The 576716-nt window shown below is 38.2% G+C and overlaps 3 protein-coding genes across 10 annotated transcripts; 2 read left to right on the top strand and 1 right to left on the bottom strand.

The window, feature by feature from the left end:
- Positions 1 to 51553: 51553 nt before the first annotated feature.
- On the top strand, positions 51554 to 83060 carry TAMM41 (TAM41 mitochondrial translocator assembly and maintenance homolog). Of its 4 annotated transcripts, none has more exons than XM_031955302.1 (8): positions 51572 to 51846; positions 52098 to 52280; positions 57658 to 57750; positions 65347 to 65497; positions 68768 to 68913; positions 74099 to 74264; positions 75521 to 75583; positions 82924 to 83060. In XM_031955302.1, exons 1-8 carry the CDS (start codon positions 51718 to 51720, stop codon positions 82998 to 83000), a joined length of 1008 nt encoding a protein of 335 aa, XP_031811162.1. In that variant the 5' UTR covers positions 51572 to 51717; the 3' UTR covers positions 83001 to 83060. The 4 variants fall into 4 exon arrangements, 3 of the variants coding, with proteins under 3 accessions (XP_031811162.1, XP_031811166.1, XP_031811172.1); XM_031955306.1 differs by lacking the exon at positions 51572 to 51846 and adding an exon at positions 52537 to 52594 and having other exon boundaries at positions 52188 to 52280; XR_004232390.1 differs by lacking the exon at positions 82924 to 83060 and having other exon boundaries at positions 51554 to 51846; positions 74103 to 74264; positions 75521 to 75589.
- Positions 83061 to 122314: 39254 nt separating this feature from the next.
- Positions 122315 to 298192, top strand: VGLL4 (vestigial like family member 4). 3 transcript variants are annotated; one of them, XM_003762418.4, is made up of 6 exons: positions 122315 to 122750; positions 146708 to 146784; positions 254610 to 254799; positions 290164 to 290380; positions 293967 to 294090; positions 295192 to 298192. In XM_003762418.4, exons 2-6 carry the CDS (start codon positions 146721 to 146723, stop codon positions 295461 to 295463), a joined length of 867 nt encoding a protein of 288 aa, XP_003762466.1. In that variant the 5' UTR covers positions 122315 to 122750; positions 146708 to 146720; the 3' UTR covers positions 295464 to 298192. The 3 variants fall into 3 exon arrangements, with proteins under 3 accessions (XP_003762466.1, XP_003762467.1, XP_023353957.1); XM_003762419.4 differs by lacking the exons at positions 122315 to 122750; positions 146708 to 146784 and adding an exon at positions 208491 to 209184; XM_023498189.2 differs by lacking the exons at positions 122315 to 122750; positions 146708 to 146784; positions 254610 to 254799 and adding an exon at positions 268620 to 268768.
- Positions 298193 to 301446: 3254 nt separating this feature from the next.
- ATG7 (autophagy related 7) lies at positions 301447 to 558525 on the bottom strand. 3 transcript variants are annotated; one of them, XM_012543600.3, is made up of 19 exons: positions 558462 to 558525; positions 544628 to 544820; positions 543143 to 543197; positions 537365 to 537482; positions 535583 to 535660; positions 531207 to 531323; positions 529490 to 529639; positions 516491 to 516579; positions 514354 to 514475; positions 509230 to 509320; positions 508959 to 509103; positions 506913 to 507071; positions 504554 to 504748; positions 498850 to 499050; positions 498092 to 498207; positions 496174 to 496249; positions 481599 to 481679; positions 446237 to 446359; positions 301447 to 302819 (listed from the first exon to the last, which is right to left on the bottom strand). In XM_012543600.3, the coding sequence occupies exons 2-19, from the start codon at positions 544803 to 544805 to the stop codon at positions 302787 to 302789; spliced, it is 2127 nt and encodes a 708-aa protein (XP_012399054.1). In that variant the 5' UTR covers positions 544806 to 544820; positions 558462 to 558525; the 3' UTR covers positions 301447 to 302786. The 3 variants fall into 3 exon arrangements, with proteins under 3 accessions (XP_012399054.1, XP_031811135.1, XP_023353955.1); XM_031955275.1 differs by lacking the exon at positions 558462 to 558525 and adding an exon at positions 553504 to 553708; XM_023498187.2 differs by lacking the exon at positions 558462 to 558525 and adding an exon at positions 546289 to 546368.
- Between the last annotated feature and the right edge of the window lie 18191 nt (positions 558526 to 576716).

The following is a 576716-nucleotide window of genomic DNA, read 5'->3' as shown; positions in this document are numbered from 1 at the left end:
CTAACTGCTATTGTTTTATACATAACATTCTCTTCTCCCCTCATGTCCTCCATATCTTTGCACAGTCTGTACCATATACCTACAGTGCTCTGCCACCTGCTTCTAGGTAGCTAGGTGGTACAGTGGATAGAGTGCCAGCTCTCAAGTCAGGAGGACCTGAACTCAAATTTGGCCTTAGACACTACCTGTGTGTCCTTGGGAAAGTCATTTGATTCTATTTGCCTCAGTTTCAATTTTTAGATGAGTTAGAGAGGGAAATGGCAAATCACTCCAGTATCTTTGCCAAAAAAAACCCCAAAAAAACTCCACATGAGGACACAAGAGTCAGACAAGACTACTCAAAAAAACACCAGAAAGGCACTTACTAGTACTAGGATGCCAGGTAATGGCAAGCATGTGCTAAGTGCTGGGGATATAAAGAAAATAAAAGCCCTGCCTTCGAGTAGCTCATAATTTAATGGGAGGAGAAAACAAGTGAGCAAATATGGATAAACAAGCTATATGCAAGATAAATAGGAAATAATTAATAGAAACAAGATACTGGAATTAAAAGGAAAAAGACTTCCTTCAAATGATAGGATTTTATCTAGGACTTATTTGTTTACATATTGTTGTATATAGAATATATAAAATATAGAATATAAGCTTTTTTGAGGACATTGTTGTCTTTGTATACCTAGTACCAAAAAAGATGCCTGTCACATAGTAGGTACTTAATACATGCCTAATGAATTATTTCTAAAACACATTGAATAGAAAATACCAGACACATTAACATAGTAATTAACAAAAATGTTGGAAAAACAAGCTTCAGTATAATCAATGTACTTATGACTAATTGGTATTTTCTACTCTCTTTCTCTCTCATTTTTTTTTTTTGCTTGATTAGAATAGCTCCTTAACCTCTTAAGTTTCCTCATCACCAAAATAAAAGACTCTATTAGATGATCTCAAAGGTGACTTTTGGTGCCAAATCCCATATTCCTATGCAGCATTGCCTCTCCTATTTGTAATTTGTCCTCCTTACATTTTCTCTTTGGGGCTGGTCATTAACCCTTACATTTCCACTATATAGTAGCAAGATCTGAACGTGTTTGTGACACAATAAAACAGAGGACCCAAATCCTTTCCTGCTTTTGTCTCCATCTTACAAGTGTTTATAGTTAAGCTTCTTTTTTTAAATACTAACTTTTTGTTTTCAAAATACATGCAAAGATAGTTTTCAACATTCACCCTTGCAAAACCTTGTGTTCCAAATTTTTCTCTCTCTCTTTCCCCTGCTCCCCTCACCTAGATGGCAAGTAATCCATGTTCTACCCCTATTTCCACAAATATCAATCACGCTGCACAAGAAAAATCAGATCAAAAAGGGAAAAAATGAGAAAGGAAAAAAACCAAGCAAACAATAAAAAAGGTGATCCACATTCAGTTCTCTTTCTGGATGCAGATGGCTCTCTCCATCACAAGTCTATTGGAATTGGACTGAATCACCTCAATGTTGAAAAGAACTAAGTCCATCACAGTTGACCATCACATAATCTTGTTGTTGCAGTGTATATTATTCTCTTACTTGATATTAAGTTCTCTATACTTACTTCACTTCACATCAGTTCATGTAAGTCTCTCCAGGCCTTTCTGAAATCATCCTGTTGGTTGTTTCTTATAGAACAATAATATTCCATAACATTCATATACCATAACTTATTCAGCCATTTTCCAGCTGATGGGCATCCATTCAGTTTCCAGTTCCTTGTCACTATAAAAAGGGCTGCCCCGAACATTTTTGCATATGTAGGTTCTTTTCCCTTTTTTATGATCTCTTTGGGATATAGGCCTAGTAGAGACTCTGCTGGATCAAAGGGTATGCACAATTTGATAGCCCTTTGGGAATAGTTCCAAGTTATTCTCCAGAATGGCTAGTTCACAGCTCTACCAACAATGTATTAGTGTCTCAGTTTTCCCACATCCCCGCTAACATTTATCATTATCTTTTCCTGTCATTCTAGCCAATCTGACAGGTGTGTAGTAATACCTCAGAGCTGTCTTAATTTGCATTTCTCTAATCAATAGTGATTTAGAGCATTTTTTCATATAATCAGAAATGGTTTTAATTTCTTTGTCTGAAAATTGTCTGTTCATGGCCTTTGACCATTTATCATTTAGAGAATGTTAAACCTCTTTTTTAAAATTACAACAATCCTCTGGATTGTCCGATGCCATTATTTTAGAACACACAGAAAAAAGGGGACCTTATATTATAAGGGAAAGAATGTGCATTTTTACCTAAGCTGAAAATCCCTCTTCTCATATCGACTCATATTCTCATATTGATCACAAGATCTTGGGCAAGCCATTTAACCTCCAAAGACTTCAGTTTCTCTCTGAGGTCCTTCCAGTTCTAAATTATGATCTCATGATCCTAAGAGTGAAGGATGGAGTTAGAGGAAACTATATCCCTATTAGTAAAGAGCTGGCAGCAGAGAGCCTGGGAAATAGAATTCATGATTTATATTACACAAAAACAGTGACCTAGAGAAACTTCTGGTGTTCCCAGCCTGTCTTATCAATCAACTCAAGTCACAGCCTTGTCAGACTAAATGACTAAGGGTGAAGATGACTAATACGAACAGATCTGTAGCAGATAGATTGATGATTGCCGGACAATTTGGAGCCGTGTATTAAAAAATCAGGCTTTTGATGGGGGAGGCCAAATCTGTGAAGGCAATTTTTAACCCTTTTTCCCGTCTGTGTGGTTGGTGGCTTACCAACACTCCCCAGTGACAAGGAATAATGCCAAGTTTTAACTGTAATGGGGACACTCAGCTTTAGTTACCCAAAATAACATTTTAAGAATTTAAAAAAAAGTCTTAAAAGAAAACCATGGATTTACAGAAAAGTCAGCAAAGGTTAATTATAATCAAGATTTCCTACTTTTCCCCTCTTAGGTAAAGCTGTGCTGTGATCCCATTACAGAATACTAGGAGTCACAAGAGCCTAATATCAGGAGTCTAAATAATCTTCCTCTCTAGGTTCTGTTCTGCCCCACTTAGTGTCATAGAATTGTAAGAGAGCACCAAGGTTAGCTATGGTTACCATGGCTCAAGAATCCTCTCTATAACTCAATATATTGTCAGGTACAAATAATAAATATCAAAGGAGAATGGCTCAGAGGCAGCTGCACAGGTATGAGATACTGGAGAATTATGGGAAGGAGTCCTGGTGTCCAAATCTGACGTGACTTTTTGCCTGAAGTGAGGGAAAGGGTATAGTTGCTAAACATTTGGAAAACACAGAGGAAAGAAACCCCAAGGGGGTCAGATTTCAAGATGGGAAAGACAAACAAGATGTTGAATCCAAAGCAAGAAATCGATGAAGAAATGAAATCATGAGGAACTGTGTTGAAAAATTTTACAGGAGATATTCTTCAGGGACTAGAGTTTGGAGAAGCCTATGAACATGAGAGCAGAATATTAAGACATCAAGAAAATGCCAGTAAAAGTAGTTTACAAGAAAATTCCAACAGAGGAGAAAGGCCAGAAACATAATACATTTCAGAGAAGCTCCAGTCCAGGTTCAATATCATTTGAACATTTGAGGATTAAGTCAAAAGAAAAATCTCTTCAGATGGATGGGGCAAATGCTTCAGACAAAATTGAGAGATAATTAAGTATCAGATAATGTATTGAACATGAGAAAATCTTCAGGCAGAGCTCTGTCCTTGTTGCACTTCACAGAATTCACACTGAACAGAAACCATATGGAATAAAACACATGGGAAAACTTTGAGTTATAACTCAGACCTTAGTGAACATCAAACAGTTTTTATTGGAGAGAAAGCCTGTGTATGTACAATGAATGTGGGAAATCTTTCCATCTTAGCTCAGGCTTTATTAGACATTTTTTAAAAATCTAATTTATAGAAAAACTTTATAAATGTGGAAAAGTCTGAATTCATAGTGAGCCAATATTTCACATCTTGTGCAACATCAGAGAATTCATACCAGGAGAAAATCTATGAATAGTGACTGTAGGAAAAACTTCAGCCAGAATTCACATCTTACTGAATGCCAGAGAATTCACACTGGGAAAGGATATAATAAATTGGAAAATGTTCCATTTGATTTGCTGAGTTTATTCAATGTCAGAGAATTCATACTGGGGAAAAACCCAATAAACATAATGAATGTGGGAAAGTCTTCAGTCTTAATCTGCCTTTTAAACACTAAGAATTAATTTTTAGGCCAAGAATTAATCATTTTAGGCCAAGTGCAATATAGGGCATTGAGAAGTTAAGTGCTTTGGCATTGGGAAGTTAAAAATATGTGAAAGAACCTATGGACCATAAAATAATAACATAAACACATCCTGTTATCTTTACATGTTTTCTGCACCGTAGTCATTCTCATCTCTCTCTCCCACCAGAACCCTGGAGTCCACCCTGACTCTCATAGTTGAGTCTCAACTACTAGGGCCCAGCCTCCAAGTCACTCCTCATGTTACTATATGCATACCCTCTCTTTTAGCATCCCTTTTATGCACTATTCTCCCTACTTAGAAGGTAAGCTCTTTGTACTCTTTTCTTTATAAGAGCCAATCTGGGCCAATGCTGTGTAAGAGACTGAGTAATTAATTCTGTTTGACTTTACAGGAAAGGGACTGTTTCTTTCTCCTCTTGGGGTACTCATCTGTAATAGGTCATAATAAGGTCCTGGGACAAAGGAAAAGCTAAGGGATGACAGGACATGTCCAGAAGGAATGGGGAGACAGGGGTAGAGATAGAGAGCAGATACTCCATGCCCCAGGTCCTCCTTATCTGAAAGTGAGGAGCTGCCTGAAGAGAGGAGGACAGGTGTATCTTTGTAAACACTAAACACTTTCCTCCCTCCCCACCCCCAGTTTTCTGTTAAAAGCAGGATGTAATAGTTTTTTTTAATTAATTTTGAGATCAAAAATAGAATATAAGCTCTTTGAGGATAAGGACTATCTTGCTATCTTACTATCCATACATCTATCTATGTATCTATGCTTCTATAGCTCTCTTTAATTTTATCATCTATTTATCTGTTTCTCTATTCTTCTATTTATGATTCTGATTGCCTATCTTCCCACTGTCTATTTGTTTTTCTCTCTGGTGTGACTATTTGGTGGAAGATCCTTGCAAAACAATATAAAAAATTCAGATTTGATCTTGTGAGCAAAAAGAAACCATGAGCAATTCTGGGTTTTGGTGTAGAGAGGCACTAACAAAGTATTGTTTATGGAAAATTGGTCTCATAAGCTCATCCAGAAAAGATTGTAAGTAGGAAATCTAGGCAAATTAGGTAGGAAGCAATCTAAAGAATATGGACCCTTGGAATAGAACTGAACTTGAGTCACTTTGTTGTTTAAAGGAAGGTAGTGTTTGTTGCTTGTTATGGGGGAGGGAGGTGATAATAATGTGGTGTAAACAATTTAAGCTCAAATAGGACTGAAGCAAAAATGTAAACTCCTCTATTAATTTAGGTCTGTGATCCAAAGAAATCCCAATAGACTTTGGAAGGAAAATGCCAGCTGTAGCCAGAGGAAGAACTAAAGAGACTGAATGTAAATCAACACATGCTATGTTCACTTCTTTTTTCTGGGTTTTTAAAAAATCTCTCCCATGGTTTTTCCCATTTGCTCTGATTTTTCTCTCCCAACACAATTCATAAAACAATATGTATTAAAAATAAATAAACTAAAAAAATAGGTCTATAAATTCTGCTTGTCTCCCATTCATTCATCCATGACCCAGTCAGCTCAGTACTGCATCTATGAGCCTCTTTCCTAAACTCACCATTCCGCTCATCCTTAGGCCTTTATACAGGCTTGTATTCTTACATGAAATTCACTCTCCACCTCCATCTCGCTTCCACCTTCAGTTCATTACTCACAATTCTGCGGTCTTTCCTGATCCCCTATTTATTTGTGCTTGCTCCCTTCCCACAAATTACTTTTCCTAACATCCATTTAAAATTTTTGAATTACAAATTTTCTCCCTACCTCCAGCCCTTCCCCCATCCATTAAGAAGGCAAACCATATGAAACCCATTATCCATCCTCCACAAATTATCTCCTACAGACATCTGTTTACATGTTGTATTTCTCCTGCCTCTCCAAGTAACAAGTCAGCTGCTTGAGGCTGAAGTTGTTTTTCATTTGTCTTCATGACCATCCAGCACCGGCATATTGCTTTGTAAACAACAGGTACTTAATAGAATGGTGAATAGAACACAGGCTTTGGCATCTGGAAAACTTGAGTGTGAATCCTACCTCAGACTGTTTGCTAGCTGTAAAAAGACACTTAGGTCTTTTGATTCTCAAGGTTCGCACATTCAGCCCTTAGCTTATACAATGCCCAGTTGGGCCTGCCCACCTCCTCATGACTCAGCAACCCCTGCCTAGCTCCTCCAAAGAGAGAAAGGAATGGATGAAATAAATCAAAAAGCTAATATATCAGCAAAGTTAGTTCTGAGAAGTTGGGTAATGAAGCCATGTAGCAGAGAAAACTGGGCACATGAGCATGGCTGACTCTGTAGTAGTTGCTGTAACTCCTTGATGCTTCATCCTCAATCTGATCCTGCTTTCCATTTGGAGGTGCCTTCTGAAGCAGGTCTTATTATTTTTTTTTTTGCCTTTCTTTGTATCCCCAGCACTTAACACAGTGCCGGCACATGGTGGATGTTTAATAAATGCAAGTTGAGTGACTAACTGGCTGGCTTTTTTTGAAGCTATGGAGCTTTGAGAATCATGGCTGAAAGATCAGTTACTCCAGGGAGAGATTTGCACCCATATAGCAAATGACTGAATCAGGCTGGGTTCTTGAAGGTTCCCACAAACAAGGAGGGTTAGGGTTAGGAAAATATCACTGGTCTGAAAGACAATTCCAATCTAGTTGTGTGATTCATCCTCTCAGAATCTCCATTTCCTCATCTGTAAAATGGGAATAATAATAGAGTTGCCTATTTCACAAGGTTGTTGAGATAAAACTTTTTATAAACTTTAAAGAACGATAGAATTAGGTATCATTCAATAAGATAAAGGAGGGATCTCCAAGCTCAATATAAACAGGTCCACCCTCATGGAAAAGTCATGGAGCCACAGATGAGAGAGGCTGGTAACCCAGCCACTGTGACTTGGTCTTATATTTCTGGGTAGGTGCTGAGATTGAAGGAGAGGAAAAGATTGGAGTAAAAGACATAGGAGGAGGGAAAGATAGACAAATATTGATAGATGGAGATGGGAGAGACAAAGAAGGGATAGGAGAATGAAAGAGAAGAGAGGGAGACAGACAGATGCATTTCTTGAAAAATCCACAAGTATTTATTAAGCACTTAAACTATATGCCAAGCACTATGATAAGTGCTGGATATACATACATAAAAAGCCCCAGTCTTTTCCTTGAAGGTATTTATATTCCTCTGGGGAAGACTACATGTAAGCAATTTTATACAGACAAGATATATCCAGAATAAAGGGAAGGAAATCTAAGAGAAAGCCTTTTTTTTCCTTCAGTACCCAGCCCATCTCCTCCATGGGGTTTTCTCTCCTCACATTTTCTTGGAATACTTTATTTGGACTTCTCCTTTACCCTAATAAGTTACCTTGCAATATACTTACCTGTACAGGTACATGTCATATCTAAACTTCACTTCCCCACTAGACTGTAAGCTTCTTGAGGACAAGCATGAGGTCATTTTTCATCTTTCCAGACCCAGTACCAACCATGGCATCATGCATGTAATAGGTGTTTAATAAATGTTCGCTGGTCTGAATTAAGTTGAGAAAACTGCAAGAGCCCTAACCTGATTTCTTACCAATTAGAAAAGGGAAAAGGTCTCTAGGAGAAGATATATGAGCACATTAACTAGAGCTCTAGACCATGGGAGACAGAAAGACAATCCAGACATTAAATTCAGTTAGTAGATATAATGCCAGGAAGAAATGCCAAATAAAACTGGCATTTGGATGATGGACAATCAGATTCTGGCAAATTTTTATAATGTACTAAGAGAAGCCATCTGAAAGTGTTCTGGCCTGATGCTCATCCAACACTGACCATGTCAGCTTTAAAGCAAATAAAGAAATGCTGTTTCTTCCAAAGTCCTAGGTGCTAATTGGTCCCCCTGAGGAAAAGAGAAATAAGTGATGGCTCTCTCCTTGGGTCTTCAGGGATCTCTTTTATCACCTGCTCTGATGGAAGGGAAAGTAATCAAAACACGTTGGTATCCGGTCAATCTCAGCCTCCTGGCATCTCCTAGAAATCCAGAAATAAATCTTCAGGGTCTGGGCCCAGGATGAAGGAAGCTTTTATGATTTTCCAGGCTCTGCTATCTTATCAGAACTCTAATGCAGTTTTCATTTTGCTGTGGAAATTTTGAAAGACAGGATCTCTCTCTAATCCAAATGAATTTGCTTGGAAACAGAGCTCCAGGGGTAACTTTAATTTCTTCCTTTAATTTTTTTTTTCTGGTCAAGCCACTGGCAGATTTTTTATCCAAAAAGCGTGGCTAATTATAACTGACATTTAAATGGTTCTTTAAAGTTTACAAAATGCTTGATGTAGAGTATTTCATTTGAGTCTCAGAGCAATTTAGTATGATTAGTGCTATGTTTATAATTTCCATTTTACTGAGGTTCAGTGATTGCCCATGGAACTATAACGAATAAATATCAGAGCGGAGACTTGAACCCACAACTACCTGACTTCAGGGTCAACACTCTAACTACCACATCTTGCTGGCATCATTTCCAATTGCTCCTTTCCTGCTTTCTCAGGGCAAATTTAGGGGCTCTTTGAGCTGAATCCCATCCCTACCCCTTTCCACCTTCATTTGCTCTCTGCTACTTAAAATTCCATTAACAGAAAATAAGGTCTTTTGTTCTACAATAAGTGAGTAAGTTTAATGGCAGATACTGCTGGGAGAGGTAAAGTTGTTGGCATCTAATGGAAAAAGCACTACAGAATGTAAGATGATATACAGTTCAACACTTGGAAATACTATTTACTCTCCATAGGACTGTGGGCAACTCACTTCACTACTCTGACCTTTGGGTCCTCTTCTTTCAAACAGGGATGTTAGACTCAAAATCCCTTCCAGTTCTAAACCAATAATTCTATGATCCTAATAATTCACTTTTATTGATAATTCAGTGTGTCTTTCTGATGACAGATCTTTTTATTAGGAAAATATTAATAAGTGAAGAGACAAAGAGACCCCTGAAAGAGAGGGGAAGGGCAGTAGAGAGAGCCAGAAATGGGGATAATGAAGATATCAAACATCTCCTATCTCACAATTTTGCATCAGTCTGGCTAAGAAAAATCCATTTTCTCTCGCTACCCCTATGTTTTCAACCATATCCTCTTTATTCAGGACAAGCAACAGGGTTATGGGTTCTGAGCAACAAATATATATATATATATATATATATATATATATATATATATATATATATAAAAAAATAAAAAAAAAATATAAGATATTATATGTAGTATAATATATATATATATATATATATAGGAAATGGGGTAGAAAAGGCCAAAACAGTCCCCTCTACTCAAGAGCTGCACCTCTGATAAAAGCCAAATTGAATACATCTATAATACCAGCTACAGACTGCATTATAAAGTTTATAGGAGTTCCCAAGGTAATCTAAGAATAAAGCTGGAGTCCCTCATGCTGTAGTTTTTAGTATTAATTTATCAGGAGTAATCAGAAGAAATTTTTAATCTGCTCAACTGGGGCATCTCCTGTAGAAGTAGACAACTCTGACTAGACTTTTGCTTGCTAAAGGACCTGTATTTTGGGTTGTTCTTTGTTGATCATTCATTCATTTCAGTCATATCCAACTCTTTGTGACCCCATTTGTAGCTTTCTTAGCAAATTGGTTGGCCATTTTCTTCTCCAGTTCATTTTTACAAATGAGGAAACTAAGGCAAACAGAATGAAGTGACTTGACCAGAGTCATACAGCTAGTCTAGATTTGAATTCCAGTTCTCCTAACCCAGACCTGGTATTCAGTCCATGTGCCACCTAGCTGCCCTGTGTATTTTGGAATGACACAGCAGTTCCTTATTGTTCCCCATAACTGGTGAAGAGGGGCATTGGGTGTAAAAAATGATTAGCACGTCACAATCAAGCAGGCACATGTGCTTGCCTCACTAAGCCTGTCTTTGGACCTTAAATCCTTAGCTACCTCTTCTAATTTACTCTTTTTAAATAGCAGCATTTCCCCCATTTTCCTCTCCCCTCCTCCCAGAAAACCATTCCTGACTGCAGAATAACAAAGAGCATTTTTGAAAGAACAAAGAAAAAACAGAAAAAAATCAGCAAAATTTGTCAATACATCAAAAATGCAACATTCCACACTGGTGGACCCCTTGTTCTCACAAATGGGAGAGGGAGAAGTTTAGATCTTTAGAAGCTTGTTTGCTCTTTGTAATTCTGCAATGTTCATTTTCAAATGTTTTATGGTTTCTTTCCATTTATATTGCTACATTCATTGTGGATATTGTTTTCTTAGCTCTGATTACTTCATTTTGCCTGATCTGTGTTTCTTTCCTTGAGTCCAAATCACTAAATAATGATCCCCAAAAATAGCATTTCCAGCCATCCTGGTATCCTCATGATCTCAAAAGGTTGAAAGTTCCTAAATCACTACCATTCAGCTAATGCCCACTGCACCTACACCAATTCTTTTTTAAAATTTTATTTAATTTTATTATTTATTATATTATATATATTTATATATAATTATATATTATATAATATTATAATACTATGTATATTCATTTTTAACATATTTTCATATGAGTCATGTTGGGGAATAAAAATCAGAACAAAAGGGAAAAATCCCAAGAAAGAAAAAAAAAAAAGAATAACAAGGTGAAAACAACATGTTTTGATCTACATTCACTCTCCATAATTCTCACTCTGGTTGCGGATAGCATTTTGCAACCAAAGTTTTTGGAATTGCCTTGGATCACTGAATTGCTGAGGTGATCATCATGCAATCTTGCTATTGCTGCTACACCAATTCTTGAAAGTCATAACAACCTAAAAGGAACCACATGGAAGGCCTGGCTCCACGGGAAGTACCCCAGGCCAGCAAATCAGAAAATTTCCTAATAACGCCCATTACCCATAGATCATCTAGTCTAGCTCCCCAGTTTCACAGATGTAGTAACTGAGGCACAGAGCAGTAAAGTAAATTGCCCAGAATCTCATAATAAGTTCATGATAAGGTCATAAACAAAATCCAGATCTACCGATTCTCCTAATGCAGGATATATATATATATATATATATATATCCGTCTGGCTAAGAAAAATCCATATATATGTTTTTGTTTTGTTTTGTTTTGTTTTGCTGAGGCAATTGGGATTAAGAGACTTGGACAGGGTCACACAGCTAGGAAGTATTAAGTGTTTGAGGCCACATTTGAACTCCTGATTTCAGGGCTGGTGCTCTATCTGCTGTACAACCTAGCTGCCCCCTCTCTTAGCAATATTTTGCTGTCTCCTGTTCACACATTTCTTAATGCCACAGAATCAAGGCTCCACCTCTCATTGACAGAAATCATTCTTCCAAGCCAGTTTTGGAGGTATAAAATAACAATTCTTCAATTATATTTTCCAAGGTTGTTTTAAAATTTCCAAGAGCATTTTTTTTGAGAATTTTTTTCCTACAGCTGGTTGTCTTCTGTAGGCATAAAAGTCATGTTATGGAGATGGAGTCTATAAGGTTTTATAAGAAAAAAATGATTCTAGCACTCTGGGGCCTTTGGAAGCCCAGGTTAGTGTAAGAATCATTTGTTGGTCGTTCATGAGAAGTAGTTATCAGGTAAGACCACCTCTCTGGTCCCATTTTCATTTTGGCATAATATTTATTTCCTATGAAAATACTGCTTAGATGATGTCTTATAATGAAGTAACAAGTAGGAAAGGACCTCAGCTCAGAGAAAGAATGGACCTATTAGTATAAGGGACAACAAAAGGTTTAAGCACATTATAGAGCTGAGAAAGATCAGATAATTAGGAAGAATAAAAAGCATCTAATTCATCCTCTTCATTTCAAGCAAACTGAAGCCCCAAGAGTGAACATGACACATATATTGTATCTAGAATACACTATAACATATTTAACATGTATAAGACTACTTGCCATCTGGGGGGAAGGTGGAGGGAGGGAAGGGAAAAAGTCACTGGATTTGGGGGTCTGAGAATGGGAATCAAATGCTAGTTAGACTATTTCCTGGGTAACTTGAGGAAAATCACTCCCCATTTTACAAAGAGGATTAGTCTAAAATCAAGGGTTCGTTACTTTTTCTGTATCATGGAACTGAAATACAGTTATGAAGATATATATATATATATATATATTTGTGTTGTATACTTACATATAAACATATATATAAAAACACATGTTATTTAGTTATGTCCAATTCTTCATGACCCTACTCTCCATGGGGTTTTCTTGGCAAGGACACTGGGGTGGTTTTTCACTTCCTTCTTCACTTAAAGCAAACATGGTCACATAGATAATATCTGAATCTGGATTTGAACTCAAGTTTTCCTGCTTCTAGACCTGGAGCTCTGCGAATTCTGTGCACTATGGCCCTACCTAGCTGTCTCCTAAGCAACTGCAAATATATATTTTGCTCATGCTGCCATGGCAACGAATTACCAACACCATGGTTCAGTTAGAGAGGCAACATGGAAGAATTGCTGTTACGTGTGTGTGTATATATATATATATATATTTAAAGTTCCCATATCCCAGGTTAAGAACCTCTGGGCCAGATGATCTCTAACATTCCCTCTAATTCCAAATTCCATGATTTTAGTAAATACTTTCTTACATTAAATCAGAATTTGTCTCTCTGTAACATTGGTCTACTGGTCCTGATCCTGTGGTCTAGAGTCACACTATGGTGGTAAATAAATAAAGAAGCAATTCCCTAGTGGGGGCAGGGTGGAAGAAAATGCTGGGAATAAGAAAGAGCACATGGCAAGTCATAAGTATTACCTATTCCATTCATAATTCAAAAAATATTGATTTAACACCCACTCTTAAAAGCATTATCTTTTTTGTAAATTCCTTCTGAATTTTGTAAATATTCTTTTATAAGGCTTGGTACAGATATGGTCCTGAGGTCTTGAGGTTTATGACAGTGGGCTATCAACTCTGGCAGATCGTCCAAACCAGAATTCCCATGTGTCTTCTTCCATGTAAGGCTGTGTCTGTTGTCTAAGGATGACTTTGTCCAAGTTCAGAGAGAATCAATATCTAATGGTCCACAGGGCAAAGAATTTCTTCGTTCACAGAAGCTGTCGAAAATCATCTACAAGAGACTTTTCCATCTGAGACATGGAAAGAACACTTTCAATAAATTAATCTTTGATCCTTATAATATGCGCCCAGCACTGGGCTAGGCCCTTTGGGGGAAATAAAAAAGAAATTAGCTATTTCATAGTTTAGTTGGTGAGACAAAATATAACAGACATGACTCATTTAGATGATAATCATTGAATTTTCAAGCTAGAAAGAGCCTTGACCAGTGCATAATCCATTTTTTAGAGCTGGGTAAACTGAGGCTTGAAATAATGAAGTGACTTAAGGTCACACACCCATTTAAGACAAAATTTTAATGGCAAGACAGTCAATGGGAAATGATCACTAAGAAGGGAGTCCCTGAAGCTAAATGTGAAAAGTATCCATTTTTAAACATAACCTATTAATCAGCAGGGTTCACTTTTTAAAGATTGAAATAGAGAAGAAAATTCTTTAGAACCAGAAGATGAGAAGTCAGCCCCCAACTAAGCCCTCAGGAGTGAGCGTTTGCCTCTGTGGTCACAGTTCTCTGCGGCTAAACACTCTGACTTTTCCCGTAGTGTGTTTCCTACTTTATGATTTCAATATAAATAATTTACTGGGGGAAGTCAATCCCCCGATTGCTCATGCTGCCATGGCAACCAGATTACCAACGCCATGGTTCAGTTAAACAGGCAATGTGGAAGAATTGCTGTAAGCAGCCAGAAATAATGACTTCTTCATTCCCTCAGAGATTACAGGTCTGTTGGACACCCCTCACTTGGCACCTTACACATACTACCTCATGTGGGAAGCTCTCTTTCATCTGTGTACAAGGTCCAAGTTCAAAGTTATTTTAACAAATATTATCAGATTTGTACATTCAAATGCAGATGGCCCCTTGAAGTAACCCAGGAAGCTGCTGTTTTTTTCCAGGCATGGTTCTGGAACTTCTCCTTTCAGAGGTGCAGATCTTCATTCTTTATGTGGCGAGGAGGTATGAAAACTGATTTTACAAACAACTTAATGTCCCACAAATTATTAATTCTGTACTTGAATGGATCTGTAATCTATCCAAGATGAGGAATTCTTCCACCAGAGCAGATTGCAGCCCCTCCACACCTTCTCATCCTGGGATTCGCATTAGAATATAACTCTTTGAGATAGGAACTATTTTGTTATATCTCTATATCTCCAGTTTTTAGCACAGCGCCTGGAAAATAGAAGGTACATAACAGATGCTTCCTCAATTGATTAAATTGAATTCTGGTCCATCTTTTCATAGATGTGCCAGAGAGATTTCATAACATAAGTCTGCTGCAGACATTTTACAGACGAGAGAACTGAGGCCCAATGAGATTAAATAGTTTGCCCAATTCAGGTGTTTAAGCCCTAATGTGCTTATTTTCATTGTAGTCTTACTCCAGTACCTCATCATAGCATGACACTATATAGGTCCTACCAAGTTGGAAAGGTTTCAAATATGGGATCAGATAACCTGTGTAGGAAGTGTATGTAGCCCAGCTAAGTGTAGAGAGATTTATCATTGGGTTACCTGTCAGGTAATTAATTATTTTCAGCCTCAGCAATTTTCAAAGCAACTCTGTCATATGAAGAGAGTGAGATCTCCATCAATGGAATGAAAACATAGATGTTGAAATAGCCTCCTAACTGGTCTCTCTACTTCTAGCTTTCCCCGCTTTTATTCCATCCTTTATACAGCTCCCAAACTGATGATCCTAAAACACAAACAAATCTAATCCTGTCACTGCCCAACTCAAAAATCTTCATTGCTCCCTATTATCTCAAAAATAAAATATAAAATGTTGAGCCTGGAAATTAAAATCTTTCCTTCCACCTTTCTACAATTCATCTACATTATTGCCTGTCACATGCTCTCCAGTCTAATCAAATTAGCCCACTAGCTGTTTCCTGTTCAAAACATTCCATCCCCCACCTCTACGACATTGCAAGAATCGTCTCTCTTATGTGAAATACACTTGCCCTTCACCTCTTGCAACAGAATCCATTTACAGCATTAAGTGCTCTTGACTTCCTGATGTTACATTGCATTACTGTGTATACACTTTGCATTTACTTAGCTGTATACATTTTAATTGTATCTTTGCAGTAGAATGTAGGCTTCGTGAGAACAGGAATTGTTCCAATTTTTTTCTTTGAATCTTTCACAACTAACTTTGTACTTTGTACATTGTAAAACACATATTTTTTAATAACAATGATGTTTTTAAGTATTGAAAGACCACAACATGCCCTTGAAAGGGATACATAAGAAAGAAAGGGGATAAAAGAGAATATTTATCTGTAACAATTTACTATTATTAAAACTTATCACTGAAAAATAATATTGCTGAGTGAATAGAGACTGAGCCTTGAAATCCAGGAAGACTGGAGGTCCTATTTCTGACACATAATAGTTATATGACCCATCAGTGTTCTAAGAAACTCTCTAAGGCTATATATTGGAGACTGCAATTTTGTATTGGCAGAGAAAATTCCTTCATCTAGGAGTTCTCAATAGCAGTGAAATTGCAGGTTTAGTTCATCTAAGACTTTTCATTAATTCAGACTGATCTTCCCATAAGCAAGATGGATTAGTTAGGCTTGACTATACAAAAAGCCTAAAGTAAGGAAATCTAGTGCATTCACCAGGAGGGCAGCAGATTTGGGGAGGCAGAGATGTAAAAAATCAAGAAGAAAGACAAAAAAGCAGTATACTTCCAAAGAAAGGAAGGCAGAGAGAAAAATGAGTTGAAGAGGGAGGAAAATGGCTATGAGTGGGAGGAAGTCAGAGAAAGAAAAAGATAGTATTGCTGCATAAAGGAAGAAGCAAGAGAAAGGAAGAAAAGGAAAAAAAGGAAATGAAAGAACAATTGAACAGGGAGTAAGGGAAAGAATGAGTATGGGAAGCACTGAATTCCAAAATCATATCACATATATCGATTAATCAGTTAAGTGTTAAAAAATAAAACCATATCAACTGTTTTTTGTCATGATGTTTTTCCTTAAAATGAAGGAATGGAAGGCAAGAGGGTAAAAGCTGGAGAAAAAAGAGAAGGAATAAACATAGACAGATAAAATTTCACCAGATCCCCATTTAGCCTTAGATCAGCATTGGCAGGGTACCTAGTATAAAGAAATACATAAGACTAGAATGGATATGGGCCAGAACTCTGGGACCTATGATACTCTGGCCTCAAACTATAGAACTCATTGGTCTATGAAAGCCTTGGTTCTATATTATCTATCACCTCCCACACACTGGCCTTCAAAGGATTTATTTTACCAGACTTCAAGGGGGAAAAATCCTTATCTTTGGAGGATAATCCCCATGTTGTTCAAAAGCAAATCTCATTTTTCTTTAGTTGCTACCTCAACTCTAAAGGGTTGAATCCAAAATGACTTACTATTCTGTGATCATAGGGATGTTTTTTTCAAATTTTTTGATCAAATTCAGGCCCTCTTGAAAGCACCCAGGAGAACAATAAATGTGGGGGAATTTATATGAAACAAGAAATTTTTTTAAACCCACTTCATTTTTTAAAAATTACTTGACAACATGAATCCCAAGTGTAATCTTAGGAAAGGGGAAATGAACTGGTTGTTTAAATGCTCATTTTTCTGTCTTCTCTCTGGGATAGATCTCTACGTCACCTCTTCCATTCAGCCCAAGGGAAACATCCTCACTTTCAACTCCCATGCTTGAAATGAGCTCTCTTCTTTCTCTCCTCTCTCTTGGAAATCTTGGATCCTTTGAAGGATCTGCTGAAGTGCCATCTCTGACCTCCCTGGTCTCTCCCAACTTTATTGTTTGACAATTCACTCTCCAAATTAAATTACTTTGCATTTGCTTTGAGCATATCATATAGGCAGCTAAATGGTACAATAGATAAAGACTGGATTGGAGAAAGGAAGATCTGATTCATAAGCCAGCCTTAGATGCTTAGTAGCTGTGGGCCTGGCAAAGCCATGTAACTTCTCTTTACCTCAGTTCCATTAACTGTAAAATGTGAATAATATCACTAATATCCTAAGGGTTTTTTGAGAATCAAATGAGATAATAACTGTAAAATTCTCAGAATATGCTGGTACATCCACTTTTCCAGGCTTACCTCTTTCTAATGATAAATTTTATATCTTTTCTCTCATTCAGTACTTGTTGGTAATACGCTTTAGTCTCCTTATCTTCCCCATGTGTTTCTCTATTTCTAGTTAAGCAACCCCAAATTTTAATCCTTTTGAGATTGTGGTATTATTGAATGATACACAGTTATACAGCATCACTGGAAAATATTGATTTTTAAATATATACATATATTTATATATATAATATGTGTGTATATATACATGCATATATATCTTATTTCAGAGGGAAATTCATGTTCATTATAAACACTGAAGTTTCCATAAAGTAATCCAATCCTATCTCTTCTTGTTCACTTTTGGGCCCAGAACATTATCCATCAATACTGTCTGTCCAAGATATATGTAATGTAGAACCAGCTTTATGGACTGTCAACTTAACGATGTAGTCTGCAAGAGACATTTTTCATCCATGTGGTTTTTCCTGGGTAGCTAAGCTGAGTTCTTTTGAATGATTATTAGATATTTCATTTAAGAGGCTCTACAGTGTTCCAGAATGTGATGCAATCAGCATGTCACCCACAAACAGGAACACCTGGAGAACTTCACTGTCTATAGAGACTCCCTCTTTCATTATAACTCTTCACAGGCATCCTGACTGACCTCTATGGCAAGTATAAATATCCTTGTGTTTTATGTTTCACTTGATATTAATAAATGAAGATTAAATCGATAGAACAGATTAAAAACATAATATATAGAAATAAAGGAGCACAGTAGCCTAGTGTGTGATGAATTCAAAGAGCCAAGCTATTGAGGCAAGAATTCATTATTTAACAAAAAACTGCTGGGAAAATTGTAAAGCAATATGGCAAGAAATTAGGCATAAACCAATATCTTACACTGTATCCAAAGATAAGCTCAATATAGGTACATGATTTAGAAATAAAACATGACATCATAAGCAAGTCAGGGGAGCATAGAAAAATTGGTTGTTGGAGCTATTGATAAAAAAAGAGTTCATGAACAAACAAGATTTACATTTCATAGTATTAGCCAGTCAGGCTAGCACTGACTCATATGGTAGTAGGAAACTCCAAAGATAACACACTGATCAGGAAGAAGAAAATAATATGGGGGGGGGGGAGGAAAATGACCACCATGGCAGAGATGTCTGGTGGAACCTATCCCAATTGGTCAGAGTGTTGTAGTTAGTAATCTTTTCCTATTACTGTTGATAATAAATGGCAACCAGCTGGTATGGTATGGTTCTGGGCCTGAAGTCAAGAAGTTCTGAGTATGAACCTCATACAGTTCCTAGCTGTGTGACCCTGAGCAATCTGTCCACCTCAGTTTCCTCAATTGTGAAATGTATACCCACTTCATAGGGTTGTTATAAAGGTCAAATAATGTATTTATAAAGCACTTAGCACAATATTTGGGACATCACTGATGCTACATAAGCTTGTTTTCTTCCACTGCTCCCCAGTGCCGGACCAGTAAGATTTCTCCCAATCTTGCTGCCATACCTGAAGAACACATAGTAACAAGAAATGTCACCAAACGAAGCGTTGAGATAGAGCTCCTTTTGTGATCACTTGTGACAAAACCTCCCACATCCTCCCTCATCTTGAAGAAAAAGCCAATTATAGGTACCTGACCACCTGAGGACAGCTAGATGGCACAGTGGATAGCATATTGAACCTAAAGTCAGCAAGACTCATTTTCCTGAATTCAAATCTGACCTCAGATACTTATTAGCTGTGTGACCCTGGGCAAGCTACTTAAGTCTTTTTGCCTCAATTTCCTCATCTGGAAAATGAAATAGCAAACTATTTCAGTGTCTTGCTAAGGAAACCCCAAATGGTGTTATGAAAAGTCCACTATGACTGAACAACAAACTTGAGATTTTGTCCTGAGGCATTAAAACATAGATTGTAAACATTTTAATCATAATTTTAAAATATTGCTCAAGTTTTTAATTTATTACACTTCTATTTTGACAGTACCTTCACTTTTACTCCTTCAGAAGTACAAAAACAACCAAACTTAACACCTAGTTAGCAAGAATAATTAGTTAAAATAGGAAGCTTCCAGATGGCATCTTTCCCCTGGCAGCTGCAACCTAGGTGAATACTTCCAAGAGGATGGGCCCACCCTGCTTCCTGTCCTCCTAGATGACAGCCTCCCTAGAAGCTGGCTCTGGATTATCCTGGGGCCTCTGTCTTCCCTCCATGATGTGATTCCTTTGTCAAGGAAGAACTTCATCAAGAATTTCAAAATTGAGGGGAGGGCAAGGTTAGCCCTCCCTGCCCAAGGCAAGTATATTGTGCTATTTATTCCAGCCAGCAAAACTGATAGTGATGGCCCTGATGTGGAGGGAGGCCTCTTGGGATAGTGATTTTAATGTATTTCATAATATTTGTCATCTGATGTTTTCTTGATATCACAACGCTTTCTATTTTAAATGAATTCTCATTCTTGCTATGAGGTCATATGACATATTCTTACTACTCTGATAGGAGAATCACTGGGTTGGGGCTCAGAGCATCATTGTAGCTAGAATTTTTTTTTTTTTTTTGGCTGATGCAATTGGGGTTAAGTGATTTGCTCAGGGTTACACAGTTAGGAAGTGTTAAGTGTTGAGGGCAGATTTGAACTCAGGTCCTCCTGACTTCAGGGGTGATGCTCTATTCAATGCACCACCTAGCTGCCCCTGTAGGTAGAATTTTGACCATCAAATTGGATAATTCTGTTGCACATGCAGGTTTTTTTCCCCTAATTTATGGCAGATATGTAGTTGCCAAGAACTCTATGAGGCAGTATTTTACTTTACTGATTCCAACTTTCAATGGCTTTTTTAGTCAATAAACAACAAAAATGATGAAGTTTTATGAATAAGTTTTATGTTCTCAGAGTCAGAACTTGATATATATTGTAGAAATGTTAGATTCCAAAGAAGGGAGAGATACAAGAAGATAGAGGGAGGAGGCTATGACCCCAACATCAGAATCTTTAAAGGATAAACACGGGTATCTATGTGGGGGAATGGGAGAGATGTTATAAAATAAAAAAAGTGCAGAAGGCATTAATTTTAGAGATGCCTTGACCTAGATTCATCACCAAACCAAGAGAAGTCAATTCAAATATTGTTGACCTCCAAAAACTTTTATAGCAAACCAAGTCAGTATCCTTTCTGATTTGTCACTTTTTTTCTCTAGGTTATTTCAGGAAACCTTCCTTGCTTTCCTGGTATAGACTGTAAATAATTCTAACCTTGGGGCCTTTCAGGTCCAAGTTGGAAGGCCACATGACCTGCTAGGCTTAGACACAGAGATACTTTTTTTTTCTTTTCTTAAATTTTTTAATGTATTATTTATTTTTAACATTCCTTTCTTTTCAAATTTTGGTTCCAAATTCTTTCCCTTGCTCTCACATCCTTGCCCACCCACTTAGAGGGCAAGCAATATGACAGTGATTATACATGTGAAATCATGCAAAATATCTTTCCATATTAGTTATATTTCAAAAAAAGCAAGAAAAATAAAGTGTGAAAATGATCCTTCAATTTGCACTTAGAATTCATCAGTTCTCTCCTTAGAGTTGGATATCCTTTTTTCATCATGGAAATTGAAATTGACAGATACCTTTTCTGATCTTTACTTTCATCAGTGGTATGAGCACCCATGTGAATTTAGATTCAAATGAAGCTTTAGGCTGGGAGTGAAGGACCCTTCTATTTCAAAGTGAAAAAATATGCAATATTCCGTAAGAAGAAATTTATATGGTCAAAAATGTCAGTTCCTTGAAAGTAAGGTCTGCCTTTTTTTATCTTTGTAGTTCCAGCCCCCATCATAGTCCTTGGTACATAATGGGTATTTAATTAAAGCTTGATTTAGAACAAAATATTGCTTCTGATCCTATTTCCCCTCTCTAAAGAATATGGACAGACTGATTTCAGTCCTGGAGAGACTTACATGAACTGATGCTAAGTAAGGTGAGCAGAACCAGGAAAACATTGTACACAGAAACAAAAAGATTATGTGATGATCAACTGAGATAGAAATGACCCTTTTCAACAATGAGGTGATTCAGACCAGTTTTGATAGACTTGGGATGGAGAGAGGACTGCATCCAAAGAAGGGACTATGGGGACTGAATGTTTTTTTCTCTTTTGACCTGACTTTTGTTGTATAGCATGATAAATATAAAAGTAGGTTTAGAATAATTGTACATGTTTAACCTGTATTGGATTACTTGCTGTCTAGGGGAGGAGAAGAGGAGAGAGAAAGAAAACTATGGAACACAAAATTTGCAAGGATGAATGTTAATTATTTTTGCATGTATTTTGAGAAATAAAAAGTGATTATTTTTTTTAAAGAGTATGGGCAAGGGAATCCTGTCCCTAAGTTATGAAATAGAAAATTGAGCAGGCCTAGATCAACCAAAGTGGAGACTCCCTGCTTCTCTGCATTCTCCTATCATGTGGAGGGGAATGGCCTCCTTCTAGTGACTATATAACTAAAGCAGACTGTGTCTTTAAAACTGACAGATTTTCTCATCTCTTGTTCTCCTGCTGCTTCCAAATGGTGATCACAGTTCACTCATAGAAAAAGAGCCATGAATTGAATGGGTGATGGGGAGGGTGGGGACTATCTTCCCTGCTCTATCTTTTACTCTCTGACTCTGAAAGACAGGCCTGGGGCATTTGTTCTATTTGGTTCAATTCATATTCTCAGTTTTTAGGTATAGATAGTAATATCCACCAGCCCCAAAGGAGCTATGTTGACCTTGGAGCCAGAATTCTAGGTAGAATAGTGCGGCTTGACAGGAAAATCTCAAAAAGCCAGGGTGCTTTTCTCTGAACTGGTTCTGTATCTATGAGAAGAGAACTAAGCTATAAAACTGATCTCTTTTTCCTCCCCAAAGATTGGGCCAGAGGTAGACAGAGCAATATGCTTCTCATGTATTGAAGAACACCTTTGTATATCTTTGAAGTAAATATTACTACATAAAAGTGAATCTGACTTCTGGTGGCTAAATGGGACTTATTGCCCCACATACTTGAGGGATGATCAGTGGTGGGAGCTGGAACTATTGGCAGAGAGCCTAAACCCCTGTAGGGTACCAAAGAACACTGGCAAAGAAGTAAATTACAAAACATCTGGCCTTCAGGAAGCTGAGACCAAAGGTCAATGTCACTACTAATCTAGTTAAACTACCAAAGGAATAATATTGTCTACACATGACAGGCACTAAGTGCTTATTGGATTGAATTAATTAATCCTTATATATCATTCTCTGAAGTCTCCTCACCACATAAGTGGATAAAACTTAATTTTTAATTGTTATCCTTCTGGATGAACAAGAAGTTGTGTCAGTGAACCAAGGCCAATCAAGGGCCAGAATACAGTTTTGTTTTCTTTTAGGTAAAGCTTCCCTTTGTTGTGGATAAATGGAAAGAATTTGTTTCAGAGAAACACTAGACCTTTCAAAGAGAGAATCTAAACATAGGTTTAGAGAGGGAAGAAACTTTAGCAGCCACAAAGTCCAACCCCCTCATTTTACAGATGAGAAAACTGAGGCCCAGAACCATTAAATGACTTCCTTTGTGTGATGTGGACAAGGTAGCAGCCGGGATTGAACCAAGTACTTTGAATCCAAAGCCCTCACTCTGATCCCTGAGTTTCCATCAGGACGCCTTAATAACTTGGCCAAACAAACCCTTCTTAAGATTCTAGCTATAATTCCATAGTTCTAAATAAAAAGCAGTGTAACTGTTGCAATTATCTGCACAATAGACAAATGCTCAATAATTATAGAATTCTTTTCAATTTCCACTATTCAAGTTGTAGACATTGGAGTTTGGGGTTAAGGCCATTACTGCCTGGTTAGTTTCTTAAAGAACTTCACCAAAGAGACCTTGAATTTCTAGGTCAATCTCCTAGGTCAATAGGGATAATGACCCCTCCTTTATTTATTGATCTAGAAGAAGTCTGTGCTCAGCAGCCTCCTGCAATTGTGCCATGGGTGTACAGAATTGGGTTTGGGTTTGAACCATGGGACTAATTATGTGATTTAGAGCACATTGCTTTCCTTGTTAGGGTTTCTATCACAGTCTTGTTTCTATCTCTACCACATTGGAGACTGATTCTCCAATCTTAGGTCTCATTGTCCCCCAACAAGCCTTCTCTGCTTCAGCCAAGTTGGAAGGGCGATGAAGGAAAGGTGGGCAGGGAAGGATAACATGCACCTGAGAGAGATCAGAACTGGACTTATGTATGTGGTAGCCCTTAGGTCGAGTTCTGAAGGAAACTAGGAAATTGAAGAAATGGAGGTGAAAAGGCTGGAGAAACAGCAGGTGAAAAGGCAGAGATGAGAGATGGAATAGCTTGGAAAAGGACCATAAGAATTTTAGCTAGAATAGAATGCTTGGGGAGAATACTGTATAACTGGCCAGATTTTGAAGTGCCAAATAGAGAAGTTTATCTTTATCTCACACTGTATCACATGACCCCACAGGTAGCTATCAGAAAGACCAAGTGGCGTAGTGCATAGAATGCTGGACCAAGAGTAAAGAAGATTCCACTTCCTGAATTCAAAGCTGTGTGACTCTGGACAGGATCCTGTTTGTCTCAGTTTCCTCATCTGTAAAATGAACAGGAGAAGGAATGGCAAAGAAATGCCAAGAAAACCCCAACTGGGGTCACAAAGATTTGGATGTGATTGAACAACAGCAACAACAATTTTAAAATAAAATAAAATTAAACAGAAGAGACCAGAAATGTTTTAAAGATAGAAAGTGTTTCCTTCCCTCAAAGAATCGGACACAACTAAACAACAACAACCACACTACACACACATTAGCAGCTGCTGTTGTCATCTACTGTAACATTACCTGGTAACTACTCTGCATATAGATTGCATAAACTTATTTATATACTTGTTTTCTTCCCTCATTAGAAAATCTGCTCTTTGGAAGAGGAACTGTTTTCTCTCTTAGTATTCTTAGTGCTTAGCAGTCGACAATAAGTCTTACTAATGAGACTTTTCTGTTGATAAGTACTTTTGCCAATTATACAATCAACAACACAGATAGGATTTTTTAAAGAATAGTTTACTATGCCAAGGGCATAGGCTTACTATATACAAAAAACAAATTAGTGAGTTCTGAGCAGTGGTTTTCCCTAAATTTTGATTCCATAAACAGGATGGACACAATGTAATTTAAAGAGTAAATTAAGATGATAATTTAAAAGACATGGCAGAAGGGGAATATCTCTATCAAATAAAACAAGAAACTAGCTGGCTGGTAAACACAAGAGCTAAAACTGATATTCGGAACTATAAATTTGCAGACAGAAAGCAGGAACTAATCAATTAATCCTGAGCATATAATTGCTGTCTAAGTTCAATTTTTCAGTCTCACTAGTATATAACATGCTCACTAAAATAAATGGCAATTATGAAATTGAGCTAGAAATTCTCTTGATTCACCAAGTATTTACTATGTGCCAAACACTAGGAAAACAAATATAAAAAAGAGAGAGAGAGAGAAATCCCTCTTCTCAAGAAATGTATTTTCTTTGTTATTGATCTTTCTAATTGGGGAAGGATAACAAATAAAAGGGAAGCTGGAAGATGGGGAGGGGATATAATAGTTCAGTTGTAAAGTTCAAACAGTGAGAAGTGGAGCAAAAATAGAAATGAAAGAAGGCCAACTAAGGTCCTCCCCAAAATGGAAGGCCCAGGAGGAACAAAGAACATTGTTTTGGAACAATGTTCCAAGGTGAGAAGGATTAAGTACTAAGCCTAGTATTTAACACACAATATGTGTTTAATAAATGCTTACTGGTTGGTTGATTTATTAATTAGTCAGAAAGCCTTTCGAGGGAAGTAATGATCATATTTACATTTCAGGAATATCACTTTGGCAGTTGTGTGGAGGATGCGGCCAGACACTGTGCTATAAACACTAAGGTTACCAAAAAAAAGGTAAATAATAGTCCTTGTCTTCGAGGAGTTTATAATCTATCACAGCAAACATATTTACAAACAAGCTATATACAGGATAAAAAGAAAATAATAGAAGAAGGGCACTAGAATTACAAGCACACATACATATTCACCATATACACATACACCCAAGATCAGGTAACACAGTAGATAGAGCACTGGACTTGGATCAAATAAAATCTTCCAAACCTGGCTCAAACACTTCCTGGCTATATGACCCTGGGCAAGTCACATAATCCCTGTTTGCCTCAATTCATCATTTTTTAAATGGAAATATACTGGAAAATGAAATGGCAAGTATCTACTCCAGTATCTTTGCCAAGAAAACCTCATGGGTCTCAAAGAGTCAGACACCCTGAATTATTGAACAACAACAATAACAACTAGATTTGGGAGTTGGGAAAGACATCCTATAAAAGCTGGTATTTTAATTAGGATTTTAAAGTCAGAAGGCAAAGATAAGGAAGAAGAGCATTCCAAGAATGTGGAATAGACAGAGAAGATGTTCAGAAAAATGGAATGTTCTGTTTGTGGAACAGCAAAGAATCTAGGTGTTAATTGATCAAAGAGTGAGTGATTTGAGAAAATTAGAAAGGGGAGGTGAGGAGAGTTGGTTAATCTGGACATAGATGGCTCTGGAGGGGAAAGTGAGGCAAATGACCTTGAACAGATCTTACTCACTTCAATCCGATTCACTTGTCTGTCATGATATCACTTCCCTGATGTCCTTGTCCTCTTTGAGAACAAAGGACAAACAACAATAAGTGCTAAACAGAAGGTTCTGTTTGATACTGGAAGTGATGGGGAGCCATAATGTTATGGACTTGAGCTTTAGGAAAATCATGTTAATGGCTGAATGGGGGAAGGATTGGAGTAAAGAAAGATTTAAGGCAGGCAGGCACATCATCCACCCCCATTTCCAGCAGGCTATTGAAATAACCAAGGCCTGTGGGGATGAGAATCTACACTAGAGGGATGAGATTGTCAAAGGAAAGAATCTGGGTTATTCAAGAGATGTTACAAAGGTAAGATTGACAGCCTGTAACAACAGCTTGTGTGTGTGTGTGTGTGTGTGTGTGTGTTTAATCCAGAATCATTCCTAAATTGTGAATCTGAAGGACTGGGAGGATGGTGTTGTCTTCCCTCTACAATATTGGAAGTTAGGAGGGAGGGAGGATTTAAGGGAAATGAGAATTCAGTTTTGGACATATTGGTCTAAGATGTCATTGGACATCTAGTATAAGATATGTGGAGATATAAGACTGGTCAGCAAGGAGGTTAGGAAAGGATGGGTAGCTCTAAGAATGATCAGTATAAAGATGATAATTAAATCTTTTGAAGGTGATGAGGTCCCCAAGGAAAGTAGTATAAAGAGAGAAGAGATCTTAGGACAGAGCCCTTTGAGACACCCATAGTTAAAGAATATGATGGACAAGATCTAGTTTATGATCATCTTTGTGTATGGCTGAGGTGGTGTGGAGGAGTAGGTCATGGGAAGGAATTAGATTGAGGAATTGAATGGTTAAGGCATTTTGGCATATGTCAAAATCCTCTGGCATAAGGGTAGGAGTTGAGGAGAGAGGAAAGTTATGAGCTATGTACTGAATTCATTAAGGATGAAAGATGATATGGTGAGATGAGAGAGAAAAAGAAAATACTTGAGGATGAGTGAGGTGATGGTCCTTAGTGACCAGAAAGAATGGGGTGTCCTTCACAGAAACAGATGTAGATTCTAAATTCTGGGAAAGTCAGTGTTTAATAGGGCCATAATTCTTACCTGAGATTTGGGATCCTTATAGGAAAACCCTCATCCCTACTTATGGTTATCTATGTACCATAATCATTTCTGTATGCAGAATGAATAAAGTAGCATTCAAAATAAGGAAAACCTGGGTTCAGATGCTACCTCTGACACTATCTGTGGGTGAGTCATTTAAATTCTCTGTGCCTCAGTTTCCATGCCTGTAAAATGAGGACAATAATCCCTCCAATATCTAATTCACAGTGTGGTTAGTCTCAAATAATATAATCAACATGTTTCTAGGATGAATTAACCTGCTGGGACCATCCCATGGCACATGCTCAACATTGTCATTTCTGGTTCTGACAAATCACATGGGACCTGTGGGGCTTACTTCTCATCAAGTATGACTCAGAGTTAAAGGGCTTTGAGGCAAAGAATCTTCTTTTTGTCTGGGGAGCCACAAAAGCTGTTTGTCCCTCATCCTCAGGACCAATAACATCAGGAGGGTGATGTCTTGACTCACAAGTGAATTGGATTTAAGTGGGACAGAACTGTGCAAAGTCATCAGATTCACTCACTTCTCCAGAGTCATCAGAGTCCAGTGGCAAGACATGGGTCAATAACTAGTGATGGCCCAGGGTGCTGTGGAAAACCTTGGCCTTTTTAAGCTAAGGACTTTCCCAGGTTTCGATTTGTCTGGGGCAAATGCCTCAATCTTAAGGCTAGGTAAGAACTGAGGCAAAAGATGGCATAGTTTGCCTTCCCAAAAGAATCAGTCTGGGAAGAGAAGACCCTTTCTTTCTGATCAGAACAGAAACAATCGCTATTTATGTTCCTCCGGGAAAGCTGATGATTCAGTAGAGGTATAAAAAGAAGCATCCACCCCCTCAAAGCTCTGTCTTTCTTTCTGATCTAAATTGTGTCCAGTCTGTTTTGTTTCCCAAAAAGACAATGGGAGAAAAGATGGGTTACTCCTAAGTCCATCCACCATGGACTCCTCATGTGACCATGAATGTGAGCCATCTAAAGCACATCCTGCCTAGGCAAGCCTGAGTCTGGGTTTCAGCTGGTTATTCTGTGTTTGCCCTTTTTTATAATCTTAGATCAATGAGATGGAAGAGTTCAGGATTGTAGACTGACTTTTCTTGGATTCTATGAGATTGGAACTGAAAAGTGAAAGAAAAATGCTTGGCAACTCCACCAATGCTTTTGGGGAAGATAGCTACCAAGAGATTGGCCCAAACCCAGCTATTTTACCAGAAAACATGAACTGGGAGGTGTTTGGAAAGAGTAAAATAGGAATAAAATGCAAAATGACAGGTGTTTTATGATCTGATGAAATTTAATCTCAGACCCCAGATCATAACAGTAATTATGTTATTAGACCCCCATTTTAATTCATTCTCTTAACCCCCAAATGTGAAGCTTTTATGTTTAACATCTCTTTTGCATATAGGAATAACTTATCTGTCTCATGTCTGATTTATAGTGTACATTAAGTATGTATTCACTCTTTCCTTTTGAAGGAAACTCTAGACATGACCATAATTTAATCTCTGTGTAAATTTGTCCCAATGGCACCAATTTCAAGATTTAATGAACTGGAGAATGTGAGAAAAGTGATTCTAGTCCTTCTCATTAGAGTTTCAACTCCCCCAAGATTGTACCCATCCCAAATTACGTGCCTGAGTACAGAAAATGGAGTGTACACAGCACCCTATCTATCCCCTTGTGGGGTTACAACAGTTCTTCAAGATTGGATATGTAAAGTGTTTTATAAGCTTTAAAGTGCTATTTTAATGTCAGTTATCATTGTTATTATTGGTGCAAAATCCCTATGTACAGCCTTGGTGATTTAATTCTCCATTATTTCAGAAGTTATGCTGCAGTGGCTATGGCTCTCATATATTTTCTCTGATCTGAAAGTCTGTTCAGAGCTAATATAAAGGAAACTCTTTGAGATTTTTATTGCTTGAAATTCTGACAGTAATTTGTCATGAGGTGCCCAAATTCCTCTTCCTGGTTGCAAAATTATTTGATACTGTCAGGCAAAAGTGAATGGCATAAATTGGAGTTTACTGGTTTGTAATTTTCAAAACGATTACTTTCAGAGATAGTAATTTTCAGTCAGGCCTTACATCTTGTCAAATTGTCTCGATGTTCTTTGCCATCTAGAGAAACCCCAGGATCCCCGTACCCCCAAACCTAACCAGCAGTCTGGAGTGACTTGCCAGGTAAGGGGGGGAGGCAATATTCCCAGACATTCACCTCATTGAATTCTTCTCAAATGCCAGACATCCCACTTACAATGCAGCTGTGGGCTCTCGTCCAAGCACCAAGAGCACCCCTATTCAGCATTCAAGACATGTGCCAGGAGATAGATGAACAATGTGCTTTCATAATTTCGAGCAAATACACATAATATATTTTTACCTTGCCTGCAATAAAGAGCTGAGCATCTGTAGCAATGCAGAGAGGGCGTTTGATACATTAAGTTCTGTTACCCAGCAGTCTCAATCAACCACATCTCAAAGGCTCCTCTCAGGTGGAACATTCTATGATTTTTCTGTCCATAAGTGGGATTCTGCAGTATCTTCTGAATCATCAGAGTGACTGAACTTTTTGATAGAGTTGAGTTAAGCATTAGGCTTTCTTTGCTGCATTCATACAAAAGAAAGAACATTTAAAGCCCTGGATTCCTGTCAGAAGCAATTAATCCACCAACCTGGGCAAAATGCTAGGTCTGAATCCAGAAAGAGATGGATTCAAATCCTGATTCTGAACACTCACTAGTTATATGACCTTAGAGAAATTTGTCTTACTTTCCCAAGAAGAGAATATGTGACTTTAGAGAAATCATATAACCTCATTGTCTTCATGTGTGAAATGGGGATAATAATACCTATCTCTCAGAATTGTTGTGAAGATCAAATGAAATTATATTTGTAAAGCACTTAGAATAGTTCCCAGTACACAATATGCATTACATAAATGGTATCGTTACTTTTTGTGCCTCAGTTTCCTTGTCTATGTAACAGCTATTTGACAGATGCCTGCAAGTAGGACCATGCTAAAAACCTCATTCATAGGGAAATTAGTTTAGATCCTCCTGGGTTTCATCTTGGTGGCTAAGAAGTCCCAAGCAAGCAGCCATGACTCCACAGGCTGCTCCAACCTGGTACCAGGACTCACGTCTTATACCCTACCTGGGGAGGATTTTGTGGCTTGAGAGTTGAGCTAAAATTACAAAACCCAACCAAACATACTTTTCTCCATGAGCCCCCCTTGTGAAGGGACTCTTAAATTGCTGTTACATCAGCTAAATGAGGGAATTGGAATGTCTTTCCATTATGATATCTATGATTTTATGACTCATCTCAGTCTGAACCAGAGCAATCAGTCCCCTGAAACTTTCTGAACCTGTTTCTTCGTTTATTAAATGGGAGCCATAACAGTACTTACCTCAGAGTTGTTAAGAGGCTCCAGTGATATAACTCAAATAATTTACAAATTCTAAAGCTCTATGGAAATATCAGTTATTCCTTTTTGTAGTGAACTTGACTGGTCAAATCAGGGCCTCAGATTTCATTCATTCATTCATTCATATACTGTATGTATGTACGTGTTTTATCAGTGGAAGGCTTCCAGGTGAGAAAATTCCCTCCTTAGATATAGATTTACAACTTGTCTGGAAATTATAGTCTTAGAGAGCTATCTGGGGCACTGTCAGGTTAAATAGCTTGATTATAGTCACAAAGTTAGAACATCCCAGATGAAGGACTTAAATCTAGGTCTTCCTAACCCCACATCTTGCCCTCTATCCAATACACTATGATGCTTCTCATTACAAGTGTAATTATCCAGATTTTACAGATAGGAAATTAAAGTTCAAAAACAAATAGCTAGTAAGTGTCAGAGCTGACATTTGAATTCAGGTTATTCCTGTTTCCAGGTCCATTACCCTTTTCATTCATTCTATCATGCTGTCTCTCTAATTCCACTCAATTGCAGGACCATTTTTGCCAGGAAAGGCAAGAAAATGGCTGGGTAATGACTTTACTGAAGTAAGAGTTTGTAGACAGGCAACTGGTCATTTACTTCAACAGAGGTCTATGTGGTTAGTCATGAGACATCCTCCTATGACCAGAATGTATGAGTCACTTGCTTTCAATTGTGAAAATACAGCCTAAAGTAAAATTGGAGCCATTGAGATGCTCCATGAACATAATTATTATCTTCAGTAAAATTAGAAAGTTAAAGAACAATAAGTCATATTTCTATGGAGTTTTAAGACTTACAAAACACTTTCATTCTAACTACTCTATGAAGTAGATAGTGCAAATACAATTTCTTCATTTGATAGATCCCAGAATCAAAGGTCAGACATCCTCAACCAGAATCTCTTATTCAATTTCCCCAACAATCAGTCATTCAGAAGATGGAGATAATATTATGTAGCATATATACAGTACTTCAAGATCTGCAAAGCATTTTATAGATTATATCTTATTTGAACCTTAGGACAACCCTAGGAACTAGGGACTATTATTATCTTCATTTTACAAAATAGGAAACTGAGACAGCAAGTGACTTGCCTGGGGTCACAGAATTATTATGTATCTGAGGCAGGATTTGAATTCAGGTTTTCCCAAGTCTAATTCCTATAATTTTCCACTTCACTATCTAGCTTCTTCTCCAGTGCCTGCACCTTAATAAGATAATCAATTCCACTTTTGAATAGTTTTAATTACTAAAAGTATCTGGGGAGGGAGGATTCAGTGGAAATAGTTGATAAATTTCAAAATCTCCCAATTTCCCCCACAAATAGAAAAATTTATGTCCCAAAGGGAATTAATCAATATGACTTGGGGTAGAACAGAGTCCTCCTAATACGGCCTTAAAAGATCTGAAGAATTAACCAATTCTTAGGTTAGGAATCTTAGAATAAGAAGAATTAACCAGGTAGGGGGAGGTTAAGTAATAGGAAGGCAAGTTAGGATAAAAATTAAAGCAAAGCGTCAGCAGGGTTAGGAAAGATATGTGTATGTGTCTTTGTGTAGGGATATACATGTATGTGTATGTATGTGTTTACATATGTATATATAAATATATCTTTTCTTAACTATAGCATGCTTGGAGGTGGGGGGCATGAAAGGGAGAGAATGAAGTAAAAAAAGATGTGCAGCAGAGAATAAAAGAACAATTTACAAGTAATTAAAAAAAGATGGACACTCATGAATATAATTTCTTCTACTAATATATATACTTTCTTGAACTGGTATTTGTTGTTATACATTTTATATCTTCCCTGATGTTCTACTGGGTACATGATAATGTTCTTTTTTGTTTTTCTTTCATTTTGTTTTTTATTCCTTTTCTGTTTTTCTTTTTTCTTATTCTGTTTCTTTAAATAAAATAAATTAGGGGAGAAAAAGAAATGCCTCCAGATAGCAAATTTAAATTTATCTCTTTGCAATCTTCACTCATCATTCATTCTTAGTACTATTTTCTGAAACAAAGGAGAATTTCAAATACTTGAAGAGAATTGTCATAACCCCATATTCTTCTTATTTAAACTAGCTACCACCATGACCCATGGTCCCCAGTCCCTTTATATCTAAAATCATCCTTCTCTGGATTCATTCCATGCTTTCAATATTCTTCCAAGATGCTCAAGCCTGAAATCAATATTTCAAAGAACATCTGACCAGAAAAAAAATATATAGCTCCTTCTTCTAGACACTATGTATCTTCTAATGCAATCTAAGCTATTTTGGGCTCTCACATCATATTGTTAAACTGAGCTTGGAGTCTGTTAAAAATGCCTAGAAATTTTCCATATGAAGTGTCTTATAGTAATACCTCCCCTGTCTTCTACTTATGTAGTTATTGGTGTTTAAAAATCCAGATACAGAACTCATTGGGTTCCTCCTTGGGAAGAATCTACCAATCTACTAACCAAATCACAGGTCTAATCCAACAAGATCATCTTATTGGTCTTGACCCATTATTCTAGTCTGTTGAGATCTTAAAAATACTGATTCTGTCATTCAGAGTATTAACTATCCCTCCCAGATTTGTCCTATTTTCAGATTTGCTGTGAATGCTATTCTGTCTTAATTCAAGTTACAGATAAATATGGCAGACATTGCAGGGCCAACTAAGGGCAGCTCCATGGGGCACTTCACTAGAGACTTTTTCTGGTTGATAATAATCTAATAATAATAATAGCTCATCTTTCGATCAAAATATTCACAACCTTTGTCTAGATATCTTTCTTCTAAGTCCAAGGAAATCAAGTACAGAAAAGAAGATTTTGTGTGTACTAAAATGTCCCTACCAGTATTTTTAATGCTAACAAAGAACTAGTAATAAAGTAGAAGTGTTATCATTGGAAATTTGCTTTATATTATTTGGTTATTAATATAATGGGATATCACTGTTATAAGAAATGACAAATATAAAGAAATCAGAGAAGCATAGGAGGACTTCAATAAGCCAATACAGAGTAAAATAGGCAAAACCAGGAAGACAATATTCACAGTAACTACAATAATATAAAAAAAGGAAAGAACAAACAACAACAATTTAATGTTGGATTTAGCCCTAGAAAAGAAAATTTTTAAATGTACCTCCCTCCTTTCTTTTAAATGGTAGAGACATTAGCAATGGAATGTTGTATTAATTTTCAGACATGGGTTAATATGTTGATTGGCTTTGCTGAATTTTTTTTTTATTCTTTGTTACAAAAACCGGGTAATCAGCAAAAGGAAATATCTTCAGAAATGAAGGTTGTATAAGAATAAAAGATAAAATAATAGTTACTCTTTATATACTTCTTTAAAGTTTACAAAATACTTTCATCATAATAATCCTGTGAGATAGAGTAGTATCGCCATTTTACAGGCAAGGAAACTGAGGCGCTTCAAAGTGATATATTTGGAAAAAGAGACACAGCTAATCAGGATCTGAAATGAAATGTAAGCCAAATTCTTCTTATCAAGTCAAATAGTCTTTCCCCTACATTATAACATAATTTAATTTATAATCACATTATTATGGAAAAAACAATATGTGTAGATAACTATTGCCAAAATTTATTTACCACAGTACAAAAATTAAAGAGATAAATACTGCCAGGTCTTAAAGAAAATCTGAAAAAGTATTAGAATTCCAACTAGGATTTTTTTTTTAATTAAAGCTTTTTATTTACAAAACCTATGCATGGGTAATTTTTCAGCATTAACCCTTGCAAAACCTTCTGTTCCAAATTATCCCCTCCTTCCTCCCACCCCTTCCCCTAGATGGCAGGTAGTCCAATACATTTAAATATGTTAAAATATATGTTAAATCCAATATATGTACACATATCTAAACAGTTATCTTGCTGCACAAGAAAAATCAGATCAAGAAGGAAGGGGGGAAAAAATGAGAAAGAAAACAAAATGCAATCAAACAACAATAGAAAGAGTGAGAATGTTCTGTTGTGGTCCACACTCAGTTCCCATAGTCCTCTCTCTGGGTATCGATGGCTTTCTTCATTACTGAACAACTGGAACTAGTCTGAATCATCTCATTGTTGAAGAGGGCCACGTTCATCAGAATTGTTCATTATTTAGTCTTGTTGTTGCCATGTACAATGATCTCCTGATTCTGCTCACTTCACTCAGCATCAGTTCATGCAAGTCTCTCCAGGACTCTTTGAAATCATCCCCAACCAGGATTTTTTTATAGGCATCAGAGTGACATAAAAATAATTCTTTTACATCCCAATTTTATACATTTCTCTTAAGTTATAAAAAAGAGATTCATAATCCTAATGCTTCCTTCACTGTCATAAAAAGTTGAACAAATTTAGTCAAATAGAGACATAATCTCATATATTCTTTAAGAAAACAAATCTTGTCACACACACAAGAAAATATTGTATAGGTAAACTAAGTCAGGTTATAGATTAAACTACATTTAGAGAATTCGCCAAATGAGAAAGATTTACACTAAGGAGTCAAGGACAGTTGAGATTCTTCCTCAGATTTCTTATCTAAGGAATATTTATATCCTTTTTTTTTTTTTTTTTTTTTTTTTTTTTTGCTGAGGCAATTGGGGTTAAGTGACTTGTCCAGGGTCACACAGCTAGGAAGTGCTTTTGAGGTTAGATTTGAACTCAGGTCCTCCTGACTTCAGGGCCGGTGCTCTATCCACTGCACCACCTGGCTGCCTCTAAAAGAATATTTTTTTGAGGGGGTGACAGGAGCTGAGGCAATCAGGGTTAAGTCACTTGCCCAGGATCACATACCGCCTAGCTGCTCCCAAAATGGTCATATCTTTAAGTATTTTACATTCCATGAGACAGGTTTTGGTCAACTTAACCTTCAACTATGGAAACAGAAAACAGACTTTTAGTTAACCACAGTCCCAAGAGTGATAAAAGCAAATCAAAAATTTTAAATTCCCATTATAATATGTAATATATATATAGTGAAATAGAAATAATAATCACTTGCATTTATTTAGTTTATGAACTACAAGTTTGTAAAGCTACAAGGTTTGTAAAGCATTTTGCACATATTATTTCTTCTTATTAATGACTACTCGTCTGGTCAGTCTCCTGGTTTTGAATCCACATTTTTCCTTCTACAAAGGGACAAGAACAGAGAACTAGCTGTTCTGGCACTTTCCTCTCTTGAGATTCAAAAATTAGAAAAGGAAACAACTATCCCAGCTTCTCTCTGGCCATAGGAAAGCACCTGAGAAGATTGCTGCAATAATGATATCCATCCTTCACCACCTGCATATACCCACAGAATGTCCTCCTCCATCCTGATCCTCTGATCTTCCCCTCACTCTTTAATATCAACGTTATATAAAGAAATCAATAACCATCAACCATTGTTTTAAGCTTTGTGCTATCTGTGATAAAAGCAAACAGGAAGGAAGGGCAGTGTGAGAAAAATGAGGGCTCATCCAGCTCCTAGCACACAGAAAGAGAGGCAGGCAGGAATGAACATTTTCTTCCCCAGGATTACACAAAGCTTCCAGTTACTCTTCTATATTCCTTTGCTTGCACAAATTGAGAACTAGGAAAAATAGTCAACAAAGAAAGATTTCCAAGAGTGTACTGGAACTAGCTCCAGAGAACTCATTGTTAAATTTTCAGTCCCAGCCTTTACACCTTGGAAATCGGCAAATGCTACAAGTAAAGGCTCAATCTATTGGGTTTTTGGTTGTCTAGACTTAAAAACGTCAATAATGCAGGTTAAACTTAGAAGACAACCCCAATTGCTTCAGGGGAGAGAGAAAGAGAGAGAGAGAGAGAGAGAGAGAGAGAGTATTATATTAATAAATAAATATTAAACTAAGATCTAGGTTTTCTCCTTTATTTCTTCATTTAGGACCCAACCCCTGTAAATCAATCATCTGTCTCTGAAGGACATCACTGATTGATGAGATTTCCCTACTCCTCCAGAAACGTGGTCCTCCATCTTGGTCAGGGACCTCACCCAACTAGAAGATCTTACTTCTATTTAGAGTATAAACAGAATCCAATCTAGACAAATTCTTAACCCAAAGAGAATAGCCCTATCTTTGTACCCTCCAGCTCATGAAATAGAAAGCCAGCCAGAGTGGTCAGAGTGGAGATGAAGTCTTCTGTCTAGATTGCTGGAGGCTGAGTATCATGCTTAAGTCACATTCTCAGCAGGAGGAGCTGAAAACTCCTAGCCAACCTCATCATTAAATGTTCACCAATCAGGATTGGTTTTTTACTCGTGGGGCACCCCCTTTTCCAAAAATATTTTAAGACTTTCAGTTTCTCCATAGTTTAGTCTTTGGTTACTGAGAAAAACTACTGACTACCAATTTATTGATTAGCTAATATTAGTTAACATAATTAATAAATTGATAATTTACATCCCAGAAAGTCTTGCCCTCAGATTTTTCATTCACCACATAAATATTTATGGGCATACCCCCTGGAGATTTCTCACTGAAGTAATTTACAACCTTTGGACTAGAAGAGATATTGTACAAGCTCCCAGGGACAAAAAGAAATAAAAGGTATCTATGAATTTTTTCTGAACAATCAGTAACAGTAAAAACAGAAAATGGGGACCAATATAAGCTTGAAATGGATATGTGATTAAGACATAAGGGGCTATACCATAAGTAGATTAGGAGAGCAAGGAATAGTTTACTTGTTGGATCTATGGAGAAGTGAAGAATTTATAAACAAAGAAGATATTTCATAATTCAATTTGATTACATTAAATTTAAAAGGCTTTGTAAAACAAAACTAATACAACCAAGATTAAAAGGAAAGTCTAAAGTTGAGAAGCAAATTTTAATCAGTATTTCTGAAAAAGGCTTAATTTCTAAAATAAATAGTGAACTGAATCAAATTTATAAGAATACAAGTCATTCCTTAATTGATAGATGATCAAAGGACATGAGCAGGTAGTTTTCAGATGAAGAAATCAAAGCTATTCATAGTCACATTAAAACAATTCTGAAGTACCACCTCACACCTATCAGGGTAGCTAACATGACAGAAAAGGAAAAAGATAAGTGCTGGAGAATATATGGAAAAATTAGAACACTTATTTATTATTGGTGGAAGGGTGAACTGATCCAGCCATCTCGGAAAACAATTTGCAACTATGCTCAAAAGGCTATATAAAACCCTTTATTCCAGAATACCACTGTTAGGTCTGTATCTCAAAGAAATCATAAAAAAGGGGAAAGGACTCATATGTACAAAAATATTTGTAGCAGTTCTTTTGGCAAAGAATTGGAAATGGAGAGGCTGTTCATTAATTGGGCAATGGTTGAATAAGTTATGGTATATGAATGTAATGGAATACTATTATGTAGCAAGAAATGAAGAGACAGATTTCAGAAAAACCTGGAAAGATTTACATGAACTGATGCCAAATGAGGTGAACAGAACATTGTACCCAGAAACAGCAACATTATGCTGATGATCAACTATGGCAGAATTAGTTCTTCTGAACAATTCAAAGATCCAAGACAATTCCAAGGATTCATTATGGAAAATGCTGACCATATCCAGAGATTTTTTTTGTTTTTCCTTTCTCTGGGGTTTTCCCCTTTGTTCTGCGTCGTCTTTCACAATGTGACTTATGTGGAAATATGTTTAACATGATTGTACATGTATAACATATCAGATTGTTTGCAGTCTTGGAAAAAGGAGAGAAAAAGGAGAAAAATTTGGAGTCCAAAATCTTACAAAGATAAATGCTGAAAAACTATCCTTACATATAATTAGGGAAAAGTACTACTGAGTAGGGGAAAAAAAAGAAAGAAAATGAGACTGATTTTCTGTTTTCATAAAAATTTACATGTATATGCACATATACACATCTATTTGTATGTGTATACATACACAAATTTATTTGTGTATTTTACATCACCTGTATTTCTCAATGGATTTCTCTCCCACTACCATCTCAGAAATCCATCTCATATCAAAGAATGCAAATAAGAGCAAAAAAGTTCACCCAAACTAACCAACATATTGAAAAGTCTAACATTATATGGAGTTCATAATCCCCCATCTCTGCAAACAAGTAAAAGTCAATGGCTTTTCATATGTCTTTTTGGGGACCAAGTTTAATCATTAAAATTTCATTGTTTTCTTATTTTCTTATTTTTTCCATTCATATTACTGTAATGATTGTTTGTGCTGCTTGCCTGGTTCTGCTTACTTTATTTGCTTCAATGCACATAAATCTTTCCATATTTTTCTTAATTCATCCTTTCTTATAGAACAATAAGAAATCACACTCCATTACATTCTGTTACACCCCTTGTTTAGCCAATCTGCAAATGATGGACATCTGTTTTGTTTCCAGTCTTTTGCTAATAGAAAAAGGTTTGCCAATGAGGAAATAAATTCAGAGCTGAAAGGAAACCTAAAGGTTATATGGTTCATCTCCTGGTCCTATTGCCACTCAGCTACACCTCTCCTGCTCTTCCCTAGAACCATGACAGGGACTTAGCAATCACATCCACTGGTGTATTCAGTACTATAGGATGTCATTCATTTGGTTCTCATGACATTGAGACCAATTTACTGCTCCCCTACTATCTCTTCCCCTTTCCTTCCCCAATTCTCTTTTATCCCTTCTCTTTTTAATTTAAAATCATGCTCCTTAGTAGAGAAAACAGGGGAGGGGGGAAATCATCTATTCTCAACATTTTCTCCATCATCTATTGTGATTATCCCATCCACATTAAGCAATAAACCTATCTCTTCTTTGGTCTTCCTATTTACCCCAACATGGCTTTTTTTTAAAAAAAATGTAACATGCATTTCTCTGGCCCCACTTACTGAGAGATAAGTCTGTTACATTTTCTCTCCATACCCCATGTTCTGAAGAGGTTGGGGAAGTTTTTGTCTTTTTGCCATTGGCTCCAATCTCCATAGTGTTCTCCTCTTTTAGGAGCCATTTCCTAACAACCCAGTTCAATTTTCACCAATTAACATTAGATTAGTTTTTACAAAGGAACATTTACTTCTAAGATATAATAAGAACAAATATACAAAAGTCTTCTCCAATAACTCAAGAGGGTATAATCCCTTTTATACCTCCTTAGTCTCTGGGAAAAGCTTGGGAGTTAGGCTCAATTTAATTCTGTTTCCATATAGCACTAATCCCACCAGTTTCAAATCCAAAGTTCTCTTAGACTCTGGCATCTCAGAGTTTTTTTGTTGTTGTTGGATTGGCTAGAATATCCAGTCTGGAATCCCAGGTTTCTACATCCCCAAGATCAAGCTCCCAGAGCAGATAATTCCAAGCATCTTTCTTGGAGTCAGAAGATCTAAGGGAGAAGGGGATGGGTATAGCACCCAGGCCCTTCCTCCTTATACCATGTGTCACCTACTATGAGTGAAAGAATCATTCCTATTAGACATTAATAAGAGAAGGCAGAAAATTATCTGTTTCTGTAAGGTAGTTTTAAAGATACAAGTTCCAGACAAGAAAAATAGGATGTCCCCAAATGCCAATATAGAGGATTTCCATGAATGCAATGGTTTTCACAGGGGGAATTCCAAAGCTTTTCCCATGTAGATGAAGCCAGTTTAGGACAAGCACCTGTCAACCCTGAAAACAAAAGGCCAAAGAGCTATAGCAGCTCTGCAACTGCTGTTAACTCAAAAAAAAACCCAAAGAGCTCACATAGGTTATCAAAATCACAGTTAACTCTAAAAATAAAATAGAACCAAAGAGCTAACAGTAGTCACAAGCAAAAAGCTTTTGTTATTCTTTTGGAGGAGGGAAACTAGACACATGTGCCAGTGTGAGGGATGTAGAAGACCCTTACCCAAAATGATTACTTAGAGATCACTCAGTAGAAGGCAGAAAAGTTGTTTATTAAAAACCTTCAGAGGATGACCGTCCCATCGTGAGATAAGAAAGAGAAAGCTCACGGTAGGGGGGCTAAAGAAGTAGTAAAGATACATAGCTTTTATACAAGGAATTACATTACAAGTAAGAGAGCATTGAGAAGGGGAGGGGGAGGTAGCTAATTGGTTGTTGCTATTCGGAGAGACTGGAATGGAAGGTTTCAATGAAATCTCCTGATTTCTAGGAAACAGAAAATCAGGCCTTCAGGCTTAATCAAGCAGATAGTGATCCAGCTAATAGACTAAATGTCAATAAATGTCAAATACTGATAAATGTCATCAGCTCAGGTTAAGTAAATATGTTTATAGCTGGCCAAGGCTCAAGTAAATAGAGCCTGCACATATTATACAGGTCATAGGGGAAACACAGAAATAATGAAAATAAAATACAGAAAAAGAATTCATACGTTCCTGTAAGTTCTTCACCTTTTTCTCTCTCTATTCCATACACCAGGACCTCCCTCTCATAAGAGACTCGCTTTAGTGCAGGCAAAGATCAATACTTATTCCAATGGCCGGGTAGTGAACTGTAACCCTGACAATGTAGGGGGTAATAGCAACGAGACAAGTTTGATTCATAGTAAGATGTCACGGCTGTAACATGGGTACTACAGGTGAGAAACCCCCTTGGTCCTAGTGTGAAGCCATTCTGGGATTTTGCTGTGGCTCAGTTCTTCCAAAGGGTAAGAGCAAAGGATTATTGTTTGCCAAACTCAAGGCACAACTTGCTTGCTGATCCTTACCCTTGGAAAACAAGTTATCTCCTAACAGTAAAAAGATAGGGGTGGTCTTAGAATGGGGATCCTGACATACCAAACCTCGTTACTTGTAAAAACACTTTTTGTTGCTTTCATTATTCATTGCCAACCTCAAATCAAACTGAGTTTTAAGTATTCCTGACACTGTTCTTCCTTGTGTAGTATCATCATGATATGGTATTCGAACTTGGAGGCAGGAGACCCATTTCAAATCCTACCTTAGCCATTAACTATTTGGATCTTCATAGGTAAGGCATTTAATTTCTCAGATCCTCAGTATTTTATCTTTAAAAAACAAAAAAGATTGAAAACAACCAGACTTCAATTATCAAGATTTATCCACTTAATGTCAGAAATACTTGAAACTGAGGTTGGCAATGAATGTTGAAGGCAACAAAAAGTGTTTTTAAATGTAATGAGTTTTGGTATGTCAGAATCCCCATGCCAAGACCACCCCTCTCTTTTTACTATTAGGGGTATGGCCTTGTTTTTTTGGATTATTCACATCAGCTTAACTGCCAGCACCCAAAACACCATATAAACATTTTGAACATAATTATTATAATGAGCAAATGGAATTAATAGGGGTCATGACAAAACTAGATGAAAGTGTAAATGGAACTTGATCCCAAATTCAGTAACAAGAAATAATGTTATTAGGAAAATGACTGCACCATGAATAGAATTAGAGCTTCTTCCATGAAGGCTGGAGTCACTGCCAGCTCATAATTCTTGCCCAATCCTGATTTAGTAGAGACAGTCAGACCTCCATCTGCCACCTACAAAGTTTTTCTCACCTGACTCAATTCTTTCTCCTCATGCCCCCTATTGTTTCTTCTTGAACAAGTGACCCACAGCATGTTGGGAAATGACATCTTGCCCTAACTGTAGGATGCTATATAACTTACAGGATTGTCATGAAGTATTTTTAATATAAAAAGTGTGACTTTGGGCAAATCATTGGACCTCTCTGGCCCTAAGAATAGCAGAGTGTCTGTGCCTTATCTATGATCCTATCAACCTACAACCTTAACACACACTACCTATGTCAGGAGTTGTTATGTCCTAATGAATTAAGTTGGTTAATGAATTCTCTGTAAATCCACATTGGTCTCCTTAGACCAGTAGTGTCAAGCTCAAATAGAAACACTGGTCACTAAACTATGCGTAAGAATTCCTACAGACCACATATTGACTTGGCAACCTGTAAATGAACATTTTCTATTTTTATTGCAACATGGGCATGTATTGGAGGCAACTCCAGTACATGTCACAAAACCTCTCCACTTTCCTAGATAACCTGATTATCCATACTTTCTGAACATGAACTCTGTACTTCAACTCAAATGGGTCATTTTATATTCATCCCTGAAGAATGGAACAGACATAAAATGAAATTAACTTAACTTTCCCTTTGAAACATACTATCCCAGCCCATTCTCCTGCTTAACTGAAAAAGATGTGAAATTTTACACACAAGTTAATGGAAATGATGGCAGAAGTTTCATTAAAAAATCACCTCCAGATGCCCATCAGTTGGGAAATGGCTCAACAAGTTGTAGTATATGACTGTGATGGATACCATTATGCTATAAGAAATGATAAGCAAAATGATTTTAGAAAAACCTGGAAAGATTTACATGAACTGATGCCGAGTGAAGTAAGCAGAACCAGGAAAACATTGTACACAATAACAGCAATATTATATGATCAATTGGGAATGACTTAGTTATTCTCAGCAATGCAATGATCCAAGACAATCCTGAAGGTCTTACATGATGAAAAATGCTATCTCCAAAGAAAAAAATTAATGGAATCTAAATTTATTTTTCTTGGGGTTTTTTTGGTCTATGTTTTCTTTTACAGCCTGGCTAATATGTGTTTTGTATAACTGTACATATATAATCTCTTTAAAATTGCTTACCTTCTCAAGGAGCGGGGAAAGAGGAAGGAAGAGCATGTGAAACTCAAAATTTTTATAAAGAAATGTTTTAAATTGTTATTACATGTAATTGGAAAAAAAATAAAAATTCCCCCCCAAAATTCCCCCTCATGCACCACAAATAGAATAAGCCTGATCAGAAAAGAGAGTCTCAGCTCTGAAGAAATAGTTAGATGTGAGGATTTTTAAATGGAAAAATAAAATTGTGATTCTTACTCTAGGCACATAGCCTGTCATTTTGAATTTCAGTGGAAATAGAGCTGACTGTACTACAAATGAGGAAAACAAGGATCCCATGTTAATTCAAAACAAAATGCTTGCATTTCTATGTATTTTTCAGTGCCCATAAATATTCCCCTTCAGGCCTATTTCATTTCTGAGAGTATTCTGCCCTTGTCATCATGCCAGTCATGTTTTAATGCCAGAAAGGCACAATAAGATTTAAAAGAAACTTGGTGAAAGGCTTGTGGAAAGTATTTTTCTACCAAAAAAAATACTAACATGGTTACCTATTGCGGCATATCTTTCTCATTCTAGAAACAAGTGGTGCCCTTCCCCCCCATGGCCATCCTGATAATTTGCTGCTTAACAACAGCTCATATTTACATGGCAAGCACAGCACCCTTAAAACAGCTCCATCTGGCAGGTAGCATTGGTAGGTTCCCAGGGTCTGATTATTATCTCTATTCAAGTGATTTCCAAATGTATTTAATATTTAGTATTTAATAGAATGGAAGCTCTTTTGGAGAGATACTGCTGTATTTCTTTGTATCCACAGTTTCTTTATATCTACAATGCTAAGTATTGTGCTTTCAGCAAGGAGGCTGGACTTGGAGGCCTCTACACTCACTCCCAGCCCTAAATTTATGATGAGAGATGATCCTGAACTGTTACTCCCATATTAAGATAGATTTAATAGTAAAAATAAATAAAATTAACCAAAAAAAAAAAAAGGTAGACTTAGAGATGGATCAAGCCTCAGAAGCATCTGAGTACAACTTCCCCATTTTGCAGATAAGAAACTGGGGTTTACTAGCTGTGTGACATTGAAAAAGTCATTGAATGTGCCTGGCCCTCAGCTTCCTCATCTGCAGAAGGAGGGGATGGTTTCAGAGGTATCTTCCCATTCCAAAGAGATGTGTAAAACATCTCTTTCAACTAGATATATTAGATGGATGGATTGATAAGTAGCAAATACAGAGAGATGGATGGAAAGATGGATGGTCGATGGATGGATATCAGATATGGAGAAATGAATGGATGTTGGTTGAATGGATGGATGGGTAGCATTCTTTCCACTGCACCATTCTCCCTCCCAGAGGAATTCCTTCTGCTGATGAAATTATATGTGCTTGAAGTGTTGACATCTATTACCATCCAAATATGCTATTTGTTGCAAACAAGAAGATACATTGAAGTTTTTTCATCTCTCTCAAGAAAAGAGGGAAAGGATGATAAAACAGTTTCCTATTGTGGGGAAAGGGAAGCTCTCTTTGTAGACCTCCAGGCAGGTTACTATTTCCCTGAAAAGCAGTTTCCTGATGGATAAAACAATCTGAGGAGAGGAATGAATGCATTATGATTGGAGAATAGTCCATATATACTCAATGATTTTCTGTATATGAAATCTTTGCAAGTGGTGACCCAGAGCTATCAAGGACTATAATTTCCTTCCTTTATCTTGGGAGCTGTCAGATCCTAAAGGGTTCTGAAATCATCATTAAACATGGCTGCAAAAACCTTCAAAAGATGCTGCAAATTACTTTGCATTCTAAGAAACTGGAGAATTCATTAGTTCAATTCAATGGGCATTTTTCAAGCCCCTCTGATGTACCAGGCGTTTAATGAGACAAGGAAAACAATGAAGCAATCCATGTCCCCAAAACACTGACATTCTCCTGGGATGTGAAATTGGTCTGTAGAAAGGTCACATGAACACAAACAAGGAAATGCAAAATATAAATGCTAGCTATGTTCAAAATACCTTATGTTCCCTTTTTTTCAAGGTCCAGGATCCATTAGGTGCCATTCAAGAATAGGGAATGCAAGGGGGAAGGAGTAAAGGGAGACTTGCCCCCAAAAGGATAATTGTCATTCTGAGTGGAGGAAACTTAAAATCAGGAGAGTAGGAGGTTTTTGTTTGTTTTGTTTTTATACCAAGCATGCCTGGAATACCAAGGAGTGGCCCCAGAGAAAGAGAGTTTGCAGCATCCTAAAGGGAGCTCTTCTGCCTATTGATTAAATTATTCCATCTCCCTTAGTCTCCCCCTCCAGGATATACAGGAGCTGAACTGTCAGCTTCTGAACTATCAATAACAGTGACAGCCTAGGCAGAGATAAGGACACAAGGCAAGTCAGCTTGAGATAAAGTGCAGGTAGAGAGCTTGTTAAATGAGTTAGTGGTGGTCATCAGGACCAGAGGACATTTGCCTGGCAATCTTCTGAAAAACAGCTGCCAGATCCCCAGGAGCAAAAAATGTTGGCCAGACAAGTCCTTCTCTTTCTCCCCATTTATTTAGAAAATAGAACACAGGTTATTATGGCTCAGAGAAAATCTGAAAAAAAAAACCCACTTCATTTTTTTCTGTTCAGAGGTAGATACTAGAATATTCTTTATATCAGAACCAATATGCTGGTTATTTTTTTAAAACAACTTCTCTCCCTTTTCTTTCTTTTTTTTTTTTGTTACATAGAATGACTCTTTGGTTAGTGATAGAAGTGAGATGTATTTAGAAATGAAGAATATCATTTTTTTTTTTAATGAGGGGAATAATCTCTTCAAATATGTCACTTGGGTTCACCAGCAACATCTAAGTAAAGATTGATAGAGAGAAGTGGGAGTTTTTATATACTGACCAGATTGACTTAATTCTGTAATTTTTAAATTATGACTCAATTTGCTAAATGTACTCTAATGTGAATTTGTGATCCTCTGGATCCTACAAAATTGAAAAGGAGAAAATTAATCTTCATGGGAAATGATAGTACAGGGTCATTTTCAAAAATTTATGAAATATTATATAAGAATGATTTTTATATTTTAAATCCTAGAAGATCAGAGACAGATGGTCAGGAGGAGGATGAGAGCTTTTCCTAGTGAGAGGGCAGTCTATAACTGCATCTGGAAATCCTGGAGGAGCGGCTCAAATTCTGGGCGTCATCTGGTGGCTAATAAAGAAATTACACTCTGAATAGTTATTTCAAATAATGAGTAATCATGGTCTGTTCTGCCATCTATCTTTCCTTCCCCAATGCCCACATGAGGAGAAGCTGCTCCAGAAGATTCATTCCTCACAGTACTTTCTCTATCATGTCATAGAAAACCTTTTCATGGGAGTTTATTCCACCCTTAGACCATTTTTCAAAATGGAAGCACCCTTTACTCTCCCAATTGGCTGATTTTCCCAGGTTCCATTTCAAGGAAAAGGCCCAGGCCAGTTATGTTTTTATTCTTTTCGATGGTGCCTTCCTGACTGTCCAGACTTTCACTCTCACTTCCCTTCCACTGGTTACTGTCATCTCCTCCCTCCCAAACTCCATTTTTTCAATTCCCTTTTATGTGTTATTTACCTCTCTTAGAATATAAGTTCCTTGAAGGCAGGAATTGTCTTTCAAATACTAGCAGTAGAAAAGTTAATTCTATGTCCAGACACATAGTGTTTGACTTGACCAAAATCTGTATAAGGAAGATGACTTTTTACCACATTCCTGTGTTAGGAGAGCTGGGTATTCCTAGACTAGCCCCTGGTACATATACAAAGTAATTTCACTAGGGGACAGAGGAGGGATCAATAGGAAAGATCGAAGAAATTCTCACATAGTAGTGGATGTTTCTTGAATTGAACCCTTAGCGAAAATGAAAGACACAAGAGCAACAATGGCAACCAATCCACAACAGTTTTGGTTGGTTGTTTTTTACACTGTAGATGCCAGACTTACGGTTATGTTTGCAGTAAATGGGCACAACCAGGACTAGTTGTTTTTGTTTGCTTGTTTTTGCCTATTCTGGGACACTGAAGCAGCAAAGCAGAACTAAACATAAAGAAAGAAGTCAGAGATGAGGACACACAGAAATAGGTCCTTCTTCTTATGTGGTGTCCCACTGACCCCAACAGAGGAATTTCCAGTTTCACTAGCAAGAAAAAAATCCTAGAAGGTCTCAATCAACCCAGTCAATGAGTGAGTCATTGGTGGGGACACAGGGAGAGCAAGGATATCAGTTCTCTGCAAGAATGACAGCAATATGAGTGAAATGAGCAGGACCAGGAGATCATTATATACTTCAACAACAATACTATATGATGACCAGTTCTGATGGACCTGGCCATCCTCAGCAACGAGATCAACCAAATCATTTCCAATGGAGCAGTAATGAACTGAACCAGCTACGCCCAGAGAAAGAACTCTGGGAGATGACTAAAAACCATTACATTGCATTCCCATCCCTATATTTATGCCCACCTGCATTTTTTATTTCCTTCACAAGCTAATTGTACAATATTTCAGAGTCTGATTCTTTTTGTACAGCAAAATAACAGTTTGGTCATGTATACTTATTGTGTATCTAATTTTAATATATTTAACATCTACTGATCATCCTGCCATCTGGGGGAGGGGGTAGGGGGGTAAGAGGTGAAAAATTGGAACAAGAGGTTTGGCAATTGTTAATGCTGTAAAGTTACCCATGCATATAACCTGTAAATAAAAGGCTATTAAATTTAAAAAAAAATGAATGACAGCAATAGTCAAAGGAAAAAGCAGTAAGATGCTATGTGTTAACATCAAATTAAGTACATCAGACTTAGCCCTTTGGACTCTGTAAGTGGCTAACATTTTGTTCCTACCAGTGGGATTTGGGAGGTTGACTTAAGTATCTGAATTGGGCTTGTCCACACTTGCAGTGATTGTCATTTAAAATGAATTTCCATCTTGGTGAGAGTGGAGGAAAATTAAGATAGTTGCCTTTTCTGAAATGTAGGCATCTGTTGTTAATGTTTCATTACATTTTTGCAATATCATTAATTATTTCTTCAATATACATGGAGGCTTGAGTGATACCATACATAACATAGATAGGCTGAAGGGAAGAAATTTCCTAAAGTGGTAGGGCCCAAGACTGGGAAAATGGGTAAATCCACACATTAAAAACAAACAAACAAAAAAAAAAATAGTTATCCATAGTGTCTCAGACTTGGGTGAGACACTGATATTGAGTCATTTCAGCCATGTCCAACTCTTTGTGGCTTCATTTGGGGTTTTCTTGGAAAAGATACTGAAGGGTTTTGCCATTTCCTACTCCAGTTCATTTTTCAGATGAGGAATTGAGGCAAACAGGATTAAATTATATGCCCAGGGTCACGGAACCATTAAGTGTCTGAGGTTGGATTTGAACTCAGAAGTTGAGAATTCTTGACTCCAGGTCTGATGCTCTTTCCACTGGGTTTCACAGAGATCTGGTCAGCTCTATCTGATTACTAAATAGGGTCACTCACTAGTAAATAGAGCTGCCTGATTGTCATATTTAGAATGTTTCATCATCACCATCATCATCATCTGCATAACAAAAACAATAAGAACAAGTTAGTATGCTACAACAAAAGGTAAACATTGCTTTAAGATCTGCCAACCATTTTACTTTGTGCTCTTTTTTCTTCACAACATCCCGGGGAAGTAGGTGTTATTGTTCCATTTTATAATTAAGAAAACTGAGACTTAGTGACTTATTCAGGGTCACACAGCTAATGTCTTAAGGTTAAATGGGAACTCAGATCTTCCTGACTAGTTGGAGGCCCAGTGCTCCATCCATATGTGTGGCTATAGGATTTCAAGATGGAAGTCCAATGCTTTCCTTTTACAAATGGGGAAAATAAGGCCAATGAAAGGGGTAATACTTTCCCAAGGGCAATGAACTATCAAAGCTAGGATTTGCATACAGTTCCTTTTTTTTTTTTTTTTTTTTTTTTTTAAGTAAAAGCAGATTCGTAGTTTTTACTGCCTGCTAATTTTGGATTACACATTCATTGAGTCAAATGGTAGGTAGAACACAGTTCCTTTCACTCCAAGTTCAGTGCTGATACAAAATGTTGTACCTAGAATCAGGAAACTTGGATTAAAATCCAGACCCAGACATTATTAGCTACAAAATCATAGGCAAGTCACCTAATTTCTCATAGACTCAATTTCCTTTTCTGTAAAAAGGGGATAATATTACTTGGGTTACCTAATTTGCAAGATTATTATAAGGAAAGTACAAATCTTAACTTGTTGTAGAAATGTGAATGTTATTAGGTTAGAATTTAATTAAAATTATTAGTTTAGAATAGAATTATTATGAATTCCATAATATCACATTAAGGTGGGTCCCACTTTTATTTTTATTCTCTCAGTTGCATAAAGCTGCAAACTTCCTGAGCCACATCTTTAAAATAAAAATTATAATAGTAGTACCTATAATAAGCTCAAACACGATCCATTTTCCTTTGCCTAGCCCAATTCTCCCTTCAAGATCTAGTAGCACAGTGGATAAAAGTGCTGGCCCTAAAATCAGAAAGAACTGAGTTCAAACCTGAATTCAGATTTTTAATAGTTTCCTGACCTTGGACACTTCTCTATCTGCTTCAGTAAAAAAATAGGGAGAAGGAAATGTCAAACCACTCCAGTATTTTTGCCTGGAAAAACTCATGGGCATAGTCCATGGAATCACCAAGAGCCAGACATGATGGAATGACTCAATAACAGCAACAAACACCTTCATTCTGTTTTTTTCTATTCCAGAGGCTCTTTCCTCACTCCTACTTACCTAGAACTCTCTTCTATAAAATTAAAGCACTGAACTCACAAGTCTCTAAAGTTTCCTCTTGTCCTAAATCTTTAATTCTGGGAAATTCTTGTCTACATCTTCTTATAGAGCCTCAGTGAAGGATGTGTTCAACACCCGAGAGTTCTGCTAATATACGTGGATAATACTACATAAGCTACCCATCTGTTATATCCTATACGATGACTTCACGTCCATTTCTCTGATTTCCATTCATAAAAGGCTAAGCTGAAGACAGGTGAGATAAAGTCATTTGTCGAACCAGGATTTCAATTCAGATACTTCAATTCAGAATTATTTCCATTCCACCACAGCTATCAATGCATACTACTAATAACCCAATGAGGAAAATAAGGGTATTTGTAAAGAAAAAAAAAAATATTACCATGGCAATTTATTTATTTATTTTATTATTTATTCTCGTGTGGATATATCCAGGCTTGAGTAAAAGAGGTGCGTAGGTTCTGAGTTCATTGACTGGAGCTGACCAGTGATAAGGACTGTTTCTTCATCAGAAAAAAAAAAAAAAAAAAAAAAAAAATGACGGACGACTAGCAAAAGAAATGGACCCGGAAGCTGTTGAATGGACAGTGCAAATGGTCATTTGGAAAAAGTGTTTCAAAGCACTAGGAGGAGTAGAAATTAAAGCAGTCTTCTACCCCAAAACATCAAATGGGCAAACTGACCAAAGAGAAAAACAACAAATGTTCAATTTTAAAACTATTTCATTTAGTTAATATATACAATATAATATAATCGGAGTTAACCATCAAATAATTTAATTAAATTAGTGATCTCGCTTTATTCTCACATCCACTCTGAAAGATGGGTACTTTTATTTATCCCCATTTTACAAATAAGGAAAATAAGGCAGGCAGAGAATAAATTAAGTCACTTGTCCCGAGTCACACACAAGTCATGTTGGGTTTGAATTTATAAATGAATTTTTTAAAATACATAGAACTGTCTCCAGCAATTTTCTTCCATGTTTCCATTCCAAACAAAAAACAAACAAACAACAACAACAACAACAACAACAACAACAACAACAACAACAACAACAACAACAACAACAAACAACAAACACCCTCCAATTGGGAGGGTCGGGAAATGGAAATTGACCAGATATAAAACTTTGGAAAGTGACCAAGGTAACTCAGGCATATTAAAGGGGAGATCTTAACGGCGATGTACGCGGTAACTCATTGTGTAACTCTAGCGCGGATAATTTGTGGTCAGGCACTTGCGAGCGCCGCGGCGCGTCTGTGCCCGCACTCCGAGCAAGGAGGCATCCCCGTTTTACAACGAGAACAATAAGGCAGGCAGAGGGGCAGTGCCGGCGCGCTCCTCCGCCGCTAACGTCAGCGGCGCTCTCCGAAGGGGAGAGGGAGAGGGAAGGGAGCAGCGCGCGGCGGATCCTCCGGCCGCCAGGGGGCGGGCCAGGCCCAGCGCCGCCCCTCTGTCCCGCTCCCGGCGGAGGAAGCCGGCCCCGCGCTTGCTCAGTGGGCGCACGTTGCCGCCTCCGGCCAGTCACGGCCCGGCTCCGGCCGCCCGCCCGCCCGCCGCTTCGCCCCATGCCATGGCGCCCCAACACGTCTCGGCGGTGACGTTCCGCCGGATCCTGGCGAACTTCCCCGAGAGCCTGAGCCTGGCCTTCGCCTACGGCTCCGGGGTGTACCGCCAGGCGGGCCCCAACGGCGGCCGCGAGGTGAGCCGCCCGGCCCCCGCCCCGCCGGGAGACCTCGGCGCGCGCGCGCGCGGCGGGGGCGGCCCTGCCCCTCCCAAATTCATCGCTAAAGTGCAGAATAAGCCCGGTGCGGGCATCTGCTACGGGACAATGGGGCGGCGCGCGTCCCCCGGGTCCGAGGCACCGGCCCGCCCCCCCCGCGGGATTGGAGCCCGGGGCCCGCTCCGACCTTGCTCGTGTCTAACGTGCGCCCCTTCTCTGTCCTCCCGCAGAACGTCATGCTGGACTTTGTGTTCTCCGTGGATGACCCGGTCACGTGGCATTCAAAGAATTTGCAGAAAAACGGCCACCACTACTCATTCTTGCGCTTTTTTGGCCCCAAATTCATCGCTAAAGTGCAGAATAACTACGGAGCGGGCATCTACTACAACACCATGATCAGGTGCGCGGATAAGGTGAGTGGCCCCGCCCCCTGTCGGCGAGCCGCGGCGCCTTCCCGCCGGGAGCCTGGATGTCAATCAGCCCCATTGCAGCCAGTTTGCGAAGGACGGAGGGAGCGGATTGTAGCGTCCGGCTGGCGTTACTGTGGCCCGACCCGGGGCAGGGACGTCTTCCTTTGTCTTCCGGCCAGGCTGCGAAGGTTTCCTCGCTTTAAGTAAAGTTTTTGCTGAGATAGTGGGAAAAAGAAAGCCTCTGTCTTCTTCTTTACAGGTAGCACGGACACCACCCAGGGTTCCCACAAAGCCAAAGGATGCCCGCCTGTCCTTTGGTATGTCAACGACTGTTCCTTCTGTGAGCACAGGCGGCTGTGCTTTTGCAGAACTTGCCTGGGAGTGGGGGGTCGATCCCTAAAGTAAGGGCACCCCCGCTGGTAGCAGCAGACGGGGACGGAGATTTGCCTCCAAAGCGTGGCCCCTAAGCCAACCCCCTCTTTTAAAGATGAGGAGACAAGACGCAGATTTGGGGGGGGGGGTGATTTGACCATTTATAATAGATACAGAAGCAGAATTCGAACCCAGGCCCTTTCCCAATCTAGCTCTCTTTTTTTGGTCACATTGCATTGATCCCTCTCCCGTGTGCCCGTGGCAGGTTAAGACAGAGGAAGCCTTAGCGCTGTCCTTTCAGGAAAGTGGGCGTCCCAAGGAGGCAGAGTCTGGGGAGCCAGGAACACACCTAAGCCATGCCAGACGGGAACCGCGGGAGCGCAGAATCCAAGGGTCAGGGGGGACAGCAGAGCATCTTTTCAGCCGTAGCTGACGTGGATAGAGTACTTTAAGATTTTCGGAACGCTTTGAACTTTATTTCATTTGAACCCTGGGAAGATACAGGTGTTACAAATATGCCCATTTTACAGAAGAGGAAGTTGAAGTGCAGAATCACAAGGTGATGTTAGAAGTAGAATACCAAGGACGGAACAAATGAATGAATGAAAAGGCATTTTTTAAATGTTTGCTGTCCATAAAACACAGGAGATAGAAAAGCAAAACAGTCCTTCTGCCCTCATGAAGCTCATGCTCTAACAGGAGAGACAGAAGGTCCATCTGTCTCAGACAGACAAATAGCTGGAGCTGCAAGTCAAGGCTCTTTCAGACTTGGCATTCTGCATTAAATTGAGCTATTCACATAGAATACACTTCAGGCACTAAGAAGTCTTAAGATTGAGAAATGAGGGCAAGGACCAATAGGCCAAGATTTCAGCCACAGGACCTGGTCTGCAGGGAGAGACTGGAATTCTTAGGGGTCTTTTTGACAATTGGAACATAAGGTGAACAAAAATGAGAGAGGAGCTGGGTACAAAGCCATCTGTTTGGCTTCAGAGCTTTTATAACTTCTCTTTATAGAGGGACTCATGGGTACAAAGTTCTTTTCTCTTAACTGTGAAGCAAGCTATTTAAGTATTATCTCCATTTTACAAATGAGAACTAGGCCTGAGAAAGGTTAAATAATTTTTGCCCATTGCTACACAGCTAAGCAGCAGAACTGTAACTGGAGGCCAGGATTTTTTTAGTCTAAATCCAGGGCTTTGTACATTTTTTCTCCTGCCTCAGGTCTACCTTCAAAGGCAGGAATACTTACAGGGAAAGTGAAGAGGTTTGGTAGTCAGTGAAAGCAGAGTAGTCCCTGCTAAGCAAAGGCCACCACTAACTATATGAGAAGTAGTTCATCAGTGGGATTAAAGGGGAATGACTGCAGATAAATTAAATTCTAAAAGTCACTTCATCGTAAAGAAATATTCTTGGTGTCTGGTGTTCCTCTTTGCCATCAGAATTTATTTGAAAAGTCCTTATTTGTTTGTCAACTTGTAACTATTAAAATGTATCTGTAATAGTAGGACTTTAAGAACTGAGAGGCAGCTTAGAGATCATTTCATCCAGTGCCATAATTTTACAGATAGGAACCTTGTTGTTCTGAAGGACATGCCCAAGGTTTATGGAACTAATTAATGGGAGAGACACAAGCAGCACCCAGATCTTAGGGCTCTCAATTTGAGATTCTTCCTTCTGCACCACCAGCTTGTTTGAAGGTGGGAGGATTGGGCTTAGCATTGTCTGGTCCTTTCTGGGTTTTTACAATTTTTTTTTTTTTTTACACAATTTGCAAATTGTGATTTGAAAGAAATTGTATGTTTTCAAAATGGAGAGGTCAGGTTCGATTTAGAAGATGACAAATAAGACTACCATTCCTTGGAAGCAACAGAAGCCAGTGGGAGGGCACTAAACCTGACTCAACTTCCAGCTCTTCTTTTGCTTCTGAGACCATGGACAAGCCCCTTTACCTCGTGGGCCTCAGCTCCCTCCTCTGTTAGGTGACCTCCTAAGCCCTTTGTAGCTCTAGCCATCAATGTAGCTGCCATCTTGGTCAGAAGAAGTGACTCTCACATAGCACTTCACCACCACATAACAGTTGCCAATAGTTATGTCTGATTACTCTTGGTTTCTCATTATTTCCAATGACCCATTGCAGGAGCCCTTCATTTACAGATTCCTTTAGCATTCCAGGATAATACTATAGAAGCCACTGAGTCACAGTAGTTAAACCAATGATGGTTTCATAAGTGTCTCCAGCCTTACACCCTTGCAGAATGCAATCATGCCTCCATTCCCTGGTGATTTCCAGCACTAAGCAGAGACTGCTATAGGTTGGCTTTCTGTAAATCCAACAAGGCTAGACCCTCTATCACCTCTTCTGCTCTTCCCAGTGTCTGCAGTCTGCTTCTCCCACCATTGCTTAATATTGACAAGCTAGGATGGCAAGGGGCCCACAGTGCTGTGGCCTGTGCTGAAGCCTGCACTGCTCTTTCTCTCACCCCCATGGTGCTCCCTGGTTCCTGCTGCCCTTTAAGATTCCATGCTTCAGGGACACAAGCACTGGATTTGGTTTCGATCCAGCCTTACCTACCTGTCGTTTCTCTTCTCTGGACCTCATTTTTTTTCATCTGTAACATGAGTGATTTTGATTAGATGAGATATTCTCTTCTTTGTGTTACATACTCCTCAGAATCATGTCTTTAAATACATAAGATTACAAAGAAAAACAATTATATTAACATGGAGTTCATGGACCCAAGGTTGAGTGCCTAGACTAAAATGATCTAAGTTTCCTTCCTGCTCTAAATCCTCAGATATGAGAAATGAGTATGTATTTGTGTGTGTGTATGCCAATACGGATAAAGAATGAATCTATGATTTTGTTGGTATGCAGTCTCCTGTGTGAGGAAACTCCTACCAAAGTGAGCTGGACCTTGCTAGATGCCAGAACTCTCAGATAAAGTGACAGGGTTTCATCACCAATGTGTATTAGAGACAGAATTGGAACTCTCCGTTTTCCTGGCTTTGAATTTCTTTCTCTTTCCATCACATCAAAATGTCTTGTGTCCAAATTCTGGCTCCATCAATATTTTAATAGAAATTATTTTTGTATCTCCAGTATAGACCAGAGATAGTCTTGAAAAGCCAGCTATAGAATCAAATGCTGTATATTGAACCTTCTTTCTAGTAGCTTTCACATTTAGGAATTTGTGAAAACATATGAATACAATTTCATAAACAAAAGTACATATTTTTATGATTAACATAAACTATGGACGGATCACATTACCTCCCAGACCTTGGTTTTCTCATCTGTAAAAGAGGGACATATCCTATGTGTCTCCCACATTGGTTCAGGAGAAAACTCTATGTAAACTAGTTTATGATATGGTCTCTGAGCCTGCATTTTGACCATTTCCCTGTGTTCTTGGGATAGAGTGCTAAAAATGCCCTCAACCTGGCCATTCCTCATGTTGGATATGCTGCTTTTATTTTCTTCCACCATTCAATGGGTTAAAGAAGGTCCCTCTCTTAGATTGTGTTTCTCAGATTGTCATCTTGCCTTTTAGCCTTCCCCACTCCATGCCTGCCTGCCCACTGACCCAATACCCAATGCAGTATCCCACCCAACTAGTCATTGATAATGTAAGAATATCAGTGTGTCATTTGTTTCCATTGTCAGTAAGCATGTGAGGAAGCTCATGACACACAAGAAGCCTCATTTTTCTTTGTGACTTGTATTTCAACCACTATACTCAACCAGTGCCATTCTTTGTTAGACTCTCCACTGTCCCCCATCAGAGGAAGTAAAATCCTCTCAGTTAATGTTCTCTTTCCAGACAACTAGTCTCATTTGGGTTCTCCAATGTCCATCCCAGGTGCTCAGGCCTTTGGTCTCTGCCTTACTCATTATTCTTTCATCTCCTTTAGCTCTTTAGCCAGGCATTTTTTTACTCAAACATACTTCTACCAGCTTATGTCTTGTCCGGAGTGTAAGCTTGGTTAATACATTTCTAAATCTTTACAAACTAGCACCTCTAACTTCACATGTACAGTAGGCTTATGATCGTTTATTTATATAGGTTTTAAAGTATATAAAGCACTTTCCCTGAAATAACTTGTCAGATGATTTCTGCCTACGACATAAAAGGGAAATTAACATTTAGAAAAAGGGCAATTCGAAGCTTATTTTTACTTTGTTGATTTATTTTTAAAATGTATTTGCACAGAAAGCCAGTTTGTTTTCTCAGTTAACATTATCTTCAGCTTACCTTTAATTTGAAAATATTTTCAGATAACAAACCCTAATGAATACATCCATGTTTATATTCCTAGTACATATAATAATGAACCAGAAGAAGTAGACTTCCTAATCAGAGGTGTGTGGCTGCTTTTTGGACTTAGCAAACCCAAGAAGAATGTTTGGGGGTATGAAGGTATAAGAATGTAACATGACAGTCTGTGAATATTTGTGGCTGAAAATAGGATTATATAAACTAGGAAGAATTACAGCCAGGGTTTATGCTTGTTATCATTGAAATGAAGTTGGCCATAATTATCCAGATGCTTTAGCATTGATAAAGGGAAAAGTTTATTCATTAGAAAAGTATTTGAAAATTCAAGGGTTTTGCAGAATATCAGTGAAAGTTTTAATGCATTGAGAATTACTGTTTGCCATTATCTATAATCTGCACTATCTGGCCTAAGCTATAAGACCATGTTCTATGTCCCTCTTGATGACCCCCAGCAAATCACTGGATCTCCTTGGGCTTCCATGCCCACCGATCTAAAAAGTCTGATTGATTTGAGATTGGACTAGATCACCCACAAGCTCTAAGTAAACCAGCAGATGCTTCCAAAGGCTGCTCCTTTCACTGCTGATGCCTTCTGAGATGATTAGAATGAAGTCAGGCCTTATCTTGAAGAGACACTTTGAGGGTCCCAGGAAACTAACATGGATTCGATTTGTGCATTTTGTGTTTGAACAGGCTAATGGTATGTGTTGTTCTTTTTTCTCCTGCAGCTTATCAAATATGGAGTCATTAGCACTGAAACCCTAATTAAGGATCTGATTAATTGGAATACCTTATATGTTGCTGGACGCCTACAAAAGCCGGTGAGTGACTAAGTGCTTTCTCCTAAAGCATTAACATTAGTTAATGAGTATAAAACTTAGCAATGAGATCCAGGTGGCCCACCTAGCTTTGTCAAACCTTTTTAAGTACTCTCTATTGGTTGAAAAAAGTGGGCTCTGTAGTCAGTTCAGCAACCAATTCACAAAACATTTGTTAAGCATCAGTTTTGTGCCAGGCACTGCTCATTTCTGAAGATGAGTATACAAAAGAAGATTCCCTGCCCTTAGAGTTTATATCCTCACTTCTGCCCATCCTCTTCCCATCACAATGTAGTTGCCAGAAAACCTGTTCCTCTGGGGGCACTGCATCACAAAGGGAGACAGGAGGGATGTGTCCTCTCCTGGGATCATTTTGTTTCTTTCTGTCTCTATAGTCTCTGTACTCAGCACTGACCATGACATAATAGGCACTTGGTAACTGCTTGTTGGATTGGGATTAGATTGGATATAAGGGACAGTGGCAGGGTTGTTGTGGACAGTAAGCAAAGAAATAGGATAAAAGCAATAGGGTGTTTTAAAGGTGAAGGAGAGAACATAGAGCTTGTGAAAATGGGAGGGACAGAAAACATTCCAAATGGTTAGGGCCCTGTCTTGGAAAACTCCCGTGTCTGCCCAATGTATTCCATGGAAATGGCACACCTCTGTCTCAGGGAAATCAGCAGATTTGCCACTGTAACTTATTGTTTGTGTCAACGAAGCTTTCTATCATTTAGGTTCAATAACTTGTAAAGCACAGAGAGGACTGAATAACAAGGATAGCCATGGCTAATGGAGCAAGGAGGTCCCCCTCCCCCAGGGAGGAGCTCCATCCACACCACTGCTGGTAGAGCAGGTGTAGCTGGGCTTCCTGGCATCCTTTGGGCGGCTCCCATTGTGGAGGAGGTGGAGAAGACTGAGAAATTGACTGTATTTCAACTACAGTGAGTGACCTGGGCTTTTCTCTACTGTCCCCCTTTGTGATGTAGTGCCCCCAGGGGAATAATCATGAGCTTATTTGATATCTCTTGTGTTCTCCTGGATATCTCCTATGATCTGATCTGGCCTGTGCTTCTCTCCAGTCACAACATAGGATCCAATCAAGAAGGGGCCTGAGCATTGATAACGTGTCCTATAGATTCAACCTGAAGCTGCATATTCAATTCTATGGCTAAGCCCAGTTTCCAATTATTTTGGAAGATTGATCAGTAAGAGACATCTTCCTGTTATAAGCTCTTTGACACATACAATAAAAATACAAATCCAAACTAGTAAAAGCAGCTGGTTTTTAGTAATGAAAATGAAGTGAAGTATTCTGTTTTTAGAACGGAATTCATCTCTTTTCAAAGAAGAAAAGGATAGTGAACAATCTCAGAGAGTTTAGAAAAATAGTTGAGTCTCTGAATATATGAGTTCTGTCCCTAGGTGGCGGTAGATGGGGCTCCAGCTGGCTGGCAACCTCCACCCAGAAATGATTGACACCCTCCCACTCTGCCCGAGTGGAAGTAAGACCTACTGAGGGCATGGCTGGTGGTGAAAGCAGAAACTTACTTGCAGTTCTTTGCATCTGAAAGGAGAAGATTGAATTCAGTTATTTTGGCTAACATGATTTTGCTATCTTCAGGAGATTTTTGAGTTAGAACCTGTTGAATAGTTAGGAGGGTTGGTAGCTTTTGAAAATGTAAAAGATAAAAGTTTGGAGACATCTGGTTGAAGAGAATCAGCTGTTTTCAAAAAGCAAAATTTGAATAGGATTTTATTGCTTCAAACACCTTTTGTTCGTTGACTACTTTCAAAGACAATTTATTTTAACTTTTGCTTGGTCTTCCTTTGGCAAAAGTTCCTTATACTAGCCTGAAATTTCTCTGCCTCCTCGCCTTTTTGTCAAGCAAAAATATATAAGCAAATTTAAATATTCAAAAAGATGTGTTGAACCTTTTTGTAAATCAATCCTTCACTACTGTGAAGAGTCATCACCTAATTTGTCTGTTTTTTAAGTTTACTAAGGGAAATTCCCCTCCCCCTCCCAGATAATTTTCTTTGATGTATTAGGCTTCACTCAATTGTGATAAAAGAATTTTTTTTTCAAGAACTAGATATTTCATAAAATCAAAATTTGGGGGCTACAGAGAAGACTTTAGAAATCAGCTAGTCTAATTATTCTAAAATCCAGAGAAGTAAAGGAGCATTGCCATTGAAGACTCAAACACAGTTAACTTCATTCATTCCAGTTGTATATCTCTAGAGTTCTCTTTTCCTTCTTTTACATGATACTATGCCATTTACATGATACTTTGTAGTGTCTTATTTAGGTGGAAAAGTCTCAGTAATAATTTTGGCAAGCACTAGTCCCAAGAATGGTAACAGAGAGTGAAGGGACCAGGACTCTGGGTCCTGGTTCTGCCCCCACCCAACAATGGGACTTTAACCAAGTTACTTTCTTTCTCTCTTCCTCAAATCTCCCTATCTTTGAAATGAGAATAATGAGCAAGTAATCTCTGAGATCCCATCTAGTCCTAAAATTTTCCCTTACCTAAAGTTTTCCATCCTTCACAATGGGAATCTTCAGCAATTTTGCTCTTGGTCTAAATGGAAAAGTCCTAAGCACTAAAGCTGTTTGTTTAGTGGTTAAGGACTAGAATACTCACTGGGGCTGGGGCTTCAGTGGTCTCAGTGTTGACAGCATTTTTACTCTTTGAGTTGAGCTCTTCAGGTAACAAAGTTGAAGTGGAAACCATGTGTAGATTTTCCCTTTTCCTGTATTCAAACATGCACACCCATCTTAGTTCCTCTTTTTTAAATACTCCAAGCATAGTAGTCCCACCCTCCCTCAAAAGATTTGCTTTATGTCACCAGGGCCAACATTACCCAGGCAGTTCAGGTCAGGACATCTCTGGTGAGATACAAACATCTATTCACAAATAGGAGAAGTAGGGTTTTTCCCCAGGCCTCTTGGGCATCGCCTCAAGAGGTCACTGGCTTTTCAGTCTGAACACCACACAGCTGTGTTTGGAAGCCAAGTTTCTATTTCACCTAACATTGAAAAACTAGATCAACATAATGGCAGAATCGTCTAAATTTGGCTCCTTAAGTACAGAAACTTTATTTTTCACAATCTTAGCCTATAAAAAACATTTACAATTACCCCAATCCAGAAAAAAAAAAAAAAAAAAAACCTTAGAGAACAAACTGAAGGATTGTTGAACATCAACCAAAAAAAAAAAAATTGGTCTCCCCAAAAGTGCTACTTTGTTTTGTTTATCTCAAGTTAACAAACTAACTATTTTAGTGTCATTGAATTTGTAGAGGAAACAGGCAAAAAAGAAACCAAGAAAGATAACATGCTTTGGTGGGAAATTAACAGGATTACAAATCTGGGGTTCTAGGATCTTCCTACTAGCCACGAGCTGTGTAGCTTAGGGTCAGCTTCCCCAGCACTCTGTATTCTGGGGCTCATCTGTAAGGTAAAGGAGTTAACTACAAGAAACTCTCCAGCTCTAACTCTGTGAACCTGAACCTGATTTGGAAACAGGCTGTTATCCTGACTTTTCCAACTGATTCATGTATCCTTAGGCAAATGGCACTTTGAGTCTGTGACTTGGTTTTGCTATTTGTTTAATGGTTGCTTTTAAATCCTTATAATTGCATAAGTATCTATTAAAATTGTTTCATTGTGGCCTGAAGGTGACAGCATTTTTGCCAAGAAAACACAAGTTCTGGCAGGCCCCATTAAGTTGGGAAAGCTTGAATATGAACCTGGCAGTGGACTCTAGCTTGTGTCAGATGCTCAGTCCACTTAAAAGTTCAGAGAAGTTCTTCATAAGAAGGTCATCCTTCAATCTGAGTTGAATTTTTTCAAACACACTAACTCCTATAAACTATTTCCTAAGATAGTGAGAGGAATTGTAATTTGAATTAGTGAAGGGAGGCAGTGAAATCCCAAGTTCCCAAAGTTTGAAGTAATTACATGAAAGGCACAAGGAAAGAGCAAGGTAATATAATGATAATAATTGCTAACATATCAACTTTAAGGTTTATAAAGCATTTTACAAAATGTTATTCTCACAACTTTAGGGGACAACTGCTATTATCATCATTTCATTCTGTAAAGAAATTGAGGCAGACAGAGGTTATTACTTACCTAGGATCACACAGTTGTTTGAGGCAGAATTGGAACTCCAGATCCAGCATTTTATCCTCTCTACCAACTACAGTAGTTTATGATTGTGAAAGAATTTTTTTCAAAAGAAAAAATTTATAGATACATTTAAACTAAACTTTTTAACCTGTGTTTTCTGCCGCCCCCCCCCCCCCCCCCCGTGAGACAAGTTCTAATAAAAGTGAAGCTCTCTCCCCTATCCTTTCCTTTTTATTTATGTGGTCTTTTGCTTTTAAAACCTCTTATATGAAATTATAAATCCTACTCTCCCAACTCCAGTCCCTTCCTAGTTTGCTTCTTCCCTCAAAAACCTTTTATCTCATTTCATTTCCTCTTTGACCCTTGTTGGCATTAAGGTTCTGAGTTAACTTTTGTTGCTTCTTCCTTATTAAAGTATAAACACTCCATCCTTATGTAGTTCCTTATAATCTCAAAAACATTTTTGGCCATTGTCTGAACTCCTTTGTTCACATTTCAAAGGTTTTACTCAGCTCTGATCTTTTATCAGAAATGTTAAAAAAAAAAAAAAAAAAAATATTGTAAGGTCCATATTCCCCTATAGGATTATCTTCACTTTTGCCCAGTTAAGTTTTTCTTAGTATAAGCCTATCTTTTGTCTTTTGAAATATCTTATTCCAAAATCACCATTCCTTTTTTAGGGGTAGCTGCTAATTCCATGTAATCCTGACTGGCTTGTCAGTATTTTAACTCGTTCTAGCTGTTCATTGTATTCTTTGTTTGATCTGAAAGGTCTGAATTTTGGCTATTAACTTTCTGGGAGTTTTTGTTTTTTGCTTTCTTTTAAGTAGATGATTAAGAAATTGTTTCTATTTCTACTTGCCCTCCTCTTTTGAAAGATCCTAGAAAATTTTCTTTTATGATTTCTTGAATCAAATCTAGATTTTTTTTGTTGGCTTTTTGTTTTGTTTTGGCTTTCTGGTAGTCCAGTATTTCTTAAATTGTCTCCATTTTCCATGTCAGTCTGATATAAAGCACCTTATATTTTTTTTCAGTGTTGAAAAATAAAAATCATTCTCATTAACATTGTTATTAGGATCTTGTCTAATGATAGGATTGATCTATTGACCTTGAGTGGGGGAATTTGACATCACAATCTTGGTCAGAAATTGATTTTTCTTTACTGTAGCATTGGTAATGTCTAGCTTTTTTTTTTTTTTAGAAAAATTCATTAGTAAACATTTTTAAATTGCTATGTGCCAAGTACCATGCTAAATGCTGAGGATACAAAGAGAGGCAAAAAGATAGTCCCTGCCCTCAAGGAGTTTATAATCTAACCAAGGAGACAAGAAGCAAATAAACATGCAAAGCAAGCTGTGTACTGGATAAAAAGGAAATAATTAACAAAGGAAAGGCACTGGAGTTAAGAGGGGTTGGGAAAGGTTTCTTGTAGAAGGTGGGATTTTTGTTGGGACTTAAAGGAAGAAGTAGGAACAGAAAAGGGAGAGCATTCCAGGCATGGGAGTCAGCCAAAGAGAATGCCTGGAGCCAGGGGATGGAGTGCCATTTATGAAGATAACTTGTGGAAGAGGCTTCTCTCATTGAATAGAAAGAGTACATATTGGGGGAGCAAAGTGTAAGAAGACTAAAAAAAAAAAGGCAAGAAAGGCTGGTCATGAAAGGCTTTCAAGGATATTCAGAGCATTTTGTATTTGCAACTGCAGACAAAAAGGAACTACTGGAGTTTATTGAGTGGGAGATAACGTGGAGGAGATATTTTGGAAAAATCACTTTGGTGGCTGAATAGAAGATGGATTGGAATGAGTAGAGTTGAGGCAGGCAGACCTAATAGCAGATTACTGCAATAATTCAGGTGTAAGGTGATAAGGGCCTGCATAAAAGTGGGGTTGGCGTCAGAGGAGAGAAAAGGGGGCTTACTCCAGAGATGATGCAAAGGTGAAATTGACAGACTTTGGCGATAGATTAGGTATAGGAGGTGAGAAATTGTGAGCTATGTGGAGTCACACCTAAATTGTGAGCCTACAGGACTGGGATGATGGTGTTGCCCTTTGTGATAATAAAGGAGATAGGAAGGGTAGAGGGCTTATTGGAAGAGATAATGAATTCAGTTTTGGACATATTGAGTTTAAGACGGATATCCAGTTTGAGACATTTGAAGGGCAGTTGGAAATTTGAGATTAGAGGTCAACAAAGAGATGGGTCAGGGAAAGCATATCTGGGAATCATTAGCATGGAGATGATTATTAAATCTATGGGAGCTAATGAGATCACCAAGGGAAGTAATAGAGAGGGAGAAAAAAAGGGAATCCAAGGCAGAATCCTGAGGGACACAGGTGGTTTGAGAGTGTGATCTGGAGGAGGATTCAGCAAAGGAGACAAAGAAGGAATAGTCAGAAAGGTAGAAGAAAAACCAGGAGAGAAGGTGTCTTGGAAAAGTGGAGAGAAGAGAGGATCAAGAAGGGGAAGTGTCAGAGGCTGCAGAGAGGTCCAGGAGAATGAAGACTGAGCAAAAGCCATTGAGTTTGGCAGCTAAGAGACAATGGGTCACTTTGGAGGGAGCACTTACAGTGGAATGGCAGCATCAGAAGCCAGATTATGAGGGGCTAAGAAAAGTGAGAGAAATGAAAGCAGAGCTCCCTCTATCTCCCTTCTTCCTCCCCCCCTCCCATCTAGCCAGCCTTTTCAAATCTAGCAGGGATAGGAGGTAACAACAACACTTAGTGGTTTGCAAAGCACTTTATTTGTTTGAACCTCACAACAGCCCTGGGAGGTTGGTGCTGTTATGATCCCTATTTTATAAATGAAAAAACTGAAAGAGATAGATTAGTGACTTATCCATAATTACCCAGCTTTGAAGTGTCCGTGTGGCAGGATTCACACTTGCTTCTCACTTCAGTCCATGCTGTCCAGTGAATTCAGAATTTTGGCCAATCCCATTCTGCTTTTTGTGAGAATGTAACTTGAAGGATGTCATACTGGTTATATCTTACTGCTCTTTTAATATTTTATTTTGAATGCAAACACCAGAAAAACATTCCCACACAAATAATAGAATGCATAAAGAGGATGTCCTGTATCTCCATTTCATACTGCTTTTTCAGGGGTTAGGGGGGAGGCAGTTGGGATTAAGTGCCTTGCCCAGGGTAAGAAGCAAGTAACTGTCAAATGTCTGAGGCTGGATTTGAACTCAAGTACTTCTGACTCCTGGGCTGGTGCTCTATCCAAGGTACCACCTAGCTTGCTTTTTTATAAAATATGTCATAAATGCTTCACTTTCCTTTCACAGCTGTTTTAATTGTCTGAACTCCCTCCTGCTCTCACACTGGTTGGCATATAAGTACAGCCAGGGAAGGGGGGGAAGGGGACAGAGTTCAAGGGAAGAAAGAAACAAATTCTGGGCCCTTAAGAGGGGGCAGAGAAAACGAGAAACCCAGCTGTATCCTGTCTGCCCTTCTCCCCCTCAGGTGAGAATCTTGAGCTTGAAGGAGAACGCCGTGCTCCGTGCAGCGCTCGAATCGAACTTGGAAAGTGCTGTCACTGCCGCTTTCCTCATGCTCCCAGAAAGCTTCTCAGAAGAAGACCTCTTTGTGCGGATCGCCGGCCTCTCCTACTCTGGTAAGTAGGGCCTGAGCTCCTGCCTCCCTCACTGGGGCTGTGCCAGCCTGTGAGGCCATCATGGTTCTCTTTCTGGTCTGCAGACTCACACACTAAGGAAGCTGTATGATCTTTACAAGTCATTTCTCTTCCGCTTCCGTTCTCTTAGCTGTAAAATGAGGAGGGTGATGAGTGTAGCACCCCCCTCCTGGGGGTTGTGGTGAGGATCAGATGATCTTTGATTATTTGTCAGGTGCTTAGCACAGTAGGAGCTGTATAAATCTCTGTATTGTTTTCCCTTCCCCGCTCTGGTTACTTCATAGTGTGGCTTTGGAGTCAGAAGACTTGGCCTTAAATCAATTTATAAAGATAATTTCCAGAGGGACATCAGGAATGGCCTCATATAGGAAATGGTACCTAGGCTCAACTTTGAGAAAGTTTAGGGACTCTGTGAGATAGAGTTGAGAAGGGATATATATTCTAGGTGTAGGGTGATGCACAAGCAAGAAGGCAGGAGATGATGTTGTCTATATAGGAAGCAGCTGCCAAGCCAAGCAAAGACACAGAGGCCGGGATACAAAATAAGACTAGAAGAATAGGATCATCTGACTGGTAGAGAACCTTTTTATATTTTAGCCCAAAGCTGTAGGGAGCCAATAGAAGCTTTATGAAGAAGTAAGAGTTGGGGGATTTCCCACCTCTGGTATTTGGACCCTGGGTGATGGATAATGTCCCTCCTTGCTCTATATCCCGGGCCCTTCCATTCCTGCAAGAGTCTCTTTCTCTTCTTCCTATTTGTTTGTACATCCTTTAAGAGCCATTCAAGTGCCTCCTCCTAAGTGAAGTCTTCCAAATACCCTCAGTTTTACTTAGATCCCATTTATTTTCATTTTTCCTGAAGCACATATAGCTTCTACCCCTACAGGTCAGCTCCTAATTATACTGACTCATTGATAATTAGAGATGTTGCTAACAGTTTCGTGTGTTAGAACACTTTCCCTATTAATAAAATGAGATGATTGGATTTGATGATGTCCAAGGGCCCTTTCAACTCTAAGTGCCACAAATCTGTGTGATCTCTCCTCAAGGAGAGATGCCCTGACTGGTAGCTTTCTTTGCCCCATAATTACTAGCTTGAAATCCCAACATATAAAGGTGGCCACCTCTCATGCTTTCCTTTCTCAGTTTCAATAAGCCCAGTCTGAATTCATGTGGGGAAACATGATAAACTACAATGTCATGTTTTTTGTTGTTTATGGCATCTGCTACAATCCAAAAGCACTGATGTTTTATGAAACTTCTGTTTTTATACCTTTCTAGGCTTTACCAAAAAAAAAAAAAAAAAAAAAAAGGCTGTTAGGTTACAGTAACATTGCTAAAGTGTTAAAGACAGAAACCTGGGTAAAATTAAAAATCATGGTGGCCAGATGAATTTGACCAAGACTTTTTATCATATTAGAGCTGTCATCAGATTAGAGAACACATTTACTCTGGTGGCAGATTCTAAGTAGAAATAAGGAGGCTCCCAGCCCTATGACCAGTGGCTGCTTATGTGTCCACATTTCCAAATTTGAGTGATCCTAGAAATTAGCAAAATACTTTCTTCACACTGATGACAGTTTATTTTCCAGACTCATAGACCTAGAACTCTAGACTGTAGAAGTCATTGGATCCAGCCTCATTTTACAGGTGAGGAACTGATGCCCCAAGAGTTAAAGTGGATGGTCCTGGGCCACAGGTCAGGGTTTGAGTTCAGATCTCCTGACTCATCCACTATCATACTACCTCCTTCTGTCTCCTCATCCCAATTGACACTTCAAATGCTACAGTTAATTGGCCAATTTTGAAGTGAGCATCTCAGAAATTAATTTGTCTTATTTGGCAAAACTGAGCCTTTGCTAAGCTTCCAAATGGAGCTTGTTTTGTTTGTTTGTTTGTTTGTTTGTTTTTAAGAAGTTACTTGTTAATTTGTCATTTTGAGAAATGCTCAAGGATGTGATAGAGTACTTTGCCACAGTAGACTCAGTAAAATAGCAGGGAATTCATTCCCTCTAGAACTGACAGGCGAAAAGTCCTTCCCCACAAAAAGAGCTTTCAGGTTTTTGCATTCCTGTATAATCCTGAGAAAGGGAAAGGAAAACTGACTCAAGATCATGTTGATATTTGCATCAGCCATTTCTTCCCCATCCTTCCCATACTTGGTGTCTTCTTTAGAGAAGTGGAAATATTTTTGAGTAAGATGAGACAATGCTTCAAGTTTTGCTAGAAATTCTGGTATAGATTGACTTTGTCCAGATGAGTTTGCCGTGCTAGCTTATGTTTTCCTGAAGTATTTTAGTTTTAAATGATAGAGACACAGTATAATTATTGGAACAAAAAAGAATAAACTCAAAACAAGTAGCCACTCATTTATTATCTGTCATAATGTGGAAAATGCTCACTTTTCTGTCCCCACCCAAGGCCTAAGCAGTCACTAATAGGGCAGTCACAAGGTAAGCTAAATATGGATATCTCTGAATGTAAAAGTATGAATGACTGCTGCTGAGAGCATGTCTCCATGTATTCCCAAATCAAATATAATTAGCTTTTAGATTGTCTTGGGGTGGGTTTCCTAGTATGAATAGTGGAAGAGTTAATGGTACAATTGAAGCATAAATACCAATTTTCAGTATTTCAATGATATGGCCTTTGAGTCTGGAAATGAAAGACTGCTACTTAATGTTCACTGATGGTCAGCACTTTTAATAGGCTACTTCATTTATTTGATTCAGAGAAGAGCTGAACTTTCTTAATGACATTGGTTGGTACCTGAGCCACACAAGTCTAAGCTTTTTTATCCTGCAGAAGTTTAGAGAAAGTGATTTCAATGCCTTCAAATATAAAATGTCTTCTACCTCTGCCTTCATTCACTCTTCCTGGGGCATGAGTTATTTTGGTTTTGAATGTTGCTTTAAAAAAAAAAATGTACTGTGAAATCTGAGCTCTTTTCTTTTTATGAAAACGTTGTGGTTTTATTTTGCAAACTAAAGAGGAGAGAACAAGAAGAATGCTTAGAATTCAGGCCTGTGAGATGGGCCAGAGGGCTTGGTCATCCCTTCCCTGACCTTTCCTTCCTGTTCTCTTCACCCTCTTGCTGCACTGACCATTCTTTCAGTCAGAGAAGTCAGGAATTGTTTTGGTTTGGAAGCTATGGACCTGAAAATGCCCCTGAGCTTTGGGACACCCACTCGTGGAGTGTGGCCTTGGATTTGTGGGTGCTCATCCAGGGCTTTTTGCTTTTGCTATTATTAGGTGACTTCCGGATGCTGGTAGGAGAGGAGAAAGGGAAGGTGGTGAACATTGTGAAGCCCAACATCCCTCACTTTCGTGAGCTCTATAGTAAAATACTGATCAAGAACCCCCAAGTGGTGTACAAGCAGAACCAGGGCAGACTGGAGGTAATGTGTCTATGTCTCTATGTGTCAGCGCCTCAGGACTGATGTTGATGATTAAGCTTGTGCTCCTTACTCAGGCAGGTCACAGCCTATCTTTGACACACTCGATGGCCGTCAGGATTCACTGGGGCCCCAAAATATATCCCCTTTACCCAACCTGGTCATGATGCTTTCCAGTTTGATAGAACTTAGCAGAACTTGAGAAGGCAAGCAATGTGATACCCATAATACATGTGAAATTATGCAAAATATTTTCATATTAACTGTGTTGCCAAAGGGGTTGGGGGAGAGGGGGTGGAACGCAAGAAAAATAGTTATTCTAAAAAGTCTGCTTTAGTCTTCATGCAGATTTCATCAGTTCTCTCTCTGGATGTAAATAGCATTTTATATCTTGTAACAGCATAGTTCAAATGAAACTGTGATCTCACTGGTATGGGTACTCCTAGCATTCTTATAGATTGTAATAAAATAATTAAATGTGTTTGTTTTTTAAAGAGAATGGACTGCTGGTTAGCTTGTGAATCCCTATCATTAGAGATGTTCAGGGATTTATATCCATCTTTTCATGGATGATATAAAGAACTACTCCATTGCATTTTGAAGTTAGCCTCAATCAGCATTTCTCAGATAGTTCTTGGATAAAAAAAGGTTTCTTTGAAGTTGTAATAGCAGATGAGTATCTATAACAATTCTACCTGTTTTGCACTCCATATCATTTGTTGTGAATGTGTCCATTCAGGCAATGTAAAAAATCCTTGGAAATCAGTTGAAATTGAATGCTGGCTGATTGATCTCTTGATTTCTGTTAGTTGAGAATCAGTTTTTATAAATATGTCTATTAATAAATGACTCAATTATTTAATGGTCAGTCTTTCTCAGCTTAGTGCAAGCAAATTAAGCACTATCCATTTATATTCACAGATGTTATTGCGGCAGTGCAATGCATGGATAATTGAGTAAAACTTGGGGAATTTGAATAGTCAGAATAACCAAAGGATTATTAACCAAGGCTATATAAGTGAAATTGGTAACTACAAATAGCTTTTGAATACAGAAGCCCAGATAATAGTGCCTACCTTGCAGGGTTGTTGTGAGGATAAAATGAACTATTTGTGAATCACTTTGCAAACTTTAAGGTGCTATAAGAATGCTAGTTGTTATCTCTAATTTCGGTTTGACATGTATTATACCACCAAAATTTTTTGTTTGGGTTTTTTTTGTTTTTGTTTTTGTTTTTTTGCTGAGGTAATTGGGGTTAAGTGACTTGCCCAGGGTCACACAGCTAGGAAATGTTAAGTGTTGAGGGCAGATTTGAACTCAAGTCCTCCTGACTTCAGGGCTGGTGCTCTATCCACTGCACCACCTAGCTGCCCCTCTAGACCAAATTTTTAAAAATACTTCCATGCTTCTAAGTTACAAAAGCACTTAAACACAAATAAAACTATAAATTCTTTAAAGCAAAAAGTGAGGATCCCTAAACATTGTTGCTAGCTGAACTGTATAACCCCTTGTTTTCTTCAAAAGAAGAGTGCTATTAGTTACTTTCTGTCAATTCTTTGTTTCTATGTGAAAAGATGACTTAAGTGGCCATATGTACTGTTAGAGGGCATGCTACCTACGCCAGTAAGATCACAGATAAACTAAAGAAGGAGAATTCATAAAGGAGGTCCAAGCACAGGGTGAGCCTGCAGGCTCTATGCACCAGTCCTGCTTCCCAAATCTCTCCTCTCGAGTAAATGTTCTCGAGCCCAGCACAGGCAAAAGCACATGTGGACTGGAGCTTAGGCAGTCTGGGCATTAGGCCCAGCTCTTCTCCTAACTAGTCATGCGTCTTTAGACAAAGCAGTCAGTGTCTCTGGACCTTTGCCTTCTCATCGGACAAATGAGGCCGACCAGCTGACCGTAAGACTTCTGCCAACCCTATGTTCAGTGGGTCCATGATTGTATAAGAACAAGTAATGTAACCATCCTCCTGAGGGGGAAATTCTGTTTCATTGTGATGTGATGTGATGTGATGTGATGTGATGTAAAACTGCTGCAGGGCCACCGCCACGTGTGCGAATTCCAAACAGACCTCGACCCCAGTGTGACAGATTTCTCCTCCCTACTTCTTGAGTTTTCTCTGCCCCAAATGCAGGGCCCAGCAAGACTGGAAAGGTTCAGATAGAGGCTTGGTGATAGATAGTGTGCCGCTTGTCCTAATAAGACCACCCTAGCTTAACTCAGAGAGGCTGTAGGGGAATGACTGTTTTGGCCACAGCATCCCTTATAGGTTTGGAGAGAGCCCATCCTTTGAAATCCAGGCCTTCAAATATCAAAAGTATTAAGTAGACCTGGAGTTGGTTCTGCAAGGATTTCTTCTGGCAGCATGGAGGGGAGTTTTTTTTCCATAGGCCTGGGATAGGATGTGTGTTATATGCACCTATAGGCTCAGAGCATTAAAACCAGGAGGAACCTTACAGATCTAAGAGTCTAATTCCTTTACTCTGCATCTGGCAACACTGTGGCCCAGAGTGAAGGAGAAGTTACTTTACAAGCAGTACCAAGCCCTGGCCGGCTTACCCCCTTACAACTGTATGTTAGAGCGTTTTTTGCTGAGGGGGATGCTCAGGGAGTGAGAGAAAGCAAATACACATTTTTCAGTGCTTAGATTTTTGTCCTTTAAATGGTTCATATTGAAACTTATTTAAGACAGATTTAATAGACTACATTGTAAAGATGGCTTATTTAAGACAATTTTAATCAGGATTGATATAATTAAATTTTAAACTCAGCAGTCTCTGTACTGAAGAATTGTTAAGGCATACATGGAATAAATCTCAGACTAAAATTCAAATTATTTATATTTTGATTTTAACATTACTATATGTTATCAATTTGAACAAAGTAATAATAATAATAATCCATGTGTTCTAGAATCCTAGATACTTGTCAATGTTCATTGTTTTTATGGCATTTTTCTCTTTTAAGTTAATTGGTTGTAGTTAGGGTTTGGGTGTGGGTGTGGTAGTGTTCTGCTGGATTTTCTGTACATCTTTTTGTATCGGTTTTTCATAGCTCTTTGTAGTCTTCCTAGTCACCTCTTTTTTTTTTTTTTTTTTTTTTTTTTTTAGCACAATAGTACTCCACTCTGTTAATGTGCCATGATTTATTTAACCATTCCATAATCATTAGACACATGGATGTCTTCCAGCTTTTCACTATTATACATAAAAATAACTGTGTTGATTTTCAACAAGGGCATAAAATTGAAGATTTTCACTAGCATTTGACCTTTTTCTTTACTAAGTCTATGATTTGATTCCATTCTATATGTAGAAAAGAAACAGTTTTAATTAGCACTCAGATAAATCTCTGTTATCAGTGGAGATTGCTACTTCAGGCCTGACCATCCTTTCCATGTTAGCCCCTTATGTTTCGTTAAGTTGCAGGATGCTCTACTCAATGTCGTTGATGGAGATTTTGCTCAATTTCCCTTAATTGAGCAAATTAATTTTCTTAATACTATAATGTAACATTGGTAAATTTGGGCTATCTAACCGTTGACCCTTGTTTTACTGTTTGAGTAGTTCATATTTCTAGTCAAACATTTCTCATAATATCTGTTACTCTGGTTTAATCAGTTAAATAAAAAATTCAGGAAGAATTAGAATATAATTATTCATCTTTTATCTTTGAAGTCATGTCTCTTTGGAAACCCAGCTTTATTTTTTCATTCAACAAATACTAAACACCTACTATTTACATGATCAGGTTATTGTCATTGATGTGGTATTCTAGTAATAAGTTAGGCACTGTGAAGAGACTTATATGACCCTGATACTGAGTGAAATGAGCAGAACCAGGAGATCTTTATACATGGCAACTACAAGATTATACTATGATCAATTCTGATGCACATGGCTTTTTTCAACAATGAGATGATTGAGGCCAGTTCCAATGATCTTGTGATGAAGCCATCTGCACCCAGAGAGAGGACTATGGGGACTGAGTGTGGATTACAACATTGTATTTTCGCCCTTTTTGTTGTTTGCTTGCATTTTGTTTTCTTTCTCATTTTTTCCCTGATTGATCTGATTTTTCTTGTGCAGCATGATAATTGTATAAATATGTATATTTATTTTGGATTTAACTTGTATTTTTACCATGTTTAATATATATTGGATTACTTGCCATCTAAGAGAAGGGATGGGGGAAAGTGGGGAAAATGTAGAAGGTTTTACAAGTGTTAATGTTGAAGAATTATCCATGCATATGTTTTAAAAATAAAAAACTTTAATAATAATTTTTTAAAATAAGTTAGGCACTGCCCATGTGTTCCAGGAATTTGTGGTCTCTTCAGGAGCCTTACAGCCTAGTAAGTTTTGTGAAAGCTGAGAAGTTGTCACTGCTGTCCTGGCCTTTGCTCTGGTCTTTACCAAGGAAGGGTTAACCATGGTCCCCTACATCTGCATATGCTCATATTCCTATTTGCTTTGAAACTGACCAGAGCTACTGTTCCCTTGTGACCAGCCACCAGTTAATTGTCAGGGCTAGCTCTACCCTGTGCCAGCAAAGGGTGCCTTGTAATCTCCCTCTGAGTCAGATTCCCTCATTGAAAGTGCTGCCACTGTCTGCCACCCACTGATTGTATGAACTCCAGACAAACCTTGACTCCAGTGTTAGAGATTTCTCCTACCTACCTCTATAGTTTTCTAAGACTGGAACAATATCTCACTTCAGCGTTTTGTTAGTTCTGCCACTCTAAAATTTGATTTGAGGGGTTATTTTAAAGTTGTTTGGAGGGGAGTGCTAGGATAATTTAGGCTTGCTCTACCTAATTTGCCATCTTGTTTCCAACTCACCTGAAATATGGTATTTAAGAAAATAAAAATCAGTTCCAACTGCAAGATGCTTAGCAAATCCATATGTCAGTTGTCTTAACCTTAAACCTAAAGAATAAAACAAAAACCAGTCTTTGAAAGCAAAATTTTTTTCTCCTATAGGTATGAAACAATATGGAAAAAAAAAACTTTATTAAAGGATCACATAATTCTCTATATTTCTGCATTCAGCCTAGGAAAGAAAGCCTGCTTTCTTTCAGAGGAGTGGTATTTGTAAGTTTCACAGAATAGCTTCTATAGCTCTGGTTACCTTCAAAACACTTCCCTGATCGACTTTTCCATTATTATTGTTATTGTTAACTCAGATAGATAAAAGCCCAGAAGCCCAATTCACTCAGCTAATGACTTTGCCAAAAACCCTGCAGCAAGAAATAAGTTATCTTATGGACACTCCAGGGAGAAACAGAGATGTAGAAGAAACTTTATTACAAGTGGCTCATGATCCTGACTGTGGAGATGTGGTACGGCAAGGTAGGTTTTTTTTTTTAATCTGTTATCAAGAAAATGTTGGCCCTGAAGAAGACAGCTTATGAATTATATTTTTATTTGATCATCTAGAAGGGAAGCATTCTTTTGAAATTGTGTCTAAGGAAAGAAAGCACCAATAATTGGAAATTATTCTTTTACATATACATTTCTTCCTCAATTCTGCAAAGAAATGGAGGGAGATAATGTCTTAGGGCTTGTGATTGTTCCTGGAACTTAATTTACTTTTATCAGTCAATCTGGGCTAGCAAATGGATACATTTTTATAATAACAGATATGTGACTTTGGCAAACTAATAGCATCTAATTTGTCAGTAATAATATCTAAGATTTATAAAGCACTTTAAGGCTTATTATACAGCACTTTATAAATATTGTCTCATGAGAGCCTCATCTTAACTCTGTTAGGTGGGGCCTATCGTTCCCATTTTACAGATGAGATAATTAAAACTGAGAGAGATAAGTGATAAGTCAGGGTCATTTAGCTAGTAAACCAGAGACAGGATTTGAGCCCAGGCTTTCCTACAGCCTTGAATGAATTTCATAAATTATGACATACTTCATATTAGCTTAATAGAGTAATAGTCCGTGTACAATAAGTTTTAGAAACATGTTTTTTTCCAGGGTGTTCATTTTATTTCATAAGATAAGCTAAGAAGGAAACCAAAACTTGAAGATTTGCCTCTTTGGATAGATGTCTTGTCATTCATAGTTCTAGAAATACGATGTAAATGCTATTGCCATTATCTCATGTATATTACAACACATATGAATGTTACCATAGTAAACACTGCCAAATTATCACAGTAAATACTCAAATAAATGAGGACTCACTCTGAATTCATATCTTTTGAAACATTATTAAAAGTCACTGAACAAATGGGGTTTTTGTGGGGTGGTTTTTCCCGTTATATGACCCAGTTTGTAATTTAATAGCTGTTGTCTGCTCAAGTCAAGGAAAGGCTGAAAATATTGTTTTACTTTCAGGACTGTATATATTTGTGGAAGTTTTGTCATTTTGGGAACAGGAACTGTTATTTGGCATCCAGCACTTAAAGCATGTGAAACATATTTGATAAAGATAATTGAATGAGAAGCCTTTAAACAGAGATATAAAATCTATATGACATTGAAACAGAAATCACTTTTGCTAATTTTATTGGGCTCAAGGCAAAATACCTATCTTCAGTTCAGCCTTTCAAATGACTAACATCTATGTTTGATATTCTTCCTTGGCACAGGACTTTCAGGAATTGTGAGACCTTCTAGTGTAATGCAGAGCACCAAAGGGATCCTAACAGCAGGTAAGAAAGAACTTCAGAAATCCCATGTCTGATGGAGCCCTTGATTTGAGGGTTAGCACTGTCGCTGGTCAAATTCGGATCATTACTCTTTTCTAAGACCTTTGCTAAAGGTCTCATTAGTCATTCCTTGCATCAGTTGGGGAGAACTCAAAAAAGGAGGTCATCTTTGAGAAATTATAGTATCCCATGCCTCTGATCTGCTAGCCTCAGGAATCAGATGGTGAGAGGTGACATTTGAGCACCTGGCCTATTTGTTACAAGTTTTACATAACTTTCCAAAGTATTGATCTCCAAAGGTGGGGGCATGCTAGGGCTCGAGGAAGTATATGGTCAACTGGTTAGATGATGAGAAGTTCATAAGCATTTTTTAAGTGCTCTCTATGTGCCAAACACTGTCCTAAGCACGGAGGATACAAAGAAAGGGGGAGAGGGAATCCTGTCACTGCTCTCAAGGAACTCACAAGAAATCTATGGAATCAGGGGGGAAGAGAATCAGCAGAGGGAGGGCATTAGTGTCAAATGGGGAAAGATAGGGTTTCCTGTGGAAGATGGGATTTTATATAAGACTTGAAGGAAGCCAGGAGGTGGAGGTGAGATAGGAAATGGTCAGTCTGAATCAGGTGATAGTCTTAAGCAAGAACTATCTGAGAGGCTGATATCACTGGGTGTCAGAGTATGCAAAGAGGGATGTAAGAGGTCTGGAAAGAGAGCAGAGAGCCATGTGGAAAAGGTGGCTTACGAGGCAAACTGAAGGTTTTCTGTTTGATGTATAAATAGGACTAGGGGACATGGTTAGATGTGTCCTTTAGGAGCATAGGTTCCTCCCCATGAGATCCGAAATACATTTGCCTCAGCACAAGTAACCATTTTTTTCAGCTGTTATGGCTTCCCATTCCCCATCAGCCTCTTCTGCTTGCTCCAGACATTGGCTCCTCAAGACAGTTAAAGCCCAAGGTCATAACCTAGGCACAGGCTGCTCAACCTTAACACCCCCCTCCCTATCCCCCAAATTCCCGGTCTACATCACAGCTATAGCAGCTGCTCCTTGGGTATTGTACAGTAACCAGTGAGCAAGCTCCTTTCTTGTACCATCTGGGGAACAGAGTATGTCACATGGATAGGTTTTGATGGACATTGCCCACCTCATTACATTTATCCCCTCACCCCTCTTTTGTACTTCCCATTTTGGGTGAGGAGATCCTCCTCTTTCTACTTCTTTGGTTTCCAACCTCAAGTATTACTAAAGAGGGCTCTTATATACCACCTGACACATCCTGTGCTCTCATGTATAGAAGGTCATCCCTCCACCCATGCAATTACTCACCTGTCCCTTAAAACCCAGTCTCTATGCCTTCTCTCTAAAGCTCTGTCTCCTGTTAGGCTGCATCTCTACCTTAGTCTCACAATAATACGTGTGAGCCCATCAACTCTGGGAGGACCTTGACTGTACGTTTGCTCTCACGTCTCTCACCTACACTCCTGTAAAGCAAATACTTCCTAATTTGGATTTGTTGAAGGGAAATAGAAGCAGCCATGGCTAAGAGGCTCCTCTCTGAGCTTGGTCTTCTCGAGCCTCGTCCTTTTATAGCTAAGTAGAAGGGAAGCAGTGTTTTGTGAATAGCAAATACACCGCATCCCACTGCATGTGGCATGGCCAGCACTTGAACCCCAAGACTCCTTTTTTGTCCATTGTAGCTACGGCATGTTTCCTCATCTGGCTTAAGATGAGAAGCTGGTTATAAGGGGAAGTTTTATAATTGGTTTTTTATATTTTCTGTTTGTTTGGGGGGATCTTTTATTTGTTTCTTGAGGCGATCAGGATTAAGTAACTTACCCAGTGTCATCCAGCTGGGAAGTGTTAAGTTTCCAAAGATGGCTTTGAACTCAGATCCTCCTGAATTCAGGGCCAGTGCTCTATCCGCTGCACCATCGAGCTGCCCCATTGACTATATATTCTGAAACAGAAGTCAGACCACGTGGTTTGACAAAGGCTAAATCGTTTGCTAAGCCTCATTAAACATTCTTTTCATGAAGATAGGCTGTGCTGAACCATCTAGAACTCTCCTCCACATTGTTTTTTAATACCTAGTTAGAGCTGAATACTGCACTTGGTGCTGCCAGCACGCAGTGAGACCTTGGACTCACTCCCATTTCCATTGTAGCAGAGCTGTCTTTGCCAGCAGAGGGCAGCAGCCAGTGGGCACCTGCCAGAAACCTTGGGGGTGCCCAGGTGGGCTCTCGGATCACGGCGCCAGTGACCTCACCCTTTCCATGAAGAGGTTACATTGTTAACATAGCCAGGCCACAGACATTTTCCCTAAATTTACTTGTAAAAGAGTTAGAGGAAATAAGAAAAGTCTCATTCATTTTCTTTATCCTATCCTGTAGATGGATACTGTCTTTTTTCCAGCTTACATTTTCTGATGGATATTAGACAAGCACTGTCTCAATATACTATTTGAAGTTTATTCATTCTTCTTGACTCTTAAAAAGTTCCTCTTTATACATTCGAATGATATTGATAAGCACTTTCATAGAGATCAAAAGGCTTGACTCTAATGAATTGATGGCTTATTTATACCTTCGGCTCCCTCCCTCCTTCTCTTCCCGACACCCCCCACCCAGTCACTCCCCTCTCCTCCACTTTCTGGCTTACCTAGCAACTTTCTTGGAAGGGAACTTTCCTCTTCCAATTCTCCCACCCCTGAAGTCATCCATACAGCTGATTATTTTGCAACAAGTCTTTTCACTTTTTACTCATCCATTTTCAAGTGGATTAAGAAACCATAGAGCACCTGTTACTTTGTTTCCTTTTCTTTTGTGGACATTTTCAATCCTTTTCCCTTATTTTTATTACAATCTTTGAGTTTTATAGCTAAAAGGGGCCTTAATTTATCGGCTTTATTTTAAATCTTTATCAATAAAATAATTTTCCTTTCATTTCTCTCAAAAACCAAATTGGGGAAGGGACTTGCTTAAGACCATACAAATAATTAAGGAATTGAAAAAGGTTTATTTCCTCCCCATCTTCAGGCTTCCCTTAATTACCTTTCTTCCTCCTTAGGGAGGATATAAACAAGCTAAATAACTGGCTTAGGGAAAGAACGTCGAAATTCAGAAAATCAAAATTAGATGGAAGAAAAACCATAAGCACATGGACTTGTAGAACAAGAAAAGACCTAGAAGGTCATATAGTCCAAGATTTTCATATTTAGATGAGGAAGTAGTTCTCAACATGCCTTGGTGCCTGTCAGAGCTGGACAGTGTTCTAATTCCTTCTGACTCAAGACATCACTGTGCTTCTCCATTATTTTAATAATTATGTAATTTCCCAGGATATTTAGGATATATCCACATTCAAATGTAAGTTTAAAAATGTACTATAAAGATAAAACAAATGACTTCCAAATTATCTGTTCCAGTGCTTTCCATAGCCAGAGAGGGAAATGGTAGGTAGTGTGGAAGATATCGTTCCTATTTTATCCCTTCTATCACTGAAAGAAAGTAAATTTCAGGAAGACAGTTTAAGTCATAGAGTTTTGGGGCTAATTTTTGGACCCTCTGAGAGCTTTTGGTTCAAGTATTGAGAAGATTGAGTCCAGGAAGTTAATGACTTGCATGTATCGCATTATTTGGTGTTGACCAATACTGTGCTTATTAAAGCATTCTGATACTTCCAGCATCTTGCAAATGGATGAGGTGGGTGGCAGAAAGGTTTCTCCCTCTCAGTGTAAGAACTTTTTCTCTCTCTCCCCACTAGATGGGAGCCATGTAGCCCACCTGCATGTGTCTGTTCTTTGCCATCTGCCGTCATAAAAAGCAGACCCTCTGTCCTCTCCCAGCCAGGTTCCTCAGTGAAAGCATGAGCTTCAGAATATGGCTGCTCTCTTTTTCTGAGAAGCTTTGGGAGAAGTTCCTGGATATATTTTTTAGTCCAGAAAAAAGTACTCAGTTTAAGGCGTGTTAAGGCTTGTACTGAACAGGTTTCTGGCATGCTCGAGTTGCTGTTTACCAGCTCTGCTTGGAAGGCAACAGAATGGCTCACTTATTAACTACAATTTGTGTTAGGAGCAAAGAGGCAAGTGGACTGGCTGAAACTCTGCTGATTCCATATGACTGAACCCATTTCTCCTATTTATTTTGAACATTACATATGAAAATAACACAAGACTAGCTGGTATTATTAGTAAAGACTAGAGAGATTTGTTTATCTTTTGGGTCTAATCCTTTGGGGGTTTGTGTAATTTACATTTATATATGGTTTTTGTTTTTACTTGTTCCTTAGAAAAGATTTTCTTGGTAGATACAGTTACTTTGATTAGAAACTTAATTAGAAGAAACATCTGGTGTTTAACGTTATGAGAAAATGTATTTTCCCTTCATTCTATTTCTTTCATTTCTGACTTCATCATTAACCTGAGGGATTTTGAATTGATCCTTATGAACTACCAGGTGTTCATAGTTGATGAATCCAAAAAAGTGAACTTTGTGTGTTTAGTTATCAGAGTTTGAGTTTTAACAGTGTTGTCCTGGTGGTTGATCCTACACTAGGTACCAGAGTGACAAAAATGGGAAAGTTTTTATAAGATTCTTAGAAGAAATCAAACACCTGAGAAAGGAGAGATAAATTCGATTAGGAGCAATTGGAAGATTTCATGGAGGAAGTGACACTTGAATTCAGCAATCTGAAGTGGAAAAAGGCAGGCATGTCCTTTTCAGATATGGTGGCCAGTGGGTGCAAATACATAGAAGTGAGAGAAAATAGTACATGGCTTAGTTTCACAGTATTTGAAAGTGAGTAAAGTCTGAATTAAGTCTGGGCCCTTGAATGTCAGATTAAGAAATTGGGAACAATACGGCTTTTAAGCAGAGAAAGACAAGATCTGAATTATCTATATTGAAAAGACAATCTTCACAGCAGTGAAAAAGCTGGATTGAAAAGGGGACAAATGCAAAAAAAGTGATGAGAACGTGAAATGAGGCAGATAGAGTACACCAGACCATCAAAAGGAAGTAGAAAGGGCCAGACCAAAGCAAGAGATATTCTGGAGATGATATGAAGACACCAAGCAACAGATTGGGATGTGGGGGTGTCAGGAAGAGTAAAAGTGTCCTCAAATGTCCACAGAAACAAAATGGATTTTAGGAACCAACTAAGAGAGGCAGGACAGAACCTGAACTCCTCATAGTGAGTAGGCTTGGGTTCAATCCTGCCTGAGACACTAGCTGAGTGACCTTATCAAGTCACCTAATCTTTGTGATGCTCAGTCTGCCAGAGGCATAAAACAATACCTTTGTACTATTAGACTCAGATAAGGTGGGTATAAGGGCATAAGCACATTTTAAAGTGTTGGATGTGTGTTAGCTGTTGGCAAGATGTGTGGTGTGATAGATTGAACACCACTGATGAAAGGGACTCCCGGTTTTAGAAGTGGGGTTTTAACCTAGAATTGGAGCGGAGAACTTTCTAACAAAGTAGTAGTAGTAATAGTAAAATATAATAATTAATAATAATAGAATAAATAATAGGAAAAGTGTTCTAAGCAAAGTTGGACTGTAAGAGTCTAGCTTAGTCATAAAGAACTAATTGACACAGCATTGTTAAATCACTGTGTGATGTAAGTCAAGGGAACAGAATTTGTATCCATTTCAGTAACATAGGTAGCCTCCATCTGTGTGAGAATTAAGAGTTTTTCATAGTAGCATCTAAGCCAGCCCCCATATTTTTATAGATGAGGCCATGAAGGCCCAAAGAGCAGGTGACCTGTTCAGAGTCATGTAACTATTTGGTAATCAAGCAGAAATTAGAATCCAGATCACCTACCTGCCCAACCATTGTTCTTTTCAATGCATCCTATTGTCTTATGTCCTTTAAAGAATATTTCCTACAAAACATAAGCCCCTTGAGGGCAGGATATATTTGTATACCTAGCACCTAGTACTGTCTGCTAAGTTTATTAAATTCTCATTGATTGATTTATTATTGATTCTGGGATTTAAACTCAAATGCTACAAGATTTCCATTTTAAAAAGATGCCTCTTTTTAAGGTGTATGCCTATATGTATCTTTCCACAGAAATCAAAGAAGTAGCTAGTTAAAGAAGCTCATATATATAAGGGGTTTTTTATTTAATCATTTTTAGTCCACAAAAGTCTGCTTTTCTCTCTTTATCTTCTCTTCACAACATTGAAAAAAAAATCTCCCGTAATGAAATCAACATGTACAGTATATTTTAACCCAATGCATTATACACTTCAACAACAATACTATATGAGGATGTATTTTGATGGATGTGGATTTCTTTGACAAAGACAAGATCTAACTCAGTTCCAATTGATCAATGATGGACAGAAGCAGCTACACCCAGAGAAGGAACACTGGGAAATGAATGTGAACTACTTGCATTTTTGTTTTTCTTCCCAGGTTATTTTTACCTTCTGAATCCAATTCTTCCTGTGCAACAAGAGAACTGTACGGTTCTGCACACATATATTGTATCTAGGATATACTGTGCCATATTTAACATATACTGTGCCTGCCATCTGGGGGAGGGGGTAAAGAGAGGGAAGGGAAAAGTTGGAACAGAAGTGAGTACAAGGGACAAAGTTGTAAAAATTACCCATGTGTATGTTCTGTCAATAAAAAGCTATAATTTAAAAAATGCAAAAAAAAAAAAAAAAAAAGTACAGATAACTGTACAGAAAACTAGTACATTGTAGATAAAAAAAATTTTTTTTGCTTAGAGGCTACTATGATATGGGAAGCAATGACCATGTTTTAAGGCAAGATATGGTAAAAATCTAGTATGATTCAGGAGGCTAATGAGATTTTAAACAGAAAAACACATTTGTGATTAACTTGTAGCATTTTCAGAAATGAAAATAAAGGTAAAATTTATCTGCTTGGAAAAAAAAAAAAGGTGCTTGTCTTTACAATAATTTTATTGTTATCATATAAATTGTTCTCCTCACTCAACTCTGCCTCACATCACAAAAGCCCACATAAAGTTCGATTTTCACCTTGTTTAGTGTGCCTGAGTTTCAAAGATGCAGTTACTAGAGTTTCTAGAACTGAATTGGATATATAATAGCCATTGCATCTTGTAGCTGTGAAAGAACCAAGAACCTGAATTGGGTTTGAAAATTTGATTGGTTCATATGGGAATGTAAAATCCTGCAATATTGAGTGTTCATACTGGCTATGAGAAGCCTTATAGTATTTCATTTGTCAAGGTCCATGACTGCTTATCTGTTTAGAGCTTATTTTGGAGGTAGTCCATTAGTAAGAATTATAACTACATTTCCCTTAAATAATCCTATTTTTTTCCTTTTTCTCTCAGGTGTGAGGAAATCGTTGATTTATAGTTCACTGAAAGTGCAAAAAATGTGGATCGGACGGAAAAAGACGACTTCCTGATGTTGTTTGCTTTTGTAAATGTTGTGTATAGTTGAATAAAGTGTCTGATCTTTTTGTCAATACAGTATTAATTATTTTTACCTACTATTTAATTTCCTTTGGAAACTTTGGGACAAATAGGAAAGGATTACATATATGTGTTTTGGAGCAGTTTTATGACAAGTTGATTATTCTGTTCAGATAGATGTTTAACTGTATGGATTCAGTTTTCATTAAGACTTGAACTGACATGTTTTCTAGGCTCATTAGTGTCAGAGATGAGTAAAGTGACTCTCATTTGTGTGGAATATTTGGCCCCTGGATGTTAGGTTTAGGAAACTTTGCCTCTCTGCTTGTCTTCTCATAATCTTTTCTTCTTACTATCCTGCCTCCACACATTTGTTTTTTTTCCAGTCAGAGTTCTAAAGCATTAAACTGAAGTTTTACTGAGTTAAAGCTTTTATTTTTGATATCCTTTAAAATGCTCATGTGCTACCATCTTTGGGCCTCATAGCAGTGATGGTCAGGTTCCATTTTGTTTTCTCCTGATGAGCCATATATTTTCTCTTCTCATATACGGTTGTTAGAAACATAGTGCCAGGCTAGAAACCTAGGGGAGCTGTGTCTCTAAAACCAGTGTGTCACCAGCTCTGTCCCTTTCTTCCTCTGAATTATCCATCAGCTTTGCCTTAGATTCTCTATCCCTGCTGCCAGTAACAGGATCAAGGCTCTTCTAATCTCATCACCAATCCTTCTGTCTCACCTCCCTGCTGCCCCTCTTCTTCAGTTCATCTGGACCACTCTTAAATCAGTGGCTTCATCCTGGGATTCTGCCTTCTAAAGATAGATGAGAGCTCCTCTAAGGCACCCTGACAAGTTCTCCTTCATCTCTCTGGTCCCATCTTACTCTGTATTTCCCTCTGGTATTCCCTAGCATACTACTTAAAGCAAGTAGTACCTAATAGATCTTTCTTTACTTAAACGGACCATGATTTCTTTGAAGCAGGTATTTCAAAAGATCCAGATTTCGATGTCCTTCCATCAGCAAATAATTTCATGTTGCTGTGCCCCAAATCCTTCTCATTTGTTGGCCAACTTTATGATCAGTTTCTCTGAACAAAAATGGTCCTCCTGAGATGGATGCAGAATCATCACTGGACCCCTCAAAGCCATCCCAGCTCCCAGAACCTCCCGGGTTTAGCATACAATGGTTCACTTTGGAAAAGCCCAGCAGCTTCTGCTCAATGATTAGAGTACAGCATTTTAAATCTTCAAGACTATTTAGTCTGCCTTGATTTTTCAGGCAAGTAGAATCAGGCCCAGAAATTGATTTTCTAAGCACATGTGGCTGGTTATTGATAGAGTTTGAACTTGAGCCCAGGGATCCTGACTCTTAGGTTTGTACTTTTTTCATTTCATGATACTTTCCAAATATGATGCAACACAGTACAGCAAGCACTCATTAAATACACACCTGTGTACAGGTGCTCAGTTTGCATGTTTAACAGTTTCCAAGACATTTTAGGTGTTGCTATAATCAATTGCTATTGAATCAAGAAGCTGACCGGGATCAGTGATTAAAAATGACCACCCATGCAAATCAATTAAACAGCCTCTGATTTACAACAAAGAGTAGAAAGTTTGCCGTTTTCCCCAATATATTGCAGCAGAAAGCAGTTTGGGAAGGGTTCGGAAGTGATGATTTAAAATGTGTCTTTTAAAAGAAGGCATTGGTCTTAGAATTTGCATATTGGCTCTGCTATCTACCAGATGTGAGGGGTTAAATCCTGTCACTTATCTGACCCACACTAAGGGATTGTGGGAAAAGTAAACTCTGAAGGTCTCATTGTGAAGTTTTATTGCTGGTTTATAGAGAGAACTTCTAGTTAAGCCCTATGATCTGTATTTTTTAGTATCACTTTTCATCCTGTTAAAGTTGTGGGCAGAGGAACAGGGAAAGCTCTGTAGGATTCATTGAAGACTGTATACTTCATTTATAGTTGATACTTCTACTGTAGATTTTGATCAAGAGGTGAAGAGCCATGGCCTCCCTGTGGAATCATGTAAACTCTGGCTCTCTGAACTTATTCCTAGTCATGCATGTGTAGTTGAAATATCACTTAGTCAAAGATCTCTGTTGAAGCTCCACAGCTATCACTCTTGGGTAACTCATTCCCCTCTCTGAACCTGCTCTAACTCTGCCCAGACTGGGTCAATAACAATTGCCCAGCTTACTTTGTCGTGAACTTGAATGAATTTAAGTGCTTTGTAGATTTTAGAGTAGCCTCTATAACTGTAGCACAGAAATGGCAAACATCCTGACCACGTGCAGCCCACGCCACAACAGTCTTAAGTGTGCCCAAATCAAAGTAAAATGTAATTGGGAAATATTTAACAAAACAAATAAAAATAAAATAAAACACGGATAATTATACATCTTAAAACAAAAGGCAACATGCAGCCAACAAGGATCTTAGGTGGGGATAAGTGACCCCTCTCTCCATTTGAGCTTGACCGATACAACAAGATACAAAATTAATGTCAAATCGTTGCTGGGAATTCTTTTGTGCCATTCATGGAAATGAATACTGTTGTCTGACAAGTCTGTCCATTTGTAGGTTTTACATGAAAATGTCTGTCTTTTGGACCTTGTTTCATTTTGCATTTTTAGCCAGCAGCTCTCTGAAGGCAGATTTTGGCCTTTATCAAAAAAAAAAAAAAAAAAATTCCCTACATTCTCACGTTGCTAATTTATTTCTTCTTAATTATAGGGAAAGAGATGATTAATATCACAGAATCTCTAGGATTTATAAATGAGGACAATGTGCTAGAAATGCCAGCTGATTATGTGTTCTTGGGCAAGCCTCAGTTTCCTTATCTCTAATGTGTGGAGGGGAAGAATGATTTGAACAAGGCAAACTTTTAAGTTCATTTTTAGCTCTGAAATCCTGTAATGCATAAAGGCAAGATTTCAGACAACTAGGGAATTTTTGAAAAGACCGTTTTGATCTAACAAAATATATTCTGACTTTGGGGTAGTTCAGTGACTCAGTGGTTAGAGCTCTGGACCTACAGCAAGAAGACCTATCTTCATGAGTTCTAATCTAGCTTGTACATTTACTAGTTGTGTGACCCTGAACAAGTCACTTAACCTCCTGTTTACCTCAATTTCTTATCTATAAAATAAATTGGAGAAGAAAATGTCAAGAAAACCCCAAATGGGGTCACAGAGTCAGATGTGACTGAAAAATAAAAAACCGATACAACAACATTCCAACTTTAGCTGATAACCTTTATCTTCCTCCTTAACTTTCACCATCTAGGCAAAATCCCAGACTTAATAAGAGAGCTGCTCTCTTGGAAAATGGGAATGTCCTGCTGTTGGTTCCACGAATGGCTAAAGTGTATGATGGATACCTTAGTGGGTGAGGTGTATCTAAACAATCTGTGGCTCCTGCTGAATGACACCACACTTGAAGCTATTAAGGGAACTGGATTTAATTTGAACCATCTATTCAGGAACCAACAAATCCATCTTAGTTCGTAGGATCTCTCTTGGTTTGAAACAAACTTACATCCTGGATAAGCATTTTATGTTTTAATGATGAAAATGGTGCGCATCATTCATTGATATTTTACAAATATTTTAAGACCAGAGCAAGTCATTTTATTAGGGAAAAAAAAACTTGTAGAAAGGATCCGAAAAATTTTCTAGTCTAATTTTACAGATAAGGAAACTGAAGACCCAGAGGAGAAGCGGTTTGCATGAGCTCACAAGGCCACAAAGCAACAAAATAGAATTTGTGGAAAGGGATTGGGTAACGACTGGCAACCACTTTGATTTGCTCAAGTTCCCTTAATGTCCAGAAGAGGCCGGGCTGACCTGGGAATCAGTCAGCCAAGCAAGAGACAAACAGCCTTAGGCTGGGCAGTGTTCACATATTGAACCCAGAATTCTCCCTGTTATGCTATAAAACCGATTCAGACTGGCTCAGGTCAACCCCCGGTTCTGAAAAACACCCAGCGCAGGGACAGCCTGATCAGACCACCAGTGCCTCCCCCCCAATTCCCTGGCTTGGATTTTTGCCTTTATAACCCCGGATGCCTACATCCCCCCCCAACCTGGCTCCCATGCTGTATATACATCTTGTTGTCTGTCAGCTTCTGGAGAAATAAGAAGCTACTGACAATCTAATAACTCTGTCTTTCTTAGACCCAACTTAGAAGATTGTTACAACCCAGTTCTCCTGTCAGCCAGCTGCCAGCTGCTGATTAAGGGCCATGCAACTCCCATCTCTCCTCATCTGTGCTCTGAAAGACTTTGTTTTGCCTGGGTCCTGGCTTCTCTGTCTCTGTCTCTCTCTGTCTCTCTCTGTCTCTGTCTCTCTCTGTCTCTGTCTTCGTCTCTCTGCCTCTCTTTCTCTCTGTCTCTGTCTCTCTCCCCCTCCTCTCTCTCTCTCTTCCCTTTTCTCTCTCTCTCTCTCTCTCTCTGTCTCTCTCTCTCTGTGTGTGTGTCTCTGTCTGTCTCTTTGTCTCTCTCTGGTTTGTGTCTCTGTCTCTGTCTTTCTCTCTGTCTCTGTCTCTCTGTCTTTCTCTGTCTCTGTCTCTCTCTGTCTCTCTCTCTTTCTCTGTCTCTCTCCCCCTCCTCTCTCTCTCTCTTCCCTTTTCTCTCTCTCTCTCCTCTCTCTCTCTCTCTCTGTCTCTCTCTCTGTGTCTCTGTCTCTTTCTCTCTGTCTCTCTGTCTTTGTCTTTTTGTGTGTGTCTCTCTGTGTCTCTCTCTGTCTCACTGTCTCTCTGTCTCTGTATCTCTGTCTCTGTGTGTGTCTCTGTCTCTGTCTCTCTCTCTCTCTCTCTCTCTCTGTCTCTCTCTCTCTCTCTCCCTCCCTCCCTCCCTCCCTCCCTCCCTCCCTCTCTCTCTCTCTCTCTCTCTCTCTCTCTCTCCCTCCCCTCCCTCCCTCCCTCCCTCTCTCTCTCTCTCTCTCTCTCTCTCTCTCTCTCTCCTCTCTCTCTCTCTCTCTCTCTCTTCCTCTCCTCCTCCCTCTCTCCCTTTTTAAGTGCCCAACCTCATCCCTGGAGGCCATGGAGCTTCACACGAATTATCTTCCTTTTGGTAGGAATCCAATAATGAATGAGCCATGACTCACCGAGGGCTACGTGTGACTAACTCTTGTTCACATTAAAGGTACACCTTCCCACAGTAGTTTGCTTCATTGCCTGCCCCCTACAAACACACACACACACACACACACACACACACACACACACACACACAAATTGCTCTTTGGAGAGGGGAGGAGGAAGAGAATCAGTAAGTCATACATGAAACTACAAAATCAGAACTGGAAGAATTGTGCTGAACCCGTGCTCCTTAGAACTGGAGCTAAGTGAAGAAAGCGCCTTCTACAGGTTGGTGGCTGCCTGAGTTTGAGGGTTAAACGCTTAGTGTGGGGAGAGAACAAGCAGGTCCAGGCAAGAAGAGGTGTCTACACTTGTCAAGTTCAAGCATCTCAAAGCAATCCCTCCGACGCTGAAGGAAAAGGGCTCTGAACCCTGGATTTGGAGAGCTTGCTGGAGCAATGAGGGAAGGAGAATCAAAGAAGGGCGATTTCAGACAATCTCCCTATCGGTAAAATTAGACTAGAAAACTCTTCAGTTTCTGAGATTTTTTTAGTAAAATGATTTGTTCTGGTCTTAAAATATTTGTAAAGGAAGGACCTTAAAGTCCATCTTGGCATGGGCAGCCTGTCCAGGAAGGCTCATTTTTGTGAATTCAAATCCAGCTTCAGACATTTCCTAGTTTGTGATTATGACTAGTTTTAAGTCAATTATCTGTCTGCCTCAGTTTTCTCATCTATAAAATGAACTAGAGAAAGAAATGGCAATCTCTTCCACTATCCCTGCCAAGAAAACTCCAAATGGGGTCATGAAGAAAAACAACTGAACAACCACCATGGTGTGATAGAAAATGCTGGATTAGGAGTCAGGCATTAAGTTTAAATCTCACTTCTGCTACTGATACTGTTATATCATTGGGGGAGTAAATCTCTCCACCTCTCTGAACCTCTGCCTCCTCATCTGCCCAGGGTCACAGACCCACCTAAGATCTGAGGCAAACCTCCTTAACTCCGACATCTTCCCTCTTTCCACTGCTCCGTGGCTGTAACATTTCTGGACTTTCACAAAAGGAGTGACTGATTAATGGCAGAAGTTTCAGACCTAGTAGGAGGAGAGTGCATGACAGGCCCCTGGGCAAGAGATTTGGGACCTTGTGGGACAAAAGGGACCTTATGGCTGCTTTGTCCATTGCTTTGTAGGGCTGGCCTTAACTTGAGGAGAATTATGAATTATAAGGAAATTTGCCCTTGCTAAAAGCAAAGATTAATGGAATATTTAAGCAATCTCCTGGCCAGCAAGCCTGTTACCACATCCCCAGAGGTGCAGCAGAGATGTACATTATGGCATTGGGAGTCTAAAGGAGCTTAAAAGAGTAGTATGGTCAAGAACTGAAAGCATGCTCAAGTTTTTAATCAAGGATTGCTTTCCTGTCTGCAGAAGGATTTCTTTGGGACCTTGGGATAGGATTTAGTTTGCATGACTAATGCAAACTCCAGGAAATAATACCAGAAGACTTTGTTTCTCCTGTATCCAATTGCATGCAATTAGACATTTCTTAGATGCTTTCTAAACGTAGAGCACTGTGCTAGGTTAATGCACAAAATAGGGTCCCTCACCAAAAAGGAGCTTACTACCCAATTGGTTTTGGGTGGAGTAAAAACATTCGGGGTTAGGGTTAGGGTTAGTGCAGAGGACACTGTATTGTAATACAATGAAACTGAAAGGGGGACAACCCATCTCCCAGAGAGATCAGTCTGTGCTCTTGTGGAAGCCGGGAGATGGGAAGGAAACCCCAGAAGAAGAATATCAAAGTGAAAGGATTCAGGAAATGGAAGCAAAAAATCAGGACCATAGGCACAAAAACCACAAGATAGAGGTATAAGGAGAGTAGATGTCAGACTGCCTTGGAGAAAAATCATACTCCACTAAATATCCACACTCTGGAGCAAAGTCTCATCCACCTAGCCCTAGTAACAGCTCTGCATTACACATGCACAATTATAATGCTAATCAATTACCTATCCACTTTTAAGTGTTTTTTCTTTCTTGTGATTTTCCCTTTTTGTTTGGATTCTTCTTTCACAACTACTAATTCCTACCGATATGGGAATATGTTTAACATGATTTGTACAAATATAACTTGTATCGGATTGGTGGTTGTATTGGGGAGGGAGAAAAAAGTGGAAATAAAAAACCTTATAAAAGTAAATGTCAAAAACAAATTTTTAAAGAAAAGAATAAAAATTAAAAGTGGCTAAAATGTCTATTGGAGCAGTTAACTAGGTGGTACATTGGATAAAGCACTGGGCTTGAAATCAGGAATCCAGTCTCAGACACCAAATCTTAGCTCTACTATTTACTATGTCTGGGATCTTGGTCAAATCACTTAATTTTGGTGAGTCTCAGTTTCCTCATCTATAAAATTACTTAGAGCTAAAAGGGACTTCTGAATGTATGATTCTATGATATTATAAAGTATGAACTCTTCCTCTGAAGGAAGAAAAGCTTTCAGCAGGGCAGGAAGGAAGCAACAGGAAGAGGAAACCAGGTTTGGGGAGGTAGAAAGGATGAAATCTCAAGTTTCACCATTGAATGACTCTTGATTTTTGATTTTACAAGATTTTCTTAAAGCAGTGGCCAAAATCATGCTATAATTTTTCTGACTCGTCCAATCCTTAGAGGCTCATATTGTTGAGTCTTTATAGTTCATTGGTCTAAGTTTATTACTTGATTTTGTGTCTTGTAGCATGGCTTCTTGAGCCCAATCTTGGTGACAAGTGTCAACCTTCTGAGTTAGGTCTAAGAAAGAGAGATTGTCGGTGGGTTTTTTAGGCTCCTCGAAGCAGACAGACAAGACAGAGAGCATGGGAGCAACCTCAAAAACTGAGTTCAGGTTGGGTTTAAGCATCAGAGACAAAAATCACAGGTCTAGGGGACGGGGGTAATCAAGTAATTAGATCTTGGTCTTATCAGGGGTCTCGGGCAGGGCTGTTTTTCAGAACTGGGAGTTGACATGAGCCAATCTGAATTGCTTCTGTGGTATAGAGGGGGAGTTCCATGTTCAGCGTGCGAATGCTGCAAAGAATTTCGGATACTTGTAAGGAATTTCTGATACTGAATACTCGTAAGGAATTTCTGATATACCCCACTTAAAGAATGTTTAGTTTGTCTCCTGCTCCGCTGATTCTGATTCCCAGGTCAGCCTCCCCTCTTCTGGATAGTAAGGGAGCCTGAGCAAATCAAGATGTTTAGTGAAGTCATTAACCATTTCATTTTCACACAAGATAACAGGATTCCTGTCTCACAAAATCATGGGGTTAGGACTGGAATTGACCTATGTACATGTGAGCAAACCGGGACTGGAGATTAGATTTTATGTCTAATTTCACACTGATTACAAAAACTGGGAGTTGAACCCGGCTTTGACTCTGCCTCTTAGGCCTTGTAAACAAAATTGTGAGGTTGACCAGGGATTTGCTCAATGCTGAGCTTCCTTTTTCTGTACCTTTTATCTATTCTTCTGTGTCCAAGTTTTCGGTGCTTTAACTGTCTCTCTTCTTCATCCTTTACTCTCTATAAAGATATCATTTTCATCTTAGTGTAAAAAAGGTCACTGTATTCTCTCTCCTGAGGGGTATTTCTTTTCAATTTGCTTGAAATTTCTCTGAAATTTGTGTCTAGGAGTTCTCATGAAGGCCAGCCTTGAACCCAGTATGTTTGGAGATTTGCAAGTCTCCCCCCAAATTTTTGTCCTATTCAGGTAACAATAATACCTGAAATCCTGTCATTATGTTCATTTCTTTGGGTTTATCTTCCTGATTTTTAAGATGCAGATACTCCTGACTGGGATGATATATCTCAATCCTTGATACTTCTTTATGAATGAGTATCAGTTACTCTCTTCCCTAAAGAAAGGGGCTTCTGTAAAGGCAAAGAGAAGAAAACAGGGCAAATGACAAGGTATAGACATGAAAGCATGCTAACAACAATCTAAGATAGACCCTATCTCAACCAGACTTTTTTGTTAGTTCAAATGAATATTTATTTAAAAGAGAGCATAACACCAATGGATAGATTTCTGTTACTCTGCTTAGCTCACCAAGCCTTGTACCAGATAGTTGTTTAATTTGAGCCTGGGAGTCAGAACTCAATAGGTATGTGTTAAGCACCTAATGGGTGCCAGGGACTGTGCTAGGTGCTAGGGATACAAAGGCAAAATATGAAACTATCCCTTCTCTCAATCAGTTTACTTTCCTTGGGAGAGACAACATGTACATGTGGAAGAGTGTTCCCCTTCCAGACTTATAAATTTCTAAGATGAAGGGGCAAGTAAGAGAGATGATGAGATATAAGGGTGATTTCCATTCAGACAGTATTTACATCTTGTAAAAGGTGAGCTCCTTTCATATATGAGAGGGACATTTTGCACCTTGTAAAGGATAGTAAACTTACTTGTGCCTCATAAAGGATGAGAGAATTTGAATAGTTCTTTTGCATATGAAAAGACCAGGAAAACATCTGAGGAACCTTGGAGAGAGACAATGACCTTGCCCCTGGGGCATAGACTGCTTCAGTGCTTTTTTCCCAGACACTCAAAGTACATAAACCAACTGGAAAGCTTTAATGTTTTAAAAACTGAGGAACCTTATACCCCAAAGCTCTTTGGTAATTATCGGTCAGATGGGTATTGCCTTTTTATGACTTAGTCCACAGAGATAATGCTTTGGGAAATGTGCAGGAGAGTCACCATAAATTAGGGGGAGGTTTCCCATTGGGCAAAATAGCCTTGTACCAAGAAGAGGAATGAAAGGGAAAGACCAAACCTTTCCTCCTCTGACCTCCTCCGTGAGAAGGGATAAGTAATAAGCTAGAGGATAAAGGAACAGAACTAATTGGGAAGGTTCTGATAAATCCTGAAGCTGATGATGTTGGGGATCTTAGCCGAGAGGAGTAAATTCAGAGGATTAAAGCATTTTATTAAAATGCTGTACTCGGTGAGAAGCAAATCTAACCTGACAGGAAAGTAACATGCATGGTCACGTATGTCCCCTATGTCTGCATCTAACCAGAATTCTGTGCCCCCAGTCTATGTATTTGTAGGCGAATGTACACTGTTTATGGGGAAAACATTTTGTATTTTCTATCTCTATCTCATCTCAGTAAATGCCTCTGCTTTGAACTGTGTCTACCAGTTAATTCTTAAAGGGAAGTACACCACTGAAGGCTTATGATTTGTAGTTTGGGAAGTTAGGACTCACAGGTGTCCAGAGAATCAAAGGTAGGAGTTAACCTCTGGGACCCAATCCAATTGTATGAATTCGGGAAATAGTCCAGAGGGAATGTTACATATATATTTAAGCATGGCAGTAGCAAAGTGTCTTGGAGACTTGAGTGCAAATCCAACCTCAGAAACATCCTACCTGTATAACTACCTGTGCAAGTCACTTAGCCTCTGTTTACCTATGAATCAGCAAGCTAGTGAAGAAGGAAATAGAATACACTCCAGTATCTTTGCCAAGAAAACACCATGGTTACTTATACATATGCTGTGTAAATAAAAAGCTTTAAGTAAAAAAAAAGAAAAAAAGAAAAGAAAACACCATGGACAGAGGTCCATGATGTCAGAAAGAATTGGCCATGATTGAATGAACAACAACATCCGGTATATAATTTGGTGATCACTTCTCTACCTGCCTTAGTCCTTTTTCCTCACTCATTTTTATTCTGGGTTCTAAGATATTCCAGGGACATAGTTTGATGTTTTTTCATTCATTTACTAAAATTTTCACATTTCATTAATTGATAGCTATGACCCCCCACTCTTATTGATTAAATATTATTCAAAAATAATCGCTAACATTTACTACCATGTGCTAGGCACTGTATTAAGTGCTTTACAAACATCTCATGTGATCCTCTCAGCAACCTGGGGTGGGCTTGGAGATGGGAGTGGAGGTGAAGTATTATCTCCCCCATTTTACAATTGAGGAAAATAAGGCAAATAGAGATTAAATAACTTGCCAAAGTCACTCAGCTAGTCACTAGTGAGATTAATTTTGAATTCAGATCTTCCTAAATCCAGACCCAGCACTCTATCCACCACAGTCACTTAGCTATAGATTAAATATGTATTAAATAAACTGGAGAAAATACAATTCCCCTTATTGTTTGTTCATTTTTTTCCTTTACCTCATGATTGTGGGTATAAGGAAATGTTTCACATTGAAACATGAAGAGTTGCTGAGATACCACTACACACTTCTCAGATTGGCTAAGATGACAGGGAAAGATAATGCGGAATGTTGGAGAGAATGTGGGAAAGCTGGGACACTGATACATTGTTGGTGGAATTGTGAATACATTCAGCCATTCTGGAGAGCAATTTGGAACTATGCTCAAAAAGTTATCAAACTGTGCATACCCTTTGATCCAGCAGTGTTTCTACTGGGCTTATCTCCCAAAGAGATCTTAAAGAAAGGAAAGGGACCCATATGTGCAAAAATGTTTGTGGCAGCCCTGTTTGTAGTAGCCAGGAATTGGAAACTGAGTGGATGCCCTTCAATTGGAGAATGGCTGAGTAAGTTATGGTATATGAATATTATGGAATACTATTATTCTGTAAGAAACGACCAACAGGATGATTTCAGAAAGGGCTAGAGAGACTCACACGAACTGATGCTGAATGAAATGAGCAGAATCAGGAGATCATTACACACTTCAACAACAATACTATACAATGATCAATTTAGACGTGGCTCTCTTCAACAATGAGAGGATCCAAATCAGTAACAATTGATCAGTAAAGAACAGAATCAGCTACAGCCAGAGAAAGAACGCTGAGAAATGAGTATGAACCACAACAAAGCATTTCCATTCTTTCTGTTACTGTTTGCTTGCATTTTTGTTTTTCTTTTACCTTCTTTCTAAATCTGATCTTTCTTGTACAGCAAGATAACTGTAAAAATATGTATACATATACTGTATTTAACATATTTAACATGTATGGGACTACCTGCCAGAAATCTAGGGGAGGGGGTGGAGGGAAGGAGGGGAAAAATTGAAACAGAAGTTTTTGCAAGGGTCATTGTTGAAAAATTACCCATGCATATGTTTTATATATAAAAAGCTATAATAATTAAAAAAAAAAAAAGAAACATGAAGAATTAGCCATGACTGAAAAGTGACTGATCAGTAGCTATGTGGAAGATGAGCTGGAAGTTATGGAGACTACTTAGGAGTCTACTGCAGTAGTCTAGGCAAGAGGTGATGAGATCCTGTACTTGAGTGGTGGCTATTGGACTAGAGAGAAGAAAACAGATATGAAAGTAGAAATAACAAATTTGACAACTGAATAGAAATATGAGGGGAGAACGCAAGAATTTGAGACTGAAATTTATAGAAATAGGGAAACTTGAAAGAGTTAGATTTGGAGGAAGGGAAAGATAATCAGTTCTGTTTGGGATACTTTGAGTTTGAGATGTTTCCTGGCTAGTCAGTCTGAATAAGCAGATGGTGATATAGGAGTTCTCCTAAAGCTCAGGAGAGAGAAATGGCAGGTATCTATGCTGTGGATAGAGCACTGGATCTGGAATTAGGAAGATCTGAATTCAAATCCAGCCTCAGATACTTAATCACAGTGTGACTGGGCAAATCACTTATAAACTCTGTTTGCCTTAGTTTTCTCATCTGTAAAATGTAGATAATAATAGCATTTACTTGCCAGGATTGCCAGGATCTCAGGATCAAATGAGATTATATTTATAAAACACAGTACAGTGCCTGATACATAGTAAGTGCTGTATAAATGTTAACTATTATTATTGTCTTTAAGTTATCTGCAAAACTCTTCTTAATTAACATTTTATTTTTTTCCTAATTACAGGTAAAAAAAAGTAACTTTTTCCCCTTCAAATTTGAAGTTCCAAATCTCTCTCTTACTCCTCTCTTTGTTGAGAAGGCAAACAATTTGACATACATGTATAGTCATGCAAAACAAATTTCTATGTAAGTCATTCTGGGGGGGGGGGGAGAAATCAACAAGAAAAAAGAAAAAGTAAAGAAAAAGTACCTTTGATCTGCATTCAAGTCCCACTAGTTCTTTCTCTGAAGATGAACAGCACCTTTCATTACAAGTTCTATGGAATTGTTTTGCTAAGAATAATTGTTATTTGTAGTAGATGATCATACAATATGACTGTTACTGTGTACAGTGTTCCTTTGGCTTTGCCCTTTTCACTTTGCATCAGTTCATTTAAGTCTTTCCATGTTTTTTTCCTGAGACCATCCTGTTCACCATTTATTATAATACAATAGTATTATATACATCACCATTATATATGATAACTTATTCAGTCATTCCTCAATTAATGGGCATCCTCTCAGTTTTCAATTCTTTGCCACCGCTAAAAGAACTGCTATAAATATTTTTGTACACATTCGTCCTTCTCCTTTTTTATTTTTTTTTTTATTTTATCTCTTTGGGATACAGACTTGATAATATTTCTTGGTCAAAGGGTATGAATGATTCCTATAGTCCTTTATGCACAGCTCCAAATAGCTCACCAGTTATCTGTGTAACTTTTGACTCAAAGCCATTTTGTATAAGACTCTTCTCATTGGTAAAGATTGAATACCTGAATAAAGGTTGAAGGTGTGAAGAGTTTGAAAGAGAAGAGAGAACCTGGCTTTCAACTTGGAGAGAAAGGTTCTTTCAGGGTAGAGATCCCTGAGGGTTGGAAAGGGCTCAGTGAATTCCTTGGAGTCTCTAGTGTAGCAGCTTCTGGAATCGGGACCCAATTGAGGCACCAAAAAAGCAATCAGAGAGATAGTGACACTCAAACCTAGGGAGGAGAAAGTATTCAGAAAGAGAAGATGATCACGAAGTACCAAATGCAGCAGAGAGATCAAGAAGGATTGCTTTCTGTTCAGCCTCTGACACATTCACTGTGACTGTGGTCAAGTGACTTAACTCAGTGCTCTAAGGCTATTTACTTTCTAAGAATATAAATTGTGGGACAGGTGGTGATCTGCAGTGGTGTATGGAATTTCCTCATCAGGACTTCCCTACATGCATGAAGACAAATGAGTACATCTATTTTGAGGCCGTCTTATTTCATAGGAGCAGAAACTCAAGAGTTATTGAGGAAATTTAGAGACCTTCAAGTCAGATTCTCTTGCTTTAAAGTAGGGAAAACTGAGACCTGGGGCAGTTACACAATTTCCCTAATGCCTTCTGGGCTTCCTAATATGTTCTTTGTAGTTTTCACTTTCCCAACCCTCCCCCAACTATATTTCCAACTGTTAAAAAAAAACCTTTCCAAGGAGCAGTTAGCATGCAAATAAGCGTTCTTTAAAAGGGTTGGTTGTTTTGCATTTATTTTCAAATCTTCCCCTAAGACCTCTCCTCGCAGGTGACTGGGTGCTGCTATCAAAACCCTCCCAGCTGGCCAGCCAAATCTGCCCAGTTTGCTCCTGCTATGGGGCCTGCAATTAAGCAGAGCTGCACAAAAGCGACCATTGTTCCTTCTCTGCCATGAAAGTTGAGGCGGAGGAGGGGCTGGACAATAAATTCATTAAGCCGGCATTCTGGCTTTTTATTTTTTTTTTTTTTAATTTTAATGAAAAGCCATAGACGCCATGGAATACAGAAGGGGTGAGCCTGACTTGAAGGTTTAAATCCCGAGGTCCAAGTTGAGCTGTCTGAATCTCTGGGTGTTTCATGCTGAACATGCCCCGGGGCGCTGAGGGGTGACTGGGGTGTGCTATTTCCTTAAAGGACTTTCTAGGAGATTTTCTGAGAGCAGTGACAGAGTGTGCAGGAGACTGTCCTTCCTGAGACATTATTTCTAATAGTGTCAGTTGAATACACTCTAATTTATATCATAAAATAAAAAGTCCTCTCACCATTTTTTAAAAATAAAAATCACAGCTTCCAAGAGGGAAGATGTTTTATTACTTATGCTACCTTACAGCTATAAGATTTTTTTTTAAGATGCAGGATTTAAATTAGCAAAGGAACCATGTGGAATGGGGAAAAGAAATAATTTTTTAAAATGATGAATTATACCTAAAAGCCACCAAATTGAGAACCCATGCTAAGTTGTTTTTCCCCATTGTTCTTACTGCTATCATTTGTTTTTACATCAATTTTATTTCTGAATGTATCCTCCCCACCCATGAAGCAATCCCTTCTAATAAAAATATAAAGAAGACTTGGGGATGAAGCATTTTTAGCAAAAGTAATCAAAACATCATCCAAGTATAACAGAGTTTGAGCTGGTGGGACGTGAACTCCCAAAGGTTTTCAGTGATTTGAGCCAGCTCAAGCCTTGCCTGAAGAATTGTTGTAGTACTCTGAGAGCATCCATAGTTCCCTACAAAGGAGGGAGGTACTTTATTTTCATCTCTTTCTGGGATTCACCATGTATTTTTGACAGAAGTTTTGTCTTCTGATTGCTCCTTCCAGCTGGCAACGAGAGAAGTCTGTCTTGGTATCTTGGCATGTGGAAGAGGAGCCTGTCATTTACTTTAGGAAGGCAGTTCAGGTGGGACTAGTCACCAGTGAGGGGGGTCATTAGACTTTGAAAACGCTCTGTTTTTCTCTGATGGCTTTCCTTTGATCTGTGATTGGTTGGTGTCAGAACAGGATGTAGGCTGGTTGCCTCTAAGTAATCCTGCTTTGGGGGAGGGCAGACAATTGCATATATTACAGAGAAGAGAGCAAGCTTTGTCTTGAAACCTCCCTAGTGAATTGGCTAGAGAAAAAAAGCTTCCCTTGATGGGAGGAACTCGTTAGTCCAGAATGACTACATTTGATGTGTCCTAGAATTATGATGAATAAACGTGGGTGAGTTTTGTGTTAAACTTGTGAATCTGAAGAGTTTTCTTTAATTTATTTTACAGAAATCCAGTCTTGGTTCTAGATAAGCAGGCCTGAGGGAAGATTTTTACCTCCTCATCCCAATCAGCTAGAAATTTTATCAATTTAACTTGTGTTAAATTGCACTTATATGGTAAAAGTTGGGTAGTGAATTCAAGCCACGCATGTGCCGGTTTGCACCTGGGAAATATTAATGGTTGCTGATCAAATGGACTTTCCCATTTGAGTTCCCTAATCTCACCTATGATGAAAGTGATAGGAAAGTTTTGAGATGAGGCAATACAAAATCACATATTCTCCAACACTAAGAGCAAAATTTGGAGTGAAAGCTTAATTTACTAATTCTGAATGATTTAAAATACCCATTATCCAAATTCAGTTCTAGTGAAGTTATTTTTTAAAGGCAGCCCCTGTTGTCAGTTTCTATTACCAATTTTTTTTTTTCAGCAAGCTTGATTCCTTTGAGAGGTATAAAGCATATGACATCATGGTGACATATCCTGTAACTCATCAACTTCGTTTTGATAGCTGTTAGAAGCTGTTCTTGGTCTCTGATGTTTTCATCTTTGCATGGTTTATGATTCTGTTAATTCCCAAGGGGCGGGTGACAAAGTTGTCTCATTGCTCTTTTTAACACTTCATGTCACTTTCTGAGGGAAAAAGAAAAAAAAAAAATTTCCATTATTTATTGCAGTGCCCTGGAAGAGGGTTTTCCTTTCTCTTTGAACTCCTGGCTTATGAATCCCAGCTGCCCTCAGAATTTTCTTTGATTCTTTTCTTCAGTGAAGGAGAGAGGATAAAGGACAATGCTGGGTACGCACTATACAGGTGCCCGACCAAAGAGTACAGTGTATGTCTCTATTTGTAGCTCATGACCCAGAACTTCAGCTTTGAGTTTAGACAAACCAAATTCGTTCAATGGAAGACTTCTCACAAATTGTTCTCTTTGGTTTGTTTGCACGCATCCTGTTGGACCATATGAAGGGGGAAAAAGACAAAATGAAAAACAAAAGAACATTGAATCAAAACAATATGGTTAAGTATGTTGAAGCCACTGAAATGGCATTAAGCAGGAGCATTTTCATCCCTTATGGCAAATAAATGTCCTTCATCCAGAGATCTCCTCCCACTTAATCCCCCATCCTTTTCTGGGTTCCCATTGTAAGAGGAGAGGGATATAGTCTATAAAACTGACAGCACTTCCTATTCCATTTCATCTCTGTTATCTGGGGCTATTACCTCCGATGGAATCGTTTAATTCCCTGGCTGCTTCTCAGGCCCCTATACTCCAGTCATGCTACTCTATTATCCTTTCACTGCTCTCTCCCCGTCTTGCCCTGAAACTCTGTCTGACCCTTTAAACATCCATGTACTCAAAGCACACTTAACCAGATCAGAATTTGGACTGATTTTTAACACCCTACAGTCAAGTTCAAGTCAGACTTATAGGAGTAGCAGTTCCTACTTATGTAGTTCAAAGGCAACACAGAGGATTCAGGCAAGGACACACTTTTCCTATACATCTTGGAAATGACTAGACTGATAAGTGACAGGATAGGACATTTCACAAAAGGCCACTCTGATAAACTGAATTATAATTGACAACAATGGCCTGCATCACAAGGAGAAAAGTCTAAATAAGTTTCAATTTCAAAGTGTTGAGAATTTTAAGAATAGAAACACCTAAAAGTGATTCTCTAACTCTGCAGCAGATTCATAAGATGCTTTCCTTATTTGTCTGCAAGGACAAAAGATGCTTTCCTTATTTGTCTGCAGTCTTGAAGGCTTTTCAGGATGCTCCAATGAGGATTATAGACTGAGTGGATTGTTCTTGGCCCAGGGAAGGGGGAGTGGAAGAAACCATATTAGTGTATTATCAGAAGGTGAAATGCAATGAGTTCCTATTAAGCTACTTTGGGGATTTCTGGCTTAAGGAAGAAGAGGATTGTACTAAGAAGTAGCTAGGAAAATAAGTTTACGGCTTTAGAAACCAGGGCCTTTGCTTGGCTTTAAGTCTTCTTGTTCCATTAGCTCAGTCTCCAGGGTTAGAAAAGGAATTGGAAACTGAGTCCTGAAAGGCAGACACTCATTCTTGCTACACAAAAGAAAGAGAGCAAATGTGCTTATATAAAGGTACAAGTTTATTTGGGGTTTTCTAAGCTCTGGAAAATGAAAGCCATAAATGGAGCCAACCCAAGGATAAATCCCATTCCAGTTCTTTGACTTTATCCCAATTTAGCTCCTCTTAGTGACAGCCCAGAAATAATCAACCAAAGCCAGTAATAGGAATAGACCAGATGGGCACTTGGCTGCTTTGTATGTGGCACATTGGATGGGGCATGGATATGGCGCAAGAAGAGATAGTTTTTAATATTCTTTTTATAAATGCATGTGTTTGCAATACAGCAGACTCCAGTCTCCATGATTTGCAAGAAGCTGTTTTAGTATATGAAATCACAGCTGTCCTACAAAAGCTTCAATAAGTGGTACCTGCAAGAGATCTGAACTTAAGCCCTTGTAGGAGGATAGGAACATCTGAATGGCACTTCCTTTTCACCTGGCTTTTGTTTTTGAGGCAGTAAGGTCAAAGAGAAGAACAAAATCAAGTTATAGATTACAGGGGAGCAAGATGGTACAGTGGATAGAGTATTAGCCCTGAGTTCAGGAGGATCTGTGTTCCAATGTGACCTCAGACACTTATTAGCTGTGTGACCCTGAGTAAATCACTTAACCCTAAGTGCCTTCCCAGAAAAATTAATTAAAGGCTAGAAGCATCGACTGGACAATTGTATATCTTTTCTAATTTATGGTGTGTTTTTCTTGAGTGGGATTCACAAGACACTCCTTAGAGGATGAAAGGAGAAGAATTGTTGTAATCACCAAATATCAGAATGGGAATGACCTTGTAGAGCCCTGTTATAGGATTTAGAGCTTTAGAATTTCATAGTCATCTAGTCCTATACCTTTCATCCTAGTTCTATACCCTGAGATCCAAAGAGATAAAATTACTTGTCCAAGGTCACACAGATAATGAGTATTAGAGATAGAATTGGAACCAAGACCTTTGGATCCCAAATCCGGGGGTCTCTCTCTGCTATACCACAACCTATCTGATGCTGTCACTTTATAGATGAGGAAATGGAAGTTCAGACAACAGAAGTGACTTGTCTTTAACAACTAAATGACAGTAAGGAATAGAGCAGAAGTTGCCAGCCTCCCAAGCTACTGTTCTTTCCTGTATACCTTGCTGGGTTAGATAATTTAAAAAGCTTCTGAGGGCAATCTCTTTCCCTCCAGACTTTCTTTTGAATTTTCAAAAATAAATTAAATGCTAGTAATAGAGATGGCTTTGGGCTATGACTGCTATGTTCTCCATATGTTTCAGAGATATTATCTGTCATTTATTTAATGAATTTATTTATTCCTAAAGAAATAGGATCTTAGTAAAAATAAATCAGAGCTAAAAGCCACCTGCAATTATCCAATTATCATCAAAGGGTACACAAGCTTGTTGAAAGTATGGGTCCAATCAGTTGGAATATTTTTAAGTCCCTGGCATTTTAATAGAAATATTAAGATCTGATGATTCTCAGGGACCCCTGATTAAACTACTGCAGCAGAAAATCTAATAAGCCACCATCACCTAAAAGCTAGAGTGAAATCATTCACCCATAGCAAGGGGGGAAACAAAGTTAGAGGTCACATGAAACTAAAGAAATCGCCCTGGCCCTAGAACTAGAGGACTTAGATCCAATATTTATCATTCCAATGGTCTTAGATAAAGCCATCTAATATGGCACTCAGTTTCTTCATCTGTCTTCATGAACTTTACTTGTTTTGGACAGGGGGGTTTTGTTGTTGTTTCTTTTGTTTTTGGATGATTGAAGAGGTTATCAGATAGAAATTTTAACTTTTCAAATTAAGATTAGGAACCATACAATTCCAAAAGACTTGTGATGGAAAGTGACATCTACTTCCAGGGAGAGAACTATGGAGATTGAACATGGATCAAAATATAGTATTTTCACCATTTTTGTTATTGTTGTTGTTTGCTTTTTTTTTTCTTTTCTTGTGCTTTTTCCCTCTTGTTCTGATTTTTCTTGCACAGCATGATAAATATGGAAACATGTTTAGAAGAACTGCACATGTTTAACTTATATCAGATTGCTTGCTGTCTTGGGGAGAGGAGGAAAGAGGAGAGGGAGGAAAATTTGGAACACAAGGTGTAATGTTGGAAACTATCTTTGCTTGCTTGTATTTGTGAAAATAAAGAGCTATTAAAATTTTAAAAAAAGACTGGGGATCATAAAACTTTATTCCATAAGTGAAATTGACTATGATAGTTTAATAAATTCATGACACTAAATTGGGTACTTCCCCAGTGGAAATTATAACCCCTCTATACCTTCTCATTCTGCGCTATTCTCAATCAGTTGGAATCCATTCAAGCAATATTTATTAAGTATCTGCTGTTTCAGGTTCTTAGGCTACAAAAACAAGAATTCCTACTGTCATAGAGGTTGTATATTAAAGAGGTGGAGTCAATAATTGTTTGCTAAGTGCCTACTTTGTGTCAGGTATTGTCATAAGTGTTAAGGATGCAAACAAAGGCAAAAGTCAATCCCTAAAGGTCATATTATGCAATATGATGGTGGTCATCCTATGGGTTAGTATATTGTGGGACAAATGCAACACACAGGCTAATTAGTGGTGGCTTATAACCTCTTTTTCTAGTTGTCCATGGCCTTCCCAACTTTTTGCAAGCACATTGTAATTGGTAATATCCTGCTTCCTGTAGTCTGTGGAATATCATCCACTTTGCTTCAATGTGGATTGTGAGTGGGGTATAGAACAAGCAACACCCCCCCCCCATTTTAAAAGATATTTTCTAATTTTTTTCCATCTCTTCCTTATGCTATCACAAAGAAAGAAAAGAATGTTATAATAGCCCAAGTACGAATAGTGGAGATTTGTGCTGCTTATGGGTCTGGTCTCTGTAGATAGCATCTCTCATAGAAAAGGACAATAAGTCAGAGAGAAAAAGAATGCTGCACTCGGATTCAGGAAGAATTGTGTACAAATCCCACTGCTGATTGGTTAAGTCATTTAGTCTCTCTCAACCTCGGTTTCCTCATTTGTAAGAATTAGAGTTAGACTTAATTGAGGGTTAGCACCTAAGGTATCCCTAAAATGTGATTTTTATCTTATCATCTTAATAATAATATATAATATTATCTGATATAAGATACAGATATAATAATATCTGTAACACCCTACTTCACAGTGCTTTTATGAGACTCAAATGAAATAATGTATTTGTAAAATACTTTGAAGACTTTAAAGTATTATTTAAATGCCACTTGTTTTTGTTATGTATTATAATATATATATTATTAGATTGCTTTCTCACTTGTGTTATTATTGTTCTGTATTGTTAGGTTTAACTTTCCCCTGTTGCTGAAAAGAACCTGCTTGATGAGTTAAAAAATTTTTTTATTAACACCACTTTTTAAAGTAAGGGTAGCCTATGTGCCCAGGCTTGCACAAGAAAGGGAATAAACTATAATACCAACCTGTTAATGGGCTTGATCTTAGCAAAAGGCCTAGAGATTCAGGATTCAGGGGTGGACTGAGAGTGGATCATCAAAATTGCCCATCTAGCTCATGAATCACACAATCCTGCTTGCTCTGGCATGATCTGTGTCTATCAAATGTGCTGTAATGTAGCTATTTATTCTGAATGATCTAGGATGGTAAATATAACAATAATCTTCCTCAGGCATTTAGGTCTATAGGGAATGCATCTCTCTGTTATCTTCACTGTTACTTAAGAAAGCCATCTTGGTTGGATGAGTTCTGTGGACCAGTCTTGGGAATGTGAACTCTGCCTGAGATCTGCCTGACTAGGACAGCAGTAGAACCCAGAGAGTGACTGTACAAAAGAAGGATAGCACTCTAGTCCAATGGCCACAGGAGTTGACTTCTGTCTTATCTTTTGATCCTCAGTATATTGTTTGAATGCCAAGTCCGATATATTGGTGTTATATCTATTCTATGTTGACTTTTCTTCTTGTCAAGGAGAACTCAGGGGTTGACTTTAGGGAGAACCCATGCCATTTAAAACCTCCTTTCTCCATTCCACCATCCAGTCCATCCTCTCCCAATCATCTGTAGAAGCATCAGAAAACATCATCTTAACCTACCATCTTCCACTTCATACTTTCCACCGGAGCCAGCTCCTCCAACATAAAAACTGCATTCTTACCCTCTCCCCATGAGACAGGAAGACAAATCTCAATTAAGTGGTATGTCCTACCATCCCATACCCAAGGTTGGAAGGCTGCCATCTAGGTCTAGGGGGACTAGGACTCTTGCCTCTGCTCTTGTTTTCTCAACTTGGCCCCTGATGGGATGAAATAAATACTTAATGTAGGCACAGAACAAACCAGGGAAGTGGACTGGTCCTCAGTGATAAGGGCCCATAAATCCTTCTCTATAAACAGTATGATAGAGTCAAAAGGAAAAGCTGTTGCTTTTGTATTTGTATTTGCTTTTGTATTTTAACAACAAATCTGTTGATTTGGAGTTAGAAGAAGTGGATTTAAATTCAGACTGCCCCCGAATACCCAGGTAACCCTTGGCAAACCCTTTCATCTCTATGGGCCTCAGTTTTTTTTATTTGTAATTTGGTGCTAGGGAGGAGGAATTGTCCTTTTAGCCCTAAATCTATGATATTAAGCTTCATTTCAAAAAATTTAAAGAAACATTGTTACCATAAGTCAAGAGACAATCTCTCCCACCAAATAAACCCTCTGAGATTTTTCAGTGTTTCTCAATGATATATATTTCTCTCTTTTTAAATTTTGACTTTTTTTCTCTATTACATATAAACCACAATTTTTAAAACATTTGTTTTTAAAGTTTTTGAGTTCCAAATTCTCTCCCTCCCTCCCTCTGCCTCTCCTTCCTCCTTGAGAAGGCAAGCAACTTGATAGAGATTACATATGTGTATTCATGCCAAACAAATGGCATATATTTCAATGGTGCATCCCACTTCTAACACCTGATTTACTGCTCATGGTTCAAGAATATCCCTGACAAAGTTCACAATGTATAGTACAACTACATTTTTATTTATCAGTGGTCAAGTGGCCTATAAATGTTAAAGGAATAAGACAAAAGTTAAGGCATTTGATTCCAGGAAAAATTGTACTTAGGTGATTCTGGGGGGGATATAATCCTATAGGATTCTACTTCAGGTCCAGGGGTACACCTGCCAACCAGAACTTATAAGTGACTCTAGGATGGGTCTGAAGTGACCCATCCAGTCAAGATATTGAGCTTTTTCTATCCAGGCATATATAAGTTCATATAAAGTCCCAGACAGTATCTGGAATCCTTACCAATCAGCCACTTTACAAAATCTTTCAAAAGTAGGCAATTTTTCACAAAAATATACTATAGAAGATCACAACTTTATAACCACAACTGACTGAAAATGTAGAGAATGAAAGAATCCACGATGCTTATTATTCGTTGTTCACAATTCATGACCCCATTATTTGGGGTTTTCTTGGCAAAGATACTGAAATGGTTTGCCATTTCTTTCTCCAATTCATTTTACAGATGAGGAAACAGGCAGACAGGATTAAATAACTTGCTGTGTGACCCTGGGCATATCTTATTATTTACTTTTTAAAATTTACTTTACAATTTATTTTTATTTATTTACTTTTTTAAAAAGCATTTGATCTGTTTGAGCAGTGATTTTATTCCAACAAGGTATTTCTTATACAAATATTAAAGTCATACAAAATTTCTTAAAAGATGTAGCAAAACACTAATATCCCACCCAGGGAGGAGTAGCTGTAGTGGTCTGATCCTAACCCAATTTAGTCCTCAAGTGGCTTAGATGTGATACTAAAATAAAATGAGATGCTTGACAATCATTCAAAAAGGAAGTTTACTTAGCTGGAACAGAGTCATCAAGTGAACAAGTATTTATTAAGTGCCTATTGTATCTCCAGTTTATCCTGTCTAGATCTTATTAGTACATAGTCGTTTTCAAAATGGTCTCTCCCCCATTAGAGTATGAGATGCTTGAAAGTAGGGGTGGGCTTTTGACTCTCTATTTTCTCAGTACTTACCACAGTGACTGACACATAGTGAGTGGGTACTTGTTGACTAAGTGCTACAGATACAAAGAAAAGTAAAAAACATAAATAAAATAATCCCTACTCTCAAGTAGCTTACTGTTTAATGGGAGAAACAATACTCAAAGATCTATGTATAAAACAAGCTATATACAGGATCATTTAGAAATTATCCAGAGGGAAAGCACTAAAATTAAGGACTGGAAAAGATAGAATTTTAGCTGAGGCTTAAAGGAAGTCAAGGAAGCCAGGAGACAAAAATAAGGAAGAGAGATCTAGGTATAAGAAATAGTCAGTGAAAGTGCCCAGAGGCCAGGGATAGAGTACTTTGTGCTGGGAACAATAAGATAGTCAGTATAACTGGTATGAGAAGACTGGAGACTTAGGGAGGAGAAAGGTTATAAGGCTTTAAAGACAACAGAAAATCTTGCATTTTATCATGAGGTAATAGGTAGCTTATCATATTGGAAGTGATGACATGGACAGACCTGGGCCTTCTGAGGATCAGGATGTGACTCTTGAATGAAGGATGAGCTGGTATGGGGAAAGACTTGAGATAAGAGACCATTGCACTAGCTCCCGCATAGAGTGATATGGACTTGCAGAGAAAGGTTACAAGGAAACAACATTCCACTAGGTTACATGTGGATGTTCTGCCACCTCCCTCTCCTCCAAAAGGAAATAAATACCTTTAGGCATTTCCTTAGTCATCTGCGCAAGTATATTCTCCCAAAAAGTTACCAAGCCTGAAGGATCCCATCTTCATTTATGGATATCTTTTGATGCTCTCGGTAAACTGGAAGCCACATCAACGTGATCTGAATTCACCAGGGAAGTGTCTGAGGCTTAGCCCCTTGAGAAAGTCAAAACTGAAGATCAGCCTCCTTGACTTTTATTAAAAGCTTAAGGTATAATAGTGATGGTGGAGGAGGACCTTGGTGTATCACACCTACTGAAAAAGCGTTTGATGCTATTATGGAGGATGTTCAACACAAAATCCAAATGGAAGGATTCTCTCTAGATTATGAATTGCTCCAGATGCCTATTTATGTTTGCAGATAACATTTTTACTAACTGCTCCAGGCTCTGGAATATTGCAGAGCCTCCAAAACAGAATCTATAAGCATTCAAGGGTTTGGCTTAGTGAGATGGGAAAAAAATATACTTGATTTCTCTTATGACCCATTAAAGGAGAGAGAAGAGAGTAATTGTCTCATCTATAAAACATAGCCATTGCTCTAGAGATCTCTATGGTATTTTACAAAGCTATAGAGAAAATGTGAGGTTTATGTATATACACACACAAACACATCTCATATAAACATATATTTCCCATACACATACATGCTATTGAGGCTCCAGGTAAACAGAAATTTTGATGTGATCCCTCTGTTTTCCTGAGCCTAGAGCAACACAGTAATTCCCTTGGAAAAGGATTTTCCAGAAGGTTCCCATTTGTCTACCATTTGTCCTAGCTCTCCTGTCAGACACTGGAAGAACCATTATCACAATTAAGGGGGAGTAGCAGCTGCAGCATCCTTTGGGACAAGCCTTGGCAGAGATATTCTCCAAAATCCTATTCTTATAAACTTTAAAGTGCTATATAAAACCTATTATTGTTATGTATTATATTTATTTATTGCATCATTAGTAATATTGCTTATTAATAATATTAATTCTGGACCAGATTTGTTTTCTATCTTGTTGATTTTATTAGTATTCTTCATTGATCTACTTCAGGTTATAAGGAAAAGGAATAAGCATTTATTAAGCACCTATTATCTACCTAAATACTTTAAAAATAAAGGTGATAACCTTTGTATTATTCTGGACTTTGTCCCTGCCAAAGGCAAACCCAGACTTGTGTCCTTGTTCTCATCTCCTTTACTCCAGTAGATTCTTGCTATATTTATAGTTTCTTCCTTCTTTCCCACTTCAGATTCTCTCTCAATTTCTGTTGCCTCTTTCCCTGCTGCTTACAAACAGATCCAAAGTTTTCCATCAACAAAAACAATTTAAAAAATCACCATTCTCCCAAGCTTCCCTCTCACAGCCAAATTCCCAGAAATAATCATTGGCTCTCCTTGCTTTCATTCCTTAATGGTTCACTTTTAACCCCATCTAGTCTAGGGGCATACCCCACTTTTACCCACCAACACTGAAACTGCTCTTTCCAAGGTTACTAATGATGGCTGAACTGCTGAATCTAATACCTCATCCTCTGGGCTTCTCTCCAGCTTTTCATACTATTATCAACCTTCTCCTCTTGAATACTCATTCTCCTTTGACTTCCTGGAGTCGCCCTCTGATCAGTCTTTCTTGGATAGTTCATTACTTATCTCTTGATCTCTAAGCAAAAGTTTCTAAGGCTGTGCAATGGGTCATCTTCTCTTCTCTGTATTTCTTCCCTTAATCATAGCATGAGCTCCCAAGAGTTAAATGACCACATCTATGCAGACAATTTCTAAATCTTTCAATCCAACTGACTTCCAAACTTCATTTCCAAGAACCTGCTGGACATCTCCTCCTGATATCCTGTAGGTATCTCTGACTCAACTTGTGCAGAGTTGAGTTCCTTTTCCCAAAATCTGTCCCTTCTCCAGTCTTTCCTGTTTCTATTGAGAGTAATCTGCTTCTGGCCCTGTTGTTCAGGGCTGAAGAACATGGCAGACTACCATTTCAAAACACTCATGTCCTTCACTTCAGCCCTGAGCCAGCACAAGGCTGGCTCCAATTGTTCTCAGCTTCTGGGATTCAAACAAAAACTAGTTAGATACATGCAGTGTATGTTATAGCTATTTATCTTATTCCCCTCCAAGTCATAAGCACCATATTGGACAAATCCTATGCCTGAAGTATTCCAGAGCTAAATAATACCAGTTCTTGTTGATTGTTAAAATAGTGTGAGCATTTACATCTCAGAACTGTACAAAGCTTTCAAATTAGAGTATGATTTTTTGTTCTGTTGATTGTCTAGACTTAAGAGGGTAATAGAGAAAATGTTAATATAGTAATTCAGATTAAATGCAAAAGTGTGTGGGAAGTACATTATTTTTCAGACTGTTGGTTATTAAATCCCTACCTTTGTCTTATCTAAGCTTTGTGTCTTCCCCAGGAACTTGTATATGCTTTTTAGACAGTAGACTCTTGTGATAGTCTAGAAAAAACCTTGGGCTTGATGAGTCTATTTTTCTTATAATAGACTGCCTCTGTTTGGCACCATGAATAGGGTGTCAGGCCTAGAGTCACAAAGACCTGAGTTCCAATCCAGCCTCAGAAAATTATGAGCTGTGTGATCTTGGTCAAGTAACTCATTTGAAATCTAGCCTCAGAAATCTAGCTTGTTCACCTAATGTCAAACTCAGTTTCTCTCTCTATAAATGAACATAATATTTTAGCACCTACTATGCTAAGGAGGAAATTATACATACACATATACGGAGCTATATGTATATATATGTATATACATATATACATACATACCTCTTTGTGTAAATATAAATATATGTATATATATACACATATACCTATGTGGGTCTATATAAATATATATTTATATAGACATATACCTCTGTGTATATATATTCACATATGTGTATATATAACTATAAATATACATGCATGTATATATATATATGTACACATATACATATGTATATATAAATATATATACATGCATACATCTATATATATATATACACACCCCTATATGTGTATATGTAAATGTAAATATATGTATATACTTACACATGTGTGTGTATAAAGCCCTTTGAAAACCTTTCAATGCTATTTAGATAGCATTGAAGACTGGTAAGAGTAGAGTGCCTGACTCAGTTGGACTTTGGGATGCTACAGATCTGGGGCTCTTCAGGGTTAATAAGATAATAACCACAAGAAAAAGGAAACGGGGTCTGCAGCTAGTTAGAACTCAGCTTCCAGACATAGGGGATTTGTCATTCTGCTTCCCAGGTGCACCACTAGCTTGTTCAAGCCTTCCTTTCTCATCAGTAAACTGCTCCAGGTGACAGAAATGTGTAAATCATAGTAATGTTCCCCATATATTTCTCTTCCCTGTCCTCAAGGGATTCTGAAGGGAAATCCTCAACCAAAATTTTGGCCATGTTGATGGTAAATGAGTCCTTCTTGTCTTGTAGTCTTTCACTCAGAATTCTTTTCATGAATCTCCTGGTCATTTATTATATCAACCTAGCATACAAGGCCCTTTGCAATCTAACCCTAATTTAGCCTTCTAACTTCATGGCTGCCACTTTTCATGGTCTGGCACAAAGGGCATGTGGAGTGGGAGAATGTGGATAGAAATCTCATTTTTGCTGATTCTGTCTCTGTGATCACCAGTAACCAGCAACTTACTTGCCTTCTTTCTGGACTTCCTCATCTCTAAAATGAAAGGTTTGGATTGTTGTTCCGTTGTATGTAACTCTTCATGACCACATCTAAGGTTTTCTTGGCAAAGATACTGTTGTGATTTATTATTTCCTTTTCCATTTTATAGATTAGGAAACAGAAACAGAGTTCTAAGATTACACAGTTACTAAGTCTGAGACCACATTTGAACTCAGATCCTTCTTGTTAAGGACCACGCCTAAATGTGAAGGGGCAGATCGATTCTCTAAAAGCCCCCACAGTTGTGAACCATAACATACTTGAAGGAATTGCAAATTAGCCTTTACTGACACAGATGTTGCTTGTGGATTGGGGATAAAATAAGTTGGAGGCAAGAAGGAAGAGGAGAGAGAGGTCAGAGAATGCAACTGCCTCTCAATCTCCTTGTATTATCATTATCCTCTCACTTGAAGGGATCCAATCTGCTGGTCTGAGTTGGATCCCCAGCAGCCACTGGCAGGTGGCTCCCATAACATTCAGCAGCCCCTAGCAGGCTGCTCCCTATCTCAACACCTTTTGACTTCAGGTCCTGTACTCTATCGGTTGCATCACCTGGCTGCCTACATAGATCCTGGTCACCCATTAAGGTTCAACTCTATTCTCACCTCCTGGGGAAACCATTGCTTAATGGTCCCTGGCTGAATAAATCATTTCTTCCTCTGAACTCTCCCAGCTTTGTGTCCCTTATGGCAAAGTGATGACATCTACCTAGAGATCTTGAACATTATAATACTTAAATCCTTGTAGGATTTTTTTTTTTTTTGCCATTTATTAACTTTTGGAACATTTGTTTTGTCTTCCTCTCCCTTTATTAGATTATAGCATCTTTAGGGCAAGATTTGGGCTTTTTAATGAGATATTGTCTACATTACCTTGCAAAGTGCTTTGTACCTAGTAGAGTTTCAATTTTGATACCATTTCACTTTGCTTTAAGTTACCATTGGAAACTTTCATCACTTCAAAGAAAATTAAAATGTGTCTGTGTGTGTGCATGTGTGTATGTGTGTGTGTGTGTGTGTGTGTAGTTCTTTGTGATTGGTAATCTGATCTAAACTGGAAAAGGGAGACTTTCGTTCTTGGCTCAGGCCTATCACAAGGAAGAGGCAATAACTCACATTTACAGAGCACTTGGCATAAGCTTTGGGGGGCCTCACAACAACTTTGTGGAACATGGGACAACAGATAAAACAGTAGTCCTTGAATAAAACAATCTGGAGTCCACTGTATGACCTAACTCAAGTCAATTCACTTCGCTAAGAGTTTCTTTATATGTGAACAAGGAAATAATTCTGTTTCACATTTCTTTAGTTCTTCCAAGTGCTTTACAAAACCTTTAGGACCTACATAGATAAAAACACCATGTAAAAGGAGCTATTAAAATTCTCATTTTACAGAAGAAGAAAGGCAGGTTCAACAAGTAAGTGACAAAGCCATTACTAGAACCAAACCTAATACCTTCTATTTCTCCAGGGTACTGCTTAGATAATGTATACAAAAGCCCTTTGCAAAGTCCTAGATAAACATGAGTCATTAATTGCTACAATTCCTACTAAATGCATCAGTAGCTATGTCATTATTAGCAACAGAGAACACATCTACCTGTTGATGGGCTAGTAAGGAATGAGAGGGCACTAGGTGACTCAATGAAAACAGGAAGATTTGAGTTCAAATGTGGCCTCAGAAACTTAATAGCTACTGGAGAAGGTTTGCCACTGCAAACCACTAGGGTAAAAAAAAAAAAAAAAAGCCCCATAGACAGCATTGGAGTGCTATGATCCAGAAAGGGTCATGAAGAGTCTGGGTATGATAACTAGATAACTACTATATGTAGTATAGATAACAACTATATAAATCTCTCTATATAAAACTATATATATATATATATATATATATATATATATATATACTATATAAAGTCATCTTCTTTTCGAAGAAAAGATAAAAACCAAGGATCTAGGCCAGATAACAACAATATGGTGGCATTATGGATACAGTCTGAGTCCTGGAATTGTGAAGTTCAAGTCTAGCCTCAGACAAGTACTAGCTGTGATAACTTAGCTTTTGTTTACTTCAATGTAAGGATCAAATGAACTAACATTTGTTAAGCACTTAGCACAGTGTCTGGCACATAGTGGGAACTTACCAAATGCTTGTTTCTAGTTGTCTTGCCTTTCCGACAAGAGTAGAAATAATTCCTTCAGACAAATCCACTAGTACATACCTATCCTTGACAAAAGAGGGGGTGTCCCAGAAGGAATCAGGGTGCCCCTCATAATCTCTTCTGTGGCTTCAGGTTTGCTGTCACTGTTTCTGCAGAAGGCTTAGCATCCAAGAGGGACCATCTCTACCTGTTGACATCTTCCCATATTTCAGGGCGGAACTCAAATGTCACCTCCTCTCCGAAGTCTTCCCTGATTCTACTCCCTTCCTTTATCCCTCAACTGAAAGTGATTTCTCTTCCATTGGTTTGGAAGTACTTTTGACTTCTCTTAGGAACTTCTATGTAATAGAAGTTTGTACATAGAGTTTATTGATGTATGTGAGCTGGCAGCATGAGGCAATTGTCAGTCTTGTTTTCAGGAAGATTGGGTCAAGTCCCAGCTTTCCCACATATAATATTGACTAGTTCTGTGACCATGGAAAAGTCACAGTGCCCCAGGCACTAATGATTGTAAGTTGCAAGTGAATTGCCATTGGTATCCTCTGGAGGTGGTTTCCACCTGGGGAATTCCCTGCCCTGATGAAATCACAAGTCCAGACTGAAGGGGGGGAAAAGCCTTTGTCCTATTAGATTAGATTCCCTTTGGGTAAATTCACAGTCTGATTCATCTTTGGATAGTCTCCCCTAACCCAGTACTCTTAGTGGGTGCTTAGTTCTATTGAATGAATAAATCACTGATCCCAAGATCCCTATTCTACCAGTTTTTTTTTTTTTATGACCCTTAAGAGAGTGGCCAGGAAGGCTCTTTGTAAATTAACTATGAAACTTGAAAAACCCTTCTGTGTTTTGGTGCCAAGCATCCTCCCCTCCTTCCTTCTCCAAAAAAAGACTTAAATTTTGTCCATCTTTTTTTTTCATATCAAATCCCAAAGGCATCAGGCCCTTGTTTTAAATGGTCTAAAAACCAGAAAGGGGGTATTTTTATTTGCCAATACTCCCATATTTGTCATCGTACGAAGAGCATATGAGATGGGAAGCATTTGTCCAATTTCCCAATAACTCTGCTAAAAATCATTGTCTGTGAATGTTTGACTTTACATATGGCTGCAATTAACTCTGAAGAGAACCTGCTTTCTGAGGAATTATTTTGGATTCAACATATTATAAAATTGTTACTCATCCAGTTCTGGTTGTACATTCTTACCTTTGAAAGTGTTTCCTTGCAGGAACAGAACAAGGCATGCTTTCTAGGGCAATTGCTTTATTTGCAAAGATGCCTGAAGGCTAGAAATCAGAGTTCTTTTTTCTTTCTTATTTTCCTCTTACCACACATAGGGTGGTAGAAGAAGCAGAAAGGCAGCTTAACTCTTGCCTTCTCCCTATCACTATCATCATTTTATCCTATTTCTTGTTCATACCTGTTGCTTGCAGATTGCCTCCTCCATTAAACTGTGAGCTCCTTATAAGTCAGCCATAGTTTTGTATTTCTTCACATCCCAGTTAATACGGTGCCCTGCACATCATAGGTTCTTAATATATACTTGTTGGCTTGACAACTAAAAATCTCAGTGTTCTAGGTAATTCTCTAAGACTACAAATTGCAAAAATGGTGCTGACCACACCAATGAAATCATAGATATAGTCTCTTTTTTTTCTCTCATCTATTACTTTAGAATTAGATTTTTGAAAAATTGAGCTTTGGCCAAATGGAGAAATTGCCCAGAAAAATTGTGCAGGACAAGTTATATCTTCAGCATTTGTAGTAAGTACATGTTTGAGGGCTTATAATCATTAAATTTTAGAGATGGAATGAAGAATAGTCTACAGGGGAGGAAAAGGCACTGGGAATTTTTTTCCTTCAGAAGTGAAGGCTTTCCAGCTGGCTGCTTCTAGATTAGATAAATTTGTTCCTTCAGAAATAATCCAAAAAGCTTTATCCTGGTTGTTTGTTTGGCGTATTCCTTTTCTGCTTCTAGTGTGTGTTACTATCTGGAGACAGAGGTTGGAGCCAAAAAAGGAATGTCAAGATTTGAAGCATTCTCTAGGAGGTGATATAGCCCTCCAGATTCCACACTTCAGAGAACAGTAACATATGGCCATTTTTTGGCACATTCCCCGATTCAAGCCATCTTGATGTGATGAGGTGGTTTATTAAAACCAAGAGGAAACTCCCCCTCCATCAGTGAAAATGGGATCCTTGGTTTTTATCTTTTCTTTGAAAAGAAGACTCATTTATCCTGGATGCGATTTGTACCAAAGTGACCACCTCTAAAACAACTAAGGCTGAGAATTAAAATATAGGACAAAGGCAAGTTTGCTATGTCTTATTTTAAGGAAAATCTGTCATGTAAAGACAAATCCATCTTCGGGACAGTGGTTAAACTTCTCTGTGGGATTTGAGGTCTGGAGTGATTGTTCAAATCATAAATCTGGCCTGATTTAAGGGAATTCACTCAGAATGATGCTATTAAAACAACTGACATTCAGAAAAATATCTAACAATTTGAATCCTTGATAGGTTTCAAATAGTCCATCCACAAACCTTGGAACGATGCCTTGAATGATAATTGATAATCCCCTAATTCAACAAGGGATGTGAAGCTTAGGTTACTGCCATTCAAAATGGTCCCCCTTCCTCCTCCTCCATTTACTTGGACTCTGTCCATACTGTCCAATAGAAGATGAAATCCCTAGCCTGGGGTTGGAGCCATAGCACCAGGTTTCTGTAGATTGATGGTATTTGTTGTGAAACTCCTAGGTGCTGCACACTTTAATACTTTAAATGAGCCTCATATTTTACTATGTTCTGTTCCTTTAATGTCTGAAATCTGTTCCCCACTCACCATGAGCTGTTAACTAGAAACAAGACTGGTCCAGTCTTTTCCTTGGATTAGCAAGCAGGTTCTATAATCACTAGAGGGGAAAAATATTGCCCCTCCTAATTCATACTTTTAAAAATTAGAAGAGTCATAGTCATAAACTTCTTAGTATTGTCTGGCTCTTTAGAGATCATATAGTCACACTCATTTTTGAAGATGAAGAAACAGATACAAGGAGGGAATGAGTTAATGGAAGAAATGGGAATATAATTCTCTGATTCCAAGGTTCTTTGTACAGCAAAAGGAGATGGAAAGGAGATTCCTTCACTCTCCCCAATGCCAAGGAATGGTAAAGTTCAAGTTGTGATCTCATTGGAGAAGAAAGAGAAGCATTGGTTAAACTGGTACATCCCTCTCTGATAGGCTCCAGGAGTTAGAGGTAAATGTAAAATTCAACATTTTTTTTTTAAAAGAAAACTAACTTCATAAGTATTGGGGAAATTCTGATTAGTTCCTTTGCAAAAGATAGGGCAAGACATCATAAAAAAGTTAGAAGAGCAAAGAAGAAAATTTCTTTCAGATACTATTTAGATCTTCAGATAGGGGGAAGGGTCATAACAAAAAATAAATAAATAAATAAGAGAGAAAGAGAGAGAGAGAGAGAGAGAGAGAGAGAGAGAGAGAGAGAGAGAGAGAGAGAGAGAGGAGTTCAGAAGATAAAATGTACAGTTTTGATTATATAAAGTTGAAAAAAGTTTTGCATAAACAAAACTAATGCAGCTAAAATTAAAAGGGCAGGGCAAACTGGGGGAAATTTTTGTTATAAGTTCTTCTGGTATAGGATTCATTTCCAAGATATATGAGAACTAATTCAAGTTAATAAGAGTAAAAACAATGCCCCATAAGACAAATGTCAAAGGAAATGAACAGGCATGTTTCAGAGGTAGGAACTCATGCTATCAATAGCCATATGAAAAATGCCCCAAATCGTTAAAAATGAAAGGACTGCAAATTTTTAAAACAACTCTGAGGTAATACCTTATACCTACCAGAGTGGCAAAATTAACAACAACAACAACAACAAAAAATGACAGATACTGAACGGGCTGTGAGAAAACAAGTAAATTAATATACTATTTAAGGAATTGTGAATTGGTTCAATCACTTGGGGAAGCAATTTGGAACTACTCCCCAAATGCTACTAAACTGTGTATACTCTTTGACCCACTGTATAAATCTATAGCGTGTATCAATGAGATCAAAGAAAGATTAAAAGGACCTCTATGTCATAAAAGATTTACAATAGCTCTTTTTGTATTGCCAAAAGATTACAAATAATTTCCCATCAATTGGGGAATAGTTCAACAAATTGAATGCAAGTGAATACTATTTGTATTATAAGAAATTATGAAGATAACAGAGCCTGGGAAGACATATATGAACTAATACAAAGTGAAGTGAGGAGAATCAGGAGAACAATTTATATGATGACAATGATTTTACAGAGACAAATAACTCTGAAAGTATTAAGAACTCTGACCAATCAAATGACCAACTATCATCAAGGACTAATGATGATACCATGTTCCCTACTTCAGAAAAGTGATCGGCTCAGGGTTCAAACTGAGAAATATATTTTTGGACACGGTTATGGTTGCCTTGCTTGACTATGCATATTTGTTACAAAGATTTTCTTTTTCTTTTTTCTTTTTGATGACGAATGATGAAAATATGGGAGAGGGAGAAATATATCTTTGTTAATTGAAAAAATTAATTTAAAAAGATATGTGGGCTCTGGGGGATTGGAAGTTATATATAAGCCATCAGTATGACATAACAACCAAAAATATAAAAAGATAAACACAGCTTTGAATGCATTTAACAAGACACAGCATCCACCTTCAGAAAGAGGACCCTAATAGTTCTGTTATTTTCTGCCTATTAGATCACATGTGTAGATCTGGGGTCCTGTGCTCAATTCTGAGACAATATTTTAGGCAAAATATAGACAAATTAGAAGAGAATGACCCCACTGGTGAGAGGATAACATAATTTATGAAGATTAGTTGAGGGAATTGGGAGTGTTTAGTGGGAAGCAGGAGCAGAGGTGGATAACTGTGGATATCAAAGGCTTGTCATGAGGACAAGTAATTAGATTTGGTTTGCTTGGGCCCTGCAAGCTCTTTGAGAGCAGAGACTGTGGGGGATTTGGAAACTTGGGTTGAGTTTTATTTGGGTTTTTTTTTCCTTTTTTTGTATTCTTAGCACAGTGCCTGGTAGGAAAATGGTTTGACTCAATGACAATGGGTGGCAGAGACAAATTTTGTTTTGACAAAAAGGAAAAAGGTCCACTGATGGAATGTGCCATCTTGGAAGCTGGTCTGTTCCCCTTCACTCTTTGAGTAAGAGCTGAATGACCACTACTCGGGGAATAATCTTAAACAGTTGGCTGCTGAGGTCCTTTCCAGCTCTGAGATGCTCTGCAGTAACCAAGTCTGACTCACGTAGTAATAGCTTCCTGGTGGTTCTCCCTGCATCCAGTATCTTGACTCTCTAGGCTGCCACTTTCTCTAAAATGAAAATCCTTCATCTAAAACTTAATGTTTCCCCTCTCCCCAGAACTGATTATTGCCCTAGCTTTATAATTATTCCCCATTCACCGATCTACACAGAATCTACACAGATCTACACAGAAACATATTTAAAGCACTAGTTAGGTGCTAGGCTTAGGGATTTGGCTAAGTGAACATTTCAGGATGCCGATCTACTTTGGTTTGTGTTTATCTGCCCTCTACTGCATCATTTTCAGAGAAAGAACCATTTGAAGGACATTGGGTTCAGAGAAAGGCCAAGAAGTCTCAAACTGATAGGCAACAGTTAATATCTGGAACACAAAAACTACTGGGAAATCAAAGAAATTATAAGGAAAAAAATAGAAAGGCAAAAATTTACATTCTTATTCCATAGGGATTCCTGAAATAGGTACAATCACAAAAATCAACTAAATGGCTAAGGCTGTGACATATCGATGTAAAGGGAGGTGCTGGAATTAATAGATGAAAGATCAAATTCTTGTCACATGCTTGCCAGATACCTCTGTCTTGAGAAGACATTCAAGATTGTTCTAAGCAGAGCAGGAAACTGAAGAGTGATAGTGAGTCCTCTGAGACCCTCTGGACTATACTAACATGCAAATTACCTTGCACCATACAAATTATACATATTTAATTTGGATTAATTGGACAAATAATGAAATAACTTCCTTTTCCTTTTCTGATGCTGCCAAGTAACAATTTCAGGTTTCTGTCACCTATTTTTTTTTTTTAAATACTCTGTAACAGAATTGGGTTTCAATAAATGGAGCATGAACAGCATTATTATTCCTATTGTAACCCTAGGAATCTTAGTAGTAGCACTAAAAGACTGAGAAATACTTTTTCACTAGACTATTAGAGAGAAAGAGAGGGAAAGAGACAGATAGCTTGGAAGAGAATCAGGTGTTTCAACAATCCAAAGGAAAGAGAGAGAAGGGTAAATGGCCAGCTTTCCAGGTCAGACACACTTCCCCCTCTTTTCTTTTGGCTGCTAAAGTCCCTGATTCGCTTCCAAGCTATCTGCCTCTTTCCCTAATACTCCTGTGCAGGAAACATTTCTCAGTCTGTTACTGCTACTACTAAGACTCCTAAGATTATTGATTGGAAAAACAATGCCATTTGGATAGAACTTATTTTAAACTTTATCTCATTTGTTCCTTTAGATCTTAATACTAGAAAGATACCCTTAGGAAACACACAGTTGAGATAAAAATGACAAAATGAGACAAAGCCATTCATAAGGCAATATCTGCCTTTTGGATTCCATACTTTGATTTTGTAGAATAGTGATAGATAGAATACTGGCTTGGGAATCATAGGGTTCTAGGTCTAGTTCCAGATGCTTCCCTCATGAGGACTGGAACCTTGATTATTTTCTCCCTTTGGGGTCTCCATTCCCTCATATGTAAAATCATCTTATTATGCTCTAGCTTTATGGTAGGTTGCCATTGTTGTTTGTCTTTCATCCTGGAAGGACATCAGGGTGGGGATGCCTTGATATGCAAAAGAATTGAATTTAAGAGAGGAAGGGTTGTGCAAAGCACCAATCTCAGTTTCTCCTTCAGCGCCATCTAGGTCTAGTAGACAGGTCTCAGTTTACTGAAGTAATTGCCAATTCAGTGATTAAGGCTAGGTCAGAAATGAGGCAGAAAATAGCTTCTTTTACCTAGTCCAAAAAAAAAAAAAAAAAAAAAAAAAAGTCTATCTGGGAGAAGATCCTCAAGGTTTCTGGCCAAAACAGCAATGCGATTGTATATGTAAAAGTGTTTTGGAAGTTGTAACACATTGTACAAAAGGTAACTTATTTTCTGTTTAGCAAATCACTGATACTATCTTTCCTTCCAGCTCATGTGAAGCCTTCATACCTGAATCTGTAACTAGTTGCTGAGGTTTGATCATGAAAACCCAGTGTCAAATACACATGGAGAAGGGACAGGGGAAGTAATCTCTCTATTTTATACAGTTAATGGCTGCTTATGCTATAAAATGTCTTCTTAATTGTTGCAGTAGTGGAACAATGGGGAGGAGGAGGGGGAAGGAAAAGGGGATGTTGGAGGGTAGACTGACTGGCTGGTTGTATATACAGTAAGCTGAATGCTTTGCAAGCTCACCATTCCTAAGTGCCTCGGAATGACAGGAAAAACAACCACAATCCTCTCAACTCCTGAACGTTCTTGGTTCTAGTAATAACAAAACTGACCCTAATGAGAAGTGTTTCATCCCACTTTTTCGGAACCCCCAGCCTCCAGCCCTGGCACTTTTCAGAGAACACAGGCTGCTGACTCCAGAAGTTTGCCAAACTCAGCCAGCATTTGTGAGAGCTGCTCCCAGCGAAATGTCTGTTCCTGCCGCACCCCCCCCCCCTCCACCTCTCACACTGTTTTGATTTACCCTGACTTCCTCCTTGAGGCTGGGGAGGGAGGGAAAGGGAGTGACTTACTGGTGTGTGTGAGTATGTGAGTATCGTAGTGATGTCTGTACAATACTGTAATGGGAGGAGGAGGCAAAGCTCCGTGAATGCTCTGTACTGCTCCCCGGTTCCCAATCCGTGTGGCGCGGAAGCAGACACCATCAGTGCCGGCGTGAGCCTGGCGTCCGAAGGGCTCAGAAAATGTTCTCAAACGCCGCTTGGAAAAGTGTCTTTTAGAGGATTTAGGGCAAGTGCTTTCCGTGTCATGAAGAATGGGGGAGGGGGTATCGACCCTATCAGGCAGGAGCTTGTGTTTACGTGTAGTGACTTGGCCAAGGCACAGTGTACGTGCGCGGCCAGTGTGGAGACTGGGTGTCAGTGCTGGTAGTGAGCGTGGGAATGATCGGTTTAGAACTGACAGGCGGCCAGCGGAGTTTTTGTCAGGGTCTGTGGAAACGATGCATTTCTACCCAAAAAGTCTTTGCGAGGCTATGGGACTGAACACAAGCACAGCGTTTATTTCTACTTGCCTATTTTGAAGGGGGTAAGGGCCGGGCCAACATGTATGACTATAGGCATGTATATAGGACGGGCCCACTGGTCACCTCTGTGTGTGTGTGTGCTGGTGTCCGCGCCCGGAGTGTTGGGGGCAGGTGTAATGCGGAGTGCGCACGTGGCGGGGGGATGGGAGAGTGGGTGCGCCTTCACCCGGGGCGTACGCGGTGTGTACATGTCGGGGGGGGGGTTGGGGAGGGAAGGCCCCGCCCCTCTACCTGCCCGGTCCCGCCCCCGGCCCCCGGCCGGGCTCTCCGCTAGCGCTGGGGACTCGCTCCTCCAGGTCTCCGTCCCCACCTGCTCCGCAGCGGCGGCTGGACGGGACGGGGCGGGGCCCAGAGCGGGCGGCGACGACTCCTCATTCCTGGGATTCCTGGCGCTCCTGCTCCCGCTCCAGCTCGGGCCGCACGGTCCTTCCTCCCATCCCGCCCCCGTCTGTGGGTCCGACTCTGCCCGCCGGCCGCTCGCGCCTGCCCGCCCCGGAGGAGCCCAGTCGGGGCTGCAGCCTTGGCCCCTCACCCTCTCGGGGGAAAGTGGGGGGGGAGGGGGAGAGGAAAGGAGAAGGAAGGGAGCGCCCCTCCAGACCCCGCCCGCCAGCGCCACGCCCCCACGAAAGTCACACCCCCCAGTAGCGGCCGGGCCGGGGCCGGAGGTGGCGGCTGCGGAGCCGCGCACGGGCGGGTAAGTGAGAGACATTGAGAGGAGGCCGGAGGTTGGGAGGGGGAGTGGGGGGCAGGAGCAAGCACGTGGGGTCGCGGGGTGGGGGGAGCTGCGGGACTGGCCCGGGGACTCTGGCACCCTAAGGTCCCGCAGCGGCTTAGGCTCTAAGGGTCTCTCCCGGACTGGGGGATTCCCTGCTGATGCGATCCCTCCTCTGAGGGGCTTTCCTCCGAGCGGACGAGGAACCAGGGATCCTTCTTCTGAAGTGGAAGGAGGCCACGAGGGGATTCCTAATCTTGGGGAAGGTCTCCCTTTTCTGAGGGGGCCGGAGGAGTCAGAGGGGTCCCTCCGAAGAGGCGAGGCAGTCCTTGTGAGATGGAAGGGGACAGTGAAGGGATGGCCTGTTTTAGGTGGGGAGGAGAATCCAGGGAAACCTCAGAGATGACTTCCCCCTCTTCAAAGGGAAGAAGCCGGGAGCGGGGGGAGAGAAGGGCATCGGAAGGAGCTCTTTCTCTGAGGGTCGGGAAGTGTGAACCTCCGTGAAGGGAGTCTCTTCTCCATTAATGGAGGGGGAAGGAGTTTAGAAAGTCTTTTCTGTGAGGTTGGATGACAGCCGAATAGGGTCTTCCTTGGAGAAGGGAGAACGAATGGCATTTTTTTGATATGGTGGGTGAAGACTGACGGAATCCCTTTTGGGAAGAGAGGAAGCGGGGAAGAGGAGAAGGGAAAGAGCTGGAAGAAATAAATACCTTCCGTGTAAGTAGGGGTGACAATCAGCTGAGCTGATCCAGTGTCTGAGTGGAAGAACCTGAAGTTTCCTAATTTTGAAGAGAACTGGGCTTGAGGGGGAATATTTGGTGGAGGGCCGTAAGGCAACTAGAAGGGGAAGTTGTGACTCCAACTATGTAGTGCTATGGAAAGAGGTTACTGGAAGCCTGAGATGCAGGTCAGTCTATACTGGTTTGGAGGGAAATGAATGAAATTTCATGTGGTGCTAGGCAACAGGGACTCCCTTCCATTCATCTATCCTTCCAGTACCTGAGGAAAAAACACAAACAAAAATAAAAGCACCTCCAGTACCAACTGCTTACTCCCATTTCTTATTCAAAGACCAGACTTTACTGAAGGGGAAAAGTTATCCTTCCTCCTTCCCTCCCTGTTTGTTAGTTGTGTTTTCTTCACTGCCTAATAAAAACTAGCATCCTGGTAGTCTTTTTTTAGTTTATTTCAGAAGCTAGTCACCCATTTCTCAGGAGTGATCTGGCGTCTTGGAGTATTTTGTTTTCCAGTTCAAAACCCTGCTCCCCTCTTATATAAAATAAATGTCCAGAGGTGTTTCCCCTGAGGATTTTTAGAAATCCATCATCGATGCCAAGTGTCTTCCTAAGATTCAAAGTTCAGTTATACACACTCGACTAATCTTGAACTCTGTCCTTAGATACAGACAAGACAAAGCATCTGTATTGAGTTCTTACTGTACTTGAGCTGTGCTCCCTGCAGAGTTGATGAAGAGCGTAGACATTCTTATGAGCTTTTTCTTATTAGGGCTGGCTGCGAAACAGCCCCCTCATTATAAAGAGGTATGCTGCCCAATTTGTGGATTAACTGGGAAAATTTTAATTACTTCTGGACTGAAATGCAAACTAGTTTTAATGTTGACCCAAACAAAATTCAGGAAGATAAATTTGTTATAAAAACAATCATGGGATACTTTCCAAATAGAACTCTAAATAGTTTGTTTAGTGGAAAGATCATTGGTTTATTAGTGGGAGAACTGGATTTAAACTTACCTAGAATGCAGTTTTCTCTTTTGTAAACTTGGTATAACAGTACCCATCCTAATTTTAAGGATTAAATACATTTCCTGAAAAGCACAAGATACAAGAGTAATAAAGATTATTGTTATTTTATTTTAAACTATTTGGAAGTGAGTGAAAATAATAAAGTGCTAGATAACTGAATTTTAAACTTTATAGGTGCTAAATTGAATTGTCATTGTTTTTGCTAGTACTTTTTGCTAATACTTTTACAGTAGCATATAATAAAACAAAATTCTCCTCTATAGTAGCATGTCCTGTCTGGTCTTTTATATGGAAAGGTGACAATTGAATATACTAATGATAAGTCGCATGCTTATTTAGAATATGGAAGGGAAGAAACCTTACTTTTAGATATGTTTTTGGTCATTTTCTACAGATATGCTTATGACCAAACTGAACTTTTCATACTTTAGTTTTTGATACATTTACTATGTAAAATAAATATACAAATGGGTTTTCCCTGAGCATTCTAAGACATCTCTCATGCTAACTTTCTATGAAGAACTAAAAGAAATTTGGTTCTTTATAGTGTTAACATAAGATAGATATAGATATATGTATATAAGGAGATAGAGATGTGTATCTATATATGTATAGATAGATATATTTGTTGATGGATATAAATAGAGATATCTGTAGATATATTTACATATAGATATGTGTGTATCTAAATAAATGTTTATATGGATATATGTTGTAGTGTTCTTCTTTAAAATATAATGTTCTCTGGGAGCAGGTTTCTTGGGGGGCTTCTGGGAGCAGCCTTCATTTCAGTTCAGTGTAATCACCCCAAATGCAGCCAGGAGTTAAAGTCCAGATCCTTTATTGTCTCCTTCAAAATAGCCTGGTTAGCTTTCTTGGAGGCCTATCTCTCTCCTTGGTTCCAAGAGCTCTTGCTGCTAGTCCTTTGTGTCTGCCAGCTTCAGCCTCTCTTCCTCCGAATCTCCAGCCAGCACAAAGGTGGAAGTTGGAATGAATCTTGACTCCACCTCTGAGAGTGGGGTTGTAGGCTTCTGTGTCTGGCCCTGAGACCTTCTTGCTTATATGCTGTGCACTGAGTATAGTCCAATCGTTACATCACCAGGAAACCATTATTTGTTGTAGGATTAAATCAATGCTAAATTAGATTTAACCATTATCTCTATCAATTCCACTGACTTAACACCTTGTAAGAATTCTAACAATATGTGTTGATAGATGGATAGATATGCTGTAGTAAATATTAAAAAGGCATCTGGCTTTTGGCTTAGACTTTGAATTATCTAAGTTGCTTTTTGTCCCAACTTGTATTGCATTTGAAATGCAATAGTAATAATAACAAGTATGAGGAACTATGAATTCTTAGAAGGAAAAATCCCCAAGTAAATGGGAAAACCTTGGTGTAGTTTAAAAATCAAGGGATTCATGTGGTAATGATTTTAAGGGACTATGGTGATTGTGAAAGTTGTGGTCTCCTTAATGCTTTGTTGGATTATTGTATCATATGTGTGAGAAAAATTAGTGAAAAGGGAAAGGTTTCAACTTTATGATAGCTCCAAAAATTAGGAAAAGAGAATTTCTTCCAGGCAAAATAGTCAAATTAAGAGAAGTACATTTACAATTCTTTTGGAGAGTCCTGTGGTTAATTAAATCCATATATAAGAGTTTAAAATCCGGTATAGGGGGATTATATTTTTCCCATAACCTTTTAAGATAAGACACCAAAAAGGAAATTAGAAATATGTAATGTATTTTAACTGTATGGTCTGGCAAGGTGGGAAAAAGGAAGGAGGATGAATATGGAGACCCTGAAAAATTAAAGGGACATACCATGTTTTGGGCTGGAGGTAAATAGCAAGCTGTTTTACAGTCAATTAAAAATGCTACAGGATGTATTTCATGAGCTCAAGTCTGATAACCAAATATTCATTAGTGCTAATCTTTTTTTTTTTTTTTTAACAGTACTGTATGTTTTAGGTTAAACAACTTTCCTTTAGTCCTGAATCAGCTAAAAGGAAAAAAAAAATGGAGAATTATCTTTCTTAGACTTGTACATTCCCTTTAGAGTCACTGTGAGGAAATCAATGAATGAATGAATGAAAGAAAAAGTATTTATTAAGTGCTTTCTGTGTTCAGAGTACTGTGCTAAGCACTGAGATAGCAAATAGAAACACAAGACAGTCGCTGTTCTCAAGTAGATCAGAAACATCCCAAGGGAGGTTTGTGTTGTGATTCTAAACGGAGTAGTCCCATTGGGCCTGGTTGAGTGGAAGGAATACTGACTCTAATGGAAGAAGCCCAGGATCCGAAGCCGAGCTTACATTTGCCAGTTAGTACCTACATGAAAGTTAGTACCTACAAGCTTCTATTTCCTCATCTGTAAATTAAGCGATTTGGATTACATGCTTTCTAAGGTCCTTTCCAACTCTTAAATCCTTTGATCCTATGATAAGGGGGTTGCCTACCAGCAAAGTAATATGTTCTCAGTTCTTGTCTTTTTTTAATCTTTGAGGTGGTAGGTCTCTTCTTTCCAAGTGAATTAAATTGATCGGACACCCTATTTTGGGAGTGTAAAAAACTCATAAGGAACCAGATACTCAAATACAAATGAAATACCCTCATAAATTAGTAGTTATGAATGTAGGATTTGGAGCCAAAAGATCTGAATAAAAATCTGCCTAAAGTACTAGCTATGAAATCAGGAGCAAGTTGTTTAACCTCTGAGCCTTAGTTTATACATTGGTGGAATGGGCTGGTTATATTTGTACTATTTGTGAGGAAAGCATTTTGTAAACTTTCAAATATTACAATAGCATAAGCTAGCTACTATTTTTGCTGTTATTACTTTTGTATGTCCTTTCACTTTGTAACCCACATGATGAAGAAGTAATTCTGGAAATCTGAAGTCCCATAAGTAAAGAGAGACTTGAAAAGAGTTAATAAAGGGAAGGTTTATCTGCAATTAAGATGAAGGAGAAGATTCTAGCACCTAGTCCTGAGAAGATAATGAATTAATGTTCCACAGGGGACTAGTTGAATATGAGTTTGATTTGCTCTTTTATTCTTTCTCTATCTGGCTAAGAATCAAATGCCCTTTTCTGTAACCTGCTTCCCCAAGTAGCACTTTGGTAGACAAAACTTGGGGAAAAAACCTCAGCTGTGTCACCATTCTACTTAATAAACTTCAGTGATTCCTTAGAGTGGTTGGGATAAAGTAGAAATTCCTCTATTCACAATCTGCATGCAGCCCTTTCTTTCTAGATTCTTTTTTTTTTTTTTTTTTTTTTTTTTTTTTTTTGTCATTGTTCAGTCTTTTCAGTTCAACGGACATTTCATGAGCTCAAGGATTTCCTTGGTAGAGATATTGGCCTGGTTTGCCATTCTTTCTCCAGATGAGGAAACTGAGGCAGACAATAACATGACTTGCCCACAATAACTCTGCTAGGAAGTATCTGAGGCCAGATATAAACTCAGAAAAATGAATTTTCCTGACTCAAGCCTGGTACTCTGTTCATTGTGACACATAGTTATCCGAAGATATTTTATAAATATTAGCTATTATTATCACCATCATTTATTAGTAACGTACTTATTCTATGTATATAATATTAATATTGATTTAGATGTTTATTGTATAATAAAGTATATAATGTTTATTATATATGTTCTTTAGTCATCTTTCAGTCATGTCTGACTCATCATAAGCCCATTTTGGGGTTTTCTTGGCAAAGATGCTGGAAGATACATCTTCCTGATTCTAGATCCAGTATCCTAGTAGCCCCATAGTATGTATAAATAATATAGTTTATTACATTGTAGCATACTATGAAATACTCCTATTATGTGTTACATTATATTATATTATGTGTTATATATGTATATATATGTATTACATATATATTTATGATTATACACACATCTATACATATATATTTATACAGAATACATACATATCTGCATGTTGTATCCTCAGATCGAATGTAAGCTCCCTGGGAATAAGGAATGTTTCATTTTTTGGTATTTGTAATCCTAGTATCCAGTGCAGTATTTTGTACTTAGTAGTTGCTAAACAAATATTTTCTGACAAATTGTTTAATGGGAGGATGCTTTTTGGCCAGTAGCAAGGAGACGTAAACTAATTTAGGATAGCCTAGTTTGAAAGTTTGTGATTTGTAAGGCAGTGACTAGTTAATACTTCCTAAGTTACTATGTTTATAAGTTCTAGTAGCTGTCACCAAAGTAAAAATGGTGGCCTTTGGCTATAGATACTAGCTTCCTTTTAGATTTTCCATGAGCATGGTGAAAGAGGAAAGAGCCATGAATGCTTTATAAAAATAAAGTGAAATACCTTTTTTTTTTTTTTTTTTTTTTTGGTCAGAGTAGGGTGGGAAGAGAAGGGATTGGGATTCAGACCTGTGATTTCATTTGTCTGAGCTAACTCAGTTTGGAAGCTGCTTTCATTGATTCAGGTTAGCAACTGGTCTGTAATTTACAACTATAGAGTTGCCTGGGGATACAAACAGGTTAAGCTACATGCCCAGGATCATGCGTTTATTAGTAGGTGTCAGAAGCAGGATATGAATCCAGGTTTTCCTGATTGAAAGACTTACCCTCAATCCATCAATAACCAAGAAGCATTTATTAAGCACTAAATATATGTTGGACACTGGTGAAGTTCCTGGGAATTCAAAGGCCAAAAAGAAAAGAAAAGAAAGGAAACAATTCCTGCCCTCAAGGATATTACATTCTTTTGTGGGGAGAGAAGATGATGTTTATATAATATGCATATGCATATATATGTATATGCCTATATACACATATAACAAAAATAGATATATAGAACAAACATAAAATCATTACAAGTTTCTATCTCAGACACCATGGAAAGGTTTTGGGAGAGGATGAGAAAAGTTTCCAAGTAGTACTTGCATTGAGCCTTGAAGGAAAAGATATTCTATGAAGTAGAGATTTTTAAAAAGGGATGCATTCCAGGTAGAGAAGAAATAAACTATTTCTTACCTCTCAAATACCATTGAAAATAGCAAAAATATTGTTTACTATTTAGTCTCTTAATTAGCATCTCAGTAAGGTGGCTCTACTACTCTTGATGGTGAACACAGTTTTTTTTTTTTAATTTTTAAAATTATTATAGCTTTTTATTTACAAGATATATGCATAGGTGATTTTTTCAGCATTGACAGTTGCAAATCTTTTTGTTCCAACTTTTCCCTTCCTTCCCCCAACCCCTCCCCCAGATGGCAGGTTGACCAATACATGTTAAATATGTTAAGGTATAAGTTAAATACAATATATGTATACATGTCCAAATAGTTATTTTGCTGTATAGAAAGAGTCATACTTTGAAATAGTGTACAATTAGCCTTTGAAGGAAATAAAAAATGCAGGTGGACAAAAATAGAGGGATTGGGAATTCTATGTAGTCATCTAGTCATGACTAGATAGTCATCTCCCAGAGTTCTTTCCCTGGGTGTATCTGGTTCAGTTCATTTCTGCTCTATTGGAATTGATTTGATTCATCTCATTGTTGAAGAGAGTCACGTCCATCAGAATTGATCCTCATACAGTATTGTTGTTGAAGGGTATAATGATCTCCTGGTTCTGCTCATTTCACTCAGCATCAGTTCATGTAAGTCTCTCCAGGCCTCTCTGAAATCATCCTGCTGGTCATTTCTTACAGAGCAATAATATTCCATAATATTCATATACCACAATTTATTCAGCCATTCTCCAATTGATGGGCATCCACTCAGTTTCCAGTTTCTGGCCACTACAAAAAGGGCTGCCACAAACATTTTTGCACATACAGGTCCCTTTCCCTTCTTTAAAATCTCTTTGGGATATAAACCCAGTAGTAACACTGCTGGGTCAAAGGGTATACACAGTTTGATAGATTTTTGAGCACAGGTGAACACAGTAAAAAAAAAAAAAACAAAAAACAAAAAAAACCCACAAAAAACTTAGCAGATCTTTTACACTTGTCTTCTGTTTGTCCTTCCATTTTTGTCCTTAAATGTCCTTGGGATAACTTTGCCTCATTGCATCTCTTTAACATGGTTTTTATTCTTTTTAAAAAAATTTTTTGATAGCATTTTATTTTTTCAATTACATACAAAGATAGTTTTCAACATCCATTTTTTATAAAATTTTGAGTTCCATTTTTTCCCTCCTCCCCAAGACAGCAGTCTTATATAGGCTATTCACATACCATAATTTAAAAAATATTTTCACATTAGTCACGTTGTGAGAGAAAAATCAGAAAAAAGGAAAAAACCACAAGAAAAAAAAAGCAAACAAAAAAGTGAAAATATGCTTCCATAGTTTTCTCTCTGGATGTAAATGGCATTTTCCATCCCAAGTCTATTGAAATTATCTTGAATCGTTGCCTTGTTGAGAAGAGCCAAGTCCATCACAGCTGTCACATAATCTTGCTGTTGCTCCACTTCACTTCACTCAGCATCAGTTCATGTAAGTCTTTCCAGGCTTTTCTGAAATCAGACCACTCATCATTTCTTATAGAATAGTAATATTCCATTACATTCATATACCATAACTTATTCAGCCATTCCCCAGTTGATGGACATCAGTTTATTGGTTTTTATTCTTTATTGATTCATGAAAAGAGATATTGTTTGTAATGGTCCATCAGCCTTTACAAAATTAAGAATTCTGGCTTAAAGATTGTTTTCTTGGCTACTATTTCTAAATCTTATGCCTGTACTCTGGCAAACATCCTTATCCCCTTCATGACCATTTTTCCAAAATCTTGGTCTCCAATTCTGGGTCCACTCTTATTTCTTATAGGTAAACGTTGCTTTATCTTTTCAGAATCAAGGATCCACATCATTGCCTAGCCATCACTTCCAAACCCTGCCTCCTACAAGCTGTCTTTCCTTACTTCTCTAATTTTGGAAATCCTTTGGGTTTTGCCTTCCTCCTTTGGAAAGTAAGCTTTTTGAAAACAAGGGCATTTTATCTTTTTATCTCTTTTTTAATATGTGTAGATCCTTAACACAGTGCCTGGCATATAATATTTAATAAATGTTTTAGCTATTCATCTTTTACTTAAATGCCAACATCATTCAGGGTATCTTGAAAGATATAACAACATATACAAACTTTTTCAGTGACAAATATCAGATAAGGCATAAATCCCATAGACTTACATTCACAAAAGGTGTTTGTCATCAAGATAGAGAAGATCCAGCTTAGAGTCTAAGTGGAAAAGAAATTCTTTATAGATGGTGAAGTTCTCCAGATGTTCTCCTTTCTCATGCAAAGTCACATCAAGCTTGAGAATATTTCATTGTCTTTTGGAAGAGATCTAATCTGAGAACCCACAAAAAGTAGAACAAATGGAGGAAGAATGTCTATTGCCAGTATTATAACCTGAAATTCCACGGACAATGGCGCTTGTCCATTACTATGTTTATCTGGGGCCAGATAGTGCATATAGACAACAGATTCAGTTCAAAGCTAAACAGGAGGGGGAGAGGAGATGGGGTTGCCTTCAGGGAATTGAAAAACTATTCTAGTAGCTCCAATTTTTTGCCAGAAATAAAGGCCCACCTTTTAAACATTATTATTCTATTCTGAGATAAAGAACATAATTGTCTCAAAACAAATGAAAATGGATATCACACAAAAGGCACTAAAAAGACTTATGGAGGATGTGGGAGGGCTACAACATTTAAAATTGAAGATTTTCCAGAGGAACTAGAGGAAAAAGATGGCATAAAGTAAAAGTAAGGTTAAAAAATGGGTTGGCCACTTGTTTAGCAGAAGTAGACATCTCAAGTGCTCCAATGATATCCTCAAGCCATTAGGGAAAAAAATAAGAAAGACTTTTAGAAGACTGAGTGAGCCCCAGTATGATGAACCATTGGAAAAACCTAAGCCAAGTTTTACATAGGATAGATAGCCATGGAGGGCTTGTAATTTTTACAGGAAACATCCAAATGGATGAGGTCACAGATGCATTTGATTACTGGAGTAGACAACATTATATATGATTTAGCTTAAGTTTTAAAGAAATAGGAGTATTTGGGTACAAGTTAAGTACATTACTCACAAAACTCTGTTATTAATCACAATATATAAACCTTAGTTTTCTTTACCAGAGATAAATAGAAAGCAATATTCATTCTCTCTGAAACTTAAGTTAGTTGGAAACCTTTGAAGATTGTGCTCAGCTGTGACTCAGACCAGCTTCTAAGCTATAACTTTAGTCGTTAAAAAAAAATTCTTATGTTTCTTCTGCTGCCAGATTTAATTTCCCTAATAATAGCTTTAAATGTCTTCGAGAGTTAACCTTTTCTCCACCAATTATTCTCTCCCACACATCCTCTTCCCCATACCCCCAACGTGTGTAAGATTTCCTTGCTTTTAAGAAGGGAAAAGATACTATTTTTTTTTTCATTTATTTCAGAAGGTAATAGGATCTCACTTGGGATCATGAAAAGAATACTGGAAGAGAAATTTAAGAGTTCTAGTCTTGTTTCTTTTGCTTATTTGCACTATGACCTTGGAAAAATCATTATTTTTCATGTCTCATTTTTTCCCTATAAATGGGAATATTAATAACTGCCCTACCTACATATTCAAAACTTTGTTATGAAGATCAAACAAAATATAGAGTGACAACATCACTTGCTTAGGAATCAGGAGAATTCAGTTTTAGTTTTAGTTTTGCTGCAATTGGCTTAACAATACTGGGAAATCACAGTCTTTCTAGATCTGCTTCCTTTTCTATAAAATGAAGGGAGTGAATTCAATGATCTGTTTTTTAGCTGCAAAACTCTTTGATTTTATGATACTAGAAGTAAAGGTCTTTTTAAAAAATATATAATGTCATAAATGCATTTTTGTCCTTCAAGTTTGGGTTTCGATCTGTGTTACTTGAGGTAAACTATTTAACTGCTTTGTTTCCTCCTTTGTAAAATGGGAATAATCATATTGGCCTTACCTACCTCAGAATATTTACATGAAATTATTTATGTGAAAACTGAAAAGGTAAGGTGATATAATTAAAATGAAATGACATATAGAAATACTTTGAAATCTTATAATCTCTAGAGAAGTATAAAATGGTAATTTTGTTAATTAAAAGAACACAGAGAGAAAGGGAAAAAGTATAACAAAGTTATAGGTTTCCAAGAAGTCTTAGAGGACAAGTAGAGACTACTTGGAGATAGAAATAGGAGCAAATATAACTAGAAGGAGATAAAAATAGGGTTGGAAGTATTGATGGAGAACAGGTTTTTCTATTCCCTTTTTAACTTTTTAAAATTAATAAGCATTTATTCTCATATCCCTCCTCCCAATTTTAAAAGAAAAAAGAAAAGCAAAATCTTTGTAACAAATAAACATAGTCAAGCAAAACATATTCCATGTTGGCAATATGCAAAAATGTATGTCTCATTTATTATCTTGAATCCTTCACCTCTTTGTCAACGGGTTGCATTGTTCATCATCTGCAATCTAAGTTAATCACTGCATTGATCAAAGTTAAGTCTTTCAAAGTTGTTTTTCTTTACACTGTGGGTGTTTTGTTCTGATTATGTTCACTTATCTCTGCTTCAGTTCCTACAAATCTTCCCAAGTTTCTCCCAACTTATCCCTTTCCATCATTTCTTGTGGTACAATAGTACTCTATTACATCTGTATACTAGAATTTGTTTAGCCAATCCCCAAATAATGGGCATTTCTTAGTTTCCAATTCTTTGCTGTCACTGTAAAGATAACTACTGTAAATATTTTTATGTTTATACAGGTTCTTTTCCTCTTCCTATGATCTCTTTGGTGTATAAATGTAGTAGTGGTGGTGGTGGTGATAATATCACTGAATCAAAGTGACTTCTTGGGGAATAGATATTTACTTTCTCAAATGACAGGACAAATCTGTAGCCTCACCAATAGTGCATCAATGTGCCTCTTCCCTGCTGCTCCACCATTTATCATTTTCCTTTTTTGTCTTCTTTGCTAATCTAACCTCAAAGTCACTTTAATTTGCATTTCTTTATTTATTAGTGATTTGAAGCATTTTAAAAATATGGCTATTGATAGCTTGAAGTCCTTCCTCTGAAAATTACCCATTCATATCCTTTAATTAAAGGATTTTAATTAAAATTAAAAAATGACTTATTCTTACAAATGAAATAAGTTCCTTATATATTTTAGAAATGAGACCTTTATTAGAAAAATTTGCTGCAAAGATGTTTTCCTGGTTATTTGCTTCCCTTTATTTGCTTCCCTTTTAATTTTAGCTGCTTTGGTTTTGTTTATGTAAAAACTTTCATTTTTATTTAATTAAAATTGTCTATTTTATCTTCTGATATTCTCTCTATCCTATTCAGTTTGGTCATGAATTCTTCCCAATTCATAGATCTGAAAGGGAATATCTTCTTTGTTCATATATGTAAGTATTTATTCCTGTGTAATATACACATGCATATACATGTATAAAGATATGTGTTTAAAATATCTTGTTCATGTATCTATTTGAGGCTTACCTTATTATAGGGTATGAGGTACTTATTTAAATCTAGTTTATGCTTAATTGTTTTTCAATTTTTCAAGGACTTTTTATTTTATCAAATTCAGGTTTTCCTTCAGTAACTGGAACCTTTGAGTTCATCAAAAATTAGGCTAAGTTGTTTTTCTTCTATATATTGTGTACCTAATCCATTTTACTGCTGATGGAGGCTAGTTCTACACTTAGCTACCAAATCACATGTTTGCTTGAATAATCTTGTCATTTCTGCTGTCTTTACAATTGAAACAGATTAATAACTAATTGACACACAAGAAAACCTATCCTCATTTTTAATTCCTTAAAATCAGAGATTGTATACAATCCAACAAATTTTTCTGTTAGACTTAAGAGTTCAGGGAGGAAAGGAATTCTGTCCAATCTTGGCTTTGTATCTCTCCCAGCACATATTCTTTGTACAGTAGGTATATATTAAATATACATTGATTTGAGAATTTATTTTATTGACCTTCTAAGTATGAGTCAATGTTTGTACTACACTATATGAGAGTTATTTCAGCCTCAAATATTTTTATTAGTGATAATGTGATTAACGTGACAGAACAAAAATGACTTATGAGTTCATACCCAAGATAAATGGAAAGATAATAAGAGAACCCCTAGTTGCTTTTGATGTGCTTGTCACCTGAATCAGAGCATTGAAAGAATGGTAAATGTGCTTAGTGAATACCCATCAGCTATCTTGGCTAGATTAGGGAATATGGGAGAATGGAGGAGGCTAGGTTAGGGAGAATGGGAAAGGAAAAAGGACCACTGTCCCTACCTTAAAAAAAAATAGAGTTTGTAAACTATAAACTTGTGAAAATAACTTCCATTATTAACAAAGTCATAGCACATATTGTTAAAGGGACAATTAGTGAACATCTCTAAAAGGAAATGGTGATCACAAAAGTAGCACAATGTCATCATGAACAGGTCATGTCAAGTAAACCTGATTTCCATCTTTGGCAACGTTATTGGTTAAATAAATCATAGTAAGCAAAGCAGTTGTCAAAGGCTTTCTTGATATTTGTGTGGACAAGATATAGCTCAGTGAGTAGACTTAAAATTGATTGAATGGCTAGACCCACAGAGTACAATAGTTATTAAAGATTCAGTGTCCCCTTAGAAAAAAGCCTATAGTGGAGTATCCCCTGGGTCTGTCTTTGGCTTCATACTATCTAATAGTTTTGTAAATGATTTATTTGGAGTGCTTATCAGATTTGAAGGTAACATAAAGCCAGGAACAGTAGCTGACACCCTGATGACAACATCTAGTCTCAACAAGTCAAGATGTAAGGCTGAAACTAATAAAATAAACATTAATAAGTAAAATATAAACTCTTAATCTGGACTTCAAATATAAGATAGTGGAGATGTAGCCAGATATCAGTTTTCTGGAAAAAAATCATTCAGCAGTGTTTTATGGCAACCAAAAAAAAGTAATGTGATTTTAAGACTTTTTAGAAAATCTTTAAGAGATTAAGTGCTTAGTACAAATAAAATATAACTATATCAGAACACATTTGGGATACTCTGTTAAGTTCTGAACTTCACATTTGAGAAGTACATAGATAAGCAGAAGAACTGGGGTATTTTAGCCTGTAAAAAAAAAAAAAAGAAGACTATAGTCATGTGGAAAATATCTTTAAGTCTTTGAAGGACTGTTAAATGGTTCTGCTTAGTTCTAGAAGGCATAACTGGTAACAGAGAGATTTAGGTTTGATATAAGAGAATTTTAATCCCATTCAATTTAATGCATTTGGCAAGCACATATTGCATGATTGACACTGTTTGGGGGAGTTAGAAACCATCCTTGCCCTCAAGCCGATTATATTATATTGGAAGGGAAGATACAAACATGTAAATAAATAAAAAGTATATAACAGAGCTAAGCAAAAATGGAATGTGCTAGATTATGGAATCGTAGATCTAAAGATGGAAAGGATCTTTGTTGCCATCAAGTCAACTTTCCCCACCCCCAGTTTTATGACAATGAAACTGAGGCCCTAAGATGTGTGATCCAAAATCACACATATAAACCAGAAGCATAATGTGGTTTCTGCCCTCATTAGAGCTCTTTAGGGCAAAAGGCTAAATGGCCACTTGGGTATTTTGTAAAGAAAATTCTTGGATGGATGCAAATTAAGCTCAAAAAGCCTCTGAAATGCCTTTCAAATTAAGATTTTAATATTCTGGATCTTTTAAGAACAGAGAAATCAAGTTCCTTCTCTTCCTACCCCAACTCCCATACTAGAAAACATACAAGATGAATAAAATATAGTTCCTGTCCTCAGGAACTTCATATTTGAAAGGAAGGATAAGGCAAAACATAAAATCACTATTGCCCAAGACAGAATATGGTATTTCATAAGAAAGATACAAACAAAATACCGTGAATATTTGGGGAGGAGAGAGATCATCTCTATGTGGAGATAGGATGGTAATCGCTAAAGATCTTATGAAAGGAATGCAGCTAGGTGGCGCAGTGGATAGAGCATCAGCCCTGAAATCAGGAGGACCCGAGTTCAAATTTGGTCTCAGATACTTAATACTTCCTAGCTGTTGATCTGGAACAAGTCAGTTAACCCCAATTGCCTCAGAGGGAAAAAAGAAAGAAAGAAAGGAATGGCATTAGAAATGAGTCATTAGAAGTGGGAAAGATCTTGATAGATTGGTATGGGACTTCCAGATAGAGTATGAAGATAGTAAAAGCACAAAGACAATGAACATAGGGGAATGTTGGGAATGGAGAGATGAAAGATTGCCAAAATTTAGGTTATATTCAAAAGATCAGTGGCAAATAAAGAAATTCGAGTCATCTATATGTGTTTGAAATGCTGACTCTGTTTAAGGTCTATGGCTCTATGACTTCAGTACATAGGGAAAATACTACATCAAGAAATTTACATTTTCTTTGGAAGCAGGAAGGTACTGCTGAAATTAATTACCCCCTTCTCCCTTGAACATAGTCTCAATCAATAAATCAGTGAATAAACATTTGTTAAGCATCTATGCTGTGTTAGGTACTGGGCATACAAAGAAAAGTATTTTGGACTATTCCTTTGCATTTGTAAAATTGCATGCCTTAGATCATTTTTATTTCTGTATTCTCCGGGATCCATCATGGGATATTATAGTTGACATTTAGTAGAGTTTGTTGTGATTCTTGTAATTATTATACCCAAGAAATTCTGTTGTCAGTCCAAAGGATAGATCAAAAAAGGACTAGTTTCTTTTTTTATATACAGTGCACAGAAATAATAACAATTTACATTCTATCATGCCTTAAGGATTATGAAATATCACACAATATCCCAGTGAGGAAGATAGAATAAGTAATAGCTAATATTTTTATAGTGCTCTAAATGTGCAGAGCAGTTCATAAATATTATCTCTTTTGATCCTCAACAACCCTGAGAGTTAGGGCTTATTATTATTCCCATCTTACAGATGAGAAAAGAAAGGCAGGCAGAATTCAAGTTACTTGACACCAGGATCATATGGCTAGTAACTGAGGCAAAATTTTAACTCATGGCTTCCTGAATTTAAGTCCCATGCTCCATTAATTCTCCAAAACAGACTCAGAAGTGGTAAGTAATTTGCCCATCATGGCATGACTAATGTCAGTGAGGGGATTCCATTCCAAATCTTTTGACTATAAGGTCAAAGCTTTTTCTACTCTACCATATTGCTTCTTAAAACCTCTTAAGGTTTTAACCTCTTGAGTGAATTTTCCATCCAAAATTGATGCCTCCCTCTCCCTTCCCCCCAAATTATTTTTTACTTGTTTTATATTGCCTACAAATTATTCAATATTCCTGATCATAGGTATCTGATATGAATGCATTGTTGGTTTCAAAGAAGCATGTGTGATAGGTGAATCCATTGTCACTCCTAGGATTGTAGATTTAACCTTGTTTTATAGGTGAAGAGACTGAGAAACAACACAGTTAAATGACTTGCCCAGTGTCATACATCTAATAAGCATGTGAGATGGGATTTGAATTTAGGTATTCCTCAGTCCTAGTACAGTGTTCTATTCCTATTACTGTAAAATAATGGTATAGAAATTACAGGAAAAAATAATAAAATCATGCTTAAGAGTTGCTGACATTCTCTTTAAAAGTACTTTATCATCTTTTTTTTGTTCTTGTTTAAAATTGATTCTTTGTGGTTCTGATGTTAGTGTACCCAGCATGACAGATTTAGGGATGGTGATCTATATGGTCCCTTCTAACCTTTAAAGACAACTTCATAATTCTGTGAGACTAGGTATTCACGTTTAATGTAGTACAGTTCTACATTTAATGTTTCATTTCATTTGACTTATAGTAAAAAAAAAATTATATAAAATGTGACATTCTGTAGGCTTCATTTTATTTCTCTCACTGCCCTCTTTATCTGTTCAATTCTGCTGTCCATAACTGATGTCTGGAGCTAGTCCTTCACCTTGGATTGCCATAACCATTTCCCAGCTGGTCTCACTTTATACCTGTTTTACAACAAAATCCTCCCAGCTGATCTCAATCCAGTCTTTTCCTTCTCTTATCTACTTTATATACTCCCAGAACATTAATATATCTAATATAATACTTTAAGCATGTTATTCTCTGCTCAAAAAATGTTGTAAAAATACCTGTTGGTTAGTCTGCAGGTTTCAAGTCTTTCCCTACTCCAAATGCAGCTTTCATTCAACCACTGAAATGATTTTTTTTAAATCTTAAAATTTCCCTTTAATCTTTAAAATGAAGGGGTTAAACTAGAAGTCTTTTTGCATTCTTACTTTTGAGACTTGAGAACTCTATTCTAAAATTCTGACAAATTACCTTCTTAATTTATTGTTACTGTTTAGTTGTTTTCTGTCATTCCAATTCCTTAGGATTCCTTTTATTTTGTTTGTGTGTTTTTTTTTTTTGGCAAAAATAATGGAGTGGTTTATTGTTTCTTTCTCTAGTTCATTTTACAAATGAGGAAACTGAGGCAAACAAGGTTAACTGACTTGCCCAGGGTCACATAGCTAATAAATATCTGAGGCTAGATTTGAACTCAGAACTTCTTGATTTCAGTCTCAGCCCTCTATCAACTGGGCCTTCTTTTCAATTTATTAGGCAAATAAAACCTAGGGAATTTTTGAGTCTTTATGAATTTATAAGAGTTTCTTTTCTTGGTATTCTCTATTTTAAAAAAAATTCAAACCGTTTGCATTGAGGAATAATGCTCTAGTTAGGAATTGGTATGGTGAAAGATCTTATCATAGAAAGTACTATATCACACAATTAAATGCTGGATCTGTGCCAGATTCCTGCGAAGTCTTGAATTATGGATCCTACAATGGATCCAGCCCTTAGCACAGTGATTAGCTTAGGTCTTGGCATATAATAGGCACTTAATAAATGTTATTTGATTACATACACACACACATACACATACATACAGACATTCTCACATATATACACATACATACATATATGCATATATATGGTATCAATTGTATCACAAAAGTTATAAAGGGATTTGCTATGCACTAAAAAATTATGAGTTTTCCTATTAAACTTAAATTTTGACCTAATTAATACATGGGTTTTCATGAAAGCATTTACCTTGTAAATTAACACACCCCTGCCTCATACTCATACGGAGTACTTTATTACCATGCATGTTATCATCCTAATCTTTCCTCTGAGACTGGGGCTCCAAATAGTTATTGGCTGGGTGATACTGGGCAAGTCACTTAAAGACTCTTAACCTTAGTTCCTCATCTAAACCATGAAAGGGGTGGACTGGATCACCTCTGAGGTCCTTTTAAGTTTTACTTCTTTAAAGTTGTGAAGCCACTCCTATTTTCTGGCCATTATAGGAAATTATTTCTTGACTTCGTTGCAACTTCTTAGGCTTCCATGATAATAGCGGGTAGTTTTAGGTTCAAGATAAAGAAAAAGTTTTTGGTTTTTTTTGGAACAATTCAAGCTTTCTGGAAATAAGTGGAAGAGGATGCCTTGGAAATAGACTTGATTTTACTAAAGGTCTTAAGTAAAAACTGGGTGAGATTTGGTGGGTATTGGACTAAATGTCTTTTGAAATTTTTTCCCACTTAGATTCTGTGATTCAACAAATATTAAGGACTTAAATGTTTGTAAATCACTGGGGGGTACAAAGGTAAAAAAAGAAACAATTCCTTTTCTCAAGGAATCTATATTCCATTGAAATGGTTGAAATAGCTTTAAATTTTTTTTATTTTTTTATGAATTTAACCATCAATAAACACAAATATTTCAACATAAAAAGGACCAAAACACAAGTTTACACACACACATCCATGAACTTTTATTATATACAATTTGTCTTTGTAAGTACATGTTAAATTTAATAAGAGTAAAAAAAAATTGCCTCATGTGAGTTATATCTGAGCTCTTTTTTCCTGAACTTTTTTGTTTTGTTCTGTATGTTTGATGATGCTTCTTTCTTTTTTTTTTTTAACTTCATTTTCATGACCCATTCACAGCCTCTAACAGAAACTCCCTTCCCCTTATGACAAATTGTTTTTCAATCCAACTAGAGATTTTTAATGGCAATATTATAGAATCTATGTATTTATAAGAGTTTCTTTTTGTGACCCTTCTGCCCTCCTTGAAGTATATCCAAGTTTATGTTCATTGTTTCCATGACACCATCTATCCATCTCATCCTCTGTCATCTCTTTTTCCTTTTGCCTTCAATCTTTCTCAACATCAGGAGTATCTTTTCCAATGAATCCTGTCTTTTCATTATATGACCAATGTATTTAATCTTCAGTTTTAGTATTTGACCCTCTAGTGAGTAGCTTGAATTAATTTCTTTAAGTATTGACTGATTTGATCTCCTTGTGTCCAAGAGACCCTCACAAATCTTCTCCAGCACCATAATTTAAAAACATCAATTTTGCAGCACACAGCATTCCTTATAAGCCTAACTTACAGAATCTTCAGCATTATTCTGAACATTCCTTGGCATTGTCCTTTAGGATTGGGATATAAATTGATTTTTTCCAATCGTGGCAGCTGCTATATTTTCCAAATCTGCTGGCATATTAGAGTGCAATGCTTTAACAGTTTTTAACAAAGAAACAGGCAAACAAAATCAATTATCCCACTGGCCATGTTTGAAAATATGTAGCTCCTTTTGTATCTCTTTAGTCCGTTATGTGCCTGACAAAAAGTGGGGGTCCAGCTTCATCATTAGTTTGGTCACTGATTGGTCACTAAACTGAGCAGTCCTAAAATCATTCACAGTTGTTTTCTTTTATATTATTGAGATCATTGCATTAATTGTCTTCCACCGTTTGCTTATTTTATTCACCATCAATTCATACAGATCTTTCTGATATCTGTTATATTTGTTTTTCTCGTGAAATAAAAATGTTCTATTACATTTATATGTCAAAATTTGTTTATTTTCCAGTCAATAGTCAACTACTTAATTTCCTATTACTGTAATTTTTATAGTTACAAAGACCTGAGAAGAGAGTAGATACTCATCAATTAAAGTTGAATTAGGTCATATAATGGAATATTATGTGATGTGAGAAATAATAGGATGAATGCAGAGAAGCATTCAAAGATATATGAACCAATAAAGCAATGTAAACAGAATCAGGAAAACAATATAAAAAATGCAACAATGTAAATGAAAAAAAAAAAACCCTAGCAAATTTAACAAAAATGCACTGCTATGAACCTGAACAATCAAGCCTGATTCCAGAGAAAAGATAAGACGTTGGGGGTTCCCTTCTTTTCAGAGGAACCAGGGCTGTGAATATAAAATGCTATATATGGGGATGGTTTTGATTGCTGAATTGGCTAGTCTTGAACCAAGTGAATTTTTAAGCTATTATTTATAAAGGATGTCTTTATAAAGCGGAGGAGGAGGGTAGGGCATAATGTTAAATGGAAGTATTGTAAAAACAGAAGATTATTAATGAATCGTTTTAATTTTCAATGTTTATATATCTGGCCCTTCTTTTTGTCTTTAACTCTTTGGTGCCTGTGCCTAGGAGTGGTACTTCTGGTTAAAGACTGTAGAATTTAGTGACATTAGGGGGAGGATATACTTCCAGAATGTTAAAATTATATTTTTATTAGGTGAGCTGTTCTTATTGTATCAAAGTGCTTAGTTTTATTGACCTTTTTTTTTTATAGACTTTGATATTGGAGCATTCTTTTTTCTCCTTACTATCAGAATCCTTTATCAGATAGTCAAATCACTAAGCATTTATTAAGTGTTATTATATACTAAGCATTGTGCTAAGAGCAAGGGATATAAAGAGATAAAAAAAACTAAACAAAACAACTTTTCCTATCTTGAAGGAAATGATGTGTTAACTATATGCAAATAAAACAAGTTACAGGATAAATTGGAGATTATCAGAGAAGGTAAGGCTCTAGAATTAAGATGGATTAAAACAGACCTCCTGCAGAAAGTAGTATTTCAGCTGAGATTTGAAGGAAAGCTTGAAGCTGAAATGAGGTAGGAAAACATTCCAGGTATAGGAACAGCCAAATAAAATCAGCTATCAAGAGATGATATATCTTGTTTGAGGAACAACAAGGAAACCAATGTGACTGAATCATAAAGATAAGTGGAGGAAAGTAAAGTATGACTGATGAGCTTTAAAAGCCAAACAAAAGTTTTTATATCTGATCCTAGAGATAACAGGGATTCACTGGTGTTTATTAAATTGGAGAAGAGGATATTATTTTAGGGAGATATCTTTGATAGTTAAGTGGAGGATGGACTGGAGTGGGGAGAGATGAAGCAGGAAGGGCAAGTGGCAGGTTAATGAAATAGTCCAGGTGAAAGGTGATAAGGACCTGGATCAGGATGGTGGCAGTGCCAGAGAAGAGAAGGTATATTAGAAAGATGCTGCAGAGGTAGAATTGATATGTCCTGGCAACAGATTGGATGTGGAATGAAAAAAGGGTTGTGACTTGAGTGTTGAGTACTCTCAACAGTTATTGGGAACTTCTGAAGAGGACAGGGCTTGGGGGAAGGGGATAATGAGTTCAGTTGAGACACATTAAATTTAAAATGTTTATGGCATTCAGTTTGAGGTGCCCTTATGGGCAGTTGGAGAGGCAAGAATGGAGGTAAAGAGAGAGGTTAGGGCTGGATAAATAGATTTGAGAATAATCAGCACACGATTTCAGAAAAGCTGGAAAGACTTACATGAACTGATGCCCAGTGAAGTGAGCTGAAACAGGGACATTGTATATAGTAACAGATTATGTTGTGATTGACTATGATAGACTTGGTTCTTCTCAGCAATATAGTTATCCAAGACAATTCCAATAGACTTGGGATGGAAGATGCCATCAACCTGCAGAGAAAGAACTATGGAGACTCAATGCAGATCAAAGCATATTATTTTCACCTTTTCTGAGGGGGGGTTTGCTTTTTCTTTCTTGTGGCTTTTCGCTTTTCTCCTGATTTTTCCTTTACAACATGACTTTGTTTAAAATGATTGTACGTATATAACTCATATCAGCTTGCTTGCTGTCTTGGAAAGGGGGAGATAAGAGCAGGAGGGAGAAAAAATTTCGAACTCAAAATCTTGCAAAAATGAATGTTGAACTGTATAAATATGTATACTTATATTGTATTTAACATATACTTTAACATGTTTAACATGTATGGGACTGGCTGCCATCTAGGGGAGGGGGTGGAGGGAAGGAGGGGAAAAGCTAGAACAGAAGTGTTTACAAGGATCAATGTTGAAAAATTACCCATGCATATGTTTTGTCAATAAAAAGCTATAATAATAATGATAATAATAAAATGAATATTGAAAACTATCTTTATATATAATTTGAAAACTATAGTATTATTGAGGAAAAAAAGAGAACAATCAGTACAGAGGGAAGGAAACCACATAAAAGAAGAGAGAGGGTCTAGGACTGAATCTTGGGGATTATTTATGCTTAGAAGGTATAACCTGAATGAAGATCCAACAGAGAAAGTGTGGTCACACAGGAAGGAGGAGAAACAACAGATCAGGGTCACAAAAACTAGAGAGAAGAGAGTGAGTTACAATCTTAGAAGTTATAGGAAGGTCAAGGAGAAAGAGGATTGAAAAGGAGGATGAAGATTTATGGCTTGCATTAAAATCTTTGTCTGAAGCCTTCCCATAATAAGAAGATAATCCTGGTTTCTCAAAGGTTGAACTTGCATAGGGTGAGGTGCAGCAATCTGTGCCAATCCAGGAAGGCTTTCTATACAGTCTTTACTGATGAATATGATGGATATAGGTCTGGACTAGGATATTAGAAAGAGCTGGGTCCAAAACCTGCCTCTGACACTTACTAGCAGTGTTACCATAGGCAAGTCAACCTCTCTCTTGGTTTCCTTAATTCTCTAATGAAAGAAAGCATAGTTACTGTTTCCATGGAGCTTATACTCTAAATCCTTTTTTTTTTTTTTTGTAATAGCTTTCTATTTTTCCAAATATATGCAAAGATAGTTTTCAACATTTACCTTTGAAAAATCTTATGTTTCAGATTTTTCTCCTTCCTTTCTTCCCTTCCCTCTTCCATAGATAAAAGGAATCCAATATAGATAGGTTAAATATATGCAATTCTTACAAATTCATTTTATCATGCTGTGTAAGAAAAATCAGGTCGAAAGGGAAAAAATGAGAAAGAAAAAAAATCAAGCAAACAACAGTAACAACAAAAGTTTTTTTTTTTTTTTTTTTTTTTTTTTTTTTTTTTTTTCTTTTTTTTTAATAGCCTTTAATTTACAGGATATATACATGGGTAACTTTACAGCATTAACAATTGCCAAACCTCTTGTTCCAATTTTTCACCTCTTACCCCCCCCACCCCCTCCCCTAAATGGCAGGATGACCAGTAGATGTTAAATATATTAAAATATAACTTAGATACACAATAAGTATACATGATCACAACATTATTTTGCTGTACAAAAAGAATCAGACTCTGAATTATTGTACAATTAGCTTGTGAAGGAAATCAAAGATGCAGGTGTGCATAAATATAGGGACTGGGAATTCAATGTAATGGTTTTTAGTCATCTCCCAGAGTTCTTTTTCTGGGTATAGCTAGTTCAGTTCATTACTGCTCCATTAGAAATGATTTGGTTGATCTCGAGTAACAACAAAAGTAAAAATACTGTGCTTTGATCCATATTCAGTCTCCATAATTCTCTTTCTGGATGTGGATGGCTCTTTCCACTACAAATCTATTGGAATTGGCTTGAATCATCTCATTGTTGCCAAGATCCGAATCCATCACAGTTGATTATCACATAATCTTGTTGCTACTGTATACAATGTTCTCTTGGTTCTACTTATGTCACTCAGTATCTGTTCATGTAAGTCTCTCCAGGCCTCTCTGAAATCCCTATCCTCCTCATTTTTTATAGAACAATAATATTCCATAACATTCACATACTATAACTTATTCAGCCATCCCCCAACTAATGAGCATCCACTCAATTTCCAGTTCCTTGCCACTATAGAAAGGGCTGCTACAAACATTTTTGCACTTGTGAGTCCTTTCCCTTTTTTAAATGATCTATTTGGGATACAGACCCAGTAGTTCACTCCAAATCTTAGTAGTGTTTTTTTCTTTCAGGCTCCAACCAGGAATGGAGACCCCATTGGATGTTTTGTCAAGAGCCGCATCCCTAGTGCATGCTGATGATGAAAAACGTAAGTCAATAACTGTTTCACAAGTACTTTACAATATACCTTCCTGCAATTCCCAGCATGTGGTAGTCATCAGTATGGTTTATTTTTTCCCTTATTATCAGCATATTTGAATACTCTTAATATGGGTGTTTATTTATGAGGGCTCATCATTTTATCTTATTTTCTCTCCAATAATCTATGATGTAACGAATTTAGTATTCCCTCCTACAATGTAGATCAAAATTATCCATACCTTCCCTACCTTTGACAACTCTTGTTAACACCTTCAGAAATTTGAATGTCATGATATTAGAGAGATTCCACCTCTCTGATATCATGGTAATTTCCCAGAATGAAGGACAAACAATAACAAGAAGAAGGAATACACTTCTATGCAAAGAATATGCAAATACATTTCTTAGGTTCTTTCCATGTTGCCTATAGCCCAGTGGAATACTTGGACTGCTGGCAGCCTTTGATCTTGTGGGGTATGACTGACTTATCCTTTGTTTTCCTTCTAGTTCTATATTTTTCTGGTGATCTCCTCTAGACCACTTCTCCAATATTTCTAACTTGTAGCCAGCTTACATTCACCAAGCACTTCTCCATTTCCCTTCATTTCTTCAGATGTTACGGTATTCTACACAACATCACTGGGACAATATAAGTATTACATACATGGGTCTTTGTGTCACAGAGGAACTTGGCATCAGTCAAGCCATAGCTAATCTTCCAAGGTAATCCAGCCTCCCGTCCACTCACCGAATCAAATTCATTATCCTTTTGCATTGTCTGTCTCAGATACAGGTACTAATGGATGAGCTCCTGGAGGCTATCAGTCCATCTGTGTATCAGAGATTGGACAATAGACATTCTTCAACCACTTGATCCTTTCTGTATGTATAGTCAGTCAGTCAAGTCAAACAAATATTTATTAAATGCCTTTATGTGCCAAATGATGGGGTTACAAAGAAAAGTAAAAGAGAGTTCGTGCTCTCAAGTAAGTCACATAGGAGATGGAACATGCAAGTAACTTTATACAAACAAGATATATAGAGAATAAATTGGAAATAATTAACAGAAAGAAGGCACTAGAATTAAGAGGCCCTCTAGCAGAAAGTGGAATTTAGCTAGATGTAAAGGAAGTCAATAGACAGAAATGAGAAAGGAGGGAGGGTATTCCAAGCATGAGGGGCAGTCAGGGAAAAGGTCCCGAGGCATTCCTGTCTTTCTCATCTTTGTTTTCTCTAGTACAATTTCTATTTCATCTCACTCTGACTTTGGAGCTGTGATGTTAAGAGTTCATATATAGTGATTCCACTGTTTTTGTTGATGAAAAGAATTTATAATAAAAATCTTCACATATCTTTTCCATTCTTCATTTATGTGGTGTTCTCCTTGGAGTTTTATTCTCTATATTCTTGTTGTAGCTCTCATAGTTTTCTTTACACTCTACCTCCCCTTTACTCCTCAGTTTAATGAGACAATAGTCTTCACAATCCACCGTTCTTCTCTGTAAGATTTTCTAAATAAATTTATGTTTGGGGCAATTGGGTGGTATAGGGTATAAAGTACTAGTCCTGGAGTCAGGAGGATCTGAGTTCATATTAGATACTTAGATACTTGACATTTCCTACTTGTGTGATGCTGGGCAAATCACCTTAAACTTGATTGCCTTAGGGGGAAATAAATAACATCAATTGATATTCTATATCAATATTTCTCTTGACTACCATATCTATCCACTTGGTTAGAAGTTATAGTACTTGCTAGATGAGGTGGTTTTTTAGGATCTTTTGGTATTCCTGGTATAGCTTTATACTGATTAAATTTTTGTAGGAAAGTATTGTGTCAATCAAGGTTCTTTCCTCCCTCCATTTCCCATTTTTCAGGACCAGTAATTAATTTTAAACAAATCAGGTTGCAATTTTAATTGTACTTCACACCTTTATTGATTTTTGTTCTTCTAGCTTTATGTTACTTTTTTATGTTTTAAGAAGTTGGCGATCTGACTGTACAGAGAGCATGTACATGAATGATGAATTTCTCTTTAGTGAGTTGTGTTATTGGTGCATGCTGTTTTCATTGATTCCTAATTCTTATCTCTAGAATCATTCTTCGTTGATTGATATGACTTGTGTGAAATTTCCAAGCCCTGCCCTCTCTCATTCCTTATTCCTGAATCATACTATTTTACCATTCTCCCTATGTCCTCCTTTGCAATGAAGTTACTGAGTACCAAAGTATATGTTGACTTAATTTGGAGGATCTTATGAAGGTCTTGGTCAAATTTCTCTACATGTTCATTTTCTGTAACAAACATTAATACATAATTTTTCATGATTTTTTTTTTGGTAAATACTTATGAGTACTGCAGTTTAAAATGGCTAGCTGTTCAATGAAATAATGCTTTTTTATGTCTTGGATGCATGATAAAATCCATCTCTACAAACTAGGTAGGAAACAAGGTGTAATCTGCAACCTCTACTCACATAACTATGCTTTGCAATTTTCAAATATTTTAATTGGTTGAGAGCATGGAGAAGGTGAAAGGGTAGGTAGGGAGAAAATCTGACAGTCTATTTTTGGGTCTGTTCTTATAGAGATAACAGCCTGCTCTTCCAGATCTTGGAAAGACTCAGAAATTCTTCCCTGCACAGGTGGTCATGAATTCACTGCTAAGAACAAAGGTGCTAAAGTTTATTTGTGGCTTGAATTTGTGCAAGGTTCTAGTGTATGTTTTTTTTTTACTAGTATTTTATTTTTCCAAATACACGCAAAGATAATTTTCAACATTCATTTTTGTAAAACTTTGTGTTTCAAATTTTTCTCTCTCCCTCCTATACCTTCCCCTTCCCCAAGATAACAAGCAATCTGATACAGGTTAAATATGTTCTGTTTTAACTCTTGATGCCCACTTCCTAAAGTTTACTATAGGCACAGTGTACAGATTAACATTCACCTAGGCTTAATAATCTATATTTCATATTAAATACATTGCATCTATGAGATGGGCCAGGAAGCAATTACCCAGGGATAGGATAAGTCTTAACATTACAACAAAAAGGAAGAAATATAAGACGACAGATCAAGGGAATATGGTCAAGGGAAGCATTTGTCTGACTGGGGAAGGCCTAAAAGTACTTTTAGGCAGCTGGAAGGAAACTAAGTTTAGAAAAATAATAGGGGCAGGGAAGAGGAGAAAGGGAGAGAAGGAAAGGAAGAGAGAACAAAGAGTGAGACAGGAGAACAGAGAGAAGGGAGAGAAAAGATGGGGTGGAAGAAAGGGAGGATTAATAGAGTAGTTTCTCAAAGGAATTGGTCAAGGAGGAAACGTGATCAAAGGTACAAATAAGAGGGTCGATCTCGGCTAAGAAGCCTACCTTTTTCTCAGAGACTAGGGCAAAGAAATAAAAGACAGGTGAAAATCTAAAAAGGGTTGAAGGAGATGAGGAAACACGTGATGCTTGACTTCAATTTCTTAGTTAAACAGAAGAAGGTGGAAGCGGGGGTGGCGTTTGGGGTGGGGTTGAGTAGAGAAGAGAGGGTTAGAGCAGTTGCTGTGGAAAGTGTGGCAGTCAATCAGGAAAGAATGAAAGCATCATTGTGCTGCCCTTGAGATTAAGTGACATGCATTTGAAGTGGACTCAAAAGACATAGTTGTATGACATCCTCTATCCTCTGGTAGCATTCCCTTGCCTGGGAAGGGTTGTTCAGGATGTAGATGGCAGAGGCCAGCCAGCTTTAAGGAGTGCCTGATTGTGCTTAATAGTCAGACAATAAGCAAGGGATTCACAGTTGGGGTCTATTGAATTAGTCTACTGCCCATGGTTGTGAATAAGGGAAAGTGATTTGGAAGTAGGCTTGGTGGAACTAGTAGAAGAATGAGGAATGAAGTAACAGAACAACAGGGAGGATTGAAAGGGAGTGAGGGAGAGAGGAAAGGAGGGAGAATAAGGAGAGGGAGCTGAAAAAGTGGGGGGAGAGAAAAAGAAGATTGTGAGAGGGATTTCAGAGTTCAGTATAATGGAGATGACACATTTAGGGGATAATTATGAGATCAAAAATATAATCACTCTTATAGATAGCTTAAGTAGGTGGATGAAACTCATGGGATCAACTGTGAGGCTGAGAGTACAACAAACAGCATGTATATTAAAGGCTCCAAGTGTGAGTACAGGAGTTGAGTAGAGAGCACACCTACAAGTTAGTTTATTGTTCAGTCATTTCAGTTGGACAAAAAGTCCAACTTTTTCTGACCCCATTTGGAATTTTCTTAGAAAAGATACTGAAATGATTTGCCATTTCCTTCTCCAGTACATTTTACAGATGAGGAAACTGAGACAAACAGGGTTAAGTGATGACATTCCCAGAGTCACACAGGTCATAAGAGTCTGGGGTCATATTTGAAGTCAGATCTTCCTGAAGATAGGCCTGTTACTTTCTCTATTGTGACACACAGCAGTTCATGAGTTACTTGAGTGAAAGAGATAAGGAGGGAGGGGAAAAAGAGGAGAGAGGAGGAAAGGAGGAAGGAAGGAAACAAGGGGAAAAGGAAGAGGGAGGGAAGGAAGGATAGAGGGAAAGGGAAAGAGTAAGCACAAGAGCACCCAAACCCTCTAGATATCAATAGATATGACTCCCCCAAAAAAGATCTAGATTGGGCAATTAATATAGATTAATGGAAAAGAAATTGCAGAAAGACGGTGGCAGAAGGAGGATGTTAAAGAATGAGGTTTATACCTATTTCTCACCCTGGATCAATATTATGGTTTAGAGCAACCTTCATTGAAGAAGTTGGCCAGGGATGGATTCTGTTAGAGATAGTGGGCTTCTTTCTATAGTGAGAAGAATGGAAGAGAACCAGGATGAAGGGGCATTTCAATGTGGAGTTCTTGTTCAGAGGGCATAATGAAAATCATGGATAAAGGGGAATGAGGAAGAGAGTGAATAGTGATAATGTAGAATAGTATTTTCTTTTCATCTTGGTAGGCGGCAGAACCAGAGAGGTCTTTGCCTTAGGGTGCTGCCATGGTGGGGAGGTGGTTATATTCCTGTGGCTCCTTTCCTTTTTGTCCTCTGCTAGCTCATGCTGCCACGTGGATCTTCTCTTTTAGCATCTCCACATCGTGGCACTCCTGACTTTCAGCTTGCCTTTCCTCTTTACCCCTACCCCCAAACATCAGAGAGCTGGAGTGGGAACAGTAGGATGAATGAATTGGACCTCTCCTCTTATACCGACTCCTTCCTTCTTCCTTTGGACTAGAAAGTAAATAAAAAATAAAAGACAAGGTTAATTTCCCTCTCTGTATCCTGGGTGCAGATGACAGGTGATGATCTGATCTCATCTTCTCCAAGAGTTTCTTCTAGTTTCCAACTGGGGAATTCCTGTTCTACATATTGTAAAGAGAGGAGAGTAATCTTTCCTTTTCTCCTATGCTTATAAAAGCTCAAATTTTGATAAGCAGCTAGGAGCACTGGGATGAGTATATAAGGTCACTGCAATCATAGTACGGTCTTCACTAAAATAATCTTTGATTCCACTGTTGCTTCTGTTGGTTTAGAAGAAGGTCTGACATCATCCTGCCATAACTGTCATTATTTTAGCTTATTTAGTCCACATCACGAGAAGGAGGGAAAGTGTGAAGAATTCTACAATGGTGCAATCATTTTCATTGATGTAATTATTAATGTTGACACCTTGGGAAATCCTTTCTTACTTTGGAACCATGTACATCACCCTACACTGTCAGAGTCCAAAGATTACATGGCATTTCCCACTACCAAAATTGTGAGCATGTTAAAAAAAAAAATCACACTCTTTGTAGATCCTGACCTTCCTATTTGATTTTGTCTTTAGCCAAGATTCCTGAGAGCTATAAAACTTAGATTAAAATCTCCTTCCTTTGATTAAAAAATATATATGTCCTAACTTTGGTTAACTAAAGGATATCACTCTCCTTAATCCTTTTTTCTCACTTCAAGTCCTGCTTATCCAAAACTCTGATTGAGTGGATGGAGGTCTAGTCTTGGAGTCTGAAAGATATGAATCCAGGTCTATCATTAACCCATATATTAACTGAGTGACCAGTGTCTATCACTTAATATCTAATTGCCTTCAAACAACTGTAAGATACCAGTTATAGGCAAGCTGCTGATCTACAGCTATGAAGGGAATTTCCAAACTAGAAGTTCCCTACATCATTGTAACCAGAGGTCTGCACATCCTCCAATTAAACACCAGAAAAATGTTCTAATTTGCTTTCCCAAGTTATGTAAGGAGAAATTTCCCCTTTTCCTTTGAGGTGTAGTTAGGCTCTGCCCCTAGCCCCCTCCACCCCCTCTTTTTGGAGGGCTGTAAGAAATAGCCCAAGGCTTGCTGTTATAGTCCACTCCAGTTACTTTAGAAGAAAGTGGAAGAAAGAAAGATGAAAGATTCCAGCGAAATCACAGAAGTACTTTTCCCAAAACCAAAAATCCAGAATGTGGTGAGGGTACAAATGTGATGCTGATTGCACAAGTTCTGGGAAAGGGGAGCAATAAATGACCGAAAAATTCTCTGTGAATGGACCTATTTTTTGTTTGAATGTCCAAGAAAAACACTACATATCTACTGGTATAGGCTCTTTATATGGAGGGGGAGGTTGTGGGACATGAATGTAAAAGAACAGAAGGTTTTTTAGAAAGCGTAGCTAGCAACTTCAAGGCCCAGAGCTATGGGGAAAGAGCTATCTCCCTCTCTGCTGAAGATTACTGTTCCAGTTCTATAGGAGACTTGCTTCTTGAATAGGAAGCAATAGGAGCATTAGCTGGGAAAGCTAAACATAAGATATTCAAAATGAAGGCAATGTTACCCATTCAGAGCAGAAAACAAGAGCCCTCATTTGTCATTGCTAAGACCTTTTTCTCCAAAGTTACTTGTAATTACATCTTTAAAATATCCATGGTTTTACAATTCAGGAGTTCTTTCCAACCACACAGATTACATGTCCTGCAGACCTGCTCATCCTGTGCATCCTATTTAAATCCTCATGAAAGCTCAGCACTTGGAGGGGCCAGCCACCATACTGGAGATATTACTCACTTTTTTCCCCCACCCCCACTAGTAGAGAGGGTAGCAGTGGAGGACTCTGGCCATCTCCCTGCTGTATCTTCCTCTTCACCATGTAAGCTGCCCATTTTCTTTTTCAGTCCTATGGTTTCTTAATGAAATCCTTTATTTCTGTTCTTTGAAGTTTCTGTTGCCCTTCATATCACAAACATTGCCTTCCTCTCCATCCTCGCCAATTAAAATATGAGATCCTTGAGGAAAGGGGCTGTATCCTTTTTGTCTCTTGAATTTCAATACCTAACATGGTATGTGACACATAGTAGGCATTCAGTGCTTTGGGGGTGGTTTTTCTCATTGGGGTTTTATTGGATGCTTGCTGAGTCCAGAAAGCTTTTTTTTTTTGGGGGGGGGGACTATACAAGTCTCTTGATATAGCCGTCTGAGGGTGTTGTGTGTCTAAAAGTCTTTAGTCTTTCCCATTTCTTTACCATACTTTCCCACTTATTACTTTCCATTCTTATCTTTTCCCACCTTTGCTTTGAATTAATCAAATGTACATGTTGTTCTGAAGAGTTCAATTCAATTCAGCAGACATTTATTAAGTGCCTAATATGTGTCAGGCACTTTGCTAAATGCTGGGAATACAAAAAGAGGGAAAAGGCAATCCCTGCCCTTAAAGAAGTTACAATCTAACTGGGGAAGACAACATGCAAACAAATACAAAGCAAGTTATATACAGGATAAATAGGAAATCATTAAGAGAGGGAAGACACTGGAATTAAAAGGGTTAGGGGAAGGCTTCCAATAGGAGGTGGGATTTTTATTGGGACTTAAAAAGACCAGGGAAGTCAGAAGTTAGAGTGGAGGAGGGAAAACCTTCTAAGCATGGGAATCAGCCAGAGAGAATGTCCAGAGCCCCAAACTGGAGTATATCTGGATCAAAAAGTACCTGCTGGGGAGTAAAGAAGATTAGAAAGATAGAAGAGGGCTAAGTTAAAAGGCTTTTAATGTCAGAGAATATTGCATTTGCTCCTAGAGGCAATAGGAAGCCACTGGAGATTACTGAAGGGGATGTGATTGAATTTGCATTTTAGGAAATTGCTTAGGAGCTGAGGAGATCATCAAGTGAGTAGAATAGTAGGAGAAGAGGAGAGGATCCAGGACTGAATTCTGAGGAATGTCCAGAGCTTGGATGAATGGAATAACTTGCTCAAATTCACACAATCCCCAACTGTCAAGGTGGGAACTGAGTGAAGGCTTCCCTGGTTACACCATTATCATTGTTCCATTCTAGGGGGCATAACTTAATCAGTGCACCGGACAGTGCTGGGAACTTTTTGATGAAAACATATATTCAAATTGGTGGTCTTGTATTACGGGTGTTTTGAATTTGAGTAAACTGTTTCATTTGTTGTTTTCGCAGTGATTTTTAATATAGGCACTGGGAAATCCCCGGCTTTTCTCACTATTTTCTTCTTCTGACTCATGATTGATTAAGAAGGGCAATAACGCATTTGAAAATTGTTTTCTTCTTTGGTGAAACCTTGATATATCTAATATTTTCAATATTGTTGCTTTCTTGATTTCTTTTAAAAGTCATCTTCCCTAATTCTAACCCTAACCCATTTAGAAGATTATTTCCAGTTTATTCTATATGTACCTGATTTGCACATGATTATTTACATATTCTCCCCCCCCCCCCAACTTGTTTCTTGAAAGCACTTGTCTTTTATCCTTCTTTATATCCCCAATGCTTAGCACAGTGACTTTTAAACCACAAATTCTTAATAAATGCCTAATGACTTGACTTGTTTGGGGGGTAAATTAGGTTCTGGGTACTTTGTTTTTGTACCTTCTGGGTATGGGGAGAAATTGATTGGCCAAAGGTATTGATCTTCTGACTTAAAGGAAAAATCACTTCTTTGAAAGAACAATGTCCTTTAGGATATTTATGCGGAGGAGGCTACAGAAAACTATGATGGAGAATAGAAAAATAACCTTTGGGGTCAATTTATCTAAACCTAAGATGCATACTGAGGAAGTTTTGAACTCACAGCTCTTTAAATGTCACGACTGCTTATATGGATTAATTCCTTTGGGGGAAAGATTTTTATGAGAGTTAAGATAGCAAAAGCATCATTGGACTTAAAATCAGAGGATCTGGGACAAGTCCACACTCCCTACTCCCTCCCCAAAGCTCTTCAAATCATGTAGCCTCGCTGAGCTTTTGTTTCCTCTCCCGTAAAATGGGGAGAACTATATAACAGGCCACTTTACAAGGTTGTTGGTTGGCAAGTGTTGTGAGCCCTTCCGTAAATGGGAACTCGTGTAATTTAGGGCATTAAATATTTTTGTAGTTTCTTGCTGTTACTGAAGGAATCCTTCCACGAGGAACATTTCTGGGAGCTATCTGGAGCATCGCAAATGTTGTTACATGTTTTTGTTTGTTTTCTTTTAAGTCATGAAGATGACATCATTGCCCTTACCTCTTGTTTTTCCAGGTAGTCCTTAAAGACATTTGAGTTCTGTTTCTAGGTGCACCTAAGTAAATAAAGCCGAGGCTTGCGGTCACGTATTTGGGCTGGGGCTGTTTGATGTGCCTTTTTTTTTTTTTTTTTTTTTTTTTTTTTTAACGAGCCCTTCTCTCTAATTAGAGCCGCCGAGATGCTGACACCTCCTCCTTAGCCTTCCCTTCTCCCCTTCTGCTCTTTCCTTCTCCCTTTCCTGCCCTCCCCCATCTAAAGTACACTCCTCATCCTGTAATCCTATTTCCTCAGAGAAATATGAGGCGGACTCTGTGTGTGTGTGTGTGTGTGTGTGTGTGTGTGTGTGTGTGTGTGTGTGTAAGCACTGGACCCAGCGACCTCAGCTCCTGTGACTTGCTTGGCCCTTGGAAGTCCTTAAGCACTGACCAGCCCTGAGCCGGAGCTGTTCGGGAGAATAGCTGACCACTGAAGAGTGGCTATTTTCTGTGGTCACTGATTCCAAAAGCCTGCACGAAACAGAAAAGGACCGCTTCCCGAAAAGGGGCCATTGTTTGCTTATTATCGGTGCGCCCAGTCCTCATTACCCTGGAAAGAAAACAATGTAATGATGTCATTCGTGTCCAATCATCTATTCCGTGCGCCCCATGCCGGGGTTGCCCTGGCTGAGAGCCTCTGCAGCCGCTGGTTGGAGGGAGAGGATTTCATCAGGAAAGGCAGGGATGGTCCTTGGGGTGCGGCAGGGGTGACGCTAGTGTCGCTGCTCACAGGTTCGTGGGGCAAAAGTTAGGTAGGGGAATGCGGGCGGATAAAGATCTTGGCCCCTGTAACCTTTGCTGCGGTTCTGACAAGTTCTCATTTGTAGCTCGCCTCTGCTAGCTCGTTACGGCGGGGCAGCCTAGCGCGCTACCACCGAGCGGGTGGCTCTGGCCGGGGCTTTTCTTCCCAAGCTGCTCCTTGCCTCCAGAAGCTGGGGATTTGGGTTTTCAGGGTACCATCCTCAGTGCTCTACGTGTATGTTGGTGCTAACAGCATCTGCTATTGACACTTGAAGTTCGGTGATTTCTCCTGGCAGGAATATTCTAATCCTTGAAATAGAAATCTATGTCATAGAAGTTCTGGGTTTCTTGTGTAGCTATGGAAAAAAAAAAAAAAACCATCACTGGTCTCCAGAGTGGGATCAGATAGTCCTTGGATAATAGACACACACAAAGTTCAGTACCAGAACACTCTTGAGGACCTTCCAGTTAGGAAAGGACGTGACCGAGCTGTGGTACGTTGGGATTGAACATGGGGGTCAGAGTCCCCTCCTTGCCACAAGGAGGGGGCACTGGAGTAGGATCTGAGTGTTCTTTGAACTCAAAAAGCACCTAACCATTGGCCATCTCACAACAAGCACCTAAAAAGAATTTATTGGATGAGTTCATGATAGTTTGCTTTAGTGTTTAGATGTAAGTGCAAATCCTGGTTCTACTAATGATTAAAGCAAGTCACTTTGCCTCTCAGTTTCCTCATCTGTAAAATCAGAAGGTGAGGTTAAAAGTCATTGGCCCCTGTTTTAGCTTAGAAATTTTGTGTATGAATTAATATTGGGGATATTTTATAAAATATTGTTTCACAACAATCTATATTATTTATTTGCTTCCATGCTGACTTTTGGCTCATTGAATTGTCAGGTAGCTAACTTAGTTGAGAATACTTTTGTCTTTACAGAGTGAATTTATTTGATTATTTTACTAAACTTTATTGAATCAGGGGTGTGTGTATGTGCATGTGCTTGTATGTGTACTTGTGTATGTGTGTGTGAGCTATCTCAATATTAAAGACAGCATTATGATCGAAAACAAATGAAGTTAAAGGAAATGAACTGTCTTTTAAAAATATTTTTAAATTTTTCTTCAGTTACATGTAAAACAAAAACATTTTTTGGTTATACATGTACATTCATTTTTTACATATTTCCTTATGAATCATGTTAGGAGAGAAAATCAGAACAAAAGGGAAAAAGCACAAGAGAAGAAAAAAGATGAAGAAAAAAAAAAACCACATTATGAGTGGTGTGGGGCTGGCTGATGGAGCACCTGGGTTTCTTAATGTTCATTGCTAAGCCAAAATTAGAACAAGCAGTGGAGAAGCGATCCACACTTTGTTGCATCTCGGCTTCAAAGGCTGCACTGAATGCACAAACATCATAAACAAAAAGTGTTGATTTATATCCAGTCTCCATAGTTCTCTCTCTGGATGTGGATGGCATTTTCCATCCAAAGTTTATTGAGATTGTCTTGGATCACTGAACTACTGAGAAGAACCAAGTTCATCATAATTGATCATTGCACAATCTTGCTCTTGCTGGTACAATGCTTTCCTGGTTCTGGTGGTTTCATCCAATATCGGTTCATGTAATTCTTTTCAGGCCTTTCATCATTTTTTGTGGAACAATAATATTCCATTGCTTTCAAATACCATAACTTATTCAGCCATTCCCCAAATGACGAGCATCTATTGAATTATTTAATGAACTATTTAAACATTAGTTATCCTGTGTGATATTTTGTATTTGAGAAAAACTTCACATCTTTTCTTTTTTGTTTTAATCTTATATAGTATTGTGAAAATAATTCATCACCAGATATAAAATTGGTACTTACATTTTTCTCAGAAAAATCTTTGATTATTGAAAGAACCAACGTCTTTTTTTTGTTGTTTATCTCTATAGAAATCTTGATGAAGAATATTTGGGGGAAATAGATCCTACTTAATCAAGAGTCCAGATGGTTTCTTAGTCTTCCTATAATCCTAAAAGCTTATAAGAGAATTTAAGGGCATTGATTTCCCCATGAATCCCTAGTAGAATAGGAATCTAGCTCTGCTATTCCTACCCGTGCCTCTACCTTAAAGATCTGTGCTAGTCAACGTAAGCATTTTCATCAATGCAGGTGACTTGGTTGATCATTTTTAGTGGGGGCTGTCACAAATGCTGGTACATTGAAATGTTACTGCAGAGAAAGTTCTCATATTATGCAAGTTTCTTTTTCCTTTGAGTGTATCTTCTAATGGCAATGAAGGGAAAAAATTATCTTCTGCAGTGATTAATAGTAATTATATTGAGGGCAGCTAGATGGTAGGGAGATTTGAATTTAGTTCTGGCTCCAAACACTTATTACCTTTGGGACAAGTCATTTAGTTCTGTTTGCCTCAGTTTTCTCTTCTGTAAAAATGATCTGGAGAAGGAAATGGCAAACCACTCTAGTATCTTTGCCAAGAAAACCCCAAATGGTGTCACTAGTCAGCCATGACTGAAAAAACAATGAGCAACAACTGTATTCTACATATACATATAGACATGTGTACATGTCTCTCAATCATTGCTGGCAACATTCTTGGCAGAGTCCCCCTTAATAGGCTAATCTTATACCTCAAAGATGGTCATCAACCTGAGAGCCAGCATGGCTTCTGACAAGGCTGAGGAACAGTTGCCGGACAGCTCTAGGAGAGCTGCCAGGAGCAGAACAGAGCTCTGCATACTTCATTTGTGTTTGACCAAGGCCTTTGATACTGTTAGTCACAACAGCTTCTAGAAAAATTATGTCAAAATTTGATTGTCCAGAGAAGTTCATCAATATAATACATCGGTTTCACAATGGCATGCTTGCCTGAGCTCTGGACAATGGACAATGCTCTTGAGCTTTCCCAGGCTTCAGTGAAGTGAAACAAGGTTGTGTGCTCGCTCCCATGACTTCAAGGACACAGCCATGACAGCCATCCTGTGGTCAGATGTCTTCAAAGAGGACAAACTTGGAATCAAAGTCAGCCACAGCACTGATGGTAAATTCTCTGCCTTGAAGAAGCTCCAAGCCAAAACGAAGATGGAGTGTTGGAGCATGACTTTTTGTTTATGATATTTGTGCATTCAGTGCAGCCTTTGAAGCCGAGATGCAACAAAGTGTGGATCGCTTCTCCGCTGCTTGTTCTAATTTTGGCTTAGCAATGAACACCAAGAAACCCAGGTGCTCCATCAGCCAGCCACCACTCATAAGCGGAACAGCAGATGGAGAAGTTCTGAATGCTGTAGATAAATTTAGGTTGACTTATTCATTGCTAGAGCTAGCTTAGTGTTTGGGAGGTGCCAAAGTTAAGTGTGGAAGAAGAGAACTGAAGTGTATTCCTGGGAAACCTGGACAGTAAATCAGCACCCTGCCAGGAAACTGACTCACTTTCATTTGAATTGTTTTAGGCTGATTCTGAAAATCACCTGGTGGAATGAGATCCCAGACACTGAGGTCCTTTCTCCAACTAAATTGTCAGGCATTCAAACTCTACTGCAGAGAGTGCAACTCCATTGGGTTGGCCACATTGTTCAAATGCTAAAAAGACTATTTTATGGAGAACTTAGAAAAAGCGATACAAGGAAGCTCTCACGATTTCTCTTAAAAACTTTAGAATTGATATGACATGGGAGACACTGGCACAGGACTACCCAGTATGGTGTGCCCCCATCAGAGAAGGTGCTGGGCTCTTGGAGAAAAGCAGAATAGAATAGCTCAGAAGGAACTTGAAATGTGCAAAGTTAGAGAGTCTTTCCCATTTGTTCATAGGGACTATTTGTGTCCAATCTGTGACAGAGCATTCCAAGTTCATATTGGTCTGTTCAGGCAGTGGTACACACTAACTTGACTCTCCATAGTGATGTCATTTAGGTCCTCTTAGAGATCAAGGACAACAACCAACCAACCATGTATACTTAGCACCCAACTTGTGCTTATTTTTAATGAGGGCACTGCTCTCTAAGGTTTTAGGATACCCTGTGTAGATTTGTACTTCTAAAGCTATGGCTAACAAGGGTCATCAGTGTGGGATCACAAGGTCTGAAGAAATTTTATAATTAAACATCAACTTTATTACTATTAGCCAGGTCTCATCAAAAGTATTTACCAAAACAGCAGTAACAACAAAATCTCCCATTTTCCCTTCATCTTTCTCTGTCTCTGTTTGTCTGTTTCTTTCTCTCCCTCCCTCTCTTTCTTCTTCCTTTCCCTCTTCTCTTTCTTTCCTCCCTCCTTCTCATTCTTTCTTTATCTTACTCTGCCTCTCCCTCCCTTTTAATTCTCTCAGAGAAGGATTTACATTTCATAAAAAGATCACAAGGTCTCACAGAAGTTTTATAATTAATTTAACACCTTGTTACCCACTCAAAACCTCACCATCTATGACTACAACAGAGTTGGGAAGGGGGAATTAACCCCTCCCCTCATGTATATATAAAATTTTAAAAATTGGACCCTTGTTTCCATCTGTGTAGGGAGCTTTCCAGAAGGAATTGATCAAGCTGCCTCTACCAGGATAGACCAGTATCTTTTCCACAACTTAACAGTTTTAGAATAGTCTGGGAAACCAAAAGATTAAGTGATTTATGCAGAATTCCACAGCCAGTATGTATCAGAGTTGGAACCCGAACTTAGGTTTTCTGGACTCCGAAGTTCACTTTCTATCTGCTTTTCTGTGTACAATTGCTGAAGATAGTGGAAATAATTTCTAACCATTGTTCCAAAAAAGTAAATTCTGATATCTGTCATACTCAGGAAAATAATTTCTCCAAGTAAAGCTAAGCAGCAATTGGCATGTAGAATGAACATACTTTAGAACAGAACCTTTAAAGACTGAACAGAAAAAAGAAGAAAAAAAGAGAAAAAGGTAGAAATAGTATCTATTCTCAGAGTTTTTTGTTGACTTTGTAAAACATTGTCCTCTCTACATTATCTTCACTAATATCTAATGTTTAAAAAAACCCCAATATTTTACTTTAAAAGTATATGGGGTAGTGTAGTGAATTTTGCTGATATCCTTTTTATGGTCATAATTGTGGTTCAGTCACTCTTCGTGATCCTATTTGAGATTTTCTTTGACAAAGATGCTATAATAATGTGCCATTTTCTTCTCTAATTCATTTTACAGATGAGGAAATTGAGTCAAACAGGGTTAAGTGACTTACTCAGGGTCACACAGCTAGTAAGTGTTTGAAGCTGGATTTGAATTCAGGAAGATGAATGAATTTTCCTGATTCCAGGCCTAGCATTCTATTTACTATGCAACTTAGCTGCCCCTGTTATTAATTAGGTTTAATTTATCAGTGAAAGTATCCATGATGTTCGGCTAATCAAAATTTCTGAAGACATGTTATAATAATAGCTATAATTTATATAACAAAAATGATTTTGCAAAGTTCCTTTTGTTGTTAGGCAAGGAAAGTAGTGAAATTTTCTAACCACTTGGAACCAGTATTCTGACATCATATACTCCAACAAAGTTAGAATCAGAAAGAAAAGACCAATGTGTGCCAATATTTTAATAGTAGCACTCTTTGTGGTCGCAAAGATATGGGGACAAAATCAGCATATATTCATTGAAAATAGCTGAAATAACCTGTAATTGGCATATAATCTGACATGTCCAAGAGAATTTAGAGAAAAGTAGGAAGATTTCTATGAATTGATGCAGAGGGAAATGAGAAGAATTAACATCATCATCCACAATGACTACAATAGTAATAATGGAAAGACTTGCCGGTGATACTGAGTAAAGTGAGCAAAACCAGGAAAACACTGTAGGAAGCAACAGCAAAATTGTATTATGATCAGCTATGGTAAATTTAGCTCTTCTCAGCAATTTGGTGATCCAAGGCAGTTCCAAAGACTTTTGGGTAGAAAATGCCATCTGCATTCAGAGAGAGAGCTATGGAGATTGAATGCAGAACAAAACATATAATTTTCACCCGCTTTTCTTTTGTATTTTTTTCTTGTACTTTTTTCCCTTTTCTTCTGGTTTTTCTTCCCCAACGTGATTCATATGAAAATATGTTAAAAATGAACATACACATAACTTAAAAAAATTTAAATTAAACTTTTATAAAAGTGTTTCATTTAGTCAGTAAACATTTATTATGAACTTATTATGTGTCAGACACTCTCTTAAGGGATGGGAATATAAGGAAAGGCAAAAGCAACCCCTGCCCTGAGGTCACATTCACACTGAGGAGACAACATGTACAAAATTTGAAATAAAGAATAGATAGTAGGTAGTTTCAGAGGGAGGGGGAGAGGGAGCAGGCAAAGGGTGGAAGGTGAGATGAGTCTGAAAGGAAGGGAATTTAGGAAGTAAATAAAGGTAAAGGGGGAAGAGAATTCCAGATAGGGGTGGTACAGCCAATGGGAAAGGCAGGAAGTCAGGAGACAGTGTCTCATGTGAAAAATTGCTAAGTCAGTATGGCCAGATTGTGGAACTGCCAGAGAGGAATAATGTGCAAGAAAGATTGGAAAGTTAGGAAGGGGTCTGGTTGTGGAAAACTGTAAACACCAGAGAACTTCATATTTGATCCTAGAGGTAATAAGGAGTTTGTTGAGTAAGAGGATGATATGATCCTATCTAAACTTTAGGAAAATCACTTTGGCTGCTAACTGAGGATGGGTTAGCAGAGAAAGACTTAAGGAAGAGAAACCAATTAGAAGGTGATCCAGTAGTATAAGTGAGGGGTGATGAGATCATGAGCCAGGTTGTGGCTAGGTGACAAGAGAAAAAGGGATTATATATGAGAGGGCAGTTTCAGGTGAATGATAACGTCAGAAGCCATATTGCAAAACTTTAGAAGTGAAAGGGGAGAAAGTTGAAGCAACTGGTATAATTGACTTTATCAAGGAGTTTAGGTGTGTTATTTCAGGAGAGCTATAGGAAGTTAACTAACAGGGATGGCCAAATCAAATGCCTTTTTTTTTCCCCTTTAAAGATGAATTAGACATATAGGCAGCAAGGAGGGAGTCAGCAGATAGAGAGAAAAAGTTGGACTTTGGTCTTGTGATCATGTGATTTTGGGTATTAAAGCATAAAGTAGAATTGTTTATTGGAGCTATTTGCTATTGCTATGGAGAATGAATGCCCTCTGCACAGTCTGAATAGAAGAAGGGGCCCTCTTCTCAAAGAAAGGTCAAAAAGAATCTTTCAAGAGAAAACAAAATAACATCTGAGCAACTCTGTAGTATTTACTAGTGTTATATTGGGTACAAAACAGTCATTTTACATGGAGTTATTTGAGCTACATTAGCCATAGTGTGCTCTAATCCTGTGCTATTGCTTAAATTTGTGGTGGATATTGTTATGATTGAAAAAATAAACTTTATCTGGGTAAGGTAGCCCAAGCCTATGGGGAGAGCTGAGACTGGCAAATTACTTGAGCTCCAGATTCTAAGATATGAGTGAAGCTGTCTGGCTCCAATATGGTAAGCTCCTATGAGTGGAGACCCATTATGCTGCCTAAGAAGGGTCAGTGTGACTCAGATTGGGAAAAAAAAGAGAGAAAGTTAAAATATCTTGCTGATCATTATTGGTTTTGGACTATGAGTGACTATGCTACTTCCAGCATAGGAGGGAGAAAGAAACCCAGTCTCATGAAAAAAGGAAAAGGAAAAGGATTTGAAGTCATATAAACACATAAATCAAGAACTGGAAGAGACCTTCAAGCTATGTAGTTCAACTCCCTCATTTTACAGTTGAGGAAACAGATTCAGAAAGGTGATATGGCTTGCCCATATTAAGTGATAAAAACAGGATTTAACAGGATTTTCTGGTAGAAAATATTGAGCAGGTATGTCTGGGAGGTGAGGGAGTTGGGAATTGTACTTAATGGAAAATTAAAATAGAAAAATGGCTATATGGATTTACTAATTTCATTTACTAAGGGCAACTAGTATATTACCTCCCTCAATTTTCATGACTGACTGAACAAAATATTCAAAGTGTTCACAATATGAACTGATCACTGGCAAGCAGGTGAGCCAACTCAAAATTAAATAAATTTTGAAGTTTCTAGATTGAGTCTTTTTGTGGGGCCAAAGTGAGCGCTGAAGAGTATTAATTATTGATAAGGCTTTAAAGATAGATTTTGGGTCCATGAGAGTCCAGATCTTTGATAGTATCATTGAATGTTAGAGTATTTCTCCATTACTCTATGATGCATGATGAAGAACATGTACTCAAAAAAAAAAAACTACATTGAAAAACAAATGAGATAGAAGATTGTAGTTTGAGGGGTCAAAGCAGGTTGAAAAAAAGTGATTTTTTTTTTTTAGTTGGAGTTTTTTAAAGTTGGGGGTTTCTTTAATTGTTTAAGGTACTAAAGACCCAGGCATATTCTAAGATAACCTGAAAGGAAAAATAAAGAGGAATGTTAGAGATATAGGAGATAATTGAATATTAAATGGATGTTTTCAAGGGTAGGAGAAAACTGAGGAAAGGGAAATAATGTTTTTGGTGTTTTCCCCCCCCAAGTAATAAGTATTTTTTTTTTAGGGAAATAATGTTAAAACATAGTACATTTCTCCCAAATAAGTCCAAATATTTCACAATATATTTAAATTTTGCTCATGATGAGCAGCTAACTGAGCTAAACCGAAGGATAGACTCCTATGGGAAATGTTTATGTAATCCAGATCAAACAAAAGAGAATGTAGGAAAGGAAATATAACCTTTGTGTAAAGAAGAGGGAAAAAATACCCTATAGAGTCATTTCCATATCAATGATTTGTTATTTGATTTGTCAAATAAAGCTTTGCATAATGGCTTATTCTGTACTATTTCAAAAATGTTTATTTATGGTTTGGACATTTACTTTGAAATTAAATCTTTCTTTCTGGGATTGGGAAGACGAAGTCACTCCTCAGCTGTTTAGTCAATAGGATGATAAATTTAAAAGTACACATTTCTATAAATGTTATTTTAATGTTATGAAGCTACAGTGTTATCCAACCTATTGCTCGCTGTATTATAGGTTTTTATTGGTTTGGACTTGTTCATATTTCCTAATGAAGTAAGAAGTTCTATCTTGATTAAAACTGTTAGTAAATGAAAGTTATTACATTTAAAAACTTTGGTTTTAATGATCAATCTAGTTTCTCTCTCCCAACTCTTCCACCCCCACCCCCACCCATCCTTCCTATCAAAAAGAAAAAAAAGAAAAACAAACCAAAATCCTTTAAACAAATTTGCATAATCTAGATGAAGAAATTCCTGCATTGTCCATGTCTGTAAATATATCTCATCCTACACCCCAAGTGCTTCTCCTCTGTTAGGAGGTAGGTAGTTTGCATCATCATTAGTCCTTTGCTAAGTTTGTGACTGGAGATTAAAGGTGGATTTCATCCCGGGGTGATCATTAAAGCCTGGAAAATGAATCAGCTTCCTGAGGGAAAGAGTTCATCTACAAGAATGCTTTGATTGATTCATTTTTTTTTAAAATAGCTTTTTATTTACAAGATATATGCATGGTAAATTTTCAGCATTGCAAAACCTTTTGTTCCAACTTTTCCCCTCCTTCTCCCCACCCCCTCCCCCAGATGACAGGTAGACCAATACATGTTAAATATGTTAAAATATATGTTAAATATAATATATGTATACATGTCCCTATAGTTATTTTGCTGCATAAAAAGAGTCAGACTTTGAAAGAGTATTTTCAAGGAAGGAATTTCAAGGAAAGAAACCAAAAATGCAGGCAGACAAAAATAGAGGAATTGGGAATTTTATATAGTGGTTCACACTCATTTCCCCTAGTTCTTTCTCTGGGTGTAGCTGGTTCAATTCATTACTGTTCTATTGAAGCTGATTTGTTTCAGATTGATTCATTTTTTAAGGAATTAAAGTATTATTTAGAAATTGTCAAATGAAATCTCTATATATTCTAGATGAGAGATTCTTAATTTAGGACCCATGAATTTGGGATTAAAAAAAAAATGAAAGCACTATTTCAATATCATTAGTTTTCTTTGTTTTTATGTATGTTATTTTATATATTTAAAAATTTATTCTGAAAAGGAGCCCACAGGCTTCATCTGACTGCTGCCAAAGGGGGTCAGGACACACAAAATGATTAAGAATCCCTATATATTTAAATGAATGTAAAGTGCTGAATAAGACCTAATTAAACTGTACACTTTATCATTACCTTGACTAACCCATCTAAATTAGATGGAATATTTTCATTAGTGAGTTGCTGCTCTTTAAAAATGGAGATCACAGAAGGGCTGTATAGATTGCCTTTGTTGATTAGTGGCATAATCATTTTATCCCTTAGTTTATGCATCTTTGGATTTTGAGTGAATAGTGGTCTGTTTCTAATAAAGTTATGATTAAGGGGGAAAAAATCTTCTTGATAAATGAGAAGCAGGCCCAGTATCCCTGGCTGGATAATAGCTAGCAGGAAAATTCACAGAACTGGGTTGTTTTGTGCAGCCAATGTGAGAAATTAAGTAATGAATATTAAACCAACTGAAGTAGTGACTGTGTCATATTTGAAAGGGGAAACCTATAACCTAGGTATATGTTAATATTTGTTAGTGTTACAAATAAAATATTAAATATTACCTTACACAAAAGTGGTATACTCAGAGTATGGTAGTGTAAAATGAAGGTTTCTTTGTAGACCAAGTTGAAACACATTAGTGGTATTGATGTAATCACTTAATCATACTTTTAGGAGGCATTTCTAAAGTACTGTTATGCAATACTTGGATTGTTACTGGGTGAGCAGGGACCAGTTGGGCTTGGATTCTGGGCACTGTATTGTAAGTTTGAGGCATTGTCTTTCTTGGAATGAATGTGTTCTATGCCCTAGGGAACTTTTTCCTCTGGACTGTAAGGTTTAGCCCATTATGAGCATCAGGTATCCAAAGGAAAGCACCATAGAAACACTGATATGTAGATGAAGCTGGCTGACCCTTAAGACTATGAATTTAGTGGCTTTGAACTCTTATAGAACCAGTCCCTAGTGTTTCAAGGGGTTTCACTAGGTTTGTGAGTTCAAAAGCCAGGAATGAACACTTTTTAAAAAATAAAATTTGTCTTAAGGGGAGAGTGTATTTTTATGGAAATCAAAAATATAGAGGAATTCATCTAAGTGATTAAAAATCTAAGAAAATGCAAAATTTATTTTCAGGTTAATTATATCAAGAATCTGTGCCTTCCTAAATTGTCTATAACTCAAGGGAAAAGTCTTAGGACTCCTTATATGAGGTTCTGATAAGTAAACTAATCACTCATGATCCTAGGACCAATGTCAGACATGGGATTTGAAACTGGATGTTCCTCACTTTAGTCACTCCCCCTAAATAAGTACACTGCCTAGACCTCCTAATAGGCTATGCTTCTATGCCTAGATGATATTACCATCTAGTGCAATATAATCTATTCTGTGTTCTTATGGTAAAGGATCCTACAATTAGGTTTTTGTCGTCTTAGAATACACCAAATACTATCCATATTATCTCTTTGTTTTATATATATATATATATATTTATATTTATTATATTATATATATAATTATTATATATTATTATATATATATATATATTTTATATATAAAATTATTATATATATAATTTATATAAAGGTTCTTGGGAGGATTTTAAGAACAGAGAAATGTAGTCATCTTTCTGTTTATTATGAGTGTTTCCTTGTTGATATAGCTTATATATAAAGTGTTTTTCTTAATTTTAATGAACAGATTTTTTTCTCTTTTAAAACTTGATGAGAAAGGAAAGATCCTTTTATTAGAAGACTATTGCATATATTTCACATCTTATCTTTATTAAGTAGGAAGATTTGGAAAACTATGAATTTTCAAATACTATGTGGGGTGAAAGAATTCAGTTCCGTGGAAATTCATTAACACCCCAAGTGCATGGTTCCTAGAAACTCATAGTATAAGCAGAAGCAATCATTACTTTTTTTCCCTTGATTATGAAATTTTCTATATCTGATTCAAGGTATATCATTACATTTCTATGATTCCTTCTCCCTGTTTTTTTTTTTTTTTTTTTTTTGGTATTAACATTTTATTTAAAGTTTTAAGATACAAAGTGTAATCTTCCCTCACTCCCTCCCTAAGATGGTAAGCAATCAGATATAGGCTATACATGTGCAGTCATGTAAAACATTTCCATATTAGTCATTTTGTATAAGAAGACGTAAATAAAAGAAAAATGTGAAAGAAACTGAAAATAGTATGTTTTAGTCTGTATTCAAACAGCATTAGGTCTTTCTCTACATGTAGATGGTTTGCTTCATCATTTGTCCTTTGCAATTGTCCTGGGTCATCACAGTTAAATCACTTACAATTCTTCATAGTATTGCTAGGGTTTTGAATTTGTGTAGAATATTGTTATCTTGCTGAAATATCTGAATTTACACATTTGACTTAATTTATGTGTAGATGAGTCAGTGGTATTTGGGTAAGCAGCAGAAATTTCCCTGAAACTCAATATATATATCATAAAAATCAGCCATAGTCACTCATCATCTTTGTTCCTGGCATGCGGAGTAGAACATTGGACTTAGAGCCAGGAGTCCTAGCTTAAGTGCCTTTAACAACTCTCTGGCATTGTGATCACAAACAAGTCAATCTCTCATAGCCTCAGTTTTCTCATTCCTAAAATGGAATTAGAATTTTCATTAAGTTCTTTTAAGATCGTTTTTGTTTTCAGGAGAGTGCTTCACAAATCTTAAAGTATTATGTGAATGTGAGTTATTACTAGCCTACAGGTTTACTGAAGGTAGAGGCTGTGTAGTCTCTTTTAAAAAGCAGTTTTGTTTATGTCTTCTGTTTCTTATATGATCATAATTATTCCAAATATCCCTCCCTCTCTCTCTCTCAGGAGCCATCTCATATAATAATCAATATTTTAAAAGATTTAAAAAATCAACCCAACTGATCCATATATTCAAAAAGTTTAAAACCACTAGAGTAATGACATATATATTACTCATATATAATTTCACATTTCTAAAATTTCATTTTTTAAAAATATATTTTGAAATATGCTTGAGATCCAAGTATAATATCTCTGTCAATGGCTGTGTGATTTAGCATCTCAGTTTCCCCAGTGAGGATAATTCACAGGACTACTGAGCAAATCAATGTTACCATTCAATGTAACCAAAGTTACCATTATAGTTGATTAACATTCTGGGAGGCCTGCAGTATGAATGATACAAGGTATCCCAAAGATCTTAGTGTGATTTTTAAGCTCCCATGTCTTAAAGCTAAGCCATTAGACTACACTAAGACTTTTGTGTTAATCTTTGTATACAGTAGGTTAATGAATAGCCATATAGAGCCAGTGTCATAACGTTTCTAATATATTGTGACGGGCAAGATAATCTAAAAACAAAATACACATAAGATCGTAGATTTAGATCTAGAATGAACCTTCAATAGGAAAACCACAGCTCTGGAAGCTGAGCTGCTCAGGAGCTCACAGAGTATTCAGAGCCAGACACTCTGTGCTGTGTCCTATTCTCATTCTTGATCACCTCCTGAGTATTTGTTTATTTTTTTATTTTTGATGAGGCAGTCAAGATAAAATGATTTTTCCAAGGTCACAAAGCTATTAAGCATTAAGTGTCTGAGTTAGAATTTGAACTCAGTTCCCACTGGACTCCAGGATCATAATTCTATCCACTGTGCCACCTAACTGCGGCACCTCTTGGGTATTTAAGGCCCTGCTTACAATGGAGAACCAGAGCCAAGACAGTGGAGGCAAGGTGCAGTACTATGTCTGTTACTTTTGGAAGTCAATTGTGATATTATTTTCAATGTTCAGTTCAAGCATTTATTAAATACTCACTGAAAGCAAAGCACTGGGGATAAAAATACAAAAAGAAAAAAAAAAGTTTACCACTCTAAATAATTTACTTTCTACTTGGGAGATAGATTTATACATAGAACTCTATACAATAGAATTTAAAGAGGAAGAAAACTGAAACAAGCTGATGGGGGGAGGAGGAAGAATCAACCAAATGCAAAGGATCTAGAGAAAATTTGCCCAGAGAAAGTGGCACCTCAGATAAACTTGGAAGGAGCTTGGGGGTTCAGAAGAGGCAGCTGGGAGGAAGCACATTACAATCTTCTAGGCACAAGGCTGTTGCAAGGTTGTGTTGAAGATGAAATTCCAGGAGCTCAAGCCAGCAAGCCAGCTAATTTTAATGAAGGTAGAGTAGATGGAAGGGAGAACAGGTAAAATGACCAGCCATGGAGTTCTTTGTCACACCTGCTACACAGCTCTCAAGCATCCATCCATGTGCCTTCCCACCAAAATGGAAAATAACTCCAGATGTGGACACTAGAAGCTCCAGAATTTAATCGGAAGGTATGCTTCCAAATGTTTTTATAAAATGAAATTTGCAAATGGGGAATTACATGTGAATTATACATGTGTGGTTTATATGTATATCTGTATGTATATGCTTATAAATATTCTAGTGTTTGTTCTTCTTAAATTAGACATTTCCTCCGCATACTCTAGTAGACTCTTACATCAGCAAAATATAAAGTTTTAAGGCAAGGATGGGGACCACAGGCATGATGGGATTCTCAGTTTGATTTTATCAGCATTCTTACCTGTTTTCAGATATAGCATAGCATAGAGATTAATTTCTTCCAACTGACTTGTTGGGCTATTCAATTCAAAAAAACCTCTGAAGATATATGAATAAAATTATTTTTAAAGCTATAGAGGATCTGTTAACTGTATTTACAAAGGGTAATGATGACTTTGTTAAACAAACCAAATGACACCAAAGCACCTCACAGTGCTTTACCTCTACTAACATGAAGACTTAATAAGCTCTTCTTTCTATGTTTTTCCTTGATTTTTTTTATATTTAAAAAGCATCAACAAAACAATTCATCAAATAAGTATGCAAAATAGTGAATGAAATCCTTGCTAAGGGCTCTTAATTTTTAACATGGTAAACAAATAACAAGCAAGAAAAGATGTTTCTTTTTTCTGTGTCCTTTTTAAGACTGTCAGACTCCCTCTTCCCTCCCCCTCCCCCTCCCTCCCCCTCTTTTCTCCTCTCCCTTTTCCTCCTCCCCCTTCCCTGCCTCCCTCCCTCCCTCCCTCCCTTCCTTCCTTCCTTCCTTCCTTTTTTCCTCCTTTCCCTACTTCCCTTCCACCAATGGATACTGTTTCTCATAGATTTTGTTTCCTATCCTCTAGTAAATAAAGGTCTTTCCATATTTTATTGATGCTTCAGAGAGGTCACTTTATGGTGACTACATATTCTGTGGGGTTATGTCTGGGATTTTATTGATGGTGAGAATTCCACTCATTGATCTGCATTTCATGTAATCTTAGAGAGTTTGCTAGCTCACCAAAGAGACTGGTGACTTGCTCAGTCACACAATCAGTTTGTATAAGCTGGAAATGAAACTTGAACCTAGGCTATGCCAATAATATATAATACAATTTTTTTAGCACACTACAGTCATGTATTAATATATTATTGATCATATCATTATATAGCCATTCTTCAAAGACATATAGATTGTTTCCATGTTTTTGCTTTAAAAAACAGCAGCAATGAATATTTTGTATGATTTTTTTCTTTGAAATATGATTTTAATTTTGAAATAAAAAGTTAACAGTAAAGCTGCTTGAAAGATAGGAGCAATTTTATGAGTCTCCAAAATGTTGTACCAATCTAAGGCCCACTGCTAATATATTAGAATGCCTGTTTCTCCCCAGCCTACCTTTTGCCCTTATTCAAGTATGTGTGATCAGGTTTTCTTGATTTGCATTTTTCTGCTTCTTAGGGACTTAGATTTTCATGGGCTTATTCACAAGTTCTATTTCCCCTTTGGTAAAGTATCTGTTCATTCCTTTTGATACTTTCTCTGGAATTATTACTTTTCTATATATGCATCAATTTTAGATGTTAGGATTTGATCACTATATCTATTGCAAATATTTTTCCTATTATGTTTATTTCTCTTAATTTTAGAGATCCTATTGTTTTTTTTAAATCTGTGTAACAACTGAACTGCTGGCTTAGGGGAAGGGAGCAGAGCTGGAAATGTATCTCCTACTCATTGACTTCTCCATTCTGGGCTCTCAGAGACACCAGGTTCCACCTTAGGGGAGTCTAACCTCTCAAGAGAGGGCACTGCCTCTGTGTTGTAATCTTTAGCTCTTTATGGCCAGATCCTGGAACTCTGAGGAGGAAAACCCATTTAAAGATAGCTTAACTTTAGGGTCTCCATTAAAGAGAATACAAAGGCATTCAATGTACATTGTAGAAGAAGTATAAGGCAGCTCTTCATTTTTTCCACCACAAAATATATGTTTAAAACATAAAAGACTCACAATCATGCATTGACCAAGGATTAAAAAAACCTGATAGAGTCTCTTTGGCTCCTCTTTTATTCTCCCTCAGGTTGCTACCTCAGCCTATGAGATCACTGTTGAATAGGTATTTTACCTTTAAAACAGCTCTGCCCTTTCCAGGTAGTTTCCTCAAAGTCCCATGTTTTTTGTCAAGCTAAGGCCCTATTTTCCTGGTGCTGGTCATATTCCCCACAAGGGCTGTAGGTGCCAAAAAATTCGTCTTCTATCAGTCAACTTCTGAAGGGTCCATCTCTCAGGATGTGCTCAGAGAAAGAACTAGATGCCGAAGAGGCCACCAAGAGCTGAAATCTGGACTTTGGGTCACCAAAACAGTACCTGCCCTCGCCTGCCATAGATAGGGGGAGAGTATCGTTTTCCCACACTTGGGAGGTTCAAGCTACAGAACTACCATTTCTCAGATGGAAGAAAGCATCAGAAAGTAGAGTCACACCTGTTAAAGTCTCCTGGATAGCTCTCTTCTAGGATCAGTTCTCTTTTCCATGTCCTCCTCTTCCCTGCTGCCATCATGAGGGCCAAGGGATGGTTGTGAGATTCTGAGTCCATGTATCCCAGATGAGTTCAGATCTGCTTTACAGAATGACTTCTGCTACATTTCCATGTATTTTCTTAGAATCTTCTGTTTGTTTGAATGATAAAATTTTTTCCCCTCTTCATAACGGAGACACATGTCATTCCTTTTTTCTTCTAGTGATTTTTAAAAAAATATTTTCAATGTTTAGATACTCAGGAGAGCACCACATCTCCCCCCTTGTTTCTGTCTAATGTAAATTTCACATGTACATCCCCTTTCTCTCCCCCTCGCCCCTATGCAGCTAGGAGTGGTTATTAAGTTGTCCAGGGCTCTTTTCAAAACCACTTGAGGGAGGAGAGGGCTGAGCTGGCATAACACACTGGTGAAAGAACAATTCCTGGTTTTCACAATAAGGGATTGGATTAGATGTTTTGTAGGTCTCTTCCAGTCCTAACGATCTATAGCTCTGTAATTCTAGGGGGCATTCAATAGATGTGTATTCTTGTAATCAGCTGCCTTTCCCCGTCTACTGCTGCGAAGATGCAGCATCAAAATGATGCTACCAGTCATGGAATGAGTGTGTAATTATCCTGCAGAAGCGGCTTTCCGGGTGGTATGCTGGGACATGTTGTGACTTGGTGTTGAAACTCGCCTCTGTTCTGGAAAACGATTTGGGAGTTGAGGAGAATTCCACTTGCTAACATGTGGTTATTGAAGAGGCAGATGGTCTTGGCATATTGAAGTTAGAATGGGGTAGCTTTTAAAAAGATGAAAAAAGGCAGAATGTCTGTTTTCCCAACATAAAGTGGGGTACGATAATAAGAAGTGTGTGTTTCCTGCCCAGACATTTATATTGGGTTAAATGAATTCCCAGAGTTTAAAGCAAGTGAGTATGAAAAGGTGACATGTCTATACGATCTAATCCTTTGTACCTGATCTCAGAGAAAGCCTCCTGCTTGTAAATGGCCCTCATTTCCTGGTGCTAACGGCCTTGAAAGGATAATCCTATCAAACAGAGATGCTTCATTTCTTTTCTGTGCCCCAGTAGACTCTTTCTCAGAGTAATGTCTTGGTGTCTACATTCAGACTTTAAGTCAATGGAAATAAAGATACAATTCCCTGGCTCCCAGTTTCACAGACCCTGTGAAATCCATCCATTGACTCCTTGGGAGTCCAAGGACCCCAGGATAAAATATCTTTATATTTTCAGAAAAGTGAAAAGTTTATAGGTTTCCTAACCCTGCCATTTTTCATTCTTGATAATGCCTCATAATTTGAGAATTAAAATGGATCTCAGTGATCTAATACAGTAAATCAGTCAACTGAGCCCAAGGTCACATAGAAAGTCAAGGGCAAAACCCACCATTGCTATGCTTCCTACCACTCTCCTATCAAGTCACCTTGAATGTTTTAAAGATAGTGGCTAAACCAGTGTGCCTGCATGATGGAGACAGTGCCTCCATCAAAGGTGGATGGGTGAACATAGGTAGAGACAAGTTCAAATTTGACTCTGGGCAAGTCACTTGGCCTCAGTTTCCTCATCTGTTAAATGAGGATAATAATACTTCCTTCTTGTGGTTGTTTTGAGGAACAAATGAGATAATACTTGTCAAGTGCTTAGCACAGTGCCTGGCATAGGGTTGCATTAATAAATCTTTCTTGATGCTGAATCTTACTCTTCTCCCTTTCCCTCTGTTTTTTTTCTAATATTGGCTCATAGAAAGAAGAATTAGTTTCATAAACTATCAGGGCTGAGTGAGACTTTAGATTCCATCTAGTTTAAATCCTATTTTACAGATGAGGGAACTGAGCCCCTGAGAGGTTGTAACTTGTTTAAATTAGTATTCTTGATGCTTGAGGTTCTTGGTAGACAGTAGAACTGGAATCTGAGTTTTTTCTTACTTTCTTTCTCTCTTTTCCTCTGCTCTCCTCCCTCTCTCCTCTTTCCCCTTCTCTCCATCCCTCTTTTCTTCTGTTCCTCTTTCCCCCTTTCTCTTCTCCTTCTCTCTGCCTCCTTCCCTCTTTTCCTCATTCTTTTCCTCTCTCCCTTCTTTTCTCCATCTCTCCCTTTCTTCCTCCCTTCCTTTCTCCCTGTCTTCTTTGCTGCAAACAAGCTTTAGGATTCAACAGTTGAGAGGGCTGGTATGGGAACTGAGAAGGGAAGATCTGGCCTTAGGGTAGTTAACCAGAAAGTAATGACTGTAATGACTGGAATGACTGCATTGAAATTTTTTTTGGTTAGAATTCTAAGCAAATACCATAGTCTTTTGAAAAATGTGAAGCATTCTAAAAACCCATTTTGAAAAGGAAATTAGCTTGTGATGCCGATTTTTAAGACAGTCTCTGGTTTTCATGGAATTTTACTGGTTGAAGTAAGAACTGTATATTTTGTAGATGTTATAATTGCAGAATGAGACCTGGTAGCTTATTTCTGGTTTAGGCCATCCCTGAACCCTGGTTAAGTATTAGTTTTGCTTTTTTTTTCTCCCTTAAGTCATCCCCGGTAGATTAATAATTGACAGGGGTTTTGTGTGTATGTGTGTGTGTGTGTGTGTGTGTGTGTTGTCCAGCACGTGACTATGACATGAGAGATATATTCAGTAGTAAAAAATGTGACATTATTTACATGAACTTGTTGGAGAAAGGCCAACATTATTGCATGAAATTTCAATGAAGCAACACCAGAAAAAACTCATCTGAAGTCTCTGAAGTCAGTCTTCATCTTTGGAAGAGAACTGAAAATCTTTTTTTTTTTTCCTTTTTTTTAAATTTTTATTTTTATTTAATAGCCTTTTATTTACAGGATATATACATGGGTAACTTTACAGCATTAACAATTGCCAAACCTCTTGTTCCAATTTTTCACCTCTTACCCCCCTACCCCCTCCCCTAGATGGCAGGATGACCAGTAGATGTTAAATATATTAAAATATAACTTAGATACACAATAAGTATACATGACCAAAACATTATTTTGCTGTACAAAAAGAATCAGACTCTGAATTATTGTACAATTAGCTTGTGAAGGAAATCAAAAATGCATGTGTGCATAAATATAGGGATTGGGAATTTAATGTAATGGTTTTTAGTCATTTCCCAGAGTTATTTTTCTGGGCGAACTGAAAATCTTTTAAAATCACATAACTGAATGGAACTTTTGAGAACACTTAGTTCAGCATCCACATTTTTCCTTGAGGAGTCCAGTTAATAGAGGTTAAGAGATTTGGTTAAAGTCACATAGCTAGAATGATAGAACAGAAACGCCTATCTGATTTGTCTGACTCAGAATACAGAGGTCTTTCCCACCTATAAATATTCTGTTCCTTTTTTTTAAAAAAAATTATGCTTTCCAATTACATGTAAAAAAATTTTAAACATTCATCTAAAAAAAATTTAAGTTCCAAATTTTCTCCCTTTCTCTCCTCCTCCATCATAGAGAAAGCAGACAATTTGATATAGGTTGTACACTTGCAGTGAGGCAAAACATATTTCCATATTAGTCATGTTATGAAAGATAATACAGATCGAAAAGAAAACTCATGAGAAACATAAAGTTTTTTTTTTAAAATATTTTGATCTGTATTCAGACTCCATCATTTCTTTCCCTGAAGGTAGATAGCATATTTCATCATAATTTCTTTGGAATTGTCTTGGATTTTTGCCGTTATCGTGTACAATATTCCTTTGGTTCTGCTTATTTCATTTTGTATCAGTTCATGTAAGTCTTTCCATGTTTTTTGTGAGCATTCTGTTCTTTATTTCTTAAAACACAATTGTATTCTGTCACAATTATGAGACACAACTTGTTTAGCTATTCCTTGATCGATTGGCATCTCCTTAAATCCCAATTCCCAAAAGAGCTGCAATAAATATTTTTGTACACATAGGTCCTTTTCTGTTTTTTTTTTTTAATCTCTTTGGAATACACCTAATACTGTTATTTCTAGTTCTTTTATGCTCTTTCTTTCTTTCTTTTTTTGCTGAGGCAATTGGAGTTAAGTGACTTGCCCAGGGTCACATAGGCAGGAAAGTGTTGTGTCTGAGACCAGATTTGAACATTTTCTTTCTTTTTAGATTTCAACATTAACTAAACCACATTTGGTGTGACATTTCCCATTAAAGTCTATTATTTTTGTGCTGGGGTTTATTTTGGTTCCCTCATCCCCAACTGCCCTTCTTGAGGAAAAGCAGTTTGAGAATTAATCCAACATTAAGTTGCTGAGTTTGAGAAAAATCTAAATTGTGCCAGCATTCTTGTGTAAAGTCATCCAGTTGATTGCCTGGGGATTTAAAATATCTTCACATTAGAAGTACTGTCCTTAACAGGTTAAACAGGTTTGTCTTGAATGGCAGCAGGGACACAAGTTTTCTTTTATTTTTAATTACCAGCCTGGATTAAGATAATGATGTTGAAATGATTGTAATAATTTCCATGTCTTTTTTTTTTTCCAGTGTTTAAATGGTCACGTGATTTTGGGGGGTCCCAGGGTCCAGTGCATATAGTGATTAAACATTAGGGACATTCAAGCCAGATAGATTCCTTTACATGTGAGGAACCTAAATTTATAAGATGATCCATTTCATTGTTATGTGTTACTTAAAATAACAAGAGCGTAAATTAACGTACCTAATGAAAGCCTCCAATTTTGTGTGTTTGTTTGTTTAGTAGTTTTTACTCAGTTTGAAGTGATCCTCCATCACCCTTTATGTGACTGGAGACTACTGAGCATTTAATTCAACAAATTTCAATCTCCATTGGCTTTGGAACTCCTTTCTGAACTTCTGAGAAAGCTGAGCAGCCCATTCTAAGCATCACCTTTCTTGAAGAAGAGATCCATAGCAGGAAGGTGGTGGACTTTCTAATACATAAATGTCTCCCTGTTGGGTGAGGCTGCTTTAATGCAGACCAGCTTTTGGGGTTTGGGAGGTAGGGACAAGGGGGAAAAATAGGAAAAGGTAGAGGAGCTCAGAAAGCAAAGTGGGAAAATTAACCCTTATGCACAACTTAGTGATATTACCCTCTTCCTGAGCTTCCCTTTCAGAAGGTGATTTCAGGACATTTATGCACTGAAAACATTGCAACTTTTCATCTTCCTTTTGGCTAAATAAATATGTTTGATACAGTATGTGATAACAAATAATTTAGAAATATATCTAAATATGTGGAAACAATAAAGTATGTTCAAAGTATATAATTATAAATATAGAAATATCTAATAATATGTAGATACAATATACCGAATAAAGAATATAATATATAATAAATATGCACACATTGAATAACATGAATAATATATTCAATAAAATATGTAATATAATAAATATACATATGTCCATTAATGTATAAATAAAAAGGTATACTTAATATAATACTTATATAGAATATCATATCATTGGATAACATAATAAAATATGCCCAATAAATTACATAATAAAATCTATTTAATAAACGCTATAATAAAACATAATAATATATAACTAATAACATATAAATGTTTTCATAAAGAATATATTATGTAATATACTTGATAAAGTATATACATATTATATATAAAATAAATATATATAAAGAACATATAAATATATAAATAAAATAAATTTTATTTAGCAGAGTAGATAATAAGAGAGCAGTTAGGTGGCACAGTAGATAGAATGCCAAGCCTGGAGACAGGAAAAGTCCTCTTTCTGAGTTCAAATCTAGCCTCAGACACTTATTAGAACTGTGATCCGGGGCAAGTCACTTAACACTGTTTGCCGCAGTTTCCTCATTTGTAAAATGAACTGGAGAGGGAAATGGCAAATCATTCCAGTATCCTTGTCAAGAAAATCCCAAATAGGATCACAAAGAGTTGGACATGACCGAAATAACTAAATAACAACAACAAAATAAAATAATAATTAAATATACAAATATCTAATAATGTGTAAATAAGAAAATGCACTTAATAAAATATGTGCTAATAAATATATGCTGTAAATAGTAAAAAAATTCAATTAAGTGTGTAATGTAATGTGAATAATAAAAATACTTATTAATATATAATCATGAGCTCATAGATGTTGAGATAATAGAAGATTTGGAGGTCCCCAGGGAGGGTGGCTAAGAACACTTTAAAGATCTGTAATCTGAGGTTGGAGTATTGTCTCCTTGACACAGAGTGTGATACTCCTGTAACATGGCAGGTGGCCTTTGAGAGTTTGGGAATCCGTTGGCCAATAATCAAAACACGGTGATGAGTCTCTTTGGGCTTAGCGAGGCTGCTCTCAGACAATGCGTGCATTGTAAATGTTGGCCCAGACTCAAAGCCTTTCTAGCTTGGTGAGGCTTGTCGGTGCTTGTGTTTTGCCAAGAGAGCTTTTGAGAACCCAGGGTAGCTATGGGTAATATTTAAAATCTCTGAGAGAGTAAGTCTGTTTTGACATCAGGCAAGAAATTACCCTCCAGTCTCTTTCCTTCTCTTCCCCCCTCACTCCCCCCCCCCCCAATTGATATTTTCCTCATGTGGATTTTCTATTTGATACTAGCATGCATGGGCAGGAAGTTGACTGTGTTGTGTGTGTGTGTGTGTGTGTGTGTGTGTGTGTGTGTGTGTTTGCTTGCCCTCTCTGTTCTGCCCAGCCTCCCATCTGGCTGTCTTTGCCCACTCCACATTCTCACCCTACAGGTTGCTGGCTGACAGTGTTGGATAAAGTGACTTTGGCAATGTGACAGGTGTAGGAAGGCGTGTTGAGATTTGAAGTCGATATTCAATATGGAGTTTTTAGAGTGAGGGAAAACATCCAGATTCCACTGTTTGGCAAACAGCATGGCTGCGGCTTTCTCTTTTAAGGGTTATTCAAAAAGATTTTGGGAGAACACAGTAGCTACCCCCAATAGCCTTTGTCTGGAAGCCAGGGAAAAAAGTAAAGGAGGAAAAGAAAGCGTTTGCTGGTTTGCTGGTAAAGGGAGGCATTTCCTGTAATCCCACAAAACTTTTATTAAGCAATTGTTATGTGTAAAATATTGTATTAGGGCTGGGAATATAAAGACAAAATGGAGACATCATTGTATCGTGGAAAGAGTCAGAGCATTTGAGTTCAAATCCTAGCTCTTTGTCTTATTTCCTGAATGTTCTGGACAAGTATTTTACATTTTCTGAATGGCATCATCATAGCTATAAAATGGAGGTTGAGCACAGGAAGTTTTAAGGTCCCTTCAGTTCTAAATCTGTGATTTTCTGATCAAAAAAAAAAATCAGCCTTCCATATAAAAAGCTTATTTTCTACTGTCAAGACTAGAAGTATACAGCAATAAAGAAACAAATGAAAGAATAAATAAATGAATCAATTAATAAATAAATAAAATAATAATAAGTAAATTTGAAAATTAGGTTTTTTTTTTTTTTAAGAAAAGAGATCCCTTACCAGCAGAAGGATCAAAAAAGTATTCCAAGAATTGTTTTATGAGTTGAGTTCTGAAAGAAGCTGTGAATTCTAAGAGGGAGAGGGAGAAGTGAAGGCACCTCTGAGTCTAGAAGACAACCTACTATGTAACCTGTGCCTTTGTAAAAATCATATGCTGACTTAGGTAACAAGTAATTTAGTGTGATTGGAATGTAGAGTGAGGGAGGAATAGTGTAAATTAAGCCAGGAAGTGTCACCCAGAATTAGGTTGGGAAGTATTTAACATGTGTAAACTGATGTATTTTATTTTGTGATTTAAAAACATAATTCTGAGAAGGTGTCCATGGCTTCATCAGCTGGCCAAAGGGATCCAGAACAAAAAACAGGTTAGGAATCTTTGACTTAGAAGAAGGAGGGCCCTTTTGAATAACCTAGTCCAACACCTTATTTTTAAATGAGTTCCAAAGTGATTTATCCACAGTCATATATAATGAGAGGTAAAGAAAGCCAGAATCTGAACCAAGATCTGCCTCCAAATCTAGTACTCTTCACTGAACCATACTGTCTTCTGTCTTCTCATACAGTATTTTCAAAGCAGTAATGTGATTTTTGGATATATTGCTCCAAGGAAAAGAAAAAAAAATTGGAAACATTGTCCATTGATAATGTTTTTAGTGAACTAGCAGCCAGCTTTTATTTACTTATTCATTTACTAGAAGGCAGCCCAGGTGTGGGAGGGTCAGATCCTGTCTATGAGAAATACTGGTTCTGTGACTTTGGGCAAATAAATCTCTTAATCTCTCAGTGCCTCAAGTAATTCTTTAAGATTATTTGAGAGCCAATGCCCATCTGCACTGGGAGAAGGCATTTCTTTACTGGAAATTCTTTCACTGTAATCACAAAAACAAATTTACAATTCTTTGTTCAGGTTCTAAGAATTTAACTATTTTTTTAAAGGAACTAGTATTCTAGTTTCTAAATTAGTATTTTTACTAGTATTTGTATCTAGTATTTTTAAAACAAAGGATGCAGAAAGAAACAAGTGCATAGAATTTGCTCTTGTAAGAAATAACATAGCCTAATCTAGACTGATCTGCTTGTCTCCAGCTTCCCCTTATTATCAGTATACTTTTCTCAGATTAATCTGCCTAAAATACCCTCTTCCCTTTTACTATATTATTCCCATGCTGAGTGTTAGAATTTTTTGTTCCTCCTTTTTCAAGGAAATTCATGATTGTTATTTCAGGACAAAGAGCTGCTTAATTTTGGTCTTGAAAACTCTTAGATAAAATGGTGCCAGATATAAGTCATGACAAAAACCCTAAGAGCAAATTCCCATGGAAGTTTCCTGAGGCAGTAATGATAGCACAAAAAGAAAGTGCCTCCGTTTCAAATTGTTAATATGGTCCAAAAAACAGATAATGAGGAAAACATAGGGCAGTGAGCCTTTCTTTAATGATAAACCAAGACAGAGATTATTGTTCCCTTAGGTTCAATAAATAAACACTTAATTACAGAGTACATTTGAAATATAGGTAATACAGTGCTTGATGCAGGCTCACTAAGTTTCAGTGAATGACTGAGAATGACAAAAAGTTATTTTGTATTCTGCGTTCGGACCAATATACAGAGGTAAGTTTCAGAGTCTTTTTTTCTTGGCCTTTCCCTGTCCCACCCCCTTTTTTCTTAGTGACCTAGAAGATGGAAATCAGAGGCCAAGTCTTCTCTCTGCAGGGAAACCTGCACCTATAAAACTCATATTGGCTTTTTATGATTGGGTTGACACTCTACCTATGACTATAGAGTCTACAGATAGATAAATGTATCTTCAGTTGAGTGTTACATTCTAGGCCAAAGCCATTTGGAAACACTGTTGCGGAAAATGTTACAAACATATTTAAAGCAGGAAATGAGAATTAAAGAAAATATTTGCCATGGAAAATTCTAAATTTTCTTAGTAATTAATGTATGTGCAATATTCTTTCTCTGAATGAGCAACAGAAAAGTTGGGTGTACAAATAATCCTAACTGAAACTGAGAATCAGTGTTAGTTGATCATGAAGATTATGGAGGTACAATGAATTTTGCCTTAATATATAAGCTAAGTAACTTGAATTTGATTTTTTAATTTTTTAAATGTTTAAAATCTTGTTTTATGATATCTTTTAGGGTCTTTTTTTGTCATCTTCATTTCCAAACACATCCTTCCTCTTCCCCTTACTGGTCATTCAAACCCAGATTTTTATTATTTTTTTTTCATCCAGTTTTATTTTGTTTTCAATTGCAGGTTCTCCCCACTTCCTTCCTTCTAACATAGATTTTAAAGGAAAAATGGGGGGAGGGGAAAGCAGTTCAGCAAAACAAACTAACATATCAGCTCTGTTTTACAGAATATGCCCTGTTCCTTATCCAATGTCCTCTTCCCCTGCAAAGGAGAAAGAGATGAATTTTGTCATTAAGAACCAAGTCTGGTCATTATAATCACATAGCTTTCAGTTTTTTTGTTTTGTTTCCTTTGTTGTTGTTGTTGTTATTCTTTTCTTTTTATTGAAATTGTGCATATTGTTTTTCTGGTTTTCTTATTTAACTCTATAATGTTTCCTTTAAGTCATTCTTTGCTTCTCTGAATTCTTCATATTTATAATTTCTTCCAGCACTATCATTTTCAATTACATTTTTGTGTAGAATTTGTTTAGCCATTCTCCAGTTGATAGGCTTCTACTTCATTTCCAGTTCTTTGCTACAACAAAAATTGCTGCTCTGGACATTTCTTATATTTTGGGACGTCTTCCTAACTTCCCTATTATTTGCCTGGGACACCACAATCCTTCCATCTCCCCAGACTAGAGGCCATGCTTAGTTCCTGACTCTCTTTCCAATCTATTGGCAAGTCCTGGTGATTTTATTTTTGTGGCATCTGTCTTCTCTGTCCCCTTCCCTCCCTGGCACTGCCACAACCCTGCACAGGCTCTCATGCTAGATGATTGCAAAAATCTAGAATAGATTAATTGCCTCAAGCTTCTCCCCACTCATATATTTTCAACTCAGTTCTCAAATGCATCTTCCTAAAGTGCAAATCTGATCCTGTCACTCCCTTATCCAGTAAACTCTCCACTACCTCCTGGCCCTTTCAAGTCTCAGTGAAAACTCCACTTTCTGTAAGAAACTTTCCCAATTGCCTTTCATTCTAGAGCCTTCCCTCAGTTAATTATCCACAGTTTATCCTGTCTGTAACTTCTTTGTACATGCTTGTTTTGTCACTGCCTCCCCCATTAGACTGTGAGCTTCTTGAGGGAAGGGAGCTACCTTTTGCCTTTCTTTGTAATCTGCTTTGCTGAACAGTGCCTAGTATATAATGGGAGCTTAATAAATATTTATTGGTGAGTTGTTTGATTTCTTTCCATTTTGATTTTTCAGAAAACAGGCAATTGAAGGCTTAAAAATGATTTTAACTTACAGTTTGTGGTGAAAAAAGAGAGATTAGACACTATAGCAACAAACCAAGTTCAAATGGAAGTTTATTTTAAAAACTTGTCATCTTGATTCGCACATATTGCATACCATTTATGCCAATACATATCTGAACCCTAAGTACAATCATAGGTTTCATTAATAGAAGTACAGTGCCCATTCATTAGGAGAACAGACTTACCTTTATCTCTATTCAGATCTTCCTTTTTATTTTTTTTATTTTTAGTTTTGAGAACTAAATTTTAAGAGTAACCAAAGGAAAATGGTCATGATAGTGAGGAGTCTGAAAATCCCTGAGGGGGTATGATTAAAGAAAATGGGGATAAGATTAAATGACTGGAAAGGAGAGGGGTGAAGGACGGGGAGAATGGGGATGATAGAGACTCTATAGTAATTGCAAGATTTGTTCTATATGGATTCAGAGGGCAGAATTGAACCAATGGGTTCAATGTCAGGGAATCTCATTTTAGCTTAGTACAAGGAAGCTGTTTTTGGTAATTTGATCTATTTATCAATGCATTGAACTGTCTTTTCTAGGTAGTGAACTGATTTGAATTAGATAATTCCACTGTAACATGTGTATAATTTTATGCATTGGGCTGTGATTTGCTTGAATAAAGTGACCACTACACCATCCAAGCTCTGGATATTCCTCAGAATTCAGTCCTGGATCCTCTCCTCTTCTCCTACTATTCTACTCACTTGATGATCTCCTCAGCTCCTATGCATTTTCCTGAAATGCAAATCCAACCACATCCACAAGCCACATCCAGTGGCTTCCTATTGCCTTTAAGAGCAAATGCAATATGCTCTGACATTAAAAGCCTTTTAACTTAGCCCTCTTCTATCTTTCCAATCTTCTTTACTCCCCAGCAGGTACTTTTTGATCCAGATATACTCCAGTTTTGGTCTCTGGACATTCTCTCTGGCTGATTCCCATGCTTAGAAGGTTTTCCCTCCTCCACTCCAACTTCTGACCTCCCTGGTCTTTTAAAGTCCCAACAAAAATGGATGTAGCTTCTCAAACTGAAACAATATTCCAGCTGTTATATCTGATCATGGAAGAATACAATACTCCCTCCCATTCTGAATGCTGATACAGCCTAAAGTGACTTTTGGGGCAGCTAGGGGGTGCCATAGTGCCAGACCCTGGAGTTGGGCTGATTCATTTTCCTGAGTTCAAATCTACCCTCAGAAATTTACTAGCTATGTGACTCTGGACAAGTTACTTTAACCCTCTTTGCCTCAGTTCCTCATCTGTAAAATAAGCTAGAGAAAGAAATGGCAAACCACTGTTGCACCTTGCCAAAACAACTCCAAATGGAATCACTAAGTCTTATATATAAGCGAAATAACTGAATTTTTGAACAATAAACTTTATAATATTTATAATTTGTATGTAACTTTTGTTCTTCCTTCATTCCTATCTTTTTTCCCCAAAATTTCCCTCGATATTAAGACCTATTATTCCTCATAGAATTTTGTTGTTATTTTGTAAAGAATAATCTAAAATTTAATTTTGGTAGCATTTTTATTTTTATTTTATCAACATGGCTCATCCGTGACTATTGAATTGAATATTCCTTTATGCAGATGGGAGCATATTTTTTTTTTTGACATGGCTGATATATGAGAACTTGTTTTGCTTGACTATATTTGTAATGGATTTTGTGTTTTTTTCTTTCCAAATGGGTATGGGAGGAAGAGTTAGAAGGGAGAGAATTCAAGACTTAAAATAAAATTGAATATAGAAAAAGAATATTTTCCAGTTATTTAAATTATTCTTTACTTCTTAAGTAGTATACTCTGTACCTATATTTATACAAAGATTAAGTGTACTTTATTATTTTTGTTGTTGTTCCTTTGTGTGTGACTTTTTATGATCCCATCTGTGGGGTTTTCTTAGCAAAAATACTGGGAGTGGTTTGTCATTTTCTTTTCTGCCAGATTAAGGGAAACAGAGGTTAAATGATCTGCCCAGGATCACTTGGCTAGTAAGTGTCTGAAGCTGACTTTGAACTCGGCCTTTCCTGACTCAATGCTTAGAACATTATCCACTGTGACACCTCATTGCCTATTTTAGCATATATGCCTGGTCCCTGGATATTTTATGTATTTTGTAGTTATTTTGAATGGGTCTTCCATTTCCATTATTTTCTCCCAGATTTTCTTATCATTATTGATTTCTGTAGATTATTTTCGTATCCTTCAAATTTACTGAAACTTTTCCTTGTTTCATTGGGTTTTTTTTGCTGATTTCCTAGGATTCTTTAAATAAATGATCATATCTTTAACGAAGAGGAGTAATTTTATCTATCCTTGCCTATCTTTATTACTTTTAATTTCTTTCTCTTGTTACTGTTTCTAACATTGCTATATTTTTGTAAAACAATAGTGAGGATCCTTGTTTTACTTTAATATTTACTGGGAAATTATTTACAACTTAACAGTTTTAAGGAGTTATTTGGAACACTGAGAGGTTTCTTCTCTGTCTTATTAACACATAAGTAGTGTATGTAACCTGAACCATATCTTAGCATCACTGAAACAATGGTATTTCTTAGCTTAGTTAGCCTTATTTTTGAAGAAAGAAAAAACACCTTAGATTTGCCATTTAATTCCCCTTGTGTACTTTATGCCATATTCATTTTTACCAATGCCAAAAAGAAATGGCTTTTGAGTACCTGTTATGGATAAGGCAGGAAAGAAACATATCCAAGTAGAAATTTACTTTGCTTCTCAGTATTTGTAAATACAATAGAAGAATCTAGGCAAGGAAATAATATTGATGTCAGTGGCAAACCACTTCAAGTCTTCAAACCAATCAATCTTGGTTTGTGGCTTTGACCTTCATATCCCTGTCCCTACTGCACACCTAAACAAAAATGATTTCTCTGCAACAGTATTAAAAATTGACATTTTCCCTTTTTTCATCTTTTATCTAAAGACCGATGTAATTTCTAGTTCTAATTTTTGACTCTTTTTCCATTCTGAATTCTCTTGTTTGGTAGACTGTTTTGGATGCAAATTATATCTATAATTAAATTATTTTACAAAGAACAAGCAAAGCATTCTCTTTAATTTTCTCACATGAATAATAATATGTAGTAGCTGACATTTATGTAGCATGTTGTGGTTTACAGAAATAGTATGCAGAACTTAGAAATTAAGCTCTTCCCATTATGCTCATCCCAGAAGTGAGAATTATTCTTGATGTTTATGTGTATCATGGAAATGTCCCAATTGCTATACTTGCACTCACTTTTTGTAAAAATTGTTTTAGGTTTTTGAAAACTGGAGAATGGATTTGGATCAACCAGGTATACATTTTCCCTCCATCTGCTTATCTATTCTTATGCCTCCTAAACTTATTCTTTGTTCTCAGCACAAACTCCAGTATTCTGTCCTTTTGCCATTCCAGTACCTCTGCCACTTTGCTGCCTTTAAGGTCTTAGCCCTATCTAGTTAATCTCTGTTCTCTCATCCTGAATTCCTTGCCTCCCAGTCTTTTCTCCACTCATGTCTTATTCAGTCTCAATCTTGGGTTCCCACCTTCTTTCCTCCCCTTTTGTACATTTGAGCCCTACGACCATGGTAATTGTGTCCAATGCAAATAGATGTTATCTAATCTTGACTGGATCTGCCCTTCTCCATATCAGTCCTTCTATTATTCTCTAATTGACTTTTTATAACACTTTCTTCTGTAGCTTTTGTAAACTTCTTCTCTTCTTTTCAGTTGTGGGTAGAAAGAACATGGAGTCAGGAAGATCCAAATTCAAATATGGCCTCAGACATTTAGCTCTGTAGCCCTAGAAAAGTCATTTAATCCTGTTTCCTCTTCTGTAAAATGAACTGGAGGAGGAAATTGCAAAATACTCCAGTATCTTTGCCAAGAAAACCCCAAATGGAGTCACACAGAGTCAGATACAACTGAATAAAAATGACAGTGACATGGTATCTATTCTCTGCTCCCTCTCAGCAGGACTTTGCCTCCTACTTTACCAAGAAAGTAGAAAATATGATGGATTTTCTCTCCTCCCTTATCCCATACTTCAGTATCTCTCAATATCATCTTTCATTTTCACCTCTCTTATTCCAATCTTTCTTAAAGAACTGATGCTTTCCATATGTACTTTTGATCCCATTTCCTGCCCCTTCTTTCCCTTCTCTTCTCTTTTCCTTTCCTTTCTTTTCTTCTTCATGTGCCACCTTCTGACAGTCTTTCCTAATCTTCTACTTTTACATGCTCTTCTTTTCTCAAATCATCAATTATACTCACCTTTTCTATCTGTAAAATGTAACTTCCTTGGAGACAGAGACTATTTTCTGTTTCATTGTTGTCTAACATATAGTACCTTGTCCACAATAGGTCCATATTGATTAGTCCTTATTGGTTTGGAATGAATTTGACTTCGCCAACTATATTAAAAGCTTTCTGAAGGCAGAAACCCTGGTTTAGTGTTTCTATTCTCCCATCTCTCCTTATAGCTAACTAATGTGTTGAGTATTTAACCCTAATTGAATCAGTCAGTTTTATAGATATATCTATATGAAAGTGGACTTCGATTTGGAGCTATCATTTTTAAATATTATTTATTACATTTAGTCCTAATCTCCTAGCCAGAGAACTCATTTTCTCCCATTTCAGAATAAAATTCAAGAGCCATGAGGCTTCTGTTGACTAGTACTTGAACAATTAATAGGCAGTGAGAGACTCAAACCTTTACTCCTATGAGCAGATGTTTTCTTGTATAATAGTCTTTTTCATCAGCTCTTAAGTCCCTCAGATGGAAGTGCACTCTGACAACAAAGATTGCAATTTCCTTAAGCTTGCCCATCTTGTTCATCTTGAACAAACTGACATTTTTAATAAAGGAAAGGGGGAGGAAGTATCTCTTAAAATGAATGTTATTTGTATTTCTCACAATGTAATAGAAATAAAGCTGAGGTGAATGTCCTATTTGAAAGGCTCAGTGTCTTTTAGCTTCTTAGGAACACAGTTTTCTATTTTAAGACCACAAAAAAGTAGCATCATTTTCAGTGTTCTTACTCACACCCAAATCCTTGAGGATATTTTTTAAAATGATGATGTTAAAAACCAGGAAAACCCCATTTGTGATGGAGATATGTAGAGACATGTAAGCTAATCCCTCAGTGAAATTTCACAATCTGAATAGACTATATATATGCCATAAACATCATAGTACATTTTAAGAAATTTTCTGAATACAAGTGATTCAGAAATTCATTGCAAGGATTGAAAAACTTTAACATTTTATATTAGAAAATGCTGAATGATTAAATTTCACTTACTACTACAACTGCTATCACCATTATTACCTATTATTTACAAGCTCTTTAAGATCTGCACAGTGCTTTGCAAATATATTTCATTTTTTTACATCCTCACAGCAAACTTCATGGGTAGATGCTATTATTGCCTCCATTTTACATATGAGGAAACTGAAGCAAGAAAAATTAAGTAATTTGTCCAGATCACACAGCTAAGTATCTGAGGTCAGATTTGAAAGATTATCTTCCTGCCTTCAGGTTAGTGCTCCAAGCACTGGACTACCTTGCTGACTCTTCTGATAGTAGAATCATTGAAGAATCAGGATTTTCCTTAGATTATTACAACCAACAAAAAAGATATTGGAGTGACTTCAGTAACATAAATGAAGGAAACTCAGCACTTTGAGTAATTATAATGACTAATATTAATCCCTGGGAATAGACAATGTCACTAGAAAGGTGGGAGCCTATGTGTGCCAAATGTTGTATGTACTAACAGACATGATGACTGTGTCATTTGGCTTTTCTTTGTTTCAGAGGAATGTTAAATGTTGGGAGGATGGGGAAATTTACCTGGAAATGATTGCAGTATTTTTTTTAAAAAGTATCCAAAGTAATTTTAAAATTAAATTAGATTTTTAAAAAGAAAATTGGAAACCAAAGGCAAATTATGTTGATATTAACTTTACTTCTTATTAGAATCATTTAATTGGCACATGTACTTAGTGTGGGTCTTCATGAAAGACAATCTGAAACTCAATTTTTCTTTCATTAAGCAAAAGAAGAAACTATCCAGGAGAATAGAAAGTTGTAGGAGGGAGAATGTTTGCTTCTACTTTGTGACTTTCAGATTTTATTAAAATTGACAGCTGTTTCAAACAAAACCATTGGCCAACTTTGTGGTCAAAATAATTGGGCTTTGGGCTTTGTCCGATAAAACCGTAGGACGAAGACTTTTCCGTTTTCCATGCAAGTCTAGCAAAAACAGGACGAGCTACCTCTGGTTGTTCCATCAGAAGCCAGAAAGGTTTCTCCATGCACACTTTAGGAGCAGCTGGGCCTTGAAAACAGCTCTCAATAAGATGTCATTTGTCTTGCTTGGGAAGCTCAATGCCATTGAGTCTGCAGGCACAATGTCATATTCACTTATAATTTATACTCTCCCCCTTATCCTCCCAACTAAACCTATTGTAGTACAAAAAATGGAGTAGAGGGCTGGGCTGGGACAGGGAGGAGGAATTATTTAACAGGGCAGCAATGAACACTGGCAGTCCTTACTGCAGCTGGAGCATAATTTTCTGTTTGGCAGGCGGCAGGGCTGTTAGCACAGTCATGGGCATTGGCTGTCTCCTGACTAATCAGAGTTTCAGAAGGGAGTGATAGCCAGTTAAATGTAATAAGATTATTCTTGGAATGGCTATACATAAAGCATTTGGTTCTTTAACCCTTTAGTAACTACCACAAACATTTAAGACACTTTTATTCCTAGGGTAAAGAGAAAAGTCAGTTCTGTTCTGGTTCTTAAATCAAGAAATGTTTATTTCTTGTCTACTTTATGTCAGGCACTGTGTAAGTGTTGAAAATATGAGATGCAAACCAGAGATGCAAAATAGAGAAGTATTCTGGGATTTGTAGTTTAGTGGGATAAGCCTTTCTAGCCGCTAAGTAGTTCAATCAGTGCTGGATTTACCTGGAATCAGGAAGATCTGAGGTCAAATATAGTTTCAGATACTGGCTGTGTAACTCTGGGTAGATCACTTCATTTTGGCATGCCTCCATTTCTTATCAGTAAATTGGGAATATTTAATATTCCCTACCACTCAGGATTGTTTTGAAAATAAAGTGAGATAATATTTGTAAAGCGCTTTCTTTTTTTTTTTCTGATAGAGATTTTATTTTTAAAAACATAGAAAACTCAGTCAAATTTATAGAAATAAGAGTCATTTCTCTCTTTTTTGTAACCTTGTCTTAATTTTTTTTTTTTAATTAAAGCTTTTTATTTACAAAACATATGCATGGGTAATTTTTCAGCATTGATCCTTGTAAAACCTTCTGTTCCAAATTATCCCCTCCTTCCTCCCACCCCCTCCCCTAGATGGCAAGTAGTCCCATACATGTTAAATATGTTAAAATATATGTTAAATCCAATAAATGTATACATATTTATAGTTAATTTGCTGCACTAGAAAAATCTAATCAAGAAGGAAGAAAAAAACTGGGAAAGAAAACAAAACAACAAAAAGAGTGAGAATGTTATGTTGTGGTCCACACTCAGTTCTCTCAGTCCTCTCTTTGGACGTAGATGACTCTCTTTATCACTGAACAATTGGAACTGGTTTGAATCATCTCATTGTTGAAGAGAGCCACATCCATCAGAAGTGTTTTTCATATAGTATTGTTGTTGCTGTATACAATGATCTCCTGCTTCTGCTCATTTCACTTAGCATCAGTTCATGTAAGTCTCTCCAAGCTTCTCTGAGATCATCCTGCTTGTCATTTCTTACAGAACAATAATATTCCATAACATTCATATACCATAACTTATTCAGTCATTCTCCAACTGATGGGGATCCACATGGTTTCCAGTTCCTTGCCACTACAAACAGGGCTGCCATAAACATTTTGGCACATACAGGTCCCTTTCCCTTCTTTAGTATTTCTTTGGAGTATAAGCCCAGTAGAAACACTGCTGGATCAAAGAGTATGCACAGTTTGATAACTTTTTGAGCATAGTTCCAAATTGCTCTCCAGAATGGTTGGATCAGTTCACAACTCCACTAACAATGCATCAATGTTCCAGTTTTCCCACATCCCCTCCAACATTCAGCATTATCTTTCCCTGTCATCCTAGCCAATCTGACAGGTATGTAGTGGTATCTTAGAGTTGTCTTAATTTGCATTTCTCTGATCAATAATGATTTGGAGCATTTTTTCATATGACTAGACATAGTTTCAATTTCTTCATCTGAAAATTGTCTGTTCATATCCTTTGACCATTTATCAATTGGAGAATGGCTTGATTTCTTATAAATTAGAGTCAATTCTCTATATATTTTGGAAATGAGGCCTTTATCAGAACCTTTGATTGTAAAAATGTTTTCCCAGTTTATTGCTTTCTTTCTCATCTTGTCTGCAATCAAAATTTTTTATTTTGTGATCAATAATGATCTGTAGTTCTTCTTTGGTCACAGATTCCTTCCTTTTCCATAGATATGAGAAGTAAGTTATCCTATGTTCTTCTAGTTTGTTTATAATATCATTCTTTATGTGTAGATCATGAACTCATATCAACCTTATCTTGGTATATGATATTGTGTGTGGGTCAGTGCCTAGGTTCTGCCATACTAGTTTCCAATTTTCCCAGCAGTTTTTGTCAAATAGTGAATTCTTATCCCAAAAGCTGAGGTCTTTGGGTTTGTCAAACACTAGATTGCTATAGTTATTGACTATTTTGTCTTGTGAACCTAACCTATTCCACTGATTGATTGCTCTATTTCTTAGCCAATACCAAATTGTTTTGATGACTGCTGCTTTATAATATAGTTTTAGCTCTGGTTCAGCTAGGCCACCTTCATTTGGTAAAGCACTTTCTAAACTCTAAAGTACTATATAAATGCTTTTATAATTATTATTAGTGAGGAACAACAAGAAGACTGGTTTGACTAAATTGGAGAGTTGTGTGTATACAGGCTGGGGTGTTGTCTGATTTTAATGTCAGAGGAAGTTATTATAAAGTTAATGAGTTCTGGGTTGATTTTTTCATTTCGTTTTGTTTTGTTTTTACCATGTTGAATAGTGATCTATTTCTGGGATTTAACATCAGAAATGTTGTTGAGTTGCTCAGTCAGTCTGACTTTTTACGACCCTGTAGACCACTATACCCCAGGCCCTTCTGTACTTCAATGTCTCCTGAAGTCTGTCCAAGCTCATGTGCATTGCTTCCATGACACTGTCTATTCATCTCATCTGTCCCTTTTTCTTTTTGCCTTCAATCTTTCCCAGCATTAGAGTCTTTTCCAATGAGTCTCATTATGTAGCCCAAGTATTTAAGCTTCCATGTCAAGTGTTTGACCTTCCATTGAATATTCTGGATTCATTTCATTAAGTATTAACCTATTTGATCTTCTTGTTTGAAAACCAAGGGACTCTTAAAAGTTTTCTTTAAAAGTGTTGATTCTATGGCACTCGGCTTTCCTTATAGATCAACTCTCACAACCATACAGTGCTGTGGGGAAGACCATGATCCAGAAGGGGATTTGAAATAACTAATATTCATTTATGTGGAATGGAGTTCAGGAGAGACACTAGTGCTACATGTGTAAATTGGAATTTTCATCATAGATATAAATTTTAAACATATGTAAACTAGTGAGATCACGAAGAGAGAAAATGTGAAGAGAGCGCAGGAAGGTAAGGGTACATTAGCACTTTAAAAAAAATGTTACATATGATGATTCAGCAGAAGAGACTAAGAAGGGCAGTCATACAAATAGATGTAGTCCAGAGAAAAAACAGAATGGGGAAAAAACAAGAGAATCCTTAAGGAGACATTAGTTACTATCAACTGCTATAGAGAGGTAAGAAAGGACATGGATTGAATTAAAGTAAAAAATCAACAGTAACTTTGGAAAGAGCAGTTTTACTTACTTGAGGTCAGAAGGCAAATTTCAATTTTCTATGTAATCAAAATTGTCCATTTTATCACCTGTGATTCCCCTCTATCCCTTGTCTAGTGTAAAATTCTTCCCTTTTTCATAGTTAGGAAACATAACCTTCCATTATCATTTAATTTATTTATGATGTGACTTCTTACAGTTACTGTTATTGACCGTGAGATATTGGTCTAAATCTCATTTCTGCCATTATTTTTTTGTATTCTTACCTGTATTTATTAGATGATGGGTCCTAGAGTTAGACTACTAAAAAATAATGGCAGAAATAAACAAGATATAAAAAGAAATAGCTGAAGAGGAATTATTCACAGTTTGGTTATGCTAATGCAAATAATAATCTTACCTAAATTAATTTGCAGACTTAGTGCTCTAACAAAACTACCCAACAATACTATACTATAGTATAGAAACTATACTATACTTGAAAAACAACAAAATTCATCTGGTCAAGAATCTCCAAGGAAATGATGAAAAAAATGTGGGAAGTTGTGCATCTAGTAATATCAGATCTTATATATAACTATACTGCACAGCATCAATCAGCAAAACATTTTGGTACTAATTAAAAAATGGAAAAACTGATCATTAGAATAGATTGTGCACAAGATCCAGAAATAACAGAATGTAACAGCCTGAGTGTTTAATAAATCTGAGGACACAGACTACCACTGCCATTGATGCTGATTCAGTGGTTCTGCAGACCTAGTTTCCCAAGGCCTTCTTATTCTAGCTGACTTTCGAAGTCATCTTTGTTGTTTGTGGGCTAAGAAACTGGAAACCACCAGTGCTGCTTCTGATATAGAGGCCCCAAGGCTTGCTCCTGGCTTTCTGGGCTGAGGGTATGCTGCTGTGGCAGGGACTGTGCTGAACTGCTACTCTGGTGCAATAGACCTTTTCTGCTGACCTTCTAAGTTATCTTTGACCAGAAAAATGTTCCACTCTTCTTTTTGTGTGTTTTGACATTCTAAAATCTGTAGTTATTTAAAGGAATTCGGAAAGGTTTTGGGGAAGAGCTCAGCAATTCCTGTCTTTACTCCTCAATTTTAGTTCTACCTCATATCTGTTATTTTCAAAAAGCAGTAATTTTTATACTTATTCCTTAGTTTCTTTTTCTTTTTTTTTTCAGTTTCAATATCATATTGCTATAGCAAGTATTTCTAGAACTATATCAAGTAATAGTAGTGGCAATGAACAACCTTGTTTATATCCCTGATTTAATTGAAAAGGCTGCTAGTATTTCTTCATGTTTTTTGTTATTGCTGCTGTTATTTAGATATTTTCAGTCATGTCTGATTCTTAATGACTCCCCCCCCTTTTTAATGAGGTTTTCTTGACAAAGACACTAGAGTGATTTGCCTCTACCCCATTTTACAGATGAGGAACTGATTACTTGCATGGGGTCACACCATTTATACCTGTCTGAGCCTAGAATTGAACTTAGGAAGCTAAGTTTTCCTGACTCCAAGCCTTGAACTTCATCCATTGTGCCACTTAGCTGCCTATATTATCCTTCATTATACTTGAGAATTGATCTTGGTTTTGGATTGATACTAAAAATAATTTTTATTTCTTTTTAACATAAAAGTAATTTCTTAAAAGATTAAAAAAATTTTTTATTGATAGAATCGTGATTTTTTTTTTAATTTTAATTTTTATTTAATAGCCCTTTATCTACAGGATATATACATGGGCAACTTTACAGCACCAACAATTGCCAAGCCTCTTGTTCCAATCCTTCACCTCTTACCCCCCCCCCCCCCCCCCCCCCCCTGGCAGGATGACCAGTAGATGTTAAATATATTAAAATATAACTTAGATACACAATAAGTATACATGACCAAAACATTATTTTGCTGTACAAAAAGAATCAGACTCTGAATTATTGTACAATTAGCTTGTGAAGGAAATCAAAAATGCAGAATCATGTGATTTTTAAAATTTTTGTCATTAATATGATCTATTTAGTTTTCTTAATGAACCAACCCTATACTCCTGATACAAACCCAAACCAATCACAGTGCATAATTTTAAAAGTATTTTTCTATAATCACTTTGCTAATATTTTACTCACATACATGTACATATAAAAAGCAAAAAAAGGATATGTAAATCCTTGTCTCCTCTTTTAACAGTGCCAAAAAGAGATTCTCCTTTCTTAGGAAATAAAGAAAATTGTAACCATGACACTTAGTATTACACTTAATATACCTTTAAGAAACTTAACCAAGACCCAAGTAAGAAATTGATAATCTTTAAAAAGATAAGTATTATCCCACTTTTCTATTAAAAAAAAAAGTCAATCCTTCAGTTGAAGATGATTTGATGGATCTAGGCAGTAAATTTACTTATTGCTTTTTTTTGGCAATAGGTTTTTCTATGCTTTTGTTTTTGTTTAATTGTTTTAGTCATATTCAGCTCTTTGTGATCCCAATAGGAGTCTTCTTGGCAGAGATATCACAGTGGTTTGCCATTTCCTTCTCCAGCTCATTTTACAGATGAGGAAACTGAGGCAAACATGATTAAGTGATTTGCCCAGGGTCACACAGCTGGAAAGTATCTGAGGCCTGATTTGAATCAGGAAGATGAGTCCAGTCCTCTATCCATTGTACTACCTAGCTATCTTTTATTTTACCTATTTAGTATGGAAATGCTATCATGTACCCCAAATACTAGTGGTCTGTTCATTTTTAAGAAGGAGAAATAAGGTAATGTCAATTATAGCAGTGGAAAGATTAGGGTTATCTTCATGCTTTTCTTATTATACTTTTATCCTACTGTCTGTGTTCCCCTGGGGCTGATCAGCCTTTCTACCTTAAGGGGGACTCTTGGTCTCATCCCTCAGACAAAATACCTGTCCCTGTATCTGGTGCTTCTTGACTTCAAGGTTATGGTCCCACAAAGGTAGAGCAGAAGTGTGCAGACATAAGAGCCTTGTATGCATTTATTCCTGTAACGTTTTCCTGTTTGATCGTGTTAAGAGCACACAGATGAAGTTACAAATCCAGGAGTGTATGTGGCCGTAAAAAAGAGCCCAGAAGTAGACTGGGGAAGCCTGCTGAGATACCTCAGGACTTTTTGGCTTTAGTTGGACGACTCCTGCGTCACCCAACTCTGTGCTCCCAAAATAGCAAGATGCTTTTAGTTATAATGACACTACAGCTGGACCTGACCCTTGCTGCACAAAGGATGGAGTCAGTCTGAAAGAATAGAACTGAGATACTGAATGAATCACGTGACCCTCCTGTCTCCCGAATTGCCTCCCAATTGTCTTAACATTCCCTTTTCAAGTCCTTTGTCCATGGTTCAGTCCCTCACATCTTAATATGATCATCCTGAATTTGGCACAATCCCCTTCTTTCTGCTGTTGCTGTTACCCTTAAGAGACTAGTCAACTGAATGAAGGATACTACCTCAGGTTATATTTCCAACCAACATTTTTCAATTGTTTTCTCTTTTTTTCCTTTCCCACCTCACTCTGGATTCTTTTTGTGCATTTCCTTTGATGCTCTTCTGTTTCACTTGCCTAGATATCTTACTGTGGTTTCAGAAATTATAGGGAGAGCTGCCCATGGTTGGACTCTTTACTGGAAGTTTTCATATGACTATTTATTATTGTCTCCAAACAGACATCTATCACCTCAAGTGAAGAGAACTTAGCAAATTTTTTTCTAGAAAAATTATTCCTTTTGAATTTTAAGAATCAATATTTCCCTTGTCTATTCCCAATGACCAATATTCATTAACATGAGAACTTTAAAACTGTATTTGTGTTGGAGGAAAACCTGCAAAAGAAGAACCTTTGCGGTTCCTTTTTGAGGAACACCTCTCCCCCCATCCTTTCATAGATTTTTAAAAGCAGCACTATCAAAGCAGGTCCCCTCAACTTTTGAAAATGACTTAAGCTCCTTATATCGAAGTTCCAACTCCAGTTGGAACAAATTCCTTTGGTACAGAAAATTTTTTTTTGAGGCCGTTGGGATTAAGTGACTTGTCCAGTGTCACACAGCTAGGAAATGTTAAGTGTCTGAGGTCAAATTTGCACTCCAGTCCTCCTGACTTCAGGGCTGGTGCTCTACCCATTGTGTCACCTAGCTACTCTGGCACAGAAGATTTTTAATGCCATCTATGTGTTAAGGAATAATTGCCCTTTCACCTTTAGGCAGCTTAAGAAAAAAAGCAATATAGAACTTGAAAAAATCCTTTATTGTCCATATTCAATTTAGTAAACCTTTATTTAGTGTCTGCCCCATGCAAAACTGTAACATGCTCAGTTCTCAGAGGGATAAGCCATAATCCCCGCCTTCAATAAATTTGCAATTTAATAAGGGGAAAGAACCTACATAAAAGTAAATACAACATAAAACAGATCAATGAATAGAGTGTGCTTATGAGATGTTAACCAAGGGCTTTGAGAGTTCTTAGGGCAGATATCCTTTTTGATATATAACACAGGGAATTTTACAAGGACAGATAACAGAGTTATAAGGGACTTTAGAGATTACCTAATTCAACCCCTGATTTGCAAATGAGGAAATAGAGTCCTTGAGAACAGTTAAATGAATTAGCTAAAGTGACATTTGAGTCTGGTTTTATTCTGTACATAGGATTTCAGTTGACTGAAATGTGAGAGTAAAGTGTTCCAGGATATTGGCTCATGTGAACAATATCCTGAAAATCACAAAGCATGTCGTGAACATTTCTTTATTCTGCACAAAGCTTTTCCTGATTTCTCCTTAATGCTAGTGTTTTCTCTCACTGGTGTTATACACACTTCTTTGTATGCTATCTCCCAGCCATTAAGCTGGGCTCTTTGGAGCAGGAACTTTTATTGGTCTTTCTTTGACTCCATCCCAAGAACTAAATAGTGCTTAATGACTGTTGACTGACCAGAAAATTTAGACCTTAAAGACTGCTTAAAGATGGCACTTTTACAAATGAAGAAACAAAGATTTGTTTTCAAAGATTTGTATTCATAACAGCTTTTGTGTGTTTGGTAGCAAAGAACTGGAAGGAAAATGGATTCCCATAGATTGGAGACTGGCTTGATAAATTCTGGCATATGAATAAAATGGAATATTATTGTGTAGGATAAAATAAGTACTGGGAGTTCAGAGAAGCATAGGATTATTAGGAAAGGATTCTTCAAAAGTTAAAGACTTTTCTCTGTGATCCTGGAGGTGATAAGGAGCCACTACAGTTGGCTGAAGAGAGGAGTAACATCTTCACTGTAGGAAGATAAATTGGACAGCACAGTAGAGGATGAATTAGAGTGGGGAGAGACCTGAAGCAGGGAGACTAATCCCAAGAAAGTCATTGCAGTGGTCATGGTATTGAGGGCTTTTGCCAAAGTGGTGATAGTGTTTGGAATACAAAGTGGACAGGACTTGACAGCTGACTAATATTGGTAAGGGTGGTAGGTAAGTGGGAAGGAGAAAGAGAGAGAGAGAGAGAGAGAGAGAGAGAGAGAGAGAGAGAGAGACAGAATGACATCTGGCTCTCAAGCCTGAGGGACTGGGTATATGGTGGGACCTTCAACAATAATAGGAAAGTTAGGAAGAGGGAAGGATTTAAAGGAAAGATAATTAGTTCAGTTTTAGACATGTTTCATTTAAGGTATTTACAAGACATTCACTTTGTTTGACTAATTTGTCTGCCTTCTTACTCCATCAAACAGTCAAAAGATGCAAGACTGGAAATCAGGAATAAAGTTGGGCTGAATAAATAGATCCGATTGATCATAGTAATGCCTTCCATGTGTGTGTTGATATCCTATCCTCTAGGGCCCAATTCAGTCACCTCTTCCATAAACACTTTCTTCATCTCTCTATTTGGGGAAAGATTTCTTCTGATTTTATTGTCCAAGAATCAGTCTGACCTTTGAGCTATAGGTAAGTTATACTCTTGCTACTTTAGACACAGGTGAGATGATTTTCTTTTTTTTTTTTTTTTTAATGGCACATAGATAGCTGTGGAAGCAAGAATGAGAACAAGAGCACAAGGAAGTTTCCCAATGCACTTTCCCTTATATTGTGGAGGTGTCTCCATTAGCGTTCACTAGTCCTTCTTCCCTCCAAATCAACTGAATAAATAGAAAGTTAAGTCAAACACTTCATGAACTGAAGTTCAAAAATTTGTCCAGTGTCACATTGGAAATGCAGCACTTCTCAGCTGCTCTCCTTCCATAATAATAAATAGTTGCTGTCAGTCATGCTGTAATTTTTTCAAAGCTCATCTTTTTATTAACAATCTTTTCCTAAAATAGTTTGATAAAAAATGAATTTAAAAAATCAAGTTCATAATCATGTGAAAGGTAAGATTGTGAGGCAAAAATTTCACTAAGTTGTGCAAGTTTTAAGGAACCTCTAGGGGTTGCTGTTGTACTGAAAGTCAAGGCTTTGGTACTGGAGGTAGAAATAGTTCAAAGAAAAATATTTATTTGGATTTTTAAAGCAATTAATATATAAAATAGTAGATCATCTGATACAGAATGCCATTTAATAGCCATTAAAAGGATATTGCCCTATGAACATTAGGCTTTCATTGATAATAAAACTTGAAAGATACTATTTAATAAAGTACATTTTTACATATACCATTTACATTTAATGTGATTTCATGCCCATAGATAACATGCCCATGATGAGTAGAAAAGCAGATTGATGATTCAGTGGACAATGTACTTTGATATCTTAATGTTATAAGGAATCTATGAGACTTTTGTCCCATAATTCCTGATAAAAGGCACCATCTAATATCTTGAAGACTTTTCTTTATCTCTTTTTAAAGTTCTGTGGTTTAAGGACTGTCCATCTAATTATCCTTTACTCACACACCTCCTTTATAAATCTTCAATATCCCAGTTAAATGATTTCTGTCCTAATTGAGCTTTGCCCACTCCGTTTCCTTGTCCTTTTGATTCTGGAAATTGTGGTTTTCCATAATTTGCAGCCATACGCATCATTTTTAGAATATTGATGAATTTTTTGTTCCAGGGAAGAAATTGGGAAAATTGAAATTGCCATGCATTTTCCTAAAGATAAGAATAACAAATAGAATTTATTTAGCTTTTAAGGTTTGCAAAGCATATTATGAATGTCATTGTCCTCTCTCACAACAGTCCTGAGAGGTAAATCCTAATATTATTTCCATTTGGCAGATGAGAAAATTGAGGCAGATAGAGAAGTTAAATGACTTGCCTAGGGTTGTATGGTAAATAAATTTCTGAGGCCGATCCAAACTCAGGTTTCCCTGACTCTACTAAATCTACAATTCTGTTCATTAATCCAACTAAGCTTCCTATCAATGAGGAGGTCCCCCAGATATTCTTATTTGCAACATTGTAGTGACATCAAGATGTCAAGCCTTGGATTACCAGAGAGCTTCCTAATAGAGTTTAATAACAATTCTAAAAACAGTCAGACTTCACCATCCACAGAGAAAAAAATGGAGAAAGAATGCCTGTTGTCCAGACTAGGATTGCTGTGTTTGGATGGACAGCCCATGGTTGATCTATTAGTACATATTTCTTATGCAGACATTGCAGATGGCTTGTGGAGCTGGGCCCAGCATACACTGGAAGGAAGAGCCAGCTGAAGTGGCTTTGGGGATCATTCCTAACAAAGTAGATAACTATTCTTTGCTTACCTTTATACTTGAACTTACCATATCTTTTAAAAGTTACTTGTTTGCAGAGAGTGATTTTTCTCCCTTCTTAAATAAATATATTTTTCAAACTGTCATTTTATTCCTCAAATATTTTGAAAAAAAATCCCAGACCATTACCCCCTCCCCCCCTTTTTTTATTTTCAACCTGTATTTTTGTAAGATTTTGAGTTTGAAATTTTTTTTCTTTCTCTCTCTCTTACTTCCCCTCTCCCCAAGACAGAAGCAATCTGATATAGGTTATACATGTACAATCATTTAAATTATATTTCCATATTAGTCATATTGTAAAAGAAAAATCAGAACAAAAGGAAAAGAAACATGAGAAAGAAAAAGCAAATAACGCCCCCCCCCCAAAAAAAAAAGGATCAAAATAATATGCTTTGATTTGGATTCAGTCTCCATAGTTCTCCCTCTGAATGTGCATAGCATTTTCCGTCCCAAACCTATTGGAATTCTCTTGGATCACAGCATTGCTGAGAAGAGCTGTTTATCATAGTTTATATCCATTTTTTAAATCAAGAAATGAATTAAATGTAACTGTCATCTCTTCTGTCTTTTTATCCTGCCACCAAGCAACAGAAATTATTCTGTTTGCAAACAGAATGATTAATATTTGTATCTTTTTGCTGATAAATATATAAACATATGCATATGTAGGAGTGAATTCTGTAGGTGCTTCAAAGTGTGACATTTAGATTCTCAAATTTGTACTCACTTAATGAATAATGAATCGATGTATAGGACAAATTTATAAAGAGAACTGTTTGCTTTCCCTTTGAGAACTCTTCTATCATTCTTGATTCATGTTGAGAAAATACTTTTGAAAATTTATGTTAAAAAAAAATCTTACTGGTATACATAAAAGCTAGCATCCTTAGCTTGCTGAAATGCAGAAAGCTTTTGCATCAAAGGAGAAACTGAGTCCCCTGTCCTTTTAAAGTCTTGTTTCCTTTGAAGGCCCTTTGAAGCAGCAATTACCTTAAACATTCGGAATTTTCCTTTCTCCAGAAGCATGTGACTATGTCTCATAACATTTTTTTTTAGCTTACCAAAGTTACATTTTTAAAAACCAAATTTCATCCAAAGAATGATTTTCAGAAACTGGTTAATGTACAGCTATCCAAAGTTTTAGGAAAGTAAAAACTAATAGATAGTAGATTTTAAATTAGTGATTCCTCTCCTGGGGAGAACCACAAATTCACTGATAACCCACAAATATTTATTTATGAATGGCAGTGGATAAGAATATGAAGCTTGGGGACAGGAAGACTTGCATTTAAATTTTGCTTTAAATGCTTATTAATTCCATGATTCTTAACCTCTCTCAGTTTCAATTTCTTCATCTGTAAAATGGAGTAAAACAAATAGTACCTATTTCATTGGATTGTGAAGATCAACTGAGTATTTCAGAGGTATATAAATGCTGCTATTAATCTTGAGCAGCTTCCATGCCTTCAGTGCTAACAATTGTGTGTGTGTGTGTGTGTGTGTGTGTGTGTGTGTGTGTGTGTGTGGTTTGTCAGTCTTTTTCTTCAGGAAGCTTACATTTCACATATGCAACAATCAGTGACAGTTTGTGTAATTATAGAAGTGCTAGACAATTATGCTAGGTTCCTCATGGAAGTTTGTAATAATTCTAATGATAATAGTATTAATAATAATGAGAGCTAACACTTATATAGTACTTTGCAGTTTACAAAGTGGGCACCTGTATCATCTCATTTGAGCCTTCAAATAGCTCTGTGAGGTAACTGCTCTTTTAATAATGGGGCTATTATTATGGGGATGATAGCTAATGTGTTAATTTCTAATCCTATTCAGGCTGTGAATCAGTGGTTGCTGAAAAGGGTTAAGCAGGTTCCCTTTATTTTGCACAAGAGGAAACAGGCTGAGTGGGGTTAACTGACTTGCCCCAGCTTACACAGCTAGTAAGTATCAGAAGCAGATTTTGAACTCTGGTCTTTCTGACCCCAGTTGATTATAGCCACCACACAGAAATTTATATGGGCTTTACCCTTCTTCCTTCAGCTGGTTCTTAAGAACAGAATTTGAATAAATGAAGAGAAGAGAAGGAAAACAAAGCATTCCAGTCCTGAGCAAAAGTCTGGGGGGTGGAAGGATAGTGGTGGTGGTGAAAGAGTCTTCAAGTAGAGTTTGTTGGGGAGAGGAGGATGATGGCTGGTCAGTGGAGGCTGACCAGAAATAAAGGATCATTTGGGAGAGTAGTGAGAAGAGTTGATGCTTGTTCCCTTAAGAGGAGAAATTTAATCATTAGAAACCTAAAGAATCTTTTTTTTTCTTTTTGGTGAGGGCAGGCAGTCAGAGTTAAGTGACTTGCCCACATTGCTGGTAAAGGGCCTATAAGTCTTGAGAGCTCAAAAGGAATCTTAGAGATCACCTAGTTCAGATCTGGTACTTTCCCACTCCTTCAGTACTTCAGTGATTTCCTCAGTGTAGCCAGGCCTTTCTCTGGTGCACAGCAAAGTCTAACCATATCCTTGTTACTCTTATTTTAAAATATTATTAAATCCACATCCTTTGTAATATTCTATATTTTCCCCCCATAAAAATTGGAATCCAGGTACTTTTGTCAAGGAGTTAGCTCTTTCCTATTTTGTCAGTTGCTTCTTATTCTATAAGGTCAGTCAGTTACTCAGCAAGTATTGATTCTGAACTTAATATGTTCCAGGCACTCACCTAAGTTCTAGGGAAAAAAATACAAGCAAAAGAAAAGATAGTTCCTGACCTCCAGAAGCTTATACTTTAATGGAGAAAGGCAGTTTGTTAAAAGAAGATAATATGTCAAAGAATGGGGGCGGGGGGGGGGGGTACAAAGATAACTTAGTGGAGGGGGCTGTCTGAGAAGAAAACATAGCTGTTTGTATACCCTGTCAATTGGAGGCTTTTGTGGGAACCTAACCAGTGAAAGCTAGAGGCCTGAAAGGCCCAACGTGCCAGATGGTGGAAGGCACACGAGATAAATGCTCAAAAATTACTTCAGAGGTTTCTGGTGATTGCTTTTGGTTCATGAATATTTATGATACCTAAAGAAGTTAAAAATTTATTTTAATAAACCAGAAGCACTCTCCAAGTTTTAGCCCTCCCAAAAACCCAAATGGATGTTTCTCAAAATTGCATTTAATAAATTTATTACAAACATATTTCTTTACAGTAAAATCAATCAGAGATTTTTGGGTTATAGAAGTGATAAACCAGGATATAAAGTCAGTATATTTGATCTTAGCAAAGTGAACAGAGTCCTAGATTTGGAATTATAAGACCTAGATTCAAATTTCAGCTTTTCCTCCTTCTGGGTGATGTGATAAATAAGTCACTTGGTCTCTATGACCTTCAACTTCCTCAAATGGTAATTGAACTAAAAGATATGAAGATCCCTTTTAGATCTGAATCTTTGATGTTAAACTCCCATATGCAGAATTTTAAATTTCTGTTGCTTCTCTTATCTTTCAGTTGCCCTTGCTGCTGCTGCTGTTACTATTGCTCTGTTACTACTATCACTACCACTACTACTACTACCACTAGCTAGCATTTATATGGCACTTACTGTTTTCCAGCCAGTATACCAAAGAGTTTACTAATAGTATCTCATTTGATCATCACAACAATCCTAGGAAGTAGGTGCAACTGTCACCTCATTTTTTAGATGAGGCGATGGAGAATGGGAGTGCTTAAGTGTTTTATCCAAGGTTTATATAGCTCATATCTGAAGCAGAATTTGAACTAAGTTCTTTCTGACTCGAAGCCCAGGGCTCTATTCATTGTGTCACCTAGCTGCCTCTAATTGATTTTAGTTCTTTAACTACCAATGCTATTCCTAGTGGTTATTTGAATGAGACTCTCAAAAAAGAAAAATCCCATATAAATTTTATCAGTAGCATACCTACCTCATTCAGATTGGAGTTTGGAGTTCATTATTTAAGGGTGAGGGTATGCAGATCTGTGGTTTCAGTGGTATATATGGTCCCCTGAAAAACATATGAATTTTAGTTATAGAGATTTACTTAGAATACAGAAAGGTAAGTGACCTGTCCAAGGTGACACAGCCAGTATGTGTCAAGTAGGAATTTATTAACTCGGGACTTTATAATTTTCATCCTAGTTGCCTGATGTCCTGATATGGTTTCATGGAGCAAAGACTTGCACCTAAATAACTGTGATACAAGGAAGAATGACATAAATGTGAAGCAGAGAAACAAGCAATGTGTTATGGGAAAATTGAGGAGAAATCACTTGTCAGGTTGGGTTTGGGGGATTTTTTGGAGGGGAGGAACAGTGCTTTACAGAAGAGATAGAATCTTAGGTGGGCCTGAAATCAGCAACAGACAGGAGATGAAAATGAGGAAGGATTCATTCTATACATGGGAGGATGGCTTAAATGGTGGCACACAGTGTAGAGAATATAATTCCTAAATATTCAGAGACGCAGGACTAAAATATAAGGACTCTATTTTGTTCATATCTCCTTAAAATCCCGAGAAACTAGATCCTTAGTTCCCAACTGTCTCACAAAAGGACAACCCAGTAGAGTGTTACTAACCTAGCATTCAAGTTATCCTTCTACAAAATGCAGGATTTGCAATCCAAGGACATGGAGTTCGCTTTCCTGTATGACACTGGCAATCTGTGAGCCTTTGTGAACATCTCTGATCCTCAAGAAACCTGGTTACATTTTAGGTTTTCACCTCTGTCTTTAATCAGTTGAATTGAACCGAACCTAGAATACAAAGTTGGGAGGCAGGTCACCATCTGCAGTAACAGAAGGATGAAATTAGAAAAATAATTTTTGGGTTTTCTGTAGCTTAAAATAGGGCTTTCATTAATATATTTAAGATTTTTTTATTTAAATTCTGAGCAGTCTGTTTATTGTAGCAGAAAGCAAGTGATTAGTAGAAGTCAGGAGATGTAAGTTCTAGTAATTAGTAATAATACTAGTCACTAGTTATAATGTTGCTACTAGTAGTACTAACTGACTTTATGCTCTTGGGCAGGTTAGTCATTCTACCTTTCTTTATCATTTTCCTTATCTGAAAAATTGAGTATGTTTCAACTTTCCTTATATGGTGGTTTTTAGGACCCAGCAAGTTAACAGATGAAAAAACATTCAGCAAGTACATAGGTGTGTGTTAAATGTGTGTATACATATATACATGCATTGTGTGTGTTTATCCCTATCTATCACTTACTGTTTACACCATTCTTTAGGGTTGTCTTGTAATCTGAGCATTTAATAAGCAAGTCAATAAATATTGCAGATTCAAAGAAAGCTTTTCACTGAAGCTCTCCAACTTTCCCTACTAGGGAAGGAGGGGATTTCTAGCTCCAAAATATCAGCTCCTCCTTCACAAAGACAAAGAAAAAAACTAACTTGATATGATAATAATAATAAGGATATTTATACATGTCTATAGATATGGATTGTTACAATGTACAGTTTTATGTGATTTAAGTCTTTAAAATCGCATTGAGATTTTTAGGATATCCTCATTATTCTTATTGTAGCAAGGTTATGGAAATACTAAGCTCAGAAAGAGCATAACAAGTTTAGGTTCAGAAAAACTGAACTCTTAGAATATTTTTAGAGCTGAAGAATTGAAGTCAAACTTTTTCCAAAAGTTAAATCCTTCTGTTTGCTTGCACGATAGATTTAGGTTTTTTACTTTCTACTTAGCTCTTGGGGGAGAAAAAGTCTTTATTGTTGTTTTTTCTTTTAAAATTTTGCAGTGGCAGAGCTGCGTCCTATCAAGAGAGCCTCTGACATGGCTCCTTCTGTAAAGACTCTCCTCTTCCTTTTCCTTCTCCTCGCGCTGCCTCCTCCCTCCTCTTCTTCCTCCTCCTCCTCCTCCTCTTGGTGCTTTTGCGTCTTCCCTCCTCCCCTTGCTGCCTCCTCCCTCCTTCCTCTTCTTCCTTCTCCCTCCTCCTCCTCCTCCTCCTCCTCCTCTTCTTTCTTTCTCAAACACTCAATCCATTTGGAGCCTGATCTTGTGCAGAAAATATCCCTGACATTTGAAGAGCTCCAGGGATTCAGTGAGCATGCTCAGTCCTTCCCTCCTGCTAGAAAGAGGAAGCTAGTTTACATAGGAGTCATACCAAGCATAGCCAGCATGTCAGTGCAGTTAACTTGCAGCGGGGCTGTGAGGCAAACTAGCGTGTCTTTGTCCTAGGAAATGTGCCTCGTTTTTGGGCCTTTTTTATTGCTTTTTTAATTCGAAGAAAGATTCGCAAAGACTTCTGAAACTGCATTTGAATTCCAAGTCCAGGAAAACGACACACATCCAGCTTCCGAATCAACCCTTGAGGGGTTTAGTGTGTGTGCGCGCGCGTTGAGGTTTCTTTTTGTGTGCGTGCTTTTTTTTCTCTTTTTAACTTTTACGTACTTTATTTTGATAGTTTGAGGCTGGACCTCTCGGTTTGTTTTTGATTTTGAGGGTTTTTTTCCCCTTTTTTTTGGTGAAATTAACAAAAAGAGCCAGGCGCTCCGGAGCAATAATTGATTTTTGGAATCCTCTTTACCGTTTTTGGGGCAAAAGCAAACAAGCTGGTTTTCTCTGCTAAGCCCGATAAATGCTATTTATGAAGATGGACCTGTTGAACTACCAGTACTTGGACAAGATGAACAACAATATCGGCATTCTGTGCTACGAAGGTAGATACCGCCGGCTCCTGGGAGAAAATGACCTTACTCCTTGTCTGTCTGCCTGGGGGAGGCCCCTCCCTCTGATTAGTATTCTAATAACATTGTCTTGGAGGTTGTTATAGCTGTTTGTCGGTGTAGCCCGCCGATCTCCACTTGGGGCTTTCCGGGGTCCTGTAAAGCTGGGGGAGGTGGGGTGGAGGGGATCCGTTTATTCTTTCCGAGGCAACAAAGTTGCCTTTTGGCGTTCGGTGGCTTTGAAGAGGGAAACTTGGTTGAAATACTCCCAGGGAAGAGTTTGCTGGGTGCTTGCTACCACCGGATACTGATTGATTTGTGTGCATGTGGGTTTATGAACTGATATTGTGATACGTGTATCAATACATATATGAGATTTGTTGGAGGAGGAGGGAAATCGGTCTCGTCATTATCACTTATTCCTGTGAACAAAGAGACCTTTTAGTATCCAAGTACAATTCCAACTGCGAGAGTGTGTGTTCTATATCTTGGTATGGTAGGGGTCTGGCATTTGTTCTGGATAGCATACGCTATTTTTAGGCCTTCCAGAACTCGGGGATTGTTTGTTGTTGTTGTTGTTTTTAATCTGCCTGTGTCTGAGAACAAAAAGTTACAGTGGCTTTTTGTTTTAATGGAGTGATGGCACAGAACCATAAAGAATTTTGCCATTCATTTTGGAGGACTGGTACTGCACCCATGTTAGATAGTACAGACTGGCCCTTTGTTTGATTTCTCATTTCCTGTATAGCTCTGAGAGGATTCTGACATTGAAGGATGTTTCTCCTCCCTTCCCCACTCCCCCACATTCTGGGCTCTTGTGGAAATAATTACATACAACACCCCAGAAAAAAAAAAAAAAGTTTTCAAATTTAAGAGATTTGAAGGAGGGAGCTAACAAAAACAAACAAACAAACAAACAAAAAAACCCCCAGATTTTAATGTCATTTTTTCAATGTTTAACACTTTTAAACTCTCTGGTTGTAGTAAAAGGAAAAAATCTTATTTCTTTAATTGGCATTATCTACGTGCAATTTGAAGAGGGGGTAATGGCCTGCCTTGGAGTGGCTAGGAAGGCACCAGTGAGGGGATTTGGCTTGGCAGTAGGAGTGTTTTTGTTGTAACCACATACAAATAGTGCAGATTCAAGAAGAGCATTTTCCATGTTCTTTTAGAAATTAAAGTTAGCATTTCTCTTGGACAAGAACGATATGGGGGTTGGGGTGGGGAGGAGACTATAATCCACTGGAGGATTCTATGAATTCAAATCACATGCTGGGAATATTCCTAAGGAAAAGGCTCTTTGCCTAAAACCAATCACAAACCTGTTCTCCCTCCCTTGAAAACATAAACACAAAATGCTTGCTCAAGTTGATTGTTTTTCTTTGTCCTTGTGGGGAAGGATCTGGTATTTTGGAGCTAGAAATCCCCTCCTTCCCTACTTACTGTAGGTTGGAGTGTTTCAGTGAAAAGCTTTCTTTGAATCTGCTGCACAAAGTATTGACTTGCCTTTTAAGTGCTCAGATTACAGGGCAGACCTAAAGAATGGTGTAAGCAGTAAGTGATCCATCTTGTTTCCTTGGTATCTTAATACACTGTAGTTTGTTTTTGAAACTTTTTTTTCCTTCAATAGCTGGTGAACACAAACCTTTGTTTCACATTCTCCTGCCCTTACTGGGTGATTATCTTCCCATAAAGAGTAAATAAAGTTTCTTTAAAAGTCCTCTCACAACATAGCTGTCAATCTTTTTAGATAAGGCCAAACCTTGTTAGGAAAGCTGATATCAAATTAATATTTTATGTCCCCAGCTGGCAGTGGTGAGGCTAAGTTGCTGCAGGGCCTGTCTGAGTGGTTTCACTCCTATTTGTGTAGGAATGAGAAGTCCCAGCTCTAGTTTTCTGCTGGTCCCTCTGTTACTTTATAAGAGACTCTGATTTTGAAAGTAAAATAGATGTATGGGAAACAGGAGATAATAGGCCATATAGTCTGTTTAGCTTAAGCATCTGTTACTATTTTCCTTATTATGAACGTTAACATTATTTAACACCAAAATAAACACACAGGAAATGAAGAAAAGCAAAGCAAAATGTGAGTGGTGTTTATAGTGAGCTGTTTATGTCCTGGTGGTTTATTCCGTATAAACACCGCTCACAGCTGCGCTGAACCCCAAAGGGTAATTTTTGGAGTCAAGCACGGATCCTTCATGCCAGACCTTATGATTTCTTCAAGGGTACCTGGCTTAATCAGTGAAGACACTCCTTGCACAGAAGCAGGTCAAGACTCCTCTAGGTCTCAATAAATCGTCTTTGTAAAATATTCCTAATTACCTGATGACAAGCCTCTGATGATGAGCCTTCCCAAACTTAGGTAGGCTGATCTGGGCCTGTCGGGGAAGTCCTTCTTGCTAGGTTAGGGCCTGCCCAGCCAGAGCTTCACCTTTAAGAACCCTGGGTCAGCCCCAGGTCCCTTTAAGAGCTCCCAAGGTCACTGCCAGGTTGTACTTATTAAGTAGATCCTTTGGGCCTTCTGCTGATGAGGTTCCATTGAGGAGGAAACTTGAGCTCAGCTACCTAGCTCAGAGAAGTCATTTTGTCACTGTGATCTGTAGCTGGAAGGCCCTGTCTGGGCTCTGCTGTACTGTTTCCTATAATAGATGTATGGGAGTCCCTGGGTATTATTTGATTTCACTTATTATTCCGTGCCTCTTCTTAAATAGGAATAGATGTTGGCACTATAAATCAGAGGATTAAAAAAAAGTGTTTCAGTTTTCTTGATAAGTTATTCTCATTGACTTATTTTTTGTTCTAAGCATTAAAAAAAGAAACTACAAACTTTAGGAGAATTGAGGGTGTCTGACTACTCTCATTATTCCTTAAGCTTTCTCCATTCCTTCTTATTAATTCTAGAACTATTAAGTCTACTTAGCCAGTTCTTTGTTCTTTACTCATTCAAGACCTTTCTGAAACGTAGTCCAGATGAAAGCTTTCCTTGACTTGCATGGAGAATAGCACTGCTCTCTAAACGTTGCCTGAAACTTGACTTCTTCAGTGTCTGATTCTGGCTGACCAAGTCTGAAAAATTGAAAAGAAATGAGAGAACTAACCATAGTGTTTGGGTTGTTGTTATTGTTGTTTTTGGAGGGGTGAGGGTTAAGTGGAAGAGGAGAGGCAGTTGGAGAAGGGCTCAAAGGAGAGGGAAAGATGTTCATGATAATGTCTAGCAACTGAATTTCTCATTACAAATTAGCAGAATAATTAAACCTGTTTTTCACCAAAAAAAAAAAAAGCCCCCCAAAACCCAGCAGAGTTAGCCCTAGACCAACAGGATAAATAGAAGCATTTCTATTTATGTCTTTCCATATAGAGGTCATTGGGAAAGCAGTGTTGTGCATTAGAAAGAGAGGTGGTCTTAAAAGAACTCAATTTTGGTCTTGACCTGCTCACCTGCTATGTGATATTGGGTACTTTCCTCAGTTTCTAAACCTATAAAATGGGAATAGCAGTGCTTATAGTAAGCACAGGGTCATTATGAAAATAACTTTAAAACATGAAAGCCACATATTTCTTTTTAATTTTGTATGGGCTTCGTGATTTTATCTGAGGAGATTGTTCCAAGTGAGTAACTTCTGATGCAGTTGGGCACCCTCTCCATGGCACTCTAGGCTCTAGAGTTTCCTAAGAGCAATGAGAGCTTCCATGATTTGGATATCTCTATCCACTCTCATACTGCTTCTCATTATTATTATCTTTCCTTAAATAACAACAACAACAACAATAACTAGCATTTGTAGAGTATCTGAGGTTTACAAAATGCTTTACAAACATCTTATTTTATCCTCATAACAACAATGAGAGATAGATTCTATAGAGGCTGGATAGTATAGTGGTTAGAGAGGAAGATCTGGGTTTGAGTGCTACTTTTATGATCATTTTTATGATCCTGGGAAAGTCTCTGAACCTCTCAGCAGTATAGGAAGGGGTATCAGACACAAATTGAACTGAAGGCTACTCAGCCATCCATGAAGATCCTGGCTGGGAATTAACTTAGAAAATCATAAGTTAATAATACCTGTTTTACTGTATTTTTATTTATTTTGTTAAATATTTTCTGAGTATGTTCTGGTATTCTGGAGTGCATGCTACCAGTGTCTGACACCTCTGCCCTAGACCACTTCTCTCTGAATCTAGAAGTAGCAGAAAAGGTGCTGATATGCCTTGGAGAGTGAGTTTGCTTCCCTGGGAATTCCTTCTACCTATGAAGTCCAGGGCCTTATCTTTATTTCTCCCTTAGTCTTTTAAAACTAAAATCAAGTCTTGCTTCTGGGAATCCTTATGTATAATGTCACTCTTTGCTCACAACAAATTAATAAGCATTTGTTAAGCATCTATCACATATGGACCAGGAACATAGCTAGGAGCTGGGGATCCTAAGACAAAAACAATATCCCCTCTTCTCATACTTGTGTGTGCATGGAGGAGAATATCCATGCATAGATAGATAAATAAGTGCAGGATTGGTTTGAGGAAGGCAGCACTACTATCTTGGCTTGGGAAAAATTCATGTGAGAGGTAACCCCTAATCCAGCACTGAATGAGGATGAAGATACTAGCAGGCAGTGAATTTCAGGCCTGGGGAAGAACTGAGCTGGAAACCCTGACATTCCCATGTAATCTTGCCATGGCACACTTGGTCACTTAGGGATGTGCTCTGGTTTCTTGTTTTTCACATTTCATGTGTGTTTATATGGTCTTACCTCTTAGATGAGAAGCTCTTTGAAAAAATTGTTGATTTGCAAAGGAGAGGAATCTTCTCTTCCTCAAAGCACCTTGGATGTTGGTGGTTTGCCTCAGATATAAAGTAAAACCAATATTAGGTTAATTCCTTAGGTTGTCCTCATCAGGGTATGCTTTTCAACCAGTTTTACCTAGTGGGTTTGCTTTCTGCTTCCATAATTGTGCAGTGAAAGAATTAATGAGGTAATGTCAAATAATACTTGTTAAACACTTTGTAGACCTTCAAGTATTTTGTAAATGAAGCTATCATCATCCTCACCATCCTTGCCATTATCACCATCATTAATGGAGGCATCCTTAATTCTAGTGGAGCCCTGTTATTTCCCATACCAGGTAGGATAGCCACAAATGAGGGTGAACATCCCCCAGTAAAGGTTAATCTATCCATTTCCTCTAAGATGGCTACCACTTATGTTTGCTTAACTTCTTGGTGTTCACAGATTGGCAACATGACACAAAGGAGAGATCTGGGGAGAGAGGACCTGGGCTCAAATGTTTGTTCTGTCACTCTGTGTGACTGGACTAGTCACTCTCACTGGGCTACAGTCTTCTCTATAAATTTGAAAGGTTGGGACTTAAGGAAATAGTTGTATAGTGGAAGGAACATCAGCTCTGGAGTCAAAGGAATCTGTATTCAAATCTCACCTCAGACATTAGCTGGGTGACTTTGAGTAAGTTACATATAAAACTTCTCTAGATTTTAATTTCCTCATCTATAAAATAAGAGGGTTAGTCTAGATTAGGGGTTCTTAACCGGGGCTCATGAACTTTGTCTTTACAAAAATTTTTCCAACTGCATTTCAGTATAACTAGTTATTCTGATAATCCTTTGTGTTTTATTTTATGCATTTAAAAGCAATATTCTGAGAAGGGGGCATGATGCACTCTATCTCTCTGTGTTTCTTTGTTTCCTTTTCTCTCTCTCTCTATCCCTCTTTGTCTGTCTGTCTCTATCCCTCTGTGTGTCTTCTCCTTTCCCCATTTCTTGTGTGTTTGTGTGTGTGTGTGTGTGTGTGTGTGTCTGTCTGTCTGTCTGTATCTCTCTGATACTGGATCATCTTGGAGGTCCCTTCCAGCTGTGGATAGTTCAGAGTCAATAAAAGCCTCCAAGGAAGCTTCCCTCCCAACTGTAATACTGATCCTAGAGCCTTTTCAATGCATTTCTATTTGGATTATGCTTTAAACTGCTCTTAATGTTGCCTTCATTGTGTGCTTTGAAGCATTTGTGTGTTGCTTGGTGGAAAATTTGTCTGCCTTTTAATAATGTGATTTATACTACCAAAATATGTCACACTTTATAGTATTCTTAAACATTGAGAAGCATGTTAAGATTTAGAACTATTCATTGTTCGAGAATAAAAGAGAATTAACGATCAAGAGTTTCCTCCCCATCTAGATTAGGAGTTGCTGATTTGAGATTCCCATATTGGGATTTCCATGAGTTTTAGTGAATGGGGGGGGGGGGCAGTTTTGAAGAGCTCCCAGTGTAATGGAGTCTCATTTTCATTGTTCTTTCTCTAATTAGTTCAGCCATCAGGAAGCTGAGGGGAGCTTTGGGCCCTCATGAGGTGAAAAGGCCATGGAGCAGAACTAGTTGGACCCCGGTCTCCCCAGTGCGGCAGAGGCAGATCAAATGACAAGTGCTTGATTTGGGGGGAGCCGGCAGGGAGAGTGGGGAGGTAATCTTCTGGGGTAGAACATCTGTAACTATTTTACTGTGGAAACTAATTTTACTTTAACTTCATATAAGTTATTCCCTGGGAGTGTGAGTCCATGTGAATGAGGTCACTGGGAGGGGTTTGGATTTCTAGAATATGACCAGGTGAGCCAGGAATATGGATACCTCCAGCAGCCAGACTAGTTGGTTGGAGTTTCTCCTTATTACAGTTTGGGAACACTAAAATTTGGTTTATCCTTATGCTGGCCTTCATCACCACCCCTTCCCAATTTACACCCACTCCTCCCCACCCTGTGTCCCCAGATAATTTTCCTTGGCTGTTTATCTCTTGGAGTGTACAGATGGCTCTATTTGGGAAGGCAGATTTGTCTTCCTTCTTCCCTAACTCCCTCCCCCCCCCCCCCCCCCCCCCCCAATCTCTATTGTTTAGATGTATGCTATTGCTGTGTTCCTGGACCTTTGGATTTGTTGCAGGGAGAGATAGAAAAAAAATGTTGAAAGATACAAAGAAATCTCCACCAGCATGTGAGGAGACTCAACCTCCTTAAAGCTTCATCATGTGGATGTCATAGAAAACTGGGTTTTGTTATGATGAAAATTAGATACAGATTTATCTTGTGTCTATGTGTATAAACAGTTCCTCTGAGGGAGAGTGTGTAATATTATATATAGATATAGACACACAGAAATAGAGCAGGGCACTGTTGATGTGATTTAGTTGTAATTGTGTATTACATATTTAGTATTTCATGACTTTATTATTTAGCCCACAGTATCAGCCTTGCCTGGCATTGGAGGCTTTAGGACCAATTTTTTTTTTTTTTTTTTCAGAGAGATCATGTATCCATTCCAAAACAATTCAGGGGAAGCTTAATATTAAAGGCAGAGCCTGAAAGTAATTTACCAACTCCATTTGCTCATTTCTTTCCCTCCTAAAAATCATGTGTTGGGTTGAGTTCTGAAGAATGATTTCCATCAGTTTGCCTCTTCTATCCTGCATTAGAACATCAGTTTCTACTCAACTCAGTAGGCTGTTTTAATTTTAGTGTATTGTGTCTACATTATATTTTACCCCTAACTATGAGCCAATTCCTGGTAGTTGAAAGGGTGTTTATTTACTCAAATAAAATATAACTTATCTTCTTAAGGTCCTCTCTAGTTTGCTGCTATTTATATGATCTTTCAGTAGGCTTACATTTCTCTCTGTTGTTTGCAAAGAAGTTAAGTAAACATAACTCACTGAAATAGTTTTAGTAAATGATTAGAGGAAACTCCATAATGTCCTTCCACACTCAATTCCCAGGACTTTTCAAGAAGAAAAAGTGGCAGGGACTACCAAGAGAATGGCTTTGCTCAACACAAAATCAGTAAAAGATACTTGGATCCTACCATATACATATCTTGGAGTTTCTTCTCTGTCTTCCTTCACCTCCATTTCCACAGTTTACTCCATAGAGGCCAATAATGGTGCTATAATGGGCCTGTCTACCTTTCTTTCCCCTTCTCTCCCCCTAGTCCATGTTTACTGGGAAGAAATATATTGCACAAATAGCAGCGTAGTGGAAAGGACAAAGTAGAGAATCATTTTGGAAATTCGTGGCTTAATTAGTGTCTGTAAGCTGCAAGTTTAGTTCTGCGTTAATAAGCAATTTGCTTAAAGGCAGCAACTGTTACTAACAAGTCAACTTTGTGGCAGTGCCAGGTTTCTTTGGATTTAAATCCAGGGACTTTCTGGATACATAGAAAAAAGCTTAAATTGCTCCAGTGTTTAAACAATACACTACATTGTATAGAGGACTGTTCAAAAGGACCAGACCTCCAACAACAGAATGCATTGTGTACACTCTGAAATTATGAATGAAAAAGAATCATCCATATGTATTGGTTTTGATTTTTATTTTGTATCTGTTTTGCATGAAAATAGTTGCCTCTTAGTTCTTTCTAGACACTAATGCAGATGGAGCACTATGATTTGATTCTGGCAGAGTCAGTTCCAAATTTTAATATGCTTGTTGCATATGCACTCTGCCAAGCAATTTAGCGAAGTTGTTTACACTACCCATAAGCCAGCAGGACAGAGCCTATAATTCCTGACTGATAATAGTAGAGGTAGTGATGAGTGCAAATCTCAGGAGTTTTTTTCCCCTTTTAAATTAGCAAAATTTTAATTATAAGGTAACACCATTAAAGAGGCATACATTTGGCACCTTTTTTTCCCTTCCTCTCTTCTATATTGAAAATACTTGTCTTTACATGTGTTTTTCAGATGGGCAACTGACAAAATATTGCTTATCCTACAGAGAATTATTATTTGCTTTTTCTGCTGGAAATCTTTGCTCCGTTTGGCAGTGCTTGAAATAACTGTCCAGGAGAACCCTCACTATAAAAACATTTCCTTGGAGTGTTCTAGATAGCTTTAAAAGACCCCAGGTTCTGGGGAAGAACTTAGTGGAGAGTAAGATTAAACAAATAATATAAAATCAATCTTGATCTAGAACAAGGGCCAGAATCTAGCTCTCCGGCTAAAGTTCTCTGCCTTTGTTATGACCAGTAAAGAAAGAGAGGTGGGTTGGGGGCGGCAGGGAAGAGAAAAGTAGAGCCTTGGAAAAGAGAAAAAGAAAGACACTAGCAAGGAGAAAAGAAAGGAAGAACTGGGGCAGAGAATTAAGGGAAAGTAAGAGTCTAGGATCAGTGTTAGTGGGAAACTAATTTTGTCCTGCTATGTATGGCACTATTCCTTTGAATCATGGGCAATAGAGTAAGGTGTCAGGCATTATCCCCAACTACTTGCTGAAAGCCTAATTTGTTCCCTGGGGAAGTTTAAGCTGATCTGGTTTCATTTTCAAGCTTTAATTTTTTTTTCTTAAAGTAAATCTTATGGATTTATGAAGGTTTCTCATATATGTAAAAAAAAGTACTTGTTAATTTTTAGAAATTTCCTTGGAAACTTAGAGAGATCAGTCATTTTGCTAGTATTTTGATATAAAAAAAGCTTTAGGCCTTACTTTTTCGTTTCCAGATTTCTGAAACAGTATTTGAGAGTTCATTGGGAATAAGCCTTCTCTTGCATTGTTTTAAGTCTTTTTAAAAAAATCATAGGTAGTTCTTTTGGTCTGTAGGCATCTTCCTCTGTAAAGGGCGGGACGTCCCTTCCAGCTTAATCTCTACTACTTGATGCCATTCGGTGTAATATGTGATTGTGTTGTTTTGGTCTGGACTTGTGATTTCACCTGTGTAGGTTTCCTTGTATGCCATTTTCCTCCACCAATACAGATCTGCAACTCCATGATCACCTCCTAGTCTCTTATCCTGGGTACAGAGAGGTAAAGAAAAGGAATAGCACTAGTGAGCAAAGAACACCAGAAAGAGTTCTTCAGGAATAATCTGAGCAATGGGTAGCTGCCCAGGACATGTAATCCTTAGCTCAGGCACATTGAGGTTACAACTCAGAGAATTTAGGTTCATTTCCTAACTCTGATTATTATTAGCTGTTTGATCTTGGACACATAACTATGCCCTTGTGGAATTCCATTTTTTTTTTCCTTTGTAAAATTAGGATATTGAACTAAATGAACTCAGAAGTCTTTTCTACCTTAGCATTCCTGGGTTCCATGCTTTCCTGGCTGGTGGTTCATAGAATAAAACCAAATATTATATCTGTTGAAGGCTGCATGATATTATGCCTAAAGGCCCAGTGTTTATCACCTCATTCTTGGGTTTCAGGGGAAATAGCTAAGAGAATGCTTGGGCATCTTCCTTTTTTTTTTTTTTTTTTTTTTTTTTTTAACTTTTTATTCATTAGATACTAGTTTTATTTATGAAATGTAGGAAAGATACAACTCCCTTCTAAAATGTAGAAGACACACATTTCTAGAAATTTAAGGGTGAAACCAATATATGGACACTTACCCTCTCCCCTTGTATAATTTCCCCCAAATAGTAGATTACTATTACAAGATTTTTTGGTAGTCATTTATATGCAGTAAAGTTTTAGGAGAAGCATTTTAGCACAGTTCTTTGAACATAGTTGATGTTCAGTAAATATGGAATTAATGAAAGGTAAAATAAGTCATAGCATCAGAGATTTTAAAATTGAATGGCACCTTAGATCAGTTTGACCAGTCCCCCTCATTTTACAGTAAGGAACCTGAGGCCTGAGAAGAATTTGGGCTTGGTGTCTGAGTCACCCTGGAACTCAAAGACAGCTGGCCCTCCAATTGGGGTACCTAGCCTGTGTTTGCAGGGCTCTTTCCATTATACCAGTAAAGCTCTTGGGTTCATTAGGAACTGTTCAGATGATGCTGGAGACATTTAATCAGTATAAGGCTCCAAACAGGTGAAAATGAGTGAAATAATGAGTCATTACTAGGATAATTTGCTAGGTACAGATGGCCTATCTGGCTCCCTCAGGGCTTTCAAAATTAGTAAAAGGGAAAGAGCTCTGGATTTCTAGTTGGAGGGTCCAAGCTCAAACTCTGTCTCTATTGTATGACTTTGGACATATCTCTTCACTTTTCATTTCTAAAGTGGGAGACTTGAACTTAAGACTCAGTGTCAAACTCAGATAGAAACAAAGGATACTGCATCATAGTAAGCATCCCAGCAGGTCTCATATTGGCTTAGAAAACCACATATTAACATTGTCTTTGTTTTATCATATTTTTTATTTTGTGAAATATTTCCCAATTGCAGTTTTGTCTGGTTTGCTCACACCTAAGAGTGCTGCTGGCTGTGTTTGACACCTCTGGGCCAGATGATCTCAGTAGCAAAGATACCATATCTCTTTTCTATCCTCTTGGGTACCTAGTATAATCCTGGGCACATTGTTGTTGAGTTAATTTAGTTTCTTCCAGCTCTAAATCCCCTGATCTTTGGTAGGAATTGGGGGGTGGAGGGGGGAGTTGTGCCTTGAATCACATTCAGTCTTAACTCTACTTAGACAAGGTCAGTGGTAGACAAAAACCCTTTTCCATTCACTCAGTCTCTGCTGCTTCCTATGTAAAGATCAACCCAATCTTAATTTTATATCAAATTAAGTCTTGTGCCCAAGCTTAGGTTGTGTTCTTGGCAGGTATAAAAAAAAAGCAATGGTCTTGGCTCTTGGGAAGGCTTAATGTATATAAATGAAACAAATAAGGAATAAGCTCTCCTTTTTCCAATTTATCCTCACCAATATGCCAAAATCATCTTTTTAAAAAAGGGATAACACTCTTTATCCTGGTAAGATACTATTTATATTACACATGCACTTTACATATGTTATATCCCAACAAAATCAGATGATTAGCTGCTTTCTCCATATCTATCACTAGGCTCTGTGCCTTCTCCAGACTACTTACCCCGTTAGATCTCAAAGGGCCTCTTTCCATCTCTGTCTGCAAAGAATCCCATCTTCTATTTCTTCCTCAGTTTTTCCTGACTTTTCTCCCCTATTTTCAAACTGTTAATGCTCTCTTCTCAAGTTATCTCTCTCTTTTTTTATTTATCTGTGTTCATGTTGTATTTCCCTAGCAGAATTCCTGATGTTCCTTGGGATGCTTTTGTGCACGTGTGGATGTGTGTAAGTGGACACACCCACCCATGTTTGTGTGTGTATCCTGAGTGCCTTACATTTAATAAATGCTTGTTGACTAAACGGCCATGATTTTCTAATTAGATCAATTCCCAGGCATGGAGACTAATGAAAAGTTGGCAGATCCCTTCAGTACCTCAGTCGACCCCTCCATGTTGGGAGGACCATAGATCTAGAGCTGGAAGTGATCTCAGCTCAAATTGCCCATTTTATAGATTACAAAATGAGAAGGTCTAAGTGATTTGTTCAAGGTTATACAGGTAGTAAACATTAAATGTGGGGTTGGCAGAGTCTAAAACTAATGCTCTTTCTACTGTACCACAATGCTGCCAGAGGGAATATTTTCCAGTGTTTCAGATTTCACTTCACTCATATGCCTCCTTAATCTGCCAAATTGTCTATGTTCTTTCATGAATTTTCCACAAGACATCCACTCCAGATTCTGGGTACCTTCCTCTCCTTCTATTGAGGTCATAAAACTTGTAGTGAAGACTTGTGGGATGCACATTAAATGTGCTTCACTCTTGCTACATCATCTGCCCATCATCTTTTTCCAGCATACATCTCTCTGAGGACATTCTTCAACTGTTTCTCTATTGAGAGCTTTTGTTGTTGACGTGATGCAGGTTACTCATGCCTTCCATGTTCCCCTTCAGTGTTCTTTGGTTAACTTTTATCTTTATTTCTTGAAGATGATGGAATTCTATGCCTTGAACCATATTACGTAGGATGAGTATAGGGACTACAACTGGGATTTCATTGGCATAGAGAGCTCCTGGGTGAAAAAACTCCCTCTCCTAATGTAGTACCTTACTTAAAAAAAAATAGATGGACTTTTATTTCAAGAAGAAACTTAGGGTGATTAAAAATGCTAGACAGTTTATCAAAGGCAATTCAGCATTGTCTCCTGTTCAGTTCTGGATCTGTAGTGTCTGTTAGTGAGAAATATACTGGCCAACAAGTTGTATGGGTTGTCCATCTAAATATTTTTTATGTTTTTCTGTGTGTATAGGTAGACTGAACTCTTGAGTTCTTAGGGATCTCATTCAAAAGGCTCTGGGATGTTCCAAGGCTTGATGTAATCAACACATGGTTTACAAACATGAACATCTGGAACACTTTACCATCTAGAGGAAGTCACTCTTCCATTTGGTCCTTGTACTAAACAATCTTAGTGGTCTGAAGGGGTAGAACCAGGAGAATTTGGGTTGGGTACAGGGAGGCCAATTTAAACTCTATGGAAAGAAAAACTTTCCAACACTGAGAGAACTTTTCTAACATGGAATGGCCTTCTTGGAGGACGTAAATGGTTCCCCATCATTGGAGGATGTCAGGTGGAATCTTCATGACTACTAGTACTGAATGGGAAGAGATTGATATTGAGGAAAGCATACCAAGGTGCCTACTAGAACTGAGATTCTGGGGTCCAATCATTCTCATCTTGCTATTATACTCTAACCATTTTGTGTGTTGTGTGGGCATCCTTGGTCATTTTTTTTTTCCTAAAGCTTTTTATTTCCAAAACATATGCATAGTTTTCAACATTCACTCTTGCAAAACCTCATGTTCCATTTTTTTTCTCCCTCCCTTCTTCCCACCCCTTCCCCTAGACGGCAAGTAATCTAGTATATGTTAAACATGTGCTATTCTTCTATACATATTTCCACAATTATCGCGCTGAATAAGAAAAGTCACATAAAAAAGGAAAAAATAAGAAAGAAAACAAAATGCAAACAACAAAAAAGTGATAATACTATGTTCTGGTCCACACTCAGTCCCCACAGTCCTTTCTCTGGGTGTAGATGGCTTTCTCCATTATAGGATCATTGGAACTGGCCTGAATTACCTCACTGTTGAAAAGAGGCACATGCATCAGAATAGTTATGTTTTTTAAATGCATAAAATAAAATACATGTTATTACAAAGAAAACCAATTATATTGAGGTGCATTTATCAAAATATTTTAAAATAAAAAGACAACTTCGTGGACACTGGATTAAAAATTAAGAATTTCTGCTGTATTAGTAGCATTCTCTTGTTTTTCTGTATTCCTGTAGTGCTTCCTTTTTTCCAGCATCCATTTGTTACAATTAGGTCCTTTTCCTATGTGTAAAACTGTGTCTATATAGAAAGGTGATTAAAATTTTAAACAAAAGTAGCAGAATTTATACATTCAGAGCACTTAATTCCTTTCAAAGTACAAGCAATAGCCTCATCCCACAATTCCAGGATGATGTGAAGTTAGATGAAATAATATTATCAGAAAACGGTTCTACATGAACTACATCATAAATGGGTGATTAGCTAAATCAAATTAGATTAAACAAATATTTAAATATTAGTTATAAACAGGCCACTGTGCTGTGCACTAGTGAGACAAAGCCAAAAAAATTAAGGCATTCCTTGCCTTCATGGATCTTACAGGCTGTGGGGGTGCAGGTAGATTCTAGAACTAGAGATATACCTACACATACACATGTTTGTGTGTGTATATGTATGTGTTTGTGTGTGTGTGTGTGTGTATATGTATATATATATATATATATATATATATATATATATATGGATAGATAAATACAGTACCAGTTTAAGAGTTAGGAGAACTTCAGTTCAAATCTAGCCTAAAGACATTAGCTGTGTGACAACCCTGGACAATTCACTTAACCCTTTTTGCCCTCAGTTTCCTCATCTGAGCTGGAGGAGAAAATGGCAAACCGTTCCAGTATCTTTGCTAAGAAAACCCAAATGGGGATCAGACATGATTAATCAGTTAAATAACATACATACACACACACACACAGACACACACACACACACACATGCATGGATTATTGAAGACCACAAAGAATATTAACAACTGAAGAAAGGAAGGGAGTCCAGGAAAACTTTATGAGGAAATGGCACTTGAACTGAGTTGTGAAGGAAGCAGGGTGTTCTGAGAGGCAATAGTGAGAAAGATGTATGTGCAAAGATGCAGATAAGGCAGTTTAAGGTATATCAGGTTGGGGGAATGGTGAGTAGACAAGCCTGCCTGACACATTAAATATGTGAAGGGGAGTGATATGAATGTCTGGAAAAGGTAGGTGGGAGCTCCTATGCAGAACATTCAATGCCAGGCTGAGAAGATTCTATTTTATTCTAGGCAGCTGTGAGCTACTGAAAGTTTTTGAGCAGAGAAGTGACCTGGGTTAAAGAGGAGGCTTTATAAAGTCTGGAGGACCTGATCCTACTTATATTTTAGGAATATTGGTTTTGAATATCAAATGACACTATAGCAGTATTTTATAACTTTACAGTGGGGTTTGGCTTTTTATAACTTTACAGTGAGTTATAATAAACCAATATATTATTCTGAGTACTGGTTGGTAAGGGTATCTTTATATGAATTATGCCTTTTAGTTGTCTTGGAAGATTGCATACATTGGTACTCTACTGTTGCTATTGCATTTGGGGCCCTCCTTTTTGAATTGCCTTCAATGTTTGCCCTTAGAGGACAGATTTAATTTTTGTAATCTAAAAAAAAATCATCAGTACACAAGTTTTGTGAACAAGGTACAAATCTTGTTTTTGTTATAGAAAAGGGAAGAAGATGAAATAAATGTGATTACAAAATAATAGAATTGGGTTGGGGGGGGGGAGATGCTTCATTAAACTGATCTTGAAGATATTTCCAAAAGAGGCAACTGAAAAACGTTTTTAGCAATGGGAGAACCATTTAGAATAAATGTCTAGTTTTTCAAATTAATGGATACACAGGGGACAGTACTTAATTGCATGTGTAAATTCTCATGTTTTTCTTTGTTGCTTTTTATTCATACTTTGTATGTGTCTTGTCTCTCCACAGCAGATTCTCTTTTTCTGTCTTTCATTCTCTGGATGGACACCTGTACTCTTTAAATTATTTCTCTTTTTTACTTAGAGAGGTTCCCAACCTGGGGCCCATGGAATCCATGTATAGATTTTTGGGAATCCATGAACATATATATATATCCTTCCAAGCTCATGGATATATATATATATATATATATATATATATATATATATATATATATGTAAATTATTATTTTCATCAGCTCTTAATGGGTATTTAGCATTTCCTTCAGTAATAGATGTCTGTAACAATACATAAAGTTCATAAAATTCATTAGACTGGCAAAGGGGTCTGTCACACAGAAAAGACTACAAACCCATGGCTTAAAAATATACTTGACTTCACTTGAATTTAAATACATACAAAATGATTTCAATTTATATCATCTAGGACTTTGCATAGAGACACACAATAAACCTATGTTGATTGATTCCCTGAGTAGTCTACATTTGAAACATTCATACCTAATTTCAGGATCTTGAGTTATTTTGTGATGACCTGCCTTGAAAGTCTCCCATTTGGCTCACCCATTTGTGAGGTGTTTAATCTACCTGGTATTCTCTAGCAACATCTGAGCTGCTAGCACTTTTTGGTATGAGTGTTCTGCACTTTTTCCCAGTTATAACCTAATGGTTATGAGTTTTCAAGCAGTTGTAAGCTCCTCCTATATCCCAGAGTAAGAATGGGAGACATTGTGGTATAGTGGTTAAAGAGAAGGCTTTAAAGTGTGGAGAACCTGCAGCTCATTCTGGGCAATTCATATAACCCCTCTGTGTTGAAAAAAACACTATATGAGATGTTAATTATTTGATTTTCTTTTTGCTACTTATTTAGCTTTTGCACATTAAATGTTTAATTTTAATGAAATTTTCTGAATGAATTTTTCTCAGACTGGTGAATTTGTAGAGAAAGTCCTTTTGCTTGTGCCAGGGTCACCTGATCTATCTCCATTAGAGTTTTTTCATGTGGAATCACATCAGCACTGTCATGTAGACATCCGTCATTCTTTGGATCATTTTAAGGTTAGGATTACAAATGCAGGATATTCAGTCCCAAGCAATAACGGATGAAAGTTTTTACAAATTTTGAACATTGACCAGAGTAACATAAAGTACAGGTTGGTAGTTACACTGAATTTGAATTTTTAAAAATGTGAATATTTAAAAATGTATGCAATTTAATTTTCAAATGTTGGCTTTTGTGGCATTTATGCTTTTATCATTAGCATTTATACTTTCTACAAATCTAGACATTTGTAGCATCTAGACTTCCATAATTATTAAAACTTAAAACTGCACTAAGACTTTGGGGATATCTTGTATAAAGAAACAATGGAATGCCATGATCTCAAAACAGTGAAAATTAGAGATAATTCGAAAATGAAATCACTCAAAAAAAAAAAAAATGAAAAGACACCATATAGTGGGTATAAATGGATAGCAAGATGTTACTGATATTGGCTGAAGGGATGGAAAAAGCGTCATATAAGACAGAGATGAGCAGGAAATGAGGTGGAAGAATCATGTCTGGAGAAGGGGAGTCAGTAGAATCCTAGGGCCCATTGACATTTTAAGAGAGCAAGGGGAAAGGGGATGAGTAAGGAAGCTTACAGTGTGTTGGTTAGATCCTTTACAAAAGACTTATGGAAAGTGATGGATAAGAATCAGGAAGTATGAGAAGGTACAGATGACTTGTAATCTGTAATTGTTTAGGAGTTCCACATGGATGAAACTGAGGATATATCAGACCATCTCTCACTTTACGACAGGTTTTTCCCCCAGGGATCCCAGCCATTGAGAAAATTTGTGCAAAATGAGTCCTTTGTAAAAATGACAGCCATAGTCACATAGAATAAAATGCTCCGTTAGAATAAGTCGAAAGTTTTGGATAAGGAAGAGCTTCAGTGGCTCATAGCCAGATGGGTAGCATGCTATGCTTTAAGCCAGGATGTAACCCGAGGCTTCCAATCTCAGATCTGGACTCATAGAAACCAGCTGAGTTCTATCTCTGTGTTCTTTCAAGAATAACAGCCACAACTCAGGGTTCCAGCCATGGGAACATCTGATATTTGGCTCTTGATTCTCTAAGGACCTTGGTCCTCACTTCCCGCTCACCCTGCATGCTGTCTGACTTACAAAATATCTGAGCAAAGGACAGGTTTATTAAGTCGGGAATAAAAAGAAAAGAAAATTTGAGTAGCTCCCTCTCCCTTCTCTCTCCTCCCCTCCCCCTTTTTTTTCTTTCCACAGAGCTGGAATGTTTTAGAACTGTTCTTCCTTCCTTCCTTCTCTCTTAAGTGCTGCCCTTTCATGGGCCTCAGGGAGGGGCAATGGCTCCTTCCACGCCTCCTATATCTGGAGCCTACTCACATTCCACCCATGTTGCTGACATGTTTTGGCTCTTTCCCTGTTATGGGTTCCTACAAAGCCTCTCTCAACAATATGGATGCTTTCTCTGTCCGATTGTCACCACATCCCTTGTTCGGACAAGCAAGATGGAATTGGATGGTCCAAGTTCCTGTCCAAAGAGAGGGCCCTCCTGGAGCCTTGGAAGCCCTCATGGTCAAGTTTATCTTGCCTCCAGCCCTTCAAAGAGCCACCTCCCCAAAGAGAAAGCACATGCCCTGTCAGTTATTTTTTTCTTTTCATTAACTTCCAGTCCAACTTCTGGCTTCAAGTAGTGTCTCTTAGTACTTCATTAATTCAAGGAAGTAAGGAAGGAGAATTCCTTCTGACTACCACCCCTGACATTTTCAACTTCCAGAATTTTTCTCTCTCTATTTTTGGCTTAAGTGCCTGTAACATCTATAGAGACACTCACTAGCTGTATGATTCTGGGTAAGTCACTTAACATTTTTCTGCCTCAATTTCCACATGCCTAAAATAGAATTATTGTGAGGATCCAGGGAGATAATATTCATCTCACTGACTTTAAAGTGTTATATAAATGTTACCTGATGTGGTTGGGTTTTTCCTTCTCACACATGTATAGTCAAATAAAACAAATTCCCTCCAAATATGTCTCCTTCTGTAACCTAAATGCTTCACTTCTCTGTAATGAATGGTCATGTTCTGGAATCATGAGTTGTATTGTTTTAATTCTTAATAGGTTTTGAAGTTGTTTGTCTTCACAGTGTTGTTATTGTTGTATAAATTGTACCCCTGGTTCTCCTTTTATTTTTTATCAGTAGTAAAAATCTCTAAATTGTTCATTTTCATTTTGAAGTTATGGTATCAATTATCTTTCTGGTTCTTCTCATTTCAATCTGCATCAATTCATATAAGTCTTTGAAATCATCTATTTCTTCACTTTCTACAACACAGTAGTATTCCATGAAATTCATTATCCTCCAGTTTTTTTAACCATTCCTCAATTTTTTAGCGTTCCCTTTGTTTCCTTTTTTTTTTTGGCCACCACAAAAAGAGCATCTCTATACACACTCATATGTATGCATATATAATTTGTATACAATATGTATATGTGTGTATACACACGCAAAAGCACACATACATGTGGGATAACTATCCCTTCTACTTCAGGACTTTCCACTTCACAATTTCAATATACTGACCTGCAGATCAGCATAAGAAATTAAATGGTAATTTTGTGGAAGTTGTAGACAATGCTCAAAGGTCAACAGGTGATACAGGAAAAGTTTAGAAATTTAGAAATGCATAAAATATACATCTAGTATTGTTTAATATCAACACATTTAGTTTTTTTTTCTTTAGTATGGAGGACCAAAAAAATTTTACTTGGATTTTCCAGATCATAGGACACTGCCCCTTAACCCTAGCCTGTGGAAGGGATAAATGTAATTACTTAAAAGCCTTTTTCTGCTTTCTTTAATCTCTTTTGGGTATAGACTTAGTAGCACTATAACTGTTTGTAGTGTTAGAGTTAATTTGTAAAAATGTGCTTTACCCATTGAAGCTAGTATGCACTTTTAATCTAAATTTTACTTAAATTCAGACCTTTGTTAATACCAATTTCTCAGTGAAATATTCTGTAATAATCACTGATATTTACCTGTTCTTTCTTTGTACTTAAATGAAACCTTTTTCTGCTACCTTCACAGAGTAGTTGTACAATTGTTGTTGAACTGAATTTCTTGTTTTAAGAGAGGTGGAAAGGAGAATATAAACTCTTACTTCCACACTATGAGGGTCAGAACAGATCTTGGTTAACAAGGATTTCATTTGAGGAGGAGTTATAACTGAATTTCTTATTTAACTAATTTACTCTCCTTAGCGAAGCCTTATGTATTATCAAGAAAAGGCACAGTTCCTGCCCTCCCAGAACCCATATTCTAAGTCTTGGGAAAAAAAGAGATAAGAACTACTGATATGTGTTTGCTCTCACCCATCCATGCACAGGGCTACTGTGTTTTTGTTCCAGAGTGACTCCCTGACTGTCCCTTATGCAAACACTCTGGCTAATCTTTTTGCCCAGCCCTTCCTTTAAAATTCAGTTTGCATATCTTTGAGTTCTAAAAGTTTTCACAGATTTCTCCTGCTCCAAATTTAATCTTTATCACCACAGGGGGTGGCCATTGCTTACTTGTTCTCTCTGATGCCTGGTTGGCCTAGGACTCAATGAGAAGTTTTCTAATTTTAGGGGCCCCCATCATAGCCCCAAGCTGGGCCTTTTTCACTTGTACTTTTTTGAAACTGATTAATTTTTTTAAAAATTCAGTTGTCAAACATTTATTTTTCTCTCTCTCCACCTTCTTATCTCCTCAACATTTAAAGGAAAAAAAAAAGGAAAAGGAAAAGGAAGAAACCCCAAAAGTCTGGTAAGAACTAGAAGCTGATAGACTTTTGCTAAGCTCTCATGGCAGTCAGGCAGATCACTGTGCTGGATAACTTCCCCCATTTTTCCAAATTTGAAATTGGAAGAAGAAAACATGCCATCTCCCTTGCTGGCAGCTTCCCAGTAAAAGGTGATAGCCAACAGTTTACAATGCCATGGTAATAGAGAAGCATATTTTTAGTACCTGTCAGACACGAGTTCTGTTAAATGGCCCGTGTTCAAGGCAGACACTGAAACTTATAGTTCCACAGACCTGATATTGAGCCATATATGCAACTTAACCCGTCCTGGTTGTGAGCCAGGTGCTGGACAAGGGGGCATGTTTTTTAATCATGTATTTTTATTCCATGCCATCCGATGAAACGAAGACCGCTAAATGCAGGCGATCACGTTGACAGGGCCTGCTAGAACTATTTAGGAAGAAGATGGAATGCTGGGTATGAATGGTCAGGCCTGAACAATAATCTCTATTTTTGCTGAGTCTTTTGTAATCTACTCTGACAAAGAGCCAAATTAAAAATCCTATTTAGGACATAGCAAAGTGGAGTGCTACTTATTCTTCCACTTTTATAGAGGGAGCCCTTATGGATTCCCATGGATAAATACTCCATTTCTTCTATCTGGTGTGTTACTATTCATAGAATGAAAGGCAGTTGTTTTCCAATAGTGCCTCTTGGTGAAGAGCTTGGAATTGTCTTTCTCTTTGACATCTGGTATGTGAGGCTGCTGTTTAACCCCCACCCTCAGTTGGCCTGCCTCGGCATCTCAGAAAGCTATCACAGTCTCTCTGTGGTTGACTTAAATTAAATCACATGAAGCCAGCTGGGAGAATGCTGACATACACATTTTTCCTGCTGAGCATGTTGAAACCGGTGGCTGCAGTTAAAGGGTGAACTTTTCTTTGCATCCCTTTCTAGAGCCAGCAGGATGAGGTCTCTGGAAGAGCTACAGATTGAGAAACATGAGCTGAAGCTATCAACAAAAGGGGAATATACTTTTAAAAATTCCTTTTTCCCCCTTTTTTTAACCTTTTGGAATTCCTGATGAATAAAAAATATCCATAATATTGTTATAATTTTGAAATGTTACTATAGAATCATAGATTTTGATCTGGAAGGAATTCTAGTCCAGCCCCATTTATTTTACAGAAGAGGAAACTGAGGCCCCAAAAGTCTGATTTGCTTAAGATCATACAGGTATTAAACTACTACTCATTGAACAAACACATGTGTCATATATGAAAGTTTATTTATACCAAACAATTTTTAGTAACCAATTTGATTATCTGCTCTTTGCCTAGAAATGTTTGAGGTAAACAGCATTTGAGGTGATAAAAAAGACAATAATGCCTCATAATTGCATTTCTGTAATATCTTCTGAAGAATTCATTGGTCCATTAGGACCATTCTGCTAGATAGTTAATAAACCCATTTTGAGATCAGAAAATCAACGTTGAGTTAAGTCTGTGTTCTAAAATCGTACACTGAGTCACTAGTATAGTCAGGACTAGAAACTACGTTTACTTCATCCTCTCATTCATCCGGTCTCTTAGCTGTCATTATGATAATATTTTTTTTAAAGCTTTTTATTTTCAAAACATATACATAAATAATTTTTAACATTCACCCTTGCAAAACCTTGTGTTCCAAATTTCCCTCCTTCCCCCCACCCTCTCCCCTAGAAGGCAAGTAATCCAATATATGTTAAACATGTTTCATTATGATAGTAGTGCTGCTTGATTTGATTCTCTTTCAATTACTTATCTAAATGTATTCATCCTCTACACAGCTACTGTTGTAATGTTTCTAAAACTTAGGTGTGGTTCCCAATTTTTAATTATGAGACCTCATTTTTAGTAACAATAACAAAAAATTGTGGCTGTAACTGATTGATCCAATCTTGACTCCTGAAATTAAACCAAAGGCCAGATGTTTTCCCATCCCTCTTTGGTTTTATATTTATAAACAAACAAAAAAATATATATACATATATATGTACATGTACAGATATATATACATATAGAGAGATATCAATAAATATAGCTATATCTATGTATCAGATATGTGTATATATAGATATATATAATAAATATCATTTTAGGAAATCATCTCTTATGTGAAGCTTATATATTTTATATAAATAATATGACAATAATATATTGTATAATAAATATATAAATACAAATTTTTATTATCGTATCTACTTAACCTCATGATTAGAGCAGTAACTCCCTGAATCCTCCATTTCCTAGACTCTGTTTCTTGCCTCCCTAAAGCAGGAATCCCAACCCCGAGAGCCTCCTTGATATTGCTCTTAGACATCCCTACACACACTTACTGCAGTTCTGTTTGGCTGAGGGTGTAATTGGATTAACGAGTCTTTGTGAAGAGAAACAAAGATTGAGATTGTGGTGGGACAAATAGAGCCCTGGTATAAACACAAAACAGGCAGTTTGAGTTTGTATCATTGGTCTGGAGTCCCTTGAATTCCCAACTGTCTCCTAACTAATCAAGGAGATCAGTCCACTTGACTCCATGTGGGCCAGCACTGAAGCCAGCCTTAGGACAATGCAGGACGAGGGGATGTCATTCTCTCCATCTGGAAGCAAGCGTTCAGATGAACGTCTCCATGGGACAATAAAGACTGAGCATCGCCTACTTACAAATGGGCTGAGATACCAGCTCATTAATTAAGCTGCCCTCTCCCTGTCTGACCAGAACCATCTTGGTCCGGGAGAGGGCGGGGAAGGCCATTGAACAAAAACCCGAAGCCTTTTCAGGCCTCTGTAGCCACCCCACAGATGGAACCTCCTTCATTACATTAGCCCAGCACCTGCTGTCTCCCATGGGAATGCCACAGAACCACGGATTCTGTCATCTCTCGAAAGCGTATCCATGAGAAAGCTCCCGTGTCTGAAAGGTGAATTGTGGAGGATGGGCAGTCACATACATAGTGCAGTTAGAAGCCACTGACCTGTTTAATTTGCTAGCAGTTAATAGAGTCTAATAGACCCCAAATTAAACCATTTTGGTTTTGCTTTCTTTCTTCATTGGTATAACTTCCACTGACCCCGTGTCAGAGCTGAACTAATTTGGGATCGTTCTAGCATGGGAGCAGTTTCATCTGTTAGCATGTTTTCCGGGGAAATAGCCCGTCCAAAGCTTCAAGCACTGTCCGGTGCTATACTTTAGTGTTTTATAAACCACTCAAACAAGGCTTTCAGAAGCCTCCGTGCATTTCCACGTAGGCACAATTTCCCCCCTCTGGGAATTCAGGACATTGGTCTTGCACAGTGAAATTACTTGGTATTTAAAAGTTTGGTTTCCATGATTATATAACAGGGGATGGCACTGGCCCCACTACAGAGGCCTATCTGGCTTAGCAAGAGAGGAGGGAAATGGAGGATGGCCATTTTAAAAAGTCTGCAGTGCAATCTTTCTTTCAGATGTTGCTGCTATGATTTGGATCAGATTTTGTGGAGCAAAATCCTTCAGCTGAGGAGGATACGTGCAATGATAGATGACCTGTAAAGAAACAGATGCAGAAGTACAATTTAATCTTTGTGAAAGCTATTTGGCTTGTTACTTTTATTGTTTAGAAGATTATTTCTAAGAAAAGTAACTTATTTTGCATAGCATTATCAGCTAATAAGGTGGCAGTATCTATTGTTTTTATTCCCATTTTAGTACCTGTAGGCTAGGGGTCTGGCAACTTTTTTTGCGGCAGTTTGAAGCCTACACAGCCCATCTCAGTTTACATAAAGTAAAATCCATAGGACTACAAAGGACCAGTTATATTGAAATAATTCCTGATTTTTAAATTACACAACCCCCTATTTGGGGGAGTTACAAAAAACCCACACCATCCATTGAAATCCGAGACATATCCTGAATCCACATGATCCAAGTTTGTTCAGGAACACTCCTGGGCAGGTCTTTGATTCATTCAAAGTAGCAGGATAAGACCTTAAAATGTGTGTATGTGTGTGATTAGTGGGGCAGGGTGGGGTCAGGAAATATATTGTACTCCATTTCCTCCAGAGGATGCCAGCTGACGCTCTGTGCTCTCCCCCATTACCTCTACTAGTCACCTGGAACTTTGGGGATCCTCCCCCCAGGACTGGCAAGAGTTTCAGTTAGGAAGCAGCCACCTTTGGAGGCTTCTTCCAGTCTTGCAAGGTAACAAAGCAAAAGCATAGTAACTAATCATAAATAGAGTAGATTTTCCTACTCCTACTAATCTGAAATTTAGAGTAAGGACATATTATATAGATCCAAGCTGGAGGAGAGAGCTTGTTCTTGTAGAGTAGAAGTTCCTAGTCTTTTTATGTGTCACGGTTCCCTTTGGTGATCAGTCTGGGGAAGCCTGTGGATGCCTTCTCAAAGTCATATTTATAAATGAGATACTCAATTTCAGTTAGAGTGAAAATAAAAACTAATTCCACTTCCTCCCTCCCCCCATCCAATTTCATGAACATCCTAAAACCTGTTTAAAATATAACTGGGCCCTAGGAAAAATGTTTCAAAGCAGTTCATTTCCCATTAGTGTATAAATCTGGGGATTTGTTAACAGTCTGCTAATTAGATTTAAGTTTTAAAAGTACAACCCATTTATATTTTACTGAGAATGCTCCTGTTGGGCCTCCCCCATCCTTGAAGCACCTTAATGCCTCCCCACCAGAAAAGCTACTGAATTTTGTATTTGTCATTTTCCATGAAGGTATATTTAATATAAGCATAACTGTCTCTGGGGAGGCCATCCAACCCATTAAGTTACAGTCAAAGCTTCTGATCTTGAAAGTTTCCTATTGTAACCTTACCCTTGCTCAGATTTGCCTTTGAAGTGGGAGAGGAGCCTTTAATCTTTGATCATTTTCACTTAATGACAGATTGCCCTTTGATCAGCTCAGTTTTCTTCTTTCTTTTGTTTCACAATAAGTCACTTACCTTGTTGGGAGGGAAAGACCTGAAGTAGGCCCAGAAAGGGTCCCAATTTTGAAGAGCACAGTGGTTATTTAACCTCCATATCTTAAGCAAATACATCCAAGCAAAGCCAATCCTTTCTGGACTTGATTAAACTTGAACACTATATAATGTAAATGTAGCCAGCTGTACTTCCCCCCCCCCCCCCCCCAAAAAAAAAAAATACAACCAATCAATCAGGAATATTTTAAGTTGTTCTCATAGCTTTGGGAATAACTAGGAAAGTTCCCATCAGCATAAAGTTTGTTGATGCAGGTGTTTTGAGTTTTGGAAACACAATAAACTTTGAATGTTAATTGGATATTTATTTTCAGATTACATTTTATGACTTCTTGGTTTATTATTTAACAGTCATTTGCTATCCGAATGTGAAACAGAAAGTCTTCCCTAAGTCATCTCCAAGAATAGAAAGCTAAGGTTTTCAGTGTAGTATTGTGAAAGGAACAGTGTAGATTGGGGGTCCACTGGGAGATTAGTTCAATTCCATAACTTCCTTAGGCCCGGGATATGGTAGGCATTTAATAAATGCTATTTACTGGATGCTTGGGACACACCTGAAAAATGAGGATTTTGAACAAGATGGTCTCTAAGGTCCAAATGAGTGAAAGAAAGTAAAAAAGCATTTAAACACTAACTAGGATCAAGCATTGTGCTAAGAGCTGAGGATATAGATAGGAAAGTGGTCACATTTCCTGGTCTCAAGGACCTCATGTTATAATGCTCACTCACACAGAGGAATGGACGGGGCAGAGAAAAAGCCTGGTGGAATGTGGGGTGAAGTGGCCAGGCAGATAGTATTGCATCTTCCACTGTCATTTCAGTGATAGAACCATTTCAGTTTCTGAAGCTGAACCATTTAACGTCTCTTCCTATTCTTCTGTAGCAGTGGTTCCTAGAAGCGGAGAGGGAGATGATATTCAATACTTGCAGGGGCCATTGCCAAGTTTCTTCCCTACAAGGGTAGCTCCCTTGGAAAATGATTGTGGGGGCTAGGTGTTAGGGAACGGGTAGAGTGCTGCACACTTGCCATTTCTAATGCTCTTGGACCCAGGTCCCGGGCTGTCTCAATTGGGGTCTGAGGAGAGGGATAGTAGTCAAAAGGTGGCTTGTCCTACCAGCCATATGCTAGCTTCTGTCTCACCCTCACTGCACATTTCTACTTCTGTAAACTAGGAAGTGGATAGAAATTAGTTAACTGATGGTGGTAAGAAAAGCAAGGCCATCGGAGTTCATAAATTTTGACAATTTGGGAGGAATGATTATAAAATGGACTTTTGAGACTAACTTAAAGATTTCATTCCCTTATTTGTAAACATTGTTATGGTATTCAGTAATTATTTAAGATTCACAAGCCTATTTGGATCTTAATTACTATTAATTTTGAATTGTGAATTTATCATTTCCTGGATCAGAACATATAGAATGAGAAGGGACCTTAGTACATCTAGTATATACTCCTCTTCTAGCAACTGGGAAAAGTAAGGTACTGAGAATGGGATAGTGTTTTGTCTAAGGTCACTCAAATAGTAGCGTTGAAATTTTAACCAGGTCTTTGAATTCCATATATTTAGCATCCTTTGGAGCTCCAACCCATTTTACTCCATACTCAGGCAATAAAATTCATTTTAATATTAATTTATGCACAATAAAAATTAGGTAACAAGATTTGTATCAAAGGTACTGCCAGGCAAAATGGAATTTTCGATTATGTACCCAATAAAATTTTATGTGGCAGCTAAATGGCGCTGCAGTGAACAGAGCACTGGGTCCGGAGAAAGGAAGACTTGTCTTCTTGAGTTCAAATGTGACTTCAGACACCAACTGTGGGATCCTGAACAAGTCATTTAATCCTGTTTGTCTCAGTTTCCTCATCTGTAAACTGAGTTGGAGAAAGAAATGGCAAACCACTCTGGTGTCTCTGCCAAGAAAAGCCCCAAATGGGGTCATAGAGAGTCAGATTGAAATGAACAAGATTTTTTTGTGCCATTATTCCTTCCTATTCTCTTCAGTTCTACTCTTTGGCTATCTGATCATTGTGTTTTAAAATAAGTATAATAAAACCAATATAAACTCAGATTTCTATGGGTCAGAGAATATCTTTTAAATGCTCTATCTGCATATAGTGAAGAGCCATGTAAGGGATATTAATCCTGTCTCCTGAGGCTTTTTTATGGTATTGGTTTTTTGGAGGGCATGAGGGGAAATTCCAGTTTGTCATTTTATGTAACTTACTTGTCAGAGTGGATCTGATTTAATCAAACTTTAAAATTATCATTCAATCCCTCCTCTCCCCCTTTTATGAAACTAGAGTCTTATTATTTAATGTAAACTTACTATCTTTACAACTAAGAAAATGGATTTCATTTATGGAAAATTGTTAAACATTTGAATATGGATTTTTAAATTTAATGTAACTCAGAGAAATGAATTATTATAAAAGTTTTATTTTCTAATGTTAAATGGAGAGGGATCAATAGAGTTGGAAAGGACCCTGTAAATCATCTAATAACAATGCTTCTGGTCCTGGGGTCCATGAACTTGTTTTTTGTTTTTAATTGTTAACTAGATTTCATTTCATTGGTTCCCTTAGTCATTCTTGGTATTTTATTTAATGTATTAAAAACATCATCTGGAGAAGAGGGTCGTAGGGTTAGAGAATTAGGACAAAAAAAGGTTAAGAATCTCTGATCTAGTCTCAAGATAAGGAAAAAGTCTCAAGAGAGTTTAAGTGAATTGCCTGTGGTCCTTTCCTTTAATATATGATCCCTTCCTTCCCCTCCTTGACTGTTACCACTGGATAATAAGTGTTTGAGAAAGTATTCTTATTTCAAACCTGGTGCTCTTTTCTAGTACATAATACATCGGAGCCAGCTGCCATTGTGTGAAGTCATTGATAATAATTAACTATTTCAAAGATATTCAGAAATTCAAGTCCACCAGCATTTGTGAAATGCAAGGTCCTGTACTAAATATGTGATAAATGCTATGAATGAAATCATATTATGATTGGAAGCCAGAAACCAGGAAAGGGGAAGATTTTCATAATAATCAGCATTAATCTCTTTATAAGGTTCAGTTGATTCCATTTCTTTTAGGAGTTAATTGGCAATTTATTTCTATTTTCACTCTGCCTATTTCTAAAAGGTCTTGAAAATTTTCATTTCTAATTTCTTGAAATATAGTGCTTTATTTTCTTGTCCTGATTTCTGGAAGTCCAATGAATCTTAACTTTTGTTTCTCTTTGACCTAATTTTCTAAGACAGACATTTTGGATAGCCAATAATTTACATTTTCTTCTTATTTTTAAATGTTTAAAATTTTTTTTTTATTCCAATTTTTTTTGCTATTTCAGGAGTCACTATTTCTGTTTGATCCATCCTAGTTTTCAGGGAGTCTATTACCTGGGTAAAGTTTGCCACTTTCTGTTCTCAGCAATTTCTTTTTCTAGAGCTTTTATTATACTTTTTGTTTCTCTTGCTTCAGTATTTCTAGGTATATATGTAGTTCTTTTTTCCACCAAGTCTCTTCTTCCGTTGTAATGGTACTACTTAATGGTATTACTCTCTTCTTCCAGGCTAGATTTTTGGGACTCTTTGATTCTATAATAATTCTTTGTGATGATTTTCAGTTAACTCACCTCCCCTGCTTTAGTACCTAAATGGGGTATTGTGGCACTTCCAGGTTCTGTTTACCCAACCACCCCAATTTTGGATGGAATAACCAACCCTGCTTAGAGCTAATGCTAGAAAATAGCTAGAGAAAATAATATCTATTTATATCCATTATATCCATATATTCATTTATAAAGTATTAGTGAATATTATTGTATTATAAGAAATGAGAAGCAGAATAATTTCAGGAAAACCTGGAAGGACCTACATGAAAGGATGCATAGTAAAGTAAACAAAACTAGGAGAACATTGTACACAATAACAGCAATGTAGTTTATGAGGAATTGTGAATGACTTAGTTATTCTCTCAATACAGTGATCTAAATCCCACAGGACTAATGATGAAGCATACCTATCCACCTCCAGAAAAAGAATTGATATTGATTGAATACAGTCAGAAACATGCTATTTTTCACTTTCTTTCCCCCCTTTTCTTCGAGTCTTCTTATACAAAATGACTAATATGGAAATGTTTTACATTATCATATATGTATAATCTGTACCTGATTGCTTACTCTCTCCGGATTGAGGAAGAAGGAATTGAATTTGAAACTCAGAATTTTAAATAAAAATATTACCCCAAAATGGAGTTATGAAGACCTTTGGTTCCTTATTGGTAACCTTTGAGAAAGCAATTATTAACTATGTAGTATGTTGGAAACCAGAGGGATTGAAGAGCTGAATGACTACTGAGAAAGTGGAACATGGAGTGCTAGAAGGGAAAGGAAGAGAGGATAATATCATTAAGGAAAACACAGTACTACAGGGAAAGTAGAGACTTGTCTCACCTTGAGTAGAAGGCTTATATTGAGGAAGAGATGGTTGATAAAGATGGAGATTTATAGAGAGTCTCACAATTCCTCAGAATGAGAATATGGCATTGGTACTTAAGAATGAGTTTGATAGTAGAGTGGTTTGAAGGAAGAGAGAGACCAGGCAGGAGTTTTTCTTAGCTCTGTTTTGAGTTGACAGACATTTATAAGGAACCATGGATAAGAGCTGGTGAATACCAATGGCACTTTAATGTAATGTAATAGTATAGCACTTTGTTTCTCATCGGAAAATCTCTTCTTCCTCACCATAAGATCAGAACAAGAAGGGACTCAAGGGACCATTAAATCTAACTGCCTCTTTTTATGGTTGAAGAAATTGGGTACCAGAGAAATTAAGTGACATACCCCAGATCACCCAGTTAATAAGCTGTGGAAGAGGTTTTTACCCAGTGGATAGAGTGCCCTACCTGGGATCAAGAAGACTCATCTTCTTGAGTTCAAATCAGCCTCACTTACTAGCTATGTGACCCTGGGCAAGTCACTTCACATTGTTTGCCACAGTTTCCTCATCTGGAAATGAGCTGGAAAAGTATAAGAGAAACATTCCCATATCTTTTCCAAACAAAACAACAGCCATCACAAATGGGGTCATTAAGAGTCAGATGTGATTGGAAAACAACTAAAGCACAATTTTTCATACTAGAACTCATGCCACTATAACATACTGTGTCCAGATTGAAAGGAGAGGCAACAAATTTGATACTGAGCACCTAGCACTAGTATTGAAGAAATGATTGATTACCTGGAGTTGTAAATCCTATTCCTTGATGATATCCTTGAGCTTTAACATACTTTATATATAGGTTCTTTAAAACATTTAACAAACATTTTAAATGTCTGATTTAAATTTTAGAAATCATAGATACAAAATTTACTAAGTAATATAATCCATTCACAAATGTTTTTTGTAGATTTCTTATTGTCAGTATGGTAGAATCCCTGTGTTTGGATATCCTGTTTTAGCATTTAGAAGATTTATTTTTTGACTGTAATGAAGCCAACTGTCATCCTGAGTCAGTGTATATTTGTGGTAAATCAGTCAAATATAAGCTGAAGCATATGTATGAACTTTTTTTTTCCTAAAGATGTTTGGCTTGAGAAAGCTGACACTCGATTGTTACCTCAACACCTGGCTCTCCTGTATGAGCTGGGGAATTCAGGATTATGAGTGAGATTATACGATTGAAACAGGTGGTGAGGAACGTCTGCGGTAAATCTGAAGCTAACGTGTGTAGAGTGGCATTGGTTGAAAAGCATATTGTTTTATTCCTTGGGGTCTGGGATGGTAGTCGTCCAAGAGTGGGAACCACAAGATAGGAGTGGGAGAAGCATTTGAGAGTAATGGAAATGTGGGGTTGAATCCTGTCTCTGTTGCTAGTTTGAGTTTTGGACTTATCATCCCAGGGCTAGGGGTCATCTCCAAGATCCCTTCTCCCCTGAAATTCTCTAAGTCCAGTTAAAGCTCTAACTAGCTATATTTTTATGAGTTAGGGACAAATATTAGAATGTTTTTCACTGCTGTGGAATCCTACCAATAGGACAAACTTGACGAAATTAAAGAAGTCAGCAGAGAGGGTGTTGAGTAATTGATGAGCAATGCTAGTTAGAAAAGGAAGGCTCATTTCGAAATTTGAGCTTTGAGTGTCTTGTTGGCTGGATATTGAAGAGAAAGGAATGAACGGATATCAATGTTCCATTCAAAAATTGTAAGCTTCTTATTCTAATGACAAATGCCAACAAACATGAGTATTTCCCTATACAGAGAAAAACAGAAAAAGAATATGCGATAGTATAAATTTCTTCTTAATATAAGGCTTTTTAAAAGTACATAATAAATTCAACATGTCAGTTTCCAACTTGTCCTGCTTGCCTGTGTCTGGTTTCCTTAAGACTTGGTTCTATTCTTTTCTTTGCACTAAAAAAACAAACTTTCAATTATGAGCTTTTCTTTCTTTTCCTCTTTCTCCCTCTCTTCCCCAAATTTCTCTGGTCCTACATTAAAAATAAACAAACCTTTCCTTTGTAACATAAGTATAGTCGAGCAAAACCACCCACCATATTGGACAAGTCCACAAATATCTAGCACATTCTCCACCTCTAGTTTCATCATTGGTCCTCTGCAATTGTGGTTCATCACTGCATTGCTCAGAGTTCTTAAGTCTTTCTGGTTGTTTTTCTTTATGACGTGGACATCTTATGAATAAATTGTTTGTCTGTTGCTCTTCACTTCTCTTTGTCTTAATTCATAAAAGTTTGCCCAAGTTTCTCTGAATCCATAGGTAGCCCAGTGGAGTCAAGTAAATTCATCCTCAGATATTTATTAGGTGTTGTGACCCTGAAAAAGTCAACTTCTGTTTACCTCATGTTCCTCATTTGTAAAATTTGACATATTTCATATGTCAAAAAATAGCACCTAACTTCCAAGGTTTTTTGAGGATCATCTGTAAAACACTTAGCTCATAATAGGGACACAATGTAGTTGCTATAATTATAATCATATTAGTGATTATTCTCCCCTTTTTTAGTCATTTCTTATTTTGAAATAATATTCCCTTCCATTCACAGGTTATGGGTATTCTAAATGGGGAGAATGGGTCCTAACATTTGGAGCAAGATCTCTTAAAGTTCATCCAGTCTAACCTCATTTTACAAATGAGGAACCCGAGACATATATGCACAGTTGGAGCCAGGTCAGAGGTGGGGATTATGGAGGACTGTAATTGTAGAGGTGTGGGTGTGTGGAGGGGGAGTGAGTTATGGTAAATAGATTACCTTATTTTTGCTGGAACAGAGGGACTAGAGTTACTCGAGTTCATTTCACCAAATGCAAAAAGCATCCGGTTAGGTGTATGCTAGCCATGTATAAAACACAGCTTCTACCATACCCCCTACCCTCAAGGAATTTATGGTCTATTAAGGGAGAGACATGTACGCAAATAACTTATAATGCAAAAAGTGTGAAAATATTTGAGGTATAAATAAAATGCTTGGAGCCCACTTACAGGAAGGAGCTGGAGAATTTCAGGACTTCATTAGGGAATGGTAGTATATTTCTGGACTAGTGTACACATATGTAATAATGAGTTATTTCTGTAAAGGTAGAGGTGGGGAATAGCGAATGAAGAAATTTTTAATACTAAGATTTATCTTTATTTTTTATTAATTTATTTTCTCCCTCCCTCCTTGCCACCTTCCATTTTCCCTCCCTTCCTCCTCTTATTCTCCCCCTTCCTCCCCTTTTCCATTCTGTCCTCCCTTCCTTCTTTCCTTCCTTTTTCCCTCCTTCCTCTCTCCCTTCCTCCTTCTCTTCTTTCTTTCCTCTCTCCCTTCCTCCCTTTCTTTCTTCTTTCCTCTTTCCTTTCCTCCCTCTCTTCTTCCCTCCATCCCCTTGGGCAGGGTCACACAGCTAGTATATGCCTGAGGCTGGATTTGATCTCAGGTCATATTCCAGGTTAGAGTTCTATCTGCTGTGCCATTTAGCTGCTTCTGAAATGATGAATTCTGAAGCAGAATGACATGATACATTTTGTGAACATACAGGAAATTCAGACTGATTACTTCACCATTCTCTATACAAACCCTAATTCTCTTGCCTCCTTGCCATTGCTTATACTCCTCCCTATATCTCAATGACCCCATCTCCCGACTTCCTTCTCTCTTCCCTTATTCCCCTCTTCTTCTCTCATCTCTGAAGTGGAGATGAATTAGAATGTTTGTGTTGGAAGCCTGCTCTGCCCCTTTTCAGGGGTATGACTTTGAACTTCCAGGGCCATCAGTCTGTGCATCTGTAAAATGGAGGTGATATACTTTCGTTATTAATCTCCCATGTAAATTGTACGTGTCTATTAGGATCATTCTTCAAAGCCCAGCTCAGATACTACCATGAAATCTTTTTTAACCTTCAGTCAGTAATGACTTTCTTGACTTTACATAGCATTTGTGTCTACATTTCTCTTGAGCATTTCTCATAAATTTTATTTCATAGAACTTATATTAGAGATGACTTTGAAAAGTGAATCCAACCCTCTCATTTTAGATAAAGAAACTATTGTGATTTTTCCCTAGGTCTAGAACTCCAAATTTAGTTCTTTTTCCATCCCTCCCCATATTGCCTTTTCATCAATGTCATCTCTTCTTATGGATGGAGACCTTGAAACTCTTATATCCCTCTCCTAAATACTTGGCAATGTAAATCCAGCAAAGAAGGTACCTACTACATATTTAATGAGTGAAAGGCATTTAATGGCATGGAGAAGGAATTAAAGTAAATTTCTCCCATTGATTGACTTAATTTAAATGTAAATATACATACATATGTATGTGAATATACATAAATATGCATATTTTTACATGTAGTAAGTCATCCAGTGATTAGTAAATTGAATTGCCCACATATAAACATGTTGTCTTTTTTAAAATTAAAGCTTTTTATTTACAAAACATATGCATGGGTAATTTTTCAACATTGACCCTTGCAAAACCTTCTGTTCCCTTCACCCCCTCCCCTAGGTGGCAGGTAGTCCAATACATTAAATTTGTTTAAATATATTAAACATATTGTCTTAATAAATATTGCAAAAGGGACTGATGAGGGATACACAGATATTAAAATGAAAGATGCTGAACTATGATGTCAGTTTTGGCTAATCCGAGTCATGGGATGTGAACATTGCTAGGGATTCTAGGAATCCTAGTGTCCATCCTCTCTTTTACAATCGTGCTAAGTCATTTCTAGAGACATAAAATGCCATATCCAAGGTCACGCACTTTAAGGAGAGGGATAAGGCTTAGACTGGTGATCCTGAGTTCAGTTGGGGAAAACAATAACACTTTGCATTGGTTAACAAACACTTATTAAGTGCCTTCTGTGTGCCAGGTACAGTGCTGAACAGTGATACAAAGGCTCTCCCCTCATGGAGTTAATAACTGAATGGAGGAGAAACCATGCAAATAACTATATATAAACAGAGTATAGACTTTTAGAGTTTTCAGAGGGCATTTAAATATATTATCTGAGCCCTGTTGGGTATCAGGGTAGATTTTAGGACCTCTTTAACAGGCAAGAAAATGGAGCCCCCGTTTGCCTAAGTGATCTCATCCTTGAAAAGAAAATGTGTAAGATTAATGAATGAAGAGTATAATTCTGATAGGAGCAGAGACTAAGGGTACTTCCCTGTGAGGCTGGAATTTCTCACTGTACAGATCAGGGTCTTAGAGCTTTCTGAAGTGTCAAGAGGGATTAAGTCACTCACCCAGGGTCACATGATCATTATATGAAAGAGACCACTTTGAGGTGGATGCTGTGCCCATCATCAGATCACTTTGCTTCTTCTGATAGGTTAGGATAGTTCTAAAAATGGATTCTCCATAACTTTACCAGGTTGCCTCTCCTGCAACGCAGCTACTTTTTAGTTGTATTAAAAGTCAGTCTTACTGTAATTCAAGTGGTTTAAACAAATCTCTTCCTTTCTCTTTTTCTTGTCTAAATTTTGAAGACATAGGAATGCCATTTTCCCTTTCGAGTTAGTTTTTGCCCCTTGTGAATTAACTATAGTTAGACTAATAGAAGCATCTCAGAAGACTTTTATTCTTTCATTCAACAAATATTTAATTAGTCGCTACTATGTACAAATAAATGAACTAGGAATTGAAAGAGACATAAAGAAAAAAACAGACCCCGCCTTTCTGCTTGTGGAGTTTATAATCTACTATATAAGAGCCAGAGAGGAGGTATGAACAATTCTTTTTGTTAACCTTACCAAGCTTTTACAAGTCCCATCAGGGAAGAAATTATGATCTAGCTCAGTCCCTGATTTCACTGCTCTGTGGGAGCAATTTGCTTTAATAATTCCCCTCTTCCCCATTAACAGTAAAACTTCTACTAAAAGGAGGGAGGGTGGTACTCTGGAAATAAATGCAGTAGATTTTTAAGTGAGATGCAAAGGGATTTGCCTTTTGAAAACTGGGACTAGGTCTATATGTGTAATAAAAGGCTGTAAAATACTAAAGTATCATGTGATCAGCCCAGATCTCTTTGGGTTTGGGGTATGTTGTGCTTGGATCCTCCATTGACTAGGGTTTTTAGTGTTGGTTAACTTAAAGATGGTGTAGTGTACAAAGTATCAGAGTTAGATCCTTTGCCCAATAATAATAGCTGCATTGTATTGGACACATTGTACTTTACAAAACATTTTCCTTTCAATCCAGACAAGGAATTATCAGTCATTTTACAGGTGAGGAATCTGAAACCCAGTGAAATTTAATGATTGTCCAAAATTGCACAAATACTAGGTGCCAGAGCTGGGCCGCAAAGCTAGTTTTTTTTTTTTTTTTTTTTTTGTCTTGTTTTCTTTTCTTTTCTTCCTTCCTTCTCCCCTTTACCCCACACTACTACTTCTGGGGCAGACATGTTGGCATTCTGTTTCAGCTGAGGGAGATGGGTTTGGTCACCAAATGGTTTATCATCTTTTTCTTTCATTGACAGCACAGGGGTTATGTTTGAAGGATGTCTTCTGTTTGTTGGAGCTTTCTTAGATCTATTCTTTGGTTTTATAGAGATCTAGCTCTGACACATTGGTAACTTTGTCATCTAGGGGTAACTGATGTAAAAATCAGCTCTTCAGTTTCCTTATCTACAAAATGGGATTAATAATACTTCCCTTACGTATCACACAGAGTTATTGTGAGAAAAGTGCTTCCTAAGCCTTAAAGGCTTATAGAAACATGAGCCAGAACAAAAAAAGAGTGTCTGTGTTCTTGGGAAATCAATACATTGCAATAATACTTGGCATCTTGAAAACCTTAAGGAGCTTTATACACATCAGCTATTATTAATTGTTATAGTTTTTCCCTGAAGGAAAAACCCCACAGATCTGACTAGTAATTGTTTGCTAATGATTTTATTCCTGTTATAGCTCACATAAGATTTAACTCACACATTCTGGTGAAGTCAGGGACTGTGTCTATAATGTTGTAATGCTAGTAATGGCTAGTAAGAGGACATTTTCTGTACTCAACTCTAGCTGTGGCCAAGATTTTTGACATCATAGGCTTCATATCATAGTTTCCAAAGGTGTTTGCATGTGTCTCCCCGATTAGATTGTAAGCTCTCTGAGGGCAGGGACTGTCTTTTGCCTTTCTTTGTGCACTTAGCACATAGTATAGTGAGGGGCACATAGTAGATGCTTAATAAATACGTCTTGATTTGCCTAGTGCATATACAGAGTCTTTCATTTTCTCTTCACCCAATTATTCTCAGGCAGAATGAACTTTTCCCAGTGCTCTAGCCAAGAATTTCTTAACTTGAAATCTGTGAACTTTTTTCCTTAAATATTTGGATAACTATTTCCATATCACCAATTTCATTTGTAACACTTTGTATTTTATTTAACTCATTTAAAAACCTTTATTCTGAGAAGGGATCCATGGACTTTACCTGACTGTTGCTCACAAGTCCAGAGCCTGTGGATTCAGCCATTTTGCTGGAACTAATGAAGCTGCTCCTACCAAAGCCAGAACCAACTCTAAGCTCAGAGACAAGGGATTGGGACAGAAGTTCCCAGAAAATGAAAAGAAGGGGAGAGCTGGGCTAGGTTGGGCTGCTGCTGCTGATTCAGGGATTATAGGAAGCAAGACAAGTAGTGAACCTGAAGCCATCATGTTCACAAGTAGAAGTCATACTTGAACCTGGACCCACGGACTTCCAGACTAATACTGGCATTACAACCAAGCTACTTGTTTCTCTTCAGGAGTGAAAAAAATCTAGTGCAAAATAGGAATTCTAATATTATTAATCCTGAATTTTTGATGATTCTTCTTAGACTTGGATTTTCTTTTGTATGATCAACAAATGTAGAAAATATTTTAGGGGCCGCCCAAAAGGTGCTTAAGAAAATTGTTGATTTTAAACAATTTAGAATTTACTAATTTTAAGTGAATATTGTAGCTAGAGCTCCACTTGCAGGCATATTGTTACTTTAAGCCATAAAGGCAATAATTTTAAAAATGGACAGGCTTCAGCCCTGAAGTCAGGAGGACCTGAGTTCAAATCTGATCTGACACTTAACACTTCCTAGTTGTGTGATCCTGGGCAAGTCACTTAATCCCAATTGTTTCAGCAAAAAAAAAAAAAAAAAGAAAGAAAGAAAGAAAGAAAAGAAAAAGAAATAAAAAAAAAAAATTAGACAGTGTCCCAAAAGTCTTAGTACAGTTGCAAGCCATTTTGTGTTACTGTAAGCCATCAAAGCTTTTGTATTTTAATGTCTTACAACTGCACTAAGATTTTTGGGACACTCTCTACTATAGCACAGCTATCACTCATTGACTTTGTTTTCCCCACCCAGTTAGTCAAAAGAAAAGGGATTTTCTCGTGCCCAAGCCGTAATACTTCAACAGATTTGTGACATCATCAGTGAAGGTGTTCTCTTCAGCAATGGCCTAACCCATGCATTCTTGCCTGTTGGACTTCTGCTTCTCCTTGGTGGTGGAGGGGGATCCATGTGGGGGACTTCCCTCCACTTATCCCGACTCTCCCTCCTTTCAGGATGCCCCCTCTGGGCTCCAAACAAAGTGCTTTTAAAAAAATTACAGCCCTGGTTATTTTGGAGGCAAGGCATAATGTGCATGTCCTAGCCCGAATCTAGTCACTTGGTATCCCTACCCTCGCCAGTCCAGAGCTGGCATCTGGATCGGGAATCTCTCTGCAGCAATGGCAGTTCCACTGGAGACACTGAAGAGCTGCTGTGGGTAGGAGCAGAGTCTTTTTCCATCTGCAGTTAAGGTAGTGGGGAGGGGCCTCCTTTGGGAGAAAAGCCAGCTTTGGAGATGTTTGGGAGGATCTACATTGAAGGGACTCAGAAAGGGAGGGCGGACTGCCAGGCCAGGGGAGTGTGTGGATGTGTGTGGGGTGGAGGGTGATGAGAAGGGAGGTGTCGGTTTATGGAAGGAGTCGGCCTTTTCATGGAGGAAGTGCTCATTTTCCCCTCCCCTTATGTTGGTTCCCTGAGGCAAAGCCTTATTTACCATTGGTAATGATGGCTCTGGATTTAGGTCTCCAAGGAAAGCTTTTCAGCAGCTGAATTTAATATATGAGATGCTCATGAACGCAGGTGCTTGTGACATGAAGTCCATGTAACCTCCTTTGCACCTGTTTTCCAAATAGCAAGATCCCCTATTCCAGTCCTGTTTCTATGGAATGACTCTCCTCTTGTTGTCTCTAGTCTTTCTAATGAGAGTTTATAGTTATGGAGCGAGGCGTCATGGAGAGAGTAGGGCCAGCTTTAGCATTTGGAAGACATGGGGCAATGGAAAAAAGCCTTCCTTTGGAGCCTGAGGACCTGGATTCCTATGGGACTCTGTTACTGTGTGACCCTGGACAAGTCCTCTGCATTCTCAAGTACAAAATGAAGAAGTTAGGCTAGATTTCCTCCAAGACTTCCCCACATGATGCTATGGGCCTAAGCCCTAGCTCTGACACACTATCTGTGTAACCATGCGCGAGTCAGTGCCCAGGCTACCCTCTAAGTCATAGGGGTCCTCAAACTTTTTAAATAGGGGGCCAGTTCACTGTCCCTCAGACTGATGGAGGGCCAGACTCTAGTAAAAACAAAAACTTGGTTTTGTGGGCCTTTAAATAAAGAAACTTCATAGCCCTGGGTGAGGGGGAATAAACGTCCTTAGCTGCTGCATCTGGCCCATGGGCCGTAGTTTGAGGACCCCTGCTAAGACTATAACCAAAAGTTACTGATTTCTGTTTGTGGAAGGAGTTTCCTCACAATGGTGGAATCCTGGGGCTAGACCTCCCCTCCTCCAAAAGTAGCACTTAAGGTGCTTCATGTCATTTATCTCATTTGATTCTAACAATGACTCTGTAAAGTATATGGTGAAAATAGCATTTTCCTTGTTTTAGAGATATAAATATTTTCCCCAAGATCCTGGAGATGTGCAAAGCTGATTAATCCCGATGCTCAGAAATTGTATTCTGCTTAATTAAGTTTCATGTTAACTGAGGATTAATCAGAAAGTCTTTTTTTTTTTTTTCAACTTTACAAAAAAATTTCCCCCTAAAATGCTTGCTTTCCTGTCATGGTACAATGTACTGAGTATGATTAACTCTTTCCATAGTGATTTTATAATTTCCCAATGCTTTGAGTCATCATTATCAATTTTAGTCTTAATTAAACAGGCTATCTCCTCCATATTCTCCCACACCCTCTGAGCGGCATTACCTCATAATATCATGCAATATAACATCATTAATGCATTTGGAGCAACCTCACCATCATGCTAGGAAATATTGCCCCTTGGGAAGATTTTTTTCCTAAAGCTTGCTCTCTACTGCAGATGTGAATGCAGTGCAAAAGTGTCAAACACAGGGCCTGGGAGCCCACTGCACACCTCAGTAGGGCTCAAACCAGATTAAAACACAAGGGGGGACAGCTAGGTGGTGCAGTGGATAGAGCACTGGCCCTGAAGTCAGGAGGACCTGAGTTCAAATCCAGCCTCAGACACTTAATACTTCCTGGCTGTGTGACCCTGGGCGCAAGTCTCTTAATCCCAATTGACTCAGGGGAAAAAAACACACGCTTGGGAAATATTTAACAAAATAAATAGAAATACAAGAAAACAGCACCCCATTTTCAATGTGCAGCCTTTAGCAATCTTCATGCATGATTCTGTTTGAATCTGCCTGGCCCCTGTTTCTGTTTGAATTTGGGTAGACACTAGCCTGGATACTGCTGTCAGCATGTGTTCTTGAAGGAGTTTTCACAAATGAAATCCTAATATCAGTATTTTTCCTTGTCATCAATCCCTTTTCTTCCTAAAAACTAGAATATAAGGGTGAAAAAACTAATGTTGAGTTCATTGATATTGTTACTGATATAGAATAATGGCAAGGTGGCACCTTGGATAAAGTGTGGGACCTGGACTCAGGAAGCCCTGAGTGTGAATCCTACCTCAGACACTTACTGAGTGTCCCTGGCCAAGTCATCTAACCTTTCCCAGTTTTAGCTGAAAGATAATAGCAACGACCTCATAAGCTTGCTGTAAGGGTCTAATGAGATCGAGATTTTATGACATATTAATGATATCACGGGACTGAGATCTCAGTCCATAGCCAGCATACATAAAGTGTTCCACAAGCCTTCAGCCACTTTGTACACCTGTATATTATTAATAACCAATAAGGCAGATTGCTCTCTCAGCAGATTTCATTACCATTCTCCAAAAATTATAAATATGGATTAATTGTTTAATGCCCTGTTAGTCACTAAGCAATAACCTTCAAGAAGGTCCAGTTTTGTAAAGGAGATGACACAGCACAAATTACCCTGAATAGTATAGAATTACAATGTTCCCCGAGTTAGGATACATAGGAATATCCTATACTCATCCGGACTCATCAAAGGGGGCTACAGAATGTTTCTGAACTTATCCCCCGCCTCCCTCAGGTTCCCCTTTAAATCACTTGCCGGGATGCTTTCCCTGTGCTGCTGGCAGAGCCGACTCACTTTGTGCACAGATGCACACACAAACACACAAGCACACACATGCAGACACGCTCCTGGCTAGCTGGAGGAAGGCGGGGCTGGAGCTCTGTCTCTGAGTTATGGAGAACTGTCCGCCTCGTCCTGTGTCCAGGCAGACACTACGTCACACAGTTATCTCTGTTTGCCTTCTATGTATTTCATCATGTTGCCCAACAGCCCTATTTTTTCCCCAAAGTTAAACGGGATGAATAGGCGCAAGCTGAACTATTTGAAAGAGGCTTATCCCCAGCTGCTGCTCTCTGAGACAAAGAGAAGTATTATTTGAAAGAAAATAAATCTGCGCTGGCTGTTGGGGTTTCTGCCCTCGCACAGACACTGTTCTGTACAGTAATGAATTGGGGAGATCCGAGTTGGGTTGGGAGATGGTGGAGCACAGTTGTTTGATCGGGGTCCTGCCTTGCCAGTAAGATGATGTCAATTCTGGGTGCTGTGGCCTGTGGGCAGACAGAAAGAGACAAATGACTGCCAGAGCTGGGCCGGCTCCTTCAGTAGGGTGGGTTGTGGTTTTAGTTCTCTCGTTTAGATCTACATACTGTTAAGGGGAAGGGGAGATAGCAGAAAACAAACTCTTTTAAGTCTCAGATGTCACAACAGAGATTTTGTTTGTGCTGTGATGGAAAATCTTGAATTATGTGGGGTTTATCCTCAAAATTTGTCTTCAGGAATTATGGCAAAATTGTGACTATTCCTTTCCCTTCTAGATCTAAACACTGTGGACCTTTCTCTAATCTTGATCAGCATCCTCTTCATAAAGCTGGAACATATTCTATTGCTTTGGTTAATGTAGACAATATGGGAAAAAATTTAGGCATCAAGTTAAATAAAATAGTGTATTTTCAAAGCATGTTACAAACTTGGAAGTACTATGTAAATGCTAGTGATTATTATCAGAAAAAAAATTTCTTCCTTTGTTGACTAAGAATGATCGACCCAGCTTAAGAACATGAGTCAAAAGGCTTGTGTCCAGCCCTGGCTCTGCCACTAAATCAGAATCTGTGGGCAAATTAATTGACCTTTGTCTCAGTTTTCTCACCTTTAAAATGAGAATAATAATGATGAATTGTACTGTGTAATTGTACAGCATTGTTTTAAGAATCAAGTGACCTTTGCAAATTCATTTTGTAGCTCTAAAGTGCTATGGAAAATTATTAGTGATAATCATATAATGCTGTTCATCATTTTTCAGTGAACCAACTCACTCTTACACGTATGAGTCCCAACAAGGAGCATACCATCTTGTTGAAGAGACAAAATTAGTAATGAGTTATGAAATTGTGAAGCTTACATAAATTCAAACACTTATCAGCCAAATCCACACAACTCAAAGAATAACAATTTTTTGAGAAAACAGTGTACAATTCCAGCATTTATTCTTCCTTTCCTTTAGTGGACTGTGTACCTGGAGTGCACCTGGATTACTTAAGAGCTTCTCTGGCAATCAGCCTTTAGTAGGTGCTTACTAAATGTCTATTGATTGACTGATGAGTTAACCAAGATCAGATGAGTGCCTGTCACCCCCACCTGGGGGTGAGCCTCTCCCTTCTTAAATCCCACCCATGCTCTAAAGCTAGACTAAGGTCCTGTCTTCTTTTAAGGTTTTCCTCTCACAGATCATAACTTTCTCTGAGCTCTTGTTGTATACTTTTAGTATAGTGGAAAGAACATTGTGAGTAGAATCAACAAATCCCAGTTTCAGCTTCTTCCTACTCGTGTGAACTTGAGGAGGTTGTAGCTTTCCCCAATCTGTTTCTTTATCTGTAAAATGAGATTGTTAGTAGTACAGTGGATGATTTAAGGTTTCTCTCAACTTTACATCCTATGGTAGAATATGGCGATGGTCCGAATTCTGTATGTGACAAACGGAAATAGGTCTGGATTTCTGAAAGTCCCAGGCCAGAACAGGTCCTGGTTTTTTAGACACTTCGTTTGAAATGGAAAGTTCCACTTGAGTTTTGCTGCCAGCATCTCTAAAAGGAAGTCTGACTTGTGGTGTATTATGGGTCACTATATATTTGCTAGTTTATATCGTGCTGACTAAATTGGCAACATGTTTATTTTTTCTGGTAAACATTCAGAACGTTTGCTTTTTGCTCCTCCTTTCTCTAACAAAATCACACTTGTCATATGTGAATGAAATAGATGACTGTTAAAACCTTCCACACATCAGTGATGATATGAAAATTAGTGGTGGCAGACAAAGATTTCCTTTCTCAGGGACCACAAGGCCTCAGATGAAGTTGACTTTATTCTAATATTACTCCCAAATTGGGACTAAGTTGAAATTAAAATGGTTCCCGCCTCAAAGACCAAAGTTTGGTATGATATTCTGAACTCCTACTGACTGTGGGAACATTGATTATTCTTCCTTTGCCAACCTTCTCTTCTCCTTTCTCCTATCCCCACATAAATTAAAACCTTCTAAAAATGTTGTTTGAACTTTGAACTTAAAGCAGTTTGGTGAGGGAAAAGCAGAGAGCTCCTGGAGTGGAATGACCTTGTTCCAAATCTCACCTGGGAATCCTGGGGCAAGTTAAGTTGGTCCCCCTTGGTGAGCCTCCATTAGAGTATAAGAACATTGAACTAGATTGCTTCTGCAGTCTCTTCTAGCTCTTTGTTATCTTATCCTAAAAGTATATGCATATTTTAAAAATATGGGTTGTGTTCTTAGTGGAAAAATAAAAGGCTAAATTTATTTTCATTTTCAAAAAGTAAAAAAATGTAGTTTAGCTTAAATAGTTTTGATGTGTGAGTAGTCAAGGGCCTCAAGGGTTGGTTCCAAAGTAAGTAATTTGTGGATCTTATGTTCTCTTGGTTTAACAATTTCACTTGAAATGCTATAGTTGTAAGAAACTTTGTCATCACCTTGTATGAGGTTGGAAGTCTGGTGTTTCTCTTCCCCTTCCCTCAGGTGCTAGAACCTTCTCTTCTAAGATTACATTCCATCTCCTCTGTGTATGTCATGTATGTGTCTCTTTATATGTTTTCTTCCTCCTTATGATATAAGCTCCTTGAAGACAAAGAATGTTTTTGCCTTTCTTTGTATTTTTGGTGCCTTGATACACACAGTAAATGCTTAATAAATGCTTATAGATTGGCTAATTATATCCAAAAAATGAAGAAAATGTTTCCTCTTCCCTAATTTCCCCCCCCCCCCCTGTAAATAAGTGAACTACCAACTCATAAATTCCTTTTAAACAAAGCAACATGCCAAAAAGAGTGATAAAAATGTAACAGCCAAGAAAAGTTAATTTGGCACGCTGGGTTTAATGAGCTCAGTACTGAGTCTGTCTCATACCGTGGGCTAGGAATCAAGACCCTTTCAAAACCTGTGTGTTTGATGAGGCTTTGAGATTGCTTATGGTAAACAAACTCTTTTTCTCCCTGTTATTTTATTCCAACTTTTATTTTTAAACTTTACCCTAAAGACTACTTATGCTTAAAAAAAAAAATTCACGTCTTATATAAAATGGTTCAGGCTTGGCTTCTAACCATGCACTCAAACCATGTTCTGAGCATGGCAGGCATATGGCCAAAATGCCAAAACTTTCCAGTGAGAACAATTTTGAAAGGAGTCAGAATTGTCTTGGGGTTGGGGGTTGGGAAAAGCATTGAATTGTGGGCATGTACTTATGCTTGATGATTGCATCTCCTCTCTTGCAGGTGAAGCTGCTCTAAGAGGTGAACCCAGAATGCAAGCCCTTCCTGTGTCCCCTGCCCTCACCAATCATCGGACAGGGCCCCCTCCCATCAGCCCCAGCAAGAGGAAGTTTAGTGTGGAACAGGGGGATGATGACCTAGACTGTGAAAATGATCATGTGTCCAAGATGAGTCGTATCTTCAATCCCCATTTGTGAGTACCTCGTTTTAATTCTGCATAACCACATCTGGGCCTCTTGGTTCCAGCATTCTTCAGAGCCCATTGGCCCAGGCTGGCCATCGGGGATTCCGAAATCATCTGATTTTTGATTCTGCTACTGATGTGTCAAAGAGTGAGCAGCCCTTAAGCGAACTAATACAGCGTAAAAATAATCTGAGAGAATTTATTTCCGAGAGACTTGTAGGAATATTGATATTCTTTTCAAATTCTGGTGCAGTTGTTCTACTTTGCCCATGTGTCTTTCAGCCACAACTTCTTGGCTTGCTGATCCTGTCAGCTGGATTCTCCCTTGTGTGTATACAACATATATACATAGGCACACACACATAGAATGGAGCCTTCGGAAGGAAGGTGACATTTGACAGAGGGGCAGGGGGCTACCCAGGGAAGAGCCTTCCATCTACAGTGAGTGAATTTGGGTTCGAATTCCAGCTCTTCCGTTTACTGGTGGGTGATCTTGAGCAAATCGCTTCATTTTGGGTACGTTTCCTTACTTGTAATTGGACTGTCCCTTTTGGACCCTGGGTTGTGGCAGTTATGAGATGGAGGAAAAGGCCTTTTCTGTGAAGTCCTTTCCAGGTTTTTTTTTTTTTTTTTTTTTTTTCCCCTGTAGGGATACAGAATTTAAACTTATTCTACGACATATGTTAAATAGCCATTTCAGTCCTGCGGGATTAATGCCGAGAGAATGAATGAATGGTAGAGAATTAGACTTAGGCACCGGCTCTAGCCAGGCCCGTCGTTTATAGAGGTGACAACACATTTATGGAGGGAGCATCGCTACCTATGTCTGAAAGCGGATCCCGCCCGAGTGTCTTCTGATTTCTCCTCTCGCCGCCTCCCCAGCTCCTTGGAAAGAGGGAGAAATGCTTTGCGTGTTTCCCGGGCCGGGGCCGCTGCGCCAGCTGCTCGGCAGAGTCCGGTCTGCCGGCTGAGGGCACCAGTTGTTATCGGCCCTTATTGGTGCGCTCACGTTCGGTCCCTGGCACTCCATCCGCGACGGAGGAAAGGAGCCGCTCGCGAGGCGGCTCCTCGCGTCCCCATCCTGGCCAGAGGCGGGGAAAGGGGGACCTGAGAGACATTGAGAGCTAATTGTTCTGTAATGAATCCACAGGCTGCCGTTCCTCGCTTCTCGTTTCTGGGAACGCTTCTATTTCTGGCAGCGATGTGAGGCTCCGAGAGTTCCCCTCTTTCCTTCCTCGCTGGAGGAAGTGATCCCGAGCACTTGGGCTATGGGAGGCAGCGTGATAAGTGGAGCCTGCTGCCCTGGCCCGGCAGCCTGCAGCATTCCCCGAATTCCGGCCTGCTTTGGCCTGTTGTGTTCAGTCATAAGACACTGACGGAGGTATTTATCTTCAAATAAATCACTGTGGTGTTAGTCACAGGCTGAGCCTGCAGTCTGTAGCTTTGGAATTTGCTACAAATCAGGAATCCAGGACCGAGGCAGTGCAAAACAATGAAATCTCACAAGTGGACTGACGGACGGACGGACGGAGGGAGGGAGGGGGAAGGCTTGGCTGGTTAACTCTTTAGGCGCCTTTGTTCCGTGGGGAGGAAGATGTGCGCCCCTTCGCGGCCCGGGGCATCGTGGGAAGCCTTGAACTTGGGGGCGGGACCCCGCTTGGAGCTCTCTTCCTTGTCACCTCTAAGGCCATGGGCAACTTAACGAAGCTTTCGGTCAGTTAGCGGGGCTCAGACCAGATGGTCCCCCGAAGCCAAATCGTGTTCCTCGGATGCCTTTAACACTCGAAGGCAGCAGTTGTGAAGTTATTTTTTAATTTCTTGGCGGGGACTGGCCGGTGGTAGGAAATAATTTCAGGATTCCTACTTGACTTCAAATGTCACTGACCGTTTGTCAGTCATAGCACTTTATTTAGCAGTAAGTCTGAGATGATAGAGTTAGAAGGACTAAATTTCCTATACTCTTTTCATTTGGCTTCTAGTTGAAAGCCAAAAATAGCATCACCATACTCCAGTCCTCTCCTGCCAGATCGGTGAGGAGCTGAGCAAAGAGTGATGAATAATCTTCTTAACTAGACCCTCAGGTCTCATAGATTTTGCCCTAGAGCTTAACTAGAGGTTCTGCTTTAGCGTTTAATTAACCTGTATCTTCTATTTTCTTTTCCTTGTTTCAGCTAATGATTAATTTTAAGGCTGTCTCTTAATGCCTCCCTTATGCTTTAAAAAAATAGCCAGTATGGTTTTCATAGGCAAATATAAAGAATATATTACCTCCAAGAGCCTTTCTGTAGTGGCATTTAGTAAATACAATTGTTTGATTTGATAAAAGTTTTTCTCTTGCAGGCAACAGTGTAGTCCCTTAAAACAAAGGTTTTCTATAATGGGTTACAGACCTCCTTTTTTTTTCTTCTGGAGCAGAATTATACTGAAGTTGATAGGATACTATATTTAATCTCTATAGGAGTTCATAAAAATATGCTTTCATTTTTGTGCTCTTAAATCTAAGAACTTGTAATAAAATGTGTTTTGTTTATTTTATCATTTACAAAATCATAATAAATCTGGGGAAGGAGCAGTGTTCAAAAACAGATTTGGCAGCTAACTCAGAGGTTTCAAAGATATATGGTTTGGCTGCATTTCATGAAAACAATTGTATTTAGATAACTTTCCAAACTTAGATCGAGGGTCTGGCTTTGTTGAGCACAGAGTAGGAGGCTGCAGAGAGGGTTATTGAATTTCATTGGATTTTTCCTTACAGAAGATGGTACCTCTGAACTACAAACCAGAAAAGGGAATCTTTTATTCCTGCCCCTGCTTGTTTATCTTCTGGATTGATTTTCCTTTCCATATAATGCCCAAAAGAAATTTTTTACCCACCAGGGAAGAAACGTAGTGTATATATAAAGTCTTTGGTTGGTATAAAGTACAGTAAGAACAGTTTAAAAGGGTAGGTCTTGGCTGGGGGTGGGGGTGGGGAGCTGAGAAGAATAAAATCAACTGGATTCTCTAAATGTAATCTGGGGATCTCTAATAATCTGTGAGAATTCTCTAGTTTTATAGATTTTCTAGGCAGTTTAACAAAAACTAATGTTAATAATAATATGATAATTTTGCTGTTCTTCCTCAGACCAATTAATATCACTTTTTTTTTTTATGTCTCACTGAAAGAAATCAGCTTCAGTCTAATCATTAATTTTGAGGAGTTTATGTTCTGTAGTGATAAATGGAGTAACTAGTTTTCCCACTTAAGTGGTATCATATGGATTTCTTTTGAAGTTCAAGCATATCTATCTGACGATTGGGTCAGATCCTATTTTCCAACTAGCTTGAATCTTTGTTTGCTTTTTCAATCATTTGTTGTAATAAGTTTTAGTGAAGCCTTTCACTGGCGGTCATTTCTAGAAATAGCAGCTCCCCTCCCCCTAAACCTCCTCTGGTGTTGAATTCTTTTTTATAACTAAGAAAAATTATTTTAATATATTTAACATCTACTGGTCATCCTGCCATTTAGGGGAGGGGGGGGGGTAAGAGGTGAAAAATTGGAACAAGAGGTTTGGCAATTGTTAATGCTGTAAAGTTACCCATGTATATATCCTGTAAATAAAAGGCTATTAAATTAAAAAAAAAAATTATTAAATAAAACCACTTGATAGAGAGATCAGATCTGATAAGGAGACAGAAAAGCTCTCTGGAGTTCTCCAGCCTAGTGCCTGAGCTTGCAATGGTCATTTGCCCCGGGGGAAAAAAGAGCTGTGGTAGATTGAAGAGTTAATATATTATCTCAAATTAAGAAATTTACTCCTTACTCTCCAGTTGAAAAAGATCCAATGATATGATTAAGTGTTTGTGAAATTATATTTTTTAAAAAGGGAAATGGGAAATCTATTTGTAAATTTGATGTGATTGTAAAATAGAAATGATATCTCCACTTTTATCTTGTGAAATTGCAAACTTTAAAAGAGATATATTTAGTGATCTCCAGAGTTGAGATTCTGAAGGAACTCTAAAGATTTATGTAAATTGTTTCCTTTCCCCCACTCCTTGACACACACTTAATCAAGTTGACTTTACCTGGCCACTTCTTAATCAGGCTCTTTTTGCTTAGTAAAAAGGCTAAGTGTCTTTGTGTTAATAAGAAATTTTAAGTAGCTAGAATAGGTGACTCAAACCAAGTTGAAAAATATATGCCAAAGTGGTGTTTTATTCTAGGCTGGCTGACAAGTGGAATTTGAGCAGAAGAGTTTGGGGTACCATAAATTACACTCCAAGCTGAAGTAGTTTTAATTGATAAGTATATATTTGTAATGGAGATATGGAGTTACCTTATTAGGTATGCGGACAGCATACTAAGGTATGGTATAAGGTAGGTATAAGATAATTCAGCAGAGTATTTATTAGGAATTTAAGTTCCAGACCCTGTTCTAAGCATAAAGAGCTTATATCCGAACAGGAGAGGCAATGTACATATATATATATATATATATATATAAATATATAATATGTATATAATATGTAACAATGAAATACAAAGTTGTGTAGGAAAAGAGCTCACCAAGAGAGAAGCAGGAGGATATAGGCTTCATGGTACTTGGGCTGAATCTCAAAGGAATCTAAGGATTCTAGCTATTCACTTAAATTGGGACAAGGACTTTCTTCAAGTTCTCTTTATCAATGAAACTACAAATTTAGGTCTCCTGAAATGCTGTAGACAGCATTAGATTTGGGGTAAACATAAATATATAATTGTGCTCATCATAAACCAGTGAAAATATATGGGTGTTGATAGAGAAGAATAGGAGAAAATGGAAAAAAACTTTGGTTGGTTATTTAATTATTAATAATTTCCTTTAGGAAGTGCTCGGGAGAAAATCACTAAATAACTGCAACCTTGAATAGGCTTTAAAAACATAATTTTATTGTAGAAATCGGCACTAGATGCTTTTCTTTTCTTTCTTTAGCTGATGCAATTGGGGTTAAGTGACTTGCCCAGGGTCACATAGCTAGGAATCATGAAGTGTCTGAGGTCATATTTGAACTCTGGTCCTCCTGACTTCAGGGCTATCCACTGCGCCACCTAGCTGCCCGCTAGATGTTTTTCTATTCTTCATGGTTTGGGAAGGACTGATTATTATATTCAAACTTAGATCATGATAACCATAGTGATAGAGACTCTTTGTGGCCTTGATGGGAAAAATTTTCAACTGAGTAATTTTTGACTGGCTTGGAAAGTATTTGAACTTAATGTGTTGTTTTTTTTTTTTTCAAGTTTCCTAGTCTAATTTGATTTCTGTAAATTGTGTATTTTCTTTCACCTCCTCCTCCTTTCTTTCTCTCCTCCCATGATGAACGTATTCTTTAAAGTGTAGAGTCTACACCTCTCCACTGCTACTCCACTTTAAAATACCTTAAAAACCATATGTTACATATGTTACAGTTTTTATTATGGTCAAGAACAGATAACTATAATATTAAATTCACATTTTTTTTTCCTAGTGGTTTCAAGGGTATATCACTTGCTAATTGATGTTGTAAAACTTACTTTTAATAATTGCTCTGTATCAGAAAAGTGAAATCTGAAAACAGTTTTGTTATGAGGCTAGCTATGTCTTCATCACCCTAGCAAAGATTATATATATATATATATATAGCTGTGATGAAAACATAGCTACCTTTGGGGGCTGATTTTGTTTTCTGTAATGGGAAATGCATCTGTGGGTTTTATATAGAGAGATGGAAGTGTGAGGCTAATCAAGTGGTGTACCTTTAAATAAAGGTCCCAGGCCTGACCTAGGTTGTATGGGTCTCTTGTTTGTCAGGCAGGAGGCATTTTCTCATTTTCACAGTTCAGCTGAAAACAAAGACCTCCTTATCCTTGCAGGGAGCTGTGCTCTTAAGAGCTGACATCAGCTTTTTCCCAGCAGGCATCATTTCTGCCTTAAGAGTCCTCCCAGGGAGCTTGGAAAGCTGGATAGCCATTTCTTCTCCTGGACTCCTCTTTGCCAAGTAACACACACAAATGCCAAGGGTGCCAAGAGTCAAAGGAGCAGAAAAAAGGGAATGAAGCTCATTTATCTAACATGTACCTGGGGCTTCCACAGTCACCTTATTGTTTCACAAGAGACTCTTCAGCCTTTATTGATTGGAATTTTATTTTGAACTCTACTAAAATTGGGGCGGGGGGGGGGGGAAGACAATGAAAAAACCCCAGCCTTTTAAGTAATGAGAAACACCCACTAAAGAACAGTGTTGTTATCTGAGAGCCTGCTAGTCAGCACACATAAAATAGCATTTAAAAAAAAAAAGACTTTAATGGAATTGGAAAAGGACAAGTCTGTTCTGCTAAGAGATTCCGGATGAGACCAAATGCATTTCTTCTGGGATTTGAGAAAGGAAGTATATGTTTATCTTCTGAAATGTGGGTCCTTTTGTGTCCCTCATTCTCTGTTTGCTGTCTGTCTCCTTGGGATCACTTAGGTTTGTTTCCAGTAGACATGAAGATGCCATACTCCTGGGGCAGCAAATTGCAGCTGTTCTGCACAAGTCATGGGATTAATCTTGCTTTTGCTTTTGTGACCTCCTAAGGCCTCTTATTTGTTACACTGTGGAGCCACTCAGTGCTCAAAGTGCACACAAGTGCTATTACCTTCAGGAGAGCAGAATTGGTAGAGGAGCTGGAGAGAGGAAAGCCTGTCTTGATGATTTAAAAAAAAACAACAACAAACAAGCAACTTTTTCTCCCCTCAGGCTTATTGCTTAGATGCTGAGAGAAATACCTACTGAATGAAAAAATACTCTGAATGAAAGGATTTTGTGGGAAAAGGTTTTTGTAGTTGTTGTTGATTAAAAAAAAAAAAAAATCTGTGCTAGGAACATTGTAGCCATCACAAAGAGAAAACCAGGGTTTAGAGGGAAGGATTGGTTTGTGTGCTCGTTAGTGTTTTGTTTTTTCCCTGTTTTGTCTTAGGTTTTGTTTGTTTTTTAAACCAAAACACAACCAAACTCCACCCACCCCTCTACTCCAAAAAGGTTCATTAATTTGAAATTTCTTCCTAGTTTGTCTCCAAAGCACAGTTAAAGAACTTAAGGATGCTCTAATATACTGGATCTGGCGGTAGCTGTCAGCTCTGCCAAAAAGGGGATCCAGATTCTGGACCAGAGCCTCCAAGGCTGACAGTCTTAAGTATACTGCAGAGGATAAGGAATCAAATCATGTTGTCATCCTCTGTTTGAACTCCCCTCCTCCTTACCTTCCCATTGCTGGAACCATTTAAAGGAATGATATTGATGGAGTGGAATAGGGACTATATGAAATTGAGTTCCAGGAGTTGGCTAGATAGCTTGATAAGCCCAAATCAGGGTATGCAGTTTCTTCCAGCCACTCTGAAGTGAGAAGATGCTCTTCCCACAGTTTATCACAGCTGTTTTAATACGATCAGATGGGGCTTGGGTATTTCCTCCTCGCTAGGAAATAAGAGACCTTGGCTGTATCTTTGATTCTAGATGCTATCTTCAGTGAAGTAATGACCTAGTGCGAAACTAATAAAACAGAAAATTCTGATATGATCATGAAATTGGAGTCATAGAAAATCTCACAGTTGAATTTATATAACTTTTTATTTTTTTGTTTTTTCCTTAAGTTAAATGAGTCTTTTGGGAGGTGTGTGTATATGTAAGCATTTTATGTACACACACACACACACACGTGTATGTATATCTCTGTGTATATATACATATAGGTTATCTCTATCCTGGTGTAGTTTTAAGTTTCTAATAGCCAAAAATTGCACTATGATATATATATATATATATATATCACATATACGGAACATTGAGCATAAATCTTTTTAAAGTATATACATTTATTTAATAGTTTATTTTTTCCAATTATGTCTATTTCCCAATTATGTATTTCTCACATTTGTTTTTTTAATTCTAAGAATTCTAAATTTTCTCCCTGAAAAGGCAAATAATTTTATATGTGTATGTGTGTATGTGTGTGTGTGTGTGTGTGTGTGTGCAGTCATGCAAAACATTTCCATGTCAGTCAAGACATAAAACTTTTAAAAGAGTGTAAGGTCCTAGAGAACAGAAACCATTTCATGTTTTTCTTCCTGACATCAACACCTAACACAGTGCTTGGCATTTAATAAGTGCTTTGGCGATTCATTCATTTTTTTTAGTCATAGCTGACTCTTCATGATCCCATTTGGGATTTTTTGGCAAAGATAATGGAGGGGTTTCTCCAGCTCATTTTCCAGATGAGGAAACTGAGGCAGATAGGATTAAGTGACTTGCTCAGGGTCACACTGCTAGTAAGTGTCTAAGGTCAGATTTGAACTCAGGAAGATGACTCTAAGTTCTCTATCTGCTGTGCCACCTAGTTGTTCCTACTAAGTGCTGGCTGAATGATTGATTAAAGGAAAGATGAAATGTAATTCAAATAAACAAAGTATAAATAAAGCTCTTCTATAATTGATTTTCACAAGCTCATATCCTATGTTCAGTCAGTCCAGAAGATGGGATTTGAGCCTGCAGAACATAGGATATGAGCTAAGTCTCAAAGGAAGTCAGGGAAGCTAATTGTGGAGATAAAGAGGAAGATTATTCCAACCATGAGGGACAGATAATAGAAAGACACAAGGGGAGATAGAGTGTGGCTGGATCGTACTAGGCATAGAGGAGAGCCATTACAGCAAGAGGACTGAAAATGAAGGAAGGGGCCATGTTTTGCACTAAGAGAAGATTTGGTATTGGAGGGAGTGTCCAGAAATCTCTGGATTGCAGCTCCAATTCGTGCAAATCTCTCTGGCTTTTCCTGGGAAGATTACTAAATACTCAATAAATTTCTTTGTGCCTCTGATTTGTAATGAAGAAATAATTTTTATTTGCCTAAAAATTTAATGAAAAATCCTGTATAAAAAGATGAGTCTTACATAGGAGGTCTTAGGTCTCTTTGTAAAAATATTACTAAATGGGGAAAATTATTTGGGGCCTTTCAAAACTATAGGGAATTTTCTATTTATTTATTCACTTATTCATCTATTTATTTGTTCATTCATTCATTTATGTTGCATTTTGAGTTCTAAGTTATCTCCCTCCCACCCCAGGAAGGCTCTTCTATAATTCATATAGAATTTATGTACACACACACACACACACACACACACGTGTATGTATATCTCTGTGTATATATACATATAGGTTATCTCTATCCTGGTGTAGTTTTAAGTTTCTAATAGCAAAAAATTGCTCATCATATAATCATCATATAATCATATGCTTTTCTATAACAGCTCTTTCTCTGGAAATGGATAGCATCTTTGATAGGAATGATTTTATTACTCAGAATTATTGGCTTATATAAATCCTAGCATCTCATTGTTTATTTTTTCTACTGGAACCTTTCTACCTATCCCAAACCTGAAACCAAGAATCCCTACAGTCAGGTTTATATTCTCTCTCTTCTTCTCTTGAGGGTCCTTTTCTTTTTTCTAAGTCCCAGTTCTCAAGCCACTTCCTCCAGAAAGCTTTCCCCAACTGAGTGTGATCTGTTTCACCTCCAAAGTTTATATAGCACTTTGTCTGAATCTCACTTTATCTCTGCTACATGTTATCACTTGTAATACCTTTCAATCATGCTTATTTCTATACAAAGTATATACACAGACCAAGAGTCATCATTAGATTGTAATAAGCTCTTTGAAGGCATGTAAATAAGCACAGGATCTTGCATATATGAGGGTTTTCATAATAAACATAAGACAAGACTTCTTTCCAGAAGTCTCCCCTGTCATATTCAGAACCTTTGGGGTTTCTCAATTGTTCTCTAATTTCTAATATCGAATGCTGTGATGAAAAATGTCCTGAGGGCATAGTAACCTGTGGGTACCATTTTTCAGTAGCTGTATAAGAAAGGCTTTTTAAATAGGGAATTAGGATAAGAGAAGGGAACTCTGAAGAAAGAAAGACATTGAAAAGATGCAATATAACTTCCTTTGTTATTTCTTTTATCAAAAACACGTCTCTCCACCTATTCTGGAAAACAGTTGAGAAGTATGCCAAGAAATGACTAAAAATGTTCTGTCTTTTAACCTAGAGACCATACCTTTGCCTGTTAGTCATATATTCCAAGTTTGCCAGTTGATTTTTGTATAGCTTTTTCTTTTTCTTTTTTTTAATTTTTTCTAAATACATGCAAAGATAGTTTTCAACATTCACTTTTTTAAAATTATAGCTTTTTATTTACAAGACATATGCATGACTCTTGCATTGACCCTTGCAAAATCTTCAGTTCCAACTTTTCTCCTCCTTCCCTCCACCCCCTTCCCTAGATGGCAGGTAGACCTATACATGTTAAATATGTTAAAGTATATGTTAAATACAATATAGGTATACATATCCATACAGTGATTTTGCTGCACAAGAAAAATCAGATTTAGAAATAAGATAAAAATAACCTGAGAAGGAAAACAAAAATGCAAGAAGACAAAAACAGAAGGAGTGGGAATGCTATTCAACATTCACTTTTGCAAGACCTTGTGTTCCAAATTTTTCTCTCCTTGCTCCAAACCTTCCCATAAACAGCAAGCAATCCAATATAGATTAAATGTGTGTAGTTCTTTTAAATGTATTGTCAAATTCATAAATGCCGCACAAGAAAAATCAGATCAAAAAGGTAAAAAAAAAAACAAGCAAACAAACAACAAAAAAGGTGGAAATACTGTGCTTTGATTCACATTCAGCCTCATAGTTCTCTCTGAATGCAGATGGCTCTCTCCATCATAAGTCTATTGGAATTGTCTTGAATCACCTCATTGTTGAAAAGAGCCAAGTCCATCACAGTTGATCTTCACATAATCTTGTGTTGCTGTGTACAATGTTCTCTTGGTTCTGTTCACTTAGTATAAGTTCATGCAAGTCTTTCCAGGCTTTTTTGAAATCAGCCTGCTCGTCATTTCTTATAGAGCAATAATATTCCTTTATATTCATATACCATAACTTTCAGCCATTTCCTAACTGATGGACATCCATCCAGTTAATTTCCAGTAAGGACGCCAGTAAGGAGTAAGAGAAGAGTCCCATAAATACCAAAATGTTTGTAGCAACAAAGAGCTGGAAATAAAGTAATGCTCATCAATTTGGAGGGCAGAATGATGGTTATGGGTATAAAATGGCACATATAATGTTAGCTACTTTTGATGTATTGGTAAGTACTCCTGGAACTGTTCCCTTTCCTCTTTTTATTATTCTTTATTATATGGGATGATTATCTGAGAAAGGAAGGAAGGAGGAATACAATGGGAAATGGATGACCTGTAAAGATAAAATATTAATTAAAGTATTCTTAAAAATGAAAGATGTCTTATGAACTCACAAAAGTAAGGGTGAGAACAATATGAGAATGAACACATTTGGAAAATTGTTTAGGTTATATGTTCAAGTTTGTGATGGAATAATTATGTGATGGAAAGTATAAGTTCAGAAATAGGGGACAACAGAAGGGAGGGAAAATCATTGTGTTAAGGGTTACAATGTTGTAAAAGAAATAAAAGTTAAGTGGAAGAATTGACATTTGATACCTTAGGCAACTGTAAATGCTGGAGAGATGGAAGTTAACTTTATTTTTGCCATAAAAACTCTGATAAAATCAAATAGATTTTTTCATACACTTAGCATTATTCAGTCTATCTTATTTTCTTCTTATCCCTTTCTTCTCCTCCTATGTCTTTAGTCCATAATTTTTACCTTGTTAGACTGAAGGAATATCCTTCTTCTATCAAAGCCCATAAAACAAACCCAAATCCTATTAGACCAATGTCCTGCAGGATCCTCCATTTATTTCCTGCTCAGTTTTATTACTTGTCAGTAATTCATTTGAAGCTCAGCTGCAATCCCTTAGAGATAAAAGTTTTATTTGGCTCCTGTGTCTGTGACTATTCCCAGTTCTGACTGAGCATTTGATACATGAACTTTTTTTAAATTGTGGAAACTAATTGTTTAAAAAAATCTTAATGGATTGAGCTTTTTAGGAGGAAAATGAAGTATCTGTGACCCAAAGTGTAAATGTTTGCTGAGTGAATAAATGGTGTGATTTTTGATGAAAACTGAAGAGAGTTTTTAACTACAGTGTTTTGGTTACTTGGTGATGTCACATGGTGGAGTAATAGAACTTGACAGGAAAATATTGATCAATCCTTCATGAGTTTTGACTAGGTAGTATTTGATGAGATCTTGTGTGTGTGTGTACATGTAGACTTATTTGTTTTAGTAAAAGGTTGAATGGCCATTACATGATATGGGGGAGATAGAGGAGAAGAACACCTTATGTAAAGCTGAAATATTTGGACTATTGAATTGTCCCTTCTTGATACTAACTAGCTGGTACTAAGGGGGTAGTGTCTTAACTTCTGTGGGTGTCACTTTCATTTTCTGAAAAAAATGAGGGTGATATCTTAAGTGACCTCTAAGGTAGTCCTTTCAATTCTGATATTCTGTGATTTTACTCGAACTGACCATTACTAAAAGAGTTTAGTGAATCTGAGTACTCTGATTAGGCCTGCCAAAATTAGGGAATACCATGCCTTGTGAGATCATCTCTCTCCCTCCCCTCCCCCTTTGTTGTCAAGGACATTTTCCACTGTAGTGCTAAATGCTATAGGAGCCAGGCTCCAATTCAGAAATTAGTGAAAATCTAGAATGAATTTAGAAACATTCTTTTGTTGTGTCCCATAAGCAAGGCCTGAAACAAAAGTTTAAAGTCACAGTTCTCATTTAACAATTTTACCAGATGTTTCCTGAGGTTTGACAGATGTACCATTTACTAGAAAGTTGCACTCTGGAGGTTTTGAGTGTTATGGACACCGTTGCTATAGACAGTGCCTCTGTAAGGGCAAGATTTGGAATATAACCTTAGCTTCAGTTTAGAATTGAAAACGGGTTTCTCTTCTACTCTCGGTTTTCTTTCATTGTCTTTATTTGAAAAGTAATCGAAACAGAAATTGTCCATAACTCATTCTTTTATATTGCTACCTTTAAATGGTATTGATTTTCTAAATCAAATAGGCCTAGATACACCTCCCTTCCTTAGCCTGCAAAGATGACTTTGCTGGAGAAAGAAATGCATTGATGGATGGACAAGGATTTTAACTTAGGCTCCCAAGACTGACCAGGACCGGGTAGGCCCCTGGTCAGCGAAGGTTTGGGGAAGCTGCAGAGGTGTATATTCAGAGCAAACGCCAGAGGAGGACGATTCCGCGTGAAACCTTGTGAATCTCGTGTGCCAGGAGCGAGGGTTTCTCTTTCACGCAATAGTTGGAAGTTCTCTTTTGCTGGAAGAGAAGGGGAGGGCCCTGGGAAAAGCTGGTGGGGACTCCCAGGGTTGGGGGAAGGGAGGCTGCCCTCCACGTTCCTGTTGCTTCCTCCAAAACACAAGTATAGGCCAAACGGCCGCCCCTGTGCACGAACGGGGGCTTTTTGTCCTGCCTCCTCCTCTGCCAGGGGCCGGAGCCGGCTTCCCGGCAGGGAAGCCTCAGGGCCACGACGTTGGTTCCAGTTTAGAAGAAGGCATTCCTGCCCGAGATGCCCATTTTCTTTGTTTGGGGAGGGGGGGGCGGCTTTTCCGAAAGCTCCAACGAGAGAACCCTCGCGCCCGCGCGGGAGGGGGCGGAGACTAGGGGGCACCTTGCCTGGGGCCTTCGGGAGAAGCCCTGAGGATGGCCCTGGGGACTCTGTGAATACTCCGGCCTGGGATGGACTGAGCTCCCTCCGGGCCGAAGGGGACCCTGCTGGGCGCGCGGCGGGGCCGGGGCCGGGGCCGGGCAGCGGGGCAAGGGCCGGGCGGCCGGGACTTTTATTTTGACGGGCCCGCGGCCTCCCCAGCCTTTCTGTGCAGGAGAAGGCTTGCCAAGTTTGTGAGGCCCAAGGCTTTCTTGTGGGAGGACGCGGGGCTGTCTTCATGCTCTTTGGCAATGATTAAAGTGAGGTTAGTACCCAAACCCCCTTTCATTTCATTCCCTTAGCCTTGCTTTTTCAAACCAGATGGCAGCCTTGTATTTTCAGCTGCAATTAATTTAAACGATGAGGCAGCAAGTGCTGTGAAGGAGTCAGGCCATGAGTTTGTTAGCCAGGAGGGACAGCGGTGGCTGCTCTCCCTCGCATCCCTCCGTCCCCTCCTGGCTGCGTGCACCTTGGCTCCGGCATCAGGGCCGTGTCAGAGATGCTGGAGCGGGGCGGGCGCTCCCCCTCCCTCCGCGGCTCTCCGGGCTCTGGCTCCGGGGCCGTGTTTGCAGGGACTACGGACTGACAGCCCTTGTGACTCGCAAGGGTTAATACCCACTGAGTAATTGTTTCCTTAATGAATTGGGAGTAACAAAGTTTCAGGTGATGGCTGACATGTTACTGCCAGGCCGGGCTATCATGTGACTGTCCCCAGACAATGGGGCATAGTTTTCGAGTGGCGGCTGATTTGGGGGAGAACAATGTGCTTTTTTTCTCTGCTCCTTCCAGCTGCCAGGACTTCCTCCTAAAGGGCTATGTTTTAAGTTGAGTATTTATTCTTCAAGAAAATTACAAGGGGGGAATAAAAGCACTTGGCTACAATTGAAGTCTCAAGGTTCTGACCTCAGTTATTCGACCACTTCCCTCAGTGGAAATTTTGTTTCTCCGTAGTTGCCTCAGAGTGTAGGATCAATTAGAGATAGAGAGATCTCTCGAATTTAATGGAAAATGAATGCTTTTTGTGGGCCTGCAACTTAGTAACTCTCTAGCATGGAGCCCTCTACTACTTTTCCCCCTCTCTTGTGGGGGGAGAAAACTGAATTTAAAATGGATATGAAGTAATTGACTATGTGCTTTTGAACACTGGGTGTCAGTGAACACACATGCCTGTACACATAGGTGCAATTGAATTTTAGGGTAGTTTTTTTTTTTTCTTTCATCGTTTGAGAAACATTTTCTTGGCTCAGGTTGAGCCAATGAAAGGATGCCTATTTAACATTAACCTATTTCGGATGAATTTAATTTTGAAAGTCTCAGGGTGAAAACAAGAACTCAAGAATGATCCTTTGCTAGGGCTTGAAAGTAGCTCACTGTACAAGGAAATGGCAAACCACTCTAGTATCTTTGCCAAGAAAAATCCCAAGGACAATATTGGGGTGACATGACTCTTGGGGTCAAGAAGAATAGGACCCCACTGAACAAAACCAAGGGTGTCAAATTCAGAATGTGTGATGATGAATTGAGTGAGCTAAGCTGCTGATATAACAACAAAAAAATAAAATTTTTTAAATTTAATTTAATTTTATTGTCTTTTGATGATAAGATTTGGAGGCCAAGGTATTTTTTTTTAATTGATAATCTAGTTTAATCCTTTTATCAAACTTGAAGCCTCTTGGTGAATTGGCTTTCTCAAGGTCATAGAAAGGGCCAGAGGTAGATCCAGGATTCAGTAATTTCCAAGCCCAGTGTTCTTTTCACAACTCCAAGATGTCCTGCATTTTACCCTAAATTCAAAATTACATTCAGGAGCAGTTCCCTGAAGAAAACATTTGGACTGTTTTTGTCAAAAGCTGAGAATTGATATGATAATTTTTTGGGGAACTGATACTGTAATTCCCAAGATAACAGTAGATCTCAGGTTTTCTATGGTAAGGAGGAATAGAAGAGAATAAAATCTCCAGTTCATCAAAAACTAATTTTCTTCTATTATTTCAACTTCCTTCTCCATCAATGATTTGCCAAAGGTGTCAAGAAAAGAAGGAAATGAAGTGATTTTTGCCTCTGAGATCTTTTTAATTCCCTCAACTATGCTGTCCAAGAGGCAAGGAAAAGGTTAGGACAGCCTAAATAACTCAGGTCTTTTTGACTCCAGAGCTCTCTTCACCTACCTGACTGAAAAAAAGCCAAAATTATGTAGATTTTCCGCCTCTGTCCATTTTTTCCCTCCTGTTTTACCAAAAAGCCTTTTTGGTCTCGCCAGCCAGGAAATCACTTTTAGATTGAATAGTACTGTACAGTAAGAACTTACTAATTAGGACCTTGAGGGAAGTTCATCCTGAATAGATTAAGACCATGAGTTGTTTTTTTTTTTTTTTTTTTTTTTTTTAAACTCAGTTTTATTACTTTCAAATACTGGAAACTAAATAACTGGAAGCAAGCCTTCTGTGTTGTCTAGAGGAGTCTCTAGGGTACTTATTCTAGTTAAGATTTATTTGTATTTATTTGTAGTCAGCATGCTTCAGTTCTTCAAGGATTCTTGGTTTTGTATTTGTGGGTATGCCTGTGGGTATAGAGCTAGCTCATCAGCCCTCTTGGTACAAGGTTTTCTAGAGTCTGTGGCCAAAAACATTAGTATCCCTAAAGCCCACCTAGTGATGAGCTTCTTCCATCTGAATTTTGTTCTCAGTCAGTATTTTTCTAGTTTGCCAGGATCTGCTGTGCTCCATGAGGCTCAGCCTTTGAAAACCCAAAGTCCTTACATTTTTTTTTTAATGTGAGATAAGGCATCTGAAAAGGTACATATCCAGTATTTACATGTAAATATATACTTTGACATTTTATTGAAATTGGTTTATTCTGTCAGTTAATTTAAACACAACCTTCTACAACTTTCTTTGCCTAATTGACTTGGTCAGCAAGCCCTGTCTTTGTAGATATTGCAGAAACAGCATTCAGCCCAGCTCCTGTCTGACTGAGTAAACACAAATTCTCAACAAGTGAAATGTAAAGTAATCCTTATTTTGAGGTAGAAAAAGAGACAGCATGTCACTGTGAACAAAGAGCTAGCCTTAAAGCCAGGAAGACTTAGCTTCCAGTTCTGCCTTTAAAACATATTAGCTGTGTTAACCTGGATTAACCACTTAACTTCTCTGAGACTAAGTCACAGAGAAGATGCTGAGACCCATTTAGTAGCAGGAGCTTCCTTAACTAAGAATTCCCTACATCAAGGCAATCACAGTCCACTCCCTCCCTTAGGACTTAAATTGATGATCCTACTACAGAGCCACATATAAAATATTTTGTTGTATAGAAAACTTATAAGGTGTATTATTATCATTTTAAAGACCCAACTAAACAGGTAGCTAAAATTGCCCCAAGACTAGTGGAAGCTGTGGTCCTCTGGTGAGAACCAACATTTTTATATAGGAGTGATTCATTTAGCCAACTCAACTCTATGTTTAAGTATTTGTACATCAAAATATGCTTTTATTTGAGGGAAAAGTTATTTATACTTACATAATATAAAATATAATAAAATGCAGCAATCCTGTAAGAAAAGCATTATTATACTCAATTTACACATGAGGAAGTTGAAGCTTAGAGAACCTGAATGGCCTCAATGATGTCCTAGAACTCGAAAATGGCTAAGTGAGTCCTGTCCTCAGTTCTAGGAAGTCTTTCCAGTGCAGCTCTGTTATTTGGTCTTTGCCAACAAAGTAAGTTACTCAAAGAGAAGGTGGCGATGGTTTTTCCTAAACCTGTTTCCTGGGCTTTGTTAAGTTTTTGTTGAATCACTTCCATTTGTTAAATCAACTTTTCACATTAAGTTAGTTGATAATTTTAAACCACCTTCTAACATCAACATACTATGAATATGTAAGTGCTGGCTAATAACTATAGTAACTGACATTTATAGCTTTGTAGTTTATAAAGTACTATAGAAACACATCATCTTTTTTATTTCATGTGATTTGTTCTCATGGAGGGCTTAGAAACTTGGGATGGTTGCTGTTGGCCACTTGTAAGCAGAATTCTTTTTTGTTTGTAATAAAACAAACAGTAGGAGAAAGTTTGCCCGTTGCTTTGTTTTCTTTGGGTAACAAACCCCATCTTCTTGTTTCCTCTTAGCTCGTATATCAGGCTTTTATTAATGGTTCAGAAGTATAGATCAAGGAAAAGGTGGGGGGGGCATTTCAATATGAACACAGATTCAGTGTGAAACCAGCATTGGTATGATGTGACTGCTTAAAAAGGGGGGCAGTGGAACATCAGAATGCCTCCAAGAGAGAGTGAAGCAGGAGGTTGTGGAATTGAGAAGCTAGACCATAGAAAGGATAGCAGAGGATACCCTAATAGCCATCTGAAGGAGACTTTTATGGAGGGCTGTCCTAGAGATTTGCTCTGTGTTGCTACCAGAGGGGGCAGATCTAAGACTGAAGGAATGTACATTATAAGGAATCAGATTTGGGTTCAGTATAAAGAACAAGTTAATGGGGATCTAAGCGGGTGTAGGGAGAGTGTGGCTGGAGCACTGGATTTAGAGGCAGGAACACTTGAGTTCCAATCTAGCCTCAGATACTTATTGATTGAGTGATCTTATGCAGGTTATTTCACTTTGCCTCAGTTTCCTTAAGTGTTAAAACGGGAATAATAACATTTATCTTTCCAGTGAGAAGTTTGTAAAGTGCCTGGTACATAGGATGTGCTATATAAATACTTTTTATTGTTATTATTATTATTATTAACTAGCTCTTGGAACATAGTGAAGGACCATATGAACATATATGTATATATGTATTAGTATCTGTATGTATACATATATGTGTAAAAGCTCAAGTGTGAAGGACTTTTGTAACTCTAAAACTATATAAACATCAGTTATTATTGCTGTTGTTCTTAGAATTACTCAGATTTTACAAATGTCATATTGTGAATATTTTCAGGCATTGGACATAGCTTAGCTGACAATTTCTTCTGGAACAGGATGGAATTGGTCTTCTCTTTGAGTTGATGATAATATTCTTTGGTCAGTAGTAATGAAATAATTTAAACCCCTCATCTTCCTGATGAGCGACTCTAAAGTATGAAATTTCATTACTGAACTATCACCCATTTATTACATGCCGGGGACTATTCTAGACATTAGAAATATAAGAACAAATAATGAAACAGTTTACTGTCAAGGAGTTTACATTCTAACGAGAGAGATAGGTACATATAAAAAGTATAGCCTAAATATAATATGAATAAATAGAAATAGATGGAAGTAGTTTAGGGAATTAAAAGAGACTTCATGCTTTTGGTGGTACCTGAACTGTGTGTTACAAGAAAAGAGGGAGAGGTGACAACAATAATAATAGCCAGCACATACAGAACACTTTGTGGTTGGCTATTTTATTATTTTACAAATATTTTATCATTTTATCATTTGGACATAGATACTATTTTATCATTCCCATTTTATAGGTGAGGAAAATAAAACAAAAGTTGTGACTTGCCTAGAGGAACCGGATACCATGCCCTGTGGAAGGAGGGGGGAGGAATACATTCTAGGTATGGGGGACGGCCACTAGAAAGGCTTGGAGACAAATAAGGAGATGAGGAACAGATCGTTTGACTGAACTGAAGAGGGCAGGAAGGGGTGTGTGTGTATGTGTAACCTGGCTCCCCTTTTAGACTGTTAGCTTATGGAGGAAGGCAGGGCTGTTTTTTGTCTCATATCTCCCTCACTTAGCACAGTGCCAGGCACATAATAGGTGCTTAATAAATGTAAGTAGTGTCCAACTGAGTCTGGAAAGGTAAGAGGACTTGATTTTTTAAAAATCCCAAATGTGGGAGGAAACCGCTGGAATTGGTTGAGTAAGAGAATCATATGATCACATCTTCAATGAAGGAAAATTCTTTGGGCAGCAGCAGCGTGTAGGATAGACCTAGAATGGAGAGAGATTTGGCCTTGGGACCAATTTGGGGCTGTTGCAGTAATCAAGGGGAGAGGTAATGAGGTTTGAGCTGGGCTGGTAGCGGTGTCAGTGGAGAGAAAGCGCTGGCTATGAGAGATGCTTGGCTGCTGATGGGACACAATGGGGTGAGGGGTGTGAGGAGGGAAGGATCATGCCAGAGTGGAAAGCTTGCGGGTGAGTTTGGCAGTAACAGGGAAGTTTGGAAGTGGGGAACTCAGTGAGGGACTTGCTGGATTTCAGGTGTCTCTGGGACATCCAGTCTGAAATGTCGATGATTAGTGATGTGCACTGACGCTCAGGTGAGACACTTAACTGGGTCTGTGTACGTGTGTGTGTGTGTGTGTATTCACATATATGGATCTAATTATATATGTATGGAATTATATGGTTGTGTATATTAATATAATGATTAAACACACATATACATATACCTACAAAAAGCTTAAATAACTTATTGGATCATAGATTTAGAACTAGGGAGGGACGTTAGAGAGCATCTAATCAACCCATTTATTTAGAATGAGGAAGATCTGAGTTTCAATCTAATTGTCAGATACTTAGACATTATGTGACCCTGGGCACAGTACATATACATGTGCATAGGTATTATATGTGTATTATACATTTATATATATATATATATATATTCATATGCATACATGGATAATACATATTAATATATCTATTGTATAGGTATAAATGTATATAATGAATATATACAGGGATAAGTATGTATATGTATATATAAGATACATATGTATATGTATTCAATACATATATTGTTTGTGTACAGTACAGGCATCTGTATACAATATGTATGTCTATATAGTTGCATTTATATATATACATATAAGCATAATAAACACCTGCTGTGTTCACAGCATTTGGACAATGCATTTATATAAATGCATTTATAGTGTGTGTTACACATATATACATAGTATATGTGCACATATTTCCTGATACGAGTGGCTAGGTTGTTAATTGGACAGAGAGATGTGCTCTGAGACCTTGGCAGTTCAGTGCTGAGCTTGGCTGTTGCCTTTAGCTGGCTTCATTGCCCTTTCATTCTGACTTTGCATGTAGTTGTCCAGTGTTAGGCTTTTAGCCCTGCTTTCTTTTCTGTACATCACTTCATTCCCATCTTCCCACAGTTATCTGAATTCTTCATACCCTATCATTTGTTCAGCCATTCTGCCATCATAAGGTGGCGAGTATTTTGTTTCCAGCTTTTTGTTATCACATATAAGGCTACCCTGAATATTTATTTAGAGAGACGCATGTATATAATATAATAACAACATAATATTCTATTCTTTATGTGTGTTTTTTCTTTCTGCTAATAATTTCCTTGGGGCACATTCCTAGCAGTTCTTCCTCACTGCTGAGTCCTCCCTAGCTCTTGCCAGCACTAGTGCACGAGCTCCCTAATCAGTTCCTTCTTCCAATTTCTTCTCTCCAGATTATACCCTTCACAGAGCTGCCAAAGTCACCTTTTTTAGGCAGAGATGTAACTATGCTATACCTGTGCTTAAAAAACTTAAGTGGCCCAAAGGATCATTGATTCAGGGGACCTTAGAAATCAGCTAATCATCTTACCCATTTAGAATGATTGAAGACCTGAGTCTAAATCTGTCCTTAGACAATTACTAGCTGTGTGTTTATGTGTGACCTTAACTTCTGTTTGCCTCAGTTTCCTCTGCATGCTGCAGGAATAATAATAGCACCTACTTCCCAGGGTTGTTTTAAAGACCTTAAGGCAATATATAAATATTACAGCATTGTTTATATACTCTTATTATTGTTATTGCAAATAAGGAAACTGAAGCTGAGAAATTCATGTTTACATAGGTGGAACTATGAGTTGATTCTAAATCTAATATTCTGTCCACTGTACCACTTCCTCTAGCCCAGGGCTTCTTCCACTTTTTCCACCTGTGATCCCTTTTCACCTGAAAAAATTTTATGTGAACCAAGCTATATAAGTATATAAAACAGAAATACATATCAAACATTTACTGATAATAATTTTGCAACCCCCGCATTCAGTTACAAGACCTATGGGGTCACAAACCACAGTTTAAGAAATTGAGTTCTATATGATGAGTGACAAACTTCTTTGACTAATATTTAAGGCTCCCAACTGTATTTCATAATCCTCTCTTTTATGAACTCTGTTCTAGGAAACATGGACTGCTCCCCATTTTCTGAATGTGACAACCCAAGCCCTCCCCATTCTGTTCCATTCATGTCTGTAAACTATCCCATGCATCTATAAATGTACCTCCTCCTCATCTCTTCCTTGGAAACTCAGCAGTGGTTCCTCCATCTTTCTTGAAGCCTTTCCCGGTCCCTCCCTGGAGTTAGCTTCCTGTCTCCTGAGCATCTTCTTCAGAATTCAGATACACTTGTTTCTATATCTGGGGTCTTCTTCCTAGAATGTAAGGTCCTCGAGGGCATGGACAAGTTGCAGTATCTCTGGTGCCTAGCAGAGTGCTTTGGACGTAGCAGGGGCTTAATAAATATTTGCTGAATTAAATTGAATTAAAAGACAGCAATGACTGAGTGCCAAGTTCTGGAGCAGGAATTCAGAGAAATCTGTATGGCAAATCCCCATTCGTGACATCATCCTTGCTCCCTTCCCCCTCATCCTGCCCAAAAGAGAGAAAAGAAAAAATCACTGAATTGTCCATGCTGTTGTTAAGTGCAAAGAAATGGGAAGCTTGCCCTATTCATCCTTTTAGTACAGGACCATGTTTTTCCCCTGAAGTACAGGTAGAGCTGAGTGAGGGAGAAGAAAGCCATTGATCTGGAGTGACCTGCCAGCTTCAACACAGACAAAAGCACCTCATGATATTGAGGTGGAAATGGGCATTAACCAGCTCCGACAGTCCCTGGCCTTACACCACCTTTTTTTGCCAGCAAGAACTAATCGTCCCTCATCCCCAGCACATGCACATTAGCCTAAGGGGCTCCACATCCCTTAATGTTTCTCTTGTTCCTCTTCCTGTGGGCATCTGGGGAGTGCAGTGGATGGAGCACTGGGTCTGGAGTCAGGAAGACTCCTGAATTCAAAATTGGCTCTGGGTGTGCTGTCAACCTTTTTCTTCAGCTATAAAATGGAAATTAAAATAATAGCACGCACTTCGCAGGGTTGTTGTTAGTATCAAATAAGATAAGATTTGCAGAGTGTGCAACACATAGTAGGTGTTTAATAAATGCTTTTGCCCTCCTTCCTTCTTCCCAAACAATTATAGGAAGATAGATTTGGATCCTTAGAGCAAATTATTTAAATGTTGGAGTTTTAAGTCATAGAACTTTAGCAATTATCTAGTCCATCTTTCCTCTTTTATGGATGAGTAGATTAAGAATAAGAAAAGTTCACGGTACTGAATCAGAATCTGAACAAGAGTCCTGGTTCCATTATTCCTTGTATAATGTTCTTTGCATGGTACAGTAGAAAGAAGTTTAGCACAGTTCCTGGCACGTAGTAGGTGCTTAATCAGAGTTTATTGAATGAATGAAAGCATCTAAGTTCTGGAATCAAAGATTGTGCTCCTGACACCTTCCACCCAGGTGATGGGTGGGTATCATGTCACTTGGCCACAATTTTCTCATTGGGAGTTATACAGATTAAGGGAGTTGACTCCGAGGTATTGCCTCCAGCTCCACCTCTTCCCTGCTGTGGCCGGCTGCCTCTCATAGCCTCTTTATTCTGAGTAACAGCCTCATTTATTCAAATGTAGAGCCCTGAATCTGGCATATTATAGTAGATGCTCAGTTGCGTTTCACTGACTGAATGAGCAAACAAATGAATTGGGAGGTCCTTTGTCTCATGACCTTGGCTCTCCTAGCAGGGGACAATCAGGGAGTCTCTGAGCAGCTAAAACAGATGGAACAAAGTCGTCATCAGGAGCAACGGGCTCAGACGAGTCTGGAAGAGCTTCCCCACCTAGGGGGAGGACCAGTAGCCTCTGCCCCCCCTCCCTTTGGGGCTGAGCCCAGCAGCAAGGACTGCTTAGTCTGGCTTCTATTTGCCTGGAAAGGGCTGGGCTCCTATGGGAGATCTCCAAGGTACCTGAGGGCGGCACCCAGCCCTGCCCGCTGATTGATGTATGGAGCTCAAGGCGCTACTGCCACATGGTATTATTGCTGTTGTTCCTGGCTTTAACATAGAGAGGGTTGGAAATGACTGCAGTAGCCCAGCCTAACAGCAGAGGAAGACAGAACTTGCACATACAATAATATTTTTCTTCCTCTCAGAAATCTCTACACACAAGTCTTTCGGGGGGAAGTTTATGGTTGGGGAGTTGCACCAGAAGTTTCCCATGGAAGGCACGTTTCATGGAGGCAGAGAGGGCTAGCTTACTTTTTCTAAAATGGGACTTAAGAGGTATACAGTCAAAAGAGCTAGAGCAGGACTTAGGGCACCTGGCCCCAGCTCTGCCACCGACTGAAGGGTAACTTCAAGCAAGCCCCTTTCTTTTTCTAGGACTCAGTTTACCCAAATGTAAAATGAGGGGACATGGATGTCTGGGGTCAGTTACCATGATCCTACTCAAAACTCAACCTAATCATAGCTCAGCTACTTTATAACTCTGAGATCACTGGCAAGTCATCTGACCTCCTTAAAGCTATAAAATAGGAAGGAAGGGAGAAAGGGAGGGAGGAAGGAGGGAAGAAAACAAAGAAGGAATGGAGGGAGGGAGGAAGGAAAGAAAAGAGGGAAGGAGGGACGAAGGGCTGGGGAAGAAAGAAAAGAAGGAAAGAAGGGAGGAAGAAAGAAAAAAGGGAAGAAAAAAATGAAGAAAGGAAAGAGAAAGAAAGAAGAAACAAAGGAAAGAAAAAAAGAAGGGAGAGAAGAAGGAGGGGAAAAAAGAAGGAATTATTAAGTTCTTGTCCTTAAGAGAGAGTAAAAGGAGAGAGTTGGGGAGGAAGGAGAGATGTTCCTGGTACAGAAGGCCATAGGGGTGGCCAGCCTCTTCTCCTCCACATAGTGGAGGCTCTAGGAGCCTGGCAGAAGGCTATTCCAGGTAACTGAGGGAAGTTCCAAGATGAGACATCATGTTCCTGAAGCGTGGAGGAGACTTGGAATAATCCCTGCCCAGAGTTACTATGTGCTGTATGGATTGTAAACCTTGAAGCATTATTAGAAATGGGAATTGTTTATCCTTAGTACAATCACTTGTGCCATAGTGATAGGAAGCAAAATATGCCTTCAATTAAAGAGCTGTTAACTCTGAGCAAAGTTACTTAACCAGACTGAGCCTCAGTTGTGACATTTGAAAAAATAAGGTTTGTGTATTATTCACAGAGGGCAGAGTGTTGTGACAAGAAGAGCTCTGGCTTAAACTTGGGAAATCTAGATTTGAAATCTTAACTAGTGGTGTGGCCATGAGTAAGCCACTGATCCTTCTTTGTCATCTGTGTCCTGTTGTGTCTAACTCTTCATGACCCTATTTGGGATTTTCTTGGCAAAGACACTGGAATGGTCGACCATTTCCTTCTGCAGCTCATTTTATAAATTTATAAACTGAGGTAAATTGGATTGAGTGACTTGTCCAGGGTCAGCTGGAAGTGTCTGAAGCCAGATTTGAATTCAGGAAAATGAGCTTTCCGGATTCCAAGTCAGTAATCTATCCATTATACCATCTAGCTGCCCTGGCATCTGTAGGGGTTTATGACGCTTGACCAGAGAGGACTTCACTTTGCAAATTTATCGGGATGGTCTGCTTTCATCCTCTCTCTGGCAGCATCAAGCCTTTTGTTCTTTGTTTTTCAAAGACATCTTTATTAGTGGTACTTGTGTGCCTTTATCTCTTGATGATTATTAAGAGTTCAAAATAATGGCAAGCATTATTTCAGGAAGCAAATTTGAATGGAATTTCTTTCATAATTCCTAGAGAATCAGTCCTTTGGAACTGAGCAAAGGGAAATATAGTTGGTAGGCTGATTCTCTTTCAAGACTTGCTGTGTTTAAGGAGATGAATATGAGAGATATCTAAACAGAATAAATACATAAGATTTTATAACTGATTGGATAAGAGAGAAAGAGGAAAAATAACACTTCTAACATAGGAAGTTTAATGTGAGCTCTATTAAAAACAGGGATGATTTTCCCCTTCCTCCCCCCTTTTTTGTATCCCTAGCACTTAGCTTGTCTGACGTATAGTAGGAGCTTAATAAATATTTGACCAAATGACTGACTGAATGTGCAGATAATAATCATAATGATAACTAATATTTATATAATGCTTACTACGCTTTAAAATATTATCTCATTTGATTCTAATAACATTCCTGGGGGGCACTTATTATTGCTTTTGTTAGGATTATTATTATTTTGATCTTCCTTTTACAGTTGAGGAAACTGAGGCAAACATAAGTTAGTTGACTTGCCCAAGGTCACACAAGTGTCTGAGGTCTTGTAGATTCTAGATCTATTGAACTAAAAAAAATATATATAACTTTAATTTGTGTATAATTGTTTTCCTTTGTGATCCTAAATATTTTATGCATTAAAAACCATTATTCTGAGGAGGCCATAGACTTCACCAGATAATGGGATTTATGGCATAAAAAAAGATGAAGAACCATTACTTTAGTGGGAAAGATTATATATTCAGCATCAGACATGTTGAGGGTGAAGGGGTGGAGGTGGACTGTCCAGGTGCATACACTGTGTGGGTAGTTAGAAAAGTGGGCCTGGAATTCAGAAAAAAGTCTATTGGGATTGCCTTGGATCATTGAACCCCTGAGAAGAACCAAGCCTTTCATAGTTGGCTTGGATATTCCTGGTTCTGCTTGTTTTGCTCCATATCAGTTCGTGTAAATCTTTCCAGGCCTTTCTAAAATCAGCTTGTTCATCATTTTCTTATAGAACAATAATGTGGAATATTCTTTTCATCCCAATCACCTGGACCATTTCTACTCATGCTTTTAAACCCTGGCTTACATGTCACTTCACACTTTTGCCTTAACTAAGTAACATCCATTTGATATTGATAAGTTATCCCTTCTAACCCATCTTGTATACATATTACATATTAGTTAATATGCATGTGTCAGGTCTTCTGCTAGATTGTAAGCTGCAGGAGTGTAGGAGTGGTATTTTCTCCAGTCATTTAGTTTTTGTTAAGTGCCTACTAAGTGCACTACTAAGTACTGTGTTATGCAAACAAGAGAAAAAGAAAAGCAAAAAACAGACCCTGCTCTCACAGAGCTTGTAGTATGATGGGGTGGGAGACATGTAAACCAATATGTGCAAGACACAGACAGGACAGATTGGGGGTAGTCTTAGAGGGAAAACGCTAAGACATCAAAAATAGTCAAACACTCAATGGTTTATTGAATTTGTGTTGGAGTCTGGCCAGGGCTATATCCTAATGCTGCACACTAGATGGGATGAGGGGAACTGTGGCTGTCACAAACTTTTTCTGGGACCCTCACAAGCCCTTTGTTTCTTAATGGGTAAAATGAGGCAGATGGACTAGAATACCACAGAGTATTTTCTGTCAACTATGGGTTCATGGCAGATTGTTACTGATCTGGGAAATAGTTCTTTTCCCGCTCTAGATTTTTATGGTTTTGTTCTGAATTTCATGAACACTTTTAAAAAAAAAAGAAAAAGAACATTTCCATATACAAAATAGGACTGAAAAGAGGATTATTTGCAAAATGGCAAATCTCTATGATGAACAATTCAGCATGTTTTAAAAAAAAAACATGCCACATAATAAATTCAGCATATTACTTTCAAAGCTGTCCTGCTTGTCTTCGTTCCCTTCTGAACTTTCTCTGTTTACTTTAGTATATTTTAAAACAGGCTTCTTCTTTTCCCTCTGGTTCTTTTTGGATAACACTGTGGCCAGTTTCCCTGCCTCCCAAATGCCACTGTCATAAAGAAAGAAAAACACAAGCCTCGGAGCAAATATGCAAGTCAGACAAAGGAAGACCACCCGTCTGGATGACCCAGGAATGTGTCTGTCTCACTGTGCCCACTGAGCTGCCCCTTGGGCTTCATGTACTCTGCAGTTGTGGTTGGTCACTCAGACTTCTTTGCAGCATTGTTATTATTGTATAAATAATTAATGGGCCTTTGCTTTGGTTCCATTTCTTTGTTTCAGCAAAAAGAGATGGTGCTTCTTAAAACTTACACATTTAAAAGTAACTCCTCTTATTTCTCCCAGTTCCCCACCTCTGACTACCCTGTAGTCCCCAAGGGATTGATTCTTGAGCTCTTGGCTTTGGCCTTGTTTGGATTAGGAAACATTACTTTAAGCTTCCATGATCCTGGGAAGATGAGAAGTCCTGAGGCTTCTCTGGTGTCCTCACAGACCTCCCCTCAGGTCCAGAAATGAGTCTGCAGAATGCCTTGTGGATTGGTGATGATCTGGGAAGCTTACATAACCCTTCTCAGAATAGTGTTTTTAAATGTATAACATATAATACATAGGATCACTTAGGAAAGCAGTTGGTTTAGCCCTTCATCTTACAGATAAAGTAGAATTGCTTAAACTGAGGCTTTTGAGGGAGCTAGTTAAGTTGACTTTCCCAAGGTCACATAGCAATGTTCTACTAGGAAGACCAGGAAAGGCCAAAACAGATTCTGCTCTCAAATAATTCATAGCATAATGGGGGAGACTTGCAAACAAATATACAAAGAAGATAGGATATGTCCATAAATAAAGAATTGGTACTAGGTGAATGTCTGTCCAAACAGGTCATGGTTGGTGCTTACTCCATCTTTGTTTCCACAAGGCAGCTCAAGAGTTGGTGAGATGGAAGGACCAAAGTATAAGGTAGAGTTTGGAGTCTCCACTGGTGGCCATCATCTAGACTATTGAAAGATGGCAGTCAGATAATATGGAGATGGAAGGGGATTTATGGAAACAGCTTATTGTTATCATTGTTAGCTGCCTTGTCCAGGGGTTTGGCCTGTGGTTTTAATAATTGTGATCCTTGGCTGAAAAAAAAATTAAGTTTTCAAGAAATAGCTAAAATTTGCAAGCTGATTAGTCCTGTGACCATAGGTAAGTTATTTCACTTGATTGGAATGTGTCACCTTTAAAATAGGGAGGACAATCACAGTTGTAACTACTTGAATGAGTTATTGTGAAGTTCAGATGAGATAATGTGTATGGAGGACTTTAAATACCTGCTGCTATCATTATGATTATAAATTTAAAGCTTCTTGGAAGGTAATAACATCTTAGATAAATGTTTTTACCTGGAAAAAGAACAGTAAAAGAATGGTCCAAAAAACTCTTTGTGAGTTGGGTGGACTGTAATAGCCACGTTGGATTTCTTCTTTCTTCTGGGCACCTTTTAGAATAATTAGGGTGCCAGTGATGGTTTTTTCTTTGAAGCTTTTGGTAATTGTTATGTATAATATGCAGTTGATCTGTAACTCTAAAATAGAGAGTATCTTTTGTGCCTTTCTTCCCTCCCTCCTTCCCATTCTTCCTTGGGTCTAGTTTAAGTGCTAAGCACAAAGAGGATTCCTTCCTTATGGAGATGCTATCTTTGTTGGCTGGAGGCTGTGGTTGGAGGGATGAATTTGGAACTAGCCACTGGACCAATGTTTCCTGTCCTTTTTCCAATCTTTGATAAACTAATTAACTTGCCAGGTGATATAGTTAGGAATGGCGTCTTCCCCCCTCTCCTCCTCCTTTCAAATCCATATATTAATTCAACAAACACTTACTATGTATTTACTATGAATAATTCAAAATCATTTATTTGTACTGTTCATCCCCCAGCCATTCCCATTCCCTCCCTCCCTCCCTTCCTCTCTCTGTCTCCGTCACTGTCTGTCTGTCTGTCTCTCTCTCTCTCTCTCACACACACACACACACACACACACACACACACACACACATACACACTACTCTTTCTCCACTGTAGTTATTACTGCCTCTCCAACTCCTTAGTCAGAAATTGGCCAAAGAAGTGAGGAAGTCCAGGCTGTTATAGCACATCCAGGATGTCCTTTGCGACACGCCAAAAAATTATGATGCAAGGGTTTGGGAAACAATGAATTAGCCAGTTCAGAAGAGGTGGGAAGGGGGGTGGGAGGGACAGGCTGGGGGAAGGATTTGGAAGCATTGTGAAGGAGACGATGATTAATTGTATGTAACATAAAAGTAGAGGTTTTTAGCTGTAGTTTTCCAAAGGCCAAATTATATCTAACTTGCTCCTGAAATTATACCTCTTCCCAGAAGACTCCTCTGGTTAATTCCCTCCTAAATGAAATTCCTATAAATTCTTCACCCAGCACCAAGTTTCATAAATTAATAGAAGACATAAAAGTTTACTTACTATAGTCTAATGAACATTTAAGTCCTCCTGCCTCTGACGTTTATCGTCTGTGGAAATCTTGGGCCACTTCCTTTAGTTGTAAAGTGAAGGGGATATAATGGATAGAATCCTGGATCTGGAATCAGGAAGATCAGAATTCGAATCCTATCTCAAATACTTATCTGTGACCCTAGACAAATCCTTTAATGGCTCTTTCACTCAGTTTCCCCAGCTATAAAATGGGGATAAAAATGGCACTTACCTCTCAGGATGGTTGTGAGATATTTGTAAGGCAAATCACAAAGCTTAAAGCACTATGTAAATGCTGTATATTATTAGTAGTAGTTATTATATGCCAGAGGAGTGCTAATACTAATAATAGTTTTATGGTTTACAAAATACATTTAAAAGGTAGGCTGGTTTTTATTGGTCAATTGTGTTTGACTCCTCATGACCCCACTGGGGGTTTTCTTGGCAAACATATTGGAGTGACTTGCCACTTCCTTCTCCAGCTTATTTTACAGAGGAGGAAACTGAGGCAGGCAGGGCTAGGGTCACATAGATAGAAGGAGTATCTGAGGCCGGATCAAGCCTTCCTGATTCTTGGGCCAGCATTCTATCCCATGTACTACCCTGCTGCCCCTTAGGTAGGTCGGGTACGTTTAAGAATTTTTCAGTGAATGATGAAACCAAAGCTCAGAAAAATAAGGATTTGTTGTCTGTTTCTTGCATCTCTCTTACTTTCTCTCCAGGAATTTGGTTGTTATTCCACTTGGTATCTTTAGTATTGATATTACTTCATTATCTATGGTGCTCTTTAGCAAAACATAGTTTCCTTATCTCTTTTAATTAGATTTATTTTTGCTTTTGCTTCCTCTGAGATTGGGGTAACTCATTTGTAATGGTTTGGTAGCTGGGGAGTCTCTACCCCGACCTAGGACTCATGTGTGACCCCAAGCTGCTAGGCCATGTGCTGATGAGCCTCCAATGCTGAGGGAGCTAAGAGAAAAGGAAGGGAGACAGGGAGCTGAGGGGTTGCGGGAGGGCCTGAAAGGGGAAGTTGGTGGTCATTGTAAAGGGTGATGGAGGAGCGCAGCCTGGCTCAGCTGCTTTTTAGTGAGCCCATGATAGACACTCTGCTTACGTGCACTTTAGCTACCTCCTCTGTAAAATGGGATCATAATAAGAGCTGCCCAGCTGACCTCCTAGGAGTGAAGTTCGGATGGATGAGCTTTAAGCAGTGAAATGGGCCAGCCCCATGTGAAAGAGTTTGTTCCTAAGCTCTCAGAAAGCAGTTAGGGCACTTTGAATAATGCCCAGGAAGGGATGCAAATAGAGCCTCCATTCCAGAACTTTTTTGCTGATGGGTGGGAGGACCTTCTGCTTTCTTGGCCCTGGTCCCAGCCTCTGCTTCAGGGGCCTCTGCCACTTTCCCCAACAGCTCTTGCCCGCTCTGGCTTCAGAGCGGACATTGTCACATAGGCCATTAATTCCCTGCTGCCAGCAGAAGCGGGCATCCAGAAGAGCTGATCGGGGCCTCAAAATGGATGCTTTGGGTCATGTGGACGCTGGTCTGTGGGAAGAGCAAGGACCAGGGCTCCCTTCTCTCCCCATGGGCCTCCCCAGTTTGGGTTGGAGCAGCGTGTCTGCATTCTATAAGGGGCTCAATTAGTTCCATGCTCCTGAAACTGTACACATTTTTTACAGCATTTTGCCACTTCTCCTGGACCCTCCAACTTTATAACTACTTAGACTGGGAATCGCCATAAAAAGTTAATAAAAGTCCAGTGTCTGACACTTAAATTAAGCCCCAAGGCTAATGTCAAATGATACCTTCTGAAGAGCCTGCCTTGAACTCTGAACTTCGGATATTTGCTTAAGAAAAAAGAAAATCTCATTTTAATGAGAATTACAAGGGGAAAGCAGGGTTCTTTCTTCATGGGAAGGATACATTTACAGTCTTAACTGTTGGGAATCTCCGATTTTTCTGCCAGAGATTGTGGACATTTTTGATTTCTCAACGCAGAGAGTATAGTAAAATATGTGGCACACATTCCCTAGGAAACTTTGTACTAGAGGAAAGTGTAGAAAAGCTGTTCCCTTAATAGGGCCTCTCCTTTTTTTCCCCCCCTTCCTTTCCGTTTTCCTCTCCTGAAACATTTGGCCGGAGGAGCCTGCTTCCCTGGGATGGTGTGAAGGGGTCCCACTCCAAGCCAATTTGCTGAGCATCAGCTTTCCAGGTGGGAGGAGAGCAGGGCTATCTGTTGGGCGCCTGGGTGACTTGCTTACCTTTGGACCACTTAAACCTTGGTGGTGCTTCAGAAGCATTGTTTTTAATTAGGAAGCTTTATTTTTAACCGGAGTGGAGCAGACTTTTATCTCCCAGGCAGGATGTGTGGTTTGGGGTTGACATCCATGGAAGCACATGATGCTTGCTAAGCGCTGGAGCCTTGGTTATGATTCACTGGGGAGAAACATGGAAAACAATGTCTGTTTTTTAGTTCTGGGAACCGGGAAAATGCACCAGAGATGTGAGCAATGTATCACTTTACTAAAATTGACCTATGAGCACTTGGGATTTTCTTTTTGGGTGTCATGTCCATCTCTTACTGGCTATGGGATGGCACTGCTCCTGTGTTTCAGCTCACACGGTTGGCTTGTTGTTTTTCCCAGTCACGAAAGAGTCACATTCTGGAGTTTGTTTGGCAGACTGGCTCTGGTCGTTGCAGGTATGCGTTTATTGCTGTCCAATGTACTTCCCAAACTTGACATTGGCAGAATTTGGTCACCAAGATCTATGAATCTATTTCCTGATCATAGAAAGTTCCTCTCTGGAAACGAGCCACTTGCACACTGTGGCGTGGATAGACTATTTATATATATTTTTAAATCTCAGTTTTCTCATTTATAAAAAAAACAGTTTGGGTTGACTGGTTGGTAAAGTCCCTTCCGGCTCCAGGATTCCACGTGAACTAAAAGTTTCTACCAAGGAGCATTGCCCAGAAAAAAATTTCATTTTCACAAGAAAAACATTTTGCTCTTTCTTTCAAAAATGAAAGTAGACATATGTAGTTCCCAGGAAGCATGTGTACTCACGTAGTACCTTCCCACATCAATGGAGTTTATGTTTCAGAGTAAATAACTGTAGTACAGTAGAAGCCGGTTTATCTAGTGTTCTGTCAGTCAACATACCATTCACAGGCACTGTCGCACATCTGCTCGGCAGTGATCACTGAGGTTTATGATGGGGCCCCTAAGGCACCAGAGAGCCATCCTGTCATTGTGAACCATCAAAGAAAGATTAAATTATATCCATATATTTTCATTGTTAAATTTTTTTTTTAACTGTTCAATTCTTTAAAATCATCCATATAATGGGCATCTATGTTAACTCTAATAGCCAGAGTGTTTGATTAATTGGAATCTCGGTTCCCAAACATAGGTCCATACATTTTAGAGTCCAATTGGATGAGGAAATCCAGAGTGAGAGGAAGGAACTTGCTCAAACCCAGAACCTCTGGACTTGGGTCTAATGCTTGTTCTACTCCCTGCTGGGTGAAACTTTAAGCTTCAAGTGCCGTGGAGCTGTCAGGATTTACTGTTAGACTCACCAATCTATAGTTAGGACCGGCCTCCCCTCCCTCAGCACCCCATCCCCCCCATTTCCTTGTCCAATTCCAGAGAATAAAGGGAAAGCTACAGAAATAGCAATGGTATGTCCATGTGTCAGTGTGAGAGAATGTGAGGTTTAATGGCCAGAAGATTACATAGCATTACTGAAACCCAGGAAATGAATGGAGGAGTCAGCCCATGTGGATATTCCCGCCCAGGCCCTACTGATTTATTTACAAAGAGAGCTTTACTTAGCACATGGAAATGCTATTAAAACAATAACAACGGAGTAATAGTGAGGTAACAAAAGCCAGCATTTCTCTGGCACCTTGAGTTTTGCAAAAGACTTTCTCTGTATTAATTATCTGCTCAGCAACCTTGGAAAGTAGCTCCCATCCCTCCACTTTACAGATGAGGAAATAGTGTCTGAGTAAGTGTTGGAGGCAGGATTCTTTCTAGTCCCATGTGTCACCTAGCTGCCTCTACTTCCCCAGGGAGGAAGATGTGGCCTTTGGGTGTTACTCAGAGACTCAAACCTTCCCTGTTGTTCTGAGCTTAAATCCATACTTGTCCCATGTCTGTTCGTGGCTTGTCCATTCCTTAATGGTCCATAGAATCTAGCTCTTCTGCCTCTGACCTAATTTAGATCAGGGCCCCAGTTGTTGGCTGATTTATTGGGCTGTTCTGATGTATCAGTTAGATCGCTGGTGTTGGGTTCAAGCAGCAAAAGGGGCCACTTAATCGCAATAAGGGTTTTTGCAGCTCCATGTGGACTCAGAAAACCCCAGATTGGCACGGTCTGTATTTTATCATATTTGTATTTATTTTGTTATGTATTTCCACATTACATTAAGTCCATGTGCTACATGTTGGGTACCTCTGGGTTAGATTGTAAACTGCTTAAGAGAAAAAGCTCCACAACTTGACATTTCTTCTGCACCCCCACATTAATTACCTTCTTGTCTGAACTCCTGGAGTACTGTTAGTCCGTACTAATAAATTTGACAGTTATATTGTCTTTTTTTTTTTTTTTTTTTTTAGGTATTCTCTTCTCTTCCTGGTTAGGTTAAGTCTTCAGAGAACTGTTTTGTACTATTTCTGTCTTTCTGAACCTAGAAGTGAGAGTAAATATTTGTTAAGTGACTTGTTTGGAAAACAAGCAAACATTCAGTCTCTTACTTCATTGCCTGAAGGGAATATAGCTTGCCAGGCACTTTGCTAAGCACTTTTAACAAATATTATCTCATTTGATCATCACAATAACCTTGAGAGATAGGTGCTTTTACTTGCCACATTTTATGGATGAGAAAACCGAGGCAAGCTGAGCTTACATGACTTGTTCAGTATCACACAGCTGGTGAGTGTGGGTTGAACTCGGATGTTCCTGACTGGAGGCCCAGTGCTCTATCCTCTGACACTCAGCCGCAGAATGGAGCCTTCTTTTTATACCAAAGCAGTCTTGGAATTTGTTTTACTGGACTATGCATATTTGTTATAATTCATTTCTTTCCCAAAGCTGAGTAGGAGAGAAATATAGTTACATTCATTGAAAAAATTGGAAAATATAGAAATGTAAGCTATTTTAGAAAGACTTCCATTAAAATTGATTGTTAATTATTATTAATTATTAATAGAGTTGAGGTTTTGAGTCGCTTCTTCGGAGTCTGTCAACAAAACTCTAAAAGCGGCGCCTCTGGTGTGGGAATATGTGGGAATAGCTCCTTCCGTTAGCGAAACCTTTTGTGAGGTGCCAAGTTTCGACCTTCACGTGTCCATGTTTTCTTCCCAGGAGCAAGAATGGGGATTGCCGAAAAGAACACCGGGAAAGAAGCCGCAGCCCCATTGAACGCGCCGTGGCTCCCACCATGAGTCTGCATGGCAATCACATGTACGCCTCCATCCCCAGCATCACCATGGAGCAGCCCCTTGCACTGACCAAAAACAGCATGGATGCCAGCAGGACAGTCGGCATCCCCCCCGCATTGACCTGCGTGGAACGGCAGCAGGCAAGTAAAGCGTTATTCCAAGGAGGAGTTCGCGGCCTTCCAGGCCCACGTCAGGAACTAGAGGGACGGGTCATCCTCCGGTCTGGGGATCAGTAAGGGGATGGAGGCAATGAGCCTTAGATGTATGTGGTTGGGGTTGATTAGGTGATTTAAAATGAACATCATCAGCCACCTGGGAACATCCTGTTTTGGCAGTGGGGGAAACGGGAAGCCCTGTTACATGGGAAACCGCTTTATGAGCCACTAGTTCACTTTGTGACGCTTAGCGGTTTTTAAAAGTTTCTCTGAGGACTCAGTTTCCTCATTTGTACAACGGTGGGACTGTACCGAGTATCCTCTCTCAGTTCCACACCTAGTCCATCCTGCTTTTCTGAGATGGACGCTGGAGAGGAGGGAAGCTTTCAGGAGCCACCCTTGAGAGAAGGCTGTGAGTGGTAGGGAGGCCCATGAGCCTTTGCTGGTTTTCTCGGCCAAAGAAGTGCCTGATGTAGTGTTCATGAGGACCCTGTGGCTGACACAGAGAGATTAAAAAGCGGGGTGCACATCAGCGGGGCCTTCCTCCCCTGTCTTTGACCAACCTGCATTTATCAAGGACTTTCCAAGACTGGGTACCATGCAAGGCCCTGGGTAAAGCCGTCTGCCCTGGCTTGAGGCAGGAGACGGTAATCAAGGGGGGCAGAGTTAACGTGTGTTCAGCATTTTACTGGAATGTTTCTTTTTCTTTCCTTTTTAAAACATTACATATTCCAACTCGCCATCCCATGATAGCTCCCCACTCGGATGAGCTTTGGCTGTTGTAACAGTGCTAACCGGCCGACCCAGAGGCATGGACTCTTTACATAGAGTTCAACTTTTCCTTCCTGCCCAACTATATTGATCTGTTGACAATTAAAAGGAAAAGTCCAGCTTTTCATTTCGTCCCACTTGTCGTGTGATGGCGGGGCTACCTATCAGCCTGGCTTCCGGCCCTGACCCAGTTATAGGGCTCTTCTCTTTCCTAACCTGCTTCTTCCTGACCTCTGGCCCCTCCACATTCATCTGTTTCCAGGTGTTTGTCTTGATTTCGTTTGTTTGACTACATATTTCCCATGACTGTTTGGCTGGAGTAGACCTTTAGCAAGAGGTGACACAGCCCGGGAGAGCAGTTCTGTGGCCAGGATTTTATCCACCTGTCGGTGGGTCAGAGAGGAGGGGGCCATAGGGGCTGGCAACCAGCACCTCTCTGTGGCATGGGAAGTGTGACTGCTTTGGGAAAAGCGGGACGGGCAAAGGGGCTGACATGGAGGCGACGTGGGTAACTCCATGTTCTCAGGAGGAGTAGCTGCATGGGAGTGGGTGCCGGACCCAGCAAATGTGCCGAGAACACCAGGTGGGGAGCTTTGGAGGTGCCATGGCTGAAGATGAGGCAGAATAAGCAGGTTTTAGAAGTAAGAGCAGGAGATACCATTCCTTGGAGTTGTGGAGGCCCCCTGGATTAGAAGTCTGGCAAAGCTGTCTGGGTGGAAATAACGTTGGACCTTAGACCATTGACTTGATTTGCCTGACCTCTATTTCCTTATCTGTAAAAGGAGGTTAGACTAGATTGTCCTAAGATAGGAGATTCTTAGAGCTCTGAGGGATTTGTTTTCTGGTCCGATCCCACTTCTCCCTCTCCCCACCCCTTCACCTCATTCCTGATGCTTTAGCTTCCCAATGGGGCATGTGTTCAGGGGCAGAGGGGGCGTGGAGGGCGTGTGTCTGCATCTCTACCTGCTTTTCCCCTCTGCCAAACCAGAGAGCGTCGTGGAGCTGGAAGGGCCCAGAGGGTACTGGGCCCCACGGCCGGAGGATGCCCATGGAGTCAGATTATTCTCGGCCCTCTGGGCTCTGCTTTTACAGGAGAGGATTTCATAAGGAGAAGGCGGAAAGTTTTTTATAAGAAAGTGAATAATTCCGATGGTAGATTACATTATACCAGGATGGGGTCAGTTCCAGCATCGACCCGGGCCAGCTGCTGGCCATGGTGGGCTCTCGCTCCCTTTCTGGCCAAGCCCCACTTTGAATCCTACAAACATCAATCTCTGCTGAGCCCATGAGAGGAGACAGATGGCACAGCCCCCAAATGAGCAGAGATTGGCACTAAGGGAGAAGTTCTCTTTAACCCCATCCATGGTTCAATTCTTTCCCTGCTCTTGGAGGGGTCTGTACTGCTCCAGCTGGGCTCAGTCCTTTCACAAGTGACTGGATCTTTTTCTCTTCTCCTTTAAGATGAGGTCTTCTTCAGGGCTCCCCAAGGCCATTCTACCCTTCAAGCTATCCCCCCATGAACATGCTGAATGCAGTGTATCGCACCCACCTCCTGTCTGAGCAGTACCAGGGAGCTTGAAGTGACTGATCTCATCAGACTTGGGGGGGACGTGCAGGCAGGGCTTACACACATTCACTTCTGACCTGTATTTTTCATCTATATTTCTGTGTATATATACGAATGAATCTCTGCGTAGCCAAACTCCATTCCAGACTGACTGCTTTCTGTGGAGGAGATGGCTGTGTATCCAAGGGTCTGTGCAGCAGGGATTGCTGTTTTAGGGACTGGAGGCTCTCTCCTGCCTCTGTCACAGAAACTGCCTCCTCCCAAAAAGACTCCCAGAGAAAATTGTGGATACCTCTTTGGGGGGTTTTGTCCCAGTAGGAGAGATTTTGACTTGGCCAGGCGGCATTGATCGTGAGGGCTTCCAGACAGCGGAGAGATGGTCCCGAAAATATTACTATTTGTGAAGTCCAAAATGGGGGAAAGAGAAGCCAGGGCTGTTAAGAGGTGCTCGCTGGCCAGGTCCCGAGTGGGCTTTTTCCCAAAGAGTTCAAGTTCTTCTCTAAACCTGCCCACCTGTGACTTGTTCAACCTGAGGTTTCAAACTCGGAGGTTTGGGCCGAAGGTATAAATCTGCTTTTTAAAAAAAGTCTCTATTTTCACTCTTGGAGAAGAGAATATTGTCCTTTGGTTTTCTAAAGTGGTGGATCGGTCACAGGAAGGGGAATGCTAACTGCTAGTTAGTTCAACTCAAGAAACATTGATTAATAGCTCACTGTGTATGGGACATTGGACTGGGAATAAAATGATTTAAATAAGTGATTTAAAACTAGTCTTTCAACCCAAGGTTTTGCAAGGGTGAATGTAGAAAACTATCTTTGCATGTATTTGGAAAAAGAAAATATTATTTAAAAAAAACTCATCCCACACTTTAGAAGCTATGATGATGAGGAGGGGGGGGGGAGGATAATGATAATAGCTAGCATTTATATAGAGTTTTGCGATTTGCAAAATGCTTTACAATTATTGTCGATTGGATCACATAGCTAGGCAGGATTTGAATTCAGGTCTTCCTTGATTCCATGTTGAACACTCTTTGGCCAGACCTAGATCCAGAGCCAAACCAACCATTTTCTTTCCTAAATTTTGCGTGAAGTATATCATGCATCAGCTTGGGTGGGAATAGGGTTCATGTTAGGTGTTCTTTTTGAGAGGAGGAGAGAAGGATGAACTGCTGGCTGCCAGCAGTTTTACAAATGAACTAAACTTCTGCCCTGTCTTGCCTTGCATCCTTAGAACCGCCCCTCAGTTATCACCTGTGCCTCTGCAAGCAACCGTAACTGCAACCTCTCTCACTGCCCCATCGCCCACAGTGGGTGCGTCTCATCTACACCAGCAAACTACAGGCGGCCTCCAAGTAGTAAGTCAACTCTGTTTCTCCCCCCCCCCCCCTTTCCTTTGTAAGAAAAACAGATCATGGGGAAATTCTGTTGTTTCACAAAGTGCTCTTAAATTTGTTTATAAATTCTAACTCTTAAAAAAGTTTTAAAGAATTCGTTAGTCACCACTCCCTTGTTGTTCAGACCAGGAATAATTTAAATAGATGACAAGAAGCCTCCTTCATCTTTCATCACCACCAAATATTTATTTCATGTTTTTCATATTTCTATTCCAAAAGAAAAATTAATGATATTTTTGTTTTGACACAACAGACACTTCCCAACAAATTTTCCCACAAAGTATATCTTCTGAGAACCATTGTGGAATGTTGCCTAATCCAGGGGTTGGGATTGAGATATGGCACTCATTGAATTTATAGTTTACCAACTTTTAGTAGAAAGACTATTGCTTTAATGTAAGAAATGGTTTGAGCATTGTGTGTTCTACTCATCCTGGAGTTTTTGCTAACAAGTTTTCATTGAGTACATCCAGTGTGCATGGCTTTAGGGAACTTTCAAGCTAATTGGAAAGGTGGGATGTAGGCGGACAATTAATAAATGATGGAAGATAGTAAAGGACATAAGTACTGTGGTCATTCAGAGAAAGCTAGGGCATAGACATGGGGGGGCAATAAATAAATGACAGAAGAGAGTAAAGGACGTAAGACTAGTCATTCAGAGAGATGGGGATGGGAATGAGAAGTCTGGGGTATATAGTCCTGCCCTCTGAGTTTTATATCTATTCGAGGGCTAATAGAAGTACATAAAAGGTAGATTACTCAAGTGCCAGATGAAGGCTAAAGACAGCTAATTACCTTAGAAGTTCAAGGGCCCAGGACTTCCTATGGGCTGCGTTAGGCACGGGTGAAACACTCTGGTCCTTTCTTGTGTTTGGGTTTCTTCCTCTGTGGAGGAGACTTTGGGGTTAATCTGCCATTGGGGAAGAGTCTGACCTTCCAGCGGGCAGGGGAAGGCCAGAGTTGCTCCTTCAATGGTGGGAGGAAGGTTGGGTGGAGGGCCCTGAGGTGGCGTGTGTGGGGGCTTTCCGGCTCTGATGGTCTTCTCCTCGGCCTTCCTTCCAGCTACCACTACCTGTGACCCCGTGGTAGAAGAGCACTTCCGCCGGAGCCTCGGCAAGAACTACAAGGAACCAGAGCCCGTGGCAAACTCTGTGTCCATCACGGGGTCGGTGGATGACCACTTTGCCAAAGCACTGGGCGACACGTGGCTGCAGATCAAGGCTGCCAAGGACGGGGCCTCCAGCAGTCCCGAGTCCGCTTCCAGGAGGGGGCAGCCATCCAGCCCTTCTTCCCACATGGTCAATCACAATCACTCTCCCTCCGTCGTCTCATGAAGAGAGGACCGCCGACAGCTCCTCTGCTGGAGAACAAGTGAATCTGCATGGTTTGCCTGAGCTTTGAACCGTCGATGCTTAAATGGAAAATAGTGTGGGGTGGGGTAGGTGATGGGGTGGGGGGAGGTTAGTTTGCAACGTCTTTTTTTTTTTTTTTTTTTTTTGTACTCGCTTGGTATTTGTACAAGGGTGCCCTCAAACATGATAGCAGGAACTATGTGTGAAACATCCGTGTAATGTAGCATCCTTACTTCCTGCCTCAGTTACCAAAGAAACCTCTGATGCAGGTCTGCTGACCCTCTTAACGGAACCGAAATCTGCAATGCGCACGCGCGGCTCGCTAGCTCGCTCACTGAAAGCCATTACGACAGGTGGTTGACCCAAAACGCTTTGTGCTTTCAATTAGCTCTTTGAGACTAGACTTGTTGTGGTTTGCTCCATTGCTTTTACTTTTTGTTCAGTCATTTTGTATGTATATACTTGAAAAGAACTGTCACGTATGATTTGCACTATTGGAGGAGGATTAGTTGCCTGGCAACTTTAGGCAAGATGCTAGTATTTCGAGGGCAAACTGCTGAAAAAAAGGGTTTAAGAATGACATTTCTGTCCATTTATATGTGTTGTTTTTTTGTTTTTTGTTTTTTTTTTTTAAACAAAACCGCTTAGAAGGGGAAGTCTCATACAGGTTATAGGTCTTTCTCTCTTTAGATTTCAGGTGCTTGGTGCTTGCGACTGGACTGCATTACTCGACCGAACACGGGCATTTTATTTTTTCTAAACACTGCAGTTTGTTAGAATAGAGCTGAGGTTGGAGGGTTCAATAGTGCTTTAAAAGATGCATGTTTTATGGAAAAAAATAGCTGGTATCTATTAATGTATAGACAGTTTTAAAACCATAATACTTACTAGCTTCTGTTCAGAATTAGTTTATTTTTGTCAGTTACAGTTCTAGGTATACTCACTGCTGGTACAGTTGTACGCTAAGATTTTTGTATTTGGTATTCACTTTACTCACAGCCGGCACCGGAGGGAACTCCCGCACGGGCCTCCTGAGCGAAGCAGTTCAGCGGGCGACTGGCCGTGTTAGGGGATGACCCGGGGTTGCCCAGACCTGACTCCATCATTTATTCGTGCGTCACTCTGTGCTTTCAACAGATTTGCTTCCTGAGGCTTCAGGATTTGTCCTCAAAACTCCCCTCGATGCAGAAACTGCTCCTTCCACTCTATTGGCCCAACAACAGATCACGGGCAACCTGGGAAGGGATGTCTCCAAACGCTTACTCGTAAGCCTGGGCCAAGGCAGTGTACATTCCTCCATTAGAAGACTTTATACAGTTATTACTGCATTTATTATCATTTGCTATATTAATAGCTACTAACTAGAGATTAGGGAAAGAGGAAAAGCATGGCGAACAACACAGCTGTGGAGTACAGCAGCTTCTCTTTATTGTGTTTTATTATTCTTAGATACGATCCCCAGCCCTTCCTCCCTTCCTTCGCCTCCCCCCCAGACTACATTCCAGCCCCCCCAGAGCAGTTTGGACGCCGGCTCCTCTGGCCAGACGCACGCGGCCTCTCGAAATCGCTGCCGAGTCGGAGGGGGACAGCGAGATTGGGGAATTGGTACTGGGGCCATTGTCACTTGTTTTCGGTTTGAGACGCTTGAAGTTGAGCTGTTTGATTTGGAAAAGGTGCAGGGTGGGATGAGGAGGGGCTTGGCTCTCCTCCCTTGTATTTGTATAGGGTGGCTGCTGAGGTGGGGGGAGTCCGGTGGTGATTTTTTCTGGGTTTGTTTTTTTAAAGAGAAAGGCTCTTTCTGCACCCCCTTCCCCCCCATCCGTGTCGCTACCATCTCCCTGGTAGTCAGTGCTTCTTTGCTTTGGCATTCAGGCCCCTACTCTCTGTAGGAAAACCGTTTGAGAATACTTTTTTTTATATAGGGAACTTTAAGACCATCATTACGCTGTGCGTAAAGAATGTACAGAGAAATTTGTAGGTATTTTTTGAGGAACAATTAATTTGTTAATGATATGTAGCTATTTAATTTTTCCCTTTCCTATTGTAATCATTCATTTTTTTTTGTTTGGAGAAAAAAGTTGATCTTTTTTTGTTTTAGAGTTGTCTGTGATACAGTAAAAGTGCAGGAACACAGTTATTCTATGAGAACACTGCATTTACATTAATAGCCACTAGTTTGTTATCGCTACAGGCTACTGAGTGTTGTAACAGGAAAATACTAACACTGTAGATGGACTCTGTGGACAGTGTGACTCCTAATGACATTTCTTGAACAACGTGGTGAAGACCGTCCTCATTCTCTCTCTCTATTGGGAAAGTCAACGGTGTCGATAACAGCCGGGTCCCTGGGGCTGCTGACTTATCTGCGATAGGTCAAGATGGAGGTGGGTGGGATGGGACAGACTGAACGGGATTGGACGTGCCCCGGCCCAAACGTTCCGAGCGGGAGCCTCGGGAGAGGGGAACCAAACATTTCACGGGGAAGGAATGAGCTCCCTGATCTAAAAAAAGCACAGTGAAGTTTCTTCACCAAGCTGACTTATCCGCAGTTCATTCTGAACCATTCTCTCCATGTTTGTAAATCTGTAATATAACAATCTCTGTGGCCTGTTTCACCTGGACGAAGAAAAAGAAAAAAAAAAGGTTTGGCAGGCCATCTTTTTTTGTACTTAAAAGTAGCCTTAAAGAACAATAAAGTGCTCTTAAAACCATACGCCTGTTTCTGACCCTTGTTGCATGGAGCTGCTGCTGGGGGTGGGCAGAGATGGTGGGCCACTGCCACGGGGTAGGCAAGGGTGAGGGGACATCTCTCTGTCGGGGAATGGCCTCCTGGGAATCTGGGGCCGTGGCTGCCACAAAACGGGTATAGGAGCTGGCCCTGCCTCCTGGATGGGGCACACCCCAACTTCCAGGCTTGGCAGCCATTGCATTACCCATGAAGTAGCTGCCCGGGGCACCGAAGCAGGAGGGGTACTGGTGGGCAGATGGGCTGGCCTCTGCCTCTGCAAACTTTAAATGCTAGGTGGGGCAGCTAGGTGCCCTGCAGGGGGCAGAGTCTGGGCCAGGACTCGGGGAGCGTTTGAATCTGGACCAGACACTTACTAGCTGGTGACCCTGGGCAAGTCTCATTGTCTTGTGTACCTCAGTTTCCTCATATGGACAATGAGCTGAAGAAATGCCAGCCTTTCCAGTATGTGGGCCAAGAAAACCCCAATGGGGGGTCCTAGGGAGACCTGGCTGAAACAACTCAACAATGGCTTTTAAGAGCCAGAGCCCCTCGGTAGGTCAGGGGTTCTTAACCTGAGGTTCATGGGCTAACTTAAGTTTAAAAAAACAAAAGTTTTGGTAGCTGTATTTCCAATAAAATCAGTTTCCTTTTTGTGCTTTGTTTTACGCTTTTAGAAACACTGAGGTTTGCTGCCCTTGCCACCCTGCTAAAGGGTCCAGCACAGACTAAGGATCCCTGAACTGTTCCTTTCTTAGGCTCCAAAAACCTTGTTCTTCTGACCCGAAACAAAGGCTGAGAGGGAACTTGGGGGCATATGTTTGCTAAACACTTGGCACAGGCCAACCACTGGGTTAAGGGACGGACCCACAAATGCAGGACGGAAAAATTGGGGTGGGTTGTACAGTCACCCTAGGGGCGCTCCCCTCAACAATTCCCCAGACGTGATGGCGGCATGCATCAGTCCTGACTCCCCCACCCCTAAAAACTATTTTGATCGATACTTTGATACATCAATTACTTTGCAGTAACCAATAGGACCTTCCCCTAAAACAAAGCAAAACAAAACAAAAATCTGTTAAGCAAAATCACCTAATGGGTCAGTGGCAACTGATGTGTGCTGATGGAGAAGTGGCTCTGGCCCAGGAGAATAGCCACCCCTGTGTGTGTTTGGGGGGGCTCCCCCCTCTCCCACATTGTTGCCAGCTTCCTTCCAATTCACCCCAACCCTATGCCATGTGCACAAAACTCACGGCAGAAGCGTCTTTCTTGGGGCCCAGGGACCCCAGACTCCTCGGGCTGAAAGTTAGGGAACGGAGCTCTCCATGACTGCAGGTGCCAGATGGATCGCAGGCAAGTCAGGATCATCTCTCACTTCTCAAATGAAAACTTTATTTTTTAAATGAAATTACAGGGCCCAACTGGCCGGAGAAACGTGCCCGAGGTTCTGGCAATGATGATGTTCTCAATTTGGCCCATGGCGGTCGGAGGGCCCCATCCGGTCAGGGTCGGCTGGGGGCCAGGTCACCAAATGCCCACCTGGTTGAGCTCTGCTGACCCGGACAGCGCTGGCCTGCTTAGGACACAGTCTCCCCCTGGGGCCTCCCAGTGGAGGCCAAGCAGGAGAGACATCTCTTTGTCTTCCAGGCCATCCCCGGGGCTTCTCCGTGGCCCGGCCGCCCCTTCTTTTCGTTGTCTCTATGTTTTACTGCTCGGAGTCTTGGGCAGCTAAATCCTGCCAGGGCCTAGACCCAAGACCGTGGGGGGGACAGCCTGGCCAGCAAGGCTTCTTGAGACCTCTGCCCGCCACATCGTCATTCAGAACGTTGCTTGGGGGTTAGCAGAGACCCCTTGGGACCACCTGATCTCTGACAATCCTCAGGTGGGACCCACAAATTACAAGTGTAAGAAGTGGATGAGGGGCGGGTTAGCGGGGCATATCGCAGTTCATTTGTTGGCGGGTTCATACCTGTTCCGGACTGCTTGGCCGGCCCTCGGGAGCTGGGGACGTGCTGGGCCTGGAGTCAGGAAGATGAGCTCAAAAATGGCCTCGTAATTGGGTCACCCTGGGCACGTTCCTGCTGCCTGCCTCAGTCTCCTCAGTGTTAAGTGGGAATACAAATAGCACCGATCTGTCTCCCAGGGAGAATGTGAGGGTCAAATGACAGCTGAAAAAGTGCCCAACAGATAACAGGTTAATAAATGCTTGTTCTCTTGGCTCCCCCCAGCCCTCCTTCCCTGAGTCCCTCCTGAAGGAGCCGGGTGGGACATTGGTCACCCCCTAATTCATGTCTTCTGCTTTCCTGTGGCTGGGACGTGGGCACAAGGGATGAGTGAGAATGGCACACTTGGGGCTGGGGCAGGGGCCTTTCCTGGAGCAGGCTGGCGTCTCGGGGCAGCTTCCTGAGGGGAGCAAACCAGCCCCCCAGACCTGTTCCCAAATCGGTCAGGAACATTCCCCTGGCTCATCACACAAAGGCTCCATCCTGTGACGGTCATTTGAAAACCTCTCAGGAGGAAACCTTGTCATATTTGCATCGCCCCAACCACTTTGCTAGGGCACACCCTGGCAGGGTGCCCCGGCTGGCACTGGGGCTGGCGCTTCCTGACCTGCTCTGTGTCCAGACAAAGCTAACCCTCGTGGCCAGCCTCATCAAGATTCATCCCGAGTCCCCTTTGGACAGAAATCTGGGCCCAGTGTCTCAGCCGTGTCTGGGCCTGGGAGCTTTCTGAGGCCGTTTTCCCTTCTCCCCTTCCGTGATCTTTTGTCTGTCTGCCCCCCCCCCCCCCCCCCCCGCTGCAGGGCACAGCCTGGGAGTGGGCCCACTGGTCTCCAACATCCATGTAGTCCACCCCAGAGCCATACATGAGAGTGAGGGGGGAGGCCCATCTCCAGGGTGTCTATTCCTTCTGCAGCGGCCATTTTAATCAAACCAGCTCCTTCAGAATGTGTGGGGCTGCAAATACAGAACCTGTAGCCGGAAGGGAATGGGGCAACTTTGGCAGAAGAGCCCCCACTGCCCCTAGAGAAGGTCAGGAGTGTGGAGATGCCGTCTGTGGCTTGGTAAGAGAGGGGCAGGGAGGGGGAGCTCGGAGTCTGGGGAGCCAAGTCCCCAAAGCCAGAAACCCCGAGAGCACAAGAGAGTCTGAGATCTGACTGCGCCAGGAAGAGCTACAAGTAGAAAATGTGTGCTTGGGCAGGAGAGGACCCTCAAGTTAATCGATGACACAAACACATAGTACTCTTACTGATCTTTTTAATCCCTGTTTTACTCATTCATATGGCTTTCATCACCCCGGATAGTATCCCCCTGCCTTTCCCACCGGCCCTTTTCTCCCCCATCCCATTCTGTGCCCCGTGCCAGGGTGAGCTGCTTCTCCAGACGCAGGGACAGGTGATGGAACAAGGGGAGGCGACCTCTGGGGAATCCTCTTAATGAGGGAGCCTGCCTGTGGGGCAAGAGATCCTGGCCTATCAAAGTGGCCCACCAGGCTCTGTCCCAGGTGGAAGGCCTTTCACAGTTGGTCCCCAGCCCCATCCCTTTCATTTCACCGACTAGGAAACAGAGACGAGACGACCTGCCTCAGAGCCCAGAGCTCATTGGTGGGGACTGTGCCAGGTAACGCCTGCAGGCTCCTCTCTGGCCCTCACCATCTCGCAGAGCAGGGCGAAGGTTTGGGGCAGCACCTATGGGCCCCGGCCCGCTGTTGGCAAGCTTGGAGCTGAGCCGAGCTCAAGATACTGGCAGAAATACTTTCCATCCCTGTGTTTGCCCTCCAAGGGCATGGTGGGTGCTGGGCCAGGCACCCCGGGGAAGTGGGGGGACGAGAAGGCCCTGGTGGAGAAAGTTATTGCTGTGCTTTGAGCCCAGAACCGGGTCTGAAGGGCTTCTGACGGAGAAGGCCCCTCAGGTTCTGGGTACCTTAAAGCCAAACCCTGGGGCCCCCAAACCCTGGGGGCCACAGAACTCGTGGCCCAAGAGAAGACAGGATGGGCTTCCCGGCCTCCCGGCCCCACTGATGGGCTTTCCCCACACCCAGGTATTCTATAAGGAACAGGAGCATGGTCCCTTCCCAAAGGGCATCATGGACACCCTCAGCTAAAGGAAGAACCAACCAGGAAGGTAGCAGGGACATTTTGGTTCCAGTGGGGAATGGCAGGAAGCCAGGTGGCGGCTGGGGGGGCGGGGCAGTCCCTGGTAGTCTGAATATCAAATGTTTGCCAAGGTTAGGAAAACTGGGAGCTTGGGACAGGGGTTCAAAGCACTACAGCATGGAAATTCCAAAGCAAATCAGCCCAGGACTGAGGGGAAAAGTAAGCAGAAAAAATGGAAACTGCCTGCTAGGGAGAGAATGGACGTGACCCATGAATCACAGCGCAGAATATACATGATGAGCAAGCGTTTGTCTACAAAACCCCATTTCCAAAGGAGAGTTACAGCTCCCAGAAGTCAGTGCAGCTTGGGCCCCGAGGTGAATCGGCTCCCAAACACCGGCTGGGTCTGGATGAGAAGCGGACCAGGAGGGGAGATGGCGGCCGGTCGCCCCGAGCCCGGGACCACCAGGAGTCTGCTCCTGCTTCAGATGGTGTCATCGTCGCTCATGTCCCAGATCTGCAAGGAGAAAACAGCAGCAAAGGCTTGGTGGGGGTGTTCCGATTTAATTCAACAAGCAACGGTTTCTTTACAGGAAAGTTGGCCAGAGCAGGTCCCAAAGGTGCAGGGTTTAGAAAAGGTGGGGTGCAAAATGAACCCAAAAGGGGGCCAAGAAGGTGGCTGGGGGGAGGGGGGAGTTAAACCGAGCACATTTTTTCTTATTGCTGCCATCCACGCATTCTCCATTCCAGCCAATGGGCCGCTACCTGTTTCCTGTACAGGATTTTCCATCTTTTGCCCTGAAAAATTGCTTCCTGGGTAACATCTGGAACACACTCTTTTCCTCCCCTCCCCCTCACAGAGCTGCAGCTCTGGAGCTCCCGTTTCCTCTGCCAGCCTTTCCTGACCAGTCCTTGGTGCTTTGTCCCTCTTGAAATTTTTTTATATTTCTGTTCATATTGTATCCTTTCCCCAACAGAAGAACTTTGTCCTTAAAGGCAAGGACAGTTTGGTTTTAGGTTCCGTATCCTGTCACCTACCACCCACTAGGAACTATTTAATAAAAGCTTGCTAAAGATAATTGTATAATATGTATGTATATATTGGATTTAACATATATTTCTACCTAGTTTGACATATATTGGATTACTTGCCATTTAGAGAAGGGCGGAAAATTGGAACAAAAGGTTTTTGCAAGGATTAATGTTGAAAAATTTTCCATGGATATGTTTTGAAAATAAAAAGCTTTTAAAAAATAAAAATAAAACAAAAACTTGCCAAATTTAGCAAGTTCCCAGCTAAAGAATCCTGGCCCCGTGAAAGGAACAATGTCTTGGGGTCAGAAGACCAGGGCTTTGAGTGCCCCATCCAAGCTCTGATACTCATGAGCTCTCTGGCCAAAGGGGAGTCATTTATTCTCTCTCAGCCTCAGTTTTCTCACCTATAAAGTGGAGATGATAATAAATTTTTTATCTACAGTTGGGAGGAAAAGTTCTTTTGTAAACTATAAAATCCTAGAAAAAGTGAAAGAAGACATCAAGAGGTTGGATATATTATTTATTATTATTACTATTAAATAGACCCAAGCAATGGCATAAAAAAGTCATCAATAATTTTCACTGAAGATAGCAATTATCCAATCTACAACTAAGAAATGAAACACAGATCTGTAAGCATTTGTATTAAAATTTTTTTGCTCTGTCAATAGTTACTATAATAAAAAAAATTAAAAAAAAAATTTTTTTTTTGCTCTAACATTAACAATAGAACTGCCCACATTTGGATTCACACATTTTAGTCCTTGAGGTGCTTCATGAGGAAATGGAAGGCAAAGCAGCTGCAGGTGACCAAGATCAGAAAAAGGAAATCCATGTTGAAGGTGACAAAATATTGAAAACATTAAGGGATCAGTTCTCAAGATAGCTGAAATCAGAGTAGATAATCAGTTGGGGGGAAAAAATCCGCAGAGGTTTTTACTATTGAACAAAGCCAATGGAGAGGACGTCAGTTAACTACTGACTCATGTGCTTAACTTTTTTATCTCTTTGGAATCTTTGAGAATTTCATGACTATACTTATTTCTAATGGGTTTTGCTTTTCTTGCCTTTTCACTGGATGGGGGAAGAAAAAGGGAGAGAGAGGAGGAAGGAAAGAGAGAATTTAAAACTATAAATCAAAGTGGATTTTTAAATAAAAGACTGCTCTAGACAAGTACTCAGGATATCTTTGAGAAGATATATAAGAAGGAAATAAGAAGGCTTTGACAAATGACATTTTACAGCAACCATATTTTCACAGTCATAACACTGAATAAAAGATGCAGAAAGCGTGCAATACCACTATTTGTTGTTGATCCGATGGTATAAAATGAAGCCTTCGTGTCTTTACTCCAGCAAAGGTCCTCCACTACATGTGTTAAGATCCTATAATGTTTCTTGATCACATGTGACTTTGCTCTACCATATTCTGAACATTGATGCACATCAACGTGCCTTGGTAAGTACGGTATACGACAGGGAGAAAATGATTGCCTCTTTGAGGAACGACATACAGGGCCTGATCTAAATAGAAGCACAATTCTTCATAGAGAGATCTCCAAAAGTGTTACAGATGACACTGTAACAAAGACATTACAGAGCTTCTTAAATCAAATACACATGGGGCAGTGGACAAAACACCACCCCTGAAGTCAGGAGGGCCTGAATTCAAATATGACCTCAGACACTTCCTAGCCGTGTGACCCTGGGCAAGTTGCTTAATCCCAGTTGCCTCAGCAAAAAACAAAAACAAAAACAAAACCAATCAAATGTATGCTTACAAGAGTTTGACCTAGCAATCTGTAGAGAGGGAAATAATAGCTAGGTGAGAAGGTGGCTCATGAAATGGGAATTTGGAACCATGGCAAACCAACTTCCCTGAGCCTCAGTTCCCTAAATCCATAATCTGTGAATGCTTAATGTCCAGACCATGGTAGAGAGATGAATACATAAGGCTCTCTGGGCTAGTCCATCATTACATATGTTTTGGAAACATGGCTCCGGAACACTGAACTGGGCTCAGAATGGAACAGGAGGGAGATTCAGCTGGATGGCATTTGGGAAAGTGCCTGGCACTTTCATGATCCTAAATTGTTCTTGGAATCAAAAATGCCATCTTTTCAATACCATTTCTCTTCTAGTAATGCTAAATGACTGCAGATTACAAAATATTACAGTTGCCAAAGAATCACAAATCACAAATTTCTGGAAGGGACACCTGGTTTGGCTGGGTGGCTCCTGCTCAGCCCCAGAAGCTGATGGCAGTCAAGGACTAGCTTTGAGCAAGATCAGGCCCCTGAGAAGTTATGCTGGTCCAGGGACAGCTGGAGAAGCCCCAGGGAAAGATCCCTCACAGCCCAGCACTTCTTCATCTTGTTTGTGTCACGGACCCCTTGGGCAATATGATGAAGCCTATGGATCCTTTCTCAAAATCCTGTTTTTAAAATTCATAATTGAGGGCAATATTAAATTTTAGTTAGTTTAGTGAGAATAAAATAGAATTTTCCCCATCCAAGTTCACAGATCTCCCTGAAATCCTTCCCCAGGCAGGATCTGTGGGTTACAGATTGAGACAATCTTGTCTAGAGCACTCCCAAACCAGCCTCCTCTCCTAGAGAAACTGTGGTTCTGAGAGAAGTTTTGGAGTTGGAGAGAGAAAGGGGAACTGCTAGATATGTCTTAAGCTCTTATCCAAATTATCAGAACAGTCCCCAAGAGACAGAAGAGGTCAATGAGAGTAACTGAATGTGAAAAACAACAAAGATCTGGGTGAGGAGGGCTGGGAAGCCCTAATTCACTATCTGGAAAGAGCTTTCTTTTCCCTCCCCCTTCCCTTTTCCTCTGTGCCTCCCCCACCCCACTGGATTATCTGAGAGGCCCTGGAAGCAGGAGATGCCCATTTACTTGGTGATGTCCTGTTTCCTGAATTCTAGAGAAGGACAGGCCCTTGCTGAGTCCCTAGGCCAAGCCCGTATCTTTTACAAGAGGAAACCACAGCTTGAATTTAGACAGAACTTCCAGGCAAAGGCAGCATGGGGAGGAGAAAGAACACCAGGTTGGGAGGCTGAAGGCTGGGGATCCATCCTTGGTTCTGTCACTCTCTTGCTGCTTGGCCTGGGAGCGGGTCATCCCTGTCAGTGGACGTCAGCTTCCACATCTGGGAATGAGATGGGTCGAGAATATGCCCTCTAAGGCCCTGCCAACTTGAGGAACCTGGCCTGAGCAGGGCCCACCAGCCCGCTCCAGCCTCCAGGCCTGAATCCTACAGGACAAGGAGTCAGGCCTCTGCCCTTTGAGGGGGAAGGACCCTGCCCAGAACTTTTCACTGGGATGTGCAATGCCTTCGCTCTGGGAAATTTGTTATTTGGACCTGGCCCTGTTGGAGCGCTGAACCTCCCTCCCTCACTGTGTCCCCAACTTTCTGGAGATCTGTTCACCAACTACGTATGCAGCTCTTCAGAATTCTGAGAATGGGTTGCAAAACAGCACTAACGTGAATGGAAAATATCGGAGGAACAGTTTGTTTATACACACATTTTCACCTTGCCCTGTGTAAGGGGCTGAGAGCCCGCCAAGGTAAATAGAAACACCCCGGCTGGTCTTCCAAATCTAGACTTAAATAAATAAGAATAAAGCAAATTTCTTTTCTTCAGTGGCTTCTTGCTTGACTCAAAGGCAAGAGGGCTTGGGCACCTCCCACTGTTCTGGGGTTTTGTTATTTTGTTTTTTAACTGGATGTGTCCCAGCCAAAAAGACGGGATACTTGTCATTTCTGTTGTAATAACTTATTTGGAAATTTTCTGGGGAGAGAGCTGAGGGTCTAGTAGGATGATGAGTTGGGCTGCAATTTCAGCTCTGCCTTGTGGCCTTCTCTCTTGGCCTCTGTATCCATAGGGATCAAATGGAGGGGCTGGCTTACATTCTGGGGCTCTGAGCTTCTTCATTTCATCTAGCCGAAAGGCGATGCTGCTACCCTTTCCCATCTCAGCTTTTACTACAGCCTGGCTCAAACTGGGAAGAGGTTCCTCCCTCCTCATTGCCAATGCTGCTGATTGAAGTCTGTCCTTGTCTCAGACATCACCTCCTCCACGGACTTGTCACTCAGAGTTCTTATAGAATTCTGTCTTTGTCCCTATTACAGAGAATGTAATTATCTCTGCACTTGCTCTCTCTTTTAGTCTGAAAGTTTCATGATCACAATTGCTATTATTATAAACATGGCTAGCCACCTGTATATTACCAATTGTTATTATGACCATAGTTCACTGTCTATAAGTTACTAATTGTTATTATAACTATAGCTAGCCATCTGTCACTAGTTGCTATTATATCCATAGCTAGCCATTTGTATATTAATAATTGTTGTTATAACCATACTTAGCCATTTTATATTACTAAATGTTATTATAACCATGGCTGGCCATCTGTACTTTACTAATTGTTATTATAACTATAACTAGCTGTCTGTATGTTACTAGTTCTTATTACACTGATAGCTAGCCATCTGCATATTAATAATTGTAATTTTTTATATTATTATTATTATATTATTTTTATATTATTAATTGTTATTATAACCATGGCTAGCTATCTGCATGTTACTAGTTGTTATTATAACCATAGCTAAACATCAGTATGTTAATAATTTTTATACCCAAAGCTAGCCATCTGTACATTACTAATTGTTATTATTAGACCCATAGCTAGCTGTTGATATGTTAATGTTACAAAATATTCTTATTTAAACTTTATTATTATCTATCAATTGTTTTAGCTTTATTAACTATATTAACTTTATAATCTCATTTTATCCTCACAACAATCCTATAGAGTAAGTGCTATTACTATCTCCATTTTGTAGATGAGGAGATTTGTTTAGGGTTATGCATTTAGTAAGTATCTGAGACAGGATCCGAACGCAGATCTTCCTGGCCCCAGGTCCAGCACTCCATCCACCGTACCCCGCTCACAGTCTGAGTCAGTTAAGGGCTGGGTTATTTTTTCATTGCTGTAGCATAATGCTTAACAGGTACTTTTTTAAAATTGGGAAAACTGACTCGCTCAAGGCCTCAGAGTTAGGATTCAAAGCCAAGTCTCCTGACTAACTTGAGTGCTCCTCCCATTGCACCTGAAAGAGCCTTTGGGTCTCTCGGAGGTACTTTGGGTACCTGGCAGGTACAGTGTGGCTGGCGGGCAGGACCTGAAGAATCTCCATCCCTGTGGCTCTGGTCGGCCCACCCTGCCTGGAGGGCAAGATGGGTCACTGTCCAGGCAGCTGCAGCTGTGTCAGGGCTGGCGCAGGCTGTTCATGAGGTGAGGGTCCATGTGAAATGGGAGACTCCACTAGGGTTTTGGGCTGACGCCTCAGGGACGGGCTGATACTGCATCGGGCTCAGGGGGAACAGTCCTGGGAGGCATGTGAGCAAGGTGGGTGCAGCTTGCGGGGCTGGGGCTGAACCTTACACCCCACCATGCTTCTCTCTCAGGAACCCTGTGGGAACTGCCTCACACCTCAAACACAGCCAGAGGGAGGGAGAGGAAGGGAGCGAGCGTATGGGATGTGACTCACAGGATACCCAGAAGGAAGGTCTCTGCCCAGAACTGACCTGTCACTGATGCCCCAAACCCTCCCATTACCTACGTAGGGCACAGCCCTCGGCTTAGGTTTCCAGGGTGTCTATCCTGTGAGATTGTAGATGAAAGGGATCTAGGTTGTGTCTCCTCCACGAGGCATGTTCTAGCCCAGCACAATGCTGTCTACATGGCAGCTGCTTAATTCATTTTAAAAAATTCAGTTGAATCAAGTCCTTCCTTTGTTGGGCACTTTCCTGTCCTCCCCTGGCTCCTGTTTTGAAACATGAATACCCCAAGAATAGTAATGGTGACCTCCAGAGTTAGAAGAGTCTCGATTTATCATATAAGACACTACTTCTCATTTTACAGAGAACTGAGACTTGGAGAGGGAATGGGAAAGCGGCATAGTTGGTTCATGGGAGGCCCAGGAAGACAGAGGCTCCCTGCTATGGGTTAGTCAGCCCCTAATGAAGATGAGAGGAGAGGAGAGGAGCGCCAGCAAAAGCAAGCTGGCCATTGGCTGAAGCAATGCCAAGGTGTAGGAGGGGACGTGGAGTCAGAACAAACCCTGTCGTTCTCGGTCAGGAGAGGGTCGGCCCTGGGGTCAGTGGGAGCCCTGGTCAGCTCAGCCTCTCAGGGCTCTCTCCTAGCTGAGGAGCCATGTGGCCTGAGCTGGGGCGGCCCCGTCTCTGTGCTTTCTCCACTAAGACCTGGGGCTAACGAGCCGGGACGCCTTCATCTCTTGGGGGATGCCCACGGTCTCTAGGTTCAGGTAAGACAATAAGCGCTTTCCAAACATCGAAGTGCCCGCAAAACTCTGTTTTGTTGTACGTGGCACTCGGTGGTTAGGGCAGAGACCCGGACTAGTTTATGGCTTGGCAGGCTGGAGTTCGGTCCTTGTTGGGCCCATCTACCATGAGCGCATTTGGGCCCTCCAGTGGTAGCCCAAGGGAGAGCTCCTGGCTCAGCCCGGCATGGGACAATACTGAGATCCCCTTCATGAGGGACGGAGGGGCGGGCTGGGAATCCAGGGAACTGCTGCCTGGTGAGACTGAGCGGGGTGATGTCCACTGATAAGAAACACTGTCTACACCGGGAGAGTTCAGAGGGGGAAGCCATACTAGTGGCTAGCAGAGCTGGCCCTGGGGCAAATACTGAAGCAGTTTGTTCTGCTTGATGGAAGGATCTGGAGCCAGGCTGCCTGGGGGCTAGTGCTAGCCCTGCCCCAAGCTGGCTGACCTTAGCACAGTCACTCCTACTATCAGGGCCGAAGCACCATTCGAAAATAAAGGCCTTCCCAGCTGCAGTGTTTCTTTAAAGACATCCTCCAGTCTTCCTTCCTGGGAACTCCTTTTGGCACCTTCACCCCTTCTTCTCAGGTGCTGCTGGGAATCCTCCTCCCCTGACATCTCATCCCTCCTCCCTTCTAAATCAAAATCCTCATGCCCTGAACCATCCCCTAAGTGGCCGGGGGATGACGGTCTGATGCTTGCCATTACACTCACACCCAGAGTGGAAAACTACTTCCTGCCCCACTGAGAGAAGGAGCAGCCGGAGTCGGACGCCGAGTGTCCCAGAACACTTCTCCACTGCAGCTGCCACCCTGCAGGGCAGGAAGGCCAGTGGGAGACGCCTCTGCAGGCGGCACTTCCAGTCAGGAGCCCAGCCTGCTTCCTGACAGCAGAGGCAGCTGCTCAAGGTGGGGGGAGAACTTCCCTTACCATCATCCAAAACACAGCTGAACTTTGGGACAGTGAGAGAGGAGGAAGGGCACGGCACTCTCCAGGGAGGGAGATCACTAAGGGGTGACCGAGCCCGTCGATGGAAGGACCGACCGCATTTCGACCTGGCTTGGGTTTGCTCAGTGAAAGTGCTAGCTTTTCCTCATGGCCTCCCTCCAAAAGGGTCCTCACATTCTGGGAGAAGCGACCAGGGATCAGTCTCCAAAATCAGTCTCCAAAGCAGCTCCGGTTAATCTCTCCCATCCTTCACCAGGGGCCAAACCAAGCCCTAGCTCCTGCAAGAGACCATTCTTACCTTCTAGACCTTCCTTATCCCATAGGCCTTTGAATTCTTATAGCACTTCCTGTCAGAAACTCACAATTTAACCCCTAATTACAGACTCTTGCATTGTTTGCTGTTGGCACATTCAACAAACTTTTAATAAACACTTACTTAGCATTTACCAGAGAAAGCACTGTGCTGGGCTCTGGGAATACAGATTACCAAAAGGAGGCAGGCCCGGTCCTACTTCTCTTGGGCCCTGCCCAGGACTTCCTAGTGTGGAGGGCACAGTAGGTACCCAAGAAGTGCCCATTTATGAACATTTCGACATCATCTGAAGTGATTCTGAAAGAGCCTGCCCCATCAGTCCCTGGACAAGCTTCTGCCTTTCACTGGCAGGGACAAGGAAGTCAGGCCAGCCCGAGGAGTCTCAGTTTGTCACGTGACTGCCCCAATGGTTTTCCTCCACGTTCACCTGCACCCCAGACAAGCAAACAGAACCTTATTTCTTCCCTAAAGGCCAAGTGCCTGAGAATGAGTGCTGGCCGGGTGCATGGGGGATTAGAGGGAGTATGAGAAGGAAAGGACATTTTATCCCTTATGGGGATCTTACTATTCTACCTGGGGATCTAGATAGCACAGAGAATCATGGCTTCATAGAAGTTTAGCCCTAGTGGGGAACTTTAAAAATCTCCTCAATTAGCAGTTCTTTAACTTTTTGGTCTAAAGATCTCTTTATACTCTTAAAAATTACTGAGAAGCTCAATGAGTTTTTATTTATGCATATTATTATCTGTTGACATCAATCATATTAGAAATTAATACTGATTTTTAAAAATTATCAATGCAGGGCAGCTACTTGGTATACTAGAGAGAGCACCAGCCCTGAAGTCAAGAGGATCTGAGTTCAAATTTGGCCTCAGACACTTAATTCCTAGCTGCGTGACCCTGGTAAGACACTTTAGTCCCAAATGCCTCAGCAAAAAAAAAATAAAATAAAAAAATAAAAAATCAATTCATTAAAATAATTATTTTAATGCATTAATAATAATAATAAGCCCAGTACATGCTAAAATAAAAAAAAATCTTTGAAAATAACTATATTTTTTAAAAAACAGTAAGAAGAGTGGCCTTTTAAACTTTTATATATTTTTGTAAATCTAATGTGTGGATTAATAGAAGACAGCAGGCTTTTCCTATCTGTTTCCACATTTAATGTGTTGTGATATGTTGTTTTGGTAACTCTAGGAAGACAATATATATGTGATATTCTATGCATATCTAAGTGATATACAGTTGGAAAAGGGGGAAGTATTTTAACAGGCAAATAAAAGTCTTAGTATTATTAGGAAAATAGTTTTAGCCTTATAGGCCTCCTGAAAGGTTCTCAAAGATCTCAAGAGGTCCATGTACCACCCTGAAAAAACTGTTAACTTAAATGAAAAATTAGGGGAGGAAATGCTATATATAATCAACTGTTAGATTGCGTGCAACACACTTTGAATACTGGAGACATTCCCAGAAGAGCACTTTGGGACTGGGAAAATGAGACTTTGTGATGGAAGTGGATCTTGGCTTAGGCCTTCAAGACTGGGCAAAATCTGCACCGAACTGGTAAGAGGTCAAGAAAAAGGCACAAAGATGAGATAACACAGAATTATGAGAACCTATTGGGAATGACTGAAGGGTCCATGCTAAGGACTAGTGATATACAGAGGAATTGTGAAAACTATTTGAAAACCTGGGGAAAACACCAACCAGAGAAACCCCCTTGCAGGCATTCTGATTCATAAGGCCGTGGGGGATCACACCGTGCTGATGGGCAGAAACAGTAGTATTCTGGTCAGATCCCAGACTAAACACAAATCCCAGACAGAAGATGGAAGGAGCCCCTAATCCAACTCCTGGACAGACCTAAATCCCAAAGAGAGGGAAAATCATGAGGGAAAAAAAAAAAAAAAACTGAACAAGTCAATGACCACTTTGTGGGATCTCAAAGTTGGTTGGGAGAGGAGGACACTAGTTTTTGCCCCAAAATGATACTTATCCACCATGAGAGCACTGACTAAAGGAAAGCAAAGAGAGGAAATTCACAGCTGTCTTTCCTTGAGACTGTAAGTGAAAAGAGGTCAGTATGGAGATGTACTCTCGCACACAGAGCGCACACAAGGACTCTCTACCCGGAAGCCAGGGACCGAAAGGTGACAGATGTCCCTAGGGTCCCTCACCCACAGGTGAGGATGGCCTTTGTCATGCAGAAGGTGAGTGGTTGAAGGGTGATGAAAGTTTCACCCAACAATGTCCACAAAACATCTACTAAGTGCAAGGCTCAGTGTGCGAGGAGCCAGGGAAGATACCAAGGGTAAATGGTTCATGCCCACAGACTTGAGAGGCCGGCTTGGGCCTTGGGAGGACAGACTAACAAACTTGGGATTCAGAACCTGGACTTGAATTTGGGTGCTGCCATCCATCTAGCAGTGGGCATGCCCTATCAATGAGAATGATCCCCACCCTCCCGCCCTCCCTCTTTCCCTCCCTCCCTCCTAGAGTTGTTGTGGAACAGGCACTCTGCATTTTAAGGACTCTGTATGTTTGTTGTAGACACTGAGCAACCGAATCAGGGATTTTCCCCTAAAGCCACGGCAAAGCCTCCTTGAGAACAGGGTGCCAGCCTTGGGTGGCAGTGGTAGGCAGGCACATGAAGCATGGCTAGACACGGGCAGAAGTGGGGAAATATCTGGGTCACCTGACTACAGGCATTTGGAAAAGGGCTGCAGAGATGCTCCAACCAAGGGAGAACTCGAGGTGGGCTCTTTTCCTGTTTTCCCCCAGTCCCCACCACTGGCTCCCGTGACTTACCAGTGGGGGGCCTTGGCTGGTTTGAGAATACTCAGGACTACTTCTGTCAAGTGTGGCTCGGTATCAATAACAGGATAAAAGCTAGTAAGACGGTCTTTTTTGCCAGCCCCCGAGAAAGGGAGGGGGACAAGTGTCCCAGAGGATGGGAGTGGCAAAATCTAGATTGTGGACTCTAGTTAGCTGGGCTGGTCCTCCACTCTGCTTGCCATTGATAACAGAGCTGGCCCTGGGGAGATCTGGAGTTTCCTGTGTTATCCTGGACTTCCCATTAGCAAAGAGTTAGAGACCATAACCTCCTCCTGCCACTCCCCTCTTCCCCTGGTGAAACAACTGCAAAAACAGGATATGAGGCCCTAGTCTCTCATCAGGTCCCACAGTTTCCCAAAGACACCTGATCAGGGATTAAACCTGGGAAACTGGATTGGTGCTTTGAGCTTCCTTTTATCCTCAAGCACACCTGGGATAATGCACTTGCGATACAGGGCCTGATAATAAGGGGGGAGGTCCCAACAGAGGCCAAGAATGATCCAGCTGTCAGAGCCCATAGTTCTCAAGCTCCAAGCCCATTATCTGAGTACACCTGCTATCATTCAGGTCTTACTTCATGCTTCACTGAAATTTGGGGGTACTAAAATTTGGTGGTTCTTAAATTTCAAATGCAAAGCAATTCTATTCTGGAGCACAGGGTCATACTCATTTCTCCCCACTTTAATTGACAGTATTACTTTTCTGCATAACAGGAAGGGATGCAACAATGTGTGTTTCTGGGGCAGTTCCCCCAGCCAGAGAAGAGTTACTGAAAATTTTTCTATTAGGATGACAATCAGTGGTTTTCTTCTTTTCACTGCAACTATGGCCTGCCTTCATTACCCTCACCCTTAGAATAATAGAAGTTATTATTATGGTTAATCTGTAGCAGCTTTCACACTTCTGGGCTGTCTCATCATAGAAAGAATCCTCTTAAATGCCCTAAATTTATATGGATTTTGTAGAATTAAGATGGAACAATTAAAGGGGACAGGAGAATCCCATTTTTGCCATTAACTCTCCACATTATTTTGGCAAGTCAGTTCCCTTTTCTAGGTCTCACTGTGCTTATCTGCAAAACAGGAAGTGCAGGAAAAGTAAAACGAGATGGTGGAAGACACTGTGGCTTATGGGGAAGAATACTGGGTGTGAGTCTGGGGGAACTCTGTTCACAGCGTGGCTCTGCTGGGTCTCACCAGCTGGTTGGTCTTGGCCATCTGTGATCTATATTTATTCTAATGTATATGATTAGATGGTTTTTAAGGTCCCACTCTTCTATGGCATTAGAACTGTTATCTGACACTAGAGAGTATAGGAATAAATGGACTTTTCCTTAAAATGGTCAGTAGCGTCTGTCTATTTAAAATTGTCAGTAAGTGTCATATGTAATGAGGATAAACTGGAATCATTCCCAATAAAATAAGGAATGAAACAAGGTTGCCCACTATCACTGTTACTATTCAATATTATATTAGAAATGCTAGCTTCGGCAATAAGAGAGATGAAAAAAAGATGAAAGGAATTAGAGTAGGTAATGAGGAAACCAAATTATTTTCTGATATGATGGTATACTTAAAGAACCCCCAAGATTCTACTAAAAAGCTATTAGAAATAATTCACAATTTTAGCAAAGTTGCAGGATACAAAATAAATCCACATAAATCATCAGCATTTATATACATCACCAACAAAATCCAACAGCAAGAGAGACAAAGAGAAATTCCATTTAAAATAACTGTCGATAGTATCTAAGTGCCAAGGGAAAGTCAGGAATTATCTGAGCAAAATTACAAAACACTTTCCACACAAATAAAGTCAAATCTAAACAATTGGAAAAATATCAAGTACTCTTGGATAAGTTGAGCAAATATAATAAAAATGTCAATATTCCCTAAACTAATCTACTTATTTAAGTGCTATATCAATCAGACTCCCAAAAAACTAGTTTAATGACCTAGAAAAAATAACAACAAAATTCATCTGGAAGAACAAAAGGTCAAGACTTCCAAGGGAACTAATTAAAAAAAAAAAAATCAAATGAAGGTGGCCTCCTTGTACCAGATCTAAAACTATATTATAAAAGCAGCGATCACCAAAACCACTTGGTATTGGCTAAGAAATAGATGAGTTGATTAGTGGAATAGGTTAGGTTCACAGGACAGTCAATACTGTAACAATCTAGTGTTTGTCAAATCCAAAGACCCCAGTTTTGGGGATAAGAACTCACTGTTTGACAAAAACTGCTGGGAAAACTGGAAATCAGTATAGCAGAAATTAGGCATTGACCCATACTTAACACTGTACACCAAGATAAGGTCAAAATGGATTCATGATCTAGGCATAAAGAATGAGATTATAAATAAATTGTTAGAACATAGGATAGTTTACCTCTCAGATCTGTGGAGGAGGAAGGAATTGGTGACCAAAGAAGAACTAGAGGTCATTATTCATCACAAAATAGAAAATTCTGATTATATCAAGTAAAAAGTTTTTATACAAACAAAACTAATGCAGACAATATTAGAAGGGAAGCAATAAACTGGGAAAACATTTTTATAGTCAAAAATTCTGTTAAAGGCCTCATTTCCAAAATATTTAGATAACTGACTCTTATAAGAAATCAAGCCATTCTCCAATTGATAAATGGTCAAAGGATATGAACAGACAATTTTCAGTTGAAGAAATTGAAACTATTTTTACTCGTATGAAAAGACGTTCCAAATCATTATCAATCAGAGAAAATGCAAATTAAGACAACTCTGAGATACCACTATACACCTCTCAGACTGGCTAGAATGACAGGAAAGGATAATGACGAATGTTGGAGGGGATGTAGGAAAACAGGGACACTAATACATTGTTGGTGGAACTCTGAATACATCCAACCATTTTGGAGAGCAATTTGGAACTATGCTCAAAAAGTTACCAAACTGTGCATACCCTTTGATCTAGTAGTGCTACTACTGGACTTATATCCCAAAGAGATCTTAAAGAAGGGAAAGGGACCTGTATGTGCCAAAATGTTTGTGGCAGCCCTTTTTGTAGTGGCAAGAAACTGGAAAATAAATGGATGCCCATTAAGTGGAGAATGGCTGAATAAATTGTGGTATAAGAATGTTATGGAATATTATTGTTCTGTAAGAAACGACCAACAGGATGAATACAGAGAGGCTTGGAGAAACTTAAATGAACTGATGCTAAGTTACATTAGCAGAACCAGGAGATCATTAAATACTTCAACAACAACACTATATGATGATCAATCCTGATGGTTGTGGCTATCTTCAATAATGAGAGGATCCAAATCAGTTCCAATTGCTCAGTAATGGAGAACCAGCTACACCCAATGAAAGAACTACGGGAAATGAGTTTGGACTACAACATAGCATTTCCATTCCTTCTGTTATTGTCTGCTTGCATTTTTGTTTTCCTTCTCAGGTTATTTTTACCTTACTTCTAAATTTGATTTTTCTTGTGCAGCAAGATAACTGTATAAATGTGTATACATATATTGTATTTAACATATACTTTAACATATATAACATGTATTGGACTACCTGCCATCTAGTGGAGGGGGGTGGGGAGAAGGAGGGGAAATTTTGGAACAGAAGGTTTTGCAAAGGTCAGTGCTGAAAAATTATCCATGCATATGTCTTGTAAATAAAAAGCTTAAAAAAAAAAACTGTTTTCTGGTGCATCCTATGTGAAAGCTCCTGTATTTTTGCTGGATGTAAATTTTAAACCCAAGCAAATAAAAATCAAGGAGAGACACCATTCTTGCTAGGGGTCTAGAGAGAAAACACTTGTCCTAAAAGGATCATGAGGACTATACCTGAATGGGACCTTGGAGACCCTTGGAGACTGTCAGGGACAGTCAAATGATTTGTCTGTGGATACTTGGTAATAGAGCTAGAATTCAGATGCAGGCTTCTAAGGATTCAGATTCAGACCTCCTCTACTGCTTCTGGGCCATTCTGGGCCACAGGGAGGGTCTCTGATGAGTGAGGCTCAACAAGCTGAATGGGAATCAAATATCCAGAGCTAAAGCCTCTCAGTGTTGGATGAATATTCATGAGGGTTCCCTCTGTCCCCTAGGAATCATGTCATTGCCTTAGAATATGTGGAGTGACACACACTGATTTTAACCCATTTTCCTCTGCACCTATTTCCAAATAGATTTCTTTCATTATAAAACCCTTTCTCCTAAATAAATTAAACAAAAAAACTTGCTCTTAAATGAACAGAATCAACTTTGATAATGGAAGAAAAGAAGAGGAATAATTTAAATCCACCCATGATCTAATTATCCCATTTTAGTTGATAGTTTCTGATCAGCAATTAATAAACTTTTCTCTCTGAACTGCTAATGGAACAAACATGACTGATGAATGTTTTGCCTTTTGTTATTTCTTTGCAGAAGTGGCTAAAAAGCCTGAATGGACCACAATGTAAAAAGCAGGAGGTAGAGAAGCAAAGGATGGCTAAACCCTTTTATCTCATGCCTTTCCATGTTCTATCATCCTCATTCTCTCACAATCTGTAATTTCTCCCTAATTACTAGGTCTTTCCCTGCTACCTAAAAACACATCCAATTCATAAACAATCCTTTCTATATCTTACCATTTCTTTTTCTTAAAGAAATTATTTCATTAAATATTCCCCCAATCACACGTAACAATTTTTTAACAATCATTTAAAAATTTTTGAATTCCAAATTATTTCCCTTCTTCTTGCCCCACCTCCTTCCTTGAGAAGGCAAGCACTTTCATTTGGACTATACATATGAAATGATGTCAAATATATTTCCATATTATCCATGTTGCAAAAGAAAAGGCAAACAAAATAAAATAATAAAAGTTAAGAAAAAAATTTTAAATTATACTTCAATCTGCATTGAAATTCACCAGTTCTCTCTCTGGAAGTTTTCATCATAGACCCTTTGGAATTGGTTTGAATTACTATCTTGATCAAAGTAGCTAAATCTTTATGTAGTTAATGATTCTTAAAATATTTCTGTTAATTTCCCCCAGCTTTGCTCATTTTACTTTATGAGTTTGTATAAGTGTTTCCAGTTATTTTTGAAACCATCCTTTTGATATTTCTCATAGCACAATACTATTCTATCACAATCAAATACCACAACTTGTTCACCCATTTCCCAATTGATAGGCTTCCCCTTGATTTCCAATTCCTTACCAACACAAAAAGAGCTGCTTGCAATAAATATTTTTGTACAAAGAGGTCCTTTTCACTTTTCAATGACCTCTTTGAGATACAGACCAATTGCTTAAAGGGTATGCAGTTTTATAGCCCTTTGGGCATAGTTCCAAATTGTTCTCTACAATGATTAGATCAATTCACAACTCTACCAACATTATTTTAGTGCCCCAATTTTTCCATATTCCCTCCAACATTTATCATTTTCTTATTCTATCATATTAACCAATCCTATATGTATGAAGTAGTACTTCAGGGTTATTTTAATTTGCATTTTTCAAATCTTTAGTGATTTAGTTAAAGTATATGACTTCATAGCTTTTCTTTTTCTGAAAACTCTTCCTATACTTTCACCATTTATCAACTGAGGAAATGGCTCTTATTTTTTATAAATCTGGCTCAGTTTTCTATATATTTGAGAAATAAAGCCTTTATCAGGGAAACTTGTTGCAACCCCTCGCCCCCTTTCCTGTTTTCCTTCTAATTTTGGCTTCCTTAATTTTGCTTCGAAAAAGCTTTTTAATTCCATATAATCAAAATGAATTATTTCTGTAATCTCCTCTATCTCTTGTTTGATCATAAACTCTTCACTTATTCATAGATCTGACATAAACATTTTTCCATGTTCCTCTAATTTATTTATCACGTTATGCTTTATGTCTAAATCATTTATTCATTTTGACCTTATTTCAGTATATGGTGTGAAATATTGATATTTGCATAGTTTCTGCTGAATTGTTTTCTAGTTTTCCCATCAGTTTTTGTCAAATAAGTGAGTTCCTACCTCCAACATTTAAATCTTTGGATTTATGAAACAATAGGTTCCTATGGCAATTTACTACTGTGTATTGTGTACCTAATCTATTCCACTGATCCACCTCTCTATTTTTTAGCCAGTTGCAGATTTTTTGGGTGATTACCACTTTGTAATATAGTTTGAAAGTGGGATTGCTAGGCGATATTCCTTAACTTTTTTTCATTGATTGCCTTGATATTCTTGACCTTTTGTACTTCCAGATGAATTTTGTCACTATTTTTTCAACTGCTATAAAATAACGCTTTGGTGGTTTAATTGGTATGGCACTGAGTAAATAAGTTGACTTAGGTAGAGTTATCATTTTTATTATATTGGCTCAGCCTATTGATAAGCAATTAATATTTCTCCAATTGTTTAGATATGTACTTATTTGTGTGAAAAACATTTTTTAATTGTGTTCATATAATCCCTAGGTTTATTTTGGCAGTAGACTCCCTAGTATTTTATATTATCTACAGTTATTTTAAATGGATTGTCTCTATCTGTTGCTGCTAGATTTTACTGGTAATATATATAGAAATGCTGATGATTTATGTGTATTTATTTTATATCTTGCAATTATGGTGAAGCTGTTATTTGCTTCAACTAGTTTTTAGTTGATTTTCTAAGGTTCTTGAAGTATATCACCATATCATCTACAAATTATATTACTACAGTTAGCATTTCTAGGACAATAATGAGTAATAGTGTTGGCAATGAAAAACCTTCCTTCACTCTTAAATTTATTAGGAAGGATTCAAGTTTATCCTCATTATAAATAATTCTCGCCCTTGATTTTAGATAGAGGCTGCTTAATATTTTAAGAAAGACTCTCTTAATTCCTATGCTGTTTAGTGATTTTAATAGGAATAAGTAATGCATTTTGTCAAAGGCTTTCTTCTGCATCTAATGATAAAATCATGTGATTTCTGTTGGTTTTGTTATTGCTATAGTCACCTATGCTGATAGTTATCCTAATACTGAACCAATCTATATTCCTGGTATAAATCCCACTTAGTCATAGTGTATGATCTTTGTGATATTTTGCGGTAATCTTCTTGCTAGTATTTTATTTGAATTTTTGCATCACTGTTTATTAAGGAAATGGGTCCATAGTTTTCTTTCTCTATTTTTATTTTCCTTGGCTTAGCTATCAAAACCATATTTGCATCATAAAAGGAATTTGAAAAGACAATCCCCATTTTTTCCAAATGTTTTATAAAGTATTGCGATTAATTGTTCCTTAAACATTTGGTAAAATTCACTTGTGAATCCATCTGGTTCTGGGTTTTTTAATTAGGAAGTTCAATGATGACCTGTTCAATTTCTTTACCTAAGACAGGATCATTTAAGTATTTTATTTCCTCTTCTGTTAACCTGGGAAGTTTATATTTTTGTAAATAATCATCCATTTTATTTAGATCATTAACTTTACAGACATATAATTGGGCAAAATTTAATTTCTTTAATTTTTATCTTCATTAATAGTGCATTCACCATTTTCATTTTCAATACTATTAATTTGTTTTTCTTTTTTAATCAAATTAACCAATGATTTCTCTATTTTATTATTATATTCATAATACCAGATCCTAGTTTTATTTTAAATATATGTATATATATAAACATACATATGTATATATTATGTAATTATATTTATTTTCAATGTGATTGTTTCCTTTGATTTTCAAAATTTCCATTTTGATGTGTAAGTGAGGATGTTTAATTTGTTTTTCTAGTTTTTTCTTTTAGTTGTATGTCTAATTCATTAATTTGTTTTTTCTTTTATTGATATATACATTGAGACATAAAAGTTTCCCTAAATATGCTTTTGCACACAGATTTTGAAATGTTGTTTCGTTGCTATCATTCTCTTTAATGAAATTATTGATTTTTTCCCATGGTTTTATTTTGATCCATTTATTCTTTAGGTTTACTTAGTTTCCAATTAGCTTTTAATCTATGTTGCCACAGCCTTTTATTAAATGTAATTTTTATTGCATTTAAGTGTTAATAGAGTATCTTTAATATTTCTGCTTTCCTGTATTTGCTTGTGGTTTTTATGCCAATGATTAATTTTTGTGAAGGTCTAATGTACAGCTGAAAAAGACGTTATATTCCTTTTTATTCCCATTCAGTTTTCTCCAGAGGTATACCATACCTAACTTTTTTTTTTTTTTTTTAAGATATTAAGTCATTTTTTTTTTGACCAATTCTTTTTTTTTTTTTTTAATTTAATAGCCTTTTATTTACAGGTTATATGTATGAGTAACTTTACAGCATTAACAATTGCCAAACTTCTTGTTCCAATTTTTCACCTCTTACCCCCCACCCTCTCCCCCAGATGGCAGGATGACCAGTAGATGTTAAATATATTAAAATATAAATTAGATACACAATAAGTATACATGACCAAACTGTTATTTTGCTGTACAAAAAGAATCAGACTCTGAAATATTGTACAATTAGCTTGTGAAGGAAATCCAAAATGCAGGTGGGCATAAATATAGGGATTGGGAATTCAATGTAATGGTTTTTAGTCATCACCCAGAGTTCTTTCTCTGGGCGTAGCTGGTTCAGTTCCTTACTGCTCCACTGGAAATGATTTGGTTGATCTCATTGCTGAGGATGGCCAGGTCCATCAGAACTGGTCATCATATAGTATTGTTGTTGAAATATATAATGATCTCCTGGTCCTGCTCATTTCACTCAGCATCAGTTCGTGTAAGTCTCTCCAGGCCTTTCTGAAATCATCCTGTTGGTCATTTCTTACAGAACAATAATATTCCATAATATTCATATACCACAATTTATTCAGCCATTCTTCAACTGATGGGTATCCATTCAGTTTCCAGTTTCTAGCCACTACAAAGAGGGCTGCCACAAACATTCGTGCACATACAGGTCCCTTTCCCTTCTTTATGATCTCTTGGGGATATAAGCCCAGTAGTAACACTGCTGGATCAAAGGGTATGCACAGTTTGATAACTTTTTGAGCATAGTTCCAAACTGCTCTCCAGAATGGTTGGATTCATTCACAACTCCACCAACAATGCATCAATGTCCCAGTTTTCCCGCATCCCCTCCAACACTCATCATTATTTTTTCCTGTCATCTTAGCCAATCTGACAGGTATGTAGTGGTATCTTAGAGTTGTCTTAATTTGCATTTCTCTGATTAATAATGACTTGGAGCATCTTTTCATATGACTAGAAATAGTTTCAATTTCTTCATCTGAGAACTGTCTGTTCATATCCTTGGACCATTTTTCAATTGGAGAATGGCTTGATTTTTTATAAATTAGAGTTAATTCTCTATATATTTTGGAAATGAGGCCGTTATCAGAATCTTTGACTGTAAAAATATTTTCCCAGTTTATTGCTTCCCTTCTAATCTTTTCTGCATTAATTTTGTTTGTACAAAAACTTTTCAGTTTGGTATAGTCGAAATTTTCTATTTTGTGATCAGTAACCATATCTAACTTTTTAAGATGCCATTTATTTCCTTTATTTCTCTCTTATTTATTGGATGGTTACATTTATCTAACTCCCAGAAGGGAAAGTTAAAGTCCCTCAGTAATATAGTTTTACTGCACATTGCCTCCTATAATTCATTTAACTTTTCCTTTAAGAATATGGTAGTTATGTCATTTGATGCATATATGTTTAGTACTGATATTACTTCATTGTCTATGGTTCCTTTTTATCAAGATGCAGTTTCTTTATCTCTTTTAATTAGCTTTATTTTTTCCTTTTATTTTTTTGAGATCATGACTGCTATCTGTCTCCTTTGCGTCATCTGAAGCAAAGGACCTGTTTCCGGTCCTTATTTTAACTTTGTGTGTCTTTGTTTCAAGAATGTTTCTTGTACTTCCTAGCTGTGTGATCCTGGGCAATTCATTTAACTCCAATTGCCTCAAAATAAATAAATAAATAAAATAAAAATAAAAATAAAAATGTTTCTTGTAAAGCAGATTTGTTTCTTAGCCATTCTGCAATCTTCTTTAGTTTTATGAGTGAGTTTATCTTATTCACATTCACAGTTATGATTACTAACTGAGCATTTCCCTCCAATCTATTTTCTTCTATTTAATGTTTTTTCTCTCTCTTTTTATCCTATTCCTTCTCTAAAGTCTGTTTTGCTTCTGGCCACTGCCTTCTTTTATCTGTCTTTCCTTTTATCATCCTCTTCCCCTTTCTCTTAGTCCCCTTTACCTTCTACTTCCTTGTTGGGTAAATATATTTCTATTACTAATTGAGTATCTCTCTCTCTCTTTTTTTTTTTTTGAACAATTTAGATGTGATTGAGATTCAGTTGCTGCCTTCATTTTCCCTTCCAATGTAAAAACATTTCTTTTATGTGAGATAATTTCCCCCATTCTTTCTCTCCTTTTCTCTTTTTCCCAGGGCATCTTTCTTTTTTACCTATCCATTTTTTTACATCATCCCAATGTAAATGATTCACTTCCATACCTTCTGTCAATATAGAATCCTTCTAATTGCCCTAATAATGATAAAGTTCTTAGAAGATATATGTATAACTTTCTTAAATAAAAAAGTACATAATCTTTGAATCTCATGATTACTTTTTCATGTTCACCTTTTTATGCTTCTCTTGAGCTTTATATTTGAAAGTCAAATTAACATATCCTTTTTGTAGTTATTTTCTATCTATTTCTATATATGTGCATGAAATCTATTAGAATGTATACACAGCAACAATAAGACTATATGATGATCAATTTTCATGGAAGTGGGCTCTCTTCAACAATGAGACAATTCAAATCAGTTCCAATTGTTCAGTAATGAAGAGAGCCATCTACACCCAGAGAGAGAACCATGGGCACCAAATGTGGTTCACAACATAGCATTTTCAATCTTTTTGTTGTTGTTTGCTTTTTATTTTGCTTCTCTTTTTTTCTTGTGCAGCACAATAATTGTATAAATATGTATACATATATTGGATTTAACCATGTTTAATATTAAAAAAAAAACTTAGAAAAAAAAGAATGTTAGAATGTAAGCTCCTTGAGGGCAGGAATTTTTGCTTTTGAATCCCAGCACCTAATACAATACCTAGCATATACCAGGTGTTTTGTATATTCTTGTTGATAGACTGAAGACTCAGAAGAAAGACTATTACCTCTATTCTATAATGCCAGAGTATGAGCACTAGGGTTTGGATATCTCCTGTGGCACACAGGTTAATTTTGGGGGAGTCCTCCTCTCCATTTGATGCTACCTGTAACTAGTTTGTTTCTTTTCCCCTCACATCTTAGAATCATTATTCATGAGTTGGCACATTCACCACTTCCACACATCCCCTTTCTTTTCCTGCCTGTGTGATAAAGCTCTTTCTTGTTTCCATCCTCTACCTCCTTCCTACCTCCACTTGCTTCTGGGATGAGAAAAAAAAAGAGTTTCAACATTAGCACCTCAATCAATCAATAAATATTATGTCAAGCACTTCATTAAATCTTAGCGATACAAAAAGAGGCAAAAGATAGTCCCTATCCTCAAGGAAGTCACGATCTAATGATCATACAAACATATACAAACAAGATATATAGGAAACATGGGAAATAATTAATAAAGGAAAGCACTAGAATTAAGAAGAGTTGGGAAGGGCTTCCTAAAGAAAAGAGGATTTTAATTGGAACTTGAAGGGAATTCTGGAGGCCCACAGGTAGAGATGTGGAGGGAGAACATCCAGCCATAGGGAACGATAAAATGTCTGGAGCTGAGAGATGGAGTGTCTTATTTGAGGAGTAACTGAGAAGCCAGGTCCACTGATCTGAAGAGTACAAATAGAGTAAGGAGTAAGAAGGCTGGAAAGGTGTCTCTCTGAGTGTAGAAGTTATGGAAGGCTTTGAATACTAAACAGAGGATTTTATATTTGACTAGGGAGGCAATAAGGAGCTCTTGGAGTTCACTGAGTGGAGGAGGGTGCTACAATAGGACCTGTGCTTTATGAACTTGACTTTGATGGCTGAATGGAGGATGAATTGGAATGGGGAGAGACTTGAGGCAGGCAAACGCACTGGCACTAAAATCATGCAAGCATGAGGAGATGAAGACCTATACTATGGCGAGGGCAGAGTCAGAGAGGAGAAGGGCATGCATTTGGAAGATGTTGCCAAGATGATATAGACTTTGGCAAGAGGTTGGATATAGGGGTGAGAGAAAGAAAGGAGATGACATCTAAGTTGCCAACCTGAGGGACTGGGAGTGTGGTATTGTCCTAGATAGTAATAGGTAATATAAGATGAGGGTAGATAGGGGAAAGAATGAATTCTGTTGTAGACACTATCAGATTAAAATGTCTATCAGATATCCAGTTCAAGATGTCTGAAAGGCAGTTGAGGAGGCAAGATTGAGAAATTAGAGCAGGACGAGTAGATTTCATAATCATTAGCATAGAGTGATAATTAAATCCATGGCAGCTGATGCTATCAATAAGTGAAGTGGTATAGAATTTATCTTCTTAAATTTGGGTTTATCACCCCACATGGGGTCTTATACCTGAATGTGGGATGAAATTTGTCATCAGTAAATGTTTGATTTGTCTACTTATTTTTTATGCCTACATACTCAAGGTCGCATAAAAATTTCTAGGGCAAAAAGGGGTAAGGAATAGAAAAAATTGAAGAAGCCCTGATACACAGGAGAAGAAAAGGAGACCCAAAACAGAGTTTTGTGGGGCACTAATGGTTAGTGGATGTGACCTAGATGGGGACCCAGCAAAGGAGATAAAGGAGAAGGGATCTGATCAGTAGGAGGAGAACAAGGAGAGAGTGATAAAAACCCAGAGAAGAGAAAGTATCAAGGAGAAGAGAATGATCAGCAGTGTCCAAAGCTGCAGACAAGTCTAGAAGAGTGAGATAAGGCCATTGGATCTGGCAATTAAGAGATCAAGAGGAACTCCGGAGAGAACAGTTTCAGCAGAATGCCGAGGTTGGAAGCCAGATTGTAAGGGATTAAGAAGTTAATGAGGGAAGAGAAAGTGGAGGCGCCTCCAAGGATTTTTGCCAGAAAAAGTGAATGAGATAAGACAATAGTCAGTGGGGATAGAAGGATCGAGTCAGTATTTTTTGAGGATAGGAGAGACATGGACATGTTTTATACATAATAAGTAGGAATGAGTCAGTAAGAGGAGCCTGAAGGGTTAGAATGGAGGTGAGAGAGAGGACCATCTGTTGGAAGAGACAAATGGAACAGGATCACTAACCAAGGTGAGGTGGGGGTGAAGGAGGACATGGTAACAAAAGGCATCTAAGTGATATGATATGAGGAAGCAGGGAGAAGGGGGACTAATAGCCCCAGTGGTATCTAATTTTGGGATGGTTTTTGACTCCTGGCTTATTCTTCCGTATGAAGTTTAGAAACTAGACCAAATGACCTTTTGAGGGTCTAGATGTGGAACCTTGTGACAAAGGAGTTTGTTTTTAATCAGACTCAAATCATTCCAGCTTCCAAAGACACAAACCCCAGACTCACTGGGCAATGCTTCTGCAATACCCAGTGTAGCTTAGAGATCAGGAACAGTGGTGGAGTACTGCAAGAAATCGTCCTGGTCAGAATAGCTGGCAGTCTAGCAGATGACTTACACAAAGAATGACAAGCAGCCAAGAGACAAACGACAAGAGAAAATGTCTGAAGGCAGCAGCACTTGAGACTGGCTGTCCCTGCCCCAGAAAAGGAAGTCGGGTTCTTCCTCATAATGGTTTCAGGGTACTTGAATTTTCAGTTCATTTCAGACAATAAAGGCCTAACAGGGAAGAAATGATGACATTGGGGATGCAAGAGACACACCAGCTGCCTCCCTGACTTCTCCCTGGACGCTGGGAACTGCATGGCAGCAGCAGAGCCACACTTAGAAGCACTGTCCCAGCTACTGATGCCGCTTATATCAAGGAGCTCTGGTCACGGAAGCACGAGGGGGCAGGGGCGGCACGGCCCCTCTCCCCGGCCCAAAGTCCTCCAAGGACAGCTAATGTATCGAGTAACAAGCCTAACATCTCTTACTTCACCCACCACACAGAGAACTCCATTTCTGGAAGCAAAGGCCTTGATGAGAAGCCCAGGGGTGGCAGGTTTGAGGGAGGCCATCCAGGTGACCACTGTCTCTGACAGAGGGATGAAGAGAGGAGGGAGCTGTGAACTTACTATATCAGAGGAATGGAGGGGCTCTGGGACCACCCTGACTTCATTTCACTTCAGGATTGCCAGAATTGTAGGATCAAGGCAAGGAATCCAAAGCACAGAGAGGTCACTTGTCTGTGGTCATGAGGCGAAAATGGCGGGTCCAAGATTTAATGCCTTTTATTTCCCCAACAGCACACCCCGAGAAGCAGGAAATAGAGCCTTCCCACATTTTTAGCTCAAAGTATAAATAATCCTAGGGAAGTCCACCATTTGGGGCCACTTTTCTCTCTATCCAGGGTCATCATGACCTAAAATAGACCCCTAATACATAATGTGCGACACAATGGCGGCGGTGCGACATAAACAAGTTATTATTCACATTACGGCAGTGGGATTGTTTGGTAGATGGGCACTCCTGCCTCAGTTTTGGGGTCCAATGCAAATGGGTATTCTTCAGAATGACAAGTGAAGCCAAAGAGGATCACTTCCAGCTCCAACAGCCCTCCCTCTGCAAGCCACGGAGGCTTTCATCCATTTCCTTCCCCTGTGTTGCTATCTATGCCTCCCACTGGATTATCCCACTGGATTAGTCTGGAAAATGTGTCTTGAGACCCTTTCTCTATTTAGTCTTGCCCCTCCTGGGAGAGATGCCAAATGAGCAGCATTCACACGTAAAGTCACCACCTGAGCCTTTGTCACGTAACCCCAGAGTACGAAGGAGAGTCCTGGTCACCAACAACTGGCAAGATGCCTATACAGGCTCTAGATTCTGATCCTAAAATGGCATGAAAAGTGAAAGGATCTCAAAACAGTACTTGAATGTGAAAGGTTCCCAACAAGGATGTGATTCTAAGTGATTCTCATTCTCTTCTTGTTATGAAGAGTATAGATTTATTTCTGGACAAATTGAAGGAAAGGGGATGTGTAGAAAGAGGGAGGCCAGACTCCAGACTTGTTTTCCTTCTTCCAGTCTTCAAAACATATTTTTTAAATTAGGTGGTAAGAATACGGATAATTTTTGTGGCACCAACATACTTTCTTTCAAGATATGATTTATATGTTTGGCCCACATTTTAAATGAAATAGTTATTGAGATAAATGGCTGTACTGAAGGTTGCAAAATGGTTTCCATTATGTAGCTGCTGTTTTTGAATTCCTTATAAAATTTTCTGAAAAATGCCCCTTTCAAGGTAGATACTTTCCCTGTTTGGGTCTCTACCTCAGAGGCGATGAGGGTGAGCACCAGTGGGGAGAACAAGGAGGGATAGCTTGAAGGCAAATCCATTTAGCTCTTTGGAGAATATGAAAAACAAAACAAAACAAAACAAAACAAAAAAACCTTATACATCTCCCATTGAGAAAGTTATTTTTTGAAACTTAAAATAATTCAAATGTGTATGATCTGGATTCTCAGGTTGGATAAATATTTCAATAAGCAAAATTCTTTTATGATGTATTCACTACACTATGAACTTCAAACTGGTCTACTATATCAGGTGAGTTCTATACAGTCTTCTCTCTGGGACTATGCAGTCACAGTATGATGGGATTTAGAGAGGGAATGGACCAACAGTTCATCGGATCAAATTCCCCTCATATTATGTGAGTGCCACTGAGGACAAGTCACTAGCCTCAAGTCATGGGAGTAAATAGAAGAAGTGGGATTTGAGCCCCCCAGAGCCCTCCATGACATCACACAACTGCTGTCAAAAGCATGAGAATGATGGTTCCAAAGATGGCGACAGGAAACACAAATGTCTTTTAGTGCTCAGATTCTCTCCACAGAAATGCCCAGTGTGACGCTAAGCAGTTCACAGCTTACTGGTGGGTATATGCTGACCAAGTTCTTAAGAACTTAGGAACACAATTAACTGACATATATGGAGAACCGAAGGTCGTGCTGTACTTATAGCACGATAATGATGAAAAAGCCGTTGGTCCAGGGGAGCAAGTGCATGGTGGGTGTGAGCAAACTAAAATATGTAATCAATGAGAAACTCTAAAGAATAGGAATAAAAGGTGTTGTCAGGAAATTAGATAAGAACAGAAGATGGGCTGGTTACAGAGTTAAAGTGAGAGGTGGCAGATAATAGGGCAGAATGCTTACCTTGCATCCTCTGGGTGCCAGGAGAAGGGGAGGATCCCCTGTGATGAATTATGGTAGGACATGAACAAGAGTCATACAGAATGTGTAGAATGGAGAGTCTGACCTGCACTGCTGGAGAGGGAATTTCCAAACTGATGAAATCACAGATCCATTTAAATATGTAAGTGTTCAGGAATTAGAATGTTGTTTCTTCCCTTTCCTGTTTTTCCAAAAGCTCCTGCAATCTCCCATTTCTTCCAGAAAGCTTTCCCCAGTGAAGCCAAGCAAGAACAGTAGCAAATTCTTAATAAGACATCCCTTTTATTCACACCTCTCCCCCCCAATGTATTAATTTCTATTCGGTTCACAGCTTCTTTATGTTCACATCATGTCTTTCCCTGTTAGTGCTCAGGAAATCCTTGTCCTTCCCAACACTGCCTCAGTTGTGGCCATCATCCCCACTGCTCCCGCATGGCACCAGCCTCTGATGGGTGAACTTACCTTCCTGGGAACCAGGTCTTTCACACTACTCCCTGGCCATTCCCTGTGACGCTTCCTTGGGCATGTCCCGCCCCACTGGAAGAGCTCCCCTTTTTAGTGGAGTTTTCCTCTATTAGAATGCAAGCACTTGGGGACAGGGATTATATTGCACGCTTCTATCTTCAGTACTTGGTACAGTGTTTGGCACTAGTAAGTGCTTAACGAGCTCTCCATTCATCCGTCATTCACCTTGGACATTCACTGGTCTCCCCAAGAGAGGCCACTTTTCCTGGAGAACGTCGATTCCAACACCCTTCCATTTGTTACGTGGCACAGATTCTGCAGTGGTCCCTGCGTAGGGCAAACAGTCTTTTCAGCGGCAAACATTGTGTTAGTGTTGACAGGGTGGTCTGGATGTCTCTTGGGCTCAGGGCTGAGAAGACTGCATCATGCAACCTAATAATGTACTTTTTGAGAACAACTGATTCCTATGTGAATCAATGCCCAGAGACTGTGGACTTCTGAGCTGATATCTAATATCCTGGGCATGTCTGCTGAGAGGAACTGGTTCTCAATCTTCTAGAAACTTCACAGTTCTTATGTCCAGTTCCCATAAAACATAGTGACATTATCAGTCAATCTTGGAATTCTATTATCTCCTAGGGGAAGGTGAAACTCGAGCTTTCCTTAACACTATGTTAAAAGTAATTTGGACTCTCACATCTGGCAGACCTGACATTTCCTCCACCCACCCCCCAATTGCCCTAGTCTCTTGGCAGCCACTACCCTTATAGGAGTCTGCATTAGATCAAAGGCAGATTGGTACTGGATGGGGGGAAGGGAAGAGGTCAAGAGGACCAGTTTCTAGTTCCATCTCTGTTCTTCCTCACTTTCTGTGTGATCTTGAATGAGCCATTTTTCTTTTAGGGACCAAAGTCAGGTCGTCTATAACAGGTGAGGGGGAGGGGAAGGGACAGGGACACTCCATGATTTTCAAGGTCTCTTTCAGCTCTCAAAGAGACCAAAGGATTCAATGTTTGGGTAGCAGAAGGGGCTGCAGAGTGAGTTAAGGCAAAAGACCAATTCTCTGTCTTCTCCTCTGCATCTAAACCTATGTCCCAGACTTCAGTTGTGTCAATAATCATCGCCTGCTTCCAATTCTGAGAAATGTAATTTCTTTCCATCCTTCCGTTTCTTATCTGTGCCTAGTTTCCATGTAAGAAGTGGGGGGAGGGTATGAGAGAGAAGGAAGAAGAGAAAGGATGGGAGAAGGAAGGATGGAAGAATGGAGGGGAAAAGAAAGAGAAACAGAGAGAGAGAGAGAGACAGAGACAGACAGACAGAGAGAAATGGGGGAGAAAGGGAGGGAGGGAGGGAGAGAAAAATACAAATCAGATCTTGATTTATTGTTTTGATGACTACTCAGAGTTAAGAAAGTGATAGAGAAAATCTTAATGCACACTAAACTTAAAAATGTACATTATTTCCCCAGAGAATATGTTGTTAAACATTTTCTAACACACTAATGAGTGTAAACTTGGCCTTGCCACTTTGTCTATAAAAATAGAAAAAGAGAAGTACATTTGTTTTAAGGTCCTTATCTGTATTCTCATTTGTAAAATGGAGGTAAAAACTGAAATCTTTCTGGTCACAGGATCAGAGAGAAAGGTTAGAGCTATTACTTAGCTCCAAACCTCTCAATTTACAGAAGAGGAAACTGAGTCCCAGAGCTGTTAAAGCACCTTTTGAATGTGAGCAGATCACTTTTGTGTATAAAAAAATTTGAGGAGTTGAACTTTTTGGTTTCTGAGGATCCTTTAAATTGCAATAATCTTCTGCTCACATTCACAAAGTTAGAAGGTAAACTGGGTCTCTCACCCAAGACTTGCCTCTTAGGATGGCACTCCTTCAGCTGCCTTGTGGAAGCTCTTCTGATGAATCAAAAACCTAGAATTAGGCAAATCTGAGGATATAGAAGGGAGGCCCATGGCCTCTCCATGGAATTTTTCTATTGACTATGCACACACAAACATTTACTTTGAAAATAAGAGGGCAGTGACCTCTGTGGAACACAAACACCCTTCTCAGGTTCGCATGAAACTTTGCCATTTTCTCAGGAAATGTTGTGTTGATTGGCTTCTCCTTCAATTCCCCACCCCCATCAACCCTGAAATAGTCTGGGTTACAGAGAGTGAAGGGGAAGAGCAGTTTTTGCATCATGCTCTCAAAAAAAAGTAGTCATGAGCATTTATTAAGCATCTGCTATGTGCTGGAAGCACCAGGGAAGCTCTCACGCAGGAGACGATGCTTGATCTGTGCACTGAAGGAAAGGCGGGAGTCCAAAAGGCTGGGAGAAGGGAGCACATAGTTTTTCTCTCTCTCCATTTCTAACTTAATGCATTTCCCACTCACTGCATTTTTATGAAAGGCTAAATGTGCCACCTATGGGATTTAACTGACTTTTTGGAAAGAAATGGGCGCCTTCACCAACCTAAGTGTTGTCAAGCTGCATCTCCCATTCACTCCCAGAACATCCTTCTCCAGACATCCTGGAAGTCTCTTTTTCACTGATCTTACTGTGCCTACTAAAACAAAGTTCTCATTGGGGAGGGGGAGGAGAGAAAGAGAAGAGAGCTCTGGAGGAGATTTCTATTTCTAACTTAACCCTGGCTCCTTCCCATTATCGTCCTCCTTTATGCTCTGCTCAAGTCTACTTCTTCACTCCTTCTGGAGCAAGCCCCTAAGTGACAGTGAGATCACCCACCAGAGACTGGTACCAACTCCCGTGACTCAGTTAGCAGCGACAAACTATGTCCCGTGCTGTAGCAGTTACAAACCTGGAGAAGCAATGGTCTCCCAGCATAGCAGTGGATATTTTCAAAGTTCTGGGCTCTTCCTATTCTTCTCTACCCCCAACAAGCCAACAAGCTCTCGCAGCCCCATATGGAATCACTTTTATCCTGCTAAGGACAAGCTATGAGAGTCATTTTTATGGGATCACTGGGAACCTTGAAAAGAACTTATTTATTTCCCCATGAGGGTGGGAGTGAGAAGCTACTAGGAATCCTTAGTCAGAAGGGAATTTAAATGGGCTGCAGAAGGGTGAGCATGTAACCAGACTCTGAGTCTCCTTGGAAAGTGGGAAGTGAGAACAACCATAAGAACACATCTTTTAACAGCTAGAAAAATATTCTGCCTTATCATAGCATTCTTCTCTTCCTTTAGAGAGAGAAAATCCTTTTTGCATTTAAAATCTGAGCAAAAATGAGTGAGAAAACAGCAAATGGTTCCATGTGAAATGCACAATTTCTGAGTTTCAATGATGGCAAAGATTCTGGGGCTGGAATACCCAAGATCATGTGTTGGCTCTAGTCCTGCCTCACCCTGGGGTCTAGAGGAAATCTCTTACTATGTCTGACTTTTGGGATTCTCATAGGTCATCACGGGGGTTCTCCTTGTCCTGCCCCTCTCCCAGGGTCCTGTGAAGTAAGTGGGCAGCAGCGAGAGTGTTACCATAGGCAAAATGCCTTCTCTGTCTCTGTTTTTGATGCTGCTCTCGTGCACTCATTTGTTCACTAGCTCCTAAATGAGGAGCTGCATCTTATCAGCAGGTGATGTCTGCTGGGAGCCCTCCTGTCCCCCTACCCACCCACAGCTAGACCCCCGACCCTCTGGGGATGGTGACAACGCACCTGAACTCATTCTGGCACATTGCTGTCCCAGTCAGACCCTCCCGTCCCGGGTTCCTTGAGGGCAGAGGATATTTTTGAATTTCCAGCATTCGGCACAGTGCCTGGCACAAAGGTACTTCCTAAATGCTTGTGACTGGACTTGAGCTCACCAGGACTGCAGGAGCAGGTGGGACAAGCCCACCTTGGGCAAAAGTCCAAAGGGACAATCGTACCCAGCACATTTGGAAACCAAAAAGTAGATAAGGGTAGCTGCATCAGAGTACCTGTCTAAGTCAGAAGTATAAAGAGGCAAAAATGTAGTGGGGAGGGAGGCATTTCTTCCTGTCCAATTCTAAAATGAAGTTAGCCCACAAAAGTGTCTTTTCAGCCAGAAATCTTTGATCCTGCAACCACCATCTAGCTAATCACCTCCCTGCCTCTTTGCTGCAGCCTTCCAACTGACCTCGCTTCTAAACATCCCTGGCAGCTTCATCTTGGAGTCAGAGAAAACTTTGGTCCACACTTACCACTCACTTTTTGCTATCTCTTCCTGGATTCATTCTACTTGTCTAGAAAAGATTCTCAGTAAGAACAGAATACCTTTCAGTTGTAAAAATGGTTTTAAAAAAAGTTTTCCCTGAGGTTCAGCATTTATGAGCAGTCACTGGGGAGATATGATAACAGCCCTTATCTTGCCAATATATTCTTATCTTTTCTCAACCCGTTGCACATTTTATTTATGGCTGATGAAATTTTCCCTTGAATCTTTTTGATGTTTTCTACTATTTCCCAGTTAAGACCCAGCTTAGCTGAAGGCCTCCAGGGCATTGGCTACTTCCTTTCTGGAGGATTTATAGGAAGATCTACACAAGAGGAGCCCAGGAGGAAGGGGTGGGGATGAAATGTTAGCTTAGCCACTGGTGGGAACAACCACCCTGAGAAGGCCCCAGACCCACTGAGGGAAGAGCATCTGCCACCACCAAATATCTGTGATCCACAATATGCTGCGATTCCATGTTGCCTTGTAAAGTAAGTCCCAAGCATTTCAGCCTGGCATTCAGGGCTTTCTCATTGTGGTTCAAATAGCAGCCATCCTTGTAGACCAGCCTCAAACATCATTTGTACAAAAAGTTGTTCCAGATTTTGGACCCCGAGCAGCTGCTGGAAGCTTCCCCAGGCCCTGCATAACACCCAGATTGACTTGTCTGATCCCTCTAAGTGGTGATTTTCTCCAGGCCAAGATCTTATCCATCTTTGTCTCTCCAACAGTGCCAAATACAGAACGCTGAGCAGAGCCGACATTCGAGAAATACTTGTTAGATGAGTCAATGAATAGAGGCTCCAACAGGTAGGAGGAAGTGGAGGATGGTCTCTGATTGCAGGAACAAAGGACAAGAGAACTTCCAGGAGGGAGTGACAAATGGAGCTGAGCATTCCAAAAGAATGAAGACTGAAGACTGAGGTCTTAGGGCCTGGGGACTAGAAGTTATTGGGGATATTGAAGAGCAAAGAAAATAAGATACAGACCGCCTGGGTGTGAGACAACTTCCTCAAAATTGTTTAATGGTGAAAGGCAAGAGAGAAGATAGTAGCTCAAGGGCACAGGATTATGGAAAGTTTGGGTTAGTTTCTTTTTATGCTGGGAAGGCAGGGGCATGTTGTGAGGTACACAGGAAGGCTCAGAAGGCCCTGACAAACCCAGGCCCAGAGGGAACAGGATGGGGGGATGGTATCCAGGGCACAGTTCCACGGGCCACAGGGATTGTCTAACTGCCATCACTCATGTTTTGAGTTAAGCTGAGTGTTGGTCCTATATGTGGCTTGAACCAAGTCAGCCACTACCACCACAGGATGGTACCATATAGTGACACAGGCTCCAATCCTTAGCTGGAAGAGCCCTGAGGAGGAATCTGGCCCAAACTCTCACTGGATGAACGAATGGCCATCCTGCCTCTGCTATGAAGCAATCACAGGTCCTTTAGCTAAATAATCTAAATTTCTTCAGCCTTTTATTAAGAGTTCCAATCCTCTGGAGTCTTAGTTGCCCAATGTGCACCTCCCCATTTATCAACTTGTTTTGCCCATTGAACAAAGTGGAGAGGGCCCATGGCATCTGCAATCTGAAGCCCCAAGTTTAAATGTTGGCCCTGACACTTCCTACCAGTATGATGCTGGGCCACTTATTTTAAGCCTTTGAGCCTCAGTTTCCCTGTAGGCAAAAGAAAGAGATAAGATGAGATGATATATTTGTAAGGTAGCTGGGTGGTTCAAAAATACTAAATCTGGAGTCAGGAAGATGAGTTCAAATCCATTCTCAGCTATCAGTTAGCCCAGATAGTAACTGGCCTAACCTGTCTGCCTCAGTTCCTTCATCTGTAAAATGGGGTTAACAACAATCTCTACCTTCCAGGGTTGTTGTGAAGATAAAATAATATTTGTAAAGTATTTTGCAAACCTTAAAGCACTGTGTAAATTATGATTATAATTTCTTCCAGCTCTAATTCTACAATATATAATCCACAGCCTTGTTGTCCATTTGTAACTACTGAAGATTGACACCAGATGATGCTGGATAAGCTACCTTCTTCACAAACAGGGTATAAATTACATTTAACACATAGTAAGTAGTACAATGCCCTGCATGTGTGTGTGCCTGCCTTGCCACGGGCAGTTTGCTCCCACTGACAGACATGAAAAATGACATTTCAGTGAAGACTACAGCCCTATGGCTCGGGATGATTTCTTCTGCAACGAAAGTGGTTGATACATAAGCCAACACAGCATTGGACCATGTAACAAAGATGCACAGACTGGCTGTGGAAAACTTCTTTCCATGCCAGAGCATTCACTGGTGGCACTGATCATGGCTGTCTTTACCTTGGCACTCTCTTGCCCCAAACCTAAACAGAGATGCCTCGCTTTGCAGAGCAAGGCATTCCCACACTGCCGGGAAAGGGGCGCCATCTCCCCAGCAGCCGTGGTACCCGGCGTCAGAGGCATCTGAAATCTCGTTGTTCATTTCTGACTAAACACCATAGCCTAAAGCTGCCCTTTCCTAAACAAGCCTCACCTGTAGTAGCATCAAAGGGTGACAAGGCCCTCTCACATACAGAACCCTCCTCCTTTGTCTGTCTGTCTCCTTCCTTCTCTTCTTTCCCCCCTCCCTCCCTCCTTTCCTTTCCCATCTATGATTTCACCGATGTGGTAAACTCTTGTTTTTTTTTTAAGCTTTTTATTTTTAAAACATATGCAGGGATAATTTGACAACACTGACCCTTGCATAGCCTTGTGTTTCAGATTTTTCCTTACTACTCCCAACTTATACATGTTAAAATATATGTTAAATCCAATATATGTAAACATGTTTATACAATTCTCTTGTTGCACAAGAAAAATATGATCAAAAAGGAAAGAAAATGAGTAAGAAAACATAATGCAAGTGAGCAACAACAAAAAAGGGTGAGAATGTTATGTTGAGATTGTAAACTATCTATGAAGAAATTCCTTCCAATGTCCAGATCTGTAAGCCATTTGTGACTTACAATCCTAGAGAGTTCTTTGGGGCAAATTAAGGGTTAAGGCCACACAGTCAGTATGGAAGAGAATCAGAGGGCTGACTGACTGAATGGAGGTCTTCCTGATTCCACAGGCAGCCTTCTACCCAGTCTGCAAAGCTGCCTCTGTCCTGTGCAAATAGGAAAAAGATGCAAAATATACAAACACAGCATATTTCCTTCCCCTCATCAGTACTTTTCCAGAGCAGATGCTCCTAGGTCTCAGAAGAATGGTGGTTCTTGACTTTTTTTCTGAATGGCTATATATATACCCAAAGGGGAAAACCCAATCTCTAAGAGCTGCCTTAGATTTGGTTTATTTGACTAGCAAAAGCATGGTGATTTTATAAGTGATTTGAAGTCTTCTGATTTTTCTGTGTTAAGCAGCAGTTACTAAAACTTCAAGTCAAAAGACCCAGTTTTTGACAGGTGGCAGAAGGCCTGTTTGGACCTGGCCCTGTGGCGTGAAGCTCTTTCACCTGTTCAAGGTGTTCTGAAAGACAGGAGAATCTGCGGGCAGATCAGAGGGGAATTTCTGCCTCCTTACAGTTTGTGTTGCTGGGGACACGGAGCCTGAAACTTTCCCTTGAAGCCTCTTTTGTGCTGCTCTAGCTGAAGTTCTAGCCGAATGAGCATCATCAGTCCCAGGCAGCCAGCATCACACAAAACTGGCTGATGTAGGACTACGGCCTTTAAAATCACACTGAAAAAAATCATTTTGCCCTTCCTAATAATCATTTCATGCTGGACAGAATAAAATCACTCTGGGCAATGTTTCCAGTATAAATAACCACAAAGATCATTTTTCTTGTTTTGATTGGCACTGGTCTTGCCGAGTTTAAACTAACAGACAGAGTGATGATGAAAGGGAGGATTGGGGGGACCTTAGAGGATAAACAACACATTGGGGCATCCATGAGATAACTTTCAAACAAATGTCCTTGAACTTCTCTGGAAAAGAGTGCGCTGGGGAAGTAAACATTTCATATTTATACAAAATCATAATTTCAGTGCATGGATTCCAGGATGGGCAATACTGACTCCCCCTCCTACTACTTCCCCACATGGACCCTCCAAAGCAGCTAAATGGGCCTCTTTATGGGCCCCCAACATGCTGCCTATTCCTGCCTCCATCCTCTCACTCCTGCCTTAAAAAGCCCTCCCTATTTCTGTTCTCTTTCACCAGAGTGTAAGCTTCCTGAGGCAGAAATTGCTTTGTGGTTGTTGATGCCATGCTAAGATACAGGACTATAAACATGGTAAAATTGCCCTTGCTTCAGTGCCATATATGTTGTGAAGCTCTCTCTGATTGTGGCAGCCCCAGAAATCCTTGCTTTCTTTAAATTTTTCATTTTTAAATTATGATTATAATTTCTTCCAGCTCCTATCTGGGCAACTTGTTGACTACTTAACAATTCAGTTATAGAAATAAATACATATATTTAAACGGTGTATTATAAATCTGTATTCATAAATAATTTCTATGTGTATATAAATTCTCTCACTTCATTAGCCTTTGAGGCTGTTTTAGAGCACAGTTTATATCCAATACTTCTTTCAATATTATAGGGTGTCCATGGACACTCAAAGACTTTTGGTTTGACTTATCAGTCCAGTATTAAGATAATGGTTTATTTTCTGTGACCAGTGACTCCTTCCATTTCTAGACTTGCCTACTGACCTTCACCAAAGTCTCTCTTCCTTCTAGTGCCCTGTCTATGCCAAAGCACAGTCAGGCTAAAATTTATGAAGTCGTCCTGTGGTTCTTTGGGCTTTGTCTCAACAAATATTTAAGGGATTTTACAACAGACTGGCCAGGTGATATCTGTAAGAGAGGGGGCATGTTCCATTACCCGGACCACATTGTGGCTCTGTCCTCAATAGCTTTGGAGCCAAACACTCAATTATGTTTATCTGAGTCTTTGGAGATGGCCTTGCCTTACTTCTTGGGCTTCATTTCCCACTATTCTCCAAATACAACCCTCCTACTCACACTAGGATAATTTTCCTGTTTTATCTAACATAAAATTATCTCATCCATCTTTCCATCCATCCATCCATCTATCTAGACTTAATTAGAAAACTACATATTAACATTATCTACATTTTGTTGTAATTTTATTTATTTTGTTAAAATTAATCTGGATCCAGCTACACTTTGAGAGTGTTGCCAGCCTCATATTTGACACCTCTCATTTAGTCCAATTCCTTTGTTTTATGTGACCCCCAAATCAAGTGACTTGTCCAAGATCACATAGGTATTATCAAGACTGGGGGTTGAGATGAGACATACCCCAATGACCATAAGAACACAGACTCTGGAGCTAGAAGGAATCTCAGAGATAAAGATCTACTCCTATCTGAAGTATGAAACCCTTTCCTATCTTACCTGCAAGTCTTTACTTAAGCAGCTCCAAGGAATAGAACTTTCTACCTCCTAGATCAGCCCATTCATCTTTGGATAGCTCTTAAGTATAATTAAAGCCTTTCTTTTATTGAGCTGAAAGCTATCTTCCTGTTTCCTCCCCTTGGACCCAAAATGAATGAATCTAATTCGTCTTCCTTATTACAGACCTTCAAATATTTGAAAAGGGCCATCATGTCGTTCTTAGTTACCTCTTCTTCAGGCCAAACATTTCCAAGTCTTTCAACTGATTTTATGGTTTCTAGTCCCTGCTCCATCCTCCTCTCTTGGAAGGATTGCATGGGATCCCAGGTCCAGAGTTGGAAGGGACCATGGAGCTCATTCTGTCTATTAATGAAGGGCCTGAGGTCCAGACTGGGGGTGTACATTTGTAGCTCTGTGAGAAGGCACAGGTGAGAACTGTTCATTGAGCAGTTGATCTGAAGTAGACTTGGGGACCTGGCAAACTGCATGTTGATGAAAGCATTTGGGTTTTTCTGGCATTTCTGTTTTCAAGAAAAACAAAGATTGCCTCACAGTTAATTAAGCTTTCTCTCTTAGGAAACTAATAAAGGGAGACCTGGAAGCTCCATTTCTGCAAATGGAGCTTTTCTTTAGATCACAAAGGTCATAGTTTCTAAAACTACATTTCAGAAGGTTTAACACATAGACTGGAAACATGGTCAATGAGGGAAAATCAGAGTCCAGACACCCCATTTGTCTATTCAGGGTTCAACGTGCTGTTGCTTGCAAGGGGCTCTGCTCTGGCAGAAAGCTGAGCTGACAAACAGATTAATTGTTCAAAGCAGACAAAGTTTGTTTAGTCATGTCTGCTAAGGTGGGAAGCATATTACAACATATCTCCGTGGTGTCTTTCTTAATGGGTCATCCAGTTCTCATGACTGGCTTTTAACTCACCACCCTCCAAGCCAAAAGGATAAGGTATCATCGTCTACTCCATGAACACACCTGCTCAATGGGAAAAGGTGGATTTTTGGGGGGAGGGAAAGAAGTGGGGAGATAGAAGAAACTAAAAACATTTTAAAGAAAAAAAGTTAGATTAAGCAAGAGTAGCATCTCAGCTGCTCCTGAAGAAGGAAAAAGGAGAAGACCAAAGCCAGAGAAGACGGCACTCAATCAAAAGACCCACAAGTGTTATTAAGCTCCTACTACATGGGAGAGGTAGTGTGAGCCTGGGATTGGGAGCTGCTTCCAAGCCAGGATGTCCCAGGGTAGCCTTGCTTCCATCTGATGTGTCCTGTCTGTGGTGGGACTCAGAACAAGTCATTTCACCCCCAGTTGCTCTGGGCAAACTCTTGAAGCCCAGAAAGAACAGGAAAGGTGCTGAGGGACCTTCCTAATCTGGGAGTGAAACCCAAGGTCCAGTCCCCATCCCTTGCCATGTACTGGGCACTGGGGACAGCGAGATCAAAGAAAGAGCAGTTCCTGACCTTAAAGCACGTGCATGATCCCTCCCAGATCTATGGGTGTATGTGAAAGAGTGGGGGGGCATTCCTATTAAAAACACTTGAGAATTTAGGAATAAATGGACTCTTCCTTAAAAAAGTCAGTGGCATCTATCTAAAGCCATCATATGTAATGAGGATAAAATGGAACCATTCCCAATAAGATCAGGAGTGAAACAAGATTGCCCACTATCACCATTACTATTCAATATTGTATTAGAAATGCTAGCTTTGGCAATAAGAGTTGAGAAAGAGATGAAAGGAATAAGAGGAGGTAATGAGGAAACCAAATTATCACTTTTTGCAGATGATATGATGATAGATATACTTAGAGAAGCCCAAAAATTCTACTAAAAAGCTATTAGAAATAATTCACAACTTTAGCAAAGTTGCAGGATACAAAATAAATCCACATAAATCCTCAGCATTTTTATACATCACCAACAAAATCCAACAGCAAGAGATACAAAGAGAAATTCTATTTAAAATAACTGCCAATAGTATAAAATATTTAGGAATCTATCTGCCAAGGGAAAGTCAAGAACTATATGAGCAAAACTACAAAACACTTTCCACACAAATAAAGTCAGATCTAACCAATTGGAAAAATGTTAAGTGCTCTTGGACTGGGCGAGGAAATATAATAAAGATGACAATACTACCTAAACTAATCTATTTGTTTAGCACTATACCAGACTCCCAAGAAACTACTTTACGGACCTAGAAAAAATTACAACAAAATTCATCCAGAAGGAAAAAAGGTCAAGAATTTCAAGGGAACAAATGAAAAAATCAAATGAAGGTGGCCTAGCTATACCATATCTAAAACTATATTATTAAGCAGTGGTCACCAAAACTTGGCTAAGAAATAGAATAGCTGTTCAGAGGAATAGGACAATAGGAACAGGATGAAATAGTCAATAACTATAGCAGTTTAGTGTTTGATAAACCCAAAGACTCCAGCTTTTAGGATAAGAATTCACTATATGACAAAAACTGCTGGGAAAATTGAAAATGAGTATGGCAGAAACTAGGCATGGACCCACACTTAACACTGTACACCAAGATAAGATCAGAATGGGTTAATGATTTAGGCATAAAGAATGAGATTATAAATAAATTAGAAGAACATAGGATATTTTACCTCTCAGACTTCGGGAGGAGGAAGGAATTTGTGACCAAAGAAGAACTAGAGATCATTATTGATCACAAAATAGAAAATTTTGATTGTATCAAGTTAAAAAGCTTTTATACAAACAAAACTAAGACAAGTTTAGACAAGATTAGAAGGGAAGCAATAAACTGGGAAAACATTTTTACAGTCAAAGGTTCTGATAAAAGCCTCATTCTCAAAATATATAGAGAATTGACTCTCATTTAGAGAGAGAGAGAAATCAAGCCATTCTCTAATCGATAAATCATCAAAGGATATGAACAGACAATTTTCAGATGATGAAATTGAAACTATTTGTAGCCACATGAAAAGGTGCTCCAAATCACTATTGATCAGAGAAATGCAAATTAAAACAACTCTGAGATACCACTACACACCTCTCAGATCGGCTAAGATGACAACAAAAGATAATGACACATGTTGGAGGGAATGTGGGAAACTGGGACACCGATGCATTGTTGGTGGAGTTGTGAACAAATCCAACCATTCTGTAGAGCAATTTGGAACTATGCTCAAAAAGTTATCAAACTCTGCATATCCTTTAATCCAGAAGTGTTACTACTGGGCTTATATCCCAAAGTCATATCGAAGAAGGGAAAGGGACTCACTGTGCAAAAATGTTTGTGGCATCCCTTTTTGTAGTGGCTAGAAACTGGAAAATAAATGGATGCCCATCAATTGGAGGATGGCTGAGTAAATTATGGTATATGAATGTTATGGAATATTATTGTTCTGTAAGAAATGACCAACAGGATGAATATAAAGAGGCTTGGAGAGACTTACATCTGATGCTACTTAATGATGCTGAGTGAAATGAGCAGAACCAGGAGATTATTATAAACTTCAACAATAACACTATATGATGATCAATTCTGATGGACGTGGCCCTCTTTGGCAATGAGAGGATCCAATTCAGTTCCAATTGATCAGTGATGAACAGAAACAGCTATACCCAGTGAAAGAACACTGGGAAATGAGTGTGGACCACAATATGGCATTTCCTCTCTTTCTGTTATTGTTTGCTTGCATTTTTGTTTTTCTTCCCAGGTTATTTTTACCTTTCTAAATCCATTTTTTCTTGTGCAACAAGAGAACTGTATAAATATATACACATATATTGTATTTAAGATATACTTTAACATGTTTAATATGTATGAGACTGCCTGACATCTAGGGGAGGGGGTGGGAAGGAAAGAAGGGAAAAGCTGGAACAGAAGTGTTTGCAAGGGTCAATGTTGAAAAATTACCCATGCATATGTTCTATCAATAAAAAGCTATAATAAAAAAAAATAGAGGGGTGGGCTTCACACAGAAGGGAGCTGCCCCTGAGCCTCCACAAGCTTGGGATACTGAGACGTGGTGGGCTCCAGGCCTGAGAGGCAGCTGGCATGCAGGGCCGGGGTCCTGCCATTCTCCCTCTAAGTGACACTCCTGTCAACCTGGCAGAGCCCCATGTGACTTCTCCATCTAGAGCTCTGGCTGTGCCCCTTGCCTCAATGTGGGGTCAGGGGTTGCCCAAGGTGCAGCACTGCTTGCCTCTCTCCTTCTTCCCTTGGTTCACCTGATGGCCCCTTCTCTGAGCCCTTCTTCTCTGGCCAGACTAGCCCCCCAAACTAGAAGGCAGGTTGTTCATTTCACCTTTAGTCACCCCCCTCAATTTCCTCGATGAGCCCCAGCCCACTTGGCCCTTAGGAGTCAGGTCACATTCCCCCACCTCTGAACACCCTTTCCACCCTGCAGCCGGTGACCTTTTCAGTCCTACTCACTGGGTGGTCAAGTGTGTACTGGCCGATCCTGGGCATCTGCTTCTATATGACTCTTCTTCCCTGAACTGTAACTCTCTCAAGACCGGGACTAGGAAGACTACACACCTTTGTATGTCCTACAATGCACAGCAGGGGCACCACAACACGTGCTGACTGGATTCAACAATTATGAGAACAAGCAGTGTGCAAAAGCATCAAGTCCTAAGTCAGGAGATCTTGTGTAATCATAGGTGAGGCTCCGAGGGCCCGGCCTGGGATGCAGAATGACAGAGGCAGACTAGATGACTTGTGAAGGCTTCTCAGTTCTAAGCGTACGCAATTTAGAAATGTGCACTATCATTAATCAGGCTCTTATTTAGAAAGGGAAGCACGCCTAAAAAACAGACGGAGGTGACAGGGCACAATCAGTGTAAACAGAACTGGCAACAAACAACCAGAAGAATTTTAAATGAGGGCTTAATATGGAAACAGCACAGTGGAATCATATTGGAAAAATCGAAGGGATCATTACCTTAAGGGCTATATAATGAGTCAATTAGCAGATAATGGAAGGCAGATTTGACTCACATGCTATGTTGTGTAGTAAATACTTGAATAAATTCAGAGAAAGAGTTTAGAATTCAGGGAAGGCTTCATGGAGGAGGGGAGACTTGAGTTATGCTTTTTTAGAATAGGTTAGGATTTAAGTGGCCAGAAGGATAAAGGAAAGCATTTCAGGTGGGGAAAAGGCTCTAAGGAAAGACATGGAGTTAGGACATGGCAGAGCATTGACATGGGGAAGTGTCAATATGGACTTGATGAAAGGTTTTGGGAAGAAGTGAGAAATATAGTTGAATGGGCAGCATGAGACAGAGTTATGGGGAGTTCTGCTAACTGCTTTCATCTCTATCACATGCACAATACTACTTCAGAAAAATCTCAAGTTCACATTACAGACAAATATCCCTTCTAAAGAATTATCAAAAGAGTTGTCCCTCTTTTGAGTAACATTTGAATTTAAATAATGTTTGTAAGTACTTAGGTTAAATTTAAAGTCGAACTTAAATTCATTTCTTGGACAACCAGCTAGCATTAAGTTCGATAGGCTTTTCACCTCTATTGTAAAATCATCTCACTGTTTTGCTACACAGACGAGTTCGTTCTGTCAACTGTTCTACAATAATAGCTCACTTAATTTCGGGAAGACGGGCTTTAATTCGTTTTGTCCGGTTTGGTTTGACTGGCTAAATCATTATGCAAAAGGTAGAAGGTGAAGTCTTTGCTTTTTATTGCTTACAGGATGGAATCTTTCAACGTTCCCTCACTGTACTTTCTCTATTGTGCCTAGGTGTTTATCTGTTCTATCACCTATACTAGGGCTTAATAAATGTTTTATGGATGCAATAAATAGTTTAATATGGTGTTTCTAGGACTAGATCTAGCTCAAAATGGTCAGGGTTAGCTGAAATCTTTTAGGTGTAAGCTAAATGCTTTAATTAAGCTACATTTTGATTGTCCAAGTGCACTTTCCAGTACACTTACCATGTTATGTCTTTTCTCCTCTTTTTGACGTATTCTAATTAGGTATTGAAGGTTACTTTATCGAGGAGGGTGATGGGCGGTGTGTACGCACCCTATTGCCTATTTCAACTAAGCTCTCTATTCTTAATTTACTACTAAATCCTCCTTCATGTCTTTATTTCAGTAGACAATCCGTTATGTTCTAATGTAGAAAATGTAGCCCATTATAAATAATAGCTTCTCTCCCAATCTGTAGTCTTATTTCTCTAAGAAATCAGTAAAATTCTTCAAGATAGAACTTCAGAAACCTATGATTTCATCCATTTGGGTAGTCCCTTCCGTAGCTCAATTAATGAGTTACTAGGTGCCCACCTTGCTTTCTTCCCCCCAAATAGCCCATCTTTCCATTCTGTTAATTAGCTTTGCTAGATTGTCCCTCAGACAAATTCCTGGTCTAGTGTCAGGTCTAGACCAGTCAACCTTACAGCCTGGAAGGTCCTTCTAGAGCATAAGTTCCTAAGGAGTCTAGAAACTCCATTCTCTCATAAGATAAGGCCTAGAGAACTCTGCTAGAGGTAGAAAAGTTCACACCTATTTAAAGGCATGTACTACATGTTTCTCTTTCTCCTTCTCCTTCCCTCCCTCCTTCTTTCTTTCTCCCTTCTTCCCTTCTTTCTCCCTTTCCCTCTTTCTTTCTACCCCCCCTTCTCTACATCCTCCCATTTCCATCCATCCATCTCTCTCTCTCTCTCCCTCCCTCCCTCCTTCTCTACACACACACACACACACACACACACACACACACTCTCATTCTCTCTCTTTCTCAGCATACACTGAATTAATGGCATATAAACGGAGAATATTTATTAGCAAATTCATTCATTAATGTCAAGTTTATACTTCTATTGTAATTATTTCTTAGTCTGTATTAGGGTCACCTATAATTAATATGAATTTCCTAAGAATGTGTGATAAATTTAGATTTTTCTAGTAAAGACCAAAACCCAGTAAATATTTTCACATAAAGACAGTAGTCAGGAAAGGGCTAGCTATTAAATTCACCAACAATGGACCCTCTAACAGAATGCTAATTACTGAATTTTCTAATAGTTGGACTCAGCCGCCAGCTAAACATCCTAGTAGTGAGGAATAATGAGCAAAGTCATGAATTGGAGCTCTGTTTATATTTATTGTTTTTTGTAGTAGTTTCCTTTAAGTAAGTCCATTAGTAGCTAAAGAGATGAAAACATGTTTGAATTTTCACAAATATGTTGTAATTTCACAAAAAGCCTCAGTTAACTATTCCATATACTGACTTTGTTGTTGCTCAGCCCTTTCAGTCACATCCAACTCTTTGTGACTCCATGTGGGACATAATTAGCAAAGATACTGGAGCAGCCATTTCCTTCAACTCACTTTATAGATGAGGAAACCAAAGCAAACAAGGTTAAGTGATTTGCCCAGGGTAAAATGGTGTCAGAAGCTGGATTTGAACTCAAATCTCCCTGACTCCAGGCCTAGCACTCTATCCACAGTAGTATTTAGCTATAGAATCAAAGAACCTTCAAAGAGAAAAAAAAATGTACAATATTCAAAAGCAAATGGGAAGGGTGCTTGGGTCCAGAAAATCACAGAGATGAAGAATTGGCCAAAGGGGATTAGGATGATGCATTTGATAAAGAAAATGGCAGAGTTGATGTAATTATGGGTACTGGATTCAAACTTGGGGGTAGGGGAATTGTAGGGAATGCAAAAATGAAGAGAATATAGTTAAAGAATGGGGAGTGAAGTGATGCATATAAGTTATTTAAATAGTGCATTATTAAATAAATTTAGGTTTTCTGTGTGTGTGTGTGTGTAGGTGTGGGTGTGTACCCACAAAAAACAATGATACACTTAGAACTTAAGAGTGATTCATGCCATAATTTAGACACTAACACAAGTAAAGAAAGGCACCCAGAGTGATTTAAAGCAGCCCAGCCAAACTGTTGCTCATATCCATATTCACAATGGGAATAAAAGTCCTTCTAAAATACCCAATGACATCACTATTGTAAATGCTTTACAGGCACAAATTTTGGGGTATAAAAGCAGAAGTAGCTTCCTCTATTTTGCTCCAAACTCTCCTCTTTTTTATCTCAGGAATCATTCCATATCTCTAGTTACTACTTGACTTCATATTAGCATTTATAGTTTCTGTGCAAAGTTTAGAATAGGAAATTTGATCTTAGAATGATACATGAAGTGGAAGAAATTTTTAAAGATTGAAAATGATGGGAAGGTGGAGGGGGGGCGGGGAGAACAATGTCTGAGAAATCACAAATCAGTTCACTTGGGCATTTTTGTATGGAGTAGGAATCATGAATTGAAATTGCCCACTTTAGAACTCAAGATTCTGCTCATGGCATGACTATTTCAAGCAGACTAGAGGGTCAACTCTGCAGTGCAGATCACGAGAGATAAGGATGGGGACATCTAAAACTCCATCTAGGGTTTCCAACTGGGGAATAAAATCATTGTTTCTTAGAACATTGATGTTCTTTCTCTCTAGGACAGAACATTCTCTCCCAAAGGCAGAGAGAGAAAGAGAAGATAGTTAGGATGCTCTGGAATACTTATTTCAAGTGCCATTAGAGTAACAACACATAGTTTTATCTCAACTATGTACCTTCTCTAGCATCCATAACATCAAAAGTTTAATAAGTGTTTGATTGATTGGTTTTGTATTTTACCCTGTAGATTCTTGATAAATATATTTATCTTTGTAGTATTAATTATTTTTGAAAATCATACATCCTACCCTCTAATACAGAGAGGTCAAAGTGCTGCATGTGGCCCACAAAACTCCTGAGTGTGCTCTAATCCAGAACTGAGGTTACATTTTAATTTAAAATTAAAAAACATAATACAACATAAATATCATTATGAATCCTGAAACCTACAGGATACAGCAATTCACCTAAGAAAAAACTATGGCAAGTTAGCTAAAATATTACGGGTTGGGAAAGTGACTTTTGTGTTCTAAAAGTCCCAGTTGCTGCACCTCCACCGCACCCCATTACATATTCATTCAGGTTGGGTGGCATCTGAATCCTGGGATCTGAGTTGGCATTTAATTTTGTACTTATCATAATAAGGAAGTAAAATCAGCCAACCCACAAATATTTACTCAGGCGCCGACTTATATGCAAGGTCAAATACTGGGAAGAAAAAAAACTTAAAACGCTTTCTAATTTTGTAAGAAGAGGACTGGTGTATGATTTGAGTAGATAAATGAATGGCTCCTTAATTTCATAATGAATCCTGCCTGAGCCAGGCAGAGTGGATGATCCCAGAAGTTATTTTATATTTGCTTTCAGCAGAAAGACATGTTCTTAATTATCCTTAGGAAACAAAACTTAACTAGAAGGTGAAGAGACACTGGGGAATCCGCTGCAGACCTGGAATGCATGGCATTTATTAGTATGATCATAAACAGCCTGTACCTACTTTATTAGAATCATGTTTTGCAGAGAAAACTACAACAAATGCCATTGGGTTTCTTGGTTTGGTTTTATTTGCACAGGATTACAACTCACTACAAGACAGAATCAGAAAGCAAATGTTCAGAATTCAAATACAAATATTCATTGGTAAAAGAACAGAACTGGCCTCCTATGGCTAAGAGGACTAACTGCTTGGTCCTTTCACTCCACCTTCGGCCCCAGGCCCACCCCATTGTGGCTATAACCTACTGTTCTGGCCTTATTTCATATTATTCTGCTTCCTAGACTGTTCTGGCCAAACTGGCCTCCTTGCGGTTGTCTATCCCTTCCTGCACCTTCTGGTGCTGCTGTAAGTCCCTCATCCCTAAAAAAAGGGACGACCTCATCTTTAAAGCTCAGTTTATCCCAATCTCCCTAGCTAAGAGAGCTCTCTTACATCTCACATTTTCCAAGAAGATCTTGTTTGAGTATCTCCTTTGTGTACATGATTATACGTTGTGTTAGGATTACACCTCTCTATGTACTTCCTCCAAGTTATTAGATCCTCCAGGTCAAAACCTTGTGATTTTCATCTTTCTACATCTATCACCTAACACTGTGCCTCAGACATAGCAGACTCCAGGAAATATTTCATTCAACTCCACCAACATTGGTTGAGCACATATCGTGAGGGACTAGAAATGGGAAGACAAAAAATTAAATAGTCATTGCCTTCAAGGAACCTGCAACTTACTTTTTCAATGTATCGAATAGTTATACAGATTTTTTTTCTTTTTCTTCTTTATTTATCTTAAATAGAATATGTGACATTTATAGCAGCACTTTTTGTGGTGGCAAAGAATTGAACCTGAGGGGACATAACATGCACAGTGAATGTAAAATACATTTAAAACAATCTAAAGTAAATCTGGAAGGAGAGAGATTACTAATAACTAGATGGATGAGATTAAGAAGTGGTACCCGAGTCTTGGCTAGAAGGAAGGCAGGGGTTTTTGAGAAAAGAAAACATCCTGGACATTGGGAACTGTGGTGCAAAGGATACGAAATACATTGTCTAAGAGGAAAGCCAGCAGGTCAGCTTGACTGGAATGGGGAATGCAGGAGGGGCGGTAATGGCCAATAAGACTAAGAGGCAGATGATGGAGGGCTGTGATCAAATTCAACTGAGCTAACAATGAGTAGGAGCCCCAGGTGGGAAATCACAGGAGAAAGGATAGAAGCTGGAAAGGTGTTTGCTTTGGGATGTCTTTGATAGGTACCTTTATAAGGGGTCACACAGAAACATTTCAAACTGTGTCTCAACCAAGACTTTTAAAACTGTTGTCAGTTTTGGCCTGAGGCTATAAGCTAAAGATGATAAAAGCAGTTCTTTTAAGTCCACTTTATATCAGAGTGTTCCCATTGCTAGTGTCAACATGACAGAGTGCTTATGGCTGCAGAAAAGAAAGGGGGAAGGGAGAGGAAGAGAAGGAAGGGATTGCAGAGAAAGGCCCCCTACAATCAGTACCAGACAAGTGGGAACTAAAGTTCTTCTGTCCAATCCAAACCCATCCACATCTCCCCTTACCATTTACCCCAAGTCAGCTGGATTTAGTAACTGTTGTTTTGGAAGTAATTACAGATCAAGTTCAGTATAATTATTCTAACATCATAAGGTGAAGTTTTGTTTCCAGAGCTGACATTTTAAAGCTTTTGTTGCGTGTTCCTTGCCAATATCACCAGAACACTTCCTTTATAGCATGTGAAAGGAAATCAGTGCTAGGGCAATACTGTAAATAATGTTTTATTTCTCTCTCCCTCCTAAAGGCTAGTCAATGTGGAGTGCTCCCGGTGGGGCAGCCAGAGCAGGTTTTCCCATTACTTTAAATCAGGCATCTCCCATGCATTTCGCCTCTGCCTAAAATGAGAACGTGCTGCCTGGTGTTTGGACCATAGAAATGGAGGAGGGAAAAACCTCAAACTCCTTTTCTTTCTCTAAACTTATCTGAAAACTGGGGAAGGAAGATAAGTCTTGTATGAGATAGGCCACTAAGATAGACTATTTTAGGTTAAAAATTTTTTCCCCAAGATTCAGTCACCTCAATGAAAAAATTAATTTCAAAATGATCAATGTGACAATGAAAAAAAAATTAGCTTTACACTGTTGCCAGGATAATTTTCTTTTATGTATAGATCTAATCTTGTCACTCATCAGCTCAAAACCCTTTTATGGTGTCTTAATGCTTATCAAATAGAATTCAGACTCCTTGTCTGGTACTGAAGATATGGTATAATCTAAGGTCAACCTACTTTTATCTCAGACCATTCCCTTTTTTCATGTTCTAGCCAAACTGAACTTACACACCACCCCCCCCCCCCCCACTCCCCATTCTCACTCCTCTCTATCTCACTAATGTGCTTTTGTGGATGCTCTTTTATATTTTTGTCATGCCTTGTTTCCATCCCTTACTCTTTATCTTTCTCTGTTGAAATATATCGTTATTGATTGCTTATTGAAATTATCCTGAAACTTTATGATCCAGTTCAAAGGCCATGGGGAAGCACATTAAAGTTTCCTCCCCCTTCCTTCTTTTAGAAATATTAAGAAACAATTCTTTATTCTGATATCTTTCCTAAATTTAAAAGAATGGAGAACTTATTAATACATAATCAAATGTCTAGGAAAGCAATATTCTATCTAAATATTTTTCCCTCAGAAGAAACAGGGTAAAAATTTAAGAAAGAATTCCAAGGCTCAAGAGAATGAATTAGAGGAAAGGAACTATTACTGTGCTCTAAGAAATGAATATAATGAATACAGAGAAACATATAACGATCTACATGAATTGATATAGAGTGAAGTAAGTAGAGCAAAGAAAACAATATACACAGTAATTATAACAACATAAATACAACCGCCAAAAAAATCCAAAGTAAATGTTGTAAATTTATACAGAAAATTATATTGAAAGAAGAGAGATAAAAAGATACTCTCAGTCTACCCCTTAACAGAGATTCACAAATGTTGTACATTCCTCATGGATTTTTCTTCAATGTATTGATAAATTATCCTGATTTTTTTCTTTTTCATTTTTGGTCTATTTGATATTTATTGCAACTCTTTTTGTAGTGGTAAAGAACTGGAAACTGAGGGGATGCCTAATACTTCGGAAATAGCTGAATAAGTTATAATATGGGAATGTGATGGAATACTATATTGTGCCATTAAAAATGATAAAGAGATGGTTTCAGAGAAACTTGGGAAGACTTGTATGAACTTGTATGATGCAGAATAAAGTAAGCAAAACTAAGAGAACAATGTACATAGTAATAACAGTATTGTCAGGATAATCAACTATAAAAGATTTAGTAACTTTTATTATACAATGATCCACCATAGTCCCAAAGGCCTCATGATTATTCCTCCAGCTAGAGAACTGATAATCTTACTATACAGCCAGAAACATATTTCTCTTTCTTTTTTTTTCCTTTTAGAACATGATTAATGTGGAAATTTGTTTTGTATGACTTTGTATTTGTATTTCTTGCTTTCTCAATGGGTAAGGGGGTAGAAGTCTAAAAGAATCTGGAACTAAAAATAAAATAAAACTGAATTAAAAAATACTATTTGCTGAAAGTGGCCTAGCTGTACCAGATCTAAAACTATATTATAAAGCAGCGTTCACCAAAACCATTTAGTAATGGCTAAGAAATAGACTACTTGATCAGTGGAATAGATTAGGTTCACAGGACAAAATAGTCAATAACTGTAACAATCTAGTGTTTGACAAACCCAAAGACCTCAGCTTTTGAGATAAGAATTCACTGTTTTGACAAAAACTGCTGGGAAAATTGGAAACCAGTATGGCAGAAATAAGGCATGGACCCACACTTAATACTGTACACCAAGATAAGATCAAAATGGGTTCATGATTTAGGTATAAAAAGAATGGGATTATAAATAAATTAGAAGAACATAAGATAGTTTACCTCTCAGGCTTGTGGAGGAGGAAGGAATTTGTGACCAAATAAGAACTAGAGATTATTATTGATCACAAAATAGAAAATTTTGATTCTATCAAGTTAAAAAGCTTCTGTACAAACAAAACTAATGCAGACAAGATTAGAAGGGAAGCAATAAACTGGGAAAACATTTTTACAGTCAAAGGTTCTGATAAAGGCCCCATTTCCAAAATATATAGAGACTTGACTCTAATTTATAAGAACTCAGGCCATTCTCCAATTGATAAATGGTCAAAGGATACAAACGGACAATTCTCAGACGAAGAAATTGAAACTATTTCTAGCCATATGAAAAGATGCTCCAAGTCATTATTAATCAGAGAAATGCAAATTAAGACAACTTTGAGATACCACTACACACCTGTCAGAGTGGCTAGAATGACAGGGAAAGATAATGACCAATGTTGGAGGGGATGTGGGAAAACAGGGACACTGATACATTGCTGGTGGAATTGTGAATGAATCCAACCATTCTGGAGAGCAGTTTGGACCTAAGCTCAAAAAGTTATCAAACTGTGCATATACTTTGATCCAGCAGTGCTACTTAGTGGGCTTATATCCCAAAGAGCCCTTAAAGGAGGGAAAGGGACCTGTTTGTGCAAAAATGTTTGTGGCAGCCCTTTTTGTAGTGGCTAGAAACTGGAAACTGAATGGATGCCCATCAACTGGAGAATGGTTGAGTAAACTGTGGTATATGAATGTTATGGAATATTATTATTCTGTAAGAAATGACCAGCAGGATGAATACAGAGAGGCTTGGAGAGACCTACATGAACTGATGCTGAGTGAAATGAGCAGAACCAGAAGATCATTATACACTTCAACAACAATACTATATGATGATCAATCCTGATAGTTGTGACTGTCTTCAACAATGAGAGGATCCAAATCAGTTCCAACTGTCAGTAATGAACAGACCCAGCTACACCCAGTGAAAGAACTCTGGGAAATGAGTATGCACCACAATATAGCATTTCCACTCCTTCTGTTTTTGTTTGCTTGCATTTTTGTTTTCCTTCTCAGATTATTTTTACCTTATTTCTAAATCTGATTTTTCTTGCGCAGCAAGATAACATATAAATATGTATGTATATATTATATTTAATATATACTTTAACATATTTAACATGTATTGGACTACCTGCCATCTAGGGGAGGGGATGGAAAGAAAGAGGGGAAAACTTGGAATAGAAGGTTTTGCAAGAGTCAATGCTGAAAAATTACCCATGCATAGGCTTTGTAAATAAAAAAGCTATAATTAAAAAAAATACTATACACTATATACTGTATATTTACAGATGGCTCTGGTAGGGGAAGACCACTGGCAAAAACTGAGGCAATATAAAGACAAAGTACATCAATAAGAACTTACTTAAAAACAATTAAAATTATAGGAAAAAAAAAGAAAATGGAACAAGGTCCCAAGGAGATTTGGAATATAACACTATCATCTAATTAAGGTCATTACTTATCTCTGCCCTTCACTACATTAAATCATTGGGGTGAATGATTCAGCAGGAAGAACCAATACTTTAAGTGACTATTGTTCTGTTTGATGATCAAAACTGTTAGTTTTCATCTGAGTTCAGAAAGTATGTTTTAACTTTTGAGTGAAATTTTGTTTTTGGTTTAAGAGAGATTTTCAAAGGCAGGATGTAAAGCTGTGCCTTCTGATTTTCTCTCTAAGTAAGTAGAAATGCTTAGTACTAGAACAATTTAATTAAACATTGTCCCTAGCAGGCTTTTCTCCAAAATACAGAGTACTGAATCTTTCTTCCACAGCTGCCAGCTCCATACATTAAACTCCTTATCAGCTCAAAGAAATGGACTGGGGTTTTGTTTTTCCTCTTTATCAATTGGCAGCAGAGGAAGAAGGGGGATGGGATGGTCTTGGAGGTATTAGGAATTAGGTTTTTACACACACACACACACACACACACGAAGGAATCACAAACACAAATAAAATTACATGCTGGATTACTTCAAAAATAAAAATGGAACCATGCAGGCTCTGGGGATGGGAAGGGAGGGGAAGAGAGAGAGTTCCTGTCCTTAAAAAGCTTCCAATTTAAAGAAGCTATATGCAACATAATATAAATTTATTCCATTATTTTTTTTTTCTTGGAGAGATTCTAGAGACAGACAGGCAAATAACGCATAAAGCAATAGTTCTTGATTATTTAATTCACCCAAGTCCAAGATTTACAAGTGATACTCTAGGGTAGGGGCAGGGGCAATCAAAGGAAGTATACAATCAAGGAAGTTGCCAGAACTTTGGTGAAATGTTCTTCAGGCTATGGCAGTAAGAGGAAGGGGTAGTTAAAAGTCAATAGAGGCTAACTTTACATATGGCACTTTGTTATTGTTGCTTAGTAGTTTTTCTGTCCTGTCCAACTCTTTGGGACCCTCTTTGGAATTGTCTTAGCAAAAATACTGAACTGATTTGCTATTTTCTTCTTCAGCTCATTTTACAGATGAGAAAACTGAGGCAAACAGGGTGAAGTGGCTTGCCCATGGTCACACAGGCAGGAAGTGGCTGAAGCCAGTCTGAGGCCATACTGAACTCAGGCCTCCCTGCCTCCAAGCCCAGCACTCTATCCACTTAGCCACTCCAGATACGGTGCTTTAGTAGCATCGTGCCCCATCTTGACCCCAGCCCAGCCCACTCCATTCCATTCCATCACCTCTAGCTGATGGCTTCTTCTATTATCCCCATTTTCTAGTTAATCTTAATCCTTCCCCACCTAGAAGATATTTCATTTGGCCTACATATATGCCCATGTGGCCCCCATTCTTAAAAAACCCTCACTTGATCCCATCATCTCTGCTGGCTATTGTCATATCTTTCCTGTCTTTTTCAGCAAAACTTCTGGAGAAAACTGTCTACACTTGCTGCCTCCATTTCCACTACTATCTAGCTTTCAACCCCATTCAAATGAAACGGTTTTCTCCAAAGTTACCAATGATTTCTTTATTGACAAATTTATTGGTTTCTTCCCCCAGTTCTCATTATTCTTGAGCTGTCAGCTGTATCTAACGCTGGTGATTGCCCTCTTCTGCACATTATCTCCTCTCAAGGTTTTTGTAACACTTTTCTTTCCTGGTTCTCCTCCTATTTGTCCAATGGTTTCCTCCCAGCCCCTCCCCCTTCTTGTAAGACAATTGGGGTTAAGTGACTTGTCCAGGGTCACACAACTAGTAAATGTCAAGTGTCTGAGGCCAGATTTGAACTCAGGTCTTCTGATTGCAGGGCCGATGCTCTATCCAGTGACCACTTAGCTGCCCTTTCTTCTTCTTTTTTGCTGGATCTTCCTCCAAGTCCAGCTCATCAATTATGTGTACATCCCACGGTTTTGTTATAGGCCTTCTCCCTCTGCACCTGGGAGTCTTAACATGATCTTTAATAACTCATCGTAGACCTTTGTCAGATATTAAAGTTGAGCTCTCTGGTCTACAATTCTCAAACTCCATTTTCTTTCATTTAAAAAATCCTCAATTATTACTCCCACCATATCCATTGTAATCATACTTCTCTCAGCCCCAGTCAGTGGCTCAGCTTTGACATTTCACACTTCTTTGGGCACTTTCTTGACAAACTCAGCTTGCTCTGAGCACTAACAATCACATTATTCTTACCATGTTGTGCTTTTGTTACACACTCTTTCAGGATTCCAGGCCTCAGCTGACCATCCTCAATTCCCACCTGACTTTGCTTCTGAATTTCTGGGCTTCTCCATCATAACTCAAATTCCTTTTCACCCTGGAACTTCCCTCTACCCTTGGGGCCTTCTCACTCTGGAATATTCCTCTACTCTTTTGATTCCCTTCTCTCTCTGCTGAGTTCCTCCTTGGGTCTCTATTTTGGGAAGGGACCATGGCTGGCCATCCTTCATTCCTTTTCCAGGTCTGCTTTTGACTGGACCCCAAGGCAGATACTTCTCCACTCCTCTTCAGCTCCATTTTAGGGAAGCTTTATGGCTGGGGCACTTTAAAATTAAGGATCATTTCCACTCTGCCTGTCATCCTCTCTACCCAATGCTTAATGCCTTTTAAACATTATGGTACCTGCCTCCTAGGCCACTCAAGTACTCCTTTCACTGTGTATAATGCCACTGTTCCACCCATTGCCCCTACTCCTTGGAGGAAATAAAAGCAGGGATTTGGGGAAAATGTTCTTTGTATTTATTCTAAGAAAAGCTGTCTGGATCTGAGACATTTATGATGGTCTCATCTCCTCCCCCAGTCTCCCTCTGAGTGAAGTTCCTAGTTGCTGTCCCCAGTCACCTCCATACTAACTCTGCTTTTGTTTATTCTTTTTTTTTGCTCACTTTTGGCCCCTGCATTTTTAATGTACTTGTGAGATTTGTTTTCTCCAGACTGCACATTATGAATTTCCAACTACTTGTTCAATTGGCTGATTCTGATTCTGACATTCAGCATCCCCTCTCTCCCTCCCGCCGAATGCTGCCGCCGCCATCTTTAAGTCATGTCCCTCCCCAACTCAGTCTGGACAGGCAGGGACAGCTTACACCCCTGATCAGCATGAAGCAGCTCCAGAAGATGAGACCTTCTTCCCTTTGTCCCAAACGAATTTGGGGTTCAAACTGCTTGAGAGGGGAAATGATGAGGTACAGCCTTGGGGGGGGGGCGGGAACATAGCAGTGATGAGGAGCCCTGATCTTTGAGTGCTTCTGTTCTAACAATCTGTCTGTCAATGATTCTAAAGTCTTCTGGCCTTAGGATAGTCCTACAAACATTGCTGACCCTCAGATAGACAATCTACTGGTCAGTGATAATCAAATTCCTGAGACAACAGTGAATAGACCACTCTTCAGATCTACCTCTGGGCCATAAAATTAGCATATCAGCTATGTGAAGGATTGGATAAATTTGTCTTCTTGTTCCTGGTTCTTTGCTAAATCCTTTTGGAACTTAGCCCACTTCAATTGGCATTACAATTACAAGAAACTTTGCTCCTTGACTTGGAGATAGGTTCAACCTTGCAAATTTTTTTGATACCTTGCCACACCAATCTGAGACTCCCAACCTCTTGGGGTCTCCTTTCGAACCTCAACACTCGTATTTCCAGAGTTTATCAGACTACATGACAAATATTAGGTTTATAATAAAACATGTTGCTTGCTCACCATTCCTGGCTTTCACCTTCTGATTTGGTAATCTATGGTGGTTGGTGAGACTCCTTTGTATCTAGATTGCTATGGATACTTCCCCTTTTTCTTCCTCATTAAATACTTCTTCCTTGTATCTTCAGAATTTCCTTCTTGAGATTTTCCATTTCTCCAGAGCTGATTCCCTACAGAACTGTAAACAATAAGATCCTCACTTCTCTTTTTACGAAACCTTAGAAATCAGCTCTCCAAAAGTTTAGAGGTAGTATAATACTATTTGCAACTTTCCCCCCCTCTGTTATAAACTCTAGGATGAAATGATTACTTCTCCTGAATGTTACTCTAACTTTCACACTGGCAACCAGTTTCTCCCTGAGAAAACTATCAGTAACTACAAGCAAAATCTTTAGCGATTCATTTAGAAAGCCAAGATGAACTACAAATGTCATGTGTTCATCTTCTTGCTATTTTGACATGCTCGATAAGCCATGAGTTTATGTGGGAATTCCCCAGTCAAGCATATAATCTTTGTAAAATATACAGACTTTCTAAGTTACCCATAAGGAAGTACCTTCAAATTAAGTTAGTTAATTCACCTTTTATCTGTGCCAATGGAACAATGGGCATGGATAATCCAGAGCAAAAGATATTCAAACAAACATTTGTCCTTTAGTTTATTTTAAGGGAGTTGCCTACCATAGTTATTTACTTTTATAATATTGGCTCACTCCCTTCAAGATGAATTTATAAAGGGCTGCACAAGAAAGATCCCTTATTTACATAAATAGAAGCCTGGCTCAGTTCCTGGGACTAACAGAATTCCAAATGGCCATTAAGCTACTGAAATTCAGAAATGTGGGGAAATGCCCCATTCTAGGAGAGTAGGAGCTAGATGAGAGGTGGGGAAGTAGACTGAGGAGAAGGAAAAAACAAAAAGGCTCTCACAGAGCAAAGTCCTCCAACTGACAACGAAATGAACAGGATCTAGCTTGGAACGAAGGGACTATGTGCTTCAGGAGCAGTGGGGAGAGAAGTTACTTATTTCTTTTAAGTCATACAATGATAGTTGTCATTCACCACAAATGAGATCCATCTCCAGGGAATAGAGCTGAACTTAGATTCAGGAAGAATTGAATCTGAATTCTACTTCAAATACTTTGTGGTTGTGTGACTTTGGGCAAATCACTTCTCTCAGCCTCATTTGTAAAGTGTGAATAATATTAGCATTTTTCTCATGGGGTCACTGTGAAGATCAAATGAGATCACATATGTAACATGATTTGCCAGCTTTAAAGTGCTATATAAATGCTTGCTCTTGTAATATTATTATTATTTAATTTCTATTTAATTATTATTTAAGATGCCATTTATCACAAAGCATCACTGATTCACAGGGTCATAGATTGGTAGCTGGAAGGGACCCCAGATGTCACATGATCCAACCTCTCATTTTAGAGATGAAGAATTAAAGCTTTTCTATGCTTAGTGCAGAGCCCAAAGTCACAGAGCAGTAAGGCAGAAGAGCTGCTCTGACTCCAGATGCAGCATTCTTTCCACAGTAACACACTGTCTCTGACTAATTGCTTTTTACATCTCCATTGTGACTGAATTGAAGCTTATTGTTCCAAAAAAGTCAAGATCTTATTTTCACTTTTTTTCCTCTCATCAACTAGGTGGAACAATGGATGTGGAATCAGGAAAACCAGAACTCAAATTTTGCCTCAGACATTTACTAGTTGTGCAATTCTGGGCAACTTCTATTTGCCTTAGTTTCTTCAGTCATAAAATTATGATGATAATGATGGCACCTCTTGTGGTGAGGACCAAATGAAATAATATTTGCTAAGTATTTGGCATAGTTCCTGACATACAGTAGGCATTTAATAAATATTTGTTTCTTTTTCAAAAAATTTTAAAGCAAATGCTTCAGCATCCAGTGTGTTGTCAAATACTGACAACTTAATGGAGTAGCATTTTTTTCCACTAAGAAAAAGTTGCTAAAGTAGAATTCAGATCTCTGAAGCAAAAATGTTGACCAAAACACATTAGAAGAGACCCTAGAAGATTCCTATAATCTGTGTGTAGAGACAATTGACTCTTAAATGGCCTATCTTTACCAAACTTTATCATATCCCCCGAAACTCTGGCAATTCTTATCTGCCACTATAAATGGGTCACTTTTCATTTTCACAAGTTATTAATTTATGACATTCACCTTTGCTCTAGCTAAAGGTCGCAAAGAACAAAAGAATAACAACAATATATTGCAGCACTACTATGCCTGCCACTTCTAGCAAAGGATAACAGACCCTGAGATGGATCCTATAAGAGTACTGAACCCCTCCATCTCTTCCAAATCTACTCAATCAGACCCTCAGGTCCAGTGTAAGGGTTATGATGATGATCTTGCTATGATAATGCATTTTACATTAATATCCTCCATCTCTTATAGCATATATAGTCTGCATCACTACACTTTAACTATATACAAACAACCAGTTAAGTAACAACATGTACTTTTAATACCCAATTAGATTGCAAGTTCCTATGGGACAAAGATGTATCTCCTACTTAGAACCCGAAGAAGGGGCAGATGAGGAAGATAGCTTAAGGTGCAACATAATACCAGGAGGGGGGAGGTCAAGGAGAGGGTGGAATGTAGCATATAATTTGTTTTAATATGATTTTTAAAAACCACATTATAATACAGGAAAACTTCATTCTCTATGCTATATGTTATGTTAAGTTGCATATGTTACAGCAGAGGTTCAAAGTAACAGACAGACAAATACTTTGTAAACCTCCTTCAGGTAAGCCTCACGATAAGGGCTTAACAAAGATTTGTTAAATGAATCAATCAATTTTATGGCACAATTCAAAAGCTAGTATTCATGTACCTTCAACAACAAAGCTTTTGGGCGTTTTAATAGTCAATAGTTTAAAGTAGTTTAAATCGGCCAAAATATGGCACAGAAGAGCTACGAGTGGGTGAACGATAGATGGGGGTATTTTCTGAAATAGGTTGTCACCTGGTATTTTCTGAAATAGGCTGTCACCTCTCATTTGAGGGTTTAGTCTATTGCAAAAACCACAGAGGGTTCATGCAGGCAAGCGCAGGAGACGGTGAGTGACTAGTCCAATGTGCACGGAAGAGGATTCAAAATGCACATCGCTGAAGTTAATTAGGTTTCTCTCTAAAAAAAATCTGGGGTGAAAAGGAAGATGGAATTCTCTGTTTCTCTGGCACTGGGCCTGGTCTGAATTGTTGTAATTATTTTTTATAGAGAAATTGACAGAGTTCAGCTCCTTGATGACCGTTTTTAATTGGTAATCTCAGTTTGAAGTCTACTGACTGGCTCTGGAGAGCCAAGCTGGTCCTGCTAGAGTCACCTGGGAAGTGTCTTGATGTTGCCTCTATTCTCAGAATTTTTGGGGAAAAGGCTCCAGCCTGGATAAAGGGCTGATATAAAGCAGGAAAACAACTGGGCTAATTTATAAGCAGGCTAACGTATAAGCAGATTGTGCCAGGAGGCAGTGAAAAGAATTTTGAAAAGAATAATATTCAATATGGCTTTACCCTCTGAAAATCAATTCAAATACTCAATCTAAGAGCTGTTGCATTTTCTTTTCATAGTTTGTTGAATGCTAATAATATTAACAAATAAAAATAAATTAGTTAAAATTCAAAAAGAAGAAGGTAAACTATAAGGCCAAGAACCATTCCCCCTAAAGGATACAAGTGGTCAAAAAGGTCACATAGTTCCCAAAAGAACAGTACACTAACAACCCAAGTACGAGGTTGCTTTTAAAACTAATAATCAAAGAAATACAAAGCCCTATGTCTGACTTTTCACCTTGTACCCAGCAAACAGGCAAACATCACAAAAAATAGAAGTAGTCAATATTGTAGGAACTAAGGGGGGGGTGGTGGTGGAGAAAACACACTGATAGCTACACTAACAGTATATAATAATTTGAGTTTTACATCGTATTATGTATAATTATGTATAACATAGTATGTTATTGCTGGTAAGCCTGTATTATTGAATATGTGGCAGCTAAGAGATGCAGTGGATAGAGTCTTGGGCCTAAAGTTAGGAAGTTCTGAGTTCAAATACAGCCTCAGCCACTAACTAGTTAAATCACCAGTAAGTGATTCTGAAATCACCTACAGATTAATGATCACAAGTCATTCTGCTTATCTGAGCTGGAAGGCTTATCATTAGACAGTGCTAAGCATTTTGGGCCATGGAAACTCTCAAAGACCATCCATCTACTATGTTCTGGAACAGTCTCTCCATGACTCCATCACAGAGCCTTGGGTTGGGACAACACAGATTTTTCTGAGACTGAAGAGTGAATGAAGCTCACCACTGTGGTGAGCAGCTGTCTAACCTCCTCTTTCTGCAATGAAGAGGGGAAACAGTGTCTGCTGCTCTTCTCCAACTAGTTTGTCTGCCAGCTCTACTGGTATTTCTCACCAGCTGATAAAAGATGAGGAAGGTAACTAGCATGCCCCTCAGCATTTTCAGGTAAGAGAGAGAGAGCCAAGTACGGTAGCACAGGCCCGTGGTCCCCGGCACCAAGGAAAATGAGGCTGGAGGATGACTGGGAGCTTTCTGCTGCTCATCCAGCTCAAGTTGCTCGGATGTCTGCACTAAGTCTGGCACCAAGTGGTGAATCCTTGGGTGCAGGGGGACACTAGGCTGCCTCAGGACGGATGAACTGACCAAGACTGGGGACAGCAATCAGAATTCTGTGCTCATTAGCAGAGGGGTTGCATCCATGAGTCATTACTGTGCTTCCAGCCTGGGAGAGGTAGGGAAACCCTATCTAAAAAATAAAGATAAAAATGATAGGTTTGGAAAGGGAAAGGAGGAAGAGAAAAGTCCTTTACTGGCTTAGTAAAGAAAAGAACTCTCATGATAGAAAGATAAAAAGAGATCACAGAGCAAGAAGTCATACTGGGTTCAAAGAAAATGAACTTAGAAAGCTTCACTTATAAAAATAACCTCTGGTAAAACCTATTTTTAATCACGTGTGCAAGATCACTATCAAAATCCCTTTGCTGAATCATAAGACCTTGTGCATAATTCCCTAAAGTATGTGACACCAGCTGATTTATGGGAGAGATATTTAAAATATACTTCAAAGTTAACCCAACTTAAGGGTGATGCTGGTAATGACATGATCCAAACTGTACATACAGGTAAACCACACTATGAAACAGATGGAGTTCTAAAAAGTTGGCTTTAAAATGAATTACAGTTAATTGAATCATATTTTCCTGGTGACTCACATTATTATATTGTTGATCAAGTCTCATGGGAAATATCGTGGCCTCAAAAATCTACTTTTCCTATTACAAAGTTTTAAAAATTATTGGCAGGTCCCTTGGCCTCTTTTAAGATTCAATTTCCTCAACTATAAACTAAAAGTTCAGCTTTATCACAAGATTTGGTGGTACTCCAATAATATATGGATAAATGCTTTACAAACCTAAAAGTACTATAAAAATATCAGATATCAGATTGGAAAGAAAATTCTAATTCCTAATGAGTAGCATATGATCAATTAATCAATCAATAACACATAAAAGTATATTCTATAGAAGGCACAGTATCCTAGTATAACGTAAGCTACCTGAGAGCAGGGACAATCTCATTTTTGTCACTATATCCCAGCACCTTGTCATAGTTCCTTGAATATAGTAGGTATTTAATCAATTGTCTTCTCCTCCACAGGGAACCTCTTCCAAATTTCTGGATTTTTTTTTTTTTTTTTTTTTTTTTTTTTTTTTTTTTTGTGGAGGATGCTCTATTCTCTCATTAACCAAGTTTGTAATCTGAATCATCTTCCTCTATTCCTTCACCCTAAGAATTCAATCACTTGCCAAGTTCTGTTCATCCTACTCCTACAATCCTTCTCACATTCATACCCTACCTTCCTCTGACAGCCTCCTAAGTTCAAGCCCTTATCATCTCTTGCCTGGACTCTTAGAACAAATAATTAGTCTTCCTGCTTCCAGTGTTTTCTCTCTCTTAAGTCACCCTTCATATAGCTGCCAAAATAATCTCCTTAAAGCATAATTCTGACCATGTTCTTCTTGTATTCATGAATTTTCAGTAGCTACCAAGTGCTCCTAAGATAAATAAAATACAAATTCCTTAGCTCAGCATTTAAAGCCTTTTACAATCTGGCCTAGTTTTCAGATTTATGAAAGATATATGAGTCAGTCTTCTATTGGTATCCTGTAGATGCTTTCAATGTGCTTATAGAAGATGAACTTGAATATTTATATCCCAATATTTTGATTCAATTGCAAGAAAAATAATTTTATCAACTTGCCCAATAGACTCCCAAATATTCAATAAAGCACAATGGTAAGATAGTAACTTGTCTCTGAATCATTTCTAACAGAACTCCATCACACAGAAGATGAAAACAATTATAATTATAATAACAATAATACCCCTCTTCTGCTTTGGGAGTCTATAACTCCATCTTTCTCTGTTTAAAGTTCCCATTTCATCAGGAATCCCAGACTCAAGGGCCAGGGTTGCTCAACTGTACTGTTCTCTGAGAACTATCTCTACAATCATTTTACTAAAAAATAATACAACTAATACATTTTGTTGACCTACCTCATCGTTGGGAAATGGTAACACTGAGAAACACATTCCCAACACATTCAGGAATCTGTCTTCAGATTCTGTCTTCTCCCAGTCTCATAATCTGCCATGGGAAAGTGATGGGGGAACGCTGAAACTGTCCTCCCTGACTATGGGGAGGAAGCTGTGGGGGTGAACTCTGAGAAACTCTCCTCTGGGAGAAGGCCGCCTCAGGGAACCAAGATAAAGTGGCTTCATTCTGATAACTTGACGGTGATTTTATTGAGTTGAAAATTAGTCCAGGACTACTCCTAGTACACAGAACTTAAGTGGTCTCATTCAACTGGAAATCTAGGCTTGAGGGCAGTGACAACATTGAAGGAATCTCATTCAATTGATCTCTTATAAAAAAGGCAATTTTAAACTCATTTCTTTGCAGAATGTCTGAAGCAGGATTATGCCTTGTCAAAGAACCTCTCTCCTTGGCACAGCTGCCTGCCAGAATTCCTGCCCGCTGTGAAGAGACCCTCTTCTCAGTGAAAACCTTTTGTTATTTCTCTTCCAGGACCTTATCACTAGAAAGTCAGTCCTCCTAGCAAAGCTGGCTTCTCAGTGTCAATAAAATTTCCCTTTTGCCAGTCAAACTTTTCAGGTTTGTGAAGTCTTTCACGTGAACCTGCTCCGATCAGAAGGGGATTTTCACACCTCAATTCTCTGCACTTCCACTAACCACATCAAAAGGATCTAATAAACAGTAACACTCCATCCAACTGTCAAAGTGATGTTTCCAAAGTAGTCCAACTCCATCTAAGAGGCCATTTGAACTTTAGCTGTAGGCATACAATTTTAGACTATAGGAATGATTGTCCAAAATTTCATTCATCAGCCAAGAGCTCAACTCCAAGAAGACATTGGGAATGGGAAAAAGCCAAAAAGACTTCTCCACATCAAATGAAACTGCTCAAATACTCAAGAAGTGCTCTGCCACTGAATCAAAAAAAAGAATAAAGTCAAGGTAACCCTTCTACTGAGAAAGTCTCTCTTAAACCAAAGAGAGAATAATTTCATGAGTAATATGAGAATTCCTAGGTCAAATTTTATAATTTACCCTAAATATTGATTAGCAAAATTACTACAAAGTCAACTTAAAAATTAAAACAAAAATCAACTCATGAATTATGCAATTTTATGTTTGGATGAAACTGAAAACATAATCAGAAATTTTGTTCAAAGTCCAAATGCTCATGTTCCTATACAAACTCACTATTATTTTCTTTCCATTCAGCTCAATTCAACAAATGTTTATTAAGCACCTACTAGCAAAAAATTGTTTCTGGAAGACAATTTCCAAAGTGATAATACCTCATAGTGGTATGCAACATGCACAAATCGCTCAAATGTGAATAGATAGTCAAAATCTTGTTTCATGAAGACTTTTTAACATGGGAGAAAATGTTCACTGAGGAAATAGTATGAAGCAGAAAATAGTATTGGAGAAAAAGCCCCCCCAGAATTGTAGTGAGGATCAAATAAGGTAATCTCTTTAAAATGTTCTGCAGATGTTAAAGGGTTATATACACATGAGCAACCATGATTAAAATGATAATAAATATAAGATTTGTAAGGTGAAGCATTAAGGATCCCTGTTGAGTTTTCTGGGAATTCAAACATCTACAACTTGCCATTTTGCCATGTTCAGAGAAGAGGATTCACATTGTGATGACCTAGCAAATCACAAAGCCCTCTTCTGCTCTATGAGCAGCAAAAAGCAGCAGCTATAAAGTCAACAGCTATAGTCCCAAGCCCTGCCGCCTAGGTTAGGATTCACTGGCTATATGAGTATTTATCCTATAATGTCAACTTTTTTTTGTCTCTGTTCAAATAGGCCATCAGCTCTTTGAGAGTGGGATCCATATCCTCAGTATTTTATATGGAGATGACATCCAACACATATATATATTTTTAAACTGACTCAGAATCTGAACAATTGGAAGATACTTAAAAGGTCATTTAAGCCAAGCTGTATCTGAACAGAAATCAGCTCTGAATTTCCCAAGGTACCCATTCAAGTTCTAGTCTGGGGCAGGCCTCCAAAAGAACCATGAACCTATTTACATATATATTTCCAAAAGCCTCAGAGGGAACCTGATGGTCTTGTTCCTCCAGGGTTCCTATGATTCTTCTATATTAACTGAAGCCAGAAGCAAACTTCTCATGAATGAGTACAGAGAGGCTCGATCCTGCCCTGGATCTTTAGGGGTGGTCCCAAAGACCTTATAGCTAACTGTCTATGGGTTTAGATAGGGGACACTACCAAAGGAAAAATATTTCACTGACAAATTCTTATGAGAAGGGAGAAGGGGCTGAAGAAATTGAGAGGGATACCCAAGGAGTTATGGTGGTATTTTTTCCAGAAAAGAGCAAACTCACCCACTGGGGCTGGCACTCTATTGTTGCTGACGATAAGTACTGAACACAAAATGATATAGTGAAAACACATTTAGATGAGGAGCCAGAAAATCTGACTTCTACTGTGACTCTATCATTGTTCAAATGACCAAGGTTAAATCATTTGATTTTTCTGTGCTTCCCCTTTCCCATCTATAAAAGAGGGATAATCCAAATCAGTTCCAATTAATCAGTAATGAATAAAACTAGCTACACACAGCGAAAGATCACTGGGAAATGAGTGTGGACCACACCATAGCATTTATACTCTTTCTGTTATTGTTTGCTTGTATTTTGTTTTTCTTTTACCTTCTTTCTAATTCCGATTTTTCTTGTGTAGCAAGACAACTGTATAAATATGTATTTAACATATACTTTAACATATTTAATATGTATGGGACTACCTGCCATCTAGGGGAAGGGGTGGGGAGAAGAGGGAATAAGTTGGAACAGAAGTTTTTAAAAGGATCAGTGTTGAAAAATTACCCAAGCATATGTTTTGTCAATAAAAAGCTATAATAAAAAAGAGGGATAATTATGCCTGCTCTCTGCCTTGCAGAGGTGTTCTAAAGATCAAATAAATATTCTGAAAAGCAAAAAATAAGATAGAATTATTTACTTCTGTCTATTTTTTATCTCTCTTGGACTCTAAATGGAAAAATATTTCCTCCCTGGGATAGTGGGGGTCCTTAATTGCTCCTGGAGGATAATTTGCTGAAAGTATCAATCACTCAATGTGATTATTCACATAGGAAAATATACAAATGAATAATCTACCTATTGTCCATAGAAATGAATAATTCTATGGGTTGTAATATTATATATTACAACCCATAGAATTATTCAATCAACACATATATCTTCCACAAGCAAAATCCTTACTTGACATGAAAATACATAAAAATGCAAACTACTACTCCTTTGAGAGTTTGTTTTTTTGTTTTATTAAAGAATGATACAGGTCTAAGTATGCTTGTTGGCAACAGGGAAAGAGCTAGTAATAGAGAAAGATTGGAGAGAGGAAATGGGAAGAGATGGGGGCTTGAAGGAACTGAGTATAAAAATAAAGAGTCTGGGAGGAGAGGATGGGTCAACATGATTATCAAGAGTTTGAGAGATGAATTTGAGGAAGCAACAGAGAGCCTTTATTTTCTTTTTCTTTACTCTTTATATGCTTTAAAAATGTTTTTCTTGATGCTATTTTTCATTTTACATCAAAATTCTCTCTTGTAACAAAGAAACAGAATGGAGCAAAACAAATGGACACATTGACCATGGTGCTTTCCTTTACATTGCTGGGGTCACCACTGACATTGCTTCCTTGGTACTATTTGTTTCATTCCACACACAAGGCTACCCAAGGACTGACTTTCTCACATTTATCATCAGTTTTTGCAGTATAAGAATATTTCATCCAAAAGGCACTATTTTTCCCTAACCATTTCTCAATAAGCACTTGCCTTGTTAGCAATCTTTTACTATTGCAAAAAATGCTGCTCTTAATATTCTGGTACATGTGGGACATTTCCTTCTTCCTTTGACCTTGTTGGGATGAGTGATGGCTTCTATTTTCTCAAAAACATAGGAATAAGGGACTGTTAAAAAAGATTATAGGGGAATCACTAGGAAGCTCAGGAGAGGAAGTCTGCAATGTTCCACTGAATGGCATGGAATAATGATCCCATTGCTCCTCTTTTCAGTGACAAACTCTCAGAATTGTCTAAATTTATCATTTCCATTTCTTCATTACTTACTTAGCTGAATGAAACTGTTCTCTCCAAAGTACCAACAATCTCTAAATTGCTAAAAGAGAGAGCCTCTTTGGAATCCTTATATTGTTCTACCTTTTGACAGTTTTTAATATCACTGAACTCTTCTCCCTCCTTGAACTGCCATGCTGCTGTTCTCTCCTGGCCATCTTTCTACCTGTGTTCATTGCTAAATCATTTTGTTACTGAGCCTTGAGGGTAGGTACACCCTAGAACCAGCCTGGGACTCTTCTCTTTTTTTATACTCTCTCCTGGTGATTTCAAATCTCTCACAGGTGCAGTTGACTTCCAAACATATATAACTATTTAGCACTAACATCTCTATCTGGATGTCTCAAACAGAGTTAATGCCTTCAAATGCCCTATTTTTGCTGAGGGCATAACAATTATCAAAGCATTCAAGTCTGTAACCTCCCTCTCAGTCCCTGCCCTCAAGAATCTTACATTTTAATGAGGCAACAGCATGTACACATTAAATATACATATAATATATACAAAATGAATACAAAGTAATTGGAAGAGGAAGTGCATTGGAAGATTTAAAAAATGGTATTTGAATTTTGAAGGAAATCAGTGATTCTAAGAAGGATTCCATCACAGGCATTACTCATAGGTAATTTACTGCTAAAGTTGAGCTACAGTTTCCTTTTATTGTTCTGCCTCAGTTTCCTTGATTGTTCTACTTCAGTTTCCCTGAATTTTTCTGCTTCAGTCTCCCTGGTTGCAACCTCCTCCCCCATTCCTGACTATTAGGACTGATATAAGGTAGGGTTGGCTACTCTAGGGTCACAAACTGTAAATGTTTAATCTCAGATAAGGGGGAGATCTTCTATTTCAAACATCCTGGCTCCTAAATTCTCCTAAGTTATCAAGAATTTATGCTCCTCACTCCTGACCCTGTCAGAACCAGATTGATGGTCCCTTCCTGGAAATTCCCGCTTACCAGTGTTCGGACTCTACCTCTTTCCTTTGTTCTCCCTGATCACTAGAGCCCTATAAAAATCATTGGAATCTCACATTCCATGCTGGATTCTTTGAGACCAAAGTCCAATTCAGCCCTGGGAGAAAAATGGATTCTGAACTGTCCCCAGACAATCTCTCCCTCTCAGAAATTCAAATAAAATATTAAAAACTCTCTAATCTTTATCTTACCTCAGTTTCTCTGGCACTACGCTAAATCTCATCAATTTTAACTGCACAGCACATTTCCCTACTTCCATAGCGATCTCCTTTATTCATTACTTATTATCTGAATTAACATAAAATAGTCTAATCTGTCACCCTGCTTTGTCTTTCTCTTCTCTACCTTTCTGCCAAATCCACCTTCATGGAATATATGTCTGCTTGATTTCATCCCCCTAATCCAGAGTCCTTAGTGGGCCTCCCTAGTCCACAAAATAAAATGCAAATGCTTAAAGCACTTCACAATGAAGCTCCATCCTACCTCTGCTGGCTTATTAAATAGTATTCTGCACACATTCTATATAATAGTAAAACTGACCTTCTGTTCCCTTCCTAAACTCAGTATTCTCTTCTCCTGCTCCAGTGCATTTGCACAGACTGTTCCCCATGTTTAGAATGTATTCCTTCTTTATGGTCACTTCTTAGTTTCAAGCCTTAATTTAAGTATCATTTTATCCATGAGATATCAATGTCACCCATCCTCCCCATGTTGACACTGTTTTCTTCCACCTCAATTTTCCTCATATTCTGCTTATTTGTATATGGAAGTTTCCCTCCAGCAGTACAATATAAGCTAAATAAGGCTATTTTTGCCTGAATGTCCAGTGCTTAGCACACAGTAGGTACTTAAAATATTTGTCAAATTGAAACAAGACAATTAATTCAAAGAGTCCCTTTATATTGGCTTTTCAAGTACCTGTGGTGCTAGGCTGATCTGAGTTGAAAGCCCAGAGCTATCTGAGTTGACTCTTAATTGCATTTTTTTTTTTTTTTTTGTATTTCTCTCTCAAAACCCTTTCTTTCATGATGAAACAGAACAAAGGCCAGTGCAGGAGAGGATATTTGATTATCCTCATATTGTGGTCCAGTTTCCCATTTTCCTTTGTTTTGATACCACTAAAGACACAATTCTATGGGTACAAAAAAAAAATGTGGCTGTTGCTATTTATTTGTAGGTTGACCCTAGGATAACAAAATGAATAGAAACAGAAAAAGAATAAATAACTAAGCCTGCCCTTTGAATGCTCACTTAACTATTTTCTATTGAATCTTGACAGAGTGAGCTCTGTTTTTTGTTATTCTCCTTGCTTTCCTATTGCTCTACTTTAGCCCAAGAGATTTCAGAGAACTGCTCATTTTTGCAAAGCAACATCATTTGGGTCTGGTGACCCAGTGCCACAAGTCTGGAACAAAAAAGTGTTCAGGATTCTCACTATAATGAACATTGTTTGATGTGCCTATGTAAGGTCTAATGAGATTCTGCAAACCAATAATCTGCTCCTTAATGATCAGCTTTTATCTGTCACCATACTATTGAAATAGAAAAAGACTGAGCAATTTAATTAGTGTACCAATAACCCAACAACAAAAAGAGCTATATAAGAAATGGGAAAAGACCCTAAAATGTTTACCTAAAATTTCTAGCATTATCCATTTAAATGCAATGAGAACCAAATCCTAACATTTCACCTAATTCTTTCAATTATCTTATAGTGGAGTGCTAACTATCTCTGCTTATCAGGGTTCTTTGCAATTGTGAGGATCAAATCAATCAGCTGAGCAAACCTCTATTAAACTAATCAAATACACTGATTATTTCTGAAGTCTCTTAGAACTCTATATTGATGATACTAAGATTTTTTTCCCTCCTGCAGTTACAGCAATAATTGCTTTGTAGATTTATGCTCAACATTTTATCATGTATTTTTTTATACCCCAGGGGCAAAAGACTTAACTGGTCATGTGACTTTGGATGTAAGATACATTATTCTACTTTTCTCCATTGGAAAAATGAATATTTAGACTAGATCATCTGATTACTAAGAAGGTCCCTTCCAGCTCGGACATTACAAATTCTAAAGCCCCTTCTTGGGCTGATATCCTATTTTCTGTAAGATTCCTTCCAGCTCTGGGACTAAATTCTTAAGTTTCTTCCAACTACAAAACTTTCTGATTTTATTCCATTTCCGCTTCACCAGTCCTTACCTCAATTAAACTAGGAAGCAATTCAATATAGGAACTAGACCTTCAATTTCCTTTATAATAAATTCTACACAAGACTACTTATGATTTTTAAATCTAGTTAGTACTTAGTTGGATAACATGGGTTCCATAACACCTCATTTGTTTGACTGTGCCCAGAATTAAGGTAGTTTTCTACACTAAGTTTTCCAAGTTAACTAAAACTTATCCATCAAACAATACTATTGATATCTGTAACTTGTCTTATTCCCTTACCAGACAATAAACTCCTTGAAGGTAAGAATAGTATCTTATATGTATCTACCCTAATATAAAGCACAAGGATTGCTTAGTACAAAGTAGGCATTATTGAGAGTAGGTTATACCATACTGAAGGGCCCAAACTCTTAAAAATGTTAACTTTTAAAAATGGAAATATTTCCAAGAACTATTTTCATTTCCCTACCCTCTTTTACCCTAAGATTATTAATTTTATTAAGCAAATACAGAGTATCTCTAAAACCTCAATTCAGTTTTAAGCATTAACAATTTAAATAACAGCTCTAATGGTATTCAATGTCCCACAGCCATCTCAAATTCAACATGACCAAAACAGAACTCATTATTGCTCCCCGTGACCGCTCCCAGGAACTTCCTTATTTCCAATGAGGTAACCACTCTCCAGTTATCTAGATTCACAACCTTGTTATCTCCCTCGACTCCAGGCTCTCCCTCATTCCTAATGTCCAGTCAGTTAACCAAGACTTGTTGATATTAGGAGCCCAAGCTGGAGTTTCAATCTTAGCTCTACTACTAACTATCTCTATTATCCCAAGGAAATCATCCAGCCTCCCAGGGCATTAATATCTTCACCTACAAAATGAGAAGGTTGTATGTGATGTTCTCTAAAGTTCCTTTCACTTCTAGATGTAAAATCCTGTGAACATCTATCCCATCTACCCTTCTTCCCATTCATAGAGTTGCCAGTCTAGTTCAGGCTTTTCTTTGTCTTCCTTTTTCCTTCCCCTTTCTCTTTTATGTTCTTTTCCTTTCCCTTCTTTCTCTCTCCCTTCCCCTTCCCTTTCCTTTTCTCTTCTCCTTCTGTTCCTTCCATTCCATTCCCTTCTTTTTCCTTTCCCTTCTCTTCCTTGTTTTTTCCCCCCTCTTCTTCTCTTCTTTCCCTTGCCTTTTCCTTCCCTCCCTTGCCTTTTCCTTCCCTTCCTTTCATTCCATTCCCTTCTTCTTTCCTGGACTATGGCAATAATCCATAATCCTAATCAGTCTTCTTGTTTTCCATTTCCAATCCATCCTCTACCTGGCTGCCAAAGTGATGTTCCTTAACCACAGCTCTGCCCACGTGTCTGCTCTCTGCAAGAAGCCCCAGGGAGTCCTTTTTGCCACTAGAAAAAAAATATATAAACTCCCCAGTTTGGCATTTAAGGCCTTTCATATTGTCTTTGGCACACCTTTTCAGGTTTATTACATATTACAAATCTGCAAACATTCTGCTTTCCAGCCAAATTTGTCCACTTGTTTTCTATATTTGATATTCTATCTCATGTCTCCATGCTTTATACCCCTTTTTACTTCATCTCTTAGAATTCCAAGTTTCTTTCAAAGCTTAGCTCAGGATTCCTCCTTTAAAACTGCCTTGGGTGTATTCTGCATTAACTCAGATGTGGATCCATTGTTTCCTATTCTACTAAATTTAACTACATTTTCTACTAAAATTCTAAATACTAAATTTAATTAAACAAATAAGGGTCATCACAGGAAGCACTAAATTACTGTTAAGGGAGGGACATAATACAATGATGTCCCTCACTGTTTACTGAAATGTGTGGTAGGTTTTTTGCTTCCTCAATAAATGGTCTAACTTGCTGTGCTTTTTTTGGGTATCTGAGAATGGTTTTTTATGGTTTTCTTGCTATTGGTGTGTACTCCATGTTGCTGTCGCTGTGATTGCATCTAGCAACATCCCTAATTTACTGCTTTTAACTTTTTGTAGAGGAAAATATTTATCCTTGTTTATTAAAACTGTATGAAATAACAGTAATTAGGCCAAGAGCATAAGAAGCTATCTTATGAGTAAAATAGAGAGCTTTAGTGCATCTGTGTTGAAGATGAGGACTTCGTTACATCTATTTCAGTGTCTTAGAGACCATTTTTGTTTCTTTCTGGTTGCTAGATGAGGGACCTTGGGATTCATGTATATTCTTTCAACCAACTTTTACTGAGTAACTATTATGTCAGTAGATACTGTGAACAGCATCTGAATGACTGAGCTGTGACTGTACTTTAGAAAAGAAACCTAGACAGAGGAAAAGCAGTAGGGTGTGAAGGAAAACAACAACAGCAACAACAAGATGACCATGAATACGGATTCTGGCAGACTCTACTGTTGATTCTCTGTGTGACCTTGGGCCTTCATGACCTCTCTGGAACCCATTTTCCTCATCTGGAAAATGGCCTAGGGAAAAATTCTTTGAATTTTAAAAAAGATATTCTTATTTTGTTAAATGTTTCCTAATTACATTTAAACATTTTTTAACATTCATTTAAAATTTTTGAGTTCCAAATTTTCTTCCTTCCTCCCACAAAAGGCAAGGAGTATACTATCGATTATGCATATGAAATCATGCAAAACATATTTCCATATTAGCCATGTTGCAACAAGAAAACACCCACACACAAAAACAAGAAAAATAAAGAAAGTGAAAAAAGTCTGTTTCAGTCTGTACTCAGAGTCCATCAGTTCTCTCTCAGAAAGTAGACAGCATTTTCCATCATGAGTCTAGTCTTGGATTGTTGCCTGGGGCAAAATTCTGAAAGCAAAATGGGTTTAAAAGTAACTATGCTTCCCCTACCTTTTCTGACTCAGACTTCTTTTTCTTTTATATCTATGCTCCTTATGCTCCATGATGCTTTATGTTGCTAACTGGCAATTCCTCCTAGGAAAACAGCCAGGAGGCGATGGGCACAAAGATCTCAGATCTATATGTCAAGAGATTAATATTAACTGTCTGTGTGAACTTGGACAAGTCACTGAATGTCTACAAAAGGATTCTAACTAAATCACTTAAAAGGTGCCTTCTAGCTCTTGCATTCAGAGAGTCTATGATGAATCACTAATGCATCAGGGGGAATTTGTTAACCTTCCTAAAAGTATTTGCATTTTTAAAACAGAACCCACTAGAAAAAAAACCAAAAACTCAAAGTAATGAATTTTTAATGGTTAAATTTCAGAACCTGTAATGTGAAGGAGGGACACTATTTCTGGATCTTCCTGGGGCCCTTCAAATTAGACCACACAGACCATCACCTATCCTGGCCCTGCTATTTGTATAACACAGAAAGGCACTGGATGACTCAGAAGTCTTATTTCCTGACTCCAACTTTAGCCGGAGGTGGTGGGAAGTGGTAGAGAGGCAGTAGGTGATTCTTTCCGGTGCAAAGGTAAACAAGCTATTTATCAAAGCTCTTCCAAAGAAAATCTCTCCCTGAGGTCTGAGTCATAGTGAAAACAGGAAACCTAGTCCTCTTTCTCCCCTGCAGGCCATCCCACATGCCCACTGTAGTCAACATAACTTTGAAAACACCCTCATAAACTCCCCCTGAGGCCAAAGCCAAAGTGGTGCTACGTGCAAGGGGCTGTCATAGCAGGGAACATTGGGTCTTGAAAAGATTAATGTCAGAGGCAGGGAAATTTTAAGCGAGAGTGCCACAAACAAGCCATGGGAGAGGGGATTTCCTAAGCAGTACCCTTGAGGCATCTGATTTAATTTGCTCAATTATGGAATAATTGTGAAACTGAACCCAGTACATGGCATTTGGAATCCACCCTTTCTCTTCTCCTTCTCTTCCCCCCCCCCCAGCATATTTAATTCTCTCTTAAAAAAAAAAAAAAAATATATATATATATATATATATATATATATATATATATATATATATATATATGTAGGATAGACATTAAAAGAGGTTTCATCTCTACCCTTAATACAAAAACTAATATAGAGTTTTTAAAACATAGACCTGATATAGAATCACAGAATCTCACACTGGAAGGGACCTTAGAAGTTAACTCACTACTTAATTTCCAAAGCTCCTTACAATATCCCCAATGGAGAGCCACTGTCTTGGTTGGGTTTGTTCCAGTGATAGGGAGAATCTGATTAATGATCTATCTGAACCTAGATTACCAGATAGGGTAAGTTGGCTACTTACAAGAATGACTTATGCAAAAGAAATTGCATAATAGATATCAAGGATATCTATAACCAGAAAAAGGAGGTGGGGTAATGTAGTAAGGAAGGGATAAAACAAAGTCAGGTGCTGCATTTCTTTCCACAAAATATTAAAAGACCTAAAAAAAAATTGCTGGTTGACTGGGGAGATAAATCTTTTATATTTATATTTATAGATATTTATATCTATATTTATAAATAGCACAGGTGAGACCTATTCGAGATGACAAATCACAGATGAGTTGCAATTTGCACCAGAGTTAGGAGTACTCACATAAGAGAAGATCATGAGTCCAGTGATGTATCAACATGTACCCAAGGAAAATATGAGGTTTTAATAGGCTTCTGTATTACTGTCAATAATTAGACAGCTTATTTATTCAATATTTATTTATTGAATACCTACTAGAGAGCAATGCACTGTCCTAGGTGCTAAAGAGAAATAGAAAAGATATTAAAGATTTGGCCAGTGCCCAGTAAAGGCTCTATCAATGAATAAGCAATGACTAAGTGCCTGTTATATGGTAGGTGCTAGGGCTATAAAAACAAAAATGGAATAGTCTTTGCTCCTCAAGGCATTTCCATTCTGCTGGGGAAAACCACATGTACATATTTCTGAATCTATAAAAAATATTCAAAATAAATATAGAAAGTTATTTTGAGGAGAAGGCATTAGCAGCTGGGAAGATCAAGAAAGGCTTCCTGAAGAAGGCTGCACCTGAACTAAGCTGTGAAGGACATTGAGAGGCAGGACAAGGAGATAAGAAGACAGTCTGCACAAAGGGCTAGAGATGAGGAATGATGCAAGATTCATTTGGGTAAACCAAAGAGTGAATGATGGAGAGAATGAAAGTTGGATGGATAGGCTGGACTAGGCTACAAAGAACTGAGAATACCAAACAGAGAAGTTTCCATTTTAACTGGAGATAACAAGAGGACACCGAAGTTTATGTAGCTCACATACTATTTAGGGAGACTTACATAAAGTACCACACTGCCTACTGGGTAATATTTAATAAGTATTTGATGAATAAATGAACAAAAAGTTAAGAAAGGGCATAGAATAATAATAGATAATTTCTAAAGCAGTTTAAAGAAGGGAGAGTAGAATTTAGATAAGATTAGCTGGAGGAAGACCTCATGATGAAGGGAGGATTTGATTTAGATTTTAAAGGATGGGAACTTGTACAAGGAGGAGACTAGGAAGACTTTCTAGGTAATGAGAACACTATGAGCAAAGGCATGGCATCAGGAATCACAGAATGTCAAGTGATGTAAGATAATTATAGTTCAATTTCTTCATTTTATAGATGGGAAAAACGAAGCGCACTGAAGCTAATTCGCATGGGATAATTATTGCTGAGGATGCTGATATATCTCTAGAAAAGAGATATATCAGAACATAAAAAGCATAGGAATATAGAGTTTAGAGCTGCAAGGAGATTGAGAGATCATTTAATCCAATGCTGTCACTTTTACAAATGTCTTTTTTTCTCTTTAAAGGAAGTTTTATTGATATTTTCCTTTTTTGCATCACTATATTTTCTCCCACTATCTCTCCCCTAACTCCCTTCCAGAGAGCCTTCATATAACAATTTTTTAAAAAGAAAGAGGAGAAAAGAAAATCAGCATAACTGATCACAGCATTACAAAAGTCTGAAAATATGTACCTCTCATCTCTGTAAAGGGATGTTTTCTTGTATTTCTTCTTTCAAATCACACTTGTTTTTTTATTAATTTGATGATTAATTAATAACCAGAACAATAACAACCAAAAATAATGTGGTTGTTCTTTTTATTTACATTGTTTTAGTCATTGCATATAGTGTTTTTCTAGCTCAACTTATGTTGATCTTCCCATGTTTCTCCGGATTTATAATAGTCATCATTTCTCATAGCACAATAATATAACATCCCTTCATGCATCACAATTTAGCCATTCTACAATCAATGAGTATCTACTTTCTTTCTAATTCTTTGTTTGCATTTGTCTTATTACTGAGAAATCTTTCAGATGTTTATTATAGACTGAGATTCTTCTTTTGAAAGTTGTTTATATTCTTTGACCAGTATACACATATGACACTATACACATATACACACATAAATCTTTATTTGCATACCTAGTATATCTCTATTATCCATTCCTCCATCCATCTATTTATCTAATCTATTGTTTCTGTATTTTGGATACCAAACCCTTATCTGAGAAATTTGATACAAAGAGGATTTTCCCCTACTGGATCATTTCTTTACTTTTTCAAGGTACATTTGGTTTGTGCAGAAGCTTCAGTTTCCTGTAATCAAAATTATCTACTTTACTTTTATAATGCCTTCTATCTCCTGTTTGGCCAATACATCTCTTATCTTTTATCCTTAGCTGCAAGAGGTATATGATCTATTTCTCTTCTAATTTTAAAAAATATTACAATCTTTAAAATTAACATCACCTCTCTATTTAGAGTGTATTATACATGGAATATGATATCAAGTGTTGATCTAAGCCTAATTTGTGCCAGGCTGCTTTCCAGATTTTCCCCAGGTTTTAGTAGGTCAGAAAGTCTTTCTTGAGTGATTTATATTTTCTAGTTTATCAAATATTGGGATATTGAGTTGCATCATTTCTGATTCTCCCTTGTCTAGTTGGTTTCATTGATCTTTAGTTCTATTTTTTAACCAATACCATATGGTTTTGACGACAGCTACTTCATAATAAAATTTTGAGGTCTGGAAGTGCTATCTCTTTTTTATCTCTATCTCTTTTCATTATTTCTCTTAAAATTCTAGATCATTTATTTTTCCAGATGTTATTATTATAATGTTCTAGATAATTTATTTTTCTAAATTTTATTATTATAATATTCTAGATCATTAATTTTTTCAAATCTTATTATTATAATATTTTAGATGATTTATTTTACCAAATATTATAAGTCTAGATAATTTACCTTCCCAAAATTTATTACTTTATCAATCTATGAAATAACACTTTGATAACTTGATATAGTATTAAAACTGCAAGTAAAACTTTATAATATTGACTTTTTTTGATTGAGTTCATAAAACTATAGATTGAGTTCATAAAATTCTAGATTTAAACTAAGAAAAGCTATCTGGTTCAATATCCTCATTTCATAAATGAGAAAACTGAGGCTCAGGGAGCTTAAGTGACCTTTTCAAGTCAAGGGTCAGAGGCCAGAAGGAGATCTGAGTTCTGGTACTTAAATATCAAAGCTGGAGTTTTAAATCATTTGACACCAAATTTGGGTTCTGTTTTAAAGAACAGGTACCAGATTAAGAAGAGCTTTGGATGAGGAATATAAGTGTTATTCTGGGGTACTCTGGGAGGCTATGAAACAAACAAAAAAAATGGTAAGACCATTAGGACTTTAGGAATATTTATCTAACAGTAGAATGAAGGACAGCAAAGAAGGAGAAGATAAGTCATTTAATAAAATTAAATTATCTCCCTCAAAACTACAGCTCTTTAAAGGAAAGTCTAATATCATAGGTACCTTATATATAGCAGGACTAAAGTTCTGATCTGTGATAGCACATAAGTGGGCATCTGTGCTGGAATCATAAGTCAGACAAGACAAGAACGGTGTCTCATTTATATATTTTGAGGATTGCTATAAAGAAATTCTTTTCGATTTTAAACTGAAATCAGTTTGTTAGGAAATTATGCCTGAAGGTCGTGACTTAACAACTAAGGACAAGTCTTGGAATGAAAAAGTAATCCTGTGAGCTCACCTTTCTATGATGCCTTAGGATTTAGAAAACATCTTCTTCACAATTATTAAGGCAAGCTGTACAAGTCATATTATCTTCACTTTGACTATAATGGAACAGAGGTTGGGAGGCATTTGGTGACTGATTCAAATGACCTAGTCCCAAGGCTCAGAGTCACAATCTTAACCCAAGGCCTTTTGCCCCAATTCTATGCTTATGCCAACCATTCAAATGGTACTGGCTTCTTAGGAGAAGGAGCGGGGCTCACATTGAAGGAAGCATCAACTAAAGCTGGACTCTACAAGACACAGCAAGTCTACGCCATGTGTGTATACTCTGATATATACCTTTAAGGCTGAAATTTTAATAATCCATCTCAAGCTGGATCTTACCCATGCATAAGAAACTGATTTGAGCTTTTGTAAGGTATCATTACTGTGACTCTGATCATATACAGCAGACATTAGGATCAACACAGACTTCTGGGAAACCAAGATGAAAGCTCTTCCATGACAACAGTACACAAGCCAAAATTTTAAATAAAAACTAAGCAACTGGTCTCGTGACCTTGGCGTCTCAAGAGAAAACAATTTCTGTATAGTATGCCTTCAAACCACATAAGCATATTTTAAAATAACAGGGTAAAAAATATGGAAAAGAAACCACTGTTAAACTTTTATAAGGAGAAAAAGATCACCTCTTAAAACTGACAAGTATTTATAACATGTGAAATGGAAACTGCAGGCCAGAAAAGATGGCAGAAAACATGCTAAGGATTTTTGTTTTTCTATTGTTACTGATTTTTGGTTTGTTTTATTTTAAATCCAAACATTATTCTGGGTGACTTTTCCCATACTACTTCAGAGGAAATGGATGCAGCAAAGGCAGAGGGGGAGGAAAAGCATGCTTTTGCCCATCAAACACTCTTGTTATGCATTCCAAAAAAGATGGTGGGTACAAAGAAATGAACAACAGAGGCTCTAGCAGTTGGGAACCACTGGTTCAAATTTTGGCTCTGAGTTTTATCAGCACAAGGCAGTTAGGTAGATATAATGCTGGGCTGGGTGTGAGGTTAGGAAGAACTGAGTTCAAATCCAGCCTCACACACTTACTAGTTATGTGACCCTGCACAAGCCATTTAGCTTGTTTGCCTTACCCCACTAGAGAAAGAAATGGCAAACCACTCCAGTATTGCTGAATCTCAAATTGGGTCACGACTGAACAACCATGCCCCAGTAAATACTCATACTGCTTGTCTCACAGAGCTGTCAAGAAAGTATTTTTGTAAACCTTAAAGTGGGACAAGTAGTGAGTGAATATTTTCAGTGGAAAAGGACATTTGCCTTTAGCTAGCAGCTCCCGGTGAATAAAGATGTCCTAAGTAGCTTCTGGAAGCCAATGGGTGTGGGAAAGGCTACAGGGGTCCTAAGGATGCCTAGATAAGGCCCAGACTTCCCACTGTCACATTTACTTAGAAAAACCAGCTTTGGGCTGCGCTTTGTGCTGCTGTGGGGAAGTGAAGGCAGGAGTCAACATTTTCCCACTGCTCTCAAACCTGGGGATGATTCCCTCCCTAAAGTTTGCAAAAAAAAGCCCCAATCTTCACCTCCTACCTCCACTTTACAAGTCTGTGACTAGCAGAGTTCATGGCCATCAGGAGAGGCAGCCTGGTTCAGTGGGAAGACTTGGAGAGAATGCTCTATCCTGTTTGATTTGGCTCTGGGACCGCCAAAGCTTTTCTGTGTGAAATGCAGTCTGAGTTCATTGAAGTGATAACATCTTCATTAGCAATGATCTTCCTTTTCACATGGCTGACCTACTTTCCATACTTATTGTGGCTTTGTCATCAAGCTGATTGAACTTTCATTTCCTCATCTGTAAAATGGGCAAAGCAGTCCCTGCTTCCACAGCCCTCCTTTGGGTTAGTCTGCCACGGCACTCTGCCTTTTGGTGTCTCTTCCCTTTCCCTTCCCCCATGCCACATGATATCTCCTCTAACTCCCTTATGCTTCCCAACCCCTCTTCTCCTCCTTATAGTTAAATAACTCTTTTAGGGTACTAAGTCCCCTTCAAGATTTAGCCCACCAGCTAAGGGCATACCCCAACCTTACAGGGTGCTCCCTTTCTATTGGGTAAATGTGAATTCCACTGAGGAACTTGTCTTCCATATGCTCTCCTATTCTCTTTCATATTTACCATTTCTGGTGTCTATGTATCCTTCCATTGTGTCTATAACCTATTTCTCTAAATGAATCTACCTTTTGTCAAAAAAAGAAAGAAAGACAGAAAGAAAGGAAGGAAGGAAGGAAGGAGGGAGGGCGGGAGAAATGAAGGGAGGGAAGGAGGAAGGAAGAAGAGAGGGAAGGAGAGAGGGAGGGAAGGAGGGAAGAAGGAAGGGAGGAAGGAAAAAAGAAAGAAATCTTGCTTTACAGCATCATTGAAATGGAAAACTCCTTGAAGTAAAAGTGACTAAGGATAATTAAGTATCATAAAATAAAACTCTTTAGGACACAGTTTGGCTAATAGTTACTTTCTATGAATCTTAATGAAGAGGGGAAATCTTAGGAAGCCAAGTATTTCGCCTAACTGGGAGAAGAAGATATGATCAGAGAAGTGATCTCCAAGCTCAGAATTAGGAAAAACATCAAGGACTTCTACAGGAAAATTTAAAGCGATGAGTAAGTCGACATCAACCTTCAAACACTCATTTTAAGAGATATTGAAAATCTGAAGTTTTCTGTACATAAGGACAATTCCAACTGATTTTGGGGTTACTGGGAATGTTAACAGGACTCAGGTGATATGATGTGACATTATCTTCTCTATTAGGAGGGAGAAGCTTTCATGCAGAGAAGAAAAGAAGGCTGCAGAATCTATGAAGTGAGATATTTCCTTTATCTCTTTCCCTTCCCAATATCTTATATGTAGAGTGAGAAAAGCAGAAAGATACACACTGAATGACTCACTCTATTCCATGACCTAGATGGTTCATCTAAGGTGTGTCATGATTTTTCCCCTCCACAATTTTCAAACCTTTTTTTTTTCTTTTATTTAATAGCCTTTTATTTACAGGTTATATGCATGGGTAACTTTACGCATTAACAATTGCCAAACCTCTTGTTCCAATTTTTCACCTCTTACCCCCCACCCCCTCTCCCAGATGGCAGGATGACCAGTAGATGTTAAATACATTAAAATATAAATTAGATACACAATAAGTATACATTACCAAAACGTTATTTTGCTGTACAAAAAGAGTCAGACTCTGAAATATTGTACAATTAGCTTGTGAAGGAAATAAAAAATGCAGGTGGGCATAAATATAGGGATTGGGAATTCAATGTAATGGTTTTTAGTCAAATGATTTGGTTGATCTCATTGCTGAGGATGGCCAGGTCCATCAGAACTGGATTGGAAATGATTTGGTTGATCTCATTGCTGAGGATGGCCAGGTCCATCAGAACTGGTCATCATATAGCATTGTTGTTGAAGTATATAATGATCTCCTGGTCCTGCTCCTTTCACTCAGCATCAGTTCGTATAAGTCTCTCCAGGCCTTTCTGAAATCATCCTGTTGGTCATTTCTTATAGAACAGTAATATTCCATAATATTCATATATCACAATTTATTCAGCCATTCTCCAACTGATGGACATCCATTCAGTTTCCAGTTTCTAGCCACTACAAAAAGGGCTGCCACAAACATTCGTGCACATACAGGTCCCTTTCCCTTCTTTATAATCTCTTTGGGATATAAGCCCAGTAGTAACACTGCTGGATCAAAGGGTATGCACAGTTTCAAACCTTTTTTCATGCTGTTCTCCTGACCTGGAACAACTTCCCTTTGAGGGCTTGGCAGTTGGAAGCAATCACCTAATCAGAGAGCTGGGGAGTATGGAAGATATACTGCTAGAAGGGTTCAAATTCAAATCCAGCTCAGGTACTTGCTAGCTATGTGACTTGGACAAGTTACTTAATCTCCCCATCAGTTTCCTCATCTACAGAATGGGGGTAATAGCATCTATCTCACAGAGTGATTGTGAAGATAAATGAAATATTTGTAAAGTGCTTCCTGCACAAGTACTAGCTATTACCTAATCCAACACCTTTATTTTAGCACATGAGAAAACTGCCCAAGGTCAAATAGGTAGTACCAGAGTATGGATTTGAATCTAGCTCTTTACACTGCAGGACTCCAAGTCTAACTCTTCCATGAAACTTTCCCCACACTCTGGCTAAAAAAGTTCATCCTCTGACCTCTTATAAGCTTCTTCAGGGTGGATAGTTTCTTACAGGTTTTCATATGCTTACAATGCACACATTTTGTTTTTTGTTTTATCTTTGTATTCACAGTCTTAGCATAGTGTCTTATCCGTGGTAGAAATTTAATAAGTGCTTACTGAATTAGAAGGAAATGTGATTTTATCAGCATAGTTATTCCCTGCATTGATGCTGATTCCTTCCCATGTCCCTCAACTTTAGTTGGTAAGTCTGGCTATAGCAAAAATAAATGATCACCCGAAAGATGGTCAATACTTCTGATGAGCCAGCCTTTTGCCTAGAGTCATCCTCAGATAGTAGCCTAGATGGTAATCCATGGCCAGGTCTATGCTCAAAATTATTCCTACTTGTTAGAGCCTGCATAATTTTTGAGAGTCCAGGGTTATTTATCAAGATCCCTCTAAAAAATATCCAGAAGACCATGTTAGTAGAATGGTCTATATATTTGCTGGTTTACAAATACTAATATTCTTTCACAAGGGAATGATACAACCTAGCTTATTTCTTTCTTGCTAAGAGTTCTCAATGTCTCATGGCCAGTCTCACTGGCTAGTCTACTTAGCTTCAGAAGTTAGCCCTTCAAAACCTTCACAAAAAGTTATCTTGAAAACACCATATTTTTAATGAAGTCTGAAGACAAGCCAGAATGACAACTGCTGTTTGTCAGTTATATCCTATAATACAGTGCAGAGAAATGAAGTCCTGCATCTAAACTGGACATGGAACTAGTTTGTAGAAAACATGCCATACACTCTGCATTAAAGTAGATTACATGTATGAATCCTTGGATTTCCTATTTGGCACCAAAGTCAATACAATAATAGCTTCATGTGGATATTTTTACTGTAAGATAAACAGACAAAAGCTCTGCTTTTAAATGTTTACAATTCAAGTATAGCGCTCAGAAACACAATGGAGATTTCTGTATACCTTCCTGTAAAATAATGTCATTATCAGGCAACAATCTAGGGACAATGACAATAAACATGAGCACAACATGCTTTGGAATTAAAAAATAATTCCAAAGTATGATTTAAATTTAAAAAAATTATAATTTATTCAAAAGACCATTTGGTATATCTTTGGAGGAAAGCAAAACTCATATGTTAGAGGAATAAAAGAAAAAAACCGCTTTATTGTTCTCAATCTGTACTTTGCTGTATTGAACTTGAAGTTCAAGTTGTCACAGTTCTGGCATTACTCTAAATCAAAAGCTTTCTTTTTCTCCACTCTCACAGAGCTCAGATGTCCAGGCCAACTCTGGCCACTACCTTTCAATCTTGATGTATGCGTGGCAGGAACTCGAAGTATCAGTCAGAGTTTATAAATAGATGGTCACTGTTTCAGAAAGACTAGGGAGTCTCGGGAATGGACCAACTTCACCACTGTTCATCTTGGAAGGAAAATAAGCCAAATACCTGACATGACTTGACTCAAGAGCGTCTGAAAAGTTAATCAGGCAAGTCACTAAGAATGGAAGGGCAGAAGAGTAGGGGAGAGATTATTTTATAGGTGTTCCTCTTGTGTATTGGAGGCCTATTGATGACAAGTAGGAAATCAAGATTTGAATCCCAGGCCTAAGGGCAGAGGACCTGGATTCAAATACCACCTCTGGTGCTTCTGGTATATGTAATCATGAGCAAATCATTTAGATTTCATTTTACTTATGAGAGGTTTAAACAGGGTGTTTTTTGAGGTTCTTTCTAGCTCTGGTTCTATGACTCTCTAAAAGAAGGTATTCTGATATTTTCAAGTAAAGGAGCAGATAATTGTAGACAGGGAGTATGACCACTAAATAAAGGGCCAGTATTACTTGGGCTATCTTTGGATCTCCCTATGCCTGGTTTCTTCCTCTTTCAAGGATTTTTGTCTCTTGTTCTTCTTTTCCTCTTAAGTTGAAAGTTCATGATATGAATACATTGATGTTATGTGAAGGAAAAATGACTGGCCTCTGGGCCCCACAGTCCTGCTCCAGCTGCAGCTGTGGAAACATATTTCTCAGTGTCTCATGGTGTTTTAATTTATTGCTCTTTCAAATATTCTTTAACACTCTGACCTAAGTATCTTATTCTTCAGACTCACCACCTTTCTCTCACTTGTATAAAGGCCTGTTTTACTTGTAATCATTTGACCCCTTTAACATCAGTGTCCAATTGACCACAAAGAAAAATTCACATGTGCATATGAATGTGTACACAAAATGTAAGTGGGCAGATTTCTTTGTTTAGTCATATCTACCACAAGCCTGTTCACTTAAGTTGTTGTGCTAGCATAAGAGTCATAAATATACAGAGATACTAAAGATCTGAGAAATTATCTTCTTTGCAGCCCCTCATTTTATAAAGGTGAGGACTAAGCAATCTACCCAAAATACAAAAATAATGACCATCGGAGATGGCACTGGCTCCATCCAGCTCCTTTCAGTCTTAAGGTGTAGATATCAGTAATTCAGCACAAAGGTCATCAAACATCGTTATTATTTAATATAGCCTATATTAGACTACAGTCATAAACTAATCATTAAATGTTCACTAAGCACAAGGTATATTATAGGAACAACATCAGACTTAATGCCTAAAGCAGGGTAAAGCCATACAAAATTTAGTTCGTTTTCTATCAAATGGGATATTCATGTATTGGTTTTAAGATTGTCTTAATTACCAGTGCCATGGTGCTTCAGTCTAAGGTCCCTGCTTTGTCCAAATAGGTCTGATGTTAACTTCTGGAAGAACTGAATTCCTATAATCAATAGTATCTCTTTGTTTCATCTAAGATCTCTTCTGATCAATAGACTCATTAGATTTGGTAGAAAAATTAAAATATTGGTTGAAGGTTAAGGAGCTGGATTGTCACTAAATGGACAGTGACTTGGTGTTCTCACTGAAGAAGCTTCTTTAACAGACTTATATAACTTGGCAGAGACCCTGCAATGGAAATTTACTGGGGAGCCTGGATTTTTAGCCTTAGTAAGTAGAGCCTTTAGAGATGTTCAGAAGAGGCCAAGCCCAAGAAGAAAGTGAGTGTTTCCCTACTAACTTTCTGGGCAAGGTCAGATCAGGTCAGATGTCCTCCTTGGGATATTTCTTGTGGCTATGTCGAGCTGGAGGAAGCAGAAATTATACCCCTAAATACTCCCTGGGTTACCAGTTTGGGAAATGCATCCAAGGGGCCTCAGGAGAAGGGATGAGATTTTGACTCCTCTCAGAAGAACATAGCATACCTGACTGCACTTCAGAAAACTGGCCTTGCAGCCATACCTGCAACAATGATGAATGGCACCCAGGCTCTGCCTTAGATTTCTTTGGCTGACCTTCCTCCCCTGGAGAAGACTTTTGTCTTTCTTATTTATTCATGGTTTGTCCAACAGCTTTGATTCACTTTCTTTAAGAACAAGGTCTGACACATTTCACTTTGGGTTTCATATGAAGAACTTAAGATTGCCCTTCTAGAAGACATTGTTGTTGAGAAGATGTCGATGTTGTGACTTATGCTTGGGGGGGGGGGGGGGGGGGGAAAGGTGCTCTTTTCTCAAATGCCTGGGCTTTGGGAATTAGCTTCATGGTCCTTGAATTTCATATTGGCATATCCGGTTCCATATGTTAAGCTGGGCTATCACATAGTGGTCTGTTTTTCCAAGAACAGCTTTATAAAACTAAAATACTTCATGGCCACGAACTTTTACTTCTTGCAGTTTACACAAATACTGTAATCTCTTGCAACATTTACTTCATTTAAAATGTACTTCACTAAATTTTTTTAAAAATTACTCCTTAACTTGCCCAGTTCACTTTAAAAAGAACAGGCCTTTTCTCTGGTGTCAGTGTTTGGTTTGTAATGTGCCAAAAGGTTATTTCGCATATGTGAAAAGAAAGCTGGCACAAGGTCCATATGAAATAAACTCCTGGCGAAGCCCAAGTTGAAGCTTGCCATTGAGAAGATTAGATTCTCAAGAAAGTCCTTCTACAGTTTCCAAAATCCACAGGCTTAAAAAGTATAAACATATACATATTCAAACTTGAAAAAAAAAGATGTATTTTTAGTATTTATTGGTGCTCTCTTTATAGTCATTTGGAACATTATGAAAAATTTCAACATTTCAGCGACATGCTCATATCAAATCACTTGTGCATTCTGGTTAATGAAAATGGAAAATTATGAATTACTTTATTTTTATTCAAGTGAGAACTTGCTAATCATGGTTGTCTTCCTTATTTGCTTAATAAATAGTATGATTCCAAATTTCCCTCATGAGCAAGGCTAATTATTAGCTCATGTTTGGTGTGTGTGGTGCTTCTTCCAATATTTCAACCCATGTTTGGCTTTACTTTTCAGGGACATGTTAGTTATCTACAACAGATTGTCTTGCCTCTTCCCTCATTAATTCAAATATGCAAACCAAACCAAACCAAACAGGAAATGGAGATGTACTATCCAAAGCTGTGGTGAGTGGTTTGATGTTATGAAGCAGGAGGTTCAAACTAGGCTCTCTTTAAATCTCACAAGGCATCTCTATAGGGGTCCTTGAAGGACAGAGTAGACATAGTGGGCATGTTAACGCTGAATCTGGCCAGAATCTGGGAGCAGCACTTACCCCGCTGAAAGGTTGGCAGCCTTATAAAATATGAAAATTGCTGCTGGGAGGCATGTCATTTTGGAACTCATTCTTAAAGCTACAATGTTTCTAGAAGAATAGCAGAGACCTACTATAGAAAAAGAATCTAAAGGGCATTTTGCAAGTGGTCTGATTTCAGATTTGTATATTCATGGGGTGTTCATGGGGTATTATTGATTTAGAAATTAGCATTCTTCCTAGAGCACCTGGGATTGCTGTTTTGACTTATTGGCATGTTTATGCTTGCAAATGATCAAGCTCTTTTTCTCTTTATTTCAACTTGGTTTTGTAGCATTTTATGTTTTAATTACTGTAATAAGGGAGAGATTTTTTTACTGAAATGTAGAAATCGGAAGTTGGAAAAACGCCCGCATGTTTTTAATATGATTTTAATAAATTCAATGTACTCAGTCAATGCTTCTAAGCACATGATATGTAGCACTCATTCCTGAATTTATTTACTGATTTCAAAGTTTGAGGTACTGGACCTTAGTGCATCCCCCATATCTGATCCACCTTATGAGACAAAGGAGGCCCTGCAGCAGACTGAAAAAGAAGAAAAGCTTCCATTCACAAAAAGGTGTGGTTCTTATTTGTCCATATGCTCAATTCTGTGGTCCTGCCTCCTCCCTTTCACCCCCCAACCAAAGTAGAAATTCTGAAAGATCCCGGCAGGTCCAAACATGTTCCCTTTTAATTATACTACCTACCAAATTGCTGCAATAACTGATTGCCAGTTAAATAATTATAATCAAGTGCCCATTGTGTATAACAATCATTTAATGGCTGTTATCCTAAAATGCTGCAATAAAGGGAGCTTTAATGAAGAAAACTGGAAACCCGCCAAGGTTTTATGGCAGAATGTTTAAAGAGAAAGAGAACCATAATCTGTATTTAAGATTAAGACAGGCCTTTAATCCAGATGCTCAAAATTAAACAAGGGAGTGTAGTCATGTTTTGATCAAAAGTTGTTGCAAGCATAAAAGAAAGTAAAGTAAATGTTCTTAAAAAAAAAAAAAAACTACAGTAAATTATATTAAGTAAGTGTTTGTACCCATTTGCTTTGGAAAAATGAAAAGAAGAAAAACATCTGATTTTCATTTTGGACAAAAATACAAGGCTAAAATAAAGTATACTGGAATAGCGTTTCATTTGAATTGTAAAATATCATTGAAAATAAGGCTAGTTACCATTCATTCCATTTTATTACTAAGAGTTATTTTCTTTCATTGAGCCTCTTTTCCTTTCCCTTACCCCCTCCATTCTCGGTTTGGTAAGTCTGACCTATCTTTGGGAAGTGCAATTAAAATCTCACACAAAGTCCTAATTGAAATGATTGTGATGATCTCAGCTCTAGTGAACAGTAGTTCTCATCAGGAAAAAAAAAAAAAAAAACACACCACATAAAACTCAGATCAACTGGCAGCCACTGACGGTGTTTACGCAAGGAGGATTTGGCTAACAAATTAAAACTGAAATTCCTAGAACTTGTAGCAGTTTTCTATGAACTGATGCAAATACTCGCCAAAGACAAATAGGAGCCTCCAAGTTTTTGCTGAAATGAAGGTCAGACAAAAATTAAAAGGACCAACACTTTTCCCGGGAAAGAAATACTATTCTCATGGGTTGGAGGAACAAATTGGGTTAAACATTGGTCTTCTTCTTGTTCCTAGTGAATGGGGTCTACAGGTGGCGATAAAGGCCTCTAAGAACCTTGCAGTGTGATGAAATACTGACAAATATTGTAGCTTTTTTACTCTCTATTTACTATCCAAGGTCATTGGAGAAACTTAGAAATTACAGGAGTGATGAAACAAAAGATTATAAAGGAAATCAGATTATATGAAAGGTCTTTTAGCCCAGGTTCAGTTCTTATTTCAAGAAATTCAAAGTCAGAGGTAGGTTTTAGGTTTTATATACAGTTCAGGATGGAGCCTTTCCAGATAGCTTCTTATCATATTCTTTCCTCGCCACCAATTCTCTCAGAATACTCCAAAATCTCTAAAGATATGTTAAAAAACAACTATAACCCTATACATACTATGCCACAGCCAAAGGTCAAAAAAGCTATCTCAATTCTGCCCCCAAGAAAAAGTACAGGGAAGGAGTCCTTTCTATTAGGTTGGGCAGTTAAGGTGGTAGGACTCACCCACAATTATTTTATTTATTATTATTATTATTTCTTGCTGAAGCAATTGGGTTAAGTGACTTGCCCAGGGTCACACAGCTAAGAAGTGTTAAATGTCTGAGATCAAATTTGAACTCAGGTCCTCCTGACTTCAGGGCTGGTGCTCTAACTGTGAGGTTATTTTGAATAAGATTTCTTTCATTTTCTATCCTTCTCCCTGGCCTATGTTATTGCTACCTGAAAATGCTGACAATTTTTATGGATTAGTTTGGTACCTTGCTACTAGAATGGCTCTCCTTTTCCTCTTCTCCTTTTTTCACATTATTCAGACCTCTCTTCCTCCATTATTTCCTTCTCCACTCCCATTTCACAAGAAGTAGTACTTCTTGTTGATTGATTCCTCAATGAGCAAGCACCCTTGATACTAGTATGCCTTATTCTCTCCAGCAGATTCCTTGCCCCACCACCCCTCACCTCCAGTCATTCCTACCCTGGTTTTTCCCTCTCTACTGGTCTCCTCCCTACAGCCTACAAACATGCATTTGTTTGTCTCTCCCATTCTCCTTAAATGCTCACTTGAGCCATCAACTTTTTTCTACCTAAATTCTCATATCTCTTTAGCCCTTTGAGAAAATTGTCTACAAAAAGTTTTATTCTCTCATTCTCTTTTGAACTCTATAAAGTCCAGCTTCTAACCTCATCATTCTGCTAAAATTGTTCTTTCCACAGTTACTAATGATCTCTTAATTGTCAAATATAAAGTCTTTTTCATTCCTTATCATTTCTAATATCTCTGCAGCCTTCAAAACTGCTGGTCACCCTCTTCTCCCAGATATTCTCTCTTCTCTAGGTTTTCATGACATTTCTCTCTTGGATTTCTTCCTACCTGTCTCAAAATGCCTTCTCAGCCTCCTTTGATAGATCTCCCTCCAGTTGACCATTAACTATGGGTATCTCAGAGATTTTTATCCTGGACCCTTTTATCTTTTTCCCTTTGTACAGTCTTACTTGGAAAACTCATCAACTTCCACAGATTCAACTGTCATCTCGACACAGATAATTCCCAGGTATCTACTGATCTGTCTGAATCTGTCTCCAGCTTTCTTGTGAGCTCCAGTTTCATATCTAGTCATGGCCTTTTCAATATCTTGAACTGGATGTCCTGTAAGCATCTCAAATCCAACATACCCAAGACAGAATTCATTCTCTACCCTCCCTTCCAGTCAGCTTCCCCTCTATCAATTTTTCTAATTAATGTTTAAGATATCACCACCCTCCCAGGGAAACAAGTTCACCACCTTGGTGTCATCTTGGACTTAACTCTTGCATTCTCTCCATATATCCAATCTGTTTCCAAATTTTATTTCTACTTGTCACAACATCTTTTATGTTTGCCCCACTCTGTCCATTCACATAACTATCACCTTTTTGCAAGTTCTCCTTGCCTCATGCTTTCACTACTTCAATAGCCTTGTAATTGGTATCCTTTCTCAAGTCTCTCTTCCTTTCCATTCTCCTCCACTCATTTGCCAAGGTGTTAAATTACAGGTCTGACTAGGGTTCTCCACTGCTCAAGAACCTCCACTAGAAGTTCCCAATTACTCCCTACCATACAAAATAAAGTCTTCTGTCTTCACAATCTGGGGCCTTTCTACTTTATTGTCCTCCACATACTCTGTAATTCAGCCACAATGACACAGCACTTCATGTCCTGACACTGGGTCTTCTCATTAGCTGCTCTCCCTTCCCATTTCCCCCACTTATCATACTCTCCCTCCATTCCATCTCTGACTCCCCTGGCTTTTGCAGCAAGTCTTTCCCACGCCTCTTATTCCTATTAGTTCATTCCCGTGAGACTACCTTCCATTATTCTGTATATATCTAGTCATTTACAAGTTATCTCCACCATTATAATTTGAGTTTCTTTGGAGCAGGGGCTGTGTTTTTGATTTTCTCTTCTTGTATCTCCAGTACTTAACACAGTGCCTGACATATAGTTGATTCCTAATTAATCTTGCTGACTGGACTTTTAATTGTTTCAATTATTTTCTTTACTACTCTGGAATTTCTAAGTTGATCATCATATTATCTGTAAATAGGGATAATTTGATTTTTTTCTTTATTAGTATTTATGCTTTTAGCTTCTTTCTTGACAAACTGTTAGAATTATGCCAGTGTCTTACATCACATATACCACAATAAGTTCTAAATAGATCCAAATATAAAACATCACATTATGAGAAAATTAGAGAAAAATGGAAGAGAAACCTCTCACAATTATAACTGAGAAAATTCTTAACCAAACGAGATATAGGAGATCACAAAAGATAAAGCAGATTACTTACATAAAATTCAAAAACTTTTATATGAACAAAATCAATATAGCTAGGATAAAAAGGGAAATCTTAGAGGGGAAAATTGCTACATGGAAATTAAGGCAACTATATAAAACCAGAACCATTACATAAATGGACAATTTTCAAAAGAATTTCAAATTATTAACAACCACATGAGAAAGCAAAATAAATGACTAATAATTAGGAGTTTTAAAGTAAAAGAACTGTGAAATTTCATGTCATACCCAACAATTTAGCAAAGACATCAAGACACAAAGTCAGTGTTGGAGGAGCGTTAGGAAGACAGGCACCGTAGGAAGAGCTGTGAATCACGCAACCATTCTGGAAAACAATTTAGAATGATGGGGCAAAAGTGACTAAAACAACATATTTTCTCATCCAGTGATACCTCTGTTAGACTTATACCTCAGGGTCATTAAGGGCAAAAAGAAATGTCCCACAATAACCAAAATACTAACAACAGCCTTTTTTGTAGTATCAATGAACTGGAAACAAAGAGGGTATTCATCAACTATGTAATATAACTTAAAAAACAAAAGAGAAGAAATTAATGAAGGCTAGATGGTGGATTAGGAGATATAGGAGATACAGGAAGATAAATAGTTTTGAAACTGAACTACCATCCAGAACAGTTGATATCCATAACAAAATATAGAGGGTCAAAAAAGTAGAAAAAAATAGAACAACAAAGTAACAATTTGTACACAACAAAGTAAATATGAGAAACAAACTATTCATTATACTATATTCACAAATAGCTTTGGTTCAAAAGGTAGGAAGAGAGCTAGATGGGTGATTAGAGAAGAAAGTAATGGAGGACTAGATGGAGGAATAATTGCCCATTGCCCATTGAATGGAAAGGATTGGTGGAGTTAGTGGGAGACTAGAAAAGTAGATTAATCATAATAAAAGCTCAAAAACATAAAGCACTTTAAGGTTTGAGAAACATTTTTTAATATATTTGAGAAATTGTGTATGTGTGTGTGTGTGTGTGTGTGTGTGTGTGTGTATGTTTCCTCATCTTTTCTTTATAACAATTCCCTGAAGCAAATACTGCTCTTATCCCTATTTTATAGGTGGAGGAACTAAGGCCAAAAGCAATTAAGTTACTTGTCAAGGGTGATACAATATAGTGTTTGAGATCTTAATCCAAGTCAAGTCCTTCAACTTTAGATTGGATATTATCTAAGGTTCCTTTCACCTCTTTATTTCCCTATGGAGATGAATTAAACAATGGGACTTGTGGAACTCTAAGGCCACCATATTTATAAAAGTCTCCCCCTTTTAGATTCATTCTTTTAGGCTATAGCATTTTTTTCATAAATCCAAAGCTAAAATATAAGTACATCCTCTGAGAGAGAAAGGTGAGTTGAGGTCCATTTTCCCCCATCAGCCCATTCCTATTCACTACTTAACCATATCATTTAACTGTCATTTGGAAAACAGAAGGCAGGGACTTAAGGGATGAAGAAGAAATAAGTTCTTATACAGAAGGTGAGATATCTCTATGGCTGAAAAAGATAGGGCTAAAACAAGGGCTACAGCTAGGGGAGTAGCAGTCTGTACAACCAGAGGTAATGAAGCCGGAGGATGGTAGAGAGCAAGGTTTGATCCTGGATACCCAGCACCCCCTTAACACAGTATTGACTGTGGGCAAGACATCCCTCTAATCATCAAAAGTATCATCAACACTTATACAGAAATGCCAATTGGAAATAATAATGCTAAGTTCAATTGTTTCTCCCAGTGAAAAGGAAATCCCTTTTACCCAACTGCTCCAACCCTGCTACTTTATAAAAATAACTCAACTAAGAGGAAGCACAATAAAGATTATAACATGCTCACTTGCCCTTGGTACCCATGTTTCCCAAATAGACCTCCATCTACTGCATTCTTTCCCCATAAAGTCAACTATTGGGGAACACTGACAGAAACACCTTGTTGACTTTAATCTTAAGTAATTGTTGGGCACTTACTTCATGATAGCTGTTGATAATGGTATTGGATAGTGAGAAGACTGTTTTGTCCACAATCAGTTAATCAATGCTGAAGAAGTTATGGACCCAATGCTTGTATCCCATAAATTATCAGCTGTTTTCTTTTTTAAAAGGTAGTCTTCTAAAGAACAATTTAATAGAGTATTCATGAAGATTAAAAAGTCTTCAAGCACCTTCAAGCTCCAATTTAGGTGCCATTTATTTTAACAGGACTTTCTCAATTTCCCCTATTGTTGGTGCCGCCTTCCCAAAGTCCTTTAAATTGATCTTGTATTTTTTTTAAAAAAACATTTTGTATCCTCCACCCTCATCCCCCAATAAACTTCTTGTATTTATAATTCTTATGTCTTATATAATCTCCTCTTATACTCTTTTAATCCTCCGCAGTCTGGTTGCCAACCTGATCCAAAAAGACTCTCTCCTAAGTTAATGGATACTTTTCATCTCACTCTACAACAACTGGCACTGTTGAATACCCTCTCCTTCTGGATAACCTTCTCCTACTTGACTGATTGCTCTTTGGTCTCTGTTGCTGGAGTACCATTCATAAAACATCCACTAACTAGAGTATAATCTAAGGTTCTTTCCCCGGTCCTCTTTTTTGTTCTATCTATAGTCTTTCACTTGATAAACATATTAGGGTCACCATGGGTTCAACTATCATCTCTATGTAGATGATCCCCAAATTTATATATCATGTCCAATTCTCTCTGATCCCCATTTGGAGTTTTCTTGACAAAGACACTGAAGCAGTTCACCATTTCCTCCTCCAGTCCATTTTACAGATGAGGAAATTGAGGCAAACAGAAGTTAAGAGGCTTGCCTAAGTTCACTCAGCTTGTAAGTGTCAATCGAGATTTGAACTCAGATATTCCTGACTCCAAGCCCAACAAGTTATCCATTGTGCCACCTAGTTGCCCAAGATAACATATGTATATATAAATATATAAACAAGTGTTTATTGAGTGCTGCTGAGTGCCAGGCATTGTACTCAGTGCTGAGATTACAAGTTCAAAGGATGAAATAATCTACTCAAAATGAGGGAGATGACAAGTATATATAAAAAATATACCCAGACAAATATGTAGTTCATAAATGTGTGTGTCTATATATTGATTGATTAAATACAAAGTAGTTTGAATTAAAGGTCAGAAGGTACATCATCTGCAGAAGACAGTGTCTGAGCTAGATATAATAGGAAAAATGGAATCCAGGAGGCAAAAGGAAGAAAGAGTGAATTCTAGGCACAAGGCATCACAGTACAAAGACAAAGACTCCTAAAAGACACTGTGAATCAGGGACTGAGAGGCCAGTTGGGTTGGGATGAGCTGAAAGAGAGGAAAAGAGGAGATGTGGGAGGGCTTCAGGAAAATAAGGATGGAAAGCTTTGGAACAGCTGAGACCTGAAAAGTAGTAAGGATCCAGCTGATGTCTAATAGTCAGTAGAGTTGTAGGATTCCCTCCAGTTTTTTCAGTGGCTCATGAGTAGGAAGAAAGCAGATGGTGAGAGTAACCCAAGAAAGAGAAGAGAAACAATAGAATAAAGGCACATGAGAATCAAGAGCAAGAAGAGGAGAGAGTTGATATGGCCAATCATTGGATTTAAGTTGGAAAGAATAGAATGAAATAAAAGTAAGGATAATGGCCTGAGAGAAGGAAGGAGTGAAGGGAGAAGAACAAAATGTCAAATCACAGGATTTGAAAAGGCTGAAGAAATGGAAAGCTCAGGAAGTTTGAGAGAACATCTCCTAGAATGAGAAAAGGATTTAGGGAGAACAAAAAGAAATTAAGTCACATGCTGAACTTCTTGAGAAGAAAGTCAAATGTTGTGAGGGCTGGTTTATTACAGTTACCATAATTTGCATAGAGTGGAAGATTTAAATCTGGATTTAAAAAGAAGAAAGGTTCCTGAATAAATATATTCAGTCCCAGTCCTCTCCAGAACTCAAAGCCTACATGCCCAAAACAGAAACCCTTCCTTCTTCCAAACATTCCTATTACTGTAGAAGACACTCCCATCATTAAGTCATCTGGGTTTGAAACTTCAGTGTCATTCTGGATACCTCATTCTCATGCAACCTATGTATCCAACTAGTAGCTAATCTCATTTCTATCTTCATAGCTGTCCTATAGGTATGTCCACTTCTGTTCATTTATATAGTCATAGGTCAGGTCTTTATTAGCTCTTGCTTTTGATTTTTAGGATAACCTCCTGATTGCTGCTTTCTCAAGTTATCTCTATGTTTCAGTCCTTCCTCCACATGGATACCACAGTGATTTTTCTCCAAGTATAAATCTGGCTTTTCCTGAAGTTCCCAAATGCTTCTATTTGTTCTATTATAGGTTCTATTATATTATAAAGGCCTTCAAAAACTGAACTCAATGTACATTTCCAGTTTTCTGGAAAGTTCTTCAGTAGACCTTCTAGGCCTTCTGGATACATTAGCCTACATGCTCATACATGCAGACTATACTCTATTTCTGTTTTTTCACTCACTATCACCCTATGCCTGGAATACTTTCTCTACCTCTTGAAATCTCTAGTTTCCTTCGTGAAGGATGAGGAAGTATTTGAATTTTGTCTGCGTATCCCTAGCACCTAGCAGAGTTTCTGATGCACAGTCAGTACTCTAAGGAGTTCTTGTTGACTAACTGATTCCCAGTCCAAAGAAATGACACTTCAATGGTGGAATTTCACACAGAATGGAAGGACAGAAGCAAAGACGTTTTGAGGGTGTATGGTTCTGTTAAAGCTATTACTTAGCTTATCTATATATATAAGGCTAGTCTTGCAATTAAGCATTGGATTAGTGGAGTAGTACTCATGAGGATGGAGTGATTCTGGCCCAATTTAAGTCACTTAACTATTTCTGCCCTCATAAATACAGTAGTAGATTGTATAGTCCTTCAGAAGGTAGTGATAATGTACAGAACCAGGAGAACAATTTATGCAGTAACAGCAGTATTGTAAAAACAAACAACTTTGAAATATTTAAGAACTTTGATCAATGAAATGACTAATACTGCAGAGGACTCATAATGAAACACAGTGCCCACTCCAGACAGAGAAGTGAGAGATTCAAGATGTAAAATGAAGCTATTTGTTATTTTGAATAAAGCCAATATGGGATTTGATTTTGTTCAACTACTGCATATTTGTTACAAGGTCTTTATTTTTCCTTCTTTTTCAGTTGGGGAGGGGGAATTTTAGAGGGTGGATTTTAGTCATCTGAAAAAATCAAATTAAATTTAAAGATAAAAATGTGATGTTTCATAAAAAATGCTGTGCTAAAAATCTAGGGAAACAATTTACAGCATGTCTATGATCTATTAGTTTAACAGGACATAGATGGCTATATGATCTAGATCAGGGGTCCTCAAACTTTTAAAATAGAGGGCCAGTTCACTGTCCCTCAGACCCGGGGACTATAGTAGGACCGGACTATAGTAAAAACAAAAACTTTGTTTTGTGGGCCTTTAAATAAAGAAACTTCATAACCCTGAGTGAGGGGGATAAATGTCCTCAGTTGCCGCATCTGACCAGCAGGCGTAGTTTGAGAACCCCTGATCTAGATGCATGAATTCCCTCTCAAAAAAGGAAATAAGATTAACATGACATAACCTGTTCCTAAGAAAGCCATGGTGGCACTTTGTAATCACCATTTCCTTTTCTGAATCTTCACTCTTTAACGATCTGTGCTCCTGACCTAGAATGTACAGATTTTGCCATCTTCTCTTAAAAACTGTGTGTGTGTGTGTGTGTGTGTGTGTGAATAAACACAAATTCTCTTCTACATCTTACCTTATCTTACTACTGTTCTCCCACCAACCTTCAAATATCACTGACAATGGCTCAGTAATTACACCTGCAGGTCTCTGCCTAATTGAGTGATATTGTACATTATATCATAGATATAAGAGAGATTATTTAATCCAAAGTGCTTTGCCTGGATCACAGATGGAGCTTGTGACAGAGCTTAGTCTCTTAAGTTCTGGTTCACTTTCCACTTAACCATGTATACATGTCTCATTTACCACCCTCATGAGACTATGATTTTTAAAATAATTTTTTCTGCCTCCCCAACTGCACCAAGCACAAAACTGCTCAATCCACGATAGCTGTTAAGTGACTGACTGATAAGGCAGGTCCAGAGTGTGACAAAAGCTAACACAATGCCAGTACAGACAATACTTCTGATGGAGGCCATGTGCAGCCAGCCTGACACTCTGTTGACAGTATTCATGCTTGTAAGAAATACACAGACATACTCACACCCAAATGGGGCTTTAGGTTTGCCAGTAATTTCTAGTGCTTCTCCCTGTGTAGATCTCTTTATATGTGCCTGAGCTCTAAAAATAAACACAGCTGTCAAAAGAAAGCAGAAGCAATTCATCGGATAGTTAAAATGTGCAGATTCACACAGGCTTGCTGGCTCACCACTTCAAGAAATTAGTCCAGGATGAAACAAAATAGGATCAGGATGCTTATTTGAATATATTTAAGTATGCAAAGCACAGTCCCTGTCCTTCCTCTTGCTCCTTCTACTCACAATGGTTAGATGTACTGCAGCAACAACTCTATTGTCATGGGATAATCTAAGTACATTCTGTGGCTTGTGCACAGGTCAGCAGCGCTATGTTATTGATGGAGTTCTCCTTCTCCCAACCTGCTCTAAAGCCACTGCTGGCTGACAGTATATCATGGTGTGATTACCTGCAGCCTGGTTTAATTACACCCAATCATGAGAAAACATTAAAAAGGAAGAAAGAGGTAGACTTTAGGAACTTAACAAGATTGGGCAGATACATACTCTTTCCATATTTCCATTTCTACCCACACAATGCTTTATGCCAGAACTATAAATTTGCAGAGTTTGCAAAGATCTAAAAAACAAATAAATTAGGTCTTCTTGCAAAGAAATTATTCTGAACATGAGGATACGAACTGACGACTTCTTTAGAAGCACATTCATTTTTTCAGGGTACTGTTTAATCTGTAACATTTTTATCATAAAGCATATGTTAGTAGTAGGAAAGTACCAATGATTTAGAACTTGGTGTACTCCAAATATTTAACTGTGAGTGTGCATATGCTGGATGTTGTCAGGCATCATGGCCTCTGACTGGAACTTTGGGAGGGAAACAGAATCACATACAAAATATTGGTAGAAGCACTTTTTGTGGCAGGCAAAGAACTGGGGGAAAAGTCAGTGCCCATCAATTGGGGAAGTGTTTAAAAACTGCTGTATGTAAAATATAAAAGAATATTGCTACACTGTAAGAAATAAGGAATACAAAGAATTCAGAGAAGCATGGAAAGAGTTGAGATGAACTGATGCAGAGTGAAGTAAGTAGAATTATAAAACAAAATGCACAATAACTTACAATGAATTACAAAAACAACAACAAAATTTTAGCAATGCAATTATAATGGCCAAGCTTGGACTCAGAAAAAAAGAACATACACCTCCTATCTACTTTGCAGAGATGAGAGACAATGAATACAGAATACTGAATATACTCTCAGAATCAATGGATATGTTCATTAGTTTTGTGTTTTTCCCCTCATTTTTATTCTTTGTTACAAGGGTTGGATCCCTGGATAGAGGAGAAAAGAGAGAAGAAAGGTATATTTGGAAGAGAAAGAGAACATGATGTAAAAATTATAATTATGTGTTTTAATTCTAACAAAGTAGTAGTACCAACACTGTATATTGTACAATTTAATTTCTGTTGCCATTTGCTACTGCCTTCATTTACACAGCTGTAGCTGGTATAAGTCATTATACATTTGGAGCTGCTTGAGAGACTATTCTAGTTCAGAGAACCCTTATAGCAGCAGGTTGGTCTAGGTCCAAAAGTATATCCCAAGATGAACCCTGGTTCAGCCTTAAGACCTCTGTTGCTATCCTCTATTTCAAGTGATTTGTCAGTGCTTAATAACTGCTTATTGGATTTGACTACTGGAAAGTGCTTTTGGAGGCCCACTCAAGAAATCAAGATTTCTAAATGATCTGGAAGCAGCACCTTCCAAAGAATCCTTGCTCAGTGGGATGCAGTGTACTAGTTAATGTTTTCTGTTAATGCAGAAGCTTTTTGGATTTTAAATATAAATTTGTACCAAATCCAAATGGTTAAAAATAATTTGCTAAGCACCTTCCTAGGCAAAGTGAAACCTAAGAGCTTTTTGAATCTTGTCCAGTCATACCTCTAAGATAAATGGGACTTGAAAGTCATGTTCTTTACAAGCTGAAATCCTGAGTCATACTACTGACCTCGGATCTTCTCCTGTCAATCTTGCCATTAAAAGCTTACTAAGCAATAGTTCCCTTTGTGGTAAATAAAAATGCATTCATAAAAACAAAGGTATTTGCAGACTTAAACGTTCTTGAGCCATCAAATATTGTCAATTTCTCAAAGAAAGATTTAAAGAGAGACAAAAACCTTCTGTAGCATAATAATAAATGTTATAGAATTGTAGATTTAGAGAATGGAAGGGGCCTTAGAGACCAACGAGTCCAACATTTTTTACAAATGAAGTAAAAGAGGTAGATAGAGAGTGACTTTCTTAGAGTCACACAGTTGGTAAGTATCTAAGAGGCAAAATCTGAGCCTGAATCTTAGTGATTCCAATTTCAGTGTCCTATTACATCAAGTGGTCAGCCACTCAATACATTACAAAAAGGGAGGAATTTTAATAAAGAAATGTGAAAGTCTGGGAAAATGGATGAGTATTAATCTTGATCAAAAGTAAGAACATTCCTTTGCTCACTTTTTAGAGAAATACTACCATGTAAAGAATTAAGGTGGGAATTTCCCAGTCTTAGATGGAAATCTAACAAGCCACACTACTCTGATTCTTCAAGAAGCTGAGTTTATCTTTTTCATCAGGAAACAGGCAGTCATTTAAGTAACTCAGAAAAGTGAACGGAAGTGAGTGGCTATAATGGTTTTCTGCCAAACAAATAGCTCTGTGCTTTCTCAATGCAACTTGAATACAATACCCAATTCATCCTCAGCAGCTAAGCATCCTGAAGTTTGCTGAGGAGTTTTCTCAGCTTCCCCAATGAATTTCCAAAGTTAAGTGAGAAAAGTATTTTTATATTTTACCCAGAATAACAACAACAAAAAAGGTCATAAATCCTTCAAGATCTTGGCAAGATTTTTAATCCACAGTAATCATGCTTTCTTGTAGAACTAGTCTTGTGATGTCTGGAGTAGTGTCTTGCTATAGTAACAATAGTCTGAATGTTCCGGGTTCTTTCTTACATGCCCAGAATATTAATTAGTGTTCCACATTAAGAGTGAAGTCTGAGCACTTCAAGTTCTCCATCCAAACCAGATATACTGATTAAGATCCAGACTTACCAGACATAAACAGAACAGAATTTTATAGCCATTGTGTAGCATGTGGTTATATAGGATGTGCCTGCTTCAAGAATACTTGTCCAACAAGTAAAATTACCAACTAACTCCCCCACAAAGGTCTCATAAGTCACTGGTGAAATAACTATCTATCCCTAGATAGGAGGTCCCTGACACTAGAAAACACAGTAGATGGCAGGGTAGCAGAATTATAAAAAACAACAGAGGAGTCACTTATAACACAGGTTTAATTTCATTATGAGTTTCTTGAGAAGTATTAGGAGTTTTCCTGATAATAAAAAAATTCTCTAAATTCTCAGATTTTTCTTTGTAAATAAGCAAAATATCCTCATAGATAGGAAAAAAGGGTTTGTGGTTCATCTAGACACAGTTCATAATTTTGCTCCAGGAATTTCTGAAATTATTCAAATACATTAATACCAGTGAACATCTCCAGTGATCTTAAAGATAAACTGGAATTCTCCAGGTCCTTGTTTAAAAATAAAAAGTCCCTTTTCTACCTTAAATCCAGACCCACAGAGCTTGTATCTGCTCTGTTGCTGGCCTGGCTTGGAGCAGGTGTTTGCTGAGGTGAATTGCAAAGCAAAGTGAGCTCAATTTCAACATAGTAAAATCATTGAGACTCTAGTCCTATGAATCAGGCAGGACTTAAGATCTGCTATAATGAAATGTCTCTTGTAAAAATGTGACCTCACAAAGAAGAATAAGTTAATTACAAAGTTAAGAAATGAATTTGAATTTGACTTAGAAATGATAATAATATTTACGTTTACTGAGTTTTTAATAACTCTAAGAGGCAAGTATTCTAGCCCCATTTCACAGGTAAAGAGATTGATATACAGAGAAATCAATGACTTGCCTGGAGTCATTCAAAGTGGATAAATAGCAGAACTGGAGGTCAACCTTCAAGACCAAGAATGCGCTTGTCATCATACTCACCTCCACTGATATACATGTTCTTAATTAGTCAATCACTGAACAAGACCTTAACTCTTTCCTCATTTATGAAATGCAAGATGGAAACCCTAAATCCTTGCTGAAAATGTCAGTCTGCCTTTCTCCTACCTGGGAAACAATGAAACAATAGGTTAATCCACTTAGTCAGCACTGGTGACCCCTACTATACTTGTTCACAGACTGTTCTGAACACTCTCATGAGAGAGACCCATGTCCTGCCCAGGCCACATGGTCAGAGGACTTCCACATGGCATTTCCTGCTCTGAACAGAAAGCACAGCTTTCCACTTCATGTCTGTAATTACCCAGTTTTCATCTTCCTGAGTATCAAAAGCTAAGTTGTATCTTTCACTTCAAAGGGGCAGCTGATCATAACCAGTGATTTACTGAATGCTTTAAAGCTGTTCACTGGCACCGAACTCACTAGGCTCCAAACAAAAGTCTCTCATATCCGAACTTCCCCATCACTGTGGAGGCCATCCCCTTCTCTCAGGCGTCCAGGCTCACCACCTTGATGTCATCCTCCAGTTCTCACTCTCACTCGCTCCACTCACCCAATCATCATTTCTGATTTTACAACCTCTTTCATACAGTTTTTTCTGAGTACCTCGGCCATCTCTGTAATTCATGCCCTCATTACTACTTACCTAAACTAATGCAAAAGACTTGTAAATGATTTCTCCACACCAATCTATCCTCACTCAGCTCTTCTGAACCTGTCATCCCCTTTTCCCTCTCCAATGACCCCAAGTCATTGCTCCTAATCACTTCCAGGATCAAATATAGATTGTCCTAGATAACCTGATCATGTCCTACCTTTCCAACCTTATGATCACTTACTGCCTGCTTCCATGTACTCTATGGTCCAGGAAAAATGAGCTACTTGCAGTTTTTCTAACATACTTCTCCATCTCTCTTATTCAATGCCAATTTTTGGACTGGATGTCCTCCACACCTGAAGTACTGAAGTACTCTGTCCCCTCACCTCCATTCCTCATTCTCCCTAATTCACATCAAGGTTTAAATCCCACCTTGTATAGGAAGACTTTCCCAGGACAGATTGGCTTCACCTACTTCTACACATCCAATTATTTACATGTTATCTCTCCCCTGAGGATTCATGCTCCTTCAGAGCCAGGACTACTTTTGGGCCTTTCCATGTATTCCTAGCATTTAGTGCCAGGTAAACAGTAAGTGCATAATACATACGTGTTGACTGACTCAAGTTCTTTCCTGAAAATTTAATCACTGAAGAGAAAAGAGGTATTGGGAGCTCTATTTCAATCATGTTGTATTCAGAAATCTTTTCTTAAAATGGCATGCCAGTAGTATACACAGTCACTTGAGTTGAGCCACAACACTATGTGGCAACCCTTTACTAGATTCCAAGGGTAAGGCTGGCTATGGATCAACTAATACTAAGAAAAATCCACAGCTCTCTTTTTCTTTCTTTCTTTCTTTCAATTTAATAGCCTTTTATTTACAGGATATATGCATGGGTAACTTTACAGCATTAACAATTGCCAAACCTCTTGTTCCAATTTTTCACCTCTTACCCCCCCCACCCCCTCCCCCAGATGACAGGATGACCAGTAGATGTTAAATACATTAAAATATAAATTAGATACACAATAAGTATACATGACCAAAACATTATTTTGCTGTACAAAAAGAATCAGACTCTGAAATATTGTACAATTAGCTTGTGAAGGAAATCAAAAATGCAGGTGGGCATAAATATAGGGATTGGGAATTCAATGTAATGGTTTTTAGTCATCTCCCAGAGTTCTTTCTCTGGGCATCACAGCTCTTTCTTAAATAAAAGTTTATAAAGAGAAGCAGAGAAATTGGGAAACAATGACATCAAAACAGGACAAAATTCTGATAGTTAAAATTTTACAGCTTCCAATTATATTTCCATGTAGTATATATAAGAATATCTTTTTTTGAAGTTTATCCACTAAATGCAATTTTATCTTATCTGATTACCAATTCTAGAATCAAATCAAATCAACATGCTTTTGAAAAGCAAGGCATCTTGCCAGAAGACACAAAGGACTACAAAATATTTATGATAGGACACTTGCCCTCAAAGAGCTAATACTCTTTTTGGGAAGGCACAGCATAAATCTAAAGTAAGTAAATAATTGTACAAGAATGGAATAAAAGTTTAAAATAAAAAGAAGGAATGGTAGTAAATTCCAGATTACATGATTCTCTGGCAGTTATACACCTTCTCAGTAGAAGCTTTTAAAGGGTGAGAATTGCTCATGTTTGTGAACTCTAGTATTTGCTTTAGGGTCTTATACATGATCAGGATTAATACATGTCTAAGGAACTGAATTGGTAAAATTAATAAATACATTTAAAAAACAAACTGTAAAGAACAGATGTTCATAGTTTTCAGTTGCGATTATCTTTCACTTGTTTGGGTACTGGAATCTTTATTTTTATTGATGGAAGTTACTGTGCTTGAAATAACAAAGATTTCCTTTCAAACATTTTTAGGATTTTACTAAATGAGTAAAGGAAACAAATCTAAAATCGTCAGCTTTTTACAAAGCAAAAGATGGGGAGAAGGTGGTGAAAATGGCAATGTTTGGTCCTGGGGATGGCAGAGCAGAGTGGATTAGCTCTTTCCCTGGCTTGGTCTCTGTTGAATCTTTAAGAAGGTGGATGAACAACAACAGCCATGCCGACAATCAATATTCTCACGTTTTCAAAAATACAAAAAGATTTACTTATCCAATAAATATTTCTTAAGTGCCTTGATGTTGTGGAGGATACTAAGAAACATGCTGTCTTTGTAAAATACTTAAAAAACATTTAAATTTTAATTCAATTCAAAAGCAAATTTAACTGCAATTAAGATAGCAACATCACATAATTCTATACTTATCTGGTATTTTGTGACCAAAAATACCCAAGAAAAATAGAAAGATTAAACTTTTGTCTCAAGGAACATAACATTTACACAGTCCTCTAAAGCTTTCAAAGCACTGTATGGATACTATCTCCTATAAGTATAACAAACCCTCATAAGATGGGCATTATTATTCCCATTTTGTGGAATAGGAAATTGAGGTTCAGAGGTTAGTTGATTCATCATAGTGTGAGAGATGAGAGAGTCCATATCAGCTCTGATATCAGCTCTGAAAAAATATTTCTCAATAAAAGATAAAGATGATAGATTCTTCCTGTAATATTGATAACATAAACAAAATTTAAAGTTTCAAAATTGCACAAGAACTTTATGAAGACACTGCTTAACAAGGCTCTTTGGGGAGCTCATAATGGGATAGATGGATCTCATCTGGATTAAAAGATTATGGAGTCATTTGATCTTTCTTTTTCTTTTTTTCCCCCCTTTTTCAAAGTGAATTACCAGCTGGCTTCAACTGATGCTGGGCCTCTCTACCACTGCCTGCAGCTTGAACCCTGGAGCCTCCCTCTACTCCTTTGTCACAGATTTAACACTCCTGATACACATGTGGACTCCGACAGAGTTCTCCATGCTTCGCCCACCCACTGAAGGGCCTCCCGACTGCCAACTCACACAATGTGTGTGTGACAGTGTCTGTTTTCACAAGCACTACTACTGCGAGGGAGACTGTGGGCAGAATGATTCATGGGAGAACTAAATGAATTTACCCCACCTAGAAGACAAAGAGTTTGGAACTTCACTGAAATAAGTAAGAAGAGTTCCCCCAAACGCTGCAATAGACTCCTTCTGCCTGTTCAGGCCTTTCTAGCTCCTCTCTCTGGTTAAACAACAGAGAAGAATGTTGCTATTGTTAGATTGAGGGAAAAACATTCACTTAGGGAAATCTGACCAAGCAATAGACTTCTATCAGAATTATCCTCTCTCCTGGGGAGACAAAAAAAAAAAAAAAGGCAGAAATCAGTAGATATAACTTTTGTCTTGTCAATGACCAGACAGTTGAAATGGTCAGTGCTTAGGTTAGGGTAAGCCTATGGGTCAAGGAAGACTGTACCCCAACAGGCCTCTTTTTTTTTTAAATATGCTTTATGGCACATCATTAACATGATGTAGTTTTCTCAGTTTCAAAATGAGAACACTAATTCCCAGCCTTTTCCAGAGAGTTATTTTTAAAGGTAAAATATATGAGGCCTCTCTAAAATATAAGATCTCGCATAACTCTAAGTTATCATTTTAGCTGTTTTAATGTGAATCTTCTAAAATGGGACTGGACTGTTTTGAGGTTTGGTGAACAGAAGTGCATAAAATATTCCAGATGTACAGATCCCGGGGCCAGAGCTTGAAGGGACTTAGAAGTCATGTAGTCCAGCTTCCTCAATATCTAGAAGAAGAATGAGAGACTCTCAGAGTTTCAGGGACTTGCCCACAGTCATGCAGATTATAAGTAGTGGGACCAGAATTCAAACACAGCTCCTCTAACTCCATGAAGACATTAAATTTTGTACAATAGTAGGATGTTGGGTGTTTAATTTCTACTATATTCCTTAGTTGTCAATGAGAGCTCAGGAACCATTATTCTCTAAAGATAAGTTAGATTCCTGGTGTTGAGGTGCACTTATAACCTGGATCACTTTCACGTGGGCATTTTCTCTGGCTATCCCCCAAGCACCAAGTGCTTCCCCTTCTTCATCTCTGCTTCCTCACTTTCCTGGATCATTACACATCCCATGTGAAACCCCATCATTTAAAGCAGGGATAGGAAATCTTTTTTTTTTGCCAAGGGCCATTTGGATATTTCTAACATCAATCATGAGCCATACAAAACTGTCAACTTACAGAACTCCAGCAGTGGGAGGTGACTGCACCCATCTTTCAGACATTCACCACTTGGGGTTGCCTTAGCAGATGATTCTGGGGGCCTCACACAGCCCTCAAGCCAAACACTGCCCACCCCTGATGTAGAGGAAGCCTTTTCCTACCCTTCTGAATTCATGAATTCAAGAACCCTCTCTCCACTGATTCTCTTCAACTTATACCATACAGTTATGTACATGATGTCTCACTCCTTAAATTATGAACTCCTTCAGGGCAGGGGAATGCCTTTGACCTTTTTGGGTGTCCCTGGAGCTTAACACAGTGCTTGGTCCTGGCACAGGTCTACTACATGTTTAATGTCTGACTCTACTGGCTCAGAGACTTTGCCTTGTAAGCTCTCTTTCCAGGTCATCCCAGTTAGCAGTCCCTCAAAAGAGACGTGGGGGGTATATTCTTCACCTTTATTTCTTACCTCTAGGTCAATTTTATTCTCATGGCAAAATATTCTCTCCAGTTCTCTACAGACTCAACTGCTCTGTTATCCTGGGTGTGAAACCTTGACAAAGACTTTTTGAAAGTTTAAAATGACATTTTCTAGTTTCTTATACTCTACAGGCTTATTTTACTCCCTCATGCAAATCTATAAGTACAGTAAGAAATGATTGCCTCCTTTCAAAAATCACATTGTCTTTCCCCCAATAAATTACATTTGCTTACCCAGTTATTTATTTAGGACTTTATTGCTCTACCAGGGTCCTACAAACTATGGCCCGCGGGCCAGATGCAGCAGCTAAGGATGTTTATTCCCCTCCCCCATGGCTATGAAGTTTCTTTATTTAAAGGCCCACAAAACAAAGTTTTTATTTTTACTATAGTCTGACCCTCCAACAGTCTGAGGGACAGTGAACTTGCCCCCTATTTAAAAAGTTTGAGGACCCCTGCTAATCTAAACCAAAGTACTTTACAAAGACCTCATTTCACCATGTGAAGGATGTTCTAGAGAGATTACTGTCCCATTTTTACAGATGAGGAGCCTGAGGCTCAGAGAGACCAAACAAGTTGCCTATGATAGTAAATTAAAGTTAAGATTCATATCCAGGTCTCTCACGACTCCCAAGTCAATGCCTTTTCTACTTCTTCTTCCCATCTCCAATATCTCTGGATAGCCAATGATGATAATGGAAAGGGAAACAACACAGGCTGCCCTTTCCTACAGGCGCCAATATACAAGGGAGATATCAGTGTGACTATCAAATACTCAGTGCCCACTGTACAAAAAACTGCCACAATTTCTTTTGAAACCTTTTTCTATTGAGAGAATGTAAAGTCCTTATGGGAAGAGGCTGTTTCATTTTTGCTCTTATATCCTCAGCACACGGCACAATGCTTGGAACATCAAAGGTACTTAATAAATGGCTCTTATTTGAAGGATGGCAATCATGTTGGCAATAAATTACTTTTCTGGGTTAGTGACCATTCATACTATAAAGACAAATTCTATACTGTTTGACCTTAGTTTCACAATTTCCTTTGAATTCTTTTGAAATTTTCAAATGGATGTTACCCAGTTATGGTCCTGAAGACCTGATTCTACCTAGTATGTCAGGCTGAGAATATCCTGTACAATTACCACTGGTTGGTCCAGTACCTTTGTGGCCAGTCCATTTCAAAATATACTAGGGAAAGGATCCATCAAATCACTTTTTATTCCTCAGTCCAAGATCATTCAGTGATTCTAGTAAGTCTTGGACAGATTTTTTGCTTCTGATGCATTTAAAGATTTTGCTTGAAGTCCCTTGCAAATTACATCTGAGAATCTTTTTTTAGACTATTTAATCTCTAGTCCATACCTGACCTACCTCACTTTGTGGGCTCCTCTGTTTTTATTCAGGAAATCTTTTTATTAAAACAAAACAAAAAAAAAAAAGATGCCTGTAGGGCTTGGGAATGGGGGTTAAGGGGCTGTAAAGGTCTCAAATTAAAATAAAAAATTATTAACCATGGCACACACTTTCCCTAGGCTTCTATTCTGGTGTTTTAAAATAGTCTCCAGGCTTCCTGTGTCTTACTGACATTTTTATTTCATGTTTAATTTTTTTCCATTTTTTTCCCTTAATGATTGGCCATGTTTTGTCATAACTCTTGAAAATATAGTAAGACTCAATTTCTCCACCTAATACCTTGTTAAAACTTAAAAGTGTGTTTTGGATAACTTCTCATTGTTAAAGCAAGACTCTTTGAGAGCTTAGGAAGGAGTCTGGATGCTGACAAAGAATGGTTGAAAAAGCTCAGAGGGTTTAGTTTGCAGAGTATAAGACTGAAGAGCCCTCACGGAGGAGGGAAAGTATTACTGAGGACTATAGAGCAGGGCTTACAGAGAGGTAGATTTTGACTAATAAGAAAGAACTTTCCAATAACAGAAAGTGTTTAAAGTGCTCTTTTGGGAGTTTCAAACTTCCTTTCATAGGATAAGTTTAAGCAGAGGTTAGAAAAGCCATCTACCAGAGATGATGATGAAGAAACTCTGACACGATGTGGGAGGTGGGGCACGATGACCTGGAGGTCCCTTTTACTTCGAGGATTCTATGATGTTTCCATTAACACTTGTGCTTAATGTTTATAACTAATAGTGCCATAAGAAGAGCCATTAAACTCATCATTCTTTAAAATCAGAAGGAAGTCTACCCTGCAGCCAGGACCAATAATCCCGTAGGTCAGTTACTTAGATCCTTCAGGAAAAGTTAGTTTGAGTTTCCAGAGTTCAGGATTATTCAGGGGAATTCTGAAGTCCTGACAAAAACAAATCAAAGGGAGAAAGGTGGAAATTCTCTCAAAAATGTTCTCTCCTCCCAAGTAGTGCTTTGGGAGGCAGAAGAGTCATGTGCTCTTTTATTCAATTTGCATCCAACCTACTACTTCAGGCTGATGTTCCCCTGCTTCCCTGTATGAATATTCTGTTCATATCCTCACATCCTCATCATCTCACTAGACATCAAAAACTTCTACTTTCTTTTGCTGAGGCTTTCTCCCTCCCTCTTTTCAAATACTGTTTATCTAAATGCAATATATTCTTCAAGTTCTAACTCAGTTTCAAGACTGGGGAAGACTGAGAGATCACCTTGCCCAATGTCTTCAGTTTCACAAGGAATTCACAAGGAATCAAGGCATAAAGAAATAAAATAACTTGCCTAAAATCACACAATTTTAAACCATTTTTAACTGTGTGGCAAAGGCAGGACTGAAAGCAGGACCCCTGACTCTAAGTGCCATATTCTTTCTATCCAATATTCTATCTATAAGCCAATATTCTATCTATATCCAATAGTCTATCTATAAGCCTTTCTAAGACTCTCAGTGCAATATTCTTTCTATACAATATTCTATCTACAAGCCCTTCTGTCAGCCAATAAGCATTTATTAAGTGCCTATTAAGTGTGTACCAGGCCCTATGTCCCTGCTCTTGAGAAGCTCACAAGGAGACATTGACAGAGAGAAGTTACTAGAATTAAGAGGGATCAGGACCAAGATTATGTGATCTCATAATGTGATATCAACTGTGATGGCTCTTTTCAACAATGAAGTGAATCAATGCAATTCTAATAGACTTGGGATGGAAATAGCCACCCACATCCAGAGAGAGGACTATAGAGACTGAATGTGGATCAAAGCAAAGTAGTTTTCAATTTTTTGTTGTTTGTTTGTTTTTTCTTTCTTGAATTTTTCCCTTTCATCTTTTTCTTCTGATTTTTCTTGAACAGCATGATCTAAATGGAAATATATTTATAAGAATTGCACATATTTAACCTATATCAAATTGCTTGATCTCTGGGGGAGGGAAGAGGAGGAGTAGAGGAGAGGAAGAAAAATTTGAAACACAAGGTTTTGCAAAGGTGAATGTTGAAAACTATCTTTGCATGTATTTGGAAAAATAAAATACTATTTTAAAAAAAGAGGCATCAGGAAAGACTTTTTTCAGAAAGTGAGATTTTTTCAGCTCAAACTTGAGAAAAGCCAAGGAAGCCACAGATGAGGGAGAGAATTCCAAGCTTGAGGGGACAGCCAGTCCAATGAAAATACCCAGAGTTGGGAGTTAAGAGGGTCTTGAGCGAAGAACTGAAAGGAAGCCAATGTGATTAGAGCATAGGGTACATGGGGAGTAACTAAGGTATAAGAAAGCTGGAAAGGTTGAAGGGCAGGTTAAGAAGGATTGAACATTACAGAATATTATATTTGATCCTGGGAATATTAGGGAACCACTGGAGTTTAGTGAACAGGCAAATGACATGGGTAGCTATATCCCTTGAAGAAATCAATCAATCCCTGGAGGATGAAGTGGAATGGCAAGAGACCCCAAGCAGGTTGTTGCAATAGTCCAGGTGTGGAGTGAAAAGGACTGATACTAGGCCAATGACATTGTCAGGAGACAAGAGATATTAACAAAGGTAAGATCAACAGGACTTGGGGATTGGGAATGAAAGTGAATGAAGAACTGAAGCTGATGGCTAGATGTAACACTGGGTGACTGAGAGGATGATGGTATCTTCAGGAGTGACAGAAAAAGGAAGAAGGAGGAAGTTCTGTCACGGAGAAAGAAAAGGAGAGAAGATAATGAGTGCAATGCTGGATTTGCTGCATGCAAGATGACTTTGGGACATGAGAGTCAAGATATCCAAACGTCAGTTGGAGATGAAAGACTAGAGATAGGGAGAGGAGTTAGGGATGAAAAAGTAAACCTGAGAATCACCTGCAGAAATATGACAGCAGAAGTTATGGGAGGTGATGACATCACCAATAATATGAAATAATATGGAGGAAGAAAAGAAGAGAGCCCAGAACAAAGCCTTGAGGAACACCTACAGAAAGCAGATTTGGATGAAGATCGAGCAAAGAATACTGAAAGGGAGTGGTCAGACAAACATGAGGAGACCTAGGAGACGAGAAAATTTAGAAAGAAAAAAAGACAATTCTACTTAATCTAATTATTCAGTGCTGTACCAATCAAACTGCTCAAAAATTATTTTATAGGGTTAGAAAAAATAATAACAAAATTCATCTGGAAGAATAAAGATCAAGAATCAAGGGAATTAATGAAAAAAAAAATGCAAAGGAAGGTAGCCTACCTATACCACACCTATAACTGTATTATAAAATGGCAATCAAAAGCATTTGGTACTGGGTAAAAATTAGAGTTCTAGATCAGTAGAATAGTTTATGACTATAATACTCCTGTTTGATAAACCCAAAGACACCAGTTTCTGGGATTATAATTTACTATTTGACAAAAATTGATGAGAAAAGTAGAAAATAGGGTAGAAACTAAACAGAGAATAACATTTTATACCTTATATCAAGATAAGGTCAAAATGGGTTCAAGATTTAGACATAAAGGGTGCTATTGTAAGCAAATTAGAAGAGCAAGAGATACTTTAGCTGTAAGATCTTTGGAGAAGGGAGGAATTTAAGATCAAACAAGAATGAGAACATTATGAAATGCAAAATGGATAATTTTGATTATATTAAATTAAAAAGGTTTTGCACAAAAAAACAATTCAAAATTAGAAAGAAAGCAGAATTTTTAAAGCTAGTATTTTTGATAAAGATCACATTTCTATGTGTAAAGAACTAAATCAAATTTATAAAAATACAAGTCATTCCCCAAATGAAAAATGGTCAAAGAATATGAACAATTTTCAGATGAACTTAAAGCCCTCTATAGTCATATGAAAATATGTTCTATATCTCTATTGATTAGAGAAATGCAAATTAAAGCAACTTTGAGATACCGTCTCACACCTCTCAGATTGACTAAGATGACAGGAAAAGATGATGAATGTTAGTGTGGATGTGGGAAAACTGGAACACAAATACATTGCTGATGGAGTTGTGACCTGATCCAAGCCATTCTGGAGAGCAATTTGGAACTACACCCAAAAGATTATAAAACTGTGTAAAGCCTTTGATTTAGTAGTGTCAATACTGGGTCTGTACCCCAAAGAGATCATAAAAGAGATTGAAAGGATACATATGCAAAAATGGTCATAGTAGCTCTTTTTGTGGTGTCAAGGAACTGGAAATTGCATTTATCAATTGGGGAATGGCTGAATAAGTTATGATATGTGAATGTAATGGAAAATTGCTGTTCTATAAGAAATGATGAACAGGCTAATTTCAAAAAAGCCTGGAAAGACTTACATGAACTGATGCTGAGTGAAGTGAGCAGAACCAGGAGAACACTGCTCACAATAACAGTAAGATTATATGATGATCATCCATGATGGACTTAGCTCTTCTCAGCAATACAATGGTTAAAGACACTTCCAATAGACCTGAGATAGAAAATGTTTTCTGCAACAGAGAAAGAACTATGGAGACTGAATACAGATTGAAACACATTATTTTCATCTTTTTTTGGTTTGCTTTTTCTTTCTTGTGGTTTTTCCCTTTTGTTATGATTTTTCTTTCACAACATGGCTAATATAGAAATATGTTTAAAATGATTGTACATGTTTAACCTATATTAGATTGGTTGTTAATTAAACTGGAAGGGGGGAAGTTAAAAGAGGGAAGGAGAAAAAAATCTATAACTCAAAATCTTACAAAAATGAACACTGAAAACTATCTTTAGACATAATTGGAAAAATAAAATACTATTGAAATAAAAACATGTTAAAAATGTAGAGAAGAGAATGTCAGAAAAAGGATGTTTAATGATCTCAGAAGTGTCAGAGTTCAAGAAGGATGAGGACTGAGAAAAAAGCAATGGATCTAGCAATTGTGAGAACATTAGAAACTGAAGAGGGCAGTTTTGATTGAAAAGGTAGATAAAAGTCATATGATAAAGACGTAGGAAAGAAAGGAAGTGGAGGCATCAATTATAGACAGTCTTCTCAAGAAATTTAGCCACAAAAGTGAGGAGATAAATGAGACTGTACTTAGCAGGAATAGATGAATCAAGTAATTTCTTGAGATGGAGGAGGCTTGGGTATATTTGCAGGTAAGGAAGCAGCCAGTAGATAGGGAGTTATTGAAGATAAGTGAGAGAGTGAGGATGATAAAGAGTCAATCTTCTGGAGAGGACAGAAAAGAATGGAGTCATTTGTGCACGTAGAGGGCCTTGCGCTGGCAAGGAAGAGGATGAATTCTTTATGTGAGAGGAGAATAGGAAGAGATAATGGCAAAAAGGCATTTGGGTGATAAACCCTTTAACAGTTTACTATGCCTCTTATTTAGCATTTACTTATTCCTTGGTATTTTCTTACATCTATGACTTATATTCCTTCTGAGTTTGACTATACCTTTTCTGAACATCAGTTTCTTCAACTGTAAAATGAGAATACAGAGTGTCCCAAAACCCTGAGTACAGATTAAAGCTATTAATACACCTGGAAATTGTACCATTCATGCACACATAATCACACATTACACAAATTGTACTTGCTCAGGGAAATGACAATGCCTAAATGTGTATGTGTATGTGTATTCCAACTCTCTCTTACTTCTCTTAGAATCTCCCCAACAGTGAGTGGGCTCTGGCTCTCCTTCCAGATCTGCTACTTCCTGTGTGGCTACAGGTAAGACAGTTATTAACCTCTTGAGATCTCATTTTCTTTACCTTAAAAATGAGGAAAGTGAACTAAATTGTCACTAAGGTTTCTTCCCAATTAAATTTACGTTTCTATCATGTGCTTTTCTGATCAATAGAAAAACAACTGTTCTGAGTAAGAAATATGGTCAATGACTATACCCAGATCTGATAGCAAACCACAGAAACTTATCCTAAACTACAAAGTCACAATAAATCAAGCAGGATCAAGTCTGTATTCAGCTCTTCAATGGAAAATTTTTTCTTTGGTAGCTTTACAAAATGTGGGGGCATTGCCCTATGGATTTTTATATGCAGGGTTCATAAGAATTTATCAGTTCAAAAGAGGCACTCCTTAAGAATGGTTGTGCGAATCCAACCATTCTGGAGAGTAGTTTGGAACTATGTTCAAAAAGTTATCAAACTGTTGCATACCCTTTGATCCAGCAGTGTTACTACTGGGATTATATCCCAAAGAGATTATAAAGAAGGGAAAGGGACCTGTATGTGCAAGAATGTTTGTGGCGTTTTTTGTAGTGGCTGAAATGAAAACGATGGATGCCCATCAGTTGGAGAATGGCTGAAAAATTGTATATAGAATATTATGGAATATTATTGTTCTGTAAGAAATGACCAACAGGATGATTTCAGAAAGGCCTGGAGACTTAACCTAATGATTGGAGTGAAATGAGCAGGACCAGGAGATCATTATATACTTCCAAAATATATATGATGACCAGTTCTGATGGACCTGGCCATCCTCAGCAATGAGATCAACCAAATCATTTCCAATGGAGCAGTAATGAACTGAACTACTACGCCCAGAGAAAGAACCGGGAGATGACTAAAAACCATTAATTGAATTCCCAATCCCTATATTTATGCCCACCTGCATTTTTGATTTTTCACAAGCTAATTGTAAATATTTCAGAGTCGATTCTTTTTATACAGCAAAATAACGGTTTGATCATGTATATTATTGTGCATCTAATTTATATTTTAATATATTTAACATCTGTTATCCTGCCATCTGGGGAGGGGTGGGGATAAGAGGTGAAAATTGGAACAAGAGGGTTTGGCAGTTGTTAATGCTGTAAAGTTACCCATGCATATAACGTGTAAATAAAAGGCTATTAAAAAATGCAAATAAAAAAAATAAAAAAGAGTGGTTGTGGGCATTTACCAACTAGTTTATAAACAAATTGACAAAAAGCCTCCAAATTTATGAAAGGGCAGATAGTCCCTTAGCAGTTTCTCAGGTTATCTCTTGTTTGCTTCTCTGTGGTAACTCCTGGTTTCCAAGACTCCTCCTCCCTTATAAAACTAACTCCTCAGATTGTCTCTTTCCCTTTTGGGATGTTTCTTTTGGGCAATGTTTTTATCTACTGATTGTTCTTAAGCTCTTGGTTCCACTGATCAAGACTGCCTCACTTTAACTAGATTTCATCAGGATAAAAATGATATGAGAGGAAAAGGGACCCACATCCTCCTGAAGAGCGAAGTTTATATTTGCTAAAGGCCACATAATCAAGGATATTGAACATCAGGAGGTGGGGTGAATCTACCCATTTAAGTGGCACATCCAGTCCCCTCTGAACAGGCAAACAATTTACTAAATGTTATATTGTCTCAAGAGATTCACCGCACCTTTGGGCAAGGAGCAATAGTACGAGTTTATTTAAATCTCCATCTGGTAGCAATTTGTTCAGCAGCAACTAACTTTTCTTTCTTTGGCCAATCACATAACCCACAGGGGCCCATATACCCTATAACTGTTCATTTGTGCTGGGTTTGCATTGTACAGTTCATTGTGTCATTATAGCCCTTAGTTTATCAACATGCTTCAGCAGGGGGAACAATTTCTTTTTCTACACTGGAGAATAAAGGAATGTGTATTAAGCTAACTACATGGTGTTTGACCAACATCACTGTGGGGAAAATCAGAGCTGGATCCATAGGGTGGTGGTGTGTTTGCTTGGATTCTGATTCAAAATTCTGAGTCAGCAAGAAGAATCTAAAATGTTCTCCTTCCTTTAAAAAAAATCTTCTTCTTTATTAGATTCAAGTTAGGAAATGCTACAAGCAGTCAGAAAATAAGGATTCAAATATGGAATATAGTCTGCTCAGGAGCTCACATGACTTAGCATTCATTATCATAAAGGAGTAGAGATCTTAGAATACCATATTCCAGAAGACAAAGGATTTTGGCTTATAGTCAAAAATTATCTACCCAATAAAATGGAGTAAAATCCTACAGAGGGAAAAATAAATTTTTAATGAATAAGAGGACTTCCAAGCATTTCTGATGAAAAGACCAGAGCTGTGGATAAATTCTGAAGTTCAAAGGACGTAAGGGAAACATAAAAACATTAAAAGAAAATAATAAAGGGCTAAGCACAGCTTACATTCTAACATGGGGAAATGAGATATGTGTCCCCTTTGAACCTTGTCATCATCAGGGGTCCACAGAGAGAATCTAATTTGACACAATTTATGGCAGTTTATCTATTATACCTTGATGATGTTAAAAGAATGGAAAGGGAGGGGGAGAAGTCTGCACTGGGCAGAGGATAGTGATATTGGGGAAGAGAAAAAAAGATTAGGGAAAATTACCTCACATCATCAGGTATACAAGAAAACAACAATACAAACAAGTGGGATAGGATAGGGAGGATATCTGATATTTAAACCTCATTCTCATTTGAACTGGTCAAAGGAGGGAAGAATATATGTATATAGTTGGGTCCAAAAAAATTTCACTCAGCAGAAAATAAAGGGGAGAAAAATAAAGGAGGAATTTGAAAGAGGGTAGATTATTTAAATTTTTTTTATTTTCAAAACACATGCATAGATAGTTTCCAACATTCCCTTTTGCAAAACCCTGTGGTCCAAATTTTTTTAACCTCCCTCCTTCCCTTCACCCCTTCCCCTAGATGGCAAGTAATCTAATGTGTTAAACTTGTGCAATTCTTCTACATATTTTTCCACAATTATCATGCTACACAATAAAAAAGGGACTTAGAATTCTAAGCAAAACAAAGCTTAAGAATGTATGAAAATATCTACAACTCTTTTTGAGGTAGCAAAGTATGAGACTCTAAGGGGGTGACCATTAACTGGGGAGTAGCTGAACAAGTTATGGTATATAAGTGATGAAATATTATTATACTATAACAAATTATGAAGAGGATAGTTTCAGAGAAACCTATGAAGTCTTACATAAGCTGATGCAGGGTGAAGTCCAGAAGAACTATATTTAACAAGATAAATTTGGTAAAACAACATTGAAAAAATTAATTAGGAACTCTGATCGATACAATGATCAATCATTCCAGAGTATCAATGAGGAAATTTGCAAGTCACCTTCTGAAAGATGAAGTACTCACCACAGAATATAGATAATGATATTTATACATATATACATATATGTGTAAAGGTCTGAAACTCTGAACAGGTGCACTGGAATCAGACAACTAAGCATTTAAGGCTAATTACCTAATGGACAATAACTCTATTAGCATATGCTTGAAAAATGGCCCTTCTCACTATTCTGTGCTGGCTGGATCTTTTGGTGTACACAGAGAATTGTAGGAGGGATTTGGGGGTGGAGTAATAGAGTGTGACTTTGGAGTCACTTAGGTGGAGGACCAGGAGAAGGGAGGTTGGTGGAGAGAGGTAGTTTTGTCCTTTACTTCTCCCCCTAAAGACCAAGGACTTTTGCTTATCCTGACTCGAGCTGATTCTGAGGCCTCCGGGGACTAACCCAGACTTCACATTTTGACGCCCAACGTGTGGAACAAGGATCCTAATTTCACTGAAGAAGTTCCCGGGGATCAGGAAATAGGGTGAGTATTTTAATAGACAAACAAGGAACTTACTGTGTTAGTGGCTAAACTAGTAACCTTTTCTAAATGAAATGGAGCAGATATTGGGAAAAGATTCTCTCCCCATCCCCAGCTCCACCCCCACCCCCACCCCGAGGGGGCACTATAGAAAGCATACTTAAGTTGATCAAGAGACAAGGTTTAATTGTAACTTGGGAGCAGGTCAGTGGACTCTTGGCTACATTAGAACCCATGTCCCCTTGGTTCTTAAAGGAAGAAGAGATAAGGCTAGATAATTGGAAACTAGTAGGAAATCAACTATGTAAATACTACAATGATAAAGGTCCTGATTCAATTTCTAAGGAAATATTCTATATATACAACATAATACAATTGGCCTTAAAGAATCCTGCAAGTTATAGAAAAAAGGAAAGTTTTAAGAACAGCCAGATGAGGAAGTGTGAAGGAAAAGAAAAGGGCAGATTAATGGCAATATCACTAGAGGCCATGAGAACTTCAGTGAGGTTGACGGACATGGTGATTCTCTCTTTCACAAGGCAGCTTCAACCCCACCTACACCAGAGCAGGTCCTTGACACAACCCCATCAATTCAACCTTCCGGGATGGAGGTAGGATGAGTAGTGGGAGAGGCAGTGATACCACCAGCTCCTCCCCTCCCCCCCCCCCAGCAATCACCCCCTCCTATGATAAATTACAAAAGACAGTTCTTAAAGCCACCAAAGAAGGGAAGCCACCAAATATAGCTGATTTGAAAATAGTAATGTATCCTGTGATTCAACAGTTTAACTCTTCAGGTCAAGGAAGTAGAAGATATGCTCCTTTTGATATAGAAATCCTCAAAGTCCTGAAAAAGGCTTGTACTCTTTATGGGGCTATATCAGCTTATGTTAAGATGTTATTACAGAATTTGGCTTATGAAGTCTTAACCCCTAGGGACTGGAAATCTATAGCAAGGGCATGCTTAGAACCTGGACAAAACTTGTTGTGGCTTTCTGAATAGAGTGAGCTCTGTAGGATACAAGCCCAACAAAATAGTCAAAGTGGAGTTAATCCTCCAATCATCTGTGACCAATTAAGAGGTGTAGGTTCTTATGCAGAAATTTTAGTACAGATTAATTACCTCTTAGCAGCTTTTGGCCAAATTGCTGCTATCAAAGCATGGGGTTTATCTCAGGTAAACAGGACAAGGGAGAAGCTTCACAAAAATTTCACAAGGGCCAAATGAACCCTTTGCTGATTTTGTGGGATGTCTGCAGACAGCTGTTGTACGAACTAATGGTGAAAATGCAGCAACACACATTATGATAAGGCAACTTGCTAAAGAAAATGCTAATGAGGTTTGTAGAAGAATTATACTAGGACTACGCAAGGATGCTCCTTTAGAGGAGATCATAAGACGCTGTGCCACAATGAGCACAAATGCCTTTTATAGCCAGGCTATGATGCAGACTTCCCAAAATCCAAACATGGAAGACAGGGTCCCTTTTGGCAAGGGACTTCCAGAGAGACTCGTCAATGCTTTCCATGTGGTAAAGTAGGGCATCTGAAAGCTCAATATTGGCATAGAGACAGAGTGAGAAAACAGGGTGGGAGAACAAGACCCAATACCTCATGTCCAAAATGCAACAGAGGCTTCCATTGGGCCTCAGAATGAAGAATGATTCAGGGAAACAGGATGAGGGGCCCAGCCCCAGGGCCCAAGGCACAAAACACTTGGGGCATGATGCAAGCTGATGCTACACCTGCCTAAAAGTCCAGTACCCAGACACGACCAATCAGCCAGGAAGCAACCTGATGGGAGAAAGGGATTACAAATGGGGAGAATAGAATTGTATGCAGCTGGGACTACTAAGATATCCCCTAGAGAGATGAAATCTCTTCCTCTCCGGCCTTTGGATCCCTTGCTTCCAGGCACAGTAAGCTTGACCAGTTCACTTCCTGAGGGTCCGTACAAAACAGTATTCATCCATACAATGATATGGGAAACTAGGAATGTGTAGATAATATCCCAGTCATTAATACAGGTAGACAATAGGTGACTTATCACCCAGGAGAAGTAGTAGTATCAGGTTCACTGATACAGACTCCTAATAAGCAATCTGGTAATAGTCGCCCAGATTCTGACCCAAGCAACAAAATCCAGGAATATACTGGACAGCAGCTGTGACAGCTGACCGACCTATGCTCACAATCTATATAAATGGCCTACCATTAGAAGGATTGGTAGACACAGGTGCAGATCGTACACTCATTAGAGGTGCCAACTGGTCCAGTCACTGGCCAAAGATTAAAGCAGACACCTACATGTCTGGAGTAAGAGGATCAATAGCAGCTGAAGTTAGTGCTACCCCTTTGAGATGGATTTTTGAAGGTGAAACAAGAGTTTTTACTCCTTTTATAGTTGAAAAAATCCCCATCAATCTGTGGGAAAGAGACATTTTACAACAATTAGGATTACAAATGAGTACTTCGATTTTTTAGGCACGGCTGCTGTTGAAGGCCTGCCAACACTTTCACCTGTTCCTATCCAATGGAAAACATATATCAGTGTGGATAGAACAGTGGCCCTTAGCCAAAGATAAAATTCAGGCCTTATTAGATATAGTACAGAAGCAACTTGACCAAGGATACTTACAACCTTCTCTAAGTCCTTGGAATTCGCCAGTATTTGTTGTAAGAAAGAAATCTGGAAAATGAAGGATGTTGACTGATTTAAGAAAGATAAATGAACAGATGGGAACTATGGGAACTCTTAAGCCTGGACTTCCATTTCCTACTCAATTGCCTAGAGAATGGCCTCTTTGGGTTATAGACATTAAGGATTGTTTCTATTCTATCCCTCTAGATAAGGAGGATACAAAAAGATTTGCCTTTTCAGTGCCCAGCGTTAACTTAGCTGAGCATTATAAAAGACATGAATGGATAGTTTTGCCACAGGGAATGAAAAACAGCCCTACTATGTGTCAAATGTATATTGCTGCTGCTCTTACTCCAGTAAGAAAAGCATTTCCAAAAGTATTGTTATTACATTACATGGATGATATATTGGGATGTGAACCTGAGGAACAAATGTTAGCAGCATGTCTACAAAAGACCATAGAAATACTAAGGAACTACAAATTGTACATAACTCTAGAAAAAATTCAAAGACATGCTCCTTTTCAATACTTAGGATACGACATATACTCTAAGGTGCTTACAGTACAAAAACTTTCCTTAAGAACAGAGAAGCAAAACACCTTAAATGATTTTCAAAATTGATAGGAGATATCCAATGGATGCGTTCAGTGTTATGCTTGACTATTTATCAATTGCAACTATTATATGACACTTTAAGGGAAGACAGTGCTTTAAATTCACCACGCCAGCTTACAAAAGAAGCTCAAGAGGCTTTGAGAAAAGTTGAATTGGCTTTGTCCACTGTGGTTGAAAATCACGCAAAAATCCTTGGAATTATCAGTTTTTGCTACAAAAAAGGCATCCACAGCAGTCCTTCATCAAGGAGACAGTGTGATAGAGTGGGTGAACCTCCTGGCACAACCAGAACAAAGCCTTACTCCTTACCCAGTGCTTCTGGCTAGAATTTTATTAAAGGCCATTAAGCGAACTACAATTATCTAGGACAAGACCTAACAAGATATACACCTTTTATACTAAAACACAAATTAATGTATGCTGTGAAACCATCCCAGAATGGCAAATTTTATTGGCCACAGCTCCAAATTTTACACACGGGTTTCCATTAAAGATAACCAGACTATTACGTAATTGGAAATGGATTCTTAAAGAAAAGGTTTCTAAAGTTCCTTTAAAGGACCAACTATCTTTACAGATGCATCCAAACATAATATTTGCACTGTATACTCTCTTGACTTAACTATAAAGAGAGTAGTCAGAACTCCTTTTCAGTCCACTTAGCAGAATGAACTGTATACGATCATTCTAGCTCTTACTTATTATTCAGGAGATATAAATATAATATCTGATTAGGCATATTCAGTAGGTTTGATACAAAGAATTGCCACAGCCCAAATAAAATTTGTAGCCTCTAATATATATCAGCTCTTTAAGGAACTTCAAGAGCAAGTGAGAAAGCACCCAGATAAGATTTGTCTTGCATGTCCACTCTCATAGTGGACTTCCAGGTCCTATTTTTGATGGTAATTCAAAGGCGGATAGTCTTCTACTCATGGTAGCCAATACTCCTTTATTTCAGGCAGCCCAAGAATCTCATTCTAAATATCATCAGGCTGCTCGAGCTTTACGTTTACAATTTGGAATAACAAGAGAGGAAGCTAAGAGCATAGTGAAAACCTGTATGGCTTGCCTTCCTTTCCATGCTCCTACACTGCCTCCAGGGAAGAACGCTCAGGGTTTGAGACCCAATGAAATTTGGCAAATGAATGTGACCCATTATAAATCTTTGGGTCATTTGTCTTTTATCCACGTTGTGGTAGACAACTTTTCAGGATTCACTTTTGCAATGCCAGCAGCAAAAGAGACAGCCCAAGTGGTCACTGAATTCCTTATACAAGCATTTGCAATTATGGGTGTGCCACAAGCAATAAAAACAGATAATGGACCTGCATATACTTCTAAACATTTTGCACATTTTTGTGCATAGTATAAGATTTTATACACCTTTATACACTGGCATACCCTTTAATCCTCAAGGACAGGCAATAGTAGAGAGGAAAAACAGAGACATTTTTTTTTCTTTGGGATACTCTATTTTATTTGAACTATAGATATCTCTTTTAATATTATCCAGTGGCTGATTATTCAGCTTGTGGATTATCTAAACCCCTTCCCCTCCCTCCCTCCCTCCCTCCTCTCTCTCTCTCTCTCTCTCTCTTTTTTTAATTTAATAGCCTTTTATTTACAGGTTATATGTATGTGTAACTTTACAGCATTGACAATTGCCAAACCTCTTGTTCTAATTTTTCCCCTCCTGCCCCCCACCCCCTCCCCCAGATGGCAGGATGACCAGTAGATGTTAAATATATTAAAATATAAATTAGATACACAATAAGTATACATGACCAAACTGTTATTTTGCTGTACAAAAAGAATCAGACTCTGAAATATTGTACAATTAGCCTGTGAAGGAAATCCAAAATGCAGGTGGGCAAAATATAAGGATTGGGAATTCAATGTAATGGTTTTTAGTCATCTCCCAGACTTCTTTAGCTGGAAGTAGCTGGTTCAGTTCATTATTGCTCCATTAAAAAATGATTTGGTTGATCTCACTGCTGAGGATGGCCAAGTCCATCAGAATTGGTCATCATAGTATTGTTGTTGAAGTATATAATGATCTCTTGGCCCTGCTTGTTTCACTCAGCATCAGTTTGTGTAAATCTCTCCAGGCCTTTCTAAAATCATCCTGTTGGTCATTTCTTATAGAACAATAATATTCCATAATATTCACATACCACAATTTATTCAGCCATTCTCCAATTGATGGGCATCTACTCAGTTTCCAGTTTCTGGACACTACAAAGAGGGCTGCCACAAACATTCGTGCACATACAGGTCCCTTTCCCTTCTTTGTGATCTCTTTGGGATATAAGCCCAGTAGTAACACTGCTGGATCAAAGGGTATGCACAGTTTGATAACTTTTTGAGCATAGTTCCAAATTGCTCTCCAAAATGATTGGATATATTCATAGTTCCACCAACAATGTATTCGTGTCCCTGTTTTCCTACATTCCCTCCAACATTCCACATTATCTTTCCCTGTCATTCTAGCCAGCCTGACAGGTGCATAGTGGTATCTCAGAGTTGTCTTAATTTGTATTTCTCTGATTAATAATGACTTGGAGCATCTTTTCATATGGCTAGAAATAGTTTCAATTTCTTCATCTGAGAATTGTCTGTTCATATCCTTTGACCATTTATCAATTGGAGAATGGCTTGATTTTTTATAAATTAGAGTCAATTCTCTATATATTTTGGAAATGAGGCCTTTATCAGAACCTTTGATTGTAAAAATATTTTCCCAGTTTATTGCTTCCCTTCTAATCTTGTCTGCATTCGTTTTGTTTGTAAAAAAAACTTTTCAGTTTGGTATAGTCGAAATTTTCTATTTTGTGATCAGTAATGATCTCTAGTTCTTCTTTGGTTATAAATTCCTTCCTCTTCCACAGGTCTGAGAGGTAAACTATTCTGTGAGAAACAGAGACATTAAGATGCTCCTCCAAAAACAAAAGAAAGGGGGAGCCACAGGTAACCTTAGAGAACTTCTAAATCTAGCTCTTTATACAATTAACTTCTTGGTTTTTGACAAAGATGCACTGGGTTCGACAGACAGATTTTATAACCCATTGGAAGGGCAGTGTCTAGTGTGAGCAGCTCCACTATCTTTAGATAATCGCCAGGTGATGTGGAGAAACCCAGAAAGTGGTGAATGGAAGGGACCAGAGAGGGTAACTGCTTGGGGGAGAGGGTTTGCTTGTATCTCTACAGATGGAGAAGAAATCAGATGGGTGCCAAGGGGTTGTATTCGCCTTGTCCAACAGAGAAGGAGTAGACCCTTGAAATGAAGGAGAAGACCCAAGAAACATCAGGTGGTTCTATTGCTGATTGTGCTCACCAATGAAAGAGCGTGGCAGTTATGGCGTTTGACTCATGGACACTGAAAATTGTTGGACTTCAAAACCCTCAGGAATCATGGATTCTCTGAGATATAAGACTGTTGTAGGACTTGAAAATCTGCAGGAATCATTGGATTCCCTAACACATAAAAAGAGTGTTACAGGACTTCAAAAATTTGCAGGGATCATCGGATTCCCTGACACAAGAAGCAATGGACAATAGATTGGATTTGGACTATCTCTAGGCTTCTGAAGAAGGCATATGTGTGATTGTTGTTTACATACCCTCTTTCTAGGTCTTCTGGAAATCTTTTACAACACCATGTTGATTTATATTGTTTGTTATATCACTATTTGCATGTATAATTCATGTTTGTTACACCATATTGAGCTTGCACCAGCTGTGGGGAGAGTCATCATTAACAGCCTGTGCTTTATTGCTATATGCTTGTGTAATACCTTCCATGCTGATGGATTTGTGTATACCTGTTTCTAGTAAGACCCTTCAGCCCAGAAAACCACTAGCAATATCTGGCTTGACTCCCCACTTCCCTTTGGTCCTTTTCATCTCCCTTCCTGAGAAGTCAGGGAGGGCATGATCACCTCCTTTTTGGGGTTCTCACCTCCCTGACAAGTCAGGGATGGTATGACCGCCTATGTTTTAAAACAAAAGAAAGCGGGAGATGTAAAGGGCTGAAACTGAATAGATGCACTGGAATCAGACAACTGAGCACTTAAGGCTAATTACCTATTGGACAATACTCTATTAGCATATGCTTGGAAAATGGCCCTTCTCACTATTCCATGCTGGCTTCGATCTTTTGGTGTATACAGATAATTGTAGGTGAGATCAGGGGGTGGAGTAACACAAGTTAGAGTCACTTTGGAGGAGGATGAGGAGAAGGGAGGTTGGTCGGTGGAGAGTGTGTGGCAGTTTTGTCAATCCCCTTCACTTCTCCCCGTAAAGACCAAGGACTTTTGTCTATCCTGACTCTGGCAGATTCTGAGGCCTCCAGGGAGCTAACCTGGACTTCACATATATGTATGTGTGTGTATGTATACATTGTTCATCCTGCAGGACCAGTGACATCATAGGGACATCTTAACTTGTTCATGAAAGGGATTTAAGCGAGGCAGAATTGCACAAAGTTGTCAGAGTTATTCCCTCTTCCAGAGTCCAGTGGTAAGACATAAGTCAGGGTGGTGGTAGGCTTAATATAAAATAAAAAAACAAACAAAAATTGCTTTTTGTTTTCTTTCTCATTTTTTTCCCCTTTTTGATCTGATTTTTCCTGTGCAGCATGATAAATGTGGAAATATGTTTAGAAGAATTGCACGTGTTTAATTTATATTGGATCACTTGCTGTCTGGGAGGAGGGAAGGAGAAAAATTTGGAATATGAGTTTTTACAAGGGTGAATGCCGAAAACTATCTTTGCATGTATTTTGAAAACAAAAAGTTATTATTAAAAAGAAAAGAAAAGAAACAAAGAGTTCTGGACCAAGAGAAGCTTACATTCAATTGGAGGGTTTCAATTTAAATTAATAAACACAAAGGATATGCAAAGTAGCACAAAATCACTTCAAGGTACATTGTGCAAAGGGAAAAATAAGGAAAACTCTTGTGGGAAGTGGTGCTTGAGCTTAATTTTGATGAAACTGGTGATGACTGTTCTTTTCCAATGTCTGGGGTTACAGTGAGAACCTGAAACCCAAAATGGATTTAATTTGGGAAGAAGGAAGAATACTGGCAGCAAAGTGCAATGGGAGGAAACACTCCTAAAAAATGTTCTTTCAACACAACACAAATATTTATGGAGAGCCTTCAGATTGTTGGCACATAGAAAAAAGAGCTGGGAGAGTCCCAGGGGTCATTAAGTCCAGTCCCCTTATTTGAGAAATGATTAAACTAAGGCCCAAGAAGTTTGAGACTTGCTTATTCATAGTAACACAGGTAATATATATCAGAGGCAGCATCTAAAACCAACCTGTTGTCTCAAGAACTAATACTCTTTCCACTATACCATACTTCTCCAGCTATGCAAATTATTTTTGAAAGTTTGGGCACCAAGTGAATCAAATGGGCTACTGTGCCTGAAAACAATTTGCACAATGTAAAGTGTCATGCAACCCATAAGAGATCCTAAAGCTCCACTTGGTTCTTCTCCTTGCTCAGATCCAGTGTTTGAGTGTAGTGGTTGCCATTTGGCAGTCTGTGAATCTCTTGGGGTTTGCAACAATGGTCAAGGGGTTTGTGCAAAAAGTTCTGAGATCAGGAAATCAATAGGTCATTTGATAAACTCACAATTGTGAAAAATATACAAAGATGCTTGAGATACCTGTATCATAATGGGAATGGAAAAGGAAATATAATGTAGAATATATTTAAAATCAGTTTTCCATTTTTTAGATATAATTAATTTCCACAACTGAAATGCCATAATTTGTGGAGTTCTTTCAACTAGCTGCCTAATACTACTTTTAGTTTATAAATTTTAAATTTGAATTTTTTGTTTTTCTTTCTTGTGGTTTTTCCTTTTGTTCTGATTCTTTTTCCATAATATGATTAATATGGAAATATGTTTAACATGATTGTACATATATAGCCTATATCAGATTGTTTACTGGCTTGGAAAAGAGAAAGGGTAGAAAGGGAGGGAGAAGAAAAATTGGGAACTCAAAAATCTTACAAAAATGAATGTTGAGAACTATATTTACATGTAATTGGAAAAAAAGAAAGTACCAACAAGATAGTTTTTAAAAATCAAATTGCTGCTTAAAACTTTCCTTTTATCTTTACAATCAAAACAGGAAAACTTTGTTGATAAGACTTAATTTTTTTAGGTGGAAAGAATAAACTTCAAAAAAAAAATTCATTATCTAGTTAGTTGTCAAACAGAAAAAAAATGGGGAAGCTCATTTGATTGCAGAAAAATTTTGCCATGTACCAAAACAACTGTATGTTTGGAGATGATTCCATCATGAAGTTAAGATTACACTTGTTTCTAACAATACTGTGTCTCCTCAAGAAACATATTTTGATTATGTTGAGTCAGTTATTACAGAAACAGTTTTAAAAAGTATTATTTTAACTTTGCAATTTGATGAAACAAATGATGTGCATAATATAACAATTTTAATTATATATTGAATAGATTAGAATGTTGGGGAAGTAGAAGAGAATATGTTTTCCTATCAAATAGGAAATATAATTGAGGAAGACATTTTTAATCTAATTAGTTCATGCTTTCAAGGAAAAGAAATCAATTGGTCCTTTTGTGGAATATACACAAATGGACTAACGTCGATGACCAAGAATTTTTGTGTGTTGTTTGAATATTTAAAATATTAAGATTTAGTATACATATAACACAGGGCACACAAAAAAAGTGCTGGCCATCAGAGAATGTTAGGCACAATAACTTAAATTCATGTTAGAGAATACTGTTGAAAAAAATTAATTTTATAAAATCAAGACCTTCTTAACTCTCAATTGTTTCCTTTTTTACAGAGACAGACTGGGAGCATATCACACTTTTTTTCTCCCTTCCCTCCTTACCTCTTCCCTCCTCCATATAATAAGCGATTTGATGTAGGTTAAATATGTGTTATCCTTTTAAACATATTACCATATTTATCATGCTGTGCAAGAAAAATCAGAACAAAAGAAAAAAATACCAAGAAAAAAAAAACAAACAAAAAGTAAAAATACTATGCTTCGATCCATATTTAGTTCTTCATAGTTCTCTCTCGGGATGCAGATGGCATTTTTCCATCCCAAGTCTTTTGGAACTGCTTTAAACCACCACATTGTTGAAAAGAGCAATTCCATCAGAGCTGATCATCGTATAATCTTTTTGCTGTACACAATGTTCTCTTAGTTCTGCTCAGTTCACTCAGCATCAGTTCATGTAGGTCTTTCCAGGCTTTTCTGAAGTCTTCTGATCTCTTCTCATAGAACGATAATATTCCACAACATACATATACCATAACTTATTCAGCCACTCCCCAAATTATGAGCATCATTCAATTTCTACTAACAAAAAGAGTTACTACAAACGTTTTTGCACATATAAGTCTTTTCCCCTTTTTTATTATCTCTCTGGGATACAGATCCAGTAGTAGTACTGCTGGATTAAAGGATATATACAATTTTGTAGCCTTTTGGGCATAGTTCCAAATTGTTCTCCAGAATGGATCATTTTATAACTCCACCAACAATGTATTAATGTTCCAGTTTTCTCACTCCACTCCAACATTATTATCTTTTCCTGTGATCTTAGTCGATCTGAGAGGGCTGAGGTGATACCTCAGAGTTGTCTTATTTGCATTTCTCTAATCAAAAGTGATCCAGACATTTTTTCATATGACTAGAAATGGCTTTAATTTCTTCAGTTGATTGTGCTTTTTATCTAAATGAGCATTCAAGTGATAGGATAAAGCTACAAAGCATAGTGAACAGTTATTTTTTCAAAAATTGATAAATTTATCATATCATTACAAAGTACAAAAACATAAAAAAATGTTTCAAATAAAGTAAAAAGTATGATAAAGAAACTAAAATTCTGAAACCACACAACTGAGAACAGTACCAAATGCTTTGTAATATCACATAATTTTTTTTTTTAAAGAAAATGACCTTTTGGGGGGTTCAGACTGTCAAAAGACAACAGTGATCATCAAATGTTTTTAGAAATCACTTTCAATGAATTTTTTTTGAAAGTTCTGATGAATTAAATTGAATTTGCATCCATTTGATACCTTTTACACTTCTGGGAACTGACAACAGATGAAAAAGAAATTTTAGATCATAATTATTAAAAAATGACAACCTTATATTTTTGGCTAGGAAAAAAGTTTCCTCAGCAAGAGAGTAAACCCCTCCTACCATCTTCTACTACATATTTGCGTGAGCAAGCATATTCTGGATTTAAATAAAAATACAAAAATAAACAATATAAAATAAGATTTAAGATTGTGTTTATCTGGTGTTGAGCCAAATATTGCAATCTTTCAGATAAAAAGCACAACACGGAAATTAAGCTTATGTATGATTATTACATTAAATATCTTCTAATTTATATTCTATTTCATTAAAATTATTATTTATATTCAAAAAACTGTGAAATAAAAACATTTAACATGAAGTCTTCCAGATAATATAGTATTATTTTGAATTCTTACAATATATTACATAAAATGTAATTATATTTATACTTAGTTTTATATTCAGATTTTTACAATTATAGGTAGAACAAAATTTTACATTAAATAATTATAATCACATAATGTAAATTTTAATTTGGAGCTTTGGGGGGGAAAGTTATCACAGTTACTATGAGATTTAATGAATAAATCTAAAATGATATTGTGAGTAGTATATTAAATTGCTCTAAGAGTTCATAACACATTTGTTTTAGTTGAGATGAATTATCATTAGCAATAAGCATTGGTAACTACTGGTATGGTAGGAAGGAAGTTTCAGCTCTGTCACTTACAAGCTCAAGTTGTGAAATGAGGCAGCTGCTCCTTCTGTGAACTGTTGCTCTCCCAACCTCAGGCAGTAGCTTGGATTGAAGGTGCTTTGTAAACTATATTTCATCTAACAGCGAACCATTATTATATTGATCAACTCTCAATAGAACAAAGCCTTTCATTTCAATTGTTTGAACTTTGGGGCTTTTCTTTAGAAGTGGAAATGAAATCCTTAGGCATAATGTCCATTCCTTAGGAAAGGAAGGTATTGCTTAGTTTTTTGTCTTTGTCTACACAGGCACAAAGCCCTACAAAAAGGAGTTTAATTAATGTTTGTTGAACTGAATTGACCGCTGCCATTTTTATTCTCAGTCATTTCTGAGCTTCTTTATAACACTAGAAAATTTAGACAACCTAGAGAGACTATGGGTTATTCCAATTGCATTCATTAGCTTGTCTATCAAAAGAATACTCTGCTAAGATGATTTCAGAGAGGCCTGGTGAGGCTTACATGAACTGATGCTGAGTGAAGTGAGCAGAGCCAGGAGATCATTATACATGGCAACAAGATTATGTGATGATCAACTGTGATGGATGTGGTTCTTTTCAACAACAAAGTGATTCACTCAGGTCACTAGATTTGTGCTAGAGAGAGCCATCTGTACCCAGAGGAAGACTGTAGGGACTGAGTATAGACCACAACATAGTATTTTCACCTTTTCTATTGTTGTTTGCTTGCATTTTGTTTTTTCTTTCTAATTATTTTCCTTTTTGATCTGATTTTTCTTGTGCAGCATAGTTGTGGGAATACGTATAGAAAAATTGCACATGTTTAACAAATTAAAAAAAAAAAAAAGAATATTCTGTTAGCAGTCTGGAAACCCAGACCTCCTCATCTCTACTTCCTCTAAGATTTACTAGCTTTCTATTAGCAAATAACTTACTTCCTCTGGGTCTCAGTTATTTTATCTACAAAATGGGGTTAATATTTCTATAACTACCTATTTCATAGTGTTGTTATAAACCATAAAAGCATGACATAAATGTGAGCTAAAATAATAATAAAATAGGAGTAATATACCTCATCTGACCATTTCAAAGCCCTTCTAATTCTAGGAGCTATCATACATTCCAATGAACCCTGCTGTCCTTCAATAAATCTTAACCAAAATCCTTTAATCAACCTACAAAGCAGACTGGAAGCTGCATTTCCAAGTGTTGACCTGAAAATAAATGGCTTTTTGTTTGGAGCAGGACAATTCCTGCAAAGTCCCTAGCGCCAGAAGCTAATGTCAGCAGTAGGTCTTCTTAGCTGACTGTCTGGACCCCTTGAGATAATCAATTCCATCAGTTCCTGTGTTGCTGCAACAGCTGGTTCTTCCCCTTGCTTTAAAGTGCTTGGCTTGGCTGGATGGACATGGGCTACTAGACATGGGAAGGGCCCTGTGGCTGAGTTTTGGCTTCAGCACGCCTGGGATCCTGACACTTGGGACATCCTTTGTACAGCTTCTCTTCCATTCCTTCTGGTGTGTCTGCTTTGTCATGATGGATTATCAGTATAATAAATGCTTCATCACTACTCAAGGTAGATTAACCACTGAGCTGAAATGCTAACATTTACTCCAAGTCTCTTCTGTGGTTTGAAATACAGAGTTGCCCTCTTTGTCTATGTGTTGTATATTTTCAGTATCACTGGACTGAAGAGGACACAGTAGGTCATAAGACAAATTGGAAAGGGGGCTGGGGAGAGAAGGCAGCTTGTGAAGAACTGTAAAGGCCAAACCGAGGATCTCTGGAGATGATGGAGAGTCACCGGCATTACTGAGGCAGGAGGAGATATGGCTAGAGCTGGACTCTGGGGAGACCCATAAAGCTCCTGTCATCCTTCAAGCCTCAAGAGGGTCCGCAGTGTTAAAGGAGAGGAGGGGATAGAGGAGGGACGTTCTCTTCCTCTCATACTGGTGACTCTCTCTCTTTGCCCTCCATTTTAACTCCCTGGTGAACCAGGTTTCCTTAGTCCCTTTATCGTGTCACTAACTGTGCCCAGCCAAGCTTCGGCCCTGCCCTACTCCCACTATCCACTGCCTGCACTCCCATGCACACACAGCTGAATAAAAGGGAGAAATCACGCAGCCTCTTTGACAAAATTCACTACATCTGAGCCCTCACAGCTGCAAGGCAATCCTTCTATACTTCTATTATCAACTTACCACACCACTCTCCACAGGGGCTCTTCTCCCTGCGCACACTTCTAGCTGTCTACACAGGCCCTTTATTTCCTCTTCTCACTGGCTTCCTAAGCCTGTATCACTCAGCTTCTGACATCACCACTGCTTTAAACTGCTCTCTCCAGAGTCACCAATGCAATGGCCTTTTTCATAATCGCCATTTTCCATGGTCCCTTGAAGCCAGAGGCACTACCAACCACCCTCTGCTCCTCACACTCTCTCCTCCTGGGTTTTGGGACACGTCTTTTCTGCCGACCTAGCTGAGGGCTCCTCCTCTGCTGGGTCCTTCTCAAGGTCACACTCATTAACCATGGGCTCTGTCCTGGACCTCTTTTGCCTCCCTCTTCACCACTTCACTTGGTGATCTCATCTGTTGCCATGGATTCTTTCCCTTTTCAAGGCTGATAATTCCCAGATCCTCCCATCCCACCCTAATTTCTCAGCTCTCCTCCGGTATTGATCTCCAACTGTCTTTCAGACATCTCACACTGGAGGTCCAGTAGACATTTTAAATTCAACACGTCCAAAACTGAACTCATTGCCTTCCCCCTTAAACTTTTCTCCTGACTTCTCTGTTACTGTGCAGGGCCACACCATCCTCCCAGACCCTCAGGATTACAACCTAGGAGACTTCCAGATTCCTCACTAATTTTTTACCCCCTCACAATCCAGCTGTTGCGAAGGCCTGGGGATTTCATCTTTGCAGCATCTCTCGCATATGCTCCCTCTGCTCCTCTGACCCTGTCCACCTCTGAGACAAGCCCTCACTCCATGTTTGGAGCACAATGGCCTGTGTAGGGCTGACTGCCTAAAGGATCTCTCTAATGCTCAGGTCCAGCCATGTTATGTTTGTTGAGGGACTGGAGGAAGCTGTGTGGATGAAGAATAGGATTTTCAAAACAATAGGTTGAATTTATTATATGCTTTCAAAAAAGCCAAGCAGTATGGAACAGAATTTAAAAGTCTCGTAGACAATCCTCTTTTTTGTTCTATTTGAATATGAAAATCCTTTTTTGGAGGCTCTTATTAAATTCAAAATAAAAATAATTTAAACAAACATACAAACCTATTGAATTATATTTCCCTGACCTTTATTATGTTTTTTATCTTGGAGTATAAAAAGTATAATTAGTTAGATATTACTGAACACCTGGGGCAGCTACCAGCCATGAGGCATAAAACCTCAGAGATTACCCAGGCTAAACCACTCATTTTACTAACAAAAAACCTGAGATTCAAAGAGAGAAGGCCAATTGCCCAAAGAAGGATATGAAAGCCCTCTAAGTTTGAACAATGCTGAGCTCAACCTCACAAATGTCACCCTTATGTTTGTATCTTGAATTTTTTGAGCGTTTCCTTTTCCTCTTCCCATCAAGTGTTCCCCTTACTTATTTCTAAAAGGCAAAAGTCTCCACAGAGGGTTGGGATATACTGCATGGACTCCCAGCTGTTTGGAGGTGACCACCAAGCAGACTCCCTGGCCTTAGTACAACCTAAATGGTCCTGGAGGCTGCAGACCCTGATTTTGTGACTTTGTATCCACAGAGCACTATTCCTTACAAGGTCTTCAGACAACCCACCCTGTGACTATTATTCACTGGGCTATGTTTTCACAGCTGCCTCTCTTCCAATTATAAACAGAATACATTATATTTTAGGGGTTTCCTTTTTTTTTTTTTTTTTTTTTTTGAGAATATGAAACCGAATTAGTTCCTTGGTTCTGAATCTTGCATTTAAAGAATAATTTAGCATTTTTCTGAATTAGAGAAAAAAAGATATAAAGTACAAGAGAAGTTTGTGTTGAATATGTTCTGAGCACCAATCAATGAATACTAATGGTTTGCTATGTTCAAGGAGGGAAAATGCAAAAATGTAGACACACAAATTATGTATTATGTATTATTATATATATGCACACACATGTATGCAGACATATTTATGTATTTATATTTTTATACACTCCTATAAAAACAGGGTATATATACATCCCTATCTACCCAAGTAGACTATAAATAGTCTTATAGTCTACTTGGGTAGATAGGGATGTATATGTAAAAAAGCAAATGAATGCAAAAAGCATGACATGTTTAGTTCATATTTCTTTCCAATTACATTAGAATATTATGTATGGCTTTTTTCACTGGGCTACCTGTACTTTGGAACCCTGTAGTTAGCCCCTTTGCCACAATGACTTACTACTATGATGAACTATCTGTAAGATTCATAGTTGTCTCTGAACAATGATGGGGAATGTGTGAAAGTCCTATGTGTGAAAATCCTAGTTCTAGTTCCACCTCTGGAAGCAATGTGCTAGGGACAAGACAGATCTCTTCCTTCCTATTCACAACACTGTTAAGATGGAATCAAAAACATTCCTTCTAGCTTGCTGACAAAACCATCCTGAGGAAAGATGCCAAGTGTCCCAGAAAAGGTCCTGGATTCAGAGCCGAAAGGCCCCAATCTGAACCCGGGCTTTGCCATTTGCCCTACATTGCTTTGAACAAGTTAACTGTGGGCACATTTATAACATGGTGACTGCAGACAAGGTGTCGGGCTAGAGGCTCTGAGGATACCAAAAAAATGACTCATTCCATAACACTGACACAAGAATAAGAGAGCATGAAGGGAGAAAAGGAGAGATCTAGACCAGTCACTCACCCTGGCACTAATTCTCCAAGCTTCTCAATGGTGGCTAGCTTCCTTCCAGCCCCAAACCTGCAATCTTGCTGAGTTACATCTGCTCCAGCAGCTCTCCTACTCTCTAAAAGTCAAATGCTCAAGAAAGAGAGACCAGGACTTAACTAGATGAGTTCTTGGTTGTAAAGCTCATCACCAAAATGGAGAGAGCTCCAGATTTGAAGTGAGGAAGACCTGAGTTCAAATCCTGCCTCAGACACTAACCAGCTGTGTGACCCTGTACTAGTCATTTAACCTCTCACTCAGTTTCCTCATTTGTAAAATTAGATTATTACACTCAACAGTCTCTAAACCTATGATCATTCAAAATATAATGGAAAACTGATCATTAATTTTGTTGCAAAATTTTACAAGTATTAAAAGAAATTTTATTGGACCCCAGTGTCATCTAGTCCAAAAAATACATGAAGAAGAATCTCCACTGCAACAAGGGCGTGAGGTGCAGGCTTGTGTACGACTGTGGGAAAGGGAAATCCAACATCTCTTCAGAGAGACTGCTCCATGTTTGGGGCTTTCCAACCAAAAGTAACTTTGTCTCTACAGGAAGCCTCAATTTGCTTCTTTAAAGCTGCTGTCCTCCAGAGCCCAGCCATGGAAATCTGATCTCTGAGGTCCCAGACAGCCCTGCAAATTTGGCTGCCAAGTGGTCTTACTGCCATTCCCCCACCCCAAATCTTCTCCAGCCTAAACATCCCCATTTCCTTCAACTGATCCTTATGTGGCTGGAGTTCAAGACCCTTTACTCCTCCACCAATACTGCCTGGTCCTCACATCTGGAGCACGCCAGAAGCCCCCCAGCCCTTCTTTTTGGGTGCCTCCCAAGCACCACCCCCTGCACAAAGCCTTTTCTGCCCCCAAAGCGTGGTGTCTACCTTCCCTAACTATCTTGTATTTAGTATGTGTGTGTGTGTGTGTGTGTGTATTTTTCCCTGATGGAACCTTAGCTCCCTGGGAGCAGGAATCATTTCCTTGTTTTGTCTTTGTGAGCCCAGAACCCAGCACAGCGCCTAATACAAAGTGGGTGACTGATAGATGTTTGTTGATAGCTGAGGAAAAAAAAACCTTGATCCCTCATGGCAGAGATCATATAGGGCCTATATTTGATTCTGTTTGGCATTTTATTAAAAGAAAAGAAACCTGTCTTATAGAAATCTTTTCATCTTAAACTGTTCATCAAAAGCACAGGAGGAAAAAATGTGGTTTGAGTTACTCCTATCTGCCCCTAGCTCTAAGCATCTAAATTGATATTTTTTAATCTTTCAATTTAGTACCAATCCTTTAAAGATAACATCTTTAAGTTTCTATTAAAAAAAAACCCATAAAAAAACAGTGATTTGTAGATAGTTCATGCATGCCCCCTTGTAATGTTTTTTTCTTATTTTTCTATAGCTAGTCTATTCACACCAGCATGCTATATTACTACGCCCTTGTATAAGGTTCATTTCTACTTTGGATTAAGAAGTATATCTGAGAGAAAAATTAAGTTGTTATTGTTATTATTATGCCTACCCTACAGACTATTTATGGGCTAAGAAATATGAGCTAAACACAAATAAACTTAATAAAAAATGAGTGCAGTAATTACTCTTTCAATGTTAAGGAGTCACCAAATAATTAAATATAGTCATTAACTTTAAGATGGAAACATGTATAATAGGCCAGTGACAATGGACTGTGTTTTCATTACAGAAATTAAGGTAGTTATATGTACAGAGATAAATAATGGCATATGCACATGGAGCTATATTATTTAAGTCTATATAATAAAATAAATATATACACACACAATAGTTGGCTGACAAATCTGAGAATCAAGTTACCAACTATAGAAGAGATAAGGAGGGAATTAAGTGGAAGAAAAATGTCTTTTAAATTTTTGGAGAACAGGGGCAAAGAGAGAGGAATAAATGAAGAATTGGGCCTTTTGGAAATACAGATGAAGGTTTACTAGGTAAAGGGAGTTTAAAATACTTATTCTCTGTATTTCATTTTAGAATTTTTCTAAGAAGTGTATGAAGCAAAAGATAGGATTATTGTTGTCTCTCTCTCTCACACACACACACACATTCTCTCTCTCTCTCTCTCTCTCTTTCAAACACACACACACACACACACACACACACACACACACACACACCCCTTGGGTCCTCTTTTTTGAGCCATTAGCAGATTTTTCAGGTTTTCATCTCTGAAATGGAAGGATATTATGAGAAACCTGGTCTGGTGAGTGCAATGATAGACCACACCAGACCAGGGTATGTGGGATTCATGATGAAGTGTGACCACAAAACTTGGAAGCTGACTTGCTGGTATGACTCTGAGGACAACATCCAAGGAGAAGGGTAACAGCAGCATCTCAGGAACAAGAATGTTCCTGAGAACAAGCATCTAATCTCCTCATGTCCCTGACACAAAGGTTCTTAAATAAATGCTGGAATTACTTACATTGAAATTTTCATTTTTATGTGTTTGTAAAAAAAAACAAGTCTTGTTAATTCATAGTCATGTTGTAACCATATGATCTTTTTTTTTTTTTTTAATTTTGGCTTGGCTTTTAGATTTTATGTTTCCTTTTTCTTTCTCCGAGTTTCTTATAGGATTTTCAAGTGAATTATGCTCATCTGGGCATTTCTCTGACCAAATTCCCATCAAGGAAAATCTTCATTTTCAGATAAGGTCTTGGGTTTTAAAAGTCTGTAGTCTCTTACGCTATCTCTACAATGCTTCATCTTATAAAGATGATAACCCAGAGAGCAAATAGAAATGACACATATACACGATGAGTCTTTGTTGGGATACTGATGACCATCATTTCAAAGACCAGCCTAAGAATCATGTGGCTTTTAGCTTGCCCTTCCCACCAACAAAGCAGACAATGGTTAAGACTCTGGTTTTGAGAGCTATCAAGGACCAAGACAAGCAGGTTAAAAGCATCCTGGTAGAAGGCATAGGGACAAGCAAGCCTAACTCAGAAGCAGATCTGTCAGGTACCAAAGTCATCTTTCTCTATTAGAAATGGGGCCTAAGTGCTGATGTGGGAGTTACCCACAGCTTCAACTGGCCTCCAAAGGCATATTTGTCATCAGAAGGTCTTGATGAAGTTGTATATCAATATCTGACTGCTGTTAAAAAACAAAACAAAAAAAAATTGTTCCCCAGGAACCAAATCAAAACCAGCTGTGAACGGGAGAGGCCAAAAACTCAGTGTAATTGCAAAAAGTCCAGCAGAAACACTTGTTAATTGTGTTATTTACTTTGCTGAACAGTAAATTGCTCCGCCAATTTAGTCCTATCACATGACTATAATGCTTTTCATATGACTTAGATGCTATGAGAGAAATGAACATTTATTTTCTAAACTCCTGAGGCTAGCAAAAGATGAATCAAATTCTCTATCATTATTCAGGACCACATTATCAGCCCTGGTCCTCTGGGTGGGGCAGTAGAGTTATGGAGGAAGAGTACCAGTATACATAAGCCAAACTTGTTCCTCCACAAAGCCCCTAAGGCTGCTATCCTTAAGAAGAAGAAAAACAGAATGCACAGAATACAAGGGATACTAAAACTCAACTGGGAGAACTGATAATAGTGTGCTGAAACTCAAAGAAGTCCCAGGCCCATGAATATATTAAAAAGATAAAAACAAAGTTTGATATTCTGAGAAAGGAAAGGCCACTGTTTACTGAAGGGTCCGGGATTCCTGGAAAAGGTGACATTTGAACCGGGCTTTAAAAGATGGATATGAATTCAACATGTGAAAGAAAAGGACAGGGAAAAGGGAAGAAAGAGTATGTCAGGCAGAGGAAACAACACACAGGAAAAAGAGCAGAAAAACAGAAAAAGGAAATGTACAGCAAGTGGCCTAGTTTGCCCTGCTCAGGAACAGTGTAAGATAAAATTGAGAAGAAAGGATGGATACAAAACCTTAAATGCTGAGCTAAGGAGTTCAAAATTGTCTTAGGCAACCTGTGAAGGATTTGGAGAAGTAGAAGCATATATAAAGAAGATAAATCTGGGAGCTGTGTAAAAGATGGTTTAGAAAGAAGATCTATTGGTAGACTAATGCAATAATCCTGGGGGATGGCCATGAAATTCTGTTCTAGGGGAGGCCAGTAGGAATTGAGCAGAGGGGATAGAGTCAAGAGACCTTGGAAGGTAGAATCCAAAGGTCTTTTTAGCTAGTTGGGTATAGAGGCAAAAGACATGGTATCACATTAATAGTTAAGATTATCATTTTATATTGTTATCTGCTTTCTTTGCTTCCTCAGGGAGGTGATAATCAATTCTCTAAGAAGACAACTGAATGTTATCCGTCTCTTAGGTGTCCAATATGGCCTTGATATATAGCAGGTGCTTAATAAAGGGTCATCTAATTGAAAAGACCAGAAACTAGAGAACAATTGAATGAATGACTCACTCCATCTTTTGAAGCAACCAACAATGAAGTGTTTTCTTTTGGTGTTTTCTTGTCAGTGTGACTCTCTCTGGAATCTAAAAGGAAGGAACTGAAGAACTTAAATTCAAATAACCTGTTATTTATTTCTAGGTTTGGCAATGAAAGGTGAAATGAGCTAAACTCCAATGCCCATTTTCTATTGAAGTTTTAGGAATCACTTTTCATCAATTGCTATTAGGATAGGAAAAGAATGCTGTGGCCCAAAGGCTTTGGTAATGAGCTAGGATGAGGATTTCAAATGATGAAAGAAACAGAGTGAGAGGATCTCGGTGTTGGAGTAAGATTAATTGAAATTTATGATATATACACAATCTGTTAACTCTGCAAAGGAATTTGATTCTTGTAGCTAGGGCCCAGATCATGAAAAGATATGCAAGGGATTATGCAATTGTGAAATAGAGTTTCTCTGGCCAAATTCCCATCAAGGAAGGCCTATGTCTTCCAATAAGTTCTTGGGTCTTAAAAGGCTGTTGCCCTAATACCAAGCTCACATTGTATTTACAATACCTCATCTCATACAAATATTAATCTAGGTAGCAAATATAAGTGACACATTTTACAGGATTTGTCTTGGGGCTGATGTTCAGTGCTGAATACGGTCTTGTAAAGATCCTCAAAGGTGATTGTCTCCCTGCACCCTGAATGGGGAGTACACCTAAAATAGATGCTCACAGCACATAGTGTCCGCGTTGTTCTGGGTCACAGAGACCAGGCCCTTCAGAAGTGGTACTGGTAAGAACTACCCAACACCCCTTCTTAATTACTAAAAGGGGACAAATGTCAGACAAAAGGCCATAGGTATTAAAAGAAGCAGGCAGATTGTGATTTCATTAAAAAAGGAAACTCCCAAGCAATGACAGGCCCTCTACCTTTCTTACAATTTACAATCTTAAAAGAGTTGCCTGTGGCCCTGAGAGTTTGAGGGACTTGCCCTGGATCACACAGTAAAGGTATGTGAGCCAGAAGTGAGACTTGAACGTAGGTCCTCCTGGCTTCAAAGCTAGATTTCTATCCATATAGCCTTCTGCCACTTAAAAGCACAGAAAAGTAACTGTATGTAACTGGAATTTTTGGTTCTTTGCACAGCTGTCTTCATTTATATGAAGACAAAGTAGTTGTTGCTAAGATTACAAATCTAGAGCTGAAAGGAACCCCAGAGGCCACCTATTTTAATCCCTTCATTTTGTAGATGAATAAATTGTGGTAAATTGTGGCTGATATTAGGTGGCTTGTCTAAGGTCAAGCAGGCAGGAAGCATCAGAGGCAGAATTTAAACCTAAGCCCTCTAACATATAACAAACTACATTAATATACAGTAATAGTGAATGTTTTTTATAATTAAGTTTGGTTGGTTAAAACATTTAGTCAAAGTCAAGTAATTTGATGAAGAAGAAATTTAGCAAGGAAAAAAAAGTAGTCTGCTGGAAAGAGTGTTGGCTTTGGGGCCAAGGAATCCTATGTTCAGACTGCACCTCTCATACTAGCAAGGTGAATCAGTTTCCTTGCCTGTAAAATGGAGCTAATGAAAACTGTAGTATCTTATTATAGAATTACTGGAAGGTCAAATGAGACAACAGATGTAAAGCACATTATAAATCTTAAAGAATTGTCTGTAAGTTGTTGTTAAGACCCTTAAATTCTGAAAGATAGAACTTGGACCTTTCACTATGGATCACAGAATACTGTGAGTCAGAGCTACAAACCAAAGTACTTTCCTCATGGACATAACTATTTTCCCCATGCTTTCCTCCCAAGACTATTTGGAAATGAATACAGTATAAGTAAGCTGTTAGAATACTTGTGGTTAAAAACAAGATACCCTGGTTGCGCAATAGAATTCTGACCCTAATGGTAACAAAAGGTATGGTCCTTTTGGAATGGCCCAGTAGAAGTAAGGACTGCTCCCCTTCTCACATGGCTAATGGTTATTAATGGACTCCAGAATTAAAAACATAGAAAACAGTATGTTGGTAAATGTTTAACAACCAGCTGTTCAAGGGGGGTAAAAGTACACATAAAACACTTTTGAGTCTAATCTGCACTATTCACATTTTCTTCATTGTTTTCACAAATTTTGGCAATCAATAAAACAACAAATCAAGCCATAGTTTATAGCTTTTCTCAGTTTCCAAAGAGTAAATATTCACACTGAGTATCTGACAAATCAATTTTTGTGAGCCAGTATGAGCTAGCTTCAACACATCATTGATTAGGCAGTAGAGGTAAGTTTAAGAAAATGTCCCAAATTTGTAGGTAATGAAAGCAAGGATTCCGATACAAGAAGAGTTTAGTTTCCTGATTTGTTGACATGGACTTCTTTTTCTTGTGGTTAATGTCTGACGATTAAATGAGGAGTCTCAGTAAGACCACAAAGATGGAGCTTCAGACTGTCCACCACCTGCTGTGGGTTCTCGGCATATTACCAGGTTAGGCTCAGGAACTTGCAGCTATTCCCAGCTCTGGGTCACTAACATTAGCTTTGTTTGAAAGATTGAAATGTGAGTTCAAGAGCCAGGCTGAAATTCATCCAGCCAACTTAATAAGAAAAATGCTTGAGCTTCTTCCAGCAAAATTTTTAAAAAACCAAACAACAACAAAAAAAATAAACCAAAACATTTTCTTGGCATGGCTGTAGCGTTCCATACACTATTTACATACTAAGGAGCAGAGCCAATCAAAAGGAAAAACATCTGTCATCAAAACAATGGCATGGACCCCCACTTGGAGGACCCCAGAAATAGTGCAGATATTCCTAAAGATTCAATGTGAATTCCTAACTGACTTCAGAAAATCACAATCACTATAATGCTTTGGAACTTTGTGAGGATCCTAAAGCAAATCAACACCCCCCAAATATGCAATGTTCCAGAGTCCTTGAATTTCATGAATCTTAATTATTCTAGGGCTTACCTCTTGATCTGCTGATCTGACCTTCTATCTCAGATCACTGTTTCTGAGAAATTTCCAGAACTCAGGTGCAACAGATGTAATCCTGGAGTTGATGTTCTATACTCAAATAGGACAGATGGAAACCTGGGAAATGATTCTTATCCTTGTCTGTTCAATCCAGTATATAAGTAGTCCAAGTTTTGTTTGCATAGCTTATCACAACTCCAAAAGTTTCTCATTTTTCATTTGAACAATTTTATCACCAAGGTAACAAAGAAAAATTATTTGTTCCCATATTTCTATTTATAAAAACTCTCCACTTGTACAACCAACAAAATTAACATTGGCTTGGCCATAAATCTGTCTCTAGCCAGAGAATTCACTTGTCTCATAACAATGACCATTCAGGAAGGCAAAATAAACAGTCTATCTTACAAAAATGGACTAAAACAAAGTCCTTTCCAACCCCATTCCCTTTGCCACTTGCTGTTTGTCCATAAGATTATGACTTTCTATAAATGTTTTGCTAATGAACAAAGAGAACTATACAAAACAGTCACTATTAGTACTTCAAACATATACTCAAGTATTTAACAGGCATCTGATTATTAATCAAGGGTCTGACAAACAAGGTTTTTTAATACTGCAATAACCATATTTCAATGTGATCAGCTTCTTTTGTAATCTTTTGTATTTAAAAGTGTGATTCTGAGAAGGGGTCTCTAGACTTTTTAGATCTTGACCACTGCCCAAGGAGTCCCTGACACAAAAATGGTGAAAGACCGTTGCTCTAGAGGCAACATCAAGTCAATGACAAAGGAATAAATGCTTTACTCGGTAGAAAAAAGATAATTTTTTTTAGGCTGACAAAAAAGAAACTACCAAGAGAAGTGCCTCAGCAATCTTCTTTCAAAATCAAAAATCAGTGTCCATTCTTTTGGAACTGCTTTTTGAACTTTTAAAATTATTTTTTAAATAAATCTGCAATTCAAATAAAATCCAGTTTCTCCTTTATCAGCATAATCAGGTTCAATGTCTCCATTATAAAACTGATTCACAGGTCAAGAACATACATGACTTGGCTAGAGATTACTTCTATAGCAACTATCACATCTCCATCAAAGTGGGAAAATACCTTCTGAATGGCTAATTACTAGAAGTTAACAATGGTGCTTAGTACAAGGTAGTGAGTAACACTTAACATACACAACCCTCCACTGATGTAAGAAAGTTCCTGCTAGCACGCATTTAATCACTAGACTTAATAGCATTTTCCCTAACACATATCTTCCTCTTCTTTATAGCCAAATATTACTGTAAATAGACAAGAACAACAATGGTCCTTAACCCAAGAATCTTTGTTTTCTTCTTACCTCAGCTGCTTGAGTCTCTTGATGTAGCAAAGTAAGTCCAGTCAAGTCTTCTAAAAAGGAATGTGAAGAATTAAACACTTTTGCCAGGAAATTAAATCCTTCTTTCTCATATTGATCAAGGACCTGTAAAACATTTTTTTAAGAAAAAAGATTTATAACACATATTATGGATTTAAACTCTAACAAAATGCTGCAGTTATAGAAATGAAGCAAAACTAGAACTGAATCTGATAAAAAAGAAGAATATGACAGACTCTGGATATGCTTCATTCTTTTAAAGGGAAAAAAATTAACTTAGGGAGAACTGCTATTTCCTATAAGAAAATATTTCCACCATACCTGTCAGATGTGCAGAATGCATATACCTCTCCCCTGAATGGTTTCCCAAAAATCCACCAGGACTATGCTACACTTCTTTATCCTCATATAAATACTTATCCACACCAGAAGCTGGTAGCATAGTACCTTACAGTCAATCAATCAACAAGCATTTATTAAGCACTTTCCATGAGCTGGACACTTTTCAAAGCACTGGGAGTATAAAGGATGCCTCCAAGGATGTTATAGACAAAAGGTACTTATTAAATAGTTAATGAATGGATAAATCTATGTTTCAAGTAGCTCTAATATAAAGCTAAACTTTCACTTGCATGAAGTAGTGTATTAAATGTTAGCTAAACCTTTATTTCTCTTAAGAAATAAAGTGCAACTCAAATAACTGGAGGGATATTTGGTTCTCATGGCTGTCCTGTGTCAATGTGGTAAAAAAAAATTAATGTTACTTAATCTGTGGATTTTATTTAACTACCAAGGATATATTTTATAGAACTAGATAAAATAAGAAAACAATCATTTGGGATGTTAAAGATCTAGATTCTCAAAGGAGATTTTTTTTAAAAAAAAGGAATAAAGTGGAAATGGTACTTTCAAATTACAATATTAAGATATCATCAAAACTAAGTAATCAGCTGAATAGATTAGCTATAGAAAAATCAGAAATGACTGAATTCAATAACCTAGTATTTGATAAATTGAAATTATAAATTATATGAAGAACAACTTCCTATTTGACAAAAATTTCTGGGACAAATAGAAATTTGGCAGAATTTAGGTTTGACCAACATCTTTTACCATATCACAATAAGTTTAAAGCTATGTGACCTAAATATTAAAGCTATGCCCAAAAAAAGTTATGAGAAGAAAACCATATAGAAATAGAGAACTTTTTAATAGAACAGGCTGACTGAGAAACGAGAATTAGGTCTGATAGGAAAATTTACCTTAAGCTCCAGAAGCAGAGGAATACCCAGCAATGACTGACTCAATATTCAACTCCCCTATATGTGTTCTCCTATTGAGTCCACTGTTGATTTTGAAACATCTCCTTCTACTGAATGCAAACCTTTCAACAAATTCTGTGAATACACTAAGGGTCTATGATTTCAGCAGTTGAATTCCAGATGTTCAAGTCTTAGGAAGCTGCCTGAGGCACTTAGAAATGAAGTAGCTTGAAAAAGTTAGTAAGGACCATGCCAAATCCAGCACTCTATGCAGTTCTCTGAGTTCTCTCTACAAAACATACTAATTCACATTCAAATTAAAAAAAAAAAAAAAAAAAAAAAAAAGCACCTGCTACATGCAAGGCACTGAACTAGAAGCCAAGAATAGAAGGAAAAAAAATAAAAATATAAGTTTTTACCTTCAAGGCCTCGAGTTCCTACTAGGAGGATAAAAGAAGTCCACAGATAGATAAAAACAAAGTATGGGAAGCAAAAAGCAAGTAATTCTGAGACGATAAAAGCCCTGGAAGCAAGGAATAGACAGAGAACCCTAAGGTAGAAGGTAAAACAAGCTAAATTCTTTTTTTCAGGAAGCAAGGAATGAGCTGAATTCGCTGGTAGCTGGGATTAGGGTGATAGATAGATGCCTAAAATATAGTCAGGTCTGAATTTGGGAGAAGGCAACTGGATTGCTTAATCTGTATTTGTAACTACATTCCAAAGTTCTTAGAGAAAAGATGTGGTTAAAAATGTTCTTCCAGCTCAATTCAAGTATTTCTTGAGCGCCTATTTTATATAGACCGGATACTAATCTTTTGGAGGAGGAAATCCTCTATGCTTCATGTACTCTAACATTCATACAGCTATTTACTATCAAAAGCACATGCTTGAGATTTTATGTTTCCACTAATCTTAGTGTGTATTCTTCAATGTCTTTTGTCTATTTTTTTTCCCATTTAGTCTTCTAAATGTTGGCTACTTATTAGCCACAGTGATTCAGTTCAAGCAATAAGATGATGACTGAAAAAACAAGGGGTATATAAATAGAGTTTCCAGTGAGGAATTATTGTTCCTAGATTCAGAAAATATAAAAACAAAATAAGTTCTTTTTTCTAGTTCACCAGTATTGTGAGGTTAGGAATAAGGAATCTTTAATCCTTAAGTAAGCCACAAAGCCAAAATGTTCTCTGCCTAGCACAATGAGCCACTTAATGCCAAAGTTTCCAATTAGTAGTGAGAAAGGAGAACTGGGAGCAAAATCCAAAAAAAAAAAAAAAAATTGAGCAATTCCAGAGGTGAGACTTTTGGAATCTTGACTGAACTTTTGACTTTTCAATGCAGTGCTAGAACGAACCTCTCAGTAATAGGAATCAGATTCAGAAAAAACAGAAACTACAAAAGAGAGAAGTACATGATTTATCCATAATCAGGACATACAGAAAGTCAAGTGCTGAAATACCAACAGTATTAGCTAAGTCATGTACCCCCTAAGTTTTTTTTATTTTGGAAAAATAAAATCTTCTAAAGGTACTTTTCATCATGCATTTTCTAGAATTCCCTTTATATGCTACAAAACTAATCTAGTTAACAAGATATACGCAGCTTACAAAGGTACAAATTATTTCTTTCACACTAATTTGACATTCTTCAAATGATGGGATATATACAGGTAAAATTTTATGAACTCTTCTGAAAGCATTTTTCAGGTAAAAAGTATGTTTTATTTCATACAACATATTATCCTGAAAAGTATGCCCCAAATCATTTTTAACAAATTAAATCATATTTTACATTTATTTAGAGAGGCTAGTTTCCTATTCAATCTTTTAAGGGATCCCTTGGTAACATGAATAATTGTCCCCTTTCATAATGTAAACAATGATTCCGAAACTTTATTCAATTTGTAAGGCTGGATTTTTCTTTAGACAGGACACAGCTGTATACATAGCTTGAATAATGCTACGAATTTTTCAAAAGACATCTTCTTCAAATATTATGCCTTTAACATAACAGGTGCTCAATATATGTTTGTTGACCTGAATTTGTCATGTCTCCCCTTCTCAACAACTTTCCATGATTCACTAAGATCTACTAAATTATGTCTATGTTTCTCAAACTGACATTTACTATCCTCCATTAATAGGTTATTATCTGATCATAGTTTTTGCTACTATTGCACTATACATTTTCTTTAGTGTTTTAAAAACATTTTTCATCTTGAATCTCTCTTTATGCAATTCCTCTACCTAAACTGGGGTCACTGTCTCTCACTTATCAATCCAAATCATATACTTCTTTCAAAGTATTAGAAAACTACAAAAAAAAAAAAATCTGGAAAATAGGCTTCTGGGCCTGGTTCTACCACTAATATAAATAAAAATAAACATATGTATTAACATGTTAGCACAAATCCTGAACAAAATATTCTAGATAAGTAATCTTTTATTTTCTTTATATCTGCATAAAGTTTAGAGTTACAAAACTAACTTCACAAAAATTAATTTTTATCTTCATAATATCTTTGGTAATTAACTCCCATCGAGTCACTACTTCCCCATTTCTGTGATCCTGAACCTCTAAGCTGCCATTATTCAAAGCCCATTCATTATTTTCTGTCTACCACTCCCTAATCCCAATTTCTACAAAAAAGGCTTTGAGCTGTTCTCTTAATATGTATTTAGCATCCAAACAAAATTCAGGTAGGTAGTTGTTCACCAAATTATAGAACATGTCACTTTTTTTCTCAGTGAGTTCATTGTTAAGCCTAGCTTACAGTCTTTCTTCCCCTACTGGTTCCCTGATACCAAGGGACCTCAAGCATCTTAGCCTTCGATTTCCTCAACTTACTCATTTCCCATGACCTCTTTACTTTTAATCTTGCTGTCACCTACAAATGCACCACTTCCACATTCATAAACCCTGATGCTGCTTTCTCTGATTATAGTCTTTTTCGTTTTACCTCTCCCTCTCCCTTGTAATCAAACTCTGTTCACTGTGCCCTCCAAATCTTCCATACTTCTGGGGGTTTTTGGCATCATCCCTACACAGACTATCTCTTTCTCCCTTCCTCAATTTGACTATCTGGTTCAATCCTATAGTGTCTCTGGCTCCCATAATCTATTAACAATCTTGTCCTGCAAACTCTGAGATAACACGACTCACCTCTTAGATTGGTTAAGATGACAGGAAATGATAATGACCAATGTTAGAGAGAATGTGGGAACACTGGGACACTGATGCATTGTTGGTAGAATTGTGAACTGATCCAGCCATTCTGGAAAGCAATTTGGAACTATGCTCAAAAAGTTATCAAACTTTGCATACATATTGATCCAGCAGTGTTTCTACTGGGATTATATCCTAAAGAGATCTTAAAGGAGGGAAAGAGACCCACACATGCAAAAATGTTTGTGGCAGCCCTTTTTGTAGTGGCAAGAAACTGGAAACTGAGTGGATGCCCATCAATTGGAGAATGGCTGAGTAAATTATGGTATATGAATATTTTGGGATATTATTGTTCGGTAAGAAATGACCAGCAGGATGATTTCAGAAAGGCCTGGAGAGACTTACATGAACTGATGCTGAGTGAAATGAGCAGAACCAGGAGATCATTACACACGGCAACAACAAGACTATACGATGATGAATTCTGATAAATGTGGCTCTTTTCAGCAATGAGATGATTCAAACCAGTTCCAATTGTTCAGTAATGAAGAGAGCCATCTACACCTGAAGAGAGTAAGTACTATGTGTATGGACCACAACTATAGCATTTTTAATCTTTCTGTTATTGTTTACTTGCATTTTTTTTTCCTTTTCAGGTTATTTTTTTTCTTTCTAGATCTGATTTTTCCTGTTCAGCAAGATAACTGTATAAATATGTATACATATATTGGATTTAACATATACCTTAACATATTTAACAATATTGGTTTACCTGCCATCTAGGGGAGGGGGTGGGGGGAAGAAGGGGAAAATCTGGAACAGAAGGTTTTGCAACATTTTTTTCAATGTTGAAAAATTACCCATGCATATGTTTTGTAAAAAAAAGTTATAAAAAAATTTTTTTAAGATATTTCACCATATAAAAACAAACAAACAAACAAACAAAAAAAGACAATTTTATTCTGCCATGCATTCATCTTAGAAAACTCTTTACCATGAACTGCCTTTGTTCCTATTCAGGCAGTATTGATTGAAGCTGGAGAAATCACAAAACTGTGCTGAATGGACCCCACAACAAATGTACATTATATAATCTCAACTAGGCCCTCACTGCGGCAAAGCAATCCTTGTACACTTCCCTAATTGACACACTATATCTCTCATCACAATACCATGTTTAAACTTTATCACTCCTCAAACTTTCTACAGATCCCAATCCTTCAACCCTCGCAATTGGGAACCTTGCCTTATATTTCACTGAAAAAAATTAAAAATTCCCCCTTCTTTCCTTTTCATCTCCCATCACACAGATGCCTTTTAGCACTCTGTCTTCTTCCACCTCTGTCTCATAAAAAAGTGGCTTTTCTCCTTGCCAAAGCAAACTCCTCTACATACATAATCTATCCCATTTTTTCCAACAGATGGTCCCCACTATCATCTCCACTCTCTCATTTACCTTCAATCTCTCCCTGTCTACTGCTGCTCCTTATTGCCTACAAACCTGTTCATGCTTCCCATATCCTCAAAAAGTCCTCACTTGATCCATCTACTCCTTTTATCTCCCCAACATCTTTTTGTGAATAAACTTCTTTTTATTATAGCTTTTTATTTACAAGATATATGCTTGGGTAATATTTCAGCATTGACCCTTGCAAAACCTTTTGTTTCAATTTTTCTCCTCCTTCCCCCCACCTTTCCCCCAGATGGCAGGTAGACCAATACATGTTAAATATGTTAAAGTATATATTAAATAAAATATATGTATACATATCCATACAGTTATTTTGCTTCACAAGAAGAATTGGACTTTGAAATAATGTACAATTCACCTGTGAAGGAAATCAAAAATCCAGGCAGACAAAAACAGAGGGATTGGAAATGCTATGTAGTGGTTATGAATAAACTTCTTAAAAAGACCCTCTTCAATCGGTACTTTTACTTCCTTTTCTCTCTCTTTATTTCCAACTTCATCATTCAACTGAAACTACTCTCTAAAGTCATTAATGATCTGTCAATTGCCAAATCTAATGGCCTTTTCTCAATCTTCATTCCTCTTGACCTTTCTGTAACCTTTGACCAGTTAATCACCTTCTTCTCCTTGATCCAGGGGAAATAAAGTAGAGGTATTGATTGTAGATGGCCTTCTCAAGGAATACAGGCACAAAAAGGAGGAGAAATAGAGGACAATAGCTAGCAGGAACATATGGATCAAGTGAGGGTTTACTGAAGTGGGGAAAACATGCTCATATGTTTGGGCAGTAGGGAACCAACTAATAGGCAGGAGGTGATTGAAGATTAATGAAAGAGCGAGGCAATTTGAAGAAAACAGGTTAGAATGAGATCCCCTGTGCATGTAGGGGATTTGACCCAATAAGGAGAATGGCCATGTTTTTATGTGAAATAGAAAAGAGGAGAGAGTTGCAGAAAGCATCTGAGTGATGGAAACCGTTCTCAGAAAATAGTTCCAATTTTTTCAGTGAAATATGAGACAAGGTTCTCAGCTAAGAGGATTGGGGTAGGAGGAGTTTGAGGAAGGATGGACAACTTTGAGAAAACCACTGTCATGAGTGGGATGTTGAAATGATTAGAGAAGCCTAAGAAAACTGTCCTTTCACAGTGAGTTAAGATTATATAACATAGATATGTTTTAATATCACAGATCTGGCACAGACTTGGACCTCAGGGGCAATATCATGAGATGCCCACATTTTATAGATGAGGATCAGAGGCCCAGATCACTTAAGTGAGTAGAAAGGGATAAGAAACTATGATGAGTATAACAAAATAATCAATAGGAGAAAACAAAAGCTGATGGGAAAGTATGAAGATTAACACTAAGAATTGTAAACCAAATATTGGAGGGATGGAGAACTGACAGTGATGACAAGGAAAGGTATTCACTCTTACTAAGTGAGTGAAAGAGAAAACGTAGAAATCTTTCCCTTCTCTACCTTCTTACCCCCTCCCCAATAATCATGTGGTCTCAATGATTAAAAGACAACATCATTCTTGCCTGCCTTGCTCCAAAAATCAAGAGTTCCTTTCTGTTGGTTTGCTTCTGTTTAAATGGGTTAGATACTGGACCCATTTCCCAGTAAATTTAGTTGCCCAAGGAAAGGGGGCAAATACTCCATTTCCCAGTGTCTTGCACAATCAAGAGGCCATTTTATTTTAAAATTTCAACCAGATGTCCAATAGCTTTTGGTTCTGATTCTCTGGGATGCATGGTATATGTAAATCATGTAAAGAAGAGATAAAGAATAAAGTAGAGAAACATAGTATCACATAATTCATACAGTTATCATCCTAATCAAGTCTTGTTATTAAGATACTTGCTGGAACCACAATAGAGAATTTATAAGACAATTCTTTATAAAAAGGAAGGCCAGATTAGGATTTATGATATGCAACAGTAAAAACTATAGTGTTTTCCAGGATAATTATTGGCATGTTGCAATATAAAACAGATAAGTCTTTTGTTCTTTGCTTGGAGCCATACAACAGAAAGTGCACATTACTTTGAGACATCCAAACACAAAACAAGGCACAAGTATCTTTTACAGGATGTAACAAAGACATTGGATCACAAGTTCCAAAAATTTAAAATTCAAGATTATATTTCAATTTTGTGCAAGAGCCTTAACTTTCTACTATTTTAATTTAAGTATTTGCAAATACTTATAATAACAAGAATCTATAAACAATCCTAAATTCCCATGCTTTCACATATCAACATCATAATTCTACAAAAAAAAAAAAAAAAAGGATAATTGCAACCAGCCACACTGGTCTACTCTAAGTTGCACATGTACAAAGAATAGGTGAAAGAAAGACACTCAAACAACAGCCGAAATGGTGAGCCAAACAATTACAAAGAACATGGGCAACTGAATTGTTACCATTATCAGGTTGTGATGAAGGAGAACATCACCTATAGAAGAAAATGACTGGCTGGAAGGTAGAGGTAGCATCAAGGCTGAGTTGACATGGGATAAGGTCAGGGCAAGAAAGTGAATTTCTCTTCATCCATCACAGGGGTGGGGAATCTTTTTTCTCTAACATCACTTGCAGGTCCCCATAATACGGCAATATATGTTAAAATAGAACTCAAGCAGTGGGAGGTGGCTGTGTCACCTATGGTTAGCTTGGCTGGGCCAGACCAAATGGTTTCATGGGCCTTATGTGACTTACAGATGGATGTACCCTCTTTGTTCTATTAGAACTTAAGATTTGTAAAGGATCTAAGAGACCTTCCAATTCAATTTATAAGTGAGGAAACTGAGGACCAGAGAAGTTGAATGACTTGTCTAATGTTACCTTGGTAGTAAATGGCAGAGCCAAGATAGGAAACCCAATATTCCTTCCACTGCCCCATGTTGCCAGGGAGCAAAGCAGCTGAAGCTGGAATAAGAAGAAGCCCAAGAAACAGTAGCTATGGTCAGGAAACCAAAGAATGGTCTTAAAATAAAGGTGTTACTATTCATAAACTCCTGGTCACACATCAGTCAATCACTGTGGCAGCTTTCAAAAGCAGAGAAGATATACAAGACTTATAATGTTAAGATCCTAAGTTACTCAACATATTGTTTCTAAAAGCATTCTTTTGAATCTACTGTTTTCCTTTCCCAATACTACATATAAATAACACCTTCAACAAACAAGTTTTTGAGTCCCTTCTCCACTTTCATCTCTGTGATAAACATTTTGTGAAGTAGACAAGAAGTCTTTCTTGTCTTTGAGAAAGAGACAGTGTAATAGGGGACACAAGCCTCATACACTTGAAACAATTAGAAAACAATGACAGTATACAGTAAAATGCTCAATTTACTATAATCACAAACCGGACTTCTGCATGGAGCATCAGGCAATCAAGCAAACAATGAGCATTTATTAAGTACTTCCTATGTGCCAGGCACTGGGGATCTAAAGGAGAATGTGTTTTCATTTAACACCCAGGCAGCCAGAGACCCAGAATCTTGGAGCTGGCAGAGACTTCCGAGGTCAGCTAGCCCTACACAGAATTAAACAAGAATCTCCTCTCTAATTACTGCAGACAAATGGTCACCCAGCCTCCACACAGACCTCCACTGAGGAGAAACTCTCCAGATCCCAATGCAGCCCCTTCCACTTTGGGACAGTTCTAATTATTTAGGAGTTTCTCCTTTTATCAAGCCCACATTCGTCTTATGTTCCTAGTTCAGACCAAGTTTGATCTCTTTCCCACATAACAGCCCTTCAAACATCTGAAGATAGCTAATACATGCCTCCTAAGTCTTTTATTCTCAAAGTTAAATAACTCAAGTTCCTTTATCTATTCTCATACGGCATGATTTCTAGTCTATATACCATCCTGAATGCCTTCTTCTCAACATAACCTGGCCTTTCTAAAATATGGCAGCCAGAGCTGAACACAGTACTCTAGCCTATGGTCTGGAAAGAGCAGAGAACATCTGGACTATCACTTCCTTTCTACTGGATACTATGGTTTTGTCAGCAACATACAGTCAGTTGTCATGCTGACTTATCAGAGGCCTGTTTAAAGTTCATTTACAATCCCCAATTCTTTTCATATGCACTTGTATGACAATTTTTTTACCCAAATGTAAGATTTTTTTGATTATCCCCACACATCAGTATTAGATTTGGGCCACCAAAAAATACAAAGTTGCCCTCTGTCCTGGGCCAGCTCCTTCTACTTTAGAATTGGTAGAGAAGAAATAGGGCACGAAGAATTGATTACTCTGAAGACTCATGAGTGCACACTAACTCACATCAAGAATATTAGATGTACTCTAGATGTGAGCAATTCATCTTAATGCCAATAAACTGATATATTACTGAAGGAGTAATACAATCTCCTATACTTCAAACCAGAGATGCATGCCCAGAAAAGTGAGGTCAATCACATATCAAGAGTCCATGTAATATGAGAAGATCAAGGGAAAGTCCCCTAAAATGATAAATATACTATCTATGGAGGATTTTTGGAAGAACATGGGCAAAAGTTGCACAAAATGGCAAGAATATGTATAAAAATCGGCACCTTTTAATGGGGGAAGAGTACTCAAAGATCTGTGATATTACAGAACTATTGAAAGTATATCAAAGTAAAAGCATAATATAAAGTTAGCTTTTTATGAGCTTTGGATTACTCATCTAAAAAATGAGGAACTGAGGATAGATGACCACTAAGGTGATCATCTTCTAGCTCAAAATCCTATCATCTGATGCTCCCATAATACAGAGACATATAAGTAGTTAAAATGGTACAAAAATTCTCATCAAGATTCAAGGACAACATCAACCTAGAGAACCACAGAAAACTTTGTGGAGGAAGTGACATTTAAAAGGGCACTTAAAGGATGAGCTGTATATCTTTGATGGGCATCCTTTACCTAAAGGATATATGACAGATAAAATCAGTATAATCCAGCTCTAAAATTCTACAAATGTCTAAGTTAAGTCACATTCCTCTCTGTAAAATAACAGTATTTAACTAGGTAATGTCTAACTAAGTTTCCTTCTAAAGTTAACGTTACATGAAATTATGAAGATCACCAGGTAAAAGCCTTAGGATCTAGAGTCGGAGCCTGACACAGAGACTCCGAATGTGACTGAGGAGCTCTGATGATAGCAATGATAATACCACAAGCACCCTGGGAGTAAGGTGCTATTATTATTTTCAGTTTATAGATAAGAAAACTGAAGAAGACAGAGGCTAAGTGAAGGTTCAGAGGTCAAACAGCTATTAAGTCAAGCCTATGGCTAAGGAAAGATTTGCATTCAGGCCTCCCTGACTCCTGGTCCTGTGCTCTGACACTGCACCACTTTGGGAGACATGGCACCACCCCAATCAAACTGAATCCACAAGCTCTCTTTGGCTCATGGGCGGTAGGCTATAAATGTGTTTTGGGAAACAGCATTGCGAGTTACCTTCTCAGTCTCAATCGACCTCTCAACAATCAGCCGGGTCATCTTCCTCCCTTCCTTCTCTGCCAGCTCCCTATTCTATTAACTCCTGGGATCCAGGCTGCTTTTGTGTATTATATTGAAAATGAGCCATTTAGGCCTGGTCTGCTTGACCACTCAATATAACCAAGATATCTATGAGGTCACCATTATACTGCAATCACGTCTCCAGAAAACGTTCGTGTATATCATCTTTCAAATGACAGGTTAACCCTCTTTTAAAAGCCTCCTGGAAGGAAACTTCAGAATAGTAGTATCTTAGTCCTTGCCCAATTTGGATTATACACTTGTCATCTGGGGTCCTCTGAGAGAGGCTGCTTTTGCTCTGAGAGCTTCCCATTCAATGGGAAACCACAGGAAGCTGGGGAGACAGGCTGCACATGTGGGCTTTCCTGTGATCTGGGAGCCAGCCAAAAAATGATGCCATTGCTCATTCCTGGGCTCCCGGAATGCAGTGGTCCCACTCTTTCTGTGGTGGTTTCTGAAAACCACCTGGATTGCATTCTAGTCCACAATGACTTCATGCATGGTGATTTCATTCACACTTATTTCTGCAATGGAGTGGACAGCAGGCAAACTGTCTCTTCTCTTAAACCCACAGAATTCCGGTTGCATTTTCATAACTCAGTAAATGCAAAACAGAAGCATTTGCATTTGTTTTACAGGCCATTGTCTTAGGATCTTAGCAGCTGTGGGCTCCTGCCCCAATCCAACTCGACCTCTTAAAAACAATACTTTCCTCAAGTTGGGCATTTACTAAAAATGAAAAATGAGCTGCGAGTGACAGCAGTAAGTGGGCAGCCATCAGATCATCCAAGGCCGTCAGAGGCTTGTGGAAGCCATTGAAAGGTATCCTGGGAACTCCTTACTTCCTACTACTTTTGCATGGGTTGCCTGTGACCTGCCTCGATTTACTCTGTGGTATCCCGGCTATGGACTCCAGACACCTCAGAGCTGCTTCCTTCAGGCCCCTAAAAGCCTCTGGCGGCCGGACCCCAGCCCCCGGGGGAGTTCTAATGCGCTAGCTTAGTCCTGGAGGTGCTGCCTGATTAATCCCAGAAAAGACAGCCTGGCCGCAGGTAGTACTCTACTGCCCTCTGCTGCTCCAACCAACCTCATCTTGCTCTAGACCTGCCTTTCAGGGTCCCTTTTCCAAGGCCTCCCCAGTGAGATGGAGACATCAGGGAGTCAATTCTCTTGGGCAAGAAGCCTCTCCTTCCCCACTCCCACCCCCGTCCTCAGCTGATCTTATGGCATTAAATCCTACCAGTGAAGATGACTTCTTTTAGCTTAACAAATATTTACTGAAAATCGACTGGGTTCTGGGTCCTGTAGGGTGTAGATGTAAAGAACTCTAAAAATGGCTTGTTTTGAAGGAACTTAGAACATAGATGGAGACAAACACTTATTAATGTGGCTCTAAAGAAGGGATTCTTAACTTGGTGTGAGTGAACTTGTTTCATTCATTTTTTAAAAATAATTTTTAATATGTATGGTTTCTTTTATAATCTTCTATATGCTATTTGATGCATGTAAAAGCATCCTTCTGTCAAAGGGGCTCCAGGGTACTCAATGGGCAAAAAAATCTTTAAAATAAGATAAATGAAATAAAAATAAATAAAAAATAAAAAATCTTTCACAAAGATACGAGAAGCAGCTGAGGGTCTTGCCAACCTCTTGGAAGAGATATATGATCCCCACTGTAACCCCTTCAAAGAGCTTAGAATATAAAATCTTTGTCAGAAAACCAACCTCATTCAAGTCACACTGCCACATGTTTATGCCAATTATATTTAAAGTTCCCCAAAAGTCACACAAGACATAGCACACCCATTCCAGTGACATGACCACTGCACAAAACATCCATGGAGCTCCTCCTGTGGAATTATTCCAACACCTCTGTGAGATCAACTCACATGGCTGATCTCTGCCAGCGTAGGTGAGAGTGAGGAGGAGCAGGAAGAGTAGGACTGGATGAGAAGCCTTGGAGGGGAGATCTGGATAGTCTCAGAGCTGCACAAAGCCCTCGGCTCCTGGGGGAGGGAGGCACAAAAAGTGGTAACAGATGGGCAAACAAGACAAACTTGGCATACTTCAGAGTTCTATCTAGGCCCGCCCTGTAGCTGGATCTCCACTGGGTGATGTACAGCATGACCCCTGGAGGAGTTTGCTTAGGAAGAAGGAAAATACTATTCAGTCAGAGTCATGAAACGATAGAGACAACCCACCAGAAAAGCACACCATGAGCTTGTGAAACCCTACATGAATTTGTCCTAACTTACTTTGTTTGGCAATAATCCTCTAAGTATATCGTAAGCAAGATGCATTGTAAAGCTGTAAGACCCTATACAATAGCTCTTGGCCAAGCACCAATTTGTAAGATTTATAAATGTTCCTATGAAACTAACTACTCATAATGTTTTGCCCAAAATCGAGTTTTCTTTTTATATTAAAGTCTTTTATTTTCAAAGCATATGCATGGATAATTTTTCAACAGTGATCCCTGCAAAACCTTGTGTTTCAAATTTTCCCCACCTTCCCCCCAACCCTTCCCTAGACAGCAGGCAATCCAATATTTATTAACATGTTAAAAATATTTGTTACATTTAATATATGCATACATTTTTATATAATTATCTTGCTACATGAGAAAAATCAGATCAAAAAGTCCAGGCCAATCCTCTCTCTGGGTGTTAATGGCTCTCTTCATCACAAGATCATTGGAACTAGTCTGAATCATCTCATTGTTGAAAGGAGCCACGACCATCAGGATTGCTGGGTACAATGTTCTCTTGGTTCTACTCACTTCACTCAGCATCAGTTCATGTAAGTCTCCCCAGGTCTCTTTGAACTCATCCTGCTGATTTTTTTTTATAGAACAATAATATTCCATAACATTCATACACCATAATTTATTCAGCCATTCCCCAACTGATGGGCATCCACTTAGTTTCCAGTTTCCTACCACTACAAAAGGGCTGTCATAAACAAAATAGAGTTTTCTTGGGAAAACATTAAGAACATTATGCTCACTCCTCTACAAATGGCTGACATAAGCAACATCTAAAACTATCTCTACTTGATAAGAGTAGGTCCCTGAAGACCTAAAGCCTCAATCTGGGATTTTGCCTTGTAATCTTCTAACTCTGAAATGAAGTTACAATAATTATCTCCTTTTCCCCCCATATATATTCCATATATACATATAATATATACATATACATACATATGCACATATATACATACCTATGGATTATATTCTACAATCTATCTGGATCATGACGGGTCTTACCCATCCCCTTTAAGATTCACAGTCCTAGGAGAAGTTAACTAGTGGCCACATAGTGATATTGTATGTGCCATAAATCTATTTTATAATTTTTAAAATTCTTTTTTCTTTTCCACCTTGACTTCATGTTCTGTTCCTTTCTCTTCAGTTTTTTTGCAGAGATTAATCTCTGCATTCAATGCAAAGTTCATTCCCACATAGTAATAAGTATACCAGATAAGGAACTCCAGGACCAGGATTCTAGGCTTCCCTCTATTGCTGCTTAAATCTTCAATAGGACAAAGCACTTAAATCTTTTTGGGTCTGCTTTCTCAGTTATAAATAGAATGGACGAAGTGGAAGATCTACAATCACCCTCCTATTTCTCACTTCCTGAGACTGCAATCCTAGGATGCTCAGAAGGAGAGCACAAACTATGCTTTGATGATGAAAAGAAGCTGTTATCCTGTATTCCTATGATTCATTAAGAAACATGTGCTCACGAGATCAACCAAATCATTTCTAATGGAGCAGTAATGAACTGAACTAGCTATACCCAGAAAAAGAACTCTGGGAGATGACTAAAAACCACTACATTGAATTCCCAGTCCCTATATTTATGCACACCTGCATCTTTGATTTCCTTCACAAGCTAATTGTACAATAATTCAGAGTCTGATTCTTTTTGTACAGCAAAATAATGTTGTGGTCATGTATACTTATTGTGTATCTAAGTTTTATTTTAATATATTTAACATCTACTGGTCATCCTGCCATTTAGGGGAGGGGGTGGGGGGGGGGTGGGGTAAGAGGTGAAAAATTGGAACAAGAGGTTTGGCAATTGTTAATGCTGTAAAGTTACCCATGTATATATATCCTGTAAATTAAAGGCTATTAAAAAAAAAAAAAAAAAAAAAAAAAAAAAAAAAAAAAAAAGAAACATGTGCTCAAGGACCATACAAGGTTTCACCATGAAATCACATGCCTGCCTTTTACTTTAAACCCACCACAACATATATATCTCAATGAATGTTTCCATCAAAGTGGTCATTAGGAAGCCATACAGAAAACTGCTATTTAAAAGGACCCAGATCAAAAGAAAAACAAAAACAAATAAAAAACTGTTACTTGTCAAGGAACTTTGGGGATTCCTCTACTAGAACTGCCTTAGGAATCAGTTGCAAAGCCCAAATATCTCAGAGAAGATGGAAGGAGTAAAATCTCACAAACCATCACATGCTATAGAGCAAAGAGGCACTGGTTGCTTAATACTTTTTAGTGATAACTTAAGAGCTAGATGTGCTGATCTTACACTCACTTGCCTTTGGTTTGAAGGAAACGGCTGCAGCAGAGTAAACCAGCTTAACCAATAAGACGAATGGAAATTTGGAGATGACAGTTTCTAATGTGTATGTGCAGGTGAAATATTTTCCTGGTGATGCAGTGTAGAAAAGCATCATGTAACACCACAATCTCAGAAGAATCAAAACTGAAGGTGACCCAAAGGCATTAATGGAGAGGTACATGAGACAAAGTAGGCTACCATATGTTGCCAATGATAATTCAAGTATAAGAAGAATAAGTGAGAGCATCCAAAAAATGTACAATTGAAAAAGGAGGCAGTTGAAGTAAGTGGTGAGAGCAAGGGATAAGTCCAAGTACTGTGCTGAACCTTAAAAAACCTACATAGGAAGCTCATTGGGTAAATGCTCTAGGACAAAGCTTCTTAAACTTTGGGCTATGATCCCATATGGGTTTGCATAAGTGAATGTGGAGGTCGCAAAATTATGATTTATTATCAATAAATGTTATATATCTATTTTATATACCTATATACCTAGGGTCTCAAAAAAATTTCTCAAACAAATAAGCGCAAGTGGAGAAAGTTTAAGAAGCCATGCTCTAGGGAAGATTTATAGGAAGACATGGATAGGAAATGAAGAGTATGAAATGATACGGATGGTTTGTAATTGACACCATAAGATAAAACAATTCACATTGATGACAGATTGTAGATTCATCGCTATATCACTGACACATAAAGTAAGGTCTCTGACACATAAAGTAAGGTAGGTGAAAATGTGTTAAATGGTATAAAACACTAATTTTTTTTTAGTGTTTTTAGTTATGTAACTATCAGTTACATAAGAATTTAATGACCTAGAATTAAATAAGCAAATTCTAAATGGCTTCTGAAAAATATAAGAAATTGCAAATTTCCTAAGCTTCTTTTAATAGAAAGGGAAAACTATTGGCCAGCATCTTTCAAGATTTTTATGACTGTTCTAGCTAAAGTTGTATGAATGCATATTGGCAGATGCTGCCTAGATTGATGTCTTTCATTAGGAAATAATTTAATAATAATAATGATAATTTCCCACCTTGGAAACATAAGTTCTTTGTGTTGGCCTAAAATTTAGTTTTTTGGCTTATCCACTTATTCAAAAAGGAAATAAGGTATAAAAGTTAAAAGGGAAATTGGAATATCTTTAGACCAATTATTTTTAAACAATATTTTCTCTCCTCTCAAAGCAATTTAAAAAAACACAAGGGGCAGCTAGTTGATGTAGTAGATAGAGCACCAGCCCTCAAGTCAGGAGGACCTGAGCTCAAATCTGAGGATGATTTGAGTCCTATCCCAAGGCATTCTCTTAATTTGACTTATCCTAATCAAAATGTTGCCATCTGTTCTTTTAATTTCTTTATACAGAACAATTTAGTAAATTGTAAGAATTCTCATTCCAGAGACACATTCAATATGTTAGAATAGTTAGATTCCAAAAAGCCTATATCATATACATAAGACTCTAACTTCCCAGTTAAGGTGACGACAGTAACATACATAACTCTTTTATGGTTTATTTTGAGCTTTGTAGGGAATATGTAATTCCCGTTGTAAGTTTTCTACAGATTTTTCTCTACCAATGAGTCATCTCATTCCAATGTACTCAAAATTCCTGCCTATGTCATGGCTGAAACACTACATAATCTCACATTATTTATAGGTCAACTTAACCACATGTACTTAAAGAACAACAAGCATTGGAGTGTGCTGACAATTTTATAGCTGGTACTGTTCAGACCAGACACCATCTAATATAAAGAAATACTAACATCATCAGTTGGGAGCATAAGGGATCTTAAAAAGCCTGGACCCACTACATACTAACTGCCTCAGTTTTTTCTCTGCTCCTACTATCCCTCATTAAGAGAGTTAAAAATAAACAAACAAACAAACAAACAAACAACCTTGACAAAGTATGATCAAGAACCACATTCACTGATCTCTATACTTGATCATCCTCTTTAATTCCCTGAAAAGAGCATCAAAAATGTTGCCATTTACCCTCTCCACTCAACTCAAGAGAATGCAATATTCCAAAACAATGTCCATGGAAACCACAGAGAAAATGCTCAAAACAGGGAAATTGAGTGAGACCAAAACCTTGAGGAAGACCTTGAGAGTCTGGAGTCATGATTGCCATATATGAGAAAGAAAAGTTTCTTTTTCTTAAGAAAACAGCAATATACAAATGAATGCTGTACCCTTCAGAATAATCACACTATACATTTATTGTCATGAGGAATTGTCACTGTTCAGCATATTTTTAAAGGACTTGTAAAACAGATCAGAGAATCCCAAAATGTCAGAACTAGAGAAGCTCTTAGCAACCATCTAATCAGATTAAGGTGCACAAAAGAGTTCCCTCTATAACATACCTTCCAATGAGGAAGATCCCTCTGCCTCCTGAGATTGCCTAGGCCTCTCCTAACAGCTCTGAAGAAGTTTTCCTAGTTCTGCTACATTACAGAAGGTGACAACATTTGTTTTGCCATCAAGTCTCTAACTGCAATACAATATTGACCAACTAAGTCTACTGGCTACAGAATAGAGAAGTTGACTTTTTTTTTTTTTACATTTATTGGCAATATGATGTCCTAGTAAAAAGGTAACATCCAGTCTCATCTTCCATATTAAAAAAAAAAAAAAGATACAAACTTTTTACAGTGTTAGATTTACTTAAACCAAAGGAGGCTAGCCATTCTACAATGTAATCATCATTATCACATGAAATGTTACATAAACAAGTTGTAAGGATTGACTACGGAAATAAGATATTGTCAGACAACACTCTTCATATCCCCTAGGATAAGGATTCTACAACATAAGCACTTTTTAAAATACCTGAATAGGGTAGTGAAAAATCCTTTGAAAAAAAAGGAAGAAATAATAAAATATCTGTGCAAAGTAAGTGCTTACAAAAGTTGAATGCCAGAATGTGCCCTTTCATAAAATTTTAAGTCATCTTTCTCCACTGAAACTCAAAAGCTTATTGTTGCTAATGATTCCATCTTTAGAAATAACCTTCACAAATAAAAAGGCAAAGTATAGAAAGAATCAAACAAAACTAAGAGTGGAAAAACTCTAAAAGAATATCCAATAAACTACAAAGCAATGAATAGGAAATCACACCTCCATACTACTTGGTGGTAAGTGATTTCCATGATCAAATCCTGCTAAAAAAATTATTTTTAACAATAAAACTCTATGTGTATAATATTAAAAATTTCCTGGCACCAGTTCATAACTCGCTTTTTTCAAGCAATATCTGAGACCACAGAAACGTCTTTATAGATCCTTAGAAGTTCAATAGGGGTTTTGTAGCTGCTCAATTCAATTCAATAAACATTTGTTAAGCACCTACTGAATGTATAGCATTCTAGGGGCTTAGACAAAATTCAAATAAAATATCTTCTGCTTTCAAAGAGTAAAGGGATAAGATGCATACATCACTTTAGTATAAAGCACACATGCAGATCAAACTAGGAGAGAAACTAATCAGGGGTCACTCTTATCTCCCCTAAAGTCCATGGAATACTGAGAGATCCCCATTTGTTGCTAACACCAAGCTGTTGTACCTTCCTCAATTCCCACTCCAAATTCGTTGACTTAAGCCCATCCCCAGCTTCCCTGACAAAAGTTTGCTTTTTCCCTCCATTCAGGTCCCTATTGGAGGGAACTGGGAATCCCTGCTCTACTGTCCTCCAGTGGGGGCTTCCCTACAGGGCACAGACACCCTAAGAATTCCTGGGCCTTCACATCTTCCCCATCACCACATCCATGAGATCTCTGGCCTTTTGAATTTGTCCTGCAGCTAAACATTCTTAAGATGTATTAGGACAGGAAATATTTCCTTTTTCTATTGGCATCTCCAGAGTTTCTCATAGTGCTTGACACATAACAAGTGCTTAATAATGCTTTTATTTCTATTATTTATTTTTTTATAAATTTATATTTATAATTTACATTTAATTTATATAAATATAATTTATATTTATAAATTTATAAAATTTTATAAATTATTTATTTATAGATATTATATTATTTATATATTTATATTATATATATTATTTATTTATGTTATTCAACCTGATATAAACCAAAGCTTCTTAAACTGTGGGTCACAACCCCATATGGAATGACATAACAATTAGGAAATCACAAAATTATGATTTATGTTTGATTTGTACACCTATTTTATAGACCTCTATACCTAGGCCAAGTAAAAATTTCTCAGGTAAATTACTCGAGTTGTAAGTAGAAAAAGTTTAAGAAGCCTTGGTGTAGACAAAGAGATAAGCCTTTATTTTAGAGAGAAGCCTGGGATCCTCAAACCATCAGATCTATAGTGCAACAGAAAGGTAAACATAGTGTTGGGTGAGGACCAAGAGGCCCCTAGTAGTGGAGGAGGAAAGCCCAAGGAAGACCCAATGGAGACAATGACATAGGAAGGGAGTTTAAAGGATAGGTGATGGTCATCAGGCAAGGAGGACATAGGAAATAGCATGAGGAAAGGAACAAAGGTATATACTGGGGCATCAAGTAGTCCAGTTTGGCTGAAAAACAGAGCATGGGGAGGCAAGAAGAAAAGGCAAGGTGGGCAAAATGGAGCCAGATTGTGGAGGAACTTGGATAAACAAAGGAATGTGGACTCTAGTAAGGCAGGAGGGGGGCTCTGAGAGGATGAGGACGAAATATTCAAACATTCAAACCCATACACGAGACATGCAGTTCTGACAGAGAACGGAGGCAGGAAGGTTTGTTCCAGGCCTTGGCAGCAGTCTATGAGGGTAGGGACAAGGGCCTGCAAAACTGAGGAGGTAGAACTGGCAGGCCAGAGTAGCTGATCTGATATGAGAAGCGAGCAGAGAGAGGAAGACAAATAACAGTACAGTTCTGAACAAGGGAAATGGAGGGAATGGTATCAATAGAGATAGTGAAGTCAGAAGAAGTGGGTTTAAGGAATGTGAAAAATATATCCCCTCATGAGGATGGGGAAGCACTTTTTATAATGAGAATTTTGCTTCCTAATAGAATAGGGACCTATGAAGCCATGTAATTCCATCTTTTCATTTTTGAGAAGAGGAGAAGGAGGAGGAGAAGGAGAAGAAGGAGGAGGAGGAGGAGGAAAAGAAGAAGGAAGAAGAGAAGAAAAGGGAGAGACAGAGAGGGAAGGAGGGAGGGTTCTCTCTTTAATCACTAGAAACCATCTCCCTGAATTATGGGTTGGAAACCATATCAATCTTCTTTTAGTTTCTTCTGTGAGACAGGACAATGTGATTTTTCACATCTATTACAATTTGATTCATCTCTGTCCTGACATAATATTTCTCAATTTCTGGTGAGAAAACCCAGAACAAAACAAATAATTTCTGGAGCGAGAAGTGAGTTATTACCCATGTGTAGATGACTCCCCACATCTAATCCCATATCTACCCCCATTTTCAAGAAGAATCAGAGGCTTTATCAAAAATATAAGAAAAACAAGTTGGTCACTTTGCTTATAATCTAAGATAGAAACAAGACAAAAAAATCAAATGATAGATATATGTGTTTCTTTCCATACTCTTACTGCTATGTCTAGGCCAGCTATGCAATGGTGCTGGCTGAGAATCGTATAGTTTCAATTCAACTATATTAGGTAATATGGGCATCAAGGTAAAGGTGATATTAGGATCATGTGGAGATCACTGTGAGGCCAGATAACATGGCAAAGACTATAAAGCATAATCTTTAGTCACTGATCATGATACACAGAAAGACTCTATTAAATATGTTCTGCAAAGTTTAAGTTTCATGAGGAAAGAGACCATTACAATTAATAAGACATTTAATAAATCTCTCCCAAGTGTAAGGCCCCAGGATTACCAAGACAAAAATCAAATGGACCCTGCTCTCAAAAGCTTAAATTCTCCTGTGGGAATCCAATACAACACAAACAAAGACCATGTAAATGTTAAATGAATTGTCCTACTTAGGCAAGGATATACTAGCGTTAACTGGCATAAGCTCATCCCAGCAAGTGTTAAGTTTTCAGTAGAAGTATTTTTACCTCAGAAATCAGCAAACCCTACAAATTAGAACTTGATTATCATTTTGCGGTTTGTCTAGAGAAATTAAGAAAGTGATGGAGAAAATGATATTAATGCAGGTTAAGCTTAAAATGTCTCAACCGTACTTTTTTGGAGGGAGAAGGAAGAATTAGTTAAAACATTTATTAGCAAACCTTTGTACATACAGAATCCCTAAAAAGTCAGTTCAATTGGAATTGAGTTTGTATGAAGGAAAGTAATATAAAAAAGATTGAAATTGTAAATAGAAGCCATAATGCTTACTGTTTTAAATGTCACACTAAGGTTTATTATAAAGAGCTAATAACACTTTTTGAGAAAGGCAGTGAAAGCTGGGGTCAAGATAGCAGAATAGAAAAGCAATCAGCTGAGTTTTCTCAAAATTTCCTTCCAAACAACCTCAAGTTGTAATTAATACCTCAAAAAAAATTCTGGAGTGGCAGAACCAATAAAAAGTCAGAGTGAGACATTCTTCCAGCCCAAGACAATTCAGAAGTTTGGAAAGAGAGCTTTGTGACACTGTAGTGGAATCTGGCCTAGAAATCACATGGATGAAAGGTCAAAGTGAGACTAGGTGGTGGTAACAGATCTTAGAGAGCTGTGATCCAGCAACTGGTCGGAAAAAATTACAGAAAGTGCTAATTCTGTGCTAGCACTGGATGCAAAATCAGATGTAGTTTGGTAACTTCATTGTCTAGATTTACTTATGGGATATATTTGAAGGACAGAGATGAATACTTTTAGTCAAGAGGGAATGGAAGCCCTTAGAAACAGTTTCACTTCAGGGTCCAAAGAATGAGGGACCCTAAGAAATAGTATTGCTTCCGGTCCTAAGGGAGCAGGAGCCCTTCCAAAGTAAGAAACAGAGTACAGAACAAGAAAGCAGTGAACACATCTCTCTCCAGATCACACCATCTTAAAAGAACCAAAAAGTTCCAAACTCCCAGAAATGGGTCTGAAAACAGAGCATAAAAAATCTAAAACTTTACTAAATCACTTTTTTCCCTGCTCCAGAACAGGGAATAAAACCCAACAGTAACATAAAGTTCCAAATCAATATAGAGGGCGAAAAGGGTGATAAAAGAAAGGGCATATTGGGAGAGGGAGTGATCAGTATCAAAACACTTTTGAGGCATGATAGAGTGAAAGGAGAGAATAAATGGGGGAAATAGTTAGCAATAGTAATTGTAAAAAGAATTTCAAAATAAGTTTCTCTGATAAAGCCTCATTTCTTAAACACAGAGGGAACTGAGTCAAATTTACAAAAAATAAGAGCCATGCCTCAATTGATAAATGATCAAATGATATGATCTGTGTCCAAAGGGCTATAAATTCATGCATAATCTTTAACCTAACAATAACACTAATAGGCATAAATATCGAAAGAGAATTGGAGGGGAAAAAAGGAAAATGACCTATCTGTACACAGCAACTCTCTTCTCAGAAAAAAAAAAAAAATGGAAATTGAAGAGATGCCCATTTGCTGAACAATAATCAATAAACAATATGTGTTTATAATGTGTGTTTGTGATAGAATATTATTGTTCTATGGAAAATGATGAGCAAGGATGCTCTCAGGAAGAAAAACAAACCTGGAAAGTCCTCCATGAACTCAAGCAAAATGAAATGTACTATATACAAAATAATAGCAATGTTCTGGGATAACTAGCTGTAAATGATTTTGTTATTCTCAGCAGTACCATGATCCATGATTACTGTGAAGGACTTAATGATGAAAAAATCCTATCCATATCCAGAGAAGGAACTGATTGTGTCTGAATACAGATGGAAGTATATTCTCTCTCTCTCTCTCTCTCTCTCTCTCTCTCTCTCTCTCTCTCTCTCTCTCACATACACACACACACACACACACACACACACACACACACACACAAAGTTTTTCTTGAGGATTTTTATTTTCATTAAGGTGGGAGATCTATGAGTTCTGTGTACAATTGAGTTTTACGGAAATGTTTTGCATAACTTCACAATGATTTATTAATTGTGTGTAGGGATAAGGAAGATAACCTAGAATTCAACAATTTTAGAAAGAAATGTAAATTTTTGTTTTGAATGTAACCAGGAAAAATTAATTTTAAAAATCAGAATTGGACAAATGAAAAAGAAAAGAAAAGAAAAGAATAAAGATTCACTGAAGAAAATAATTCCTTAAAATTAGAACTGAGGATGAGAATTCCAGGAAGACAGAGGAGTAGGTTGGTAAATTTCAAGCTTTCCAAATTTTGTCCACAAATAGAACAAATTTCCACCTCAGGGCAAATGCAGACTGGTGAAAAATCAAGAAGACTTGGGGCAGAACAAGTATCCTCCCGATACAACCCTACAAGATATGGAGAAAGGCCCCAGGCTAGGGATTAACCTATCTGAAGTGAAAATACTTCTGAGCTAACTCTTCAGAATCACCAAGTGGGGATCCCTCCAGGATAGCTGGGTGTGGGTGGAGTCTCAGAAGGAAGCACAAAGTGAGATCTGAGTCTGGGAAAACTGAGGGAATCTCAGCTGATTGGAAATGTCAGGCCCAGTTGTGCCTCAGAAGAGAAGGAACCAGCTCCTTTGGGGTGGCACCACCTTTACCCCAGGAGCAGAACTTGGCCTTAAGAAAAGGGGGGAAAATGAGCAAAAAACACAAAAGAACCTTGACCATAGAAAGCTACTATGGTGACAGGACAGACCAAAAACACAAACTCAGACAAGGACAAATGTCCATGGAGGAAATCTCAAAGGGTGAGATAATTTGGTCTCAAGCCCAAAGAAGCTGCTTGGAAATGTTCATAAAAGACTTCAAAAGGCAAATAAGAGAGATAGAAGAAAAACTGAGAAAAGAAATTAGAGGTATATATGATAGAGTCAACAGTTTGGAAAAGGAAGGAAAAAATTGCCTGAAGAAAACAACTCCTTAAACATAAAATAAACCAAATAGAAAAAGAGATACAAAAACTATCACATTAAAAACTAGAAAAGGGCAAATGGAAGCTAATGACTTTGTGTGGAAGTAAGAGTCAAACAAACTAAAAAGAATGAAAAAATGGAAAAAAATGTAAAATTCCTCATTGACAAAATAACCAACCTGGAAAATAGATCCAGAAGAGAAAAATTAAAAATTATTGGCCTACCTGAAGGCCATGACCAAAAAAAAGAGCCAGGATAGCATCTTACAAGAGATTATTAAGGAAAACTGCCCCAATATTCTAAAAATAGAGGGGGAAACATTCATTGAAAGAATCTATCGATCACCTTTGGAAAACCCCAAAGAACATTATTGCAAAACTCCAAAACTATAATCTCAAGGAAAAAATATTATGAGCTGCCAGACAAAAACAATTCAAATATCAAAGAGTAACAGTCAGGATTACCCAAGATCTGGCAACTTCTACAATAAAGGATTGGAGGGTCTGGAATACCATATTTCAGAAGGCAAAGGACCAGGAGTTACAGCCAAGAATTAACTACCCAGGGGAAATTAAGCATCATCTTTCAGGGAAAGAAATTTTCAATCATTTCTATTGAAAAAAACAGAACTAAACAAGAAATTTAATCTACAAACACAGGACTCAAGAGAACCATAGAAAGGTAAACAGGGGAATAGATCAAGAAAAGAAAATATAAGAATAATTGAACTACCTGAAAGTTGTGACCAAAAAAAGGGCCTTGACACAATAATGCAAGAAATAATCCAAGAAAGTTGTCCTGGAATGACAGAACATGAGAGGAAAGTAGAAACAGAAAAAAAAAAAAAATCTACCATTTACCACCTCAAAGAGATCCTTTGTAGAAAACTCATAGGAACATTATTACCAAATTTTGAAACCCTCAGATCAAAGAGAAAATTTTGCAAGAAACAAGGAAAAAAAAAAAAAAAACAATTCAAATATGCTGTAGCTACAATTAGAATTATACAGGACTTAGCAGCCACAATACAAGACCGCAGGTCCTGGAATCGTATCTACTGACAAATCAAAAGAACTAGGCCTGCAGCCAAAAATACCATATCCAGCAAAATTATCCAAAGTGTTGAATGAGAAAAAATGGACATTCAATGAACTTGCAGATTTTCAGGACTTTCTATCAACCAAACCCAAACTTAATAGAAAATTTAACATATAAGAGGCAATGTCAAAGATCAATTTCAAGGAACTTAACATGAACAAGTTGTTTTTTTACATGGGAAATGTATAGCATATGTTTAAGACTGACATCAACAATAGGACACCTTAAAAGAAAAACTGGGTCAGAGTAAAGCTAAAAATAGTTGTTATGTTGTACAAATTAAGTACAGAGGAAGACAATAAACAGAGGTGTTAGAGAGGGGAGGAAGGCTAGTAGTTCTGCAAACCTACTCATATCGGGAATGGGTTAAATAGACAATATTACATATATACCATGAAGGGTATAGTACCCTCCAAAATCTATAAAAAATTAAGGGGGGGAGGGATGGGCAGACCAGGAAGCAAAGGGTGAGGGAAGAAGACAAGGGAGGGATCCCTAGGTGGGGGAGGTTAAGAAATAACAAGGTAAATTTAAGGAGCAGAATTAAAGCAAAGAATCAGCAGGAATAGAAAAGATACTATGTGCAGATGTTGGGGTGTGTATATGTGTATTTTTCTACAGATGTATACATAAATAAATCTTTTCTTAACTATAGCCTACTTAGAGATGATAGCGGGATAAAAGAGGGGAAAAAAGAATAAAGTAAATAAGGAACACAGCAGCAAACAAAAGAACAATTTACAAGAAAGTAAAGATGGATTCTCATGAATAGAATTTCTTCTACTAATATATATATATATATTTTCTTGAACTGGTAATTTGTTATTATATATTTTGAATCCTCCCTGATGTTCTGCTGGACACATAGCAATGTTTCTTTTGCTTTGTTTCATTTTGTTTTGTATTCCTTTTCGGGCTTTCTTTTTTCTTATTCTGTTTTTTTAATAAAATAAATTTAAAATAATTTTTTTAAAAAATCAGAATTGGACAAGTGGAAGCTAATGATTTCAAGAGACACCAAGAAATAAAACAAAGTCAAAACAATGAAAAAATAAAAGAAAATGTGAAATATCTCATTGGAAAAAGAACTTACCTGAAAAATATATTGGGGAGAAATAACTTAGATATTTTTAGATTACCTGAGAGTCATAATCAAAGAAAGAGCCTAGACATCATATTTCAAAAAGATTAACAAGGAAAACTGTCCAGATATCCTAGAACTAGAAGATAAAATAGAAATGGAAAGAACTAACCAATCAGTACCTGAAAGAGATCCCAAAATGAAAACTCCCAGGAATATTACAAATTCTAGAGCTCCCAGGTCAAAGAGAAAATACTTCAAGTAGTAAGAAAGAAAATATTCAAATATTGTAAAGCCACAGTCAGGATCACGCAAAATTTAGCAGATACTACACTAAAAGAGAAGAAGGCTTGGAATATAATATTCCTGAAGGCAAAAAAGCTAGGATTACAATAATTGACAACTGAGAATAATCCTTCAAAGAGCAAAACAGATATTTATTCAAGTATTCCTGATGGAAAGAACTGAATAGAAAATTTGACTTTCAAATGAAGACTCAAAAGCATAAAAAGGTAAACATGAAAGAGAAAGCATAAGAGACTTAATAACATTAAATTGTGAATCTTTTTATATGAGAAGATACCTACATCTTATAATTACTTTATCATTTTTAGGGATTCCACAGAAAGAGGATGTGGTAGTAAGTCAATATGTTGAGATGATATTTAAAAAATGGATAGTTAAGAAAGAGGAACTCCCTGAGAGAAGAGGGGGAAGGGGGAGAGGAAGGAAGAATAGAGAAAATTATCCCACATAAAAGAGGTGTGCAGGGAAAAGCATTTATAATGAAGGGGAAAATGGTGGTGGAAGAGACAACACTTGAACCTCATTCACATTAAATTGATTCAAAAAGGAGGTAACAGGATAAAGAGAAAGAAAGAAGGATAAGTAGATGAATATAGGCTGGAAAGAAATGTAGTTAGTAAACTGTGAAGGGCCTCATTTCTCAAATATACAGGGAACTGAGCCAAATTTATAAAAATAAGAGTCATTCCTCAATTGATAAAATAGTCAAAGGCAAACAGTTTTCAGAAGAAGAAATCAAAACTATCAATAATCACATTGAAAAATGCTCTTAATCACTAGTGATTAGAAAATGCAAATTAAAATATATGAGCTACCACTCCACAACTATCAGATTAGCTAACTGGACCAAAAAAAAAAAAAAAAGAACAACAAATGCTGGAGGGAATGTGAAAAAATAGGGACATTAATGAACTGTTGATTAACTTGAGAATTAATTCAACCATTCTGGAAAAGAATTTGGAATTATGCCTGAAGGGCTATAAAATTGTGCATACCCTTTGACCCAGCAATACCACTACTGGGCCTATAGTCCCAAGAGATCAAAGAAAAGAGAAAAGGACTTATATGTACAAAAACATTTATAGTAGCTCTTTCTGTGATAGCAAGGAATTGGAAATCGAAGGGATGCCCATCAATTGGAAAACGGCTGAACAAGTTGTGGCATATGATTGTGATGGAATACTATTGTGCTGTAAGAAATGATAAACCAGATGGTCCCTCCCTTCCCCCCAAAAAAACCTGGAAAGACTTATGAACTTATCAAAGTGAAATGCACAGGGCCAGGAGAACATTGTACACCTTAACAGCCATGTTGTAAGGATGATCAGTTGTGAAAGACTTAGCTACTCAGGTCATGACAATGATCTAAGACAATTCCAAAGGACCCACGATGAAAAATGCTAATCATCCCCAGAAAGAGAAATGATGAATTCCGAGTATAAAATAAAGCAAGTTTTTTTTTTTAAAAAAAAACAACTTTATTTTCATTGTTTCCTTTTGTTTGTATTTTCTTTTGCACCATTTCTAATATGGAAATATATTTGGCATGATCTCATATGCATAATCAAAAACAAAGTGCCTGACTTCTGAAGGAGGGGGAAAAAGCAAGAGGGAAGGAGAGAATTTGGAACTCTAAATTTCACAAAATGCTTGTCAAAATTTTTTTGAGAAAAATCTAACAAAAAATTTAAGTTTTTTTAAAAGAGAAGGGCAGTGACATGATACTATCTGTTTTTAGGAATAACCATTTGGCAGCATATAGAAATAAACTGAAAAGGGAAGAGATTAGATGCCAAGCCACCAATATAATAATCAAGAAATTAATCAATTCTTTCTGTGGCTGAACGGGATGAGGTGTCCAGGTAGTCAACAATGGCAAAAAATGCACAAAGATATCAAGAAAATGAGAACTAGGAAAAAGGCCCTGACTGTAACAGTTAATAGACTGCTGAGAACTGAAGCAAGCAGTTTCAGGCACATGGTAGAGTGAGAAGCTAGACTTCAAGACTGGGACATGAAGGAAAACAAAGGCAACTGAGGGAGATGAGTTCCATTCTAGGCCTTTGGCTGAGCTAGTTGTATCTTCTGCAGAGATGAGCACAAGGCACAATATCTACAAGAACTATGTTTGCATGAAGGACGGATATGGCAAAGCTTTCTGGAGCCTTTGAGCAGTCACAGAAACCCAGAAAGATCCATGCTAATAACTGCTCTAAAAGTGAGTTCCCTGAAAGTTTTTACTATCATTTAAGCTAAATTATCTCTGGGCATTATACTCAATTCTATCTTTTTTAACCTAAATTTAATTGTTTTCTGTTTTGACTGTTTTCTGACAAAATATCTTCAATGTCAATATCCTCTATATGGGATATCTTTTCTGGCCAAAGGAGATCACTTGTCACCTTCTTGTCACCAATGTTCCTTTCTAGAGGCTGAGGAATCACAGGGGTCTTGATACACATCAGTACACATAATTTCCATTCTCTGGGTGGGGGGAAATCAGCTGTTTCCCATTTAAATATCAAGAAACAGAGGCAAAGGAAAATGTAGTATTACTTTCTGAAGGCTTTTCAAAAAGGCAGAGGAAGAGCCAAGAGGGTAAAAACCATGAGCTCCTCAACTGGGAGCTTTTAACTCCCCTATAATGATTCTCCATGGACAGCCTCCTTCATTTGGATGATTAGGCAGTTGTGGAGACTGGGCAATTGTGGGCTGCTGAGAAAAGTAGCTATATGCTGCTATCATCATCCAGCCACACATATGGAATGCATCATACATTGAAATAGAAGGCTGGAGGCCCCTGTGGGTAAGAGAGATATATAAGGGGAGCTAGGGAGTTACTCATCATTTTCCAGGTCACAGATTTTTGACCTTTCTGAAACACAGCAATAAGGATCCAGATTTTGAGTAATATTTGCCACAAAGAAGCAGCATTCAAAAATTCCTGGCACATGCATGGAGAGATCTTTACAATAAGATCTGGTCAATATTTTGAAATGGTTAAGATTTAGGCCATATCAAACAGAGGATTGTTTGGTACATCATCATAAATTGCTCTCCCAAGATAATTGAAAATAAAATGAAAAGGAAAAGTAGCCCAGCACAAAAAATGGTATTGGAAGGGATCTTCAAAAGCCCGTCTAGTCCAATGCCCTCACTTGACAGAGGAGGAAATTGAGATTACTTGATTCACACAGGTCATCGCCATCTCAAGGACCACAATCTAGACTTCTCGGCTCTTCTCTCTATTTTTCCATGTTTTCTCTGTGCAATATCAGGAGATATCAGGGAGCTCTCTGGGATGAGATGAAGCGAGAAGGCTTTTAAATGGAATTTTTAATTAACCACAGCAGTTTCACAAACTCAAGGAACACCCTGAATTTGAAAAGATATTTTTGAGGAAGTAGCCCCTTTCTTTCTAGGTCTCTGCAAGAATATGTATTAACTTCCCTGGGACTGCCTGTTAACAGCCTGAGGATCAGTTCTGACCTTGGCTTGTTAAAGCCATGTATAAATGGCCTATTTGGGGGATCATTGTGCCCTAAGATAGTAAGTGCTAACACTAGCCCTCTTCCTCATAGAGCTGTGGTGAAATAGGAACTTCACAAACTTAAAGCTATGGAGAAGCATGAGTTGTTCTTCTTGAGCTGGTTTCTTGGGACAGTAGTTTTGAAGGCACAGGCCAACATTATGGCCCCACATGTTTATGAAGCAACCACAAAGGGAGCCAGAAGGATAAAGTTGCTGATGACTTCATTTATTTAATAAAGACAAAATAGTAAATGTATGGGCGAGTCATGACCAACACAAGAGAGTAAGCTATCAAAGTCTGCTCCAGGCTGGCATTTACCCCCAAAGAACTAGCAACTAACCTCCAGCCAACAAGTTTAAACATAACCCACCCATCCTGCTGCAGAAAAGCCAATCTTATGGTAAGCACAGGAGCTGAAGACTCATTAAAGCTTGAGATTGGGTTTCTCAGCTCCTCATACTCTATCTGTGAAGTAAACAGGCAAGTCCCAGGTGAGAAGCAAACAAAGACCAGGAACTCCCTACTTTTTAACAGCCTGTTCCTTCCAAATCACAGACAAAGGTTATAGCGGAAAAGTTGTGTAACAAGAACAGAAACACTTCTTAGGCAAACTCCTCTGAGACGCTCTGACGATCTGTGGAAAAAGTTTCTGGATGAGTTCCTGGGTCTTAGAAACAAGTTTATTGCTGGATATATCACTTCAAGTTGCCTTGCTTTACTTTTTATAGCATTAAGGCTGTAATTCTGGATATTCTTTTAAATACATATATGCATGTATGTATATGTGTGTGTGTGTGTGCACAAACATAAACACACGCATATATGAAAACCATTGATGAAAAAAATAATGAAAAATACAAGTAAGAAAATTTTAGTGATATTAATTATACTAAGAAAGAATTCCACATGAGATTTTTGGCTTCAAAATTTTACTTTCCCAGTAGAAAGAACTTTGCATTATACTAGACAACCCTAAGTTCCTTTTCTGGACTCTAAAAGCCTAATAGACAATAAAAGTTTTATCATGTATTCCTTGTTTCCTTCAAAATGCTGTTCAATCTATGTCTTTAATGTAAAGTTTTTCCTGATCTCCCCAAGCTCCTAGGGCCTTTTTCCCAAAACAATGACCTTGCATTTATTTTGTACATATTGCTACCACTATGTTGCCTCCCTGGATAGAACATAAGCTCCTTGAGAACAGGGAATGTTTCATTCCTGTCTTTGTTTTCTCAGTACCTGGCACATAGTAGGTACTTACTACAAATGCATTGATTGGAAATCTAAAAAACTCTAAAGCTAGGAATGGAAGGTCCACTTCATAATATTCAAAGAGATCTCACACAAGTTCTGTGTGAAAGAATGTACCCACTCCTGCCCACCACCTAGAGTAAAGAAAATGTGAATTTACTTGGCAAGTAAGGCAGTATTCAAGAGAATAAAGATTCCTGATGACCTCTAATCACAGACACAAGAAGAAAGGGGAAAAATGCACCCGAGAAAAGACTCATCACAGAACAACAAGTAAAAGCCGAAACTCTTAGCATAGGAGTTGGCAGCCTGTCCTTCTTTGTTTTTTTCTCTACCCATAATAACAGCTAAAATCAAGAAATTTTTTTTCACTACAAAAAAGAAGAGAAAAAGAAAATGGCCAAAGGAAAAAAGTTATTTCATCAGGAAATTTAAAATACCCATTTTTAGCCTTAAAGAATCCTCCTAAAACAATGACAACTATGTATGACATGATTCAGCATGAAAAAAATTGTGATATAGACTAAGAAAAAAAATCTTATTCTATAGAAAGATGGAAATATAATTGGATTTGTCATGTCAAAGTATTTGGATCAGGTTTGTAGATAATATAGAATGACATTCTCCTCTGCTAATAAAGAATAAGTTGGCCAAGTAAATAAACTCTTCTTCTACTGTAAGGAAATACGTGCACCAATGAAGCAATCTTTTCAGCACAAAAGAAATTTAATATCCAAACCACATGAAAAGCGATCTCTATGGGAATAGCAGAGTTGCTAAAATCCAAGTCAGTTTGTATTAAATCATCAAGCATGTTTATGTAAAACAGGCCTCTTTTAGAATGACCACCAAGAGGAAATCATTTTGTTAAAACCAAAAAAGTGATACCTGTACTTAATTTAATGCTCACTACCAAATGAGTAAAGAGAGATAGAGGGAATGATTCTTTATTTCAAGGCTAGAACTCATCTCCTCTGCTCTCTGTTGAGAGGAATTCTTTTGTAAACACTGTCTGTAAAGAGGTAAAATTACTAGAAATATAACAAGAAAAAAATGAGAGAGCTCTTGCACCTTATTTTAAAATAAGTCAATTACGTTTTACTGCACAGGGAAAACTACAAAAGACAAGGTAAACTTCTGACACCTGTGCCAAACCATTTCATTATAAAAATTAATGAGATTAGACTCTTTTGTAACCTATTAGTTCAGCCATTCAAAGAAAGCAAGATGTGCTCCTCTGGAAGTAGGTAATTCAAAAGTCTCTATTTCTACAAGGAAAAGTGCACGTAGACATCCATAAATTTCTAAATCAAGAGAACATAAGCTACTTTGAAAATTATTGAAAACAAAAAATGGAAATGAAGACATAATAATGCATATATGAACATATATATGATCATAATGGTGTTCTTGGTGATAACTAAGAATGAAAAAAAAAAAAAAGGGTGGCCATCATTGGAGAATGGCCAAGCAAAAACAAAAAAAAATCAAACCTATGGCATATGAATATAATGGAATATTATGCAGTAAGACATGATGAATATAAAGAATTCAGATTCATGAGAGAAGACAGGTATAAACCAACAAAGAGCAAAATAAGCAAAATCTTTACTCCCCTCAGAGAACTCTAGAATCTGGCTCCCCTGTCCATCTCCCCACTATGACTCTGCACGAGCCATCCCTCAGAAGACAACGCTCTCCTCTTCAGCTCCACATCTCAGCTTCCTTAGATTCCTTCAAAAGTAAGCTCAAATTCTACTTCCTTCAGGAAAGGGGGTCTTTGCTAATGCTCTTGGCTCCTGGTACCTTGCCCACTGAGATACCTTGTACCTGCTCTCTTTTTGGATAGTGGGGATAGGCTATCTTTCCCATTGGGAGAATACTCCTGGAAGGAAGATCTGTGTTTGTGCCTTAATCTCTATCCCCAGGGCTCAGCACAATGAATGGCACACAAATGCTGGCTGATTGACTCAAATCTTAAATATATATCATACAAGTTAAGTAAAATAGGGGAACTAAGCATAGGATATTGGGGAGAAGAAGTAGGAAGCCTCATACAGTGAATTCCTTGGCACCAAAACAGAATCTATGACAGTTTTGTATTGGTCAAATTAGGAGTTGAACTACCAGCTCTCCCTAGAATTCCCTCAGAAAGGTGCCTTTCTCAGTGTAGTGGGTCAAAGAATTTGGCAAAGAAGATTCAAGAATGGAAATTGCATTTGAAACCCAACTCTTCTTCCTTCCTCCCTTTCACCTCCCCAAAATACACCTAGAAGCCAGGAGCAGGTGGGTATAATGTGAAGTACAGACCTAGCACAATTTCACACACAGCTTGAAAATAAAGATCTGGACCCATCAAAGATTATCAGTCAAAAAAGGTCCTGGGGACAGTGTTAAAAGGATAAAAAAGTTCCCCAAAGGAAATCACATATGACATATGTACATGTGTAAAAATAAAATAGACTATCTTAAAGACTATTTATTTTTAAAACCTGCCACAACTATGGTCTAAAAATACATTAGACAGTTTCCATTACCATGGACAACATCCCAGCTCTATTTTTAGAGCCTTTTTGGAAAGATCAAAGCTGAAAGGCCCTTTTATTGGCTGCCTCCCAAGACCCTAATCTTTGTTTACTTTTCATTTACTACACAAAGACAACTGGGTGGTAGGGGGAAAATCTGCCTGGGCACCCCATCCCTTGGATACACAAGGACAGACCCAAGGGAGGCAGACCAGGGGGAAGAAGTCAGGCTAGAGAAGCTGAAGCTGTGAACAAGACTGTGGGGCTCCAATAACTGATCTGGATCTGAGGTAGGAAATTCAGCCTCTTGTTCAGAGACTATAAACCAAACCTTCATAGGCTAGTTCATTTTTTGGCAAGAACAATACGGGTTAGAGAGCTTAAGAGATGGAAAAAGAAAAGATCCTCAGTCTCAGGGTTGCCAGATACCCTCAGCTCTTGCTCCCCATCCAAAGCCTCTGCAAGTCTGGCTTCATGTCTCTTGTTATATTTATGGCAATACAGAAGTCAAGTACAAGCCACTAAAGTGGTAAATAAAGCAAGTCAATCAGATACAGGGTGACTTACTTTAGTGGAACAAGCAGTACACTTGTCAAAGGCCAGGCTGACAGGAAGAACGTGATCAAATCTTGATAGAAACCCTCGGATCTGAAAACAAAACAGGAAAAAATCACATGAGACTACAATGAACAAATCCCCCAAATCCAAGTCCCATGCTTGCCAAGGAAGGGAATGGGCCACAGCCCAGTCCCCCATTATTCCCTTAGAAACAAAATGGATACAAAGCACTGCCCTGCAATCTCTCTGAGGACAGCAGCTCCATGACCTTTATTTATGTGTGTGTGTGTGTGTGTATTACCATTAAGTTCTTCTGTATGTGTTTGACTTAATGTAAGGCAGAAACACAGCAAAATGTTGAAATGCAAGCTACTCCTAGTAAGTAGGGGAACAGCACCATCTGGAGTATAAAATTTTTGACTGCAGTTGATTTAAGAAAAATAGTTTGGGGAAATCTAAGACAAATGAGTTTCTAAATCTAATGACTAAAGAAATGATTTAGACTAGGGGTATCTAATGCAAATAGCAATGGGGGCCACTAAACCATACATAAGAATCCCTGTGGGCAGCACAATGGCTTATTTTAAAAATGTAATAATTTTGTTTTATTGTATTATTACTCTACTAAATATTTCCCAATTACATTTTAATCTGGGTTCAAGTCACACTCTGGAGTCTCTTGTGCTACATGTGGCCTACTCGTTGAATATCCAATGCTTCTAATTTAAACAACCAAGTACTTCTTAAGAAGCCAACTAATATTGCCAAATAACAATCACATACTGATCCATTTTATATACCATACATGAGAAAGCACCCATTATGACAGAGTAGCAGGAAGATAGGATAGGGAAACATAAATTTGGAATGTTGTGTACAGTGTCAAAAAAATTTTTTTTTTATTGGTAAGCTTTGTTGAACTATTTTTCCCCTGTTTTTCTGTTCTTTGTTATTAGACTGAAACTCTTGAAAGGGCTGAGGGAGGGATAAAATACGAAATATGGGTGATATAAAAACAAAAAAAAAATCAATTGAATTTTATTTTTTAAAAATGCACTATTTTAAATAAGACAGCTTCAAAAAGATATTAAACTTTCTCAAACAAGAGAAAGAATTCCAGTAAGAAAAAGTGCCAATGGAACAGTACCTGCCTTTCTTTTGAGTTCACCTAAATATGTGTTAACATTTCCCAATCTGTAAAGTGATGGGCTTAAAATAGGTGATCTCTAAAGCCCATCTGGCAGAAAGCTGGTATAGTAAATAGACTCTGGACTCTAGAGACAAGAAGATTTGTGTTCAAATTCAACCTTAGACAATTACTAGGTGTATGATGCTGAGAAAATCACTTAATCCTTTTCAGTCCCAGTTTTCTCATCTTCAGAATGAGGATAATGACAGATTTGTTGTGAGGATAAAATAGGATATTTGTAAAATGATTGCTAAACTTTAAAGTGCTAGATATATGCTAGTTATTATTCTTAACATTCAATTAGACTATAAAGATGTTTATAATAAATAGCATACCATTCCATTACAAATGATGAGCTCACTATGGGAAGGATATGTTTGGAGAAAGTGATTATCACAATATTTTAATATATCTGGCATTGCACAAGACTTAAATTAATCTAACATTGAAAGATGGAGATTGTCTTTTTTAGAAATGAGCAGTATTAATAAATGATGCTCATAATTCTGGAGAAATGAGGCAGTCTCTCAGTTTCACAAAGCTCAGCAACACAATGCCCATTTCCCAATGCCAGGCCAAAATCCATGATGGTTGCCAGAGAAAGGCAGAGCAGAAAACATTATGTTCAGGGCCTCAGTGCTTCGGAATAGAGCCAGAAGTACAGTTTACACAAGGGCTACAATCAACTAAAGGAAAACAAAACAGAGATGTGAGAGTTCTACTCAAGGCAGTAGGGACTGAGCATGGGCCTTGTCTCTCTCCTCTTGGCAGAGGGGCTGGGGGACCTGCAGGTGCAAAAGGAAGTGTGTTGTGGTTAGCCAGAGCCAATAGGTTGCTTGGTTTTGTGAAAGTATATTGATTCCAAAAAAGGGTTATAAGGATTCTTTTTAGCAGTCAAAGGGAGAAAAGGGAAGGGGAAGTGACAGCAATATAAAAAATAACATTAATAAAATAGATATTTGAAAATTAAATTTAAAAACACAACAGCTCAGTGCACAATACCAAAGAGAGATAAACAAATAATAATCCAAGTGGCCCATAAGAATATTAGTCTTATGAAAGGATTTGGTAGCTACAGATAAAAAAGAATGTTGAAATTGAAAAATCAGTTAGAATCCCCTGTTCCTCAATTAAGAGGTTTAATAGCCTCTTTTTACATTTACTTTCAGTAAGCTTTGTCTTCCATAACAAAGCTTGCTATAATTTATTCTAATTAAAAAGCATATATAGTAATCATTAAGAGTTTACTCTCCCAAAACTAACCATTTTTTGTATGCTCACAGAATGATACTGAGATGCCTCTGCTAAAACAGTTCAAATTGACCCAGAGAATGGGAAAGAGGAAGGGAGTGTGAGAAAGAGGAAGAGACAGAAATGGTGGGGAAGAGAAGATGGGGAGAGATGGAGAGAATAGGAAGAAGAGAGGGGAGAGATGAAATGAGAGAAAAATAAAGGGTAGGAGAATGCTGAGGAGAAAATGAGATAGAGAAGACAGGGGAAGAGAGGAAAAAGGGGAAAGGGAAGAGAAAAGGATGGAAGAAAGAGGGAAGGGAGAAGGGGAAAGATAAGAAGAAAGGAGAAAAGAGATGGAGTGAATGGAGAGAAAAAGGAAAGAAAAGAGGAGAGAGGAGAAGAATATTCTGGTTAGCCAGCTTCTACTACACAATCATCTGAGCAAATTTGATGCCCCCAAAGTTTGATTTTATTAAGAGGTGATTAATTTTCAGAAGGAACAGAGTTTACAACAATCGCTGCAAGGACATTTATGTTCATAAAGCTGAGAAAAGAAGGTTCATCGTTACCAGATTCTTAACACTTTAGAGATGCCTCCCAAGCCAACCTTTCATGGCAAAGATTGGCACCTTTCAAGTAACACAGCCATAAGTGAACTCCATCCCATGAAACGCCACACATCACTCAGTCCACTGTTTGCCTATTGCTAAGTACCTGCCCCTTGTTTTACCCAATGGGTGCTTCACAAAACCAATTAGAAGCATTAAGAAGGAATCTCTAGATGCAGCCAGCTATCCTGAGATCTCAGCTCTTGCTGTTTTCTATCTGGCAGCTCCCATCAAGCACTCCCCAATATAGAGCCCATATCATTATCAACTCTCTTTGTGACTCATTCCTCTGTAATTTTTCTTCAAACAGTAATTTCTCTCCTTTCTCCATTTTGTAACCCTAAATTTGGCTTACTAGTTCAGAAGCTTCTTTCCCCTCTCCCACTCCCAATCTAGGTATTTAAAAACCCAGCTAAACACAGATAGAACTAACAAAAGGAATGGAGTTAGTGTTTCTTCCTTATTGAGATGTGTGGGTTGAGGATCCACGGGACTCACACAGTAACTGTCTTGGATTTCTACCCTCTAAAGTAGAAATGGTGGGTGGTAGGTCAGAACAAACAATTAAAGCAGATAATAAAAATTAAGATGAGATATTCAATGTCTTACAGTTGAATGTTACATCATTACAGTGGTCAAGTTTGCTCCAGAGAAAAGCAGAAAAAATGTTTCTTTCCCTTCGTTATGGAGACTGTGGATGTGGTATAATATACCACTTGTAGAGAGACGCATTATTCTGACTAATGCTTTATTTCCTCTTTCTGTTACATGGTATGGTTTATTGGATAAAGAAAGAAGGCATATATTTTTAAGTGAAGGTGGTTTTAAAAGAAAAAGTATGAAAAATTCAAAATAAAAAAATGTTTTTAAGATTCTCAGGATGGATAGAGAGAGGACATGAGAAAAACCTGTCTAAATCCTGCCTATGATGTATATGGGCTCTGAAACCTTAAATGACAAAATAGAAGTTGATCTGCATTTGATAGTGGGAGTATTCTTGCAAGATGAATTCATGGCTCTAGTTAACAACAAACAATAACAAAGTTGTTCTTAATGGCGAACAAGATTAGAGTATATATATTAGTTACATGGAAAAACAAAATGTATACATAAGAAAAAATAAAATGTTTTTCAGATTCGCTCTCTTTTGATCTTGCTTATGTGCACTGTGTTTTTCTCTGTCTCTAGCCAGTGAGATAATTGCTGTAGCCCTGATTGGGCGCATGAGTAGCACACAGGCAATTAGCTGTGATTCCAAATGCCTTCCCAGAAGACAAAAAATCTATGAGGAGGAAGAAGAAGAGAGAAGAAAAGAAGTTTGGGTTTTTTTTAAAACCCCTCTAGAACAAATAGTAGTGTTCCATCCACAAAGATTTGTATAGTCTTGTTTGTACAGATGTAATGATTTGGTCAATCAGATGCACACAATCCCAACTACATGTTAGAAGCCAATCTGTTTGAAAAAAAAAATCAACTTTAATGAATGGCCATGGCACATTTGGCCCTAAAGATAGTGTGTGCAAGCACAAGTAATATAATAATAATTATAGCATTTACATTGTATCTTTGATGTGTCAGGCACTATGCTAAGCATTTTATAAACATCACCTCATTTGTTGCTTACAACAACTCTAAGAAGTAGTTACTATTATCATTCTAATTTTACATTTGAGGAAACTCAGGAAAACAGAGGTCAAGTGAGCAAAGTCACAATGGCAATAAATGTCTGAGGCCAGATTTGAACTCGGGTCTTTTTTGACTCTAAGTCCAGTGTTCTATATAATACACCATTATGGAAATCCAGAGACCCCACAAAAAAAAAAAAAATTAAAAAAGGATCCATTTATCTCCTCCAGTTTCCTGTGTCAATATATCCCCATTCCTGTGCCTCATTACTTCTCATTCTCAGCACAGGAAAAGAAAGTGGTAAGTAGACAATTCTTTATGTATAGTGGTCATTTCTTCCAATGCCCCCATTATATATATGAGAAGTCAAGGGAATTGCCTTTCAGACAATTCTTTAATGGCAGAATCAGGACTAAGATTCAAGGCTCTGTCTGCCACATCCTACCTGGAAACAAATATTATCTTGGCCCAGGTCAAAGCCCATTTCCTTTTTAAAGTTATCCCCCAAATCAATCATTCAATCAAGCTCTGGAGATATAAAAATTAAAGTGAATTAATCATAGTTCTAAAGAAGTTTACAAGCTATAAAAGAAATTAACATGTACATGAATGAGGATATATAAACTATAGGCACAATACACAGTAGTTTGGGGAGAAAGAACTCAAAAAGCTGGAATGAGGGGAGAAATTTCAGAAGGCTTCAGATAGGAGTTCACTGATAAGTCCTGAAGGAAATAAGGCCTCAAAATGGCATGAGTAAAAAGAAGCATATTCCAGATTCAGAGGTCAGTCACTGGCAAAGCTTAAAAATGACAGATGGAGCATGGTATGAAGAAAAGCAAGGCTAATTTGACCACAGATGTATAATAAGAGTGGAAAAGTGGGCCAATACCTAGCACATCATAGGAGCTTAACAAATGTTTTTCAACCGGAAAGTAGATTGGGACCGAGTTATGAAGGGCTTTAAATTTAAAAAAAAAAAAAAAAGGCATTTATATTTAATCCTTATGGAAATTGGGAGTTACTGAAATTTAGTGAATTAGATGAAGGACATGGCAGCTAGAAGAAGTATGGATTAAAGTAAGAAGTGATTTGGAGTAAGGACTAAATAAGAGTATATAATGGTCCAGACAAGGGGAATGAGGGGCTGAACTAAGGCTGGATGGGACAGATATCATGGAGGTACAAAGCACAAACTCAGACAGGTGACATTGAGCAAGTAAAAAGAGGTATCTGAAAGGATGGTGCTATTCTTGCCAGAAACATGGAAATCTGAAAGAGAGAATTTTGGAGAAAAAAATAATGAATTCTCTTTTGGACATGTTGAGTTTGAAATGTCTATGAAACCCATCCTTTAGAATGTCTAATGAGCAGCTAGTCATATAGAATGGAAACCTGGAGGGAGACTGGGGCTCAGTAGAAAAATGGCCTAGCACTTTGCATGGACCATGAAAGCCTATAAAATCACTGACAATGGAGACTAGAAAGGAAAGGGCAGATAAGGAGGACTAAAGGAAGTCACAAGAAACCATCATCATAACCATCCAAAGAGCAAACAGGCACCTAATTCCCTCTCCTTGACACCTACAGCTCTCAGGGTCTCAGAAGGGTGATCTAGGGTAATGGTGTCAAACTCAAGTAGAAACCAATTCCTGGGGTTACATACTGACTACAACATTATCTATATTGTATGGAATTTTTAGTTATTTTGCTATAAATTTTCCAATAACATTTTAGATTTTGTAGAGTGGAGCAAATACTAGGCTTGGGAATCAGAAAACTCAGCCTCAAGCTTCAGAGCCATAAGAGAAGGAAAAGTTACTTCAGCTAAGCCTCAGTTGAAAGTTTCCAAAACACTAATTTCTACCTGAATTCCCTGACTGATAGGAAGTGGGATGGGTGCATGCAGAGAAAAGAGAGAAAAAGGGAAAAAAAAAAAAAGAAGGAAGGGAAGGGACAGCTAGAGAACAGAAATAGCATTGTTCAGGCAAGGTCCAATTACCTTTAATTATTACTTCTGTTATAAGTCAATAAAACAAAATGGAAAAAAGAAAATATAATCAAGGATTTTATACATATATATATATATATATATATATATATATATATATATGATAGTCCCTATATCTGTTTTGAAAGTAGGCATACCTATGATAGTTAGAAGCAAGCAGCTTGAGGTCAGAATCCATGGCTATCTCTTATAGCAATTTAAAATCAAGTTTCCTGAACAGGTGTGTATATGTGTGTATATGTGTGTGTACATGTATATATATATAAAATATATGTGTGTGTGTACATGTGTGTATATACACATACATATATATGTGTATATATATACACACATATGTGGGCATGTGACTATACACACACAAACACACACACACACACACACATATAAACACACAAACTATAACCTGTTAACTTTACACCATCCTCTTGCAGGTTTGGCAATACTTTTAGGACCTAGAGTTCACATTACTACAAACCAACCCCCAATGCAAGATAAATCTTGGCTGAAGAGAGGCATTTTAATTAAGATTAAGGCCAAAATGGAAAAGATTGCTATTGCACAACTGCTAGCAAACCACAGGGCTCATCCTTCATATAACAGCTTCAGTTAGCATCACTGTCCCACCTTGACTCAAAACACTAAATCACTAAGGGGTAGAAAAATCAGAGTCCAGTTGGTTTTTGGCCTCAACCATCATCCTAAGAAAAGTCAAGAGAATTACTCCAGCTCTTGATTTATTCCTTGGCACTCTTTCAGTTAATTTTTCTATCCCCAACAAACTCCCTGCTCACTTTCATTCTGAATTTTAGTTTAGTTTTCCAACTTTTTCTTATGAGAATAAGTGGGATCTCACATTTTAGTCAGAATTGTTTCACCAGCTAATCACACTAAGTTCTTGGACTCTTGCAATATATTGAATTTAATTTGAAAAGTCATGCACAAATCCTTTAGGAATAACTTTTGATGTTTACAAAAAACCCCTAACTTTTCTTTCCCACTTGTCCCTGGGGACAAGCCCCTGGGGGCTCCAGGACTTGGGAAGAAAAATACCTCTATCATTCTTATAACCTCACATATGTTTGTTTGTCCTAACTAATCTACAGAACCCTTTCTCCAGAGCAGTGACATCCCCAATTTCTTCTCAGGGGTTTCTCTAAAGAATTTTGCCAGGGTTCCAAGAACCTTCGAATATTTTAGAAGATAACTGTCTCCAGAAGTCATAGGTTCATGAATTTTTAGGTTGAAAAGAGGCTCAGAGATCACCTACTCCAGTAGAAACAGGGATTGGCACAAAGCTGATTGTGCTCTCCAATTAAGTGATTCCAATGTTATATACTATGAATAAACCTCACCCTTAGTTTCCTCATCTATAAAGTGGGGATAACAATAGCACCTACATACAAAGTTGCTATAAGGACCAACTGATTTAATAACTTTAAAGTGCTTTGCAAAGCTTAAAGTACAATATAAATGTTTGCTGTCATTATAAAGATAAGAATATTATTAAAAGGTGAGGAGGAAGGAGGGAAGCATCTGTGCAAAAACATTCCAATATGCTTTATCTGTAAAACTAAAACACTGGAAACAATCTATGTCCAGGGATTAGAGAATAGCTGCACAAATTATGCTATGTTAATTTAAGAAAAAGCTATTATGTTGAAAAGATAAACTATGTGAACCATGCAAAGAATTATCAGAGATTGTAGGGTGATGCAAAATAAGGTTGGAAGGATAAGAATACAAATAGATTATAGCTATACATATAAAATATAAGAAAAGCAACAGTACTTTGTAGGTATAGAGTGAAAAAAAAGGATATGGACTAAATTAGTATAATTCATTTCTTGCTAAAATGGATATACTTTTTACCTAATCAAAATGGAAACAGTTTAGATTATGAAGGCTTTATTTGGTGAATCTCTGTACATTTTTATGTTTGTAGGTTGTTTTTAAGTGTAGTTTTAAAAATTTTTTTTCAATGCTTGTGAAAAATCTTCTATATCATATTCAAAAGCATTTATTTATTTGCCTACTATGTGCCAGGCATTATATTAGGCATTGAGAATGCAAAGACAAAAATAAAAGTCACTTCTCTCAGAGTCCACGCAAAATCCATGCTGGTCCAGCTGAAAGATTTCTCAGTCCCTAGCACCTTCCCCTTGTTCTCAGAATCTAGATCCTACTCATCAACTGTGGCTTTGCCTTGTTTTCCAAGAATGATCTAAGCCTTTGAACTAAGTACACTGCTTCAAAGAACTCATAGAGCTAATTTTACTGCCTGGGAAACTGAGGAGCAGAAAGTTTCAATGACTTGCCTGAGGTCATATCACTAAATGATTACAGCTAGAACTAAATTTAACTCTTTCTAGTACCATCATGGTCTAGCCCAAAGCTTCTTAAACTGCAGTTTGCAAAATTACAACTTATTATCACTAAATATTTGATTAGTATGCCTATTTTATATACCTTATACCTACAGTCATGTAAAAATTTCTTGAGAGAAAAGAGATCATAAATGAAAAAATTTTAAGAAGCCCTGGTTATAATCTATAGAGTTTCATCTCTAAGCACCCCCAAGTAATGGAGAAACAAAAAGTCCTTCCTGACTAGTTAGGATCCTATTTTCACTTAGACTGAACAGGTAGGCCCCTCTGGCCGGAGTATCTCACTATGCCTAATTTTTGCCACAAAATAAACAATACTAACAGAAGTGAACAATATGAGTAATTAAGATCAAACATAAAATAAAACTAAACTACCCCCAAAAGAAAACATAAACTCTAATAATATATCTCATTTGTCCTATGTGGTTTTCTAGAATCCTTTTTGTGGATTGAAAAGATTTTGTTATTTTTTATGTAGCTTTGTTTTTTTTAGTATAGTTTGTTTTTAATTTAGTTTTATATAGGAAAAACCCAATATTCATGGCTTTTTTCTGATTCTTTTCTCTTTTTCCTGCATCACTTCATACAATAATTTTCATATTTCATAGTCTCTACTTTTAGAGTGCAACAGATTCATAAGATTTAGGACTGGGAGGTACTTTAGCAATCATCTACTCCAATTTTTAATAATATTTCATTACAATATCCCAGTAATATACATTTCATCCAGCTATTCCACAACTATTGAAAAGAAAGGTTGTTTGTAATACAAATAAATCCATTATAAATACTGCTGAATACATAGACCTTTTTCCCTTCTTAAAAATATTAGAGAATATTACTAGGTTGAAGAAATAGTACTGGTTCTAGGACCACTAGGTCAAAGGGACTAAGTTTTGTAACTCATTGCACATTGCCAGAGAGCCCTCCAGAAAGATTGCATCAATTCACTGCATCACCAACAGTGCAATAGCCTGCCTGTTTCTTCAGAGCCTACCATAATTGAATTTTACCATTTTTAACTATCTCTACTAATTTTATGAATATCAGGTAGAATTTCAAAGTTGCTTTATTGTATTATTTCTCTAATTATAAGAGTTTGACCAATTTTTCAAATGCTTAATAATGTGTTTCTTCAAAATCGTGTGTTCATATCTTGCATAAACATTTATCCATTGAAAAATGGCCATTTTTCTTGTAAATTTGTGTCAGAATCATGGGACCATTGCTTTAGAGCTGGAAAGGTCATCTGGTCCAACTCCCTAATTTTATGGGTAAGAAAACTGAAGCCTAAGGAAAGGAAGCCTATCTAAATTCACTCAGGTAGAGTTGAGATTCAAAGTCCAGATTGACTGCAATTTGTACACTCTTGCTGGTATCCTGCTGTCCTATTCTTTATAGACTGTGGTTATCAAAGCTGTATCTTTTTGTGCACCATTCCCTTTTTGTCCCCTCACCTATGTCTGTGCATGGAACCATCTTCCTAATTACCAAGGACCAAAATCTTGGAGTCTTGGAGTCTTCCTTTTCTTTCTTTCTACCCCACATCTAATTTGTTGCTAAATCTTGTCACTTCTCCTTTGGCAACATCTCTGGGACTGATCCCCTTCTTTCCCTTCTACTCTGCTCCATCCATTCCATTGTATCCTTCTTGTTTAGCCCTCTGCACTCCTTTCAGAGCTAGGTGGGAGAGACTCCAGGTGCAGCAGCTTCTCCTTTAAAGTCACATCAAAGATCTCTCAACAGTGTCCAATAGAGCCAGAGCATACATCTACAACTCAACTTCCTGTGCGGGGGCATCCAGTACAGTTAATCAGCAGGCATTCCAACATTTCATGGCTCTGGGTTACAAATCCTTACCAAAGTAATTAAAGATCTGTTCTGGTCTCCTAGAATTCAGTCAGAGCCCCAAGAGCCAGATCAAGATGACATTTTGAGAATAAGAACTTTTAGTTTATAGGGGATAGTATACAATATTTAATTACCACAGCATCTAATTGTCCTGAAGAAAGGATTAGGAACAAAGTAATTTCTCCTGTGCCTATATGAAAAATCTGACCCATCTGTAAAAGGAGAAAACAGTAAAGAGTGGTGCATCTTGTACTAGACTTAATGGCTTTGATACGCTATAAAAGTGAGTTTTTAAAAATTAACATCATTCTAATTGGAGCCTAAATTAAGACTCTCCACATTTGACCAATCCACAGATGAGATTGACTTTTGTTTATTCTAAGACCCAGAAGCAGCACAGCACTGTGGGAAAAACAAGGAACTAGGAAGCTCAAGTTCTGGTTCTTCTGTTTTGTAGCTAGATAACTTTGGACAAGTGGCTTCACTTCCATGAATGAACCTCAATTTCATCATCTATAAAATGGGCATAATGATTCCTGCCCTAACTAGCCTCAAAGGATAAAATGAGACAGTTCCCAAAGGTACTTTGTGACCTATGAAGTACTACATAAACAGAAAGTATCATTAATAACATGGAAGAATTATTGTCTAGAGAAACTAAGAAACTTTGCCCAAATTACACAATGAGCCATCAGAGCCCTTGTGACATTGGGTTCAAGAAGATCATATTGATAAAATAACCCATTCCAAAGAAAACAATCAAAAATATCTGAAGAAAAAGACAAATGAAGCCCAACAACTAAGGTTGTTTATACTGTCTCCATGGCCATACTGTACATAAAGAACATGAGGAGATGATAAGTACTTCTCCAACAGGAAATCATTTGTCCCACAGACCCAGGGAAAGTAGAAATAAAATGTTGAGCTTGGATCAAAATATTGCAGCACAGCTCAGTGTTATTGTGGAAATGATGTTCCTCTAATCACAACAACTGCATAAACTGATGAACTCTACTTAAAAAAAAAAAAGTCCAAAAATGAAGCCACAAAAACCTGATTAATTTATAAGGTTCTTTATAGACTTTCTTTTTAGAGCACAGCTAAAAATAAAAGCTTAAATCTTTCAATAACATAAGCAAGCAATTATACAAGTGCTACAGCCCTATCCATATATGGTTGCTTGTCTTCAGTTTCTGAAAAGGCCAAATGATGTGATGACCAACAACTAAAATAGTCCTTGAGAGAGAGAGAGAGAGAGAGAGAGAGAGAGAGAGAAACAAGGACTGGGGGAAGTAAAAGAATGATAAATCACGATAGGGTTCAATAGGACATAGGGTTACATATGCACTGAGTATGATTAGTTGACAGAAGACTTTAAAAATCAGGATTCTTGAATTTTGACATGACATCTACTATAAAGAGATTTTCTGCCTCCTGGCCTAGGCAGTGAGAAAACTGTAATTATAGTAATTTGACATAAAAAACAGAAGGAAGGAAACTAATGATGGGCTGTGATTGCAAATTTAATTAAGATCATTTGCCATCAGAATCAGCAAAGTGAAAATGAGGGTACATCTCTCAAGGTCACCAGTGAGGGGAATTAATGAATATCAAAATGAGCAAGGCGGTTTGAAATCAGACACATGAGTAAAGGTCAATATCTTACCTGCTCATCTACATAAATGTTCATTACACTATCGATCTTGTCTGATTTGAAATGTAGACAGAAGAAATTTGATAAGATTAATATATTAGCATCAAACAAGGAGATGTGGCATATGTAAAATGAGACCTGTCTGGGAGTTGGGTGACCTGGCTTCCAGTCCAGGCTCTGCCAGCCACTAACTCCACTGATAACTCTGGGTAACTCAATTCCTCTCTTTAATTTCATTTTCTGTCTCTATAAAAGGAGGAGATTAAAAAATTCTTAAATCTCTGAAATTTCACCTCATCCCTTTCAAATTGGTAAAGATGACAAAAGATGGAAATAGTCAATATTGGAGGGGTTGTCAAAAGTCAAGAATTTTAAAATATTCTGTTGATGGAACTGTGAATTGGATCCAACTTTTCTGGAAAGGATTTGGAATTAAGAAAAGTTCCTAATCTTGAATCCAAAATTACTACTATAGGACACATGCCCAAGTAAGTCAAAGATAAAAAGGAAAGTTCCATAAATGACAAAATATTCCTAGCAGCATTTTTTTGTGACAGCAAAAGGCTGCTGATAGAATGAGTACCTGCAGAATGCAGAACAGTTTAACAAGCAGTGATAGATGAATGAAATGAGATTCTATAGTTCTATAAGAAACCAGAATATGAAGAATTTACAGAACATTGGAAGATAAGTATGAACTGATGAAGAGCAATGTAAACAAAACTAGAATAATATATAATGACTAAATCAAGTAAATAAAAGGATCCTTGGACATACATGTTCTAGAGTACAATGGGTCAAAGAGCATTTGACCTATTTAATTAACTTTAGTAACAAATGGATTTAGAATAAATGCAATTACTAATATCACACCCTTAAGTAAGCAGAACCAGGAAAACAATATATACAATAATGTAAATGGAAAGAACAGTTTGAAAAAATACCAACCCAAATCAAAACCGAATGCTTAAAAAGGATGATGATCAAGTTTGATCTCAAAGAAGAGATAAAAGAAGTCACCTCCTCTCATTTCTTTGCAGAGGTGGGAGTAAGGGAATGTATTATTTATTTATAATGACAGATTTTTTTTCCCCTCTATATTAGTTTTGCTAAACTTTTATTTTCTTTTTTATTCTTAATCTTTGGGAGGGAAAGTGATACACTGGTAAAGGTCGGTGGCATAAAAATATATACAATAATAACGTTTAAGTTAAAAAAAAAATACAGAATCTAGATGGCAGATGACTATGGATTCTAGAACCGGCAGATATGAACAGCCACAAGAAGACTAGTCAGTTTTGCTTGTCTCTTCTCCTTTATGACAAATGCAGGAGGTGGTTAAAGAGCATTGAGGAAAAGAATTAAGATATAAAAAGCCAAAAATTTCAACAAAATTTTAAAGATAAAAACTGGGGGCTAGATTTTTTTAAAAGTTCTTCCAACAGTTGTATGACTTTTTCTTGATGATTCTCCAGCAGGCAAGGTCATGCTTTCCTGAAAATCTTGATTTTCATAATTTTTTATATTTCATACTCTAAATTAAGTTACACATGAAAGAAAAATGATTCATAAAACTCAAAGAATTTCCAACTGAATTTTACTGGTACCTTGTTTTGCCCTGGAAATGGCTACACTTACAAGGCTTTTCCAAATCTAATTTCTACAAAGACATGGAGGCATTTCTATCACACTATAAACTTCTCAGCATTTATACTTTCAGCAAGGTTAAAGTCCTGCTCAAAATAGTTTTATATCTGGTGAGTCAATATGCTAAATACTTGAAGTCATCTAAGTGATTTTCTTTGATAATTCCCATGAATTCTTCATCTAGAGTAACCTTCTAGGTGGTCATAAATTCCCTTCCCTGGAGGCCCAGGGCAGTTCCCCACTCCCACACTCAAGGGACAATAGAATGGTCAGAGGGTTTGGGCTGGGCCAAAGTGAATAGCTGGAAATGACCCAAATTGCCTTTTCCTTGCATCACTGGGCTCAGGTCCAAAAGTTTTATTTCATTTCCAAATCACTAACCTGATGAGGCACTAATCCAAGTGAAGTGGGAGGTTCGTTCATGCGGTCATCACTGCTACTAGCAACAGCATAGCCTCTGGGAAGAGGAAAACAAAGTCAGAGCCACTCCAAAGTAACACTTTATACCATATGAAAATGATCCAAGAGGTGAGCCATGTGACTTTTAAAGGGTGACCATGATGCCCTTTCCATGCAGCAGAAAAGAATTGGGTCCTTCCAAGTCAAATGGCCTTGTTTAAAGTATCATCTTTCTGAAAACACAGCATTTTTCTCAAGTGGACTCCAAAGAAAAGTCTACTCCTGAGGAGCCTTTCAATCCTCTATTTTATAGGCTGATATTTAAATTCTCCCCAAGGGAAAAAGAAATAAATCAGTGGACACCAAGTAGGCAGAGACTCTAAATCACTGCTTCCTGAATAATAATGGCACATGGCCTACGCCACTAAAGAAATGTATCAACGGGCCTTCATTTCACCCATGACCAAGATAAAAAACATCATCTGGAGAGGCTCAGATTAATGAATACAGGAACCAACTAACAGTGTCCTCTCAAATCAAAATACTCTCAATCAGGAAGCTGTCACAGATCCAGCTTGGGCTGAGTTATAAGTGATATACATATATAAAAAAAAAAAAAGAACTGAGACAGAAAAGTTGTTCCCTGACCTGAACCCCAGTAACCACTGCCTACCCAATGACTTCTGCACTCCTTTTGAATTTTGCTTGTCAGTATTTAATGAGAACTATACATAATCTATCGTTTTCAGCTGTTTGAAAAAGCCTTGAGCCACACTTCAAACATAGGATATTTGTTAATTTTCATTGTGACTGTCAGAAGAATTGGGGGTAAGGGGAAGCCTTTGAAGACTGGTTTTTTCTAGTTTGCTTTAGCTACGATCTATGGCTTAACTATAAGTGTCAGCTCAAATACGGTCTGGCTTGTCTGTCTATGATCTGGCATGTCAGTCTTGTTCATGTGTCAAGAAAATCTTTAAGGAGATTTAAAAGCAATGACATTAATAATATCTCACTGCTTTTTAAATGCAACAATTTTTGTTTTTCTTTTATTGTTTCTATGTCTAAAACTGAAATTTTTCTCTGGGTTCAGGCATATTCTCTCTGACAAATCATGGATGGCTTGACCAAATCCCAGATCGATTATTATCCTTGGACAACGAAAAGATTCCTACCTAAGATTCCCAACCTAGAGGCTATGGAACCTGGAGGGGCCCAAAGAGTTACATTTAGAAAACCCATTGAAAAGTAAACATACCTTGAGGAGACTAGAAACGTCTTGCATGTATATGTTTGTGTACATATACATGAATATGTATCATCTATTACTATTTTTTAAAAGTCAGTGATATTGTAATTAATAAAATACATGTTCATTAACAAATACAAAATAACTTTGTCATCATGTATTTTCTCAATCACCAGACAGAAATAGTACGATTATTATCACCTGAGATCTCCAAAGTGTTCTGATGTTAAAAGTGTTATCAAATTTGTAAAGTTTGGGAATGACTGATAATAATATACTACGTATCTTTAGTATGTAGGCTGCTGATGGAAGTCCCAGACAACTGAATCACAAACAGCCCAGCTATTCTTTTCTTTACCCTTAGGTTTTATATGAGCTTGATATGAACGCTGGAGGTGCTTGATAATAACAAAATTTACAGAATAATATGCTCTATATCTTATAATAGTATATATTCTTGTAGGTCCTGGGCTCTCCCAAGCTCTTTTCTCAGGAAAGTTGCCAGTCAGATTTTTTTCCTAGCACAGAATTCAAGGACTGAGAAAACCTTAGCAAAGTTAAGCTAACAAAACCCAGACAGTCTTCCTCCAGACTGAGGAGAAACTGCTGAATGAGCTATCCATAAAACTCTCGCTGACTGACTCACTCACTCACCCCTCTGGATGCTGCAGGACAGAAACCATGAGCTCCACTGCCAGCGACCCTGCGATCATGGCCAGCCCGGGCCGGCTGACGGTGCATTGCTGGTCTAAGGTCCGGTCTCTGGTTGACTATCAACAGATATTTAAGTTTGTTACAGGCAGAAAAGAGTTCTCTTTCCCCCCAACCCAACCAGAAGACTGAAGCAGCCAGCCTAAGGGGGAGCTCCTCAAATACCCCTGACACTCATTTCTACAGGAGAGCCCACTGCTTTTTGGTGGGCTTTCACCTGCAAATACTCCGAGGGCCCCTGGGGCAGGGAGAAATGCCTTGCTCAGAATCCCGCAGCTGGTCCACGGGGCAGCCAGGATTGAGGAGGCAGGGCTTGGGGATCTCAGACAAATGCTTCAGTGTGACCTCCCCACCCCATGCAATGCTCCTGGCATGACACTAGCGGCCCTGAAGGCCACAGGGGATGACACCAGCCCAGAAAAGATTTACGAGTCAACACTCTGCTGACACAGAGCCCACAAGGTCGCCCAGTGGGCAGAGCACAGATGCCTATCTAGACTCAGAGGTCAGTCTTACGAGCTGGTGTCTCTGGGCAAGTCATTTGGCCCTTCTGGAGAAGGGAAGGGTGACCCTGCAGTCAGCTCCCCCAGAAAACCCCAGGGAGGCACAGTCTGTGGGGTCGTGAAAGCTCAGATGCACTCAGGAGAGAACCTCTCACAGGGTCACCATCAGCTTTCCCAAGGGGAGGGGCCTCTACTTACATCCCCTGGGGCCACGACGTCATTGCAGAAGTAGCAGCCGAGCTTGTAGCCAGGGATGTTGGAGAAAAGGGATGATCCCAGGTCCGAGGGGGCAGTGGCGTGGCTGGGGTGGGGGTCCCCTGCCCCCTGATGCTTGGGCTGCTTTAGTCCGTGCCTCATGACCACAAAGGTGTCAAACCCCAAGGCTGCGTTGATGACCAACTAAAGGTTTCAAGAAAGAGGAAAAGAACAAGACACCACTGAACACACTTGATGGCAGGGGCTCCCAGAATCAAGCACTCAGAAATTTTATACAGCAAGAGTTGGGCCCCCAGCTCCAACTTGGACCCCCAACTTAGCCCAGCCTCCCAGCTTGGCTTACCCCCCAGCTCCAGCCCAGATCTCTAGCTCCAGCTGGGGTGCCCAACTTTGGCCTGGCCCTCCAGCTCCAGCCCAGACCCCTAGCTCCACCTTGGGCCCCCCAGCTCCGGCTCAGCCCCCAGCTTCGACTTGACCCCCAACTCTGGCCCAGATCTCTAGCTCCAGCTTGGGTCCCCAGCTTCAGCCTGGCCCTCCAGGTCCAGTCCCGGCCCCCAGCTCCAATCTATGCCCCTACCTCCAGCTTGGGTCTCAGCTTCGGCTCGGGCCCCCAGCTTCAGCCCAGCCTCCCAGCTCCAGCTCAGACCCCCAGCTTGAGCTCAGCCCTCAACTCCAGCCCAGATCCCTAGTTCCAGATCCCTAGCTCTGGCTTGAGTCCCCAACTCTGGCCCGGGCTCCCAGAGATTTTTGTTCTGTCATTCTGTATAACAATTTTTTTGTTGTTTGTTCTTCAATACATATTTCCACAATTATTGTGCTACAGAAGAAAAATCAGGTCAAAAAGAAAAAAAAATGAAAAAGAAAACAAAATTTAAGCAAACAACTAGACTTTATAAATGGCATGCCAGTTGTCATACTCAATCAATTTTGTTTTTATTTTAGACATTTTCGTGAAGCAACAATCAAGGCCTACAAAGTGGCCCATGGGATTATCAGTTCACATAATTCAAGGAACCTTTTCCACTGATAATTTAATAAATCCCTGTAGTCTCAATGTAGTCAACTATTCTTTAAGTTAGAAAGGAGGCTGCCTAATGACCAGGCCTAGCCTTCTGATTCTCAAAAACATTACAGGGAGCCCTAGCCCATATTTAAATAAACCAAGTGGTGACTTCCTAGCAAGGACCTCTCATTCCATACAGAATGGCCACTATTCCTCCTCATACCACAAAGAAAAAATCCTCCCCTTTATTGGCCTCCATGTCTAGGTGGGAGTATGTCTTTTCTATGTATTTCTATAGAAGGGTGTGTTAGACTAGTTTTTTAGAGGTCAAGGCCTACGTTTGACTTTCCTTGTATAGCATCAAACCCAACAGTATCTAAGAAAAGTTTTTAACCACTATTTTGGATAAAGCATGAGAATATACTGTGATCCCTCAGTAGGAGACTCATTCTCCTATTTTTGAAGCTTTCTAATTCCCTGAAAGCTGTTAAGCAATGAGAAAGGAGTACAAATAGACTCCTAGGGACAGTCTTTGTGATAGGAGCTAAACAACTCATTTACTTAGCTCAAAGTTACAATTTGTTTTGTTTCTTTTTACAATAATAGCAAAAATCAGTGATGCAAATAGGAAAAACACAAATAGAAATGAAGAGGGGTAAGAACAGCCCAAGACTCAAAGTAAAGTTTGTGTACATAAGCAGAGGGAACAAACCAATAAATGGATCGGCTTCTACTGAGAACATGTATGCAAAGTGCTCTGGATAACAGAAAAAGGGCAAGTCCCAGTTGGTCCCTGCCTGAAAGGAGTTAGCAATCTAATCACACACATGCACACACACACACACACACACACACACACACACACACGTGTCTTTGTATCCATATGTGTTGTATATCTATGCAAAGGTGCCAAACACCTCAAGGCAGTATGTATCAAGTGACAGATGGAGATATAATATAGGGAGGAGCTACACAAATTCAGAGAAGGCAGCGCTCACTGTGTTAGGCTATTTAGAAGAGATTGGTATCACAAAGAAGATGGGCCAACTGGAAAATAATGTCAAAAACTCAGCATAGATTTACATCTCACACCCATACTAAAATTAGGTCAAAATGGGCATAATTTAAGAATATAGGGTGATACTATAAGCAAAGTAGGAGAGTAAGTGGATAGTTATCAGATCTTTGGAGAAGGGAGGAATTTATAATCAAAGAACTAGAGAACATTATAAAATGCAAAATGGAAAACTTTGATTACATTACACTAAAGAATTTTTGCACAAACAAAACTAATACAGCCAAGTTTAGAAGGGAAGCAAAATGCTAGAGAAAAAAATTTTTTGCAGCTAGTGGTTCTGGTAAGGGCCTAATTTCTAAAATACATAAAGAACTGTGGCAAATTTATAAGAATACAAGTCATTTCCCTGTTGATAAATGGTCAAAGGATATGAACAGAATTTTAAGATAAAGAAATTAAAGCCATCTATAATATGAAAAAATACTCTAAATCACTACTGATTAGAGAAATGCAAATTAAAACTCTGAGGTTATCACCTCACACCTCTCAGATTGGCTAAGATGACAGGAAAAGATAATGATAAATGTTGGGGAAAACTGAGACACTAATGCATTGTTGGTGGAGTTGTGAAATGATCCAACCATTCTAGAGCAATCTGGGGAGCAGCCATTCTGGAGAGCAAACTATGCCTAAAGGGGTATAAAACTGCAAAACCTTTGATCCAGCAGTGTCACTACTGGGTCTAAATCTTAAAGAAATCATGAAAGAGGGAAAAGGACTCACATGTACAAAAATGTTTGTAGCAGCCTTTTTTTGTGGTGACAAAGAATTGGAAAATTAGTAGATACCCATCAATTGAGGAATGGCTGAACATACTGTAGTATACAAAAGTAATGGAATATTATTGTTCTACAAAAAATGATGCACAAACTGTTTTTAGAAAGATCTGGAGAGATTTACACGAACTGATGCTGAGAGAAACAAGCAGAACCAAGAATATATAGCAAGAATGTGGAATCATCAATTATGATAGACTTAGTTCTTCTCAGCAGTTCAGTGACCCAAGGCACTCCCAATAAACTTTGGATAGAAAATGCCATCTGTATCCAAAAAAAGAACTAAGAAGACTGAATATAAAGCCACACATGCCAAGTTCACTTTTTTTTCCTTTTTTTCTGTTTTTTTTTTCCTCTCATGGTTTTTCCCTTTTGTTCTGATTTTTCTCTCCCAATGTGATTCATAAGGAAACATGTAAGAAAAATAAAGGTACATGCATAACTAAAACAGAAATGTCATTTTTTACATGTAACTGGGGAAGAAAAAAAAATTTTAAAAAGAAGATGGGCCTTAAAGGACTGGAGGAGCAAGGAGGAAAGCTAAGGAGAGTAGAGCCAGAAATAAGCAAGGCCTATTCACTGGGAAACTTTGTAGACCAGTCTAGAGTACAGAGGGGATTACGCTAGAGGGAATAAAGGAATAGGCAGAAAAAAATAAGGTGTGAAGGTGAGGTTGAGGCCAAATCCTGGTGGATACTGAATATCAGACTGCAAATTTTGAATTTATCACGTAAGCAGTAGGAACACACTGAAAAAAAAGCTTAGCTCCCTGGCTGACATGGATCACCATATTAAGCTGAAGAGCAGGTTTTTCAAAGGATTAAGATAAAGAAGATGTCAAGGTGACTGCACAATTTGTGAGCTGAAGGGCATTAGAGCACGCCAGGTGGCTGCCTCTTAATAGTTCTTCCTAGAAGGGGCTAATCTTCCCAGCTTTAAGGGCTGGGAAGGGTGGCAGGGAAAGTCCACAACCCACTTAAAACAAATACTCCCTTATTATTTTCAAATCTTAATCTGCCAGCACAAAATTAGCCTCAAATGAAATAAGTGTGAATCTGCATTCATTCTCACAGAGCAAAGACAGAAGAACTTACTTGTACCATCCCCTACAAACTTCAATTTACAAGTGAGAAAATAATTTTCTAAAACAAAAACAGCGTTGTACTCTCATTTCCATGTGAATGATTAGATTTTAATATATAACCAACATTTTTATTACTGTTACTAAAATAAGCGATAAAATCTTGATTATTAAGAATGTTTTCCTTACACTATCTGTGTCACGTCTTGTGACAGTTATGACAAATAGCTAAGTTCAATAGACCTCTGGATCAGTAGAACTGGGTGGAATCCCAACACTCCAGAACACAGGACCACTATGACAAAAAAAAAAAAATGAAATAGTGTGGTCTCCAGATTAAGAGGTCCATGGCAGAAACCAAGAGAAGCTCAGAATGTGTCTTACAGCCCTGGATCCAAAAGAAGTGAGCAGAGATAAGATGGAGTGGGTCAAAAAGGGAGGTCAAAATCTGTAAACAACAACAACAAAAAAAAACAACAACTAAAAAACAAACTTCTCAACCTCTGACTGTTGCACACTGATCTTCCTCCCCCTTATTCTTTTGATCCTTATTTATTTATTACTGTTTCTTCACTTTTCAATAGAACTCTACTAATTTCAGGTAGAGGGGATATGTCATTACTTATTTTTTAAAAGTTGTTGAATTTCAAAATTCCCTGTGTAAGAACACCTTAAATTCTTCAAAAGAAGAATACTAAGAACTAATGAGTGAATTAAACAAAACTACACCAGCACTGGAAGTTCTTCAGACAATCTAATATTTGGCCACCAGAATTTAATTTCCTTTTCCTCAAATCTTTTTAATAAGATCCCAGGTAGGGCAATGCAGAGATGGAAATCAGCCCTATTTTGTGAACCTTAATAATTTAAGACAAAAAAAATTGATATGGCTAGAGTTAAATGATCCAAATAAAGTCACTCCTCAATTATAAACTCTACTTAGGATTCTTCCCCATTCCCCCATCTAAGCCCCAGATCCCCTTCCTTTTAACCTGCCTCTGGAGGATAGCACTGCTGGAAAGGAATTGGGGGGGAAGCAAGAAGATGTGTTCCTATGTTATAGTTGGAAAATAAAAAGATGCTTTCACATAGAAATTTTTATAAATGGGAGCTGATTCTATATGACTAAAAATACTATAGTTCAGCTAGATTACAGTTAAATAAACTTTGTAAGCTGTTCTGGGAAACCAATCACCATTTATCACTCAGTTTCCATGAGAAAATATGCTCTGAATTTTAAATGATTGATTTACAAACTCCTGGAATACAACCTATTTGTAAATTGAGGCCTATATGGATACAAATTAAATAAGTATTTATATTTTTTTTAAGTAAAGAGGCCACATTCATGATGTTGAGCTCTTTTAACCAATCGTAACTTGTTCTCTACCTATGAAGTTCTGTTTTTTGTAAACTTTAAAAGAGAGATATCCTCTCATTCAGGGTCTTGGTTTTGCTGAGGAAGCTGAGATCCTGTTTATTGGCAAATTTATTCTTTACAAATTGGTTATGCTCAAAAAAAATTAAATAAATAAAGAGGCCAAAACTTTGGATAGAAAATGCCTTCTGCATCCAGAGAGAGAAAACTATGGAGAATGAATGTAAATCAACACATGTTGTGTCCAGTTTTTTTCTTTTTCTTCCGTTTTTTTTTTTCCTCTCATGGCTTTTCCTTTTTGCTCTGATTTTTCTCTCCTAACATAATTCATTTAAAAATGTGTATTTTTAAAAAAACTAAAGTACTGTACCTTCCTCTTGCTTGCTGCAATGACTGCAGGAAGCCATCTGCTTTCCCGGGTGTCCATCAATAGGAAAATCACATCATGGTCCTCGATGAGTCTCTCAAGTTGTTCCACATCTTTCTGAGCTTGTTCCATGGTGACATTGGAAAAGTTCACAGGATGACCCGGCATAGGAATACTCATATTAAATCCTGCAGCATTCTAAAGGAATACCCCAAAACACTTTATATTTGAATCAAAGACAAGGAGACCTGTAGCAGATAATTTGCATCTAAGGGAAAAAATACTTCCATATGTCAACCTTACTCCTCTAACCTTCACTAGGGCAGGATGATGGGACAAGAAAGCCCACGAGGGTACTCTTCTTCCTGAATCTTTTAAAAGAAAAGATCTGCTCCCTATCTATCTTAGCAAAACACTGATATATATGAAGGTTGTCTCTGGCACTGCATCATTCCTCTTGAATTACTTACTATCTCTTTACTCTACAATTCAAATATCTAGTTATTTAGAAAATCAGAACTATAAACAGTTTTGGAGTATATCCAAAATTGTTCTGGGAGCCTGGTTAAACTGTTAGGTCAAATCACTTCCTAAATCATGCGTGAGACTATTTCCATTCCATAGGGTCAAAGACAGGTAGAATATTAAACAAAGAAAATGATATAAAACAATAAGTGATATAAAATGTCACAGATAATAAATACTATAGAAATTCTGAGCAATTATGAGAGTTGTCAATGGGACTTTGTAGCCAAGGGAGTATTTGATTTGAGGCTTGAAAACCGGGAAGGACTTAGGCAGGTTGGGGGTCAGAAGTTGAGATATTTTAGTCAGATGAGGCTCTTTTTTCCAAAAAGAAGAAGAGGAACATGGAGGTAGAAACAGCCAGAGAATGACAAATATAGAGGCACACATATTTTTAGTTTAACTTAGTTAATTAAGTTAACTTTAACAAACCATCATAGTCTTTTTTCTTTTTAAATCTGGCTTACTTCTGATCACTATATTCCAAAGAACTTTAGAATGAACACATATAAAGGAGTTCTTTACATGTCCTTTATTCTACTCCTAGGTATATCACGATCTAAATACCAGTATTTGGGGCTATCGATAATCCTGGCACAGCGGCCTGGCTCCAGGATGGACTGATCCCAATATGTACAAATCCTGAATATGGAGCAAGGGGGTTTGGAAGTGAGGTATAGGAGGGCACCCTTCCTGCAGTCTTTATTATGATTTCAATAAATTATAGTGAAATGAGATCCTTGAGAAAGCAAACTATCTTTATTCTTTAAATTCAGAAATGCATTGCTACAGAGCAGCACAAGTCAGAGGGAATTCCAGGAATTTCCCCAGAAAAAAGGAAATAATATAAGCAGAATCAAACATATAATAAAGAACAAAATATTTTAGAACCATGGAACATTAAAGCTAAAAGAGATAATCTAGTCCAAGGTCCTCATTTTACAGCTGAAGAAACTTAGGTGCAAAAAGCAGTCATACAGCAGAACCTTGACAAGAGTCCTGCCTAGAAACAGCCCCCTCCTTTCTGGTCTATGCCATATCTTAGGGGTCAGGATTTTTCTACTAAGCTCCTAGAGGGGAATGGCTATCTTAGCCTCCTATATTCTTATTTGTGTCTAACATAGGGCAGGGAACTAAATATGCATTAATTGAATTAATTCTTTTCTTAGGGAATTTTAAAAATAAATAGAAATATAAAAGCAGGCTTTTTCACAAAAATGGCACATAAACTAAAAGCTTGGAGCTCAAAAATTTGGAGTTGGAAGGCATTTTCTAGTTTAGCTTGTTCAGGAAAGGCAGGGTAGCATACTGGACAGAGCTTTAGAGTTGTTTTTCTCATTTATAAAAGGGGATAATAAAAGTATCTCCCTCACAGAGCTGTTGTGAGAATGAAATAAAATATGTAAAGAACATTGCAAACCTTAAAGCACAATGTACATTTATATATATAAACGTGTGTGTGTGTATTAGTGTTTTAACCTCCTCTATTATTACAGAGAGGAAACTGAGAGTCAAAGAGGGTGAGGAATTTTCTGGGGAACACGCCAAGCAGCAAGAAGCAGAGTGAGCATTCCAATGCGCTCTAACTGTGGCCTGGGTGCCCTTTCCATCACATAATACTGCTGAATGAACAATGGCAAAATGAACAAACAGGAGAAAGGAGAAGTTAGTCCTCTTGTTCAGCTAAGTCTGGCTTCCTAGTAGATATGTTATGGATAAGCAGATATTAAGCCTCTGATGGGAAATTGACACACACACACACACACACACACACACACACACACACACACACACAGCAAGGAAGAAGATCTACATTTTCTGAGAATCCTTTACTCACCACTCCTGGAAATATTTTCTGGAGCCTCTCTGCAGCAGCAAGGGCCTTGGCCTTTCCTCCTCCCAAGCAGTCTTCAAATTCATACAAAGGTTGTCTTACGGGATTCGAATAGGAGATCTTTGCGTTGTCCACAAAGGTGATGTGTCTGACTCCCCAGCCCTATATGAGACAAATGTTTGCTCTGAATAAGCCTATTCACAAAGAGTCGCTCCAAATTCTCTAAAAGGATTGGATTTATAGCCAGTCACCTGGTCACTTCAAAATAAAGCCAATGGTCAAAAACTGATGTGCAAAAACATCAGGCACTTTTCAATCCAGAACCTCAATCTTCTAGCTTGTTTGTTTTTCTGACCACAGTTGCATCGTCTCTAATACCTGGGTATTAGCCCAAACATGCTGGGTCAGACTGATGATCTCAGACACTGGTGTCTCTGACAGTGGGGAGTTCTGTGGGAGCGTCATCTCCAAAAGGTAGAAATGTCACCCATGCCCTTAGCTTCCCTTGGCAAGTCACCCCTGGGGAGAACTAGCCTCCTTACACATATCTATGTTGAGCTTCAATTTCTAGCATTGCATTTCCATGTTGACCATTCACTGTGTAACACAGCACTGTTCACTTTGGCCTAAAACTATCTCCTCTGACCTTGAATTTAGTGAATAAAATCCAGAGAAGGATGAGCTGTCCATATCATTCAGGAATTCATACCCTCTCATTACCCAGTCTTCTCAGGGATCCTTGAGGTTACATGATTCAATCACATCATTTTAAAAATGGGAAGAGATCCAGAGAAGTTAAATCACCTGCCTACAACTAGTTAACTATAGTGCTAAAACCAAAGCCCCCGTGTCTCGAGCTTCTTCCCTGCTGAAGATTCCTAACCTTCCTAATACAGAGACAGTGCGGCAGAGTGAGCAGAGAGCCAGCATCGACAGCAGGAAGGAGAAGGTGAAGGCCCCACTGGCTGGCTGGGATACCCCCACAGATCAAATAAGTCTCTTCACCACTCAGGTCTCCACTGCTGAATAATGAACATGGTGGAGGAAGACTCCTCACCAGGAGTGCCCCATGCTGATGAAACCACACACTAACCTAATAGGTGGTCTATGTATACTACACCGGGAAAAACACCAGGCCTGGAGGCCCAAAGACCACTTCCTAGTCTAATGACCTTGGGAGAGCTTTGATCACTCTAAGGCCCTCCCCTCTCTCAGCCTGTTTCTGTAACTGTAAAAGGAGGGGCCTGGGATAAATGACCTCCAAGGAACTTTCCAGCTCAGAGCCATGAAACATCTGCATCCAAAAAATGCTCTACTGACCACTCTGGCTCTCTGTATTTGGACCTTTCTACCCCAGATGTGTGTATGCTTTTTACTAAGTCAGACCCAAGCAGGCACTTCAAGGTCAAACCGATTCTGATCTTATACAGCAATAAGGTTGTGCTTTCAGCTTCGTTTCCAGGGCTCTTTCTGACACTCAGCATCTCGGGGGCCTTCTTGGTTTGGCTTAACAGCATTTGATATTAGCCTAAAGGCTTCAGAAACCCACTCAAGAATGACCCCCTGACTCTTCTACTAAGGCACTACAGGCAATGAGGACCCTGAAACAGGCTTTGACAAAAAGAACAGTATCTGGATCAAATGGATAGCTCCCGCTTCATGATACTAAAAGCCTAATTTGGAATGAAGTTCCAGCTTTTTATTTCCACCAGAAAAGCCATTTCCCTATGGAAGAGAACAGTGGAATGTATAATCCAAAAAACCAATTGTATTTGGTCCTGGATGATTTTTTTTAAGGACTTTTGCATTCCTTAAGAATGTACTAACTAGGCTAAGGGGAAAGCAGAGTGGGACTGTTTTTGGACCCTGGAAAAAAGCAGATGTGCCTAAAAACATGGAACAACTCAGCACTTAACTTTTAAGTTCCTAGAACATCACATGATTTGAATGATTAATTTGGAAGAGACAGTAGAAATATAAATGAACACAAGAGAAGGCAAGATAGCCTCACAAACTAAAAGCAGTTTCCATTGGCCACTCCACACCTACCATCAATGTCCTGGCTACATTGCAGCCCAAGGTACCAGCTCCAAGTAGCAAACATTTAACAGACACAACTTTGTCCAAGTCCAAAGTAGGCACCAACCGCCAACACATCAATTTAAGATTCAGATCCACAGATGATTCGGCCAGCCTAGATAATGGAGAGTAATAGCTCAGGATCATTAGGGCACTTTTCCTAGAAGCATTCATGGTGCTTGCCAAGACCATGGCCCAGAAAGTCCAAAAAAAGATCAGTTTTTATAAAAGGAAAATGTACCTTTTGGGGTCCATACATTCACTGAGGTTCACCATCCTTGGGCCCATGCCTCCTTTCTGGTTCTTTTCCCAACCAACAGCTTTTGGGCAATCTACAAAATTAAATAAAGCCAACAAGGAAAAGATGAGGAGCAAAATGCTAAAGCCACAGGTTTTACCTTTTAAGAGCCCAGATAAATAATATAGTACTTGTTCTCTTCTGGGAATCCAGTAAAAGCAAATTCCCATCTAACTAATGTTTTTACACTTTATTAGGTTTTTATAAATCTTCACTTAGCTAAAGTCATGTCAAACAACCTCCTCTTCTCAAGAAAGCTAAAGAATGGGAACTAGCAGGAAGAAAATGAAAAGAAAGAAGAAAAATAATCGAAGAGAGTTCAGGTCATGACATCTTGCATGTACCCTCTGGACTCCTGTCCCAGGTATTTCAGGGGAAAAAAGCCACCTGATAGGGACTTATATGAGCTATCCCTCTGTTTGGAAGAATTTCCCCCAAAATCTTCTTTATGTTAGTCTTATGGAGTTGCATTACTGCACTCTGGATGATACAACTGTCTTTATCTTCTTTCCTAAAAAGAAAAAAGTATTTTTACTTTTTCTGACTTACAGTCTCTTTGGACTTTTTTTTTCTTTTTTTAATGAGCTGGTCTCAAATTGTAATTTCATAGGACTATAAATTTAAAGCAGGAAGTGACCTACCTCAAAGGCCATCTAAAACAACCTTATCAGACAAGAAAATTGAGGTCTAGAGTGATCAAATGACCATCCCAAGATCATATAGATAATAAAACAGCAGAGTTGGGATTTAAGACCCTGGCTGGGGGTAGATTGTGACACAATGACTTCAGACATGACAATAATAATATTGCTGTGCCACAAAATTTCTCACCCATAACTAAGGACATCATGTGAAACCATGATTCTATCTAAGTATCTTGGGAAGACATATGCACCTACTTTGGGGAGGTCTATAAATTTTCAGCAAAGAGGTGACTCAGTAAATGTTCAGTCACATTGGGACCTAAACTGTAATTAGTTTTTTTCTGGCTTAGCTCTATTTCTAGCATTGAATACTTAAAATGGAAATAATATATCTGGCTCCATTCCCGATGAATTTAAGAATTTAAAATACGTTCTATACAAAATAATTGAGGTTTATCAATTCATATTATTGGACTTTTTCCAATATGCTTATATTTAAATACACAGTGCTCATGATAAAGCACAGAAAAGGCTCTACTTTTCCCTCTCCCTCCTACTTTTTCAAACCTTGGTATTTCAAACCTCCTCCAGTACCAACTTTTTTTCACCCTCTTGACTGTATAATTCATTGAAGAATTTGGAAATGTTTCTTCTTTTTCCCTTCTCCGATATCTCACATCCCTCTAACACCTTATCTGATTGTCTCTCCTTTAATTCATTCTCTAAAGAAGTCTTCTCCAGAAGACTGGCCCCACTATTATCCCCATTTACTCTCTTCTCTTCTGCAGATTCCTTAAACCAAGTCTCATTAAATTCTATTGCTCTAGCAGGGATATACTTGTATTTTTCTTCTTCTTTTCAGCTAACCATCCTTAAAAAGTTGTCTACTTATGGTCTGCAAATAACAAGTTATGATTTCCAGAGGATTTTAAATGAAATGTATTATCCACTTCCTGACAGCAGGAGGATGGACTCAAGCTGCAGAATAAGATTTCAGATTATGCCAATGTGGTAATTTGTTTTTCTTGATTAAGTATATTTGATACTTTTTTCTGCCTTTTTATTTTATTTTCAGTGAAAGTTGGAGGAGATTGAAGGGAGTAAAGAAATAGGAAACCAAGAAAGGAAATCAAAAATCATTGAAGCATTTTTAAATGAGCAGAAGAGAATAAAAGATAAGCTAGAAGGAATCACAGACAGGCAAGACAGTTTTGAAAGTAGCACAATTCATTTATTATATACTTGAAAACAAAAACAAAGTATGCATAACAGAAATTCACAATTTCATATATAATCCTCTTTTTCTATTCTACTATGTATATGGACATGTTTATCTGTTTTTTTTTTTAAGTTTAGAATACAAACAAATTCAAAGGGAAAAAAATTTTTATAAACTTTGCAATCTGGCTATTGAACTGAAATTGCTCTTTCCAAGGTTGTCAAAGATAATGGCCCTTTTCTCAGGCTTCTCAGTAGCCTCTGAGACTGCTGAGCACCCTTTCCTCCTAGCTACTCTGTCTTCTCTGGGTTTTTTAAGAGACTGAACTCTGGACTCTCATCTTCTAGGATGGAGTTTCATCACTGTTACAGCCTATGCTCTATTCTGATCCCTTTTTTCTCCTCTCTTTTCCCTCTATATCATCTCACTAGAAGATCTCATGGGTTCCCATGCATTCAGTTATCATCTCCATACAGATGATTCCCAAGGTCTCTATCTCCAGTTTTAATCTCTTTCCTAAATAACCTATCACCTATAACCTATTGGATCTCTTGAACTAGATATATCCTGTAGGCATCTCAGACTGAATACATGGAATGCAGAACTCATTACCTTTTCCCCAAACCCTCCTCTATTCCCCTGTTCTAGAGAGACGGGGAAAGTCAGGAACCATCCTGACTTTCCAGTCTCCTCACACTTTCTTCCCTTCCATGTATTCTCCATTCCCACTAGTTATTGATCCTTGAACACAACACTCCATCCATCACCTCTGTGCCTTTGCATTGGCTGTGGTCCTTCCCAGTCCGACTGCTCTCAGAACCCCTGGTTTCCCCCAAGACTCAACTCAGCCATCCCGTTCTGCAGTAGGCCTTCTCCTGTCAGTGCAAAAGCTTTCACTTCTAAGGCTGCTTTCCCTTTACCATGCAGGTAGATTGCATGTATCTATTCTTTTATCTAGTGTCTCCTCCATTAGAATATAAACTTCTGGAGGATAGGGAGTGATTATTTTTTACCTTCCTCTATATAGTCAACATTTAGAACAGTCTGCCCTATGGAAAATACTTATTAAATGCTTACTAACAGAACAAAATCATTTTTAAAGCCCTAAAGAACTATAGTTTAGTATTTTCTCCATGTTGATCAATCACATAATTAGACAAACATCAAATATCAAACAGAAGAGGCATTCTGAGTGTTCACAGAAAATATACAATTTATTTCCAAATAAACATGACATCAATGCCCTTTACCCAAAGCAGTGGTTTGAACAGCAGTCATCAGAAACTGTTCATCTATAACCAAATGAGTCTACAACAGATGCTGACTCACTTCATCAAGAGGGCAGAACTCTCCCGCTTCCCATCATCCCTCCTGAAAACAGAACTCCCAGCTGCAGGCTGGTGTAGGACTCCTCTCCTCCTCCTACCCACACAGGTGTTGTATCTCCCAGACCTCACTGCTTGGGTCAGGGGATCCTAATTGCAGAGCTGGAAGAGATTTCAGGGCAATTTAGTCCCACCCATTCATTCTCAAATGAGAAAACTGAGTCCCAGAGAAGCTAAATTATTTGCCCCAAATTACACAACTGGCAAGTTGCAGGGTAAGGGTTCCACACCCCAAATCATCAGACCATATGACTTCTTCTGAGTTCTACAGCTGGAGAACTAGAATTAGAGGGGGCCTCCAAGGTCTCCTGGCCTTATAAAATGACAAGTATGTAAGGTGATCAACTTGTATTAGTGGACAAATGGAAAAAGGCTAAAGGACTCCTTCTGGAGACAAATATTATTCAGTGTTTTTTCTATATTGTGTTAACTGGAATATAATAAGTAAAATGACTTTTTAAAGTATGAACCAAAGCAGAGGTTAACAAAACCTCCCAGGCTTCAATTCAAATATATACATATACATATATGCACACACATACAAACACATACAATGGCTCTTCAAAGGCTCTCCCCAGTGAGAGCACTGAGGCTCTCAGTATTCTAAGCTGGAGAAGTCAAACTCAAGGGGGCGCGGCCAGTCACCCATCCATAAGGATCCCCACAGGCCACATGCTGGCTTATTTTTAAAAGGCCATGGAGCCTGTTTTTATTGTATTTTCATTTATTTTATTAAGTATCTCCTCGCTGGCCGGTGGCTGCAGAGACAGTGGCTTCCTGGGCAGGTGGGGAAAGACTTCCCAGCCAGGAGTTCCCAAACCAATGACATCTCAAGTCTGGTTCTTAAACATTATTTTTCAAAGAAAAGGCTTTGAAAAAATATCTTTGAAGAACCCCAGAGGGTTCCAAAACATAACCAAAAAGGCTCATTCCCAGAACGAATCTTGATCAAGTGACTGCATGAGAAACATGCCATTTTAGACTGGGCCAGAAGAGGGCACTGTTGTGTCAAATACACAAGGAGGCCAGACAAGAAAGAAAGAAGCTGCCAAAGGTTCAACTCTAAGGGAAACTGAGGCGGGGAGGCGGGAAATAGGATGACCAAATTTGTGTGCCCCTCTCTTCCTCCTGTCATGGCTACTGCAACATGGATCTCCACCAATGTCCCCAGCCCTCATCCCCTGTTCCCGTCTGCTACCCCCAAGCCTCCGACCCAAAATGCCAGAGTGAGGCAGCATTGCTTTCACAGTCACTCTTCCTATCCCGGGTGGGATCACAGGCTCAGAGGCAGCTTCAGAGCCTGGGCCGGAGGGGCCCAGCCAGGCGGGCCCAGCGTCTCTCAGCCCTCTGGGCAACTTGCTAGACCAGAAATTGGAGGTAAAGAGCCAGCCTGCACTGGCAGAGGGAAGGCTTTCCTGTCTCGATGAAATCCTCAGTCCAATTCTCATTCCTTATCCTACGTCCTTCCAGGGGAACAAAGACGGAACAGACCCAGTGCACGGATCCCTAGTTTACTTTGAGAGAAGATATCCTGTAAGAACCACATAAAGGAATGAAAGTTTTGTGGTTCGTTTTTTATTTTAAATCTCTGCCTGAATATCCTTTTCTTCATTTTCTAAAGATGCTTTCTATTTGCTCCCTTCCGAAGAGCAGATGTTCTGGGCTCAAAGCGGCTGTTCTCACCAACAACGATGTGGAAAGGGCTTGATTTCTGTCATCTTAATCATCACAGAAGAGGAAGAGGAAAAGGAAATGAAACTAGTAACAATCGGCTTCTGTTTCAAAGACAAGGAGGCTGATTCCTAGGCTGAGCAATTACCTGAATTGTATGCCAGTTCTGGAAGCTGAATTTCAAAGATGATGCTGTGGGTGATGTCCCTCATCCCCTGCAGGGTCCGGTCCCGGAAACAAAGGACTTCAACCGACTGGAAACGATCACTCCTGTGGTGGCCCCCATCCCCCAGAAGAAAAAAATCAGAGCAGAGCCTCCATAATATAAGCACAACAGAATCAGCAAACAGTTCAGTTTACTATTATTGTCATTCAAGATGTTTTCACTAGGAAACGGCCTTCTGGAAAATTAAATGTTTTAACTTCTGCTTGCTTCCAAGTGCCCAAAGAGAAGGAATATGAGCCGAAAGGATTCTAAAGTGGTTGTTTTAAATAACACCCATGAAATGTAAATACACCCATATATATGCAGACATGTGGAAAAATTTTTACAAGGTAGGGTAAAAAAAAGTCAAGGGAAGCTCTTCCATGATACAATCTTTTAATTTTTCTCCTATTGGTATTATATTGTAAAACAAAACAAAACAAAAAGCATGACCTCTATAAAAAGACTCAAAAAACATCTTTTAAGATCTTTTATGAAACTTAAAAATATTTGATTACAATGAAATGCTATTTGTCCTTATATGCAAGACATTAAGACTGCATCCCTTTTCTTAATAACCTGATGGAAGAAAACAATTCACTTTTCTTCTTTCTGCCTCAGTTTATAAGTAAAATAATAAGCACACTTACCTCCCAGGGGTGTTGGGAAGATAAAATGAAATGCTTGTAAAGAGCTCTGAAAATCCTAAAGTGCTATATATTGTATTTAAGATTTACTTTAATATGTTTAACATGGATGAGACTGCCTGCTATCTAGGGAGGGGGTGGAGGGAAGCAGGGAAAAAGTTGGAACAGAAGTGTTTGCAAGGGTCAGTGTTGAAAAATTACCCATGCATATATTCTGTCAATAAAAAGCTATAATGAAAAAAAAAAAGAAAGTAAAGGGGGGGGAGATGACAGCAACAAATATATCATTATTATTAAGGTAAAATTAATTGTGCAGACTTAATTGTATATGTTTTGTACATGATTGCCCAGAGGAGAAAGAGGTAACTCCTGGCTGTGGCAATGAAGCTTTTAGGAGATGGAAGGATGTAAAATGAGTTTTTAAGGATGGAAAGAATTTGAATAGGCAGAAAAGAAACAAGCGGCATTTAAGATTTCATGTCTAATCCCCATTTTATGGCCTTTCTACATGTAAATATTAATTTCTGTTGAGGGCTTTCTAATATATATTAAAGGAAAATTAAGGACCTAAAAAAAAAACCTTAAAGTGCTATATAAATCCTAGAGATTATTAAGAATAACAACTATAAATAAAATTAAATACTGTAGATGTAGTCCAAGATTGGACCCAATTAGAGAATAATATTTTCCTTCCTTCTTCCTGACAATAGAAAAATGTGGAAGTGGATGCTACCTATAATGTCAGAGTGGCTCAATGTGTTGGCTAGTTTTGCTACACTGCCTTTTTTATTTTTCTTTTTTTATTCTTTGCTATAAGGGATGGTTCCCTGGGTGGGGAAGGGAGGAGAAATATATTGGGAAATGAAGGTGATATAAAAACTAGTGAGATCCAATAAAAGTGAAAGAAAAACACCTGGCAACAATAAAACTAGAATCAAGCCTGAAATTTATCATTCTTTTTTTTTTATTGCAGAAAGAGGAGAATGATAGAAAAATCCTGTTGGCAAACTACATCTAATCCCTGGCAATGAAATCTCAAAATTTCTGATCATGTGCCCTTCCTGCCAGAAAAGTCTATAGAAGTGAATGAAATGAGATCCACCAATGACCTCAGTCCATACTACTTCACTTTATCCCACAGGCACAAAGATAAGGGCCTTGGCCTAAGTCCTTGCCCACCTCCGTCTGGTGCTTTAACATTTTTAATCCAAGTTTCAGATGACATATGACCAGCTTTGGTTCCTATAGATCAGATAAAATCTTCAATGGCAATTAAATTACCAAAAACCTGTGTTTTATATGCCACAATGAAAAGTACATTTAAAAAAACAAAGTTGAATAAACAAGTCTTCTCTCTCTCTCTCTCTCTCTCTCTCTCTCTCTCTCTCTCTCTCTCTCTCTCTCACACACACACACACACACACAGGCAATACCATCTGTATGCTGCCAGGACCAATAAATTCCTCAATGGCCATCCAGGATATTGTCCTAAATTACAGGGATCATAAACTCCAATCGTAATCTGTGAACAGAAGAGAATTGTGAATGGGTCAAGTATCATTTCAGACACACAATACACTGATAGATGCTAATGCCCCATTTCCTTGCTTAGGCAACATTGGGAAATAGGACATTTGGGAAAGGGCCAAGAAAATGAGACCAGAATTCAATATCCACCCGCTCGGAAAGACAAGTTTCATGCATTCTTAAACTCACATTCTGGAAAATGATATAAATAATACCCAGTCTCCAGAAGGACCCTTGAAATCAGTCTAGAACAAGATTAAATAGTTCGCCATTTGTACAAGTGGTCCAAAATGAACCAATCCATTTACTAATCTGCCTACCTAGTAGGAAATGAAAGGTAAACAAAGGGTTAAAATCTAGCTCTTAAGCCTTGGGTTTTAAAAGCAAATACTGAACTTGACTGGGAAAAAACTTACGACTCTCCTTGTAAATTCATTCACCCTTCCAGTAGATCTAGCCACAAATTTGAATATAGTTCCCACTGGTAACTGAGTATTAAAGTGATTCTACTAAATGCTCCTCTGATGTAAGTCATTATGGAAGGAGGTAACCAGGAGTTCTAGAAGGTTCTCTTATTAGAAAATTATCTCTGGCTAAGCTATCACACCAGAAGGAATGGGAGCCCAAGGGCAGCTTGTATGTCTGCTAAGGAGCAGCCAAGACAATGAGCCCACATGGACTAGAAGGTAATGAAGTGCTATCTGTAATATCTGTAGATGATCTGTAACGGAGTCAACATGGGATAGAAGACCACTGGATTAGAAGTCATAGGACCCGGATTCCATTCTAGCCCAGCCCTTCATAAGTACAAGAGCCAGGGCAAACCAATCAAGTTGGGCCTAAGCATTCTCATCTGTAAAATGAAGGAACAAGCCAAAACAGACGTCAAGGTCGTTTCTAGCTCTGAATCTATTATTTTAAGTCAATTTTCTTAAGATTCAGAGGTAGTTAGGAAGACCTGAGTTCAGACCTCGCCTCAGATATTTATAACTTTGTGCCCTAGGGCAAATCACTTGACCTGTCTGTCTCGGTTTCCTTGCTGTAAGATGGAAATAATAACAGCACCTACATCCTAAGGTTGTAGTCAAGATCAAATGAGCCATCTGTAAAGTATTTAATACAGTATTTTGCACACAGCAAACATTCAAATGTGTACTGAAAGGATAACATTATGTATTTTATTAGGTAACTATTTTCCTTCAAAGGCACCATCAAGTGTAATTTTTACTCTCTACTTTTTTCCTATGGAGTATAATTCTATTTTGTAATGCAAAGGGATCAGAAAATATCATTCATTTTTACAAGCATATTTTCAGGAAAGAAGAGTATACTTGTACTAAGGATATTTTTTCCCCTTTCCAAAGAGATTACATTAATACAACTCATTTAAACTAACCTAGTTTTGTGTTTTTACTTTTTTTCAATTAATGAAAATATCTTCTCTCTTTCTCCCTTCCCTTCCTCCTCATTGAGAAAACAAGAAAAAAATGAATTAATATCAGATTCTGCCATACTATACTGGTAGTATATATATATATATATATATATATATATATATATATATATATGTATTTGTATATGTATTATATGTGTGTAGATCTGCACTCAAATTTATCACCTCTCTGCCAAGAGGTGGAAAGCATGTTTCATTACGAGTCTTCTAGAATCATGATAGGTTATTGCATTGATCAGAAATCTTAAGATTTTTAAAAGAATGTTTTGTCTTTACAATACTGTTGTCATATAGATAATTCTTCTGATTCTGCTTGCTTCGCTTTGCATCAGTTCATACAAGTCTTCATAGGATTCTCTAAAACTATCCCCTTCATCATTTCTAATCATACAATATTCTTCCATATATTCACATGCCATAACTTATTCAGCAACTTTCCAACTGATAGGCCATCTCCTCAGTTTCCAATTCTTTGTCATCACAAAAAAGAGCAGCTACACTTATTATATGGATCTTTTTCTTTTATTGTTTTAGGGTACAGATCTAATACCAATATAACTGGATCAAAGGGCATACACGCTTTAATATCTTTTGAGGCACAACTTCAAATTGCTTTCCAGAATGGTTAGACCACTTCAGTTCCACTAGCAATGCATTAATATAGCTTTTATTTCATTAATATGGGTATCAATTCAAACAACCCTAGAGTTATTTTTATTTGTATTTCTGTTAGTGATTTAAGAGAATTTTCATATAGTTTTTTACAGATTGAATGTCTTCCTCTCAAAACTAACTGTTCATATTCTTTGATTATTCATCAATTGAGAAATATGTATTTCACTGTCAGTGATTTAAGAGAATTTTTTCGTATAGCTATTTATAGCTTAGATGTCTTCCTCTTAAAACTATTCATATCCTTTGACAATTCATCAAATGAGGAATTGCTCTTATTCTTATAAATATGAATCATTTTTCTATATATCTTAGAAATGAGACCTTTATAAGAGAAACCTGCTAGGAAAATTTCCCAGTTTCCTGCTCTCTTTTAAGTTTATAGTTTTGTTTGTGCCAAAATATTTTAATATTATTTAATCAAAATTTTCTGTTTTACCTATCTCCTGCTTAGTCATGAACTGTTCCCCATACAGAGATCGGAGAGATAATTTTTTTCCTTGTTCTTCTAATTTATCAAATTATTCTATATACATATATATGAAGATATATACATACATAGGGAAACATATATAGAAATACATATATGTGTATGTGTGTGTGTATATACACACATTATGTAAGCATAAAATATGCCTTTTACATAGTATAAGATATACTTTCCAGGTTTCCCAACATTTTTTCAGGTGCTATTTTTACTCTAAGAACTAGGATTTCAGGATTAAAGAGACATTAGGTTATTGTGCTCATTTGATTCTATATAGTGTGTACCTGATTTGTTCCATTAATCAATATATTTCTTGAGCTAATTTTTCCCTTGTTTTTCTAACTTATCAAGTTACTCCATATATAGGGAAGTATATATATGTATATAGAGAGATATACATATACACATGTGTCTCTCTATATATGTATATAGACACACATCATGTAGGCATAATGTATACCTTTTTTTGTGTAAGACATACTTTCCAGGTTTCCCAGCATTTTTTTCAGATGCTATTTTTACTTTGAAAACTAGGATTTTGGGGTTTAAGAGATATTGTTATTGTGCTTATTTGATTCTGTACTATGTACCCAGTTTGTTTCACTAATCAATATATTTCATGACCAGTATCAAATTGTTTTTCTTACAATTTGTAGTATAATTTGAGATTTCATATTACTAAGTCCTCTTCTTTCCCACTTTTTCATTATTTTTTTTCCTTGAGATGCTAAAACAAACTTTGGGGATATACATTTTTAGTATTTTTTCTACACAATAAACTATACAAAGTAAATCATTGATAGTTTGGTTGGTATGGTACTGAATAATTAACATGATTTTTATTTTTTGCATAGAGTATTTTTATAGATGTTTATATATAGCTCCTGTGTATGTCTTAGCAAATAGACAGCCAAGTACTTTATAATTTGTGTTATTTTAAGTGGAATTTATCTCTTCTTCGTAAATTTTGTTGGTAATATATAGAAATGCTGAAGATTTAGGGGTGAGGGTTCATATCCTGCAATTTATGAAGAAGCTAATTATTTCAATTATCTGTTGGTTGACTCTACGATTCTCTGAGTAAATTATATCATCTGTAAAATATGGTAATTTTGTTTCTTCTTTGGCTCTGCATCTCTCAGTTTTTTTCTTCTCATTACTACAGATAAGATTTCTAGCATTCTGAGTTTTAGATAGAGACTGCTTGGTTAGTTGGTTGGTTGGCTGTTGTCCTTTGTTCTCAAAAATGACATCACTGTGTTGAAGTCAAGGTATTGTGTGTCTGACTGTGGCCAGTCAGACCAAAAGGAGCTCAGAATGGGCTGCCACAGGTCAGGCATAAGTCTGAACATCTGCAGAAGTTATCTTAAATTTCCACATCTTACATTTCTTTAAACTACTGCAATTCTGCCTTGCTTGCAGGGCACCGCACCTGAGCTGTCCTTTGCCAGCATCTCCCAGGTCTCACAATTGATTCCAAAGTTCTTCAGAGACCCTGAGGTTGTCCTTTCACTGCTTCTTTTGACCACTATGTGAGCATCTGCCTTGTGCAAGCTCTCCATAAAATAGCTGCTAAATGAAAAAACAAGAACTCCACAGGGTTTACCAGCAAGACAGTTCATCTGGCTCTAAGAAATCAAAAGTAAAGTTCAAGCAAAGCTTAGAGAGATGCAAGATTCTTGACTAAGTAAGAAGGCAGATGAAATTCAGTTTTATGCCGATAGCAACATCCAAAGCACTTTTATGATGCCCTGAAGGCTATTTATGGGCCAAAGAGCTTTGGTATATATCAACTATTCAGGGCTGATGGAGCCACAATGATTATTAATAAGTACATGATCCTGAAGAGATGCGTTGAACACTTCTACAATGTTCTCAATAGTTGAAGCCATTGACCCTCAGAGAGAAATCAATTCCTTCTAGCTGAATTTCCAACTGAAGAAGAGGTTTTCAATGCCTGTAAAATAATCTGATGCAGCAAAGTGCCTAGTACTGATTCTATTCTGAATACTGTTATCACAGAGTAAGACCCATTTATTCCTATACATTCATATTTTCTTTTTAACAAGAGTGGGTGGGGCAGCTAGATGGCATAATGGTCTTAAAGTCAGAAGGATCTGAGTTCAAATCTGCCTTCAAACACTCTGTGTGCCCTGGGCGAGTCAATTAACCCTAACTACCTTGTCAAAAAAAAAAAAAAAAGAGTGCTGTATGTCATGAAAAGCTTTTTCTGCATCTAGAATATGCTATTATTGTGTTTGATGTTTTTGGTGTTAATATAGACAATTAGATCTACAGTTTTTCTAATATTAAAGGACCCCTACTTTCCTGGTAATCAAGATAACTAATATTAATAATGGCATTTTAAGGTTTTCAAAGTATCTTAAAAATATTACCTTTTCATCCTCACAAGTCTGGAAAATAGATGATATTATCAGTTCCCCTTTATACATAGTTAAAACAAAGTTTGAAAGAAACTTATCCAATATCATACAGATAATGAGGGACTGAGGCTGAACTGAAACTAGGGTGTTCCTGACTCCACTTTTCATACTCTTGCTGATTCATGATATATTTTCTTTGTAATATGTTACTATCACCTTTTTTGCTAAAACTCTATTTAAAATTTTTGTACTGATATCCATTTAAGATACTGTTCTGTAATTCTCTTTCTCAGTTTTCTCTCTGGTTCAGGTATCAAAGGCTATATTTGTATCACAGAAGCAATTTGGCAGAACAACTTTTCTGATTTTTCTAACAGCTTTTGTCATATTGGAATTAACTACTTTTTATATATTTGATAAAATTTGTTTGTAAATTCATCTGTTCCTGGGGTTTTCTTCTTTGTAATCTGTTCAATTTCTTCTTCTAAAATTGTGTTAAGATCTCGACCTGTTCTGTTAGCCTGATCATTTTGTTTTATCATTTAGTTTACTTAGATAATTAGTTTTATTGGCAAATAAGTGAGTAAAATAGTAACAATTTATTTCTTGTGCATGGGTTGTGAAGTTAACCTTTTTTGAACATTGATAATATTTTTTCTTTTTAAAAATCAAAGTAGTACCCAGTGAAAGAACTCTGGGAAATGAATATGAACTACTACATAGAATTCCCAATCCCTCTATTTTTGTCTGCCTGGATTTTTTATTTCTTTCACAGGTTAATTGTATACTATTTCAAAGTCTGATTCTTTTTGTACAGCAAAATAACATATGGACATATAGTGTATTTAAAATATACTTTAACATATTTAACATGTATTGGTCAACCTGCCATCTGGGGGAGAAAGTGGTGGGGAAGTAGGGGAAAAATTGGAACAAAAGGTTTTGCAATTGTCAATGCTGAAAAATTATCCATGCATATATTTTATAAATTAAAAGCTATAATAACAAAAAAAAAATCAAAGTAGTTATCAATTTATCTGTTTCCTTGCTTTATTTTTTCTTTAAAAAACAGTTCCTAATTGAATTCAATTTTTTTGTTGTTGTTTTCAATTCTGTTCTCCTCTTTAATTTTCAGTATTTATATTTTGGGATATAATTGGGTATTTAATTTCTTGGTGTTTTAGCTTTTTTCCTTACATGTCAAATTTGCTGATCTGTTCTTTCTCTTTTATTGATTAAAGTATTTAGAAATATAACTTTTCCCCAAGGTCTGCTTTGAATGCATCTCATGTTACTTCATTGTTTTCATAATCTTGTTCATCATTAAGGCTGTGAATGATAGAGCTGGAGCATAAGAAGAGTATTGCTTTAAAGAAAGCGTGTATACAGATGTGTAGGAATGCTAGGTGTGGTTGATTTAGGCCTAGTGTTACTATTATTAGGCTAAGTTAGCTGGAAGTGGAGAAGGCTACGATTTTTTTTAATATCATTTTATGTGATAGCACAGATAGTGGTGAATAAAGTTGTGATGCTTCCTAAGCAGAGTATAATGGTTAAAGCTATTTGGTTGTTTTCTATAATGGGACTAAATTGGATTAGTAGGAAGATGTAGATACAGTTCACTAATTATAGTTTGAAAAAGTTATGCTTGAAAAACTATGAAAAAGTTATGTATGCTTTCCTGCATTTATTTCCGAGGCTGTTATGTCCTAATATCTAATCAATTTTGGTAAAGGAGTCATGTTTAGCTGAGAGATACACATATGTATATATATATATGTGTGTGCGTGTGTGTTTAAACACACATACAAAAAACATTATGTCCCTCTTTTCTTTCTTTTACCCTTTCCTTCTCCTTTTCCCTTCTCTCCTTCCCTTCCATCCACCCCCATCATTGATTCTTTTCTTTTAAACCCTTCTTCAAGATCTACCCTCTTAGTTAGGAGTTGATTTTGCTTAGGACTAATCATTCCCTGAGTCTATTTGCAGCCTTAGTCTACTCACTTCTCTGATCCCTCCAGTTTCAGTTCCCATTGGATGAAAAATATCTCTGTACCCATGTGTATGTTCTTCCCTCTTCTGATCAGTTCAGGAGATAAGACTGAAGTGTTACCTTCTCCCCCTACTCCTTCCTTCTTGTTTGTATAGTCTTCCCCTTGTGCACCCCGATTAAGAGACCTGTTCTTAGGTGTTTTATAGTTGCTTGTGGAAGGTTATGGTGTGGCTATCAGCTACACTTCCTCCTATTACTCTACCATCTAGGTTCTATCCTGAACACTATATTATTGTTGTTTTCAGTGTCTGGGAATGCCCAAATTTTTAAATTCATTCTGAGAAATTTGCCTTGACTCCTCCCACTTTTGTTTTTCTCTACACTAAGAAACATATCAACTCATATTTCTATAACAGATTGTTTTTAAAATGGTTCCTTACAACCACTCTATGAGGCAGAAAGTTTTATTCTTGCCAGGAATTATCTCCACTTTAAATATTTATCTAAAAATTCTGTTTCTTCCTTCACTCTTCTTCTGACCTCCTACAATATTTTTAGTATAAATCTCTGCATTTGTGTACAGAATTACTCCTAAGAAGGGGGAATTGAAGCAGTAAAATAAACAGCTGCGTACCTTTCTAAGTACTATACCGTCCAACATTACACAGAATCTCCTTTTCTGTTTCACCAGTTCCTCTGCCACCATATCTCAGCTGCCTTCTCAACCCAGAAGATCCCTTTGCCTGGAAAATTCCTCACCTTCTTCTCATCTTCTTCCTCTCTCTTCAGTTCCCAGTAGAATATAAGCTCCCTGAAGACAAGGCTGTTACTTTTTCTTTATATTCCTATTCCTAGGACTTGGTAGTGGGTCTTAAACATAGTAAGCACTGAATAAATGCTTGATTTGAATACAGTTTACACAGTTCTTCTGAACAATACTAACTGAATTTGAAGTGAATTAAGTTTGAGACCTTGACTCAGAGTAGCTCCACTGTGGTGGGTGAGTGGGTAGGGACTCTGTAAGGCAGCCAAGAGATGTGGCACTGAGGGAAATGACTGGACTAAGAGTTATAGAGGAATGCCCATCCCCATTCCTCCCCAGAGGTGTTCATCTGTGTAATCTATCCATTGCCAAAGCAAATTCTCCTCTGCTCCTCTCTTGTCCCCTCCCAACAGGCTTCAGGCTGCAATTATGTGACTTTGTAATCCACCTTCAGATACAGTTCAGGGTTAGGTGGCTGGACTATATGAGAGCAGGAATGTGTGCTCTACCATGGCCCAAGCAGTGCCCCACCTGGATACCACTTGTTGTTTACTGCTACGTGTACACAGTGATTCTTGGTTGTGCACCGCAACTGCCACTATCCTCAGTGACACAGGAAGCACTCAATAAGTGCTGGTTCACAAAAAGACACCCTCCGACTTCAGACCTTGGACAGGGCAGAACATCATCTTCCTTGCCTGAGCAAACCATGTCAGCAGGGGAACTTCAGGGGCTACCTTCCTGTTTGAGGACTTCAAGAATTATCTTGTAAGAACCATTTATATTCTTATTATCAATTCTGAAATCTCAGCTCTCCAAATGACTTCTACTTAGAGAAACTTAGAGGGTCCTGTCTGTACTTCCTCCCAGTCTCACAGATCTAGAACTGAAGAAAGTCAGTCTTAAAGGCCAGTCCCTGGTTTTACATTGTACTGAGGGTTGCAGGGGCTAACTCACCAAAACTATCCAGGCTACCGGAGTAGCACAACCACTCTGCTCCCAAAAACCAGCTTTCTTGTTGCCAGCTCCTGAAGCCACTCCAGAGTAAAGGGGGGCTACAGGAAAGAGCCCTAACCTGTGGGACACGGACCAAATCATTCAGCCACTCCGTGTCTGTTTCCTCACTACAGCTTGGCAAAAACTAGGACTTGAACTCAGGTGGGCCAGCTCAGACCTCAGCACCCTTCCATTGCACCATGCTGCCTGCTTCAAGGGGGAACCATGTCCTGCTCCCCATTTCCTTCCCATAAGCAAAAGTGCTCTCACGGGTCAGGTAGAAAAAATCTAATGATAGGAACTGAGCTCTTATGATGCACTTAGCATCATCCCCTAATCATATTTAAAATTTTGATAGTTTCCTAATAAAGTAATTTTGGATTAAAAAAAAATGGCAACTTTAAGTCCATAGACACTCAGATATTTTGATGACCTTGAGATCTCATCATGTGTCCATGTCCTTCAGTGACAGGGAGCACAAGGCATCCAAACCTGTCCATTCTGTGTTTCCATGTTCTTCCCTAAATGTGCCAGATGATCCACCAATGGCTGGGGCTTTGTTCTTAATTATTTGCCATTTACCAGGTACCTACCATAAGAGAGGCACTATTTTATGCTTTTTGATACAAAGACAACATTAAATTTAAGGAGGATTCATTCCCCTGGGTGGAATATAATAAGCATATAATTGATAACCTAAGGAGGGAAAAAGTCCTAATAAGTAAGGAGAATCAGAAAAAGCTTCCCATAGCAGGCATTTGAAATCAGTTTTGTAGAAAACTAATGACTAAGTGGAGATGAACGAGAACTCTAATCCTTGCCAAAGGCATGGAGGCAAGCAGCTTCTTTGGAGGACAGATCACTTCATTCTACACTTAAAATGCTTTGGAGAACAGAAAAGTAAGTATTTTTTAAGGATCTGAATAAAGTCAGAGAAATACTAAATGTAAGCAAGCTATATAACTCATTGCTGGGGGAAAAAACAGGGGATATGGTTAAAAAAAATCTATAAAGATTAAATTGGTAATTTATCCTAAGAAAATATTCCAAGAATCAGTAATGAATTAGAGAATACTTTAATTTGCATTAAGAAAATAACTCTAATGGTCAAAGCAAAAAATAAATAGCCTGGAGAGTGGTTTCCTTCTGTGACTCCTCCTTTTCTTGATGTCAAGCTCACTCTTTTTTAGGGAGAAGACTATGGGATACCCTTCCTAACAGGACAACCTTGAGCTCAAGCCGCACTATTGAGTGTCTCTAGTCCATTTCACTCCAGCATCAGTGGGTAAAAAACATTTGGGCCCAACTCTTTGTATCTAACCAAGTTGGACCTGGATCTCTCTATCTGGTCAAGACTGGAAGTGCTTTTGCAGACCCAGTCCCAATAGTGATCAGCACAGAAGCTTCACCTACTCCATTTTCCCCAGCCAGGCGACTTGCTCCTCTTTAGGGAGCCTGGTGGTGCTCTGTCCTTTGGGACTCACCATAAGGTTACTGGACTTAAGGTAGACACAGACCCACTTTGGGCATCCTGCAGCTTAGAACTCCCAAGCTCAAGCAATCCACCAGGCTGGGCCTTGCCAGGAGCTGGGCTCCAGGACTGCATCACCTGCCCAGCAGCCTGATTCCCCAGAAGTCCTGCCTTCTCCTTGGGCACTGGGAGGAAGAGTGACCCATTAAGTCTGATCTAAGAAAAGAAGAAATCTCCAAAAGCTGTACTTCTTCTAAGTGGATAATGAGAGGCAGGTGAACAATACCTGTGGAGCTGCAGAAGAAAATCACTAAGAATGATGTGGTTCCTACATACCTAGACACCCTTTACCAAGAAGGGCCATGTCTTCCATTCTATTCTCGGTGGAGCAAACAAGGAGTCAGAAGGCTTAGGTTCCTCCTTGGACCTATCCTGGCTACTTGACCCTGGAAAATTGACCCTGAGTAGTGCTGCAGGACCACCAACCATGGGGAAGAGTCAACATGCATGGGTTGAGGGTATTTTGTAAACTCCTAAAGTCATCGTTGTCCAGCTGGAGTCGTGCCCAGTTCTTCGGGACCCCATTTGGAGTATTCTTGGCAAAGGTACAAGAGGGATTTTCCACTTGCATTTCCTTCTCCAACTCATGTTATAGATGAGGGTGAAGTGATTGCCCAGAGGCACCCAGCTAGGAAGTGTCTGAGGCTGGATTTGAACTCTGGGAAATGAGTCGTCTTGATTCCACTTAGCTGCCCAGTAGAACCGTATGTCCATAAGCCTCTTCTGCCTCCCTCAAAAAACTGAACAAAACCAAACAAACCATAGCCCCACTATGACTAGGGCAAATCAAGAAAAAAACAAACTTATTGCTAACAGAATTCAATAATCAGTGATTATTATTATTATTATTATTATTATCATAGCTGACTGTAAAAACCTCAAGAGGTTAATTCAGAGCTTTGTAAAATAGAAGGTTTTAAAAAAAAGACATAAAATAGGTCACACTGAAAACTAATTAAATTCAAACATGACTTGATATCCTTTCTTTTAGTACTGTTATATATCTGAAAGTATCAAAATTATTCTACTTTTTTCCATAACTTCATGATTTTCATTAGGTTATTTTTAATCTACAATCTCCTTTTTTTGATTTAGAACTTGCCATGTTACTAATAATTTCTGATGGGCCTTTAGAGGATTTACTGATCGGGCATGGCAGGTATATCTGTAGTCTCTGCTGCTGGGGAGACTGAGACTGGTGAATTACTCAAATGTGGGGAAATATGAGGAGCAGTAGGGCTAAAACCGACCAGGCATTCTTTATCAAGATGGTGTACCCCAGGCTCCCTAAAAAAGAATGAACAAGCCCAGGTAGAAAAAATGCAGCAGGTTAAATTTCCATGCTGACCATTACTAGGTTAGGGTCTGTGAGTAGACCACTGTACTTCTCATATGGGTAAAATAAGGAAATCTAATCTCAAAATTACAACAATAATACCAATGATAACAAACATGCATGTGTATCTGTATGTATAACATACAGATACACATGCATGTTTATTATGATTACATGCACATATAAATGTTACACAAATATATGCAAATATGTAGTACTTAATAATTCAATAAAATATTTGAGTGCCTACTGTAAGCAAGTCATCGTGCTCAGTTCTGTGCAAAACATAAGAAGCAACCATGGTTCTTACTCTAAAAGAGCTTACATTCTAGCTGGAGACATGACATGTACACAAATAGTAGAAGGGATCACATGACCAGCTTAATTAAAAAAAAAAAAATAGAGACAAGAAGGACAGAGAGATCCAACTACTCAACAGCAGAACTCTTCTGGGAAGTGTCTTCCATTTGATCACCCTTAGGTCACCCTCAAATTCCAAGTGAGATTCTGGATTTTCAGTCACCTTTTTCTCTATGTGGGAAAGTAGTCTTTTCTTTACAGGTTCAGAGTAAGTAGAGAAAACTTCATGGAAAAAAAGGTTAGCCTAACCTTGAAGGATAAGCAAAAATAAGGGAGAAGGGTGCATTCTAGCAGAGGGAATGATAAAAACAAGCACCAAAGAGCCAAAGTTTAAGAAATATTTGTGCTTAATAAATAGCACAGTTTAGTGAAAGCAAAGCATTCACATGGAGGAAGAATGAGAGAGAAATTAGACAGGAGAGATAGACAGGCACAGTGTGGAAGGCCTGAATGCTGAACTAAGGAGGCTGGATTACACAGGGCAGGAGATCCTCAGATGAAGCAATGTGTTAATAAGATTTTGCTAGCAGGAAATATAAAGGAGAATAAAGGGAGGAAGAGACAGCAAGCAGGGAAAACAGTTAAATAAATGTTGTGAAGGAAGAAATGACAAGAATATAAATAGAGGAAATGACAAGAAATAGTGATTGATTTGGATGGAGGAAGGGGTCAAGAAGGAAAGGATTAAAAATAAATGAGGTTTCAAGCCCTTGAGAATGATAGGCACCATTATCAGAAAAAGGGAAGTCAGAAGGAGGAACTGTTTCAGAAAGGAAGGGGACAAATGCACAACATACAAAAATGTCTTAAATAGATTTTTTTTAAGTTAATAAATATAAATGAGTTTTCATTTCACTTATAGTTCATCATAATATAAAACTAAGGGGTTCCTCCCCACCAAAGACCACAACCATACACAATTTTTCTAACCTTTTTCCTTTGATCTTGGAAGAAATCATTGTAGTCTTTAAGTAAGGAGATCAGTACAGAATTTACATCATACTTAATTAAAAAGTAAGGCAAAGCTGTCACTCCTTCTGCCTGGCAGAGATTATCATATGCACATTCAAGAGCTTGAATCTGAAAACAGAAAACATTATTGGAGAAAACCATTAAGGCTGAGACAAATTAAGAATAAACTTAAAATGAACACTTAGTCAATCATACCCCTAATAAGGATCTGAACTGTCATAATTGAAATGTAGCAAGTGTATATTTATCATCATTCTAAAGATCAAGAAAATAAACCCATTGACACTGTATCCAGAATTCCAACCCTGATGCAGAGAAGGAAGGGAGTTTCTTCAGGGAAAACAGTGACACCCAACAGTGAATTTACTGTTGCCTCTGATGCCAAGTTCAAAAGGTTAGGGTTGTACCCAGAACATCACCATCGTTCCTTCATAAACCATGATGGATCTACCATCCATGAACTTAACTTCTAACTTTTGGAAGCTTTTTATATTTTCTGATGCCATAGATTTTGAGGAAAGTTTTCTATTTCTGTCAAACCCCTTTTATATATTCCACAACTAATTATTTTAAGCTTTAATGTGCTCATGCCATGACATCTTTTTTTTTTTAATTTATTTTTTATTTAATAGCCTTTTATTTACAGGTTATATGCATGGGTAACTTTATAGCATTAACAATTGCCAAACCTCTTGTTCCAATTTTTCACCTCTTACTGCCCACCCTCTCCCCCCAATGCATGCCATGATATCATTGGAAAAACAAGCCTATGTTGAACATAATTCAACATAGTTAATAACACTCATTATTTTATACATTTTTCCACTTTCTTTGTCTTTAGGAACCAAAGAGATCTGATTTTCTTAATTTTTTTTCCTCAAGAAGTCCCTCCACTTGGTTATTTTAAATATTCTTCTTATCCTTTACTAACTTTCTCATGTTTTCCTTAAAATTCAAAGACTATAATTCGAAAGAGTTTTTCAGATATGAAAACACTATGACTTAGTATCAGGGTATCTTTTCTGCTGTGCCTAAACCCTTCCTGATGATGTGCCTAAACCCAACAATCTAATGATGTTCAGCTAGCTAGAGTGGCAAAGAAACAAGTTAAATGTTGGTTACTCAGTTGTACTTGATTGTTTTTGTTTATTCTACATATAGGTCCAATGTGAAGATGTCATGGGGAAGGGAGTAGCAATATCAGGAAGTGACTATGGTGAGAAATATGAAAAGATCAACAAGTATATAAAATGTAGACCTGTAAGGGATGTCAAAAGTCATCTAAATGGCTACAAGTGAAATCTCTTTCTTGGGCCACAACTGACAACTTAGGGCACAGCATCCTAAAAACTGGAATTTTGATTGCTTTTTCCAGAACCTTTCATTATCCACTACAACTGTCTCCCATAATCATCATACAACTTGCTGCTATTGCCTCGGTATTCCATACCATAAAAGATCTCAGCATATAGTGAACCTCCCAAGTTTTTAGTAACACTACCATCACTAAATAATTTATAGGAATGCTAAGATCATTAACCTCCAGAGGACAATTAACATTTTCTTCACTTAGAAATGTACCTGTTTTCCCCTTGTCTTTTGAATCCAAAGAATACAGAATGTACAATAATAGCTCACACCACATTTACCTTTTTGTTCTGTTTTGTTTTGTTACCTGACTAGGAGAAAACTTTTGATCCAAACGTATTGGCTCCTGAAGAAGGGGTATACCCTCTGGAAGGCAGAGAGCAGGATAGCAAAACCAGTAGTAGAAGTAATATTTCTTTAGATCCTAGAGAAATAGAAGAACGTAGGACATTAATAACATGGTTGTTATACTGGCAATTTAACTTCTCAAAGCTACTTTTTTTAAGGACTGGAAAAGAAATATAAAGAATGCATAAGTTTTGTCAAAGTTTATCCATTCTGAACAAACTTTATATCAGAATTCAAATCTTCCATGATTTCACTTTAACTTTACGATGATCCTAGGAGATAGATGCTATTAATATTTCCATTTTACTAGTGAGAAAACTGAGGCAGACAAATTAAATGCTTTGCCATGGTTCACACAGCTAAGAAAACATCAGGGGCCAGGTCTGAACTTGGGTCTTCCTGATTCTAGGTCTAGTACTCTATCTACTGCAGCTAGACTCTAAAACCCAAAAATTAACACTGTCACTTCTATATAAACTAATAATGACCTGTGAAGTGCTTTATAAGTGAAACCATATTACTGGGCATTTCCTTTGCGATCTTTCATAACTAAAATTCCTTTATTTTAATTCCAAGGTGTTAAGAACTCTGTTTCCTCCAAGAACTGTGCATTTAAGAGTGTGTGTGTGTGTGAGAGAGAGAGAGAGAGAGAAATAGAGAGAGGGGGTGGGAGAAAGAGAGGAAGGGAAGGAGAAGGGGAAAGAGAGAGAGAAAGAGAGAGAGAGAGAGAGAGAGAGAGAGAGAGAGAGAGAGAGAGAGATTGATTCTTTAATAGAATATAAGCTCCTGGAGAGTAAAAAGAGTTTCATTTTTGGGTCCCCAGCACCTAGCACAGTATCTGAGACACCAGTGAATGAGACAAAAAGTGGACTTGCCTTATCCTAAATTCTACTACAGTGTAATATTTTATATAAAGCTTCTTGCATAGGTAGGCTACAAAATGAAAACTACAATGAAAATTTTGTTTCAAAAAAATGAAATTCCCTTCGTTGAGACCTATAATGTGAACATGAGCACTAGAATCAGAAAACCCAAGTTTAAGTCATGGCTCTTCTGCTTAATAACTCAATCCAGCTCTCTGAAATCCAATGGTCTCTTCCTCTAAGGCTAACTGCTGTTATATCAAAGCAAATTCTTCTCAAGACAAAATTATTTTTAATCTTATTTATATTTTATTTTTAACCAATTTTCAAAATTCTTTTTTCTTCAAATTTTGAGCAACAAATTTTCTTTTTCCCTCCTTCTCTTCCCCCTCATTGAGAAAGCAAGCAATCTTATGCATTTAATATACAAATTATAAATTATTATAATATCATTTACCTTATATCATTTACCTAATATCATTTACCTTATAATATCATTTACATTATATATCAATATAATTTAATATTTTTTTTAGCTTAGACTCATGTAGCAGTATTATCATGCTGGTACTTAGCAACTGTTGTATCAAAACTATGATAATGTCTTCTACATGTGAAAATCTCTGAGGGATTTTCAATATTCACCCTAGAATACTTAAAAGTTACTAACTAAAGCAGGTCATGTGCTTCACATGAGGAAAAAAAAAAAGTGTGGCTATATTTCCCATCTGAAGAAAGGTTAAAATTTTAAGACCAGGGATTTCATAATGTCCTGGGATCCTCATCTGATCACCTTCAAAAATCACAAGGATTGAATTTTCTAACATTTTGTCCCATATATCCTCTCCCTCCCTCAGTTACACTAAACATCTAAACAGGAACTAATGCCAAAAAATGTTAACTTAGGGTAATAACAATTAAAATTACATTGAAAGATACTTGAGGAAAAAAAAACCAGAAAAAAAAATCTTTACTGAGAAATGTTTCAGAACCCTCCAGGTTCACCTCCAGATGAATTTAATTCAATTTGACAAACATTTATCTTCTATCAAATAAGTGTATAGAATATGCTAGGAGCTAAAAAAAAGCTTAAATAAGACAATGGCTGTGGTTCTGTAGAACTTAAAAGTCTAGGAAGGGGATATGTCCCATGCACAAATAACTACAATACAAAACAAGATAAGACACCTAGACTATCTCAAAAGATCTTGGAGAACTTCCTCACTCTAAGCCTAAGTGTTCTCATCAGTAACAAGGGGTTAGACTAGAATATGTCTAAGATTCTTTCCCATTCCAATTCCTATGATCTTAGTGTAAGGTTATTTGAGGCGGGGATGAAGAGGGAGGTGTTACAAGACTTACTTCCAGGCCCTATTTCCTTTACAATTCTTAATTTCCTAGGGATACCTGTCTCTTCTCCTTCTATGAATAATTTTATCATTGTTTAGCCTCTTCCAGCGACTCAAATGTATCTACTTCTCTGGGCATTAATATTCCAAGATTTTCTTTCTTTTGGTGTAGTTGCTTTCATATCTTTTGCATTTTGGAAAATTATTTTCCAAATTTTCTTCATGGTAATTGCTGCCAAATTTTATATGATCCTAACTATGGAATTCTTTCTTTCAGGCTATGTTATTTCTGGAAATTTTCAACTTGGGGTTTCCTTCAATTTTTATTTTGTTCTCTGGTTCTAATAGATCTGGACAGTTTTCTTTCACAGTTTATTTAAATACAATAATTAGATTTTTTTTGTTTGGTCATGATTTTCAAGGAGTCCAGTGAGCCTTAAGTGATCTTTATTCAACATGGCTCTTCATTTTCTTCTCTATTTTTTTCAATCTTTTGATTTTGTTCGAATATTTCCTGTTGCCACTTGGAATCACTGAGTTCTATCTGCTCTATTCTAAATTTTAAGAATTAGATTTTCTCTCTTTTGATATAAATTACTTATTTCTCTTCCAATTCTTTCCACTAGTGAGTGCTCTTTCTTCCATTTTTGTTTCACTTTTAATCTCTTGCTTCATTTCATCCAGAGATCCTTGGAGATCTTGAAGCCAAGTCATTGGTTAGTTCCTGAGGTTCTGATGGTATTTGTAGAGCTACTGTCTTCTTGTGAGTGTGCTTCTTGGGCATCTCTTGACCCAGAGTATTTCTTTACTCCATTAAGCATTTTCTAAGACTCCATTTCTTGTTTGGGACTTGGAGCTGGGTCCAAGCTTCACTTCCTCCAAAACTCTTGGATGGAATGGTCAGACCTTGAGGAGCCTTGACCTTTATTTCCAAGACACCTGCAATTGGTTTCCAACTCTCTTTGTATATCTGCCTATAAAATCCTGGCAGTTTCAAACACTGTTGGAGAATCCTGTCAGGATGTGACAGCCTTTAAATGTCCCTGGATCCTTCTAGGTCGGAGCCTTCACCAAGGCTACACCATAACAGGACAGCAGTGTCCCAGACTTAAGGAGAGTCAGCAACATGGTTGCTCTGAATCCGCAGAACCTTAAAGCAGGCTCACAATGGCCGAGTTCAGCTGCAGTCTACTGAAACTCTACCACATAAAGCCAGAAAACCCAAACCTGGATCAGAAACTTGTAGCGTTCAAATCAGGAAGGCAGTGACCAAATCTCTTCCTGAATCACAGGAAGCTTTGGGAGTAATGAAAACCCGAAGGCCTCCAGACTAAGAGCTGGCAAAAAGCAGCAGAAAAATATACAAGGACAGAAGCACAGACCAGACATCCTCCACACTAGCCCAACACTATAGAAATCCAAAGTCAAGAAAAATGAGCAAACCAGCACAGGTCCACAACTTCCCAAAAATGTATAATGTCAGGGACAAGACTGTGTTGTTGAAGAGTTAACTGACTTATCCAGGGTCAAGTAGTCAGAATGCATGAGAGGCAGAACTTGAATCCAGGTTTTCCTAATCTACAGCGAATTCTCTATTTACTACATCACTTATTCATTTACATCAATATTTATTTCTCTCTTAAAAGAAAAGTATCATTAATGTTACTAGACTGGATAATTTGCCATCCAAATGCACATCTAAGAACTATTTCTTACTGATTTCACCTGGATCCAAATGTTCAAAAGAGAAGAACAAGAGAAGATTTTCTTGGAAGTATGATTTTTCTTGATCCAGCAAGTCTCTGATCACAGATAAAACCCAAGGGAAAGAGTCTCTTTTGGCTCATATCACATAAGATCACCCAAGTACGAAGTAGTGATTTCTTGGTCACCCACCAACTCCAACTCCATAAAAGTGACTAAATAAAAGGAAATTGGCAAAATTCATCTTCTGACTCCTCCAGCTCACCTAGGCAAGAGTTTGCCATCAGTGAGGAGAACTAGCAAGGGCAGACATGCCTCAGTCCTAAAGTTTCAGCTGTGTCAAATCAGATTGTCCATCTCTGAAAATGTGGCTAACAGCCTTGTGCGTCCCCAAAGTATAAGGAAATACATTTACTTACAGAAAATGTCAACAGCAGAAACTTGTTAAGGAGCACAGGGTTTTCCAGAGCAGCACCAGATTTAATTGATTCCCAAATCTGCGGTAAGAAAGGAAAGGGTTAAGGCAAGGAAGAAGCAAAGATCTCTGATCACTCAGCTCTTAAGTCCAACACAAAACTAAGTTATACAAGAGCAAGCTGAGATGGGGGCTTGCCCAGGCAACTACAACTCAGCAGTTGCTCTGCTTTGCAAGGAATTGTCTTAAAAGTCACAAACATTTGTAATTAAGTACCAACTAAAGCAAAGGGAAAAGGGGAGAGGGTGGATGGGGATAGACAGACAGAAACCATTCCCAATTTTTGGAGGAACTGGGGGCAACAGCATCAAAGACGGCAAAAATCTTGGAGAAACAAATGGCCAGGCCCTAACATTCCACTGAGTCCCACCTTGACCATAAGGCAAGTTGGAGAGGTCTGCCATCTGCCTGTTACCTTAGTCCAACTCCAAAGTTGGACCCTCCTGATCTAGGTCACCTGCTCTGGTACAATAATCTATTCAATATTGGAGTTACCCTGGGACAGAAATAACCTAGTTATACTTAGATTTAAGGCTAAGTAATAACTTAAATATACCTCCCCCTTTATAATAAGAAAAGCCCAGGACTCAACAGATGTCTACCCTGATCATTGGCAAGATCTAGAAATGTACTATATTCTGTTAGAGTACAGAGTAGGACATACATGGATTCAGTAGAATAGTGGGCAGATGTAAATTACTTTTCTCTCTCTGCTGAATCCAGTTAAATTTGTGTAAATCAAATGCTTATATGATATAACTCCATTATATAGTATATATATATACCTTTCCCAACTCAGAAGAGAAACAAACATCCAACAGAAAAAAAAAGATGCTATTTCTTTATTTGGAGAAAATTCCTGAGTTAATAAAATATGTTTCCATCTGTTTTGCACTAAGTGGATTTATCAAGTTTTCTTAGAAAACTTCTTAAGTGCAAAGAATAGGAACAACTCTTTCTTAAGGGAAATACAGCTCACTCCCTTTCAGAGACACATAAGACAAAGTCTAAATCTAACCAGATCTAGAATCCAAGTGTCTTAGATATTGGTCCAAGATCCCAACAAGGATCTCAACTTGTAGAAGAACAAATCTCACTGAACAACTCCCTTCCCCTCAATGTCCAGAAGACCCAAGGGTAAACATGAGAGTCCTTGTGGTCAGACAGCTTTCTCTTCTACCCCCCCACCAACCCATCATACACTATAGTTGAGGCTAGAAAAATAACAAAAGAATAATGCAACAAAATAAAAACAGCAAATACTACCTGAATGTCTACTATGACAAAGCAGTGGACTAGGTTAGGCAGAACTTTGCACCACATCTCACAGTTCAATAAAATGCAGGCTAAAGAAATGCTTTCACACCAGCTCTGAAGTCAGAAGGACCTGAGTTTAAATCTGATCCCAGACACTTATTACTTAACACTTCTTGGCTGGGTGACCCTGGGCAAGTCACTTAACCCTAATTGCCTCAGCAAAAAGAAATAAAAATAAAGAAATGCTTTCAGAAAATATGACACATGGGGCAGCTAGATGGAGCAGTGGACAGAGCATCAGTCCTGAAGTCAGAAAGACTTGAGTTAAAATCTGGTCTCAGACACTTTTCTAGCTCTGTGACTCTGGGCAAGTCACCTAACCCCAATTGCCTCAGCAAAAATAATAATAATAATAATAATAATACAGAAAGTATGACACACATTCTCCTATTTCTCCTTTATATCTGACCTCTTGTGCTGCTTTTTCCAAAAGTAACTTCTTATCTGAAGTTTTGAAGGATTCGAGAGTGTTGGTGTTAAATAAGGTTCCGATGGCTGGACAGCAATGGGCTGGGGTAGGAGCATTTCTAGGGAAGAGACAAAATGGTTACTACACAGGATTGTCATTCATAGTAAACAAATATATAAAGCATTATGAATAATATTTTATAAGCAAACCCTAGGATATGAAGAAGAATACAGTTGCAAAACTTCACATCAATATAACTATTCATATTTCAACAATATTTTCAGGTGTCCAAAAGGGTTTCCTTATAATAATCCTGTGATATAAGCATTTCGTTCATTTTTTAATGAAAGCTCTAAGTCAAGGTTCTCAACCTTTTTTGTTTCATCGAACCCTTCAGTGAAACCTACACAGACACATTCTCTAAAATTTATTAAATAAATGAAGGAAATACTAAATTTTAGTTAGAGGCAAATGAAAATAAAGATGCATCTTTTTCCCAACCAGGTTTATCAAACCCGTGAAATCTATCCACAGATTTCTAAAGGGCCAAGGATCCATGCTTTCTCAGCGCAGGGACATGACCACAGGGTTAATGAGGCAAGCCCGATTCAACCTCAGGTTTCCAGACTCTAAAGATCAGTCCTCTATTCACTACTCTGTGTTGCCTCTCATGCCCTATTATGATGTTTAAAAAAATGTATTCTTTAGACAATGTACAAGAATCTCTGCTTTGAGAGGAGCTAGTGCCCTCCCTCCATTCATCATGCTCATGCCCACCTAAATGCGTCTACTTATGTTTCCCCATTCATCTTCCTTAAATATTATCTTTCTCCACTTTCTAACTATCCCTATTGACTACCTTTACCCTAGCTTCAAGTCTTCTCTCTAGTCCAAATCTCATTCTCATCCCCTTCTGAACTCCAAAAGCAGTAACTGTTTTAATTGTATAATTGAACACTTTATTATTTGCCGCCTTATGAGCTTCTTTAAAGGGTTTCATAGATATTAGCCTGGTCATGCTATTTCAGGAATTATTATGTCATATACAACTTTTATATTCCTATTCCCAACACAATGTGGAGCACAGAATTGTTGCTGATTAAAAATCTTCCGAATGATTCAAATCAGCAAGAAGTATGCAGCATCTGACCATTATATATATATATATATATATATATATATATATATATGTGTGTGTGTGTGTGTGTGTGTGTGCATGACATAATGCCACAGGTCCTTACAAAAGCTTCCTTTACAGATCTCCCAGGCTCAAGAGGACAATAAAAAGGAAGGATAGTATGAGTATTGGTAAACTGATCCAAAATTCCTTAGAAATAGAGAAGCTAGTAAGTGAAAACTTCCTCATTCTCACTCTTCTTATCATACTGATAAGGAATAAGATGGAAGTATTGTCATCATATGCTAGGGAATACATCAGGCACCCCAAAGATATCTAAAAATAGAGAAGATATGGTCCCTACCCCAAATTTTTCTTCAAAATACTCCAGTTCAATGAGCTCTCTAAACTTCTAATATAAGCATTATTTTTTTCAAATAGTTCTGTGTGTATTATATTGTAAATTTCTCCAGGAGAAGGTATTAGGTGATACATTCATTCAATTTTGTGCAGTCCCTGAAGGAGATGTATAGCTTGAATAAGTCATGGTTTCTGCCCTTATGAAACTTAAAGGGTAGAAAGTAAATAAGACACAAACAGATGATTAGAAAATACCCTACTACATAAAAGCATTCAAGAAACAGATGCGAAATAGAGTGGTTTAAAGTCTGAGAAAAAAGACAATTACAACCAAGAAGATCAAGGTAGGCTTCAGGAAGAAGTGGCATTTGGGCTGAATTTTAAACCATAGGCCAGATTGCAACTGAAGACCTACGAGAGAGTTCTCTCTACTACATTTTATTCTACATATTATTTTTCTTTTGCAAACCCCACAATATTGAGGACAGAGAAAACAAATCATTGGAATCATGGAATGTTGGAGTTGGAAGGGCTTGCAGGAGTCAGCTAGTCCAACCTTTTGAATGGTTAAATTAAGAACATTTAGAAAGCCAGTGCTCATGAAAATCTATACAAATTCAGATTTTCACAGTGTCCTGATATCTAAAAGCAGCTCAAAAGAATCAACAGAGTTCAAAAAAGTTTGGGAATACCTCTGGCTACTGTTAACAAGTAGTTCTCTACAAATGGCCTCTTAAAAAAAAGTATTATCTATGGGAGTCCATCAGTAACCATGGGAATGGCTAGATGGAAGGAGTTGTTTGTCTAGGAAGCTCTAAGCACTTTCCGTGACTCTTTCATTAATCCTAGAAATACCCTCAAAGGAAGGAAAGATGTTTTAGAGAGAGAGATAGAAAGGTACTGATGAAACTGAGGTTTCAGAGAAAAATTAAGTGACAGAATATGTGGCATAATCAGGGTTGGAAGCTGGAGTGCCCATCCCAGTGACCAGCACTGTTAGGTAATCATTATGGGGGATGGTAAGGAAGTCTAAGACACGACCTATACTTTTAAGAAACTGAGAGGCATTGCCGCTGTTGTAGCTATGGTCATCCTCATTGATTTGGGACACTATCAAGGAACAAGTTGAGATGTAATATACAAGAATGCTTTCTAGCTTATTAAACCTTTATCCTTTAAGTACCAAGGCTTACTGCTATCATTCTGAATAAAAATCTTACTAAAAAGTAGCTTAGACTTCTTTGTCTTTTGAAACAAGATGAATGGAACATAATTTATTCTCAGTGCCTCAGAGTCACTACTAACACCAATTATAACATAAAATATTATGATAATCCTAAGAAGGATTATTAACATTTGTAGCATGACTTTATAACTACATGGTACTAGATTGCTACATTTCATATTTCCCTCTTCTCCTTTCTTATCAAGCCAATCACTTCTTAATGGTGCCAAAATACTTACTTCTATAGTTTCTTTCCAAATTATGGCTTCTGATCTGCTCTTGACTAAGAAGGATAACTTAGGCTTTTAGTTTTGCATTTAAAATAAAAATGTATATTTTGAGTGCAAATGTAGGGAAGCTCTCACATGTGTGAGAGGCATAAGGGTTACTGAAAGGATTCTAGCTCCTCAGGGTTTTGTTCTGGGTTTTTTGTGGTTTTTGGTTTTTTGGGGATTTTTTGTTTGTTTGTTTTCTCATCTATGTTTCAGAGACTTAAGGCTGCCAGGGAAATAACTTTCAGATAAATGAGATGTTACTTTAAAATTCATGAAAAACCCACCAGGGCACATTACAAAATTCTAGGGCTCCCCTTCATCAATCTCCCTGACTACAACTACTTGGGAAGCTCAAGGGATGGAAACAGATCACTTGGCTAGGTTTAAACAAAACTTTTTGACTTATTCTTTCCTAAAATCATTGCTTAACAGTAAGTAAGTTATGAAAGGAAAATAAGTTTCTGATAAAATGAAATTAAAAAACAAAACAAAACACAAACTTCAATACTAGCTTCTAAATGAAAGGAGCTAGGCCAGATTTAATTTAGATAAGTATTTACTACACTTCATGTTCTAGGTTTTGACCATCATGTAATGACAGTCTATTCCTATTTATAAATCTGCAGGCTGCTCCTCAATGTATCTTAATTATTATAAAAATAAATTAATCATGAATCCTTGCTTGACAAAGGACAGATTACTGGAATTTAATATTCTAAGAAATTAATAATAGAATAAGAAGTTTGTAAAATCCTGGAAGGCAACAAAGGATACAAACATATGTTTAAAGATATTAATGATGACAAATACCCCCTTAGATTTAGTTATGTTACTAAATTTTGCAACTTGATTGGGGAAAAAAAAAAGAATAAAATTTATGATTTTTGTAGAGGGAAAAAAAAAGTAGAGATTTCCTTTGGAACTATTTAACTGAGGACCTAAGCTCAAAAACTGTTTTATTAGTTACTAGGGTCAAGTAGATGTTCATGAACAATCTCTAACTACCTCTCCCAATAAACTTCGTAGGCCAGTCTCTGCTTAGACACTAAAAAAACAAAGTGAAAAAGGATTCTCTCAGTCACTGATAGAAACTTAAATTCTTAAATTAAACTTCTTAAATGGTTCAAATCTATTGCCTCTACTTTTTCTCCATCTATTCTCTCCTAAAGCCGTGGCAATCTAGCTTCCACTGATACCCATTCCAAAGACTCCTACATATTCAAAAAGTGGTTACCAGTAGCTTCCAAACTACAAATTTCCATGTCTTTTCCCATGTCTCATCCTCCCTACAATGACTAAACTATATAATCCTGGTAGCCTGGTAATACTTTCTGACTTCCTGAGCTGCTCCTGATTCTGTCTGCTACTCTCTGATCCCTCTTTAAAAATTTTGCTCTTCCAGTTTTATAATCTTTCTCAGAGACCTAATTAATCTACTCCATAACCATGGGCTCAATTATTATTTTTAACCTCAACATGGACAATCTCTAACAACTGCATTTATGGCCCTCAACTTCCAGTCTACAGCCTCTTCTGGACATTTCTATCTGAATATCCCCTCCAACTAAATATGTCTACAAGTAAATTTCTCATCTTGCTCTCAAAATCATTTCTGCCCCTTAAATTTCCCATTTCTGCTCATGATAATACCATTCCTCCAAGTAGTCAGGTTTGGAACTTAAGTCCCTGGCTTCTCCCTGTGATCACAAACCCACTCTTTTCTAACCACTTGCCTGGAGTAATGGCCTAATTCATTCTCAGTCTCAAAGGGAAACTGATAGAAAGGACACTAGATATAGATCCAGGACACATGGGTTTAAATCCTGGCCAGGTTATTTGCTGCTCTGTGATGTTAAGAATGTGTCTTTCCTCTCTAAGATTCTTCTCATCAATAAAACAGGCACAATAATACTTGTACTACTTTTCTCATAAAGTTGTTCTGAGGAAGGTATTTGGTAAAAAACAAATCTGTTCTTATTCTCTTTTTTCTCTAATTCATTCTTTATAGCATATTAATGGACAAATCTCCAAAAAATTCCATTTTCATCACATCATTCTCTAGCTCAAAATTTTTCAATAAAGCTCTTTCATTAGGTATCTGATGTCCTTTTTCTTTTGACTTTTCTTCAACTGGACCCATTTGAATTGGTTTTCTGACCCTTGCTCTCAATATATTTTGGCCTAGACTGTCTCCATTCGTGCTTAAGTTATTCCCTGTCTGAAATGCCTTTCCCCTTCCTTCTCCCCGCCTCTCTAGGTTCTGTCTCTCTTACAGAGTCTGGGGCAATGCCCTTCTCCTGTATGAAGCATTTCTTAATCCTCTCAGTTCAGACTGATTCCTCCCCTCTGTTGAATTCATAATTCTTATTGGTTCTGTCTTGCTTTGTGACATTTCTCATGCTGTTATTTTGAAATGCTATTTAACTTTTTCTTCAGGCCCTATCTCCGCAACTAACCAATAAGTTCCAGGAAGACAGAAACCAAGTGCAATATTTCGGCATCCATACCACATAGCTGATGATCAATCAATTTTGAATGCTAGTTGTATTCTTAAAATACAAGTATAAAAACCCAACTGAGAGGAAAGTCCCATTTAAAATTTTAAATACATTTGTATATTGATTAAGTAATTACCATGTCTTAGAATCTTGAGAGTTTCTAGTAGACAAGTGTAAAGTCCCAAAGGCCCAGCTTATAAGGGGCTGAGCACTTTCTTATATGGCCCACCTCCCATAATGACACACTTCATATTATCAAAGGCAAACCATATTCCTCAATTCAGATCTTGACCAAATACTCACATATCAAAAGCACTGAACTCCAAAGTCAAACGTGCTGGCAAGCCAGCCGAATCACCTAGACAAAAACAAAAACAAATCAGTAAATAGGCACTCATACAAGTGAGCTTGTAGGCAATCCTGCTCTTTTTGCCAAATGAGATAATAGTGGTAGTATTTAACCCAGTGCCTAGCACATAGTAGGTAATACAAAAATGGTTATTCCCTCCATCCACCCCTCTTTAAAGGAGTCAGGACTACATTGTTAACCCTGATTGTTCATCAGAAGGACTGAGAAGGTAGTACAGAGAATTCACAGATAGATAAAACCAAGCAATGACATTTTTAAAAAAATCAACAATCACATTGTTGGTGGAATTGTGAATACATCCAGCCATTCTGGAGAGTGTTTTGGAACTATGCTCAAAAAGTTATCAAAATGTACATACCCTTTGACCCAGCAATGTTACTACTGGGCTTATATCCCAAAGAGATTTTAAAGAAGGGAAAGGGACCTGTATGTACAAGAATGTTTGTGGCAGCCCTGTTTGTAGTGGCCAGAAACTGGAAACTGAGTAGATGCCCATCAACTGGAGAATGGCTGAATAAATTATGGTATATGAGTATTATGGAATATTATTGTTCGGTAAGAAATGACCAGCAGGATGATTTCAGAAAGGCCTGGAGAGACTTAGATGGACTGATGTTGAGTGAAATGAGCAGGACCAGGAGGTCATTATATACTTCAACAACAATACTATATGATGATCAATTCTGGTGGACGTGGCTCTCTTCAACAGTAAGATGAACCAAATCAGTTCCATTTGTTCAATAATGAATAGAATCAGCTACACCCAGCGAAAGAACACTGAGAAATGAGTGTGAACCACTACATAGCATTTCCATTCCCTCTGTTTTTGTCTGCTTGCATTTTTGTTTTCCTTCTCAAATTAATTTTGCCTTATTTCTAAGTCTGATTTTTCTTGTGCAGCAAAATAACTGTATGAATAGGTATACATATATTGTATTTAACATATACTTTATCATATTTAACATGTATTGGTCTACCTGCCATCTGGGGAGGGGGTGGGAGGAAGGAAGGGAAAAGATGGATCAGAAGGTTTTGCAAGGATCAATGCTGAAAAATTATCCATGCATATATCTTGTAAATAAAAAGCTTAAAAAAATTAACTAATTAAAAAATAATAATTTAAAAAAGAAAACTGCCCATGCAAATCCATTGACCCTTACTTAGTAAGAATAAATGATCTGCTTATAATTGTAACAGTAAAATTATTTAAAAAAAAAAACCAACTATCTCTTTTCTACCTTTAAGAAGAAATGCTTTACTTTTCTTTTATATTTTGTGGGAGACATGAAAATAAGTTTTATCAAAAAAATAGAGCACAAGAAGAGAAACTGATAATAAACTAGAAAGTTAATTCAAACATAAAATTTAACTATATACTTGGAGGAAAGCAAGTCATGATGCATTTTAGGATAGCCTACCATTATAATAATAACCCTTAATATCCTTTGGTGCCTCATCCAGGCGATACTCATTAAGCTTCTTCTGGGTCAATTCATGCCAGAATCCCGCATCCAAGGCACTACTAAATGGAGCAAACTGCAACTTGGAGAGTCCGGAGCCCAGCGAACGACAAATCTCACCAGTAGCTGTTGCCATTCTTTATTCATAGATCTGTATTTGAGCAGTACAGACAAAAAACAAAAACAATCCCTATGACAAACAGCCTCAGAATTGTACTTGATCAACCCCAATTAAAAAAAAATCAAATTTGTAATGAAAACAACCAATCAATAAGCATTTATAAGAGGAAGCATGGTATTATGGGAAGAACCACAAGATTTGAAGTCAGAAGACCTGGCATCAGATACTGACTCTGTTCCTTAGTGTCTATGCAACTTTAAGAAATGTCTTAACTTTTCTTGATCCAAGTTTCCCTATCTGTAAAATAAGGGGCTTGGACATCATGTTCCAAGGTCTGTCATATTTTGATTAATATAGTTGAATGTAATTAGTTTCCTTTATAAGCCCATGTATTTTATTTTATGCATTTGAATATATTTTTCTAGAAAGATGTCCAATGGACCTCATCAGATGGCCCAAGGGGCCCATAACACACAAAAAAGTTAATACCTCCTGGACTAGGTGATCTCTAAGGAGTTTCCCAGTTCTATGTCCCCATACAGGAGGCACAGTTTGTACCAACCATTGAGTTGGCAGTGCTAAGGACATAAATACAAAAATAAGCCCATCCTTATTCTAAAGGATTATACTTGGAGAATGTTCCTTTTCATCACAAGGAACAGATTAAAATAGACTATGAGCTCCAATTGGTCTAGATGCATGAAATTTTTGTCTATCCCAGAATGAGATTCCAGTTTTCAAGCTAATACATTCTCTTGCTCTTCTCACTTTTCTAATACTACCTACATACCCTTCTCTGTAGTCATAAAATATTTACTTTATGTCTAAGTACTTTAGACACCTAAAAACAAAACAGTATGTAGAGTATATAAATGTAATTATTTCTAGAAGATGAGGGATTTAGCACACACATGACTTCACTAAGAAAATAAAATGACAAAATAGTTAATAATAATAATAGCTAGTATTTATAAAGTACCTACAATGTGCCAGGCACTATGCTAAACACTTTACAAATATTATCTCATTTGCTCCTCACAACAACCTTAGCAGGTAGGTGTTATTATACTCTGCTTATTTTTACAACTGAGGAAATAGAGCCAAACATACATTGAGAGACCCCAGGATCTCCTAACTCTAGGCCTAGCTCTCTGTCCAATAGACATAGAACTGTCCCAAAGCCCTTGGGGATAATTACTGCTAATGTTTTTAAATCTAAATAATAAGGAAATAGAAATTATAGAAGGAGGAGAGGGAAGGAGGGAAGGAAGGAGAGAGGGAGAAAAGAAGGAAAGAAGGGAGGGACAAAAGGGACATATCTAAATTCCTTCTCACCGGAGATAATCAGCATCCTCTCCCACCACCACCCTCCAACACAAATCCAAATTCCCAACTAATAGTAATAAATTTTTCATTTATTTGATAACTTCTGATCATTAAATTTTGGTGCTGAAAAGTAAAACAAAACAAAACAAACAAAAAACAAAAAAACACTTACTGCTCAACACAATACTACAGCTGGGAAGGATATGAATTAAGGGAACCACTTAGAGGACGCTGCTTCCATAATAAGAAAATGACTTACATAAGTGAGATTTTTTAATAAACGTCTGAAACACATGACCCTTGAGAAATTTTAAACAGGATAAGGCCATTTCACAAGAGAATGTGCTCAGTGGCTGAAATCAATGGCTAACTCTCTCCCACTTCTCCAAAATTCACTAGATCTGAGGTGGTCGGAAGGCCTTGAGTACTGATGAAACTATGCAATAAATGCCTGGACATTATGAATATAGATATATTAACCCAAAGTCCATCTGTATCATTCAAGAATATGTGTGTATCTATCTATATCTATGTATAGATATAGATATGTAGAAATATGAGTGTGTGTAACTCACTGGCACACGGTACAAGTCAGGCTATAGGTGCTCTCTACTCTCAATAACCTCACTTAGGTTAATTTTAAAAGAGATAAGACAGAGACCACTAACAATATAAGCACTTCAAAGGCTTGTGACCTCTCCACTAGTCAACTAGCTACCATTTGTTGAGTGCCAACCATGTGCCACACAGTGTCAGGCAGTGAGGAGAAAAAAAATCAAAGCAGTCTCTGCTTTGAAGGAGCTTCCCTTGCAAAGGGAGAAGTAGAAACCAAATAAAGACGAGGCAATGAAGAGGTGGAGGGAAGGGAAGGTCAAGAAAGATTTCCAGCATTAAGCATATGGCTTTTGAACTAAGCTTTGAGGGAAATCAGATTCTAAGCAACCAAAGTAAGGGTGGAGCATACTTTGGATATGGGAAACAGCTAGGACAAGATGTGGAGATGCAGAGTTGCACATAAGGAACAGCAAGATGGCCAATGTAAATGCATAAAGGGGAGTAAGTAACAAGGCCAAACTAAAGACTTGAAACAGGATCCTAAAAGTCTTAGAGCAGTTTTAAGCCACTAAGGGTTAAAGATCTTGAAGACAACTAGGAAGCCATCAAAGTTTCTAGAGTAGGGAGTAATATGGTCACACACAGGCCTTAGGAAAATAACTTTAACACCTGTATGGACAATGGCCTGGAATAAAGAGACCTGAACCTATTGTAATAGTCCAGGTGAGAGGTGATAAGGGTCTGAAGTAGGCTGGTAGCAATGTGGGTGGAAAAATGAGTGGATATTTAGAGTATTGGGAAGGCACAGATTGCAAGTGTGTGCGTAAGAGAGATGAGGCAGAGAAAACATGAAGCCTGTGAATTTAGAAGATGTAGAGCAGTGGGATGTTGACAAAAATAGGAAAGCTGGGGAAAGAATTAGCTTCAGGGAGAAAACAGCAAGTTCTGCTTTAGATGTAGAATGTTATCTGCCAGGGAAACATCCAGTTTGAAATATTCATTAGGAAGTTAGGGAAGCAGGACTCAGGCTGAGGAGAGAGACCTGGACTGGAAATGTAGATATGGGAGTTTTCTGGAGAGGGCTGATCATTAAACACAAGTAAGCAAAGGAGGACATCAAGAAAGAGTGGAGAGGGAACAAGAGGAGGAAGTGCAAATAGCAATTATAATAGCTTGGTTCCAGGAGACTGGCACCCAAGGGAAACAGATTATGAGAACTTGGAATCTTAGTAAATAGCCTTAAGCAGAGCTAAAAAATTCAACATTGTGGCCAACATAGACAATGTTATTTAAGCTGGTTCTCAGACAATGGACTGTCCACCACCCGGCCCACTTGTTGTCATTCAGTCGATTTAGTCATGTCTTTTGTGACTCTGACAAGAGTAAATTCTATGTGACCTGAGTGAGCCCTGTAAAAATTATGTAAAATCACAAAGAAAGATCTCCTTTGATCTACAAACCCAAATGGTCTTGCATCCTCTCAGAGCAAGATAAGCTTTCTTGGGGGAAGTTACGACTCCAGGTAAGATTTCATATTTACTTGAGACTTCCCTTAGACTCATACATAAATGGGTCTTCAGAAAATTACTTTTTGCAGATCACTTCTCCTTTAAGAATGATATGCCCACCAAGCAAATCCCTCTTAGGTATCTCTTTAACAATAAAGCCTTTTTACCATAGCCTCTAGGTTTAAGGAATTCCTCCGCTCAAAACTCCCCCTTTGGAGAAAAGGAACCCCAATCATTCCTGCCTAACCTCTTCATCAAACTCTCATCCCTCATCAACCCCATGGGCCATACTGTCTCCGATTGGGTCACAGATCCATAGGCAAATGGGTGTTAAATTACTTGCCCAAGGTCACATAGCTAGAAAGTTTCTGAGGCTGGATTTGAATCCAGATCTCCCTGACTGAGTGCAGCACTCTCCACCAAACCACTTTACCTAGTCCATATTAAAATTTTATTCCAGCTTGGTAAAGACCTGCTAGAATTTGAATTCTATTATCATCTCTGTGCCACAATGGGGCATCAAAACACATGAATGGAGGAACAACACAAATATGAATAGTTAAGATTAAATGTTTTATTGTATATCATTATTATTAAAAATGATTAAATAGACATGTGCATTAGAGTGCTTGTGCTACAGAAAATAAAAAATTAAAGGTGAGTTATGAGTCACAAGGAAGGTAAGAAGACTTATAAGTAGGAATTTGGTTAAATTTGAGGAAATATATATAATGACCATACTATGTTATGCCCTGTCCAGAGAATTGAAGGCATATCCTGCAATAACAGTTAACAAATTGTAATATATTATCCTAGTCCATAATCAACCCATACCTATTCACTTGGTCCAAACTTCAGATAAAAATGAAAATATTATTCTTTTGTAGAAGTAAATCCTAACTCTATATATAAGGGTTGCCTTTTATAGTCTTATCAGCAAGTGAGTGGTAAAAAAGTGAAAAAGTTAAGACTATTAATAAATTCCCTTGTTCCTTAGAAAAATAGTCCTTCACTAATACATTGTTGATGGAACTGTGAATACATCCAACCATTCTGGAGAGCAATTTGGAACTATGTTCAAAAAGTTATCAAACTGTGCATACCCTTTGATCCAGCAGTGTTACTACTGGGCTTATATCCCAAAGAGATCATAAAGAAGGGAAAGGGACCTGTATGTGCACGAATGTTTGTGGCAGCCCTCTTTGTAGTGGATGGAAACTGGAAACTGAGTGGATGCCCATCAGTGGGGGAATGGCTGAATAAATTGTGGCATATGAATATTATGGAATATTATTGTTCTGTAAGAAATGACCAACAAGACGATTTCAGAAAGGCCTGGAGAGACTTACACCGAACTGATGCTGAGTAAAACGAGCAGGGCCAAGAGATCATTATATACTTCAACAACAATACTATATGATGACCAATTCTGATGGACTTGGCCATCCTCAGCAATAAGATCAACCAAATCATTTCCAATGGAGCAGTAATGAACTGAACCAGCTACGCCCAGTGAAAGAACTCTGGGAGATGACTAAAAACCATTACATTGAATTCCCAATTCCTATATTTTTGCCCACCTGCATTTTTGATTTCCTTCACAGGCTAATGGTACAACATTTCAGAGTCTGATTCTTTTTTGTACAGCAAAATAACGGTTTGGTCATGTATACTTATTGTGTATCTAATTTATATTTTAATATATGTAACATCTACTGGTCATCCTGCCATCTGGGGGAGGGGGTAGGGGGAAAGAGGGGAAAAATTGTAACAAGAGGTTTGGCAATTGTCAATGCTGTAAAGTTACCCATACATATAACCTGTAAATAAAAGGCTATTAATTAAAAATAAAATAAAAAAAAAATAAAAAAAGAAAAATAGTCCTTTTTGGCTTATTACATAAACTGATACTGGGTGAAGTGAGTAGAACCAAAAGAACATTGCACTAAGCAACAAGATTATGTGATGATCAACTGTGATGGACTTGGTTCTTTCTAATAATGAGGTGATTCAGGCTAATTCTAATAGACTTGGGATGAAAAGAGCCATTGCACCCAGAAAGCAGACTATAAAGACTGAATGTGGATCAAAGTATAGTATTTCTTTGTTGTTGTTTGCTTGTTTTTTTTTTTTTACCTTTCTTGGGTTTCTTCCCCTTTGGTATGATTTTTTTTGCACAGCATAATGAATATGAAAATGTTTAGAAGAATTGAACATGTTTAACCCATAATGAATTTCTTGAGGGAAAGAAAAAAAATTATTTTTTTAAATTAAAGCTTTTTATTTTCAAAACATATGCATAGATAATTTTCAACACTCACCTTTGCAAAACCTTGTGTTCCAATCTTTTCTCTTTCCCTCCCACCATCCTCTCCCCAGATGGCAAGTAATCCAATATATGTTAAAACATGTGCAATTTTTCTATACCCATTTCCACAATTATGGTGCTCAAGAAAAATCAGATAAAAAAGGGGAAAAATTGAGAAAGAAAACAAAATGCAAGCAAACAATATAAAGAGTGAAAATACTATGTTTTGATCCTCATTTAGTCCCCATAGTCTTCTTTCTGGATGCAGATGGCTCTCTCCATCACAAGTCTATTGGAACTGGCCTGAATCATCTCCTTGTTGAAAAGAGCCACATCCATCAAAATTGATCATCATATAATCTTGCTTTTGCTGTGTAAAATATTCTCCTGGTTGTACTCACTTCACTTATCATTGCATCTAAGTCTCTCCAGACCTCTCTAAAATCATCCTGCTGATTATTTCTTACAGAACAATAGTATCCCATAACATTCATATGCCATAACTTATTCAGCCATTCTCCAATTCATGGGCATCCACTGTTTCCAGGTTCTTGCCATTACAAAAGGGACTGCTACAAACATTTTTTGCACACATAGGTCCTCTTCCCTTGTTCAATGATCTCTTTGGGATACAAGTCCAGTAGAAACACTTTTTAATCCAAGTTTGATAGCCCATTGGGCATAGTTTCAAATTGCTTTCCAGAATGGTTGGATTAGTTCACAACTCCATCAACAATGTAACAGTGTCCTAGTTTTCCCACATCTCCTCTAACATTCATCAGTATCTTTTCCTGGCATCTTAGCTAATCTGAGAGTTGTGTAGTGGTACTTTAGAGTTGTCTTAATTTGGATTTCTCTGATTAATGATTTAGAGCATTTTTTCATATGACTATAAATGGTTTTAATTTCTTCATCTGAAAATTGTTCATATCCTCTGATCATTTATCAATTGGAGAATGGCTTGAATTCTTATAAATTTGAATCAATTTTCTACATATTTTAGAAATGAGACCTTTATGAGAACACTTGGATATAAAATTTCCCCCCAATTTGTTTCCCTTCTAATTTTATCTGTATTGATTTTGTTTGTACCAAAAAAAAAAAAAATTTACTATGATCAAAATTATCCTTTGCATTCTATGCTGTACTCTAGTTCTTTTTTGGTTACAAATTCCTTCCTTCTCCATAGATCTGAGAGGTAGACTATCCTTTGTTCTTCTAATTTGCTTATAACTATGTCTAAAGCATGAATTCATTTCAATCTTATCTTGGTGTAGGGTGTTAGGTGTGGGTCAATGTCTAGTTTCTGCCATACTAATTTCCAATTTTTCCAACAACTTTTGCCAAATAGTGAGTTCTTATCCCAGAAGCGGGGGTCTTTGGGTTTATCAAAGCTATATTACTATAGTCATTGACTATTGTGTCTTGTAAACCCAACCCATTCCACTGATCAAGTACTTAATTTCTTAGTAAATACCAAAAGGTTTTGATGACCACTGGTTTATAATATAGTTTTAGGTCTGGTACAACTAGGCCACCTTCATTTGCTTTTTTTTTTTTTTTTTTTCATTAATTTCCTTGAAATTCTTGACTTTTTGTTCTTCCAGATGAACTTTGTTATTATGTAAAATAATTTCTTGGGCATTTGACTGGTGTGGGATTAAGTAGATTAATCTAGGTAGTCTGTCATTTTTACTTGGCCTATCCATGAACATTTGATATTTTTCCAACTGATTAGATCTTATTTTATTTGTGTGGAAAGTATTTTGTAATTGTGTTAATATAGTTTGTGACTTTGCCTAAACAGGTAGATTCCCAAATATTTTATATTATCTACAGTTATCTTGAATGAAATTTCTCTGAGAATAATTTAGAATACAAGGCTTTGCTAAGGTAAATGTTGAGAGCGGTCTTTGAATGTATTTGAAAAAATAAAATACTATTTTTTAAAAACAGCCCCTTCTAAAGAAATGATTGTGTCTGAATACAGATTGAAGCATACTTTTCTTTTTAAACTTTATTTTTCTTGAGGGTTTTTTTGGAGGAGAGGGAAAATTTATGTTTTCTTTTACATAACTTATGGAAATATTTTGCATAACTTCATATGTGCCTTTTTATAAAGAGGAGTGGGGATGAGGAAGAAGGTAGAATATATGGAATTCAAAGTTTAAAAAACATATGTAAAAAAAGACTGTTTTACATGTAACTAAAAATATTAAATAAGCAGAATAGCCTTTTCTTTCTCTTGCCTCTTCTTCTATAACTATATAAAGGTTTGATAACATTTTCTTTGGGGACTGTAATATTTAGCAGGCCTAGGGAGAAGGTAGCAGATAACTAAAGTATTTAGAATAGAATTTCTGGGTATCACTTAAATTCAAGAATCCTATTAACCAAGGTAGAAGATTCAAAGTTAGGATGCATTTATGCCAGAAAAATGAGATACTCTACAGATGATGGCTTTTAAAGGAACCAAAGCAAATGCTGAAGAAAACCAAGAACCATAGATTCTTGTTTATGGATTATCTACAACAGCCTAAGAAAACCCCATTTGTAAGTTCAAGATTTATCTTACCATAGTTTTAACTTTTCCTAAGACTCCCTGTAGGCCACATCACCAAAATAAAGCAAGATCTTGGGACCAAAGTTGCCAATCAACCCATACTGAATCAGCCTGAGATGTATTTTATTACACAAGTCAGTTTCTTCTTACTGGTGTGTCACATAATGGCTGTGTTTTATTGTTTAAATTTTGCAATCATACTTGGAAGTAAAAGGGGAGCACTCCTGGAGAGATGTGACTCTCAATGCTGATGACCTGGTTGGCCACTGATAAAAGGGATTGTTTCTGCTTCCTAGTCCACAGGATTGTTGTGAGGGGAGAAGATGCTTTACGAACCTTAAAACTGGACAGAAATGTAACTATAGAGCATGAATTCAAAAAATGACAGCATAGGCTCTTGCTGTCTGCCTCAGTCTGATTCTAGCTCTGTGACCTTGAAGGAAGCTGACATACCTAATTATTTTTAGGTTCCCACACATGGACCCACCGATGCATAAAGTGTAAACAGCTAATGAAGGGCAGAAAACAAGTCCATACAAGATGGTTTATGCCACAAAACACATCTTAGATGAAAATGAAATTTTCTTCTTCGACAAAAATTGCCCACCAACAAAATTTTCCAATGGATGCAAGGCAAATGATAGGTTGAAAAGTTCCTAGATGAAATAAAAAGTATATAAGGAAAATAATACACACACACACACATATATATTATACAGGATAACTTATTTTATCTAGTGTCAATTGGAAGAAATGCATTACTTTGACTCAGGTACCTACAAAGAATATCATTTCCGTATTCAGTAATGGACAATATAAAAATATTTTGGTTTTATTGCCTTTGATATGCATACTCACTAGACAGATGTGTTTCTGTAGTAAAAGATTTCTTAATTCTCCTCAGCAGGGCTCTAATGGGATAAAATAAGGATTTCTGGGAATGCCCAAGAACAGTGAGTACATAATGAGCAAGGATCTTAAGAAATGATCTATCCTTTGAGGGAACCAAGCTAAACTTGCTTTCTCTTAAATCATCTGAAATCATTACTTCAGTGAGAAAGGTAGAATCATAATAATTCTCCCAAACCCCTTATGAAGTATAGGCTATGTCTTCACAAATAGCTGAACTCCTAGTGAAGTCTACCAAAACCTGCCCTATCCCTTAACTTTTCTCTCTGATGATTGCATGACTATCTTCTAGGCTTTTCTGCTCTATTTCCCATATCGGTTGATAGCACTAATATATGTATTCTTTCCAATGCTACATCAGTCCCTCATCTTTTCTCACCCATTTTATTAGCATAGCCCACCAACTGTTTTTTCTACCTTCCACCTCTCCCTTCCCTAACTACCCTTCACCAAGAAGCCCAAATCATTTTCCCAATACACTATTCCTTTACTCAGAAATTTTCAGTGGTTCCTCACTGCCCACAAAATAAAAAATAAAATTTCCTGCATACTATTATCCTCTACATACTTTAAGATTCAGCCAAACTGAACTTCCTATTCCCTGGTCTTACCTGTATTTTCCTATCCATATCTTTTTGTCCATGCTTAGGATAGACTGTCTACCCCTCCACCTGTTGAAGTTACTTCCTTCTTTATGACTGAATACAGTCACAGGCTTGAAGTGTGCCCTATGTCCCTCCTACCACTCAAATCCTCCTCCACAGTAGTATGACACATTGTGCCAAGGACAATGATAGCAATTACCAACTGATAGAAAGCATGAAAAAGATCTACCAAGGAAGGATGCTGCCTTCCCTTTCAACAAGTCATCATCTCATTAAGCACATTCCACTCCCACCCATCCTCCACTCAGCTGCCAAAGTGATTTTCCTAAAGTGGAGTTCTGACCATGTGACAACCCCCCCCCCCCCCCAGTATCAAACACAAAAGTCTCTTCAGCATTCGGTGCTTTTCATAACCCCCTCTCTTCCAACCTTCGCAGGATTCTCATACCTTGCCATACAGTCTGCAATCTAGTGAAACCTTGTGATTCCTCAAACAAGACACTTCACCTCCCAACTTTGGATTTATCTCCCTACCTGGAATGTTCTCTCTCATCTCAGCCTCCTGGCTTCCTTAGATTTCTTTCAGTCTTGGCTACAATCCACCCTTCTACAAGAACTCTTTCCTAAGCCCTCTTAATTCTAGCATCTTTTCCCTGTTACTTCCAATTTCCCTAATAGTAATAATAGTTAACATTTATATAATGCTGATAATAAAGAACTGGTTTGTGAAGTATTTGTCATCTCATTTGAAATCTCACAATCCTGTCCAAAGTTTGTATAATTTTTTGCCTTTTATCTCTTCCACTAGCCTGTGGTCCCTTGCATGCAGAGAGTATTTTTTGTCTCTTTTTTTTGTATCCCTAGTGCTTAGTACAGTACTTGGCACCTCACAGAAAACCTAATAAATATTTATTGATTGACTCTTCTGTGCAATGACCCATACTAGGTGCTATAAGGTAATAGTAAGAAAAAAATCCTTACTTTCAAAGGGTTTAGTCTAGTTAGTAGAAATGAGACATGAACAGTTGGAAGCAACACAAATTGGAATATAATAAGTATATAAAGTTCCAAAAAATCAACTTCTTTACCAACCCCCCCACTTCCCTAGTGTAACCTGATGAAGTATCAAGATTTATCTTGCACCCATACCTATATCTTGTAACAAGCACTAAGCTTGTGCTGAGTAAAATGTGGAATACATATAGAAGGTTCCAGCCTTGTTTGCACAGGTGCTATGTTAAAAAGATCTGGGACCATAAAATATCCATTAAAATAAGACATGACTTAAATATCTAAGGCAGTGGTTCTCAAACTTTTGTTTTCAGTATCTTTATCCTATTAAAAATTATTGAGGATCTCTCCAAAGCGTTTTTGTTTATCTGGGTCATATTTATAGACATTTACCATATTGGAAATAAAAACTATTTTTGAATTTGTAGACCCTCTAAAAGGATTTCAGAGATCCCCAGGATTCTCTAGATCATACTTTGAGAACAACTGATCTAAGGGAAGACAGAATGAAAATAGCTCTACCAATTAAAAAGAGAAGGGATGCCTAAGAGAGGGAAATGACATTAACTTTTCATTTTCTGTGCTATGTCAGAAAAAGTCCCAGCTCCTATTCCCTTTATTCCACTTTAAGGGTCAGTGTCTGGAGAGAAAATTTAACCCTTTTCCACTCATCCTTATCCCTACAGTCTACTATTTCTCTGCCTCATCTTCCTTTGAATCTGCAAGGACCTCCTCCTCTACTATTAAAAAACTTTTTTTATCCTAGATCTCTCAATCATATTTTCTTCTTACTAATAAAAAAAAGGACATAACATCCCTTTGGCAACACTCTTCAGTACCTTTGAAAAATATGTTTTATATAAGTGTGAATATGAACATTTAAACATAAAGAAAAGGCAATGATTTTGTATGAAACTGAAAGTTACAGTTTGGTTTTTTAAGTATATATTTAACAGAACAGGAACCTTAGAACCCTGTTTGTTGGTCCAATCCTGAACTTTCTTCTGCTTTTGTATTTTGATTTGTTTTTTACATTTCATTGATCCTCTTCAAACTTTTTTTATTACACCAACATATTGAAAATGTCTTCTTATTCTGCACAAAAATAGGGAACTGCTATTACTACTAAGCCTATATATACCAGAGTGATCAAAGTGAGAAAAAAGACACATATATAAAAAAAAATTATGACAGCTCAATGGTAACAAAGAACTGAAAACTGAGTATCCATCAATTAAGGAATGGCTGAACAAGTTATAGAAGAAATGATGAAGGACAATGGTTTCAGAGAAACCTGTGAAGACTTGTATAAATTAATGTGTGAAGTAATTACAATCAGGAAAATTTATGCAATCATAACAATTTTATAAGACAATTTTAGAGGTGATGAAGTAAGTCATACTGCAGACTGAGGCAATTTTTTGGACCCGGCCAACACAGGAATTTAATTAATATGTGTTCATAATGGGGATTTTGTTTTTCTTGTTTTCTTACATGGGAGGGAGTGAAGTGGGAGGAAGGGAGATGAGGATTCCCATTGGGGGGAAAAAAAAAAACCAACTAAAATTAAACTTTAAAATAAGAAAATCCTGTCTTCCACTTTGCTTTAAAAAAAAAAAAAAAAAAAAAGCAAACCATCCTCCTCTATTCAGCAAAACACCTCTTAATTATCCCCAATTCTCTTTGCCCTACCCCCTTTCCAGTTTCTGATAGTTAAGTGTGACAATTTATATAATACTTGGTGTACAGCACATGGCTGGCACTATATAAATGCTACCTAGTGTGCATGTATACACACAGCACACACGAATATCCTAAAGGTATCTCAGTTCAACAGGTCCCAAAACTGTCTGTCTCAAAAACACAACAGCAAAATAAGAATGCCCAACCCTATCCCTCCCTCATTTCTTTATAACTCTCATGGGCACTCACTCTGCTCCTACTCTTCACTCACAGGGATCTCCACCTCTCTCCGTCGGGCTACTTCCCTTTTCCTGTACCCACCCACATCATCTCTGAACTTCTAGAAAGAGACCCGGCGTCCCTGTTTCCACGGGGTCCCCTCTCCGACCTGCCTCCCCACGCAGCCGCAAAACGGAGACTCCTAAAATACAGGCTTGACTGTGTCAGTGTTTGTTAAGCTCCAGTGGGTCCCGACTTGACTCTCCGTACGGATTCGGAAAGAAGGGCTCACAACGGAGGGAGGGAGGGAGCTCGCTCTTCCAGACTCCTCCTAAAGCCAGCCCTGCCCCCTCAGGAGAGAGCCCCGTCTCTCACATCGGGGCGTTCCCCGGCCCCGCGCAGCCTCCGGCGAGCCGGGCCAACTCTTTGGGCCCGCCCCCCCCCCCCCCCCCCCCCCGGGCCCCGACTATCTGGTCGCTGCTTCTGGGCACGAGCCCCAGGGACTCTTCGACCTCCCCCGCTCTTTACGCACACCGTACGTAGCTGGGAAAAGAAACTCCAGGGCTCGGATTCTCCAAGGGGAAGAGCAGATCAGGGAGCCGCGGGGGGGGCGGCGTCCCCCGACCGTCAGCTTCCCAGCTGCACAAGGACCGGCTCCGAGACCTCTGCCCGCTGCGACCTTCCCGCTTCCGGAGCCGGCTGGGCCACGAGCGAGTCTGGGGCTCGGGAAGCAGCAGACCGGGTCGGGGTCCGGCCGGGTCTGACAGCGCATCTCCGTCACCCCGCCCGCGAGAAGGCGGGAAGAGCCGCGGCCAAGGGCACCGCACGCACTCCGGACCCGGACCCCGGCGCCGCCCTCCGCACCCGGGAGCCCGAGCACGAAGGCTGCCCTTGGCTCTCGACATGTCATGGTCACAGGCAGCTCGGCGACCCCAAACTTTCCCTCAGAAACCCCCGGCAATAGCCGACCGGCGACTAGCTTACCGCAGCGTCTCTTCCCCGCGCTCCTTGATGACGTATATTCACCCCGCCCCTTGGGGGCGGGACGTCCGCTGGATTGAGAACACGCATGCTCCGGAGGGACAGCGACGATGGCAGAGAAAAGCAAAAGGAGTGGGAGGGACAGTAGCCTACAGAAAAGTGGGTGTGGTTTCTTGTGGTGTTGGGCACGGTCAAACAGAGAAGAGCCAATCAAGAGAGACCAATCGCTGAATGAAACGTTTCCTCCAGCTGTCCAGTCCTGCCCCTGAGACCCAGGGTAGTACGGGAAAAACTTAGTGGACTGGGAGTCAGGTTCTGGGCTCACAGTGCCTACCCGTGTCACAGTAGCGATGTCCCTTAGCTTGGTTGGATCGCAATGCCCTCATCTCTTTTCGGCGTTAATTAACATCTCCTTAAAAATGATACTTCTCTGTACGTGGGAAAGCTCTTCATGACTCCGTGGACCACTGCACACCAGGACTTTCTGTCCTGTCTATTCAAGCTCATGCTCCTTGCTTCCATGACGCTTCATATCCATCTCGTCCTCTGCCATCCCCTTGTCCTTTTACCTTCAATCTTTCCCAGGACCATATCAGGGTCTTTTTCAATGAGTCCTGTCTTCTCATTATGTGGCCAAAGCAAGCTTCAGCTTCAGTATTTGATCTTCCAGTGAATATCCCAGTGTCTAGCATGATATTCTTCATACAAGAATTGCTTAATAAACATTTCAATTGAACTAGAAATTGAACAGAGGGGAGAGCTTGTATGTAAAGAGTTTTAAATACTAAGATGAAGAAGGCTAGATATATTTCAAAATTCTATCCTAAACCATTTTCCACTTTTCTCTTATATTGTCTCATTTAGTGTCTTGATCAGCTCCCATGGCCTCATCATATTTGGACAGATTATTCCCAAGGTCTATATATCTATGCCTAGTCTTCCTCTTGAGCTCCACTCATATTTCTAACTGCAAAAAGGACATTTCAAGATGGATATTCTGTAGGCATCTCAAATTCATTGTGGCATAGTATTCCTCTTTCCTCCCCACTTCAAAAACTATCTTTCCTCCTCACTTTCCTGTTTTGATTTTTCCAGTCACCATGTTCTCAATCTCAAGGACATTCTCTTTATTCACTTCACACACTCAATCTTGTGTCAGTACTTACCTTTCCTATTTCTACAACTTTTCTTAAATATGACGTTTTCCCCGACATACAACTAGCTTCATTGTCTCTTGACTCCTCCATTGTAATTGCCTCCTAGCTGCTAAGGATATAATACAAAACTGAGACAATATGTTCCTGCACTAAAGAATTTTACATTTTGGACATATATATGTATATATATGCGTGACACGCGTATATATACATACATATGTGTGTGTATATATATATATACACATGTATATATACATATATATATGTGTATATATATACATATATGTGTGTGTGTGTGTATATATATATATATATATATATATATATATATATATATATACACACACAGAAGCTGACAACAGAAGAAATCAGCAAAGGGCTCTGATCTTAGTATTTGAGCTAAGCCTTGAAGAGAGCTAAATGTTTTAAGAGGTATATCTAAAGAAGGAGAGCACTGCAGGCCTGTGGGACAACCTGTATAAAGAAATGATCATAGAAAGGAGAATGCTAGGCAGCAAGTAGGTAATTTTGCTGAAATGTAGAAGGTGTGAGAGGGAATATTATGTGATCTACTTAGAAAGACAGCCTAAAACCTAATTGTAAAGGACTTTCATTGCCAAAGAAGTTTGTATTTCATCCTAAAGATAATGAGAAGCAAACACAAGCTTCTTGAGCAGAGGCATGAAATGATCAGACTTATGTTTTGAACATCCGTCTAGCAGCTGTGTAGAGGTGTCCAAGCATTTGGAAAACATTTAATAAAATAATGATACAATACAATGTTATATTTGTTTGTGGGCTCCTGAATCAATAGGCAGCCCTCAGGGATGTTTCTACTTGAGTTTAACACTATTGACATGGAGGATAGATTGGAAAGGAGACTAGATGCTAGATAATCACAATGATTTAAACATTGAAATGAAGGCTCGGACTGGGGTGTGATGTGGGTTCAGCAAAGAAAATAGGTGCGAAAAATGTTGAGCAAAATCAAAAAGACTTGGAAAGTATATACGAGGGTTGTGTATAAAGAGTTTATTGTGACTCCTACAGTTTCCAAATATCCAATTTTGAAGAGGTGTGAGCAAAAATTAGGTATTTTATTTTACAAGTATTAGAGATGCTTCTGTGACATCTGGTTTGAAATGCTGAATTGTTGTTGGTGAGGAACTTGATTTTTAGAGGATTGGAGTCAGCTGGATGGGCACTTGGTCATTAAGAACAATTTCCAGCTCAATGATTGAGGCACCTGGACAATAAATAGGCAGCAGTGAAGATATTTGGGTGAGAGCATTTTTTTGGAAGGTTGAGCACATATCTATGCTGATGAGCAGAGGATAGCTCCAACCTCCCAGATGTATTCACGTGAAAGGCATTGTAGAAGGTTGCTGGAAAACAGGAATCAGGGGAGCCTGCGCAATAGCTAGTGCTTTTACAAATATTGTTTCATTGATACTCATCACACACACACACACACACACACACACACACACACACGGGGGAGGGGTGCTAATATTCCCATTTTCACAATGAGGAAACGGGCAGAGATGAAATGACTTATTAGAGTCACACAGCTACCTAGCCTGAGGTTGCGTTTGAAGCGGGTCTTCTTGACGCCACACTCAGTGCTCTAACCACTCTGCCACCCAGAGCGCCAGGATTCGGCGTTTAAGAACTTCGGTCTTTTAAAATCCACTCCTGGCGGTCTGTTTCCAGGAGAGTCTCCTAAGCAGGAGCATAATCCCATTCAGCCCCCACACTACATTTCCCAGAATGCCTTGCTTGTTCCCCTGCACCAGCAGCCAAGATTCCAGACCCCGCTGGCGTGGTTACCGTGGAAACGCTTTCCCGCTGGGAGGTGGGGGCGGGGCTCGTCCCAGTGACTTCCATATCTTTCTTCATTGGCTCTAGAGCCGGAGGGAGGAGGGGGGAGGGAAGGAAGGGAGGAGGGGGAGGGAAGGAAGGGAGGAGGGGGAGGGAAGGAAGGGAGGAGGGGGAGGGAAGGAAGGGAGGAGGGGAGGGGAGGGGGGGGGGGGAAGGGAGGAGGGAGAGGGAGAGGGGAGAGGGAGGAGGGGGAGGGGGGAGAGGAGGAGGGGAGGAGGGAGGAGGGGAGGAGGGGAGGAGGGGAGGAGGGAGGAGGGGAGGAGGGGAGGTAGAGCAGGTAGAGCCTCCTCTCCCGAGGGCTTGACTTTCCCATTTCCTCAGCTCCCCAAGGTCCTCTGCTGGATCCCGCCCAGGATCGCTGCCAGTTCTGCGGCCCCCCTCTCTTCTCTCTTTCCTTTTCCTCCCCTCCCATACGCAGCTGGGGCACCAGACGAGCCAGGTCCCTCGCCGAGCTCCGCGGCTCGTCTCGGGCCCCACCAGTCTGTGCTATGGCTGCCGGTCTTAGAGGACACAAGGCCTCTTTGGTGCCTTCCCTTTTCCTGTGAGATTAAAAACCCGCCACCCGGGGCCCCGCCGGCCCGACAGCTTTCTTCTTCCCCGGCGCCACGCAGCCAGGACGGCCTCTGTGTTTGGGGCTCCGCTGAGGTCTAGGATGCTCGGGGCTCGGCTACCTCGACTTCCCTCCTCGGGGGCTTTGCTGCCTTTGCAGGCTCAGCTCCGGGGCTCCTTCCCCCGGGCTGCCTCTGCCGATCGTGCCACATGCCAGGGCTCCTCGAGGACTGAGACTCGTTGTGTCCCCTTCCTGCCTTTTACCTAAAAGGCCCTTCACAGGCCTCTGCTCTGTTGAAAGCGCCCCCTTGGACCTCCCCTTGAGCAGAGCCGTTTCCAGCTAGGCCCCAGGGGAGGGGTCCCGAGGATGCTCGGCCCCCACCTGCTGCCTCTTGTCTTAATGCGTGTCTCAATGCGTCTCAGCTGTGGGAGACGTTGGAGTTACCTTCTCCGGCCCCAGACCGCAGAAAGTGGAGGAAAGTTAAAGAAAAGCTCAGTTAGGCTTTATGTTAAAAATACACTCTTTAAAAAAAAAAATGTCTAAAAAAAGAAAGGGATGCTTCATAAGGTAGTGAATTCTCATTAGAGAAGTCTTCAAGCAAGAGCTAGATGACCACTTGTTAAGTACGTTCATTTAACAAATATTCATTTTGTACCTACTGTGTGCTAAGTAAGCCCTGTGAGTACCAAGACAAAAATATATCAAACCTTTTAAAGGCGTTCACATTTTCTGTCCATTCTATAGAAATGTAACCCTTTCCAAGAAGAGATATTTGGTTTTTTTTTTTTTTTTTTTTTTTTGTGTGTGTGTCTTTGTATAATCAGGACTAGCACACTGAATGACTGCTGGTGGAGATCCTGGTGATCTATGGATTGGAGCTTATAGTCCCAATTGAGGGAAAATGTGATTTTGGATAGAACAAACTGCCAAGTTTGATGTCTGGTTTCTCCCTCTCTAATTTATCCTGTACTTCATTTATTAAACTCTGAGATTACGCAGAATAGGCAATCCTACACTAGTTGCATTCAGAAGAAGAAGACTGATCAATAAAAAAGCATTCATTATCTGCCTATAGTGTGCCAAGCACCCCATTAAGCTCTGCAAATAAAAAGGCAAAAGCAAGATAGACCATTCTCTTAAGAAATCTACATCCTGATAGGAAGGAGTGGGATACAGGATAAACTGAAATTTACAGGGATTATAAATGGAACCACAGAGCAATTAATTGTTGTGTCCTTGTCTGAGATGTACTAGCATCTGCAGTGCAAGGTGCAATAGTCCTTGTATCAGTGGAAGAGAGATCAGGAGGGTACAAAATAACAAGACAACAAAATTTCTGGGGTGGTTAGAAATAAAGCATGATTAAGTAAGACTAGAAATAGTGAATTAGGTGAAACTTTGTACTCTTCAATATCCAGGCAGCTCAGCCACAAGATGTACTTCCAAAGCTAAGTGAATAACTCTCCTTGAGAGGCAGACATGATCTCTGGAACTTCTGTGCAAAGGGAAGAAGACAGCGGTAAGGCAGATAGCAAGATGGCCTGGGTGAATAGATAAAACTTTGTGGTGGACTCTTATTTTTATCTTTATCTAATTTTTTTCTTCTTGAGCTAGCATAGGCGTTAACCTAACAGGTGGATGGGAAGCCAAGATAAACTCTGGCTGAACCTTGCTCAGGATTAAGTCAGGACAAGGAGAACATTGAGACACCAAGACTAATCACCATGAGGCAAGTATAATGAGGAAGATGGATGATCCTGTCTGGAAAGAATGTGATTTTGGAGATAGAAGTATGGTTCTAGTCTGGACACATCACTCATTCGCAGCTATGTGACCAAGTCATATAAAGTATCTGAGGCTTTATCTTCTTCATTTAATAGCTGGAGTACTTACTTTGGGGTGCAATGAGGGCCATGTTGTGATCTATTATTGTGTACTTTGTAGAAGCATAATTCAAAAGACCTTCAAAGAGAGCCTTTTACTCCTCTCTGGTCCTCCCTAGTGTGGCCACTTTTCCCTAAAGAGATCGGGATGGAATCCTGAAGTGGCACGCTATCACCAGTCCTTTCCCATTTTCAGTGAATAAGATTGACTTTTCCAAGCCAGATGTGACATCCCAGTTGCAGCAAAGGGAAATACATTGAATGCCAGAAGAACTACCTAGGAGAATAAGTGAAAACTAGGCAGAAAAGGTTGGATTTTTTTATCCTTTTTTTTAAAAGCATATTTATTTGGAATTATTGTAGTACATGATATAATGTGCTGATCTAAACCTAATTTCCTCCATATTCCTATGCAATTCTGGCAGTTGTTTTCATAAAGAAATTTTTTCTACCAGTAATTTATAATTTTGGCTCTATCACTGTTATTTTCATTTGCTTTTGATTCTTGTCTAGTCAGTTCAGCTTTATTATTTCTTAATTGTCTGGATCCTACCACTGGGGGCAGCCAGAGGTCTCACCATTACCGGTCTTCAGAGTACTATTGGACACTGACAGCTGTGTTCTTGAGAAGAGTCAGGAGCCAGAGGAGCAGGAAAGAGAAGACAGCTTTATTGCCAATCAGTTACATGTTAAGGAACTCCTCTTCCTGCCTCTTCACCTGCCTTCTTTTTTATAACCTCTAGCTCTCAGTGCCACAAATAAGCCCAAGGGACTATAGCCAAGTTAAAGCTGAGGAGCACCTCCTCAAATATTTCTGCTCACTCCTGTGCATTCATCACCAGTCAAGGTATTCTCATACGTGACAGCAAACACCCTGAGGTCCTCAGCAATGGTCAAAATCTTAGTCTCGTTTGATGAGAAGCAGACTCTGAATACATACACCATGAGATCTGTAAGAACCAAACTAGTCCTACTTGTACCCATTCTTATTCAATACTGTTATCCATCAGCCTGATAAATTGACCCTTCACTAATACCCAGCTTGGTATTTTCTCATTTTCTCAGGCTAAGCCTTTAACAAGGCCCCTAACATTTAACCAGTACCAAATAGTTTTATTAGTGAATGATTTACGATATTGTCTGAGGTCAGATAATGTTTTGTTCTCTCCATTCTTACTTTTACCCATTATTTCTCTTGAGTTTCTAGATTTTTTTTTTGTTCGTCTTTATTAAGTTATTATTTTTCCTAGAGCTTCAAAGTATCCCCTTTGCAATTTGATTGGTCTAGCAATAAATTTACAAATAGTGTTAAATAGTAACACTATTTTTATTAGGTTGGCATGGTTCTAGAGTACTCCTCTGACATGCTTTTATAATACATGATTCCTATATGCATGTCTTTATTTATTTATATTCTGTTTTCTTAAGCATATTGTTTCTTTACTTAAGAATCTTGTGTCTACTCTCTCTACTGATACTAGATGTCTGTGAAAATGACCCAAGTTTATGGGAAGATGTTTTGCTGCTTTTTTTTTTTTTTTTTTAAAGAAAATGAAATCTTCAAACTATAGACAGTGAGCTTCACTTTAATTCTTAGGAAAATCCTAGAAAGGATCCTTAAAGATATGATTGGTGAAAATTTAGAAAAGATGATTACAAAGAGCCAGCAAGGCTTCATCAAGAAAAAATACCAGACTTATCTTATTTTTATAGGATTACTTCACTGGTAGATAAAAATGCTGTGGATAGAGTTTTCCTAAATTTTAGCAATTTCCAATCAAGTATCTCATATATTATTGTGGAGAAGATGGGGAGATATGGATTAAACCATAGTATAAGTAGGTGGATTCATAATTGGTTGGATGGCCAAAATCAAAAAATAGTTGCATATGCTTCAGTGTCAGCATGGTGATAGGTCTTCAGTGGACTGACCTAGGGATTTGTGCTTGGCCCCATACTTTTCAAAGGCTTTATCAATGACTTGGATAAAGTCATAGGTGGTTTTTTTAAATCAAAAACAAAACAGGCAGCAAGCTATATTTGGCCAATGGGCTGTAGTTTGCCAACCTCTAGGCTAATATAGAATCTAATAAGATGAAATTCAGCAGGAAGAAATACAAAGTCTTGCACCTGAGTATATAAAAAAATTACTTTCACAAGTACAAGGTTGGGGAGACATACATAGGTAGCAGTTCTGTAAAGAATCTTGGGGCTTTAATGGATTACAAGCCCAGAATGATTCAGCAGTGGGATGAGAGATAAAAAAAAAAAAAAAAAAAAAAAAAAAAAAAAAGCTTCTCTTGGGCTCCATTAAGAGGCACATAGCTTCCAGGAATAGGGAGGTGATGGGCTCCACCAAACTTTGCCCTAATCAGACTTTGTTAGGAATGTTGTGTTCAATTCTGGACACAGAGTTTAAGAATAAGCTATATTGTCCAGATGAGGTCAACTATGATGGTAAAGGGCTTTGGGTCCGTGATATGTGAGGATTATTAGTGGGAAGTAAGCATGATTAGCCTGGACAAAAGAAGCCTGAGGGTGGAGAGAGGAGCAAAATAAAAGACATGCTAGCTAGAACATATTTCTAAAGATTGTCCTGTGCAGAAGAAACTAGATTTGTTCAATATGGACCCAGAAGCCAGAACCAATAACAATGTGTGGAAGTAGTAGGGGATAGTATAGGTTTAATTACAAGAAAAACTTCTTAACAATTAGAACTCTCCAAAAGTAGCGTAGGCTATTCTATCCTTGGAATTTTTCAAGGAGAGGCTGGGCAAGAACTTAGTGGATATGTGATAGCAGCTATTCCTTTTATGTATGCATTGAACTGGGTAGACACTGAGATCCGCCCTACTCTCAAATGTTTTAATTTTGTGATTCTTTTTTTTTTTTATGTCTTCCCTCATCTCTTTTAATAAGTTAAAAAATGCCAAAATTTTTTTCCTACAACAGGAAAGTGTTTTTTGGAAGTCTTTATTAATATTTATTAATATTAATGTAATTGTTAATAATATTAATAATAAAACAATACTTGATTAATATTAATATAAAGAATATTCTTTATTAATATTGATAATAAGTTCCTATTAATAACAATAGTCAATTTGCAGAGCCCTCCAATCAGAGCACACAACTGAATGAATTTCTAAAAATTCATCTTAGATAGAAACCTACAAAGCTTTATGAATATGGTAAGAGATCCTCCCAAAAGGACAGACTTCTTTGCTATGATATATTCTGATTAATATGATATGCACAGAAAGAGCTTCAGATTGTATTCAGACCTAACAGAATTTGCTCAGAGAAAATGTTTTCAAATTATAATGAATCGGGGTAGCTAGTTGGTGCAGTGGATAGAGCACCAGTCCTGAAATCAGGAGGACCTGAGTTCAAATTTGACCTCAGACACTTAACATTTCCTGACTGTGTGACCCTGGGCAAGTCACTTAACCCCAATTGCCTCAACAACACACACACACACACACACACATATAAATAAATCAAATATATAAAGATATATGTCTTTCAATTATAATTCTATTATTAGATATCATAAAATATATGCTGGAGAAAAGCCATATGAATATAATGAATTTGGGAAAACCTTCAACCACAGGACATTTATTACTCATCACCAGACAATTCATATGGAAGAAGAAAAAGCATAAACAAAAATGAACATGGGAAGGCCTTCCACCAATGGGCAAAATTTATCAACATGAAAGTATTCATACTGAAGAGAAATCTTATAACTATAGTGAATGTTGGAAGACAGACTTTGCCTGATGCTGGGCTATGGGACCCTGCTGAGAGGGAATACCGAGGCCACCTCGAGCTTTGATGCACAATAAGTTTTCTGCCACGTTGCAGAAATGCCCTTGTTGAGCAAGGACAATAGTTTGTGATCATGGTACCGGTAAGCCAAGGGTCACAGCTAGTTGCTCATGAGCAGGGCCCCTGGCCTGTGAGCGAGTTGCTGAATTGGCTCTCTCCCATTGGCAGATACCATCCATACACAAAGCTGCTTCTCTGAATGGTGATTGAGGATTGCCTACTGTTCACATACTGATCACGCTTGCAAAATGTATATCAACAAGGCTGTCGGCATAATAAACTGGAGTTCTTTTCACACTCTGAGTCTCTTGCCTCATTCATCTCGCCTCTGAGATCAAAGGGCTCATATGCTTTGAGCTCTTAAAGACGGCCACAACAGCCTGACATCAGACAATTCATACAGAAGAAAAACTATATGAATATGATGAGTGTGGGAAGGCCTTTAATCGCAGTTCATCTTTTATTTCATATCCTAGAATTTGTACTAGAGAAACTTTATAAATATGATGAAGAATGGGAAGTTCTTTCTCCACGGCATCAGAATGTTTACAATGGAGAGAAATCCTATGATAAGGAATGTAGGAAGGCTTTCCTCAGGAGAGCAGAACTTAATCACCACCAGATAGTTCATACTGGAGACAAACCTTATGAATGTAATCATTGTGGGAAGACCTTTCGCTTAAACATACAGCTTATTTGTTATAGAATTCATTCTGATAATTCATTCTGGGGAGAAACCTTATGCATGAAATGAGTACAGGAAGGCTTGTCGTTATGGTTCATCCCTTCCCCTCACATAATTCATACCAGAGAGAAAACATATGAATGTAATCAATGTGGGAAAGTGTTTAATAATAATTCATCCTCTGTTTGCCATCAGAGAATTCATACTGGAGAAAAAACCTTGTGAATATCAGTATGGAAAATTCTTTCATCAAGAGAGTATTCACAGTGGATAAAAACCGTATGTCATGGACATGGGAAAGCCTTGCTCCAGAGAGCAGAATTTGTTGGACATCAAGACAATCACATCCAAGGGAAATATTATGAATGTCATGAATGTGAGAAAGCTTTCTGATTGAGCATATAGCTCAGAGAATTCTGAGGTTGCTTTGGAATATCATGAAATAGTGCGCAAATTCATTATTCAACATCATTAAACTTATACTGGAGAGAAAAACTTTAATATAGTCAATTTGCAGAGCCCTCTAATCAGAGCACACAACTGAATGAATTTCTAAGAATTCATCTTAGATAGAAACCTACAAAGCTTTATGAATATGGTAAGAGATCCTCCCAAAAGGACGGACTTCTTTGCTATGATATATTCTGCAAAGAAATCTTAAGACTGTATTAAATGTGGAAGTTTTATCTGAATATATAGCTTAATTGATATTAGATAATAGAAAACAGAATGGGAATATATATATATATATGTATTATGAATAAACAACATTCCACAAGAGCTTACATCTTCCTCAATATCATAAAATTCATATTAGAGAGAAAACTTATAATAAAAGTGAGGAGACTTACTGAACATCAGAGAATAGTCTTCATTCTGGAGAAAAATTATATAGACTTCATTTTTTAAGACCTTCCATTGTTTCTGCTCTGGAATTGATACTGAAGAGGTACACCACAATGCTTTGACTAGGTAAGGGAGAGACCTTATTTTATTTAAGTTCATCCAAAGAAACTCCATAAATGGTAATGTCTTCTGGTAGTTTGTTTGGCATTAGAGATTTTGTGCTTGAGATAAATTATGGTGATAAAGCTTATGAATATGAGAAGGATTTTAAGCATAGATCATTCTTAACTGAAGTCAGATCTTGGAGACTTGGATACTACTTGAGAGATCAATCCTAACACCTTTTTGTATTGCAGGAAATTTTAAAGGATCTCCCTTTCCAAGAAATCAGAGCAAGTTTTTCTCCAGTTTACTTTTTGTAATGATGACATTTTCCATTTCCTAATTCTTTTCTTTTCTTTCTCCTCCTTGCCCAGCTTCACTGGGAGTAGAAAGTGTTCCTCTGTTCTGGCACACTTTAGCTACTCCACCACAAAGTCTGATCCTAACCCCTGTTCTTGTTTTCAAGCATCAATCACAGTGAAGGGCCCATATTATTTCTGTACTATGGGAGGAATAAAGCACCTGCATCCCAGAGAAGCAGAGGGATAATAATGTCAGTGTTAGGAGCAGCTAGGTCCCAGTGGGTAGAGCACCAGCCCTGAAGTCAGGAGAACCTGAGTTCAAATTTGGTCTCAGACACTTAATACTTTCCAGTTGTGTGACCCTGGGCAAATTACTTAACCCTAATTGCCTCAGCAAAAAACATTGCTCACTCTTGGAGCAGGTGGAGCTATGATGGAGGTGAAGCAGATAAAGGAGCAGCAGTTCCCAGAACTTGCAAGATCATGGGGGAAAGAGTGACCCGGACAGAAGCAAAAGGTGAGTTTGACCACTTTAGAGAACTGAAGAATACAGAAGAATTATGTGGCTCTTCTATTGTTGATTTTTTTGAAGAGAAGGAAAAAGAGGTTTTTCCTTATTTGTGTAATTTCATCTATTTCTGCATCTGCTTCTGTTTTTCTTTTGTGCTTATGTTTGTCTGCCTATAAATGTCTCCCTTCTATCTAATTCTCTCTCTCTCTCTCCTTGTCCTCTTCCCCCTCTCTTCCTCTCTCTTCTCCCCTCCATACACACAAATATACAATACATGTATATATAATTCCTTCTATTTGTCTCTCCCTTTCTCTGTGTCTGTATTCATGTGTATCTTGATATATTTGTTCCATTTAAGGAATTGACAGTGATTCAAGACTCTTGCCTCTTTTTTCCAATAACAAAGAACTCACTATTGAGGATCAATCACTCCAGAATTGTTTTCCACTATTCATCCTTGAGGAAGAGAAGCAGGATTCTCTCCAAAGTCCTAGAAACCACTGAGATGTCTTGGCCAGCATAGAATTGCTGCTGGAAACCTATGATTCAGGGAGGGCTTTCTTTCAGCTTTGTTCTCATTTGTTTCTTCCATTCTTTATTGCCCTCTGATTTTTTTTCCTTCCTTATCTATGATAAGGATGAAGTCTTTGAACTATATTGGTCCATAGGATCATAGATTTTTGAGGTGGAAGGGCCTTAGGGATCATACAGATAAGGGAACTGAGGCCCAGATTAAGGAAGTTACATGTGATAGAAGAGTTAGTGAGAAGTAGAATAGGGACTTTCCTAGTCAGAAGAAATAAGAAGCTGTCCATTAATTTGTCCTGTATTTACTTTCTTTGCTTTTCTAATCTCAAATCATGGGAACTTCCAGCTTCTTGTAGGCATCTTATGCCTGAAAAATGACTATGGATTTTCCCCATTCTTCTACAAAAAATGTCAAAAGGTGAAACTTTGCTCAGGACCTCTGGGTAGTGATTTTTAAAAAGAGATCTTCCTTAAAATATATAGCCAAGATAGATTGTATATATTTAGCAAATACAATTGCCATATCATAATCCTGGAATGATAAAGTAGTATGGAGATGGGCTTCAAATATCTTTCTCAGTCAAAAGAAGAACAGCTAGTACTTTTTGACATTCTTTAAGAACATTTTCATCATTTAAAAGGTAGAATAGCCAATATATAGGAATTTTGTTTTGAATTTGACTCTCACCAAAAATGAAGAACTGGTTAATAGCATGGAAGTGATTCATGGGAATTTTGAATGAGAGCGACCACTCTATCTTAAAATTTGTCATGGAGAAGAAAGGCAGAGCCTCACAGGCATCCTAGATTTGGAGACGATAAATTTCAAGGAGATTAGAGAAAGTATAGAGAAGATACAACAGACAAAAGTGTATTAAGGTCATTTTGTCCAAGAGAGATGGGAAATTCTCAAGAATGAAATTTTAAAGACACAAAAAGAACTACTTTCACTTAAGGGAGAGTTGTCTCCAAAGACTGATGTGCTCTTCTATGGATTTCATAGTTATTTAGCCCAGCTTCAGCCAGATTACCTCGTCTGCTTGATTCATCTATGTTTTTTCTTCTCCAACCTTTTTCCGTGGTGTCCTTTGTGCTAATCCAGGTATTCAGCCAGGTCTCTGGGGGAACTTATTTTCATGGGCCTGACAGGGCTTATGTAAGGCCTGATAACACTGTTTCAATGCAATGGAATGTTTTTTGCTTTGGAATCCTACAATATATTGAGAGAGTATGGGTATGTGACTTAATAGTTACCATGGGTGAGGTTGAAGAGAATCAGATTTAAAATTATGAGAAGCCTTTAATTGCTATTAAAGGAACCTTGTTCTCACAATTGCAGTCACAGAATGAGAAGGATGTTCCCTAGCCTAGAATCAAAACAGAAATGCAACAGAGAATCTTGACTGTGGATGACCTGGAAAAAGGTCCACCCCCACCCTCTTTACACACAGCAGGATCTATTCATCTAGAGGTATCAATATCCCTTCCCATTGCCTTCCGCCTCCAAGCTAGAGGGCATCAGCTTGGTCAATATTGCTTATCTGAATTCTCAAGATTATCGTTAGGCAGGGAACTTGGGCATTTGTACTCTACTGACCTGGAAGCTTGTCTCCAGGAGTTAGAGAAGTGGTGACACAGGGACAAGCCTGAGTATTGTCAAGGCTAAGGAACGTCACTGAACTAAGGAGTCTTCTTTTGTTTACATCAGTCTGGAATGACAGCGTCAGTGCAGAGCTAAGTGGGGGAGTCAGGGGTCCCATAGTCATACTGATGTGTTCTAGGAGAGTAATTTTGGCACCAAATGATGTGTGTGGGGTTCACACACTGTGGGGTGGGGTACTGGGGTTCAGTACCAAATGATGACATTGATGTTCAAGCACCAAATGTCGGGGTTCAGTTATGTGAAGAATTCACAGTGGCCATTCTCTTTGGCAAAAAGGGTTTTGTTTTTTGTTTTTTTGTTTTTTTTTTTAGGAGAAGAGGTTACAGACAAAATGAAGAGATATAAGACACCAAGAATAGTAAATATGAAATAGAGTTGGGTGAGCATATAATAATTAGCAATGGAAAAGACAAGTTCTCTAATAGAACTCACAATTAACTAGGAGGAAGGGAACACCCCATGAGATTGGAGTATGCCCTTAGCTGGTGGGCTAAATCTATAGAAGAGTTTAGTACCCTAAAAAGCGTTACCTACATGAAAGAGAAAGATACCATAAGGCATGATGGGGGAATGAGAAGAAAGACACCATGAGGCAGAGTGCTGTGGAGGGCTATAACCCCAAAAAGTATTAATCAACAATGGTGTGAGCCATTAACAGATTTATAGGGGAAATTTAACCACAAGCATTTGACATAACTTGGATTTCTTAGTGGGACACAGCAAGATGGGGCCATAAAGTTACACTGATCCCTTTCAGTGCCCTTTCTGCTTGCCTCGGGGAGTAGTTTATACTTCAGTCTTTCTCAGCTAACCCTACCTACTAATTCAGGACCTCATCAATACCTCATGACTATGTATGGAGAAGTATTGGAGAAGTAGATTGTAAAAGGGGTTGGGATCATCTGGCTGAAATGATCCAAGTGATATGAAAGATAGACTGTTCCCTAAAGGGAACTGAAAAACAAAAACAAAACCTATTCAGAATGATCCAAGAATTCTTGCCTTTGCTTGGTGACTTCACTAACTCAAAGCATGGCCTCTAACCCTCCCTAGTCTTTAGGTTTCCTGGGGAAACACTCTGGTTTCTTTTCCAAGTGTGGTATAGATACAAGACAAAATGGTATTGGGAATGCTCAGAATGTCTTCATGGGACTGGCATGGTTGACAAAGTCAGGTCAGAGGTCTAGTTGGGGTAGGACCATGCTATCTTAATACCTTCATGTGAGCTTAAAACAAAAGGGCTAAGAGGGGAAGGGGCCCCTGATCTCTTGATTCAGGTGTAGGCAGGTTTTCAGGAGCTGCTTTATTCCCAAAAAGCTTTCCTTAGCTGTTAATTTCTGCTGCTCACCATACCAATCAACAGCCCCTGCTCTATGCTATATTGGAAATACAAGTAGAAAGAGTAAGATAGTCTTTACTTGTAAGAAACTTATACTCTAAGGAGGGGAGACCATACATACATGTGTTAAGTAAATGCAGAATAAATATAAAGAAAAATACTAAGTGGTTAAATACAAGACCCTTTGAAAAGTACTGGTACCAGCAGTTGTGGAAGTGTAAAGGGCAGGATACTTAAGTCTCAGTACAATTCATTTAAACAAGGTGTTAACTAAGAGGATTTAATGAGACAATGGTTATCTAGTTTAGAATAAACATTGTGATTAATAGTTCTCTAGTTCAGTATGATTAATTTAATCTTACAACAAATAATGGTTCCCTAGTGATATAATGACTGGTTTATACTCAGTATATTGTATATGAACTGGGACAAACCCAACCAGAGACAGACTCAGAGAAGAGCTCAGAGATGAGACTCCAAGAAGATAGGAGTAGAGGTGGGAACTCAAGCTCTTGGAGCCAAGGAAAGACATTCATTCAATACATCTCCCACCTTTGTGGTGGCTGGAGCACAAACCCTCGGACTCAGAGAGACTTCAAGACAGAAACCGTTGTGGTGGTCCTCCTGCCTCCCCCACAGAAACCAAGACACATCCAGGAGGACCTCCAGAAAGCTAGCTCGGGTCCCAGGCAAGGAAACTAGACTGTGAAGGAGATAATAAAGAATTTGGACTTTATCCCTGGCTATTCTCATGGTGATTATTCTGCTGAAATGAAGGCTGGTCCAGAGACTTCCAGAAAACCAACCAGAACACTACATGGAAGGAGTGAAGAAAGGCTTCATATAATTTAACGGAAAAGAGAAGGCCTAGACTTTTGTTGGTTTTGTTTTGTTTAAGGATGGGGGAAATGGCACTCTTGAAGGCACAATAAATAGATACTATCCAGCCTGAACCTCTCTGCTGATCTCTAGTCTCTATCTGTTGATTAAATTGAATTGGATATTCTGTAGACATCTTAAACTCCACATGTAGAAAACTGAACATATCTTTCTCCCAAAATTCCATCCCATTTCCAAACACGGCAATACTATCCTCCCAGTCTTTTAGGCTTAAAACCTAATTGTGATCCTTGACTCTTTACTTAAGTCACCAGCAACATGCAGGCCCTCCTCTGTTTGGACATCAAAGCACTGCCTAACCTGATACTCCACATTCCACTTCTTGCTCCTTCCAAACCCCAGAACTCTCCTCTTCTCCCTAACCAAAGTTATACACACCAAACAGGGACTCTGTCACTTACTTTGGCATCCTTATTGCTCCTTCACAAAACATTCCACCTTTGGAGCATTATTCACTGACTGTCTCAATGCCTGGAATTCTCCCCCATCTCTGGCTTCTTCCTTGGGTCCTTCATGTAATAGCTAAAATCCCACTTTTAAAAGAAACCTTTCCTTTAATTCTAGTACCTTCTGTCTTTACAATTTATTTTGTCTATAACTGTACATTGTTGTTGCATGTTGTTCCTCAAAACCCTCCCCCCATTAGATTGTGAACTCAAGAGTAGGGACTATCTTTTATTTTTCTTGGTGTCCTTAGAACAGTGTCTGATATATGAGGCTTTAAACGTTTATTGACCAGTTTAAGGACCAGTTTAGAAGTACAAAGGAATGAAAGAAGAAATAAATTAAGGATCATGAATCAAAGAATAAAAGTTTAGGATGGAAAAGGGAGAGAGAATTAACGACAAGAATGAGAAAAGGAATTTTTTTTTTATTTTTTAGAAAAAGGCTAAGAAAAAAACCCCACCAAAAGTTGAAAAAGAAGAGTAAGAGGGATTTTGCTTAATTACTTAACTGAAAGGGAGAAAAAAAGGGAAGAATTGGCTAACTAGACAAAAAGAAGAAAAAATAAGTATAAGCTACAAAACTAGGAAAGGGGTGACTACCAGGAGGGAAATGGCTGGAGGAGGCTGAAAAAGAATCTGTGGGAGTAAGATTGCTTAAAACAATTAAGCAAGAGTAACAGAAGAGACAAAGTTCTGCTGTTAAAGAGGAAGAGGAACCCAAAAAATCCTAATGTGGGGGGGAAAGGGGGCGGGAAAGGAAACAAATGAAGGAAAATGTAAAACTAACTCCTAACTTTGAATGTGACGAGATTAAACAATCTAAAAAAGACAAGAGTGACAGATTGGAGAAAAAAAAGTAAAACTCTACTAGATTAAATTGAATTTAAAAATGAATAAAATTTGAATTGAATTGAATTACTAGATTAATTAAATAAACATGAAAAGAATAAAATAAACAATAAAAATTAAGGAATGGGACAAAATTTTGTATCCAAGTAATTCCCCCAAAGGCAAAAGTTGCAATCATCCTATTAGACAAAGCAAAAACTAAAACTTCATAATATAGAGATAAAAAGGAATATATCAAAAGGAACCAAAGACTACAAACCAATATCTCTTTTAAATTTATAAGATCCAAATGCATTAACATCTGAATTTATGAAGGAAAAATTAAGACACAGAATTCCAATAACGGGAGGCTTTGTAATATTAATTTAGTTTTGGAATTCACATTTCAATAGGCATTGTCTTAAAGAGAAAATATAGAAGTTTATTACCTCAGAACCTTGATCTAAATAAGACATAAGAGGACACTCAAAGTATAAAAGTAATACACAATTAACAAGCACAGTGGCTGCCATTACAATAAAAATACTAAAACAAACAAGATGTAACATACATCATCACCACTCCAAGGAAGCATCATCATCTGAATTTCTTGCCTGAGGACCCATGGTCACAGCTATTCAGTCTCCAGTGGGAGTCATTGCTAGGGAAGCTGTACAGAACTTCCTAGCCCGAATTCTCAAAGCCCCTTTCTACTAAGGGGTTTCATAGGCTGAAAACAAAGAAGGCATTATACTAAGTATTCTCATTTAATATCTGACTCCTGAGACGGAGCAGCCTCCCAG

Source organism: Sarcophilus harrisii, chromosome 1, assembly GCF_902635505.1.
Source record: "Sarcophilus harrisii chromosome 1, mSarHar1.11, whole genome shotgun sequence".
NCBI classification, from domain to species: domain Eukaryota; kingdom Metazoa; phylum Chordata; class Mammalia; order Dasyuromorphia; family Dasyuridae; genus Sarcophilus; species Sarcophilus harrisii.
The sequence above is the reverse complement of the archived record's forward strand: the minus strand, read 5'-3'. Positions and strand labels throughout refer to the sequence as shown.

Bases quoted from the DNA above. Each gene is read 5' to 3' on its own strand.
- TAMM41 (XM_031955302.1), top strand. From the start codon at position 51,718: ATGGCGCCCCAACACGTCTCGGCGGTGACGTTCCGCCGGATCCTGGCG. The intron at 68,914-74,098 runs GTAATGTGTCTA...TTGTTAACTCAG, and splicing joins AGAACCAGGGCAGACTGGAG to ATAGATAAAAGCCCAGAAGC. The intron at 74,265-75,520 runs GTAGGTTTTTTT...TCCTTGGCACAG, and splicing joins TGGAGATGTGGTACGGCAAG to GACTTTCAGGAATTGTGAGA.
- VGLL4 (XM_003762419.4), top strand. From the start codon at position 209,103: ATGCTATTTATGAAGATGGACCTGTTGAACTACCAGTACTTGGACAAG. The intron at 254,800-290,163 runs GTGAGTACCTCG...TTTTCTTCCCAG, and splicing joins CGTATCTTCAATCCCCATTT to GAGCAAGAATGGGGATTGCC. The intron at 294,091-295,191 runs GTAAGTCAACTC...CCTTCCTTCCAG, and splicing joins CTACAGGCGGCCTCCAAGTA to CTACCACTACCTGTGACCCC.
- ATG7 (XM_012543600.3), bottom strand. From the start codon at position 544,805: ATGGCAACAGCTACTGGTGAGATTTGTCGTTCGCTGGGCTCCGGACTC. The intron at 537,483-543,142 runs GTGAGTATTTGG...TCTCTTCCCTAG, and splicing joins GAGTTCAGTGCTTTTGATAT to AAATGCTCCTACCCCAGCCC. The intron at 509,321-514,353 runs GTAATTGCTCAG...TTAATTTTGTAG, and splicing joins AGAACTGGCATACAATTCAG to ATTGCCCAAAAGCTGTTGGT.